This window comes from Gopherus flavomarginatus, chromosome 14, assembly GCF_025201925.1.
Source record: "Gopherus flavomarginatus isolate rGopFla2 chromosome 14, rGopFla2.mat.asm, whole genome shotgun sequence".
In the NCBI taxonomy this organism is placed as follows: domain Eukaryota; kingdom Metazoa; phylum Chordata; order Testudines; family Testudinidae; genus Gopherus; species Gopherus flavomarginatus.
In genome coordinates, this window is record NC_066630.1 from 4,452,217 (window position 1) to 4,964,008 (window position 511,792).

A 511,792-nucleotide genomic window follows, 5' to 3' on the forward strand; every position below is an offset into this window, starting at 1 on the left:
GGGGGCAATGGAGCATGGCGAGGGGGTCGGTCCCCAGAGCGAGGGGCCAGCGAGGGGCAATGGGGCATGGCAGGAGCAGCCCTGCTCCACTCAGCGCAGTACGAGGGCACTATTTACAAACCTGCATTGCCAGATGCGCGGTGGCCCACCCAGCCCTGTGCTGCCAGCCTGCCCCTTCCCCTTGGGTGGGGGCCATGCTGAACCACACAGCAGACATCCCCAGAGCCGGGCAGGGATTTCACCTCCCTGTGGTTCCCATGGAGGACAAGATCTTACACTTCTATAGCACCTTTGACCCATAGGGCTCATGTTGGCAGCGAATCCCTGCAAGGGAGGGATGGACCAGCCGCAGCAGCATGCATGGGAGACATTGCAGCGAGGGATGGACCAGCCGCAGCAGCATGCAGGGGAGACACTGCAGCGTAGTTGCCCAAAATCATACAGCAAGTCAGTGATGGAACTGGAGGTAGGACCCAGGAGTGCAGATTTGCATCTTAGCTGTTTAGCCACAAGATCATGTTGCCTTCCCTTCATAATGTCCACCACGGCCTCTCTTCGGGGACCCTCCCTTTGGACTCTCATTGCACCGTGTTGTTCAGATTCCTCCGCAAGTACCAAGAGTCACCTTCCTGCCAGCAGGAGCCAAGCCAAGAATGCGCCTGCAGCAGCCAGATTTGGTGCGGTAACTAGTCTGCAAACTCTGTGGGGATCTACCTACCCGCCTGACACATCATGCTGAGCATGAAATGTAACTAACTACAAAATAGCTGCCTGCTGCCTGCAGTCATCCCTTCCTGGAAAGGACGACTCCCAGGAAGGTGCTTGGAGGCAGCTCACATGAGTGCAACAGCCTGAGCAAACAGGGTGAAAGAACTGCAGCTTGCCAGAGCACAGCTCCCCTTCCCCAGACACCCACCTTCCAGAGCACCTTTCAGCAAAGGATCTCAAAGCACTTTACAAACCCGAGTTCGCCATTATCCTCCTCGACATATCGATAAAGAAACTGAGGCAAAGATCATACAGTAAGTCAGTGCCAAAGCTGGGAACAGAACCCAGAAATCCTGATTGCCAGCCCTGCATTCTAACCACTAGCCTATGCTCCCTTTCTCATCTATTTAGCAGAGAACACATTACACATCCACACTGACTTCCCTGGTACGCTGCATTCCATATACTGATGCCCCAGACTTAACCGTCAGAGAAAACAGCAAATGCTAATGAAAACTTCAGCTCCGCAGAGGACATATACATCCCAAATAGGAGATGTTTGTTTCATTGCTCCGCTGCCAAGGCTCGGGTGCTTTGTTCTATGGAACTGACTTAAGCCCTGAAATATGCTGCTGGAGGGGAAGATGCTGAAGAAGGACAGGAATGGGCAGATTTCTCACTGATCTCCTGGGCTGAAATTCACCCCCACGCCGAAGGCCAGCCCAGCTTCACCGAAGTCTCACGTAAGCAACGGGGCTTGAGCACGGCAAAGGCCTTGTACTGCTTTCAGTCTGGGACACAACAACATGGTGGCAATATATTGTCATTGGCTTGGTTGGTTTTCTTAGTGCGTTTGGGCAGAGATGGATCCAACTCCAAACTCGGGCTCTGAACCAAACCCAATATCCAAACACTCAAAACTGGTGTATGTGGAGGGGCTGGGGAGTGGGGGAACAACCCTCAAATTCAGACCTGGCTCCAAAATGACCTAGCTGGTCTCAGCTCTGTAAAGCATCTGCATCCACTCTGAACCCCAACTCCGGTACAGCTCAAGGGCAGCAAACATGGTCTCCCCAGGGCTGGCCTGCAGCCCATGGCCCACGCATGTTTGGAAGGGGCCGAGCTCTTTGTGGATCAGGGGGTGTGGCAGCGGAACGCTGCTGGATGACTGCGGGGAAGCTTGCTTGAGGATCGAATCGGGGAAGACAGGATTCCCTTCTGTTTCCATGGCAGCAGCAGACAGAACCTTCCATGAGGAGCACGTACATCCGGCTTTGCTGGGAATCGTAATTCCCTTCTTAAAATTAGGAAAATAAATACGAACAGATTTTCACATGCAATACACATCGAGCGGGACTTACCGTCCAGCCAGGCAAAGACAAGCCGATCACAATCCACTTTGAAATGAGAACAAACCCGTCGTTATTAATAAAATAACCATCATATAACAGTGAAGCCTCCCCTTGATTCCCAAAGCCATTTCTAAACTTAGAATAAAACACTGCACAGGGATCATGGCAAACGCCAACTGAAATGCAGCCACTGCTGGGGTGAAGTGTTTAACAGCACACAGCAGCAGTGTAGGTCTGGGTGCAGAAGAGAATAACATATCCTTGTTGTAGTTGCAGGGGGGATTTAGAGAGGCAGAAAGTAATCACTGCAGCTAGAACCTGGCCAGGACCCTGGGATTAATGCTCCGATTCCTACAAAACGTGACGTACCCACAAGTCGTCCCTCCTTCGTTTTACGCCTTCCTGCTAAGAGAGGTCCTCCCGTAGCAGTGTGTCCCCTAGGATCGCCCTGTGTGTCTGCTCTGGTGGGAACAGCCCTAGTCACTGACTCACCAATATAGTTTCCCCATGCGAATGCTGACCCAGCTGAATCCTCTGAAAAAGAGCACAGCCCCAGGTGAGGTGGCGGCATTCGTACCGGGTTCCCCTAGGATGTGCGCTCAGAGCCTGGGCTTCTCAGGTGGAAAATCTTGCTCTAACTGTGTCTATTTATAGCTTCTATTTTCACACCTCTCTGTTCACCCTCCAGGTATTCTGCTCAGCCCCACAGACCATTCGGCCTTCCTAGGGGAGATATTTCTCCATGGATTCCCCTCCCCCATCCTTGAGCAATTGCAAGTGAACTTATCAGGATACAAAGTGCTATATAAAACCCTGGTGCGGTGTTAGTGCACCTGCTCCACAGAGGACAGGGCCAACGTTAGCCCTGGTGCAAGCACAAACCCCTGAGCTGCAGCTAGTAACAACATGCACGGGGGAGCTGGGACTACACCGAGAACTTTTGCTCATCAGTGCCACAAACGCAAGCCCCTGCCACTCGTGCGAAGGGAAACCTCCCATGGCTAACATGAGTAGCTGGTCCCTCATGCCCTCTGGGGGCCCAGCCCATTGGCACAACATGGCGCACACAAAGCCAGCGCCTTACAAGCAGGTGTAACTCCTGGAAAAGTTCATGGGGTTGGCACTGATTTTTGGCCTTGGCCAGATGAGACTCAAAATCCATTATCCTTCGACTACTCCAAACAGGAGAACAAATGATCTAGGCTCTCCTAATACTGCCACGTCAGCCTCAGAAGGGAAGGCCTCTGGGGAAGAGACTGTCCTGCCAGGACTCCCTGCAGCCACTCCGGGGTCTGAGAAGTGATCAGTTCTCTCTTCCAATACCCCGGGGACAAACTAACACTGCAGCAGCATCATATGAGTAGATCTCTGCTCCCTCTCCAGCCCTTCCCTCGAATGGGGATGGGCTCACAGGCTGGCTCCCAGCTGGGGCGAGTTCTCTGATCAGTAGTTTTGCCCTTTACTCTGTGTCTAGTGGCTTTCCAGCTTTAAGAAACAAGTGATGTCCCTTCTAATTTTTAACCCACTCGTGAATTTTAATTAGAGATGGGCCCAAGAGACGATGCTCCCATCTGGGTTCAAAATTCCCCCAAGTCTGGGCTCGCTGCTAGTTTAAATGCGTTTGTTTAGTGATCATTAACTCACTTCCTAGACCCCTAGAAAGCCCTGGGGGAAGGCGGTTGGAAATGACTCTGGGAATTGGCAATGCCGCCTTTCATCTCCGCTCCAAATCCAGACCAGCTCAGTAGCAGCCTGAGTTCAGATCCAAGTCAAATGAGTTTAACCCTGTTCCCTCTAGACAAACTCCCATTCCTTTATCTGACGCTGTATTGGCAGCGTCTGCACAAGATCCCAGGATGGAACGGGCCACAGAGGCTGACTCCCTGCTTGCTCCTACAGATGATTTCCCCAAGTTCAGGCTGAGGGAGGCAGAGTGGTGGCATGGCAATGGGTGGAGGACGCTTGTATCTCTGCTGCCTGCTCCTGAATCCTCCAGCCCCTTTCCCCAGCACTCTTTGTGCCAAGGGAAAGTGTCACTTCCTGAGTGCCGGATTCACAGATTGTCCTCTTGTCTGTGCTCCACAAATTCCAAAGCTGGTAATTATCCCAGAGAGAACCTAACCTCTGCACCTGACTGCAGGCACAAGAGCAGCGCCGGCCACAATTCTTTACAGGAACCAGCCGCAGTTTTTTCAGGGGGGTCATGCCATGGAGATGGTAGGCTCCCAGCTGGAGCACGTTCTCTGTTTGATCAAGAAAGAGGGAAGAAGGGACAAGTTTTTTGCCCATTTCCCTGTGAAGAGCTGAGTGTGGAGCCAGGAACAGAGCATTTCACCCTGAGCCAAAGTCACAGTGGAATCCTCCAAGGGTACGTCTACACTGCAATCACAGGGTGTGGCTGCAGCCCGTGTAGACACAACCAATCAAGGCTAACTCAGTTAACAATAGCAGCGAAGCCAAGGCAGTGCTTACAGCAGCTGCTTGCGTACGTACCCAGGGGCCTGGGGCTCACGTGACCATAGTTAGCTCAGGTACGTTTACACGTGGAGATTGCACCCTAGACCTGCCCTTAGAGGGAACAGACGCTTCCCCTCTCCCTCCACAAAATGCCGTCCTCCCTCTCAGCAGTTCCGCTGCAGCGGGAGAGGGCCAGGCTGGCAATCGGGTGCCCAGGAGCGGTGGTGTGGCATGCGAGCGCAGAGGTGCTACCAGCCTCTGGGAGGCGAGACTGTCACTCAGCAGGGAGCAGCTCCTCTAATTCCTTCCTTCCATGACCACTGAGCAAGGACAGGGGGGCAGCAAGTCCTTTTTACCCCTCCCCTGAGCAGGTACGAGGAACTGCCCTACACCCCTGGCCCATTCCAGTGTCTATCCAGAGCATGGAGGGCCACATCCTTGGGCTGCAGCCAGCATTTAATAGCCCGTGGGTGATAAGTGTCATCTCCCAAAAGGACTAGACCGCTGGGGCCCGGCGGTGCCTTGCAGCCCTTGGTGATGCTTATGCCACATTGCTCGTGGCAGCGCTTCCCAAGAGCCCAGGTCATTGGTGCAGGATCAGGCCCATGGGAAGTCGATGGGAGCAGGATTGGGCCCTGGCTCTCTGGGAACGATCAGCTTGCGCGCTTGGCCTCTCGCCAAGGGGAAGCAGGCTGTTCCGCACCTTCCACGTGGCCCTGGCGCTCTCCTGTCCCGCAGCAGCAAGAGTTTCCCTTGCCATGACCCGAGCAGAGGTCGAGCGAAGTCCAGTTCCTCAGCCCATATCCCCGTCCTGTGGAAAGAAGCTGACTGTTCCCCACCCCGCCCGTCCTGGCTTTCCCGCCCATTGTTTCCCAGCGGTGAAGTCGGTCGGCTGCCTTGGCTCTCATGTTTGCCTTAAGGAATATTCCAGGCAGCCGTTCCTGGCCTGGCTGTCAGACGCTGCTAACATTGTCACCGTTCGTTAGCAAAGCAGAGCTGCCAGGCTGGGAACAGCTGGGTGGGAGCCGCAGAGAGGCGCAGCGGGTCTCCTCACTTCCATCTGTTTCCTGTACAAGGCATTTTTAGGCTATTTGGAGCGCCAGGGCCCTTGCAGTCGACACGCCAAGTGCGGCTCAGGAGAAGGGGGCTGCTTGGGCAGAGCACCTGCGCTCGCAATGGGGCTGTTTGCAAGGGGTCTGGCAGGCCGGCACACCAAGGAATGAGCCCTTTGCAAGGCAGAGAGCCTCTCTCCGGCTCAGCAGACTCTGTATCCTTTGGAAAGATAAAAGGCGACCACAAGAAAACTGTTTCAGGGAGGGAGCTGAGCCCGCAATGCAGAGCGCTACAAAATCTGGGCTGGCACTGCCACGGCGAAAAGCGATGCATGCTGTCAGGAAGACCCGTGCCCACCCTGCCAGCTCTGCCTAGTGCGAGCAGCCCCCGGGGAGCCCATGAGACTACTCACATGAGTAAGGACTACTCCAGCCTGTTCCTAAATAAAATAACTCGGATGCTGTTAATGATGGCAACAAATCCAGGAGAATTCGTTAATTTTAGAAAACAAAGGGGAAACAACAACTGCACAAAGAAATCCCTAAATAGATACAACGTAAAACCTTCAAAGGCCTTTTGAACAGGAAAAAACACTGGACAGTTTTAATTCCATCTTCCTCCCAGTTCCTGGACTGGCACTTTCTGTGCCTGGTTTCAGCTCACAGGGACGTTCCTTCGGCTTCATGCTATTTTCATGGCAGGAGCAAACAGAGAGAAACATGTCCACAAGTCCTACATTAGGCCCTGTAAGAACCATGACTGAGAAGCCCTTGTACGAATCTCTAAGCCTTTGAATAGACAGAAACCCTCATTTCAAGGAATTTTCACCAGCAGGATGTGCCACATCACCTAGGCTCATTATCCCCAAGCATTTTGACTTCTCCACCTCTTTGGAGAACAGTAGCAAATAGGGTGACCAGATGTCCCAATCTTATAGGGACAGTCCTGATTTGGGTTTTTTTTTCTTATACAGGCTCCTATTACCCCCCACCCCCATCCCGATTGTTCACACTTGCTGTCTGGTCACCCTAATAGCAAACCAACCAAGCCCTTCAAGTGCCCAGGGCCCCCTTTCATCTCACGCAAGGTGGCTTCTTCCATACCCATGGCTAAGCAGAGTTTTACAATATGAATAGGCCCAAGAGGTTTGAAACAAAAAAAGAAAGAAAAAGAAATCATCTGGGAGAAAGATCATAGAATCATAGGGCTGGAAGGGACTTTGAGAGGTCTTCTAGTCCAGTCCCATGCACTCATAGCAGGAGATGCTATTATCTGATGGCTTCTTGGTGTCCTGGGTGACTGATGGGGCTCAGTCCATCTCCCAGGGGAAGGTGGCGCCATCACAAAAGCCACCTGAATTGGTGCCTTGCCTCAGCAGAGAGGCAAAATGGGCCATTAAGTTGTGTCTTGACCCTAGATTTGATCCCTCTGGGTCAGACTGGAAGCACACCGATAGGCAGTGGGGGAAGACTGCAAGGACCCACCCTGCTCGGCAGATCGTACTATGTTGCTGTGCTCTGCCATCATTCATCCCAGGATCTCACAGCAGGGCTGCCGGGGGGGGGGGACACACAAGTGGGGCAATTTGCCCCAGGCCCCGGGCCCCACAGGGGCCCCCATGAGAGTGAGCAGGGTCTTTCACTCACTCCGGGGGCCCTGGAAAACTCTCGCGGGGCCTGGGCCCCCGGAGCTTCTTCTGCTCCCGGTCTTTGCCAGCGGGGGTCCTTACCACCAAAGCGGGACCTGCCGCCAAAGTGCAGGCGGGTCTTTGGTGGTAGTTCGGCAGCAGGGGGTCCTTCCGTTCCAGGACCCGCCACCGAAGTGCCCTGAGGACTCGCGGTGGGGGCCCCTCGCCACCGAATTACCACCAAAGACCCAGCTGCACTTTGGCGGTGGGTCTGCTTCGGCGGTAATTCGGCTGTGGGGGGCCCCTGCCACAGGTCTTCGGGGCACTTTGGCGGCGGGTCCCGGAGTGGAAGGACCCCCCCGCCACCGAATTACCGCCGAAGCAGGGGCCCCCCCGCCGCCGAAGACCCTAGGCCCCTGGAATCCTCTGGGCGTCCCCGTCTCACAGTTCCATTGCAGAAGGTGAAAGTGGTGCACAGAGAGCTTAAGGGCTGAGCACCAAGAGCTCCAGCTGAATTCAGTGAGAGCTGTGGGAGCTCAGCATCTCTGAACAGGTTGCGAAGGACATCCCAGGCAGATCCACCAACAGAACTCTGGTGTCCCATCTCCCACACCTGGAGGTTATTCTGCATGGCTCAGTCCAGCGCCTTTTGCTAGCACTGAAAATATCTGTGCCAACGTAGTTAAGCTAAATATTTTACAAATTTACATATTTTTTCAACATTTAAATACAGAGAAGTCTGAGGATTTTGAACACGGGGGGTGTGTGATTCTGATCTCACACTGGTATAAGCCAGGCATAATTTGACCAAAGTCAAGGGAGTTACAAGGGTATCTGTAGGAACAGAATCAGTCCTATGGTGTGTCGGGGTCCCAGGAGGCAAGGTCAGCCCCTCGGAGAGCTCTCATGAGATGCTTTATAACCAAGTAATGGGCTCTGTATAAGAATGTAGACAGACAGACAGACAGAGGAGTCCCTCAGGTGAACACTGACAAGAAGAAACAGGTGTGGTGACCATGAAAAAATATAGAATCACTTGGGTAAGCAAGTACCTCTCCCGTACCTTGGAGCAGGACTCAGAAGGCATGTCTCCTACACTGGGCCATAGCCTCCTCTTGTCTTGATGTACACAAGCCGTTCCCAACAAGTTGGGTGTATCTGAGATCCCCTCTCCATGCCAAACAGAGAAACACAATTAAAAGACACTGTTTTTAGGGCAGCAACCAAATGGGTGATACAGTATTTAACAGTGTGAAATCAGGCCTGTCTCCTGCCTGTGGCCTGTGATTTTGATGCGCAGGTGCAAAGGGCACATGGGTGGAGATATGGGAAGGTGACACAGGCATTTTTCCATCTATCCTCACACCGGATTTCGATGGCACATGAGGCCCTGCCGAGCCCGCTCTGTAAATAGGTCAGCAGCGTGCTCCCGACACAGCACAGAGCACGAAGCAGTTAGTGAGAGTTTGGTTAGATACATCGGGCAACAGACACTGAAACAGACATGCAGATGGCAGCCCCGAGAGAGACAGGGACCCTAATCCTCCCCATGGGCCCCATTACCATCTCTATCTGGTGAAAAACTCTCATCCGTGATGTGGCTAATCCTAATCACTCCCTATCACACAGGCCCATTTCAGATGGCGCAGCCCCCACCCCAGACAAACAGACGAGCCCCCCCACATATCTGCACAGCCAGCGCGTTACTCGTGGAGTCCCCTTTGCCTCTAATCCCTCCATGAGGGCTCCATTTAAACAAGGGTTTTCTGGCATTTATTCCCTTTGCAGATTGAGTGACCATTCCAGGGTCAGCACTGGATATAGAAGATTCTCATTCAAATATTACACAGCCTTGTTCATTTCTTTAGTAGCAGCAAGTTGTTCTAAATACTGTGTCCAGCCTGAGAGCAGAGTGCCTGGGGAATACGTCCCTTTCGCTGAGTTAATCTTAAGTATCTACTTATAATGAAGGGCTCAGCTTCCCAAAGCAACTGCCTATAGCTTATTTGCCGACTCCCATGGCCCCGATCCTGTGAGCCGATCCAGACAGCTGCTACCTTTGTCCTCCCCCACAGAGTCCCCATTGAAGCCAGTGGGACACAGCCCCCGCTGACTCAACTGCAGGATCAGGCACCATATTTGTGCCCCCAAAATGAAGATGCTGCCCCTGGAATCAGACAGACATTTCTGAAAACAGGGCTCTGAGCGGCCGCTGAGGGTGACAATCCCCCAAAGGCATAGAGGCTGCACCAGGCCCCGAAACACAGTAAAACCACTGCACCTCTGCTGCACAGGGCATGGATGAGTGAGCGATGATGTTGCATCCACTGCCCATGGACCCCTGTGCTGAGATCAAGACCCCTATGCCACCCAAGGGGCTAGCATAGTGGAGGGAGAGGTAGCTGTGTTATGCCGAGACCGTGAGCTAAGGGCTGGATTTTGTCCCCTGCCATCCCCATGTGTTTCCCTGGCCAAATCCCATATACTGTGGCTTGGCGCAGGGCTGGCACTCAAGGGCGAGCGCAGCCTCGAAGAGCTGCTTTACGTCAATGAGATATTTAAGCAACACTCCCCTCCCGGTAGCACTGTGTGACCAAAATACTGCCTGCATTTCTAAACGCAGCCAAAATATACAAACGGCCAGGCAGTGAGAATTCCCAGAGTCCAGCACCCTTATGTCCATTCCTAGCAGTCAGGCTGCAACATTCCATTAATAGTAACATGAGCGCTTAGGAACAGGGATATGAAGAGTAAACGCTCGACCCTTGTCATTTTAAGAGCAAGAAATATGCAACAATGTAAGATGAGAAAACGCCTCCTTGGGGTTCTGGTGGCTCATTCTTTGCTCCCCTGGTTTACAATAGGCTCAGAGGCGCCACTGGACTATAACCTTGTGCTATTCCTTTTTTGTTCATCATGGAAGCCCTGGTTGCAGCTCCCCTGTTAAAGCTGAGCTGAGATTTGTCCCAACCTCTTTGTTATGTACGAAGAATACGGTGTGTCATCTCCACAATTACAGCACTTTCGCAGAGTACACAATGGACTTCGTGAGAATTCACAAGCCGGTTAATTAGTTCATGAGTTTACATTAATTTTGAAATTGGTTCTTTAAGAAATTCAGAATTTCAAATTGCATCTTTTTGGTCCCAAGAGCTCTCAGTAATGGAATGCCACAGACGCTTCAAACTTTCCCTCCAATGAGTTAAACCTCACTGAAATGGCATGCACAGGCCACCTGTGAAGAAACCCACTTGCAGTAAAGTGACATTATTAACAATCATATGTGGTTACAATGACTATCTAGGTTATATGCAGGGCCAGGTCAACAGCTCGAGTCACTCAAAACTGGAGCAATTGTGTCATCAGAGATAACCCAGTGAATTGCTGGCTTCCCTCCACATTCATTGGATATAAGGAGTCAGTGAGTTACAGGAACTGAACTTGGACTGAGAGTCTCCTTCGGTGGGTTACCTGCCCCCAACAGTCATTGCTCCTTAAAGGTTCCATGGCCACAAACTAGCTCCAATGGCCCTTGAAAGGGTCCCTCTCTAGCACCATTTCACAGAGGAAGCACTGTCAAGGGAGCTGAATCAAGAGCCCAGGGAGAGCCCTCTAAGCACAGACAGTCTGAAATTCAGGGGTGGGCTCCTCTGCCCCAGATCCCCCTTAAACTTGTGGTCTTCACTCAGGGAAAAGCAGCTCATCTGTGAAGCACGCCTCGTCAGAGCTCGGAACACATCACGGTGGCTTTTTCATGCATGTGAGCTACAACATTTTCTGTCCTGTTCAATTTTGGTTTGATTTTTTCCCCACTAAGAGCAATTAAGTGCAAAACCCTACAGTTCATCAAACCCCGAAGTTGAGAAGCGGAGGACACCAAAGTCAGGAACTGGAGCAAGTGAAGGTTCTTTACACAGCATTCGTTTTGCCACATTATGCATAGCATTTTATTGAAGTTTCCTTTCCTGAATGCAAACTTAAATATATTACTTTTTAGGTTAATAAACACAGAATCACAAGACTGGGAGGGACCTTGAGAGATCATCTAGTCCAGACCCCACACTCATAGCAGGACTAAATATTATCTAGACCATCCCTAACAGGTGTTTGTCCAACCTGCTCTTTAAAATCCCCAATGATGGAGATTCCACCACCTCCCTAGGCAATTTTATTCCAGTGCTTAACCACCCTGACAGTTAGGAAGTTTTTCCTAATGTCCAACCTAAACCGCCCTTGCTGTGCACAGTACATAGACTGTGTACCCTGCATGACACATAGACAATACACAATGTAGTTTAGTTAATATTGCTTTAGAAACCTTCATTCTGAGTCTCCTGGCTTTTGGGGGCTGGGTGTACACCAGGGGTTGGCAACCTTTCAGAAGTGCTGTGCCAAGTCTCATTTATTCACTCTAACTTAAGGTTTCATGTGCCAGTAACGCATTTTAACATTTTCAAAAGGTCTCTTTCTGTAAGTCTATAATATATAACTAAACTATTGCTGTATGTAAAGTAAATAAGGTTTTTTAAATGTTTAAGAAGCTTAATTTAAAATTTAATTAAAACGCAGAGCCCCCCAGACCGGGGGCCAGGACCTGGGCAGTGTTAGTGACACTGAAAATCAGCTTGCGTGCTGCCTTCAGCACACGTGCCATAGGTTGCCTACCCCAGTGTAAAACTTTATCTCAACTTTTGCATTTATTTTTATTGCAGCCACTGTTGTGTGCACACTAACTATTTTGTATGTGAGGGTGTGCAGGGTCGGGGGCTGAATTCAAGCGTGTCTGCAGATCTCCAGGTACGTTTGAAGCTTGCAACAATGCCCATGTGCACAGCATCTGATTCCAGGCAGTATCGTTCTACTAACTCCCGAGGGGAAGGATGGGCCAGTGGTTCGAGTGTTGGCCTGGAACTTTGGAGGCATACGTTCAGTTCCCTGCTCCACCACAGGGTTCCTTGGGCAGATCGCTTTGCCTCTCTGTACCTGAGGTCTCCATCCGTCCAATGGGAATGGTAACACCCAGGGATGTTGCAAGGACAAATACCATGATGGTGACAGGGACCAGATAAGGACTTACACTACAGAAGCACTAAATTCACCCAGAAGAAAACAAATAAACACAATAAATTGGTCCAAAACCCTCTCTAAGTTAGTGTGCCAAAACCAAGACTCCGACTGTCCCTTTGATGGTTTCATCTGGTTTTTAGAGCAACAGAAAATGTATTTTTAAAACCAGGGACACATTCACCTGGGTGTTTTATAGCACGTACGTCTGTCTGGGAACCAGTCTGAGAAAGCCCGCAACCACAAGGTCCTCCATGGATAAGGCTGAAATTTTGCTCTTATTTTCCATCTACGGCTCATCCCCTTTGGGCATCAGTATTGCAGGAAACGCGATGCTTTCACAGAACAGCCGCTGCCTTAAGGATGGGATTTTCCAGCCTCCTCGACAAATCGCCTTGTGTGTGTTTAATTCAGAGCCCCATGTTTGTACATACAGATTTATGCAGGGGGCTGTTAGGGGATGTGGGCGTCTAAGGGGGAACTGCTGGATCTGTTTACTGTGCACACACACTCTGAAGATGTCTGGGGTTGGTGGGGGGCGCTTTTTTTTTTTTTTGCAGGCAGGCAGGGGAAGGATTAAATCAAAAAGGGGAAACGTGCGGCAGCAGGTGCGATTTCTGACAGTTTTGAATGGTTGCCAGCCAGCCTCTGAAATCCGGAGCACATCTGCGCTCATCAGTTGGACACCAGATGGGCCCCAGTTTAATATTTTTGGATTCAGTTAGATTTAGGGGCTGATGTGAACTGATTGCAGAGCGCAGGTGCGGAGGAGCAAAGCAGGTTTCGGGCAGCCTCAGCACAGGAGGTGGGGGAGCAGGCGGCTCGGATGGGAGACAGAGCCTTGTACACAGAAGGGCTGTATCAGGGAAACTGCTGGAGGCGGGGGGAATGGATTGTGGAAGGGAGAACATGTCAGGGGCTTAAGGATCTTTTACACACTGCCTGGATCTGGGACAGCTCTTAGCTGGTTTTTGATATAGAACTAATATTTCGTGAGTGGGAAGCCAGGCTTGCTGGGTTAGGAGCTGGAGGGCAATTTGCTAGCTAACACACACAGTAACCCTAAAGTTATGTGTGCAGAGATCGCATACTCTGACACCCAACTGCGCCAAGCAGAGTCTGGGCCAGAACTAGCTGGTGTGTAGGGAGCCCGACTTCCCCTGCAACAAATGCAATAACACCGTGTACACAGAATAAATCCAGGCCCAATAGCCAGGCTCTCCACAAGCACCTTGTGTAGAGGCAGGGATGATGTAAGCGATGCATGAAGAAAAACCTGGCCTACTTTCACACCACAAAGGTATGCGGTAGGAAGCAGAACACGCTTTAAGAGGCTATTCACCCAATCAGATCTATATTAGGCCTGGTTTAGAACGGAGGCTTACACTAGGTGGGGAGAGGTCACATCTACAGGTGTGACTGGGAGCCTATGCTCCCCTGTCTGCACTCCCCAAATGCTACTGCAATATTTGTGCAACACAGGCCTCGTGAGGTATCATTTGAAAACCAGCCCCACGCTGGACAGTAATATCAGCGTAGAATGCATGTGCTAACCATCAATGTGATGATGTGAATTCCCTCTCTATCACGTGTCAAATGGCAGCCTAGCCTCAATGAAGGTGATGAACAGGTCTGCCCTAGACAAAGCGGGGCAGTGGGGTTACCTCCATTTACAGACTAGCAGAAATAACACTCTCAAGCAACCCACCAAGCATTGTCTTGAGCCTGAATGGGAAAGAGAATGTCCATGGTTCCTGCTCCCCCAGAAAGAAACATGACACTGAATCCCCAGGGGCCTTCCGAACTTTGAGAATAAGGGAGTTCTTTGGGAACATATGAGCTGCTGTCTTTATCCTTCACCTAAGACAGCAAGTGAAACCAGCACCTTGGACTTCTGGGGCAGCTCCTGACAGAGTCAGCCAGCTGTGCTGGACAGAGAATATTTGGGGATGAACAAAGACTGGGCCTTGCTAGATTAAGTTTTAGACTTTTGGATGCAGGTGCTCACTTGTAACCTCTACCTTTATTTCTTTTACTTGGCATCACTTATCCTATGGCCTTTTGTTCAGAAACCCATTTTATTTTAATCGAAACCAACCCAATGCTGTGTTTGAATGGAAGCAATTGTTAACTCAAGTTAATGTGGGGAATTGGGTTTTTAAAGGGACAAACAAACCTTATTCTTCCTCTGAGTGGTCCAGGAGAGGGCTGGGCAGTTCAGGGCAGGTGGATTGGGGGAAATTCAGGCCTAGGGGTGTGTTGGGGTCACTGGCTGCTGAACTAGGGCTGCTTAATACAGAGAAATTCAGTACAGGCTTGTATACGAGCTGGGAGGATCCAGACCACAAGGAAATGAAGGCACCCAGGGTTGTAAGACAGATAGTGATAACCTCTTACTGGTCTGGACTCAGTAACCCATTGGTTGCAGGCTACAAGTCTGGCACAGCTTGCGAGCTGGCTCTCCAGCTCACACTTTCTGCTCTGGAGGCCGCTGGTACAATCCCCGCAATCAGCCAAGATGGCAGCCATCACATAAGCACAGTGCGGGATTTCTGAAACAACACCTGGGGAAACCTGTCCCCTTCTCTTCAGAGGGCCCTAGCCCCAGCAGAACCAGTGTCTCTCTACTGTGGAGGTAGGGCTGGGAGGCCAGAATTTGGATGTGGGTCCATGCAGGGGCTCCCCCCATGTCCCTGTGCAGTGGCTCTGATACTTCAAGGGTCCTCTGGCCTTAGACCCCTACAGACTAGGAGGTTGGGGCCATATAGGCATTGTGGACTGGAGGACAACTGCACTGCCACTTCATAGATCTAGGAGAGGCCCTGCTCCTGCTCCCTCCCCCTCCCCTGCACCAGGCTGCACTGGGGTGGGGGGGCAGAGTTTGCCCCAAGGAACATGCAGCCTGGAGCCAGCTAGAGTGAATGAGATTTGATTACAGAGCAGAGGGTTGAGCGCTCCCTGAGCCAGTTCTCCCCAGGCCCAATTAAAACGAGACACTTTCCTTCCCACACCCTGCTTCTTAGCAGGGCTTCTCTCAGGCTCTTCGAGGGCATCATCCTACCAACCTACGGCCGTATTCATTCGGGTGTACAGACTGGGGCCAGGCGTTCTTATGCTGTAAAGCAGCGTTTCTCAACCTTCCCAGACTACTGTACCCCTTTCAGGAATCCGTTTTGTCTTGTTTTACCTCACTTACAAAATCAGACCCAAAACTACAAGTGTCACAGCACCTTATTACCGAAAAATCACTGACTTTCTCATTTTTACTATATAATAAAATAAATCACCTGGAATGTAAATATTGTACTTATATTTCAGTGTATAGTTTATAAAGTATAAACAAGTCATTGTCTGTGTGAAAGTTTAGTTTGCACTGACTTCACTAGTGCCTTTTATGTAGCCTGTTGTAAAACTAGGCAAATATCTAAGTGAGTTGATGTATCTGCTGGAAGACCTCTGCCTACCCCCAGTGGGTACACAAACCCCTGGCTGAGAACCACTGCTGTAGACTATGCTGACTTTATCTCTCTGCTGAGCACAATATCTGTCTCCCTTGTGCCTACACTGTGATTTTAGAAAATGCAGAGGGGTGGGCGCTTCATGCTGAGAAAGGAAACACCCCTCGAATTAGAAAAAAAAAGTCTGAACGGGGCCTTTGGAGTTAATGTCTGTTTGCTGCAGCCAGGAGAAGGGGGTGGCATAGTCCTTAGGGCACAGATCTGGGAGTCAGGAACTCCTGGGTTCTAACCCTCCCTCCTTTGATGGCTTTGGGTAAGTCATTTTAACCCTTCCAGGCCTCAGTTTCCCCATCTGTAAAACAGACAATACTATTTACCTTCCTAAAAGGACCATTGTAGAGATTGATTAGACAATGCTGCAGTGTGCTTTGAACATGAAGTGCTAAATATTATTATTAAATTGCAATTATCTTAACAGGAGCCACATATCTATTTCCCCGGGTAGATTAGAAACATCTCAAACCAAGAAACAATTTGTCTCCATCTGCAGAGGGAAAAGCTGGGCTCAGTTTCATCCTTTCCCAATCATCTGACTGGTGTAAAAAACAGCTTGCTTAGGGGACCATATGGCTCCCTCCTCCAGTGCTTCTATGGATACTGAAGCTAGAATGGAGCTCCCAGATACTTTATCGTGGTTAAAATCTTGCTCCGATGAGCCAGCTCTTTGCCCAGAGCACCTCGCCTGGTCTGAAAACGTGCCCCGCACTGCTGTGGGCCCCTGCACAAGCCTGCGGGCAGCTGGCTTGGGGATGAAGCACTCAGACACTGCGGAGCATTGAATCGTAACTAGCAGCCAGATTAATCCAAAGGAGAGTAGGCAGAACTATAACAAACAGAGCCATTGCTAGCAGTTCTCGGAGCTCTGCCTACTCTCCATCTGAACGGATGCTTCGAGCGAGGACCTTGGATTTGAACTATTTATGGGAGACCATCCCCGGATAAATATGGATTTGCGTGGGCCTGGATGACTCACAGGAATGGTGAGAAATATGCTGCCCCTTTGCTTCCAGGCTGCCGGTTTGAATCCAGCCCAGCACCGTCCTCCCCTGATGGCCCCTGTGCAATGAGCGTGGTGGGTCTCAGGCCAGCTTTACAGTGTTGCCAGCCAGGTGTCCCCAGCACCAAACCAATGCCACGCGTCAAGGAAGCCAAGCCCCCATCCTGACTGATGGTCTCTCTGCCTTTCCCGGGGATTTTGCATGGGATGGTGTATAGGTTAGTCTGCCCTCAGAAGAGCACGTGTTTGCAGCATTTCCTTGTTCCCCTGGAGCTGATCACACAGGGGTGAGCACTGACTAACCAATGGCCGGCCTGAGCACCGTCTCCTAGCTGCCAGCACCATTGTGCTGGGGGATCGTTTACTTCACATTTGGTTCGGCTCTGATCGTTCCTGTGTGAGGTAGGAAAAGCCTTTTGGAGCAGCCGGTTCATCTCCCCAGGGGCCAAAGCCTAACCCTTTGTCCTGTCTGGTTCTAAGATCCCGAGAGCCTGGGCTTCCTCGCTTGCCTTGGATACCACTTGTCACGGAGTCACCGGGCGATGCTCTGCAACTGCTCCCCACAAAGCCAGTCAGGACTTTGGGGAGCCTCCTCTCCCTTGGAGCAGACTTGTTCAGGGCAAGAAGCTCACACGGTTTCACCTCCTGGGTCTCTCCTTGGAGCATTCAGCATCCTCTGCCCCTCCGTGCGCTTCCCACAGCGAGCCCGCCTCAGTGGGGTCCTGGGGAAGCCACAGGGTCCTGCACCCTCACTTTGCAGTCAGATGTGACTCTTAGCCAGCCAGTAAAACAGAGGTTTATTCGATGACAGGAACAGGGTCTAAAACAGAGCTTGTAGATACAGCGAACCGGACCCCTCGGCCGGGTCCATTCTGGGGGGCAGTGAACCAGACCCCCCACGTCTGCACTTCACTCCTCCACCCCAGCCAGCTCCAGACTAACAACCCCTCCCAGCCCCTCCTCTCTCCTCAGCTCCTTTCTGGGGCCAGGAGGTCACCTGATCCCTTTGTCTCCAACACTTTCAGCTGGCACCTTTGCGGGGGGGGGGGGGGGGGGGGCAGGCCATCAGTTGCTAGGAGACAGAGTGCCAGGCATTTAGGTGCACTGGCCCTTTGCTCTGCAGCAATCACATGCCCTTATCCCACCACCTAGATACTTAAGAACTGCGTAGGGGACACTGAGGCACCAACACAGTATTCAGAGGAAACATCAAGAACATTCCCAGTTCGTCACATCTCTCCCCCTTTCGAGACCGAACTGAGCCAGGTCACTTCAGCCAGTGACCTGGGGAAGTTCGAACCCACCAAGGTTCCCATGGATGCACCAGCATCTCTCCCATTCCTTGGTGTGAGTTACACCAGGGCAGTCCAGTCTCACGCCCTCCCTTAGGTCGGGTGTGCTCGATGGCACTTGCAGGCCGCATGTGGGAAGGTTTATGCAGCCCACACCCTTTGCCACCCCAGTACCCCTGGGGTTCAAGCTGGGATTGGGTCTTTTCCCAGCCCTCTGGTCTGTGATTCGGGCTCCCTTGGTTAAGAGCCCCCATCTTGGGCTTGGGCAGCCGCCTCCCACCTTGTGGCCCAGATAAAACACCTCTGCCGTCCCCACCTTACACTCTCCAGCTTTAACCATCAGTCCCACCTCCTTGAGGCAGCCCAGCCCCCTCTTCACCTGGGACACCTGTTCCTCCCAGGTCTGGCTAAAGATGCACATGTTATCAGTGTCTGCCAGGGCCAAGTTCTCCATCCCTCTCAGCTTGTCTAGAATCTCTCCAGGCCTAGGCATGGGGTCGGCATCGGACACTGTGATGGCTTTAAGCTTCTGATAGCCCCCATAAAACCAGATCATCCTGTCTCGCTTGGGGATCAGCCCCACGGGTGAGGCCCATGGGCTGTAAAACGGCTGGATCCCATCTAAAGCCAGCATGTCCCTGACCTCTCTCTCCAGGATCTGGGCTGCTTTCCCAGTGACTCTGAACGGGGAACACCTGATGGGGAGATTGGCTCCCACCTCAGGGAAGAGATCCCCCGTGGGTCTTCCCCCTTCTTCATCCAATCCTCCCTCTTCAGGTTCAGGGGTCCCCTCACTCTCCTCCCATCCAGCAGCTCGAACGGGAAGAACCTTGTGGATTCCTGGGGCACCACCAGCTGCCTTCCGATTCCCCTCAGTTCTACTTCCCCTTGGGGAGCCCATTCCCGGTACAGGAATCCCTTCTCCTGCAGGACTCTGTCCCTGCAGCCTTCCCCAAGGGGGTTTGCAGCGCTCTGGCCAGCAAGTTCCCTCAGCTTCTCCAAGGAGGGATCCCTCTGCAGCTCGGTCTGGGATTCAGCTGCTGGGGCAGGGAATGGGACCTGCTCCCTCTCCCTGGCTGGGCCTGGGGTGGCAGCCCTCCTGAGACCTGTCCCTGGTAGCTCCCTCCCTGCTGTGTAATCACTTCCCAGCAGCACGTCTGGACCAGGCAAACCTGTTTGGCAGCTGACCTGCCCTGCCTGGGTGTCCCCCCACTCAGCTGGGGTCTCAGCTCCCCCCGTGCTCAGTGCTGCCCTTGCTGTCCCAGTGGGGCCAGGCAGCGAGCTCTCTGCTCTGGTCACAGCATCAGAGCCAGCGTGAGCCCCGTCTCCGGTGTGCAGGGGGGCAGGGAGCATCTCTCCCTCCCACTCAGCCCCAGGGGGCTGGTTACAGGTAGGCAGGTATCCTGAGCCCAGCAGCCCCTCCCCCCTGCCAGCCAGGTCATTTGCATTTCCACTGACCATTTCCATCCTAGCCAATTGGTTCCCTGGATTTGAATTCAAACCCTCGGCCATTACAGGAGCGGGGCCTGGATCCTGTCCCATGGGGAGACAGTCACCCCTCAACAGGGCCTCCCAGCCGATATCCTGGAGAACCAGCCAGCCCGATCCCTCCTGGGAGCCAGCCCGATCCCTCCTGGGTCTGCACAGGGATCTGGGCCATAGGCAGGGCGAGGGGCTTCACCCCAGGGAACTTCACCCAGGTCCCACAGTCCCTCAGCATCTGGGGCTGCACCACCACAGTTCTCTCTGTCCCCGGGTCTCGCCCCTGCAGGCGTGTTTTCCCACTGACCCCTGGGCAGCCCCCTATGTCTCTCTGCTCCACCATCACCAGTCCACGCTGCTGCTGCTTCTCATGCAGCTTTTCCTCGGGCTCTTGCTTTCTCTCACGGTCCTCTCGCTCTCTTGGGCTCTGCTCCCATCCCATCCATCTCCAATCTCCTGATGGGGAACCCAATCGTGAAGACTCTCGTCTGATTGGGGACCAGACTCCCAGGGATGCCTGGCTGATGCTCCAGCTGCTCTCAGATCCTCTTGTAGCCCCATCTGGGCCAGGAATCTGCTCCTCAGAGCGGTGCTTCTCCTCCAACTGCACGATTAACTGTGCCTTGGTGAATGTCCCCATGCGTAACCCTCTCTTTGTGCACAAGATCACAATGTCCTTCTTAAGGAGATGGTGATAGGCCATCACTTCACCGATCCCAAGTGGCTCTGGACTCACAGGCCTTTGTGCTCTTGGCTCCCCCATGGTTTCCAGGAAGAACCCCTGGTGTGCCAGCCCTTCTCGTGATCACCACCTCTTTGCCAGGGTCAAGCTGCAGACTCCTCCGCCCCTGGGACTGCTCCTGCAATCCCCCGGGGAACCCTGCTACTACAAAAATCCTTCTCTCTCCCAGGGTTGAGCGGCAAGCTCCTCCGCCCCTGAGACTGCTCGCTGCAGTCCTCAGGGGGACCCTGTTACTCCAACAGTCCTTCTCGCTAGTCATACACTCCCAGAGGTTAACCGCCCCCTGAAACCATCCATATCTGAGCCTTCAGCACGCCTGGTCCTCATTATCCCTCCTTTGTTTTACTGCTCCCCAGTCACTTACTGCAAGCAGCGCCATTCACGGGGTGCAGTACATCCCACCACTGCCACCAGTTGTCACGGAGTCACCGGGCGATGCTCTGGAACTGCTCCCCACCAAGCCAGTCAGGACTTTGGGGAGCCTCCTCTCCCTTGGAGCAGACTTGTTCAGGGCAAGAAGCTCACACGTCTTCACCTCCTGGGTCTCTCCTTGGAGCATTCAGCATCCTCTGCCCCTCCGTGCGCTTCCCACAGCGAGCCCACCTCAGTGGGGTCCTGGGGAAGCCACCGGGTCCTGCACCCCCACTTTGCAGTCAGATGTGACTCTTAGCTAGCCAGTAAAACAGAGGTTTATTCGATGACAGGAACAGGGTCTAAAACAGAGCTTGTAGATACAGCGAACCGGACCCCTCGGCCGGGTCCATTCTGGGAGGCAGTGAACCAGACCCCCCACGTCTGCACTTCACTCCTCCACCCCAGCCAGCTCCAGACTAACAACCCCTCCCAGCCCCTCCTCTCTCCTCAGCTCCTTTCTGGGGCCATGAGGTCACCTGATCCCTTTGTCTCCAACACTTTCAGCTGGCACCTTTGCAGAGGGGGGGGGGGCCCAGGCCATCATTTGCTAGGAGACAGAGTGCCAGGCATTTAGGTGCACTGGCCCTTTGCTCTGTAGCAATCACATGCCCTTATCCCACCACCTAGATACTTAAGAACTGCCATGGGGACACTGAGGCACCAACACAGTATTCAGAGGAAACATCAAGAACATTCCCAGTTCGTCACACCACTCATGGTCAGCAAGTTTATCCTGGAGTTCAGCCGAAATGATTTCAGCCCCTTAGCTCCTGGTCATACCCCAGCAAGCTCCTTCTGTTGACAGGACAGGCCTGATTTTGATCCCGGTAACCATGGTAGGAATTAGGAGCAACTCAGTGCGAATGAGGCGTTTGCCCTAGTGAAATTGTGCTGGGAATGTGGCCCAACATGTAATGCCTGGAAAATGCTCCCCAGCCAGGCACGCTCCTCTAGGAGTCTTCATAAAGTTGGAGTCTTCGTAAAGCGCAAGCGCGTTGCTAGAGGGGCAAAGTTGAGCTCGGGAAGAGCTGGCCTGCAGCCACACATGTCCATGTGTCTGGGGATACTGCACTTCTGCTGAGGGATGCAGAACTCAGCAGGGCAGGAGCTGCCTCCTGCCCGTGCACTGTTAAGGCTCACGGGGGCAGAGCCCAATGGATTCACCCGCCATTGCCTCTGCCCAGAGGCTCAGCTGGTGCTCTGCACCCAGGGGGAATGGAGCCGGCCTGCCTCAAGGACAGCTGGGTTGTAGGACAGGCTCGGCTCCCCGCACAGGCGAGGGCTGGGGGGTCACACATTGAATCCCTTTTGCTTGCACGGGCTGTGTTTTCTAGGGAGGCCTCAGTCTTGCGATGCCGTGACATTTCACCTAGCCAAGAATGGCCTCGGTTTCTCACTAGCTAGGAGAGGAGCGGCTGGTGCTGGCAGTTCTCCTCAGAACCATAGATAGCTTGGCATGGTGCTGCTAAGTCAGGCAGGACGGAGAGCCTGCTGCCAAGCTGTGTGAAGCCACAGGAGTTTTCCCACTGACTTCTGTGGGAGCAGCCCCGGGCCTGAAACAGGCAGGGAGACGTTCATGTTTTGTGGCAGCCCGTGTGCTTTATTTGTGGGGTTTTGCCTCCACTTTCCTGAAGTGCTTCGAAAAGGCCTCAGCACAGGGTTCAGATCACACAAAAGGGAGCATTTTGTTTAACCAGCTCATCCTCCGGAACCGTGACAAATACACTGAGGTGAACGATCCGAGAAAGAGCTGCTTCTCCAGAGCTCTAGGGCCAATACCAACCTGGCGGCACTGTTCATGAACAGCAAGCGTTTTGGTGCATTTCTCAGCAATTGCAATAGCTCCATACTGGATGGGACCCTTGCACCCTCTGAGGCCAAAGTGAGGAAAGAGGTGACTCTGGAGCTCATGCAGAAGCAGGAAAGGTACTGGATTTTCCTACATTAATTTTGGATGCATAGGGTTAACCCCCTTGTTATGTAGCCTTTACACATTTGCAAGGGACACAATTGGATGTTGAGGTGAATGCCTGGAGACTTTCCATACAAAGGCTGCACATGAATAACATGGCAGAAGAAAGAAAAACGTTCTACCTGGGCACAGCAGTGAAGCTCGTGCTGCGGAGGGAAGGCTGGTCTGGATAGCCGTCGCACTGAAGGATTTATTACCATACTTTTGCACAAAAGACCCGGTTGGATGGAGAACGAGAAGGTCACATGCTGTTCTCGGTTTGGAGCAGTAGGATTAAGGACACGCCAGGCAGCAGAATTCTCAGAGAAGTTAGCCACCCTGCGGTACCCTCCACGCAATCTGGCTTACTTCCCTCCTCTTTCTTTAGTAGAAGATCTAAGGTCTCCCGAGAACACGGCACCTTTTCCGCCCCCATCCTCTGTATCTGTGCCCCTTGGCTGAACAGAGCGTAGGTGAAGCCAGGCTTTCGATAAGAAGAGAAAGTGCACTGAATGCAGAAACCTGAGCATGGCGAGGCTGGAGCATGCCGAATGGTGAGACAAGAGAGACGCTGCAGACCACTGGAGGAGGATTCCCTCTCCCACCCTATACGGCCATCGGCTCAGTTCTCTGGCTGTTTCATAAACCGGAATTTAGGGGGAAAACACACCTTCTGTCTATCAAAGCTGGATGATTTTGGAGGCAGAGCTCAGCCTTCAACGCATGCAGGATGCACCGACAGAGGGCTAGGGGCAAATCTAACCCTCCCTGGGTCAGGAGGGCTGGGGGACATCAGGGTAGGAACAATACCCGAGTTGGTGGGGCAGGGAGGGGTCTCCACTCTCACCCATGCTGCCACTAGTGAGAGCACAAGCCGGTGCCCAAGAGCAGGTCCCACTGGCCAGCTCTGACTTTCCCCGGGGGGCGGAGGGGGAAGCAGAGGATCCCCTCTGACCCTCTCCAGCGATGGAAGCCCAGGACAATTCTTGGAAGTGACATCACCTCCTTCCGAACGGGACTTGCAGCCCTGATTTCCTCCCCAGTTACTAGGGACTGGGAGCCTCAGGTCTGAATGCAAAGGGCAGGCACTGGGCACAGCCTTACCTGTTTGCTGTGCAGACTGGGGGGCCAGGCAGGCAGCTCGCTCACTGGGCTCCTAACTCACCATTTGCACTCGCATTCCTCCGCCAGCGCGTGCTGAGGGGCTGCACTTTTCCACACACACAGTTAGTTCCTGGGTTCTCAGTCTTCTGACAACAGGTCCCTTCAATCTGCCCTTGCTTCAGACATCTGCTAATTCCTTCCAGGGCTGTTGTCACTGCTGTCGGCTGGCGTCAGCGCCTTTGGCGAACATGGCATCCTCCTATGCCCAGAACATGCCACTGCTGCAACCAGCCCCTGCTGTTTGCCAGCTGTAAGGATCACGCCCAAGTCTGCTTGCTCCAGACCATGTGTGCTCAGGTTTCTAGATCTCTGGGGCAGGGACTCCTGTGCATTGACACCCACAGTGCGAAACAAACATTAAACAGGCCCGATCCTGCAGCCCCCACTCACGTAGGGTCTCATTTGTTTCAACGGACAGACACTGCCCCAAGCCTTTTGTGACATTCACAGCCTGGCCTGGCCCCATCGTAGGGTTTATTCTGAGCATGAGCTCCCATCACTGCTCATCCCACCCAGGGCATTTTAGTTCTTCTATCGGATTTAGATTAGAAGAACAGGCCCAAGAGGCTACCCCACATGCATTAGGGTTTTAGAATAAGGTAACAAGTGCACCCTCCAGACACCCCCTTTCCCTAGGGGAGGCCTGGCCTGTGGGAGTCTGACACTGAGCAGCCAGACGAAGGGGTAAGATGTACGTGGTTCACCCACTTCTCCAGGTCTTCAGCATGAGAGTTGCCCTAGCGCAGGTCCATGTCCGTGTAAGGGGGTGGAGTCCAAGGCCAGCTGGCTTACAGCTCGTATCGCAGTGCCTCTGACCAGCCAGATCCACACATCCCAGCCACAGGGCTCACGGAGTTACACTCTAGCCCTGCCTTGCCTGGCAGGGTCTGTGCTCGCCGCACTAGGAACATGGGGAACCCCGAACTCAGGGCATGACCCAGTCCAGAGGGAGTCACCCAGCAGCACTGGCTCCTGGGACAGGCTAGTGGAATAGATGGGGGAGCGTTCTCCCGGCTGGAGGTGGGTTCCTCTCTCTGTGCTCATTGCCTGCTCAGATACCACAGCCAGGGGCTCTCTAGCCATGCTGATGAACAGGTACAGGCCTCAGGTGCCTTCTGGGAGCTCCTAAGGAGCCTTTTCCCAGCCCCAAAGGAAGTAGAGATTTCTCCTTCAAATGCCTTCGTTCACAGAGCCGGGTGGGTCACCCACAAAGGGCTGGCAGGGCCAAGGAAACATGCCAAGGGCAGAGTGGGGCAGTCAACGCTCACACTTGCACGCACCCGCCCCATGCGATGGAGACTCAGTGGACACCACACAAGGCCTTAGCGTTGCCTCGGTACAACAGAAGCAGAGATACGGCAGCAGCTGCCTACGAGGTCGCTCCACCCTGCTGCCACAAGGGGCAAAGGGGGCGGATAACACGGCAGCAGGCGGTGACGGGCACGGGGCCAGGTGTACGAAGAAGGATGTTTCTTCATTAAAGGGGCATTATCTCCTGGCACTGCTCCCCGGCTTGGAGAGGCAGAAAGTCCATGCCAGAGTTTGATGGAAGTCACCGTTTGTTCTCGCTCTCTTTCTGAAAATTGATAATTAACCTTTTGTCCACGTGGCTGTTGTGTTTATTTGGTGCAGGCGGCTGCAGGGCGCTGATATGGAAATCGCAGCCAGCAGGCAGTGCCTCGTCCCCTGCACAATCTACAGCCGCTCACAGCCGTTGGACAGAGATAAGCAGGTGCTTATTCACAAGCCCTCCAGCTGGCTGGGAGGGCAGCACTACCTGATCACTCCAATCTCTGTGAAAAACTACTTGAGGTTAGCTAATGTGATGGAGAGAAGCGATAGGAGAGCGCGCAGACTCCCTCCTTCCCCCCACTTTCCCTCTATCTGCTGCTCTAGCCCCTTCCCTCTCTTCCACTCTCATTCCTCTTCTCTCTCTTTACACTTCACTTTTCTGTCTTTCCTCTTATCTCCCACTCCAGGGCCACGTGAGTGATTGACTTTTTTAAGACTCGTCTTTGTATTTCATTGGAACTCTGTGGATTCTTTCTTCCTTTCTCCATCTCCTTCACTTTCTTCTTTCTCTTGCCTGCCCCCCACTTCCTTTCGTCTCCCCGGCGCTGTGATTTTTGTAAAGAGCACTGTCGCTCATGCTCTCCTTTAAGCCTTGATACCCAGAAAGATGCAGCTCTTGTCTACACAGAAAGGACGGTGTGCGACAGAGGCCCTAGACAGGCGCTCAGGAGATCCGGTTCTAATCCCTGCTCGGGCTGACGCTCCCTGAGTCAAGTCACTCCCTCTTCCCTGGCTAGAACGTGGGGAGCAGAGGCTCAGCCCATCTGGTGAGGATGCATTTGTTAGGGTATGCGAGGTGCTCGTATGCCCCAGGGACCATAGAAAAGCCTGGAGACGCTTAGTGTAGTGGTTTTTAACCTGTGGTCCGCGGAACCCTGTGGGGCCACAGACCACCTCCAAAATTTCTAAAGGGGTCCGCACCTCCATCCAAATGTTTCGGGAAATGCAAAGAGGTTGAACCCTACTGGCTTAGTGAATAACAGGAGCTGTCGCCAAGTCTGCCTGTCTCCCAGTGACCTCTCCAGCTTTGCTGCTATAAACAACAGGCTCTTGGTTTCAAACACAGGAATGAACATCTCCCCTTTTGATGGAAAAAACCCACATATCCCTCTTGGCCCAATTCCCCAGCCGATAGGTTGTTTTTCCAGAGAAACAGGCGGGAGGCTCCTAGGTTATTAACTAGCAAACCAGACCGAGCCTTCATCCTTGTCCCTCTCGGTAGAGCCCACTGGCGGGGAAGGGGTGGCGTGAGGCAGGGATCCGGCAGTCTTCCTGCCCCTTTTCACCTGCTCTGGCCAAAGGGGGTGGGGAGCAGGGCCGGCACTTCCATTTAGGCAGCCTAGGCAATGACCTAGGGCGCCAGGATTATTGGTGGGCGGCGTTTTGCCAGAGGGGGTGGCAGGCGGTTCCGGTGGACCTACCGCAGTAGTGCCTGCGGAGGGTCCGCTGGTCCGCGGCTGTGGTGGAGCTGGCGCAGTCGTGCCTGCGGATGGTCTGCTGCTCGCGTGGCTCTGGTGGACCGCCCACAGGCATCACTGCGGCAGCTCCACCAGAGCCGCGGCACCAGCACGCGGGGCAGTGAAATTGCTGTGCACCTAGGACGCTAAAACCCCTAGCGCTGGTCCTGGTGGAGAGAGGGGAGCAGAGGTGTCTCTTCCTAAGACCGGTAGCTTCCAACAAGGCTACAGTCATTCCTTTGAAGTTCCTGCTGAGAAGCCAATGCCTCTGCCCCAAGGCGTGCAGTCCGGCCTCTGCAGCAGGCCCGGTGGAGTGGAAGAGAGTATGTGCCCTTCCAGAGAACACACCCCTCACTCTGCATCCTGTCAGCTTCATCACCTCCCCCCATTTCTGCCCCTTTGCAAACCACATGCCTTCCCCCTACCCCACTCTGGTCTGAAAGTCACTGCTGCCTCCCCCAGCCCCACTACTCCTTGCCTCACAGCGCATGCCACCAGGCATCTGCTCTGCCATTTGGTGTCATTATCTGGGAACAGGTGGGGACGGAGATAACTGGAGCCTCTAAGCTCCTGCTTTCCTACTGGTGGAGTGGCTGGGGAATGGACACAACGCTGCAGTGCAACGACTGCTCTTGCTTCCCCACTGTGGACACAGCCATGCAGGAGAGCTTCCCAGGGCCTGGTGCAAAGCCAGCGCCTGTTGCAGTGGACTTCAGTGCACTAGTTTCCCTTTGCTTTTGTGCTCGAAGGTCGCCTGGGGCTGGGCTGGTGCCTGTCAGAGATTATGGGTCTGCTTCTGCTCTCAGGGGGCTAGGAAAAATCTCTTGCTGCTTGGGACCGATTCTGCGCCTATGTTAATCATCAGACAAGTGATGCCACATGGACATGGCCCTGGGCTCTCCCCGTGCCCAGTTTCTCCTGCCTGACTGTAATTGTTCCTAGGTGCCTAGGAAAAGGAGCCAGCCCGAAATCTGACAGGCGCCAACCCCGGACAAACTTCCAGCACCAAAGGAAGCCAGTGTGCTGAGGTCCATTCTGAACTGGCAGCTTGCTCGAGCCAAGCAGAGCTGGGGTTGGTCAGCAGGTTGGGGGCAGACGCCAGAAGAAAACCTGTCTGCAGCAGGAAGTGATGCAGCAGAGGAGGTTCTTCCAGAACTGACTCAATGGCTCTGTACAACTGTGGGAGTCCTTCAGGGCCACTTTCTGATCAGCTGGGAAATGCCCTTCCCACCCATTCTTGGTGAAGGATCCCAGGCCCCTTTTGCAGGAGCAGAGTTATGAGCTCCAGCATGGTCCTTCCACTCCACCTCCCTACATTCCTCTCATCAGTGCTGTGGGGCACAGTCAGACAGGGGCGAGGGGAAGTCACTTTGGAAACAGGGCATTATAAGACTCTCAATTGTTTAGCACAAGGCGCTAAACAGGTTCAAGAGACGGTTCAGTTTTATTTCACTCAGTTTCTCATTTATTATTTAGCTTGTTTTTATTATTATTTCACTCATGGATTATTGATGCAATTTCATTTGATCTGGTTTATTTAACTCAAAGCAGGTTTTCTTTGTAAAGCGTAAAATGACTGCAAGTATCTCGGCGTATTTCTCCTTCCCCTTTCGACAGGCCGATCTTAGAAAACAGGCTAGTAAGGAAGATGCTAGAGCGACCAACGTCTGTTCTGCGTAAATCTGCCTGCCCCCAACCAGCCAACCCACACCAGGAGGGGAGAAAGATGCTGATAAAGGAAAGGCCACGCTGATGAGTGCTGACGAGTGCATGCCACAGCCAAGTACAGATAAGCCAACCGTCAAATGCAAAGACAAAGCCAATCCCGTCTGAGAAACAAAGCGAATCCCAGCCAGCTGTTTCATGGGGGGTTCTTGTTTCCTTTCACTCTCTTGGTTTGACTAGCCAGGGGATGTGAGAGTTGGCTCAGCTTCTCCTTTAACCTGTTGGGGTTTTCTGCTCAGCAACAAATGTGCATGTTACTCAGACAGAAACTAAGGTGGGGGAGGTGAGGGATAGGCACTCCCAGCCCAGGATGAGAGGCGAGAATGGCTGCTCCGGAGGGCCCTGAGAGCTGAATGTTAAGGGAAAGTGAAGTAACATCACTGATGCATATTAAAAAGCATCTGGGCCAGGGCAGGTGTACAGCAGCTTGGCCTGATTGAGAAAATCCAACCTACTACAGGTGATGGGAGAAATCAGGAGGATACAGGAGCTGCAGTTGCTGAGAATGATCCTGCTAGGGGCCAACAAGGAAACCCCCCTCCTCCAAATAGCCTGGCCTTTACTCACTCTTCTCAAGCAAGGCATTCCACATGGGCAGTTTCTTCTCCACACACCCCCCGCCCCTGACTCTCAAAATCTGATTGCAAATTAATCTGTTTGATTGCAAAACCTGATTGCAAAGGAGCCTGTCTGTCATTCTCCAGCCCCTGTTCTCGCTGGAGCATCTCCCCTGCTCCCCATTCATGAACCCAGGGCTGGAAGTCACCCTCCCCCACTCCCCCAAAGTGGAGCTGTCTGCACACACTCTGCCCTGTAAGCAGCAATGGTGCTGCCCAAGCTAAAAATAAAAGGGGAAAGAGGTGAGACAGCACAGCTGGCAACATTATGAGCCTCCTTTCGTCAGCATGAAGCATTAGACTTAAAACCTCCCCCCTTGAAACACAGTTGCCAAGGTCTCAACCTGATGTGAGGCCACAAGCCAGCAGGAATCCAGATGCCTGCACAGGCAGTCCCCAGACACGGGGCTCACCCAACAGGAGTTTGCTTAGCCTGCGAGGGGGTCAGGGCCGGGGTGGTGTCTCCCTATGTGTTCGTAGCGCGCCCAGCACAACAGAGCCCTAACTAAACAGTAACAAAGCCACCCAGCACCTTGCAGGGCGGGATCCACATCAGGCCCTCCGCGCTGGCTGCCCCAGGCAGACACTCCAGCTTTCTCAGCCTGAGGACATGGGGACCCATGGCCAGTGAGCAGATGGGACCGTGTCTATGCCTTGCCAATGCTTACTCAAGCAGCAGTGTTATCAGGTGAACATTCGGAGCTGGGCCCAGCTGGCACCTGTTTGCCCAGCAGCCATAGGTGAGATCAGAGCCCCGAGACAGCAGGTCTTCTCCCCTACGGGTGTGGCTGTGAAGGGGCATCATCTTTCCTGGAGGGGGGTTCGCTCTGCGGGCCACCCTCCCCGGTTCCTGGATTAGCTCTCGGGGGTGTCTTTGGATGGCTGGGGGGGAGGATCCCTCACAAAAAGGCACCTGGGTCCATTGCCTTAGCCCTCAATCAGTGCAGATTCCAGGACTCCGAAATTAGCCAAAGACAGCCCAAGCCTGACCCACCAAACAGCACCGTCAAGCTCATCCAGCGCTTCCCACCCAGCAGCCAAAGGACGCATTGCGGGGCTGGAGGGGGAAAGAGGGTCCATCTCCTGGATCCTCCAGAAGTGCAATGGTTTAGAGAGACTTGCTGGGCTCAGCACACTTCACACCTTGTACCTGGGGCACGAGTGGCCTGGCACGCTGCCGCCTGGCCAGGGGGATGGAAGGCAGTGCTGGGGAACACAGAGATCCCATGTCTGGGACTCTTGCCCCCAGAGAGGAGCAGGCCCCTGTACTCTTACCCAGCTGCTTTGTTTAGTGGTTTTTCAACCATCTGACCCTTTTCTCTGGCTCTTGGCTCCCCTCCCAGGGATTTCCCCTCCCAGCTGCTAGCCCCCCCTGCCTGCTAGCAGCTCTCACCCCCTTAGAGCTCACAACTAGAATGAAGTTTGTACTGGGCTCTCAGGGAGGCATCCTTGGGGGACCCATCCCCCAGCACAGACGCAGATGGCAGAATGCTTCTGCTGAGCTAGCTACCACCCGTAGGAAGGGTCTACACTGCGCTAGGACAGCAGCAGCGCTATGGCACTGGAGCTGCACCCCTGCAGTGTAAACAGGCCTTGCAGTGACCCCGGCGTCCCCCCCATGCTCACGTTTGGTAATACTCAGGTCCCACGGTGGGAACGTCACTTCCCCTTCTGACAGGGCGGGGGGGGGGAAGAGGGAGAAGAACTCCCTGGTCCCCTGGCAATACTGACTGAAGGCATTAATGCATTAACAGGGAGTAGGGCGTCTCCCCCCACATCATCCCTGGCTGCACCATTGGGAAGCGTGCCAGGACGCAGATGGGAGCTAGCCCATTGTAAAGCCCAGGTCTTTGCAAGGTTCCCTCCCACAAACTATCACAGGGAAGTCCCTGTGATTTCCGCAGAGGCCACACTCCGTGCACCCCCGCTCAGGCCCCAGGTCCCCGGCTCCAGCCACCCAAAGCTGCTTGGAGGAGGGAGGGCTCTGCTTTTCCGACCGCATTGCCGTTGTCTTTCCCAGCCTCTAGCTTCAGCCGCTTTGGAGATGCTGATGAAAGCAAAGGCAGGACTGGGACAGGACGCCCAGGGCAGCAGTTTGAAAGTGGAAGCACCACATGCACCATCTGCGGGAGCACACGCTCCACAGGTGGCAGGCAGAGACATACCATCTGCTGAGCCATCTTCAGGGAGCGAGCAGTCACGGTTATATTTTTAGGACAGATTTCCTCCCTCCCACCTGCAGACGCACATACAGCCTTTTGGTTCTCTCTCTAACAAGTCCTTTCCTTTCCCCAGGCCTGCACCCCGTGCGTCAGCAGCATCGGGGCACATGGAAGCCCAGGGTGGGGGGGGGAAGGCAGGAATCAAGAGATGTTAGAGACAGGAGAAGCCATGACCACTTAAAGTCAGTGGCTCCAGCTTGCAAAGACTTATGGGAGATTTTCCCCCAGTTCTCCAGCTGAGGTGTAGCAGAGACCTGGGGATGGGTGAGGGCTGCAGTCCGGAGGGTGCACGACTGAGGTGTGTTAGCAGAGGTGTGACAGCGGGCCCAGGGCATGGCACCAGGCCAGGGATGATCTTGGCAGTTTCTCAGGCCTTCCTGAAGTCCCCCCTAAGAGACAAGTTCAAGACGAGAACAGCTGCAGACACCCAGCCTGCTGTATGTAGAACTGACAGGCCCAGCTCCCGGCTGCACTCCCTGAACCCCCTCCCCGCCCCTGCGGGAAAATGAGAACTTGCCACCTCAGCCTGGCCACTGCTGCGGCTGCTACTGCACTGGCCCCGCTCAGAGTGGGGAAGTGAAGCCAGCGCGAAGGGGAAGTTGTTGGAAAGTCAGACCGGAATGGGTGATAGGGAAGACAGAGCTGGGCTTGGTCACAGATGGTTCCTGTTGGGGGAAGAACAAGGGTACAGCTGCCCAGTCCTCCTCCCCTGCTGCATTATCACCAGCAGGCAGCTGTCTGCCTTCCCCTCTCACCATGGGACACAACTCCCCCTCCACATCAACCCTGGCGGTCACATGAGCACCCAGCACCTCTTGCAAGGCACACTCCAGAGCAGGCTGGACAGCAGTAAGTCAGAGACACTCAGGGGTAGGGTGGCCCAGGGACAGAACCAGCAGCCGCTCGCCTGCATTGTCTGTTATGCAATGGCCTCTCCTCCTGTGTGGATTTAGAACGGCTCCTCTCCCCTGCAAAGTGGCTGAGAGCATGTGAGAGACTCACCTGCCACAGCCCTGCACTTGACGCAGCTAGCCTCCAGCCGAGAGCTCAGGTAGAGCTGGGGAAGGATCCTCTCCAGCAGTGCTGGCAGCAGAGGGCCTGGCACTGCATTTCTGGAGCCCACCACCACATAGTTCAGCTGGCACTGCAAGCAACCGACTGGCTGTAATGGCTGGAGGCTCTTCCGAGCTGGAAAACCGAGCTTCTGCCTCCGCTTGCCATGGCGCCTGGGGAAGGGGCTCCAGGGGAACCAGCCAAGGTAAGAACACAAGGTCTCTGGATGGGAGGTGGAACAAACCAATCCCAGACGGACCAGGTGGTAGCAATTACAGCTGCCAAGCTGTCCGCTTTGTTTACATGGGCACCGAGGGCTGAGATGTTGACTCATCCCATCTAGCAAACAGGATTTCAGTGCAGTGGAGCAGCCCATGACTAGCCAGACAGGTGTTCAGCACAGGGAAAGCCCTGGGCACAAACAAGCCCTCGCACTTCCTGGGTGGCAAACACTGAGACAGATTCGGTGCAAGGGCCCCGCAGCAGCTGGGAGATGCACTTGTTTTCCAAAGGTGGGCGCTTAATGGCAGCTTGACTGAGTGGCTAGGCAAAGCCAATGGCACCTCGGGCAAACCAACCAGATAGACCAGGGGGAGCAGAGCCCAGGGGAGCTGCCCAGCTGGCTCATACAGCAGCAGGATTGTCACCTGTCCCAGAGTATTAGGAGAAGGCAGCCAGGTTTGGAGCAGAGAGATGTTTGACTATTTCTGGTCTCTAATCTGTGAGCAACACAGGACAATGGAGGGATTTTGCTACAGAGCTGGAGGAAGGTGCATCCTGACTTGGCAGTGTCTGCTTTGCAATTAACATTTCCATCATGACTAATCAGGCTCGTTCATGTTTTATTTGCTCGGCGCTTTTCTTTAATTATCAGGTCACTTGCTCATGTGTCATTCTGAATTGTGTTTTATTTTCCACTCCAATTCCCTGGCAGCAATTCTGGGGCAAATTCTGAGCTCGCTCACCCCAGAGAGTCTCTCACTGGCTCCAGCAAAGTTACCCTGGCATAGCCAAGATCAAGATCTGGCCCCGCCGGCACCAGTCCCCGAGGTGTGGGGTATTGGTGCTCCTAACAAGCTGTCAATTACTGCTCCAGGTCAGGGAGACAGCTCAGAGGGGCTGCAGGAGCCAGAGTTAAAGCTGTTCCCTTGTGGATCCGTCTAGTCTCTGTAATGCTTTTTCCCCCAGATACCCTCATTCCTAGAGCTGCTACCGAGGGCAGCCCAGCATGGGGACAGCACAGCATGGTCATGCAGGGATCTGAGGTGTCCCTTGTAACCTGAGCGGCAAGCAAATGGGGTCAGTGGGGCAAAGGGAGCCACGTGCTTGGGCACTGGAGGGAGATGCTCCTACCACTCCCAGCCAGCAGGAGGGTCTCTGTCCTGCAGAGCTTTCGAGGGTGCTGGGGGGAGGCCAGAGAAAGGCCCTGTCATCCCCCCAAGCAAAGGGGAGAAGGATGCAGGGCTTCACGAGGTCCAGCCCACTAACCCAGTGCACAGGGAAGTACAGGAGCTGCTGGGCTCATCCCAGGTGACTCCAGGGGGTTAGAATCACAGAACTGTCGGGCTGGAAGGACTGCGAGAAGTCATCCAGTCCTGCACCGTGCACTGAGGCAGGGTCAAGTAAACCCAGACTGTCCCTGGCAGGGGTTTGTCCCACCTGTTCTTAAAATCCGCCAAGGACAGGGATTCCACAGCCTTCCTCGGTCACCTGCTCCAGTGCTTCTCGCCCCTGGGAGTTAGGAAGCTTTTCCTAATATCTCACTTCAATCTCCCATGCTGCAGATTGGGCCAATCACATCTTCTACCTTCAGTGGATATGGAGAACAATTGATCCCCATTCTCTTTAGAACAGCCCTTCACCAATTCGAAGACTTATCAGGTCCCCGCTCGGTCTTTTTTCAGAACTAAACATACCCAGTTTGTTTGTTTGTTTTAAAATCTTTCCTCCTTGCTCAGGGTTGCTAAGCCTTTTCTCATTTCTCTTCTGGACTTTCTCCAGTTTTTCCCACGTCTTTCCTTAAGAGTGGCAGCCAGAACTGGACACAGGACTCCAGCACCAAGTAGAGCGGAACCATTACCTCCCATGTCTTACATACAACACGCTGTTAATACAGCCCAGAATGATAGTAGCCTTTTTTGCAACAGCATCATGTTTTTGACTCAGTCAATGTGTGATCCACTCTCACCCCCAGATCCTTTTCAGCAGCATGCCCGCCTTGCCAGTTATTCCCCGGTTTGTGGTTGTGTATTTGAATTGGGGGCCTGCATCTCTGCCCCAGCCTCTGGCAGTATGATTTTAAAGGTGAATTCACACCAGGCTGCCTAGAAGCCAGGGAATCCCCGACCCACACCGTTAGACTCAGACTCTAGGACTGGAAGGGACCTCGAGAGGTCATCGAGTCCAGTCCCCTGCCCTCATGGCAGGACCAAATACTGTCTAGACCATCCCTAGTAGACATTTATCTAACCTACTCTTAAATATCTCCAGAGATGGAGATTCCACAACTTCCCTAGGCAATTTATTCCAGTGTTTAACTACCCTGACAGTTAGGAACTTTTTCCTAATGTCCAACCTAATTCTCCCTTGCTGCAGTTTAAGCCCATTGCTTCTTGTTCTATCATTGGAGGCTAAGGTGAACAAGTTTTCTCCCTCCTCCTGTTGACACCCTTTTAGATACCTGAAAACTGCTATCATGTCCCCTCTCAGTCTTCTCTTTTCCAAACTAAATAAACCCAATTCCTTCAGCCTTCCTTCATAGGTCATGTTCTCAAGACCTTTAATCATTCTTGTTGCTCTTCACTGGACCCTCTCCAATTTCTCCACATCTTTCTTGAAATGCGGTGCCCAGAACTGGACACAATACTCCAGTTGAGGCCTAACCAGCGCAGAGTAAAGCAGAAGAATGACTTTTCGTGTCTTGTTTACAACACACCTGTTAATGCATCCCAGAATCACGTTTGCTTTTTTTGCAACAGTATCACACTGTTGACTCATATTAAGCTTGTGGTAGAGAGCATTCCGGAGAGACAGCTCCCAGCCTCCACCCCAGCACTGCCCAAAGGCCTGCTTCCACTGTCAGGTGGTGCTCAGCACCGCTCAGGATTAGGCCCTGAGGCAAGTGGGGATACACTCCATGGTGCTTCCCACATCCATAGTACCACACAGCCCTGTAGAGAACCACACCAGGTATCACGGGCAGAGCGGTTCCATCCCGGTGAAACACCAGCATGTCAGAGAACCCAAACTGCGGTGACGCCCAGCAGCAAGACCTCAGTAGGTCACACGGTTCATACCTATGAGCTGCTGCTGCTGGAAATATCTTGACCCTTTCTCTGTGGATGCCATCCCAGAAACAGGACTGTGCGCCCTCTGGCCTGCCCTCCCACTAGCATGGGCAGGAGCTGGGCACGCCCATGGAGGGGAGCAAAAACATTTTATTGCGTAAAACCTTTTCCATCCTTTAATCATAGAATATCCAGGTTGGAAAGGACCTCAGGAGGTATCTAGTCTAATCCCCTGCTCAGAGCAAGGCCAACCCCCGGACAGATTTTTGCCCTAGATCCCTAAATGGCCCCCTCAGGGATTGAACTCACAACCCTGGGTTTAGCAAGCCAATGCTCAAACCTCTGAGCCATCCTGGCTAGAAAACATTTCCTAGCTCATCCTCACAGCCCTCTAGGAGGGAGGGAGGCACCATTAGCCCCAGGTTTCAGAGAGGCTCAGTGACTTAGCCAGGGCCACAGAGACCGTCTGTGTCAAAGGCAGGATGAGAATGCAGGAGACCCCTGGCTCCCAGTCCTGTGCTTTCACCACACCACTCCTAAGAGCAGAGCTTGCAGGAGTTATGCGGTTCATAGTAAGTATCTTTCCGAATCATTTCGGAGTGGGAGCGGTGTTTGTCTGTATCAGCAAACAGAACAAGGAGTACTTGTGCCACCTTAGCAACTAACAAATGTATTTGGGCATAAGCTTTTGTGGCTGCATCCGATGAAGGGGGTTTTAGCCCATGAAAGCTTATACCAAAATAAATTTGTTAGTGTCTAAGGTGCCATAAGTACTCCTGTTCTTTTTCAGAATCATGAGCATCTGTGGATTTTATTTACTGACCTAAAGACACTGGGTTTCTGCTTTCCTTTCAATATTCTTCTCTGAGACCCAAAAAGTTGATCAACCAAAAACTTAAAAACCCAACTGGGATCGCATACAAACTGGACTTACCCTTTCCCCAGCAGCACATGGATTTTCCCAGCCACAGTCATAGGAACCAGCAACCCATGTACAGCAGCACATTCAGGGCAGCCCTACAAAAGGTGGAACAAAAGGGGATGTTAACCAGACCTGTTGATGCTGTTTCGAGGATTTGGGCATCGGCTGCCTTAGAGGCAGGTTGGCTGGTTCCCCTTTAAAGTGTGGACTCTCCAGCTTTTGCCCTGACATGCCCAGCTGCTGCCCAGCTCTCAGAGCTGCACAGCAACAGGGTCTGTTTCTCAGGCAGAAAATAATCCAGCAGCTGAGCTGATTTACCAGGTAAATAGGAGCAGCCTGAGACCCTGGCTCCACCAGACTTCTCTTGTTAAGGTCCCCCAGCAGTGCAAGCCCACCACAGCACGGGCAAGGGCAAGAAACTGTAGCTTGACTGTCCAGGGACATGTCACCACTGGGTCATCTAGATGTGCTCTGAGCTGGGTTAAGCACCACAGGGCTCAGAGGGCTGGCGGCTGGTCTGCACTCCCCACCCCTCCCCTCATTCTTGCCAGAAGGGTAAGGAAGGGAAATTGCAGTGAAGAAATCATGCTGCAGACAAGGCATGAAGGTCCAGCAGCAGCTCCTGAAACCAGCTGCATATATAGAGGTTCACCTGGCTATCGGGGGAGCAATGCTGCCCGTGACAGCAGATTGTGCAGCGTGGGCATGTCTGACCTGAGTCAGCCTCAGCATCAGAGTTTCTTTAACAGAGAGCACAGGAGGGTGAGGGGAAGATGAGACCTCCCCACCCCCAGCAGGCTATACAGTGACTTCCAGTTAGGAGAGGCACACAGCCGGTCTTACGGACTTGCCAGAAAGCCTCCATCGTACCCAGGACCACTCCAGGGGGATATCAATGCTGAGAGCAAAACTTTGCCACTACACTCACCCATCATCCCCCCCCATAGGGTAAGGGGGGAGAAAGCTGCACCTTTGACCTCAGTCCTATCAGCAGAGCGGGGAGTGAATAGCATGGCAGCTGTGGGCACTTGGGATAGCTATACCAGGCACACAGAACACCCACAGGCGCCCTCCCAGCTGACACTCTTGCTAGTTTAAAGCCCTCAGCCAATAGCCCATAAACACTCCACCTCCCTGGGAACTACCTGTTTTATGGAATTCCCAGAGTTTCCTCCCAGAGCCTGACTGAGCCAGCAGGCCCCAATTCCATCTCCTTACTCCACCCAGTGCAGCTGTGGGAGACAGGGGCCAGGAGTTAACTCTTTGCCTGCTGGAATTAACAGGGGCCAGGAGTTAACTCTTTGCTTGCTGGGATTAACAGGTCCCACAGGTTAACCCTTTGCTTGCTGGGATTAACAGAGGGCAGGAGTTAACCCTTTACCTTCTGGGATTAACAGGGCCCCGGGGGTTAACCCTTTGCTTGCTGAGATTAATAAAGGTCAGGAGTTAACCTTTTGCCTGCTGAGATTAACAGGGCCCACAGGTTAACCCTTTGTTTGCTGGGATTAACAGGGCCCATGGGTTAACCCTTTGTTTGCTGGGATTGCCAGAGGCCAGGAGTTAACCTTTTGCCTACTGGGATGCAGTTAGGGCCACTGGTCCTGCTCAGAGAATCACTGGCTCTAGTTTCCCACCGTGAGTGCCATACCCATGATGGGTCATATCCTGCCACAGGACTCTGTTGTTTCTTTGCTCGTTGATTTCAGTGGGAGCTCTGCCTGTGGGCCAAAGGGAGACCATGGCCCGGTAGGGCAAGGCAGAGAACGAATGGATAATGCATCCTGATGGCAATGCTAGAGTACAGGGTGGGAGGGGAGTGTCTCATCCTGAGCCCTTTCTTGAGATGATCTCTTCCCGGACGGTAAACGCGGGGTGATGGTGGTGGGATCTCTCCAGAGAAAATGATTGTCATTTGCATCGTGGGGTTTTCCACCATGTGCGAGGCACTTTCTAATCACCTCCAGCCTTGGGACACTTACCATTGGCAAACAAAGAACAGAGGAAGTGACTGTAACCTCTGAGCAGCATCTGTTCAGGTTCTTAGACCCTGCCCATCACCCTGGTATCTGAGTGGTCCGGGTGACAGCTGGCACACATTTTGGTAGTGCCATTTGTATGGGTTTGTTGCATAAAAGCTGCCCTCCTGCCTGGTGTTTGTCCTCATCTAGCTAATCTGTCGGTCTGTCCGCATGGAGGGTTTCCTGTAGGACCCCAGCCTGGCGTAACTGAAGCTGGCTCAGGTTCTTGCCAGCTCCACAGCAGAGGTGGGGTTCAAGAAGGATCTGAATGTGGGGGGGAGAGTTCCTGTCTCCTTGTAAAGAGGAAGGCGCTGCTGGCCCCGTGGTTAGGTGCTGGCCTGGGGCTCAGGAGACCTGGTTTGGATTCCCTGCTCCGCCGTACGTTGTGTGTGTGACTTTGGGCCTTCAATCATTTAGAGAGGGCTGAGATATCAGGGTCTGGATCTGAGCGTTGCTCAGCTCTCTAATAACAACACATGCTCAGTCTCTCCCCATCGTTGCCCTACAGCGTGGAGCATTCTCTCCCTACCAGCCGTGTCACAAACGCAGGGTCTTCATGCACTAAGCTTTGGAGCTCGGTTAAGAACACACGTTGCTGGGTGGCTGCTCATTTGCACGCGTTATTGACCGGAAGGGCGATCCAAGGGGAGCTCTGGCAGCTGCCAGGGGTTGAGGGACACACCATTCAGCTGCTGGCAGGAGCAATGTTTATTTTATTGGCAGGGTATCTCTGCAAACTTCCTGATTTACTCCCCGTGAGGAAGACAGCGATAATGCTGGCTGGGCCATGGCCCACCCTTCACTCTGGCTTCATTTATCTCGGAGGAGCACTGGAGCAGGGAGGGGCCGGGGGAAGGGAAATGAAATCAAACAGAGAGGGCATGGTTTTCTGCTGTTGATAACAAGCCCTACTTAGCCTGGGAACTTGGAAACAGTGCAAGGTGATCACAGCCAGCCAGCAACATCCCCTGTTTCCCATGATGCATCTCTTCTCAATAATTAACAACGACAATAATACCTACTATCTAGCCTCGTAGGTACGCAGCCTGGGGCCTGCCAGAGAGACTAAGGACAAACTCCCTGCAATCAGGAACTTACAGGGCTGTGTCCAGACCAGGGGTTTTTTGGCCACAATTTCCCGCCTTAGTCAACACAGCTCCATTGGTGATAGCAATGACTGGACTCTAGCGTAGACAAGGCTTCTGTTACAATTCGAACCATTTTGTTCTCTAACACTGCAGATAACAGGTCTAAAATGCCAGTGGCCATCCAGCCACCTGTCTACACCAGTGCTTCCAGCATTGCTGCCACTAGGGGAGCTGCATCAGTCTTAGCAACAGTAGGGAACGTTGGCCAAAAATCCCTAGCATAAACACAGCATCACTTAGCCACTACGTGGAGGTAAGGGATGAACGGGGCAGGTGAGGGGAGGAAGAAGGCTTGCACAGAAGAAGGTGATGAGGTTGCTTGTTTCAGAAGGGTAAATTTCACATATTGTGCACTGAATGAGGCAGGGTCCTGTTGACAGTATAGGCTGGGATCGTGTCATTAAAGTCCGTTTCACAATGCATATGCACAAGAGGCCTGCCTTCAGGCTGCATGGCCAGCATCAATTCTGGCATTTCCTATCTGCACACTGCATGACTTTGCAACCTTAACATTTTTCAAATTGACGTTTTTGTGCACTTTCCTATATATGTTACAAACCAAGCTGAAACAACAGAAATCTCATCCTGTGGAACCAGACAGAACCCCCGTGCCCCCAGATCATCAGCACCTTTAGATCCACACCACTCGAGCTAGCAGAGTAACCGGCAGCAGAGGTAGGCTGCTATTTGCCAGGTGCACCAGCCACTAGAGGGAACAAGACCCCCACTGTGCCAGTGGGTTTCACACATATTGGCTGACAGCAGAGGAATGGTGAGCCACAGGCATGCTGGGTTTCATTCCAGGTTCTGGAGGGGAGTGGGGTCTAGTAGTTAAAGATCCTTCTGCCCTTGTCCCCTCCCCCTGACCTACTCTTGCCCCAGCAGACTTTCTATGTCCTATCCAGCCCCCAGGTCCTGTCCTCTATCTGCTTCTATTCCCCCTCCCCCTCCTCCGCTCTCTGTTGCTCACCCCCCCAGCTGCTACCTGCACCCTCCTCCCCCCAGCTCCTGCCCCCCTGTCTCTCCTCCATTCCTCATCTCAAAGACCTTATACCCTCACACCTGGGGCAGGCCACTAGGGAGCCTCCCTCCTGTGCCCATTCCCTAGGCTGTGAGCTGAGCTGGGTCTCAGGCCAATTTTTAGTGGACCAATGTCCCCATCAAAACCTACCTCTGCACCATTGGTGTCAGCTGGGCCCTCTGGCTGGCAGGCTCCACAGAGTGGCCAAGGATGGGAAGACAGCTTGTGATTAAGGCCCTGGGCTTGCTCCCAGGTGATGCTCCCAGGGTCTGCTCCTGGTTCTGCCACGGACTCCCAGTATGCCTGCAGCCAACGCGCTATAGCTCTCTGTCCGTCAGTTCTCCACCTGCAACCTGGGCCCGGTGCCAAAGGGGATCCCCACGGCAGGGGGCTGTTGGCGGCAGCACTTGGGCAGTGCTGAGTCCTGCGAGGTGCTAGGAGACCAGCTGTGCACTTGCCCTGACAGCGTTATCATTCCACAGCAGGTGTCAGCTGGGCCCTGTCCAGTCCCCTCCCCGGCATGCTTCCCACTGCAGCGTCTCACTGGTCCAGGGGTCTGTGTCCTGCACAGCCAGCCACGCAGAGCTCCCTGTCCATCCCCAGGTTCAGTCCAAGGGTGGACATGGAAAAGTAAGGGGGGGGGGGCAGAGGCAGGGGGCCGGGAATTCCCATGCCCCTGCGGAGATTTGGGGGGGAGGGGGAATGTCAGGCTGCAGGCTGCACAGAGGTCTTGGGGGGCTGGGGGCAAAATCTGAAACTGAGACTCCCCCTCCCTTCCAAAAAATGATTGGGGGTGGGTCCTTACCTCAGGGGGTGTGACACAGAGGAGGTCAGGCCCTGCCCCTGGGAAGTGGGAGACCGGGGGGGTGGGTTGCAGAGTGAGCCCCCACCCCGAGTGGCGCTGTGACCCTGAGCACTGCTATGCCGCTCGCTCAAATTCGGCTGCTCTCCCCGCCCCCACCACTCATCCAGCTCTAGTCACGGGACGCTGGGATGAGAGCAGCCAAAGTGGGGAGCCCACTAGCCCCACGGGACGGGAACCACTGCTTCTCAGTAAGTGCGGGATGGGTTTGCCCTCCAACACGCACCCTGGGGCAGAACCCGACTCCCCCCTAGCCACACCCTCTGTCCCCCCACTTTCAGTGGTGCTCTGCAGCCCTTGAATTATTCCCTGGACCCATTGCCGCTCCCCCAGCCCAGGCAGGCAGCGTATCCAGGGTCTGGAGCAGGCAACGGGCGCCATGCCCACTGAGGAAGTGCCACCCAGCGCCAAGGCCTTTGGGGTTTCCATGGGACAGGTTAGCTCTCGTTAGAGCTAGAGAGACTGGTAGGCCAGCGGGCGCAGTGGCAGTGGTAGGGCAGAATGGTGGCATGGAATGGGCACAGCTTGGCTGGCCCAATGTCACGCCACTCATCACGGACAGCAGTCCTGGGTCCCGGCTCTGTGCCCATTAGCAGTGTGGTGGTGTTCCCCAGCGGGAGGATCAGGGCCGTGCGCATGGCTGTGTGGGGAGTCAAAGGGCTGGCTTCGGCGTGAGGGTTGGTAGGTGGCGGTTCTGAGCAAAGGCATCCCTGGGTGCAGCAATCGACCTGCTACGTTGGCACCTTCCCATTCCCTCTTTGGGCCAGAGGACAGCTCTCAGAGGCAGCCAGCGGCAGCAGCCTGCAAGGCAGCATATCCAGTGAGAGTGACCAGGAGGGACCTATTGCAATGGTTTCGTTAGTTTCACTGTGGGCTTTGATTTAGTTTCATTTTTCACCCGGTCCTTCCCCTGGCGACATGGAACTCCTCTTTTGGAACTGGTGTAAGTGGGAAGGGAGCAAGTGAGCTCTCTGCCCATGAAACCGGCTCTCCCGCACTGGCGCGGCTGATAAAGCTGTCTGGAGCTCTGGGTGTGTGACAGAGCTGCAGCAGGCTATGCCGGATTGGCTTCTGTTAATTCACATTGATTTTTTTGCAGAGACTGGAGGTGTTGGAAGTGCAATGCAAGCTAATTAAATTCCCATCATTAAAGAGCCTTCTGCAGCCAGTTCCACCCTGTCAAATCAGGAGCTCTGGCAAGCAGCCTGCTATGGGGTTGTTATTTGGCCAAGCAGAAGGGGAGAGTGTTAATCCCTCCACAGCCTAATTGCACAGACAGTGCGCTCCTGGCAGGGAGAAACAGGGCAGGAACCCACGGTCACATGGTGCTCGCTGGCAGCCATCAGCAAAGGAAACTATTTGACTTTCTTGTGCCCAGATCAGTTAGACCAGGGCCCACCCTGAGGAGAAGCAGCCTGGCCTCACACAAAATCTTGTGACTATAGATCACACTATCACACACTTCATTGCACTATGGCCCAAGTAGACATTACCTCAAAGGGCCAATCCTCCAGTGCCCTGCACCAGGTGTAGTCATTACACTAGTGTGAAGTCCATGCCAATTGGGTGCACAGTGCTACTAAGGGCAAATGGTGGAGTTTCACATGCAGTTGGCACGAGGGTAGATGATGGCACTAAGTGGGGGGCAGCAGACATCCAGCCTTCCTGCTCTCTACCCTGTTTCCAGAGCCCATTTTTCCTTGCAATTTGCTCTTGCCACAGGCAAGAAAAGCTCAGGGCAGCTGGGAAAAGATGCCATTGCACCTGGTTGCCTTTTAAAATCCCTCCAGGGTCTCTATATGTTTTGTCACCCAAATGGTGGTGCCAGGGGCAGCCGCCCTGATCCCCTCAGAGCAGCAGCTTTGCCCTGGCATTGTTCTCTGCACTGCCTTCCCCACACAGCTACAAGGAACTAGTGTGCAGAGCACATTTGGCATTGCACTGTTTCCAACACCTCCAGGAAAACCTGCCTCCTGCTGCTACTTAGTGGCTAGTTCTCTGAAAACATCTGCAGTCCAACAAGCTAACATAATCATAGGAGATTAGGGCTGGAAGAGACCTCAGGAGGTATCTAGTCCCACCCCTGCTTAAAGCAGGACCAACCCCAACTAAATCATCCCAGCCAGGGCTTTGTCAAGCCTGACCTTAAAAACCGCTAAGGATGGAGATTCCACCACCTCCTTAAGTAACCCATTCCAGTGCTTCACCACCCTCCTAGTGAAATAGTGTTTCCTAATATCCAACCTAGACCTCCCCCACTGCAAATGTTAGGAAAGGGATAGATAATAAGACACAAAAGATCATAATGCCTCTATATAAATCCACGATATGCCCACACCCTGAATACGGCATGCAGTTCTGCTTGCCCCATCTCAGAAAAGATATTAGAAATGGAAAAGGTACAGAGAAGGCCAAAAAAAATGAATTAGTATGAGCTTCTGTATGAGCAAAAACTAAAAAGACTGAGGCTGTTCAGCTTGGAAAAGAGATGACTAAGGGGAGATATCACAGAGGTCTATAAAATCATGACTGGTGTGGAGAAAGTAAATCAGGAACTGTTATTTACTCCTTCTTATAATACAAGAATCAGGGGTCACCCAATTAAATTAATAGGCAGCAGATTTAAAATAAAAGGAAGTACTTCTTCACACAACGCACAGTCAACCTGTGCAACTCATTGCCTGGGGATGCTGTGAAAGCCAAAAGTATAACTGATTCAAAAAAGAATGAGATAAGTTCACGGAAGACAGGTCCATCAATGGCTATTAACCAAGATGGTCAGAGAGGCAACCCCATGCTCTGGGTGTCCCTAAACTTCTGACTGCCAGAAGCTGGGACTGGATGACAGTTGATAATTGATAATTATCACTTGATAATTGCCGTTCTGTTCATTCCCGCTGAAGCATCTGGCCCCAGCTGCTGTTGGAAGACTCGACACTGGGCTAGATGGACCATTGGTTTGACCCAGTCTGGCCATTCTTATGTTCATATGTTACATACATCTGTGATGTGGTCAGACCTCAAAATGTGATTTTGCTGAAGGGCATCGCATGGAAGGAGAAGATTCTGCCCTTGCATCAGAAGAGACGACCAAGAGGGGCTGATGAAGTCTGGGTAAAATGTGATGTGTGTGAGAGAGAGATCCGGACGGGTCTGGCTGGACAGCAGGGTATTGCTAATTCACTCGGGACCCTTACTACAAAGGAGCAGATGTAGGATCCTCAAGGTACAAAAGGAGCCCTTAAAGATGATAAAGTCATTGCGGAGAAACTAAATGGATTCTTTGCTTCAGTCTTCACAGCTGAGGATGTTAGGGAGATTCCCAAACCTGAGCCGGCTTTTGTAGGTGACAAATCTGAGGAATTGTTGCAGACTGAAGTGTCACTAGAGGAGGTTTTGGAATTAATTGATAAACTCAACATTAACAAGTCACCGGGACCGGATGGCATTCACCCAAGAGTTCTGAAAGAACTCAAATGTGAAATTGTGGAACTATTAACTATGGTTTGTAACCTGTCCTTTAAATCGGCTTCGGTACCCAATGACTGGAAGTTAGCTAATGTAACGCTAATATTTAAAAAAGGCTCTAGAGGTGATCCCTGCAATTACAGACTGGTAAGTCTAACATCGGTACTGGGCAAATTAGTTGAAACAATAGTAAAGAATTAAATTGTCAGACACATAGAAGAACATAAATTGATGGGCAAAAGTCAACATGGTTTCTGTAAAGGGAAATCATGTCTTACTAATCTATTACAGTTCCTTGAAGGGGTCAACAAACATGTGGACAAGGGGGATCCAGTGGACATAGTGTACTTAGATTTCCAGAAAGCCTTTGACAAGGTCCCTCACCAAAGGCTCTTACGTAAATTAAGCTGTCATGGGATAAGAGGGAAGATCCTTTCATGGATTGAAAACTGGTTAAAAGACAGGGAACAAAGGGTAGGAATAAATGGTGAATTTTCAGAATGGAGAGAGGTAACTAGTGGTGTTCCCCAAGGGTCAGTCCTGGGACCAATCCTATTCAACTTATTCATAAATGATCTGGAGAAAGGGATAAACAGTGAGGTGGCAAAGTTTGCAGATGATACTAAACTGCTCAAGATAGTTAAGACCAAAGCAAACTGTGAAGAACTTCAAAAAGATCTCACAAAACTAAGTGATTGGGCAACAAAATGGCAAATGAAATTTAATGTGGATAAATGTAAAGTAATGCACATTGGAAAAAATAACCCCAACCATACATACAATACGATGGGGGCTAGTTTAGCTACAACTAATCAGGAAAGAGATCTTGGAGTCATCGTGGACAGTTCTCTGAAGACGTCCACGCAGTGGCAGTCAAAAAAGCAAACAGGATGTTAATAATCGTTCAAAAAGGGATAGAGAATAAGATGGATAATATCTTATTGCCCTTATATAAATCCATGGTACACCCACATCTTGAATACTGAGTACCAATGTGGTCTACTCATCTCAAAAAAGATATACTGCCATTCGAAAAGGTTCAGAGAAGAGCAACTAAAATGATTAGGGGTTTGGAACGGGTCCCATATGAGGAGAGATTAAAGAGGCTAGGACTTTTCAGCTTAGAAAAGAGGAGACTAAGGGGGGATATGATAGAGGTATATAAAATCATGAGTGATGTGGAGAAAGTAGATAAGGAAAAGTTATTTACTTATTCCCATAATACAAGAACTAGGGGTCACCAAATGAAATTAATGGGCAGCAGGTTTAAAACAAATAAAAGGAAGTTCTTCTTCACACAGCGCAGTCAGCTTGTGGAACTCCTTGCCAGAGGAGGTTGTGAAGGGTGGGACTATAACAGCGTTTAAAAGAGAACTGGATAAATTCATGGAGGTTAAGTCCATAAATGGCTATTAGCCAGGCTGGGTAAGGAATGGTGTCCCTAGCCTCTGTTTGTCAGAAGGTGGAGATGGATGGCAGGAGAGAGATCATTTGATCATTACCTGTTAGATCACTCCCTCTGGGGCACCTGGAATTGGCCACTGTTTGTAGACAGGATACTGGGCTGGATGGACCTTTGATCTGACCCAGTACAGCTGTTCTTATGTTCTTATGTTCTCACATTCTTCCACTCTCACCTAACTTCTAGAGTGACCTGATAGCAAGTGTGAAAAATCGGGACAGGGGGTGGGGGGTAATAGGATCCTATATAAGAAAAAGACCCCAAAATAGGGACTGCCCCTATAAAATCGGAACACCTGGCACCCTACTAACTTCCTTGAGAATAGGTGTCAGGGAGTGGCAAGAGATGCAGGCCCAGCCCCCCCAGAGATGATACAAAGACCTTCTCTATGGGACATAGTGACAAGAGTGGAAAGGAGCTCCATTCCAGGGCCAGAAAGGACTGATGGATTTCAGTAGGGCTACACAGAGCGGACACTGGCCCTGGGAGAATGAGCACTGAAAGCTCTTAGGGAGTGGCTCTTGGAACAGAGATGGGGCAGCACGTGGAAGGAGAGAGCTGGATATGTTACCCCAGTATTGAGGAAAGAGAGGGAGAGACCCCTGAGAGAAGAGAGCGGTGTGTAGGCAAGTTACTGGGGGCTGTGTTTGCAGTTCCACTGATCGGCTCGGATGTGAGTAAAAATACAGTCAGAAGCATTGGTGAAATGTGCCAAAGGTTTGTTTGGCAATCCCACCTAACTCCAAACCTGGAGAATTTCAGCTCCTCCAGAGGATATTTCAGAAAGTTGTGACTCGGTGAAATCAGTTGGGTTGGAATGGAAACTCTTCTACAGCCATGGCGCTAGCAGCAACGACCATTCACAGCCAACTCTCACTATTTTATTGTCAGTTTCATGGTAATTGTTTGTTTTTCTAAAAGCTCCAGCTCCGGTAGTCATGGGATCACATGAGAATCTCAGCTTTAAAAAAGTTTCTACCTTCCTGGTGGCAGAGAAATGCTGGAAAACATGACTCCCTAAAGGCCCAGAAACCAGGAAACTAATAAAAAGAGCTTTATTTTTTTTCATCTCTGGATGTTTAAGATAATCTCATCATTCTGGGGGACATGAACCCTGATTTTGGACTTCTCGGGGTTGGTGACACTTTTCCCACAACTGCTAGGATCATTTTTCTTTTTATGCCACATAACAGGATCATATTGACTGGCTTGGGAAAACTTTTTATTTTTAAATTCTTATTAAAAGCGTTGTGAATGCCACAAAGCCCTCCAAACTCCCTTCCCACACCACGTGGGCCAATGTGCTGCCTCAAAAAAGCTAGTGCTAAGAAAGCCTGGTCTTTCGACAGTTACAAACACGAATCCTCGCTCACTCGGTGGCTTTGTGACTCAAGAGAAATGTATAAAGATCTGCCAGGCCTAACCCCAAACAAATAGGAAAAAGGGGGAAAGCAAACAAAAGCAGCCCCTTTTTTTCTTAAGAAAGAAACTGGCAAGAGGCACTTCCTGTTTAGCAGATGTCACCTAGACGGATGCAGCTGCAGCGAGTGATAACTCGCGGGCGCGGGTGAGCTGTCTTCTCCAGCCCGCTGGCTCCCAACAAGTCGCTTATCTGCTCCGTGCATTCCACCCTGAATTACAGAGCTGGGAAATGAGCGAGGGGGAGCTTCTGTTTCAAACGAAATTAAAAAGGAACAGCGCACGTGGTCTGCGACTCAGCTTCTGGGATTAGCTGCGAGCTGGATTTAGACGCCGAGATTAAGACAAACACATCCCTGCACACAAAGCATCAGATGGGAAATATGACATCTCCTGATCACACCGAGAAACTTCTCAGACCTGGTGGGGGCAGGGGGCAGGGCAGAAATACAGTTTGTTGGCTGCTCCTAAGAGGGGAGCTACTCTTTGCCCCATCATGGGGGAGACTGTGTCCCTTGCTACCTGGAAGGATGGGCCCAGCTCTGGAGAGTACTTTGAGACCCACAGGCAGCGAGTGCTAGCAAAGGGCACGGTGCTGTTGTTATAACTCCCCGGCTGGGGGTTACGAGTGAGCTTCACCTTAGCTGGAGGTTGCACTCTCACCTGCGCCCTCAGGAGGTGCTTCATTTCCTGGGCATCTGTTGCCATGACGCTGCCTCCTCCAGCCAGCTGTCAGAACAGGCTCAGTAGGTTGTTTGGATGGTGGCCACAGCATTGCCATTCCCGAGCCTGAAAAAATCCTGAGTCCAGCCCCCCAGATCACGGGACTTCACACCAGTTCCGCACTGTGGGTTCTTTTCACTTGCCTTCTGCTTTCTCGTGCTCTGTGATGCGCTCGCTTCAAGCTTTCCAGCTTTTTCCCTAACCACGAGGGCTATCAACGACTTGTTTTTGCAATGGAAGTCGAGATTCTCATGGAATTCCATGGATCCAGGAGCTGGGGCTTTCAGAAACACCTCGAGTACTATTGTGAAACCTGCCAACACTGATTAGACATGAGCCTGGATCCTGGCGTTCGGCTCCTCAGAGCCAGTGGTGACCGTCAATTATGCAATGGGGTAGGAGATGGAAACCTTGCAAGCTGTCTCTGCAGCCATGCAATGCTTGCTGTTGCTCAGACTGTCCCCAGTCTGGCAGGTCTCCTTATGGCACAGGGACAAAATCTCACCCTCTAAGGGCCTTGGGGGGAGGAAATATGGCATGGCCCCCACAAAGAAGCCAAAGCTACTGGTTGATGCTGGTGAAAGAAACCTGAACTTGACTGCAGCATCCTAGCAGGTGGAGAGGGTTCTTACAGGAGACAAGGAGGACAAACCCTCTGAGAGCCAAAACCTCAGCTTTTCCTGACTTGGGTGGGAATTGTGCCTGAGGAAGGACTGAGAGAGAGGGATGCTGGGTAAACTGAGGCACAGAGTGAGGAAATGACTTTCCCAAGGTTACACAGGGAGTCTGTAGCAGAGCTGGAAATTGAACCTACAGCCCCAGAGTCCCAGTCCAGTACCTTAACCACTAGACCATTCTTCCTCTCAATGTGACACTCTCTGATAGAAGAACCTGTCTTGTAAGATGCTAAGGGTACGTCTACACTACAGGATAAATTCGAATTAGCTTAAACCGATTTTATAAAACAGATATTATAAAGTCGATTGTGCGCATCCACACTAGGCACATTAATTTGGTGGTGTGCGTCCGTGGTCCGAGGCTAGCGTTGATTTCTGGAGCGGTGCACTGTGGGTAGCTACTGTAAAAGAATGAGGCCAATAATGTCGATTTGCGTCCACACTAACCCTAAATCGATATAGTAATATCGATTTTAGCGTTACTCCTCTCGTTTTGTAGGAGTACAGAAATCGATTTAAAGAGCCCTTTAAATCGATATAAAGAGCAGTGTAGTGTGGACGGGTGCAGTGTTAAATCGATTTAACGCTGTTAAAATCGGTTTGGCCATGTCTACATCTAAAATTTTGCAGCGCTGGTTGTTACAGCTGTATTAGCACAGCTGTATAGGGCCAGCGCTGCAGAGTGGCCACACTTACAGCAACCAGCGCTGCAAGTGGTGTTAGATGTGGCCACACTGCAGCGCTGTTGGGCGGCTTCAAGGGAGGTTCGGGGAACGCGAGAGCAAACCGCGGCGAAGCTGGTCTCCTTTCCCGGTTTGCTCTCTCGTTCCCCGAACCCCCGAACAAGCAGGTCTCCTTCCCTGCGGTTTGCTGGGTGGTTCGGGGAACGCGAGAGCAAACCCGGGAAAGGAGACCAGCTTCGCCGCGGTTTGCTCTCGCGTTCCCCGAACAAGCAGGTCTCCTTCCCTGCGGTTTGCAGGGTGGTTCCGGGAAACGCGAGAGCAAACCGCGGCGAAGCTGGTCTCCTTTCCCGGTTTGCTCTCGCGTTCCCGGAACCACCCAGCAAACCTCAGGGAAGGAGACCTGCTTGCTCGGGGTTCGGGGAACGCGAGAGCAAACCGCGGCGAAGCTGGTCTCCTTTCCCGGTTTGCTCTCGCGTTCCCGGAACCACCCAGCAAACCTCAGGGAAGGAGACCTGCTTGCTCGGGGTTCGGGGAACGCGAGAGCAAACCGGGGAAGGAGACCAGCTTGATTACCAGAGGCTTCCTCAGGTATGCTGGGATACCTGCTTATTCCACGGAGGTCAAGAAAAGCACTGGTAAGTGTCTATATTTGATTACCAGCGCTGGATCACCAGCGCTGGATCCTCTACACCCGAGACAAAACGGGAGTACGGCCAGCGCTGCAAACAGGGAGTTGCAGCGCTGGTGGTGCCCTGCAGATGTGTACACCTCCTAAGTTGCAGCGCTGTAACTCCCTCACCAGCGCTGCAACTTTCTGATGTAGACAAGCCCTTTAACAGCTTAGTGTGGACCAGGCCTCAGTCTGAAGGCTTGTGGAAACAGAGCAGGTATATAGCAGCGTCTGAGTTGAAGAAGTGGCTGGTGAAACACTGATAGAACCAGCCATTCATGAAACCGTATCCTCCTACCTTTGGCTGGGACAGACCCAGCCCATGCCGGCTATTCTGAGCAGAGGCCCTGAGCTGAATTGGCCTCTTGGTTCCCTGGCCGTGGTCTGCGGTGCTCAGCAAGCAGGGGCGTAACTCAACATCTTTGTGCAGGGGAAGGTGGGATAGGTGAATGCCACAGGCTTTTTGAAAAGCCTCATGCTTATGGAAGGAAATGTTGCCTGAATAACAATCAGCTCTTAAATGTGTACTCAGAAGTAGGTGAGCTTAGCAAACAGCACAGGGATGTCGGGGGAGCAGGGGAAACGGGCAGACAGGAAAGTAAAAGCAAATAAAAGAAGAAGAAGAATTACTTCAGTAGAATGTTTTTACAGAGATAACGGGTAGGATAAAAATGCTGTAAGGTCAGATTTGCAAAGCCAGCCTCAGTCTGTGCGTGTGCTGTTTTCTCTGGGTTCGCGCACACACACACACACACACACACACACACACACACACACACACACACACACACACACACACACACACACACACACACACACACACACACACACACACAGCTGGCATTATGTCACCTGCACAATCAATAGAATTTCCAAGAGCAAAATCTGTTTGCACTCTGGAGTGGTTTTGCACATGTAACAAAAATAGTGCAAGTGCACAAATAGTGTCTCTGGGGTGCAAATGTGGCCCCTAAAGTCTACGGAGCTTGTTTTTGTTTGGAGATGTGTCTAGGCACTTAATCATCCTCAAGAGAAACTCATGTCATGCTGCAGCTTCCCCCAACACCTTTCGGCCCCAAATGGGCTGCGTCTTGGCCCCATACATGGCACCAGGCCCGCCAGTCTCAACTGGGAGAAGTCTATTGACCTCCTGGGCATGCTGCAAAGCCCGTTGGCCTGAGCAGCCATTGGAGAAGGATCTGCCAGATAGATTTGCATCTAGTGGGATGCAGTAGGATGGGTTTAAGTGGTACAGGCTGCTGCGTGGCTGGCGATGGAGCGTGGTGTGCTGGGAAGAGGGAGGAAAGAGAAGAGCCGTTGCTTTGGCTGATTTTTACTTTGTATCTGCTGTATCCCCGTGTGTTGGAGTGTACGGTCAGGGTGCCCAAAGCTCACTGGCTGACAGGCTTTAAGGCCAGAAGGGACCATGGTGATCATCTACTCTGACCTCCTGCACCTCGCAGGCCACAGAACCTCCCCCGCCCACCCCTGCAATAGACCCCTAACCTCTGGATGGAGCCCTTGGGGGTGGAGTTTGTACATGACTCAGAAGGAAAGAAAGAACTAGGCATTTCCCACCCTCTGCGCAGTAGCCTCTCGGCCCTTGCAGGTAGTGACGTCAGAGTAAGGTGCTCACCTACCACAATGATGAGCCTAGGATAGGTGCTTAGATAGACAGATCTGTTCTTTAGTCGGGGGCCTCCTTAGCAGATAACCTCCACCCACGGCAGAGGATGGGCCTGTTAATGCAGAGTGGAAGGAGCTGGTAGGTTAGGTTTGGAGCACAGTGAGGAGAGGGTGGCCTTAAAGCAGGCTGGAGTTTGAATGTTGCAGCACCTGCGGTGTGGAAGAGTCCCTTGCTGAATTTACACCTGAGATGTGTATCCCTGACCTGGATGATACCCTTGTGTGATGAAGTGGGACTGTTCTTAATGTTTCCCCTGAATACTGTGGAGGGGCCTCAGTTATGGCCAACCCTCTGTCGCCCGGCCCTTCCCCCCTGCAAGGGGATGCTAAAGGTGTGGGAGAACAAAGAGGTCAGGTGACCTCCTGGCCCGGGAAAGGAACTGAGCAGAGGAGGAGGGGCTGGAGGGGGTTTCAGTTTGGGGCTGGCTGGGAACGAGGAGTGAGGGCAGACATGGGGGTCTGCCTTGCTGGGCCCCAGAATGGACCCGGATGAGGGGTCCCGTTCGCTGTACCTACAAGCTCTGTTTTAGACCATGTTCCTGTCATCAAATAAACCTCTGTTTTACTGGCTGGCTGAGAGTTACATCTGACTGCAAAGTGGGGATGCAGGACCCTCTGGCTTCCCCAGGACCCTGCTGGGGTGGGCTCGCTGTGGGAAGCGCACGGAGGGGCAGAGGATGCTGAATGCTCCAAGGTCAGACCCAGGAGGTGAAGCTGTGTGAGCTTCTTGCCCTAAAGACAATCTGCTCCAAGGGAGAGGAGGCTCCCCAAAGTCCTGACTGGTTTTGTGAGGAGCAGTTCCAGAGCATTGCCCAGGGACTCCGTGACACCTTGTGCACAGTGGCACTTTTGAAGATCATGTAAGGAGAGCATTGCAACCGTTGCAGAAGCTTGGAATGAAGCTTCTAAATGTGAGCTTGTTAAGAGAGGGGTCCGTTCCTTGGGAAAGGTGGTAGCTGCTGAAGGGGATAAGGTGAATCCAGCTGACACCTTGGCTGTTTATGTTCTTGCAGAGAAACCTCCAAACTCCATAGGGGGAGCCTGGCAAGCTGCCAGGCTTCTTCACCTGCTATCGCCATATAGTCAAGACTTCGCAAATAGTAAAGCCGTGATATGACTTGTTGGCTGTTCCATTAGAATCTGACACACAACACAGTCAAGAGTGGAGTCCGAAAAATCAGAAAGCCAAAGAGCAAGACAAGGGATCTGGAGAAATACCCTCCAAAAAGCCAGTTCCCTGGACTGGGCAACATCAAAGAGTTTTAGACCAGCTGATTTAACTGCCTGGTACAGCCAACAATAACAGCCTATTCCAATGTTGTCTTACCCTTTATCCTCCATGGAGATGCTTCCAGTAAGGAATTAGGTCTTATATTAACGTCAGGGGTAAACTGAGAGTATAAAACTGCACCTAATTCCTTGTGGGTCAAGACCACAAACTGCAGGAGAGAAGAATTATCACCTTCATTCAGAAAAGCTGGAGTTTCTAGCTCTGAAATGGGCTTTAACTGACAAATACTGTGACAACCCCTACTAGGCATAATCCTTCATGCTTTACAGCGACAATAACCCACTAATCTACGTTTTCACCACTGCCAAGCTGAATGCCACAGCACACTGGTGAGTTGCAGAATTAGCTCATTTTAACTTCAAAGTTAGATATCGTCCAGGGAAATCTAATGTGGAGGCAGATGCTTTATCCAGAATGCCCCTTGATATGGAAAAACATAGGATGGAATGCACGGAAAAGACAAGGACAGGAGTTGTTAATGCTGTTGTAGATGTACAAAGAGTTGACAAGGTATCTTGGTTAGCAGCTATTACTACCAACCCTTTGGCAGTAGAAGACTTCTCCAAGGGTATTAAATCCACCATCAAGTGTATTTGATGAGAAGACATTTTGGCAGCTCAGAAAGAAGATCCAGCTATTAGTAAAATTCTGTATTATAAGTCCTTGGGGAACAAACCAAACAACTAAGAGAACGTGGGAGAACGGGGTAAGATCAGCTGTCTCAGTGGGATGGTTGCATTTGGATGAAGATGGAATACTTCACTGGAAAACAATGTTGCTAAACCAACTGCTATTATCTGTAAAATACAAAAGAACTACGTGGAGAGATGGAACATTTAGGATCAGAACAAGGAATCAGTCACACAAGAGACTAGTTTTATTGACTACAGATGAAGAGGGACATTGAACATCATATCACTAGAGTTTGTACATGCGTTAAGCAAAAGAAATTCACCAGCCTGCCAGAGCTCTGCTAACTCAGCTAGCTACAGCAGAACCATCTGAGTTTGTATCGATAGGCTTCTTGCATCTAGAGAGAAGCAAAGGAGGCTATGGATGCATCTTAGTGGTAGTTGATCACTTCACTAGGCTTGTCCAAACCTACCGAGCACTGCCAACTCCGGCAAGACCGTGGTAGGCAAGATCTTCAGTGACTTGGTTTTAAAATTTGGTTTCCCCGAAAGGATCCATCAAGATCAAGGGTCAGACTTTGAAGATAATTTATTCAGAAGGGTACAGCACAACTGTAAAATTGAAACATCTCGCACAACCCCATCGTTTTAGCATATGTGCAATGTGCCTCAGGTGGCATGTGACCAGGATTCATCACCAAATTTAGTCCGCTAGTTGGATCATTAGCTTCCCCGGCCCGGGCTGGATACTGACAGGGAGTGCGATGAGAACACTGATCCATGCTCACCGCACAGCCCCATATCACAGGGCAATGGGTAGTTAGCAGGGCCAGCTCTAGGTTTTTTGCTGCCCCAAGCAAAAAATTTGCCACCCCAAGCTCCAACAGCACAACTGCCCAAGCAGAAAAAAAAAAATTATGGCCATAATGCTGCCCCTGGAATTGTGTGGCCCCAAGCACATGCTTGCTTTGCTGGTGCCTAGAGCCGGTCCTGGTAGTTAGACAGGCTGAACTAAACTCTGCTGGCTATGTTGAGAACCTTGTTAAAAGAACGAAAGAACTGGAAGGGAAAACTCCCTTAATAAGGTAATCTATGCCAATAATTGTACATGAAATGAAGCTACAGAGTTCTCACCATTCTATTTATTAGGTAGAAGATCACCATATTTGCCCGTTGACATTGCATTTAGTTTACCTATGAACTTTGAATCTGCACCTGGAGGCCATAAAGATTAAGCTGAGAAATGGAAAGAGCAGATGAAAGAAGCTTATGAACTGGCATGAAAATGTTCTCAAAAATCCGCTGTTCATGGTAAAAATCAGTATGATCAGGAAGTGCACGGTGGTCAGCACCCTCTTGCCAGGGCCAGAGTATGTGTCAGGAACTGTTCAGAGAGAGGGAAAGCAGGCAGATTAAGATCTTACTGGGAAGATAAAATTCAAGTAGTACTTGAAAGTCAAAGGGATAGTCCAACCTGTGAAGTAGAAGCAGAAGGTGGAAAAGGATGTGTTAGAGTTCTTCACCCCAAGCTTTTACTTCCCAGTTATTTCTTCCCTGGGGATAGAACTCCACCTTGGAAACTGCCACAGCAAAAAACACCAACAAGACAAACCAGCACAATAAGAGATCAGAATGAGGACAGGAATATGGACTCTGGTCATTCTGATCATAAGAGCGAAGATGAACCGCATTATGTGATGGTACCAGATACTGCCCCTGGCACAGAGACCCTGAGTTCAGAGGCAGAAACATTTCAGCCGTGTCTGGGAAATGAGGATGTTGTTGACCTGTAAACTTGGAAACTCTTGATCTGACAGCTGTGGCATTCATGCCAGCCACTGAAAGACGTGAACATTGACACAAAACTATGGAACCTGAAACCGAAGAGGACAGATCACCAGAACAATCCATTGACATGTGAGGTGTTCAATTAGAGAGAGAAGTTTATTTCACATTAAGCAGAAAATTTGTGCCACATATCCAACTGCATAGTGAGCCCTGAACACCGTAAACACCCCAAGTTATCCAGAGTTTAGGAGATAACAGCTCTTCTAAGGACTGACTAGGACGTGAAAATCTTTGGGTGTTGAACAAGTTCCAAACGGACTATTCAGTTGGGAAGTGGAACTAAAATGGCTGCAGAAATGTTCTACTTAATGTGAAATAAACTGAAGAGAGATGCAGAAGCTTCCACCCTCAGTACTAGAGTGTGTCAGAGGAGAGACCTACTTGAGAACAACGGGTTCAGCTTGTGGAACTTGTGGATGGCTGCTAACCAGTCAAACAGATGGACTGTGTGCTCCACTTTGTTCATAGAAACACCAGGATGACATTACATTTACAAAGGGGTCGCACTCGAGAGGGAATGTCGGGCTCAGATCTACCTGGGCCCCATCTGTTTAGGGATCAAAGGTCTTCTGGGGGTGTCAATTCAGTAGAAACAACCAAAAGGAATGCAGCTTGCCCAACCCTCTTTGCTACCCTGTCCTTTCAGAGTGCACACAGCTCTGCTGCTACAACCAGAGAGCTATCCCCTGGGCCCCTCAGCAGACAGGGCACAGGTGACTCTAACCTGAACTGCTCCTGATGGTGATGCGCGTGTATCCTCCCCACCCCTGCCTGCAAATTCCCCTGTTGGGATCCTCCCTGGGGAGGAGATGCAACCTTGCAGGAGGCTGAGCTGTAGGAGGATCCATTTAGCTGAGGGTAGTCAGCTAAGAACAACTCCTTTGCCCTCTCTGCCTCGCTCTGTTTGCCATCACGTCCACAGGTGAAGTTTGGGAGGTGGGGAGGGCGTTGCCTCCCCCCAAACTGAAAGCCTCAGGCAGGGATCCTGAGTGTGCCATGCAATGAGTACAGCAGAGGAGACAGATGTGCTGCTCTTGGCTTGGGCCCCTGAGGCAGGGAGTCAGGATTTTGTTTATAACCAGAGTGATTAACAGGTGATTAAGGTAAGAAAGGGCTGTTAGGATGTTTCCTAAAGTTAAATAAATGATAGAAAGTAACTGTAGATTTTTCTACAATTGTTTCAATGTTGGATTCCAGAGGTGGTAACAAAGTGACTAGTGTTTTTCTTTGGGAAGAGAACTGATTTTTTTAGACAAAGGAAATGCAGTAGATCTAATCTACCTGGACATCAGGAAGGCATTTGATTCAGTTCCACATGAGAAATTATTAGTTAAATTGGAGAAGATGGGGATTAATGTGAGAAGTGAAAGGTGGATAAGGAACTGGTTAAAGGGGAGACTACAACGGGTCATACTGAAAGGGGAACTGTCAGGCTGGAGGGAGGTTACTAGTGGAGTTCCTCAGGGATCCGTCTTGGGACCAATCTTATATAACATTTTTATTACTGACCTTGGCACAAAAAGTGGGAGTGTGCTAATAAAATGTGCAGATGACACAAAGCTGGGACGTATTGCCCAGACCGCGGAGGACCAGAATATCACACACGAAGATCTGGATGACCTTGTAAAGTGGAGTAATAGAAATGGGATGGTATTTAATAATGCAAAGTGCAAGGTCGTGCATTTAGGAACTAACAACAAGAATTTTTGCTTTAAGCTGAGAATTTATCAGTTGGAAGCGACAGAGGAGGAGAATGACCTGGGTATAGTTGTTGACCACGGGATGACTTTGAGCCGTCAATGTGATGTGGCCATGAAAAAGGCTGCAGTGCTGGGGTGCACCAGGTGAGGTATTTCCAGTAGAGACAGGGAAGTGTTACCATTGTACAAGGCACTGGTGAGACCTCATCTTGAATACTGTGTGCAGTTCTGGTCTCCTGTAAGAAAGATAAATTCAAACTGGACTGGAACAGGTGCAGAGAAGGGCTATTAGGATGATCAGAGGAATTAAAATCCTGCCTTATGAGAGGAGACGCGAAGAGTTTGGCTAGTTTAGCCTAACCAAAAGAAGGCTGAGGGGAGTTACGATTACTCTCTATAAATACATCAGAGGGATGGACACGAGGAAGGGAGAGGAGTTATTTAAGTTAAGCACCAGTGTGGACCCCAGAACAAATGGATATAAACTGCCCACCAACAAGTTTAGACTTGAAATGAGGTGAAGGTTTCTAACCATCAGGGAGTGAAGTTCTGGAGCAGCCTCTCAAGGGGGGCAGTGGGGGCAAAAAACCTAATTGGCTTCAAGACTGAGCGTGGTAAGTTTATAGAGGGGATGGTCTGATGGGGTTGCCTACAATGGCCTACAGTAGCCCATCGGCAACTGCCTGTAGCAAAAACCCCAACAGCTTGAGACAGGGCACTAGATGGGGAGGGCTCTGAGTTACTCCAGAGAATTCTTTCCCAGGTATCTGTCTGGTGGGCCTTGCCCACACGCTCAGAGACGACTGGTGGTGGAAAGAGTGAAGGAACAGCAGGTATGAAGTTAAACACCTCGTGGGACTACACCTGGTGGGATTCTAGTGGAAGGTGTGGATGACGTTAAACCTTATGACTATAATGTGGTGAGGAAGGGAGGTTTGTGAGGGTGAGGAGGGTGTGGAACCTCTGGTGAGAGACAGGGTCAGAGCAGGACAGACTCTGCCAGTGGAGGAAGACAGGAAAGTCAGGGTTTGTCCTATTTTGTATGCAATAAATAGGGCTATTTTCTCAGAAAAGTGCTTGTGCATTTGTGCATGGAAAACTGTGTGTGTACAGTTCCTGTGATTGTGCGTGTAACCCTAATAACTGTGCGAGCTAACAGCTGATGTAAAAATACATGACTTGGGTGGGCAAACACATAAGCACTTTTCAGCAAACTCAGCCCATAATTAGCAATCCAAAGGGCTGGGCAATTATTAACTGTGGGCAGTGATTAGCTGGCTCACCAAACGCTACACAGCGAGGCCGTGGCAAAGGCGATATTAGACCGATGATTCCCAGTCCTGTGCTTACCCAGGTAGACTTCTTGGCCTTGGCCCAGACATCACTGCCTTGAAGGCAAATTTCTCCCTGCTCGGGAAATTGGCTGTGACACTGTCTCTGGGGTTGGAATCTCCTGGCCACATTGTACACTGTGTATTAGTCACAGATGCCCGATGGTGTCCAGTCCTGCCTGCCTCTCTCTTTCTCCCCCCCATGCAATTGCGACTCTGAATTCTTCCCAGACTGCATTGCATCAACACTCTGCAGACAGCTACTCGCTGGCTGCTAATAATAACCATCGGCATTTCCTGCAAGACTGGGCAGGACACCACTTGGACTGGGTGAAACCAGACACCACAGCAGGGTCACAACCAACTATTACCACCCTCTCTCCTCCAGTGAACATCCATGCAAACATCCTCATACCCTCTCCTGCAAACAGACCCAGACATCTCTACCCATATGCACGCAATCAGCCAGCCAGGCACCCATAAACACAGGCCAGTGGAGACCTCACATCATCCTCAAACACAAAGACACATATTTGCAATAAGCGCATTTGAATCCTGCGATGCTACTTGTGCAACCTCGAACCCCACCCACAGGGGAGAGGAGTTTTGAAGGGGCCAGATCTGCCAGCAGCTTCAGGGGAGAAGGCCTTGGCATTGGTATGTCTGGTACTGGGGCACATGCGTTTGCACAGTGACCCTGCTTCATCCCAGAGAATCCATTCCAGGCACTGCTCCCCCACCAGCCACTTTCCTCTGCCAACCACAGGTGTCTAAAAGGAATAATTGTGCCAAGTGTCACACCTGTGTCACGCACACACACCAGGCAGCCTGCCTGAGTTGCACACGTGCACAACACTTCACGCCTGATTCATGCACACAGGCCATGTGTCGCAGCCAAGTCACCCACATATGTCAGGTGTTGGGCCCTGTTTGCACACATGCCTGCTACCTATCATCCCTGAGTTGAACATGCATGTGTCAGATGACATGTGTGAGTCACATGCATGTGCCAGCTGCAATGCCTGAGTCACATGTGCTGGGGACCATTTCCAGCGAGGTTTCAGGGTGCCACTTGAGTATATTCTCCCCATTCAGCTCTTGTATCTCTCTAGGCATTTATACCAGGCCCTTCACTGACAGCCCCTGCACCACCCCCGGGGCCGACAGGCTGTCACTGGTTCCCACAAGCCACTGCCCCATGCCCACTTCTTGGGGACGGGGGGCAGTGCAGGGAGTGGAATCCAACCAGGAAAGTCCTTGCTGGGCTGACAAGAGGCTAGCTCTGAGGTCAGAGTATACCCCCCAGCTCCACACCCTCTTTGTACAGCCACTGCCCCAGGAACTGCAGAGCCCCATCTGCGTGGAAGGAGACTCCATGGAGCTGGGGGCAAGGGGAAGGAAGGATGCTACTTCTCTCAGGCCCTCTGATAATCAGCCACAAGCACATAAAGGACCTGCTGCTGCCAGCTGAGGGAAAGCTCCCCTAGCACAAGTGACCATGGCCTGTGTTTATGGTACTATCAGCCCAGGGTTCTAGTCTGGCTCCCCCAGAGTACACAGGGGAAATTGTGAAATCGTAGTGTCCCCAGCTAGTGGATTTGTTAGGAGCTCAGGTATTCATCCTGGCCGATTCTCCAGCTTCTTCTCCCCTCTGTGGGCTAAAACAGAGGCATAAGTTGGCCTGGCTTTCCCTAGTGGTAACAGTCTTAACCCAGCACACAGAGGTTGACAGATGAGAAGTGCCCTATAGCTGCTTACAGCAAGGTGGTTGCATGCAGCTAGCTCCTGCAATAACCCTCAGGGTCACTCGTGCAGCCCCACTGAGAGGCACCCTCTACCCAGTCAAAATTAAGGGCAGTGCCCCCATTAAGGCCTGGCATGTTGTCAAGCCCATGGGGGCATAAAAAGAGAAACAGTAGCCTCTGAGCAGGGCTTAAGATGAAGTTAATGGTCCTGCCTGTGGCACTGGTGGGGAAGGGGCAAGGGAAGGAGAGACTGTCTCTTTAAACAAAGAGAGAACGGGAGTCGGAAATTGACATAACATGTGCACTTAATCCCCAATGCTCAGTAGTTGCACACTGAGCCATCAATCATGTGTCTGGGTGACTGACAGAAACTCATTAGAGCACTTTCTACCCTGTCTGCCCATTGTCACTTTCCCAGAACCCAGCCCCCCTTCGACTCTCTCGATGGTTTTGGGAAGTCAGAGGGAGAGAGATTGAGAAAGGGGCAGAGGACTGGCCAGGCAGCCCAGGGGAAAGGCACTTTTAGCTGCCTGGCCATGGATTTGCCAGCCTGCCAAGGTGCTTCCCCCGTCCTCTCTGGCCTGGCCCCCTGCAAGGCCTGCTGGTTGGTTTCAGATTTGGTCTGAGAGGGATTGCTAGGCCCTGTGCTGGAACTGATCCAGATGGCCTATCCAATGCGAACACTCACTTATCTGCTAACCCCTGGCTGCCAGCCTGCCCTAATCTCCTTTCCCACAGTAGTGAAACAAAGCTGCGGAGAATGCAGAAGTGTAAGATCTTCCCTCCCCCAACCCCTCCCTTCACCATTGCCAACTATTTCCAGAGCTGGCTGCAGGCTCCTGCCAACTTGGAAGCACGACCAGCTGGCTGCAGGAGAGGCCAGGTGACTGCTCAGGTGCTCATGCCAATTACGTGCTGGGGAAAGGTGGCAGACTGGGGAATGGGGCCTCTCGTTAGCCGTGGGATAAGTCCAGTGCCAGGTGCCATTCCCTACACCTCTCTCCTGATCCAGAGGGGCTGCTCCTGCAGCCAGTAGGGGAGAGACGGTCAGGCAGAGCCCACTAGCACTACCCGTGGTGCTGGTAGTTTAGTGATGGGGATGCCTGTCTCCTGGGAGCTAGACTGAGACTCGTCAAACTCAGTTTACAAATGTTTGCCATGGCCCTCAGTAGGAGCGGTATGCCTCTGCCTGAAGGCAGGAGGTGGCCCCTCTTCGGCCGACAGAACCGCGTGCATGTGTATCTGCAGGTGCGTCGTGCACGCAGAGATGCAGTGCTGGGAATTCCATGCTGCGCTGCTTGGCGAAATGTCTAGCTGGTCACACTTGCCCTAAGCTGTAGTGTCGCTGTCGGTGGTATGCTCCTGCACTATTGCCGAGGGAACGGATCATCTCCAACAGGAAGCAGAGAGATGGATAAACTTGCCTTTAAAAGTGAAATCACCCTTCCCTCTTATCCAGCTGAGAAGCTAAAAGGACACATCTTTGTTCCCCTTCTGAACGCAAGAGTAAGAAAATAAGGGGCTCTCTCAGCTGCACGGGCCTTGCACGAGTCACTTTACAGGAACGAAATCTAGATACACTAGCATGTCATTTTACTCTCTAAACAATATCCACAGGGCCTGGGGAGAGAGCCAGTTTTGGGCCAGGAAGGGGTTAATCCAGCGACGTTTGCTCACTCTAGGGGATGATTTAAACCAGACAGAAAGCTTCTGTCATCCATCACATTAACAGCCAGATCATTGTGTTTTAAAGTGTCTTTAATTGCAGCAATACAGAGACAGAGAGAAAGATAAAGAGCTGGGAAGATGCAAATGCAAACGAGGGAAGCGCCATATTCCTCCTGCTTTTCAAACGGAGCAGGGAAGGTGAGAAACCCCGAGACCAGACTGAGGGAGTCCAAGCCTCTCACTAACCCATCTGGCCAGTTGCACCATTGCAGCTGCTGACACTGGCCCAGCTGTGGTGCAGTAGGGCATGGGGAGTGTGGTGGCCAGCCTTGCCCAGAGCAGTATGATCCCAGCATGCCAAAGGTAGCCACTGTGTGCAGGGGACATCTACACTGCAAAAAAAAACCCACAACCCCCCCTGCGGCAGCGTCGACTGACTCCAGCTTGTGCTTCGGGGTTCAAATTAGCAGTGTAGACATTCCCAGGAGCCCCGGCTCGGAAATCCAAGTCGGAACATCTCCACGGCTACGTTGAGCTCCATAGCGTGAATTCTGCTGGCCCGAGTCAGTTGACCCAGGCTCTAAGGGGCTGTGCCATCCGCGGGGGTGTTTTGTGCAACGAAGCCACAGGCAGGGCTGTGATTCCAACATTCTCTAGTCGCATGCAGGCCGCTGCGGCCGTATCAGTCCCTGGATATTAGAGAGACAAGGTGCGGGAGGGAACATCTTTTATTGGGCTGACTTCCGCTGGTGAGAGAGCGAGAGAAGCTTTCGAGCTGCATAGGGCTGTTCTTCAGATCTGGGCAACGTACTCAGAGATTTCCCAGAGCCGAAGAACAGCTCTGGGTGAGCTCAAAAGCTTGTCTCTCTCCCCAACAGAGCCTGGTCCAATAAAAGCTATTACCTCAACCTCCCTCCCCCCATCCCTTTGCATTCTCTGGGGCAGAGGGGCCTGGTAGCAAAGGACTGCTCATGGTCCGTGTCCCTGGCAGTTCAGGTCTGTGCTGGTTTGAAGGTGGGAGGCATTAGCAGACCTGAGATCGTGTCCTGTTTCATAGGAAAGGACCTTTAGCCACCAGGTTCCACAGGAGCTCTGCTTGGGGCTTCGCCTTGGGCCTGTTCTTTTCTCCCTCCCATAAGATTTCCTCTCTCTCTCAGCTGTGCCCTTTCTCCACTGCCATCAGCCCCGGATCGCCCTGCAAGCGGATCCATGGCACTTAGCATTCTCTTTCCTTCCTTCTGGAGAACAGCCCTGCTGCCCCATCGCCCCCCTCCTGGGCGTGTTCTCTTGCCTTCCTTTTTGCTAAGGACACTGGTAGGAAAACAGAATCCTTACTGCTTAGCAGTTCACCTGCTCCCACCTCTTCTCGCTGCTTGTACAATCCCAATAGGCTGCTGCAGATGCTATTCTCACATCATAAACAGGACTCTGACATTGAATGGGAAAAATACCAGGAGCCAATTTTCTATTCATCCAGCCCCACACCCCTCTCTCTAGCTAGCTTTCTAGAATATCCATTACTATGGTCTCCAATGCAAATGTCTCCACTGACGATACACAGCTAAATAGAACAATGTTGTGTATGTTCACGTCCTATGGAGAAGAAGGTGATGGAGAAGCTTAGCCTGAATTGCCCCTGAAAAATGTTTTGCTGAGTGTCCCATGAAGCCATGAACGGGTCCTTAAGTGGTAGTTGTTGACCAGTTGGTTAATCTCATCCCTCTGGTCGATAACAGTTTGCCTTTCTACAGTATCGGGGAGTAGCTGTGTTAGTCTGTATCCACAGAAGCTTATGCTCAAATAAATGTATTAGTCTTTAAGGTGCCACAAATACTCCTGTTCTTTTTTCTAAAAACAACAAAAACACTGGACTCCTTGTTCTTTTCTACAGTAGGTTCCCTCTGAAGATGACAAGCTTAGCCTGGCAGTACCCCTGTGGCATAGGCAATCGCTCCCAATTCATAGATTGAGAAACTGAGGCACAGAGTGACTTGCCCATGGTCACACTTGAAATCTACGCTAGAGATGGAAATAGAACTCAGGTGTCCTAACTCTCAGGCCTGGTCTGAACCCCCCTTTATTATGACCTGGAAGCCGGTTCTAAGCCTCAGATAGGACTTCTGAAGAACCTCACCTTCAAAGCACAAGCTGAGCCGGTTCTCACTGGCCTGGCGACTCAGATGTTCCCACGGGGGTGCTCCTCTGCCCTGGGAACCTTGAAAATGGCCTTGCTGATGGAATCAGGTGTCCTGCAAAGAGAATATCTGTCAGTGGGTCACCTGTGCAGCATGCTATGAAGCAAACTGCCCTCTTAGTCATATGGGCAAACTTCTCCTCTGAAGGCAGCGGGCAGATCTAGACTCCGAATATCTGGTTCTTGCTGCATGAGCGGGGATTAAAGCTACCCAAGCAGGGCACTAAAGGTGACATCCTCCCTATGGAGCTGGGTGGAGAATTTTATCCTAATGGAGGGACTTGCAGGCTGGATTTGACCTTCATGGGGAAAATCTCCTTTAATATTTATTGCAAATACAGCAAACAAATAAGCACCAGGATGCTCAGAAACAGGAAGCTTTCCAAAATGCCCAGATTTTAAACTCCATCATCTTTACATAAAATATTACCTTTATCTCACAGCAGCCTTCCTCCTGATTTCCTCCTTATCCGTGGCTTAGCGCTAAGTGGCACTTCTCTCATCATCTCCTATCTGTCTTGAGCGATAGAACCCCTGGGAGAAACATACCAAGATATCTGTTGTGTGTGAGACCCATGCAAAAGGAACAGGGGGAAGCATGCGTCTCTGTGTGTTAGTGGAAGGGTTGTGCAATCAGCCAGGCGGTGCAGCCCCATGTAGAAGTATGCAGGTTGTGAATTATTAACACTCATACAAAGCCCGCAGAATAAAACAAGCTAACACAGATGTTTATTTTCACAGTAGTAAATTATGACTTCAATAGACTGAAATTACAGTCCCTGGGCACTGAATAGAAAGGAAACAGACCCTGCCACCCAAACTTACACCCAGGGGAAATACGTCGTGTTCCCGTCAACCAACATGGGTTAGATTTTATTGCTGATTAGTAAAAAAACCCAACAAACTACAGCTAGTCCCAGTTGCCACACAGATTGTTGCTGGAGCAAAGCCGCAGGAGAAGACAAAGCTAGGCTGGTGATACAGCCCATGAAGAGGGATGCACTAGCGCCGGCTGCTAGATTTGCAGGAGTGGCACCTCCCAAGGGCTTATCCTTGCACTTGATATAACTCATTGTAGCTGGCTGGCTTTGCCAATAACTAGCCGTCTATGCGGCATGATGCACATGTGTTTGGATATCGATCGATCACCCAAGCCATTTTCTGGTAGCAGATACGCTCTCGCGGTCTCTCTCACACCCACACAGGGCCACCAGTGAGGGGCCTGATCCAGCAGACTCTTATGTGAATAGTCCTTACTCATGCAAACAGCTTAGCTGGGACTCCTCATGGGGATAGAGGCTTACGTCACCTGGCCCCAATCGCACTGCAGGCTTGGTCACAGTTCCCATTCTGCAGCCTGACCGTAAAAGTATCTTCTGCCCAAAAGTTCCCTGCAAGTTCTCAGGCTTGGAGCCAAACCCCGCTGGCACAATGACTAAAAACCAGACACAGGTTGGTGTTGGACTTCAGAGCGGTTGCGAAACAAAGGAAAAGAAGAGGGGTATCACGGGAGGAGCCCGTATAAACCAGTAATCCGAGCCCGATTCTGTGTGCCTTTCAGACCACAACTTTCCACTGACCCCACTGGGAGTCTTGGGCCTGCAAACAATGCAGAACGGCCCCTTGTGCAGAGAGCTTTCGCTCCTAATACAGAACACGGCTCAGTTTCTGCCCTGGGTTAGAATTCAGTTGAGCTGCACAGTGCATAATTCTGGGCAGGCTTTGTCGCATCGCCCAGCTCTCATGCATACACGTGACTCTCGCGGCTGTCGACAGAGGCTGTGTATGTACATCTGTGGGCACATTTGGACATAATGGGCCTGAATAATAAGCTAGGTGGGGTTGCAGGATCAACCTGATAAGTCTCTCCCCTCTCTGGTTTCTGTGATCCTGTGAAGCCCCAATGACAAAATGAAAAAGCTGATTTGACAGCATCCATCACCTAAACACAAACTAAACAAACCAGCCAAATCCTTAACTCCTCCTGGCAGGATGTCCCTGAGGGAGATCCACAGGCACCTGGGTGGAATAGGCTTGTCTCGCACCATCTCAAGGTCGTGCCATGGGATGCTCTGCTGATCTCTAGGGCCACGATAAAGAATTGTTCAAACAGTCTATTTAATTAAATGTGCACACTGCCATCATTTAATTAGAAACTGATGAATCTGCTGTTTGTATGGCCCTGATTTGCGAAAGGACCCTGTTCTACTCAACACAAATGGAAACGTTTAATAAGGCAGCTGCTTCTGTTCACCTGTCCGGAGCAAAGTCCGGCTCGCGGGGAGGCTGTTAACTATTTGAGGGATTGAAATCCAGCTGGAAACAATTTGATCGATGGCCGTTTTGGCTAAAGCATATGGTCAACTTCTGCTGTCCAAGTAAATGTTTCTGCTATATACGTTATAAGCATAATTCCCCTGGCAGAGCGAGAGGATCCCCATGTTAGCAGAAATAAATGTAAGATGGTGGCTGAGCTGGATCTGAAATGATATCTCCACTGGCGAGTAAACATCGGATAACTGAAGAGTGACCCAGGCATGAATAAGTTATCTGTCTCCTCACTTGTGAAGATAAATGTCATATCAGACTTAAGCCATCACCTATAAATCCAGACATTCAGGTCATGCACAGAGTTCCCTACCAATGGCTCCCTTGGCTGAATGACATGGGCTTTGCTTAGCTCTTCAGACAAAAGCTTTGTTGCTGCCTTTTCAATGCCGACGCACCGGTAAAATGTCACGTCTCCGCAGCAGAGGAGATGGCGACCTTCACTCACGCCAGGTCTCTCTTTTGGAATGAGTGAAAAGGGATAATTCACCATTCAGACACAAGGGGCCCAATCTTGCGCACACTTACTCACGTGAGTAGACCCAGCAAAATCAGCGGGGCTAGTTCCACGAGAAAGAGTTTTCAGCACAAGGCCTTTGCTGACTCTGCAATGGAGGCCAAGTAGTTTCCATCTAACGCTGCCATTCGGAAGGAAAATATTGCTGTCTAGTACTAGACCCAAATGTTTAGGGACACGTGTTCCGGAGGACGGCGGAGTCTGAACTGTGCACGGGGAATCCGTGTTCACATAACCCCCCCGGCCCCGCGTATTTGCATGTGCCAGCTGTGTGTCTGTCTATGCAAAGGAGGTTCTGCAGGCACCAAGCTCTGTTTGTGTGTGCAAAGGCAGGTGTGCGTGGGTGCATTTTTCCTATGCTCATGTCAGCCTTTGCTTTTTGAAAAATTTGTTTCTTTGGGGCAAACCCTTCTCCTCCCCCCTCTGCAGCTGCAGGGGGTCTGCTGGCTGGGAAACAGGTGGGGCTGCACCACTCGTGGTGGAGGACAGGGCTTGGAGAGCTGAACCCAGCTTCCTGGGCTCCCTGTGAGCTGTCAGTGGGGATGCTTCATGCAGGGTAAGGGCGAGGCCCAGAGGGGTTGGGGACCTGGGAATCCACCAGTCTGTGAATTCTGCAGTCCTTCACCCTCACCTCAGAGGGCAGGAACTAGGGCCGCACAACTGGCTGCAGTAGCTGCTGGGCAGGGACTCTGCTGCTGCTCCATGGCTGGTGGAGCTAGAGGAAAGGACACCCCACCCCAAGATACTGAGCTTGGAAATGACATTGCCTTTCAAGCTCAGAATTAAAGGTGGTGGGACCAGCTCTGCAGGGTCCCCATGAGCTTAGTGCGCTGAAGGGTTGGCAGGATCGAGCCCTTTGTTTCCAAACACAAGTCACAGTCCCTCAAAGCCAGGCCTGAGCCTCTGCCCCCAAACTCTGCAGCCTGAGCCCAGCTCTGCGGTTTGAACCTGACAAGTATCTCTCTGGAGAGATCAGATGGGAGAGGGAATCTCTCTTTTTGGACCAATTTCTGGTGGGGAGAGAGAAGTTGGTCCAGTAGAAGACATTACCCCATCCACCTTGTCTCACTAATGTCCTGAGACCGACCTGGCTATGGACCAATTTCTGGTGGGGAGAGAGAAGTTGGTCCAGTAGAAGACATTACCCCATCCACCTTGTCTCACTAATGTCCTGAGACCGACCTGGCTACAGCAACCCTGCATACATGCATCTCGTTGTCATAGGAACTTCCACCATGGTGAGCTGAGCACAGCACCCACCAGTCCCCTTCTCTGGGGCCCTTGGTTGCGCTCAAGCTTTGGTACAGATAAACAGAACCAGTTTGCATCCCGTACCAAGTAACTCTGATGAGAACCTATCTAGTACCTGTCCAGGCCTCGGGCTGTCTGAATCATGGTGTCCAGGAGCTGTTCAGACTTGGCCATTGCAAGATGAATATCTGCAGGGACACAACGGTGGCAGAGTTGGTTGGCCTTTTGTTAGTTCCTGGGAAAGGGGAGAGAGTTAGCAACCTCATTGTAATAAGGAATAATTTGGCAGTGAGGACTCTTGTTCTGGATACCCTGAGGTAATCATTTGACCTAATCGTCTCACATGGTGAAATCACATTGATTACTTTTTGCCACACACCTCTCTGCCATCCAAAGACTAGAACTCCAGCTGACTGCGGTGGGAACAGGATTAACCCCCGAAGAGGCAACCCGGTCTCGAGCCAAGGGACACACCCTAAAATATCAGCAGAAGGGTGTCCAGATGTGGAGCTGGTGTCTCCATCAATAAATCTGCATGATTCAGCTTTTCTGATGTAACTAACTGACAATAAAACAGGGAAATAAAGTCCAGTCTGTTGTAGAGTGGAGGAAGTTTAGGTGATGGAGGTAAAATTGGGTCTAAAATCATAGATTCATAGGTTCTCGAGAGGTCACCTGGTCCAGTCCCCAGCATTCAAGGCAGGAGTAAGTGTTATCTAGACCATCCCTGACAGGTGTTTGTCCAACCTGCTCTTAAAAATCTCCAACATGGAGATTCCACAACCTCCCTAGGCAATTTATTGCAGTGCTTAACCACCCTAACAGGTAGGAAGTTTTTCCTAATGTCCAACTGTAGCAGTGCACTTCACCGCTCCTCTCAAAAACCAACCGGAGACCTCTCTGTGCAAACACCAGGGCCCTTTTATTTTCAGTGTTTGTTCTCACCACCTTTTAGATACAGTTCAATTCAGTCTAGGTAGCCCCTTGGGGGACAGCTAGCTGGGGACTCCAGACTCAGGGTCCTCCCTTTTCTGCTTCCTTCCTGTGAGCTTTATACAGCCCCTGGCCCATAAAACCCACAGGTGTTTCTTCCTTAGCCTGGCAACCAGCCATACCCTGCCGGCTCCAATTAATTCCCTCTGGAGCTGGGGCTAACAGGGGCCTGGCCAGGTCTCCTGACCAGCACCCTGTTACACCAACCTAAACGGCCCTTGCTGCAATTTAAGCCCATTGCTTTTTGTCCTGTCCTCAGAGTTTGAGAATAATTTGTCTCCCTTCTCCTTGTAACAACCTTTTATGTATTTGAAAACTGTTACCATATCCTCTCTCAGTCTTCTCTTCTCCAGACTAAACAAACCCAGTTTTTTCAATCTTCCCTCATAGGTCATGTTTTCTAGCCCTTTAATCATCCTTGTGGCTCTTCTCTGGACTTTCTTCATATTGTCCACATCTTTCTTGAAAAGTGGCGCCCAGAACTGGACACAATACTCCAGCTGAGGCCTGAGTAGAGTGAAGAATTACTTCTAATGTCTTGCTCACAACACTCCTGCTAACACAGCCCAGAATGATGTTTGCTTTTTTTGCAGCAGTGTTACCCTGTTGACTCATATTTAGCTTGTGATCCGCTATAACCCCCAGATCCCTTTCTGCGGTACTATCAGAAGGCAGTAAAATGTCATATGGGAGTAAAATTGGGTCTAAATGAGTGATATTGGAGAGGTGGCACTTTTGTTCTAAGGCTGAATTGGGTCAGAGTACCATGCCTGAATGAAAGTCCCGTTGTTTTCTTGGGGAAAAGTCTCTCTGGTCAACATCACTTCTTCATGGCTGCCTTGACAGGCCTCTCCAGCAGGGGCTGTGTGTCATGACATGGATCCTGCTAGAAAGGCTTCAGAAAGGGGGTCTTGGGGAATTATTATATTAACAAACAAAATACAAATAATCCATGTGTGTGTCAAACGCTCCACAACAATGCACACAGGCAGGCCACCTGACAAGCCCAACAGCTACACAGGAAGCCGGGCTTATTTCTAGTATTTCTTTTTCTACTGACCCTTGCACTAAAGGAACAACAACTTTGTAGTGGAATTGGTATGTGGGGAGGAAAAATTTCCACTGATTTTGTGTGTGGGGGGGTGTGTGCGTGCGCGCTAGTCAAGCTGCAAGGGGGGGCATTTAAAAAGTTGTCTGTGCTGATAGATTTTGCAACTGAGCCATCTGATTTCATTTTTTAAAAAGTCTCAAGCCATGCCCTCTTGTAATCATGGCAGCAGCAAGAACTTGGGAGCAGTCTCTTTAGGGAATAAAGTTGGAAGCACTCAAAAGACAGCAAGCCCAGAAGAAGGCAGAGAGGAACCCCAGACTGCCACAGACAAAGGGAAAATATAAAAGCGAGAGAAAGAAAAGAGAGAGGTGTGGAGCACGTTAACACAGAGTCCTGTGCACCGAGTGCAGGGGCAGTTGATCATTGCACTTTGTGCATCTGAAAGGTGGATCCGTTTTGCTTCTTCTAGAAGATATTAAATTCGATTTGCATTTTCCACATTGCAACCCCCCGCTCGGCCCTGCCCCAAAGAGCAGGAGAGAGAAAAACCCACCCCGAAGAAATGCAGCAACCCGGCTGCGCGCACTGTGACATCTGCCGCGGAGCCGGCGGGGATTGCAGCAGTAGTGGAGCGCCCCCTGCAGGGCGCGGCTGGGAGGTGCGGCCAGCCCACCCCATAGGCTGCCGGGCGCTGCATCAAACTGAGAAGCACCGGAGCGTGAGCTCAATCAGACGGGAGGCGAGGCTGGGAGCGGAGCGGAGCGGCCGGGGCTGCTGGCGGCTGGACACCATCAGGAGGGAGCCCTCGCTGAACTGCCCGCCCGCTGCTGGGCTCGCGGCGGGAGCGGGAGGGTGCCGCGCCCCGGACCCTGGAGTTAGCCAAGAGCCTGCAAAAGGCGGGCGTGCGGAGCGGGATGCACCGGCAAGTACGAGCCGCGCTGCCTCGCGGGACCCGGGAGCCGGCAGCCTGCGGGGCGCTGGCCACGCACTAAAGGACCCGGCCGGGGGCTTCCCCTGCGCACACGCCGGACCGGCAGCTTTGGAGGGGGTGGGATCGCCTCGCACCTCCAGGCGCCCCGGGGAAGGAACGGGGCGCGCGTGAAGAACCCCCCTGCACCCGGAACCCCTCGGAGCTCGCCCGGGGGCTGCAGCCGGGCAAGGCGGATCCGGGCTCGGCAGACTTGCTCCCCCAGCGGCGCTTTCGGGGCAGGGGTCGCTAAGGGAGGAGCTGCCCGAAGGGGAGGTGGCGAGGAGCCGGCACCGAGAGGCAGCTGCGGGCGCCTGGTGCGGCGGGAGGAGGAGCAGGAGGCGGCGGCTGGGCAGCCTGACAGCTCGGGGAAGTTGTCCGAGGGAGATCACACGGCGGAGCCCGCCCCAGATGGCGCTGGGCAGAGGCGAGCGGAGGAGGCGGCGGCGCTAGCGGAATCCCCCGGGCTGGAGAGAGTCGGAGCCGGCGAGCCAACGGGCTAAACAACAGGGGGGTCAGAGCGCCGCAAAGAGCAGCCCCGTGCGCCCCGGGGCTCCCTGGCCGAGAGGTCTCCTCGCTCCATGGCCCCCGGCCGGAGGGATGAGCTCCGGCGGGCGTGAAGGGAGCAGAGAGAAGATGAGGAACCAGGCGAGAGCGGGGGGTCTGCCCGGGCAGCCAGCGGGCAGGAGGTGAAAAGCGCCCGGGGGGACGGCGGCCGGTGCCGCCACCGCCACATACCAAAGAACCCGGGCCCCGCGCAGCGCAGCGCAGCGCCCGGCGCTTCCTTTCCCCTCTCCTGGCTGCCGAAGAGCCGCGGGGCCAGCGGCGGCAGGACTGCGCCGGGGCAGCGCGCACAAGGAGCGCGGAGACTGAGGACCGCGCTGCCCAGGGAGGAGAGCGCCCGGCGCGGCCGCAGCGAAGCTCAGCGCGCCCGGGACAGGGGAGCGCCCGGCCCCCGCAGGAAGCCTCGGGCAGGTGCCCGGGGCATGGGACCAAGGGCGCAGCCCCCTGTCGGCCCCCGCAGCCCGCTTGGATTAACTCCCTTTGGGTTTTGCTAGAAAGTCGAGCAGCGCATCCGCCGCCTCTGGATCCCGGCTGTCCCCGGGCGTGTGAAATTACCTCACGGCTCCTTCCCGACCTCCGGCCAGTAAGTCCCTCTCCTCCCCACGGGGGAACGTGCGCGCGCGCGTGGAAGTGCCCTGGGACTGGCGTGTTTGCCCTGCCCCGGCCGTGGGAGCGCTCCCCGGCGGCGCGCGGGGGACGCAGGCTCTTTAAACTTTCCTTCCAGGCAGACAGGGGCCAGTCCTTCTTGCCGGTCCTGCTGAGCGCCAAATGGGGGGCCTTACCCCCCCTTGCAGGCAAAGGCAGGGAGCGATCCTCATGGGGCTGCGTGGGCGGGGGTCCCCCCCGATGATTGGATTCATTAGACAATTAGGGGAAAACAGGAAGCCTCTTGCCTGTGCCCGTCCCCGCGCGGCGGGTGGGAAGATGCGGGGCTCAGATCCCGGCTGGCGGGTGCCTGTGGGGGCGGGCGATGGAGGGGATGCAGCAGGTGAGGGGGCCGGGAGCTGGCCTGGCTTGCGGACAGACAGAGGCACTCGGGGCTCGGGCTCCAGGGCCACACCGCTGACTTGATTCCCGCTCCAGCTGGCCCGGCCGGAGCCCCTGCGGGTTCTCCCCGCCCGGTGGCCCGTGCTCTCTGCCAGGCAGCGGGACACTCAGCGGGAGCTGCGGATTACCAGCGTGGAGGGAGGGAGACACGCCGGAAAGCTGGGGAGAGCAAGTGTTTCTTCCATAGGGCCAAGCCCCACGAGGAGCCAAGGCCAGTGAAAGAACTTTTTTTGGTGGGGGGGACCCCCCTGCCCATCTGCCAAGAGCCAGGTCTGTCCTGCCAAGTGATCTGCGCAGTGGCTGGTTGGTTGGTGGTAGGTTTTCAGTGTCAGGCGGCATGTGCAGCAGAGCTGGGGTGTTAGAGACCTTTGTCCACAGGACGAAGCTGGGAAGTCAATAAAGGGACAGAAAAGACAGTGGAGCAACTGACCTGCTCCCCTGTAGCCTGTTCTGCCAGCTGCCACCAGAGCCGGACCTGTCCCCACCAAACACTTGGCTCAGGGCAGTACCTGAGACAGCATCTAACATGGCCTTGCCGGGGCAGAACCTTTCTGATTCCCAGCAGCAGCCAATATTTGTTTTAGGCCAGTGCCCCAAAGCCCCAGGCAGGGTCCACCCGCTTGTGCTGCACAAACAGAGCAAAGCCACAGCCCTGCCCTGAAGATCTCGCTATCTAAATAGCCAGGGTTCCCCTGAGGACCACATGCGGGGACAGAGAGTTACACAGGAGGGCCACCAGACATGCAGTGCAGGGGAGAGAGGGAAGGAGAGAAGCATTTCCCTGTTAAGGGAGCTGTTCTATGCCTGGTTTCCAGAAGGGGGGGTGCTGGGCACTTCCTGAGAATCAGCCCCCTGGAAGGAGTCCATTACCACCCCCACCCCCCAAGGAGGTACTAACATCAGTGGTCACTCTGGAAAATGTCAGTCTGTGACTATCGAAGAATGGTGGCTTCTTTGGGGCCTGATGCTGCAGTCCTCACTCAGTCAACTCTCCAACTGATGTCTGGAGGAATTTTGCCTGAGGAAGAACTGCAGGGTTTGGCATTGCCCTTTTCTTCTGCCGTGGACCAGAAGCCAGTCCTGGGCTGAGAGTGCAGGGTCCGTGTTCTCTCCTTTGCAAAGTGGAGTGTCCTGTGTGGATGCTTTCCCGAAGCCCTGTGGCTGATGTCTGAACACTCCATACTCTGAGGCGGCCACCAGTTCCACAGGGAGGCAGCCTCATTTTGTGCCCACCTGCAGCAAATCTCTCCCATTTTCGCTTCACAAATTTTCCCTTTCTGCGTGGCTGGAAGAAGTCATTTTCCTCCCTGCACGAATGGCTGCAAGAGCAGTGAGCCAGTCCCTCCTCATAGGCATAAGAAAGGGTCAGCTCCACATCAGACGTTCAGAGTGGCTGACTGATTGATTTAGACTTAGTGTTGAGAGATTCATAATTCTTCTCAGGAGACTTTCTGAGTCATAAGGAAGAAACCCAGGGCTAATTGAGATACATGTATATGTGCTACAAAACAGTTTGATGTAGGTTTTAAAACAAGGGCTGCTTAGGAGCCATCCAGCCATCTGAATTTGCCTTAACATGCTTCTGATCAAAATAGTAATTAACCAGAGTAAGATTCTGTCCCCTGTTTTTCATTCAGTGCCCCTTTCTTGCAGAATTTCATTAAAGATCTGTCTTCTGGAATATCCAGTCCTCCTGCTCAGCAGTCTGTCCAGTGTGTCTTAACAGCGCATTTGGTTCTGATGTAGCAGTTGTGGCCTGAGGAAAAACAGCAATTCAAAATATCCCCCCCAATTTCCAGGAACCCAAATCATGTTTTAACTTGACAAGCCAAGGCCCATTTCAGTCATTCAGTCCCACTGGTTTATCGTGGAGGGCTAAGTGCATTGCGCCAAATCATTCAGCACTGCATGTTGTGTCCTTCCCAATCTGAGCTTGCAACCAAGTCTAGGTGTGTTTTTATTTCAACAACGGCTTGTGGTGCTGGATAGCCACTGACATGACTAGAGATGTGTTAAAGGGAACGGTCAGCTTGACAACCAGTGCCTGTAAAGCTCGGTTCCTTATGTCCTTACATCCTGAGAAGGGAAAGAATTTTATACAGCCAGATTGTCCTTTGCTCTTTTTGCTCTTTTTTACATTTCACTTTGCTCTCATCTTGGGCAATGAAAATCAGTGAGGTCAATTTCACTTCTGTTTAGAGTCAGTTTCACCTTTAGGTTCTTGTTAAGTATTTCCCTGTCAAACACTGCAGGGGAATCCTTGGGTAGAAGCATTTCCATCCTAGAACAACATGAACCACACAGAAGGCTCATTTGATTGGAAACAACTTTTTTTTGTTGTTTTTTCCTTCTTTCTTTAGCTGATGAAACCTTTCTACCGATCTTGGGCTTTCACAAAAAGCTTGTTTTTACAACATTTTAATTTGGGGTCAGATGTGAGTTGACGGTGTCCGTTACGTGGAGCGATGGTCTAGTCAGCCTTTAGTTTAGAAAGAATGTCTAGGCATGCTGCCTCTGTTGTACTCGCCCAATGCCTGTCCAAGAACAATTCTTCCTTTAAGGAAAAGGGAATAATAATCCTTTGTTCCTTTAGCTGAGGATTTCAAAGCACTTTGCAAACATCAGTTCTCAAACCCCTCCGTGAGGTAGAGGTCAATATTGCTATTTACCCTGGAGATGACTAAGAGACAAAGAAGTTCAATGACTTTTCCAAAACCACAGGCAGAAGCTAAGGATGACACCGAAAAGTCCTGCTTCCCAGTCCTTCGCTCTAACCACTAGACCACTCTGACTCCCCCAGCAACAAACTGAAGCAGTGATCTTGGAGAGGAAGTATGTGAGAGTCAGTGCTGACTTGGAGAGATGTTCACTGAAACTTGACATGTGGGTTTTTTATTAAATGTTATACACCATTTTTATGACTTATACTTTGTTTTCTATGCTGGGAAATGACTTATGTGGGGTCAGCTGGGGACGGGCTGAGTTTTAACCCTTGAGACGCAAAGAAGGAAAGTCCTTTGTTTGGAAATGTATTTCCCTCCACATAAAAATAGAAGTTAGAGTTTTGCTTTTGTTTTGATTTGTGGGACTTTGCAGTGAGCCAGAGAGTCACTGGGAAGGAAAACAAAGATTAATTTCGCTGTGCGGAGAAGGGCTTTTCTGTCCACTGCTTCCAGTCAGACTCAGCCCATGTCCCATCCAGCAGGGAAGGTTTTACTCTTTACCTGTGGTTAGTGGCATTTTTAGCTCTCTTTCCCTTCCTTCTAACTTGAGTCAGGCTGTTCTAAGGAGCCCAGGAAAGTGACCCTGCTATCGGTGAGGTTATGTACAGAACCCCCCTTTGTTGTCCTGTATTACAAAAGGGAGGCCTCACTCCAGACATTCACACTAATCTCTGGGGCTCTTGTGGTTTGATATTTTGAGGCAAGTAATTTAAAAATGCATGCTTGTGAGGTTGAATTTATAGAGCAATGTAACATGTAAGACATTCATTGCGCATCATTTTAAGATTCTTGCTCTTTTTTGCTTCTTGTGTTTGGATCTTTGTCCCGCTTTTGAACCCGGGCAGACTGAGCTCCATGGGTTTGCCAGTCATGGGAAAGAGACCTGGTGGGAAGGGGCTCTCGGCTCAGGGAAGCATCCCACCATGTTAAAGAAAGAGGCCCTGAGGTGGTGGTATAGGCAACCAGGAACAAGGTGGTAAAATGTTCCAGAGTGGTGCATTGCCTCAGCCAATAACAATCGGGTGTAAATCCCAAAGTGCACTCTCCAGCTACAAGTGAGGGCATGTCTGAGTCATTTCGGATCTGGCTGGCTGGTTGCTGACCGTGGAAAGGAGCAGTTTTTTGTTTCATTGTGAAGCCCTGTATCTGAGGAGCGGGTGATGAGCAACACAAATCTCCTTTTGGGCCAATGCAGCCCATGAGCTTACGGCGTATCAGAGGTTATGAAAAGCTAAACAAAGCCGACCTGATATCCCCTGAGAGCTAATGGCAACACATTCCTAAGGGGGAAACAGGGAGACGATTTTGGCTGTGATCATAGCAGCTCTCCCCAGCTAACTGTAGCTGGACTAGTCAGTTCTTGGATGGGAAATGTCATAGGAAAATCCAGGGTGCCGAAGGAAGTGAGGTCAGTGCGTTGGTAGATGGCACTCTTCTCTCTCAGACCATGTGGAGCCAGTGCCACTACAGAAAGGGTGTTAAGGGAGCCTCCAGAGGTCTTCTGGAGGAAGAGGCCATAAAATGTAGACCTTGAGCACAGGCCCTCATCAAAGATGCCATGGTGTTTCAACTGTAGTGTTATTGGTCCTAGTCACATTCCAGGGGTCCCATTTACCATTCCTGCACCGTTGTGCAATAATTTACACTGGTGCAAAAAGCATGTAAAATGCTGCCAAATCAGACTGCACTAGTGTAAATGAGTAGAGGAGGCCGGGGTGAATTGGCTCTGGTAATCATGTTCAGCCTTCCTAAGTTCCCCTTGCCGTTTCATGTGGCTATCGTATCTTCTCCACTTCCTGTCCTAAACCGTGGTAGAACTTTGCAGTGCCCTGTTAAACAGCTACTGCATTCCACCCCGTGGCGTGTGAAGAACATTCCGGTGTCAGCGCCGTGAGACCCTTTCGGATGAAAGGGGCTACATGAATGTAAGTTATTGCATTATTTGATGGAGGTCAATGGATTGTTAGTGAGCTGGACAGAGAATAAAGGGCTGCCGAATAGGACAGGAAACAGCAGTTCTGTAAGTGGACAGGCTGCGACTGTGAGAAATGCCGTAACGTTTGCAGTTGGGATTACATCCCAGTGTAACGGGCCGTCACCAGCGTTCCAGCCAGCACAAAAACACGGCTCTTGGGGGAAACCAGCAACATGCACATTAGGCTGTTGTCATATTTCATTGTTTATCAGACATGATAAATGAGAATTTTGTCTCCGTCTAATTGCTCTGATGAACTAAAAAGGCAGCAGTGTGTTTTCAGACGCATGCATTTGCAGTTTGCAGCAAGAAACTGCTGCGAAGGCAGGGCCTGATCCCGCCCCCGCTTCATGGCCGCCCAGCCGTGGCAAAATTCCCATGGGACTCTGCAGCAGGTCCTCAGAAAGAACCAAGCCCTTATTCCTCTGCGACAGCTTCTTTGTAAGCAAGCCAAACTCCAACACCACCACCAAGCCAAAGCAAACACGTTAGCATCCGCTGCATTCCCGCTGCCTCCCATTGCAGTTTGGGAGAGCTAAGAGGAGCCATTGGAACAATCCTTTCCCTTGGTTCGTCACTGCACTGCACTTCCATTTACACCAGTGCAATGTGGCGTAGAACGCAAGGTAGTGTTGGACACTCACGTTACGTGCTCTTTGCACTGGTGCAAATGACTGCACATTGTGCAGGGCAGTAGGGAGTCGTCCCTGATTCCTAGGGAATTCCTGACTCCAGGCGATAGGTCTGTCCTCCACAAGGGCTCTGGCACTGATTAGGAACATGGACCATGGACTGAGTGCTGTAAAGTCACCTAAGTGTAATGCAAGATCAGGCCCATGGCATGCACTCTGCATTTCACAGTACTGAGGGGCACTCATAACAGACAGCTGCACGAGTCGCCCAGAGAGGAGAAGCACTGTGGGGCCATGTGTGTTTCACCTGAAATATCGCTCATTACTTCTTAGCATCCCCCGAGGGCCGATCCTGCACCCATGTAAGTCAATAACCAGCGGAGCAGGATCAGTCCCAACGTGCAGTTCTGTTCTTACAAGTGACTGAAATAAGGACCCTGTGGCGGGGCTCTAGGGTGCTTGTCTGTTAGTGCCCCCAGATTAGAAGGGCTCAGTGTATCTGTAACAATAGCTCCTTTATCTGCCAGTGCTGGATGCTCTCTCTGGGATCGGTGGGTTCTTTCCACCATCATCAGTGGAATAACGATCAATCAGCCAAAATCTGTGACTCCTGGGCAGCCCCACTGAGGATCGTTTGTTGTGGATGGCCAGGCCTGTGCTGGGCAGTGGGGAATACCTGGGTGTAGGTGTAACCCACCGTGGAACGTCAGGTGGCTGTGCTGTTGATGGTGCATGAGAAGAAAGGCCCAGATCCACAAAAGGTATTTAGGCACCTCACTCCAACTGATTGCAATGCGAGAGACTGGGCCAGACCGACTCTGGCTCCCTCTCACAGCTGTGTTGGCTCTGCAGGGCTCATGAGAATTTAAACAACTTATTTTTGTCACTCAAGTTAGCTGCTCCTGTTTGAAATGTGCCCAGGGTCAGTTCTGCCGAGTAACTCTGGGCCCTGTTTACTGACTCGCACTTCCAGCTCAGAACAGGTATGGTACCACCCGCTGTATGGCCGGTTGCTTTCAATCACACGGAGGCAAAGCTCCCGGCCTTATGTTGGCCTTAGGTCTGCACGACAGCGAGATCAATAATGTCTCAGCTGAGCGATGTGGCAGAGAAGAGAGAAGTGTCTTTGAATGACCCCTCAGGCCTCAATTCTCTTGTAAACTAAGGGCCCTTTACGTTAATTTGGCGGTGAAAAGGGCCGTTACAGTGAATGTGAATGTCATTTATGCTCCCTTTACTCTGCCAGAGTGGGGCAAGGAGCCTCAGTGTAAATCAGAATCTGATCCTGAATGTTTAAAGACCAAGCCTACCCCTACGGATGGCAGGAGGAGTTTTGCAATTACAGAATCAGGCCTTTAATATGGCTAGTGAAAACTCCTGCTAGAGACTTTCCCACGCCTGACCCCTCCATCTCTACCCAGGGTGCTCTCGCCAGAAAGGGCCCATCTTGTTTTTAATAGGGATAGTCAGTCTGGTAGCAGCCCCACCTTTTTGTACCCACAACTTTCCTTTGGAAGATGCACAGCATCCGGAACGCATGCAAGGCACTTCCTGTTCAGTTTGCAAAACTCCTGTTGATTCCCCCTCCCCCATTATTTTATTAAATCTCAAACAGACAAAAACGTGTGAAAATTGAACACAAGATTTTAAAAAAGAGAACACCACAGAATCCAACAGCCTATGTGCCGTCAGCAGCCTGGATTCTGCTCCTCTTGAAGTCAATCGGAGCTTGGCTACTGCTATCAACAGGGGCAGAATCGGGCTCTGCCGTTTTATAGAATGTGACTAACATTCAGCAATTTGCATACTCCAGGGCCTGATCCTGTAAACGAGCTCTCGTGGCGCTCCCACTCATTAGGCCTCGAGAGAACTCTAGAGTTCTGGCATCTTCCTGGCTAACCAACTCTACTTCTCCGCCTTCCAGTCACTCCTCCCACCCTCTCCACCTCCTTCCTCCACTGCTCTCTCTGCACACAAGCTCGCCAGTTTCTTCCAAAAGAAAATGGACAAAACATCACATGATCTTCTCCCTCTGCTCACAGCCTTCCCCTCCTACGACACTCTCCTTCTCCCCTGCCACAGCCGCAGACGCTTCTCAGCTGCTTTCTTCCACTTGCCCCAGTGATCCCATCTCCTGAACTGCCCCCTCCTTCTCTCATCCCTGCCTTACTCTCCTTAGCTTCTCACTCTCCTCTGGTTCTTCCCCCTCACAACACCACCATGCTTCAGTCTTTCCCATCTTAAAACACCCGCTCTTGACCCCGCTGGCCTCTCCAGCCACCCCCTTCTCCAGCTCAGCTCTACGCTCATTGAACGCACTGTCCGTCGTCACTGGCTGGAGTCCCTCTCCTCTGATTTCACCCGAGACCCTCTCCAGTCCGGCTTCCGCCCCTTGCACTCCCCAGAAACTGCTCTTGCCAAGGTCTGCAATGAGTCCTAGCCCAGTACTAGTCCTCCAGCCGCATCCTTCTTCACCTGGCAGCTGCCTCCAACACAGCCAGTCCTGCTTTACTTCTGGAAATCCTGTCCTCCCTTGGCTTCCCTGACGCTGGCCTCTCCTGGTTCTCCTCCTGCCTCTCTAATCATTCCTTAAGTGTGTCCTTCAGAGGATCCACCCCCTCCCTTTTCCAGCTTTCTGTAGGGGTTCCACAGGGCTCTGTCCCTGGTGCCCTCCTCTTCTCCCTCTGCACCGTATCTCTGGGGTATCTCATCTGCAAACACAAACTCAACCTCCACCTCTGTGCTAATGGCTCACAGATCTGTTCTGCTCCAGACCTGTCTCCTTCCATCCAAACCAGGATCTCAGCCTGTCTCTCTGACATCTCCTCATGGATGTCTAGCATCAGCTCAAGTCCCACGTGGCTAAAACAGAACTCCTAATCTTCCCTCCCCCATCCCAACCTCCTTTGATCGCCGTGGACAACTCCGCCATCCTGCCCGTCATGCAGGCCCCTCATCTGGGCATCAGCTTCGATTCAGACCTCTCTCTAGGTCTTCCCACCCAGGTGATGTCTAAATCTTGCCAGTTCATTCTGCAGAATATCTCTGCATGCGGTCTTTCCCATCCACCCAGGCAGTTCAAACTGGCGTCCAGGGTCTCATCATCTCAGTTTCTGCAACAGCCTTTTCTCTGGCCCTGACAATGCAGCCTTGCCTTGCTCAGACCCATTCAGAATGCTGCTGCGAAGATTGTTCTCCTAGCCCCTGGCTTTGAGCACGTCCCTCCTCTCTTTGAATCCCTCCACTGGCTCCCCCTTCTCTACAGGAGCTACCTGTCTTTGCTCTTCCCAGCCTAGCCCCACCAAATGTCAACTCGCAGCACCAGCTGGCCCATTCAACCAGCCTCCAGCACCTGCTTTCTCCCAGGCTGCCCCTCATGCTTGGGAGAATCTCCCCATAAACATCTGCAAAGCTCCCTCCTCCTCTTCCTTCAAATCCTTCCCTGATATTCGAATGAGAATCTCTCTGTGTTTGTACAGCTACTGGCCCCAGTGGGTCCTGGCCCACCCTGAGATCTCCCAGTCGCTCCGATAATACAAATAATCAATCCTGAGATAACAACTGAGGACTCTTCTCAGAGCCCAGCAGATCAGAAACCAGCAAGTGCAGTGAAAGTCCGTGAGTCACCCCTGCCTCATGCCAGCGCTCCGATAGCCCCGTAAGCAGCAATTTAAACTCCATTAGCCGCCAGTCCCTGCTCCATGGAAGCTGCCCATTTCTGTGGCCTCCATTCCCTGTGGTTTTCGCATCCATCGCTGTACCAGGTGTCTTGCAGTCCCTCCAGCCAGGCTCCCTGCCCTGCTGAGGCTGGGAATCGTTCGAGATGATGCCAATGTCTCTCCCCACGACTGCCCAGGATACTTAGCCAACATGTTCCTATTGATTTCAGTGGGGCCTTTGAAATCAGGGTCAAGCTTGTCAGCAGCCTTAGACCAAGCTCTTTGCGGTGGGAACTGGCTCTGGCATTGTGTGTTTATAGTGCCTGGCACGACAGGGCCCCAATTCCAGACTGGGGTCTCTAGGGGCCAGATCAAAGGTCTTTAGGCACCTAAATACCTTTGGAAATGTGGCCATAATAGAAATAATAACAGAGCATTCTAGCGAGGCTGGAGGAGTGACTGTCTCAGGCAGATCGCAGGACCCTCCCTCTGCTGCGAGGCCTGTAGGAAATTGGCGGATTTATGACGGCTGCTTGGAGGAACAGATGGGGAGAGCTGACACTTTGTGTATTCATAATAACCAAGAGGAATTTGTGTTTGTGCATCTATGGCTGTAAAAATGGTGTGTCATTGTATATGATTGGCTCTCGCTCCTCCCCACCCTCCATATGCCACTTGTCTTCTTGGGTAGGGCAGGAGCCGGGCATCTGACCCTGCTGCTGCTGAAGGCAGTGACAAAACTCCAGTTGACTTGGGTGGCAGATCAGGCCCTAGGTCTTTGTATATGCTGTACAGTGGCCGGCACAGCAGGGCCCTGGACCTGACTGGTGCCCTGCGCTCTTGTAATACAGACATTAACAGCCCATTTCCTGGGGGTGCCCAGGCTCCTTCCGCCAACAGCATCAAAGAGGTTAACGCTGACGAGCTGGGGAAAGCTCCTCGTCTGGGGGCAGGAGAGGACAAAGGCTGGGTGGGGTTTTGTGTTGCTGCCTGGGGTCAGGACTCAGGCTACTTGCCAAGCACCAGCAGCACCTGATCACCAAGCAGGCATGTCAGCACACGCTCCAGGGGCCTGCAGTGCTCCTGGCGTGTACGGCCGGATCCCATTGCTCTGTTTACTCGCCGTGTTTAGTGAATATGTTTAAGATCCAGGAGCGCCAGACAGCTGGTAAAAAGCACGAGGGGTTGTGTGTGTCTTTTGTCATGTGACTCCATCATTAAGCACTAAGCTGCCCACCTGTTCCTCCAGGAAGTGACGCAGCATCTCAGGCTGGTTTCCAGGTAACAGCTGACGGGATGGGCTAGTGACTGGCACTGGTGGCGAGGACAATTGCTAAGGCCGAGCTTGGTGAACTCTGGTTGTGGGTGTCCAGCAGGAAGACCCATTGGGCCTGGTTGTCAGAGGTGCTGGGCACCCAGGGGCGTTGGGAACAAAATTCTCTTGTGAGAAGAGGGCTCCAGATGAATCCGCTCTGGGGCTTGCTGCACCTTCCACTCTGAACTGATATGGCAATTCCTGCAACCGTCCGTGAGAGAGAGAGTAACTGCTCAGCTCCTGCCTGAGGGGAACCGCCCACCCCCTTTCCTGCCAAACTGGCTCAAATCCCCTGCAAGATCCTGTAGACTCAGATGCTCCAATGTGCAATACCTGGGTTGAACCTGAGATGGTTTTATGGGCCAGGCTGAAATGCACCAAATACTCCCTTGTAGAATGTGCCCTGTGGGGAAACCCGCTCCTCACTGCGACTGCTCCCTGGCCCCATCTGCTTGCTTGGAAAGCTTCCCACAACTCTGATGCGGAGGGAGGAGGATGAGGAGAGTCTAGTCCAAATCAGCCAGCAGCCCGAGGGATTGCTTAGCAATCTATTGCAGACAGGCTTGGTTTGAACGGTGCAATTAACACCCCCCAGCCAAAAGCACTGAAGCGTGGTGAAAGGAGGGGCCTAGTGGTAGGAATTCACATCCGTGTGCAGTTAAAAAAACACCTTCCTGGTGCCAAATGCATCCCTGGTGCAGCCCCATCACCTTTGGTGCAATTACACCAGGGATGCATTTGGTCCACAATGAAGATGATGAGGTGGGCAGGCAAAGTCAAGTCCCCTTTGCCCTGCCCCCATAACCACCTCTGTGTCTGTGAGGCAAAGGCCCAGCGGTTTCTCTCTGCAGGCATCCTGCTAATGACGTTTGCAGGCAGAGACACCGCCCCCCTTCCACAGGCCTGCACTCCGGGTGTCGGAGGGAACCCCAGCCTGCCCTCGGTTCTGCTGTACTCCTCGACCGTATCATCTCTGTGCTGCTGGGGCACACTCAAACCCGATGATTCCAGGTGGGACACTGTTACCACCCATGGAGCTGCACCCATTCCCCCCCTTGCCCACTGGCTCTCGCACTGACAAAGCAGAGGTGGGAGGTGTATTCAGGGGGGAGCCGCAGACCTGTTCTCCATGATATAATGTAACGATAGAACATGCTGTGGTCCCAGCCGACCCTTACAATTGAGTGCTTAGTATCTGGGGTGATTGTCCTGCATCCATTTCCTGCTGGAACCATCCACCAGCTTTGACTGTCTAACATCTTCAGCCCAGCAACATGTAGGGTTGGGCCGTGAGGGTTGCTGGGCTGAAGATGCATCTGTGTGGATGACTCTCCGGGACAGTTATTCTCCCCTCTGGGCTTTCTCAGCAGCAGCCTGCGTGCTCCATGTCTCTGATCCTTCGGTTGTGAGCGATCCTGGGTAGTGAACATGGTTACCTAGCCACTCCCTCTGCCTCAGATCGCAGGGTGGGGCTGATGCATTGGGGAGAAGGGAGACAACCTCCTGCAGCAACCCCTCCCCACCCCCCATGGCCAATGCAGAGCTGCAGCTTAAAAGCCACAATTAGCCCCAACCGTATGGGCGTACTGTCCCCGCGGGGAGGGTGAGTCACATTGTAGAGAGGAGGAATTCCACTGCCCCTCACAGATACTCTTTGCTCTCCCTGGTAGAGATGTAAGGACCCTTGGCTACAGAGTCCCTGTGTTCATGCAGGGGCAGTGGGTCCTCCTGGAGCGGAGACCCAGCCAGGGTTTGCAATATTGGAGCGTAATTCAGAGTGCCCAGTGCAATCCAACAGCACAGCAGGGCTTGGCATCCCATTTCCCACCTAATCCCTGGGCCAGGAGGTTCCCAGATATGTTGCCTCTTAGTCCTCAACCCTCAGGAAGTCACCTGATGAGGTTAGCCTGCTCCATATACTGGGCTCCTTGGGACCAGAGCGAAGTCCCTTTTAATCAGGTTTGGGGAAGCCGGCTGGTGAGAAGGGAAGCAGGCGTGCTGCCCTCTGGTGGGCAGGGCCAGCCTTGGGTTAGTGGGGCACGTGTGGGGGGGTAAGCATACGTGCAGCAGGAGAATGGCTCTCCAAGATGAACCCACTCCCTGCAAGATCCTGGCCTGGAGGCGAGGCCTCCGCGTAGCGGCTGTGAAGTGAGCCGAAATCTCCGGAGCTGGCTACGAGCCATTGTTTTCACCAGCCACCTTAATCCATCATTATCTGGGCATATTTCGGATCCTTGCCAAGAGCAAGGTGGCGAGGGGAGCGGGGGGGGTGGGGGAGGGCGTGTGCATCATGCTTTCCCTATTCCCATGCCATCCTTTCTGCTGCCTGTGTGTAATTAACAGAGTAATTAAAAACAGGAGGAGTTAATTGGTATTCATTTATGTGGCAGATGTTTTTAATTGAGATACGAAACAATTTACCTGTTTACATAAACAATAGCGAATGAAGGCTTGTAAACCAGAGATTAAAAAAAAAAAAAAAAGAATTAAAATGATTTCCTTTTCTCACCAAACTGGCATCTCACTGGGAAGCAACAGCCAGGACACTAGCGGCCGCTTCTGAACTGATGGCAGAGAATTAGGGTGTGGTTATTATTTATCTGAGTTACAGTCACCTGACTGAGATCAGGGCCCCTGTACAAAGACATAGTAAGATTCCCCCAAAGAGCTCACCATCTAAATAGACAAGACACACAAAGGGTGAGAGGGGAAAGGTCACACAGCAGGTTATTGGCAGACTGGGAATAGACCCCAGATCTCCTGGCTCCCAGTCCAGTGCACTGGCCACTAGCTCACGCTGTCTCTCCAGTGGCTGTTGGGTTTTTAATGTACATTTATCCCCAGAGGAGTGCGTCATTCTGAAGTGGGTCCAGCTGTTATATTTGGATTGCGTCCTCCTCCTCGGAGGCATTTGGGTTTGTAGTCTGGCCCATCTCTAACACACGTAGTTCCTGAGGGTTATTTGTTGGACGACAGTGAGGAAACAAAGAGGACCGGGACCTCTGCAATTGGCAGACTAGAAGAAAGTGAGTCCATATAGTCCTTGCAAAACTGATTTAATCAGGGCTCCATAGTTAATGTTAAATAAAACTGGCAAAGTGAGATGCAAACTCCTGGGCCAAGTGGTTCTGGAGTTCTGCCGTCTCATGGTGAAATGACTTGCGTTCCCGAGCGCACCCAGTGGGTGGAGCCCCCCCCGCTGAGGCATGCTGGGAGGAGGCTGCTTCGCCTGTCTCACGATGGAAGAAAAGCTCTCTAGTTTCATCCCCATTGCCAGATTAGCCCGGTGTGTGTTCATGTGTCAGGCCGCAGGGGGCCCAAGGTCATGGGGTATAGTTGTGAAAGGAGGCTCCTAATTCTCCAAGGACAGGCCTGGCAGTGTGGGGATCTGCTAGGACCTGCCAGCTCAAGGCCAGCCCGCTGTAACGAGAACATTTTGTCAGAGCGATGGCCCACGCTGGGGAGCGCAGGAGATGGGGCTGCTCTTCCTGGCGGGGCAGCCGGGAAGGCTCTGCCTGCAGGAACCTTAGAGCAATAACTCTCGGCCAACAGATTGGGCCTGGTTTCAGGGGGAGGTGGATTGGGCCCCTTCAGTGCTTGCGCTCGCCCCTGCGGTGTCTGGGGTGGATGTGGTGCTCTGAGATCTCACCTGGCCCTGGGTAGGTTCTAGACCTGGCTCTGGGCCTTTGCAGGAGGGGCTTTCTGGAAAAGATCAACTTGAGGCCACTGGCCCCTGGTTTAAAAAAAGAACTTAAGAAAATGCCAAGTCACTATCCCACCTGCCTCCTTGTGCCTGTGACGGGGAGGCGACCCCAGAGCCCTGTCTGATGAAGAGGGGTATCCAGGAGGCAGTGCTGTTGCTGCTGGGAGGAATGGTGCCAGGACTGGGGAGGTCACAGAGAGAGCCAGTGTACCCCAGAAGCCTGGGGGGAGACTTTTCCCCCATCTGGACTCCTGCGCTGATATGGGCAGGGCGATGTTAGCATGGGATTCCCTGCTGGGCTGTGAATTTCATTGCTGGTAGTTTGCAGCCTCCGGGAAGCTCAGGATCTTTAGAAAAGCTGGACATGCAGAAGTCCATGGAGCCGGATCTATTGCATCCGAGGGTCAGGGCCGCCCGGGGGGGGGGAGGCGGCAAGTGGGGCAATTTGCCCCGGGCCCTGCAGGGGCCCCACGAGAGTTTTTCGGGGCCCCTGGAGTGGAGTCCATCACTCGCTGTGGGGACCCCGGAAAACTACCTGAAGGGGGGTTCCAAAGAGGATGGAGCTCAGCTGTTCTCAGCGGTGGCCGATGACAGAACAAGGAGCAATTGTCTCAAGTTGGGGTGGGGGAGGTCTAGGCTGGATATTAGGAAACACTATTTCACTAGGAGGATGGTGAAGCACTGGAATGGGTTATCTAGGGAGGTGGTGGAATCTCCATCCTTAGAGGTTTTTAAGGCCCGGATTGACAAAGCCCTGGCTGGGATGATTTAGTTGGGGTTGGTCCTGCTTTGAGCCAGGGATTGGACTAGATACCTCCTGAGGTCCCTTCCAACCCTGAGATTCTCTGATTCTATGATCTGTCTGTGTGTTTCTAATGCAAGGTCCACGCCCGTATAACATGGGACCATTTAACATGGTGCTTGCCAGAGGTCGTGTGCTGGGTGAGCCAGGGGCTCAGCTGGGCTTATGGCCTCACAGCTCTGTGTTTCTTACCACTAGGCAACACGGCCACCAGTTGCTCCTCTGCTGAAAATGGTCAAGAGATTAACCAGCAGAAGGGACTCAGCTGACTCCCCCACTGCACTGATCTCACAGGCCTTCTAGGGGGATTGCTGGCAGCAATGTAGTGCCCATCTGGAATGCACCAGTGAGGACTAGAAACCCCTGAGTTGAGCTCAGCAGGGACTCTAGAGAGCTGTAGGGAAGGGACAAAAGCCCTGCCAGTGAGGACTTCTGAAATCAGACTGGAAAACAGGCCAGTCCTGCCCTGCACCGAGGACCTAGCTGGGTTGTTCCATCTCTGAGGGCTCCACTGAGACAGCGGCACCTGTACAGAGGGAGATGTGAATTTAACCTGATCCAGGCATACCGGTGCAAACGCAGTGAGTTCGGCAGAAGGCTCCCTGCAATTCGGCTCTAGTCAGTCAGGACCCAGTGTGACTCAACCAAAAGAAGCCAAATGTCGCCTTTGGCACTGGTGTCACTGGATCGGTTTAAAAGCTGACTCAGGTGGTACCGGTGCCATTTTCTTGTGTGGCCAAGCCAGGAATCAAGGACCCGCCCGTCCCGCCCTTGGGCACAGAGTGACATCTTGTTCCATGTTCTCCTTGCGCCGGGGCACCAAGTGTCTGGCTGGTGAGATGCTGGTGAGACACCTCCACCGCGGGCATCTGGCACCTCCCAGCAGCAGGCCCTAAGATAGCCACAGAGAGCAGGAAGGGGCCTACCTGGAAGGCAGAGTCTCCGCATCGAGCTCAGCCAGACACAGGAAGCTCTAAGCTGCGAAGGGGCAGAACGCCCCAGGTAAGAGGGTCCCTCTGATCTCCCAGGTTACCCCAGTAGCCTCCTTCGGCAGCCTAATCAGGTGCTGCCAAGGCCCATGTCCTGGCTGGTGAGAAGTTGAGTCGGTAAACATGACAGCCCAAATTGCTCCCTTCCAGGAGGCTGTAATGGCACAAACAGGATTTGCCTGGGCGATGGTAGCAGCAAAGGGCACTTTCCATCACTGTCCTTGAGTCTGGGATCTGAGCGACACTGAACTTAGGAGGGAGCGGGGTAAAGAGGGGAAGTTTGGACACCTGAGCTGTTCCAGAACCCTTCTGTCATTGCTCCATGTCCGCCTCCCAGCACATCTGGTTCCCGGCTTTCCTGCAGCGTTTGCTATGTCTCCATTTCAAAAGCATGGGAGCATCGAAAGCCAGGTTTCATTTATATGATGCATGGGAGTTTAATTGATTTGATATGATTTAAAAAGGTGTCATTTGTCCTGACACAGGCTTGGAACAAACTGAAAGCAACTGCGCCTGCTCCCCTGCCCCCGCCCGCTGGGCTCCCCAAAATGTGCCGCTTCAGATGAGCTGCACAATGTTGTCGTGGCAAAAATAACCCCAAGGCATCTGCTCAGAGCATGGCTGTGGGATTCCTAGTCCAGCCCCTGTGGAAGCCTGTGGGAGGACCTGGGTATCGCTCTGGGAGGACATGAAGAGAAGGAGACGGCTCTGGAGAATGCAGCTGGGGAAGGCTCTGGGCCCAAAGCTGCGGGGACGCTTGGGTTCTGGGTTCTGCTGCTTGCTTCGTTAATGAGCCTTTGTGTCCTCAGCTTGTTAGCCGTTTGCTTTTCTTCTGACCCCAGACTGCATCAGTCTCGTTTATTTCTGCTCCGATCATGAGCTTGGCTGGTCGGGGCCTGCCCCCGCCCAGCACAGAGCAGAGAGGTGGCCGTGCAAACCCTGGGGGGACGGGGCCAGGTCACTCTCGCTCATGACAGCATGGGCAGAGGGCAGCATGTCGTTAAGTGCCTCATTAGTTGGCTGAGGCGGCTGTAATCGGGAAATCCCCCTAGCCACTCCTCACAGAGGCGGTGCTTCTTGGAGGGACACTCGGGAAGGAACTGTTCTGTGGGTCTAGATGGGAACCCACTGGGGGATGCTGTACCCGCCTTAGTATTCCCCAAGTCCTGCCGTCCTGAGCCAGGCAGAAATCACCCTGAGCTCACAAGCAGTCCCAGGAGGGGCTGCAGAGAGCGTTGTCTGAGGAAGGATGGCAGGAGCTGGCCCTTCATCATTGTCTATGCTAAATGTGGCCGCCGGTGCCGGAGGGGAATCCTGCTGCGGTCCTGCCCTGGGGCTATAGCCCGGCTCGTTCTCCTTTGCACGTCCAGCAGTTGCTGTAGGACAGGGTCTGCGACTCGTGATTCAGCTGTGCTGGCAGGAGTGGTGGCTCAGGCACCAATGCAAGCCAAGATCAGATGTCCCTGCCACTGTCAGGAAATCCTGCGATGGGGATGCTGCCCGAGGCTGTCTGTGCTAGAGCAAACTGCCAAGTTAGTCCCTGTTGCCCCGAGCTTGCGTCCCATGCACCAACATAACCCAGGGCAGTGTTGCTTTTCACCGTTGGCTGGCCTGAGAGGTCACAGGCTAACACCCCCGGGAACGCAGAGTGTCACCTGCTAACGCAGCCACTCGGCAGTGTGGATGCAGGCCAGCGCTACTCGAGTGCTGCTTCTCCACTAGCCCCTTTCCCAATTCCCTCCCCGTGCCCTGAAAGGACAGACAATGACCCCCCCTAGTGCACTGGGAAGGAATTCACAGAGCGGCTCAGCTCAGCAGCACCAAGAGCTAGGGGTAGGTCCCCAGAAGTCTTAGCACCACACACGAGTGAGTGCAGCACCCGTGTGACATGACAGCTCCCGTGTGATTTCACCACTCCTAGTGGGGCTAGGCTGACGAAAGTGTAGATAACTCCAGTGGACCCTGCAGTGAGGACAGGGCCTAGTATTCAGAGAACCATTATCTATCTATCTATCTATCTATCTATCTATCTATCTATCTATCGTAGTGCCTAGGAGAACTCGAAAGGAGAGGGGCACTGTTGGCCTAATCACTATACAGACACTCAGTAGGTCAGTTTCAGCCCCCAAGAGTTTGCAGCCTGTGTTACTGATCTGTCTAAGCCCAGGTGCCGCTCACCATGGTATCTAAGCATCACTTTCTCTCTCTCAATCACATCAGCATCCTCACCCGTCGTTTTAAAACCCCCGTGATAACGGTAAGCTTGTTTCTGCTGGCAGGGCTGAGAGAAGGGAGGTTTCCAAGTTTGTTTGCTTTGGGAGAGGCTCAGATGCCATGGTGCTGACAGACCTTAGACACCTAGCTAAGGGGCACGATCCTGATGTGAAAACCTGCATCCCTTGCTCGGTGATCGCATTTCTTCCTCCTAGTCAACACGGGGAAGAGAGCCAGGTTATTGCACAGCAGGGTCAGCAGCTCGTTTATGTGCGGTTCTGTTGTCAGGGAGGCAGGATCAGAGCTGATACGCCTGAGAAGAAGGGCTCTGCCCTGGTTGTTCCCCTGGAGTCATGTCCCAGAGGAGATAAGAAATGTACTAGTAAAACATTTGACTAAGAGTGGAGAGAAGGTTTGGCAAGTTGCCGGTGGAGACCAGATGGCTGAGAGCCCAGCTGCATGCAGATTCTGCCGGTCTCAGGTGTGTGGAGTTGAATCCTAAAGTGATCCCAGGAAACCCTGGCCCCGTGGGACTGGGAGGCGCAAGGGTTTCTCTGGAATGCAGTGATTTTCCATTTCAGCGGGTACTGAAGTGCTCTCGCTGTGCCCTGTGCCAGGATTGTTAGACTCTCCTGAGGGCTCTTGGGCTCTGAAATCCCCAGTTCAAGGAGATCGTCTGGTTTGTTTTCCCCTCATTGCCAGAGCTTCGTAGGGATCCAGGTTGGGTGTTAGCACCGCTCGGATCCCCTGCGTTAGGCCAGAAAGAGCCACTGCTGATGATGTGTTTCACTTTGCCTTGAACTCCTCTGCTGCCTGGGCTGTCACTGCACGAGGAGGACAGTGACAGAGTGACCCCCCCCACACGTTCTCCAGAGACACCTCTGAGTCACATGTTTTTTCCTTTTTACCCCCCTCTGGCACCAGAGGCCCTAGTGACCCCATTCCCCCACCATGGAGGGCAGGTTACATTGGCCTCCATCGCCCACTCAAGGAAGCTGCTCCCCAGGGGCCATTCTTTGGCAGGATGAGCCCCTCACGCCATCGCCCCCCGGGGGCAGGCTGGGCTCTGCTGGGGCAGGACAAGGGGGATGGACACTTTGTTAAAGAGAAGATTGTGCTAAAATACCCAAGACTGTGGCCACGGGTTAGCACGTGGTTCATACTGGCCTGTGTGAATGAAAGCAGCCCATGTTCTAAGTGCGTTCTGGCCTAGGGATCGAGCCAGGGTTAAAAGTGGGGTCTCTAACATGCTTACGATACTTTATTTCTGCCCATGGAGACAAGACAAATCCACCTTCCAGCCTGGTTTGCAGTTACAGTTGGAGCGTAGACTTGGAGGGGTGCTGCCCCACCAGCATCTATTTGAAAGATTTATTAGGGGATGGGAGGAAAATGTAGGAGCTGGGCCACACTCTGTCATTCAAATATAACGTGTAGTCTAGAACTTAGGACTGATGTCTGGGAGCCAGGAGGCCTGGGTTCCAGGCCCAGCGCTGGGGGAGTTTTGTCTCATGGCTACAGCAGGAGATGGAGAACCAGGACTCCTGGGTTCAATTCTTGTCACTCACTCAGTCTGAAACCTTGGGCAAGTCATTCCACTTTTCTGTGCGTCGGTTTTACCACCTATGAAATGGGGCTAATGATATTTCCCGCAGAGGGGCTGGTGAGACTCGGTTTGTAAAGCACGCTGTGCTCCCTAGGCAGGGAAGAGTATAAGTTAGGATTTGGGGTCCATTTTAGGCAGGGGCTGCAGTTTGGTTTGGTTTTCCTAGCACACTAACAGGCATCCCTCAGACCAGTGCCCCTCCGGGCTCAATTCAGAGGTGGTGTCTTACATTAGATCCCTTGACACTAGCTTAGAGCCTGTTGCACTAACTTACACCCTCCCTTGAGCTACTCACGTGCTCATGACTGGGCTCTAGGGGCGGCTGAGTGGGTCTAACCGAAGAAGGGAGAATGGCTCCATCCCTGCTTGAGCCTCCTCGTTCTTGCACTTTCTTTGGACTGCTTAGTGTACAAGTGACACTAATAGTAAAACCTGTGGCCTCAGGTCGCACTGCTGCCCCCTCCCCCCAGTCTGGCTCTTGGTGGGTAGAACGCAATGGTTACTCCAGCATGGCTCAGTTACTGGCTTCCCGTGGCCCACGTTGTCTGCAGAGCTCTGCCCGGCTTTGGATTTGTGGCATTCTTCCCCGTCTGGGCAGATCTGTGGCTGTTTTGGCCCTCGCGTCGGAAGGTGTAAATCAGGAGTCACTGGGGCCTAAGAGAGAGCAGAATCAGAGACGTGGTTTCCCATGGTTGAAGCTCTTGCTTCTTCCGTGAGGTGGGGCTGCTGGGGCCCTGCGCGGCACTAACAATTCAAGCCCATTTCTGGGAAAACGGGCTGATTCAGACCTGCCCAGCCTCAGGCATGGCCCAAGCCTCTGGCTCCCGGGAGGTTTCTCAGAGCAGCTGGCAAAGTGGCAGGTCCCTTGGTGCAGCCACAGCTGGGACCATGGCGTGGAGAGCAGGCTGCAGAGCCGCCAGCCCGTCATTCCCCAAGCCTCTGCCCACCTGGGTGTGGAGGCTGTGGGGAGGGAGGGACATTAATTTCCTGCTTTAAAAAAAATAAAATAAAACCAGTCGGTGTCAATTTCCCCCCAAAATGGGTGAGAAAGTGGCTTGAGGGGTGCAGCCAACGAGCAGATCTCAGGCTCCCAGCTCCCCATTGTGTGTGTGTGTGTGTGTGTGTGTGTGTGTGAACCGTCTCCCCCTCGATCCTTTCACATGTGTGACTGCTCTGCAGTTCATCCCCACTTTGCCGCTGGCGCTGAGTGCTTCCCTAACACAGTCCAGATGGAGCGGCTCCGTCCCTCGCGATCTTATCGGGGAGTTGTTCTTGGCCCCGGTGGCACCAGCAGCTGAGACGCAGGAATGCTTTCCTTCACTTAGGAGGCAGCCCGGCTTCGGGAGACGTCGCCTCCAGCATCTGGATTTCATTTGTAGCCATTTGGAGAGCATGAAAGATGCTGTTATTTTAATTCCCTTTTAACTCTTTCCTCACTCGGGAAGTGCTGCCGGGGCCAGAGGGGAGGCTCGCAGGAAGACTGGGCTTTCTGAATGTTGTCCCTTGTTCCAGTCTGAATAACGAAGAGCGCGTTCCGTGCTGGCTCCCTGCTCTTCTCCCACGCCTTCCCAGTTCCTGCCCCGGAGCCCATCAAAGGGAGACAGCCCTAAACCCAGAGCTGCTTTGCTTGTTCCCATTCCACTCCGGGCCTTTGGATCGCTGATAAGCAAAGAATCTGCCTGACCCTGCTCTCTGCCCGGAGGAGCAGAAACATGGCACGGTTGCTTCCAAGGACTCCTGGGGAACCCAGGGAGGTGGCCAGCCTGGGGCTCAGCCCATGGTGCTGGTTCTGAGGGATGACATATATCATCATCAGACTTAGCGCTTACATAGGGCTCTCTTATGCCCATTTCACAAATGGGGAAACTGAGGTTCAGAGAGGTGAAGTGACTTGCTATGCAGGAAGCCTGTGGCCAAGGTGGAGAGAGAGCCCAGCTCTCCTGATTCCCAGCATTCCTCTCCATTCTGTCCTTGCATGGGATGAGGACGAGGAGCAGCAGCTCTTTGGAAGTCACTGAGTTACCCTGCAGGGACTGGAACGTGGCACATGGAATGTGCTCCTGGCCGGCTGCTCTGCGTGCATGGGCTGAGCCGGGAATTTGGGAGTGCGTTTTATTATCCAATCCCCACACTGGGGCTGAGAGGAATAAGGATACCCCAGCAAAGAAATAGCAAATACAGGTGCCCACCCATCGCAGAGCCGTCATGCATCCAGTGCCTCCTGGCTCCATGGGGCGCTGGCCTGCAGGAGACTAGCCCCATTTCCAGAGGTGGCCTCTGGCCTTCCTGGCAGGTGGGTGCATCGGAGCACTAGCCTCTTCAGCTCTGTGGCAGGGGTAACGCCTTGTGTGGCCCACTCCTCTGGCTCAGGGGGTTGCTGTCACCAAGAGGGAGGCTGAACACAGGTCAGGACCCGGCGAGTGTAGGGTGCGGGAGCCCACATTCCTGCTAAGGGCCTGCTGAAGGCACACACAGCTCCTTCACTCCCACTCCCTGCCAGGCCTGACCCTCTCCCGCCCCCCCCATCTGTGCCAAAGCCCCTGCTGGCACGGAGGGGCTAGCTTTGCTACTGCTTCGAGGTGGCTGCTGACCGCCACTTACCACCCTGGCAGGGGGCAATGCCATGGAGAGCAGCTTCTCCTTTCCCCGCCCTCCTCAGAGCCCTACGCCTGGGTGCTCCCTCTGTGTCCAGGGGAAGGAAGGGTTCACGCTGCAGAGCTGGGAGGCATTAGCCTGGGGTCCAAGGCCAGCAGAGGCCAGCATGGCAGTCACCCCAGCTGGACATAGGAAGCCGCGATCCACCATTGCCAGGCACTTTGAGTGGTTACTTATGCTGCTAGTGCAAAAAGTATGCAAAATGCTGCCATTGTGATTTGGGAGCGAGTCACCCCCACTTTGCGCGGGTAAATAACTCACCAGGTGCAGGGCAGTGGAGAATCAGGCCCCACAAGCTCTGTCAGTAGTTAGAGAGGGACAGAGACCAAATAAGAACTAGCCTCTTTTCCTAACAGATTTTAACTTGGGCAGAGCATACTAAGAGATCGGGGGGGATGTGATCTGGGAGTCTGTGACACAAACTGAGGTCAGTAGCCCATACTGGCGCTTCCAGCCCTGCAGAGAGGGGTCTGGGCCCTGTGGGGCTAAGCGGCGCCAGGCCGAATGCCAGGGTGTGCGTGAAGAAAAAAGACAATCTGAGTTTTATTAGACAGTAGCTTCTGTGGTGCTGCCACAATTATTGTTGTAAAACTGGAGGCCTTTGAAGGAACTGGTATGTTGCTTCTAGCCCCAGCAGGATCCAGGCAGAGCCCCGTTCATGGAGGGTTAAATGCACTGGTGGAACAAATCGAGGGCTTTAGGTCACAATGGGGTGTGTGGGGAGATATCTGGGTTCGACATCTGATTCCCATCAGGAGGTGAAGTGGGGGAGGGTCCGGTTGGACCAACGAAGGAGAGAATACTAATCCTTTTATTTTTATATTATTACTTATTCATCTGGGTTGCACAGACCTAATGAAAACCAGATGTAGGAAAACAGACTCAGCCCCAAGCGGCTGGGACAAATTATCCAAAAGAAAAATAAATTCCAGCAGAGTTTGAGTCATGTCAGAGAATCATTGCCACATTTATAACCGCTGTTGGGAGGTGGGGTTGAGAGCATTCAGAAGGGCCTGGACTCCTCCACACAGTCCCCTCCCCCCCCGCACGTCTCCCCCTGTATTTTAGTTCATGAAATCTTCCGTGCTGCCAATGCAGAAACTCAGCCATACCTGGTAACCGGATGCTGGGCCAAAACCGGGGAAAACTTGCTGGAGAAAGGATCTGGATTGGATACTAAAACGGGTCAGAATGGGCATGCGTGGATGAGGTCCTTAAACCACCATAAAAGGGGCAATGATAAATTTTCAAAAACAAATGTCAATTGGGATTCTCAGGGGACTTGTGTGCCCATATCCCATTGCTTAGAGTGCCAGACTCCCATAGGCTCCATCCCAGCCTTTCTTCCTGATATTACAGCTAACACCTTTGGTTAGTAAAACCACAGGGCATCTAAAAAAACAATACAACCTTTGCTCACTTTTTGTATTTCTCAGTTTAGAGGCTAAAAATATCTAAATCTAGTCAGTTTCTCTTCCATTATACTTTCTGGTCAGTTTCATTTTCTAGGTCTCCTGCAACCTTTGGGTTGCAAACACATCAAGGAAATGTTTAGTGCTTTAAAAAAACAAACAAAACACCTTTGTTTCCACTCCAGTTTATTTAGTTTCATGAAAACTTTCCTCTTGGCAGTAAATTGTGGGAAAGCTTGTTTGTACCTAAGCCACAGATTGGTGGTTCCTCCGCTTTAAATGTCAGGGTTTGGGCACATGTATTAGAAATAAGGATACAGCAGAGGAATAAGAGAATGTAGGCAGGAATGCGTAGGACCCTCAGCCAAAGGCAGGGCTGGAAACAACTAGTGTAGCCACTCCCAGGAAGGAACATGGCAGGTATTTCAAGAGGCAGGTGCACTCAGCTGTCGGAGGATTGGCAGGTGTGTCACATTATCCCCTCACACTCTATTCTGGGTGTCCAGTACAGCACCATTTTTCTGGAGGTCTTCTAGAGGGACCTCTGGGAGAAGGGTGAAGTTTCCAGTGGACTTGGGACACACAGACGGGATGGGACGGCTGCCTGGCATCCTCTCCCAGCTCACGGGACTAACCAGGATGCTGATTAAGTGGAGTTTCATTAACTGAGGTTGTGTCATATCCCAGTGCCCAGCTGTCCTGCAGGAGCAGAGCAGGGGTGCAATATGGCTGAAATGCCATGGTGGTTATTATAATCCAGTCAGCCATATAGGAGAGTTTTCTCTGGACTCCCCCCGGGTTGAACTTGACTAGGTTTAGTTCAGACTGAATGGAAATGCCCAAGGCCATGCCTGCTACCTCAGGAGTGCTTCTGTCTGTGGCAAGCAGAACAGCCTCTAGCTCTGGTGGGTGCAGATGAGCTGGGGGTGAACCGAAGGCTCTGGAAGGGCTCACGCGCCCACCTGCAATCAGTGGGGAAGCTCAGAGGGCCTAGCTTAGAGCAAACTGGGCAACCAGACAGACGTGGGGGCAGCTCAGACAGAAGCAAAAGCAAAGACGTTTGTGGCCTGAGTGTGGGCTGCTGTAGTACCAGATATTCTGTGTTGGCAGAGACTGTTGTCATGGGTTCCGAAGGTGGCTTAATGTACCCAGACGCCATCCTTGCAACTCGCTGCACCACCTGGGGTGGTTCACAACAAGGTGACTTAGTGCCCACATACGGGCCAGGACTTTCACCGATATCCACTGCGGGTGGCCACATTGTAGGGTGCCCAGTCTAGGAGACGTAGCTACCACAACATCCAGCGTCACAGGCCACTTTTGAGTATGTTGGGTTGGTCCTAATGTATATAAACAGTTCCAGGTTCTATCAGCAACCTGTTTGCAAAAGGCAGCGGCTCCGCTGGAAAAGCCGACGCTCCGGCAGAGGGACACAGCCCCTGCAGCACTTTTATTTTCAAGTGCAAATCTGGAATTCTTTGGAGCTTGACCTCGAAGGCTTTGGAAATGAACAAACAATTTGTTCCCCTCACAGCTCAGTAGGTTCTGGAGGAATTCCTAGATTCCAAGGCCAGAAGGAACCACTGTGCCCATCTAGTCTTGAGAACATGTGTGTCAAGAAAGGGGGAAGAGGGCGTGATGGCCATCCGCCATGCATACAGTTATACAGGCACGTGCGCTGACTTTTGCCGACACTCATCCCCTGGCACGGTACACGTGCACACACTAACACACGCACATGTGGGCCATGCAGTTACCCGCCATACAATCCAATTGACTTCAGAGGGGTGGCACTGGGGCGATGCCGGGTGCTAGCTGGACTGAATTTGGCCGCTTGTGCTAACCAGTGTGTGTGGCTGTCCCTGCCTCTGCTTCTGGCTGGCACAAGGACTCTGTCACCCTGACAGGCTCCCACGCTGGGGAGAGGCTTGCCCAGCGATTCATGACAAATGATGAGTGCTTGAGTAGAAGCCAAGGAGAGTAGGGCGATCTGCTTAGGGCGGCAGGCAGTTAGGATGTGTGTATACGTGCTCACATGCAGATGGACTGACACTCACAGAGTATGTGCACATTTGCACAATCACGCTGATGCACACTTAGGAACAGATTCCGTTACCCTTTTCCCCACCGAGTATCATCTTACTCCAGTGTGAGCAAGAGACTCATCACCTGGCCCGTGTCTGTACCCATGTACAAGCATGCTAACATACCACCTGCATTCACAGCTCCACTCCCCCCAAACCCGCACAGATACCCCTGCCTGCCTGCATTACAAACACGACGTCTCCTTTAAACCTCCCAAGTCTCTGCAGATGACAGTTCCCTGGACATGCCGGGACTTCTGTTGGTTCCCATCTGCCGCGGGAGGCTCTCAGCTGCTGTTTGGCTCTGTGCTGTCACTCAGGCCGGTATTTATAAATAAAGCAGGAAACGCGTGGAGCTCAGTTTTCCATGCCAGGCCCAGTTCCCAGGGCCCGACGTGTGCAGGAATGCTGCCATTGGGCAGAAGGAGGTGCAGTCCTTCACGTGATCCCTCTCACCCCTCCACACTTCCAAAAGCAGCGTGGCCAGGGGTTGGGTTGCAACTACCCAATTTGGTTCCTACCAGAGCCCCCTGTCCCAGGGCCTGAAGCACAGAATCAGGGCCCTTCTGACCCAGAATCTTACTGACACTGGTTGATTTCCACTCTTAGGGAAGGTCAGTCTTTTTGGCTGCATCCCTCATTTAGGCTGCTCTCTGCCTTAACTTACGCTCCCCAGCCCACAGCACCAACTCTCTCCATAACGTGGCAGGGCTCAGCAAAGGGACTGTGTGAAAATGACCCCTGTTTACTCCCAGCCTTGCTCCCCCGTGCATCGGCTGATGCACCGCTGCTCTGTGTCCTGACCGACGCACGTTCCCAGTGCCGTCAGTCAGTGGGACAGAGCCCGAGCAGCTGCGGAGGAGCGGTGGGGATCCCAGAGCCTGGGAGGGAGAAGAGAGACAGAGCTGAGAGGTGGCTGCTCTCTGTCTCTGTCGCCAGAGGCTCTGCGCTGAGCCTTGGAAACGCTCACTCGGAGCCAGGTTTCGAACCCATTCCCCCCACTGGTGCGTGTGAGGAATCCTGTCCTAGTCGATGGGATGATTCCAGAGGGAGCCCTGGATGACCTGTGGAATGCCCATCACCACAGCATCAGGGCACAGGGCAAAGATTAGATGCAACCCAGCAATAGGTCACCTTGTCAACAGCAGGCAGCACAAACCCAGCCTCCTTATGTTTCCCAAGCCCACCAGAAATAGCTCATTGATCATCCACGGCCCAAGGGATAATCCACCCGACGCCATGTTGGGAGATCAGTAAGGCTGGCTGGATTGCTGCCGAAGCTCCTGTTGAGGGAGTAGTGTAAGCAGCTGAGTAGGACGCGGGAGCTCCCGAGGGCTAATTCTGCCTCGGACACCAATTCCCACCCCCTGCCCACAGCGTGCTTGGGCCCAGCCCTGCGCCTCAGTCCCCCTTGTGCTCCCCCTGGGACATGGAGATAATGATGCTCTGAATTTACCCAGAGCACAGGGGGCCAACAGCCCCCGGGATTAGCCCATCATTCACTGAACTCCAGCCGTTCAGAGCGAGGAAGCAAAGTGCCGTGGACATCTCGCCCTACCTGCATCACAAACACGCTCATCTGAGCAGGTACCAAACGGGCCAGTGCTAGGGTCGCTGGGGCTAGGAACCAGCCATTTGGAGCCACTGGAGATGAAAATCCAAGCTGTGAATCTGAATCCCTTTTCCATGGCCTGGGACTGAAGGTGGCCTGACCGACGTTCTTCGAGCTTCTCAGGCCAGATGCGCTGCTGGGGTCAATCAGCAGAATGCTGCACTGATCGACACCAGCTGAGGGCCTGGCCCTTTCTCCTTTGCCTTTGGAGGAAATCTGGCAATGTTCAAGCCAAACCAATTGGGGTGGGGCTAAGCAGCTGATTGCCACCCTAGCAATGAAGAGGGCACTGCCACTCCAGAACAACTCCCTTCCCGAAGCGGCTCTAGGCGAGGGCCATTACTGGAGTGTTACTCACCTGAAGTTTGCCTGCATCTGTTCCCCCATCATCTCTGCCTGTCACCTGCAAATCTGCCTGCTGCTCAGACATCCATTACCCTCCCCCTTGGGCCAGTGTCTCTGGAGCAGTGGGGCCTGGACGACCCCCCCTTCCCTTGGGACCAAAGGCTGCCCTTCAATCTCACCAGATTTGCCACAGAAGCTGGAGCCTTCCCTCGCGATCATGTGAGCCCATTGTGCCCCATGGCACCCTGGCTCCAGAAGTGAGCCGGGCAGTCGGCTCCTTTCACCTGCGGTGCAGTCAGCCGTGGCAGCCTCAGTAGCTCATTGATTCAAGCGAGCAGCCCACGGGGATCGTCACCCTGAGCTTCTGTTGGCTTTAACGGAGGTTCGGCTCGGCTCGGGGTGCACCAAGTGTGATTGAGCATCGCAGTCTGAGACGCAGGGCTCCTGGCACACCGGAAATGTGTTCTTTTGCATCCCCAAGCCCCTGCATACAACAATAACTTTGAATTTCTATGAGCTCTAGCAGGGGAGACAACAGGATTCCATGCAGGGAGAAAGAGAGAGGCCACTGAAACTCTGAATGAAAAATTCCATGCCTCTTCGGTGAGTGACCCCAAAACAAGCGCGAAAACCCTCACGCCCTTTCGTTTCCTGGCTCCGAATGCCCTGTCTGTGTAAACCTGCTGGTTTCCATCTCCGTGAGGGCATTAGAACAGCAGCTGGATGTCAGCTGATCAGCGAGGGGTAACTGATTTTGCAGCCATATCTCCATTAAAGGGGGTTGACTTTTAAAGGTGGAGGTGAAACACACTGGGAAGTTATCTCCCAGCTCCTGCACAGCACATCAGTTCTGGTATTTCCCCGGCACCATGTGCTCTGCCCTGGCTAAAGATGGGTCATAATTTCCCCCATAAGCCCTTTCCTTGCAGAGGCTTGTTTTTCACGGGCAGCCACAGCAATGCCCGGCCTGGGCTCCAGTCGGTTTCATTTGCAACCCTGCATACAACTGCTGCACTAGGTCATTGCTTGTTTCCATCGAACGCGTCCCTCTGGCGTGCAGTTTGCTGAGCTGGCCTTTAATCGATGGCACTGGGGGCTATTTCCTGAAGGTGGTGGGGGGAGAAGAGTCTTTCCATTGCTTTGCAATCACAGCCCAAGGGAAGAGTCCCTGGAGTTGATTGATTGTTTCTTCCTTGCTGGCTGTGTGTGCTAATATTTAACTGCCTCACGGCAGCCCCAGCATTGCCCTCCTCTCTTGGTGTTCAGATGCCCAGCTTTGGAATTGCAGCAGCCCATGGTGAGGCACCTGCCACACACAGGTGTTCGGGGACTGTCATGGCAGATATGCCGGGAGGCAGGGCTGCGATGTGATTTCCAGATAAGCCCCATGCCAGGAGTTAAGACCTGGTGAATAGTATTCAAACAACGTATTTTTTTATCGATTTTTAAAATGGCCTTTTGTCAAAAATGGAAATGTTTGTAAAAATTGTCTTTTACATTTATTTCCATCTTTTTTTCCAGCAAAACCCCAAACTACAGTTGGGGGCGGGGGGAGGAGTAGGGGGTAGGTTTGTTCTTTTCCACGCCTTTTTCCATGGCAAAAGACAGAGAAAGGGGGAAATAAACAAGAACAAACCCCAGAACCTTTTCAGAATCCCGACGTTTGATTTTCTGAACGTTGCTGAAGTAGCCGAAAACGCGTTCCTGTTCCACCTCCCCAGAATGCTAGCGAGTTTGAAGCTTTCCGTTGGGGGGTGACAGTTCTGCTGTTGTGCTGCCGGCCCGCTGAGGCTGCCTGTGCATGTTCCATGTCACAGCTCGTCCTGTGGGCCAGGCACAGAGCAGTGGGGTGATCCGGAGAGGAAATCCCAGCTGTGGGAGCAGCCCCAGGCCTGGGTGTCGATCCCATGGACTCAGTGCCTGCCCATGAACCAGGCATGTGGTAAATGGGGGCTAGAGGGCAGGACCTTCCATGAAATCTTGATGCTGAACCTGAATTCAGCTTTTCAAGCATATGCGTAAGTGACACAGGCAGCTCCACTGCCTCCCTGGAGATACTGGGACTTGGCCTCTTTTTTCAGCCACCCCGTGCCCACCCACGACCCGTTGTTCCCCCGCAGGACATTACAGGGCCGTGGTGCATTGGGACAAGGGAGAGGATCAGTGGCTTTAGCTGTGTCAATGAGGAAGTTCTGCAGGCAGGGATCATGTTTGTGTTTGGTCTTTGTACAGCATCTGGCACAATGGGGTCCTGGGCCATGACTGGGGCTCCTAGGCTGTACCATAATATACCTAATAATGCCCAGCACCTGGCGCCTTGGGGTCCTGGGCCATGACTGGGGCTCCTAGGCTGTACCATAATATACCTAATAATGCCCAGTGCCTGGCACCTTGGGGTCCTGGGCCATGACTGGGGCTCCTAGGCTGTACCATAATATACCTAATAATGCCCAGTGCCTGGCACCTTGGGGTCCTGGGCCATGACTGGGGCTCAGGCAGTACCGTAATACACCTAATAACATACAGCCCCTGGCACCATGGGGTCCTGGGCCATGACTGGGTTCCCTGGCACTACCGTAATACACCTAATAAATAATACTACACTTTTGAGGAAGGTTGGCCTCGTGATTAAGGCACCAGTCTGGGACTTGGGGACCTGGGTTCAATTCCTGGCTCTGCCCCAGACACCCTGGCAAATCATTTAATCTTGCTGTGCCTCAGTTTCCCCTCTGTGACATAGGGAGAGTGACCCTTCCCTGCCTCACCAGGTGCTATGAAGCTACATCTGTAAAGGCTGCTGAGAGTGCCACTGCAAAGCCTGCAAGCATGGCCAGTGTCCCACTTCCCTCTCCTTGGCCTCCGCTGGAGTTGCCTCCCAAAGCCCCTGTTTCTTGGCCTGTGGACGGCGAAGGGGAGGCCGGCCCAAGACCGAGGCTCCAGCTCTGGCTCCTTTCCAAAGCTCTCTCCATAACATGTAGCCCTGTGTCTGGGGGGAGCTTTCAGCAGACGCAGAAACTGATCCTGCCTGAGCATGGAGGGGGAGCTGCAGGGAGGAGGTTTGAAGCGGGGGTGGAGGGAGAGACGAGGGACCTATAACAGACAAGGCATCCACTGTCTGGGAAACTAATTACACCTCCTGCAATAGTGTACAGCTGTTTGCATTTTCAAAGTTACTTCAGCTAACTTGTGGGCTAGCGCGAGGGGAGCAGGCTTGGTGTGAATGGCCGGCTCTGCCTTTCATGCGCTCTTGGGGCTGGCTGGTCTCTCGCAATCCCACTGGTGGGGATTTAATAAAACTGATTAGGAATAATAGCGGTCATTAATAGCGGTCTTATCACTCGGGTGCTGGAAGAGAAAGGCGGAGCAGGCATGACCGTGAACTTTAAAGGGACTTTGGGGCTCTGGGAGGAGAGATCCTCAGCGATTTAACTGGAGAAGAATTTCCCTGAAAAAGCAATTGGTGTATGTGTGCGTCCATTGCTGGGCTCTTGTCAGAGTTCCCACGCGAAAATGCTCAACAGCATTTGTGTGCACGTGTTTTCCCATCTCTGCTGGGGCTGCTGTTACAACGCTGTTTGCATAACCGCGTGTGTAACGGTACCGCAACCCCAGTTAGACAGGCTGGGATTCCACAGCCCTTGGGCCTGCAGGCACCTCATTCACTTGGGCGATGACTGCAACTGCCAGCGTAGATCAGGTTGCTGTGAAAGGAACTGGTAGATGTGCCCGGGCACTCACCCAGCCTGCATATGGGCAGGTTTTGAGAAGCTGGCCTTTAAATAATGAGACATTGTTTCCTGGGACTTAAGGCAAAACTCGGTATCAGTTTCAAAGCCCTGTTTGATAGGTAGGAGGATTGAATCAGAGGTCACAGTCTGTGAGCTCCAGGCTGCTACGCCTGCCTCGGAAAGGGGGCAGAGCTTGCTTCTTCCCCTGGGCGGGGCTGGAGCTGCTGGATGGAGTGTGGCATGGGGCCCATGGCTTCCCAAGCCCTCCCCACTCCTGTTGGAGAGGCTCGTGCTGGTAGCTCGCTGAGTGCCAGGGCCATCCCTGTGATGCACAGGAGAGGGGAGAGGCCCTTTTCTGCTCTCCGCACAGCCACACCCAGTGACTTGCCCAGATGGCGTCTTTGTCTGAGCTGGGGCTAGAACTCAGGACCTATCAGCCCTGCAGGCCATATCATCTTGTGATGGTGAGACACATCTCTTGAGTGCCTGGCAAGTGGCTGATATTCTGGCTCAGTGGCACTGGCGTACCAAGTGAGTGGCCGGGCGGGCCAGTGCGGGGCTGTTTCTCATTGCCATGGCAGCAGCGGCCTGCTGTCTGTGCACACAAAGCATGCATTGCATGCCCCAGGCCGGCTGTGCCCGTGGGGCGAACCTATCCAGCTTCTGAATGTGTCCGCAGGGCACCATTCTGTAGAACAAGAGGGTGTCCTCTGTGCAGCGTGGTCTCCCCTGCACTGTACGTGCAAGGCTGTGCTGCACGGAGGCGGCCATTTTGCATGCAGATGTAGAACCACGTGCCTGACTAAAAATGGCATGGCCCGCCACAGCCCGGCAATCACAGCCTCCCTGCTGCTATAGGCCTGGCACCATCTCAGGCTGTGCCCGTGTAACCCACTCACCGCCTGGCTGTCGTGTTCTGGCCCATCTGGTGGCACCGAGACCACTCAGAGAGAGAGAAAATGACTTTGCTCTACAGCCTTAGCTAGCAGCCACTTGGCTTTTAGCTCCTGCAGTAGAGGCTCATGCACTAAACTCCAGAGGTCCCAGGTTCAATCCCGCCCACCGCCGACCTGGGTCTGTTGGTGTTACACCAGCCTGTGGCTGTGGGGGCTGGCATTTGGCAAGGGCTGGTTGATGCAGGCAGGGGCACAGCTTACCTCATCTTCTGCACAGAGGTCGGGAGGGACAGCGAGGCTAATTGGTGCTGTGGGAACAGCCTCCCGGGGGGCTGCTAAGTGCTTTCCTGCACCTCGGAGGAAGTGAGGAGCTTGGCACGAGCGCACCCTGATCATGTGCCCGCTCCCCACTACAGAGATCTGCCTGCTCTGTGCACCAAAGAGCTGCCATTTGCCATGCTGGACGCCCCCTTCCCACCTCTGCTTGAGTGAAATCCTTGGGAGTGTCAGTTTCCTGCAGAACCTGGGAAGCTCGTCTATAAAACCTTGTTCTCTTCCCGTTTAGGCCCAGCCCCGGCTTTGGTCACTGCGCAGGCCCCAATAACATCTTGCTCTGATTAAGACCAGGCTTTATTTAGCCTGGACAATGTATTCATGCAGGGTTCAATTAATCTTACAACAGTTGCAGTGGATTAAGAATGCACATTAGATTAGTTTATCAGTGGTGCCTGCATGCGAATAAGCCCCCGAGTTCTCCTGATCCTATAAAGGCAGTGACACCTCTAGGAGACGCTTGTCAGCCTCTAGCGAGGGGGGATGCTTTCCTTCTTTGGTTCTCACCAGGGCTCCAGCCGGGCCCCCAGACACAAGTTACTTTGACAGACCGCTGCAGCTGCCGCCACACTTGTGCCAGGCCATCAAACTCTAGTGCATCCTCTCTAACGGCGGAGAGAGAGAGAAATGGCCGTGGCAGCAGCTGATCTGAGTAGCAGGTTCTCTCACTTAAGCTTGTTTAGCGGCTGTCCTGTTTACTTGCTTCGTCTCTTCCCTGCCCCCCTTCCCCAGTCCCAGCCAGATCCCCATGCCACTCCAAAGCCTCCTCTGAACTGAGCCGTGGCTGAATCCCAGGGAAACCGCAGCCCTGTTGAGATGCTAAGAAAGAGCTCGAGGGATGCAGTGTGCAGGGCCAAGCAGTCCTGCTTTGGCCACGTAGGGTGATACATTGCTTTAGCCCACTGCCCTCCGCAGGGATTGTCGTGGGGCTCACTCCTTGGGGCTGCAGCTGGGGAATAGGGCCACCTGCTCGGATGCCCCCTTCTGTCTCACGCTCCAGGATTTGCAGTGCTCCCCTTTATGCGTTGGGATGATCCCTCCTCCTGGCTTAGGGGGCTCCCTTTTCACAGCTGGGTCAGTGTGTCTTTTCCAGGGTATCAGAGTCTCACTGGACGATCTGTCCCAGGCAATCTTCCCTTCTACTGCAGGTTGGGGAATGCGACACACTCTGCTCCGGGCTTCAGCTCAGGGACCCAGGGCCGGCACTTCCATTTAGGCGACCTAGGCGGTTGCGTAGGGCACCAGGATTTGGGAGGGCAGCAGACTGCTGCGGTGGATCTCCCGCAGGCGTGCCTGCGTTGGGCCCACTGGTCCCGCGGCTCCGGTGGACCTGCCGCAGGCGTGCCACAGGACCAGCGGACTGTCCGCAGGAACGCCTGCGGCAGGTCCACCGGAGCCACAAGACCAGCGGACTGTCCGCAGGAACGCCTGCGGCAGGTCCACCGGAGCCACAAGACCAGCGGACTGTCCGCAGGAACGCCTGCGGCAGGTCCACCGGAGCCACAGGACCAGCGGACTGTCCGCAGGAACGCCTGCGGCAGGTCCACCGGAGCCACAGGACCAGCGGACTGTCCGCAGGAACGCCTGTGGCAGGTCCACCAGAGCCGCGGGACCAGAGGACCGTCCGCAGGAAGGCTTGCGGGAGGTCCACCGGAGCCGCAGGACCAGCGGACTGTTTGCAGGAAGGCTTGCGGGAGGTCCACCGGAGCCGCGGGACCAGCGGACTGTCCGCAGGAACGCCTGCGGCAGGTCCACCGGAGCCGCGGGACCAGCGGACTGTCTGCAGGAACGCCTGCGGCAGGTCCACCGGAGCCACAGGACCAGCGGACTGTCCGCAGGAACGCCTCTGGCAGGTCCACCAGAGCCGCGGGACCGGATGACCGTCCGCAGGAAGGCTTGCGGGAGGTCCACCAGAGCCACAGGACCAGCGGACTGTCCGCAGGAACACCTGCGGCAGGTCCACCAGAGCCACAGGACCAGCGGACTGTCCGCAGGAACGCCTGAGGCAGGTCCACCAGAGCCACAGGACCAGCGGACTGTCCGCAGGAACGCCTGTGGCAGGTCCACCAGAGCCGCGGGACCGGAGGACCGTCAGCAGGAATGCCTGCGGCAGGTCCACCAGAGCCACAGGACCAGCGGACTGTCCGCAGGAACGCCTGCGGCAGGTCCACCAGAGCCACAGGACCAGCGGACTGTCCGCAGGAACGCCTCTGGCAGGTCCACCAGAGCCGCGGGACCGGATGACCGTCCGCAGGAAGGCTTGCGGGAGGTCCACCAGAGCCACAGGACCAGCGGACTGTCCGCAGGAACGCCTGCGGCAGGTCCACCAGAGCCACGGGACCAGCGGACTGTCCGCAGGAACGCCTGCGGCAGGTCCACCAGAGCCGCGGGACCGGAGGACCGTCAGCAGGAACGCCTGCGGCAGGTCCACCAGAGCCGCGGGACCGGAGGACCGTCAGCAGGAACGCCTGCGGCAGGTCCACCAGAGCCGCGGGACCGGAGGACCGTCAGCAGGAATGCCTGCGGCAGGTCCACCAGAGCCGCGGGACCGGAGGACCGTCAGCAGGAATGCCTCTGGCAGGTCCACCAGAGCCGCGGGACCGGAGGACTGTCCGCAGGAACGCTTGCGGCAGGTCCACCGGAGCCGCGGGACCAGCGGACTGTCCGCAGGAACGCCTGCGGCAGGTCCACCGGAGCCGCGGGACCGGAGGACTGTCCGCAGGAACGCCTGCGGCAGGTCCACCGGAGCCGCGGGACCAGCGGACCGTCCGCAGGAACGCCTGCGGCAGGTCCACCGGAGCCGCGGGACCAGCGGACTGTCCGCAGGAACGCCTGCGGCAGGTCCACCGGAGCCGCGGGACCAGCGGACCGTCCGCAGGAACGCCTGCGGCAGGTCCACCGGAGCCGCGGGACCGGAGGACCGTCCGCAGGAACGCCTGCGGCAGGTCCACCGGAGCCGCGGGACCGGAGGACCGTCCGCAGGAACGCCTGCGGCAGGTCCACCGGAGCCGCGGGACCGGAGGACCGTCCGCAGGAACGCCTGCGGCAGGTCCACCGGAGCCGCGGGACCGGAGGACCGTCCGCAGGAACGCCTGCGGCAGGTCCACCGGAGCCGCGGGACCAGAGGACCTGTCCGCAGGAACGCCTGCGGCAGGTCCACCGGAGCCGCGGGACCAGCGGACTGTCCGCAGGAACGCCTGCGGCAGGTCCACCGGAGCCGCGGGACCAGAGGACCGTCAGCAGGAATGCCTCTGGCAGGTCCACCAGAGCCGCGGGACCGGATGACTGTCCGCAGGAACGCTTGCGGCAGGTCCACCGGAGCCGCGGGACCAGGCGGACCTGTCCGCAGGAACGCCTGCGGCAGGTCCACCGGAGCCGCGGGACCAGCGGACTGTCCGCAGGAACGCCTGCGGCAGGTCCACCGGAGCCGCGGGACCAGCGGACTGTCCGCAGGAACGCCTGCGGCAGGTCCACCGGAGCCACGGGACCAGCGGACCTGTCCGCAGGAACGCCTGCGGCAGGTCCACCGGAGCTACAGGACCAGCGGACCAGTCCGCAGGAACGCCTGTGGCAGGTCCACCAGAGCCAGCAGGGACCAGGAGGACCTGTCCGCAGGAACGCCTGCGGCAGGTCCACCGGAGCCAGCAGGGACCAGCGGACTGTCCGCAGGAACGCCTGCGGCAGGTCCACCGGAGCCACAGGACAAGCGGACTGTCCGCAGGAACGCCTGCGGCAGGTCCACCAGAGCCGCGGGACCGGAGGACCGTCAGCAGGAAGGCTTGCGGGAGGTCCACCGGAGCCGCAGGACCAGCAGACTGTCTGCAGGAATGCCTGCGGCAGGTCCACCGGAGCCACAGGACCAGCGGACTGTCCGCAGGAACGCCTGCGGGAGGTCCACCGGAGCCGTGGGACCAGCGGACCATCCACAGGAACGCCTGCGGGAGGTCCACCGGAGCCATGGGACCGGCAAGCCGGCCCTGCGCCTAGGGCGCCAAAAACCCTGGCGCCGCTCCTGCAGGGACCCTACAATCAGCAGCCAGGGTCTGCTCCATCCTGGTTCTCACTGCTGTTTCCCTGGACTGCTTCCAACTCTGTCTTTATCAGGCTCCCTTCTCCACCATGCTGCCTGTACACCCCTCCTTGAGGGCCCAGGGCCCAGGGCTTCTGCTCTCCCCCTGGGCTTCTCCTTCTTTCCTCTGGAAGCCGCTTCCTGGCTTTATAGCAGCCCCCCTTGCTCCTATCCAGCTGGGCTCCACCCTCCCTCCCTTCTTCTCCCTCAGGTGTTGCCTGTTAGGTTAATCATTAACCAGACACGCCAAACCCACAACAAAACCAGAAATTGGGCTTGGTTTTGGCTTAACTGGCTTGTGAGTTAGTTTTTGGCGTGTAGCTTGTTGCTTCTGTTTTTTGATCAGCTCCTGGCAAGCAGGGGCAAGGTGGGGAGAGAGTCGGGGTGCACAGCGGGCCCAGTCCCAGTCTGCGGGCCAAGAAGATCTAGTCAAATAGAGTGTTGGGGTTCTTAGGAACTGGCTTGTTCTGGCCTTGCTTTGAAATGGGATTAGCTTAATGTTTGGCTTATTGTGAAAGTCGGGGGGCTTATTTACCGGGTGAACATTGCAACTGTGTCATTAACCTTTTCTGGGTTGCTGTGGGGGGGTGTGGGTGAACACCCCATCATAAGGATATTCCCTGGTAACAGCTGACAGGGATCCCGGGGACAAGGAATTCTGTAATCACTCCCCAACTACAGGTTATCTCTGACCTTCGGACACAACTAGTTTTAGGCAGCTGGGTGGGGAATTTGTCAAATGCACCTGATCCCTGACCCCCACTACCCTTCTCAGCATTAGATACTTAGAACAGGGACAGTTCACTTTGGGCTGGTCAACTTTCAACTTGTTTTTTAATTGTCTGTCACAACATGAGTATAGCATCAAATACAACAAAACAAACCGCAAAACGCAAAGTGATTTTAAAACTAGCCACGGCGGTGCTCTGTTTTGTTAAAAACCACTGCTGTGCTGCTCAGCATTAGAGACGTCAAATGAGCCAGTGCTTTGGGCTGCTTGTTTTTTGTTTCTGTGATGAAATTTCATTAAAATTGACAAAGTTTCAATTTCCAGGCCATGGCATTTTCTGGAGATGGAAACCCCTGGTGCTGGAAAACTTTCCACCAGCTCTGTCTTTGTGGCTTTGTTGGACAAGCGAGAGGTGGGAGGGGCAGGGAATTTTATTCCCAATGACCCAGAGAAGAGTTTAATCACAGGGAAGTTGTCGGGCTTCAGGCAGTGTGGCCAGTTCTCGCAGTGTTATTGTGATGATCGCGAGTTATGTTGTTTTCTTAAAGCCCCAGCTAGTCTCATCCTGGGATGATGTCACAATCTCGGCTCTTATTAAAAAAAGGTAAATTTCCCCTCTCCTGGTTTTGGAGAAAAGCCGGAAAACATGTCCTGAGTGACCCCTAAAGGCTCAAAAACCACGAGGCAAAGAAATGGAACCTCATATTTATGAAGTCTTTTAAATCCCCTGATGTTTTGGGGCCTGACTGGGGTTTTTTGAGTGCTTGGAGTCAATGATACATGAACGGATGCTCTCAAGGCACCCGTGGAACTGCCCTGGTTGCTGCGTGTATGTGAGCTGCTGCCTGCAGCAGCATGGCAACTAAAGCCCAATTTACTATCTGTGAATAATCACAGCCTGACAGTGTGATTCCTGGAACTCCAAACATAATTCCTGGGAAATGGCGAGGCATTCCAGCCAGCGACCCGGGGAGAATTCCTTCCCAACTGGCAGGTAACCAGCAGGGAGATTGCTGTGATGGTGTGTGCCATGGCGGAGATGGGTTCTCAGGGACGAGTGCCAAGATGACAGCATGCTGTGTGCATGCGTGACGCGTATCTCGATCTGTCAGGTGCATGTGTACAGGCCATATTGTGTGTGCTAACAGAGGTGAGTGTGTGTCTGTGAAGATGTGTGTGGACTGTGCATTCGTAGGTATGCGGGAAGACATGCGCATGGTACAGGATTTCCGGGGTGCGTAGATGGCTATGTGATCCAGTGTTGTGTGGCTGGATGAACATGTTTATCCTACAGTGCTGTGCGTATGGGCGGGAGGTGCTCTGTACAATATGTTGGTGTGCAGAGGCCTGGCTGGGCGAGAAAGTTCGGCCTTGTGATTTAAGCCACAGTTGCAGGGACTCAGGAGCTCTGGGTTCAGTACCCAGGTCTACCCCAGAGCCCCGGGGTGCCTGGGGCACGTCCCCTCAGGTTGAACGCTCCGCTGGAGTTAGGCACAAGCCTCAGTTTGGGGATCACTGCAATGCACAAAACTCCTGCTGAAACCCTGGAGGCACCAAAACTCGTTGGGTGTCAGTGGCTCTGCCTCAGGGCATGCGCGCTGGGGCCATCCGGACGCCCATCTCCCCACAGAGCAGGGGAAGAGCAGCATTCGGTGGCCTAACCCGCCTGATCTGCTAAGTGTGCTCAGAGGCTGCCTCGCGGCTCGGCCCCCATCGGCAAGCTCGCACAAGGCAGCCGGGGGAGGAGGCCTTGGAATGTTTAGCCCAGTGCTTCTTAGGGTTCTCAGCTGGGAGGTGGGAGAGTTGCTGGTTCAAATCCCCCCTCCACCTAACAGGGAGAAAGGATTTGAATGGGCCATGAGCGCCCTGACCCCAGGGTATAGGACAGTCTGATGTCGGGCCCCAGTCCCTCCCCTTGAAGCTGTTATGCTGCAGCTAAATACCGAATGAGCCCCTGGATCGGGGCTGGCTCCTGCGTCCCCACATCCTGGTAAGTGTGCCAACCACCAGGCAGCGGAGTCATGCTCGTGCTGGTGTGCTCTGCTCGCTTGCCCACTCTCTTGTCCAAACCACTCTTTGCAGGCCAGGGCGCACAAGCCCAAGCATGCCTGTGTCGCCTGGCGGTTAGAGCATTCGCCCAGGACGGGGCAGACCAGGAGCCAGTCTCCCTGCTCCATGGAGTCTTTCATTATTTATCCCCAGCGAACAGCTTCAAACAGGAGTGATGGAGGGAGCTCCGCAGCAGAACTTCCCAATGGTTAGAGCACATGCCTGAGCTGCGGCAAATCCCTTCTCCTCCTTTGGGGGAGGGGGCACCTGAGCCGGGGCGGGGGAAGGGAGTCTCCCACCTCCCAGATCAGTATCCTTGTCACTGAGCTAAAAGTTATGAGTGAGATCTGGCCTCGGCACTAGACACCTCCCTGCAGCCTGGACCTCGGTGCCTGCCTCTGAGCGCGGTGGGGCTGTGCACCAACCCCGGCTGGCATCTTCCCTTGGCTAGCGTAGGCGGCTTCCCGCCTAGTGTGCTGGCTTTTGTGAATCCCATCCCCAGGGTCCCGTCTTTCCGCGGTCTTCTGAGCTCTCTGCCCTTCGTCTCTCTGCGGGGAAAATGACACGTCCCTCTGCCACACCCGGTTGCTGTGAGGCTGAGCTCATGGATGGCCAGGGGCTCAGGTACAAGAAAGCTGAGCCTCCAAGACTCAGGGTATAGCTAGGACATGGCCCTCCATGACTCTGTGTAGGACCAGGTGATAATGCGTCTGCCCAGGAGCCCGAGGGTTCACTGCTCATTGGTGAAATTGCACTTTCCGTCTGGGGCAGGGAGGGCACTGGTCAGGTCTGACCCTTGTTGACTTCTCCTCCCGCCCTGCATCCACTGGGTCCCCGCTGCAGTAAACAGGAAGGGGACCTGAGAGCCGTCCACCTTGCCCCTTCAGTGATCTGAGTCTCGCCCTGCTCAGGAAGGAGGGCTGGGGTGACCTAGGCAGAGTTAGGAGCAAACATGCTCCCATTCCAGCCCCAAAACGTCAGCTTTTGGGGTTGTGGGAACTTGTAAAGCTCCTCTTCCTGCCATAGTCCTGAGCCAAGGAATATTGGCCATTTCACAGCCCAGAACGTTTGTGAAGTTCTCAGTGTATTGGGACAAATGCATTGTTGCTGGAAGAAATGTTCCCAGTTTGGTGTTTTGGAAATGTGGAGATTCCCCTGGACAAACGGGTCGGTTCTCACCATGGGAGAAGGGTCCTCGGGCGGAGGGGACCCTGAAATGGGCACATGAGTGGGGGCCTGTTTCAGTTCAAGGTGATGCCTTTCCAGTGGCATAGCCGTGTGCATTACGGGGCATGGAGCCATGTGCTCCTCTTGCTGATGTGAATCGGGAATAACTGCCCATGTGAGAGGAGAAACACGTGTGTTTTGATTGGGTGCAATGCAAAGAGGTCTGCATGGCTGCCACCTCCCATGAGGGCCTGACCCACAGGCCATTGCAGACCAGGGCAAGATGCACACTGGCTCCAGTAGGCGTTAGGTCCGCGTCTGGGAGAGGGAAGGATCAGCAGCCTGGGTTTAGCCAGTGCTGCCTCTCTGGCCATGTGGCCCAGCGACCCCGATCCACTGCACTCACCAGTGTCTCGCTCTGTGCGTCTCTGCCCCTTGCAGGTAGTGCAGAGAAGAAGAAGGCAGCCACAATGCCTGACTCGCCGGCTGACGTGAAGACTCAGTCCAGATCGACACCCCCCAACATGCCTCCTCCACCGCCAGCCGTCACACAGGGAGCCACGCGGCACCCCTCCTTCACGCCAAACACCAGTGAGTAGCCAGGGCAGCCAGGGCTGGGGAGAGGCGAGGGGCTGGGACGCAGTGAGCAGACTTGGGGCCGGATCCTGTCACCTGGAAAGGGTACTCCCCGAGAGGGCTCTGTGCATATGGGCCCTGTTACAGCTGCTCCTGGGCAGGACGCAATGGGGAGGGGAAGGGAAGGGTAGGGAGCATCTTCTCCCCATCCCTGCCCCAACATTCTCCTGCAGAAGCCAGCCATGCGTCCCTGGCTTGTGCCCGCGTGGCACCATGCAGGGCTCAGCTGGGGCTGCCGTGCGCATTGCCCCCCTTAAAGGGGCAGGCTGGGCAGGTGGGGCCTGGCCAGCCCCGCAGCCAATGCTCTTCATGAGCACACACCCGTAGGCAGGCCTAACACCTCTCCTCCATCACCGCCCTTGCTGGGACACACCCCTCTGCGTTAGCCTCGTGCTGTGGAGAGAGAGTAACTGCTCTCGTCCTCGGCCGGACCTTTGTTCCTTATTTATTTACATCTCTAAAAAGGACACAAAGCACCTGCCCTTCTCAGCACCATCCTGCTCAAAGTGCTCCCAGCTGTTAGGGAAGTATGGTTATCCTCTTGTCACAGAGGGGGAAACTGAGGCACAAAGAGGGGGTAGGTGATTTGTCCATGGTCACCCACTGAGTCAATGTCCTGACTGCCAGCGCCCACCCCTCGCCTCCCACTCTAACGACAAGACAACACTCTCTCCAATACAGAAACAGCTGGAACCGGTTGGGAAATTATGAATATTTTCCGTGAAAAACTGAGGAAGAAACAAAACATTTGGGGAAGGGTTTTTGTTGTAATTTTTCGGGGGGGGGGGGGGGGAATCAGTTTTTCAACCAAAAAGCAAAAAAGCAACAAGCGCTCCGGTGTTCTCACTTCTGCTGCTGATAAAGCTGAAAATTTCCTGAGACACAAAAACTTCCCACCAAATATTTTGTTAGAAAAAAAGGCCAAATTATTGTTAGCAGCAAAAAAATTATGAATGCAAAATGTCAAGCAGCTGTAGGAAGAATCGGAGGTGGGAAATGAGAGAGAGAGGGCAGCAAACCTCAAGCTGGAAAGCCACGAACAGAGGGGAACTCCCCTCTGGTGCCAAGTCACTGCGGCACTGGGCTGGACTTAGCAGTGCCAGAATCCGGTCTGGAATGAGCTGTTAACCCGGTGCTCCCCATCAAATCATTGTGGTGGGATCTGGGGTTACCAGTTGCAGGCTCCGGGCACTGGTGTGTTCTCTGCTTTCTCTGGGGGGATAAGGGGACCCAGGCCAGTTTAATTTCTCTCCTATCACCAGGCACGGCGCGGCTGGTGCCTTGATAGGTTGTCTTGGATCTCATCCACCTCCTTTCTCCTAAGACTTGCAGCCTCTTTCATCTCTTTTCAAACAAACAAAGCTGTCACACAGCTCGGCGCTGGGGGTGCCAGGAGCGCATGCCGCGGGGGCACTCCCTCGCATGCCAGCGGCCCCTGTTACATGGTTAAGCTGCACTCTCGGAAGGTTGGGGACAGTCTCCTCCCAGGAGGGGGATGGAAAGCTAGAGGTCAGGCCGGCGTGGCAGGCGAGTGACCTGGAGAAAACCTGCCCCCTAGAGCACATAGCCACAGACTGGCAAGATCGGGGCAGCCTGTGTGGAGCCGGTCCCATGGGGAAGGATGGAACAGGAGCAGTTGTCCTGCCAGTGATGGGGGCCGTCAAGATCTGTTCCAGGTGGACATCGCAGTCCAGTTTGGGATCGACCTGTGACCATCACGGAGAATGTTACGTGGTACAAACAACGGGCCCAACTCTGAATGGTGCTGTGCCCTTGCAGCTCCTATTGGCTTTAGTGGGAACTGCTGGCTCCTCTTGGAGGTGCAAACCCTGTCTGAGTGTTCGTGGCGAACTCCTCCTTCCACCACTGTCCTGAGAAGAAAGAAGAACCTGAACAGGATTCCTGCTTGCAAGAAGTTCTGGAAACAGCCTGGGGAGCTGGGCCTGGGATGGATTTAACCCTGTGCTCCCCAATGGCCTGTCGTCTATCTACCGATCCCCATACACATCTCCTACTAGCTAGCTACTTCTTCCACGACCCTTATCAGTGTAGTATCTGAGCACTGGATCTGTCTGTATCTCCAGGCAGGCGGTGATGATATGTGCTGGAACCTTCATGAGCCACAGTGTAACATATTGGTGTGTGATGTTTGAGTGGCACTGCACCATAGTGTGTCATGGGAGACGGTGCATAGAGCACTGGACTGCGAGTCAGGAGACCTGGGGGTTGTTCTCGGTTTTGCTACTGGTCTACTGGGCAACCTTGGGCAAGTCACTTTTGCCCTCTGTGACTCAGTTTCCCCGTAATGATACTGACCCTCTTGGTAAAGCCCTTTGAAATCTGCTGGTGCAAAGGGCTATAGAAGAGCTAGGGAGTATTATAGCTAGGGCCCTACCAAATTCAATGTCCATTTTGGTCAATTTCACAGTCATTTTTTAAATCATAAATTTCACGATTTCGGCTATCTAAATCTGAAATTTCACGGTGTTGTAATTGTAGGCTCCTGACCCAAAAAGGAGATGGGGGGGTTGCAAAGTTATTTCGGGGGGGCTGCAGTACTTCCACCCTTACTTCTGCACTGCTTCTGGTGGGGTGCCCCCTTCAGAGCTGGGCGCCCAGTCAACAGCCACCTCTCTCCGGCTGCCAAGCTCTGAAGGCATTGAAGTATGTGTGGTAATACCGCAACCCTCCTAAAATAACCTTGTGACCCCTTGTAACTCCCTTTTGGGTCAGGGCCCCCAGCTTGAGAAACGCTGGTCTCCCCTGTGAAATCTGTGCAGTGCAGAGTAAAAGCACATAAAAGACCAATTTTCTTAGGGGGGGTGGGGACCAGATTTCATGGTCCAGGATGCGTTTTTCATGGCCGTGAATTTGGTAGGGCCCCAATTATTGCAGAGCCGTAGTTGGAATGCTCCAGGTCTCTCCTGTGCCATAGACGGATGGTGTTAACGTAGAAAGCGCATAAGCTGGTTGCACACAGACCCACGTTCTGGCACATCCCTGACAGAGCGCAGGTGTCAGAGTGCACAGACAGCGACTGAAGTGCTAGGGAATTGCTCCAGGAATGCTCCAGAGCTAACCCACAAAGCTGGGAGGGCTCTGGTGCTCAACAAGGGCTTTGTGCAGTGTCTCTGCAACACACCTGAGTCCACCCCAGCCCCGCTATCCGCCTTCCCCGCTTCCATTCACAGGTGCCACAGGATCAGTCATCTCGCGTGACTAGTCCTGGCAGCCCTGCCCTGCCCCTTTTCAGCAGAGTTTCTCCGCTGAGTTCAGAGCACTTGCTGCAGCCACCCTCCTCTGTGTAGTAAGCGGGGAAGGCTGGGGATTGGTGTGCACTGGCTGCAGGCTGTGTCTGGCAGTGTCCTGGGACACACTGCAGGAGCCAGTCACATAAGCATGGAACAGCCTGCTCCGGGCTGCTCCAGAGACACAGACGGAGGAAACGCAGCAGGAGGTGCCTGCAGACACAGAGGAGCCCTTTGCAAACAGATCGGTTTGGCTTTACTGGACTGGAGGCCACTTTCTCTAATCCCCTCAGACAGCGGGAACAAGAGGGGACGTTAGGGGCTGGGGCTGGGCCTTGATCACTTTGGAAATGTAAAACTACTGGGCCAGATTCATTCACCCTCACTAGCCGAGGGAGGAGCACGTGGCATCTCCTTGCTGTGCTCGCAAGGCTGTGGCAGGAGCATCCCCCGGGATTCTGCTAGGGGAGGGAGCTTTCAGTCCGTGGGGAAATCCTCCAGCAGCCACTCCGGTGGGATTCCCCTGGCCAGCACCACCTACTTTGGGGGCTTGCACCGTGCAGCAGTGGAGCCCCCAGTGGAGGGAGAGGAAATTGCAGGCACCTTGCCATACTTTATTTGCCCCTTTGTGCAAAGGGGGGGTGAGGTGACATCCTTTACTGGATCCAGGGCCAGCTCCAGCTTTTCTGCCACACCAAGCTGCAAATAGAGAAAAAAAAAAAAAGCCGTGATCAGTGGGACTTCAGCAGCTGCTGTACCGCGCTGCTGCATCCTTCAGCGGCATTTAGGCGGCCGATCCTTCCCTCCGAGAGGGACTGAGGGACCCGCCGCCGAATTGCCACCGAAGACCCGGACATGCCACCTGTCACGGAGTCACCGGGCGATGCTCTGGAACTGCTCCCCACCAAGCCAGGCAGGACTTTGGGGAGCCTCCTCTCCCTCGGAGCAGACTTGTTCAGGGCAAGAAGCTCACACGTCTTCACCTCCTGGGTCTCTCCTTGGAGCATTCAGCATCCTCTGCCCCTCCGTGCGCTTCCCACAGCGAGCCCGCCTCAGTGGGGTCCTGGGGAAGCCACCGGGTCCTGCACCCTCACTTTGCAGTCAGACATGACTCTTAGCCAGCCAGTAAAACAGAGGTTTATTCGATGACAGGAACAGGGTCTAAAACAGAGCTTGTAGGTACAGAGAACTGGACCCCTCGGCCGGGTCCATTCTGGGGGTCAGTGAGCCAGACCCCCACATCTGCCCCCAGCCAGCTCCAGACTAACAACCCCTCCCAGCCCCTCCTCTCTGCTCAGCCCCTTTCCCGAGCCAGGAGGTCACCTGATCCCTTTGTCTCCAACACCTTCAGCTGGCACCTTTGCAGAGGAGGGGCCCAGGCCATTAGTTGCTAGGAGACAGAGTGTCAGGCATTTAGGTGCATTGGCCCTTTGCTCTGCCAGATACTTAAGAACTGCTATGGGGACACTGAGGCACCAACACAGTATTCAGAGCAAACATTAAGAACATTCCCAGTTCGTCACATCTCTCCCCCCTTCGAGACCGAACTGAGCGAGGTCACTTTAACCAGTGACCTGGGGAAGTTCGAACCCACCGACGTTCCCATGGATGCCCCAGCATCTCTCCCATTCCTCGGTGTGAGTTACACCAGGACAGTCCAGTCTCACGCCCTCCCTTAGGTCGGGTGTGCTTGATGGCACTTGCAGGCCACATGTGGGAAGGTTTATGTGGCTTGAACCCTTTTGCTATCCCCAATACCCATGGGGTTCAAACTGGGACGGGGTCTTCTCCCAGCACTCTGGGCTGCAATTCGGGCTCCCTTGGTTAAGAGCCCTCAGCTTGGCCTTGGCCAGCTCTGGGCTTGAGCAGCCGCTTCCCACCTTGTGGCCCAGACACAACGCCTCTGCCGTCCCCACCTTACACTTTCCAGCTTTTACCGTCAGTCCCACTTCCTTGAGGCAGCCCAGCCCCCTCTTCACCTGGGACACCTGTTCCTCCCAGGTCTGGATAAAGATGCACGTTATCAGTGTCTGCCAGGGCCAAGTTCTCCATCGCCCTCTGCTTGTCTAGAATCTCCCCAGGCCTAGGCATGGGGTGGGCATCGGACACTGTGATGGCTTTAAGCTTTTGATAGCCCCCATAAAACCACATCATCCTGTCTCCCTTGGGGATCAGCCCCACGGGTGAGGCCCATGGGCTGTAAAACGGCTGGATCCCATTTAAAGCCAGCATGTCCCTGACCTCTCTCTCCAGGATTTGGGCTGCTTTCCCAGTGACTCTGAATGAGGAACACCTGATGGGGAGATTGGCTCCCACCTCAGGGAAGAGATCCCCCCGGGGGTCTTCCCCCTTCTCCATCCAATCCTTCCTCTTCAGGTCCAGGGGTCCCCTCACTCTCCTCCCATCCAGCAGCTCGAAAGGGAAGAACCCTGTGGATTCCTGGGGCACCACCAGCTGTCTCCCGATTTCCCCCAGTTCTACTTCCCCTTGGGGAGCCCATTTCCGGTACAGGAATCCCTCCTCCTGCAGGACTCTGTCCCTGCAGCCTTCCCCAAGGGGGTTTGCAGCGCTGTGGCCGGCAAGTTCCCTCAGCTTCTCCAAGGAGGGATCCCTCTGCAGCTCGGTCTGGGATTCAGCTTCTGGGGCAGGGAGTGGGACCTGCTCCCTCTCGCTGGCTGGGCCTGGGGTCACAGCCCCCCTGAGCCCTGTCCCTGGTAGCTCCGTCCCTGCTGTGTAATTACTTCCCAGCAGCACGTCTGGACCAGGCAAACCTGTTTGGCAGCTGACCTGCCCTGCCCGGGTGTCCCCCCACTCAGCTGGGGTCTCAGCTCCCCCCATGCTCAGCGCTGCCCTTGCTGTCCCAGTGGGGGCAGGCAGCGAGCTCTCTGCTCTGGTCACAGCATCAGAGCCAGCGTGAGCCCCCTCTCCAGTGTGCAGGGGCGCAGGGAGCATCTCTCCCTCCCACTCAGCCCCAGGGGGCTGGTTACAGGTAGGCAGGTATCCTGAGCCCAGCAGCCCCTCCCCCCTGCCAGCCAGGTCATTTGCATTTTCACTGACCATTTCCATCCTAGCCAATTGGTTCCCTGGATTTGAATTCAAACCCTCGGCCGTTACAGGAGCAGGGCCTGGATCCTGTCCCAGGGGGAGACAGTCACCCCCGAACAGGGCCTCCCAGCCGATATCCTGGAGAACCCCAACGACAAGCCAGCCCGACCCCTCCTGGATCTGCACAGGGATCTGGGCCATAGGCAGGGCGAGGGGCTTCACCCCAGGGAACTTCACCCAGGTCCCACAGTCCCTCAGCATCTGGGGCTGCACCACCACAGTTCTCTCTGTCCCAGGGTCTCGCCCCTGCAGGCTTGTTTTCCCACTGACCCCTGGGCAGCCCTCTATGTCTCTCTGCTCCACCATCACCAGTCCACGCTGGTGCTGCTTCTCATGCAGCTTTTCCTCGGGCTCTTGCTCTCTCTCATGGTCCTCTCGCTCTCTCGGGCTCTGCTCCCATCCCATCCGTCTCCAATCTCCTGATGGGGAACCCAATCGTGAAGACTCTTGTCTGATTGGGGACCAGACTCCCGGGGATGTGTGGCTGATGCTCCAGCTGCTCTCAGATCCTCTTGAAGCCCCATCTGGGCCAGGAATCTGCTCCTCAGAGCGGTCCTTCTCCTCCAACTGCACGATTAACTGTGCCTTGGTGAATTTCCCCATGCGTAACCCTCTCTTTGTGCACAGGATCACAATGTCCTTCTCAAGGAGATGGTGATAGACCATCACTTCACCGATCCCAACTGGCTCTGGACTCACAGGCCTGCGTGGTCTTGGCTCCCCCATGGTTTCCAGGAAGAACCCCTGGTGTGCCAGCCCTTTTTGTGATCACCACCTCTTTGCCAGGGTCGAGCTGCAGACTCCTCCACCCCTGGGACTGCTCCTGCAATCCCCCGGGGAACCCTGCTACTGCAAAAATCCTTCTCTCTCCCAGGGTTGAGCGGCAAGCTCCTCCGCCCCTGAGACTGCTCGCTGCAGTCCTCAGGGGGACCCCGTTACTCCAACAGTCCTTCTCGCTGGTCACACACTCCCAGAGGTTAACTGCCCCCTGAAACCATCCCTCTCTGAGCCTTCAGCATGCCTGGTCCTCATTATCCCTCCTTTGTTTTACTGCTCCCCAGTCACTTACTGCAAGCAGCGCCATTCACGGGGTGCAGTACATCCCACCGCTGCCACCAGTTGTCACGGAGTCACCGGGCGATGCTCTGGAACTGCTCCCCACAAAGCCAGTCAGGACTTTGGGGAGCCTCCTCTCCCTTGGAGCAGACTTGTTCAGGGCAAGAAGCTCACACATCTTCACCTCCTGGGTCTCTCCTTGGAGCATTCAGCATCCTCTGCCCCTCCGTGCGCTTCCCACAGCGAGCCCGCCCCAGCGGGGTCCTGGGGGAGCCACCGGGTTCTGCACCCCCACTTTGCAGTCAGACGTGACTCAGCCAGCCAGTAACACAGAGGTTTATTCGATGACAGGAACAGGGTCTAAAACAGAGCTTGTAGGTACAGAGAACTGGACCCCTCGGCCGGGTCCATTCTGGGGGTCAGTGAGCCAGACCCCCACATCTGCCCCCAGCCAGCTCCAGACTAACAACCCCTCCCAGCCCCTCCTCTCTGCTCAGCTCCTTTCCCGGGCCAGGAGGTCACCTGATCCCTTTGTCTCCAACACCTTCAGCTGGCACCTTTGCAGAGGAGGGGCCCAGGCCATCAGTTGCTAGGAGACAGAGTGCCAGGCATTTAGGTGCATTGGCCTTTTGCTCTGCCAGATACTTAAGAACTGCCATGGGGACACTGAGGCACCAACACAGTATTCAGAGCAAACATTAAGAACATTCCTAGTTCGTCACACCGCCCCTCTCCAATGAGCCGCCCCAAGCTCCTGCTTCCTGCTCTGGTGCTTGGAGCCAGCCCTGGCTGGACCAACTGGTGCTGGGGAAAGACACGAGCTTTGGAGCTGCCCAGAGCTGTTCTTCCAGTCCAGAGCAGCTCCCTCACTGCCAACAACTGTTCTACAAACCACAGCCCATGGCCCACGAGTAACTGTACTAATGTGAGTGTGTGTGTAGCCTCGGCACTGGCACAGCTAGTACTCTGTGAAATCGCTGGCCTGGATCTGCCCCCCCGCCCAGCAGGCAGCCTTGCCTCATGACCAAACAGAACAGTGTCTTGCTGATAAATTCTAAGAGCAAAAAAACCCCAAAACAAACCCACCAACGCCTTTGACGACTGCTTAGCCTTCGAACGGCAAAGCTGCTCCTTCTGCTCCGCTGACGGGAATCCAGGCAAGGCCCAATCTCTTTACGGTGTGTTTGGAAGAGGGTTGGTTGGTTTGGTTTTTAACCCTGAGCTGCATTCCCAGGCAGTACAAGTGTTGGGTTTGGAACCAGATGTTCTCTAATTAGAAATCGGATTCTGATCATCTGTGATCTGGTGGGTTTTGCTTTTAATCTGAGCTCTGAAACAGATGTGGTGTCTCTTAATTCGTACTTGGGCTTGTGCGTGTGCGTCTGTGTGGAGTGGGTGTCCTCCTCCTCCAACACACTGGGTGTTTCCTAGCCACGCTGCGACTGAGGATGATGCTCTCTATGGATTGACCGTGCATGAAGGTTATAAAAAGGCAAACGAATTTTAAGTTGTCCTTTTTGCACTTAGTCCTAGGGAATATTAGCAAACCGCCTGACTCAGGTCTGCATTGAGACTTACCCTGTAAATCGGGGACTTTATTAAGCAGAAAACATAATGGTTACCACTCTCCAGGGCTCTGGACAGCATGGGGGAGGAAGACGTGGGACAGGGCAGAAGCTGAGGAGGTTAGTGAGAGTGTCGGACTCAGAGAGGCAGCCGGGGGGTGTGCCAGAGGCTAGAGGGCCACGTTGGATTCATAGGTCAGGATTTATCCCCCAAATTGCCTGCTTTGGGACAGTGGCAATTCTGCCCCATCCAAGGAACTTTATCTAATGGCTAGTGCAGGATTCTGTTCCCAGTCGCTGTGTGACTTGGGCCAGTTGCTTCCCCTCTCCGTGCCTCAGTTTCCCCAAGGCAGGGTTGTGATAACTGCCTCGCATGGGAGTGGCAAGGCTTCCTTTATGGATCCCTGCAAAGTGCTGGAGATCCCCGGACAATCAATGCCATTTAGGAAGCATGGCCAGGCCTTTTCAAGGCAGGGACCCACAGTCCATTCCAAGGAGAAGTCCATTAAGTCTCTCACCTCTGGATTTTCACCATGCGGCTCCAGTTCAAGCAGCTGGGGGCTGAAGCAGCCCAGCCCCCACCCAGTGCTGTGGAAAGCTGCCCCCTCTGGTCTCTCATGCTAGCGTGTGTTTTATTTTGCTTGCAGATCAAGAAGCTGGGCCTCCAACGTTTCTGCCTCGCGGCCGTTTTCATGGTTGCTTGAAATGGTCGATGGTCTGTCTTTGTAAGTAAAATGAAACATACACTCTAATGAGAGACCCAGAGCCCACCTCAGCTCTCCCTCCCCCCGAGAGCAACCCCATGTCCTTAATGCTGCAGTGAGTGCGAGGGACATCCTGCCCCGTGCTTGGTGCCTGGGTGGCAGAACCAGGACAGTTCTGCTACGTGGCAAGCAGGAGCTGGATGGGATATGCCACCCCATGGGAGGGTGGGGGCACTTGGGGTGAAGTGGGGCACTGCTTTTACCTGGATATTGCCTCCTCCCCAAAGCACAGAGGCACAGGGCGATCAAGGGAGCGCCCAAGTCCAGAGCCGGCTCTGTGGGCTGTGCACTCAGCCCCGGGGCATGGGGAGCCAGTTACAGCCACAGGCAAAAAGCCCTTTCATTGAGTGGTGCACAGCAATCCGCATACGTATGCTGCAACCCCTGTGGGGAAGGATGGGGAACTGGCAAACACACTCTTCTGTGGGACCAGTGCTGGGATCTGCACTCTGGCAGCTTATCCTGGTGTCACAGATATCTGCGTCCATTGCGGTCAGTTAGCCCCAGCCGAGCAGGAGCAGTGAATTCACCACCAGGGCTTGTGGGTGTAAGCACATGAGGGCGTGCGGGGTGGGTGCTTTCAAGGAGGCTGCCGCCATTGATTTTTCACCTTCTCAGTTCGAACGGGGACTTTTTCCTAACCCACTTGCTCCCCCGTTAGCAGAGCTGGCTACAAGGGTGCAGGCTGCGTCCACAAACCTTCCGTCGGGGCCATGTGCAGAGTTTAACTTAGTAACACACCTGTCACTGGAATAAAAGCAGTTGTGGCCAGGGGGTTATTTTCGGCATCTCTTTAGCAAGCGGCTGATATTGCGTCGTAGTAGAGCGAGAGGGAGACTGAGAAAACACCAGAGTCAGGGCTGCTGGTTTCCAAGAAGCATAACCACAGCGGGGCAGGTTAGTAGTGAACGCAGGAAGGGGAGGTTGAAAGCCACGGGGCTATTCAGCAGCTGTATCTTCTCAGGGTGAATTGTGGGGCCCTTTGGGGTTTGTCTTCCCAGCAGAGCTATGTTCAGGGGGACTTGGAGCCCCAATTTCCTGGATGTGATTTGCACGTGGGGTGGGGCGGGGGACATGCACTGGGTTATGGAGCCTGTGAACAGGAATCCCTCTGCTTTTCCGAGTGACTCTCTGTTTCCTGCTGCGGTTCCTGCTTCTGCTCCAGGGAGATGTGGGGACCAGGCAGAGGCGGGGGGACTGGCAAAAAGCCTGTAACTGACCGGGCTATCCAGGGAGCAGATTCCCCCCAGCGTGTAATTACCCAGAAATTGTGTTGATTCAGTTGTTTCAAGCTGCGCTGGACAGTGGGCAGAAGTGCCCAGGGCTTGGCACAATCTTGCCCTGGCTGATGCAGGGTGGGGTAGGTGGGACCTAGCAGCACAATCCCCTCTCTACTTTCTCTGGACAGGAGAGGGCGATTGCTCTGCAGTGACTGGCATGAAGACATCTTTCCTAGGGGGTTGATCTCTGCAGCACACTAGGAAATGCACAGCCTGTAAGTGCTGAGAATCCACTGCTGCGGGTTCAAACGATGCAGGCACAGCTTTAATGCAGCCGATTGTTCTGCAGAGTTAGAAAGCAGATGTCAGGGCCTGGCCCTTCCTTTCATTCAGTGATTGCAGATAGCCGCATATACGGCTGAGGTTAGTCAGGGCTGGATTTTCCAAAGAGCTCTGCGCTCATCCTGCCCCCGGGGCTGCTGAACACCTTGGAAGATGGCTCCTAGGGCTTGACCCTGCATGAGCAGCCCTTGGAAGTGCTTGGCACATGCAGGAGCGAGCCCCTAGACAGCACCATCCGCAAACATCCCAGCCAGTCGAGCAGCCTCAGGCCCTCGCTCCACTTGTCAGGTGGCATTTGCCGAGGCTGATGCAAAGTGCTCCCCATCCCAGTGGTGACAGCCCAGGCTGGAGCCCTTGCTGGCTGTCCTACTGATTCTCCATGGGGCTGGGGAGGCAAGTTGTACCTAACGGTCCATGCTCTGCTCCAGCAGAGGCCACGTGCTGATACACAGAGCCCCCTGTGCAGCGAGGGGCAGGATTTCCAGACGGGCTCTCGCATTCTAACTGGGCCGGTGTTAAATGACTGGCTGAGCCAGGTCTCTCACGGAGCAGGGCGGGTTATTGATTTATCGGGCCTGATGAGCACACGGCCGCTGCGTGGCACGTTCATTTACCCAGGGGACAGTGGCTGATCACCCTGCTGCTTGGCTGTCGATTGGCGTTCACGTTCCCTTCTGTTTGCAGCACGTCTTTGTGAGGCAACCAGACTCACCATGTAGCCACCAAACGCTGACATGTCTTCCCTGCCCCCTGGTGCTGACACCTCCACGCCCCATGCTGCCTGCCCTCCCCGTGCTGACACCACTTCCCACCTCCCTTCCCTGCATGCGAACATGATGCTAATGTACAGGACCTGCGCATGGCATCCTCTCTGCAGGGAGCTGCGACTCAGCTGATGCTAACCATTCGCATGCTGTGGGGCCAATGAGAACTCAGCCTCCTGCTCCAAAAAGCCCACTTTGCTAAAGGAAAATCCCCATTAGTTTCTGGCTGTATAGAGCCTATGGCACATAGTAGAGCCGTTCTGATTCTCTCCAGTGGGGGGCAGCGCTACTTGCTAGAAGCCCATTACAGTGTTCTGCCAGAGGCCAGCTGCTGGTCTTGGAAGCCAGTGCCTTCTCCAGCGACCGTCTCTCTGTCTCTCTCATTGCAGTAATGAATGGAAGCAGCCACTCCCCTACCGCTATCAATGGAGCTCCCTCCACCCCCAACGGGTTCAGCAACGGGCCTGCCACCTCCTCCACTGCCTCCCTGTCCACCCATCAGCTCCCTCCCGCCTGTGGCGCCCGGCAGCTCAGCAAACTCAAGCGCTTCCTGACCACCCTGCAGCAGTTTGGGAACGACATCTCCCCAGAGATTGGGGAGCGGGTGCGCACGCTGGTGCTGGGGCTTGTGGTACGTTCCGTGGGGCGTGTTTGTCTGGCGTGCCTCAGTGGAGAGACGGACGTAGCTGTGGGGCCAGCTCCGCAGGGATTTTTACTTGCGTTCCTGAATTTGCTCTGGGGAAAAAAATTGCCATTTTTCCAGTGTGTGGGGGAGGGGGAATAATTCTCCCGCTCTCTCCCCCCAGCAAAACTGGGAATTTCTCCTGCATTTGTCACCAGGTACAAATTGCCCATTGTGGCCTCAAGCCCTGCACTGAAATGCAGAGGTGAAGAGGGAATTGTCCAGATGAAGTGCTCTGCCCCGCCCCAGCCCCACCACGTGTGACTAGTAGCCCAGGGCCTGTGGCAGTAGCCATGTGATTTCTAGACCCCCGTGGAAATGAGGGGCCCTGCCCCAGGCTGGTGGGAGGGAGAAGCAGGATCAGTGCAGCGAATGGCTGGCCGTGTGAACAGGGGCTGGGGAAGATGGCTGCTGTTCTCTGCTGGTGCCTCATCTCTGAGCCTGACCCTCTCTCTGCCTCGCAGAACTCCACGCTGACCATCGAAGAGTTCCACTCCAAGCTCCAGGAGGCAACTAACTTCCCACTGCGCCCCTTCGTTATCCCCTTCCTGAAGGTAGGTCCCGCGTGCTGCCCACTCCTGCCTAGCCCAGGGCCGTGGCCCCCCCAACCCCTGATGACACCCCAGGGCCAGGGGGGAGCTCTGCTGCATCAGGCACCCTTTGACTTGGGAGATGGTTGCTGTGGGTGGCTCGCTTAGCAGACGCCTGGGCTATGGGAAGAATTTATCTGCCCTGTCAAGGAACATGCAAATATCTGAGTCAGATGGGGACAGATCCCATGGAGCTGGGGAGCTCTGGGGTGGAGCCCAGGAGAGTTTGGAGGGAGGGAGGGTCGTGCTGGGTTGGTTGTCTGCATGTTGTAATTTTCGTTTCAAAGCCAGGAAGCCAGGAACCCCTTCCCGTGTTCCTTGGGCTCACGCCCTCCACGCACATGCACAGGAGCATGCTCTCAAGGACTCGGTCCCTTCTCACCATTGGGGTGGCACATTCCCTGCTCTGCTGCCCCCAGCTTTGGACCAGGGAACTCAGCAGGCCTTTGTCCCTGCACTAGCCGAGGTGCTCGTGTTTGGCTTCCCAGTGCTGCAGAGGGGGGCGTCTTGACTTCCATGGGACGTTTCAAACCAAGGGGAAGCCCCGTCTCTGCCTAGTAAGCTTTGTGGGGCGCTGTAAGCCCGGGACCCGAGCACCACAGAGTGCTCTCCAGCCACGGGCTTCCAGGCCCCTTTTCTTTGGGTTCTTTTCCCAACTAACACAAATTCAGCACATCAGTCGTGTCCCTTCCCTGGTTCGGGGTCTCCTGCAGGGGCCTATCTACTCCCAGTCTGCCCCGAGAGTCAGGGTGAGCCCCTGCTCCCTTGTCTTTTCCCAGGCCACATGCTGAGTGTCACATGCAAACTGGGTTCTTTCCCCTGCAGAGCTACCACTCTGCCCAGAAACTGAGCTCCTGCTATCCCCGGACCCACGGCCTCATCCCAGCCTTAGCGTGAGGCAGCTGATCAGTCCCAGGTGGAGAGCTAAGCCCCCCCGAGGCAGCCACGTTGGGACAGAAACCCATCTCTGCCCCCTGTTTATTTAAAACAGAAAGTGAACACTGGGGCGGGGCGGGGTACACACTGTTACTAGTTCCCAGGGTTAAGCAGCCTGGGATGCAAAGCGATGACAGACGCACTGATGCCATTCTCAAGTGCATTTCAAAGGGCCTCAGACCCAGCTCTCCATTCCGGTTCAGGCTGGTGGTGCCCAGGTGAATGGAAACAGCGGGGAACATGCTCGCTCATTGCAGGCACCCGCAGCTTCGCAGGCAGCACCCAGCTGCTGGCATGGAGGTTAGTGCCAGGGGTCCACCCCTCTGGAATATGTCGCCACTGAGGTTTGACTCCCTCCTTTTCATTTGCAAATGCCTGTGATGCTGGGTTAGCACGGCTCACGCTGGGGGCACCTGGCTTCCACTCTGAGGCTGGGCTTGCTGGTGAATGTGGGCAGCCTCTGGGAGCAGTTCCTGGCTGGGCTCTGGGTCTGAACGTGACCCTCTCATTGTCAGTCAATGCACCAGCTCGGTGTTGGGAGGGGGTGCTGGCAAGGCCAGTGCAAGGAAGTTTTGCGCCCTAGGCAAAACTTCCACCTTGTGCCCCCCCCAGCCCTGTGGCAGCTCCCCGCCCCCTCTCCACCCTGAGGTGCCCCTACCCCCCGTGGCAGCTCCCCCCCTGCCCAGAGGCTCCCCTCCCATCCCCCGGGAGCCGTGCAGCACCTCCCCACCCCAGCTCACCTCTGCTTCGCATCCTCACTGAGCACGCAGCCCTGCTCTAATTCTCCTCCCAGGCTAGCGGCGCCAAACAGCTGATTGGGAGGCAGGAGAAGTGGAGCAGTGACCACGCGCTCGGGGAGGAACCGCTGTAAAAAAAAATTGGGGGCACCACTTTTTGGCACCCCCAAAACTTGGCGCCCTAGGCAACCGCCTAGTTCGCCTTAAGGGTAGCACTGGCCCTGGGTGCTGGACCCAGGGTGTTGTACGCTCAGGTTGGCGGAGGGGTGGCATCAGAACTCTGGACCCATGTGAAAACTTTGCCCAGCGAGAACCTGTGGTGCCAGTTTCGTGGGCTCAGCAGCTGGCTCAGCCCTGTCTGGGCGGGTGCCTGGCATTGCCAGTTCTCGAGGTGAACGCAAAAGAGGATCAACCAACCCTCCAGGGACCCCGCACTGCCTGCTCAGTGATGCCTCTGCTGGTGCCTCCCGCTAGCTCTGCGTGGATGGAGCTCAGGCTCTGGCCATGCCGTGGAAGTGAGGATGTTTTCCAGACCTGTAGCTCCCACATCCTACGGGAGCTAGCGGGGAACTGTCCTTGCTGCACGGCTGCTCTTCCATGACACCAGGGAGAGACAGAGCAGGATCAGCCAGGGGCCCGAAGGGGACAAGGGCAGGGGCCTGGCTCCATGTACCCTCCCCCTCTCAGATTGCCAAGCCCTGGCTCCCACTTTGGTGTAACTCTTGGCCCTGACATTAACGCTAGGGAACCCTTAAAGCCCTCTTGCTTTGCACCATAGTGCATTAGTGCCCTGCCCGTTGGGGCCGTGTCAAGGCCCCCTTCACTTAGCCGACCTCACCCCACAGACAGTCATACTGCAGCTCCTGGGAGCCGGCGGCATCCCCAGGTGAGGAAGGAGGCCCTGGACGGACGGGGAGCACCCTGAGCTTTAAATCAGCTGTTGCCGACCCCTCTCTCTTTCCCGGGCTCTCGCTCTCCATTCTCAGCAGTTCCAGCTCCGCAGCTGAGTCTGTTGATTTGGGAAAGTGGGAGCGGGGGAGGGCCGGTAACCTGTGCTGCCCCCTCCCTAGCCCCCAGGACGTCCCGCAGCTCTTCAGTACAGGTGCACTCCCGCTCTCGCCCACGTGCAGAGCTGTGTGCAGCACAAAGCGGGGCTGGGCCCAGCTGCTCACCATGTGCAACTCATTAAAAATCTCCCTTTTCTATTTGCCTTTTAATTCCACCCTGAGCCTGCTCTGTCGCCCTGCTCTGTCGGGATTCTCAGCGCCCTGGCATGTCTGTCAACCCAGATCGGTACAGCCAATGCACCGGGGCTGGCTTCAGCTGCCCTTGTTTATCAGAGAAATCGGGGGGGGGGGAGGTCCCCCTCCTTGCATCGTTATTATCTCCCCCGTCCCGGCCCCAAGGTTCTATCCCGATGGCTCTGAACTAGCCCTAGGAATCTGGCCAGAGCAGCCTCCAGCGCTCTTGGAGCCTGTGTATTCCACTCCCATGAAACAGCAAAGGGTTTAAACGTTTCCGAGTGCTCTGGGGCGATTCAGCGCTGGCCCCACATGCAGCCGCATCGGGCAGGGTGGGTTCGCCCGCCTCCGTCCTGTCCGAGGGGAAAGTGAGTATAAAATCAGAGCTTCTGCCTGAGGCGCTCAAAGCTCTTTAGAGACGTAGGCTGAGATTGTCAAAGCAGTCCAGGGGGTTTAGGCACCTAGGTTCCGTTGACATAAATGAAAGCTATGTGGCCAGTCACCTGGACTGGTTTGAAAATCTCAAGCATGAAGGACGGGATCCTGTTGCCCTTTGTTCCATGGCTGCAGGAGTGGGCTCTGTTAATCCGAGCCCCACAGTGCCCCCAGGAGATAGGTGCTATTCTCCCTGCTATGGGGAGGGGGAAACCGAGGCACAGGGAGGCAAAAAAGGGCCTGACATGCAGAAGTACTGGACTCTCGCAAGTTGGACTGGTGCCAATGGGAACTGTGGGTGCACAGCACCTCTGAAAATCAGGCTTTGAGTTATGGGCTCCGACGCTGCCTCCTCTGGCCCTGGGCAGGTCACTTAAATGCTCTGTGCCTCAGTTTCCCCACTGGTGAAAGGGTGGTAATAATAAGCTGTCCTTCCTCGGGTTGCTGTGCAGTTGAGTTTTGTGGGCTATGGAAAGTGCTGTAGATGGCGAGGGATTTATTACCGCGGGGCAAGGAGTTGGCTCTGTGAGTCTGTGTTGTGTTTTCCCCTGATCCTCCCTGTGTCCCTTTGCATTCCGTGCCTGGGCCCGGCACAGCAGCCCCTCAGACGGCTGCGGCCAGTGCGGCCCAGGGAAGGAGAGGGGATCAGGGACATTGCTGCTGATCTGCCTCTTGGGGTGGAGCTCCAAGTGGACCTAGTCTCTCCACTGCCTGCAGTGCGCTTGGTCGGGCAGTCGTACCCACTTGCCTAAGCCCTGAGCAACTTGGGCACAGGGGGTAGCACAGCCCTGCCAACTGGGGGATCCATGTTTTGGGCACTGGGCAGGACCTGCAGTTTCTGATGCTTCTTCCTCTGCGTCCAAAGCTAGAAGAGATCAAGCGCCTCAGCATGGAGGGTAACGGGCTGCTTCTTGCCCTGCTCCGGGAGATGCTGTCCTCTCCTCCAAGCTACATGCCCATCAGAGAGGGCTAGTGCTCCCTGCCGGGAAGGCTCAGCTCCAGATCCTTGGACAGAGACCGATGTGACAGTGCCCTGGAGAAACTTGGCTTCCGTGGCACCTCTGTGCCTGGTGCTCCTGGACATCAGGTCCTGGGGCGCTCTGAAAATCCGGCTCCTTTCTGCAGTTCCCAAGTGAGACTCAGCGGTTCTCTGGCCAGAGGAGCCGTTTGACAACACTCCCTGTGCTGTCTGATCCCCTGGCACCCTGCTCCCAGCTGTTTCCACCTAGGACGCCAGCTGCTTCTCATTACGCTAACTGCAACCAGCCAGCCCCAGTGTGTTTCCCAGACTCCGATTTTTAAAAAATTATTTATTTAACTGGGGAGAGGGGGAACTAGTGGGGTGGGAGGGAGGGGCATGCTGCCCTCAAATCTACAGCAGCACATTTTCTCAGCTCACACGCTAACATGTTCAACAGATGGTGATTTGGCTGAGGATCAGCTGCCTAAATAGAAAACCGGGGCTGGCAGCAAAAGTGCTTGGATAAAAATGTGTTTCTGCTGCTTAATCACTTGTGCTTTGGATGCTCTTCTCGGGGTGGAAGCTCCCTGAGAAACTCAATGGGTGGGGTAGTTTATTTACAAACCCTTCCTCCCCTGCAAACACACACACTGGAGAGGCGAGCGACTCCTGGTGTCCGAGCTGCGGCCCCCCACAGGGACAGGTGGGGCTCCCCGGTCTGCCCTGTGCAGGGCTCGAGCCTGGGTGGCGGTGTGGCTGGGAGCACCTCCAAAGCCGCTAATGGAAAGTAAACGTGGCACTATGAGTGGCCGTGGTACTGGAGGAGCGGACGCAGCTTGTATAAGCCACATGTGCTGATACGCAGGAGAAGCCCTGGGCTTTTGTAATCTGTGTTTGTCTTACCCCCGGGGGCTGTCTGGTGCCCATCACTGTGGCATCTGTGGGCCAGATCCAACACCCATTGAAATCCAACAGGGGCCTTTCCTTCCCCTCGGCTGGGGTTGGGTCTGGCCCCAAGTGATTTAGAATCCTTCTCCAGGTCGGGGGATGGGGGAAGCCCATTCCCTAGCCAGGCTGTATGTGGGCCTGATTCTGTCACCCCTCATTCAAATTAGCAGCACATTACTCCGTAACAGTGCAATCAGTGGAGCTACTTCATGAGTAAGGTGCTCCTCAGGGTGAGTAAGGCTAGCAGACCTGGCCCCAAAATGATTAACAGAGTTGTTCAAACCGCAGCATCCCATCATGGGATGGGAGCAAATGGCAGTGATGCCTGCCGGTTACGGAAACTCTTGGGACTTCCAAAGCCCGATCAGCTTCCAGCCCTTGACTCTGATGGCTAAGGAGGGGATGAAAGCACAGAGGGAGGCCTTAGTCCGGGTGCCTTGGTTGAACCCATACAGCTGGGATTCCGACCATATGCTAGCAAATGTCTTTTGCTGTTACCAGGGGAGGTTTTCCCAAACATAGCAATTCCCATTTTAGATCAGTCCATTATCCAGCTACTCCAGCGTTCAATACCTGGCAGTGGCCATGTGCTTCCAAGGAAAGTGCCACAAACCCTGCAGCTAGTAGTTATGGGGTAACGCCCACGTCTCCTGGCTAGAAGTGTAGAAGAATCCTCATGTCGTGTTCTAACACAGCCAAGGCTCAGGCCATGCCGGCCGGTACTGGGGGTTCGAGGGAGGGAACCTCATTATGCTGGTTCGGGGGAAGGGTGTTCTACACCCCCTTGATCCTCAGCAATGCCTGGGGATTGGGAAGCGCGGCTGCGCGAGGGCCAGAGACCTGGGCACTTACCCACATGGGCGGTTTGGCCAAGGGCGGTGAATTCTTGGCCGTGTGTTCAGACAAGGCAGATGGTATCCTTGCGTTGGGGGCTGCTCTGGCAGAGCCAGCAGCGGTTGAGGAAGCTCCAGCATTTCACACTTCCTCCTTTCCTATCAGGCCATCATCCTCTGCCGTTTATCTTGGCCCTGCCAGGTGTGCGAGGGACGCAGAGTAAGGAGCCCCCAGCAGGCTAAGTCTCATGCTCCACCCCTGCAGGGCAATGGAGCCCAGCCTGGGACAGCTTGTCTGTGCAAAAGCGGGGAGAGCGGGGGGGGCTGGGGCTTTGCCCTTTGGGCTGGCTGGGGCTTTACTCTGTCTCTGCTCCATTTGCAGGCCAACCTGCCCTTGCTGCAGCGCGAGCTGCTCCACTGCGCCCGCATGGCCAAGCAGACCCCAGCCCAGTACCTGGCCCAGCACGAACAGCTGCTGCTTGATGCCAACGCCTCGTCCCCCATCGACTCCTCTGAGCTGCTCCTGGAGGTCACCGAGACTGGCAAGAGGAGGACACCAGACAGGTAGGACCCTGCCCCAGCTCCCGGGGCTAGTGTCATGTGGTGAGCACGGGGCCCGCAGCAAGCGGGAGCGACCCAGCAAGGAGGAGAGGAAAAAGCCATTCCCAGAGCCCCACTGTGTTACGCAGGGCAGCCTCCTGAGTGCTCTGCCCGCGTGTCCCCTGCCCACGCTCAGGCGCCCAGGGAGACAGGCGGTGAGACCCTGCTCCAGACAGCATGGCAGGCACATTGGGCCACTCCCAGCCAGACTCCAGGCACTGTGGGATGTGGATCTGCGCCCACTCCTGATCGCTGTGAGTGGGGAATGTCACATGGCCTGGAGCATTTCCCCTGTCGTGTGCAGCCCTCGGGGCACTTGGGATCGGGGGGTACGTCAGGACTAAGCCCCCTGTACCAGAGGGGAGGTTCACTCCAGTAGAGGGCAGCTGAGGTTCCCACCATCCACCTCCTTGGGGCTTCCCGGAAAGGTGGGCAGTTTGCACCTCCACCCAGGCACCGGGAGAGCTCTCTGGGCAGAAATCAGCCTCTCCAGCCGTCCTGGCCACACACCTGTTTGTGACCAGTGCCACCCACTTGGCAGGCTTAGCTGGCTCCTACAGTGTGTCTGCGCTGCATTGTGAACCTGGCTTTATGGAGCCTGGCCTGGGGGGTCTCTGGGTTTCTAAGCCAGGGCTTGAGCGTCCACATTGTATGGTAAACTGGGTCTTACAGGTGCTGGCCCCAGGTCTCGCAGCCGTGCTAGCACATCTACAGTGCACTGTGCAGCCCTCCTGTCTTGGGCTGTGTCCACACTGCACTGCGATGGGGCTTGGCCCCAAGTCACAATGAGACTCGGGCTAGGACCCTCCCCCCAGCACGGTCTGAGGACCCGGGTCCTGTGTGCTTGTGACCCGAGTCAGACTGATTGGTGTGTGGACAGAAGAAGGACTGGGGCTCAAACGTGAGTCAGAGCCTGGGTTAGTGTGCTGTGTAGACATACAGCCCCCTACCTCCCTGGCCATGTGCCCTGTCCCCCAGCAGACTGCACCTGCAGGGGGCCAGTGCATGAGCAGGCAGGAGCCAGAGACGAATCTGGCCCACAGCTGTCTAGTTCAGTCTGTGAGTTCAGCACTTCCCCCACTTGGAAGAATCACTCGCTGCACCCAGGACACAATGATGCGGGCTCCAGGTCGGACTGAGTATGTTGGCAGCTAGTTGCATTTCTAGCATTTCTTATCCTCAGGTTCTGTAGGTCAGGACCATCCCCCCTCATTTGACGAGGGGGAAACTGAGGCACAGAAGGGCAATGACTTGCCCAAGGCCCCCAAGGGAGTCATTGTCAGAGTTGGGCGCAGTGGCCAGAGCACTGGGCTGGGGCTCAAAGCACTTTACAAAGGAGATGAGGGTCAGGAAGCCCTTTCCTAGTGTTGTAACCAGGTCGCCCTTTTTCTCCTCCACGGAGCAGGACCAAAGAGAACGGCTTGGACCGAGACCCTCTGCACCCCGAACACCTCAGCAAACGGCCGTGCACCATGAGCCCCGCTCAGCGGTACAGCCCCAGCAACGGGCTGAGCCACCAGCCCAACGGGCTGCCTCACCCCACCCCACCACCGCCACCACACTACCGCCTGGAGGACATGGCCATGGCACACCACTACCGGGACACCTACCGGCACCCCGACCCCAGGGAGCTCCGGGAGCGCCACCGGCAAGTGGGTGAGTGGGAGGTGGCGTGGGCTGGAGGGCCCCACTGCTGTGGGGAGCATTCGGGGGATTGATGTCCCGGAAAGCATCCCTTCCCCTTCACTGCTGCGGGGGCCACACTGTTCTGTGCAGGGGGTGCTCTGCAGGCTGGGGGAAAGGGCACCATAGACTGCATGCCCAAGGGGAGGTGCCTGGGAATTCACCGGGGGGCAGGCTGCCTCCCTGGAGCGTGTGCAGTCTGGTGGGGACTGGCCACCACAAAGCACTGGGCCAAGGCAGGGAGCCTCTGTGGCTCTGGGTGGCTTGAGAGCGTAACGAGGGGATGAGCAAGGTGAGCCGGGGGAGGCTGGCAGTTGGGGGCAGGGTGTAGACAGAGGGCCCAACCCAGTGCAGGCAGCGGAGTTACACCAGGTGATGGATTCAGCCCCAGCTCTGCAGAGAGAAGCGAGATGTCCCTACTGCGCTGCACAGCCCTTCTGACTCGAGTCTCTGGCTTGCTCTGCAGCCACACTGCACAGTGCCCGGGCTTCGACCCCAGCCACTGGGGTACTCGGGCTCTGACCCACCCCCTAGCAGGCTCCTAGGACCCAAGTCCTGGGTGCTTGTGACCCGAGCAGACTGAGTGTGTGTGGACGGAAGTGGAGCTTGGTCAGAGTCCGGGTTAGTGCGCAGTGTAGACACAGCCTGAGTTACACAAATCACTCAGCATTTCCATCCCTGACTCCCTGGGAAAATCCATCTGACATTCTGGGGCTGCCAGGGGTCCTAGACAGGCTGAGTTCTTGGTGGTCCTGCACAGGTCCCCCTCCCTGCCGCTGAGAAGATAGTAATTGGAAACGTGACTGGGGGAGGGGGGTGGGCACCTGTTACTGCAGGGTCTCCTGCAGGGGAGGGCCGGGTAAAGAGTGATTGGCAAGAGGGTGCTGCCCCGCCTAACCCATGGCTGCTAGGAGGGTGACCCTGTTCCTGGCACATGGGCAGCTCTCCCAAAGCCCAATTCCCCGGTTAGCAAAGGGCAGGCGAAGCGTCTCTCTGCAAGTTAGCCCCAAGGACTGTTCACGTCTCCGGGCTGCTCAGGCAGTGCCCTGTGTTCCAGAGCTGGCCCGAGTGGGGGCTGTATGGAGGGTATAGAGACTGCTCTGATTTTCGAACGTCTCTCTCTCTCTCTCTCTCTTTTTCCCTGACGGCCTCTCCTGACGTGGGGCGTGACTTCACTGCTGTCCCGTGTCGAGCTCCCGAAGCCCTGTCTCTGAGTGGGTGCAGCCCAAGGCAGAGCAGTGTGTTCCAGCCCCGGGCCCCGCGTGGCACCTCCCAGCACGCTGTGTGGGCCAGGCACGCCCCATGCCTGCCAGCATTGCTCTCAGGCCACGGGAAGGAAGCGCACTGGGCCGGGGACCATCTCTTTGCTCTGTACAGTGTCCAGCACAAGGGGCCCTGACCCCGGAGCTCGGCCCCGACATGCTGTCCTAACAGATAACAAATAGCCGTGACTGAGGTGCCCAGAGCTCTGGCCCAGGGCGACTGGCTCTCGCTGACCTGTGTGTTCTCTTCCAGCCATGCATGGCTCCCGCCAGGAGGAAGTGATCGACCACAGACTAACAGACAGGGAGTGGGCTGAGGAGTGGAAACACCTCAACAACGTACGTAGCTACCGCGCTTGCCGCTGTCTGTTACCTGGGCAGCCCTGCCAAGCACTGGGGCAGCCCTGGCACTTGTGCTCACTGTGGGGTGGGGCGGGTTGGGGAGGGCATGGATTAGCTGCTCTAGAGAACAGGAGGTCTGGCCCCTCCACGGAGGGGCTCCTAGGTTAACTCGTCCAGACTTCTCTGGTTCCTGTCCCGTGCTGCTCACCATATTCTCTGACGTTCGATGTGGGGCCTGCTCCTGTAGCCCTGGCTCTGGGGAAATCCCCCCTGAAATGGATGGCGTTTCCTGAGCCAGGATTCCTGCAGAAACTGAACCCCGTCCCCCAGCTGGTGGACCCCGCCCCTCCTTGGAGCCCTGGGGTCCCTGTCTGTTGGAATTTGAGTCAGGACCCCGTTTTGTGTTCCCTGGCTTATGGTTCCCCATTCTGAGCCCTGTCCGGCTGCCCTGGCCTACGGGAAACTCCTGGGAACCAGTCAATGCAAAGGTGGCACCTTCTCAGGGCTTGGCAAGCCACAGGAAGTGTGCTGAGTGTAACTCCATTGATGCATGCCTTGTGTAGACACACTTCCCCTCAGTGCAAATCGGGACAGACACAAGCCTGCGGTAGACACACTCCCCCGCTGCAAATCGGGACAGACACAAGCCTGCGGTAGACACACTCCCCTGCTGCAGATCAGGCCAGACGCAAACCTGCAGTAGACACACTCCCCCGCTGCAAATCGGGACAGACACAAGCCTGCGGTAGACACACTCCCCCGCTGCAAATTGGGACAGACACAAGCCTGCGGTAGACACACTCCCCCGCTGCAAATCGGGACAGACACAAGCCTGCGGTAGACACACTCCCCCGCTGCAAATCGGGACAGACACAAGCCTGCGGTAGACACACTCCGCCGCTGCAAATCGGGACAGACACAAGCCTGAGGTAGGCACACTCCCCCCGTGCAAATCGGGACACACAAACCTGCAGTAGACACGCTCCCCCTGTGCAAATTGGGACAGACACAAACCCGCTGTAGACATGCTCCCCTGGTGCAAACTGGGGTTTGCACAGATGCATCACATACTGGGGTGAGAAGCACCAGTGCAAGCCCATCTTACCCTGAGACAAGGGTTTGCACTGGTGCAGCTACCCCCCAGCATGTACCCCATGCCCAGGCCTTACCTGTGCTCTCCCTCCTGCTCTCTGGCAGCTGCTGAACTGCATCATGGACATGGTGGAGAAGACGCGGCGCTCCCTCACCGTGCTGCGCCGCTGCCAGGAGGCTGACCGCGAGGAGCTCAACCACTGGATCCGCCGCTACAGCGATGCTGAAGACATGAAGAAAGGCACCAACCCCCCACCCCGCCCCCACAACAGCTCCTCCAACTCTGAGGCCCCCACATTAGGTACTGACAGGCCCAGCAGAGCAGCTTTCCCCACACAAGGCGGGTGTAGCAGAGTGACTCAGGGCTGGGAAGGCGCCTTCCTAGACTGCCTCCTGGGTGCCCAGCCCGGGTCTGTTTGAGGAGCTTGCAAAGAGCTGGATGCTTTAGCAGAGCAACCCCACAAACACACCTGGGCACCCCCTGCCAAGCCTCTCCCCTGCAGCAGCTGAGGGCTTGGGCCGAACAGCGCTCGGGAGCAAGGTGACCTCAGCGTAAAGTGCCTGGGGTGTGGCTGCTGGGTCCCATCCCGCATTCAGTCTCTGGGCTGTCTCTTTCCTTTCCTGGGTGCAGGACTTTACCATCAGTCCCTCCCTGCATTGCCTGCAGCCGCGCTGCTCCCATCTCGCTGCCGGGTTCCTCTGCCTTTCGGCTCTCTCCTCCTCGTGAGAGGCCCCCTTTCTCCCCTTTGGGGTCACCTGTGAATTTGATCAGAACCCAGCAGCAGCCCTGGGCACTCTTCCGATACGTACTGTCAGCATCCACCCCAGATGGGGACTTCGCTGCCCTGAGCAAGTGGAAACAGCCCCCAGTGCCTGAGACAGAGACCAGCCCCCGGGCAGCGGCTCTGTGTTCTGGAGGGGACAGTGACCGAGATGGAAGGTGCTTCAATGGCATGAACTCATCCGCCGAGGTGACGGAAGGGAACGAAATGTCCCAGAGTGATATGGAGACCTGAAATCTCAGCCCTGCTGCCAGGCCTTGTTCCCCAGCCCCTAGTGACTGAGGGGAAAGGATTCTCCACTCCCACCCCAGCTATCCCCTCAGCAGGACCTCATGCCTGCTGTCTTGTGGCCCTGGTGCTGCGCCCCGTCACCAGCGAGTGCCAATGGCAGAGAGCTTCACTCCAGCTCTTGGTGGTTCCCGTCCCCTGAGACGCTCCATTCCTGTTCCCTCTGCAAAGCATCACTGCAGGAGGCTAGAGTCCCTCCCACAGCTCCCCGCGGTCCCTGGGCTGCCAGGTGCATTGTATTGCAAATAAAAACCAAAAGAAGATGGGTGGCTTCCAACAAGAGCCTGGCAGGGGATGCCCTAGCCTTGACAGCATTGGAGGGAGAGCCCAGGATCTCAAGTGGGTCCCCAGCGAAGATCAGCATCTACTCAAGACAGATGTATTCCCTGAGCCACGTGGGGGCCGCTGGGTGGTTCTCGCCAGGGTGAGGGGGGTGGGCAAAGCCCTCCCTGCCTGTACCTGCACTGTGCCTGGGTCTAGCTGGGACTTTCGAGGGCTCACTTTGACACACACTGATGTTTACCTCTGCTCTGCCCACTAAAACCCTCGTGGCAAAACCAAATACACAGCAAATCGAGTACTCCCGTCTGTGAAACAGCCAGTGGCACCCTGGGCCTGATTCTCCCCTGCCCTGCGCTCGTGTCGTCATTTACACGATGCCAACTCAGGCACCATTTTGAGTGGGTTGCACTTGACACGCCCTTTGCCCAAGTGTCCCAGCGCCAGGTGCCAGGCAGAGGAGAACCCGGCCCAGGGTGTTAGCAGCTCTTACAACAGCTCTGCGTGTATCTTGCAGGCAAGAGCAGGCAGGGATCGTTTCCACTGTGGCGCTGTCGGTCTCAGCACTGACCGCACTGTAGCACAGCTCTCCTGGGCTGTTGGGTAAGTTGGACACGCTTCATTTCTTCCAACCTGTTCTTCTCCCCCTTTGTTTTCAGACGCTCACCGGGAGTTTGTGCCCAGGCCCCTCTCTGGTTACATGCCCGAGGAAATCTGGAGGAAAGCTGGTGAGTGTGCCACCGTGGGATCCCCTGTCTGCAGCCCAGCGCGGCACAGGCCGGCATGAGGCGGTGCATGAGTCTGGGGCCCGAACCGTGCCCGGCCGAGCCTGAGGAGTCTGCTGTCGCTGGGCCAGATCCCTGGGTCTATTGCCTGAGCCTCGGTGGAATTCCCCTGCTGTGTTTTGGGGGTTGAGATCGGGGGAAGGAGCCCTGGGGACTGGCAAGCGTTACACGGAAACATCATCCCTACGCCTCCTTCCTTGTCCCCTAAACCAGCGACTGGGGTGCTAAGTGACCCTGGGACCTGAGCCAAAGCCCATTGAAGTCAATGGGAGTCTTTCCACTGGCTCCAGAGGGCCTTGCCTTGGATGAGTCCCATAGGGACTTTCACACCAGACCGAATTCGGAAGCTTACAGACGGGATTGCACCCGCTGTAGGCCAGTTTTCTAGCTCCGTCTCTCTGAGGCACCTTGACATGTAGAGCACTCCATGGGGCTGGAGGGCAGGGACGACCATTTCTGATGGTGCTGGACCCCAGAGGCTGCTCCTCCCCCTCGTTCCCTGCAGTTTAGTTTGTGCCTTTGGATGGCCAGTCGCCGGGAGAGCAGGAGGGGATCTGAACTCCATGGAGGAATTGTCTGCCAAGACCTACCGTGGACACATGGGATTTCCTGCCGTCCCTCTGCTGGAGCCAGGCAACCAAGCTGCTCTCCTTGGGCAGCCCAGGCTTTCAGAAAAGCTCATGCTTGGTTGTTGGGTGCAATGGGCCGTGGCTCAGTGGGCCAGCGGTTCCATCACCCCTGGCTCAGCCTGGTGCCAGCGCTGGGTGAGTCTGTAAAAAACAGGCAGTAGGGAACATGGTCAAGGCATTCTGCCCTTGTTCTCACAGTGTTTTAAGACGTCCCTGCCCTCCCAGAAGCTTCATTTTGAAACCCTCACTGCACATGCTTTTCCTCTTTAGCGTGCGCTGTGGTTGCCAGATGGTTATGTGGACAAGACCCTCTGCAGTTAGAAGGGGTGCACGAGAGTAGAAACCAACCCCTAGCTGCTAGGGGTCAGGAGGAAACCACCCCCTATGGGCTGTCCACTCTGGGGGGTTCTTGCACCACCCAGCCTCTGGGGCTACCCACTGCTAAAGACAGGACACTGGGCTGGCTGGGCCATAGGTCTGAGCCAGTCTGGCAGTTCCCCTGTTCTTCCACCTAAGAGCTAGGCACACGTTTGCACGAGCATTTATGCATTCACACAGTGTGTGTACATGGGTATGTTCCGGTGTCTGTGCACGTGTGTGCATGTCCATGTGTGTATGCACACGTGCAAAGGGCTGATCTGTGCTGCCAGCTGTGTTACGGAAAGTCAGGCCTCCCAACCTTGACAGTAAAACCCCAGGTAGCAGCTGCCCAGACTTGCCATCTGGTCTCCTGCTGCGTGGCTCGCCCCTGCGGGCCGTCAGCTCGGTGGCTGCGCTACATGATCTGTGCTCTTCCTTTCAGAAGAAGCTGTGAACGAGGTGAAGCGCCAGGCCATGTCCGAGCTCCAGAAGGCAGTGTCAGATGCGGAGCGCAAAGCCCATGAGCTGATCACTACCGAGCGAGCCAAGATGGAGAGGGCCCTGGCGGAGGCCAAGCGCCAGGCTTCCGAGGACGCGCTGTCGGTGATCAATCAGCAGGAGGACTCGAGTGAGGTAGAGGCGAGCTCGCCCCGCTGCGCAATGCTCGCTAGGGTAGTAGAGTTTAACCCTTGGCGTGCTGACACCGCGTGCGCCCCCAGCATGCGAGGCGGGGCTGGACGCTTGCTGTGAGGGGGCTGCCCCGTTACAACCCCTGAGTTCAAGCATTTACAGCTCAGGAGCCTGGTTTTTAAACCAGATCAGCAGGCAATTCACCCTGCGCAGTGGGGGCATCCCAGCTGCCATGCCACGCTTGGCCCATCCTTCCCCCAGGGACTGAGGGCTTGGAAAGATCCAATACAGTAAAATCGAACGAGCATGACCAGCCCGGGGACTGCCTGAAAGTGGCCAGGGCAATTTACTCGTTGGGGGCCTGAACCTAAGAGCTAAGACAAAGGTCTCTTGTGTTCAGTGGGTGCTCGGGATCCTTTGGATGGTTCCATCCCCCAAGGGGTGTCTAGCGGGGCTGGGTCTCTCTTCCAGGCTGCACTGCCCCGACGCTGATGTCTCTGCTTTCGCCCTCTCGTACAGAGCTGCTGGAACTGCGGGCGCAAGGCCAGCGAGACCTGCAGCGGATGCAACACGGCCCGCTACTGCGGCTCCTTCTGCCAGCACAAGGATTGGGAGAAGCACCACCACGTCTGTGGGCAGACTCTGCAGGGCCTCCAGGCCTCCGCCGGCGCAACCCCTTCCTCCGGGGTGGGCTTAGGAGTGGGCTCAGCTCAACCGGATGTGGTGGCTGTCAGCACCTCCATCACCAGCGTGGCCACCATGGCCGCCAGCCCCAGCGAAACTGGCTCGGCTGCTGCTTCGCGCTCCGGCACGCCAGCCACCCCAGCTCCTCTGGAAACGGCATCACGCTAACCGACCGACCGGCCAGCCAACAGAGGGGAAAGAAACAGAGAAACCTACAGAACGTCACTGCTGCTACTGCTTCTCTCCAAAAGAAAAACTAACTGCATTCAATGCAACTTCCTCAGCTACCTGACTCTTCTGTGACCTCCAAATGACCTCTCGATCTCTCATATGTAATCCTCACGGATCCTCAAACTGGGCTTTAAGTGGAGTTAAGGCAAATACCAATCTTCTCTGTTCTCACTTCGGTTTTCTATGATTTGGGGAGTTATCATCATCGTCTGTTTGTTTGTTTTCTTCTTTTCGGATGAGGAATTTGTCCGCAAACTCTACGCACCTTGACTCGGGGAAAGGAAACCCACCGGTCTCTGTCCCACTGGAGATGTGCGTGTGTGTGTGAAATCTCCCTCTCGGTGCGGCCGGGGGATGGCATGATGAAGGATTTCGATTTTAGAAGGCAAGAAACTTCTTCTCTTTTTCTTTTCTTTTTTTTTTTGTAAAAAAAAAAATAAAATAAAATAAAAAATAAAAACGTCAAACTCTTTGGCTTTAAGTAAAAAAAAAATCCAAAAAACAAACAAAAGAAAGTAAAACCAAGTAAAGGAAGCTTACCTGTAAACTACCTTGCTAGCTAGCCAAGAACATACCAGACTCACCTCTGCTCCAAAGGAAATCCAAAAACAAACAAACAAACAAAAAAATCCAAACTTTTTTTCCACTGCCAAAGTTTTTTTGGTTCTCTTGTTGGTTATTTTTACTTTTTCGGTTGATGGTTTTGGTTTGTTTTTTGTGAAACACGGAGCAGCACTTATCCCTTTCAACCAAACCATGACGAGTGGCCAAAGGCAAGCCGGCGCTCTTGGACTCCTTGCATTCTTTGGTGGGGTGGGGTGGGTTCTTGCGCTGGACTCTCAGCATCCACACGTACCTTGAAGGAGGAAGGACGCGCATTTGTGGATTTAAAGAATTTTATTAAAATAAAGCAAAAACAAACAAAAAAGATACACAACTTTTGTGCGTGTGTGTGTGTGTGTATGTGTGTGTGTGTGTGTGACGGGGAGCCAGCATTGTGTGCTCCCTCCCTCTGTGGATTATAAACGTGTTTCATTTGCTTAGGAGAGCGTGCTAATGAACAAGAACCTCCAGATCCCGGTCCTGTTCCAGAGAGAGCATCGTTTCAAACACAACTGTGACAATCTGTCGTTGATTCTCCACTGCTCGTCAGAGTGTGAGCAGAAAGCAATTGCACCAGTACCTTCTGCTTCTTGTACTCCTCCACTACCTCTCTCTGCTCTCCAGAACCCCACCTCTAGCTCCAGTATCTCGTGACTGCCGTCCTTACTCCTTCAACCTTTCACAGGAAAGAAAAAAGACACCTTTTGTTTTTCCCCTTCTGAAGACTCTTCCGATTGCCTGTAGATAGACCCCCTTGTTCTCCAGATGTTTTCTCCAGTCCTGTGATGAACATTGTCATTGGGTTATTTTATTTCGCTTTCTCTTTTTCTTTTCCCACCCGCGTCCCCTCTTATGATTTTGCAACAGTTTCTAGGAGGAAAGAAAGGAAACAAACAAACACTTGTTCTTAGAGAAGGAAAAAAAAGACAATGTAGATTATTTTGCATTTCTTGCATCGTGTATAACGCATAGAGGACGGGAGTGCAATATGGAAAGTGACATGGCTGCAGAAAGGGAGAAAGCTGGAGACTGCCCAGCCACGGTCAGGGCAAATATTGTACGTTAATGTGAATGTATATAGTATTTGAAGAGGTCCAAAAAAATAATAATAATAATGATAATAATAAAAGAAGAGACATTTGCCAAATAAAAAGAACTGAAGGTAAAACCACTGACATATGTAAAATTTAGGAAATAGGTTTTAAAAAAAAGCAAAATCCACATGTTCAGTAGGAGCATTAGTTTTCCGGAGTTGCAAAATCCATCACGTGTGTTTTTAAAAAAGTAGAGATTTCAGATCAAAAGTTCCCAGACACTAGTCATTGCAAAGGAAGGTTTGGCTGAGGGCGATTGACTCAGAACCCTAAGGTGGCTGTGTTTGGATGTTTTCCTCTCCCCCACAACCCACCCCCGAACCTCTCCCTTGTTTCTACCATTTTCAGAAGCACTGTGTGGTTCTTTAGAACATCGATTCAGGTTTTGGAACAACAAGGAGTCCTTTGTTTAGCACAATGGATCCATGCAGGGCTAGGCGGCATTGTTCGGTCTCACTGCGGTTGGGTCTGCTTTGCCCTTTCTTTTCTAGTTGTGAGCCCTGGATCTGTTAGCTGCATCGCATCCAATGTGAGTCCTTCCCGTTCAGTTGCACACCACTCAAGCTCCCTCCTGGTTGCTGTGAAGTTGTAAAGACCATGTTGCGTCTCTCCTCAGAAGTGTGGCGTGTTCCCTGGAGAGGTTTGAGGTTGTGGCTGTTTCTCAGTGGATGTGGCTCTGGCGCCGTTTGGTCATGTCGTCCTGGCTCTGGGACGAGTTGTCCTGGAGAAGGGCGTGGAGGGCTGTTTGACATGTACTTTCACTGCCTCTGAGAAATGGCTGTAGACGGTGCCGTGTGGTTCTCTCCAGCTGGTGCCAACTTGCCCTGGGATTCTAGGATTTCAAAGCAAGACAGACTCAGGCAGGAAGTGGGGATTGAGGGAAGTTGTTAGCGCGATGCTGCAGTCTTTGCGCCCTGCTGTCCCCTTCCCCACCTCAGCTCTCTGCCACAATGGGGTATCAAATCTTAAGAACCAGGCGTAGATGCCATCCTACTGAAGGCAACCAGAGTTTTGCTGTTGGCTTCGAGCAGGATGAAGTCACAGTTCTTACATCCAAAGTTTGCAGGCTTTGAACACCTGGCAGTTCTGAACTCAGCGAACCCGGCAGCATTTGAAGCCGGCCAGGAGCCAACAAGTGCCAGAAGCATCCTCATTCTGTAGCCCTCCTCTCCCCTGCCATGCCTACATGGTAATGTGTCCTCACATGACAATCTGGACACCTTACGCTGTTGGAAGCTTACATCCCTGGGGAAATGGGGAAGACTTTCCTTAACTTCCTCCAACCCCATGGCAGCCTGGTCTTTCTAAAACAGGCCTGGATTCCTGGCTACTAAGAATCTCCACAGGAGCCCCTCACCCCCGAGAGACAGTTCCTCTAAAGTCCCAACTGCTGCTTTCCAGAGGAAGGTCACATCCTCGGTGAGGGATGCGGGGAGGGGCACAGTAAGAGACAAAGCAGCCTGTAAATACCTGTGGGTGCAGAACTTCCTCCCCTGGAACTGATCTGCTGTTTGACGCAGGCAGGTCCCAGCAGCAGTGCCACTGAACCGATCTCTCTGCATTACTGAAGGTCTCCCTAGGACCTGTAATGAGTCTTGAAGCCCAAGGTGAAGCTGTGCAGAGACTGGTTCCTCTGCGGAAGCTGTGTGCTGCAAAGCAGCCAGAGCTGCCCTAACTAGCTGGGCTGGAGCTACTGCTGGGGTCTGTTTACCAACCATTTGACAGCAGCTTGCTGTGAATCCAGCCAAAGACCTTTTAATGGGCCAAACCTGAGAATTTGGAGCTTCTGTTTGTTTCCTTCCGCAGCCTCATTCCTCCAGCGTTAGGCTCTGACCCTGGGTTTCTGACATGCAGCACTCACCCTAAGAACGATTGTTGCGTTTATTTATCAAGTGATATATGTATATTGTCTATTTTTCATGAAAAGAGGTAATATATAAGAGTTTTCAGATGTAATTAACTGCAGGGTTCGTCCTGCCATTCTTAGTGTTTGTTATTTTTCTAAACCTCCTCTTGTGCTTGAATTTCGGCCGCTCTCTGTCCCATCCGTCTCACATCTGCTCAGCATCCGGACCCTGCCGCTCTACCTCCAGCTTGCTTAAAAACCATAGATGACAATTGTATAGAAAGGAAATAACCCCGTTTAAAAAGAACTCCACAAGCTTGTCTTCAAACCAAAGGCTCTGGGAGAGGAGAGGTGATCGTGCAGGGAGCCTCTTGCAGAAGGCAAAACCGGAAAGCTTTAAAATAGAGTATTTCAGTGGCCAAAAAACCAACGGGAGCATGCAGCTTCCCAGACAATAACGCCCGTGGGCAAGAAAAGCAGGCAGCCGCAATAGAGAAAACCACACACTGGCTCCTAGGAGTAGGGCTAGAGGATGCATGCGGCTCCAGGCTCTTTCGTTGTGAGATTGTCTTGCTAAACCTCCTCAGTCAAAGCCTTCTTATGTGTGGGCTTTGCAGGGTCTCCTCACCCTCCTGTGTCCTGCTAATCCCTGATTCTCTCCTCTGCCCCCCGTTGCCTGGAAATGTTATTCCCAGTGGAACATACAACAGCTGGGAGAGTTAACGGCATCCTCAACCACTGCCGTGTCAGCAGGTTTTAAATCACTGCAGCAAAGCAGCATGGTTAGATTGCGTAGTGTGCGTGGTGTGTACACCTTGCAGTGGGCCAGATTCTACACTCAGTGACTTACCTGCAGGCGCTTTGCCTCCCTGGGGTTTGCAGGGATGTCACTAAGAGCAGAATTTGGCCTGGCTCCACGGCATATCCACCTGCCTCATGGTTACGGTGTAGGCCCAGATTGTGTAGGAAAAGGAACTTATCCTAGGCCAGAAATCCAGGAATGCTGACTCTCCTGGGCACAGGAGCTGTCCCCGTGCGTATTACTGGGGGGGGGGGGGTAAAGGGGGCAATTGGGATATTTCTGTCTCCTGGGTGGTGGCTTTTTGGGCATCTTTTTGTGAAGTCACTGGAGATGATCAGAAAAGGAAGGGCCAATGTTTCGCCCCTCCTGGAGCCCGTGCCAGAAGATATTTAAGCTGAGTGACCCTCCCCACATGGCAGCTCTGCCTGGGCAGCAGCAGGAGTGTGGGAGGGAGGGCGCCTGCTGCCTTCCTTCCAGCAGCCCCTGGGCAGTGAGGAGAAAAACAGGGGATGAGCCCAACCCCAAGCAGAGGCAGCGGATGGTTTTGTGGCTGAAGTGGTGAGGTCAGAACAACACCAGGTAGCTCAGCACAGAGGCATCTGGGATCCGGGACAGCCCAAAGGGCACCATCTCGGGTGGCACCTTGTGTCCTCCAATCCCACTGACATCACTGGGCACGTGGCTCTCTGCAGGATTGGCTAGTCGTTTGCAATAAATATGTGCCTCGGCCCAGCATGGTGCCGCGTTCATTCAGGTCACCTTCCTGTTCCCGTGGGGTGGAGGGAAACGGGCGCGTTTTGCAGGTCATTCCTGAGGATGCCAGGTTCTTTCTCAGTGCTGGAGCCCCAGCCCTATGCTGCACATAGGATCAGACAGTTTAAAGCATGCGCCCAAGGGGCGGAGCCGTTTATTGACACAGGGACAGCAAGATGGGGGTTTCGTTTGGCTTTAAGCGTGACTCACCATGGACCCATTTCCATAGGGGGCTCTTTAACTTGGGCCCATCCTCCAAGTTTCCAAATTGAAATCCAAGCAGAAACCAAAGCAACTCCCGTCTGCCCTGCTCCAGCCGGGCAGAGCCGCACCCCAGGGACCTCATGCCAGTGCGGCTCTAGCATGCGAGTGCTGGACACATCCATTGGATTGCCTGGCCAGAGTTTATTGGTGATCCTAGACCTTAGAGTTGGAAGAACTCCCTTAGGATCTGTTCAGATCATTCCGGGGTCCGGGCAAGACTGTTCCACATGGTACATTTACTAGGGCTTTGCTTAGTCCTGTGACGGGGTTTTGTTCCCTGGTCTGCCACGTCTCACTGCCAGGTTTTCTGGAGAGTCTATATTCTCCCTTTCTTAATAGCATCCCATTGCTGCTAGTTCCACTCTCTTCTTGCAGCCAGCGTGATCACACTCCTGGTGCTTTACCTCCTATCAAATACATGTGGAGTAGCACTCGAATCGTATCCCTCCTTCCTTCCTCATTGCTCAGCTCTTCTCAGCTCCCCTCCAGCCCCCACCAATCCGTCTTGCTCTTCTCTGAAGTTCTGGCAGCAAGGTCCTGCCCAGGCACAATCTTCCTAGTGGGAGTCAGGCTGCGCTAGCAGCCGCATCTCCGGGACAGGGGAGCGTGGGACGGGCACGGCTGAGTGAACAGCGAAGCACCCAGGGTGCATCTCCCCGGTGAGTCAGGTGTTGGGAGCACTTCTCAGGGTGCACCTGTGATGTGCGCCAATGGTTCTTGAATGCCAATTGGTTGTGTCTTATGGCTTAGATACCCCCAGACCACTCTTACGCTACTTGGAGGCAGTTAGAGCACAGGGGAGTCAGTCTTCCTGAGACTGCTGGCAACATCCTTCCGGTCACACGCTTACCAGCAAACACAGGCAGAAATTACTTGGGTGCGATCTATTCTGTAGGAGCAAAACAGAGCCAGTGCTGCTGGTGCAACTGGTTCGCTCCTGGCCATTGCCCCATGTGAACTCACCATGCACTCCCTGTACACGTACACACACACACATTGTGCTCTGGTCTCTTCCTCTTACGATCCTCTTTATGGGCATCCCCATCCAATTTTGTGGCCTTTGTGCTGGGGGTGGGGCAGTTGCCTGAGGTAGGTGGGGATTTCGGCCGGGCTCAGTTTAATTCATGTGTGTGCTAGTTACAGCAATGAATGGGAGGAGAAGGAGTTTCCTGGGCTGCGATCCCCGCCCCCAGGTAGGAGGGACCCTGCTTCCCATCTCTGTGCCCTGGTGGTTTTATGTAAGGCAGATCTGGGGGAGCCGGAGGGTGTTTGTGTTTCTTGTAACAAGCCCATCTCTTGGCTTGTCAGCTGCTTTGGAGAACAGCAGCAGGAAACCCCTGCTTAGGGTGTCAAAAAAACAGACGTAAACACAGCCCAGGGAAAATAAACAGAGTAAACCTAGGTTCTCAGACTTTCTGCTAAGCCTCATCAGAGCGGCAGATTCTGGGATCCCGTCCAGATCTGGCGGCTGAGCCTCTGAAAGGTGGCTCTGCAGCAGCAATCCAGGAGAATTTGCTCTGATTCCTCACCAAAAACAAACAAACAAACCACCAGGTGCTCCCAGAATTTCCCCCTTCCTCACACATTTCCTTGTCCCTAGCTCAAGGGTGACCCAGACAGCCAACCGCCTGCAATTCAGGAGAGCCCAGGCTGTTCAGCCCACCTGAGTGGAACTTCGCTAAACCCCAGGGATGGGTGTGACCCACCCCAGTTCTGCTCCCGCTCCCCCATCTCTGAAGCGACTCTGCCGAAAGTCTCGAAAGCCACTGACATGCCCTGTCAGAACCCAATAACCTGCTCCTGCTAGGCCCATGGGAGCGCCACTGTCAGGGGGCTGGGAGGCGAGTGAGTCGTCAAACTGTGCAATATTTGAATGAAAGGGGATGGAGGAGGCCTGGCTTGTATAGACTGGTGGGCATGTGTAGAAAACGAGTTTAAGGAGGGGAGAAAACAGAAATCACACCCCCACCCCACCCCGCTCCCTGCTGTTTGTGGGTTTCCGTGGCCATTCCGGAGAAATGACGACATGATAGGAGGTTTTTTGGCATGCTGCCCCTCCCCCGCGGTTCCCTGCTTTCTCTAACTGTACTGTATGTTTGACCTGTGAAAGATGTAAACATTATGATTCAGGTTATGTCTGTTCTTAACTCTGTATCTGTGTAATAAAGACAATTTAATATCACCCAGGGGTACCCGCTGCTGTGATTTGTGTTCTGTTCAGCCCCGGCCCTCCTCCCCCGGTGATGTGCCTAACCAGGAGGCCAGGAGGGGGGAGCTGGCAAATGGCTTTGGTTCTATCCATGTACCCAGCATGAAGGCCACAGTTTTCAAGTGACCAGTGATTCTGGGGCCCAATGTGAGATCCTTTTCAGAGGCCTGGTTTTCAAGCAGCGATGACCTCCCACCCACCCACAAGCCCCCTTGAGATGTTTCAAGATGGGTCCCCAAAATCACTCGTTGCTTTTGAAAACCTTGATTAAGAACAACAAGGCCACTTCCCCTGTTCACAGCAGTGAGGGTTGTACCCTCATCAGTGGGCCTGGGGTCAGAGGGCCAACATTCCCTGGAGGGGAATAAGGACTCTCTGGAAAACCTGGCAGTGAGCTGTGGCAGAGGGGACGCCAGCAGCACAGGGGACATGGGGAAGCAATTCAGCCACACGGGCAGAGCAGTGCACAGGGTTTAATAAAGTTCCACCCTTTTAACTTAACCTGCCCTCAGCTTTGCCCTTTGCAAATGAAACTAGGCTGCGGCAAGGCCTGCAGCACCAGAGCTGGGCTGAGGACGAGCTGTTGTGGGTGTCCGGGGTTGGGTCAGGCAGGGCTCTGGTTGCAGGGCTGTGCATTGGCGTTTGGCTCCCGACCCTCCATCTCTGACCTCACCCAGGTTTTCCAGTGTTTGAAACAGTGGCCATCTCACAAGACTTTGGCCACGCCCAAGCCAGAAATAGAGGAGGCCCCTTCCCGGCCCAGTAACCAAACAGCAGGGGCAGCTCCTGGCCTTGATGTGTGAAGCCCCCACTGAAATCCCAAGGGGTCTGGATTTGCGACATCCCTAGCTAACAGCAGGCATATTTCAATGCGGCCCCTGGCCCCCCAACCGTGCAGTCCCATGCTTTGCACGTACGGGACAAGCTCCCATGGAAGCCCCGTTCTCAAACTGTGCCCCCTGGGGCACTTGCTGGTGGGTCCCCAGAGAGCCCGACAGTCAGATGTTGCTGGCACCGCCTCCATAGCTCCTTCTTGCCAGCTGCTGCAGCAGATAAAAACATCTGGAAACAAGGGGCCACTGCTTCAGGAGGGGGAGGAAAGGAAACAAGAGCCACCAGCTGGAGGGCTGAGCAACAGCAAACGGGAGGAGCAGGGCAGGGCTGGGGAAGGGGAAAGGGAGCAGGAAGTGGGCCCATTTCAAGGGAGAAGGATTCACCCCTGGACAGGCCAGGCCAGGTTGTTTCCCCTGAGGAAGGGCTGCTTTAATTTACAGCTGATTGTGAGGGTGTTAGGGATGTAGTGAACCAGCACACAGACACACACACACACACCCAGTCCCAAGGCATCCAGGCCAATGCCCTCACACTGCTCACTGCGGAGCTGGGCTCTCTGGCTGGACCAGGGCGGACACACACCTTGCACTGCCCTGCACCCTGCCAGGGGGCTTGCCACTGCTAGGACCCACAGTCCTCATTACTTTGGCTTCAGGTGAATCAAGCCCTGTGTATAGCAGGCTGGTTCCTCCACCATGGAGGTGCAGCCACCTCGGGGGTGAAGCGCAGCAGCCTCACTCAATGCATCTCAGTCCTGACCTGCACCCCCCATTGCTCTCCTACCTTCCTCTCCCTAGTGTTGACAGTTTTGGGGAGCTTCGCAATGCCATGGAAACTAAATGTCTGTGTATGAAAACCACTGGGGGTTCACTTCATTTCAGGGCCTGCAATGTTCTGTGCACAGCCCAGAGCCGTGCACTGGTGTCAAACACGGGGGCGGATGCTCTGGTGGCCAGCTGGGAAATACTGGGCTGAAAGGCTTCTTATCAGAGCAGAACTGGCTGCGGGGGCTGACAGAGCAGAGTCCAAAGCCCTGCTCCAGCTGTGCACTACAGCACCTGCTTAACTTTCATCAGGTGATTAATCCCGTTTAGCCCAGTGGGACTACTCAGATGCTTGAAGTTGACACCTGCTTTCCTGGATTGGGGCCCCAAACAATGGACGTCCCAGCACATACACATAGCTCTGCCCACGCATGGTAACTCCAGCTAGCAGGGATCCTCCCTGCAGTCTAAGAGGCCATGCACAGCCCGGGGCAAGCCAGTCTGGTTCCTGGGGAGAGGTAACATGCTAGGATTTATTTAGTTACCTCCACCACCTAAGCCTCCATTCCAAAAAAATCCTGGGACTCACTGCACCCTTAAAGTGGGGAAAAGCAGTGATGTCACCTGCTAGCAGCTCAGAGGGGAATGGGAGCAGTAAGATGAGCCCCTCAACAATGTAGAGCTGGACACTAGTGTGATCAGCTAGCTAGTGACTAGGGGTCTAGAACCCCCAAACTGCTATTTTAAAGCACAGAGCTGCTACCCAAGGAGCTGTGCTGCCAAACCCTCTCCCTAGCAGAGGGAACCTGTAAACACTTGAGCTGGTCTGCCCCCCCAGCAGGGAGCTCTGGTGCTCACACCAGCTGGGCTGTGACCTCTCTGCCCCTGGGTGGGTCACCGCTGCCTGCGATTGGCTGCTGATGTATCAAATGGAGAGCTGGCGGGGGCTGCCCCAGGTGCAGCTTCCTCCTGGCCTCCAGGTGCCCTAGAGTGGGTTGATTTGTTTGCCTGTGAGAAGGGCAGTGCTCAAAATGTTTGGCTTCCCAGCAAGGTAAAGGGTGGAGCGGGGTCCCCCTGCTGTGGGAATGGGGGGTCCCCCAGAGCTGCCTGTTGCTTTCAGTTCCTCCAGTGCTGGTGGCATTGGACTGGTTTGCCCTGGGCACAGGTGGAATCATCCGCTTGCCTAGTTGTAACATCAGGGCTGTGCTCTGGCAATGCAAAGGGCTAGGGCTGCGCCAGCCACATGTCAGTGACGGAGCCAAACTTGTGGCTTTAGGGGGCACTGGGCTGGGTGAGGGACAGTTTGCCCCAAATGGTGAATCTAAAGCCTTCCAAAAAGCCAAGGCTGCCCTGCCTTTGCTTGGGGGCACAGGGATGGCTGCTACTGGCCTTGCCTGGAAAATACCTGGCTCCTATCCTGTGCAGAGCCATAGTACATACAAGTTGCTGCAGCCTATCTAGTCCCATGCACTCAGAACTCAGGAGCTGGGTGTCATGAGACGCTCATGAGATTTTAAAAAATAATCCGTGTTGAGGTCTCTTTATTTGCCTTCTGGCTCTCCACAGCTCCCACTGTCCAGCTTTTCTCAGCAGCCAGAGGGGCTGGATACTTACTTTAAAAAGATGTAAGCTGCAGTTTCCCTGTAACCCTCCCTCCCGACTCCAGGAGCTGCGGCTTTAGGCAAAACCCCAACAGTGGCAAGACTCCCAATGAAGTTACAATATTATTAGTCGTACATAAGAGCCTGGGTCATAGACCAGGACCCCAGTGTGCCAGGGGCTATACAAAGGGCTGACACTCTCAGTGTAAGAGAAGAGACGTAACGGGGGTGCACAAGGAAACAGCGACCGTGCTAATCAGCATGAGGGGCTGTGCTCTCGACACGCCATGGTCAAGTTTTGTGTCAGGCTTGTGGCAGAGTACATATTTGAAGGAGGATAACGAGGGGGCTTTGTGAATATGTCTGGTGGGGGAGTGTGGGTGAAAACATGGAAAGTGCTTCAGCATCTCAGCGGAACCCAGCATCTCTAACTGCTCAAATGTCACTTGAAACCTCTCTTTATTTCTGCCATGGTTCCCATAAAGCCCCCTCTTTCTGGACCCCTCTGGGGCCTGGTGGCAGGACCCACCACCATCCCTGGCAACGGTGGATTCCTCCTGGGACATGGCCGAGATGGCGGCTCAGCAGAAGGCCGCGGATGAAGACTCAGACCTGAGCCCGCTGGAGGGAGACAGTGCAGAGGAGCTGGGTGTGCTGGACCCGGTGAGTGCGCGTCTAGGGAGCTGAGCTGCAACCACTGATGTTTGTCTTTCTGGGGACCTGCCCTCGGGAAGAGACGAGATTTCCCCCCGTTTTACAGTGGTGATGCAGGGTGGGGTTCTGCTACATCTTTCCCTCACGGCTCAGGAGCTGAGAGATTCATTGGTTGGCTGAATGTGATTTGGTGGCACTAATTTCATCCCCTTGATGCTTTGCAAAAGCATGTGCTGGGGCATGGGACACTGAACAAGGGAGGACTTGGGACACCTGGGTTCTGGTCCTGGCTTTGTCACTGGCCTGCCTTGGGACCTTGGGTAGGTCACTCTTCACTGCTGCTGCAAAAAAGGGTGTGTTTAATTCAGGTTAGCTAATCATCGGGAAGATACGGCAACTCTGCTTGAACTCGGGCAAGCCATTCCAGTTGAAGTCTGTGGGGCAGTTGGGGGTCGAACTTGCGCAGCTAACCCCAGTTGACAAGAGGCTCTGCAAAGACCTGCCTTGAGATAGGCCCTGCACTGTAGAGCTGACACTAAGCAGACAAGACAGGTGCTGTGTGGAAGGAAACGGGACTTGGTCCTGGGGTCTCATCTTGCAGAGCTGCCCCTCTCTGCACTGGGTTCTCACGTTCTCGGCCTCTTGGGTTTGGTGCTCAGGAGCTGGAAGCCATCAAGGCTAAAGTCCGTGAGATGGAGGAGGAGGACGAGCGGCTCAAGGAGCTGCAGGCTGAGGCCAAGAACCACCTCATCCTGAGATCACAGGCAGGTATGGAGCTGCAGCTCCCCAGGGAGGGGTTGGCTCCCGAGGGGTGGTGTTAAGCTGAGGGCTGGCTGTTTCATTGGGGGTGGGGTTAACGCCTGTCTCTGAAGCTCAGGACACTCCAAGAGGCAGGCTAGATGGGTTACAGGTCTGATCCTGTCTGGCAGGTCCTTGTAAAATATCTCCCACCCCCTGCACCCTCCACCCTCTGCAGGGGCCTTAGTGCCTCTCTACTGATGACCTGCTCTAAGGACACAATGTGGCATGTTTGGGGTAACACTTCCTCTTCCCAAAGGGGGACAGACCCCAAATGAGGAAGCGAATAAACACAGAGGGCTGCAGGACTGGTTCCCTCAACCGAGGCTTGGGCCTAGCAGGGCATCAACATGCTCAGCTCTCCCCTCTGGAGATTATGGTTCAGATACGTCGGTCACACGTGAAATGAGTTTGGTGGCCTCAGCCTAGTTTGTCTGTAACGCCCATTGCATGGTTTGCCATGACTAGAGAGGCCCTGGAGTGGAATGGGGGGGACTTAGGCGCGTTGGCAGGTTTGGAGATTAGTGGTGCTCAGGACAGAAGTGGCAGGAGGTGGTGGGTGGAGGAAGCATGTCCTGAGAATAAACAGACACCTCCTCTTTCACCTTTGAGGAGACCTCTTGCTCCGAAGGGCTGAGGGGCTAGTAATTCAGTCTCTACGGCTGTCAGGGTAGCCCTCCCATCAGCACCAACCTCACTTGGCCAGAAACCCCACTGCCCCCCTGTCGCTCTCTTTCTGTGCATCATCTTCAAGGGAATCCTTGTCTCTGCAGGTATTCCCTTTCCTAGGACAGCAGAGGAGAAAATCGAGGCGGATCAGAGATCCATTTACGTGGGCAATGTAAGTGGGACAGGTCGAAAACCACGAGACCTCCCTCTTCAGTGAAGTTCCCAGGGCACAAAGCTCAGCAGAGCTGCTGCTCCTTGTGCTAATGGGCTAGGGGTGGGATGTGTCCCAAGACAGTCTGTCCCAGCCCTCCTGCTAGGAGCACAGCTGGATGAACAACATGTTACTGGATGTGCTTAGCATCCTCTTCTATGGGGGAAAAGGGTGACAGCCACTGTCTTGAACTTATTTCAAACTTATCTGCCATTATTTCTACCATTAGCCTTGTTTCTGGGGCTCCCTTGTGGATATTCAAAAACACAAGTGGCTTTGCTTGGGCCTAGCTAGACCACACGGTGTTGTTTCTGTTCCCTGACTAGATGGTCAAGGCTTAGATTCAGGCTTCCAGCTGGAATGTCTGATTCTTTCTAGCCAAGAGTTACACCGGTGCAGTGAGCAGCCAGCACGAGGCTCAAGCACTGCGGCTGTGCTGTGGGTCTATGCGAGGCCTTGTGAGCCAGTGTCACCCGAGCCAGCGAGCGTCTTGCTGAGAATCCTTGTGGAGGACAAGGCCAAAAGCTGATGAACGCAGCCCGAGCTGATTGACTTCTTGATTGGCGCAGATTTTCCCAGGAAGGGCTCGGTGGCATTAGCCTAGCTCTGCATAACATACTGTCTAAAAGCACTGAGTCCAGAGGCAGATGCCTGAGGGGCAAATCTCATGTTCTGATGTGCTCAAACAGGAGCTCCTCGACATGGGGTTAAAATCTACCCACTGCAGTGAGTGGGCATTGAACCAGCTTCCAATATGTGCCCTGCACATGGGGCAAATTCACTGGCTGGTGCCACTGCTGAGCTTCCCTGTATAATAGCTGGGCATGGGGCACCTCATAAATCAACGTTATTTATTATCACTGTTTAGTGCTTGGATGCCGCCCTGAATAATTTGAGCTGGTGGAAGGCTGAGCCACTGCAAATGATATTCTGGGGCTGGCTGGCAGGGCATGCGCACGGGCACGTGCCCTTGGTGGCATCTGAATGGAATGGGGCTGTCTTTGCAGGTGGACTATGGTGGAACAGCAGAAGAGCTGGAGTCCCATTTCAATAGCTGTGGGCAGATCAACCGAGTGACCATCCTCTGTGATAAATTCTCCGGACATCCCAAAGGGTCAGTGCTGTGCTCAAGGGATCCTTGGATTGTGGCAGTTTGGGGTGGGGAGGGGAATATGTTCTGAGAACACGACGCATGATCCTCATATCTTTGCTGTAGAAATTACTTTCCCTGAGCCCCGTTTACTAGGGAGGCCGCCATTCCTATTTCATCTCCCATCTTCAGCTGGGATCACCAGATCTCTGCCAAAACCTTGGCTCTCTCTGACTTCCAGCATCTGCAGGGAAACCAGCTGTAGGACCAGCATTGCTTTGGGTTGGCGTTTAAGGTTTCTTTCATTGTCCTCTTCCTCTATTGCTGCCCACCTTGGGTGCAGAAAGCTCTTCTGCAGACCTGGCATGTCTGGCTGTGGAGGCTAAGTCCGAAGCCCAGTGCTTTATTCCTTCCTCTTACTGATGTTTGAAACTTGGTCTGGAAACTTGTCAATATCACTTCTGCCTCTGCTGATGTGCTCCTTCCGTCTGGCACAAGCTGGGATGGAAGGCGCTGGGGAGAATGTGTCTGAACTTTCAATACTTCGCTGATTTAATGATTAGTGTCAGCACAGCGCTGGCAATTGGGCTCTTAACATGTGCTTCCTCTGTTGGCTTGGCAGCAGCATTGCACAAAATGCCGTGTGTCCTAAATATATAACCTGGGGAGGTTGGGTATTTTTAAGTGACTGTTTGAAATATATATATATATTGCGCAAAACAAGGCACGTGTCCATTCTGTCCCATACACCTGTTCAGATTTGCGTAAGCAAGGCCACAAAGGGTGTGAGTGTGCATATTCTGTACAAGAGTGCTGGTCTGTGTGTTTGCATGAGTATGCTCCAGTAAGGAACAAAGTAACTCAATGGGATATTGCAAAAGATCCATCATTTCCAGGCCAGGTAATGGCTTAATATGCTCAGTATGTCTCAATCTATAGCCCACTGTCCTCAGGAGGAGAGAGGAGCTCTTCTGACAGCCTCTCCAGCTAGTTCTTCATAAATACTCCAGCCCTGTCCTTGTCAGCAGAATAAATGTTAGCCACCTGCATGTAAACACCTCCCTCTACATTAAAACAGAGGTGTATATTTTTATTTCTATAACTAACTTGGCTGCTGCTTCTCTCCTCTCGCATAGCAGAGTCATGGGCTGGCTGTCTCCCTGCATTATAGAGAGTCAGGATTTATTCTGAATGTGCTGACAACTCGGTGCTTGGTGCTATGTGACACCCATAAAGTTGGTCTCTGTCCCAGATAGCCTGCAAGTGAAGGTGCTAGTCCTGCACTGGGAGAGTGTGGGTGGAATTCACTGCCTGTGCAGATCCCCATTGACTTCAGTGGGCCTCTGTGCAGGCCCAGCAGTCCAGTCAAGTGCCATCACAATTGCAGTATCAGAGCCTAAATCTGCCAGGGATTCAGAGCTATCGCATGATTTCCCTGGTCATTGAAGCTGGAGAATTTTCCTTGATTGAAAATCCCCTGGAAAGCTTAGCTCCGAGTGCTTTTCCTATCTCTAACCATGCTATAACAGTCTGCTACTGGGCCAGGGCCAGTCCCAGTCGCAATCTGGACTCAATAGCATCTGTCTAGCGAGAGCTGTACTTGAATGCAAGGTGCGAGCTCAGTTTCAGATTGGGGCATGGGGCTGTATGCTGCCTAGGCAGGCTGTCTAGGGCATGGCTTACCAGCTGGTGAGAGAGATCGCAGCCCAGGGAAAGAGCATTGGCAACCGTTGTGCTCTAAAAATTGTTAAATGGTTGATTGCACGACTGAATAATATGAACTGATGGCAGTAGGTATTGCTCCAGTGTCAGCCATGGTGTGGTCTGCTACCCTCCATTTTCTCAGCTCTGTCTGGAGAGGCGCCTACTCAGTTATCTGAAGCAAAAGCCTTTAGAGTGGCAGGACAGATTCCCCATGCTGAGCAGCAGACCACAATGTTACCTGGCCACCTGCGGGGGTTACCGTGTTGGGACCTCCTCGAGCAGATGTTGCAGTGCAAAAGGGACCCTGTCTTTCTTTCCCTTTCCAGGTATGCATACATTGAGTTTGAGGACAAGAGCTCTGTGAAGGCAGCGGTAGAGCTGGACAAGAGCATGTTCAGAGGTCGGGTCATCAAGGTAAGGACACCGGGCCCGACAGGGGTGCAAGGCAGGAGTGATTAGTGCCATGAACCTAGGGAGGGATTTGCCTTCCTGACGAACGCACTTTGCTTCCTGTGGGTCTGCACCCAGACGACAGACGGAGCTAGAGATACGTCATTGGGCTGCAGCTGTTTGTACTTGATTCAGGTGACTCTGGGCACTGAAAAGAAGGCATCCTAGTGCTGAGTCTATGCCTCCAGGTCTCCCAGGGTGCAGGCCTCAGTCAGGGTCTGAGCTGCTCCTGCCTGGCTCCAGCTTCTTTGCTGTGGGTTTCATGGGTTTTGCCTCTTGCTTTCCTCCTCAGAGACGCTGCCTTCTGCCTGGCAACAGGCCTTTCCTTCTGGGGACGAGTGGCCAGCACCACTCAGGGAGGGCCCTTCGGTGCCATTGCCTATAGCCTGGGAAATGTAGCACTTGTGGCCACCTTCAGAGCCTGCTCCCTGCTCCCTCCCGGGCTGGGAAGCTGCTGCTGTTGGTTCACCAAGACCTGGGGATACACTGTCTCTGATTTGAGTGGGAGATGCAGCTTGCGAGGGAAGTGTGGGGGCAGGGGTCCTGGCCACTCCTTGATCTTTGACTTGTTTCAGGTGCTGCCCAAAAGGACCAACATGCCAGGTATCAGCACAACTGACCGTGGGGGCTCAAGGGGCCGTTTTCCAAGCAGGGGGGGCTTGTCGCAAAGGGCAAACGTCTATGGAGCACTGAGAGCAAGATCCCGAGGGAGAGTGTACAGGTGAGCGGTGATGTTCCCTGCTGATGGGAGGTCAGCGGTAGAATGTGTTCTCCTGCATGGCAGGGTTTGGTGCAGGGTGTCTCCAGGCCTGTCGCTGTGCTAGCAAAATCAGCTTTGAAAATGGCATGAGAGAGGCATTTTCCCTGGTCACTAGGTGTCCCAAGCATAGGCTGTCCCTATCAGATCAGCTGCTGGGTGGCCAGCACTCCAGAAGCTCTGGGAGGCTGGGAGTATAACAAAGCACGTACCTAGCCCTTTCTATGGGTAGACACCAGCAGAGCCCCTCCACCTACCAGGGAATGTGGGAATATTTATCCCTGTTTTCCAAAAGGAGCAAACCAAGGTGTACACCTGCCTCAAAGCTGCACATTCCCTGTGTCTGCACTAGACTCTTCTGTGAGCTTTCCTCCATGGCTACCTGCAGTACTACGAACAGTGTGAGTGCTACTATAGACTGGCTGTTGGCGCTTCAGTCTCTGGGCGGCCTGCCTGGCCTTGCTCAGAACAGATCTAGGTGACATAGGAATGAAAACGAGGCCCAGGTAACTGCCAGCTATGCAAGTGCTCCCCTCGGTGGGAAAACTTGGGAGAGAAATGTCTAGCAGAACCAAGGCTGTTGAATCAACCCGCAGCACCATGCTTACTCCCGTAGCCCAGGCTGCCTCTCTATTGTAATGAACTCTTTGTTTAATGGCTAGCAACTGCCTGTGTTTGTTCTGCAGTAATCCTTTCCTTGGTTCGTGGTGGGTTTCCACTCGGACTCCGAAGTCACTCCAAGTGTCAGTCCATGTAAGCTGCCCCATTTCGAAGAGGAGACGGGTGTGCAAGAACACAGACAGGACTTGCTAGGGGCAAAGGGAGCAGGGGGTTAATCAACATGAGCCTTGATACTTCTGGCTCCCCCCAGTAAAACCAGAGTAGTGTTCCCAATGGGGTCAGAGATGCGGGGGGCGATTCCCGCAGAAATAGTCTCCTAAGGGCTTGAGGATGTTACTTGAGAGAGAAGCCTGCACTAGAAGCCTATTCCTCTCCTGGTCCCACGGGCAGTCACATGCTATTATCATCACCCGGGTGTCCGCATGGCAAGCGGAAGGCTGGGAGCCACGCACAGATGTGAACATGGGCAGTCTGGCAGGGCCTGTGGGCGGCAACTCTCCTGCAACTGAAAGGGACAGAAATGAGCAGTGACTCTTGTGGGATATGGATGCCCAGGGCACGCAGTACCTGTGAATGTCCTTCCACCTCAGTGACCCAAGAATGGCTGGCTTGGAGGCACACTGGGACCAATTCTCCAGTCCATGCCTGGGCTTCCTGCTTCAGCATGAAAGTGCCCCCGTTGCTAGATACTGCTTGCTCTGCTGTATAGGCTCACTGTGGATAGCCGGATTTATTCCCGTGGTGTAGGGAATTCCTCTTGACCCTTCCATGCTGGCAGCGTAGTCTATCTGAGCGCAGCCCTAGGAATTGGCTACTCTGGGGTTCTACTCCCAGATCTGCCACTGACTTGGCGAGTCACTTCCCCATCTTGCCTCAGTCTCCTGGCGGGGTTGTGCTTACGAAATGCTTGCACAGCACTCTGAAGACACAGGGTGCTAGGTAACAGTTCTGCGGGCAGGCCTGTGCCCTGCAGTTTGGAATTTATTTGTATGTTCCGCTCACTCCAGCATCGGTCCAGCCCAGGAGTGGATGGGGGCTCCCTTCAGGGCCACTCACCGCCAGAGGCGGCTCCAGGCACCAGCACGCCAAGCGCGTGCCTGGGGTGGCAAGCCACGGGGGGCGCTCTGCCGGTCGCTGCGAGGGCAGCAGGCAGGTTACCCTTGGTAGCATGCCTGTGGAGGGTCCGCTGGACCCGTGGCTTTGGTGGACCTCCTGCAGGCATGCCGCCGAATCTGCAGGAATGGGGACCTCCTGCAGGCAAGCCGCTGAAGGCAGCCTGCCTGCCGTGCTTGGGGTGGCAAAATACCTAGAGTTGCCCCTACTCTCTGCTGCCTGAAAAATGGATGCTGAGCCTATCAAGGCCCCTATGCCCTGCTGATGAGAGACCAGCAGTGGAACGAGTCAGTCTCATGTGGTGCCATCGCCAGGTGGAATGGGCTATTACGCTGTGAGCTGCAGCCGCTTGGAAGCAAGGAGATAAAAGCTGTCTCTGGGCTGCACTGAGGACCAGGAATGCTGCTCGGTGGTCTGTGTGAGGCCTGGGGCAGCCAGGCCATCTCAAATGGCAGGTGTCTCCCACACTGAAGAGCAGACACAGTTTTGATTCGGTAACTGACTAAATCACTGACCTGAGACCATTGCCTGAGCCGGCCTGTGCTTTCTGATGCTGCTTTTGTTCTTGTCTAGGGGTCGTGGCAGGCTATCGCTGTGGTACTCTCCCTACTAGGCCGAAGGATGGGATGACGCTGGAGACTCCAACAGGGCTGGATTTAAAATCAGGGGATGGGAGAGGGGTTTAAAGAGAACCTACCCAAGCAAAGAAGTCTGGACGATTTTAATATTTTTGCCTGGATAGAACAGTGCAGTTGCAAGTTGTGCAGTTAAGCGGGTGAGTTGTTCTGAGGGAGAATGGAGCCAGGCTACCCCTAGCACAGCTGGATGCTCACCATACTCAGTGCCAGAGCCACACTGGCACTTTCCAGGAGCCACAGGCTTGCCCCAAGTTTGGTTACAATGTCAAATCCTTCTTGTTGAATCCAGTATTCTCCCAGCTAGAAAGAACAGCTGATCTCCAGGCATACATGGCGCACTCTCGACAGCGAATAGGAGCAGAGTTCACCAGATGATTGGCTTTATCCTCATCCTGTAGAAACTGGAGGACAGGACTTCATGTTAGGACTCCATATAAGCCAGATTTGGCCCTCTGGCAACTATCTAGCAGGGATGTGGGTGGGTGGGTGCTTCTGGAGGACTGTGCAGAGCATTCAGACAGGGCTATGTTGGAGCGATGGGAATAGCAGGGAGCATGGGAAAACAATCCCTCTAGAAGTGAGCTGTAGGATGTTATGTTTCCAAAACTGTCAGCTGTACTTCAGCTGGGTCACAGCTGTCAGGAGTATCTCTCTGCTCCACCTACTGCTGCCACCGTGTGAGAAGGTCTAAACCCCTCCTGCTGCCAGACTGGAGAAACAGTTGCCTCCACTTTGCTCTCTGCGACTCACTTCTTCAGCTTGTCCTGTGGATCATGGATGCTGACATCTCTTTAGCACAGGCAGGTCCTCAAGTCCCTCCAAGGACAGTGGAATCTCTTCTACCCTCTGTAAGGGCGGGGTAAGATTCTGGGACACTGCTTAAATTCAGATCTGGCCTTATTTTTTTTAACTTAACTGTAAAAACCTCATTAGGGTCTTAGATATATTTTTGCACAGGAAATCCAAACCTTTTCCATTGAATTAAATTAACTCATTAGGACTTTGTCCCCCTAAGTGTGTGGTCCTGATTCTGCTCCTGGGTAGAGGAATAAGCATAACTCTGTGGTTTGGCCTTCTCAGTGTGCTCCTACTCTTCCATATCTAAGAGCAGGATTCAGCCCTGTAAATCTCCTGGAAGAAAAGGCATCCCTACCCTGGGTTCAATTTAAACATTAGGGTGTTTTCTTTAATGTCTGGGGTTACACAAGACCTGACTACCTGCAAACTCTTTCTCTCTCTCAATCTTGTTCTGTGACTGTGATGTAAGTCCAGGCACTCACTGGTTCACTTCTGATGGGCAGAGTTTGAATTCAGTCTCTACTGACAAGGGGGAGTTTTGTGGGTCTAAGCTTAGGCTCTATTTCTTCCTCTCCCAGTGACCACAGATTGGAGGTCAGTGCTGGAAGGCCTCGGCTGAAGTAGTAGGGGCTGTTGCCAATCAGAGTGGGAAGTGCATAGAGGGTGTTTTGTGTGGGAATTCCTACACAGCACCTGTCTGCATTGTGCAGTCCAAGCCACTGCAATTCATCTCACTTTCATGAGTGCTAAACTTGCTCCTATTTTTAAAGGAAAATGTTTTTGGTTAAAAAGAAAAGCCTGGTTAAGAAACCTAGTGAACAATGTTACTATGTAAAGTTATACATTTAACTACATTTTATTAGAATTCCAGCACTAACCTGTCAGGACTTTTAGTCAGGTTTCCCTTTTCCCCAAGTGATGCAATTACTAACCCTTAAGGCAGCTTTCTGAACGGTTGAAGGGATGCTGTCAGGATAAGAAACCTATTTTAGAAACAGATTTCCCTCCCTGTTAACACCTTGGATCACTGAATTTCAGAAATCTAACTCTTCACACATGTTTACTATTTGCACTTTATCTAGCATGGAGCATAGAGAGACTGTTGCTTCACTTTCTGGTTCTTCTGAACCAGCCCAAAGTTTGGGTTGCAAATTTTGAAGGGACAATCCAAACCTTTCCAATTGATTTTAAAAAAACAAAACAAAAACGTAATTTCTGTTGGAAGATCTTGTATGCCCCAGAACTTTTACAAAACCTGTTTTTTTGGGTCTAAAGTACCTGGCAGTGACCTTTTAATGACCGTTGTTGAAAAGGAAACACTGAGTGCTGGTCTTGGCAAGTGGAAAGATTTAACTCACCTTTTTATGTGTAAAAATTTATCAAAATAGTAAGGTACAGGTATGACTTGTTTGGGTGGGAGGGAGCTGGAGAATGGGAGAGTGAAGTGTTTGACACTTAAGTTATTACTGCTGAAATGTATTGATTGAGCTGAGCAGATTCCTCTGATCAAGTTCTGTTTGTGAGAAAGTACTGTTTAATTGTCAGATATCTTTTTAAAAAATAAATGATCCTGCTGTCTAAAAAAGTTTCTTCCACAATGAAAATGCAGAAAAAGCAGCAGACCTGTCTTTGCACTGAGCTAGTTGCCTTTAGAAGACTCTTAGATTACAGAAAAAATCACACCTACTGCAAGATATTTACCAGAGAACACCATAATATGTCCATATCCACTGATGGGGCGAATTTGGCCCATAGTCAGGAGCCAAGTGAATTTCCACTGGTTGGAGTAAGCGAGGTCTTCCAGGTTAGCATGTGTTAGGAGAAGATGAAAGGGCTTGGTCTTCGTTTGCTGCAGCTCTGTCCTGGAAAGCTAATTGTTACTTGTAGTTAAACCATTGTTGGACCTTTCTCAAACAAGGGACCTGAAGGTTTTCCTGGCTTTCCAAGCAGAGCTATTCTCTCTGATTGGCAGAGACATAGTCATGATGCCTCAAATTCAGTAAGACCACAAGAATGGCATGCAAGCCAGCACTTGAAACCCTCCTGAATGTCATTTATCATTCTCTGCTATTTCGCAGTGATTTAACTAGAATGTTTGTTTTTGAACAGTTTGCCCCTTCTCAGACTTGCAGGCCCACATGCACCCTGGTGTTCAGTAGACTTACCCTGGGGACAAACATGACACATAACGTCATACATCTGTGCTTCCTGTCTCCCTTCTCTCTCTTATCAGTGAGGATTGGCTCCTCTGAAGTCAGAGAAGGAAAACTTCTATTAGCTCACATCTTCCCCATCCCCTAAGGATCAATGCAGGATTGTTCCTGCAGCATGTGTAAAGATTTTATGGCAGACACAGAGCTGGATGCCTCAGGAAGTGCTTGGAGTATGAAACAGATGGAAAAACCCAGGAATTTCTCCACTTTCCAAGGAACGAGAATTATGAGAAGATTAGGAAAACTAGCCAGGTGTTGATGCTGAGTTTTTAGGAGAAGTTTAGACTATACACATCCAGTGCAGCTCTGGTGTTCGTTCTGTGTTTCCTTGAGTCACTGTCTCCTGGACTCTCGAGATTTGAATTTCCCTTGTTGTGATCACAGAGGCACTCTGTGTTGCCCGACAGCTTGGAGAGCAGTGAGCAAATGGCTAGGAGCGGTCAGAGCCTCTTTCCTTCCAAGAAGCCAGGAGAAGAAATGGTGGACTAGAAAGGAAGAGGCTCCTGCCTTCTCCCATCATCCCAGCATTCAGAAAGGGCAAGAGAGGGGAGGATCCAGCAGCACTAGTGAGGAGGCGGTTAGAAAGGAGGATTCATAGAAGAGCCACAAGAATGATTAAAGGATTAGAAAACCTGCCGTACAGTGACAGATTCGAGGAGTTCAATCTATTTAGCTTAACAAAGAGATGGTTAAGGGGTGGCTTGATTAGTCTATAGGCACCTGCATGGGGAAGGAATATTTAACGATGGGCTCTTCAATCTAGCAGAGAAAGGTCTAACGCCATTCCATGGCTGGAAGTTGAAGCTAGACAACTTCAGACTGAAAATAAGGTGTAAATTTTCAACAGTGAGTAGTTAATCATTGGAATAACGTACCAAGGGTTGTGATGGATTCTCCATAACTGACTGTTTTGAAATCAAGATGAGATGTTTGTCTAGAAGATTGGCTCTAGGCATTATTTGTGGGAAGTCCTATGGCCTGGGGTGTACAGGAGGTCAGACGGATGATCCCAATGATCCCTTCTTGCCTTGGAATCTTTGACTCTGGAATCCTTTATAACCAGGGCAATCTATCCACGTTGTGTTCTATTGTAATGGTGGTTACACTGACATGGTATGAGCACTTGTGCTAGATGCCCTGAATTTACTACTACCATCCAGCCTCCCATCTAGTGTACCTGTACTGGTAAGTCTGTTCTAGTAATAGCTCTCAAAACCTTGCATCCTGTGGGTAGGATACACCTTGTTGAGATAGGTACGGTCCTTTGTTTTGGTGCATATACCTGCTTCTAATCTGATTTCCATTTAATAATTCACTTTAGTTTGTTCAAATGCCTACTGCCTTTGGCAGGTTTGTATGTTTATTTCAACCTTTCACCTATTCTGAGGGAAGAAAACAGGAGACTAATGGATGTTAGACAGGTACTAGCGAGGTTAGTGTGCAATCCTCAATGTAGTCCAGAAAATGAACAGAGAATTCCCTAACACACCCTGTTTCTCTTCTGGCCAAAACAGGATCATCATGTTATGGTCCCCTCTGCCAGCCACTCCGGTATCTGTATGTTCATGCAGTGCAGTGAGATTCTGACATGTGATCCATACAATAGGCTTAGACTGAAACAATGACAAGCTGGAATGGGAAATACAATGCACACTATTATCTCTGCCCTCAGGGTGGCTATTTTTCTGCTACCTCAGGACTGTAACCCCACCTTCTTGGGCTTTGATCTTAAAGTGGAATTAGTTATGTCTGGATTAATTTGATTAAAGCAGCATGCATGTCTCCGGGGGTGTTGAAATGCAGATGGGTGAGCAAAGAACACAGACTAGGTATCTGCATGGGCTGTTCTAATGCCCCAGTATAGTATGAAGGAATGCCAAGCTGCTGGCGATAATAGTGAAGATGAGACAAAACAAGAAAAGGTAGAGGGTCAGTCACCCCCTTTGTAACATCAATCACTAAACACTTCAGTTTAATGTGGCTAAGTGGTTTGAGCATTGACCTGCTAAACCCAGCATTGTGAGTTCAATTTTTTGAGGGGGCCACTTAGGGATCTGGGGCAAAAATCAGTACTTGGTCCTGCTAGAGAAGGCAAGGACCTGGACTTGATGACCTTTCAGGGTCCCTTCCAGTTCTATGAGCTAGGTGCATCTCTCTCTCTCTCTCTATATATATATATTTTAAAACATCTTCCATAGCTGCTATAGAGCCACAGACTGGGTGTTTGCAACTACTGGTCAAATTTCAGGCAGGTTTGCAAGCACTAAAGAAAATATCAATGTATGGTTTGAGTAGACTCTTGCACATTACCCATACTTAATGTCATGTGGATCACCTAGCACTCTCCCCCATGAAGGAGGGGATTAGGTGAAGGCACTGGATGGAGTTGCTGGAAATTGGGGTCAACTTACTGGCTCTGCCCCAGCCATCTTGTGTGACCTTGGCAATCTGTGCCTTGGGTAAAATGAAGCCAGGTGTGTTGGGAAGGGTGCAGCTACTTATGGTACTTGGGACATGAGTATCCAATGATGGGACCTGTTGTATTAAGCACTTGAAGCTGTTGTCACCTCTTTTCAAGTAATACAGTTTTTTTGCTTTGATAGTTATGGGCTCTCACTGATCTGGAAGCTCCTACCACAATGAGGAAATATGGCTAGGGAGCCAGACTTGGTTTAGTTTAAAACATTGTCAGAAAAGAACAGCATGCTCTGGCTGCAGCTTAGAAAACCCAGTGTTGTGTCAATGAGCAGAAAAGGCTGGTCCAGATTCTGCCTGAACTGCATCTGTTAAAGCCAGTGTGTCCTCTTATGACTAGATTTAACAACTGCATACAGCAAGAGGCGGCGGTCCTGATCAGAGCAGTAAACCAGTTCATTGCAACTCTCCCAAGAGTGGGATCAACCTAAATTTGCCATTCACAGTCTGTATTAGATGTCTGTTTTGCTGAACAGTTGAGCTGGCTGCTGTTCTCTGATCATACCACACCAGGCACAGCTATTTCAAGCATAAGTTAGGGGCAAGATTTTTACAGAAGCATCTCAAGGTTGCATACGTAACATACAGTTACATCCACATACACTCAACTCTGAATGCAATTTGAGCAGACAACTGTGTGTGCAATTTAACATGCAGCCCTGGGCTTTACTAAGCTCGGACGTGGACAGTGATCAATCGCTCACTACCTTTGTCTTTATTTAGGAGCAAGAGACCCTTCCACACTTGTGTATACTAGTTAAAACCAAAGCCTACAGTCTACTAAGCAAGTTGTGCCACTGGCCACAAGAACACAAGCAGACATAGATCCAAACAGCAATGGGTTTATTTTACACAGAACGAGTTTAAAGACTATATATACGCACAGCTTCACAGATACTTCTGTACAACAGAGAATGTTCTCAAATACAAAGAGAATGGCTGGAGTTCAGCACACCTGCATCATCATGGAGGTCACCATATTATCAAAGGCCCTAGAGAAGGAAGAGTATGAAATATTAAAGGAAGAGAAGACGGCCCAGCACACTGAGATCTCTCTTATACAAAGAAGCTTTAGTTAGTAGGTAAGACATAACTTCTATTAAGCATTTTTAATGGTAACTTCCCACAGGCTTGACTATAAATATTTCATTCCTTACCACATCACAAACAATTACTTTCCTTCTAATAAAGCTGAAGTAAGCGTGGTTCTCACCCTGTCAGTAGACTACAGTCATTTTAGTGGCAGGAATATAGAATCTGCTTTTGCATATGCAATGATGGTGGGAGGGAAACAACACTCATTGGTCCCAGAAAAAGATTTTGAATATGAAAAGATGGGCACTGTCCTGCCAACTGTTTTGAGAATTATGCATTCTGGAAACAGTCTCCTCATCCATACTCCTCTACAGAGGCTGAATTTTGGAAAGCAACAGCCTGCCTATTTAGAGGTGTCCAGCGGACAAGACTGACAAAGTGTTATCCACCACATTTCAATAAGAAGAATATTTAAGTGAGAGCCATTGGTAACTTTTTTTTTAAGTAACCTCAGGTTCCTGAGTCAGCATGTCTAATATCAGTTCATAGAGCTACTGAGTGTGAAGTCTGTGGGAGACCGTTAAATGTAGCCTCTAATGAGGATGGTGCAATGGTAAATTTTCTATTATGCAGAAGTAGTCCAAAGAGAGTACAGCTGCCTGTTTTTGGAAAGGAGTTTGCAGCTCCCAGCTTTAAACTGATCACTCACAGAAGTTACATTCTTAAGAGCTAAATCCTAATAGCTCTGCATGGTCCAGAAAGGCAACAAAATCAAAAGGATTAGTGGAAGCAGCTCACTCACCTGGAATGAATGCAGTCCCCAGGATTATAAAAGGGATTGCACATTACATCTGTGTATGAATTATGCAGCTTTCGGAACATCTGAAAAAATCATGGTTTGTTTTTAATTAAAACCTAGAAAATTACTGTTAGGGGGGAAGGGTTGTTTGTTTCTTAGCTCTCCGCATTTTATGAATAAGTGGAAGGAACAAAAATACTGATCTGGCAAGTTACATTCTGATTTCCTGCACTTACGCTGCGGATCTCATTGTCTCGAAGTGCTGTGTTTGAAGAATCTACCACCATAACAAACTTCACCTTGGAATTTGTCACGTAGCCATATCTGTGCAGTTGATTAAGGAACACATTTTTGACACACAAGTGCCTGGAAAAGCAACTAAAATAAGACTTGAGTACAGTAAAAAAAAAACGTACAAGTGGATGTCACCCTCAAACTGGTCACAATATAATCCATGTCTAGATGAGCTAAGCAAGGGATGGGTCCTAGAAATTGGACTTATTTTCTACCTTAGCGTTACCGTTTCTGAAATGATGATAACTGAGCCTCCCAAGCACAGGGAGGGCTGTTTGTATAAAGATTCATAACTAGAAAGTTATGACAGGTTGTATTTTTAGACAGCAGCTACATTGCCTGCCTCCCAAGATATGTATTACTATTCAGTAATTGCACAAATGGCCTTCAAGCATCAGTCATTTTGATGAGAATTTCTTTGGATCTCAAGAACCCTCCTTCATCAAAGAATTCTGATTATTCTTTGCAGCCATGCCCATTTGGGTAGCTAATATCACAGACTCAGTGATCACTCAACAGCAATGTTACAATATGGAATCTTCAAAGTTAGCAGCAGGATTATGAAGACATGGCTATCCGCTGTCAGTTACGTTAGTCAGAAAGCGAGGACATGTGATTAAAAGGGAAGCAGAAGGCCAGCCACAGAAATATTAAAAGATCCACTAGTCTCATAACTATCAGGTACAGCTGCAGTCCTGAAATACCAACTTTGTATCTGTGAAAGCTTCTGCAGTCTTACCACTGTCAACAGCATTACCATAGGGAGTCCAGTTCTGCAGCCTCAGTCACAGACAAGTTGTCATGATTTTAGCTAAGTGAAGAACTAGATACTATATTTACAAATTGTGAAATCTGATCAAACCATAGCTAGCTTTGGATGCACCAAACTTCCTTGTTGCAGACAGGAAGGGTAGGTCACTACTGCTGAAGTCGATCTAATGTGTGCCATTCAGGTGTGTGAAAAAAAGACCCCCTCCCTGAGTGATGAAAGTTAGATTGACCTAAGCACTGTCTACACTGGCACTATGCTCTCCCGCTGACATAGCTTCCGCCTCTCGCGGAGGTGGAGTAATTGTGCGGACGGGAGAGAGCTCTCCCGCTGGCATACAGCGTCTTCAGCAGACATGCTACAACAGCTGCATCCATGTAGTGCTTCTAGCGTAGACCTGCCCTAAGAGACTGGGCCAAGAATAAACAGAACTGATACTATTCATACACAAACACAGCTAAACAGCCCTTAGGACTAGGGCTTCTATATGACACTGCAGCAGCAAATCCTGTTTTGAAATACCTGCTCTGTGTGAATAGACCAATGCATGTTGCCACAGTGCCTTCAATGTGGCTTCAAAAAGCCACAGTGGTTGCCTGTGCAGAGCAGCTTGCAGGACCGGGGCCAAGCTAAGAATATATAAACCCATAATTGCATTGCTCAGCTGTATGGATGCTGAATGTCAGATGCCAATACCCACTTAATGATTACAGATACTGTGGTATAAAAATTAATATTTGAAATGAAGGGCTTCTAAAAAAATAAATTTAAAAATACAGGACCAAGATATTCAGCTGCTGTATATCAGCATAGTTCCACTGACTTCAGTGGAATTACTGATTCACACCAGCCAAGGCTCTGACCCTTTTTAATTTTCACCTTTTGCAACAGTCATTGGCTATTTACATTCCTTGTATCAACCTAATTTTACAACAGCCAGCAAAAGGGATGGTTGTCCATTTAAAGATTTCATTTCTAGGTTTTTTCTTGCAGCAGTGTTTGTGTTTCAAACAGTTTAAGAAGCAACTGTTTTCATTGTTGTTTTCTTCCTTTAATGGAGGAAACATTTCTACTGGTCTTAAGTTTCCAAAACACTGGTTTTCACAAAATGTTAACTGACAGTGTCCCTTTAAGCACTCTCTCTCTCTCAGGTTGTTTTGGTCAAATTAAAGTACCAAAATCTGTAAGATATATGCATACTAATCCTCAGCACACTCACTCATTAACTACTGTGCAGTTTGCTTTTTATTTCACAACACAGGATTTACAGCTGCAATGTCAAATGAAAACAATGGTAAATTCTAGAACTAGAAGACAGATAAATGTAAAACCTAACCCTGCATTCCTTGCTTAGAGAAATCAGTGGAGTTCTGACTGAAGGAGGACAGATTGTAGGAACAGGCTCTATAGAGCACACCTGTCAGGCATTAAAGATACACTTTGTAGTCTTCAGTTGGGTACAGAAGTCCCAGATAGAGCTCTCTCTGATCCACAAGGGCCTTCCCCATGGCAGAGATCTTTTCATCCACAACATCCAGGGAAGTGTGCACAGTATAATGGAACTTCAGTTCATTTTCTGTTGGGATGCTTCGGATGTACAGGGGGTAGTTCTAGAAAGGATGACGACAAGTTGTGCTAACTGAGGCTACCTATTCTGTGCCCGAATAGATTAGCAATTGTAAGTGTAGTGCTCTGAGGATGCAAACTGCTATTATTTAAAAACTAGCTATTTTTAACCACAAATTATATTTTAAAATATCACAGAATGCCACTGGTCTACACTTGTATAACACAACATGTATTTACATTGCAGATCTAGCTTTATCCTCTACTATTAACAGTCTTTAGAAGAGGACTATTGCCAGGTTTACATTTTCTCATAACACAAAGGTAACAAGTGACCATCCATCCACCCCCCTAGGTGAGACTGTCCCCAGCTCATTTGGTCATCTCATCGGAACCATCCTTCCTGGAAGAAAGTCCATAAAGGGCTCCCACAGAGCAACAAAAACCTCGGGCTCCACCAACCCCTATGCCAGCCTCTAAACAAGCTCCTCACCTCCCCTCAACCCTGTATCACTGCTTCCCTACGACTCCTACCCAAACCCCCACCCCTGCTCCTGCCTCCTCCCCCATCTCCCAACACAGCCCCTCATCCCTACTGCTCCTGCCACTTCTTCCAGTCCCCCATCCCTACTGCTCCTGCCCACCAGCCCAGCCCGCCCCCATGGCCCACCCCTACTGCTCCTGCCCCCAGGACCCGAACCCTATTACTTCCGAGTCCTGCCGCCTCCCCAACCAGCCCTCCACTCCTACTGCTCCTACTCTCCCTGCCTAGCCCCATGACCCACCTCCTATTGCTCCTGTCCCCTCCCCCAGTCCAGCCCCCCAACCCCACTGCTCCTGCCCAGCCCCCTGACCCACTTCCTATTGCTCCTGCCCCAGGACCTGCACCCTATTGCTCCTGTCCCCTCTCCCAGCCCAGCCCCCTAGCCCCACTGCTCCTGCCCAGCCCCCTGACCCACCTCCTATTGCTCCTGCCCCAGGACCCGCACCCTATTGCTCCTGTCCCCCCCTAGTCCAGCCCCCCAGCCCCACTGCTCCTGCCCAGCCCCCTGACCCACTTCCTATTGCTCCTGTCCCAGGACCCGCACCCTATTGCTCCTGTCCCCTCCCCCAGTCTAGCCCCCCAGCCCCACTGCTCCTGCCCAGCCCCCTGACCCACCTCCTATTGCTCCTGTCCCAGGACCTGCACCCTATTGCTCCTGTCCCCTCTCCCAGCCCAGCCCCGCAGCCCTACTGCTCCTGCCCAGCCCCCTGACCCACCTCCTATTGCTCCTGTCCCCTCTCCCAGCCCAGCCCCCCAGCCCTACTGCTCCTGCCCAGCCCCCTGACCCACTTCCTATTGCTCCTGTCCCCTCTCCCAGCCCAGCCCCCCAGCCCTACTGCTCCTGCCCAGCCCCCTGACCCACTTCCTATTGCTCCTGCCCCCTCTCCCAGCCCAGCCCCCCCAGCCCTACTGCTCCTGCCCAGCCCCTGACCACCTCCTATTGCTCCTGTCCCCTCTCCCAGCCCAGCCCCCCAACCCCACTGCTCCTGCCCAGCCCCCTGATCCACCTCCTATTGCTCCTGTCCTCCCTCTCAGCCCAGCCCCCCCACCCCTACTGCTCCTGCCCAGCCCCCTGACCCACCTCCTATTGCTCCTGTCCCCTTTCCCAGCCCAGCCCCCCAGCCCTACTGCTCCTGCCCAGCCCCCCTGACCCACCTCCTATTGCTCCTGCCCCAGGACCCGCACCCTATTGCTCCTGTCCCCCCCCCAGTCCAGCCCCCCAGCCCCACTGCTCCTGCCCAGCCCCCTGACCCACCTCCTATTGCTCCTGTCCCAGGACCTGCACCCTATTGCTCCTGTCCCCTCTCCCAGCCCAGCCCCGCAGCCCTACTGCTCCTGCTCAGCCCCCTGATCCACTTCCTATTGCTCCTGCCCCCCTCCCAGCCCAACCCCGCAGCCCTACTGCTCCTGCCCAGCCCCCTGACCCACCTCCTATTGCTCCTGTCCCCTCTCCCAGCCCAGCCCCGCAGCCCTACTGCTCCTGCCCAGCCCCCTGACCCACCTCCTATTGCTCCTGTCCCCTCTCCCAGCCCAGCCCCCCAGCCCTACTGCTCCTGCCCAGCCCCCTGACCCACTTCCTATTGCTCCTGTCCCCTCTCCCAGCCCAGCCCCCCAGCCCTACTGCTCCTGCCCAGCCCCCTGACCCACTTCCTATTGCTCCTGCCCCCTCTCCCAGCCCAGCCCCCCAGCCCTACTGCTCCTGCCCAGCCCCCTGACCACCTCCTATTGCTCCTGTCCCCTCTCCCAGCCCAGCCCCCCAACCCCACTGCTCCTGCCCAGCCCCCTGATCCACCTCCTATTGCTCCTGTCCTCCCTCTCAGCCCAGCCCCCCACCCCTACTGCTCCTGCCCAGCCCCCTGACCCACCTCCTATTGCTCCTGTCCCCTTTCCCAGCCCAGCCCCCCAGCCCTACTGCTCCTGCCCAGCCCCCTGACCCACCTCCTATTGCTCCTGCCCCAGGACCCGCACCCTATTGCTCCTGTCCCCCCCCCAGTCCAGCCCCCCAGCCCCACTGCTCCTGCCCAGCCCCCTGACCCACCTCCTATTGCTCCTGTCCCAGGACCTGCACCCTATTGCTCCTGTCCCCTCTCCCAGCCCAGCCCCGCAGCCCTACTGCTCCTGCTCAGCCCCCTGATCCACTTCCTATTGCTCCTGCCCCCCTCCCAGCCCAACCCCGCAGCCCTACTGCTCCTGCCCAGCCCCCTGACCCACCTCCTATTGCTACTGTCCCCTCTCCCTGCCCAGCCCCCTGACCCACTTCCTATTGCTCCTGTTCCCTCTCCCAGCCCAGCCCCCCAGCCCTACTGCTCCTGCCCAGCCCCCTGACCCACTTCCTATTGCTCCTGTCCCCTCTCCCAGCCCAGCCCCCCCACCCCTACTGCTCCTGCCCAGCCCCCTGACCCACCTCCTATTGCTCCTGTCCCCTTTCCCAGCCCAGCCCCCCAGCCCTACTGCTCCTGCCCAGCCCCCTGACCCACTTCCTATTGCTCCTGCCCCCTCTCCCAGCCCAGCCCCCCAGCCCTACTGCTCCTGCCCAGCCCCCTGACCCACCTCCTATTGCTCCTGCCCCCTCTCCCAGCCCAGCCCCCCAACCCTACTGCTCCTGCCCAGCCCCCTGACCCACTTCCTATTGCTCCTGCCCCCTCTCCCAGCCCAGCCCCACAGCCCTACTGCTCCTGCCCAGCCCCCTGACCACCTCCTATTGCTCCTGTCCTCCCTCTCAGCCCAGCCCCCCCAGCCCTACTGCTCCTGCCCAGCCCCCTGACCCACTTCCTATTGCTCCTGCCCCCTCTCCCAGCCCAGCCCCCCCAGCCCTACTGCTCCTGCCCAGCCCCCTGACCCACCTCCTATTGCTCCTGTCCCCTTTCCCAGCCCAGCCCCCCAACCCCACTGCTCCTGCTCAGCCCCCTGACCCACCTCCTATTGCTCCTGTCCCCTCTCCCAGCCCAGCCCCCCACCCCTACTGCTCCTGCCCAGCCCCCTGACCCACTTCCTATTGCTCCTGTCCCCTCTCCCAGCCCAGCCCCCCCACCCCTACTGCTCCTGCCCAGCCCCCTGACCCACCTCCTATTTCTCCTGTCCCCTTTCCCAGCCCAGCCCCCCAGCCCTACTGCTCCTGCCCAGCCCCCTAACCCACCTCCTATTGCTCCTGCCCCCTCTCCCAGCCCAGCCCCCCAGCCCTACTGCTCCTGCAAAGCCCCCTGACCCACTTCCTATTGCTCCTGCCCCCTCTCCCAGCCCAGCCCCCCCAGCCCTACTGCTCCTGCCCAGCCCCCTGACCCACCTCCTATTGCTCCTGTCCCCTTTCCCAGCCCAGCCCCCCAACCCCACTGCTCCTGCTCAGCCCCCTGACCCACCTCCTATTGCTCCTGTCCCCTCTCCCAGCCCAGCCCCCCACCCCTACTGCTCCTGCCCAGCCCCCTGACCCACTTCCTATTGCTCCTGTCCCCTCTCCCAGCCCAGCCCCCCCACCCCTACTGCTCCTGCCCAGCCCCCTGACCCACCTCCTATTGCTCCTGTCCCCTTTCCCAGCCCAGCCCCCCAACCCTACTGCTCCTGCCCAGCCCCCTGACCCACTTCCTATTGCTCCTGTCCCCTTTCCCAGCCCAGCCCCCCAGCCCTACTGCTCCTGCCCAGCCCCCTGACCCACTTCCTATTGCTCCTGTCCCCTCTCCCAGCCCAGCCCCCCACCCCTACTGCTCCTGCCCAGCCCCCTGACCACCTCCTATTGCTCCTGTCCCCTTTCCCAGCCCAGCCCCCCAGCCCTACTGCTCCTGCCCAGCCCCCTGAACCCACTTCCTATTGCTCCTGTCCCCTTTCCCAGCCCAGCCCCCCAACCCTACTGCTCCTGCCCAGCCCCCTGACCCACTTCCTATTGCTCCTGTTCCCTCTCCCAGCCCAGCCCCCCAGCCCTACTGCTCCTGCCCAGCCCCCTGACCCACCTCCTATTGCTCCTGTCCTCCCTCTCAGCCCAGCCCCCCCAGCCCTACTGCTCCTGCCCAGCCCCCCTGACCCAACTCCTATTGCTCCTGCCCCCTCTCCCAGCCCAGCCCCCCAGCCCTACTGCTCCTGCCCAGCCCCCTGACCCACCTCCTATTGCTCCTGTCCCCTTTCCCAGCCCAGCCCCCCAGCCCTACTGCTCCTGCCCAGCCCCCTGACCCACCTCCTATTGCTCCTGTCCTCCCTCTCAGCCCAGCCCCCCCAGCCCTACTGCTCCTGCCCAGCCCCCTGACCCAACTCCTATTGCTCCTGCCCCCTCTCCCAGCCCAGCCCCCCAGCCCTACTGCTCCTGCCCAGCCCCCTGACCCACCTCCTATTGCTCCTGCCCCCTCTCCAGCCCAGCCCCCCAGCCCTACTGCTCCTGCCCAGCCCCCTGACCCACCTCCTATTGCTCCTGCCCCCTCTCCCAGCCCAGCCCCCCCACCCCTACTGCTCCTGCCCAGCCCCCTGACCCACTTCCTATTGCTCCTGTCCCCTTTCCCAGCCCAGCCCCCCACCCCTACTGCTCCTGCCCAGCCCCCTGACCCACTTCCTATTGCTCCTGTCCCCTCTCCCAGCCCAGCCCCCCCATCCCTACTGCTCCTGCCCAGCCCCCTGACCCACCTCCTATTGCTCCTGTCCCCTCTCCCAGCCCAGCCCCCCCCACCCCTACTGCTCCTGCCCAGCCCCCTGACCCACTTCCTATTGCTCCTGTTCCCTCTCCCAGCCCAGCCCCCCAGCCCTACTGCTCCTGCCCAGCCCCCTGACCCACCTCCTATTGCTCCTGTCCTCCCTCTCAGCCCAGCCCCCCCAGCCCTACTGCTCCTGCCCAGCCCCCTGACCCAACTCCTATTGCTCCTGCCCCCTCTCCCAGCCCAGCCCCCCAGCCCTACTGCTCCTGCCCAGCCCCCTGACCCACCTCCTATTGCTCCTGTCCCCTTTTCCCAGCCCAGCCCCCCAGCCCTACTGCTCCTGCCCAGCCCCCTTGACCCACCCTCCTATTGCTCCTGTCCTCCCTCTCAGCCCAGCCCCCCCAGCCCTACTGCTCCTGCCCAGCCCCCTGACCCACCTCCTATTGCTCCTGCCCCTCTCCCAGCCCAGCCCCCCCCCCCCACCCGCTCCTGCCCAGCCCCCTGACCCACCTCCTATTGCTCCTGCCCCCTCTCCCAGCCCAGCCCCCCAGCCCTACTGCTCCTGCCCAGCCCCCTGACCCACCTCCTATTGCTCCTGCCCCCTCTCCCAGCCCAGCCCCCCCACCCCTACTGCTCCTGCCCAGCTCCCTGACCCACTTCCTATTGCTCCTGTCCCCTTTCCCAGCCCAGCCCCCCACCCCTACTGCTCCTGCCCAGCCCCCTGACCCAATTCCTATTGCTCCTGTCCCCTCTCCCAGCCCAGCCCAGCCCCCCCACCCCTACTGCTCCTGCCCAGCCCCCTGACCCACCTCCTATTGCTCCTGTCCTCCCTCTCAGCCCAGCCCCCCACCCTACTGCTCCTGCTCAGCCCCCTGACCCACCTCCTATTGCTCCTGTCCCCTTTCCCAGCCCAGCCCCCCACCCCTACTGCTCCTGCCCAGCCCCCTGACCCAACTCCTATTGCTCCTGCCCCCTCTCCCAGCCCAGCCCCCCAGCCCTACTGCTCCTGCCCAGCCCCCTGATCCACCTCCTATTGCTCCTGTCCCCTTTCCCAGCCCAGCCCCCCAGCCCTACTGCTCCTGCCCAGCCCCCCTGACCCACCTCCTATTGCTCCTGTCCTCCCTCTCAGCCCAGCCCCCCCAGCCCTACTGCTCCTGCCCAGCCCCCTGACCCAACTCCTATTGCTCCTGCCCCCTCTCCCAGCCCAGCCCCCCAGCCCTACTGCTCCTGCCCAGCCCCCTGACCCACCTCCTATTGCTCCTGCCCCCTCTCCCAGCCCAGCCCCCCAGCCCTACTGCTCCTGCCCAGCCCCCCTGACCCACCTCCTATTGCTCCTGCCCCCTCTCCCAGCCCAGCCCCCCCACCCCTACTGCTCCTGCCCAGCTCCCTGACCCACTTCCTATTGCTCCTGTCCCCTTTCCCAGCCCAGCCCCCCACCCCTACTGCTCCTGCCCAGCCCCCTGACCCAATTCCTATTGCTCCTGTCCCCTCTCCCAGCCCAGCCCAGCCCCCCCCACCCCTACTGCTCCTGCCCAGCCCCCTGACCCACCTCCTATTGCTCCTGTCCTCCCTCTCAGCCCAGCCCCCCACCCCTACTGCTCCTGCTCAGCCCCCTGACCCACCTCCTATTGCTCCTGTCCCCTTTCCCAGCCCAGCCCCCCACCCCTACTGCTCCTGCCCAGCCCCCTGACCCAACTCCTATTGCTCCTGCCCCCTCTCCCAGCCCAGCCCCCCAGCCCTACTGCTCCTGCCCAGCCCCCTGACCCACCTCCTATTGCTCCTGCCCCCTCTCCCAGCCCAGCCCCCCCACCCCTACTGCTCCTGCCCAGCTCCCTGACCCACTTCCTATTGCTCCTGCCCCCTTTCCCAGCCCAGCCCCCCACCCCTACTGCTCCTGCCCAGCCCCCTGACCCAATTCCTATTGCTCCTGTCCCCTCCCCCAGCCCAGCCCCCCAGCCCCACTGCTCCTGCCCAGCCCCTGACCCACCTCCTATTGCTCCTGTCCCCTCTCCCAGCCCAGCCCCCCAGCCCTACTGCTCCTGCCCAGCCCCCTGACCCACTTCCTATTGCTCCTGTCCCCTTTCCCAGCCCAGCCCCCCAGCCCTACTGCTCCTGCCCAGCCCCCTGACCCACCTCCTATTGCTCCTGTCCCCTCTCCCAGCCCAGCCCCACAGCCCTACTGCTCCTGCCCAGCCCCCTGACCCACTTCCTATTGCTCCTGTCCCCTTTCCCAGCCCAGCCCCCCAGCCCTACTGCTCCTGCCCAGCCCCCTGACCACCTCCTATTGCTCCTGCCCCCTCTCCCAGCCCAGCCCCCCCACCCCTACTGCTCCTGCCCAGCCCCCTGACCCACCTCCTATTGCTCCTGTCCCCCCCCCCCCAGCCCAGCCCAGCCCTACTGCTCCTGCCCAGCCCCCTGACCCACCTCCTATTGCTCCTGCCCCCTCTCCCAGCCCAGCCCCCCCACCCCTACTGCTCCTGCCCAGCTCCCTGACCCACTTCCTATTGCTCCTGTCCCCTTTCCCAGCCCAGCCCCCCACCCCTACTGCTCCTGCCCAGCCCCCTGACCCAATTCCTATTGCTCCTGTCCCCTCTCCCAGCCCAGCCCAGCCCCCCCACCCCTACTGCTCCTGCCCAGCCCCCTGACCCACCTCCTATTGCTCCTGTCCTCCCTCTCAGCCCAGCCCCCCACCCCTACTGCTCCTGCTCAGCCCCCTGACCCACCTCCTATTGCTCCTGTCCCCTTTCCCAGCCCAGCCCCCCACCCCTACTGCTCCTGCCCAGCCCCCTGACCCAACTCCTATTGCTCCTGCCCCCTCTCCCAGCCCAGCCCCCCAGCCCTACTGCTCCTGCCCAGCCCCCTGACCCACCTCCTATTGCTCCTGCCCCCTCTCCCAGCCCAGCCCCCCCACCCCTACTGCTCCTGCCCAGCTCCCTGACCCACTTCCTATTGCTCCTGCCCCCTTTCCCAGCCCAGCCCCCCACCCCTACTGCTCCTGCCCAGCCCCCTGACCCAATTCCTATTGCTCCTGTCCCCTCCCCCAGCCCAGCCCCCCAGCCCCACTGCTCCTGCCCAGCCCCCTGACCCACCTCCTATTGCTCCTGTCCCCTCTCCCAGCCCAGCCCCCCAGCCCTACTGCTCCTGCCCAGCCCCCTGACCCACTTCCTATTGCTCCTGTCCCCTTTCCCAGCCCAGCCCCCCAGCCCTACTGCTCCTGCCCAGCCCCCTGACCCACCTCCTATTGCTCCTGTCCCCTCTCCCAGCCCAGCCCCACAGCCCTACTGCTCCTGCCCAGCCCCCTGACCCACTTCCTATTGCTCCTGTCCCCTTTCCCAGCCCAGCCCCCCAGCCCTACTGCTCCTGCCCAGCCCCCTGACCACCTCCTATTGCTCCTGCCCCCTCTCCCAGCCCAGCCCCCCCACCCCTACTGCTCCTGCCCAGCCCCCTGACCCACCTCCTATTGCTCCTGTCCCCCCCCCCAGCCCAGCCCAGCCCTACTGCTCCTGCCCAGCCCCCTGACCCACCTCCTATTGCTCCTGCCCCCTCCCCCAGCCCAGCGCGCCCCGCCCCCACCTCCTTGGCGATCACGGCGACGCACACCGCCATCCTGGATGCCGACGCCCCTCCCGTATCACGTGATCAAGCGGCCGCTTCCTCCTCTTCCCCCCGGCGCGCGGGACTCAGGTCATGTGACTCTCCGGTGCGAGGGGCTCACGTGACCCGGGCCCGGCGGGCAAGGAGGAGGGGGGAGAGGGCCGGTGGTGCCGGTTGCCATGGAGAGGCGCCTGCTGCTGCCCCTGTGCGTGTGCTGGGCCCTGAGCGCGGGGGGCGCCGAGCGCAGCGGGCCCCCCAACCTCCTCCTCCTGCTCATGGACGATGTGAGTGAGCGGGGGGGCCCTCTGTCGTGGGGGGGGCTGAGGGGTTGTCGCTGGGGGTGTTTCACTGGGGGTGTAGGTGGGGGGCTGGCGACGGGGTGTGGTGGGGCTGGGGAGGGGGTTCACTGGGGGCGTAGGTGGGGGGACTGGTCACAGGGTGTGGTGGGGGCTGGGGAGGGTTTTCGCTGGGGGTGTAGGTGGGGGGCTGATCACGGGGAGTGTTGGGGACTGGGGAAGAGTTTCACTGGGGGTGTAGGTGGAGGGCTGGTCACGGGGGTGGGGTGGCTGGGGAGGGTTTTCGCTGGGGGTGTAGATGGGGGGCTGGTCACGGGGGTAGTGGGGCTGGGGAGGGGTTTCACTGGGGGTGTAGGTGGGGGGCTGGTCACGGGAGGTGGTGGAGGCTGGGGAGGGAGTTCACTGGGGGTGTAGGTGGGGGGCTGGTTGCGGGGGGTGGTGGGGGCTGGGGAGGGGTTTTGTTGGGGGTGTAGGTGGGGGGCTGGTTGCGGGGGGTGGTGGGGGCTGAGGAGGGGTTTTGCTGGGGGTGTAGGTGGAGGGCTGGTCACAGGGGGTGGTAGAGGCTGGGGAGGGGGTTGTCACCTGGCTGCTAGAATGAGACAATGGTGTAGGGAGGAGGGGTTCGGCTGATCGTGGCTCCCACTGGCTGCAGTTCGCTGTCCCAGGCCAGTGGGGGTGGTGGGAAGCCACGGCTAGCACATCTTTGGCCGCACCGCTTCCCACCGCCCTCATTGGTCTGGGTTGGCAAACCGCAGCCAATGGGAGCTGCGATCGACTGAACCTGCCGACATGGCAGGTAAGCAAACTGGCCCAGCCCACCCGGGTGCTGAGCCTGACGGGCCGTGTGCCAGAGGTTGCCGACCCTGCCTTAGGGGAAGATCTACCAATGGAGATTCTCTATGTCAGGGGTTCTCAGACTGGGGATCTGGACCCCTCAGGGGGTCGCAAGGTTATTAGTTGGGGGAGGTCGCAAGCTGTCAACCTGCACCCCAAACACCACTTTGCCTCCAGCATTTGTAATGGTGTTAAATATATTTAAAAGTGTTTTTGACTTGAGTTTACTATTTGAATAACATTTTATCTGATACCAGCCATTGTTTCTGTATCAGATTAAATATCTTCACTTGTATTTTGAAAATTGGAATGCTCTGATGTTCCCTTTCAAGCCCTTTCCAGATTTTATGTTGTCATAAACAGATAGTTACGGGTTAATGTCTCTTTTACCTGTAAAGGGTTAACATGCTCAGTGAACCTGGCTGACACCTGACCAAAGAACCAATCGGGAGACAAGATATTTTCAAATCTGGGTGGAGGGAAGTCTTTATTCTGTGCTGTGTTCTTTGTTCTCTGTTCTCTCGGGGGTCTGAGAGGGACCAGACATGTATACAGGCTCTCTAATCTTTCTGAAAAAGTCTCTTCTATTCAATACTGTGAGTACTAGATAGAAGGCGGATTAGGCATTTGTTTGTTTTCTTTATTGCAAATGTGTATTTTGCTGGAAGGATTTTACCTCTGTTTGCTGTAACTTGTATTTTATGATAGGGGGAGGGAGTCCCTCTAGTCTATATAGCTGAAGACCCTGTAAACATTTTTCCATCTTGAATTTTACAGAGATAATGTTTACTTTTTTCTTTCTTTAATTAAAAGCTTTTCTTTTAAGAACCTGATTGATTTTTTTATTCCTGTGTAAGACCCAAGGGGACTGGGTCTGAACTCACCAGGGAATTGGTGGGGGAAATTGAGAGAAGGGGGAGGGAAAGGTTAATTTCTCTCTGTGTTAGGATCCAAAGAGTTGGGATTGGTGTCTCTCTCTCAGGGAGAGTTTGGGAGGGGGAGACAAGGGTGGGGAAGGTGAATTTCCTCTCTGCTTTAAGATTCAAGGAGTTTGAATCACAGTGATCTCCCAGTGTACCCCAGGGAGGGGAAAATCTGGGAGGAAGAAAGGAGAGGGGAATGGTTTATTTCCCTTTGTTTTAAGACCCAAGGGGTTTGGGTCTTGAGTTCCCCAGGGAAGGTTTTGGGGGACAGGGAGTGTACCCAAACACTATATTTTGGGTTGGTGGCAGCATGATAAGATCTAAGCCAGGAATTAAGCTTAGAAGGGAACAGGCAGGTCCCCACTTTCTAGATGCTAAAGTTCAAAGTGGGAAAGAAGATCCCGACATATGTAAAAGTTATAAAGAGGTGAAGAAGAGTGTCTGGGCCCTGAATACTGTGTTTGCATTAGTGCATTACTGCCCCAGTCTCTACACTGGGTATGTCTACACTGCAATTAGACACCCACTGTTGGCCTGTTTTGCCAGCTGTCTCAGACTTGCAGGGTTTGGGTTATGGCACTGTTTAATTGTGATGTAGAGGTTCAGGTGCCCACACTCTGGGACCCTCTCATCTCTCATGCTCCTAGAGCCCAGGCTTCAGCCTGAGCCTAAACATCAACACTGCAGTTAAACATAGTCAAAGCTCACAAGTCTTGAGTCAGCTTGCATGGGCTAGCCACAGGTTTCTAACTGCAGTGTAAACATACTCACTAAGGCTACTACTATCTTGCAAAAAAACTTATGCATGAATTTAACTTCACACCCATTAGTAGTCTTATTGAAGACAAACGGGACTACTCAGATGCGTAAAGTTAAGCATGTGTGTAAGTCATTGTGGGATCAGGAGCTAAGCACCTATGCATTTTTTCTAGTAGTCTAGTCATTGACACCCCTAGTTATTGTGATTCAGCTACAGCCTTTGGAAAATTATTCCATCGACTGACTGATCTCGCTGTTGGAAAATGTTTCTGAATTTCTCACTTGATTTTTGAAGGGTATTACTTCTTCTTGTTCCACCCTTAACCTCCTGGAATAAGTGGCTTCCCCTTTTGAAGAGTCATTGTCACCAAAGCCTTGTCTGTGCTACAAGAATATCTGTTGGTGTTAGCAATGGGTGTGGTTGAACCAGGGCAGAACAGAGTGCAGCTGTAAGTGTGACAAGGACAAACCATGTTCAGCACAGTTTCAGAAACTGGCTAAAATTCATAGTCATAGAATACCAGGGTTGGAAGGGACCTCAGGAGGTCATCTGGTCCAACCCCCTGCTCAGAGCAGGACCAATCCCCAGACAGATTTTTTTAGAACACCATTTATTTAAATATTTGTGGATATTTTCTACATTTTCAAATATATTGATTTCAATTACAACATGGAATACAAAGTGTACAGTGCTCACTCTATATATTTATTTTTGATTACAAGAATTTGCACTCCAAAAAACCAAAAGAAATAGTATTTTTCAGTGCACCTAATACACAGACTGTTGTGCAATCTCTTTATCATGAAATTTGAACTTACACATGTAGAATTATGTAAAAAAAATCTGCATTCAAAAATAAAACAATGTAAAATTTTAAAGCCTGCAAGGCCACTCAGTCCTGCATCTTGTTCAGTCAATCACTCAGACAAACAAGTTTGTTTACATTTGCAGGAGATAATGCTGCCCACCTCTCCTTTACAATGTCACCTGAAAGTGAGAACAGGCATTTTCGAGGCACTGTTGTAGCCAGTGTCGCGAGATGCTTACGTGCCAGATGCACTAAAGATTCATATATCCCTTCATGCTTCAATCACCATACCAGGGGACGTGTCCATGCTGATGGCGGGTTCTGCTCGATAACAGTCCAAAGCAGTGCAGACTGATGCATGTTCAGTTTCATTCTCTGAGTCAGATGCCACCAGCAGAAGATTCATTTTCTTTTTTTGGAGGTTCGGATTCTGTAGCTTCTGCATTGGAGTGTTGCTCTTTTAAGACTTCTGAAAGCATGCTCCACACCTTGTCCCTCTCGGATTTTGGAAGGCATTTTAAATTCTTAAACCTTGCGTTGAGTGCTGTAGCTATCTTTAGAAATTTCACATTGTATCTTCTTTGCATTTTGTCAAATTTGCAGTGAAAGTGTTCTTAAAATGAACATGTGCTAGGTCATCATCTGAGACTGCTATAACATGAAATATATGTTAGAATGCAAGTAAAACAAAGCAACGGACATACAATTCTCCCCCAAGGAGTTCAGTCACAACTTTAATTAACGCATTATTTTTTTAATGAGTGTCGTCAGCATGGAAGCACGTCCTTTGGAATGGTGGTCGAAGCATGAAGGGGCATACGAATGTTTGGCATATCTGGCACGTAAATACCTTGCAGTGCCGGCTACAAAAGTGCCATGCAAATGCCTGCTCTCACTTTCTCGTGATGTAAATAAGAAGAGGGCTGAACAAGAAGAAGAACTGAGTGGACTTGGGGGCTCTGAAATTTTACATTTTTATTTTTGAGTGCAGTTATGTAACAACAAATCTACATTTGTAAATTGCACTTTCATGACAAAGAGATTGCACTACAGTACTTGTATGGATGAATTGAAAAATACTATTTTTGTTTATCATTTTAAAGTGCAGATATTGGTAATAAAAAATAATATACACTTTGATTTCAATTACAACACAATACAATATATATGAAAATGTAGAAAAACATCCAAAATACAAGTATCAGAGGGGTAGTCGTGTTAGTCTGGATTTGTAAAAGCAGCAAAGAATCCTGTGCCACCTTATAGCACTGGTCTACAATTTTTGAGAAGTCGTCTGCTTCAGAGATAAAATGTGCTATTTATTATGTATTTTGCTGTGCTGAATTCAAATATGACAATTAAAACAACTGATTGGCTACTGTTTCTAAGATATTTAAGTTTCTACATTTTATGTCTATGTATATTGTGTAGATAGTAGAGTTTTAATCAAAAATTGTAAACCTAGGTCTTTTCATGTGTTTATGGTTGCTTTACATGATAATATTTCACCTGTCCTGTTTATGTAACACTTTAAAAATCAGCAAAAGGGTTATATAAATAAAATTTATTGTGAAACAAAAGGCAAAAAACTATTATGTACATAGTTTAGTCCTATTCAGTGTCTACTTGGCACTTCTTGGCTTGTGTCTTGTATTCATTAAATGGAGCATCTCTTGTCACTGTCCAGCAATAGTCTGCAAGCATTGATGGGCTCCATTTGCCCTGATAGCCTGCCAGGAGATTCCACTGCTGTAGTCTGGAGCCCAACAGCTCTGCCTTACTCTTGGGTAGTTCCAAATCCCTGACAAGGTCATTCAGTTCACCTTGTGTTATGAGGTGTGGTTCAGAGGAGGAGGATGGGAGAAAATGTGGGTCCTGTGACATTGATGATTCAGGACCACAAGTTTCATCCTCTTCCTCTTCCTCGTCTGACTCAAGTGAGAATGATTCTGGTGCATCAGGAACCGGCAGTCCTTCTCCGTGGGGTACTGGGCGTATAGCTGATGGAATGTTTCGATAATGCACAGTCCACTTTTTCTTCTTTGACACACCTTTCCCAACTGGAGGCACCATGCAGAAGTAACAATTGCTGGTATGATCTGTTGGCTGTCTCCAAATCATTGGCACTGCAAAAGGCATAGATTTCCTTTTCCTGTTCAACCACTGGCGAAGATTTGTTGCACAAGTGTTGCAGCATATGTGTGGGGCCCACCTCTTGTCCTGATCTCCAATTTTGCAGCCAAAATAAAGGTGATAGGCTTTCTTAACCATAGTGGTTATACTGCACTTTTATGATGCAAAAGTCACTTCACCACAAACATAGCAGAAGTTATCTGCACTTTTCACACAAGTACGAGGCATCTCTGCTCACTTTGGCTAAACAGAAATGTGTCCCTTTGCAAAATCAAACACTGACAAATAAGAGAGCAGGACACTGTATGAGATCTAGAGCTGATATAGGGCAATTTGTTCAGCAAAGTGATGTAAGCTTCGTTATGATTGCATCATCCATGACTTCTAGGAATAACATGATGGAATTCATATCATGTATAATGCAATACCAGCTTCAGATTGCATCATTCATTGTTTTGCCTACTTGTACTGTCCAAACCCAGTCATAGATTTATTCATAGATCCAGTCAAAGATATATTTTAGTCATTTCTGGTTTAAATTGAGATCCCTTCCCTTTATAACTCACTTATCCTCCGCCATTCCCAAGTCAAGGGTCGTATATACTGACCCAACAGCATATCTTGAAAACTAGAGCCAATCAACAATTATAAGCATCATTTTCGTTCTCAGTGACCCAGAATTAGTAAAGTTGGACTACATTTATTTCAGAAGCATTTTGGCTGTAGAGCAGTGTAGTCTGTAAGTCACCTCTGTTAGTCTATAAGGTGCCACAGAATTCTTTGCTGCTTATCCAAAATACAGTATTTAATAAATTTCAAAACTGCGATTAATCGCAATTAATTTTTTTAGTCACAATTTTTTGAGTTAATCGGGTGAATTAACTGTGATTAATAGACAGCCCTAGTTAAAATCCAAACACTGCACCACTAAGAGCTTCAAAATGAAACAAACAATAAGAAGGAAGCTGACTTCATTAATTTTCAGTGCCCATACTGAAAAAAATGCAAAGAAAATCAAATTAAATAGCAAAAATAATCACAGATGAATTAATCTTAAAATTATTTGCCTTTAACCATCTATGATGGTGTTAGTAATGTAGTTAAATAAATGTATTTGTTTACAACATAGGATTTTTAAGTGTGCAGTATCCCCTCAAGTAGCTTCTCTTCGAAGATCTGCATGTCTTTCTTTCGATTCTTTCTTGGCAGGAATGTGTTGCATGTAGTTTTGAGCTTCTCAGAAAGCTAATTGAGGGTGTCTATGGCACAGAGGTGGTATGCCAACTCACAGCTATTACCTACCTGGCCGCATTGTGATGACTTGATGTAGCTGCCCACCTATGTTTCCCATTTCGTATTCAGGCTTATTTTCTCCCAAGTGAACTTTAATTTTTTTCTATATTTAAAGCCCTTTGGGGCAGGGATAATCTCTCCATATATCTTTGTAGAGCACCCAGCATAATGGGGCACAGGCCCTGATTGGAGCTTCTGGGGGCCACAGTAATAAAAATAATACCTTCCCTTGGGCTTTTGCCTGTTTCTCTGATCTTACTGAAGTATCTGTGCCTCCTCCGTTGTGTCAGTGAATTTGATTACTGGACTATTCTTTTCTCCTTCCTTATCATTGGTAAAGATATTGAACAATATGGAGCTCAACACTGACCCCTTTGGAACTCTTCTGATTTCCACTTCTTGGTTTCACGTTGTACCATTTCATTTCTCTCTGCGCACGATCCATCAGCCAGCTTTGTATCCATTCTGCAGTATTCTTTCCCAAACTGCATCGTTCTGATGTCTCTATTAGACTCCCAAGTGGGACTGCACTGAAAGCCTTCCTAAGGTCTATATGTATTATGTCCTCTGCATTTCTTTTGCCCACCTGATATGTGACTGTAGTAAAGAAAGCTTTTGAATATTTAACGCAGAGTGTAATCTTTAGGCAGGCACAGTGCCTAATTGCTCATTAAGTTGCTCCCTTTTTGCTTCAGTATTATTTTTCAATATTGAAATTAGCCAGATGGTTTGGGAATTTTCTAGAGCTCCCTTTTTTGCACAAAATAGGCTCCTGAGCAGGAGCTGTGTGGTCACATTAGCCACACATCTTTGTCCTAAGCCACACTATGGTCAGGCCATCATGTGGCACACTGGCAGAGAGAAGTGATATGATAATGGTGCACTTCTCTCCTGAGCTTCGCTTTTATACTATACCCCTCAATGCCCTCAGTTATTATGCAACCCTACTTTTTTACTTAGATCTTCACTGTGCATTTCTGGTTGCATATATCCAGTATTTGGAAATGTAGGATAATGTAATGGATAACTTTATAATTAAGACACTGGACTGAGACTGAAGAGATCTGGGTTCTGTTCCCAGTTTTCTAACAGATTTCTTTTGTCACCTTGGGCAAGTCACTTAATCTCTCTCTGTCCGTTAGCTTTGCTCTGTAATTGGTGACAGTAATACTTCCTTACTTCACAGAAGGGTTTTGAGGATAAATTCATATTGTGTATGTGAAGTGTTCAGATATTATAGTGATGAGCGCTATAGAAAAGCTTATAAAAATAAAAAATGCTACTCTGGTCCGGAAGGTAGTACAGTAGTTTATAGAAAGCTAAAATTACTTCAGTGTATTTTTGGTGTGGTCTTTCTGCAGATGGGTTGGGGTGATTTGGGAGTGTTTGGAGAGCCCTCTAAAGAAACCCCTAACTTGGACCAGATGGCTTCAGAAGGGATGCTCTTCCCAAATTTCTACACTGCTAACCCTCTGTGCTCTCCATGTAAGTAAATTTCAGCTTTAAACTACCATGTAAAATTGCCACCTTCTGGGAAGATCAGGATGTTTGCCAGCATCTTACATAAACTAGCAACCAAACCAGTGATTACCCTTAAGGCTGTGTTAGGATTTGGAGCTTTCATCTTGCATTTTGCTTCCTTTTTATTTTTTTTCTTGAGGAAAAACTACAATCTTCTGTTCATACAAAACAGTATTTTAATCATCAAAACACTTCATTTAAAAGATTTTTTTTTTAATTCTGTTTTCGCCTTCAGGCCTCTGCAGCTGAATTATTTCATCTCTTCCCTCTTTGGGGCAATCAGACAAAACAATATCTAAATCTTTGTTGGAGAAATCCAACAGGAAGGAAGCGCACAATGGGCTTGATTCTGTTCTATAGGCAGAACTTCCATTGACTGGGACTTCCATGCGTGGAGCAACTATACGTTCTGGCCCATTGTTGTCATTGTTAGCCACTAAGAGATTTAGAAAGCGGGGAAAGGGACAAAGCCATTTGAGTCCAATGTAGATTTTACATCTTTGTCACTGTGTCTGGTTCTTCAAGTCTGATTGCCAGCTGACAGCTAAAATGTAAAGGAGAAAAGGGGACTTTCTTAGGCCTCCATTTGGGAAAACATGTAACCATATGTTTAAGTCCATCCCCATTCAGGAAAGCACTAAAACACCTGCTTAAGTCCCATTGACTTCAGTGGGATTTAAGCAGATACTTAAAGCTAAACATCTGCTTAACTACTTTCGTGAATCAGAGCCTTGATCTCTGTCATGCTTGAGCTGGATACCTTGCCTTTGTTACTTGTAGAAGTAGATAAAATGGTTTTGCCAAGGCAAGATAATGAATGTAAATTTAGCAAATAACTTTGCTAATCTGAGCTAGATTAAGATATGTCTCCCATATACTCACCCCAGAAATGCTGTTTAAAGTTACTTGGCCAAGTATGTGTATCACTTTAGGATCCTTTGGGTTGATTATTACTCTTATCAGCTAAGCAGTAATCTATAGCAGAAATTCCCTATGATCTCCAGTCATCACGCTGGCATCAGCCGAAACATGACCTCTGAAGCAGAGAATTTGTATAAAGAAAATAAGACACCCTATTCATGCTTTCTTTGTTTTGATTGTTTTATCTGCAGCACGAGCAGCGCTGTTGACGGGACGTCTCCCCATCAGGAATGGGTTCTACACCACGAATGCGCATGCCAGAAATGGTGCGAACATCAGTGCTGCTTCTCCTGGAAATGCCTTTTCTTCCTTTAGTCTTTGCCTTTTGGCTTGGCAGTAGGCGTGACTGAATACTGGCATTTGGCCCTGTGCTCTCCCTTCATGGGTTTTCCAGGAGGTACATTTTCAGAGTGACAACATGCGATTGGCATGTAGCTCCCCAGCAGTTAATAAGAAGTCTGTTGCTTCTTACACATGATACTGGAAAGGAAGGACATCGCTAAAGATGTTAATCTGTTTGCTTCTTCTGGCTGAGATGTTGGTTCCTTGGGTGGGCTAATTAACATGAGTGAAAGAAGAAAAGTGACATGGGTTGTAGTGTTAACGCCTTACTTAAGAACAAGCTGTTTAAAATCAAGTCTGTCATGGGATTTACTACTCACTGCTGGGGCACCTCCTTGTAGTTCATCTGGGGATTAGCTCTTGACCAGTCTCATGCCCCCTCCTTCAGTTGCTCACCCCATGGTCTCTCTCTCTGGGCTCAGGGAGCTCCCTCTCTGTGTCTCAGGCAGTCTTTTGATCCTCTGGCCAGTGAGTGCCACTTTTCCAGTGGCCAGTAGGGGAATCCAGACATGCCCACTACTCGGGGTCCCAGCCCAGAACTCCATGCCCAGCAACAACAGTCTGCTGCAGCTCCAACCTTGTTGCCAGTTCCATGGTCTCTTTCCTGTCTTTCTTCCCTATCTTCTGGCCCCTTTGTTATAACCTTAGTCCCAGATTTGGACCTTAGCGTCCAAAATATGGGGGTTAGCATGAAAACCTCCAAGCTTAGTTACCAGCTTGGACCTGGTACCTGCTGCCACCACCCAAAAAATTAGAGTGTTTTGGGGCACTCTGGTCCCCCTGAAAAACCTTCCCTGGGGACCCCAAGACCCAAATCCCTTGAGTCTCACAACAAAGGGAAATAATCCTTTTTCCCTTCCCTCCTCTCTGTTCCCAGTCCTGGAAACAAAAGTACTTTCCTATTCCCCCAGAGGGAATGCAAAATCAGGCTAGCAATCCAACACACAGATCTCCCCTTGATTTCTTCCTCCCACCAATTCCCTGGTGAGTACAGACTCAATTTCCCTGAAGTAAAGAAAAACTCCAACAGGTCTTAAAAGAAAGCTTTATATAAAAAGAAAGAAAAATACAAATGGTCTCTCTGTATTAAGATGATACAATACAGGGTCGATTGCTTAAAAGAATATTGAATAAACAGCCTTATTCAAAAAGAATACAAATCAAAGCACTCCAGCACTTATAATCATGCAAATACCAAAGAAAAGAAACCATAGAACTTACTATCTGATCTCTTTGTCCTTACACTTAGAAACAGAAGACTAGAAAGTAGAAAGTACTTCTCCAAAGCTCAGAGAAAGCAGGCAGACTTACAAAAGACTTAGACACTCAATTCCCTCCACCCAAAGTTGAAAAAATCCGGTTTCCTGATTGGTCCTCTGGTCAGGTGCTTCAGGTGAAAGAGACATTAACCCTTAGCTATCTGTTTATGACACCCCTTCTGCTCCCTGTGGGTATTTCACCCCTCCCTTGGGTTCTTGCCAGAGTTTGTATTCTAAGGCAGGATCCCAGGGCTTACTCCCCGCTAGACCACCTCCTCATCTCTGACTAACTGCCCTCCTCTCTAGGGAGTGACAGCAGAGCTCCTCCCTGCAGCCCTTCTCCCATCAACTTCCTCTCTTTATAAGCCTATCCCAACTCCCCCCCCCCCAGCAGGGCTTCATCAGCTGTTAGGCCTTAGTAGTCCCTGCCTCTCCTCCTGATGCAGCCTGTCCTGTAAGGATAATTGGCCATTTTTAATGGTTTAATCTTGTGTGGGGTGAATACCCCATCATACAGTCTTACAGAAGTAAACCTTTCCCGGCCAGTTAAACAAGGAGTTACATAACACAATGCTCCCTGCCAGGAACGTGCTCCTCCAGCACTCATGAAGGAATGTACCTGCTCAGAATGTCTTTGGGTTGGTCTAATTCTAAAATTACAGCTGCTTTATGAGACCAGACAATCTGGGCACACACTTACAGCTACCTATTGGTTCACACTATCCATCGGTGGAAGAACTCACTGACGGTTGTGCCCTGTGTTCTCAACTAGAAAATATTGGAGACACACAATTTTGGATCAGCCAGTGCACTTTGAGCAAGTCCATTTGTCCTTTTATTTAACTAATCCTTTGAGTTATAAAAATGCACTAATTGTAGATAACTTCAAGCAGTTTGGCAAAAGTATAAACCAAATGGCCCCAGCTTGCTCTCCTTACAGCCACCTGCATCCACACTGTCCCTCCAGCCAACAAAGGCTGCGTGTGTGAAGGGCTCCATTTCCTGGGGCAGCGAGTTTGCTGAGTCAGCTTGTTCTGAGACCTAGTGGGCTGGAGAATTTGAATCCTTTACTGCAGTATTGTTGGACCATTGAGCTAGCCTAATTTTTGGTCCTGTCAAATAAGCTTCTAAGGATGAGTGTCCATAAGATTTCATGACCTGCTTGCTAGCCTTAGTGATGAGTTAAAAAACATGTTCTTGTTTTATACAGCTTATACACCACAGGAAATAGTAGGGGGAATCCCAGGTTCTGAGCTGCTGCTTCCAGAATTGCTGAAGAAGGCAGGATATGTCAGTAAGATCATTGGCAAATGGTAAGCTTGTCTTGAAATATCTTGTTTGTATGTGTGGTTTAGTAGTGTGGAGAGACTGGGAGAACCAGAGTTTGAGAAAACTCTTTTGAAGCTCAAACATCTGTCTTTTCAAATCTGGGCAGGATCTTCCCACCTGCTGTGATTCATTTCTCAGTAGAGTACTATTGTTTTATAGCTAGATATAGCAAAAAAAGGCCCCAAACCCTTAACCCTTTGTGCTTTCATTCGGCACCACATTGTACTTACTTTCATCAGAAATTGCAGAAATGTTTTGTTGGAGCATTTCCCTTACCCTCTACAGTTTTTTGTCTTTGGCCCCTGTTGTATATCATTGATTCTCTGCAGATAAGTCTGACTTGTAAACTCTGGAGGCATCTTTTTTTTTTTTTTTAGGCAGCAGAATGTTAGGATAGAAATGAAGATACAGTCACATGAAGGAAACATGCTGATATTAGACAGAGCTACAGAGAAGAGTGATGACCTAATCTAGCAGAGCAAAGGCTAAATAAATAGACAGTGAAAGAGTATTGACCAAAGATCTGAGTGAACTACATCCCAAGAATTTTAAGAGGATGAAGGGTTTGATCCTGTTCTCATTGAAGTCACTGACAAAACTCCATTGACTTTTATGGATGCAGGCCCAGATTTTAGCAAAGGAAACATCAGAACTTGTGAACCTAATCTTCAATAAATCATGGCAGTCAGGAGAGGTACCTGGCAACTAAATGCAACTGTGGTTCCTGTGCAGGGTAGGAGGGAAAAGCTGGAGAGCTGCCAAACAAATACAATAGTCTTCTTTGATGGGATTACTATTGTAGTAGTTGAAGAGAAGCCAGCGGGCACAGAACATCTGAAATGCAATAAAGAACTTGTGTGATGTGATTGAGTCCCATTGGGTTTCTAGGTCTCCATGCTGGTAATTCACAATTCATAGTAGTACTATGTAACAAATAAATGCATAAATAATAAACTTCAAAACTGCATAGATACCAACTGGATATAACATGTAATCAACAGAGTTATTGTTAATAATACAACCTTCAAGTGGGGACCAGTATTAAGGTAGTCAGTTATGGAATCCGTATTATTTAACAATATAAAGAAAGGTATAGATTCAACTGTGATCAAATTTTTCAGCAACCCAGAAATTGGAAGGAAAGTAAACTAACCTAAAACGGTGAGTTATTTATTAGCCCAAATCCAAACAACAAAATGGTCAGGAAAAATCGGATCAGTGGGCTGAATGCAATGAGATGCATTCAGTGCTAATAAATGTAAATTCATACAGCTAGGGAAAGGAAATAAGCAGCACAAATACCTATTGGTTCCAGACAGTTATCTGGAAAGCAGCGAGTCTGGAAAACCTTCTAGTGATAATAAAAAGCAAAGTAAAAATGGACTCAGTGCAGTGTCATTGTGAACCTAAGAATTGCTGTACATCCACTGCTTCAGAGAAGGGTACTGGAAACTGCAGATGTGAGATAATCTGACCCAATTAAAGTTTCATCGTAACCCCTGTAGGTTAGAGACGCTAGCCTTAAACATGAGGTTTTATATCTCCTTTAACCCTCTCTTTTAAGTATTTGCTATTTCAACTCTGAATATTATTTGCCGTATTGTTATAGCCATGTTGGTCCAGGATATTAGAGAGAAGGTGGGTGAGTGGTGGGACCTTCTACCACCTGCGGAGGGTGGGCCAGCCTGTACGCCACCCTAGACTCATGGCCCACCGGGGATATTGGTTGGTAGCTCCTTCATGTGGTTCATCCCCATCCCCATCGCCTGCCCCTTTTGCAGTGTGAGGTAGATCCTGATACATGCCTATCTAGAATGTGCCAGGTTGCAGCACCTAATCTGACTCCTCCAGAACCTCCTATTGAGGTTCTGGCTGCACTTTTCCTCACATCTTTTCATACATGAGCACCCTGTCTGTGGCCCCACGAGATCGTGAGACCTTCTTGTCAACCTCCTCCTGGCACTGGCCAAAATAGCCATCTTCAACACCAGGAGGAGGATGTTGGATGGGGAGGTGCTTTGCATCTGTGGGGTCTCTTTCTGTTCCTCCCTGGACTCACTCATCCATGCAGCGTTCCTCTGGGCGGTGTCCACTGGCTCCCTGGACAGCTTTGAGGAGCAGTGGGTGCTATCCGGGGTTCTCTGCTTGGTGTCCCCTTCTGGATCCCTAGTTTTGAACCTGTGACCTCCACTCCCTGCCTTGTTATTTCTTAGTTGTCCCCTATAGTCAGTTGAGTCCTAAGTCCCGTGACTCCTCCCCAAAGGTTGCGCCCCTCCGCCTCCTGGAATTTCAAGAAGGCTTCTTATTGGACCACTTCTGTTGGTGAGAAACACAAGCTTTTGAGCTTATGCAGAACTCTTCAACTCTGGGAAAGGTGCTCGGAGTGTCTCAGTTAAATACAAGGTGAAAAAGATAAGGAGTTAACACATGTTGCAAGAGGCCATTCAAGGTGAAGTTAACAACTGAAGGAGAAAAGAGGGTTTGTGATTTCCAGATTGTTGTAAGTGACACATAAATCCAGTATCTTTATTAAGCCCATGATTTTTGCTATCTAGCAGAGTTATGAATTTAAAAGCTTCCAGGCTCATATTTTGAAGATGTTTATGCAGAGGACTGAGATGTCAGATATGGAGTTATTGCTCTGTAAAAAGTGTTTGCCCACAGGTGATAGAATGTTTTTGTCTTTTATCATTTTTCTGTGTGAGTTCATTTGACAGCATAGTGACTGTCTGGTTTCACCCACATAGATGCTATTGGGACATTTAGTACACTGGATGAGGAAACCATATGTTGTGATCCACATGTGTAGGAACCATGGATCTTGAAAGGTGTGTTGTGGGGGTGTTGATCATCGCAACAGGTGGAGATGTGTCTGCAGGTTTTGCTTCTGTTGTTCTGGAAGGGTCTGGTGGTGCTTTGAGGTGGTGTGTCCTGGTTTGTAGGGAGCTTGCCTTTGATGATGAGCTTGGCAGGGTTGGGGGTTTGTTTGAAGGCCAGAAGAGGGAGTTCAGGAAAGATTTCTTTCAACATGTGGTCCACCTCGAGTATGGGTTATAGTTGTTTGATGACACCCTGTATGGATTCCAGTGCGAGGTGGTAAGTGACAACTATGAGTGTGCAGTTGGGCGGAGGGAGGGTTGCTGTATTGAAGCAGGTTCTTTTGGAGTATTTGGGTGGCCCATTCCATGGTATGATCTACTTCTCTGGTGAAGTGTCCTTGTGTAGTGAAGGTGGTTTTAAGTGTGCTGCGGTATGTATCCTGGACTTTCTCAGTGGGGCATATTCTGTGGTATCTGAGTGCCTGACTATAGATAACAGATGTCTTGGTGTGTTTGGGTTGGTTACTGGATTGGTGAAGGTAGGTGTGGTGATCTGGGGATTTCTTGTATGTAGTTGTCTGTAGGGCCCCATTGTTGAAGTTGATCATGGTGTCCAGGAAGTTGGTGCTGGTGTGGGAATGATCTAGAGAAAGTTTGATGGATGGGTGTTGGTTGTTGAAGTTGTAGTGGTAATTTTTGAGGTAGTTTAAGTTGTCTGTCCAGAGGATAAAAATACCGTCAGTGTATCTCAGATATATCACTGGTTTTGTGGTGCATTTGTCCAGAAATTCTTCCTCAAAGTGACTTGTGAAGAGGCTGGGAAAACAAAGAAAACCTGCACCATGCCTTCAAAAGACAAACCTGGGAGCTTAAATTCATAACTCTGATAGACACCAAAAATCGTGGGCTTAATAAAGACAGTGGATTTATGGCTCACTATAACAATCTGGAACACACACACCCTCCATCCGCTTCACCTCAAATAGTCTCTTGCAACGTGTTAACTCCTTATCTGTTCTACCCTGTAGTTACACTCTGAGCACTTTTCCCAGAGCTGAAGAAGATCTCTGCATAAGCTTGAAAGCTTGTCTCTCTCACCAACAAAAGTTGGTCCAATAAAATATATTATCTCACCCACCTTGTCTCTCTGAATTTTATGTTATCCTTGTAAATCTTGAGTCTCTCTTTGAATCTTGCCAAGTTCTTGGCCTCAGTAACATCTTGGGGCAGTGAGTTCCACAGTCATATTATGCTCAGTGTTGATAAATGCAAAGTAATGCACATTGGAAACATCCTAACTATACATATGCAATGATGGGGTCTGATTTAGCTGTTACCACTCAAGAAAGAGGTTTTGGAGTCATGGATAGTTCTCTGAAAACATCCACTCAATGTGCAGCAGCTAACAGAATGTTGGGAATCATTAAGAAACGGATTGACAGAAGACAGAAAATATCATATTGCCTCTATATAAATCCATGGTACGCCCACATCTTGAATACTGTGTGCAGATGTGGTCACTCCATCTCAAAAAAAGATATATTTGAATTGGAAAAGGTACAGAAAAGAGCAACAAAAATAATTTAGGGACAGCTGGAACAGCTTCCATGTGAGGAGAGATTAATAAGACTTGGACTTTTCAGCTTGGAAAAGAGACAGCCAAGGGGGAATATGATCGAGGTCAGTAAAATCATGACTGGCTTAGAGAAAGTAAATAAGGAAGTGTTATTTACTTCTCATAACACAAGAAATAGGGGTCACTCAATAAAATTAATAGGCATTTGTTTAAAACAAACAAAAGGAACTGTTTCTTCACGCAATGCAAAGTTAACCTGTGGAACTCCTTGCCAGAGGATGCTGTTAAGGCCAAGAGTATAACAGGGTTCAAAAAAGAGCTAGATAAATTCATGGAGGATAAGTCCATCAATGGCTATTAGCTAAGATGGGCAGGGAAGCTGGGAATGGGCGATGGGGCATGGATCACTTGATGATTACCTGTTCTGTTCTTTCCCCCTGGGGCACCTGGCATTGACAGCTGTTGGAAGGTCAATGGGCTAAATGGACCTTTGGTCTGACCCAGTATGGCAGTTCTTACTATGTGTTGGGTGGTAAAAGTATTCCCCTTGCTCAGTTTTGAAATTGCTGACTTCGAGTTTCATTGTCTTCCTTCATTCTTGTGTTATGAGAAAGGGAGATCAGGAGCATCTAATCCACCTTCTCTACCCCATTAATTATTTATTTATTTTGTATGCTTTTCTCATATTCCTTCCTACGTGCTTCCTTTGTAAACTGTCCCACTTTTTAAAATCTCTCTGGAGATCAGATTTTCCATGCCCCTAGTCACTGTGAAGATAGCTAGGGGTATTTTTGTTGTGGTGTGTGTGCACGTGCGGGTGCACGCGCATATATGTGGGGATACCACATGTAAAACTGGGGAGGTTTGTGGTTCTAATGTACACAGCCAGTGTGTGACCGGTTCAGGAATCGTGAGACTAAATTAGTCTCTGGTGTAATTCCATTCAGCTGAGACAGTGCGAGAATGACCATCTATAAATACTTTCACAAATGAAGGAAGTGAGTTATTCACAGCCCCAGAAGATGTGGAAGGAAAGGAGCAGTAGCCTGAAGCTAAAGAAGGGAAGTTTAAATTTTGTATCCGGGACAAAGTTGTTAACAGAAGCTGGTGTGTGTGTTTGTGTGTTGCTTTCATATGTACATTCTAAGGGCCTCATTGTCATTTACACTAAAGCCCATTTACATCACTTTGGTGGCATAAAGGGCCTTAAAGTGAATGTAAATGTAATTGTAAATTACACACACTTTGTGGCCCCTTTACACAATTTACTGGTGTAGAAGAGCCTTGGTATAAATGAGACCTAAGCCCCAAATTCATTATTATATGTATTTTTGCTGTGTTTTCTGGGCACCTCCACCCAAGGCACCATCATCACAAATAATCAACATGTTTAGAGAGAAGAGAAGTTGGACATTGACTTACTGGAGCAACTGGAACAGTGGCAGGGATTTCTATAATCTCCTTTGAATGCATGTTTTTGTCTAGTCATTATTTATTTGGCCTACTAGAGGACTGTAACTAATCACTGACGTTTTCCTTTAATATCATTGAAATGTTTCTTTCTACACAGTTCTGGTAAGATTACTATTTACTCCTTTGCAATGGACTCCTGAACTCTTTGTGGCTTTTGTTCCTAGGCATCTGGGTCACAGACCCCAATTCCACCCCTTGAAGCATGGATTTGATGAATGGTTTGGATCCCCTAATTGCCATTTCGGACCTTACGATAACAAAGCCACCCCAAACATCCCTGTTTATAGGGACAGGGAAATGATTGGCAGGTAATTCAGCTGTTTGCTCCATGGCTCATTTAAAAAATGTATTTTGGAACTTATCAATGGCTCGTTTTCTTTGCTTTCTCTGTGGTCTTACTCAGCTGTCCTGTGGTCGACTGAAAGACAAGCGTTCAATCAGCAAGCTGTCTTCAGTTAGGAGAGGCAGGCAGATCCTCCTGGATCAGACACAGCAGTAACCCCATAGCTAGGTTGGATGGGCAGCAATCTCCAGAAACCTCACGCCATGCCAGGAGTTATTGGACACGAGCAAAGGAAATGTCAGTCATCAGGGATGAACTGGTTCAGATATCATCTGAGATGTACCACATGGTGTTTTCAGCACATGTAGTGAATTGGCAATCCTAGAATTATTAAAGTGGGAAAGGGATCCACTGAAGGGGATGTAGTTCCTCTCCCTTCCTACCCCCATTCTGTTTGCTCAGGACTTTTGTCCCTAGACCAAAGATGGCTGATTGTGAGCAGTGTAACACCCAGGTGACTGTTTGCAATCATGCTAAGCCAGAGGTTTGCATTCATGCTACAGCCAGCGTGCCACACCCAGCCTGCAGGACCGTCCTGCCTGGCCCTTAAGCTCCTGGCTGGGGAGGCTAGCCTCCAGCCCCTCGCTTGCTGTCCCCCCTCTCCCGCAGCCTCATCTCGCTGTGCCACCAGCACTCTGGGTGGTGGGACTGCAAGCTCCTGCCTGGCAGTATGGCTGCGAGAGTATTAAATTGCTCCCTGTAGGAATGTGCTGCTTATGGCTGCCAGTCCTGGTGCTCCGTAAGTACTACATTCCTACGGGGAGCAATTTAATACACTACACCTGGCCCGCCATACAGTTTTGGAACCCCAGTGTGGCCCTCAGGCAAAAAAGTTTGCCCACCCCTGTGCTAAGCCAAAGTGAGGAGGATTTCGTATAGGAGAGCGTGCAAGAGGATTTTGGCATCTCTGGGAGGACAATGTTAGGTTTAGAGCCGTTGTCACTTAGGGTACGTCCACACTACCCACTAGATCGGCAGGTAGTGATCGAACTATCGGGGATCGATTTATCGCGTCTCGTCTAGACGTGATAAATTGATCCCCGATAGATCGACCGCTCTGCCGTCGTCTCCGTAAGTCCACTAGGGCAAGAGGCGGAAGTGGAGTCGACAGGAGTGCTGTGGCCGTCGATCCTGCGCCGTGAGGATGGGAGGTAAGTCGATCTAAGATACATCGACTTCAGCTACGCTATTCTCATAGCTGAAGTTGCGTATCTTTGATTGATTCCCCCACTCCCCAGTGTAGACTAGGCCTTGGAGTAGGAGGATTTTTGCAGCTGAGAGGGCAAGTCAAGATGGAACGCTTATCATTGGAGTCGGAAAGTGTTTATGAAGGAGGATCTTGGCAGCCAGAAGGATTCAGAGCGTTTGTGTCTGGGCAACGCCTGCTAGATCTTCCAGCTTCCTTTCTCACTCCCAGACTTACCTGCTTATTGAGAGAGATGCATAATCCAGTGGTTAAAGCACAGGGCTAAGAAACAAATTCCTGAGTTCTAAGCCTGGCTCTCATATTGTATCTCAGTTTTCCCATCTGTAAAATGGACACATTAGTACTGCCCTACTTCTATGGGGTTGTTAATGTTTTTAAAGCACCTTGAAGATTATAAGCACTAGATCTGTGCTAAATTTTAGTCTGAACTCCTCAGCTGTTCCCTGCTGGGATCCTGGATGAACTTAAAGTCCCACTGTTTTAGTGCTGGGCTTTTATCTGGCATCTTGTTTTTTTATTGATGCAGTGCTCTGGTGCTCAAGTTTGAAAGGCTTCAAAGGCCAGAACACTTAAGAAAGGGACACGGGAGTGCCCAATATTCCCTTATGTGCCAGAGTGTTCACATATTCAAACCAGGTATTGCACCAGGCATTTGTCACAAGTGATGCAGCTACGGCAGGGGTGAACTTTGGCTGCCAGGGGTTGTGGCAGGCTCGAGAGCCAAGAACAAACTGCATGTTGCTGAAATGTGCTCATGGACCACAAATAGGCCATTGCTGCTCTAAACCATCTCCCAGAGGTGCTCATCCAGCTGTGCCTCCTTTGAAAACTGATTCCATTCCCATAGTGAAGGCTTTTTTATTTCTCCCCTCCCTGTTTGTGGTAACGCTTTATGTTTTCATGACAACAGCCCACCATTTCTTCTGACGTTGCAATTTCACTGTTCTCGCCTAACATAAAAAACCGTAATGAACTTTTCAGTTTCTGAAGAGAAATGGCTGGTTGCATAAGTGGTGGGTCTCTGCTCTTTTGTTGAGTAACAACATTGACCTGTCCATATAAGTAATAGGGAGGAACAGCTCTTTGGTTTTGTGTTCCACGGGTATTGATTTTTTTTCGTGGCTCTGCTTTATTTTAAGATATTACGAAGATTTCAAAATTGATCTGAAGACAGGGGAAGCGAACTTAACTCAGATCTACTTACAGGTATTTTACATTTTCTTTATACATTAGACCCATATAGCTTTATAACCCACAGCTCTTTTTGGTTACTTTTTAGTTGAGGGTTTTAGGTGGCGGAGGATGGTCCTGTTAACATTAATTTCTGTTGTCATTTACAGGAAGCTCTCGAGTTTATTAGCCGGCAGCAAGCCAGTCATCAGCCGTTCTTTCTCTATTGGGCTATTGATGCCACTCATGCTCCTGTTTATGCCTCCAAACAGTTCTTGGGCACTAGCCAGAGAGGGTTGTAAGTCACCTTTATTTGATTTATGCTGCATACTGTGATAGTAGAAAACCACAGCAATATTTATTGGACTGAAGTAACATAGATCACTTGTTAAAAGTGTGTGTGCGCATGCGTGTATAAATACACCTACTAGCTAGCATGGAATTTCCTTTCAGTATTTTTTTTTCAAAAAGACTGTCTAGTTTGAGCTTTAATATATTTGTTGTAAGCCAAAATAAGGGTCGTGTGACACAAATGTGGATGAAATCTAAGCTCCCTGCCCCACCGTGTGAGTAATGAAACACTAGTCTGTGGAATGGGTGCTTTTGTTAGTCTGTTGACATAGTTTGATTAGAGCCTTGCTTAAAAGCCTGTAAATCAGAACAGCAAATTGGCTCCACATCATGGAAAATGCAATTTACAGTGGGGGAAGGATAGCTCTATAGATGTAATGGACCTTGCTTTTAAGATCACAGTTTCAAACTAGCATCTATAAACAAAATTACTTTATTAGCCTCAGTTCATGGCAGAAGAGGCCTCTGCTTATACTTGGCTTCATTTATCTCAGTTGCTGGTCTCTGTCCAAGAATGCTCATATCTTAGCAAATTGGAGAGTCTGAGTATCCAAGAGAGGCTGCTTTCTGCAGATAAGAGACATAAGTTCCGAAGTGACACTGGTAAACTTCTATTCTGGTACCTGATGTGTAGGTGACTTATTTCCCTCTTCAGCACAATTAATTCAGTATTCTTGTAGGCTTCAATGGAGTGCTTTGTGTTCTGTAAGGCTACCTGGTTTAAACTCTTTCTCCTCCTTGGCTGGCTTGCATATTTGTAATCTCTACTGTCTCAGGTATGGTGATGCAGTGCGAGAAATTGATGACAGCATTGGGAAAATCCTAAAGTCCCTTCAAAACCTGGGCATCAGTGAGAACACTTTTGTGTTTTTCACATCTGATAATGGAGCTGCTCTTATTTCAGCACCTAAACAAGGTAGGTGACTAATGAACAGAGCTGGGCCTCAGCTATGAAGTTCGGGTCCAGATCCAAACAGTCTCAGAGTTTGAAGAGAAAGACATCTGAGGTTTTGGTTTGGTCCCTTTGTATAGATAAGAGAAGCCTCAAAGTTCAGGAGTGTTCAGAACTAGAGTTCTGCCTCCAGTCCATGCTCGTGTTAGTTGCTCACCTGGGCATACTCATAGTTAGACAAGCACGTGTGCATTCTGTACTGTGCCCTCGTGCTGATGGGTATATTGTTTTATTTTACTCCTTAAAAGCAGTACATTAGCTTCCTACCGACTGTATGTTTGCTCCCACCGTCTCTCTTCATCTATTGTTGGTACTGTGTGTGCAGAAGTGACATATACAGGCAACTGCTAAGTCTCCTGTACTAGTTAATTAGGAAGATGAATTAGAGGGCCATTATAGAATGCATATCTGAGTTTTCTGGATCATTATAAGAGATCCAGGAGTTCCAGTGTGTTTAGCTCTATGAGACGATGTCAAGGCTAATAAACGTTCCCTGCCATGGACAGCTTTGCTGCACTTCTCAGTTTTCCTCTTGTTTTCAAACTTCTATCCTTGAGCAAATTGATTTTATTCCTCCCTGCCCCCTTTTCCCCCCATTTGGAGGTCAGGTAGTCTTGTGATTATCAGGCCACAAGATGGGATACTCCTGAGTTCTAACCTTAGCTGAGCCACTGAATCTGTGTGGCCTTGGGCAAATCACATGACTTTCCTGGCTGTTCCTCAGTCAGTGCTGCTGTAAGGCTGCATAAAAAGTGGGGACCTTCCATGCAAACCAGCTGCCGTCTCTGAGCCGAGCTTTCCTGGGGAAATAAAATGTAATCTCACTTTTGTCATCATCATGTCTATATCCAATGAAACTCATATCTTAAAAGGACACTAGAAAATCACATTTCAATCTGAAAACGTTCATTGAATCATAGAAATGTAGGACTGGAAAGACTCAGGTCATTTAGCCCACCCACCTGTGCAGAAGCAGCACCAAGTTTACCTAGACCAGTGGTCACCAACTGATCGATGGCGGTCGATTGGTCGGTCCTGGAGACTCTCCCAGTCAATCACGATCTCCGCTGATGCAGCGGGGCTGCTGCTAAGGCAGGCTTCCTGTCTGCTCTGACCCCACACCACTCTCAGAAGTGACCAGCACACCCCCGCAGCCCTGGGGGAAGAGAGGTGGCAGGGGTCTCCGCACGCTGCTCCTGTCTGGAAGCGCCTCCCCCACAGCTCCCCTTGGCTGGGAGCGAGGAACTGTAGCCAATGGAAGCTGAGGGGGTGGTGCCTGCAGAGAGGGGCAGCACACGGAGCCAGGTGCCCCCCCCCATGGGCTACAGGGGTGCATTTTCCCCTTCTGGAAGTGGCACAGGGCTGGGGCAGGTAAGGAGCCTGCTTTAGCCCCGCTGCACTGCTGATCAGGAGCTGCCCGAGGTAAGTGCCACCCAGGTGGAGCGCGCACTCTGAACCCCCTCCTGGAGCCAGCACTCCATACCCCCTCCTGCACCCCATACCCCCTCCTGCACCCCAACCTCCTGCCCCAGCCCTGACTCCATGCCCAGAGCCAGCACCCTGTATCCCCTCCTGCATCTCAACACTCTGCCCTAGCCTGGAGCCTCCTCCTGCACCCAATCTCCGTCCCAGAGCTTGCATCCCCTCACATCCTCCTGCACCCCAACCCCGTGCCCCAGGCTCTGCCCGGAGCCCCCTCCCACACTGCAAACCCCTCTGCCCTAGCCCAGAGCCCACATCCTCTCCCAACCCCCTGCCCTAGCCCAGTGAAAGAGAGTGAGGGTCGGGGAGAGCAAGTGACAGAGGTTGGGGGGGGGGGATGGAGTGAGCAAGGCGGGGTTTCGAGGAAGGGACAGGGCCTTGGGGAAGGAGTGGGGTAGATCCTGGATTGCCTTTAAATTCAAAAAGTGATATTTGGCATAAAAAGGTTGAAGACCACTGTTCTAGACCATTCCTGACAGGTGTTTGTCTAACCTGTTCTTAAAAACCTCCAGTGATGCAGTTTCCACAGCCTGACTTGGTCATCTGTTCCAGTGCTTAACTATTCTTACAGTTAGAAAGTTTTTCCTAATATCTAACCTAAATCTCCCTTGCTGAAAATGACACTAACTCTTTTCCTGCCTTCAGTGGACATGGATAACAGTTGATCATTGTCCTCTTTGTAAAAGCCCATAACGTATCTGAAGGTCTCCTCTCAGTCTCAGGTCTCCTCTCAGTCTTTTCCCAAGACTAAACATACCCAGTTTTTTTAACCTTTCCTCATAGGTCAGGTTTTTTAAATCTTTTATCATTTTTGTTGCTCTCCTTTGGATTCTCTCCAGTTTGTCCAGGTCTTTCTAAAAGTCTGGCACCCAGAACTGGACACAGTACTCCAGCTGAGGCCTCACCAGTGCTGAGTAGAGCAAGACAGTTACTGCCCATATCTTAGATCCAACACTCCCGTTAATACACGCCAGAATGATATTGGCCTTTTTTGCACCTCTGTCCCATTGTTGACTCATTCAATGTGTGATCAATTTTTACCTCCTTCACTCACGAGAAACATTTAAGATTCCTATAAATGAAAGAAGTTAACAAAAAATTTTGTTTTGTTTGTTTCCTTTGTGCATTTGATAGCACTCCGTATCTAGTCTACTAATCAGTCAGTTTCTTCCCTGCTGAAAAGACCTTCACAAGCATCCACAGGAAAAACATCATAGTGTTCCATCAATTTTCTTTCCTATAGGAGGTAGCAATGGTCGCTTTCTGTGTGGTAAACAAACCACTTTTGAAGGTGGGATGAGGGAGCCAGCTATTGCTTGGTGGCCAGGCCACATACCTGCAGGACATGTAAGTATCTGGCCTTAACAATTTTAGGCCCAATCCAATGCCAATTGAAGTCAATGGAAGGAGTCCCATTGGCTTCAATGGTCTTTGGTTCAGGGCTTTTTGCACATTCTCAATGGAATCACTGTGTCAAAACCTGGGATCTGATTAAGTAAAGTATTGGTTGCTGTATATACAATAAGATCAGTTAATTACATTATTGCAGTCTTATACCGTGAATGCACACGACTGGATTTTTTATGGACTAAGGGGTTTGACTTTAGCCAGCGCATACCTTTTTGTTTTCCTGGTCTGTTTAACCCCTTCACTTTTCTTGGATCATACCTCTGTATCCCTAGCATTTTTAGTGGATTATCGATCCAAGCAAATGTATGTGCTGCTGCAGTGGAGAAACATGCTTTCTGGACATATTCTGTGTGTCCTGCAGCATCGAGTGATTTTAAGCCTGACACTCCTGTTTTTTGTGGCTAGATAGCAGTTTCACTCAGGGAGGTAGGTCTATGTACCAGAATGTTGCTATTTCCTGCCTGCACAGAGATTAAAATGATGCTTCTTCTAAAATAATCCTCAGATGGCAATACCAGCATGTGCAGGCAATTGTCCCAATACTCATTAAAGAAAGATCTAACCGGTTCTCCAGGAGGCATTCCCTCCCCTTTGTAGATGTCTTTTATTCAGAAAGAAGTGATACTTCATCAACTCGACACTGTGCCCAAGATCGCAAAATATTTATAAAACATTTATTTTTCTAATTTACATTCCTTTTCAATGTTGTAAATCCATTAAATCGGATAAAGATAATTTATAGAGCATATTTAGAGGGTCTCTGTCAGATTTGGCCTAAAATTTGGAGCACAAGGGCAGTTTGAGTTTCTCATTTTTAAAGGTTTTATAAAACCCAATAGGAATGTTTTTGTGATTCTTTAAAATTTGAAATGAAAACAGTTTATTGTTTGAATTTAAACATTCCCATGAAGTCCGTGCAAGCCAAGCATAAGTAACCTTGGACTAGTGCATGAGAACACAACATTGAAACTGACTATTTTGTTTTGTATGTACAAACTTGAGTAAAGTGCCAAAAGTAAACAACCATCATTAATGGGAACAGGTACATTAGATATGAAAAAAATAACTCGAAGGTATAAATTAGGAACAAAGGCAAGGAATTTTTTATAGCAATAACTTAACAGTAATCTTGTACATGCAGTGTAGCTAGCTATTTTATGTGCTGGGAAGAAATGTTTGCTACATTGGAGCTCAGTGTGGTAGTTTGTGGTGAATTGCTTGCTCTCTTAGAAAAAGCTGAAAGTTTAACCTAAATTTGTATGATCAACCATTTATGTATGGTTAACACATTGGCATACTCAAATGAGGTGCCATACTACCATGGGTACACACACAAAGGCAAACTACCTCTATTTAGAAAAGCTCTTATGTATATGATTAACTTTCAGTGCATGCTTAAGTCTTCTTATTAGACAGATTCTCACCTGGTGTAAATTGGCATAGCTCCATTGACGGATCTGCCTTCATTGACTTCAGTAGCACTTAAGTATATGCTTCACTTTAGGCATATACTTAATTCCTAGGTTGATTTAGCCCCATTTCAGGAAACTGGCCATCAAATGGTTACACATACAGAGGTCTGATCCTGAGAGGAGTTTTCTCCCATAATTCCCATTGCGCTCAGACTGCTTTTCAAACCTATGGTCCATAATGTGCTGCTTCATTCTGCTGGGTGGATTTGCTAGTATGGGTGATATCTGTAAATAAATACACAATAACAGATATTGATAGGTCTTCTATGCTTGTATTCTTGCAATCAAGGCTCCTGCAGTCTGATGCCCACAACAGCACTGTCCTCAGGTGAGAAGTACAGCATTGCTTCAGGTTTTTGGGTAGTGCAACTCTGCCATTGCCTTCTAGTGTTACAGTCGCATGTATAGTTTTTATAGTGCATAGTTATTTCTCAACAATTGCTTTTTCTAGACATAATCGGTGGAGAGCTCCCTTCTACAGTTTTTTTTGCCTATTTTACATATAGTACACCTCTACCCTGATCTAACGCTGTTCTCGGGAGCCAAAAAATCTTACCGCGTTATAGGTGAAACTGTGTTATATCCAACTTGCTTTGATCCGCCGGAGTGCTGGGCCCCACCCCCCCGGAGCACTGCTTTACCGAGTTGTATCCGGATTAGTGTTATATCAAGTTGCGTTATATTGGGGTAGAGGTGTAGGTTGAAGCTTTTACCTTCCCAACATGACCAGGAGGGAGGACTCAGAGGTTAATTCATGGCTTTACTAAAGGTAGATCATGCCAAACCAACCTGATCTCCTTCTTTGAGAAGGTGACAGACTATTTAGACAAAGGAAATGCGGTAGATCTAATTTACCTCGATTTCAGTAAGGCATTTGACACGGTTCCACATGCGGAATTATTAGTCAAATTGGAAAAGATGGGGATCAATATGAAAATTGAAAGGTGGATTAGGAGCTGGTTAAAGGGGAGACTACAACGGGTCGTACTGAAGGGTGAACTGTCAGACTGGAAGGAGGTTACTAGTGGAGTTCCTCAAGGATCGGTTCTGGGACCAATCTTATTTAACCTTTTTATTACTGACCTTGGCACAAAAAGCAGGAATGTGCTAATAAAGTTCGCGGATGACACGAAGCTGGGGGGTATTGCTAACATGGAGAAGGACCGGGATATCATACAGGAAGATCTGGATGACCTCGTAAACTGGAGTAATAGTAATAGGATGAAACTTAATAGTGAAAAGTGCAAGGTCATGCACTTAGGGATTAATAATAAGAACTTTAAATATAGATTAGGGACGCATCAGTTGGAAGCAACAGAGGAGGAGAAGGACCTTGGGGTATTGGTAGATCACAGGATGACTATGAGCCGCCAATGTGATATGGCCGTTAAAAAAGCTAATGCGGTTTTAGGATGCATCAGGCGAGGTATTTCCAGCAAAGATAAGGAGGTGTTAGTACCGTTATACAAGGCGCTGGTGAGACCCCACCTGGAATACTGTGTGCAGTTCTGATCTCCCATGTTTAAGAAGGATGAATTCAAACGAACAGGTTCAGAGACGGGCTACTAGGATGATCCGAGGAATGGAAAACCTGCCTTATGAAAGGAGACTCAAAGAGCTTGGCTTGTTTAGCCTAGCCAAAAGAAGGCTGAGGGGGGATATGCTTGCTCTTTATAAATGTATCAGAGGGATTAATATTAGAGAGGGAGAGGAATTATTTAAGCTCAGTACCAGTGTAGATACAAGAACAAATGGGTATAAACTGGACACTAGGAAGTTTAGACTTGAAATTAGACGAAGGTTTCTAACCATTAGAGGAGTGAAGTTCTGGAACAGCATTCCAAGGGGAGTAGTGGGGGCAAAAGACATATCTGGCTTTAAGATTAAGCTTGATAAGTTTATGGAAGGGATGGTATGATGGGATAGCCTAATTTTGGCAATTGATCTTTGATTATTGCCAGATAAGTATGCCCAGTGGTCTGTGATGGGATGTTGGATGGGATGGGATCTGAGTTACTGCAGAGAGAGTGCTGGCTGGTGAGTCTTGTCCACATGCTCAGGGTTTAGCTGATCGCCATATTTGGGGTCGGGAAGGAATTTTCCTCCAGGGCAGATTGGCAGAGGCCCTGGAGGTTTTTCGCTTTCCCCTGCAGCGTGGGGCATGGGTCACTTGCTGGTGGATTCTCTGCAGCCTGAGGTCTTTGAAGACTTCAGTAACTCAGGCATAGGTTAGGGGTTTGTTATAGAAGTGGATGGGTAGGGTTCTGTGGCCTGCTTTGTGCAGAGGGTCGGACTAGATGATCACATTGTTCCCTTCTGACCCTAGAATCTATGAATCTCTGAATTCAGGGTTAGTGCCAATGTAGTTGTTGAATTCTCTGCTAAATCAGTCGGGAGCTCTGCCTGCTAGTAATAGTGCTTTCACTATGGACAAAAGTCACCAGGAATTGGAGTGAGCCCACAAACTGTTTCATAGAGATGACCAGACATCTATCAGATGGTGACAGCTTTTGGTTACTGTTGACAGAGGCCACGTTCAAAGCAGTAACCTGCTGTTGAAAGTTTCCCTGTCCTGTTGCCTGCACCATTCAGTTGCTCAGCCCCACCAAACTACTGGAGTTAAAGCATTCTCTGGAAGGGTCATACCTCCTTGTCGGTGGTCAGAAATTCGATAAATGCAGAGTAATGCACATTGGAAAACATAATCCTGACTATACATACAAAATGATGGGATATAAAGTAGCTGTTACCAGTCAAGAAAAGATCTTGGGGTCATTGTAGATAGTTCTCTGAAAACATGCGCTCAATGTGCAGCAGTCAAGGAAGCTAACAATGTTAGGAACCATTAAGAAAGGGATAGATAATAAGACAGAAAACATCATAATGCCACTGTATAAATCTACGGTATGCCTACACCTTCATTACTGCACGCAGTTGTGGTCACCCTATCTCAAAAATACTACATTAGAACTGGAAAAAGTACAGAGAAGGGCAACAAAAATGATGAGGGGTCTGGAACAGCTTCGATGTGAAGAGAGATTAAAAAGACTTGGGCTTTTCATTTTGGAAAGGAGACGACTAAGAGGGGATATGACAGAGGTCTATACAATCATGACTGCTGTGGAGACAGTGAATAGGGAAGTATTATTTACTCCTTTACATAACACCCAATGAAATTAATAGGCAGCAGGTCTAAGAGAAACATAGGGAAGTATTTCTTTACACAACGCACAGTCAACCTGTGGAACTCTTTGCCAGGGAATATTGTGAAGGCCAGAACTATAACAACCAATCTTTTTTGAACTCTAAGTTCATGGAGGATAGATCCATCAATATCTATTAGCTAACATGGTCAGGGATGCAAACACATGTTCTGAGTGTTTCTAGTCTCTGATTGACAGAAGCTGGGAGTGGGCAATAGCGGATGGATCATTCAGTGATTGCCTGTTCTGGTCATTGTCCCTGAAGCACCTGGCATTGGCCATTGTCAGAAGACCAGATACTGGGCTAGACGAACCATTGGTCTGCCCCAGTCTGGCCATTATGTTCTTATTGCTGACACTCTTACTGACGTATAGCTTTTTAGTGGGTGTATTTCTTTATTTCAAATAAAAGGAATGTTGAGTAGAAATTATAAAGGAAATCAAGTGGCTGGTTCTAATAGGAACATCAGTAGCGCTATAGGTAACCGGTTTGGGACTGAGTGGGGGTCATGCCACAGGAGGCTGCTGCCGGTATTGGCATCAAAATTCAGTTCCTTTTGGCCCCGCCGTTTTGGCATGTTTATTCACACACAAACAACATTTCTGTAGCTTCCTGCCCCACTCCATTTTCCAGGTGAATTCATAACAAGTCAACATTTAAACATTCCCTGCATCATGTCTGCCTTCTGGAAAGATCCAGCTGAAAGAAATTCATATTCTGCTGGTATCTGAATCCTCCTTCTCTCTTTCTGCGTGTCTTCTCCCTTTCCCTCCCCAGTTCCTGCTCCCTGAAGGAGAAAAGAACATATCAACCCAAAGACAGCATTGCAACCTTTTCTTCACTATCTCCCATGGGGCGCAAATTGAAATTGAATTAGACAGGGATATCAGGTCTGCTCGCTGTGATAACTGTAAAAGGATTTTATTTAAAAACACCCTGACATTTGTTCACCCAGTTTCAAATATTTAGCTTTTCTCCTTTCGTTTCCTGGCGGGGGCGACTTTATTAATTGTCGCCTTTGATTCAGAGTTAAAGCTTGAAAGCGCTGATAACAGCAGCGGTGACTATTTCTTCCCGCAACGTGGCCCACAGCAAAAGGATTTCATTTTCTTAAAGACGTTCTCTGTTCACTGAGAGTTTGTTTAAAAAAAAAAGGGGGGGGGAGCCCTTCTTACGTGCATAATGCCAGCTGTTCCTCACTGATACAAGGAATATCTGATCTCGCTCTTCTTTTATGTTATTTATTTTCTCTGGGCTGTTACTCTCTGGATTTTTATTTTTATTTTCTTAAGAAAAAATGGAAGAGGCAGCTAGAATGAGAGTGCTGTTGACAGGAGAAAATGGTAATTTAAAAAAAATGATCTGAAAATACTTCAAAGTTTTTATAAATATTAACCTTTTTTATTTTTTTTTCTCTTCACGGTGCTGCAGAGCACAGATAAATCCAAGTGGCTGTGGCACTGGCGTTTAATTTCCTTAAGAAGTTTTCTCTGCTTCATGGAAGAATGTTGTCTGAGACCAGAAACATAATTGGATGATTAAAGGGAGTCATTTACGTCTGGTTATGTTTAGTAAAGGCCGGTACAAGAAGTCAATGGTGGCCCCATAGGACTGTCACAGTGTATAAATTAGATAGTACATCTGAATTTGGCTATTGCTTCTTGCTGTCTGTTAGCCAAAAGATTTAGGTGACAGGACTGAGTGGTGACATGAAAAGTGATTTTTTTATTTTTTTGGATTTGCCTTATAAACTGTGAAAGGCCTAATTACAGAAAGAGTTACATGCTAGCTATCTTGTTCATTCCTGCTGCAGCAGGAGTACATGGAGAGCAGGCACGTTAATAACTATATCATGTGCCAAATATCCCTTTTATTAATCTCTCAAATCCTTCACGTGGCATTTCTGCAACCTCACAATGCCTGCGACGTGCAGGCGAGCATACAAGACACTCAGCACCTCGTGGTGTGTGTAGTCCACCTTTGTCAGGAATGGATGTGATAGCTTCTTTGAAGGAGGATAACATTGTTATTATTTAATGTCTGTGCACTCTTAACATGTGCACAGCCCTTTACAAAACACACACACACACAAGGCAAAATCCTTGCTCTAAGGAGCCTACAATCTAAGGGTCTGTCTACACTGCAGCTGGGAGTGAGCCTCCCAGCCCTAGTAGGCAGACTCATGCTAGCTCGGTGAAGGGGATGGGTCTTAGAGACGGACTCCAACCCAAGCAGGAATGTCTGCACTGCTATTTTTAGCCCTGTGGCATGAGCCTAAGTCAGTTGCTTTGAGACGCTCTGCTGTGGATCTTTTATTTTATGATTTTTTTTTGCAGTGTAGGTGTACCCAAAGGGAGCAGTGTGGAGACAGTAGAGTGTAAGGAGCAAGAGCAGCAACATCTAGCACCCATCAAAATGGGGTCAGTGGGGCCTGACCCCTCCCTAGATCTCTGTATCTGATGGCTACGCAACAGCATTTTTGTTAGTGTTTGAATCAGCAATAAAAATGCATGTCTGTCGTTCCTGCAAAGGAACGGACTGTGTGTGTAACCATTATGTATTTGTAGTGAGCTGCAGTCTCATTCGGGTCTGACTTAGTTGTCGGGGTGGAAGGCAATGGGAGGTTTGCCTGGGTAAGGACTGCAGGATTTGGTGCAGTGTATGTAACTTTGTTTTGTTTGGAGCTCCCAGTACCAGTGCACATTATAAAACTAAAACAGTACATCCAGTTTCACTGTAAAATGGGACTGTTCCAGTTCCTTCTCAGAGGTTGTGTCGCCAAGAAAGTTGCAAGCAGCTTCCCTCCATCCTCTCCTCCAAACAAGGAGATGAACCTTTAGAGGAGTTTGTGTACATTCCTGCCTCTTGTGTTGCTCATGTGTAGGATCGTTTAATATTTCAGGTCCTGTGATTTAACCTCTTCCCATCCCTTACTGCCCACAAAAACAGGCTGATCCTAGCCTCTTCCAAAGTACCTCAGTGCAGCAAAAGCTCTGAATCAAACTATGGGCCTGATCCCATGCAATCTTTCACATGCCAGTAATCCCACTAATTTCAGTCAGATTATTCTATTGACTATAGGCTATTTTCATAAATAAAGGTTTCCAGGATCAGGCCCTCTCTATGCTTGCTGCTGTGCATTCTGTTTCTCCTGCATGGGGACAGGGAAAGTTTTGCCCATATCCTACCTCAGTATTAAATGCTCCTGTCAGTGTTTTGTGATGAATTCAAATGGTTAAGAATTGAAATGACTGTAATCCAGCAGAGTGACACTGCAATATTAAACGTTTAATCCGTACCACTAGTGCAAGCACAGCATGCAGCCTGTTGTTTTTGGAAAGAGGAAAATACTGTAATTTTCAGAAATATCTTTCAATTCCCCACTTAAATCCTTAGATGTTCACTTTTTCAACCTATTGGCCATCTAGCCAATAGAGCAAGAGGTTTAATAATTCAGAAAAAGGTTTGTTCCCCTTAATAGGGCTGCAGAATCTAAAACAGCTGAGCTGATATGTTGCAGAGTTCCTCTTTTATCATAATTTGCTCCAGTATTTAAATACTCTTTTAGAGTCAGCTTAGTAAATGGAGATCCATTTCTTATTAGCAGGAAGATTCATAGATAAGGCAGCTTTGATGGTCATGATGTTATGACAGATATATTGGTATCCTCGGTATATTGGTATAACATTGCGAATCTGTCTTGGATGGAAAAGAAAGAAAATGGTTTTTCTCCACGGTATAAGTATGTTGACTTGGGTCACATGGCTCTTTGTTTCCGAGTTTGTGGTATGCCTGGGATGGTTCTGTTGTGTCACATCTGGTACTGATGCATCTGAGCGCAGAGCACTCGTACTCTCGCACTTAACTGAAGAGATCTGCCTCAACTTTGTGTAATGTCGGTTAATTCCCCATCCCAAGGCCGACGGTAGTCTCCTGACATAGTAGCATAGCACAGAAAGATCTGTAGCCCCTTTGGGGTTGAGAGAGCATAGCCCCTTTACATCTTTTTCCTGGGGGGAGGGGGAGAGTGAGGGAAACCAGGGGTGGCTCTGGAGCTGGGACGGGGAGAGAGGCAGCAGCCCGCAGACCCTGCAAAGGAAGCAGCAGAGAACCCGCACTGAGCACTCCCAAGGCCCCACTGGCCCAAGCTGTGGAGACCCCCCAAGAACATGAGGAGGAAGGTTCATTGCAGGCAGAGAGCCCTGTACCGCAAACCGCCATTTAAACACAGCTGCCCTGGAATTCGTGCCTCCAGGACCCATCATCTCACCTCCATGTTCAGTGGTGTCACCTCAGCCAGTACCTGCCTGCCAGCCAGCCAGCCAAGACGTTCCTCTAGGGAGGGGAAGCCGGGTGCAGGTTCTCTGCTGCTTCCTCTCTCTCCCTCCAGCTCCAGAGCCACCCCCTGGAGTTTCCTTCCTTTTTTCTCACTTTCCCTCCCCCTAGGAAAAAGATTTAAAGGGGCCATGCTCTCTAAACCCCAAAGGGGTTACAGATGGAAGGGGTTGGTGTGTGTGTTTGAGAAAATCAGTCCGAAGTTAATTGGTATAAACAAATACCATGTGGGATGCTTGTTTTTAAAACAGGAATAATTAAGACAGAAGGAATTCTAAATATGGCTACTAGTTAAATTAAAAACCTCTTTAAAAACCACTAAAGCCAAAAAATGGTAGTTTTTTCCTCCCTGATAAAAATACTCGAAAATATTCCAGATTCACCGTTCTAGAATTGTTGAAAACTGTTTGTAGATAAGGTCATTGGGCCCTGAAGATCACTCCCCATCCACCCACTTCTGTACTTGCTGGGAGCTCACCCCTGGCAATGCAGGGCTCCAGAGGGTACCAGTGGATGCAATAAATCAAGGGGAACTTTATATGGAATACTGATTTTTCAGTCTCAGAATGAGTAATAATTTGCCTGTGCACACCAGGGGGCTCTAAGCACCACAAAGTATGAATGAATGAATGGAAAGTGGGTGAAGTAGAGAGGTTTTTAAAAAAAAAGTGTTCCATAAAAAACAACATGAAAGGAGGAAGGGCCTGATTCAGCCCTCTGGAAGTTAATGGGGACTTTGCATGTGACTCTGATGTGAGCAGGATCAAGCCCCAAGTGAGAAATTTTGAGAGATGCAATAAAGGAATGGGACTGAGAAAGCAGCTCTTTTGTAGCAGAGAGGCAGGCAGCCTTGTCTGCTTGAATTTATATGGAAAGTCTGTGCAAATGCTCTTCGTTGTCTTGTCAATTTCAGGTGAGTCATCAACTGGGTAACGTGATGGATCTCTTCACCACCAGCCTCTCCCTAGCGGGATTGCAGCCTCCCAGTGACAGACAGATTGACGGTATTGACCTTTCTCCTGCCATCCTGCAGGGCAAGCTAATTGACAGGTTAGTTATGAGCACGGAGCTCACAGCTCCTCCCTCGGGATTATTGGACGGGGGCAAAACTCATTTGCTTATTTAAAAAATCTTTTAAAATTATTTCTTTAGAAACTGGCCTGGTGCACTCTGTGTTCCTGATGGCTGAATTGGGGTGAGCAACAGAGATTTACTTTCTGTGCTAATTATGTGCTGGAGCTAACGAGGTGGAATTTCTTGAAACTCAGCATATTGCCATGGGCATATTCATCTGTCCAGGGGTTAGCACAGATCCCTGGAACAGCATAAGGTCACAGTGAGGATAAATTCCGTGATCTTTAACCTGGTTAGGGAAAAGAGGTTTAATTGTTTGTTACTGTATAGCAACCAAGAGTGTCTGGGTACTTCACAGAACACAGCCACTGCCTGAAGGAACATACAGTCAAAGGCCTTGACCCTGGAAAGGGACTTCAGTGAAACCCCACTTGCTCCTTTGGGTCCGCTTGTGTGGATCCTTTTTCATGGTTGGGCCCAAATTTTAGACTTGACTTGAAAACTGGGATAATGAGCAGCAGGGAGTGGGGATGGGCTGGGTGTTAAAACAAGACAAGATTAGACAGTGAACATTCTTGACTTCCTTTTCTGGGCAATGTAGAACTGGTGAGTATTTCCAGGAATGGTTTAATTGAGCAGAAGGAAGCAGCCTGACAAATCAAAGTAGAAGGGGATGTTCCATAAGTAGGGGAGAGCATGAAAAAAGGCACAGGGATGCTTGCAGGATTCCTCTGTGTTGACCTTGAACCGTAGGTCAGTAAAGCTATTTTTGTGCCCATTAGGGCAGAAAGCACCTGCATAGCACTGCAGGTCATTCATCTTGTGTCTAATTTAGGGCGTTACTGGGTCTGTGAGTGCTGTGAAATGTTTGCAATTAGCATTCCTTTGTTTCTTTAAGGTTGAAGAGGGTCTTTATTGACATAACAGTTTTTTCATTGAAGAGGCAAACATTTCATTACTCTGCCCCTTGCACTACAATAATTGTCACTTCCATGCACGAGGTGAACCAGGTCAGGTCTTCCAAAGCCAAAAACTGTGTTAATATTTTTTTCCAGTGGGTTAGGTTTTAACATCCTTTTTGGCTAAGAAGCAGGAACAGTAAAGATGATTTGGGGATGGAGAAGATTATTTAAAACAAAAGATCTTATACAAACACCCTCAACTAAAGAAGGCTCCTACTGGAAAAAGCTGACCAAGCTGGAGTCCTTGCATGAGGAACTCTGCCAACAGAGTCTGCCCTCTATAGATGCTTCAATTCTGCAGAAATTGGGTGGTCTGGTTTTACCTTCCGTTCCAAGAGCAACAGAGTGCTTTGTCGGTGAAACCAAAGAGAAAAGGGGAGACAGTGCTGAGCTCGCCACAACATTTTTTGAAAGGGGGACACAGGCCATTAACTGGTCTGAATAGAATATATTTTCCAAATATATCCCCAGTGTGCTCCCTAAGTTGAGAACCATGGGTGTTTGAGAAAAAGCAGCACCCAGAATTACATTAGGCCAAGTTAAAGGGAAGGGTTTTTGAGAAATTGATGGGGGTGGAATCTAAAGCATGTTGGAGTGCTGGCATTTGTGATTTGGGTGCATTCTGAGATGGCACTGGAAAGCAGAATGCGTCTTTAATGCCGTTTTCCCCCTTCTCTGGCTAATCAGCCTGTGTGACAGTAACAGCTGGCAGTCTGATGCTCCCTAGCTGTCCCCAGCCATAAACAGGAGACCAGGCATCACATGTTCTGTGAATCCCCATCACACACCCCACTCTTCTGAGACATTTGGTGTTTAAATCGTCACGCACTAGAGGAAATTACAGGGGCTGATAGTTCAAGGATTAACAGTCACTGGCAGCCCAGTTGTATAATGTTTCATTCTTGCGCAATGTGAGCTCTCAACTTGATGAACACTTTAAAAAATGTTAATTGAAAACCTTGCAGTGGAGACTGTGAGAAGGCAGCCTGTTCCTGACTGATAGCTGAATCGGAAGTCAGACTCCATTAAAGTGTTTGTCTCCCTTATCAGTGTGCCTGCCCAAGTGCGTGTTTGGGCACATTGCATTTCTCATGCAGCTGCACTTCCCCTCCCCTTCTGCTTCCCTGTCAGGCCGATATTCTATTACCGTGGCAACGAGATGATGGCAGTGAGACTTGGGCTTTACAAGGCTCACTACTGGACCTGGAGCAACTCCTGGGAGCAGTTCAGTCAGGTAACCGAAAACAAAACCAAACCTCCTCGTTTAGTTCATTTTCCCCATTCCCAGTTGCATCAAAGGACGTTTTCCTCGTGGGGGGAAAAAGCCCATTAAAGGGGAATTTGAAATCATTGGCATGTCCTTGCGCTCCATTTTAAACCAGCCTTTTATTGGAGACGTTGATGTGTCATTACGGCTGGATCTGTTGTAGAAAGTGAAAGGAGGAAGGAGACTAATATTTCAGCACCTTCATATTGAAGTCAGTGTCATTCCAGGGCAATAAGAGGAAATTGTTCTCTTGAGTTGTTTTGTATGTTGGGGTTGTTTGTTTTTTTGTTTTTAAACATTCTAATATACTCCAACATTAAGCATCTTTTCTTGATCAATTCTTACAAGCTTATAAGTCACACCATTTGGAGTGTTACATTAAGTTGTTGGTGTGGCTCCAGTGTCTGACATGAGGAATTCAATGCCCCTCACTATTAAAACGAATATAAGGCTGCTTTGCTAAGCAGTGCATGGAGAGGGAAGGAAGCCCAGCCGTTAGCAGCTGCACTGTGCAAAGAACTGCAGTCGCTGAAGACAGAGCACTTGTGTTTCATCTCTTACAAAAGCATGCTCAGACCTAAATCATTCTAATCACGTTTTTGAGCTCTCTTGGTTGATCATCCCTTTGTTCTAAGTTATACACGCTTGGTGTTTTTCTGGTTTTGTATCTTGTTCCAAACTTGGGTAATAAACTCTGGGGCATTTCACAAATGGCAGCTCACAATTGTGCCATGCTGATTATGCCCTTAAAAGTGAAGTAAATATGCTATGGCACAGCTCTTAGCAATTTCAGCAGCAGGCTGATGGTACAGGGGGTTGTTTGTAAGATTATTACTATTTGTTAGGTATGGGAGGTCCTCAGGGCTTCACAGGTGCAGAACAATGTGCTCTGGCATTTGTGGATGTGAAAACAAGCATGTAGTTTGTATACTCAGGGCAAAGGGGATGGGGGTAGAGGCAGCATCAAGGGAGTCTTACATTCATGGCTGTAAAGTTTGTATCTAGAAAGACTGTAAGGCTCAAAGAGTCAAAGTTGCAATTTTACATGGCCCCAAAGAGACTTACCAACTGGGGGGGAAACTTGCATCGCATACTTTACGCCATTGTTAACCCTTTGTGGGGGGATGAGCTAGGCCGTAGGAACAAAGAACGTGGCCCCCTCCAAACATATGTCCGGGGCCCCTTACAATGCAGAAACCATAAAAAAACTAAACAACTAAATTAATAACATTTATCCGCCGACCGCCATTATGAACGCAAATACACATTCTTTGAATGGGTCCAACTAAAATTCGAAACTGACCGACAGACAACTGATGTAGCCAATAGCATTATGATGTATCATAATGACTTCACGGTTTTGTCAGTAAAACTGACATGGATTGTGCAATAGCGTCAATAAATGTCACTTACCTAGTTATATCTTACAATTTTTTTTGCCACTTTTAGGGGCCCCCTTCCTTGCGGGGCCCCCTCCGGTCGGAGAGTACGGAGGGCGCTCGCTACGCCTCTGGAATGATGCAATCTATTGTCAACACTTGTATGCAGATAAAGCTCGGATCTTTCAAGTGACATGGAAAGAGTGGAAGATTTTCACTGTGAGTGGGGACATTGGAGAAGGGTGTGCACTTCCCATGTGTACAGAAGACAATGTCAGATATGAGTAACTGCTCTCCATTGTAATATAAGCACATACACACACTTACACACCTAGTTCAGAAAAAATAAATACTTGCACTGATCTAACCTGTTTGTACATGTCTGAATATGTGTGTAGCTGTGATAATGGAGACTGGTTACTCATTTCAAAGACTCTCCCACTGTGAGCAGTGTCAGTTGTGTAATTAAGGAATATTTCTTTCTTTCTAAGTCTTTGTTTAACTACAGGCTGATTAAAGTCAGTAATTATGCATCAGAGAAATTATTAAAAATTAACTTGCTTTCCTGCAGCTTGTATCATATGTGGTTGATGTGGGTAAAATTGGAGCACATTAGTGGACAGAATAGCCATTAACAACATGCAGAGGAAGCTGGGGCTGAAATTTGTTCCGATTCCTCTCATGTCTTCTAGACGTTAATTATAACCCTCACGAGCTTAAAATCAATCAATCAATCAGTCAGAATGCAGAATATTTTTACAGTTCTGATTTTTATTTTCTTTTTTGCAAGCTTGTCATACGTGACCGCTACACAGTTCCTCCTTGCAATTACTGCTTTGTTATCAGTAATATTTATACTGTAATTGAAGTTATCTTGGCAGAGTAGGAGGAGCCAGTTTTGCTTGCTGGCTTCATTGCAAGTGGACTTTATTGTACACTTCTGTGACATCGGAAATCCTGATTGTCAACAGAACAGATGAGTTTGCCTTGCCAAGCCACTGGGGCTTTTGGCTAATAAGGCAAGTTTTTACCTTGTCTAATGGTGGGGTCTCCTGACTGGCCCATTATCTGAGTCAGATGTGGAGATGTATTAAATTCCCTTTGAACTTGGAAGCCTTTCACTCATAAAAATGATGGGGCCAAAGTCAGATCTGGTGAAAACTGGTACAGTTCCATCATCTTTATTGAAGCTGCAACCATTTAAACAGGCCTGAGGTTGGCCAGATACGTCAAAACAACTCTCTGTTTATTTTCAAGAGGTTTACTTTAGGGATAATTTAGTATCTTGTTATTTTTGTAGAGTTGCTTCATTGTTTCATGTTTCAGCCAAACCTCCATTTGCTCTTAAAAGACCCTTGTTAATTGGCAGAGTGGAAAATTACTAAATATAGATAGTCTTGTCAGAAGTCAATTTCTTTAATTTCAATTATGAATATCACTTTTTATGTTTACATTTTTACTGTTGCATGATATTAAGTGGTGGATAGGGTTGGGGCAAGGCTGTAGATGGCTCCCTGGGCCACTGAGAGGCCCAAAACACAGGTGCGAAGGAGGTTGTGGTCCTGACCTGGAGCCAGGGACCACTTGATCAGGACTATACAGAGGAGGATGAGCCCCTGGCTGCTGGGGAGGCCACCCCACTGCTGAACAGTTCCTGCCTGGGGACAGTTCCCACACACCTGGCTGTGTGAGTGAGTGGGGCCATGACAGTGGAGCTGCAGAGAACTCCCCACGTGGTCACAGGTCGGTGACACCCGATCCCTGCATGTGCAAGGTGTGGAGAAAGCTGCAAGCCTGGGAGGGCAGAGCGGAAACCCTTGGCCAGGATGGCACTGAGGAAGGAAAGCCCCCAGCCACAGCAGAGGCCACCCTGCTACTGAGTGGTGTTATCCCGGGGCAGGAGCCTTTCAGCAGCAGAGTGACCTCCCCCACAGCTGGGGACTCATCCCTCACAGGCCTGACTGGGAGTCTCTGCTCTGCCCTGCAGTGGTGCTGGAACAATTCGTACAGTGAGGATGCTGAGAGCCATTGAACCAAACTGTAAACCCTGCGTATGATGGAAACCACTTTAATCCAGGAGGTGCGGCAGCCCCCTCAGTGCCTCTAGTTCCAGCACCTATGCTCTCCTGCTAGGACTGGAGCCTCCCCCACACCTTGCTCCTGCAGCGATCCAGTGTCACCGTGCAGGAAGCCCTCTGCAGCTCTGCTGTCATGGCCCTGCTCGCTCATTCCCATGACTGCGCTGCCAAAAGGCCAGTGACATTGGATCCCTGTAGGTGCAGCGTGCAGGGGAAGGGCAGGCTGCACTCATGCCATTATGATGAATGCTTTTTTGTGTTGGTAAATGTCGATTTCAGTGTCAGCTGAAATTGACATTTACCAACACAACAGCTATCAGTTTAAAATGAATCCTGCCAAACCGAAATACAGACAACTTGCGCTATTTTTAATCCATGCTTGGTGTGCTTTTGTTTTAAGATTTTTAAACCTGTAAATGCCACTGAGCGAACCAGAATCCAGTTGATGTTAGGATTGGAAAACATCACATTGTTATCCTTCTGGCCCCATGTGTGTCTTCTCAACACTTCCATGCTTTTCACCGTCAAGCTTGGTTATGAAGAATTTGTGCAAGTTTAGGAATTTTAGTCTCTAACCTGGAAAGCTACTTGCTTGATTGCAGCATTATGCAGCTAAGAAATAAAATATGTGTAAAATCAAGCACAGAGGAGACGCTTACGACAGCTAACCCCAGGAGATAACTTGGTTATGCATGCTTCTCCCCATATGGCACTTGAAATATTTACACTGCAAAGATCCCATGCCAACAGTCCACTGATTTATAGTCTCTTGGCCTTATTTAAACTCTCATGACATTAACATGCTTTAACTGGTACCCATCATCTTGTCTTCTAGTTTGGGATTCAATTTCATGTCATCAGTCACAAAGATGAAATGTGTTGGGTTTTTGGTTTTTTATCCTCCAAAGCCAGTATTTTCTAATCCGATTCCTCCCATAAATCATTGTAATCTATTTCCTAGCACTATAGGACTATTTGGTGTTATCTTCCCTGCTATTTCTACTTGATTATTTAGATAACTTATATTCATGAATGGCTACTCCCTTGAATAGCATAAGAGAAAGAAATATAAATCCACTTAGCAGAAATAAGTGAGACTAAGGACTTAATGGCACACACCACTCCTGCTTGTAAATTACATGGGATGCTCACATGAGGAATATATACCTAGCTGCCATTTTTGTACAATAAAAAGCCTTTGTGATTTACAAGTGGTTCATGTTTATGCAGTTTGAATTGTCTAACATCAAGGAGCTGATGAATAGACCAGAGATAAGTGAATTTACTGAGAGAATGTATTTGTATTTGTAAATAATTTGAGATTTAATATGTATTCTATTCCATAGTTAGATATGGTTTTGGACTGAAAAGAGACACAGAGAAGTTTAAGAATTCAGTAGTCTCAGACTTAGAATAATAGAAAATCAGGGTTGGAAGGGACCTCAGGAGGTCATCTAGTCCAATCCCCTGCTTAAAGCAGGACCAATTCCCAACTAAATCATCCCAGCCAGGGCTTTGTCAAGCCTGACCTTAAAAACCTCTAAGGAAGGAGATTCCACCACCTCCCTAGGTAACCCATTCCAGTGCTTCACCACTCTGAGTGAAAAAGTTTTTCCTAATATCCAACCTAAACCTCCCCCACAGCAACTTGAGACCGTTACTCCTTGTTCTGTCATCTGCTACCACTGAGAACAGTCTAGATCCATCTTCTTTGGAACCCCCTTTCAGGTAGGTGAAAACAGCTCTCAAATCCCTCCTCATCCTTCTCTTCTGCAGACTAAACAATCCCAGTTCTCTCCTCGTAAGTCCAGCCCCCTAATAATTTTTGTTGCCTTCCGCTAGACTCTTTCCAATTTTTCCTCATCCTTCTTATAGTGTGCATCCCAAAACTGGACACAGAACTCCAGATGAGGCCTCACCAATGTCGAATAGAGGGAAATGATCACATCCCTCAATCTGTTGGCAAAGCCCATACTTATACAGCCCAAAATGCCATTAACCTTCTTGGCAACAAGGGCACATTGTTGACTCATATCCAGCTTCTCATCCACTGTAACCCCTAGGTCGTTTTTTGCAGAACTGCTTGCTAGCCATTCAGTCCCTAGTCTCTAACAGTGAATGGGATTCTTCCGTCCTCAGTGCAGGACTCTGCACTTGTCCTTGTTGAACCTCATCAGGTTTCTTTTGGCCCAGTCCTCTAATTCTAACTTCATTGGAGAGTCAGCAAATAAATAATTTCACAGGAAAAATACTTCATTATTGACCCCTGGAGTTTAAAAGAAGCTGTGAGAGCACAGGAAGTGTAGTCTGCAGTGGTGTGACAGAAACCTGTAACTGGATTCACCTGGAAGGTATAGGGCCAGATTTTCAGCTGTGGTAAATCGAAATAGTTCCGTTGAAATGAGTACAGCTATGCTGCTTTAGACTTGCTGAGGATTTGGCCCATTCTGTCCTTTGCTTTGGTGTTTGTCTGTCAGAGCGTAGGCTCTTCCACAGCCCTATCGGGTTGACAGCCTTGCTCTTCCTGCCAAATCCAGCAGTAATGAACACAGCAGTGTACATGACACGTCCAGTGCATATTGCTCAGAGGATCTACGTCACCAGTCAGGTAGGGTAGTTGGCTGGAAATTGAAGCTAGACAAATTTAGACTAGAAGTAAGGCACAAATTTTTACCGGTGACGTTAATTAACCATTGGAACAACTTACCGAGGGCTGAAGTGGACTCTCCACCATCCAGATTTGGATGTTTTTCTAAAATACATGCTGTAGTTCAAACAAGAATGAATTTAGGGGAGTCTCATGGCCTGTGTTATGCAGGAAAGCTGACCAGATGATCACAGTGGTCCTTTCTGGCTTTGGAGTCTAGGATTCGCTCCCTACTGGCATTCAGTGGTTGTGCTGAAAGCCAATTCAATTGTAAGCTAGAGCAGCCCCCCATGCACCCCACCACTTTGCCTTACAGCCGCCTTTTAGTGGCTTTTCCTGCTGCATTCCCGTGCCAACCCTGTGGCATTTAAGTAGCATGTATTTGGCCCAACGACAGAATGCCAAACAGATACACTACCACTTGTGTGTATATCTTGTATCATATACCACTGTTGTCACCACTGCATTTAGCCCAGAAGAGGTCCCTGAGAAGAGGCAGATCCTGGAGAACAGGCAAATTTACTCTACCCACTCTGAAATACATATGCCTCATGCTCTGCATTGCTCTCCTGCTGCCCTGCCCAGCTGATCAGGAGCAATTCTGAAGGGCTTAGAGGGAGGGAGCTGCATTTAGCCCTCCTTTGTTGGGAGGACAGGTCAGCTTTATGCAGGGCCGGGGGGGAGGGGAATAAAGGGGAAAATTGTGGATTCTTGAAGGAATCTACTTGCCTCTTTTTTTGAGGTAATTAAATTCCTTCCAAAATCCCGATTTTAGTGCTTAATTAGAGGTGGCAAGAACTTGAGGCACCAGGAGGGTAAAGCTCTTGCCTCTGCTTACTCCTGAGATCACTAACAGAGCATAGCTCTTCGGTAGCACTGGTGAGTTGACCTTAACTGGATCTTTGCAAAAATATTTTTTAAAAAGCCCATTGGTTTAGTGGATTGTGGCTGATAAACTTCAGCCTCTCTGCTCTCAGCTTAGTATCTTGTTAGTAGTTTTCATAAAGGGTGTGTGTGTGTGTATGAACACACCCTGTTGTTTCACTGTAAAATGCCAAAGGGGTTATTTGTGCTGCGGTCTGTTCTGATTGCCCTTCTCATCAACATGAAGGAATCGATAAAGCCTTTTCTGTGAGGGGGGATGTGAAATCAAGTAGAACCTCACAAATAATGACATTTGATTGTGGTCCTCTGAGCATATGAGCTAGCTATCGATCGCTTCTGCTTGAGAGCCGATGGAGACTTTTCGATTTGCCCCTTTTCTCCGCTCCCTTCCAGACAGTTAACACATTAGAAGCGATTTTTGTTCAGCAGGGCTGAAGCGGCTACCAAGAGAAACCAGCACCAGCATTTTCAGGTGTTCGATCACTCTGAGTTCCAATACTGGAGGCTTTTGCTGAGAACTGCCACGAGTGAGAATCGCTGCTTTCCAGTGCTGTGGCAAGGACAAGAAGAAAGAGAGCAGATTGCTGCAGTGTTGGGGATACCTGCCTCAAACAAGCTGTGTTTTTCCTAATATTAATATTTGTTTTGTTGTTCTGTGTTTTGAGCATTGGAATGAGGAAATGTTGACAAGGAGACAGTCCAGTGTTTGCTGTGCCACTATCATAATCCGCAGTCACTTGTAAATTCAGAGTGCTCTGGGATAGTGCCAGGGAGATGAATCGCCAGAGGGCTTACATTAACACAAGTGCTGATTCCATCGCTTGGCTAGGAGCCCAAAATGGTGAACTGTTGTATTTGTCTCATGTCATTATTGACATAACATCTGTGGGCCATTTACTCTGGAAATTGAGTCACAAGCCATATAATCAACAGTCAGTAGTTCTTGCTGAGGGGCTTACAGTGGGGCTGGAGGGGCAGACACTCCTGCCCCCTTAAAAATCCACTTGTTCTGTCTGGAGGAAAAGTTTATTTTTATATGAGGAACTCAATGAAATTCAGTGAAATTTCTCTTCACTGTGCGATGGTACAAAACATCATCCCTGTCCAGGAGATTTGGTCCGCTAGCAGACACGCTTCTGGTTGCTATTTGCAAGTAATCGGGCGCTCTTTTAGTTGGCTGTTTCTAACAAGGCACAGAACTGTGACTAGCTGTAGACATGTCCCTCGTGTTTTTGTAAGTGTTCAGAAAAAGATCAGAGAATTTGTCTAAATATAAGCAATTACCTTTTTTCTATGTGAGGTCACTGTTTATTGTAAATGAACATCTTACTTCAGCTAAGGTGCGGATTAAACTATATTAGACTTGTGCAGGGAATCAATAGCCAGTTAAAAGCACATTGTTAGTCACAGGCTCTCATAATAAAAATGTTTAAGGAAACAATATAATAAGTCTAATGGTGGTTTTGGTTTTGTTGCGGGGAATGCAGGAATTGGATCAGCCCATTTCCCTTAAAAGGATTCTTCATTCTTCTCGTGTATGAATTTCATTTTTAAGTGAAGCTGGCCGTCTGGAACGCCAGCAAAAACACTGGTCCAGATACGCATCAAAGCTCCACTGATTTCAGTGGAAGGATGTTGATTTACACCAGCTGAGGATCAGGCCCACTGTATCTAACATTAAAGCCTACAAAGCTCTTAGTTTCTACGGCCTGTGCGGTTAGCTTGTCCCTTTTAAAAAGGAATGTCTAATTTGCCGAAGATTGGGAAATCATTCTGAAACAGTGGCATGATTTCAAATTCCCTCACAGTCTTCACCAGTACAAATATCTAGAAAGAACAGTCTTGTTCTTCACCAGTCATGTCTGCTTCATCAGCACTCACTCCAGCTTGTGCGGAGAAGGCAGAAGAACCTTCTTTGAGGCAGGAATGAAAAGTAGTAATTCCTTTCATCCTGATAAAGGAAGATCTAGGGAGTCTCCATCTCACATCCCCCTCTCCCCTCCCAAGCAGCATACACAAGTTTAATCTACATGTTTCCTAAGACACCAGAGGCACAAATGTGTGGATTGTCTGTTCCTGAAAATTCTTCCCAAATCTCAAGCAGAATTGATTAAAAATTCTTTGCTCTGGAAAAGGGAAGCAGTGCGGACAGAGCATCCTAGACTTTCAGTTTATTCATAGAGGATATTGTGCAGTTTCCTTCTCAAGAACTGGAAACAGCATTGAATTTACAAAATGTAGGGACAGGCAGAATTACCGTTATGATATTTAAATAGTAAAGTGATTTTCCTGCAGAATATAAGATGTTTTATTGCCTCTTAAACTGCGCAGTGATACTGCTGGTGTCTCAGATAATGTCAGTTTTCAGCAATAGGGCTCCATCAAGAGGAGGCTCAGAATGTCCATTTTAATGGGAAATTACGGTTTGATGCATTGTATGCAACCAACATTTTTTTCCCCATCAGCACATTAATTGCTCTGGCAAAATCTTTGATGCCATCAGACCTCCTCACTTGTCTTGTACAATGGCAGTGGATGTGTCCTCAGTCATCCTGCTGTGTATTGTGCTCTGGCGCATAGTATAGTGTATATATAATATTCAGATTATCAACAGGTTATTTATAATGTTTTTTACAGCCTCAGTCCTGCAGTCAGATTGATGTGAGTGAACCCTTGAAGTAGGTGGGCCACACAAGCATTCAGGGTCTGCCTGTGCCATTTCTATTGCAATACTGGGTTTGCAAATGGGGCTCTGGTTAACTTGACTCATGAACCAGGTGGAAGTGTGCACGCTACATATGCCTGCGTTCTTTATTTTGGCCGCCAGTAAAGTAGAGGCTTGAATTTTTAAATTGGTTTTGAAAGCTCTTCATGGCACAGGACCTGGCAGCATTTGAGACCAGGAACCTTGTCCGGATGGAGAGCAGCACTTGTTCATCATCTGCCTTTAGGGATCCCAGCACAGCCGCGTAACGTCCTGTCTGGCACTCAGATGTATGCCGATGGACCTTTGTGCCCAAACCACTCTGACTGCAGGATCAGGGCTTTCCTCAATAACCACCCTGATGTTCTGGGTCAGTCTGACCTGGAACCTGCTTCCCCCGCTATCCAGCTCAGTCCATCCCTCCCTGTCTTTAGAAGTCAGCTAACAACTGTTTTTCCCCAAAAAGGTGGTGGTGGTTTTTTTGGAGTGATCGCAGCTGGTTCCCTATTTATTTATTACCATCCCTTTGGTTTGTACTGGATCCTCCCATTTGCTGTTACCTCTTCCTGTCTCTTTCATTACCTAGATATTTATTATGCTAGGCTCATTCCCATTGGATCTGGACTTCTAAGAGGATCATTTTTAACTGTTGATGTTGTATTGTGATGTAGTGGTTGTTCTGCTGGACAGTGCCGTCAGTGGAGATGGAGGGGGAATATTATTTTACTTAGTAGCTGATATGCAAGTAGGAAAGTTTTGAGGCCATCTCTGGGCCACAGCTGGACTTTGATGTCACACAGAACATCATAAAAATGATTCGTATTTCACTTTTTATTTGAGGAGATAAAGTTGAAAGGCTGTAGAATGCAAATGGTAGTTTCAGCCACATTTTTGGAGTGTTATTTATCAATGTCACAGAATGTTATGTTTGAGAGGTTTTCTTTTTCCCTCTAGTAAATTAGATTTGAAGAGGGGATTGCCTTTTGAAGCTAGAGAGAGAGGTAGCTTTTTGTTGGTTCTGAGACACCTTTGTTGAAGACTTTTTTCTCAGGAATCTGGGGATATAATCTGGAACGTGTTCTGGAGCACCTCATTATGTGAATTACATTTCACCATTTGCTTCTCGTATAAGCAGAGCAATGTAGAAGCAAATGCCCAAGAGAATAAATTCTTCCCTCAAACTAAAACATTTGCAGTAGAGGAGCAGTGTATCAATTAGCAGGCTCTTAATTAAATAACTTGTTTGATTTGCATCCAAATTATAATTTGTATGTTATATCTGGGCTTTGATACCTTTCCACTTACTGTTCCATGTATGTTTTTCAAGTTAAATTCTATTTTCCTCTGTCAAAACCTCATTCAGTCTCCGAGGTCTATGGTACGAGAAGGTTAAAAGGTCAATCATTTTTGTATCCATTTAAAGTCCATTATTAGTTGCCCGCTACAACCTATCAAGCAACTCTCTTATTTTTTCCAGCCACTGATTCAGGAATCTATAGCTCTGTGCAGATAAATGGGATTTCATGGGCTTCTAACCTTCTTGCTTTATTGAAAAGCAGAATATTAACTGCTCCGCTGACCAGCTGTCCATTAAAAACATACAGGATATTTTTAGAAAATTGTTTGCCAATCAAATCCTAACATCTGTGGAGAGCTTTTCAATGTGTTGTTTGTTTTATAAGCAAATAGTACAACTGCTTTTCCCCTCTCCATTTAAATATTACCATTTACCTTCTCTCTGGGTCTCTGTCCATGTCTCAGGGCGTTATGAAGTACTGTAAATAGCGCAGCATGTTAGCTGGAATTGTAAACCTGTGAGGTTTAACAAGTCCATTAGGTGCTAGTTCTTGGTAGTCAGTGGGGCCTCCTGCTTTATTTTCTCTTCAGTGAAATTAGCACTTAAAATTTTTTGCTATTCCCAGAGCTAAAAGTGTTCTGTTAGCCAGTAGGACCGTAGGCCAAGCTCTAAGTTATTAGGGAGTTGACATCAGGCTAATAATTGGCTGGAGTTCAGGAGACACACAACCTGGCAAAGCATACAAATGCACAAATGGAGAGAGCTAACTGCTCTGGATTTCTGAACAGACAGCTCTGGGTGTCCCTGGGCTGCTTATTGAGGACTTAACCCATTGATGTGAGCAACTGGAATGCCCAGATACTTATGGTCATCATACCAGCTGCCACTGCTGGGGAAATCCTGATTTTTGCTTCCACAGACTTTAATGAGCACTGGAGTGTTTTTCAGACCTGATGCAGATCTTCCAGCCCACCTAGCATTACCAGCTTAATAACCTAATACCAGGACTTTGAGAAGATGTAAATCAGAAAGACAAACATCTTTTATTATTATTATTTATTAAAATTTACAGCTTTCTTCAGTGAAATATGGCTTTGGGTCAGATTCAGAGAGACACTGAGCTTTAACATCTCCCCTAGAAGCTAGCAGGAGTTGTGGGTGCTCATTGTCTCTTGGGATTAAGCCTTTTACTTTTATTAGATTTTTTCGCCTTTGTAACATTGTCACCAGCCAGTCAGAACCCATCTGTGCAGCTCTGTACTGCAGTAATCAAAGGGAGGAGATGCTTTTCATGTGCAGAGTTGTTATGATTAAATGATCTCCCCTTTTGTCTTTCATTTGCCATTTCATTTTAATGAATATTTTATAGAGATGACTTTTGCGTTTTAGTAGTACAGAAATGTGAGTCCTGCTTCAGTTCTCACTCCAGCTTTACACCATATCAGCGCCAGTAGAGTTACTGTTTTTCACCCCAGCATAAGTAACAGCAGAATCCAGTTTGCCAACTCAAAATCAACTCTGGGTTAGAACTTCTTATTTTAGGGAAAAAAAATCACAGTTAATGATGGGCGAGTGGAGAAAGTGGTCTCAGCCAAAGTCTTGAGAGCTGAGGACTTCATATTTACGTCTGTTATTAAATAATAAACTCAAACCCATTCTCTCATCTCACATTCCCAATGACCCACTTCGTTCTCTCCAATGCAGGGTATTGATTTCTGTCCTGGGCAGAACATTTCTGGAGTAACAACCCATACTCAGGAGGAACACACCAAACTGCCTCTGCTCTTCCACTTGGGAAGGGATCCTGGGGAAAAGTATCCGATAAGGTGAGCAAGAAAGACACAAATGGAACTGTTCATTAGTGTAAATGTTCTGGTCCAGAAGGAGCTCGGAAGTGAGGTGGCAGGAAGATCTTCAGCAAGCACAGTGTGACTTTAACACAAGGCTTAGTTCATCTGGCATTTACTCTCCTGTTACAGATGCATTTGGTCCCATTATTTCACTGACCTGACTCTTTTGATTGCTGGAGAAGGTGGGCGAGGTGATATTTTTTTATTGTACCAACTTCTGTTGGTGAGAGAAACAAGTGTTCAAGCTTACACAAAGCTCCTCTTCTGGCTATTCAGGTTCTGTTTCGTAGGGGTAAAATAAGCTGTATTAAATGGTTATCGTCTCATTTGAGCATTATATTGTTTTCATGCCTTGCTGTCCATCTGACTAATTCATTATTAATGGTATAGATTTTGTTAATTGGTGATTATTTTGTCTTAAGAGGGATGTAAACAGGCAAATGCACCGAATGAAACTGATACGGCAATTGTGCCAATCTAGCAATGAAAGCAAAATCTGTGATGATCATATAGCTATGTGTGGAAAGAAGACAGACATTTCTTAGGGAACAAGTGGTGGTGGTGTACAAAGATGACATCAGCATAGATATCACCTGGGGTATATGGCAATACCTATATATTTATCAATAGACTTGCTAGCTGTTTCTGAAAATCAGGTGTTACACCTCAGAAAGCTTAGACAGGTGACCACAGGTCTAAACTAATAAATAAAGAACGGAACAAAACATAGTTTTCAAATTGTTTGGCCAGACACTGGGTTGGCACCTGTCTAAGTCAAGCTGGGACTGTCTAGTGGCTCTTGTCCCATGTCCACTACCCCTTAACTTTTGTGTCCCATGGACAGGACTGACTCTGGGGTAGCTGCAGAATAGTAAATCAGTGAACGTGCACACCCAAGCTAGTCTGCTGTCTGCGCGTGTTCTCCAGGGCCAAGCCTCCCCTTTCCCATTGCAGCACATTCTGAGAGGTTTTACCACTAGTGCCTTCCCTCTGCATTCTGTGACGGTGGGAGCTTCCTCGGAGAGTAATTGAGTTGGTGGACTCTTTCCCCACACCGCCCACTCTTTGGACTATGCTGGCCTCTTAATATTCCATAACTGTGTCACTGCAACTTGCACCTCTAGCAGATTTCCTGCCCCAAATGATTTCTGCAAGGGTTTAAGCAGGCATCAGCTAACCCAGCCAGATAGTGAATCTGGCCCTGTAAGTTTAATTACAACCACCCTGTGAAAAGTCTGTCTGGGCTCCACCCTTCTCCGTTGATTAAGAAGAATGTTATGTGGGTTTTAGCACAGTCAGATGGCGGACTGGGATATGCTATCTTTTCCATTCCCGTTGGCTCTGATTTATAGAATGTATAAGTAAATAAGGAGGAAAGTGGGGCCGCCAAGAGCACCTGCACAGAAATGGTTTTGTGCAGTGGCTTTTACAGAGAGATGTTTTCTGAACTGACAGGACTGCAATTACTCAACCATTTTAAATAATTGAGTGGATGCACTCACTCCATTATTTTCAACAGCACTGAGCCTGTGCTGTCCACTAAGTGTTCTCACTAGAGAGAGAAGGGGAGAAAAAATATGTTCATTCTTCTCTCTCATAACAGATGAGCACCCTAGAGGTATATTACACAGTGTATAAAACTCTCCAGAATCCCATTGCATTTGCTCTCTTTCTATTGCATTTCAGCACTAATGAACAAACCAAATCATATCACATCTTATTCTTTGCGGCTGCATTTTTGAATTCAGCTCAGTAAAATTACATTACTGGATTGGGATTCCAGATGAGATTATATCCAGTTGGTTTAATGGCTGTGTTTTTTGTGGGAGGTGGAAATCACCCCATTCCAAAAATTAGATAATCAGAAATCTTATCTTGGCTATGTTGGTCTGTGTTTTGAAGAGGCTTATCTGGGAGGTGTCTGTTTGCAGGGCACCTGCTGCCTGATAGTTTAAGCATTCCTTTCAACAGCCATGTTTTGAGGATTGAACTGAATTGCAGTGATACATCTGTAGTCATTTCTCATATGGTTCCATTGCTTTCTGGACACACACAAGCTGTTTCCTTGATTGAATTTTATGGTAAGATTATGACATGATTATGGAAAGCAATGATGTTATTTGATATGCAAATCATAATGGAAAGGATATTTTTAGTAAATGAATATTCCTTTCTGCAACATGTAATGTTACTCGTCTCTGGTCACATTGGAAACATCATGGAAAGTAGGTCTCCTATCCTATGTAGTACTTAAATTACCCTCATTTATGGGGATGTTACTGGTATGGCTGGTGTGTATTTTTATTTAGTTTAATTATTCCCTTTGGCAGTTTGCCCATTGGGAGTCCCTACACTGATGCTTCTCAGAGGGAAACCCAGCATTCTGTTGCCAAAAGGATAATTTAACTCTGTACTGGTCCCAGTAAGAACCTTGATTACCTGCATCTCCTTAGCTCTTGTGTGGCAAGGACTGAGCCAGTTTTGTGTCTTTGTCATCTGAAATGTTAATGATCATGTATAAGAAAGCTGAGGGACAGACACTAATTTATGTCTTATGTTGTTTTTTTGTAGCTCTGGGGGTTTATTTTTTAAAACATAAGATCATACATTAACACTGACAATGTGGGGGAGAAGCATTTATCTAAGTCCAAGCAATATTCATTCTCCTCTCAGAACACAATTCCTTGTCCTTCAGATTAATTTAAAACCACTGGAACTGTAGAAGGCCTTAGTTACAGAATATATCAGAGACTGTACTAGGTGATTTAATAAGTATTTTCCTTTATTAAATTCTTTGATTCTCTGAGTATTGCACATCCCACAAGTACCATACAGGGAACGGTTCTTTCCAAGAATATGATGCATCCAAGTAACATTTTAGAGAGATTATTTTAATCTGTTGCTAGCGCCTTCAGAACCAATTGTGGGGAAAAATACTGCAGCTTTATTCACACATGCCTATATTAGGATGCTTTACAATACTCACTAAGAACACAAACAACCAGTGAATAAAACTAAACTTAGCACAGCATAAAATACAATAAACTCAGTACAAACTGCAATAAAGAAGGTGTTTGGAGTCAGACTCTGAAGGTGCAGAAGGAATTGTCAGGATAAATCTCTAGAGGTGCAACATCTTAACAAACCAGCACAGAAAGCTACAGCCATTGCTTATCATTAATAGCAGTCAGTAATGCCATCTGATCTGAGTGATTGATCCTCATCCAAACTAGGAGTCCCCTAAACTCTGGGCCTGGAGAAGCACTGACCTCTGATTTCAGACAATATAGTTGACTAGAATGGAGGAAACAAATGGAATCCACAAAATTGGCTGATATTTACTAATGGTTTCAGAATCCAACAGGAATGTGTTTAAAACAGGGTTTACAAGAGCATGATGAAAAATCCTAGAAACCATCAAAGAATTAACAATGCTAGTTATAGGGCCAGAAAAGAGAGGAAGAAGCTCCTGACGGAACTGATAGGAGAAAGATTAGCTGCTCTTCTGTCAGATCCTGACTTCACAGGTCAGGGAAGAAACGTCAGAACGAGCAAAACCAGTGTATAATTTCACCCAGGGGATAATCAGAGGGAAAGTTATTCTGGATCCTCGCCATCTAACCAGAAGGAAACAGCAGTGGCTACATTGAGGAAGAGCGCTGGAAAATTACCTGCAGCCCAAGGAGGAGTGCTAAGGAAAGCAATTAAACTATGAAAAAGTTGCTGAGAAGTATAGTTAGATGCCTTGGTCAAAACAACAGAAACCTGCTGCCTGGTATCAACCAAGCAGGTGTTAGACAATGAAAGGTTACTAGGAAGCACTCATGTCAGGCACATGCCTGGAGTTCTTCCAGCAACACCTCTTGCAACAAACAAGTCATCCCACTTCCTGGGGGGGGGGGGTCTGAAGAGAAATATGACTGTGGAGGACAGCTTGTCTAAGTACATCTATGGGCTTTTGCCCGTTGTAATCCAGACATTGGTACCTCTGTGTTGCAGTGAGCCATTAAATCAACCTCTCCTTAAGTAAGTGCACCAGCAAATATTTTGATGAGTAACCCTCTTAGCAGAGAGTGACGCTTCACAAAAAGGCATATTAAAAGAAACAAATTCATGAATGAAGTTCAAGTGAAAAATTATCTGAAAAGGGCAGACAGCTAATAAAAAGGCCCAGACAATGTCTAGACACGTAAGTGGCTACAAGAAACCGCTGCCTCAAATCCGGACTCTCAAATCAGCATTGAAACAAATACTGAAATATCAGGTGAATAATCACCATCATTTTTGTTTAAGTGGCCCATCATTAAGCAGTGGACAGTAAAAGGCTAAAAAGTCAGCAAACCATTCACAAATTATATTGGTGAACTAGGTTGTACAACACCTCGCACAACAGGATCCTGGTCCATGACTAGGGGCACCTCCTAGGTAGTATGTTAATATTGCTACTACTGCTAATAATAATAGGTGGGAAATAAACTACTTCTGCCTTTTTAAAAACAGCAATGGGAAACTGCCATATGGCACCTAGACGAGGTTACAGGGCAGGCATTAACTTATATTAAGACTCTACAACTAGAAACACCAATAGTGCAACTCCTCCAGCCCAACCAGCCATTGTAGAAGAGTGTGGAGAATAGTGCCACCCTAATCTGTAACGCTGCAGGGGTGATAAGATTCTCAGAGACAAATAGATCTCTGTCACTGCCAGGAGGTCAATACTCCTGATGATGGACCATATCAGATTTAATAACCACAGACTGTGCATTCTGTAGTAAAACCATCCTTGCTCAGATGACTGAGGAAGGGAAATACAGTCAACAGGAGGTGTGGAAGGGAAGTAAGCCAAACATAAGGCAGAGGAAGAAAAGTCCCACTGGCAGATGACACAGGAGAACCCCCAGCAGTGATCTGCTACCTCCAGTGATAAGGCCTGGGAGCAAAAACAAAACTTAGCACCCCCAAGTAATTAATAATAAGACACAAACATAACTGTAAAAGCAGCATCACCACCTATCCTCCCACTTAAACAATGCACTTAGCTAAACAGCAGCAATAAGGGCTCAGATGGAAAAAAGACAATACGGGAACGCTCAGCTCCAAGGCAACATCTGGTTTTCAGTGAGGGTCTAGCTCTACCCTGTTTCACAGCATTTTTGACTGAGGTGCAAGAGGCTGTGACTTGTCTGAGATCATGCAGTGATCCTGGGGACTCTGCAACCCAGGAACCTCTTGTTTTCCAGGCCTTAGCTAAAACTGCTAAACCACACTTCCCTTCTTTCTAGGATCGTGGAGTTCCCTGTTTAACATGTGCTTGTTGAGCTCTTCTGAAGACAGAAAATTGATGTAGGAGGTGTGGGGGAGGGGACTGCCTGTCTCATCATCTGAAAGATTTTGGGCTCATCTGGTGTTTCCATGCTTGGTAACACCTAATCAGTACAACAGTTACTTCCCTTTCCCACATGGAAAGGAAGGTGATGGTATGTCTGGGCTGCCTCTGCTTTCCACTGGGAGAAAGGGCTAATTCCAGAGTAACCCTGAATCAGCCGGGACTGTAGCTCAGTTATACAGGCCTACACTTGCCACCATCCAGCCCTCCCTTTGGTTTCCTTTTATCCAGTGTCATTGCAACAGCATTTCTTACGGCGCTCTGTTTAGGATTTAGGAGTAGTAGCCTGTCTAAATGGATACGGCCCGCTGTCACCCACATTGTAAATAGGTAAGGTGTCCATCTCCAGAGCTGCTACTGATACTTTGTACAAAGATTTCTCTCCCTCCCTCCCCTACTCCCCACCACTGCCATGGCAAAGATTTGAATAGCAATAGTGCTTTAAAATCTGCATTTGATCAGTGGGTGCAGCTTTCATAGATTTTAAGGTCAGAAGGGACCATTATGATCTTCTAGTCTGACCTCCTGCACAATGCAAGCCACAGAATCTCACCCACCCACTCCTGTAACAAACCCCTGACCTATGTCTGAGTTATTGAAGTCCTCAACTTGTGGTTTAAAGACTTCAAGGTGCAGAGAATCCAGAAGCAAGTGACACATGCCCCACGCTGCAAAGGAAGGCGAAAATCCTCCAGGGCCTCTGCCAATCTGCCCTGGAGGAAAATTCCTTCTTGACCCCAAATATGGTGATCAGCTAAACCCGGAGCATGTGGTCAAGACTCACCAGCCAGTACTCAGGAAAGAATTCTCTGTAGCAACTCAGATCCCACCCATCTAACAACCCATGACAGGCCATTGGGCATAGTTACCGCTAATAGTCAAAATAGCCAGCACACGCTTCAGGGACACTGTAAATTCTAAAGTCAACATTTAAACAAAAGTGGTGTAAACGGGTCCAGTACTGATAGCTGAGCCCCAAGGAGAAACAATTGTTGGAATTAATGATAATATGGGAGACCATCAATAACTCATTTAACCACACATTGCTTTATTAAGTCCAAAGGCCAAATGGTAGTTTATACAGTTGCTGTAAATATGTCCAACAGTGTAAAGAATAAGCAATTACAACACCCAATACAGTAACGAAGTATTTCATAAGCATGTGATCAGTATGCTTACAAACAGGCCAGATCTAGGGAAAACTTGTCTATTCCTGGCATGCTCCAGCATGACAAAGAACCCTCACATTCATAACTTTTTTTACCCCTTTCAACAAACAAACAATGTCCTAGGTAATTAATACTTTCACTAACCACCAGTTTGAGACAGTTTGCCCTTATTTCCAGTCTTAATCCAGATAAGATATACAACCTCCCTTCTCCCCAAGGTCTCTCCTCTTTCTCCCTTCCCACCTTTCCCGCTGACCAATAACTTTTTTGATGCACCTGGGTTCCTATCGGTCTTCCTTTTTAAGCTAACACTGGTATCCCCACGTTGGCTCCTTCCAAGACAGATCTTTTTGTCTTCTTTAAAACCATCGGCAGTCCCCCTATTGGTCAGAGACCCTCTTTTTGGAAACTTCCCCATATCTCATTAGTTATTTTTTTTGAACCAGATACCCTCTCTACTTCATTTCTTTTGCCTTATAACTTGTTTCTTTCAAGGGTTACTTGCTAGCCAGGGCCTTTCTTTACAACACACACATTTCCAAATGTAAGATAACTCTGATTCCCTAATTGTGTATTTACTCTAAAATGATGGTCAAAAAAACAAACAAACCCAACACCAGAAAAAGAGCCGTTAAAAATAGGCTGAGATTAATTGGACCAGATGGACAATCCTTTTGCTGATTGCTGGAGACAGCCAGCCAGCAAGAGGAACCTGATTGACATACTCAGGAAGGGTGCTCCCTAGATGAGCCTCTGAATTCAGAAGGCCTTGCTCCCAGAGAGAGCCAGCTAGAACCTCAGACAAAAATCAAGGACAACATGGTTGATTGTGAGTGCCTTGGAGAGAAAAGGTGTGAGGCAGTCATTCGGACCTAGCTCTTTGTAGGCTTTCTATGTTGTCAGCAGGAGAACTGTAGAAGGAGTGTGATAATTTTGCACAGCAAGAGCCAAAGGGATTTAAGAGCAATTGTATTAAAATGCCCCAAAAGCTACCAGAATAAAAGATGATTAAAATATGGGTCTCGGGTTGTTTTTTTATTTTAACCCTCTTCCCATTTCCGTTTACGTCATGCCTCCTTCCCGTCAGTGCAACTTGCTGCATCTGAGAAGCAGAGCCCAATCCGGTTGTCTCCTTCTCATCTAATTCAGATTTTACATTGAGAATAAACTTGACAATGGAAAATAGCAACAAAGGAAGACTGAATAATAGCAGAAGTTTAAGTCTTAAATACTATAGTGGTGGATGCTATAGGAACCCCAGAAAGTACCTGAAGTAGATAAAATTAGCTCATCAGGGTCTGAGTGTGATTATTTAATTATTAGAAACCAGAAGGGATTTTTGTTAAACCATTCCTATAGAGAAAGAAGTAAAATACAGAAGCCACTTTATTAACCAGATTTTATGTTGTTCCACTACCTTCACATATGTCTGATTTAAAATACACTGTAAATCTGAGTACTGGTATTAAATAGCTTGGTGTCAGACTTCTAGGAAGCTTGTTGTACTATCAGGAGGAGTCCAGTGGCACCTTAAAGACTAACAAATTTATTTGGGCATAAGCTTTCGTGGGTAAAAAACCCACTTCTCTCTGACAAGCAGTGGGTTTTTTATCCATGAAAGCGTATGCCCAAATAAATCTGTTAGTCTTTAAGGTGCCACCGGACTCCTTGTTGTTTTTGTGGATACAGACTAACACGGCTAGTCCACTTATACTTGTTATATTATGGCCATTTGGTAACATTTCTCTCAATATTAAGATAATCCTGTGGCTCCCAAGATAGAGGTATTGGAGTCTGCTTGTATATAAATCACCTGGAAAAGGTATAATGTAAAAACCAAGACCTAGCTGAAAAACTAAGCTAGCTAGAAATGTTCTGCCTGTTTTGGGTATACTGTTTATTACGGGTTTATGTGTGATGAGAAAGATAAAGAAATTGGCTCATAACTTCTCATATAATTCAAAATTAGTAGCAAACCTGAAGGTGAAGGACTGTGAGGATTCTAAGATTAAAATCATACTCTGTTAATCAAAGTAGTACAGTACATTAAAGACCTCTCCATTCCCTCTCCCAAATGTTAATTTCACTGTAGGGCATGGGGGAGGGGGTTAACAGTGGAGCAGTTTACATGTGGATTTGTTTGGGGAGGGAGGAGATGAGAACAGATTGCCAAAGCACAATTACTCTAAATGAACTAAGCACAGGCCACACCTGTGTCTGGGACCTAGTGCTTGCAATGCAGCCCTGATTGGCTCCCAAGAGACTTCCTGGAGGTAAAGTGTCAATTAGTGTAATGACCCTGGACTTCGTCCACTCTGTTCTTTCATTCTGAGCATGGAGTAACTTCATGTACACAGGGGGATCTCTTTTAGCAAACTCCTCTCAACAACACCTGCTCGACCCTTGCTCACGTTCTCTCTTCTTTCACTGCTATTCCCAGCTCTTCCCTTCAGCAGGATTGTTGAGCTAGAATACAAATGCAGTGTGCCCTGGAGGCAGAGTGGTCTGAACCTTCACTCAGGGTGGCTCTGGGAACGAGAGAGCAAACCGCGGCGAAGCGGGTCTCCTTTCCCGGTTTGCTCTCTCGTTCCCAGAGCCCAGAGCAAGCAGGTCTCCTTCCCTGCGGTTTGCTGGGTGGCTCCGGGAACGAGAGAGCAAACCGCGGCGAAGCGGGTCTCCTTTCCCGGTTTGCTCTCTCGTTCCCGGAGCCCAGAGCAAGCAGATCTCCTTCCCTGCGGTTTGCTGGGTGGCTCCGGGAACGCGAGAGCAAACCGCGGCGAAGCGGGTCTCCTTTCCCGGTTTGCTCTCTCGTTCCCAGAGCCCAGAGCAAGCAGGTCTCCTTCCCTGCGGTTTGCTGGGTGGCTCCGGGAACGAGAGAGCAAACCGCGGCGAAGCGGGTCTCCTTTCCCGGTTTGCTCTCTCGTTCCCAGAGCCCAGAGCAAGCAGGTCTCCTTCCCTGCGGTTTGCTGGGTGGCTCCGGGAACGCGAGAGCAAACCGCGGCGAAGCGGGTCTCCTTTCGACGGTAACATTCAAACAGCTGGATAGATAATATCATTTTTATAGAAAATGCTGCAGGCTCTGCACTTGGAGTCTGATCCTGCGTTCCAACTGAAGACAATGGGACGACTCGTAAGAGATAGAGAAGTTCCTAGCTATGTTAACAGTTCACAGGTAGATTTCAGGTTGGTTACCAGGAAATATCTGCCCCCTAAACCTTGGGTACTAATCAAACTCGCACTCCTAATACAAATTCCTTCTCCAAACATGCTTCTGCTATGAGGTTGTGGGCAGTGGCAACCCACTACATACAGTCCCTAAATACTGCTCTGTAAAAGCTCGGCACATGAGCGTGGGGATCATCAAGCATATTGTAGATAGGAACAGGTCAGCCGGCAGGTCTGAATAAATTGTGAACTCCATGGGGCAGAGGCTCTGTCTTCCTCCGTTTTTGACAGGGCCAGCCACACTGGCACTCAGATAATAACCCCAAAGGAGCGAAAGATGACTTCGTGGCATGACTCCAATTTAAAGTGAACAGTAGTCACATGGGCAGGGCACTCCCCTAGTACCATCCCCACACACTTGGGACAGGACTAGATGAGAAACATGGGTTGTGTTTTAAAAACATGTTATAGCCAACGTATTTTAGGGCCAGACTGAGAGAACCTTACATTGACTATTATGCTGGCCTACACCATGAGGAGACTTGTGGAGTAGAGTACTTCAGGTGAATAAGGCTGTCACAATTCAGCATGTTTTAAAACACTTGCGGAGTCTCAGTGTAACTTTTAAGAACTTGTCTATTTGGTACTTAACTTGTTTTCACTAACACCTTTTAGGTCCTATGTTTTCAAACACAGACTAGATATGGCCTTGAGGTGTGAAACTATTGTCTGAGCCAGGCTGCTTCAAACAGACCATGCTTCTGGAAATTGTTCAGTCTGTGCCACATACTGAAAGGATCTAACTGTTGAGGTACTACAGTGATGGATGGTTCGAATACCCCAAGATAGATAGACAGAGGGATAGGGGTGTTCCCATTCCACTTTCCTTGGCTAATCTGAACAGGTTCACAGGAACTGATGTTGGGCCAAGGTTTCCTCTGGTTACTGAACTAGCGAGGGACACACAAACAATGGCCTGGATGTGCAGATCCGAGCAAGGAGATGCTGTAAATGACACTAGCCCTTTCCATTCTATTCGGCACCATGCAGACTTGTAACAGATGGCTGGTGAGAAGCAGAGCTGTGGGCAAACCCAGTGGCTGTAATTATGACAAAAAGGAAGGTTTCACTATCGACAGCCTTGACGTGTATGAAGCAAAAAGCAGCAAAATCACAGCAACACATTGTTACCTGTCAGCCAGTCCACAGCTCGGGTTTCCAGCTAATTTTGAACCCTGTGCACCAAATGCACTTTTGGTGGGTGAAGCATTTAACCCTTAGGTATTCTGCAAAGAAGATGTGAAGCTTAAATTCCACTTATAAACAGTTTATAAAAGATTAGTAAATGCTGAATAGGGGTTAAATGTGTTACAGACATAAGTGGTATGTGTGTTTAGATCATTATAACCACATCAGTAAAAAGTGTGGTGGTTCTGACCAACCTATTGATCTGTTGGACTCGAACAATTAATTAGCCGTTTATTAAAGCATCTTTAATCATTTATTAACCCTTCTATAAATGGCACCTAAATACAAAGTGTGATTAAATAAGATTTTCAAAACGCTTTGAGATCGATAGATGAAAGGTGCGATAGAAGGACAAAGCACTATTGCTATTAGAATGTATTTTCATGTGAAGTACACAAGCTGTCTTGGTTTCTGATATGCCAGTCACGGTAGCATTTAGGCTTGAGAAGCGTTCACTCGTTTCAACTTTGCAGCATAGTGACATTCCCCCTTTAAAGAACTATCCAATTTTAATGGCTCCAGTGCCCAATTTATTGTATAAGTCATTGTACATCTCCTCTCTTACTGCATTCACAGCCTTTGTGAGCTTCCCTTTGTGATGTCTCCTGACAGCGCGCGGGCGTTTCTTTGTGATCTTTTCCCTGTATGTCAACATAGATTAGCTTTTAACGCCGAACAGCCTCAGCTGAATAACGTTTTTTAACAAACGGTCATCCTGGGAGTCCCGTGTGCTGAATGTGACCAGAGTACCTCCAGATACAATGTGGCCATGCGGGTGCAATGCTGTCTCAACTCACTGGCCATGCGGTTGCTGCTTTGAATGCTCCTATCAAGAGTGGTAGCCAGAGATGGTCTTTGGGACCTTCAAAATGTTTGGTCGACCCCCAGTTTTCAGAATAGCCTCAGGTGTAACACGGAACTGGAGAACCTGCTGCAATTGGAGAAAAAAGGAGATAGAGTGTGATGGAATGGGAACTTTACAAGAATAATCTCTCCTGGTGGTCCAACAAATCATACCACTGGATCTGGTGATAGTCTCTACATTTATTCTCTAATCCAGAGTACAGCTAACTAGGTGTGAGAGAGACAGATTAGCTTGCTTGAGCTTGTCAGTTCCCTTTAGTTCTCTATCAGCATAGCTCAGACCCATCCCCACAATCAGTTTCTCTCTGGAAGGCTGCCGAGGAGATGTGATATTTATAGGGTTTACTGGAAACAGTTGGCACATCGCTGGGCTTCAAGATATGATTGTTTTTTAGAGAAGGAAATTAGCTGGAGTGTGGGGCTGGTGGCCAGGTTGGGCTGTTAGCAAAGAGAGCCTAGGGTCAGGACCACGTTGCATTGTTTCCCTTTTATCTCCAGCAGCAATTTGCCGTTCTCTGTTTCTTAAGTGACTCTTAATATGGGCAAAATGAGATCATTGGGTATTAATCCTCCATTTTAGAAGTACTTGAAGTATTACCACAGTGAAATAGAGTGTAAGCCACTTAAACAATACCTACTGAAGTAATAATGCTGATAAAAGGGAGATAGGTGCACAGTTCTTTGCATGAGGGTTTTAGGCTGCCAACTCCCCATTAAGGTCAATGGGAGAAGCTTGGCCAGTGTCCTGTGTATGAATGTGACAGGTTGGTGCCAGCCAGCAACAAGAATGTTGCTGAAGAAAAACATTCTTGTAGTTTAAACATGGGGTGGGGAGCTGGGAACTCCGGGTTCTGTCTCTGTCTCATGAGTTCTCTCTTTCTCGGGTTCCCCATTTCCGGAGTGGGGTTCGTGATATTTGCCCACCTTGCCAGGGGATTGTGAGGCTGAATTAGTCAACGTTGGCAAATAAAACACTAAATCCTTGGTTCAGGGATGCAAGAAAGATGCAAAGTACTGTTGTTTCCCTTGTTATAGGGAAAACGGGTGGGATGTTCCAAGCACCGAGGGCCCCAAATCCAATTGAAAGGCAATGGAAGTTTGACACACAGCACCCTCCAGTCCTTCTGGAAATCCTACCCAACTTACTCATTTACTTATTTAGATGTGTTACCAGGTGCTTGCAGAGTGCTCTAGACACTGTCCCAGAGCATCCGTACCAGACATCAATTTCCCAATGGCCCTAAGTCCCATGCGCTGTACAGACTCCTGTCCCCTAAATACACCATACATCGAACCAGACACCAGGGTAGTGTCTGTCTAGTAACTCCTGTTGCTTTTCATATTGTTCTAGTTTTTCCAGCTATGAGTACCAGGAAGTTATGGAACAAATATCCCCCGAAGTCCAACTGCACAAGGAGACCATGGTGCCAGGGGAGCCACAGCTGAACGTGTGTGACAAGGCCGTCATGGTAAGGGATTAAAACATAAATCAATTTGAGCATCCTTGACTTATAATGAATTTCGTAAAGCGTAAAAGTCTCACTTAACACTGAGGAGGGCTGGAGAAGAAACGTCATTTGGTCCTTTCAAAGGGCTATCTGGCTTCTGCATTGAAGATGCAGCCATTGGTTATCTGTGGAATGCCGTAGTACAAAGTGGGTGGCCTTAGGCCTGGAAAGTCTACCAGCACACTGTGATAAACTCTGTGACTTCCTTCCTTACAGATAGTACAGTATCCACAGCTCTAGTGCCTTCTCCTCCTTCCTAATCCCCTCCACAAATCTCAGAAGTCCAGCTGCATTGTGAGCAATGGGATTGGCACCTGGGCTCTCGTCGTTCTCAATAGCTTTGGGTATCTTTGGTCTTGGTCCACCTTCCCAAGCTCAGCCCACAACTGTTTTTCCAAAGTCTTCGTGGTCTTAAACACAGCAGCTGGAGAGTAGTGCTGCTTTTCTGTTCAGATTGTATTTGAAACTGCACGTTTTATAGTTGTGCTTTGGCATTTCAGTCAAAAAGTCCCTGATTTCTCCTGAGCTCCTTCTGAACGTGATGATTTGGGACATTGAGAAGGGCCCGTAGCAGTGTGCAAGATTTGAAGCATGTAAACCCCAAAGATGGAGAATTATTTAGTGTAGTCCAAGATGTGTGTCTGGGATACGGGGATGAAACTGAAAAAAGGAAAATGTTGTAGGTTGAATAATAGGAAAAATCTTCCTGACAGTGAAATAATCTTCCAGGGCAAATTCCATTTACCATCCCTAATTTCTAGGATTTTCATGTCTTGGATGTGTACAGGGGAAGCAGTTGAATCAGTTCTTCTGTGCTGCCTTTGTTTCACATTTGCTTTAATCACTGTCATCTCTCAGCAATGGTATTACATTGCCTGCTTTGATAAATGGATTGAAAGGGTCTCCAATTTCTGCACGTACCTAGTAGTGGGTCCCCATATCTGTTCTTAGTGCCAAGCCCAATTACTTGGGTTGTGCACTGAAGATCCCTGGGGGGACTGGGAAGAGGAATCTTTCCTATTTAGCCATGGAATAAAGCAGATCAACCACTTTGTAGCTGTTACTCCAGTCTTGGGACAGGAATAGGCGCTGCAACTTTAGCACCTCTGCACCACCAATGTGGCAAATCCTCCACTCTTGTGCCTCAGTGTTCCCTGTCATTAGTGTGCGGGGAACCCCTGTTGAGCTGATCTCTCAAATGTGCTGTTTTGAAGAAACTGCCCCTATGCCTGGACCCACTCCAGTTTTGTTGGATGTGGGACTTGGCACATGGAAGGGGTCTCAGGACGTGGTGTTTCAACAATGGATCTGTGAAAGCTGAATAGACTTAAATCTTGAGTCTAAAGCAGATGTAATCCAGTTTTCCAAAGGGATGAAAATTCCCTTTCTTTGTTTGGATCTATATTGCTTCAGCAGAATGTTTAGCCTGTGAAATTTCCAGTGGGTTTTCCTTGTTCTTATGTATTTTGAAAGTGAGAAACATATTTAGAAAGCAGAATTAATTGTTCTTAAATTGTCTGGAGCCCTTCATTTCAGGAGACACGCTCATATGAAATCCCTCTGCCTTCCCATTCACCGCCCGCAGAGATTGTTGGTGCGTCACTGCCATCTGTTGTTAGTTACGTGGAATGTAAACCTGCTCCAGCATTTTTATAGCATTAATCTTTTCCCTGGAGGAATCTGATACTAAACAAATGCAAATGACTAGATTATATATATATGAAAAGACAGTAGGTCAGAGCAGACTTGACCTTTAATAACTGACCAGAAGACTTTCCCATGGAAGTATGGGTACTGAGAGAGAAGAAAGAAAGACCATCATTTACCAGGCTACTGTTTCACAGGAGGGAGAATGAGAGCAGACGATTTCTGGAGACAGAACAGGGATTGTAACTTTCCAGTCATTTTATTGCGATCCTACATTTCATTTTTTTTTTTTTTAATCATTTAAATACTCACCCCCACCCCAACCTGCCCATTTCCTAATAGCCCTTTGGAAGCTGGGTTTCCTCACTGATCAGGTTTATCCTCTGCCACCTGCCCACTGGGATAAAATCATTCAAGAAGCAAGAAAAGAAGGGAGGCAGATAGCCTTGGTTCACATGCTTTGGCGTGGTTGTTATCTAAGCACCTCCTAATCCATCAATTTATAAGCTAATCCCCCAAAACGCTCATTAACGCAAATATGCTTCTCTCTCTCTCACCCTCAGTCTTCAGAAGCTGCTGCCTTGTACTTGGTTCCTTAAGAAATTTTACAAAATACCTTACTGCTAATAATTACAGCCTCTTTCTGGATCGGGGGTAGGGGTTTCACCAAACATGTAGATTTGCTCCCTCATCACGGTATTGGAGAAAAGGGTCACCACAACTCCCTGCAAACTGCAGATCTCAGCGGGGAGGCTAATGCAGGTGTCTGTTGCTGAAGGAATGTGGAAGGCAGTGTCATAATCATCTGCTGGAAAAGGATTTGTGGGTTTACCTGAAGACTGTAGGGATGAACTTCCAAGGGCGTAGCTAGACGGACCCTGCTAGCTTCAGCCACAAGTGAAGGTTCCTTTTTCAATAGAATATAAGAGTGGTCTTGTGTACTAAAAATATAAATGGGTCTGTTGTGGCTCAGGGCTCATTGTCCAGCTCCTCTTCCAGACCTTGACAGTTTAATTCCACAAGGCTGATTTTATGTTTCTCTCCCTCTCTCTCCTTTTTTTTTTTTAAACAGAATTGGGCTCCTCCAGGCTGTGAGAAGCTAGGAAAGTGTTTGGAACCTCCCAAGTCCAATCCAAAGAAATGCTTTTGGCCACACTAATATTCCAGCATGCAGGGTCTGCTCGAAAGCCGTAAGCAGCTGAGATCATGGTTCACAATGCACATGGACACTTGTGTTTACATCATGGAAGGGAGTGATGTAAGATATCATCACGTACTCTTCAGAAGGGGCCAATGGTTACAGCATTACTTCTCAGGGTTTTAGCAATTAGTTTTCATTTAATTCAGTGTCTCTCTTAATGGGTCAAATGAGATGTTGCTGCAATACATGGTAAATTTTCAGTAATTAATATAATTTTTAAATGATATGACTAGAGAAGATTTTCAGCCAATCACAACTCTCACATTACCTCAGGAATGACATGGCTGTCCAGTCAACTTGCTTCTTTCCCACTCAGGCTGTTCTCTTGGATAGCTCTTCATTAAAGTGGCCGAAAGTGGCCTCAAGGGAAGGTCCCAGAAGAAGGTTGCCCAGAACTTTCATACCCTCCAGATAGAATATGCCAGATTTGCTTTGCTTTACTTTCTAGTCACATAGGAATGAAGTATATAGCTAGCTGCAGTCATTTTCAGTGACTGTTTTAAAATTGTATTTCTAGTGTAAGCTTTTTGAGGCATGGCCTTTTTTTTTCTTTTTATCTTTTTTAGTGTGTGTACACAGCACCTATCACAATGGTCCCTGCACCCACAGGCTCTGTGTCTCCCTGATGCAAACATTCCCTTCAATAGCCTAATATTAACCAGCAGGTTCCAAGCAGAGAATGCCCTGTATTTGTCAAGCATGAATCTGCAAACAGAGCTGTTGTGAGCATGAGCTAGGTAATGTTTGTAATGCACTTTGAAGATGAAAAGTGTGATGTAAGTGCTAAATTTCCCTACAGTATTACACGGAGTGCCTTTGGGACCCAGGAATGGCCCTCAGTGGCTTAGTCCATGATCCATTCACTTCAGAAAATCTGGGTTCAGATAGGGATTTGGTCATGCTTCCAGCCTGCCAAAGGAAGTCACTTTTCAGTCACATGGGCACAGCCAGTTGGAGGCTCGAAAGGCCCATTTGCATCAGGATCTTTAGTCTTGGCAGTGTTCCCAGTTTATGCTCTATGGGGAATTCTTCTCACAGTGCAAACTGTCCAAGTGCCGCACTCAGCATTCTGGGGCCAGCATTCCTGTAAGTGTCGTTCTCAGGAATTGTGGATCCCCAGCAGAATTGCACATAGGAGGCTCTTCCCCTGGCTCTGTGTCTGGTACTCATGCACCTCGCTAGTGCTAGTGGCTTTCTGGTGCACAAAGAAAAGCTAACAAGACGTTTGGGGATTGCTGAGAACATACTAGCAGTAGTCCTGTACAGCCTGTCTGGGCCACTTCTGTCTCTCCAGAGCACTTGATGCTATTCCCATTTGTCTTGATGCAGAGGTGAGTTGCTTCAGGAAGGGAACAACTGTTCCACTCCTCCCCCCACCAAAGCCCACAACTCCAGATAAATGGAGACAACCAGCTTCGGTGCTAACCATTATACCACCCGTTGAGACCCTGGCTCTACAACTTCTGCCCACACAAGCTCTTCCCCTGCTTCCACGCCTAAGTAACCCAATCCTTCTGTTCGCCAAAGTACTTCCCTCCTCTAAACCCCTTCACAGAGGCTGGACAGGCCCACGAATGTAGGGATTGTCAAGAAGTGACACCGGAGTTGGCCATAGCACCTTTTGTGTCAGGAATTATAACCAATACCAGAGCCTCACCCTCCAGCAGAGCCCTCTTAGTATCTCACAGATCTGCTCATCTGCCGGGGTGTTTTTTCTGCTGGTCTTCATCTTATTTACCTTGTGGGTTATAGTGTCCCTTGTTATCCATCAAAGATCTCAAGGCATCTCTGTTTGAGTCCTAACATTTTATGTATGTCATCCCAGTACGGCTGGGGCAAAGGGCCCATTTTGAGTGATATGCTGGATGACAGGAGGTGATGGATTGGATCCTGACTGTAGCGAAAGGAATCAGTACAAAATCAGCACCCCCATTTCAGATCTCTCTCCTCTCTAAGCTTGACTGCCGCTGGGGTTTGTCACCCAGAAATGCTCAGAGCTCTACTAGCCAAATTTGTTTAATACTTTGCACTATTGACAGGCATGGAGATCAGCAAATGTTGGATTCCTTTATTATGATTCTCTGAAAATCCTGTCAACCTAAAATGTAATAGTTCTGAATGCAATGCTATGAGATCCATGGACGAAAGGCGCCATATAAACAGAGGTCAATGCTTGTTCTTTGAGCTCAGCCCACTAAGTAATCACTCATTCTAAGCATTTATACCATGCTTGTCACAGTAGGATCTGGGTGCCTCTTATCCTATGTATTCCTTACCTTCCTGCTCCTTTTTCTCTCTTTCCCAGCTTATAGTCTCGAAGATGCTGCTTTTCCCCTCTCTCTATATCTTGCTGATACAGGCCCATCAGTTTCTTAATGCCCTCAGTATTTGATCAGTTACGTGGAGCCCTGATTTTCATCACTCTGACAACTCAGTTGCTTGAGATCACACTCCCACATTCCTGATTTCTGTGATCAAACACAAAGGAACAGACAGACACCGCAAGCCAACATCCCTAGTACATCTGAGTGTTCCTTTACTAACTTCAGACTTTGCCAGCTCCAGGTGGGTTGCATCAGCTGAAGCATTCCAGAGGAGCACATAATATTGACATTTGCCCTCCTTGCTTTCTGGTTCTCTAAGCATCATAGCCTTGTATTATCATCTGGAAAAAAAAGTTAGAGAATGTGCAACAATAAATGAAACTGATGCCCAAGCTTGTAAAGCAAAATGGCTGTGCACCCAGCCAGGACCCCTTAATGGGGGCACAGTAGGAGATATGTAGCAGCCTTGAGATCCTAGGATGACTTGTTCTGATTACACAGATATCAAGAGTACTGAATTGATTAGGGTTTTACGAACAGCCATAAGTTTTCATTATAATATTTCTAAGACATTGAATTTATAACAACGTGTCTGTGATGTGATTTGGAAACAATTATGCTGAAGTGATAAATGCTGAGAAGTGCAGCATTTAGAGCCAGTTTTTTCAAAAGTGTGCGTGCAAAGTGTCTGTATGTGCACATTTATTTGCAGTAGTTCTGCATAAAAATAGCCGTTTCGATGTCTAATTGACTTAATTAATCACTTGCATGTGCAGTTATGACAAGTGAATATACATAGCACTCTTATTTTAAATCAATCCCTTTTCCAGAGATATCCAGATTTTGCGCATGTCTGCATGCAGAATTCTGGATGCTGTAAGTGAATCGACAGTGATATTTGTTTAATTCTCTGCTCTGCACTTGTTTCTTTATAAGAGACAGAAATTTAATATGAAGGAGCTACTGCTTTAAATTAAAATAATAATTGTAGCAAATGGAAATTAGCTCCATAGCTGGATTGTTAAGAAGTATTTTTAATCAATGCCTCTTTCAAAGGTGGACAGTTTTTAATGTTGTTCTGGGCCCAGGGGAATTGAAGAATAAACTGAAAAGGTATTTGATCAGCGTGTGCAGTGTGTATTTTCTGAGGCTGACAAAACTAAGAGCACAGCAATCAAGATGCCAGCACTAGTGTTAGAAACCTGCCTCTCTTCTCCTGAGCAGAGTGAGAGCCAGTTGGGATGAATGGCAGGATTCTGACCAGGTGCTATTACAGCTCTGAGAGATGCAGCACAGTCTAGGATGGGACTGGAAATCAGGAGAGTTCTAATCCCAGCTCAGCCAGTGACCTGCTGCATGACCCTGGGAAAGTCACCTCCCCTTTCTGTGCCTTTGTTCTCCTCCACCCTTTATCTTGCCTGTTTTGATTGCAAGCTCTTTGGGGCAGTGCCTATCTTACTGTGTCGGGGGCGGGGGGAGAGGGTTCCATTATAATGGGGCCCTTTACACACTACTGTCATACAAATAAATACCTCACATTGGGACAAATTCACCGACGAGCTCCAACTTTTCCACCACTCTGGTCACACAGAGCAGCTGTAAACTTGGCTTACCTGGCCGGGTAAGCTGTGTTTGTGGTTGGCTTGCGTCACTGTAGCAGCACAAAGCAGCCAGAACATATTGGTAAATCCTGCCCTTAGTATTTATATAGGACCCTCGATGCATGTTTGATCCAGGCTCCAGCTGCTCAGAACACTCAGTGAGTCAGTGCGCTCACAGTGACCTCTGTGGTTTGGGAACTGCCTGCACTGAGGCAGGAGTTGGTTTTCTTGTGGCTGTTGGCAGCCTTTCAAAGAAGGCAGGTGAGTCTGGCTGACTGGCTGGGCTGTTATTAGCAGTGATGGTTTCTTGGTGTTTTGCTCTTTTAAGATGTGTAGTTTGGAGCAGCACATAACACAGACAGAGAGAGGACTTATGTCTTGAGTTCATTCATTGGTATGTGATGTTCCCTTCTTTATATTTAAGTATGCCTCCCAAGTGGCATAAGCTTAAAAGCTGCCCAGGCTGAGAATCCAGGGAATTCCTTCCTTGACTTTAATTTCCAATTAGCTGAGCCAGGAGACTCCAGAGATGGCCCCTTCCTCACCCCCGAGGCTATGTTATCAGCCCCTCAATGCAAAGAAGCTTCTGAAATTGCTGTAACTAATAATCATGGGAAAAGTCCTACGATATTCACAGTCTATGGCTCCAAAATTGGAGGCTTGATTTGAAAACCTGCAGCAACAAATGGATTATCTCGGTGGCAAATTAGTCTCTGTGGACCAACAATTTGGTATCTGCACACTGGAATTGGAAACCAGCAGATCAGTTCCAAACACTTACACCCAAGGTTAATGCCCTGCAAACTGTTGAATATGGTGATGAAAGATAACATGCCTCTGCATTTTAAATGTGAATCCTTGGAAAGCAGTATTAAAAGTGAAAAGGCAAAGGTTCTGAACTGACCTGCCAGAACGGAAGGCAATGACAGCTGTGCATTTGCTAATAAAATGTTGACCCAGGCCTTGGGACGGAGTCCTCAGATGGTTATTGAGGTTGACAGAGGCTAGTGGGTTTTTAAAAATGGACCTAGAACTAATACTAATGTGGAGGAGACTGTTGGACTTCAGGGGATGTTCATTTTAGCATCGGATCCTGCAAGGTTCTGAGCATTTTCAGATGCTATTAACATCAATGGGAGCTAGCAGTTCTCAGCACCCTGCACATTGAAGCCTTTTACTGAGGTATGGGATACCCCCTTGGTCACTATCTTTAGTAACGACTTCCCAAAGCCATGTCCCTCTTTGTAAAGTGAAGCTGATAAGGTGGGTAACTTTTGGAAGGTTGAGAATATATTATTTTTTACTAGGGATGGCAACATCTACTCAGTCATAACATTAATGATTCTGAACAAAGAAGCACTAATGAAGAAAGATCTCATGAGGACGGGGAGCTGTTGTTTTCATCTCCTTTTCAAGGATATTCTGATTCAAATTAGGGAGAAGAAGGTTGAGTGGGATAAGGCGAAATGTTCTGCAGCGTCGATAGTGGTTACTTCATCAGACAGGGAAGAGGAATCCCACATCAGTGATCTTGCTGCTGTACTGTGCACTGGAAACTTTACAAACTACCGCACAGAATAATTTCCCTTTTTTACCAGTTTTTATAACAGTCACTCCTAGAACTTGAACACCCTAAGAACTGTGTTGGATTTCAATTGGTGTCAGGACGCTGGTCTTCTTAATGAGTGGCTTGATTTCTCTTTCTTGAGACTTATTTGGAAACGTATGGTTTTGCTTGAATGTTTCTGGTAGTATCAGTGTTTGACACAAATTTCTTGTGCATTATTAGAAGAGGTAATACAGAGTGCGCTAAAGTTATGCTTTGTTTCCTCTTGACTAAACTATGGTCTATTTTAAAAGCATGTGAAGAATAATGAAAAAATATTTGCCTTTCATTTGGTTTGCTTCCTCTTCTCTTGGTTATTTTTGACCTGTGGGCATTATTTGCTGGATTCATGGCATAACCTCTTCTGTGGTTTATATTTATTCCTTGTTCAAGATCTAGTTAAAATCCTATAAATGAATTATAAAAATAATTCCATAAGAAGGTGGATTTCCAGGCCGGAATCTGTCACCTTTTAGGAGAGAAGAAACATGAAATCAATCACACTCCCTGAAAGAGAGCCAAGTCAGCAGCTGGCTTTTAGCTTTCAGTGCATTTTATTTCCCTGGAATCAGTTAATACCCTTCTGGGTGATATCTAGGTTGGATGGCAACAAGATTCCTCCATTGAAAGGGATACAGGCTATAAGCACCGGGAGATGTGATTTGAGACATTTGTGCCAAATCCACCAGTTCTGGATTACTCTCAAAAACCCCATTTTGGATTACTAGGCCAGCTAGGGAGAGTAAGGAAGCCAGTGGGGGGCTTTCGATTGGACCCTATGTCGTGAAGAGTCTAAGCAGTCATGGATATGGCTGACTGTAAAATGACAGCATTAGACTATGGTGCATTTGACTTTATTACAGAAGCCTGCCTAATTATCCAGTACCAAAGCTGAAGGCTGCATCATAGAGCTGGTTGGAGGAAAAAAACATTGACCGACCCAGATTCCAGCAGAATATCCAGTTCAATCAAAATCTAAACCCTGTGCGAAATACGGTGGATTTCACTGGAATTTCTTTTCAGAAGAAAACCAGGAAAAAGTTTTGACAATGTTGAATCAGTTTCCAATGTATTTGGAAGGAAACAGATCAGTTTTTTGTTCTGAAACAGCGTTTCCAAAACTTTTATTTTGTGTTTGTAATTCTAAATTTCAAAAAATTGAAATGAAATGTTTTGATTATCCCAAAATGAAGGGTTTTTTTGTGTGGAATGAAGCCACATTTCCAAATCCTGAAATCCTTAGTGAAATGAAACTTCTGCCCTCTGTGCAGCTCTACTACTTTACCAATGAATATTTAGTCAGATTAAAGTTAGATATCAGTGGCTTGTAGACAGGGGTGTATATAATAATACTTTTTACCTCTCATGTCAGGATCTCAAAGTGCTTTTACAGGCTTAACTAATTAAACTTCCCAGAACCTCTGTGAGGGAGGTGTAGCCTGGTTAATTTGATACGTTTGGGTTGGTACTACAAATGGGCATCTTAAACCACAGTGACTTGTGCTAAGGATTCAGCCTCCTGAATGCCTACAGTATGGGGATCAGTAGAGTGAGAATCACCATTAGGCATTCTATTAGGTTTAGAGACTCTAGGAGGACGAACTGTGAGTGTATGACGTATGGTCACAGGTTATCACACATTCTCTTATTAACAATTTAATTAAGCAGATGAACAATGCCCCAACTACTGAAACAGAGAGAGAGAGAGAAACAATGAGATGTCCAGCATCAAGGATTTCATATTCTCATCCCTTAGGGCAACATCGAGATGGGTAAAAAGATTATCAAGTGGCCTTCTTATTGGGTGTCCCTGACATGCTTCCTTCCACACTCAGCCTGGGCTAGACCTTTTATCCTGTTACCCCTGCTGTGCTTATGCATCAGAGTAAGAGTATTGCCCCTGTTCCTTATTTGTACTTCCACACTTTACTAACTTAGCATGCCCCGTTTCTCATAGCTTATCCACTTCATGTAGAATTGCTTAGAATGGCTGGAAGGGACCTCAAGAGGTCATCTAAACCAGTCCCCTGCACTCATGGCAGGACTCAGTATTATCTAGACCAGGGCTCGGCAACCTTTCAGAAGTGCTGTGCCGAGTCTTCATTTATTCACTCTGATTTAAGGTTTTGCGTGCCAGTAATACATGTTAACGTTTTTAGAAGGTCTCTTTCTATAAGTCCATAATACATAACTAAACTATTGTTGTATGTAAAGTAAATAAAGTTTTTAAAATGTTTAAGAAGCTTCATTTAAAATTAAATTAGAATGCAGAGCCCCCCGGACCAGTGGCCGGGACTTGGGCAGTGTGAGTGACACTGAAAATCAGCTCACGTGCCGCCTTCGGCATGCGTGCCATAGGTTGTCTACCCCTGAAGTTTTTCCTAATGTCCAACTGAAACGCCCTTGCTGCAATTAAGCCCATTGCTTCTTCTCCTATCCTCAGAGGTTAAGGAGAACAATTTTTCTCCCTTCTCCTTGTAACAACCTTTTATGTACTTGAAAACTGTTATGTCCCCTCTAGGTCTTCTCTTCCCTTATTCTCATTAACATACACATGAGTTACTATGGCAACTTTAAGTTATTACAGAATTCTTTGAAAAGTTACTACCGGTCATCTTGTAACATTAACTAGTGAGGCCTATTTCCCAGGACATCAGAAACTAATACATCAATTACTGTATCTCTCAATCTTACTGGCCCGGGTTTGTCCCTCAGCCAACTTGTCATGCCAACCTCTTTCAGGCCTGAGACCTTCGATGGCCAAGCTAAATCTCTTACTGGCCTAAAGCCTGTAGGCCTCAGGTTGACGCTTTACCTTACTTATCCTTATCCTACAACTTAAAGTTATTAACCGCACATTGATTGTATTATGTATTTGTATATTCATCTATCCTTGCAGTTAATTTCGATATAATCACATAACTATATAATTATATCAAACAATTAACTACAGAGGTTAGTAGTGGTTGCAGGCTGCTGTAATACAGTCACGTGAAACATAGTCTTTCCAGGGTTAGCCATATAACATCCCAAGCGTTCCTTGACTTAAGGAGGAGACGCAATCCGCCTGTCTCCCTAGCTTGTCTAGTCAGACTAGGTGCTCCACACCTCACTAGTGATAGTCCAGAACTAAAGCATTTTGGCATGAATTCCTCGCCAATGGAGAGGTCTCTGCCTGGCTCAAGCTGGCAGGAGAAAATTAGTGCTAGGCAAATTCTTTTCAGATGAGACTAAAAGTTATTAACTGGTTGCAAGGAGTAGGCAGGGGGAGCATTCAATACCAAAACCCAATATATTGGCCAGTAGAGCAGTGTTCATCTTGTCTCCTTTGAAATGGAGGAATAGAGGGGTTAAGAGCTTGTAAGGGTTGGGGCAATTCGATTTTTAAGGTATCTGACATGGTGTGATCTGGGGCATGGCAGAGGGTAGAAACATTGTTTTTCAGAAGTATCTTTATCAGCTCTCTGGCAGGGCCAGGGCTGCCAAGAGAGGGGGGCAAGTGGGGCAATTTGCCCCATGCCCTGGGTCCTGCAAGGGCCCCCACGAGGATAGAGTATTCTATAGTAATGCAATTTTTTTTAAGGAAGAACCCCCCGAAATTGCTTTGCCCCAAGCCCTCTGAATCCTCTGGGCATCCCTGGGCAGGGCTGATCTAGCATTATCCAGGGAGGGACCTGAGCCTCTATCAGAGGCATGAAAATCCCCTCCCTTCAGATTGCGGATAGAATCCTAACAAAGGGCTCCTGGGAGGCCCCTGCAGCACATGGGTGTGAGACATTTGCTTCTCTAGGAGAAAATGGCAGAGCGTCGTGGCAAAGTGGTGTGGTGTCTTGTGTTATCAATGCTAGCAGAGCTTTTGCAGATAGCATGGGAAGGTTTCAAAGAAGAAAGGAGAGGCAACCCAAATGGGAGAGGATGGTGAAAAGTAAAATATGTGTTCAGGGGGCATAGATCCATCAGTGATGAACAGAGGAGGAGGGAGATGATTTAAGTTTGCATTGATGGCACATTGCAATGTGGAGCTCCCACTTTCTAGCCAGTTTGCTATCCCTGGTGGGCAGGAAAATTACCTGAATAATTTCTTTCTGCTGAGAAAGCAGCCAAGATGCTGGAATAGCTGACTACCAGGGCCGGCGCTACCATTTAGGCGACCTAGGCAATGGCCTAGGGCACCAGAATTTTGGGGGGGCACTAATTTGCCAGGGGGGTGGCACGCAGGTCCGGTGGACCTACCGCAGTCATGCCGGCGGACAGTCCGCTGCTGGAAAGGCTCCGGTGGGGCTGCCACAGTCATTTCGGCGGACGGTCCGCTGGTCTAAAGGCTCCGGCGGACCTACCACAGTCATGCCTGCGGCAGGTGCACCGGAGCCTTTAGACCAGCAGACCGCCCGCTGGCATCACTGCGGCAGCTCCACTGGAGCCTTTCCAGCAGCGGACCGTCCGCTGGCATGACTGCGGTAGGTCCACCGGACCCGTGGGGGGTGGCGAAATGGCCGTCCGCCTAGGTCGTCAGAAACCCTGGTGCCACTCCTGCTGACTACACTGTACTTCAGTTGGTAAAGTAGCAAAACAAACTCTGATCCATCTAGAGGAATTAACAAGAGAGCTGAAAAGCCTTCATTCCAATGGAAAGTTTTATGTGCTTGATCTGTGTTTGTTTCTTCAGTTGTTGAAGGGCTGGTTGACTTGGGCCAGCTGTTGCAGAGAGGATTTGCTGGTGGCAGATAAGCTAATTTGACTTGGGAAAGTCCTATTCCTAATGGGAACTACTATCAAAATAACCCACACTGACCTTCTGCTGTTGTCTCTCTCTCTCCATAAAGCGCTTTCTAAGAAACATAAATCTCTCAGAAAGGACAACCTTTGCATTGACCTTCAGCTTCCCCCAGGCTTACACGTAATGCCTGGCGGTAATTAAAACAGGTGTCTTTTTGTCACTTTGCCAAAGCGGGTCCATATCCCTCCATGTATGGAATAGATAGGAAATACAGCTGTGTAGCCTGCAGTATGTGGTGTACATCTCCCCCAGGGGGTTGCACCAAGAATGTCTGATTAGAGCAGTCAGATGTCCATATTGAGGGAGAAGTCATGTAGGACCAGAATAGGGTGAAGACAGCAAGTGCGAAAAATCAGGACAGAGGATGGGGGGGTAATAGGCACCTATATGAGAAAAAGCCCTGAATATTGGGACTGTCCCTATAAAATCGGGACATCTGGTCACCCTAGACCAGGATGAAGACAAACTAAAGCCAGGTGCAGACTATGCGCTGTGTGTCTTAATTCATCGTGCCCTAGTCACAAATCACCATGGCGTTCTTTTCCTGGAGGCTTCACTTCCTGTGTAGGCACACCCTGATTTCCACTTTCCTGCAAAACGGGACTGCTGCCTATGGGATATGAAAGGGCTGTGAAAAACAAACATCATTTTCTTTAGATATACATACCAGAAGGCAATTTGGCCACAGCAAACTGCAGAGTCTAGACAGCAAGTCGTATGACTCTTAGGTTAATTGACAACCACTGGTATTGCTACATCCCTGAATGAAATCAGTGCGACCTCATGTTTCTGCAGCAGGTCTGCTCCAGCCTGCTTTCATTTGATTGGTCATAAGTAGCCAGTTTGGGCAGGGCTGACTCGCTCCTAACCTACTGGCTAGCCCACAAACGGCATGGAGACCTTCCAGTAAAACCCCTTGTGTGATTTATTTAGCGTTCCTCTTCACCGCCTCTGCAGACTAAGCAGCCTCATCCCAACAATAACGTGGAATCGAGCCCTCCGCTCATGACGGAGGAGAGGTCTCTCAAGGCACACTCCTGGCTGCTTCTCAGTCCCTTTACAGCTCCTTTCTGTGCCTCTTGTGCCATCTGGGCTAATGAGATAATTAGCCTTCTCCAGCCCATTTCTGTCTATCCATTGGGCACAGGTCCCATAGTCAGCTGCACTGTGGACTAATTGGCATTGCAGTGATCAGAGCCCTGGCCCAATTGCAGTTACTCTGTGTCACATCCCCACCTGGCCAGGACCCTCTTGCTGCCTCGCTGGCCGGCTGCTGCCTGGGAGCCCTGCTGTTGTTGCTGACATCATGGAGGAGGAAGACAGAGCTGCTGCTGCTGCTGGACTGAGTGGCTATACCATCTTTGTTACCTCCTGGGCCTGTGGTGCTTGTTGCTTTCATTGTGGAGGAAAGGGGAGTGGTGCAGAGCAGGGTTCTCTGTTCAGTGTCTCCCTCTGGCTCCCTGCTTTGGACCCTGTGACCATTGCATCCTGGCAGAGTCCGTGCTATACAGCCCCCAACTTGGTGCATAGGTGGTGGAGTCCCCTTGGTGTGCCAGAGGTTGGTCCTGGCAGGTACCACCCAGATTGGAGACCTCCTAGACTATGAGCGGGGGGGGGGATCCCCCGGGGCTTTCCACCCTTCATGTTCCCTGGCACATACTGCAGGAAGAGAGGGCAGCCTTACCACCCACCCCTCGGACTTTACTTGAGCGGGTCTTATGGGAGAGTGTTTCCCACCCATCCTTCACTCCTGGCCCTCTGGATCTTGTCATCGGGTCTCTGCCCCTGAGTCCTCTCTCCCCCAGCCGGTCACCCTGCATAACCTGAGCTCGCTGCATGACCTGCAGCCAGTTTGTTTCTGAACCACACCTAGGACACAGCTGTACATGCTCATGCTCCATCCTTTCACTTCCTCACCCTCATGACCCACTCCGACACCAAGGGGCAGGACCTCCTAACATCTGTGCTGGCCGGGTGAGCAGCCCTAGTAGGCCAGTCTGTATTCTACCCTGGGCCTGCAGCCTGCCGGGCATATCAGCTGGTGGCTCCTTCCCAGAGCTGTGAGCACGGGCGTGTACTTGGTGTGGCTCACCCTCCTCCCCAACACCTGCCCCTTATGCGGCATGAGGGAGACCCTGGCGCACATCTACCTCGAGTGTACCAGGATGCAGCCCCTTTTCTGGCTCCTCCAGAATCTTCTCCCGATGTTCTGGCCGCACCTCTCCCTACACCTCCTACTCTACGCACATCCCATCCGTGGCCCCGCAGAGTCGCGAGAACTCCTCCTCATCCCCGTCCTGGTGCTGGCCAAGGTGGCCGTCCACCATACCAGGAGGAGGTTGCTGGATGGGGAGGTGCTCTGTGACTGCAGCCTATTTCCGTTCCTCTCTTAGGTCACGCCTCCAGGCAGAGTTCTGGGCCACGTCTACTGGCTCCTGAATGCCTCCGAGGAGCAGTGGGCCCTGTCCAGGGATCTGTTCGGTGTCCCCCTCTGGCTCCCTGCTTTTGACCCTGTGACCCTCACTTCTGTCCCTGTTTAATCATTTGTTGTTCCCTGCCTTTACGTGAACCCTGAGTTTAGGGGCTCCTCCCTTTAGGCTGAGTCAGTGAGGGGCCTTCTGATGTTGCAGGCAGCTTGGGCCCACCTGCTCCCAGGAATTCAATAGGTGCTGTTGCTCAGCACTCTGTCGTAAAGCTGCGTACTCCTCGTGTTTTCTGTTACATGTACAACATACGCCACAGTTATTGTGTGTTTTTAAAGTGTGGGACTTGCCTAAGGCTACAAAGATGGTGGCAACTTAGGATCAGCAACAAGAGAATCCTGCCTACTGGGACCTGTCATTGCTCTAGGCTGCCCAGGGACCATCTTTGGGCTATTCAATAGGATTGTTGTCAGTGCAATGGGAAATCTATAAATCTAAGTCTCTCGGCTAGTATATTCTTTCTATTAGTTAGTTGAGGTCTGAACGTGCTGCAGAAGAAACAGGAGTTAAGAGTCTGATGTCAGGATGCTCTGCCCTGGGGTGGGCTGATGCTGAGCCATGTCATGCTGTCTGGAGTGGCTCATGGACAGTGAGTGCCAACCTCAGGGCAGACTGTCAAGAGGCAGGGCAAAAATTCCAGACTGGTGGTGACAAATGTGAACTCCTGGATCCCTGTGACAGTCTTACCATGGAGTCACACATAGTCCCCTTAGACTCTCCAGTCTCTCTCTCCAGCCAGGCAAGCTAGACTTAGTGATAAATGGTCACTTACACCAAAAATTGCTCCCGGGCCCAAGAGACCAGTCATTTACCCCAGATCAATTTGTGTCTTAGATCTCTCACCAAAGACAACACCTGTAGCCAACCCTGTAATAAACTAACTTATTTATTAACTAGGATAAAGAAATAAGAATTACTTACAGGTTAAAGCATGCAAACATATACACAAATGAGTTGCAATCTAAATCCTAAGAGTGACAGAGTTGTAGTGATCTTTCAATTCAAAGTGTCTTTCAGAGCAGACCCAGAGGTAACCCATGGAAATCTCTGGCTTCAGTTTAGTGTCTCTGGCCCCGTGAGAGTTCAAACAACAAAGAGATGGAACATTTTCCTGTGTGTCTGTCTGTTTTCCTTCATTCAGCTTCCAAGTCCATAGGATGAGCTTCCTTGCATGTAGCATTTCCAAGGTGTGATACGGCCATTCACCAATCCTTTGTATTGCAATGTTCCTTGATGGCCCATCTGATTTTGATAGTCTTTGGGGGGGACACACTTGTCCTATCTGAGTTCACAAGTTTAGAGAAAACATTTTCAAAGTTATAAAGCAAAATGTATATATTTCCTCATAGCCTGGTAAAATACAGATATTACAAATAAGATTAATGCATGCCGCAACTTACAAACATTCTTTAGTGTCTAAACACTAAATATGCTCTTGTAAGACTAATATCTATTTTGAGCAACACTAATGTATTGTTCCAATGAAGTGGGTTTTAGCACACGAAAGCTTAGCCACAAGTACTCCTTGGTTTTTTAGCTGATACAGACTAACACGGCTACCACTCTGAAACCTGTCACTAATGTACGAGTGACCTGATCTGGGCACCTGCTGTGAGTTTGTCAGTTCTTAGCTAATGCCTGCAGACTTTACAAGAGCTGGCATCTGGCCTGCCAGCATCACAAGTCATTAGTCCAGAACTGAGCATCCTCACACTTTCTACTTGATTTTTTTCCAGTTTACACAAATGAAACAACAGATTTTAACTGATACAAAATGCATACTCCAGGACGTACTAGTTTGTGCTTAATGTTCAGGTCATGCTGTGACCTATTTTATCAAATATTGGAGAGGGTGAGAGAGGTAGCAGGGTAGAGCCTGTGGCAGATCAGGGAATGGGTTTGCTTGGTATTGAATAACTATGGCTGACTTTTGGTAGAGGGCGAAAGTGACAGGTCATCCTGAGCTTTTGAACTGTTAACTTTTTTCTTTTCTGTTTTTTAAAGCCAGAAACGAGTTCAGACTCCTCTCGGAGATGCTGCGGAGTTAGTACTGTGTTGCTTCTGCTGAAGTGGCTTCCTGCGTGGTGCAGCGGGTCCTGCTGTAGCAGGACTTGCTCTTTTGGCACAGAGCATAAAGGTGAACAGTGTCATGACAGGGGCGGACAGCAAGGTGGCATCACAGGTGTAACCTCATAGCAGCAGGCAGGTGATGTGGCCAGAATCAATGTCATGAGGTCACTGTGTGTGTGACATCACGGGAGTGATCATCCAGTGCTGGTGTCATCATGGGGTGGCTGGAAGGGAGTGACGTCCTAGTGCTGTCACAGTGACCTCACAGCAGGAGTGACAGCATGACAACGTGCAGGTGTCAGCCTACTGCTGTGGGTGGCAGTGTCTTCATGGTCATGGTGGAAGGGAAGGTAACACCCTGGGGACGTTGTCACGGGCACCCATAGATGTGAGCTCATGATGCTACTGGGAGGGCAGGTGCTGATAGTGCAGGGCCACACCCCCAGCAACAGCCCCCAGCTTCCTCTCTACCCCTTCCAGCAGCAACTTCCACACTTCCTCCCCTTCCAGCAGCAACGGTCTCCCCCCCCCGCCCTCCTTCCAGCAGCAACGGACTCCCCCTCACATTTACTCCCCTTCCAGCTGCAACGGTCCCCCCCTCCCACACTGCCTCCCCTCTTCCAGCTGCAATGGTCTCTCCCCACACACTCCCCCCCTTCCAGCTGCAATGGTCTCCCCGCCTCACGCTTCCCCCCTTCTAGCTGCAATGGTCTCCCCTGCATTCCCCCCCTCCGCCTCCAGCAATGGTTTCCTCCGCACTCTCCCGTCTCCTCCCCCCGGGCAGCGCGCGAGGCGTTGGGCCGGCCGAGGGGCGCCTGCGCAGTGCGGGAGGTGCAGGCGGCAGCATGAGCGGGGAGCCGGGCGCGCGGCGGCGCCTGCTGGAGGAGCGGGTCCGGGCCTTCCCGGACTTCCCCGCCCCCGGGGTGCTCTTCCGGTGCGGGGCGGGGCGGGGGGGTGAAGGGGAGGGAGCGAAGGGGGCTAGCGAGGGGGTGGGGCAGGGAGCGAAGGGGGCTGAGGAGTGATGAGGAAGGGGGTGGGGGGCTAGGGAGGATGAGGCTGGGGGATGAGGAAGGGGGTGAGGGACTAGGGAAGATAAGGGGAAGGGAGCTGGGGGTGATGAGGGAGGAGGTGGGGGGCTAGGGATGATGAGGGAGGGGCGGGTCAGGGAGTAAAGGGGGGCTGGGGGTGATGAGGAAGGGGGTGGGGGGCTGGGGGTGATGAGGGAGGGAGTGGGAGGCTGGGGGATGATGAGGAAGGGGGTGAGGGACTAGGGAAGATAAGGGGAAGGGAGCTGGGGGTGATGAGCGAGGAGGTGGGGGGCAGGGAGTGGGGGATGAGGGAGGGGCAGGTCAGGGAGTGAAGGGGGCTGAGGAGCGATGAGGAAGGGGGTGGGGGGCTAGGGATGATGAGGGAGGGGCGGGTCAGGGAGCGAAGGGGGGCTGGGGGTGATGAGGGAGGGACATGAGGGCAGGACAGGTTGTGGGGCAGAGAAGCCCTGTGCAATTACACTGGTGCAGCATGCACACTAGGGACCAGCATGAAGCTTGGCGATGGCACAGCTGCCGAGTCCAACTGCCCTGGCACTGGGGATAGACTCGCTTGGCCTGCCTGGCTTTGTCCTTGGTCTGCGCTGGCCTTTGCCCTGAACGCTCTGCAGCAGGCAGCCCCTGTCCACCTCTGCCTGGTGCACTGAAGCTGAGCTCGGGCCCGGCCCATGACCCACAGGCTCCTGCAGTTACTTGGTCAGTGAGCAGCCAAGTTACACATGGGAGTAAAGTCACTTGGTGTGAAACTGAACTGGTGTGTAGCTTTGTAGAGTCAGGGGCCAAACTCTCTCCCAGCATGTTCTTATCTGAGCACCTTATCAGTTGTGCCTGAGACTGGTCAGGTAAATGTATGGGCTATATCTCTGCAAATAAAAAACACTTTGCAGATGCCCAAACACAGGCATTTCTTAATGAGGGCTGTTTCTGCTTTTTTTTTTTTTTTAATATCTGTGTCAGTGCTAGAACTCTTATTAAAAAAGTATGGATTTCATGATAATTTATTTTTCCATCACACACACTTTCAAAACATCTGAATTGTTTTGGCTCAGACATTCTCAGAAAAAGTCACCATCTGGAAATTCTCAGCCTGGAGTGTGAACACTTGGGAAAGTTCTGAGCATCTGAAAAAAGAGTTAGAATACAAGTGCTTAGGGAATCGTAGCAGCAGTTGCTAGCTAGATTTCTTCACTCAGTGCTGAGTCCAATCACTGTTTCAAGAGATCTTGTAAATAGCCCCTTTTGCAGCTATTATGAACTCCTGGAAATGGAGTGAGGACTCAAATCCACTTGTTTAAGAAGCTTGGTTTCTACATGGAGAGGGTGAACTGTGGGCTCTGATCTGTGTAATGTAGCTTTCAGGTTCCAGGGAAAACTCATTTTGTTCTTCTGTTTTTAGTGATATCAGCCCTTTGCTAAAGGATCCTATAGCCTTCAGGACTGTGATTGATATTTTGGAAGCTCATTTGAAGACACACTATCCACAGATCGACTTCATTGCGGGTGGGTAGCATGATAAATGTTTAGTGAAACTTCTGTAAAATACAATACAGAACATTACTGTCCATTCATACAGAGATGGCATGGTCAGAAACAATCCCTTTGAGGAGCCAGAAAAGATGGTATAACATCATGGTATTGCAACATTATGACTGTTTATCATAACATTTTATTCTGTACCAAACTACATAACACTATAGTGTGATGGCGGTTTTATTTCTGTTAGTTTTCTGACGTGCTGTTTTGAGTGTTGAACATACTCAAATATTTGGCAATAATTTCCTTTATTTAAAAAGATTTAATAGCAATAAGCAGTGAATTAGCCAACATAAGTGAATTACTACTCTGTCTTTCTTAGTCTATAACTTGCCTTTAAGCCAGGTCTAGTGTTATATAAATAGCAAAGACACAAGCTGTGTTTCCATTTTCTGCTTGTCTCAGAATGACTGGTTACAGACCAACTATAGCTGTGCCTTGTGGAGATAACTGTACTGTTCCAACGAACATGTTGTTTAAGGACATGGAGAATAATAAGTACTGAATGAAAGGGGGATGATTTGACAATAACCCAATGTCAATGAGTCTAGTGGACTCTATTCAGTTCTTAATGGCTGTGATCATATAAACCCATCCTGATGTGATACTGGGTTTCTGGCCCTACAGTTGAATTGATACTGAGACTTAATTTCTTATCAGTACAGACAAGAACCAGTTCACAAACGAATAGAGGGAGCTCCTAACATACTCTGGTGGTATATGTGGAACTCCAGGTTCCGGGCTGCATTTCATAGTAAGTCTGTGTGAATACAAACATACAATGCAAAGTAGGTGGGATTGCAAGTCAGTACAAATAGCTGCTAGACTCCCTGAATACAGGAAGATAACAGAAAAATTGAACGTTTGCAGAGAGAGTGAAAGCTGAAGTTTTCCCTTTGTTAACCGTGTTTTTGCTGCTCTGCTTTCCATAGGTCTGGATTCTCGTGGTTTCCTCTTTGGCCCAGTTCTGGCACAGAGACTAGGAATTGGCTGTGTGTTAATACGAAAAAAGGGGAAGCTTCCGGGTCCCACAGAATCTGTCTCATACGCTCTTGAATATGGCCAGGTAATAGCCAGAAGAGAACCCTTGGTGGACACTGCTGTAATTGCTAATATCTTGTTTGTTGAGCTCACTGAGCTACTTTGGGGATGAGCATGGTGGTGAGGTGAAGCCCATCTAATAATGTTTGGTGCTAGAGATTTTCACAGCCATTGTAGCCCTTCTGGGGCTGGTGATGAGAACACAGCACTGAGAGTCGGGCATTCTAAATTCCATTCTGGTTGTGCCCAGTGACTAGTTCCTACCTCATAGGGGTAGTGTGAGGCTTAACAGAGTTAATTTTGCAAACTATTCTGAGATCTTTGGAGAAAAGGCTTGGATCTGAGTGTATGTATTATTAATAGTACTGAGCATAAAAACTAATGGCTGCTGATTTTCAGAGGAACCTAGCTGAAGGACTGACAGCAAGTCCTGTGCTTCTGGAGAAAGGCCAGTGGAAAAGAAAGAAAGAAGTGGGGTTGCATGAAGATCCCCATTACTTTTTCCCACTCTTGCTTGTTTCAGTAAATGCTCTTTTTTATGGTTTTAAAGCAGGAAACACTTATTGCACAGCAGCTGGGTCCATGCCTGGCCCTTATTGGAAGAGATGTAGCATAGACTTGATAACTCTGCCTTAGCTAGCTAACTAATGCTGCTGAATACTATGGAGGCAAGCCTTCCCTTGCATAGTACAAAGTACTGCGGTAGTCATAAGCATTGCATGGGTCAGTCCTTAGGTAGAATGGGTTCATCTCTCTTGGAGGACAGAAAAAAAATGCTTCAATGGCTGGCTGCATATACATATATAGACACTAAAGGGCTGAAACCAGGGACTTTCTGCACCAAAACTACAAGAGTTTTGATCATGCATGCTTAGGCCAGTGTATTACATACAGGAGTTCCAGTCCCATCCTGGCTACTGTTTTGGGAGAGCTTATCTAACAAAAGGAATAGAATACACTGTGTTAGTGTGCACGATTGGGACTCTAAAGATCTCCTTTAGCTTGAGGCCTGTGTATTTAGGTGCTGAAAGTCAGGATTTCATTATTGCTGATGAATGTGATATCTGCATTTTGCGACACACTAACATTTTGAAAAGCAGTGCGCTATAAAGTGAGACTAGAAGAAAGTTGCCTTTTCAATCCTGCAGGCTGAACTTGAAATCCAGAGCGATGCCTTGGAACCAGGAGAGAAAGTGGTCCTCGTTGATGACCTGCTTGCGACTGGAGGTAAGAGCAGTCGCTTAGTTAAGTCTGCTTCATGTGTAGTTGTGCTTTAATTGGTATTGCTCATTCTATCCTCAGGGTGTTCTCTGCTAAAGCTGCTTTGAAGAGGACAGAACCTCTTTGTAAAAGTGTCCTTGTGACTTTATGGGGAGAGGGATGCAGCAGTTTATATTGTGTCTGAATAACTGTACTATAGTACCTGAAATCCCTGCCCTAAGGCCTGGTTTAAAAAAACATAAAAGCCACGTTGGAATCCATTGTCTCATTCTTGGCTTTGCAATGTGCTGTCTGACACTTTCTGAAAATCAGAAGTTACCTGTTTGCATGCTTCTAACCATGTGATTAGCGATGGCTTAAAGTTGGAACTAAGACTGTGTGCCTTGTCTGCTTGTAATATTTGGAGTGATTGTAACTCTCTCTGCTTAACGTCCCTGTTGTGCAGGTACCATGTGTGCAGCCTGTGAGCTGATGAAGAAGCTGAAGGCTGAAGTCCTAGAGTGTGTGGTGGTCATAGAGTTAAAATCTCTGAAAGGGGCAGAAAAACTGAAACCCTTCCCTGTCTACTCTCTGCTGCAATATGACTAATGAGCTTCAGATCAAAGAAGGTTGCTATGGTCTGATTGCAGCTGCCTTCTTGCTGAAGATCTGCTGCTGTTTCTTATCTTGATCAATTGTTTGAAGGCAACAAGCACAATTAACTATTTTGGGGTGAGAGGAATGGGAGGTCTGAATAATACATTCCTATGTGTTTTATTCCATTATTTCCTTGAGAGATGATAATACTAACCTTTACTTCAGTGTAGGGATTGAACAGGTGCTATATCATAACTACTACTGTTTATTTTCCAAGCCAAAGATTAAAACTTCCTTTTAGAGAGATCAGTGTGTAAAGGGTGCTGCTAAGCGCAGTAGCGAACTAGATGGAGAACTGAAGTGATGCCTTTTGTGGGACCCATGTACTGGCTTTTGATTTCAGCCAAAAATAGCCAGTACCATGCTGAGACTTTGTAATAGGCTCCTTAGAAATACCAGAGATGGAAATGAATTATTATAAAACAGGACAACGTTGTATGTGGCTTCAGAAGATTGGCTGCAATGTTCTCTCCTTTCCTTTGGGACACCGTGTGCGTTTGTGTTCCTTCCTGGCAGCGGAATGGGCTATTCATGTGGGAAAGGCAGGGACTGCAGATGGCAATGCAGAGTTAGTACAGATGAATCATTAGACCCACCCCTCCTCTGTTCCCTAAAGAAAGGATGAAGCGTCTCCCCATTACAGCAAGGGCAGTTAGGCCTCTCTTGTTCCAGCTCAATTCTCCTAAAATTGCTGTGCCGTTTATGCCCCCTTATTCTGGGGGAACTGACAGAGCTGAAAGTAGTTTTGAGAGGGGGAAAAAGTTGTCCGTTGATCCAAAATACCATTTAGAAGCCTTTGTATCATTCCAGTCTTGTGTTAGGTTTTGCTGTGTACTGCTACAGCTGTGGGTTTGGTGAGAAATGAGGAAGGGCTTTGAGATTTACTTGTGGTCGGGTGGAAGGAATCCATTTCTCTAGATCAGTGAAAACTAACATGGTATTGGACGTCTGTATGATGGCCTTTTTACTGCATCCACATGCTTGGGTTACAGCTGTTCTGTCAACTTTGTGAACTGTACACATTGGAATTCTTCAGTTTGCAATGCTAATGGCGCTGTGGTGACTTGTTCAGTATGAGAAATGGGTGAAAGTCCCCAGCATGTCATGCTCATCCATGCAAAACATGCAACTTTTTACATGCTCCCTTATATATACAGTAAAGTTCCCTGAACTCTGCCTTTATCTTCAAGTTCCAGTAAATTGAAAGGTTACTCAGAGCTTGGGTTGATACTGTTATCTCCCCTCCCTCCAACCCCTTCCAGTCAACTTCCTTGTTCCAAAATACCCTCCAGTATTGGCACTGCCTAAAAATGGAAGGGAAAGTGGAACTATGCTCACTTTGTGTGCTTCAGCATAAGCGCTAATATTAACAGCATTCTAGTTACTGTGTGGACAAAGTTTGATAGGCAGACTTTTAGAAAAAAGACTCCTACTTACAGTGTGTGATCTAGCTGTAACATCCAACTCTGTCACAGATGCTTACAAATCAGAGCCAGGGTACCCAAATCTCCTTATGGATGAGAAGGGATGCTTTGAATTGTAACTAATATTTGTAATGGCTGTCTTCAATTGAATCTGTAGCTGATTACTAAATAAATAGACCTTTTAATTCTCAAAACTATTTTGGTAGCAGGATGAAGTTGGTGTGTGTTTCTATGCCCATTTCTCTTCAAGAAACCAATATCCAGTGAAACAAGACATCTTGTGACTTCAGTGAAATTCAAAAGGGCTGGAAATTAGGCCAGCCCCACTGCTTTACATGCTGAGTTGAACCTTTAAGACAGGGGTAGGCAACCTATGGCACGGGTGCCGAAGGCGACACAAACTGATTTTCAGTGGCACTCATACTGCCCAGGTCCTGGCCACTAGTCTAGGGGGCTCTGTATTTTAATTTAATTTTAAATGAAGCTTCTTAGACATTTAAAAAACCTTATTTACTTTACATACAACACTAGTTTAGTTATATATTATAGAGTTATAGAAAGAGACTTTCTAAAAATGTTAAAATGTATTATTGGCATACGAAACCTTAACTTAGAGTGAATAAATGAAGATTTGGCACACCACTTCTGAAAGGTTGCTGACCCCTGCTTTAAGATATCTTCCTCATATCTGGTCTTACTGAATTTTTCCCCAAGCCTTGCCCTGTGAGCTCTCTCTGGAGATGCTAGAGAAGCCAACTTTGGGACTTGCTAATCTCACCCTCCTAGAACTGTAACACTTACTATTGAATCCTGCAAGGTAAAGAAAGGCAGTTACTTATTCAATGTCTTGAGCATACAGGGCAAGAAAACTTGCTTCCCCACAGGTTTGTGAAAGTGCACCTTACACATGAATTGCTCAGGGGCCACATTATATCACATAGGCATGCAGTTAAAGAGTAGGAACTGTAGAGAGGGTTTGGGCATTTGCTTCATTGTAGGCTCCCCTCGTTTGGATAGAACCACCTGTAGGGTGATGCTGCCGAAGCCATGCAACTTGTCTACAGCCTGAGTTGGATTTAGCTCTGAAGGGTGGGTTGTGAGTGGTATAGGCCTCCCCCTAGTTACAGATCTAGTGTCCTTTACAATCCCCCAGGCCTGCTTGCTTACCAGATGCAGGGCTGGTGCAACCCATTAGGCAACCTAGGTGGTCACCTAGGGTGCTAACATTTGGGGGGGGGTGACCGCAGCTGCTGGATATTTGGCTGCCCCAGTTGTCAGCAGTATTTTGGGGGCAAGACCTTCCACTACATCTGTTGGGGTGGTATTTTGGGGGAAGGACCTTCTGCCACCTAGGGTGCCAAAATTGGCAGGGCTCCTGACCAGATGTGTAGCCAAGCACTTGTTAACCTTAAACATCAGATGTTCCGTTTCTTAGGTCTATAGGAGTACTGGGGTTAATTCTCTCCAAGCTTCAGAACCAGGTAGTGTTAAAAGAGACACCAGTCCCCAAATAGGACATTACAATTCTTTGGGAAGCCTCCAGAGGATATTTAAATTTAACTTTGAGACCGAGCCTGTGTAACAATCTGTACCTCTCCTGCACACTTGGCACTGAAGGCAGGAGAGTGGCTATGGAGAAATTAAGTTCCACCCAAAAGACTCATGGAAAGTAGCTGCAGCACTGTTGCAATTATGTTTTTTGACTGCCAAAGCATGGCTCTGGACCCATGTGGTGCCAGAAACAGATAGGAGCAAGGCTTGGACTGTACCCTCTCTCTGGCTTCAGGGCAAGTTTTTTTTATACTGAGATAGCTAACTTGAGTTACCTGTCTTGATTGTAAAATAGCCCTGTAGTTTTTACCTTAATGTAGCTAGTTGTGGTCAGCCTGGTCTCTTCCCCTTTGACCTGCTACATCAAGGTAAAACCTAGCACCTTCTTATCATTAGGATTTTACAGTAAGAGGTAACTCCTCTTAGGTATCTCACTATAAAGAAAACTTTTTGCAGTGTAACTATGCCAGTCTCATAAGGGTAGGTGAAAGCTAGCTTTTTGTTTCAGGTTCTTAGCATAGAGCACTGGACATCAGTCTTACCTTGGGGGAGGGTTTGAGTATCTCCATTTTGATAGAAACAACATTGCTAAAACCCCAGTGGTCAAAAAGCATGATTTTTATTTGTCTTGAGCCTTTAGAGGTCAAGTTTTCAGCTTTTTTTCCCCCTGCACCCAGGCACTATAAACTTGTGAAGCTGAGATTTTCATCTGATCCAGTGACTTGAAAAGTCAGGATGTTAAAGTGTTTTTCCTTAAAATCCAAGAGGTGGCAGTGGTGTACAAGGGATTTGCTCAAGACCTCACAAAGGTGTATGTGTGCTAGATGTGATCAGATTTATCTACCACGTTTCCTACTCTTAGTGAAAAGCAACACTAAGTTGTCTTTGTTCTGTTACACAACAGCTGCTTGTGTGTCATTACCTAGTGCTAGCTCCTGCATGTGAGACCAGTCTGTCTCCTGCAGCACCTTCTGAATCTGCTCCCTCAATTCGATGGGCCAGCCTGGCTGTAGTTTACCCAGTGTAAAGAACAGCTGCTCACCCTTTGTACTTCTGGTATAAATGAGCAATAACTCAGTCATGTCCTAGTGCTTGAGACAAGGAAGACTTGTTCCTTACCTGCACCTTTGAGGTAACTCCTCCAAGCAGTATTTGTATATCCTGAGGTCTTTTGAGCTGACAAAGCCCTTGCTAGCACTCACCTGGGGGGCACCTCAGTGATGTGTAAGTGCAGGGGCTTAGGGTCCCCCCTCAGACTTACAGCATGGACCATCCAGAACAGAGTTCTGTCAACAGGAGCTTAATGTTCTAGCAGTTTGCAACACATTTTAAAAGCGGTACATGAACCAGCAGTTAGGGGGTACAGAGCATTCTTCATTTGTGCTAATTAGATTATGCCGCAGTTGCCTAAAGCTGTCAGCAGTTCCCTTCCCTTGAAGGCCTAATCTTTGATTAGGTACCAACCAGCCAACCCCCCTCCCCCCACCCACCCCACCCAAACTGTACTCTCAGCCAAGCCTGTATGTACAAAAGCTGCAGTCATTTCTTTGCAAACCCCTGCTCATTTTTTCCAAGAAGTCTCTTTGCATGAATTGGCTGACAACCCAAGCCTTCCCCCTGCTGGTAATTCACAAAGTTCAGCTGCAGAGAAACCTCAGCAACTACAGCTGGAGTTAGGGAGCCTCAAGCAGCCCACTGTTTAAGGCAAGAGCTTTCTTTAAAGCAGGGAGGACTGCTACTGCCAATCATTTAGAAGTTTAATAGCAACACATTTCAACAATAATATGTACATGAGTTGAACACATCAGAGAGCTGGAGTAGTCAGATGCATATTCTCTCTCTCTAAAAAACAGAACATTTAAAAAAGAGCCCCTGGGATTTCTTTTCCAAAGGAAACTTCATTTTTCTCACTTACTAGAAATGGCATACGATTCTATCCACCCCCACAGCACCTTCAGCTAATGGAAGAAATGGAGGCAAGTTGTCATATTGGAAACTTGTTCAAGGGAATTAAACGTTACATCATTGTTCAGAGAGGGGGGTCTGGCTTATGTAACTAAGGCCATGCCAGCCAGAGATGCTCAAACACCCCTGCTCCCACTGTGGCCTGAGCAGTTTATTTGTTGTACTAAGTTGCCCATAGTAACTAAGCAGTGAGGGCTTTAAAAAAGGGAGCAATTTAGGTGGGAAAGCCAAATGCAACCTCCTACTGGCGGAAGGCATGCAGTAGTGAACATAATATATTAGCCCTCATGTTTGAGGGCCAGGGGAGTTGCCCAGAACTGTGCCAAACAAACAATTTAGGATCAAAGAGGCTTGTCTACCTTCTTGGTTTCCTGTGCATATGTAGAAACCACTGAGGTCACAAGCAGCCCAAAAGGGAGTTCTCTGCAAGAACTTAAGAGGGCCCCACCTGTGCTACATTCAGAGGCACATCTAATTAAGATCAAGGTCTAACCCCCAGCCATCCTCCCCCGCAGGAATCAGAGCTTCTCCTCCTCCTTAATCATCTTTGTCAGTCTCTCCACAATGATATTGAGGTCCATGCTCTTGTCCAGCTTGATGTAGGTGTCTTTCCTGATTGGATGGAGGATGACCCAGTCAGGCAGCAACTCCGAGAAGAGGTGTAGGTGTTTCTCCATTTCACCTGGAGAGAACCGGAAGTGATCAGCAAGTCTGTTTCAATCAGCTATCAGCCAGTGTATTACACATTCGGCAGCAGTTCTGGCTTCTGCTCCCTACCCAAATCACAGAACCATGAAGGTGAAATTCCTCCCAGCCATTGCTTCCAGGCTTTGAGCTTAGCCATCAGTTACACAGCTGTGCTTGGCACTGCTGGTTCACAGTGGAGCCCTATAAAAATATTCCCCCTCCTCTCTCCATCAGATTACAGCAGTTTTTTTTTTGTTTTTTTTAAAAGGAGTTTAGACTACCCCTGAGTTTCTCATGTCTCGGGGAGAGGCTACAGAACTCACGTTACCAAGCAGATGAAGTAGTGTCAGTTTCTACATTGACAGGCAAACTAGTCTCTAGGGTGGGTGCGGCAGCTATGCATTTTGAGGGAGCACAGAGCTGCCTGATAAAGACTAGACCCTTAACTTCCACCAAGATAGGTCTTAGGGAGACCGCTGAAGGAAAACAAGTGTTTACTATTGCTCCAGTGATGGGATAAGCACCATTCCAGGAGGCCAGCAAGACTAGCAAGCTGAGCAGGAGTTAGAAGTGAGGCTAGAAAGTAAAGACTCTGTCCATTGGGATCCTCCAACTACAGCTAACTCCATAACAGCTTTTCAGCTACCAAAAATGTAGTTTAATATGGTAGCCATAGCAACCTCTAGAGGTAAGTGGGGCCAATGGTACCCATTCCATGCTTCCTCGCATTCAGCTATACCTCTACTCTTGGGGTGGCAGGAGATGCTGGATTTTGTGACTCAGAACTCACTGTAGGCTCTTTAGATATATAAGAATCTCATGTGCCAGAGGCAAAAACCCCTCTCCAATCCCCCTCTATTACCAGATGTCATTGTGGTACGGTAGCTCTCAAGCATCCGCGTACATGCCACCTCCACAGTCAGCGCCTGCTTCTTCTCAGCCACGAACACATTACGTAGGAAGCGTGCCATCTCTGGCAGGCGTGAGATCATGACGAGCCGCTCCTCCTGTTGTGGGTTTCGGGTCATCAGAGCCTGCAGTTTCTGAGCCTCCTTTGCTCTGATCTAAGGAAACAGAGGTTAGTGGGGGGTTGGGTCAGACACCCTCCAGACCCCCCTTGTCGGGCCACTACCTCTGCAGTCACAACCAGGTTACTCACCCTCTCTAGCAGGGCCTGGGACACCCCTTTCAGGGCACTGGAGGTGTTGGCCGTGGGTGTTGCTTTGGGGTCCTCATGATTTCCTGGGCTGGTTTCAGCTGTTCTTAGAGCCAGGTTGGCAAGAGCCTTTTCCATCTGTTCACACGAAGGAGAGTCAGAGGTCACATGGGGGAGCTGAAAGGTGTACCCAGGGAGCCTACGCTTGAAGCTAGGGGTATGGTTCCCAACTGCAGAGTCTTTGATCAATAGCAGGGAAGAGTGTAACATGGAGTCTCCTCCCCAGGGAGGAGTGGGTGCTTGAGTATTACTGTGACTGGGTCACAGGAGTACCAATGATCACATAGATGTGAGGGCATAACATGTTCATCATGACCAGCCAGTATTGGTGCCGTGTACTCCAGCCTAAGCAGCTCTGTCCCTTACCTTTGGGGTCATCATGCTCCGGGCCTTGGTCAACACCTCCTGCGCCGTGGTCAGCTTGTCCACCTGAGGGGGCTGGGGCAACTCAGCGGGTATTATGTCTGGCACCTCATCTACATTGAAGCGAGGGTGCCATCTGGTCAGCTTGTCATCTGGTATGACCATTGGGGGGCTGAGGGAAGCCATGAATGTCTGGAATGAAAAAGAGGTGTGTGTGTGTCAGACGCTGCAAGTCAGATACCCAGTAAGAGGTTGGTCTTGTTACCCTTGAGCTACCCATTAACCTCACTGCAGTGTTGTGCTTTTAGCACAGTTTAGTGTCATGTGTCTATGAGAAACCAGAGCCAGGAGATTCCAGGACAAGTCTGTCTCCTTAGGAGAATCCTGATCCTTGTCTCAGTGTTTCAGATTCTCTCTCCTCCCTGGCTATGATTCCACAGACTGAACGGTTTGGTGGTCCAATCATGTACTTTTATTTTGGATCCCAGGCCCCTCAGTTAAGTGGATTCTCATCTCTGCCTCTAGATATCAAAAGTGTCTTGGGGAATCCCAGATCCCTTAGGGTCACTTGCTGGCTTTCACCTACAACAGAGCAGGTCTCATCATTGCATGATGGGGAACTTCTGAATTGGAGATATTTTTAAGGAGACGATTGCTTAGCTTCACGAAGTACAGGAGAACGCAGCATCCCCGAACAATAATAAGGTTACAGATGGCTGCATGCACAGATGGCAGATTCACTCAGTCTGCATGGCCCATGGTCTATACCAGTCTCCCCACGATACCAAAAAACTCAAGCCATTCACCTTGTGATGCTGTTTGACAATGTTCACCAAGTTCCTGCTGAACACCCTCCTGCGTTCCAGCAAGCGCGATGCGGACAGGTGCGGATGGCCATCTACTTTCTCCTCTAAAGACAAAAGACGTTCCTTCATTATCTCCAGGTCCTGCAGCTGGGAAAGCTACAGGGGGAGGACTGGCAGGAAGAGCTGGCTGCAGCACCCCAGATCTGACACATGCCATCACACTGCTGCAGCTGTAAGTACGGGAGCATGAAGCAATAGCCTCCAGGGCACGAGAGCCCCTCTCTGCTAGTCATGCCGAATGTCATCATCTGCTTCAGAGCCGGCCCTCCACCCCCGCCTGCTATGCCACTGCATCCCAGCGAAATAAACACAACACCTGGATGAATGCAGAGCACCAGCGTAGCCAGAACCGGGAGTGCCATTGACAGGTTTATGTTCTGAGCCAAGTTTCAAAGGAACCCCTGGAAAAGACAGGTAGAGATCCACTACCAGGCCAGTAGTTTTATATGCCTGACCCACTGCTGGAACAGGTCAGAGCTGCTCCCCACTCTTCCCACATTCAGGGAAGTAGCCAGATTGTCTCAGTTCCGTCAGACACAGTGACCTTGTCTGGGGAAGGTTTCCAGAGATCCAGACATCCCTTCCCAACAAGTCCCACTAGGGATCATATCAGAGAGAGAGCTTAGAGCCCAGCCTGCCAGCAAGGTCTCCTCCACAAGGGCTCTGAGCAGACAGTATCCTGCAGCACATACCTTCCCCCAGCACTGGCTCTATGGTGAGCTGGTAGCTGGATTTCTTCAAGAAACTGCTGAAGGTTGGGACGTTCTTCTCCTGGCGGAATTTGTATGAAGTGGGGTACACAGCTTTGATCTGACCCACATTCCTCTGTTCAAACTGCCTGTGGCATTGCAGGAAGAGTCAGAAATTAGTCAGCAGCACTGACACAAACGAGCATCAGCAACAAGTGCTTAAACTCAGCAGCCCTGATGGAAACCAGAGCAATGGGAGGGCCCCAGGAATCAGAGTCCCTGCCTGCAATACATATGGGAGTCAGCCGCAAGGGACAGAGAAGCTGCGAGTTAAAGAGCAAATCCTGTCCTGGGAAGTGGTCTGAGTACTGGTCCCGGGGCCAAGGGCTCTCCAAGTCTAATCCCAGTCCTGACACTGGCTTCCTGTGGCCTTGGGCAAGTCACTTAATGTCTGTGCCGCAGGTCTGCTCTCGAACACGGAGAGTCAGGGGTTTCCCCTGTGATGGGAAAATCGATTTGTAAGAGGTGCTGCAGATAGAGCAGTAAGGAGTGGGAGTCACTCCACTTCCTCTAGCCAAGTCTCCCTTGTGCCAGCATCACAGACTCCTCCCCCTCTCCCACCCACATGGATACATCCAGCAATGCCCACAATCCTCAGCTATGCTGAGTCTTTCCTCATGTAGAGGGAAAGGTTACAACCAGCATGTATCACAGGTAGCCAGAACAGGTGCAAACCCCCTGCCCCACAACCCTGCCATATATGTATGCTTCCATAGGTCCCTCTTTGAAGGCTTGGGAAGTCTGCATAAGAAAGCACAAGCTCTTCCCGTGCACTTGAATCCTGACCTTCTTAGATGCTGCTCATTGTGCACCTGCTTTGTACTAGGCACAAGAATGGAAAAGTTCACAGCTGTTATGCTGCTGGCACAATTACAGTGAATGCAGAATTCTGAGTCCTACAGCTCTATGGCAATTGCTCATATAAAGAGCTACCCACTGACAGGAGGAGGAGGAGGAGGAACTTACTTGTGCATTATATCTTGGACACCCTGTTTGACCTTGGCAAAGGTTACAGTCTCCGAGCGATTGAAGAGCATCCCCACAATGGTGTCCATGCTGCGGAACATCTCTGCCAGTACCTTGTATTTATAGGGCAGTGAGAGACCTGGGGGAATATCCTGAGCAAGGGTGTGGAATCGCTGATAGGCAGGTGCCCTCTCACTGACAGAAGGGAAAAGTGACCAGGAATTAGACTCACAACAAGGAGCTTCAACATGAGATTAACAGCAGGTGTCTGTGAGTAAGTGTGTGAACAGACTGGAAATTGGTTTGCTACTCAGAAAGGAGGCCAGTAGGAAAGCTGGCCAGTTTCAGGTGTGGCAGAAATCTTGGAGTCGGCGCTGACATGGCAATTTGATAGTCATACAATCCCCAACCTCTGCAATCTTTTCCCTCTATGTTCCCCAAGGAACAATCCTGTGCTGGCAGGATGGGGATGAATTAGATGAGCTGAAAAGGTCCAGCTCAAATTCTGAGGCTGTGCTACATATTTCCAGAAGCAGAGTCTCTTTCCTTAGCCATCAGAATAGCGATAAGATACAGACGAGTTTCATCCCAAGTTCACTACAGCATCTGTGTAGTGCTTTCCTCAAGTGACCCTGCTGAAGGCTACCCCCACCGATTGGCGCGCTCTGCTTCAACAAAGAAACCCACCCGCTTCTGCTGTCCAGAGCATAGGCGGCAGCAGGTCACCTCTCAGGGATCTCTCTCGCAATGCCATGTTAGTGCCCAGGAGCAGACGTTCTCAGAAGTAGCCACTCATTTTCAGCCATTTAGTGCTGCTGCACATACTTGGGTGAACTGGGCAAGCAGGAGATGTTTGGTCTTGAAGTATAAAGATCCCATCTATGCTGAACCCCAGCTACTGGATATTAAACCTCAGAAACATGGATGTTTGAGAGACCACTGGAGAGCCGCAGCATTTTGCTACCCAAGTGCCTTGGGCTACATTCTACCTCTGCCTTGTGGGTGGTAATTAGCCCTTCAGGAAACCCAGAGCAGCATTAGTTTTACCAGTGCTGACTACAGCAATTAACCGGAACCCCAGGTCTACTATCCCAGACTTTGTTTCAGCGCCAGGTTAAAACACACACTACAGGTGAAGTTCTGATCCCAGCTATCCCCCACAGGTGGCTTCTCACCTGGCTTCTGCGGCTGGCTCACAGGTCTCTTTGCATGGTTGCAGCCCAGCTCCCTCCCCCTCCTCTGCCTTCCTGTTGCGGATTTTGGATTGTAGCTCCTGCACTTGTTTCAGGCGGCTTTTCAAGTCACTGCAGGTCTCAGAGGGGCAAGCTGGCAGTTTGGCTTTCCAAGTCAGCTCCTGGAGTCTCTGCAGGCGGTGTTTCAGCTCCTTGGATGAAACCTGGAATGGGGAGTGGGAAGGTAACAGACACTTAGGACTTTTAGGATGGAAGACTGTTTACAAGTAACGCTCAGTTGTTCTTCTGGAAGGTCAGCATAGCTCCCAGTGTCACTTATACTCCTATAGAATCATTTATTTAGCATGCAGGGGGCCGATCTAGGTCCAGCACACTTGCTGAACATACCAGGCACGTGCTGGTATCTCAAGGACAACAGAAGTGGGTTAGTGATAAGAGATTTCATAACGGATTCTGTGGGAATTCTGCCCCAACCCAGCTTGTGTTCCATTCCCCCTTGGCGTTCACATGCAGTTAGATGCTGCTGCAGGGCTAAGGCCTGGTCTACATTACGCTGTTAAACCGATTTTAACAGTGTTAAACCGATTTAACGCTGCACCCGTCCACACTACACTGCTCTTTATATCGATTTAAAGGGCTCTTTAAATCGATTTCTGTACTCCTACAAAATGAGAGGAGTAACGCTAAAATCGATATTACTATATCGGATTAGGGTTAGTGTGGACGCAAATCGACGTTATTGGCCTCATTATTTTACAGTAGCTACCCACAGTGCACTGCTCCAGAAATCGACGCTAGCCTCAGACCATGGACGCACACCACCGAATTAAAGTGCCTAGTGTGGACGCGCACAATTGACTTTATAATATCTGTTTTATAAAATTGGTTTAAGCCAATTTGAATGTATCCTGTAGTGTAGACGTAGCCTAAGAGCGAGGGGGTTTGTATGCACCATCAAGCCACTTCTGAGGGTGAGCGAGCAGAAGAGCCCAGAGTTACTAGCAGAGCTCACTCAGTGGAGCCCGTTCCCAGTCTCAGGGAGAGAACACATGCTCTTTCCATACCTGCTTAAGGCTTATGTTTCCCTCTAGTGTAGCCAGGCCAGACTGCAGCCCACTCTCTGGACCTGGTGAGACGGTCACATTCACCAGGTTCTTCACGTTCTTGTTAAGGGAGGACGGGGTTGGGGGTCTGAGGGCAGCACTGAAGCAGGGGCTGGAAACCTGCAACGGGAATTGGTTCGGTTAGAACATTGTTACTCACCACGGAGTGTCCCAGCTTTAGTGGGAGACAAACCTTCCTATAGCTACGAGTCAGCAAGTTACTAGAGCTACAGTCAAAATCAGATTTTCTAATACACAGTGAATCCAGGTCCAAGCAGCGTGGTGCAACTAACAGACAGCATTAGTTCTTCGGCTTCCACCCCCCCCAAGCACGCAGGTTGTTATCAGCCCTGCACCAGCTATTACAGACTGGGATTAGGGATTCCATCCCTGGCCCCGTCTACATTAGGTGCATTTTCAAAATGTTTTCTACACTGGTTCTGCTCCACCAAGTTTTGCAACATCCGAAACCCTAGCAGAGATGGGCCACCAGCTGCTGCAGGCTGTTAATACTGAGTCACTGCCCTTTATCAAAGCAGATCTCTCCAGATTGCACAGAATACCGGCAGCCTGTCTACACTAGAACTCCCAGCGTTCTTAACACCAGTATGAGCAACAAGGGAAGATTCCTCCCCTCGTGGTAAACAGGACCCCAAACTCATTGCTCGGGTTTGTTGCCCGCAGGCATGGGCCCTGTTTGCTTCAATGGGGTGTGAAGTAGGAAGCACAACAACGTTAAAAGACGCTGTTAACTATTCCCCTGCTGATATTTTTGTCACTGGATCTTCAGCGCAGGCCACGGGGGCATCTCGGGCCCCATTCACAGGCAGCTCAGCAGCAGGCAAGCAAGCAATACGCGGTATGGAAGGTCCCAAGGGCCCCCCCGTTCGCAGGCCTCATTATGAAGGGAACCCAGACCTCCGGAGCCAAATCTGCCCCCGTCCAGGGGTCTCACGCGGGTCTGGGCTGGCCAAGGGCCTTCAGGGAGGTACCTACCGTGACTGCCGCCTCCTGCTCTGTAGCCTGCGGGTCTCCATCTGCGGGCAGTACCAGCTTCTTCCGGGCCGCTCTCCTGCTGTTCCCCTGGGGCTGCAGCCCGGCTGGGGGGCCGGCGTTCCGCTCCGCGTCCAGCTCCTGCCTACCCCGCTTTCTGCCGGTCAGGGTCCGTGCCGGGGGCTGTGGGGAGCCAGCCTCGGGGCGCCGCGGGGTGCGGGGCGAGGCCAGCAGCTGCTGCTGGTGGGGGCTCAGGGGAGGCAGCGCGGGTGCAGCGCTCACCGCCGCCCCGTGCTTATTTTCCAATCCCACCAGCTTGGCTCCCGGGCTGGCTTCTCGGCGGCTCGCCCGGGGCTCATGGCCGCTCCCTCCCGGGATCGCTAGCGGGGCTGCGGTAGGCCGGCTTTGGGAGCGGGCGGCCCGGCGCTCCTCCCCGGCCACTGCTCCCGCGGGCCGGGCCTTCCTCCGCTTCGCGCCCAGCGCTCCGTCCCGGGCGGGCTTTTTACTGCGGGAGAAGAAATCGGTCACCCGGAGCTGAGCCATGCCAGCGGGCCCGATCCGGGGCGCCCCGCACGTGCTCCGCGAGCCCGGCTCTCCCGCGTTCCCAATGTATCCAACTTCCGCGGGAGCCCCGCCCCCTGGCTGCGGCAGCTGCGCACACGGCCCCGCGCGCAGAATTGGCGCCAGTTTTCTGGGGCAGGCCCCGCCCGCAGCCCCTGGCCGCCTGCTGCCGGGTCCCTGCGGCGGGAGAGCCCTGGGGGTGGCGCGGGCACAGGCGTGTGCGGTGTCCCGCGGGCGGTGTCCCGCGGGCATTGCAGTCGCTTGGAGAGGAAGGATGGTGCAGGGCTCAGGGCCAGGCTGGGGCCAGGGGAGCGCTGGAGTCAGGGCTTTGCTCTGGCACAGATTTCACCAGGACCTTGGGCATGTCACTTAGTATATAAAATCCTGAGTGGTGTGGAGAAAGTGGCTACGGAAAAGTTATTTACTTATTCCCATAATACCAGAACTAGGGGTCACCACGTGAAATTAATAGGCAGCAGGTTTAAAACAAATAAAAGGAAGTTCTTCATGCAGAGCAAAGCCAACCTGTGGAACTCCTTGCCTGAGGCGGTTGTGAAGGCTGGGACTATAACAGCGTTTAAAAGAGAACTGGATAAATTCATGGAGGTTAAGGCCATAAATGGCTATTAGCCAGGCTGGGTAAGGAATAGTGTCCCTGGCCTCTGTTTATCAGAGGGTGGAGATGGATGGCAGGAGAGAGACCAGTTGATCATTGCCTGTTAGCTTCACTCCCTGTGGGGCACCTGGCATTGTTCACTGTCGGTAGACAGATACTGGGCTGGATGGGCCTTTGGTCTGACCCGGTATGGCCGTTCTTATGTTCTCTCCTTGCCTTGGTTCCCCAGCTGTGCAATGGGGATAATTAAATGGGGGAGGGCATTAAACACTGTGAAGTGATCAGACATTCCAGCCAAGAGCCCCCCCCACCCAGGCTCTGCCCCTCCCCCTGCTCCACACATCCTGTGGACAGGCAGGCCTCTGTGGATCCTAGAGAAGCTGGTGCTATACTTCGGTGTTTGAGATCTCTTCCAAGTGCACAGGGCATGATACACTGGGGGAACAGATCAGAGACCTCGTGTCCAGTCACTTTTCTACTTAAAAAGTTCAGTGTCGTCTGCTGTCAGGTCGGTGCCAGGGACATTCACGCCCTTTCAAAGACTAATCTCTTCCCTGGCCTCAGGAGCCTGTGTGTGTTTGTACCTCCCACAGTGGGACATGGCCGCGGTTCCTGGGCCTACTAGAATACAAGTAATAATAATAGTAATAGAGATAAATGAACAAATTGTGTAACTAAGCATGGAAAGGGGCCTATTATGAGTTCATAAGCAGGTTAGGGATGGTCCTGTGAGACCTTCAGGCAATGGGGAAGAATGCACAAACAGGCTGCAGAAGCACACCACTTTGGCTCCTTCCCCCTCCACCAGAATTTATCCCTCCAGCCCAGTGCTTCCCTCCAAGCTTATCAGTTTCCAGCATGTCTGTTAGCAAACAGATGTGGGTTTCCAGTCAACACACAGATACACTTTAGACTTGGCTTTTTAATGGCTTGTCAGCATTACTAGTTCTTTTTGCTTCATAGTCCAACCCTGAATTCAAGTTGTTGACCTAAAACTCGATTCCCCCTCAATGATTTGACATGTCATTACAGCCCTGACCTATTCACATTTTGCTGTTTTGCCCAAACACCCCGTAGCAATTTAACAATATCTATTAATAAATCTCACAATATCCTCGTGAAATATTATTTTTTTATTTTTTACAGAGTGGGACACTGAGGCATGGAGGCATCAAAGGTCAGCATTTTCTAACGTTGGTGTCTAAAGTTAGGCATCTAAATTAATATTTATGCACCTAAATAAGCAACCTGGTTTTCAAAACCACTCAGCCCTCACAGCTCCATTAACTTCAATTAACAAGAAGACTACGTATGTGTCACAGAGTCATGGAATCCATGACTGCCAGAGACCTCTGCTTCAGCTGCAAGAGCTGCGAGACTCGAACTGGCAGCCAGTGGGGCCCTGGCAGGTTTCCAACAACAGGCAACAGCAGAAGCAGGAGGCCCCCTGCAAGGTTCCAGCGAGGGGGGATGATAGCCTCACGTGTGGGGGGGCGCACCTTGGGTGAACGGCTGGGGATGTCCCATTTTATCTTTGAAAAATATGGTCACCCTGCAGCAGTCACACAGCTCAGAAACCATGGAGCCGCAGCGACAAAAGTCACAGACAGGTCATGGGCTTCTGTGAATTTTTGTTTATTGCCTGTGACCTGTCCGTGACTTTTACTAAAAAATAGTCTTGACAAAATCTTAGCCTTAATTAACAATCCTCCAATGGGTCCTCAAGTAAATAACAGAAGTCAAGTCCTGTGATTTCTAATGCAAAACAGCAACAAAATCCAAGAACAAACCCCTCTATTAACAACAAAACTCTTTTGTTTTGATTTATAATCATGCAGAACACAAAAAAGATACCAGCACATTTTCCTTTGTGAATCTTCTTTAAGGTTAATTAATCCATTCAAATTCCTTAGCTAGATCAATGTCCGTCAAATCTCTGGTGAAGGGCTGACTAGCTGTTGGACCCAACTATGAGTCGAAAGATGCAAGGGCTGAGGTGGCTAAAGACCTTATCATGGTTTCAGAATCAAGTGTACCTATTAATGCCCCTCGGAGACCTCTTGATGTGACGAACTGGGAATGTTCGTGATGTTTTCTCTGAATACTGTGTTGGTGCCTCAGTGTCCCCTATGCAGTTCTAAAGTATCTAGGTGGTGGAATAAAGGTGTGTGATTGCTGCAGAGGAAGGGGCCAGTGAACATAAATGCCTGGCACTCTGTCTCCTAGCAACTGATGGCCTGGGCCCTTCCTCTGCAAAGGTGCCAGCTGAAGGTGTTGGAGACAAAGGGATCAGGTGACCTCCTGGCCCGGGAAAGGAACTGAGCAGAGGAGGAGAGACTGGAGGGGTTTGCAGTCTGGAGCTGGCTGGGGATGAGGAGTGAAGTGCCGACGCGAGGGTCTGGCTCACTGCCCCCCAGAATGGACCTGGCCGAGGGATCTGGTTCGCTGTATCTACAAGCTCTGTTTTAGACCGTGTCTAAACCTCTGTTTTACTGGCTAGCTGAGAGTCACATCTGACTGCAAAGTGGGGGTGCAGGACCCTCTGGCTTCCCCAGGACCCCGCTGAGGTCGGCTCACTGTGGGAAGCGCACGAAGGGGCAGAGGATGCTGAATGCTCCAAGGAGAGACCCAGGAGGTGAAGCCATGTGAGCTTCTTGCCCTGAACAAGTCTGCTCCAAGGGAGAGGAGACTCCCCAAAGTCCTGACTGGCTTTGTGGGGAGCAGTTCCAGAGCATCGCCCAGGGACTCTGTGACACATGGCAGTTACCTTATGGTTCAGTCCAGAATTCTGCAAGGACAACTGGCAACCAGCGCAAGGGGCTGAGAGCCCTTTGTGTGGGTAACTCCTTCTACACTTCAGAGACTCTAGAAGGTGGACACATCTGGGTCACAGCTGTTTCCACATCCACGTGGCTTCCAGGTTTGTGTCAAGGTGAAGCCAAATCTGGGACACAGCTGCTTCCGTGTCCAGCTGAGCCTGAGCCTTAAGAAAGAAGTCCCTGATGCAGTGCGCAGTTCAGCGTTCTGCAAACGTGTACAAGTCATGGCAATACTTTGGAGAACACCCTTCCTCCCAAGGGATCCCAAAGCACTTCACAAACATGGAAATATAAACACCTCTGGGATACAACATGGCAACCAGCCAGCTCACTGCACAACCGCAGGGGAAGGGAAAGTTTGAGGTTAACGACACTGAGGCAAAGTTTATGGGTTCTTAGTCCAGGACTAGGAGCCAGCAGCTCCTGGGGCTCCTGGTCCTAATCCTGGTTCTGACATCACCTCTCACTGCAGCCATGGGCAGTCACTGCTCATCTGACAAATGGGAATAAAGTTACTAACCCACCACCCAGGGGATTAGTCTGATTACACTATTGCCCTGGTTGAGCTAGGTGGTGTACAGTCCCTGTCCTGAAAAGCTTGCGTTCTAATGCAGGAGTAGGCAACCTATGGCACGTGTGCCGAAGGCAGCACGCAAGCTGATTTTCAGTGGCACTCACACTGCCCAGGGGGCTCTGCATTTTAATTTGATTTTAAATGAAGCTTCTTAGACATTTTGAAAACCTTGTTTACTTTACATACAACAATAGTTTAGTTATATAATAGTTTTGTAGAAAGAGACCTTCTAAAAACATTCAAATGTATGACTGACATGAAACCTGAAATCAGAGTGAATAAATGAAGACTCGGCGCAGCACTTCTGAAAGATTGCCGACCCCTGTTTTAATGGTTATTGTCAACTGAAATACTGTAGCCCCAGCTAATAATGGCTATGCCGGATACTTGTGTGCAGGATATGCTCCTTACAGGAACACAACCCAGGAAAGGCTGAGGGCTGGTCTACACTATGGGCAGGGATCTATCTAAGTTACGCGACTTCAGCTTTGTGAATACAATAGCTGACGTTAACGTACTTAGATCTGCTTACCACTGTGTCTTCACTGCAGTGTGTCGACGGGAGACGCTCTCCCATCGATTCCCCTTGTGCTTCCCGGTGAGATGAAGTACTGGAGTCGACACTAGAACAATCCGCGATCGACCCCCCGCTGGATTGATCTGGCCAGCAGTGTAGACAAGCCCTGAGTTAAGGCTGTATGGATCTGATTTCACTTTCAATGACTTCAGTGGCCTTTGGCTCAGGCCCCAAATGAACTTGGCACGTGGGTATATTCTCCAGGGGTCAGGACTTCTGAGTTTTATTCCTGATCCTTCCACTTACTCCTTGTATGATTGTTTCCCTCACAGTAAAATGGAGATGGTGCTTGCCCGAGTTCTCCAGGAGGATGGGAAGTTGAAGTGAGTGAAAAACACATAGATCTTTGGATGGAAGGTGCTAAAAACAAGGGGAGTTACCACCTTTTCCTGGAACACCTGCATTGGCTCAGTACACAGTGTGTCAGGCTGCACTCATTTGCTGCTGTAGTCCTGACGTGCCTGGTTTTTGTGGGTTTGTTTCAGGCTCTGGACATTCAGTTAATGCAGAGCTCTGTGGCTGAATGTTGAAGAATGCTTTGCCTTCAGTGAATACGCCTGGAGACCAACGTTACCAGAATCAATAGAAAACCTGCATTGTCCAGGGTGTAAGGGAAATGAGCTTTGATGTGTGACTAGAAATGGAGTCTTTGTTCCGCTCTAATGACATCTGACAGCACTTAGGCCAACTGAAGCCATCTCCAGATCCTCTAGGACGGGGTAGGCAACCGATGGCACGTGTGCCGAAGGCGGCACTTGAGCTGAGTTTCTGTGGCACTCTCACTACCCGGGTCCTGGCCACTGGTCCGGGGGGCTCTGCATTTTAATTTAATTTTAAATGAAGCTTCTTAGACATTTTAAAAACCTTATTTACTTTACATACAACAATACTTTAATTGTATATTATAGACTTATAGAAAGAGACCTTCTAAAACATTAATGTGTATTACTGCCACACGAAACCTTAAATCAGAGTGAATAAATGAAGACTCGGCACAGCACTTCTGAAAGGTTGCCGACCCCTGCTCTAGGAAGATTCCGACTGGGGCTGGGTTTGTTTGATTAGATCCGTGCACAGCACAGGTATTTCAAGCCCTTGTGGCTAGTAAATTGGGCTCCCCTGCCTTACCTTAGGGCGCAATCCTGCTGCTATTGCTTTCACTGGCAAAACTCCTGTTGGCTCACACGGGTGTAGGATTGGGCCCTAGTCGAGCAGCATCTGCTCCTCCCACCCCATCATAAGTTCTGCTTGTTCTGATTTGCAGTGGAGTTGGGATGTTCCAAACCACATTGTTTCAAGAGCAGCCCAAGCCTCACTGCAGGTTAGAGTTTTACCACAATTGAATGGGAGGAGCTGGCAGAGATGGCCGAGGTCAAGGCAAGGTTGCCCCCAGCATTGAGCAAGTGGCAGCTTTGAATTTTTATCGGGAGGTTTTTGTGTCTTCTTTTCTCTCTTCTCTACTCCCGTCCATGCCCTCAGCTGAAACATCAGACACTGCCACTCAGAAGAGGTTTGCTTAGCTGATTGCTTGGTGTGGAGCTGGAAGTTTAATGAGATAGAGAAGCCATGCAAACAGCCAGTTACAACCCAGGTACCTTTAAAAATAAAATTGTAAAAAGTGTAATCAACGTGAGGGAACGGTGGGAAACAAGCTATCTGGGATGACAGTCGGATGCTGTTTTATTGAACATGTACAAATGTACAGTGAGCCAAGGAACGTAAAGAATTTCATAGGCCTGTTATTTCCGGGAACACCATTTACATTACCATCATGTGAAATTAACAAAACAGATCCATTCTGGCCCGTCTGGAAGGGGGACAGGAAAGCATGTTCTACTTGAAACTGGAGCATTTAATTGCATGTATACATCCATGTGGACCTGTCTCAGCACACAAATGTTAAGCATCGTATCCTGGCCGCAGTCTGCACGCTCGAGTCCCAGGGAGCTTAGTGGGAGCTCTGTGTGTCAGCTGAGCACAGTATAATAATAATACTTAACATTTACACATAGCTTTTGTTGTCAAAGCTGTTTACAGACCTGGCTAACTACATGGCCCTAAATGAAGCACTCAACCTCAATTAGATTGAATATTTTGTTTATGATAGGCAAACAGGAACCACATGATCCTTTTGACCACAAATGTCCTTACCCTCTGCCTGCCTGCTGTAAAATGAGAAGTTGGCCCCTGAGCACTTCAATTCAGCTGTCCTGCAATGGGATGCATGCAGGTGGACCCGGGCAGAGATGCATCAAAGTCAGGGCAGCTGGGCCGCCTGGGACAGTTAACTGCTGCTAGAAGGGCAGGGCTGTGTCCTCAGGGAGGGGTAGGGAAGTCATTTCAGGGGGAAGGTCTCCAGACGCTAGTATTATACCTAGGCATCCTATACACCAGCGTGAAATCTTGGCCGATTGGGGAGTTTTGCTATTGATTCCAATAAGGCCACAATTTCACAGCAGGCTTTGTGTACCGGCTGGGTTACTGATATCTGCCCCCAGGGTCGGCTCTGGCTTTTTTGCTGCCCCAAGCAAAAAAAAAAAAAAAAAAAAAAAAAATCAGGGCGGCCAGAACGGCAAAGCAAAAAACAAACAAACAGCGGCGTGGTTAGAGCCAGGGTGCAGGGGGACGCCCTGCGCTGCAGACGTGCCCCGGCTAGTGGGGCAGAGGGGGAGGGAGTAGGGGGGGAGAGAGAAAAGGGGCGGCCAGGTCTTCAGTGGGGCGCTCACCATGCAGCCCCGACCACCGCGCCGCCTGCCGGGAGGGCTCCGCACCGCTCCGGTTGGCGGGGAGGGAAGGACATGGGCTGCCGGGCTTGCTGCAGACCTGGAACCGGCTGGGGCAGATGGAGCATGCAGCCCGCTCCCAGCAGGGCGCTCCCCTCCTCTGTGCCGCCACCCCCTACAGGGCAGCCAGATCAGCACAAAAAACAACAAAAAAGCGGCCGTGCCGCCCTAGGATTGGGCGGAAGCCGCCCCGTAGAATCTGTCGCCCCAAGCACGAGCTTGCTCGGCTGGTGCCTGGAGCCGGCCCTGGCTGCCCCAAACAGTTGAGGATGGCCTGGGAGCTCACTAAATACATGGTCTCCATGCTGAGACTGACAACCGGGGTCTGGTGTGCCTCAGTCCCCCCGCCCCCATACACTTCTGCATTCTTGCCCAGTGGTGGAAGGGGAATTGTTTCCTCTCAGGGAAGGCTCAGACACAGGTGTGGGTGTCTCCTAGCTGTCTGGGCTTTAGTTCCCATATGAATGGAGGATCTGAGAAGACAATAGCAAATCCAACCATCAGGACATTGACACCTGGCAACCAATGACCCAGAGGGATATGGGTTTCTCTGCCTCTCCTGGGGGAAGCTGAACCCCATCTAGCTCCAGATCAAAGGACTGGAGAGGTGTGAGAGTTGGCTGCTGGAAGGAATCGAAGGAGGAGGTGAGAGAGAGGGATACCTTGAACCAAGGGGTTCACTGCAGCTTGGCTGGGCTCTGGGCTAACCAGAATGGACTATGCTTTAACCTTCATTTGTGTACGCTACCCTAAGGACTTCCTATGCTGTCTATCATTTCGTGAATAAATCTTACTGTTTTGACAACGCTGTTTGTCACTGCAAATGTGAATGGAGCTCACAATGTGAAGCAGGTGTTCTGAAGGCTCAGAGGTCCAGTCTAAGGAGGCAGTGAAGATGTATGTCTTACCCTGGAGGAAGAACGAGACACCCAGAGGGTCTGGCGCCCTGAAGGGTTTCCTCCTAGAAGGTGTTCCAAAGCTGGAGCTGGAGCACTGATCCTGTGGATCCAGGACAGTTGGTCCCAGGATATTAGAGAGACAAAATAGATGAGGTACTCTATTTTATTAAACCAACTTCTGTTGGTGAGAGACTCAAGCTTACCCAGAGCTCTTCTTCAGCTCTGCCAAAGGTACTCAGAGCATCACAGCTAAATACAAGGTGGAACAGATTGGGTAGCATAAGTTAATACATTTTTAAAGGGACCATTCAAAGTGAAATGGCTCATTAATACCCCGGCAGTCATAGGGGAAATTTAAAAAAAAAAAAGGGCGGTTTTTTTTTTTAGCAGGTTACAGATTGTTGTAATGAGCCATAAATCCAGTGTCTTTATTAAGCCCATGATTTTTGCTATCTAGCAGAGTTTTTACTCCCAGGCTCCTCTTTTGAAGGTGTGTGTGCAGGTATCCTTTGAGGATGAGAACTGAGAGGTCAGATATGGAGTGATCAGTCTGTAGAAAGGGTTTGCCCACAAGTGATAGGGTGTTTTTGTCTTTTATCATCTTCCGGTGTGAGTTCAATCGAGTGCATAGTGACTGTCTGGTTTCACCCACATAGTTGCTATTGGGACATTTAGTGCACAGGAGGAGGAACACCGCATGTTGTGATCAGCATGTCTAGGACCCATAGATCTTAAAAGGTGTGTTGTGTGGGGGGGTGGGGTTGATCACTGTAGCAGAGGAGATATGTCTGCAGGTTTTGCATCTATTGTAAGTTGGATACAATACTGGAATTGGTCCCCAAGGCTTATCCCTGCTTCTCGCCAGGTCCTGAAAACCCTGTCCACAGATAAGCTTTCAACTAGCAATAATCACACATTGGTTTGCACTTCATCTACAGTACTGCTCTGGTGGGTTGGCAGTGCGCTGAGTTGGTGAGCCCTGGTCTGTGTGGATCTTGCTTTTGATGATGAGCTTAGTGTGATTATGGGTTGTTTGAAGGCCAGAAGAGGGGGCATGGGAAATATTTCTTTCATGATGTGGCCTCCATTGAGTTATGGGTTATAATTGTTTAATAATGCCCCCTTATGGGTTCCACTGTGGTGTGGTAGGTGACAACTAGGAGATGCAGTCAAAGGTGGTTGTCTCTGCCCATTGAAGCAGGTGCTTTTGGAGTATTTGGGTGGCCTATTTCATGCTGCAATCTACATCTTTGGTGAAGTGTCCCTGTCTGGTGAAGGCGGTTGTCAGCATGTTAAGTTGTGTATCTTGGACTTTCTCCTGGGAGCATATTCTGTGGTATCTGAGGGGTTGGCTGGAGACTGGAGTGGTTACTGGATCTGCAAAGGTTGGTGTGGTGATCGGTTGTCTCTAGGGCTCCAATTCTGAAGCTGATGGTGGTGCCCAGGAAGTTGGTGGTGGTGTGTGAGGGTGAGTTTGATGGACGGGTGCTGATTGTGAAAGTTGTGGTGGAAAGGGTGGAAGGCAGGTGAGCTCTGGCTAAGGTTCCTGGCATATGGTTCTGATTGGCGGGAGGGGGGGAGAGGATTCGCTGTTAATTTGCACAAGGCACCTCTCAGATCGGTTTCTCCTTTTCTAAACGGCAGCAGGGACCAAGGCTATGATCCGATCCCCCTTCACGGATAAAAGGGGTCTCCCAACGCTCCCCCTCCACTAACTAAGCCACCCAGCCCGCAGTCTCCTCCTTGCGCAGGGCAGCCCGAAGTGCAGCAGTGGCACAGCTCCGTCCCCTTTCCGACAGGGCAGGGTGGGTGCTGGGTGCTCCCGGCGCTAGGTGGTGCTGGCTCCCCGGCTGAGCGCGGCGGCTGCCCGGGGACGGGCAGGGAGCGGGACCCGCTGGCGCAGGCCGGGGGGCCACAGCAAAGCGCAAGTTGGACGCACGGCGCCTTGTGGCCGCAGCTTGCAGAAGCCGAGGGGGGGGCACAGCTGTAGCTTCCCCAGGAGCCCTCCCCGCCAGCACAGGGGAGCCGCTGCCCGCGCAGCGCCTCCCCCTGGGCAGGCCGGGTGTGCACCCAGGGAGCCGAGAGCCCGCCGCTCCCCGGCGGCCCTGCCCAGCCCATGGGGGCTGAAGGGAAGCGGCCCGGGGCTGGGCAGGGAGGAGACCGCGCCTATAAAGACCCGTGGGAGAGCCGGGCCCAGCCCGCCGAGCTCTGCCCCTGGATAAATCCACCTTCCTCCTTCCCCCGCATCAGACTTTCCACTGGAGCCGCGGGCCGGGCTGCTCGGCGTACACACGAGCCTGCGCGGGGCAGCGCGGCTGGGGCGGGAGGGGGCTCCGCGATGCCGCGTGGTTCCGCCCCCCGGGCTCCGAGCGGGCCCCGCTGATCGGCCCGCAGCCGCGCCCGGGCCGAGACTTTCCCCGCGGGAGCTGCCCGGCACCAAGGGATGGTTGCGCGCGGAGCCAGCCGGGGCTCCCCCAGCGCCATGCGCCGCGGGCGGCCCCTGGGCTCGGCCTGACCGCGGGCGCCGGCGGGGAGTCTGGGCGCCTCCCGGAGCCTGAAGCCGCGCGGCGGGATGGAGCTGCGGGCGCTGTGTGGGGCGCTGTACTGGCTGGTGCTGCCGCTCTCGCTCCTGGCCGGTGAGTAAGGAACTGCCCCCCCCCGCCCCGTTTGTCAGAGCCGGGGAGGGGGCGCCCGCTGGGGTCCGGGCGAGGCCGAGTGGGTCGGGAGTTCCCTCTGGGGGCTCGGAGCCTCGGGACAGTCCGAGCCCCCTGCGGCCGGGACCGGGCTGCTCGCCGCGCGGGGGCTGGGAGGTTGGGGTGCAGCCGTCCAGTCCCCTCCGTGCATGTGGCGCTGGGAGCCGTCGCCTGGAGAAACTTTGTGTCGGCTCCGGGCTGTTCTGCCCGTCCCTTCGCAGAGCGGAGACTTGCACATTCCGCGCTGCGGGTGGGCGGTCCCGCGTGGGGAGCTCGCCGTGACTCACCTGCACGCGTGGGCGAGCGGCCTGGGGGAGAGTCCCGTGGGATCTCGACCTGTCCAGTCACTCCGCACGCAGCACGTGTGCTGCATGGCTGGGCCGCTCGGAGCAGCGCGGGCAGGTCCACGGAGGAACTGGCGAGCAGGAGAGAAACGGGGCCAGGCCGACCCAAGGGGGGAAGGGCGGGGGGGTCACTCGATAGAAAAACCACAGCTCGGTCTCCCCTTTTCTTTTCCCCACCCACCAGTCCCTGAATTGCTTCATGTTGACTCTAGGTTCATCCCCAGCGGCAAAGTCCCTGCCCATAGGGGGCACCACCCACCCATGTGGGGCACCACCCCTCCGGCTTTCCTCTTCATTTCAACAATCTTTCTTCCCCACCTGATGGGGCCTTAAGAAAAGACCCCCCTGTCCCATCCCCACCCTTCTAGTTGGAGGGGACTGGGTAGGAACCCAACCATGTTCCTGTCTTAGCCTGAAGGGCCCTTGTTTCGTGACCTCCCATGGGTGAGAGGTTAGCACAGATTAGTGCTTCTCAACCAGGGTACATGTTCCCAATGGGGGTAGGCAGAGGTCTTCCAGCAGATACATCCGCTCACCAGGATATTTGCCTAGGTTTACAGCAGGGGACATAAAAAGCACTAGGGACATCAGTACAAACTAAAATGTCACACAGACCATGGTTTGTTTATACTGCTCTGTATACTATACACTGCAACTGTGAGTGCAATATTCATATTCTAATTGATTTCTTTTATAATTATATGGTAAAAGTAAGCAGGTTTTTAGTAACACTGTTCTGTGGCCTTTTTGTATTTTTATGTGTGAATTTATAAGCAAGTAGTTCTTAAGTGAGGTGAAACTTGGGGTGCACAAGACAAATCTGATTCCTCAAAGGGGTACAGTAATTTAGAAAAGTTGAGAGCCACTGGCATAGAGGATGGAACATGGCAGTGCTGGCTAGTCTGTGTGGATTTATATTCCTACGCATGGTCTCTCTAAAGCTGCCTACAGGGCACCTAGGTACTATGGCAACCAGTGGCATGCAAATACTCACAGTAATTTCCCCCTACTGTTACTCACACCTTCTCGTCAATGGGTTGAAATGGGCCACCCTGATTACCACTGCAAAAGTGGTTTTTCCTCCTGTTGATAATAGCCCACTTTTAACTGAATTGTCTTGACCCCCCCACTTGGTAAGGCAACTCCCATCTTTTCATGTACTATTATATATATCGTCCTACTGTATTTTGTGCTTCATGCACCTGATGAAGTGGGTTCTAGCCCACGAAAGCTTATGCCCAAATAAATGTGTTAGTCTCTAAGGTGCCACTAGTACTCCTGGTTCTTTTTCTTTTTGCTGATACACGGCTATCCCTCTGAAATCTGTTACAGTAGTGCAGGGCTCGGCTGCCTTTCAGAAGTGCTGTGCCGAGTCTTCATTTGTTCACTCTGATTTAAGGTTTCGTGGCAGTAATACATTGTAACGTTTTTAGAAAGTCTCTTTCTATAAGTCTATAATATGTAACTGAACTATTGCTGTATGTAAAGTAAATAAGGTTTTTAAAATTTTTAAGAAGCTTCATTTAAAATTAAATTAAAATGCAGAGCCCCCCGAACTGGTGGCCAGGACCCGGGCAGTGTGAGTGCCACTGAAAATTAGCTTGCGTGCTGCCTTTGGCACGTGTGCCATAGGTTGCCTACCCCTGCAACAGTATGTCATCTTTTGAAGAGTGACTGGCTTGTCTATTACCACTGATGTGCATGGCACATTGGAGACCTATAAGAAACCACGGTCCCTACCCTAAACAGCATGTTTGAAGAGCAAACTTGCATCAAAGTCCTGAATGTATAGAGTGGGATAAAATCAGGTGTCATACTTTCCAAGATCCTTTATGTTCATGCCCTGGGTGAACCTGACTTTCTGCTGTTAGGCACCTGTGGAACTCATTGCCAGGGGATGTTGTGAAGGCCAGAAATGTAACTGGGTTCAAAAAAGAATCAGATGAGTTCATGGAGGACAGGTCCAGCAACGGCCATTAACCAAGATGATGAGGGACACAACCTCATGCTCTGGGTGTCCCAAAGACTCTGACTGCCAGATGGTGGGACTGGATGATGGGATGGATCACTGAATAATTGACCTGTTCTCTTCACTCCCTCTGAAGCATCTGGTTCTGGCCAGTGTTGGAAGACCGGATACTGGGCTAGATGAACCATTGGTCCGACCCAGTATGGCCATTCTTACGTTCTTAGGTTCTGTTGTTCCAAGACACAGGCTTAGGGGGTAGAAAAACAAGCAACTTTGCGTAGTGCTGCTGGGGGAGTAGCTCTTACAAATTTTCCCCAGGCAGCAGGGAAATGTATTGAATCAGTGCAGGCCAGCTGCTGACAAACATTCTCTTTACTTGACTTGCCTGCAGCTAGGTGAGTGGGACCACGCCTGTTAACAGGACCTTGTCAAGAGGTTTAGGTTTGCAAAGGAGTCTGCTGTGTCCAGTGGATGGGGTACAGGACTGGGGGCGTGTCTACATCACAAAGTTGCAGCGCTGGTGAGGGGGTTACAGCGCTGCAACTTAGGAGGTGTACACATCTGCAGGGCACCACCAGCGCTGCAACTCCCTGTTTGCAGCGCTGGCCGTACTCCCGTTTTGTCTCGGGTGTAGAGGATCCAGCGCTGGTGATCCAGCGCTGGTAATCAAGTATAGACACTTACCAGCGCTTTTCTTGACCTCCGTGGAATAAGCAGGTATCCCAGCATACCTGAGGAAGCCTCTGGTAATCAAGCTGGTCTCCTTCCCCGGCTTGCTCTCGCGTTCCCCGAACCCCCGAGCAAGCAGGTCTCCTTCCCTGAGGTTTGCTGGGTGGTTCCGGGAATGCGAGAGCAAACCGCGGGGAAGCTGGTCTCCTTCCCCAGTTTGCTCTCGCGTTCCCCGAACAAGCAGGTCTCCTTCCCTACGGTTTGCAGGGTGGTTCGGGGAACGCGAGAGCAAACCGCGGGGAAGCTGGTCTCCTTCCCCGGTTTGCTCTCGTGTTCCCCGAACAAGCAGGTCTCCTTCCCTACGGTTTGCAGGGTGGTTCGGGGAACGCGAGAGCAAACCGCGGGGAAGCTGGTCTCCTTTCCCGGTTTGCTCTCTCGTTCCCCGAACCCCCGAGCAAGCAGGTCTCCTTCCCTGCGGTTTGCTGGGTGGTTCGGGGAACGCGAGAGCAAACCGGGAAAGGAGACCAGCTTCGCCGCGGTTTGCTCTCGCGTTCCCCGAACAAGCAGGTCTCCTTCCCTGCGGTTTGCAGGGTGGTTCGGGGAACGCGAGAGCAAACCGCGGCGAAGCTGGTCTCCTTTCCCGGTTTGCTCTCGCGTTCCCCGAACCCCCCTTGAAGCCACCCAACAGCGCTGCAGTGTGGCCACATCTAACACCACTTGCAGCGCTGGTTGCTGTAAGTGTGGCCACTCTGCAGCGCTGGCCCTATACAGCTGTACTAATACAGCTGTACTAATACAGCTGTAACAACCAGCGCTGCAAAATTGTAGATGTAGACATACCCTGGGAGTCAGACCTGGCTGCCGAGTCTGTCAGGGAACCACTGTGAGAACTCAGCCTCAGGGCCTCCGATTCCTTATCTATTGAGTAGGGACCGGGATGCTTGTCGGTGAAGTGTTCTGAGAGCTGCTGGTGTAAAACTAGGTGCTTTATTCCAGGTTTTTTAGCTCCCAATCCAGTGACCTTTCCGATAGCACTGTCTGAGGTGTGGAAGTGTCTCAGAACAAACAAGCAGCATGTGTGGTAGAATGTCAGCATCGCAAAGCACAGTGGTGCAGGACCCAGGGCCATGCTGCCCTCAGAGGAGGGTGACCCAGCTGGGGAAGGAACTTCTGGAGATTAGAATCAAGCAACTGAGCACTCATGGAAATGCTGCAAATCCTTCCTCTTTGATAAAGCTTTTCTACCACAAGCAGAATGATCTATTCCACATCAGCCACTCCTCGGCAGAACCTCCTGCCCCTTCTCCCGGCAGAACTCCAGAGATAACGAAGTCCCTAATGGTCTTCATGTGTTGTCAATCTGGCCTAAGTGGAAGGCACCCAGCTACTGTACTGGTGAGTGGCAGTACAAAACCCTAAGACAGAGGTGGTTTTAATCATATCAGGTGGTAGTAAGAGGTGTTGGGGGTTTTGTTTTTTTTGAAGTGAGTGTCATTTTGGCAAGAGTTATTATTCAGAATGATAAAACATAGTGAGTGCTACCAAGGCATGAGTATGTGAAGTAGGAAAAAGTTGTGATGCTGGAGTCTGTTGCATCACTTGGCTACCAAAGTTTCTTTTCTTAGAAATCTAACTTCAGACAGAGGCTGGGGAGGAAGAGGAAGAATTCTCTGCATGCATCAGGCCAGCCAGTATTTCAGAAATATTTAAAAAGCAAACGTCTGCTCATCCCTGAGCTCTTTCTGTTACTCCAGAGTTTACTTTTGCAATCTAATTTCCAGAAACTTGTGAGAGAGGGACTGACTGGTGTACGGTGATGCAGGCAGCTGTTAGAAAATCTCTGCTGAGTTTCCAGGATCTGTGCTAATAGCCTGAAGAGTGCAGTTTTGACTAATTGTGACTTTTCCCCCTAATCCATTCACTCAGCCCAGAGAAAGTATCAATCTGTTAATAGAACATTCTGGGCAATTTATATGCTTGCGGAAAACCCACCTTGGCTGTAGCAACTGGTTTTCAGAGGTCAAACCAATAATACAAAGCTGCTCGCAGACTGTTTTAAGCAATGTTGTTCTTTGGAGGCAGAATGCACCACCAGCCTGAGCAGCCGTTTGGCTAGTAGTCTGGAAAATACCAGTGTCCTGAGACTTAAAAAGCAGAATCAACTCTTTCAATCTGTGCTGCTCTGTGAAGTAAATTAGTTGGCAGTGGACTGTCAGTTTACCTTTAAATAGACACTAATGAAAAGCCCTGTTGGGTCATCCAGCCCATTGCTCTGCAAATGAAGGATTGCCCTCAACAACTTCCTTGTGTTTGTCTGGCCAAATTTTGAAAAAGTCCCAGGCTATGGGGCTTTTGCCATTTCCCCAGGGTGATGAACCACAGCCAAAGACATCTTTAGATTCTAGTTAGAAACTGGGAGGCTGGGGGGCAGGGGGGAAGGGTAGGTAGCATGTGGCTTTCCAACCCAAATTCTGTGGCAAACTGCTGCTTGGAGGAAAAAGGAGAGCAGTTGAGGGGAAAACCTGCAGCTGTGAAAAGCTGTAGTGTGACTCTTCTCCAGGAGGTCAAAATTGCTTGACTACTTTTGCCAGCAGCAGTGGCAACTCCTCCAGTTAATAAACTGAAAGTGATTGCCATGAGCTGTCAGGCTGCATTGGGATCACAGCAGGTCAGGATGTGATTTACAGGGATTCAGGTGGCAAAGTGGGCTTTCTTGGCGGTTAGAGAAAATCTGACTATCTCTTTAGTTGACCTTTTTTTTTTTTTTTGGTGGCAGAGGCGTTTTTAAAAGTTGCTGACTTCCTATTTGTTCTAGTATGTGTGTGTGTCTCTAGCAGTGACTCACTAGTGTGCAGGATGTGAGAAGATAATTATAACTCTGCCTGCAAACACCACTACCAGAGTGTGTCCATGTGCCTGTTACAAACCCACTTTTTTGGGTGTTAACCACAGCCGCAAGAAGTTGATGTAGAGCGTTTCAGGCTGGAAGCAAGGATTTGTTTCCCAGATTCGCTTCATGTTGGTTTGGGCATCTTGGGCAGACGCATGGTTATAAAATATACAGGAGCAGATCCTCACCTGGTGTAAATTGGTGTAGCACTGTTGCCTTCGGTGAGGCCTACTGTCCTGCCGTTTTCACTAGTTGAGGTTTTGGCTGGTTGTGTGTGTTCACAATGGATATAATCTCTTTCTAAAAGAGACTTCCTCTGCTTGCCCCTGGAGTTGAACAACAGCTGAGATTATTTAGACTGAAAGAACTTGTTTGCTGTTCAGTCAGGTTTGACCCCGACAGGAGCCTTGTCAGTTTCACCTTCTGCCCTGGCCTAGTGCTGGCAGCATTTGCTTTCACAGCACTGCAGGCAAATATTTAAAGCCCCAAAACTGTGTTCTTTGAAATCCTATTAAAATTACTTAACTTCCCCCTGCATATGAGGTTCTGTAGTGGTTTCTTTACACTGGGAAGTAGCCACTGTCCTTTTTAGTTCTAGGAGATCAAATATAAGACTCTTGAGTGTGCTCAAAACTGTTTTTTTCAGAATGGAAAGTTCAGGTGACCAGCTCCCAATATGATGTGGGGAAGAATATTGTGAAACGCCTGCCAAGTTATTTCCTTCTGAAAAAGGCTGTTAGGCACGTGTGTGGTACTGAACACCACTGTGCCTGAGTGCTTCACAAACACCACCGATAAACCCCACAATAGCTTTGTGAGCTTGGGCAGAACTGTGCATTCTCTGGATGGGGAAACTGAGGCACAGAGAGGAGACCTCACTTATCCAAATTCACACAGTGAGTCAGTGGAAGAACCGTTGATAAAACCAGATCTCCTTACTCGCTTCCAAAATCTAGAATGTAACCAAGGTCCTGCAGCTTCTTTCTGTACAACATCTCTAAAACGTAACTGCTTGTCCCTGCTCTAATCCTCTCCTGTCTTGACCCTTGAATCATCACCTCTCAAGTCTTTGATACTCCTCTCTCCAGTCCATCCCAAACTCCCTGGCTGAATCCTCTCCTCTCCCTGTCGTGTCACTTTCCTGCCTCCCTCTTGGGGTGCAGGTGAACTGTACGCTCTGTCTTGTCTCTTCCCAGGACACTGCCCCGATCGTGTGTCTACCCTGGTCCCATCCTCATCTCTGCCATTGCTGCCAGCCTCCATCCCCCTTCGGTCTCTTTTCACTATTGTCTCTGCTGCCAACAGCCTTCCCAAATCTTGTCCTCTTCCTCGCCCCCCTCACTTCAGCTACTCCTGCAGCCCCTCTCTGGAAGCACCACCTGCGGAAAGGGGCGGGCATCTCACTGGCAGCCCAGAGTGCTTGGCTTGGCTCCAGGCACTGGTCCAGCTCCATAACCTCAGTACTGATCCTCCAGAGCGCCATGTCCATGTCGCCTGCGCTAACCTTGCCTCACCCACTAGCCTCGGCTCCTTCCTCTTCCTGCCCCTTTGCCTGTAGATTGTTCCTCTTCTAAGCAGCTTAGGGCAGGGAGCTTGTACGTGGGAAACACCTGGCACATTTACAGTGCTACATAGGGGGCTGCTTCCTCAGAGCTATTTCCTCACTGGTCCCGCCCAGCTGTCTCCATTGTGCCAGACGTTCTGCTCTTGGTCATAGGCAGTAATTGTGACTGGAAGCCCCTGTGCGCACACACAGATCCCTGGGCAAGGCTTGACATGGCTGGGGCCTGTGGCTGGGGCAGGCGGGTGCACTCGGACCCGATCTCGGCCTGCAATCTCATGCCCACAACAGGGAAGACAGATGTGTGGTGATCAGCGTGACGTGTATTAAAGCTCTGTGTAGACGAGGCCATAGCTTCAGCGTGTGTTTGCTGGTGGAGGTTCCTTGTCTGTACTAGAGTTTTGTTTAACATAATGACTTTAAAATGATGGAAGTCAAAGTGCACAGCTTGGAGTACCAGGACTCGAGCAGACTCCTGACCGTGAGGAACTGGCACAGAAACTGCTCCTCGACTGCCCTCTGTCCACACCGGGACAGTGCTCAGGGTGGGATAAGGACCCCGCTCCAATGTGACCTGCTCTCGAAAGGCCTCATTTCCCTGGGTTTCTGCCTCTCTCAAGTGTTCTGTGTAATACAGGAGTCCCCTGGACCCCACCTGTTAATGATGTAAATTTAGGAGGTATTTTTAGGGGTTTCTCTCCTGGACGAGCCCAGGTGTTGGGTGCTGGCTGCTGTTTACCAGCCTCTCTATTTTAGCTTTTTTTTTTTTTTTCTTCCTGAAATAAACACTCCATGAAGCAGGCTCCAGGCAGCGGCTCCACTCGTCCCGAGCTGCTGCTTGTCCGGGAGAGTGGGCTGCACAGCCAGGCACCTTCTGTGGCTGGGTTCTTATTTTAACTAGACGAGAAGTGAAACGGCCTCAGTGTCTGCTTTCTATGGGCAGGGCCTCAAATCAAAAGCTAACCGGTGCTTGTAACAAAGTGCCAGTCTGCGCGGTGTGTGCGGGTGTGTGTGTGTGTGTGTATGTGTGTGGTGCCAGTGTGTGAGGGGGTGTGTGTGGGTGTGGTGCCAGTCTGTGCGGTGTGTGTGGTGCATTTGTGTGTCTGTGTGTGCGTGTAATGCCAGTCTGCGCAGGGTGCGGTTGTGTGTCTGTGTGTGTGTAGTGCCAGTCTGCGCGGTGAGGTGTGTGTGTGTGCGTGTGGTGCCAGTCTGTGGGGGTGTGGGTGTGTGTGCGTGTGGTGCCAGTCTGCGGGGGTGTGGGTGTGTGTGCGTGTGGTGCCAGTCTGCAGGGGGTGTGTCTGTGTGTGCGTGTGGTGCCAGTCTGCAGGGGGTGTGGGTGTGTGTCTGTGTGTGCGTGTGGTGCCAGTCTGCGTGAGGTGCGGTTGTGTGTCTGTGTGTGTGGTGCCAGTCTGCGGGAGGGGTGTGTGTGTGTGTGCGTGTGGTGCCAGTCTGCGGGAGGGGTGTGTGTGTGTGTGGTGCCAGTCTGCGTGGGGTGCGGGTGTGTGTGTGTGTGGTGCCAGTCTGCGTGGGGTGCGGGTGTGTGTGTGTGTGGTGCCAGTCTGCACGGGGTGCGGGTGTGTGTGTGTGTGGTGCCAGTCTGCACGGGGTGCGGGTGTGTGTGTGTGTGGTGCCAGTCTGCGTGTGTGTGTGTGTGGTGCCAGTCTGCGTGGGGTGCGGTGGTGTGTGTGTGGTGCCAGTCTGCCTGAGGTGTGTGTGTGTGTGGTGCCAGTCTGTGCAGGGTGAGGTTGTGTGTCTGTGTGTCTAGTGTCAGTCTGCGTGGTGGGGTGTGTGTGTGGTGCCAGTCTGCGCGGTGTGCGGTGGCATGCGTGTGTGTGTGTAGTGCCAGTCTGCGCCGTGTGTGTGTGTGTGTATGCGTGTGTGCCAGTCTGCGGGGGGTGTGTGTGTGGTGCCAGTCTGCAGATGGTGTAGGGGTGTGTGTGTGCATGTGGTGCCAGTCTGCGGGGAGTGTCTGTGTGTGTGTGTAGCATATATGCATGTACAAATATGTCCTCTGTGCAGGGTCCTAAACCAGCACAAGTTTCTTCCCTGTGGGCTTTGCTTAAAGGCCTGTGTGTGAGCGCACCTGTAGGACCTCGGCCTCGCACCCTGCACCACCTTCTCACAAGCCCTATCTCTGTGCAACATCCCGCCCCCCGGACAGTTTTGTCATCTTGCAAGGCTGGCTTCAGTCCCGCCTGTCTAGTTTTTGGTTTCACTTTGCTCCCCTCCCATCTCTTCCCAGCTCCTCCTGTCCTGTCCGTCCCCCCACCGTCCCTCCCTCCAGGCGCATTGTTTGGCAGCCGCCGTACAAACCTGCCCATGATCAGCCTTGTGAAAAAGTTGCTGTGTAAACAAATTCCCGGCAGTGGAATGTAAGTGCAGCCGGCTGCCATGCTGTGTGGGCCAGGCTCATCTTCCTTTGGCCCACAGCACTGGCTGATCCAGAGCATTGGGGGGGGGGGGGGGGGACTGGGAAAGCAGGAGCCGCCCAGCCCCGCTGCGGTGCCTGTGCTCTGGGTGATTGAGTCGCTCTAGGACTCCTTGGCACTCTGCTCCCGTCGGACACAGCGAGATAAAACACTGCACGCGTCCCAGGGCTGCTGTTGTAATCGCTTGTGGGCCAGTTGGTATTGTCAGTGAACCGGCTCTGCACGTGTTCGGCCCCCTGCATGGCTCTCTGCCTAAGCCCTCTGCAATGCCATCCGGGTATTAGAAATCCACCTTAGACCCTGGGCCTCCATATGCAGTCACCTGGCTGTAGCCTGGCTCTGTTGGGAGGGAGAGGTGGGGACTGGTCCGCTGATTAATTTACATTGGTTTTTCCCAAACGCTCCATGCTGCTGACTGTGTCCCGGACGGGGGAAGTGTGACCTGGGGAGGGCAGCTGCACTGTGTTCAGCTTGCGAGTTTACACGGTGGCGTGTCCTGGGCTAGGAGGGTGGGGGTGGGGGTGGGTTTGTTTAAACAGCGGGTGTTTAACTTCACTGCAGTGGCGTAAACAGCTGAGACCTGGACAGCGAATGGAAAATATGATGGCAGCTCAGGGAATGTGGCTGTTGGGGGAGAAAGAACTGGGCAGTCGGCCGAAAGCAGGAATCGGGTAGCTTGGTATCTAGCATGGGCCTTACCTCTCAAGGGCAGGGTGCCTGGGGACTGCAGCCCCACTATTCTTGGCCAGTGTAAGATTCCCCCATTGGGATCTGCCGTTTGAGGGAGACTTGCGGATAAGTAACTGAGTTACTGTTGCTCACCAGGCTGCGTTAGTGCCACCCTTTGGGAACTGGGCTCGGGGAGCTGAAGCAGAGAGAGTGACTTGCCCCCAGGCCACAGGGGGTTGGTGTCAGCACTGGGATTAGAACAGAGTTCTTGGTTCCCGCTCCTGTCTTCAGCCCATGCCTCACTCTTGATTCTTTGTGTCTTTGGGCTCCGTGAGGGGAGAGTGTTTTGGGTGATGCAAGGCTTCTCTCAGCTCAGGAGGGGGCTAGCTTATGGGCTGAGAAGCTTATGCAAAGGGCAACAGGACTCCCATAAATCTCTGCGAATGTTGAGCCGGGCAATGTGAGTGAACCTGGTCCGGCCAGGCCAGGGCAGAAATGCCGAGGTGCAAGAGGTGAGAGATCCAGCGCCTGGAACGCTTTCCTGTCCAGTCCTTCCAGGGTCTCAGCCACTGAAACCCCAGGGTACAGGTAATGCTCTGAGGTGGTATGGGGCTGTGCAGCCCAGCGGGGCCCCAACACCTCCCCAGCAGAGCTCTGCTCCACTGGGGTCAACAGGGCTGTTTAGGGATCATAGGGCCTGTTACAAAGAGTTGAGGGTTCACACCCAGGCCAACAGCTGCTTCAGCCCTTCACTGTGAAGCTGCATTCTCAGGGTTCGTCTGCCGCTCAGCCCTGCTCAGCCTGGTAGCTGGGTGGGCACAGCAGGGACTGAGATGGCAGCTGCCCTGTACCACACACAGGTCCCACTGCATTCCCGGCCTGCTTATGAAGATTGACATTTGCAGGCAGATTCCAGCCCCCCAGGTCGGAGCAGCACCATCTCCCCTCTGATGGGGGATCATTCACCCTTAGCACAGGCTGTTGGCATCCCCGTGTCTGGCCCTACAAGCCCAGACTTCCTAGCCAAGCGTGCTCCTTGGGCTAGCCCTGAAAAGCACCCAGCAGGCTCAGGTAGTGCAGAATTTAACAGCCCATCTCTTAAGAGAGGAAACCTCTGAGCCCCCAGTGCTGTACCGTGCCTGGGACCCAGCTTGCTCCTAAGTCACTTCTCCCTGCATCCCATCGCAGGGCCAGAGGGGTCCCTTCTGCTGGTTGGTTTGGGGGCAGGGGCTTGTCCAGACCCCTTGCTGCCTGGGAACCCCTAGCTCCTGGACTGGCTAAGCCTTGGGAGCCTGGCTGATGGGAGACGGCTTTGCATCCCTTTCCCAGCATGCCGGGGGCTCTGTTCTGGACCTGTGGAGGTGGGAGACTGCCTGTGGGCTGCACTGGTACATAAACCACCCCTCCCCAAACTCCTCACGGGGGTCAGCCGCACAGTATGCAGAGGGGCCTTCCAATGGGCAGGGCTGTGGGGCAGGGAGGGACATGGTGGGGAAGCAGCTCAGATGGAGGGGGAGAGGGAGACCACCAGGGCACAGCAGAGCAGCCAGGGGATGAGAAATCGGGGTGGCTGGTCTAAGCGAGCCCCTGGAGCTGTCAGTTGGCTCTGGAGCGGGCTGGCAAGCCAGGGGTGGTGCTGGAGGCTGGGGATGGAGCCGTGCAGGCTCTGGCTGTGGCAATGCCTGCCATCTTTGGGGCTAAAGCAGAGTCTCTTCTCACACTGTTTTACTTGATTCTGCTGGGGCTGCAGCATAAAGGTGTCTTGGACACACACTGGCCAGGCCATCGGGACACAGATTTCTCTGTCCCCTTCAGCAGCTTTGGGCTGGCACAATGTCCACACAGCCTGGCTCCGCATCCCAATGAGTTGAGGGCTGGGGCATGCTCCAGCGCCCTCCCCAACCCTGCTGAATGCATGGGGCTGTGTGGCCTAGTGATGGGAGCACAGGACTTAGGAATTGCTGATAGTGGGGTTGTGACCCTTAATGTCTGCAGACAGCTTTGGGATCCTTGGGTGACGGGCTGTGGAAGTGCAAGTGATTCCTAGGGGCTGCTGCACCTGCCAGTCCTGAGCGCCAGACGGTGCGTTGCACACAGTTCTCTCCTGTACGCTGCCATGCAACTGGCGCTCCCTCCCCATTGCTGCAGGGGCAGGTTCCCACCCTAACCAGAAGGGCTGGTGGTGCAGGATGGAGCCAGGGCCACGTATCCATCTGGAATAGCCAAGCTCCCCCTTCCCTGCTGTCTGAGAGCACCAGTGGCCTGCTCTCCTTCTGGGTGTGTGTCTGTGCCCGGAACCTGCCTGTCACGCTGGCTCCTGGTGCCTAGATATCCCCTTTGTGCCACTGCTGAGCCGAGGGTGGGCACAGGCTTCCTGTGGGGACGAGAGCAGCGGAGTCCGGGCCAGGGGCTTGTCCGGCCTCCTCCGCTGGGAAGTGAAACCTGGGCTGAGCCGTCTGCCCCTCCCAGCCCAGTGGCCCTGCTGGGTTTGTGGTGTATGGTCCTGCCTGGTGGAAGCGGCAGCCAGTAATAGAGCCCTGCAGCTCTGCGTGGCAGGGCCAGGTGGGGTCTTTCTGCCACCTCCCCATTAAGATCTATTTATAGCGGAGCAAAGAAGCTGGCTCCCTTGTGGGGCATACCTTGTGCCCCTACCGGAGAGCTGGGCTGCTCCTCTAGTGCCTGGATCCCTCTGCAACCCCTGCCCTTCACTCAAAGGTGGCATCCAGATCCGTGGCGCTGCCACAATAGTGCCCTGTGGTGGGAGCTGCCCCTTCCGAAAAGCAATCTGGCTGTTATGATTTCCATGGCGCTGCCTAGCCTCTCCCCAGACAGCCTGCTTGGGATGCCTGGATCCAAATGGCCACCCCCTCGGAGTTTGGTGACCCCGGCTGCAGCTCCTCTGCCAGCAGAGGCCCCAGGGATCATTAGCAGATGTCTGCATCTCATAGCGCAGTTAGGAGTTGAATTCATTTTGCATAGAAACAGGATGTAGTGGGTGAAATGGCATTTCTGATCGCCTCTTCCAGTAACAGGAAATCTTGACTGATTTGCTAGGAATCTGGCTGGCCGGGACCGTGTTCGATACGGCAGCACAGAGCGGTCTGTCTGGCCTCTGAATTAGTGGGCAAGTGGGTTTTTCATCTGAGCACCAAGTGCAAGGCAGCATGGGTGTGCGCACCCCGAGGCGGCTGGAGGGCGTGGTGGGGCAGGCAGCTCAGGTGAGACAGAAATGCAGTCGGGATTGATTTCCCTGTGATTTACTGGGGGAGGGGGGAGCAGTGGGCTCACAGAGTCTTCTCTGGTGCCAGAGCCAAAGGGTTCCTAAGCCTGGTACCACTAGCACGGGGAAGGGAAGGCCTGGAGCTGGAATACTAAGGAGACCTGGAACGCCCAAAGGAATAGCACTTTGAGAAGGGCAAACTCCTTTTCCCCGAGGATCTCCAAGCACTTTACATCCTCTTATCGTCATGGTAGCTGGGGGTGGAGGGTAATAGATGCTTTAGAAATGTCTTAAGATGTTCTCGTAACCTCCCGATAAAGGTCGCGTCCCCCTCTGTGAAATGGGGTAATGGAGGCACGGAAGGGTTAAGTGACTTGCCCAAGGTCTCACAATGCGGCAGTGGCAGAACCGGAAATAGAGCCCCGGAGTCCTGTCTCCCAGTCCCCAGCTCTAATTAACGTGCCACCCCCCTTCCCCACCAGGGCTGGTGTCTGCTAGAGACAGCACGCTGCCTTCCAGCTGTTTGAGTCACAGCTGCCCATTCTCATGGGCCCTGAGATTGCCGTGATGTGATCTCATCGTTCAGTTCACTGTGTAAGGTGTGGAGACACACATCTGTCCTGTCTTCCATGGTGTGAAAATGACCCCCCAAGTGCAAGAAGAGCAACGCCTCTGCAGCCTGTGGTCACACGCGTCTCAGCCTCAGCCTTGGGCCGCAGGTCTGGCTCTATGAATCTCTGTGGCTTGTTTGGGATGAATGCGAGGCCTGGGGGTGAAGTAACATTGTGGGGATGTTTGCCTGCACCTTCTAGCTGTTGGGAACTGCCCCTCTGCCATCCCAGCTGGGGAGCTGGGGGGCGGCTTCATGTCACTGCCATGCTGTGGGAGAACCCGGGCAGCTGCCCACTGTCTGCATCCATCTCACCCAGCTTGGCTGCCCTCCTGCCAGGGGCTGCGGCTCAGCTGTGGGAATCGGGGATGCTCTAAATGGGGCGCGAGGAACGGGGGAGCCAGGGAATGACTCTAATGGGGATTGTAGGAGCAGTTCACTGGATAATCTCGCTCATCTATGGCTGTGAGGGGGACATTGGAGGGTTAAATGCTCAAAGCATCCCATTAACAGGTCGTCCCTTGGCTATATCCGTTGTTCCTGTCCTCTTAACAGGGGCTGTGGCGCCCTCCGTCGCTACCCCCCATTGTGGGCATGTACAAATAGTGCTGCATGCCATGGATTAAATAGCGCAGTGTTAATTACTGCAGAACGCCAGCGGGTCCCCGGGAGTGCAGCAGCAATTAATGAGGCCGCTTACTTAGCATAAAGTGCTCCTGAAACCTCTTCAGTTGCTATTTCCAGTGAAACAGCCACTGCGGAGATTCACAGCTGCCAAAGGCGGCGTTCGGTTCAGACCGATCCCACGAGGGGGGCGCTCTGGGTTCAATAGGCTGTGCTCCGTGTGTGCGATACCACAGTGACTGTGTGCGAGCGTAGCACTGAGCAGCCTTCTCGGCACAGAGAACCGGCTGCTTTTCCAGGGGCTCTGAGGCTCGCTGGCTACTTGAATGGACTTGGGCCAAGAGGCCTGGAAGCTGCTTAATGTTGCATTAAGAAACCACCTGCCTCAAACCAGCAGGTGGCTTGTCCCTGTTCTGCCAAATCCCTTCCTGTCTGTTAGTGACCCAGCCAGAGAGCCTGGGTCCCAGAGCGGCACAGCTTGGTGGAGGTGCTAGCCACTGAGTAGGAAGTAGCTCCTAGCCACTGTAGCTAATGCACGACCAGCTACCCTGGGCCGTGACCTGGGGCTTTCACGCAACATTCTGTCCCCAGTGTTTGCTTCAGAACCTCCCTTTCTTCCAGCACTAGCTGCTGCAGCCAGTAGTTTGTGAGCCGGAGCTGGGTTTCATCCTGGGGCTTACCTGGAGGAATGTGAACTTGGGGTAGCTTCCCTTTACGTGCCCTGGTCCGAGGGCTGGGTGGGCGTGGGACCTGCGCCGTTACTCAGAATGCAGCGCTGTTTCTAATGTGGAGGCTAAATGAATCAAGTGTGGCTGTGGATTTACTCAAAGGCTGATGAGCCAAACCAGTTGGGTCCCCTGCGGCCATCGTTTAGCAAACACCTCATACCCTGGCAAGAGTAAATTCCTGTATGTCGCTATGGAGATGGCAACAGTGAAAGGAGAGATGGGGCACATGCTGTTCCTTGACTATCTTCAGCTTCCTGCTGGAATTCCTGCTCTAGGGAATGCGCCTGCCATCCGTTCCAAGAACCTGTCCTCCTTGGGTCAGTAGTTCAGGATTTCTGCCCTTGAGGTGGGTTTCTCTACCAACTTCCTGGCTACACCCATGAGATCCCACTGGGTGGGAAGGGGTTCAGTGGAGAGATTAGTCCTTCCAAATAAAACTAGTGGAACTGAGCACCTGCTCCACAGAAATGTGATTGATTCCCCCAGAAAGGCCAGGGGACGCTGGTGGCACAGCTCCCCAAAGCACCGATGTGGTGATCTGGGGCCCCTGAGTCCATAGATCGCACCGCTTTGCCATCAGGGTACAGTAGTGATTTTACTGGTGATATTTGCTTTCCAGGGTCATGGGGCTTTGTTGTCCTGGGTATTGAAGGTGACCAAGTTAGGAAGCTCTTCCACAGAACTGAAAATGTCTCTTAAACTCCCGTTCTTGACTTGCAGACTTTTCTGGAACCGGAGAAAAGCAAAAATTGTCATTGTCATCCTTTTTTTAAAAAATTGTCTAACTCCTTCTTTCTCTGCTTGTGCAATATCCTCTCCTGTCATTGGCCAATATGTCTTGCTTTGAAATTTTCTGCACCAGCTGTTACTCTGGGTCGCTAAGCCGGCTGGTTGGCCACTTTGGCTTCCCAATCATTGATTTTTCTGTCGCAGTCGGGGAGGACATATTTGGGTTTCTTCCTCTCTTCGCCTCATCACCTTCTGCCCGTTTTAAAGTTTGCCCTGGATTTTTCCTTTTGGAACCTGTCGTCTTCCCTGCAGAGGACGTGTCCAGTCAAGCAAAGCTAAGCTTTCCTAGGCATGTCTTCAGCACTATTTGTGCAACATTGCTGGAGAACCTCTCTGTATTCATGACTTTATCCGGCTACCTGAAACGAATGCTAGCTCAGAGCCCTTTTCCCACTCCCTGGATGTGCCTGGGATAATTCATCCGTATGCCAGTGCTGTGGGGTGAAGTGGAAACACTAGACTGTGGGAAGGGAGGACTTCGTTCCCATGCATGCCCTGTGCTGTTCCAGACTTGATGCTGCAATCTGCCATGTGGCAGAACATGTCTGCACTCCCACTGTGCTGGAGCGTAAGCCCTCTGTAGTGCAGGTGGAGAAAATCACTCCAACTTCCCTCCTGAAGGTGACCTAGAGAGTCTAGTACCCCCTTGGGTGAGCGTGAACAGTGATAACCCTGGAAGGACTCAGTCACTAGTTGTCGTCGGGGAGCACTCCGGAGAAAGGGGACCCATCCCTTTGAGAATACCTGACTCCCTTCCCTTGCCCCCCTTGGTGTTTCAGTAGATGATATTGATAGTTCGTTGATCTTCATATTTATTATTTGTAGTATCGTGTTGCCTGTGAGCCCTAGCCGTGGGCCAGGCCCCAGTGTGTTAGGCGCTGTACAGAGACTGGACAAAACAACTGCCCCGCCCCAATATACAGATGAGACAACAGCTGGAGCCAGGTGGACCCATAGGGGAGCACAAGGAAATGGTGCTGGTCAGCATGACAGGCTGTGCTCTCAGCACCCCAGCATCCGAGCCATGGCCATGTTTTTCTGGCAGCTTTGAAGGAGGAAGAGGAGGAGGGAGCTTTGGAGACGCGGATGGGGAGCTCCTCCCAAGCGTGAGGGGCAGTGAGGACCTTGTGGGACCAGCCCCTCTGCCGGGTTGCCCCAAAGCAGGCACACAGCAGGCTGGTAAATACAGGGCAGCCAGGTGCGCAGGCTTCCAAGGCTGTTTATGTCAGGGCTTGGGGCTCTTCTGGTTTTGTCGCTCTCCCCACAAAGTGCCAGGGAGCGCTCAGTGGGCCGGATGCTGCTCCCCTTCTCACCCTGAGCATCGCTCTCCTCCCCGCGTGTCGCTGTGACCAGGGGCACAACTCGGAGAGCAAAGCAGTGCTCAGTCGGTGCTCAAGGGGGGGGGGGGGGGAATCTGTCCCCTGAAAAACCAGGGAAAACCCTCTTCTCTCTCCTTGTCACTGAAGGGGTGGCTAACCTGCTGCCTGCTTACTAATCGCCGCTCGCCAGGCAGCCTGGGCAGCTCTTCCTCAGGCATGAGTCATGCCAGCCATAGGCTTCCTCTGAGTCTCTGGAGAGCTGCTGTTAGTCATGCTGGGGTCATGCACAGCACGCTGAGAGATGAACGGCCTCTTCCTTTGTGCAAAGCTGTTAACTGACTTCTTCCCTCTGGCAAGCTCTGCGGAGATCACTGATCATGTTCCAGGCTGTAAACCTGACACCGGCAAGTCTGGGCCCTTCACCTGGCTCACCGTGCCAGCAGAAGCCTGTTTCCTGGGCCTACCCTCTTGTGCACAGAAGGGCATTAGGAGAAAGCTCGTCCGTTCTCTCGAAATCTAGGCCGTTTTTCTCTCTGAGCAGCATGAATCATTTGTTTCCTGAAGTGCCCAAGATGAGAGTGTGAGCCTCTCTATTCTCTGTACCAGCTGGGGGTGATGACCTACCAGCCATGGCTTACTCCTCTGGCAGAAGGAAGTGGACAATCGGGGCAGCTCCAGGCCCCAGCACACCAAGCGCGTGATTGGGGTGGCAGGCCGCGGGTGGCACTCTGCCAGTCGCCGGGGGGGGGCAGGCAGCTCAGTTGGACCTCCCGTAGGCGTACCTGCGGAGGGTCCGCTGGTCCACTGGAGCCGTCTGCCACGCTTCTGGCCACTGGCAGAGCGCCCCCCTGCGGCCTGCTGCCGTGCTTGGGGTGGCAAAATGTCTAGAGCCGCCCCTGTGGACAATTCATAGGATACTCTGGTGTGACGAACTGGGAATGTTCTTAATGTTTTCTCTGAATACTGTGTTGGTGCCTCAGTGTCCCCATGGCAGTTCTTAAGTATCTGGCAGAGCAAAGGGCCAGTGCACCTAAATGCCTGACCCTCTGTCTCCTAGCAACTGATGGCCTGGGCCCCTTCTCTGCAAAGGTGCCAGCTGAAGGTGTTGGAGACAAAGGGATCAGGTGGCCTCCTGGCCCGGGAAAGGGCTGAGCAGAGAGGAGGGGCTGGAGGGGTTGTTAGTCTGGGGCTGGCTGGGGTCGAGGAGTGAAGTGCAGACGTGGGGGGTCTGGTTCACTGCCCCCCAGAATGGACCTGGCCGAGGGGTCCAATTCTCTGTACCTACAAGCTCTGTTTTAGACCCTGTTCCTGTCGTCGAATAAACCTCTGTTTTGCTGGCTGAGAGTCACGTCTGACTGCAAAGTGGGGGTGCAGGACCCTGTGGCTTCCCCAGGACCCCGCTGGGGTGGACTCGCTGTAGGAAGCGCACGGAGGGGCAGAGGATGCTGAATGCTCCAAGGAGAGACCCAGGAGGTGAAGCCATGTGAGCTTCTTGCCCTGAACAAGTTTGCTCCAAGGGAGAGGAGGCTTCCCAAAGTCCTGCCTGGCTTTGTGGGGAGCAGTTCCGGAGCATCGCCCGGAGACTCCGTGACACCTGGCTAGCCCCTGCACTACATAGGATGAGCAGTGGGATCCTAAACAGACCTGCCCAGCCCTCCAAGGCACCCTTTCCTGCTGCTTCCCAGGCTCGGGCGCAGACTTGCAGACTCCCAGCTGCTGCTGGTTGCCCAACTGATGTGCATCCACTCAGAAGTTAAAGTAAGACTCGAGTTCTCTAGTGGGCCGGTGCCCACGGTGAGCATGGCACCAAGCCATGGATGTGTCTGGTTCCAGTTCCCTTCCCCGAGAAGGCCAAGCTATAGACAGACCCAGTTCATCCCACAGAAAGTCTCTAGTCTCCCACCATAGATGGACTATATGTGGTGGGTACATGGGCCTATGCACTGCCCCTCTGGGACCCAGTACCACTCGGAGATCCACAGTCTGGTATCTTTAGGGAGCCAATTACTGTTCTGAGAGCCAGAGGATAGTACAGTGGCCCTTTCTTCTACAGGCTGGGCCATAGAATGGCAAAGCTAGAGAGCAACTGGCTTTGACTCTTGCTTGCAGCCTGGTCAGCCAGTGTGCAGTCCCTGCATAATGAGGGGCTGTGACAGTGTACCCCATAAGGCTTTATGGGGTGGGGTTGCTCATAAATGTATGTCTGATATAACTGGAATAGGGTTTTGCTACAGTTACTTTTCAGTCCATACCTGTAAAAAGCAGCAAAAGCATAACAGGCCCATGCTGCTGTGTAGAAGGGGAAACTGAGGCACACCGCCTCATGGCATTGGTGGCTAAATGCCAAGACATCTCCATTTTAACAGATATTGCTGTCTGCATTCTGTTAGTAATACTACACCCCAACCTGTTTTCAGGCATCCAAGGACCAGGAATCCCAAAACAGGCTAGAACCCCTAGGAATGACATCACATGGTTTCAAGGCACTGAAAAGGAGTGTGACCAAAGACAAACAGAAATTTTACAGGTACTGCCTCCGCCATGGACAGTGTCCAAGTCTCTGGCAGTAAGTTCAGGGGAAGGGTGTGACAGTGTACCCCATAAGGCTTTATGGGGTGGGGGTGCTCATAAATGTATGTATGATATAACTGGAATAGGGTTTTGCTACATGGAAAGGTTATGATCTACTGGTTATGTTTATCCTAGTTGTACGCAGGCACCATTTGTGTGTTCAAAGTTATGAACATTGGCTGTATAATTGCTTGATTTCTAAGTAGCCTTAGTTAAAACATTTGGTCACTTCTTGGGAAAGGAATGTGCAAATTAAGTGCTCAATCCAGAGGCTAAAGAAGGAGCCTCTCCACCACCCCAGGATACTTAAAGGAAACTGAAACAAAGAACAGTAACTACAGGGGATGTGAGTGATTGCTGGACCCAGGCTAAAAGGAGATTAGCCTGTAAAAGGGAGCATTCTGGAACTGGTGAGAATCTTATCTGTATTCAGTTTGATTAGAAGTAGATTTGCGCATTTTATTTTATTTTGTGTGGTAACTTACTTTGTTCTGTCTGTTTCTATTTGGAACCATTTAAATTCTACTTTCTGTATTCAATAAAAATCACTTTTTACTTATTAACTCAGAGCATGTGTTAATACCTGGGGGGAGCAAACAACTGTGCATATATCTCTATCAGTGTTACAGAGGGCGAACAATTCATGAGTTTACCCTGCATAAGCTTTGTACAGGGTAAAACGAATTATTTGGGTTTAGACCCCATTGGGAGTTGGACATCTGGGTGCTAAAGACAAGCACACTTCTGTGAGCTGTTTTCAGGTAAACCTGCAGCTTTGGGGCAGGTAATTCAGATTCTGGGTCTTTGCTGAAGTAGACAAGAGTGTCTGGCTCGGCAAGACAGGGTGCTGAAGTCCTAAGCTGGCAGGGAAAACAGGGATAGAAGTATTCTTGGCACATCGGTTGGCAGCTTCCAAGGGGGTTTCTGTGATCCAACTCATCACAGGGGCGCTGGGCTCAATCGGGGTCTGTGCTGTCCCTGGCTCGATGGGGGGCCCTGGGCTCGATGGCGCTCTGTGCTGTGCCCGGCTCGATGGGGGGCTCTGGGCTTGATGGAGCTCTGTGCTGTGCCCGGCTCCGTGGGGAGCCCTGTGCTCGATTGGGGTCTGTGCTGTGCCCAGCTCGATGGGGGGCCCTAGGCTCGATTGGGGTCTGTGCTGTGCCCAGCTCGATGGAGGGGCCCTGGTCTCGGTTGGGGCCTCTAACTCTCCCCTAATACAGCTAGTAAATCCTGTCGTGCAATTGCACTGGGTGCGAAGCGGCTGAGCGAAGGAGACGATGAGGTTTCATTTCCTTTGCCACCAGCCTGTAGCCCTGGGCAAGTTCCTTGCACTGAGCTCTTCTGATTTTGCTTCCCAGCCTCATGGGCAGGGCTGCTGCTAACCCTAATGTGCAGCACAGCTTCATCTGGGAAGATTTCAAGACTGGGTTAAAGGTCAGCATTTAAACAACCCAGCAGAGTCCGAGCTGAGCCGTGATTTATTCTCTCCTCACAGAAAAGTATTTGAAAGAAACAAACTCCTGGGGCTGGCAGCTCCAGCTCTGAGTAACGCATTAACCCTCTGCTAACTCCTGCACTGTGACCGATTCTTCCAGCCTTGCCCCAAGCGCTTTGTCCCCAGTTCTTAGAGCTGCTCCAGGGAAGGTCCCCCCATTTCCCCCATCTCTAGGGGCCCGGCTCACCAAGCTGCTGCCCTTGTTGGGAGTCTGTAACCCTGGCCCCAGACTTGCGCCAGCAGGCACTGCCTTTACTGGCCCAGGGCCATTATAGCCCTGTTGAAACACTGAGCATCTCTGAGGTGTGAGGGGAGGATCCACCACAGCCTGGGTCAGAGCCACTTGCGCTGTGAATCCCTCGATAGTTTTTGCCATGCAGCCAACCCGACCCCAGCTGGGACAGTCTCCTCTGTAAGCTAAGCAGGGTCAGGCCAATTCAGCCTCTGGCGGGAAGACCTCTGGGGTCTGATTTGACAGGAGGTGCTGTTCCCTCAGCAGCCATCCAATGCCCCAGCCATGCAGCTGCGGCATAAACCCCTTTGGGAGTGTAAAAAGTCCCTCGGTGGCTGCCCTGCTTCTTCTGGTGCTACAAGCTGGGAGAGTCCCTGGGTGACCCCAATGGTGACAGATGCTCTGAGATGATCAAGGCTGCTGTTGGTTCCCCAGGCTCTGTGCTGGGGGCAGAGCCGAGCTGCTCTGTGCCAGAAGCCTTCCGGCCGGCTGTCCTCCACTGATGGATGGTGTTTGTGCAAGGGAAATGGCTCTGCAGCCGTTTTCTGAAAGGTGCTGGCTCCGGGGTGGTCGTCTGCCTACGTCAGCGCATTGGGAAGGATTTCACGGACACGTCAGTTCACTGTTTCCCAAGTAGCCCTGTGCCGGAGGGGATGGGGGGAAGCAGCGTACTCCGGAGAGGCATAAAATTAACCAACCCATCTCTTTGGGAAAGTCCGTAAACCCAGCGCTTTGGCCAAATCTGGAAGATGAACATGGCTCAGTGGGAGCAGCTGTCTGCCCAGAAAGCAACCGGCTCAGAGCCCTGGTGAGGGAGGAGGAGGTGGGATTCAAGTTCAGCAAACTTCTTAGCCCCTGCAAAAAAATTGCTGCTTCTCTCCTCTCCCCTGCACCTTCCTGGCTCTGGCAAGTCCCGCTGGCTAGGCATGGCTGTCTCCTCACCCACGCTCTGGAGCTGTGTGTGTAGGGGTGAGACTGAGGGATCTAGGCAGGTTAGTTGAGACCAGCGAGGTGGGCGAGGGACCCCTGGCAAGAAAGAGGGCCCTCTCAGCACACTCCAGTGGCTTCAACTGGGGGGCTTGGACAACACCTCTTTACTGCCCTCCCCCCCACCCCCCAAGGGCAAGGCCCTGCCAGCCACAGGCCAATGAGGTGAATCTGTCAGGTTCCTTCCCCACAGAGTTCCTCTGGTCTGTACAAAAACACAGGGGAGGGTTGGATCAGAGACTTTTTATTAACTCAACATTTTTAATAGACTCTCTAGACTGTCTTATACATCCTGGTCTGAGGCCTCGGGAGAGGGCTCGGAATGAGAAATCTGAAACGACTATTGCTGTTGAGTTTGGAGAGGAGACGAATAGGAAATGCCAGTACAGAGGTGGTCGCAGTCATGACTGGCACAGAGCGAGCAGATTGGAAGCTTCTCTTTACCCTTTCTTAAGCGCTGGGAGACAGTCTGTGCAAGCAGCAGGTCTAAAGCTGATAAAGTGAAATGCCCCTTTTACGCCAGGCCTGATTAACCAGTGACCCGAGGACTTGTTGAGGCCAGAGCGAAGCAGGTAGACCAGGTAGACTTGAAAGAGGATTAGCCTTTATAAGGATAATCAGAGCCTGTGCGATTACATTGGATAGGATAGAAATTTTTTTTTTAAAAGAGAGGGGGAATAAACCCTCATGCTTCAGGACATAAGCTAGCCACTAAATGATGGGGGTCAGGAAGAAAGTTCTGTAGGGGTGGACATTCCATAACTGCAGCCCAAAGGCTCTTGCACCTCCTGTGAAACACCTGGTATTATTTACTGGTAGAGACAGGGAATGGGACTAGATGAACCTCTGGTCTGATCCAGCCTGGCAAGCCCCATGTCCCTAATGGAGAGTGTTCTCACTGTCCTCTTGGCTATTGCCCCATCTTGGCGCTCACTCTGAGTCCTAAATCAATGCTGTGGCAATTGTAATCTTTGTGGTACCTGGAATGGCTCCAAGAGTGAGCTGTGAGAGGGGAGGGTCCAGGAATCCTAGACAGTGTCCTTTGGTACCAGTTAACACAGCAGCATGTTTGCACATGAAATGAGCTTTGTGCCAAATTCCTCTGGCCTGTCGGCCATCAGCTCTGAGGAGGGTCTGACTCCGCAGGGCCAGAGCACACGGCAGAAGCAGCCGGATGTGGAGGAGCAGAGAATCACCCCTTCTACAGGCACCTTCCCGTGGAGCACCACTCTCCTTGTGCCTGTGCAGTGAGCTTGGCCCGGGTATTCCTTGGCCACCACTGAGCTAGAAGGGGCAGGGCTGGAATGTGGAGTGATTGCTTTGAAATGTCACCTGGACAATGTACTTATTTATTGAGGGCTTGGTTTGCGTTAAGATGCAGGATTGAAGGAGGAGCTGCACAGGGTCTCGTGTGTGATTATATGTACGTGGAAAACTCTGGTGGTGGTGGTTTTGTAACCTTTAAAAGTGTAGCAATCCTGCATTTCGTCTTGTCTCTTCCTTGTTCGTGCTGGAGGACGAGAGGACGAGGCGTCTGCTTTTCCAGAGATGGTAACTAGAAGGGGTCGACAAAGAGAGATTTTTCTCCCAAGTGTTTCACAGATGTTCACAACAATCAACTTTTTAAGATCACACATGTCAGATCTAAGTCTTTCGTGATGTCCGATCCCACTATGCACCCCCCCACGGCTGCTCAAGGGCTCTTTAAAGGCAAGGCCTGAGATTTGTAACTTTAAAAATACACGGGCTATACCCCAGCCGGGGAAAAACTTTTCAGGTTTTCTTTATACATATAAATCTTGAAGGCTGGCAGCCCCTCATGCTCTTCAGCAGAAACCTTCCGTGCATTTGCACCTTCTGGCTAGATTGGCTCTAGTGAATGAGTCAGAAATACCAAGAGGGAAAATAACTAATGACCATTGGCACCTCTGAGCTTGCTGAGAAGAGTGAACTGGAAAAAGTCAGGCCCTGCCCTTTGTAGCCATGCCAGGAGCCAGAAAGGCTGAAGGATATTTGCGAGCCTAACAAAGAGGTGAAAAGGGTGAAATCAATGGAAATAGGAGCCTAAGTAAAGTACTTCTGTAGATCTGGCTAAACTGGCACCATACCAGAGGGAGCTTCCGGTGCTGCCCGGCTGGCGTAATTTAAAATCAGCTCAATGAGAACATTCCCCATTTACCTAATAATCCACAGCACTGAGGACGTGGCCATAAATAACACCCCATCTTCCCCGTCTCTGACTCCAGTGCCAATTTGCTCCGGTTACAAGTTCAGGGGTGATGCCCGACCCCTCTCGGACACTGCTCGCCACCTGCCTTGCCACCTTGCAAGGGGCCAGGGATCTGACCGCAACCTGGGCTTTTCCTGCCTACCTCCAGCAGTGTTGTGGGGATGGACCCTTGTGATTGGTAACCAGCCCATTCTGGAGGCTTTAGTTCAATCATTCGTAGAAGATGAAGATGTGAGTTCAATCATAGAATGTCAGGGTTGGAAGGGACCTCAGGAGGTATCTAGTCCAGCCTCCTGCTCAGAGCAGGACCACTCCCCAGACAGATTTTTGTCCCAGATCCCTAGTTGGAGTGAGGATCTTCCTCATTCTGGGTCAAGATCTTCCCATCTTGGCCAATCCAACGTCTCGGGCTGGGCCGGCCCCTTAAGTACTCGCAAGTGGCAGGTTTGCCTTGCTTCAGACACTGATCTTTGGCCTGCTTGTAGGCCAGCTGGCTAGGAGGGGCAGGGGAAGGCAGTGGGTTCTGTGATTCTTCTGGCTCTTGCTTAAAGCCTGTTCTCATTTTTCCAACACTCTCTTAATCACACATAACTCTAAACTCCGGTAGGTTAACGTGGCTGTTACCAGTCTAACCAGCTCAGTGGCTTCCTCTTCATCCCCACAGCTGGCTTGTGAATGGTGGGAGGGCGGCTGCTCGGTGAGGAAAAGGCATAAATCAAAGGACTGGAACAGCCGACTGGGGAGCGGTTGGGTAATGGGGACTCTCCCTTGCGAGCAGCAATCCAGATCGGTGCATTCCACTGGCTTGAGACTCCACCGCCACCTGTGCTAGCAGCAATGCACAGCACAGCATCTCCGCCCTTTGCCAAACCAGCTGCAATGGGGCAAACAGCTCCTTCCTCCGCCTGCAGAACCCAGGCTGTGTCCTTCTCCAGCTCGCTGGCGCTGCTCTCCTCCAACCACTGCTCCATATGTTTTGTGTTGGCCACTGTCCATCTTAAACTGCAGCCGTGGTCAAAGTTAGTATGTAAAAATAGCCCCTTCTCGCTGCTGTGTGCGCGCTCGCAGCTCGGCTGGGACAGGCAGGTTTTCACTCCTGTTGGCCCTGGAGAAACGGCTCTGCTGGGGGTTGGGAGAGCTGAGTTCTGACCTCTGGAGAATGCGAGAGTCAGAAGTGAGTGAGGCTCTGAGAGCCAGGCCAGACCCTGCTTCTGGGGACTCCTGTGCAGCCCTGCTGGAGATCACCAGGAATTCAGAGCCTGCAGCTGCCCGGGCGTCACTCTGTATCGCTGCTGTGGAGAGGAGCAGAAAGAGCTGAGCTTGACTCTCAGATCCCAGCACTTATCGAGCAAACCTCCATCCTCCTCCTTGTAAACTGGAGCAGGCTGGATCTGGAGCCAGCGAGTGGCAGCAAACAGGAAATCGTGTGGTGCCTTATTTTTCTTTAGTGCCTTTTCTGAGGAACAGGAGGCTTTCAGGCTCCATGACTTGCTCAGCCGGTTCTCAAATATGTTTTTGACAATGTCTGCAGAATCCTTCTGTCCCCGCCCAGCCCCGGTGATTGTACATGACTGTGTTAAATTGCAGGCATGTGAAAACTCTGGGACCAAATCCCTGTGCTGCTGCTTCTAATGCTCAAGCTGGGGCAGCACCACTGTGTCTGTGCTGAGTGGCAAGGCACCGTCTGGGACGTAGAAGCTGAGTGTGGATTTCTCTCCCCTGCTCCCCCAATAGGTTTTCTGATCCTCTTGGGTTTACTGGAGGTGGGGCCGGGAGGTTGAGCAGATTTCCTGAATGCCTCTATGCTCTGCACCAAAGCTTTCCTCTTCCTGGCATGAGCATGTGATGGGGGAGCTGAGACTGAGATAAGCCTGTGGCTTCGTTCCATTAGCCCCAAAACACTGGGTGCATGAGGCCTGCAGGATGTCACCAGTGCAATCTGTGCCAGCGGGCTCTGCTGTTGCTGCTACTTCCTCTCTGCCTGGTCTCGTCGGCAGGGGCAGGGCTCTCCCCATTCCTGTCGGTTTGAACACGGCGCCGCTCCAGGGAATGCTGGGCGACAGGCTTGGGCTTCTGCCCCACCAAGGTCTCGTACCTCTGGCCTGCGCAGAGTATCCACAGTTGACTAAAGTGACGGAATTCCTTTGGGTTCGAAATTGCTTTCTAATGCATCCAAATAACCCCGTCTCCTCTGAATGCCACCCCCCGTAAAGTGCCCTTGCTCTCGGGTGCGCAGCTACAGCTTAACCCTAAAGGGCAGGGCCTTTCCTGTCCCGTGCACACTGCCCATGCAGGCCAGAGACGCTTTGCTCGTCCCCCTCTGCTCAGGAGCTAGAGCAGGACTGGGTTCCCCTCACTCATCAGTGAGAGGTCTGGGAATAGAACCCAGGTGTCCTGGCTCCCAGCCCCTTCCTCCCCTGTGCCCAAGGACTGGTATGCTGCATGCCTCAGGTTAAACGTGGCCAGAGGCTGCCTGCATGGGCGACTTGCCCTTGGCAGTTCAGCTCTGAGTGAGGCCAGGCCCCCTCTGGGGTCCCAGCCACTCTAGACTCTCCGGTGCCACATGCTTGGGCAGAACCAGGGCTGCCCATGTGTAGGGACCTAAGGGGAGCTGGGAAGGCTCTTGTCTCTTGCACTCCCCTGGAGTGTCTGCAGGAGGCAAGCTAGAGTGTGGCCCTTAGGACTTCTCTGCACTTGGACACATACTGCAGTAGCTACTCCAGAGCGGTTAGCTTGCTAAAAGCCCCCGTGTGGCCACAGCGCCTTTGGGCAGGGACTGTGTTTTCCCGCTAACGCACAGCGACGCGGGTTTAACCTTGCTGCGGTGGGGTGGTGTGGCGTGGGAATTGCAGTAGCTCTGCTCACGCTGCAGCAAACCGGCTTGGTGGTGGCAGGGGTGTCCCAGTGGAGACAGTTTGCCCCCGTTGTGCGCTCTAGGGATGGGGGACGTGACGGAACGTGCCTGGCAGAAGAGGCAAGGTGCAGTCGATGGCATGAGCCTGAAGGGCTGTGTCTGTCCAGGCATGTGTGTGAAATGCTGTGGAATGGGGTAAATAGTCCGGGAGCAATCCGGGGCCCTGGAATGTGCCGCTTGCTCGCGGAGAGTTCATGGCACCTTGCGGCTGACTGGCAGAGAGCAGGAGAGAGCCCTGGGCGTGGATCTTCCCCGCTGCCGCCTGAGCAGCATTCCCAGCCAAGCAGAGGACAGTGCAAACCTCGGGATCAAACGCCCAGTCCTGCTGCTCCGCAGCGCCTGTTCTCTTGCGGCTGGATCCCTGTGGGGCCTGCAGGGCGCTACTGGGCCTCCACGTCTGAGCATTGCTGGGGCCGTGTACGGCCTGGCCATCTATCAGCCTTTGCGGTGGTGGGGTCAGAGGGTGCGCACCTGGCTGGCTCTGCTCGCCGTGATGGATTTACCATGTCTGAATGGTCCTGGAGGGGTCGCTGAGCCTGGGTCGCTGGTGTAAACGCAAAGCGAGGCTGCAGCACCCCGTCCTGCCCTGTGCAGTGGGTTGCCAGCTCCGTTCAATAGTTGTCAAGCTCTGTCATAGGCTCCCGCCGTCCCTGCAGCAGCGGGAGCTCGCGAGCGCCTCCTTGGGATGGATCGAAGTGGAACTCGTGCTAACGGGATGGATGCGGCTGCCCAGTTCCATTTCCCCACCCTGGCGCCAGGGTTTAACCTGCTCTTGCTCCGAGTCATCTCCGTTGCCTGCTGTCCCTGCAGCTCTGCACCCCCTGCTTGCTCTGCAGCTTGGTTCTCTCTCTTGGATGGCAGCTGCTTCCTTGCCAGTTCTAGGGCTGGTTGCGGAGGGGAGGGCTGAGTCTGCCCTGAAGAAGCGGGCCGAAGGGTGAAGCAGCCGCCGATGGGGCTCACTGGACTTAGTTCAGGTAGTTGCCGAAAGCCGTGGGACTCCGCCGAGCGCCCAGGCTTGGGCTGGAACAGGCGAGGCGCTCCAGAGCCTGCAGCTTGGCTGGTGCTTTCGCCCAGCCCTTGAGGACAGAACCAGCCTTTGGCTCTGTGCCAGAACCCCCCAACAAGCCCCTGTGCATCCAGATCCCCCTGCACCCAGATCCCTCACTGAGCCGCCTGCACCCAGATTGCCCCACACGGAGCTGCTCCTGCATTGCTGAGCCTGCCTTCCCACATCTGGTGCACCTGTCATGGACAGGCAGGACCTTGGGGTGATTCTGGGGCAGGTCCGGTCCTTGCACTGTGCCAGGGTTGGGTGCAGCCTCACTGCTGAATCCGTGTTCTGGGGGGGAGCTGCACAATGATCTCCCACCTCTGTGCAGCCAGTGCTCACCAATGCCATGCTGGAGTCTCCATATTTATTTGACAAATAAAATTTGCAGAATTTTAAAATGTGCACAGAATTTTTAATGTTTTGGCACAGAATTTCCTCAGGTGCAGTCACAGCTGGATCTGGGGTGTGGTAGATCTTGGTGCTGAAGGGGTTAACTGCTTGGCGATTTAATTTAGCAGCTCTAATGCTCCTGGGCTCAAGGGGCCAAGGTTCCTGCCAGGGAAGCTGGGAGCGGCCCTGAGCCTCCTGGGGAAGAGGGGGTGAAAACAGGGCTGCCCTCCTGACTCAGCTGCAGCAGCTCCAGCGGGGTCTCTCGCTCTCAGGAAAGGGCTCTCTCTGCCTCATTGTTGCTGGCACCGGAAGAGGCATATTTGCTCCATGAGATCATGCAGTCTGTAAATTTTGTAGTTAGCAACCATCGGCACTTGTGAAGCCGGCGAGCGCAAGTCACTCAAGCAGAGGTCACTGGCTGGCCTGCTCCCCTCCCGGGGCAGCACTGGGGGATGTGCCACAGCCAGTGTCGGGGATGCCCATGATCGGTGCTTGCCCCATCACCCACACCTATCGCCTCCAGGCCACAGCGGGCAGCACCTGCCTGTCCTGGCCGAACTGGGAAGCAGCCAGGGTGCACGCAGAGGAGGCCAGACCTGTGCTCTAGGGTGGGCCCTGTGGCTCGTGGGCACTGCGCTCTGGGGCCAGACCCCTTTGGGGGTCATGTGACTTGCAAGCTTTTGGCTCCAGCTTTCCAGCCTCGGCTGCCCTGGGACACTCGCAATCAAACCCTCTCTAGCGCTGGTTTCCTGAGCGGGCAGTGGGGAAGCAAAACTCGGGGCGGTGGCTGCGCGGAGAGAGAGCAGCACCATTGCTAAAGGGCAGGTCCCCGCGCCATGTGCTAGGAAGGGAGGCTGGGAAGAGGGCAGCACGCTGAGGGAGCATCTCAGTCTTGAGCCCTGTGTGCCCCAGCCTGTCTCTCCCCTGGGCTTAGTCTGACCCTTGCCGGAACGGGCCGTGTTCAGCCCGGCTGGTGTGGGTGGGGTTCCCTCGCGGGAGCTTGGACTGGGGCAGTGCAGGATCTGCCTTTCTGGGTGGGGGTGTGTACTGGGAGACCTGGGATTTTCCAGGGGCGTTAAGCAGTCGCTGTCTGGAAGGTACCATTGCATCGTGCCTTTGGGGGCAGGGCTAAGGCCCTGCAATGACGCTGCTGCCCTACATGTTCTGTTGGACCTCTGTTTTCTCCGGGGCCTCTTGGAGTGTCACCCCCTCAAAGTGTGTGTGAGAGAACCAGAATCCAGCAGACACCCTCCTTCTTCCCCCCTCTGCTGTGCTAAAATAAGGAGAAGGCAGAACTGCCTCTGCTCCCCATCCTCAGTGACTGGCATCTTAGGGTTGCTGCAGGCTGCTCCTTTCTTGTAAGCTGTGATGTCTCTGGGGGTGGGGGTTGCCCTGAATGCTGTGCATGGAGCTGCTGGGGAGGAGGAGGCGAGAGGGAAGGGCGGAGGGTGATCCTTGCCTGCATGGTGCAGCCCATGGTTCCTTTGCACAGGAGAAATTGCTGGGCTTTACTTGTCCCCCAGGTGGATGATGGCTCCTGCTGGTGCTTTCCCTTCCCTGGAGAGCTTGGGCTGTTTTGCCTTCCCACATGCTCTATTTCAAACTGGGCTCTGGTCCCCCGGGCTGCCCTTGTCTCCTGCCAGTAGGGGTTGCTGAAGGGGGTCTGGTGGGGCAGGCTCCTCAGCAGCGATGGAGGATTGAGTGGGCCATGGAGCCTAGGGGCAAGAGGTGGTGGTTGTCCCCGTCCCCCCACCGTTCTGTGTTGCAGGATGAGGGGGCGCTTGTTCTCTTGCTCCCCAGGCTGTGCCAGTGCCAAGCTAATATTGATGCCCTCTTGCCGCCATTAAGATCCCTGAGAAAGCAACTGAGCTGGCTTTGATCTCTGAAACGCTCTGCAGGGCTTTTGCCATATGTCCTTCTCCATCAGTACCTCGGTCAGATGCATTTAGCAGGACCAGGCTGGCAGTATCACAGGTACCTCCTTACTTCTGAAATAGGGAGCAGCCAGTGGGCCACCCCAGCTCTCTGCATTCTGATTCTCTGTGGCGGTGGGCGCACCCCCACCTTGTGCCCCACACCAAGCACTCTGGGTGCAGCATCAACCTGCAAATTGGTGGCGCTCGAGGGAGATTGATTTGCTGGGCTGGCAGTTCCATGGGCTCTGGACTGTGTGTTAACTCTGGGGTGTGTGTGCTGGGCAGCACGGAGAGGCCCTTGGCTGATGCAGTAATTTTATATCCTTGGCATCCCAGTCCTGGGCTTTCTACCTGGGTGCATTTGAGCTCCTGGTGGGAGTGTGACTAGACAGCGGCTGGGGTCAGGCTTCTTCCCGCAGTGTCCGGCTACACAGCTTTTCTGCGCCTGCGCGGTTTCCTATCCGCAGGGAGCGAGATCCCACAGAAACTTGCTGGTAAACACAGGAAGGGCCGTGCCCCCTTCCTGTCCGAGTCGGAGTGCGCCACACACACTGCCCGGCACCAGCCAGCACCGTCGTATGGAGCATATTTACGCTGCCCTACTTCTCAGCTCGGGATGGCCTGCCCTACTTGGGGCCTGTTCCCTTGTTTCCAAATTGCCATTGACAACTGGGGCCTTCTCCGTCCCTCCCCTGGAGAAAAGAGGCCCTGGCGCTCTGTGTCAGCATGACACACCTTGCTTATTGGCCCCTCCGGGTTTCATTAGCTCAGGAGATCGGCTTGAAGATCATGAGATTTTAAAACCAAAATCAACATTTGGACCTTTATATTTGCCTTCTGGCCTCTAGGGGCCACATGGCCAGTTCTTCCCTGCGGACTAGAAAGTGAATTAAAAAGCAGAGATTCTCCTGTAATCGCATGACTCGGGTACTGGGGCTTTAAGAAAAACAACATATTGTCAGCTCCCGATATCGGGTCTGGCAACACTGTGCAAATAACCCTTTACTTTTATTGTTGGGGGAGGGGCTCAGCCTGCTGCATGTTATGGGCAACCATCCCAGCCCGGCCTGTTGTTCCAGTAGGAAAATGGGGATGGAGGTTAGAAACTTGGGGGACAAACGAATGCTGACAGCAGCGGCGCTAACCGGGGCACCTGCGGGTTTGCGGCTAGTCTCATTCTGTGCTGGCAAGTGGTTCCCGGCGGCCTATTGCTCATGTGGGTGTCCGCATTTGATTGCGGCTTGTGTGTGGTGTTGCCCAGCAACCCAGTTTGTGATCAGATCCCATCTAGCCTGGTGAGTTACACCTGAAGTAGACAGACTTCCTCTGTGTATCCCTGTGAGCTGCCGTTTTTGTAACCCGCAGTATGGACTGCAGCATCTCCAGCACTTTTGCTGTTGCAGACGTGGGGTTTCCAGCGCTAGGCTGGCTGGAAGCACAGTGTCCGTTGTTTGATCTAAATCCCTCCAAGCTCCAGACTGGTCAGATGGTTTCACTCCTTAAAACAAGCTGTAATTTGCCTAAAAATAAACTCCAGCAAAGAGGAAAGCTGATCTTGTGTTTAAAGCACAGGATGGGGAGTCAGGCGATCTATCTCCTAGCCTGGACGCCGCTGCTGACTTGCATACAGCTTTGGGAAAGTGGCTTAGCCTCTCTGTGCCCTCATGTACAGGCGGGAGGATGGGCCTGAGCCTCCTACGCGTGCATGGCGAGGGTGAATGTTTGGGATGCCCTGATGGAAGGGGGAAGAGCAGGACAAGGCTAGAGTGACCCAGCTTGGACCCAGATCTGAATGTTCCCCTAGTTCGATGGGCTTGGAGACCATGTTCTGGTGTGAACGAATCTCTGCAGGAGCTTCCCTGGAGCAGCCACTGAGAGCAGATTGGTGTCGCTGTGGCCTCAAAGGTGTCCCACCTCCTGTGTCCCTGTGCGTCTCAGAGCGGGTTGAGTGGCTGTAAAGCAGGGGTTCTCAAACGGGGGGGTCGGGAGCCCTCGGCGTCATGAGGTTATTACATGGGGGGTCACAAGCTGTCAGCCTCCACCCCAAACCCCTCTTGCCTCCAGCATTTATAATGGTGTTAAATACATAAGAATGTGTTTTTAATTTATAAGGAGGGGTGGGGGTCGCACTCAGAGGCTGGCTGTGTGAAAGGGGTCACCGGTACAAAAGTTTGAGAGCCACTGCCCATAAAGCATCCCACACTCTGGGGAGCTCAGAGGGAAGCCATTGTTTAAACTGCTTGTGTTCTGAATGTGCCAAAACAAACACTGATAATTGGGATACACAAGGTCCCTCACCTAGACACCCATCCTGCTCCTTGATCATGGACGCTGCGGCCACTCTGCAAACTGTGCCAGCTCCGTGCCAATGTCTGGGGCAAAGAGCGCCCGCCGCCTGGAGGCCTGATGGCAAAGGGCAGGTTCCTTTGGGTGTTCCTCCGCTGTGGAGTCCAGAGGGCCCATGTGCAATGGCATGTCTCCCAGTGTCTTGCCTTTGGGGTGCTCCATCAAGGTGCCTATACAGTGCTCAGCACTGGTCTACGCCCTCCACCCCAGGAGCGGGTGCAGCGGATGCGTGAGACATGGGAGGTGATGGCTCTGTTGTACTCGGCACTGGGGAGCCCTCCGTCGGAGCGCCACGTTCAGCTCTGAGAAAGATGGGAATGAACTGGACAGAGTTCAGAGGAGAGCAAGAAAAGCCATCGGAAAACCTGGCCTATGAGCACAGGCTGGAAGAATTCGGCATGTTTAGTCTAGAGAAAAGGAGGCTGAGCAGGGATCTGAGAAGCCTTCAGATATATTAAGGGCTGTTATAAATAGGACAGTGATCAACTGTTCTCCGCACCCACTGCAGGTAGCACAAGGAGTGATGGGCGTAAGCTGCAGCCAGGGGAATTTAGGTTCGATATTAGGAAAAAGTTTTGAACCGTGAGGGTAGTGGCCTACTGGAATAGGCTTCCCAGGCACGTTGTGGAATCCCCAACAGGTGGGACAAACGCTTGTCTGGCGTAGGGTTTCCAGTTTTAGTTGGATGTATTCCTGGAGGTTTCATCACATGACATAATCTTTAATTAAGATTAATCTTTAATTCCAGGAGAGTTGGCAACCCTAGTCGGGGATGGTCTTCTAGGCCAAGCCTCCCCAAAGCTCGGCTAATGCTCCCCGCTGTGGCCCCAGGGCCAGGCTGTGATGGGGCTTGGGTCTCCTCCAGTGAGTGGGTCGGGGGTGGCTCGGTCGAGCCAGCTGGGGCTCCTCCAGTTGTGGTGGTGGCCTTGGGGCTTCTCTGACCCTGATGCGTGAGAATGGGAGGGGGGGCACAGTGGGGGCAGGGCCTCAGGCGGAAGAGGCTAAGCAGGGGGCTAGGCTCCCAGCATGGGGGAGTTGGGCTGGGTGACCTCTTCCACCCCTGTGTCTCTATGATTCTCTAATGTGGAAGCACCCCCAGCCGTAGGCCGGGGCAGCGCCGCTCTCGGCGCTGTATAAACAGCACAGAAAGACTGTCCCTGCTCTGGAGTGCTTATAGTTGACATAATTCAACCCTGGGCACAGGATGAGCTCAGTGCCCTGGCCCTGGTGGGAGTCTGGAAGAGACGGCGTAGGGTGGGGCAGATCCCCCCAGAGGTCTGGGCCAGCCGTGCTGCCTGTGACTTGTCTGGGTGTCAAAGCAGAAGGAAAGGTGTGTGCCTGGCTGCCGGGTGAAGCATGCCTGTCAAATCCGGCTTTGCAGGGAATGCTGGTTCTGGCGCATTCCCCGGGTGGGCTGCAGTGCGAGCTCGTTGGAGAGGGGAGATGATGGGACCCTTAGTGACACAGCGGGCTTCTTGTGGCGTTTCTGTAGCAAACGTTGCCCTGATCTGAAGGGGGTGGGTGGGTTTGTGTGTGAGATGCATTGTGGAAATGGGAGGGGGAGGTTTTCGAATAAACAGTCGCATAAAAAGGTCTTGGCTGGCACCAAAATACACTGTCCTCCGCCCCTTCCTCTCCAGCATTGGATGACATTGATTTTTTTATTGTTTTTTTTTGTTTGTTTGGCTGGACACACAGAGCAATTACTAGCCTGCGCATTTTCTGGTAAAAAGGGGAAATCCTGGCAGCCTGAGCCTGGCATGGGGGAAGGGTGTCTGGCCTGGAACAATTTCTCAGGGGACAATCTCCCCGGTACGAAGCTCTGGCTCGCACGCTTGTGCTCTCGCTTTCTTGAGAGGATTTTTTTTTAAATCCAGAGGGCAGTGGCTGCCAGCCATGGTGAGGGAGTGCTGGGTGGTTGTGAATGGAGATTTATCCTGCCCCTGTATGGTGTGCGCCTCCTCCGAGAACATACTGGCTGATTCCATACTGGGGTCGCTGGGAAGGTCTGGGATCTACTGGTCAAATGGGATGCTCTTCATCAGACTATTGTCCCTGCTCCCTGTGCAGCCTGGACCCTGTTGGCCACCTGAGAATCCCTCCGCCATGACCTATCCTGGCATTGCCCAGAGTGTGGGGAGGCCCAGCACAGTCTGTGTGTAAGTGAGCGGGGGTGGGGAGGGGGAGTTGCTGTCTCTGCAAAGGTTTGTGAGAGCCAAAGCCCCAGCAATGGGAGGAGGGCAGCAGGTCCCAGAGGCTGAGCCTTCCTGGGGTGGAAAGCCATATGGGACGGCAAGTGGAAAAACCTGCACAGGGATCTGTTTCCCTTTGGGAGTCCTCCTACCCAGCTCTTTGCACAGGTTAAGCTTCTGGTGTGAAGTGACAGGGAGGCAGGAGGGGCTACATTTTTGGGGAGATACGAAACCCTGGGAACTGGATCACAAAAACGCTGACTCTTGGCCGGTGACATGGAAGCTGGACTGGGGCTCAGGCCCTGATGCTGCCCTGGGCAGGTGGGATGTCCCCCAGCTCCCGAGCGAGGGCCAGCGTTCAGCAGCACTGGTGCTATCAGTGATGTCCTGTTTCAGGACAGGGGCTCCAATGCCACTGAAATTCTCCCCCAGCTACAGAGCAATGGGCAAAGGAAGTGGCTCTTCTCTTTGCAGATTTCCCCGCCGTGCCCCAGCTCCTGCTCAGATAACGACTCATTCTGACCTCTCTCCCACTCCAACAGTCTCATGCTCTTGTCGCTGAGTTTGTAGAGCAGCAGGCTTGGGGGGTCCCCTGGGTCTGGGATCCAAAGAATGCCATGTAAGGTCTCTAATGAGAGCCTGCATCACGCTGGTCCCCGTAATCCCTGCGAGGTGTACGTAGGGATAAGCTGTGAGGAGTTATGTGGATATTCCAAATAGGTCTGTGAGCGGAGGCAGGTCACCAGGTGATCCCCATCCTCCTGGCAGACAGGGAGACCGGACACTTCTCTGTCTCTGGCTGCTCACGTGCAAATGGACGCCCAGTCACAGGCTGAGCAACATGCTAACCAATAGATTGTGGGGACTGCAGGAAAACCTAAACCTGGCAGGGCTGATCCTGCGTAGGAGGCAGGGCTGTGAACTTTTGGCACTTTGTCTGGGGTGCAGATGAGCCCCCAATTATCCTTCGTGAAGGGGGGCATGTGTTGCCATGGAAGAAGGGTCTCGGCCACGCTGGTGGAAAAACACTGTGAGAAGGGCTTTGTGGGGAGCAGAACCTTAGTGGACAAGAGGGCGCTTCCTTAGCTGGGTCTGGGCTCTAGTAGGTGTGGTCCGATTGTATTTGATCTGTAACGCTTTGTTCCCAGCAGTTCTGCTTGTTCCCATATGGCTCTCAGTGCATTTGTCCCGGCTGTCTCTAGAAACAAGCCTCAACGCTGCATGCTAAGCGGAGCTGTGTGCTAAGGCGAACTAGCAGGCCTTTGGGACCGGCAGGCCTGGGGATTCTAGGAGCCTCCAGCAGCTCGGGGCTGGACACCGCAGGGGGATGCTCAGAGTCGGCGGGTGACTATCGCTAGCCTGTATGGGGGACAGCGGGGGCTGAGAGGCGAGGGCTTGTGTTGCCCGTGGCTGGGCAGGTTAGGGAGCTGAGCCCTGGCTGGCTGGCAGGCACAGAGAAGGGTCCCTCATGCTAAGGCGGTAGCGTGTGGCTCATGATCCTGGGGAGCAGGGAGCATGGAAATCATGGCAAGGCTGGGAACAGGGGATGTGTGAGGTGGGGTCCCACAGAGATTCGTGTTGTGGAGCAAACTAAACGGTGTGAGGAACCAGACTTGGAAACCCAGTAGGGGCAGGGACTCAAAAGGACAAAGCCACCCTCCAGCCCCGCGCTGGAAGAGGTGTCCTGACTGGGGCGGCGCTGGAGCTCTCCGAAGGGGTGGCTGTGTGAGGCCACTGCTGCTTCCCTCTTCTCCTGCACCTTGAAATGCAGTGTCAGGTGCGCTGGGGGTTGGGCATGGTCTAGCGGCCAGACCACTGAGCTGGGACCCAGGAGCTCTTGGGGTCTACTCCCAGCCCTGATGCTACTTTTCCTCTTGGGAAGAGTTGGCCTTTGTTAAAATGTGTAAAACGCCGTGTAACTGCTGAATATCATATTAGCCATGTGGCTGCCTGGGAGCTTCATTCCTCCCCATGCTGCACGTCAGGGTGATGGTGCTGCTGGAACTCTGCCTCTGCAGCTCCAGACACACCGGCCTTAGTGCTTCAGCTAAGGGGAGAAGTTCTGTAACCAGTACAGGGGGTATGACACACAGCTGAACAGTTCTGAATCTGTCCAGTAGAGGGCAGTGGTGCACATTCCCTACCCAGGTCTTTGCTGGATGTTTTTTTGACAGGCTGCTTCTAGTCTACTTCAAAAACTTCCCATATTATGAATCTGCAGACCCGAAGTTTAGCAAACCCCATGCTGTGAAACCCCATGCTGGTGGGTGTTGGGAACGCCTCTGCTTTCCAGGGAGCGTTTGGCAGTGAATTCCCCCTTTCAGGGGCAGTGCTGGTGCCTTTGTATGGAGTGGGCGAGCAGCCAGAGATGGGTTGAGGTCAGAGCCTGTCTGCCCCCTCTTCCTTGGGCGGGGGTGGTAGTGGCTGGCAGCTTGTCAGTGTCTTGAGCTGTGGGGGGCCGGGGAGGGTCCCCCAGGAGGAGGTGATCTGGGTTCATGCTGGCCTGACAGCACAGGCCTTGTGCTGCAACGAGGCCTCGGTTCCTGGGCCGAGTAATGAAGAGCTCTGCTCGGGGGGGGCGGGCAGGATGATTCCCCACAGTGAATGGGCAGCAGCGGGGGCCATGGGGCATCAGATCTCTAACCCACCTCCCTTTGCCTCTCCCCAGCTTGTGTCTTCCGGTTCAATGCCCTCTCGCTCGTGTACCTGCTCTACCTGCTGCTGCTGCCGTGGTTGCTGGGTCCCACTGAACACACCATCAAAGGTAAGGGCCGGGGGCTGCCGCGGCTCTGCCGCAGGCTCCGGGCCTGGCAGGTTTCCCTTTGCCGTGCCATCCCTGAAGGCTTGCCCTCTCCCCACCCCCACGCCTGCTCGCCTCTCTCTGTCCTGGCTGATGGTGACTGAGGCTGGGGGACAGAGATGCCAGCTGCAGTCACGGGGAGACTGCTGTGCTTCCAAGGGGCATTGCTCCGGGAGCTCGCGCACTCTGGGGCAGGGCTCCTGGCCGAGTGAGTTCCTATTCCAGATACAGGCTGTGAAATCCTTCCTGCCTAGAGCAGCCAGAGCGCAGGCACCACCCTGAGGAACGGTCCCGTCACTCAGCTGCTGTGGTATTCTCCACCCCTGGAAAGCCAGGCTGGAGTTGGGGGAGGTAGCATTGGTCAGCAGTTAGAGCATGAGACTGAATATTAGCAGTTCTGGTTCTGCAGCTAGGGGCACACCTCGTCCCAGCGCTGTGCCTCAGCCTTCCCAGCTGTAGAATGGGCAAAAAGGAAACTCCCCCTCTCTCTAATACTCTGAGAGGCACTCATGAAAAACATCCTCAGTGCCGTGTATTATAGCAAGTCAGCCCACCTGGGACTGCTCACTTGTCACCGGGCTGCACTCCAGACCCACTGAGAACTTCCTGGCAACAGCAGGCAGAGGACACAGGAACTCCTGCATCCAAAGCTCAGGACTTTGCCTCTTGAGCTGAAGGAGAATCTCCCTTAGCTGCTAGCAGTATTGAGACTATGGCACACAGCTGAGCAGTTCTTATTCCGTGCAGTAGAGGACAGTAGCACACACATACGCTATTCATTATGACCTTATTCATCTGTATTCATTCTGCCTCTCTACCTGGGAGTGGGCTGAAGGCCATAAGGCAACTCAGACATGGCTGGGAGATAATCTCTCTGTCTCCTGGACACAGCCCATGTTGCTAGCTTGCCTTTTGGGGCCTGACTGGATCAAACCTCAGGTCCATCTGGTCCAAAGTCCTCTCTCTGACAGCTGCATGCCCCAGAGGCTGCAGAGGGAGGTAGAGGAACTCGGCCATAGGCAGGTGTGGGATAATCTGCCCCCACATTATGTCTGTCTGGTCTCTAATAGTTAGCAATTGGCTTAAGCCCTGAAGCAGGAGGCTCAATATCCCTGCCAGAATTTTCATCCTTTGTATAATGGATATTCTAGTTCTCCATAGGAATGTCTATACCTTTTTGAATCATGCTAAACTCTTGGCCTCAGTGACTTCTTGTGGCAGTGAGTTCCACAGTCTAGCTTTGCATGGGGTGGAGAAGTGTTTATCTCTGTTGGTTTTGAATTTTCCATCTTTTAATGTCTTCGGGTCCCCTGCTCTCCCCATCCCATAACACAAGGACAAGAAGGTGCCGCTCCTCCTCCCATTCATTACTTTATGTGCTGCTCTCAGGGTGGATGCTTGCACTTGGCATGCAGGGGGACTGGGTCCTCACTGGCCCAGGGGCTGGTTCTAAAGGAGACCTGGGGCACAGACGCGTGTAAATCAGCGATGACAGGGAAAGGAAATGGAGAAAGCGTGGCTAAGTCCGTGGAGCTCCGAGATAATTCTGTGCTCTAGTTCGGTGCCCAGGCTCTGCCGTGTGAAGTCCCCACCCCCTTTCTGGAGGAGTGGTTGCTTTGATTGCTGATCCTCGCCATGCTTGAGGGTAGCTGCCACTGCGGCTCAATAGGCTGCAGTCTCACCTCTGAGTCACAAGGTTGTGGGGTCCAGTCCCACACTAGGCCTTGAGCCTGCTGCCATGCAGAGCGGGAAGGCTGTTGTGATGCCAGAGGGGAGACCCATTTAAGGACAACTTGTGTTCCACTGGAAGTCAAAGATCCCAAGTTCCGTTGGAGACGATTGTGCTGGCTGTTCTGCCCCTTCCTCAGTGCCCCGAAGTGGGTCTGCATGTGAGTGCCGGGCTATTGGCTGTGCACCAGCATCATCCACCCCCGCAAAAGACTGGGACCCCAAGGTTTGGATGCAAAATCCTTCCTGTTTCCCCTCTCGCTGTAGTGCCTGCCATGAGCCTTCATGGGCCGACTCCTGTGTGGAGGCCAGGTTGTGGCTTTAAAGCACGGCCCAAGCTGGAGAAGGCAGCAGACGGCATGTGATGACTCAGCCAGGATCCCTCCTTTAAGGTGCCGCGAGCGCTCGCAGCCTGGGGGCTGTGCTCCCCATGCTGGCCCCGTGTGTCGCTGCTGGCTAGCTTGAACAGCTCCTGATTGGAGTTTCAGGGGAGATAGCTACACAGCAGCTGTGGCTAGATCAGCTTTCGGGGGCGATGGCGGGCAGCCAGCTGGCTCGGGGTTTGCAGAGCCAGAGGATCGTGAGAACCCGCTGCTGTTTTAGCACTGCGTAGATGGGGTATCTGAGTCGCCAGGCAATAATCCCTCTCCATATGGCTGCTGAGAGCGCACCTGGCATGTGGCGTCCAGCTCCAGCACCCGCCATGCCAGAGAAATGTCAATAAACTGGAGCCAGCTCAGAGAAGAGCCACAAGAATGCTGAAAGATGGAGGCTCGACTGGGGAGTCCAGCGTAAAAAGTCCATCCGTACGTGTCCTTTGGAGGGTCCGGCAAGGATCCCAGGGGAGAAGAATTGGAATCTAGCTGGGAGCAATGGGATGATATGGCATCAAAGGAACAGAGAGCCTGGCTCTCCCGGACAGGACTATGGAGTAGTGCCCAAGAGAAGAGTCGCTTATAAATAGAGGGTTAAATCACTGCAGGCTGCCTGCCAGGAAGCCTTAGCCCCAGGGAAGCCGAGGTGACCCACCACGGTTCTTTGTACCATCTCTAATCTCCGGGACCCCTGGCCGCTGCCCTGGAGAACGGGGGGCGTCAATGTGTCCGTGAGGAGTCCTGGCTCTTCGAGCTGGCAAATTGATGGAGAGGGGCGACTCTCTCATGCAGCACTCAGGGCTTAACCTGCCCCAGCACTGACACATCTGCACCCGGCGCCTTGTTCTCCGCCTGCCAGGAGCAGGATTAGAGAAGAGGCCTGAACCCTGTCTGCACTCCTGCCCGCAGTGGCCTGCACCACCAGGGAATTATGGATCCTTCTTTCTCTAGTGTCAGCCCTGGCCTGCCCTCACTGTCCTGCTCCCCTCCCGGGGTCCTGCTTGGAGCCACGACCCCAGCCAAACAGCTCTCCAGGTCTGCCTGTGTGAACAGCCCCCTTGTCCTGTGCCTGGTGAGATGTGCCACGGTGCAGCATTGGCACCAGGATCTGCCAAAGACCAGTTAGCCTATTGGCCGGTGGATGTGGGAGCTTTGTCTGCTCTGCCGGGAGGGGTGCTGAGGAAGACTGGACTCAGATATTTGACATGCAGAGGGGAGGAGGGGCAGTCGAGACCCAGACTCCATGAGCCCTGGGGAATGGAGCGAAAGGAGTGTGGTGCCTCCTAGGGAGGGGGCTGGTGCGCCATGGCCACGTGGGGGTGGGAGCCCAGCTGCTGGCTGAGCAGGGTGGGTAGCTCATAGGCTGAGACTCCTGGGTTCTCGGTCCGTGGGGGTTATTTTTAGGGCAAGGGGGGCGTGAACTGTTCTAAAGTGGGCACCTTCTCTCCTTCCTCTGTGGTTTCCCCCAGGCTGGGCAGCTTGGGGACTCTAGTCTCCTAGTGGTTCCCGGGCGGTAGTGCCGCTGTTAATTATAGCCCGGCCTTGCTATGAATAGGCCTCTTGCTATGAAATGGCCGGTTCCAAACACCAGGCTTATTAACCAGAAACCTCAGAGCCGGGCTGCGTCCATCCAGCAGGGAGGGGGATGCTGTGAGCCAGCCCCCCGCCTCGCCGTGCTCGCTGCTGGAGCAGAGGGGCGTGCGGGGGGAGGGGGGCTGCCCAGCACATCTGCAGGAGCCACATGGATCAGCTGTTCAGCATCTCCTGGGGGCTGGCCATGGCTGGGCTGGTGGGAACTGCTGGGGGTCTCCGGTGCAGGGAGCCCACCACAGGTGGGCAGGCAGTGCCTCCCACAGGGGGGAGAGGTTGGCACATGGCTTTGGGGCGATGCAGCGGGCAGGCTTTGTGGCGAGCGGGGCGCCCCTCCTCTGAGTGCTTGTGCAGTTGGCACCGGGGCCACCCTGCTACCGGAGCCCTTCTGGATCAGGCCCCAGGCCCGCCCACCCCCTGCAACAATTAAAAGATCCGTAATCCGAACTGACCTCCCTCGTGTGTCACCACTAAAAGCTTCTGCCCTTGAATATTTCATGGGCTTTTGTGCCATCTGAACCCGGCTCTCTCCAGCGAGCCGCAGAACAGACTTACAGTAAAGGATCATCGTCACGGAGTGAGACTTTGGATGGGCCAGTTCTCCCTCCCCTCCCAGGATCTCTTTCCAGCTGGGAGAGGAAAATGTGATCCCCCCCTCCCCCTCCCCCTCCCCCTTCCCCTCCATTTGGCACCCTTGGATTGATGAGGTGTGGGTGAGTGCAGGGGGCTTAGCAGCATCTGGTGGAAGATTTGACTAGGATTATTATCGGGGGAGGGTGGGGGTGAAGTTATTGGCTCACCTTGTAGCTTGCGATTGGAAAATTCCAGGCTGGCTTGAGCCAGGGCTGCAGCCTGTGGTGAACAGGGATGGGGAGAGGAGCCGTCCCTGGCAGGCCGGGGAAGCCCAGCTGGGTTTCATTTCTGCAGGCCCTAGGCAGGGATCCTTGGACAGCTCCCCTTTCTCAGGGCCGGCTGGGCCCAGGGGTTTCCTTTAAGCAAGAGAGGAGGTCCCTGAGATTGCCAACCAGGGGGTCAGTTGGAGTGGTTTCACCCCAGGGATTCGCGCCTCCCCCCCAGAGGGACCCACCAGCTTGTTTCCCATGGGACCCCAGGCACTGGGTGGTGACTGCCGCACCCGGCAGGATTGGCACTGGCTCTGCAGAGGTGTAAGACTCCATATCCCACTGCCCGTCCCCTTCGCCAGCGGCTGTCCCGGATAGGACGTCTGCAGTTGGGGGGCATTGTCGTCTCCTTTGTGTCCTGGCTCTAACCCACACCTCACGGCTGACCCTGTGCCTCAGTTTCCCCATCTGTACCAGGGGGATGACAGCCCTTCCCAGCATGCCCGAGAAGTTGAACTCATGAATGTCCATTGAGATCCTTGTGTCAAAGCAGCAAGGCAGAGGGAGGGAGGGAGGGGATTTGTACCTAAACCTTCCTGCTCTTGATGGAATCAATGGGGCTGCCCCAGATGGGACAGCGTGAGCGGGGCAATGTTCCTCATTCACTTCCAAACATCCCTTTGTGCTGAGAGCAGAGAGGAAAAGCCCAGTACTGGGGACTCAGCCCAGCACCTAATCTCCAGCCTCTCCCCCTGCCCCTCACACAGCCCCCAGCGTACAGCCTGGGCATGTACTGCTGGATTTTTGCTTTATTTTAGTGATTGGGTGTCTCATTTATTGGTGTGGTACCACAATGGTGTGTGAGACTCTCTGAAAGGCTGTTCCCTAGCACGAGCGTCTGACTGAGTTCCCCCAGGGGAGCTGAGGTTCCTGTGGGAGGTGGGAGGGGTTCCCCCTCAAGCCATCCTCTCTGCAGGCTGGGTCCTGCTATGTGCAGCCCCCCCTGCCCCGGTCCAGGAGGGCACAAAACCACGCTGACATTAAGCACGTGTCTAAGCTTTGCTGCACTGGGCTGGAGCGCTCAGCCCCGTGCAGGATCGAGCCCTCACGGCTGGTGCTCTGTATGAAGTGGTGTGGCTGTGAGCCACTGGCTAAGGATCTGACTTGAGAATTACACAATCTCGCTCTGGCTGTTGAATGCCCAGAGCTCACGGGGCCTCGGGGTTTGGCTTGGGCCCGGGCCCGTCTCTAAGCTGGAGCAGAACCAAAGGCAGGTCCAGTTTCATCTCAAACGTAAGCTGATCACTTTGCACAGCCTCCATTGCCCTGGCTGGCTGGGGCTGCCATGCCCTGCACGGGGGGGGTGTGGGGTACCACCATCCCAGCCTGCCCGAGGGCTGGTGCTCTCGAGCGGTGTGTGGGGCAGGAGCTGTTTCTCTGAGCTGTTCGCTTTGTGAGAATGTGTCTGACTCCTCCAGCATTGCAGCTGGACAGGGCTGGCTGTGTGTGCAAACCGGACCGATCCTTCCCTAGGCGGAGCTTTGCTGGTGGACAAAGGCTGTGAAAGAGCATACACAGTAATAAAGTCCTTCCTGGGCCGATGAAGTGGGTGTGGGAACTGTGAACTGCCTGTGTGTGTGTGGAGAGAGAGAGACTCGGCCTGTCACATGGTGTCCCATCAGTTAATGTAGGAGCCAGGGGAGGAAGCGGGGATCTGCATGACACCCCCTGAGATCTGGGGTTCATTCCCCTCTTGGTTTCCCACAGCAGGGGATCCCATTCCCCTCTTGTGTGGATTCAGCCACTTGCAGTGCTGGGGGTTAGTGTTGAGACCCTTACAGCTCCAGGATTCCTCAGTTAGGTCTCAGGCCTCTGGTCGGCCCTTGTCTATGGGCAGGGTGTGTCCCTCTCCCTGCTGACCAGGGGTTAGGCTGCCTGGCTCCTGCCATGCCCTGTGCTACCCCCAGCAAGCCCGTCTGCTTAGCAGCCAGCCTCTGCACTCTGCTTTCTCTAGTGCCAGCAGTTACCCCCCAGCTCTTTCTAAGCTTATAACCATAAAGGTTCCCGTGCGCAGGCTAGAGGTCACCCGTGAGCCTTCCGGACCCTAGCAGGCCCAGATCCTTCCAGCCCTTTCCCCTGGGTTGGGGCCTCCATGGACAGAAGGCCTGGTCTGTTCGCCGGCCCAGAAGGAAGGGCCTGAATCAATCCAAGCTTGTCTTTTTACACCAAAAGCCCTTTCTTTGTGTCCGAGTCTCTGGAAAACCCAGCCTGACCCAGCCTATGAAACCTCGCTGGCAGGGCCGGTGCAAGGAGTTTCACGCCCTAGGCGAAACTTCCACCTTGGGCCCCTGTCCTGAGGCACCCCCACCCCCCCGCAGCAGCTCCCTCCCTCCGCCCTGAGGCGCCCCCCTTGTGGCAGCTCCCCACCCCCCAATCAGCTTAGTCGCCGCAAGCCTGGGAGGTGGGAGAAGTGAGGCAGCCACGGCGTGCTCGGGGAGGAGGCGGGGCAGGGGTGAGCTGGGGCAGGGAGTTCTCCTACATGCCGCCCCCCTCCCCACTTACTTGCTGCAGGCGGCCCTCCCCGCGCTCCCCTGCCCCAACTCCCTCCGCCTAAATGCCGGCGGTGACTGGGGCGGCCGAAGATCCGGCCGCCACGGTCGCTGCCGAAGAAAATGGCGCCCCCCAAATCCTAGCACCCTAGGCAACCGCCTAGGTCGCCTAAATGGTTGCACCGGCCCTGCTCGCTGGGAGGTTCCTCTCCAGAGCTGGCTAGTGCCAGGGACTCACTTTAATCACCCCTCGTTGTTCTGAGTCCCTGGAGGAGCTGTGGTCCCCCTCCCTGGGGCAGAGCACAGCCCTGCAGGAGCCATTCAGAGATTTGATTCAGTGGCCCCAAAGATACTGCCTGGGGGTGCAATATCAGTGTGCACCAGGCAGACTGCGCTGGGGTTAACAGGCACGTCAGGGCATGATCTCAGCCCACCAAAGGCCTTCAGGTGCCAGCATCTAACCCACACTCTTGGGGGAGGCCTGGGCGCTGGTGCTGCTCTTGACATGGTCTGGGCTACCCTGCGCCAAGGCAGAGGGGCTGGCTGGCTCTGTGACAGCCCCACACACGTCTTCCCACGGCCCGGCAGACTGCGCCAGTTGCATTCCCCATCCTGCTAGTGAGGAGAAGGGTTAGTTGAATCCGTGCTCCCGTGGGAATCCCTCCCAGAAGGGACATTTTTTTCCCCATCTTCTCCTTCAGTGGGTCTGTGTTTAAATGGGTGCCCGGGGGCCTGATTCTGGGTTAAGAGTGTGACTTTGCTAGAGTTGCCTTGGAGGAATCCGTTGTCGATAATTCGAGGCAGCTAGCACCTTTGCAGGGCTGGTGTGGATGCTCTTCCACCTGTTTGTTTCCTTGGAATTTACCCTAGGCTGGTCCCTACGGGAAGTCATAAGCCCTCCCCGTAGCATGCAGGGTACCACATTCCTGGGTCAACCAACCTTGGGAGGTTTGGAGGCTCAGCCAGAAATGTTCAGAGGCTGCTTTTCCCAATCCCTTGGGTGTGAGGACAGACACAAGGACCCAGCTTGCAGAGGACAGGGTGGTCTGTGTGCTCTGACTGTGGCCCCTGGTGGTCAGTTTGAGGAGTGCCAGGTGGGTGGGGGTTGAGAGACCCCAGACTAGGCGCTCTTGGTACAGAAGCTTGGTGTGCTTTGCTCTCAATCTGTGATGCTGGGAAGGGAACGTGTGCTAGGGAGCAGTGCACCAGCCACACCTGTGGCTGGTGCAGATGCTGGCATCCGAGCACGCTGCTGGAAGGTGGGAATAACTTAGCCACCTCCGGCGCAGTGCAAACACGGTTAGAGTGTGGCGTGCGCTGAGACCCTCCAGCGCTGAGCCGGGGGCAGGCCTGCATTTGCACAGCAGTGGGTCAGGTGCCCTGTATGCAGGTGGTGGAGTGTTTGTGGGAGATGCAGTCATTCTCTGGCACTGGAAACATCACCCACATTGTGGGGTGTAGTGGTTGGAGCAGGGGGGACTGGCGTTCTCATCCCAACTCTGCCACTGTCTTGGTGCAGAGCCTTGGGCAAGTCAGCCAGCTTCTCTCTCGCCCTCTTTGTAAAACAAAGATGCTGGCCGCAGCGTAAAAAGCATTGGCAGGGAGGGGAGCAAGGAGGATGATTTAATAAAGAGGGGGGTTATTTTTGTCTTCTAGGGCACACAGGCCGTCTCCTCCAAGCTCTCCTGGGAACCAGCATCCTCTTCCTCACTGCCCATTTGGTCTTCCAGATATGCCTGTACACTGTGCCGGATCTGAGTCAGCTACTGGGACAGAACTGTGAGTACTCAGCCCCCCATGTGGCTCTGCTGGGGCTTCTTCAGCACAGAGCAGTAAGCTCCTCCCCTGTCCCCAGTCAGTCGTATTCAGTCTCAGCCCCATTACTGGGCCCATTTCTCCCATCACTGCTAGACTGATCTGGGAACCAATCTGTTCCATCTGGGGTTTGGCTGGGACGCGCTCAGCACGTTTTCCAGACCTGAAGAAGAGCTCGAATGCATGTCTGTTTCACCAACAGAGGTTGGGCCAAAACAAGATATTACCTCACCCACCTTGTGCGCATCACTGTAGTTACTTGTGAAATATCCCAGGCAGGTATTGATATCTGAGCTTTCGTGGTCCCAGCTGCACTGCACGGGCATCTGCTCAGCATGGACTGACCAAGGGTGCATTTGGTGGGCAGGGTGACTCTTCCCCAGTCTGGGTCAGGATTCGGCAGAGGATTCCCTCTGATTGTCAAGACCCATCTCCCACCTCCACCTCCCCATTCTGGGGGCACATGTAAATATTTGTTGCATCTCAGTGGTAGCTCGTGGATTGATTCCATTTTGCCCCATTTTTATCCCAAGCCCCCTGCTCTTCTCTACCTGCCTTGCAAAATGCCCCCGGGCTCCATCCTGCTGCCCAGCGCGAACTTTCCTGAAGTGCTGGCACTTTGCTTTCAGAGGTTACTTGCATGCACTTGGTGAACAGCATTCCCGGCTGGGCGCAGGCTGGCCGAGGGGAGCAGGCCAGGCGTGTGCCTCTGCCCTCCAGCCCCTGCAGGTCTGTCCGCACTGGATTCTCTCTTGGCCTGTGGACACAAAGTCTGTTTGGTCTCTGGGGGCAGGAGGGTCTGGCAAGTGCCTTTCCTCTTCTCCTCTGAGCGGAATTGGAGGCAGTAGGAAATTGTTTCCCTTATGGAAAGCCAGGCTTGGCTTCCGCTGCTTTCTCCGCCACTTGCTCTCCCGCTCCCCCTGCAACAGCCTGGCCGGCATACAGTACACACCAGTGAACCACTCCACGGCAAGCCAGTGGAAGAAATGTCCCCCTGCTCCCAAACTTCCTCCTTTCCCAGCGTGGTGCTCCCTGCAGCCAGTGCCCCCCTCTGGGCCCTCCTTCCACAGACCCTACAGATCTTCCTCCCCAAAGCAGCAGGGGGTAAAAGGAGCAATGGGAGAGGGGAGTGTGCAGCCACATCTGTCCCCAGTAACCACCTTCTCCTGGGCTTCGTCTCTGTGTGTCTCCTTTGCAATCCACCCGGAATATAGGTGTCCGCTGAGTGTCACCGGACAGTGCCTGGCCAATCTGATTGCTTGGCTCCCTGAACTGCAAGGTGAAGGAGACGTACCTGCCCCATGGCCTGTTCTGTTCCAGCCCCGAGTTGGGGTGAGGGGCTTGGGTCAGCTGAGCTGGGACTGTCTGGTACCCCATTTTGGTCTGGCCCAGCCAGCAGATGGCTCCTGTGCTCCGGGCTCATCCTGTTGTATTCGTTTAGATGGATAGTATGGGCCAAAGGTTAACATAACCCACGGTGTCCTCTATCAAACCATGTCAAACAAGGGGAGGGGTCGGTGTACAGAGACCTCAGCCTGCTCCGCCCTGGGACGGATGCCCCGTCAAACAGCCATCTGACCTTTCGTGAAAGATACAGCAAGCGGGAGACACTGGTCAAGCCTTGGGAATGTGACGTCAGAACTAAGGCTTTCACGTCCGCCTCGTCCCTGGCTCTTGAGCTGGCCGGTGTTTTTAGAAGGCGAAAGCCCCCGGTGTGCCAGCCCCTTGGGGGCACTCTTAGAGGTCCTGCTGGGTCAGGGAGAAGTTCGCTGTGACGCACTGGAGATGTCACTGTTGCTGCTGCCATGGAAGTCTGGTCCGTTAGATGGCCGGACTGTCAGAGGGACGCTGGGACAGATGGCACGTAGGCGCCGGGCTGTGGGAAGGAGATGCTGTGGAGGCGTGGGGATCTCCCCTCGGCCCCTGCCATGGAGCAGCTCCCCACACCTGCTGCCCCGTTACACGAGCTCGCTAAGCCGCTGTAGAGCGGTTGGTGTCTGAGCTCTCGGCAGCTGGCTCCAGTTCTTGGCACCTGGCCCTTCTCATGCTTCCAGGCCTGATCGGGGAGAAGGGCTTTGCTGGCGGCGTCCCCCCGGGCAGTACCACATCCTCATGTGCTGTGTACGTTGCTGGAACCAGCAGCAGGCTGGGGCCAGGATTGTGGGGGGCTCTTTGCTATTCAAGGGGATCCATCTGTGCCCCCCCAGTGTCGTCAGACATATCATGGCCCCATAGTCAGGGGTCCCAGCTGGTCGGGCTCTGCTCCCAGCCAGGGCGCTCTGGAAGGAAGGATGCACTCAGCAGTGCACTGCTCGGCAATAGGGATACAGGCTCCCTTTATGACGGGGGCACGTTGTGAATGCGTGAGGCAGAATTCAAAGGTCCCTGTTAATCCTTCATGGGTCAAGTGTGGCTGGGACCCCATGTGCCCTATGGGGGATCCACTCCAGCTGCAGGGCTAAGAATGAGAGGGCAACCCTAGAGTCAGGGCCGGTGCAAGGATGTGTTGCGCCCTAGGCAAAACTTCCACCTTGCACCCTCCCCCTCTGCCCTGAGGCCCCCCCACGGCAGTTCACCCCCCCCCGAGGCATCCCCCTTGCAGCAGCTCCCCACCCTCCATCCTGAGGCACCCCCACTCTCGCCCCAGCTCACTCCTGCTCCGCGCAAGAGCACGAGCACCTCAAGCACGCCGTCGCTGCTTCACTTCTCCCACCTCCCAGGCTTGCGGCGTCTAAGCTGATTGAAGAAGATCCGGCCGCCGCGGTCGCTGGCGAAGAAAATGGCACCCCCCAAATGCCAGCACCGATCGCCTAAATGGTTGTACCAGTCCTGCCTAGAGTCCTGGCCCACTTGGGGTTACGGCAGCCCCCCCAGAGCAGGGCTGGGAACCCCGATGTCCAGCTCCAATTCCATCCTTGCTAATTGCACTTTGCTTCCTAAATTCCTCTGCGATTTCAGCTAGATTGAAGATTCTTCTTATCCTCTCCTGAACAGATACTGTGAAGCTGTTAGACGGCTGCTCCGTTCCACCTTAGAGGTGGTTGCATTTCAGCGGTGGGCAAAGTGATCCCATGGCCAGTCTGTATGGAGCTCTCAGCTCTTTGGAAGTTGCTGTATAAATGTGAGATCTCAAGGGCTGAGCCTGGTGTTTCTGTGGGCAAAGCGGAGTGTATAGCATTGGCTCTGACTGTAATTGGGTGTGCAAACACCAGGGGGCAGAAATAGCCATCCGACTGGTCCCTCCCACGTGCCCTTGCAGTAACTTTGCACAGATTCGTGCATGCTGTTTTGCACACTTGGGTCTGGTGATCCAGGCCTGCACTAATCACATGGTTATGTGAGGTGAAACATTCTAGTTCTGAGCCATTTGGCTAGCGAGGGTCAAGTAGGGGGCACTGTCATAAACAGAGAGCTAAGGGTTAATGTCTCTTTCACCTGGAAAGGAGTAACCTGAAACACTTGACCAGAGGACCAATCAGGAAACAAGACTTTTTCAAATCTGGGTGGAGGGAAGTTTTGGGGTGTGAGTTCTTTGTCTTGTGTCTATGCCCTCTCGGCTCTGAGAGTGATTTTTCTATCTCCTGCCTTCTAATCTTCTGTTTCCAAGTTGTAAGTACAAAGATAGTAAGACAATAGGTTTATATTGTTTTCTTTTGTATTTACATGTGTGTAGTTGCTGGAGTGTTTTGAATTGTATTCTTTTTGGATAAGGCTGTTTATTCATTTTTTGTAGGCTGCCAGTTTGATGTTTTCTTCCTTTTCTTTCAGCTCCACCTCTTTTTCTCTTTTTTCCAGTTGTCACCTGTGGTCTGCTTCTTTGATTTGTTCTTCGGCCTCCATTTTTGCCTTAGAAGTCAAGGTTCCTGTTTTCTTGTGTTGGGGTGCCCTCCGGTGTTTAGTGTCTGAACTGCTGGCTCTGTTGTCTCCTGGGGTCTGCCTAGTAACAGTGCCTTTTTTCCTTTCTTCCTCTAGCTAATCTTTTAAATGTAAAGTAAACCAGAAAAACCACTTTATTTGCATGTGTATTGTGCTGGGTACTTGACTGTCAATCGGAGTGCTATTGTCTCACAAAAGACCCTTAATAGTTCCTTAATGGTTCCTTGCTTAATATGCAAGCTACTGCCAGGAGAGAACAGAAAAAAAAATTTCTCTCTGGTTCCTTTTAAAACCAAACCCTCTCTGCTTAAAAGCCCCTAGCAGAGAAAAGGAAAATATAATATTCCTACTGGCTTCTGGATTCTATCTATCCCACGGCTGCCATCATGTCATAACATTTTTCCCAGATCTGGACCTTAGTGTCCAAAATATGGGTGTTAGCATGAAAACCTCCAAGCTTAGTTACCAGCTTGGACCTGGTAAAGCTGCCACCAGCCAGGAATTACACAGTGCCTAGCTCACTGTGGTCTCCCCAAAACCTTCCCTGGGGGACCCCCAGACTCAGATGCCTTGAGTCCTACAACAAAGGGAAATAACCCCCTCCCCTTGTTCCCTTGTTACTTCCTCCCAGGCTCCCCTCCCTGGACGACCCTAGGAGATTCCCTGCTTCCAGTCCTGGAAACACAAGTACCGAGAGAGCTAATCTCTCTCCCTGCCCCCCCCCCCCCCGCCCTCACCCAGAGGGTATGCAAAGTCAGTTTTAGTAAATCTAACACAAAGAGATTTTCCCCCTGACTTCTTCCTCCCACCAATTCCCTGGTGAGCTGCAGACTCAATTCCCCGGAGTCCCCACTAAAGAAAAACTCCAACAGGTCTTAAAAAGAAAGCTTTATAGAAAGAAAGAAAAGGACATAAAAATGGTCTCTCTGTATTAAGGTGACAAATACAGGGTCAATTGCTTAAAGGAAAAAAATGAATCAACAGCCTTATCCAAAAAGAATACAATTCAAAACACTCCAGCAACTACACACATGTAAATACAAAAGAAAACAATATAAACCTATTTTCTTACTATCTTTGTACTTACAACTTGGAAACAGAAGATTAGAAGGCAGGAGATAGAAAAATCACTCTCATAGCCAAGAGGGCATAGACACAAGACAAAGAACTCACACCCCAAAACTTCCCTCCACCCAGATTTGAAAAGTCTTGTTTTCTGATTGGTCCTCTGGTCAGGTGTTTCAGGTTACTCCTTTCCAGGTGAAAGAGACATTAACCCTTAGCTATCTGTTTATGACAGCCACCTGCTGTGTATCAGGCTCTGCTGGCCCTGTGCCTTGTCTCATCTGCTCCCCTGCTCAGACACTGTCCATCTGCTGCTGCCGGACTCAGCAATGTGTTGGCATCTGTGTCCGTTCCCAGTGGGTTTGCCAGGCTAACTCCCTCTTTGTTTGCTTCCCCACAGGCAGCACGTGGGAAACGCTCGCCCGTCACATTGGGGTCACCAGGTAAGGGGCAGATCTCTGCGTCGTGGCGCTTGGGCGGTGATGGATTTCTCGGACGCGGCCCCAGGCACGCTCCTCTGGGGCAGGCCCCACATAGGGAGCCGAGCCACTGCTGTGATTGGGCGTTGGCTGGGTGGTCACTTGGGCCATCGAGTGTCATACTGCAGCCCACGAACTGATGGCTGGGGGGAGGGTCGGAAGGCAGGCCCGCATGATTGGGCCTTACGCCTTCCTCGGAAGCACCTGTGTGCTCCAGCGTGCCGCTGCACTGACTCTTGGCATTTGCTGCAGCGCTGGCAGAGGGCGCAGGCAGAGCTGGCGTAGGCTCCGGTTAGAGCTGTCTCCGCGTCCCAGCTTACAGCCCAGCCTGGCGGAGGGACTCGCTCGCCCAAGGCGGAGCCAGAGGGAGCTGTGGAGTGGCCAGCAGGAGCACGGGGCAGGGCATGTTGCTCCCTGATGTTCTGTTCCCACATCTGTGGCTGAACCATGTGGGTCCCCCCAACCACTCCCACTGGCCTCTGCCCGTGGATCTCTCACAGCCCGAGGGGCTGACCTGTCAGTAGGTGAGTGTTTAACTCTCCCTCCCGCCATTCGTTCCCTTGCAGGCTGGACCTAAACGACATCCCCAACTCTGTGCGCCTGGTGGCTCCCGACCTGGGGATCCTGCTGGTCTCTGCCATCTGCCTGGGCCTGGGCCGCCGCCTTGTGCCCAAGGACAGCCCAGCAGCACGTGTCCGGAGACTGCAGTCGCTCGAGCCCCTCGAACAGGTGAGATGCTGCAGCTGGCATCGGGTTCTCCACGAGCTGAGATGGCTGGTCTCCAAAAAGACGGGCACCAGGCCCGGGCAGGGACAGCCAGTGCCCAGCAGCAGGAGGAAGCTGGTGAACCACCCCAGCCATGGGTTAGAGCCATCAGGCTTTTCCGTCCCGGGTTTCTGCCAGCCCCTCCCATGGGCAGGGTACTTCCCCAGGGCCTTGTCCAGACTGGCTTTCAGATTTCAGGTGATGGGGTTTCTTCCAAACCAGAGACACACAGACAACCCCATCACCTGAAACAACACACACAGATGTGGAGAAATTGGAGAGGGTCCAGAGAAGAGCAACAAGAATGATTAAAGGTCTTGAGAACATGACCTATGAAGGAAGGCTGAAAGAATTGGGTTTATTTAGTTTGGAAAAGAGAAGACTGAGAGGGGACATGATAGCAGTTTTCAGGTATCTAAAAGGGTGTCATCAGGAGGAGGGAGAAAACTTGTTCACCTTAGCCTCCAATGATAGAACAAGAAGCAATGGGCTTAAACTGCAGCAAGGGAGTGTGACGAACTGGGAAAGTTCTTAATGTTTTCTCTGAATACTGTGTTGGTGCCTCAGTGTCCCCATGGCAGTTCTTAAGTATCTGGCAGAGCAAAGGGCCAGTGCACCTAAATGCCTGGCACTCTGTCTCCTAGCAACTGATGGCCTGGGCCCCTCCTCTGCAAAGGTGCCAGCTGAAGGTGTTGGAGACAAAGGGATCAGGTGACCTCTTGGCCCGGGAAAGGGGCTGAGCAGAGAGGAGGGGCTGGGAGGGGTTGTTAGTCTGGAGCTGGCTGGGGTCAAGGGTGGAGGGCAGACCTGGGGGTCTGGCTCACTGCCCCCAGAATGGACCCAGCCGAGGGGTCCGGCTCGCTGTATCTACAAGCTCTGTTTTAGACCCTGTTCCTGTCATAGAATAAACCTCTGTGTTACTGGCTGGCTGAGAGTCACGTCTGACTGCAAAGTGGGGGTGCAGAACCCGGTGGCTTCCCCAGGACCCCGCTGGGGTGGACTCACTGTGGGAAGCGCACGGAGGGGCAGAGGATGCTGAATGCTCCAAGGAGAGACCCAGGAGGTGAAGCCGTGTGAGCTTCTTGCCCTGAACAAGTCTGCTCCAAGGGAGAGGAGGCTCCCCAAAGTCCTGCCTGGCTTGGCGGGGAGCAGTTCCAGAGCATCGCCCGGTGACTCCGTGACAGGGAGATTTAGGTTGGACATTAGGAAAAATTTCCTAACTGTCAGGGTAGTTATACACTGGAATAGATTGCCTAGGGAAGTTGTGGAATCTCCATCTCTGGAGATATTTAAGAGTAGGTTAGATAAATGTCTATCAGGGATGGTCTAGACAGTATTTGGTCCTGCCATGAGGGCAGAGGACTGGACTCGATGACCTCTCGAGGTCCCTTCCAGTCCTAGAGTCTATGAAAACCCCCCTGGCTTCGGGGAGCCATCCTGTGCAGGGCATGGACTCGGGAATGACACCTCCCACCCCTATTTAGAGTCTGGACTTCAACAGAACCATTCAACGGCCACTGGGATCTCCTGAGCTCCAGCCATGGCCTTGACTTGTGTCTGCTGTGTCGATCTGTGAGGAGGGGATGGGCTCCCAGCACGGCCCGGCCAGATCTGCCCCAGGATAATGCGCATTGGGTCCCCAGCTGGTGTGTGTTTCCTTTCCTTGCCAGCCACAGCCCTGCACTCTCCAGAGCCCCAGCCACGCTAACAGGCTGGAGTCACTTGGATACGGGATTGTCCTTCCTGTGCCGAGCAGTTCTACCCTGTTAAACAGAGGCACCGGCCACCTCCAGCGGTGGCTGCCTGGCACTAGGGCTTGGCTACATTTGAAACGCTGAAACGGCACAGCTGCAGCTGCGGGGGCCTCCCTCCCCGAGAGGCGGTAGCCAGGTGGACGGAAGATTTCTTCCATCGACCTAGCACGGTCTACGCCAGGGGTTAGGTCGGCTTGACGACGCTGCTGTGGGGGGTGGATTTTTCACAGCCCCCAGCGATGGGGCAACCTCCCTATTTAATGTCGGGGAAAGTGATCCTTGTGCATACGTGAGGCTTGCTTCTGCCGTGGCTGCGTACATGAGCTCAGTGGGCCTGGCATGTGCACTGTAGAGCCCGGAGAGCCCTTGGGATGGAAGATGTTGGAGAGCTGGAAAATTATCTATTTATTGTACCGTCCTGGCCCTTTAAAATCCCTCTCGTACAGGGTGAATCCCATTGACTGACACTGAGCCCCTGGGAAAGAGCCCCCGAGGAGGAGTTCAAAGGGCTAGGTCTGTCTCCAGCCTCTCTGCAGCCAGCCCACCGCTTAGCACAGGAGCTGGCCGAGCTGAGCTGCCTCCTGGGCATTATTCAGTTTTGCAGATTGCTGCCTCTGGAGCCAGTTGGGAGCCTGGGAAGCTTGGCCTGGCCAAGGAATCCCCAGAGACCACTTGTGGAACAGATGTGCTAATGGGATTAGCCAGGACCAGCGAACCTGTGCCCCTGGGGACGCAGTCTGGCAGCGCTGCCTCCTGGGGGAATCATTCACTCCCTCGCAGCTAATTATGGTGCAAATCCTTCAGCCTCTGGGCCTATCTCTGCCCCAGCCCCTAGACCTGGCAGCGAGAGATTAGCCTGTTCCCGCCTGCGCCAGATACCTGCTGCGCAGCCGGCCTTGCAAACCCTCTCCGAATGAAGGGCTCTTCAGCTCTGGGGCCTGGGGGGACCCATCCCTGGGACGGGGCAAGGTGCAGTCTCCTAATGGGGGACACGTCATGTACTCAGCCCAGGCTGCCCTGGATCTCCGCTGCGGACTGACCCATTGACCCCTTCCCCTCGGTGTCCCCCCAGTGGCTTGGGCAGGGTCACTAACAGCTGGTGCTGTTGGATGCCATGGTCTGGCTGTGTGCTAATAAAAGGCCTAGCAAAGAACACGGCCAGCCTGCTGGGTCGCCAGGAGGCAGGCAGCCCAGTCCAGTGAATGGGGTCTGGGGCTGTGGGGCCAGAGAGCTGGATTCTATTTCTAGCTCCACTGCTGCCTCTGTCATCTGACCTAGGGCAAGTTGTGGGCCGTTCCTGTGGGCCGTTCAGTTTCCCTCTCTAGAAGAGGAGGCTCAGTCACCCCTTGTTCCCAGTGGATTTGGGAGGGAATCGCCCCACCCCTCCCGCCCCGGGACACATTTCTGGGAATGGGAAATGAGCTGGGGTTAAAGCAGAGAACTAGAAACTGAGGAGCTCTTCCATTCCCAGCTCTGGCATTGCTGTACTGCTGCCTTGAGCCAGGCCCTACCTGCCCTGTGCCTCAGTTTCCTCATTGGTTTGTAAAGTGTCTCAGGCAGACGGATGGCTCTAAAAGGGCAGAGGGTTCTGATTCCCTTGGCCTGACTGAGTGGGGTCAGCTGGGCCCTTCCCCCACAGCTGACACCCTGCGACTGCAGGGGGAGGAAGCCCCTAGACATGAGTGGGGCTCGGTTCCTCCCATCACCTGCACTCCCAGCTCAGTGCCGCTGTCTTTTGTCCTGCCTGCAAATCACCCAAGGGCCCATCTCTGCATTGGAACGGGCAGGCTCCTCTTGGTCGATTCACTGGCAGACTTTTGTGGCAAACCACATCAAGAGCCCAAGGGAGGGGCTGGCCCCACCTGACTTGCCCTTCTCGGGCACCACAAAGACTCTCCTGAAGGAGGAGACCAGCACCCCAGGCTGATCCTGGCAGAACCGTCCACAAGCTGCTCCACGCCTGACTCATCCAAGCCCCCTCAGCATGGCCCTGGGTAGGAGGGGCCACAAGGCAGGTGGGGGAGAACTCCACAGAGAGTGTGGGGCACAAGGCCAGGCCCCCCACCCATCCTGGTACTCCCTGGCCTGTGTCCCGGGAGCCTGGCTCATGGATCGATAACAGCCGGCTGCTTCTGCCACGGACACAGGATGCCCTGGTGTGATGGCAGAGAATCTGGCCCCTTGTGGGGGCGAATGGAAGGATGAGGCCAGTCGGTCCCGTCCCAGACAGGTGCTTCCCTGCAGTCACCCTGGCTGGAGCCTTTGTTGGCCTGTCAGGCAGCTCCCATGTAACAGCAGGACCCACGGCCACCAGCTGCAGGAGTGAGTCCGTGTCAAGCCTGGGAGGCCGCTGGGGAGAGATCATGCGACGTGAGGGGTCGTAGCCTCCTGCAGTGCTGATGTGATCCAACCCATCCTGCTCTTAGAGAGGAAGACCAGCCCTCCCCGCCTGGTCCTGCCGCCAGCCCTCGATCCCTGAGTTAGCACCCAGCCAGGAGCTGCACGGCCAGGCGGTCGCCAGCTCCAGACTCCCATCGTCTCGGAAACCTTGCCGATGGAGCCAGCCCACCACGCCTGGCGCAGTGCTGTGTTCACACGGCCCAAACTGCCCACGTCCACCCCCAGGCAGATCCAAGCACCTGCACGACTGCAGTGCTGATAAACCGCCAGCCTTGAGTGAAACGCCATCTCCGCAGTGAGGAGAGCCAGCCGAGTGGCTTCCTCCAATGCTCACCCCACACTTCCTCTGCTGCACAGAGGAGCTTTCAAGGAGTCGATCCAGATAACCGGAGTCTCAGCGCTGCCAGTGCAGACTGGGTTCGGTTCTGCTCCAAAACCACACGGACGCCTTGGCCTCCTGCTTCTGCGCGTCCTCCCAAGATCCAGACCCTGCAGAGTTCTGTCCAGTCTGTCAGCTGATACACAGCCCGAGATGTGGCTGCTGCAGCTATGAACACAGATATGTAGCCCTCTGGTAGCACAGTTTGCGGAAGATCTCCAAGCACTTCACAGATCTTTGCACAGCCCCCGTGAGAGAGAGACCCCTTCTCCCACTGGTGAAATGCAGCCACTTCCGAGCTGGAATGGAGACGTCGTGCAGCAGCTTAGGACAGGACGTGCAGGGAGTGCTGTGTCCAGCTGAGCACGTGTGGGGCTTTCCGAGCAGCAGAGTGGAATTACCACAACACGAGTCTGACCAGCATGCGGGGCTAGAGCCCTCGATTTCTGCTTCAGGAGGGCAGGGCTCTCTGACGGCCATAACACCTTGGTGTCTTCACTCCACTGCAAGTTCCCAGCTCCCACCCCAGGGGCTTTGGAAGGATGTGGACGCATGAAGCTTTTTATCCCGTCCGGGGATCTAAGCATGGAGCCGGGGTTAGGATTTAGGCACGGGGCAGGCAGGACGTCCATGGCAGGGGCTCCAGGGCTTCTCTACCCCTCACTGATTTGGGAACGGTTTGGATGTTGGACTCTTTGAAGGCCAAACCCCAAACATCTGACCCACCAGACTCCCCATTGGAACCGCCCCATCCTCGAACTCAGGGCTGTTTGTTGGGAAAATCACCAAGAAAATGTCACACGAGTGAGATCACCAGGCCGGTCCTTGCTGGCAGTGGGACACCTCTGGTGCCCCGAGATGGGGGAAGAATGCCCTGCTCCAGTGCAGCTTGGAGTCCAGCATGGTTGTGTGCTTGCACCTTTGCAGCCAGAAGAGAACTAGTCCTGCCCAGGACCCCACACGCTGGGCCAGGGGTAGGGAGCTGCATCACCAGCTGGTGGATTTGCAGAGCTGCCCAGAAGGTTTGGAAGCCGAGTGTGGGGGGCTGGTGCTACCTGGCGCGGGGGGAGACACAGGCAGCGTTCCTGCCATGCCCACCTGGAGGGAGCTCCTGCTTGTCTGCCCCCGCCCCCTGTGCCTGGCACCTTGCAAACCCCAAGGTGAGTCACCCAGCGGAGGAGCGACCTGTTTGCTCCTCAGTTACCATGGGGACCCTAGCAAACAGCCCGAGTAACAGAGCTGATATTATGTGGGGCTCGCCAGAGGCCAGGCTGCAGCTGGGGCCAGATGGGCTGGTGGCCGAGTGTCGCTGCTTGCTGCTCCTGGAAGGCTGCTTGGAGTCTCCTGCGGCCTCCCCGTCCGGTCACTGCTGCAGCCCCTGGGCGTGGTCACTGGATTGGTGTCCCTGGAGAGCTTCCCTCGGGGCTGGGCACTGCCTGGTCTGCCCCAGCTGTCCTCCTGGGAAGTGCTCAGCTGGTCCCTGGGAGGCTGCCAAAGGGGATCATGCAGGTGCCCACATCAGGGGAAACCAAAGCAGTTTGCTCTGTCCCCCACCTGCCTTTCCCCCGGTTCTCAGGGGCTTGCTTGGGGCACAGAGGCATCAGGGAACGGGGTGTGGGAGGGTCGGGATGTAGACTGAGGACCAGACTTTTGTCCAGTTGAGCCGCAGCTGACCTGCCTGGGCAGTTGCCATACCTGCGACCCCAGGGCTAACTGGCTGCGTTTGCACACCCAGTCACCTGATCAGCGAGCACGCGTGTAAATGAGGTGCGCAAGCCTGGGCCTGTGGGGCCAGGACCGTGACTTCCCCGTTGTTAGATGCCTACCGGTGTGGTGCTCTGCTCTCTTCAATGTTGGTATCACTCGGCTGCGTGCGTGTGTTCCCTCTGTGTGCTGTCCCAGCTCTGCGCAGGTATCTGACACAGCAGATCTCGAGAGAACCCCCAATGACCACAGAGTCCAGCAAGGTACGAAGGCACGTCGGCCAGGTTTATTGTCAAACAAAGCACAATGATAGTTCCCCCTGGATTTTTACTCTAGTGCAGGGCATACTACGAGTATGTGCCCCCGGTCAATGGACTCAGCTCAGTCAGCGGCAGGACTTTCCACTGCCCCCTCGGCTGGACAAAGACACCGCCCCAGGGGTGCATTCTTATACACAAGTACAAACAAGTTACACATCACTCCTGACATATTGAAGTGCAACCCCTCTACGCAGCAAGGTACAACCCCTCTACGCAGTAAGGTGCACCTCTCACCTTGTACATGTTGTTGGAACAAAACAACTCTATCCATCATATTACCCTTTTGGCCCTGTCATTGGGATGGCTCAGCCCGTTCCTTGTTATCTGTGTGGAATGTGCAAGTATGTGAATGTTCTGATCTCTAGTGTTCAGTACCTTTTAGGTACGGATCTTCCTGCAGCATCAGCCCTTTCCTTGCCAGCTTCTGTGAGCAGGGCCTGCCTCTGGCTCACAGCTTCACTTTGCTTTTATGTTAGCAAAGTCTTGACCATTACTTTAGTTCAGGCCTCAGGCCTCATACCAGGCCTCTGATACCAAAGTTTACATCTCAGGGCCTCCTCTTACTACACCCCCGTGAAACGGGCCTGGCCCCTCTGTGCTGTGAGCCGGGGAGCTCTCTTGGCCTAACGGCCTCAGCTGCGGGTTCGTGGTTGGGTGAGGGAGCTGAGGCAGCCCAAGCTCTGGGGCTCACAGCTGGGGGTGTCTGGGGGTAGGGAGCTGGTACATGCAGCCTTCTCCCTGCTGTGCTGTCCTGCAGCGCTCTCCACTCCCAGCCAGGGATACACTGCTCAGCACAGAAAGCCCCTCCTGTCCCATCCCTTCAGACCCTCGCTGAATTGTGACCAGTGGAACGAATCCTCCCCACTGAACAAACCAGCCAGGCAGATCCCTCCCCGACCAGCGCAGCCAGAGGTGCCTGGGAGGGCAGGACGCTGGCACGCCAGCTGATGAGGCCAGGAGGTCACCGCTGTGTTTGAGGAGCTGGGGTTCTAGAAGCCTGAAGGGGGAGCCCAGGAATTGCAGCTGCGGAACTGAGCATTGCTCCATATAGCTCCAGGAAGGCCCAGTGCTGGGTGCTTCAGAGGAAGGTAGGAAAAGCCCACAATGCACCTGGCTAAGACTACACCCTGGGAGGGGATGCTTTACTGCCTCAGCTGGGGATCAGCTTGTGGCCTGAAGCCTGAGGATCAGTTGCCTGAGTAACTATATCATAGCAACTAGTACTTCTGATGCTGCAGTCCACAGACATCTGGAACTCTTGTTGTTCACTTCACCAATACCCTGCGGCAGTGAGTTCCACGGGTGAATTGTATGTGCCATAGAGAATTCTCTTCTCTTCTGCGTAACGCTGGTGCAAGGAGCTGGACTGGCAGCTCCAGAGCCTGCAGGCTGGAACTGCCAGTGCAGGTAGTGGCACTGCATTTCCCCTGCCCTGATCTGTGCCCCTGCCCTGGAAGAGCTACCCCCAGTGGAGAGAACAGTCTCCGGGGCCCTGCTTCTCCACTGAGCCCAACAGCAAAGTGGCACCCAGTGTGGTGTTTGTTTTGTGACGGGGACACAGGACTGAGGCAATCAGGGCAGCAACTGGCCATGGGATGGGAAAGACCTCTGGTGATTACCAGTCAGCGACCATCTCCCAATCCCCCTCTTCTCCAGCTGACTTGCCCTGGTTCCTCAGAGATAGGGGCCTCGGGTTGGGAGAGCTCATTCTGCCAAGATGGACAGTGTTTTGCTCATTAGCGGTGCCTGCAGTTCCAGGAGCTGTCTGGGCAGTCCCAGGAATCGTCTGAATCGGTGCCTGTGCTGCATTTGGGATTGGCGCACCCCTGGCCCTGTGAACATTCCTCAGATTCACATTCCTTAGCGAGCTCGGCTAAGTGGCCCCAGTCGCGGTCCTGGGAAGCAGGGCCTCCTGCCTGTTCTGGATCCCCAGATCCCCCCATGTTCTGTCCCTCCAGGACCTCAGCTGGTACCTGGGCTCACCTGGCTGGGGGGCAGGCAAGGGCAGTGAGGGCCACGCTAGCAGGAGGCTGAGCAGGAAGGAAATTTCCCTCTGCGGTTTGGAGATGCTTGTCTGGCTGCACTGGGGGTTCAGCTTGTTTGGGGACCTTCGTGGTAGTGGGAGCTGCTGGGTGCCATGTTCAGTGATGTTCCCCTGCTGCCACAACAAGCTGTTGGGGGCTGGAATGTGTGTGTGGGGGGGGACAGAAAGCGGAGGCGGAACTGGAGGCAGAGCCGTGGGGAACGTGGGCTTTGGCCAGCCTCAGGCCCACCGCGCCTGGGCTAGCATTGGGGGCACGGGCCCTGGCCTTCTGGGAACGTTGACTCTTCAGCTCCTCCCAGCCCAATGCCCTGCCCTGCCCTGCCCTGCCCACCTCAGAGCTCTGTGGCACCAGCATCAGGCACAGCACCACCCCCATCGTGATAGGAGTGTGTGTCGGGGTGTTCTCACACACCTGCTGGCCAGAGTGGGGCTGATTGCTGCACCCAGGGGTGGTTCGGGGGAGCTGGCTCATCCCACAGAGCTCTGCCAATGTACCTTGGGCCTAGTCCAGCCCTTTCATAGCTGCAGGCTGCCAGTCCTACCCAACTGGCTTTGGGACGGGTCTAGACGGGCTAGGCAGAGACCCAGCAAACTCGTTCCAGCTCAGAGCTCCCCTGTCCCTGCTTGGTGCCTGGGCTGAATAGACTCATTGGCCGAGAGCTGAGCTTGCATCCCATGATGGGGACCCAGTCACCAGCACCCTGTGTGGCGCGGCCTATGGTGGGGACGAGTGGATTATTGTGTCTAGTGCTGGCAGGGTGGGAGCAGGGCCTAGTGGTTAAAGCAGAGAATCCGGGTTTGGGTTCTGGCTGGGTCCTGACTCGCTGTGCGGTGCCATGTCTCTGAGATTGGGGCAGTGCCCCTGGTACCCTCCTTCCAGGTGTGGCATGAGGCTTCATGCTGGAAGGATTGTAAAGCAGCGTGAGATTCCTCAGCTGCTACGACCCGGCTGCTTTCCCCAGTACTCAGACAGCTCTGGCATGGGCCTGTCCAAGCTGCTCGGGGATAGGCCGTTCTGCTTGCTTCTGGCTAAGCTTCCAGTGGAGAAACCAGGGGACTTCTCCCCACCCTCTGTGCCCCCGGCCCACAGGAGACAGAGCCCAGTCTGACTCAGGGCCGGCCAGGCCTTTTGTTTCCCATCGGCACTGGCCTGTGAGAACATCTCCCAGTGAGGTGGCTGGCACAGCTGCGCCGGCCGCTGGGTTGCATCAGCCGCTGCTGCCAGGAAACGCCATCTCTTGGGTGCTCTGCAGAGAGCTCGGGTCAGACCAATGCGAACCAGGGGCTGCAGAGACTGAAAGCTGCTGAGCCTGGGGAGTTAAGTCTCAGCTGCCCCAGCCCCCTATGGGGAGGCAGGTGGGAAGTGTCCACGTCCCACGGGAAGCTGGGGCTTCTGGTCTCTTTGTTCACTACACTAGCTGTTTGTCCCAGCTTGGCCTCGTGGACGGGGCTGCCTGGGCCAGCCAAGGGACGCCTGGCAGAGCTGGCCCTGCAGAGCTGATGGAGGCTGGCAGCTGTGGGAGGAAGATGGCGGGGGCGGGAGGGTACTCCGGCCAGAGCTCTTGGCAAGCCGACCTGGGCTGAGGCCAGGCACAGGGCACTTAGCTGGGCGCTGGAGACTGCAGGAGACATGGGGACCATTCCCTGCCCACTTTCTGGCAGCAGCACTTTAGAGGGCCCAGGCTCAGACAGCAAAGGAGGGGACTCACCCAGGGTGACCCCAGAGCATGGCTCCTTTGTGCCTTTGATTGGGCTGTGTGTGGCTGCAGCCCACAGTACCCCCGCCTGCTCTCTGGGCAGGGTGCCCCAAGGGCCCTCGCTTTCTACCACTGCTGTGAATTTTAGCTCCATGTGTCCCGGGGCCTGTTTTGTGACTGGCGCTTGTGAGCGATCAAACCTGGGCCTGGCAGCCTGGTGGGCGAGACGCCCTGGTGCTGATGGATGGTGTCAGAGCAGAGCCAGGCTCTGCCTTGGCATAGCTCTGCTGGCAGAAATGGAAATACCTGGCGAGGGCCTCACCTCCATAATTCAGTGGGGTTCCACCTCCAGATCCCACTCCTGCAAAGGCCTGGCTGCCTTGGGTGCACAGCAGGGACCCTATCGACACATCCCGCTGTGCAGGAGGGAGCTGCCCCATTCTCCGCGGCTGCCCATGCCCTCCATTAGGATTGCAGTGCTCCCCGGCCATGGGCCCGGGCCCCCTCTCACTGCAGATCCCCCAGAGCGGGGGCCAGCGGTGAGTGCAGAGGTGCGGAGCTGGGAGGGCTGCAGGGGAGGGTTCCAACCAGCCCTCGTGCTGTTTAGTTGCGGTGTGTTTGTGTGCGTGAAGAAATCTGAACTGGATCTGAACCCGGCACCCAGGCCTGGATGGTGCCAGGCAGCAGCTGGAGCCCAGTCAGCTGCAAATACCGTTGCTGGGAGAACGGATCCGCGTGGAAGGCGGCCTGGACAATTGCTCGGTGCTGGGAACCCAGGCTGCAGCGCCAAGAAAAACAGGCTCTTTGTAATGTGTTTTCCAAGCAGCTAATGAGACAAACAAGGCCAGGTGCAGGGCTGCGGTGCAGAGTGCGGAGGCAGCTGGCTCCCACCCCAGCGGGGCTGGTGCCATTGTTTCAGAGCCGCCCAGAGCAGGGATGGCTGGAGGATATGAGCATGTGAGTTAGCAGCAACCAAATCGCTAGTGCAGTGCACTGGTCTCCAGCTACCCCCATGGGACGGGGCAGATCCCCAGCCGGCCTCACCCTCCCACCCCTGTGTAACGTGACTCAACCCAGAAATACTCCCAGGTTGGGACTCTGTGACCTGGAGGCTCAGGTTATGGCCGGGGGGACACTCTGCTGAACATGGGATGATGAGGCACCTTCCCCCCGCACCTTCCCCCCACACCTCAGCCCCACTCCATTCTGGGTCGGCCTAGCCCGAACAGTCTGGGTCTGAATCTGTTGGCAGCGGGCTGAACCAGACCCACCAGAACCTTGGAAAAGCCTGGATCTGGACATTGCGGCCCGGGCTTCTCGTCTGGTAGGCAGTGTTGCTCAGTGGGCAGGGCACAGGGCTGGGAGCCGGGACTCCTGGGTCCTCATCTCAGCTCTGCCACTGTTTCACTACCGCCATGGGGGAGTTGCTTCCCGGTGCTGGGCCTCAGTTTCCCCTGCGGTGGGGTGAGGGTGCTGTGTGAAGCTGCTGCGATGGATGACTGGAAAGTGTCCTGTGAGAGCAGCAGAGCCTGGAGAAGGGTGGCATCCCAGATCCCCTTCCCAAAGGCCTGGAGAAGACCCTGCCCCTAAACCTCTAGCATTCTCTTGGGCGCTTACTGTCAGAGGCAGGAGACCAGGCTGGCTGGGCTGTGCCCTGCTCCAGCATGGCAGCTCTGTACCTAGGGCTGCCCCCTGGTGCCCTCGCCAGGCAGACCATCATGCATGGCATTTGTATGTAGCCACAGCTGGGCTGCCATTGTTTGAAATCTCTGCAGCGAAGGGAGGAAGAGGTAGGTGGGCATGCGGCTCCTGGCACACTTGGTACGTGGCCCAGTGCGGCTGCTCTGGCGGCAGATCCGTATTTATTATTCCCTCGCCCGCCTTGCTGTGGAAATGGCAAGTGTTTTGAGAACAGGAGGGGCAGCGGGTTCCACTGCGACTCCCTGTAACGCCTCCAGCCATCCTCCCCTGGGAGCCCTGGTGGGGAGCCTGCCGCCTCTGACAGCAGGAGACAGCGCTCTTCCCCAGCAGCCACAGCAAACTCCTGCTGTGCCACGTCCAGTCCCCTCCACCTTCCAGGGACCCACAAAACACTAGCTGGCTGAGTCTGAAAAAGTCCCTGCAAAGCAGGTCTGGTTTCCTGATGGGAGACAGGGGTGACTCACCCGGGTCAGCCCCTGACTCCTGTGCTCTAGCTGCTGGACCCTGGTTGCTCTTTGCTTCAAATGACCGTGGGGTGGGGTGCAGAGCCCTCTCGTGTGGGGCTGGGAAAAGGACCCAGCCATGGGCATATAAACCAGACCCCTAGAACCTCCCCCACACATTGGGAAGCGCCATGGGCTGCTCTAGAACTGGAGCCTCTGTCTCCATTTACTCTATCAGCACGTCGGCTGAAACCGCAGCCTGACCAGGCTGCCTGCACCTCCCGACCCGTCCGGTAACCGGACCCAGCAACGTTGCGGGGGAGCCATGTCTGTCCTGTGCTCTGTACAGCGAGCGTCACTGATCCCTGAGTGCGGGCCCTGCTCCCACCCTCCCTCGCTCTGACACCTCGCACCCCGTGCCCTGCACGGAGACTGAGCGACGAGTCTCCTTTCCCTGGCAGGCTCCGTGGCCGCATCGTCCTGTGCAGTTCATGGATCTGTCTGCTCTGCCGCTGCGGTGAGTGGCCAGAACTCAGCTTATCCTGTGCCTCTGACTAGCCAGCACCTTTGAACTGTAGGGAGAATGAGCCCTTTGTGTCCTATGGTCGCAAGCCAGGCAGGTCGGGGGCACTACAGGCATCTGGAAGATGGGGAAACTGAGGCACAGTGAGGGGAAGTGACTTACCTATGGTCACACAGTGCGTCTGTGACAGAGCCAGGAATAGAACTCCAGAGTCCTGCCCCCCCCACCCCCCGTGCACTAACCACTAGTCAGTGGTGCCTTTACCACGTTTGTGCCATGCCCTCTGAAGAGAGGAACTGTCCCCTCTCAGCCCCCGCCTCTGTCTGCCTCCTGCGGGGCTTCGTCACACCAGCCTCAGGAGTTCTGGTTTGTGGGGCTGAAGAGTGTGTGGTGTGTGTGTGTGTCTGCGTCACCCCCCAGCATGCAGGGCTGGATCCCTGGATTTCCTACCACATGTGCAGTAATGGGCACTGCACCGACCAAGGGAATCCGTATCTGCGGCCGCTCTTGCTGCAGGGCCTGAGGGATGCGGTGACACAGCCTGGCTCTCGTTCCCTACAGGAGGAGGAGGACCTGGAGAGGCTGGCTGGGCAAGGTGGCGAAGAGGAGGTGGGCTTTGCCAAGCGAAAGGGGCTGCTGGCTGCTACGCTGCGGGTGAGGGCGCACTGGCTCCTGCTGGCGGTCGGGAAGTGTCTGGTCATCCTGCTGCTGGCTTTGGCAGGTAGGTTTCAGGGGGAAGGTCCTCTCCAGTTTCTCCTGGCCCAGAGTCGCTGAGTCACTGTAGGATCTGTGGCCTGGGCATGGGATGAGTCTGGGGCTCTCAGTTGGCAGCAGGTGGGCTGGGGGCTGGGGGAGCACAGCCTGCACTGCCCCTGGTCTGTGCTGAGGCCACTGTCCCCAGTGCTGAAGTGTGTGGCCCCCCTGGGGTCTCAGAGCAGGGCCCTGGCGGGGAGCCCCAGCCCTGACCTGGCTAGCACAGCTCTCAGCAGCCCCAGTAACGGCCTCGGTGTCGGCTCATTCCCCAGGGATCGCTCTGCCATCCGCCTTCTCCAGCATCTATTACCTGCTCTTCGTGGGCATCTGCACATGGTGGGCCTGCCACTTCCCCGTCAGCCACGTGGGCTTCAACACGCTGTGCGTCATGGTGGGCGTCTTCGCCGCCGGCCACCTGCTCTGCATCTACAGCTACCAGGCGCCGTTCATCCAGGGGCTGTTCCCCCCCGCCAGCATCTGGGCACGGTAAGGCACCGGGCCTGGCCTCCCTCCTGAGTTCTGACATCCCGTCCCGTCGCCCTCCCACCCACCTGCGGCCGGGCCGGGCCAGCCTGCCCCTGTCCCATCACTCGCCTGTGGCAGGCTGTCCTTCCAACTCGGGTGACAATGGGCATCGCGGCCTCGTCCTGCAGTACAGGTGGGTGCAGCCGCCTGCCCCGTTCCCGGCTGAGGGAGAAGCCATCTCCCGCTGGTGATATTCCTACCTCCGCTCTGCCTAGCTACCCGCCTCTGGCACCAGAAGGTTTCCCTGAATAGGACCCCCCGAGGGACCGGGGAAGGGAGCGGGGGACCTGTGGGTCCCCAAGGAGGAGCTCTCCCGTAGCCAGGGGGAGCTGATGGAACCAGCTGCCGGTGAAGGGACCCCGGATGCGCCCCCCATCGGTGTGCTGATCAGATCCAGCAAGTGCTCGGGCCTGGTCCAAGCTCTGTGTGTGGTGTGGGCACGGCACGGCCCTGCTCTGTGCCTCAGTGGGGCTATGACGCTCAGTCGATTAGCGCAGCAGGCTGTGCGGTCACCAGGCACCGGCTGGGTTCAGCTGTAACGATGGCTGGGCAGCTCAGCGGGAACCTCTGCTCAGGGCGCAGCGGCCGTGTGGAAAGCTGAGGACGCTGGGGTGGGAGGGCTGGGCTGAGAACCGATCCTGAGCCCCTCGGTTGGGTGGATTGCTGGGCTGCTGGCCCGGCAGGGGCGTTCTGTCCAGCTCTAGGACAGAGCTGAAGCAGAGGGATGATCTGCGAGGGGGGCTGGAGCCCTGGAGACTGGGGGTGGGATGGGAAAGGCTCAGGCAGTGCCGTTTGGAGAGCGGCTGGGAGAGGCGGCAGGCTGGGAAGGAAGCGGGGCAGCATGAGGGGCTCTGGGGCATGTTCAGAACTGGGGCACCCCACGCTCTGGCTGGTGCAAGCCTGTGAATGAGCATCAGCGTGTACCTGAGCCCACCCAGCTGCCTGCACCTCGGTACCCAGCCTGGCCTGCCAGCTCCCAGCTGGCCCTGCCTCCACGCCCAGGGGTGTAACGCCACCTCCTTCCTCCCTCCAGTGTATTCGGCCTGAAGGCCTTCCTCCTGCCACTGAACTGCAGTAACCCCAACGCCCTCCTCCTCGACACCAGCCACCCCTGGCCGGTCTACGTGAACCCCGGCGTCCTGCTGCTCTTGTATTTCACCGTGGCCTCTCTGCTGAAGCTGAGGACGTTGGACTCCTCTGAACGGGTGAGGGGCGCCGGGGCCCTGTACAACAATGCTGTGCCCATTCTGTCCCCTTGTGCCATGCCCTGCGCCAGGGAAGGTGCTGCCGAGAGCTGCTATGGCAGCTGGGAAGCTGGTGCTCCAGAGGGCACCGGTGCCAACCTGGGGATGTGGGCAAAGAGCAATCCAGCTAGTGGCTGAAAGTGGAACTCTTCACGCCCTGCTGTGTAGCATGGTGGGGCCAGAGCCCCAGAGCACTGGCTGCCCCACTGTGGATTGTCCTCCTCAGCGAGGGGTCCCTGCCAGACCCGGGCTGTGCCCTGCAGCGAGTTCCCCAGGGTGCTGGGGAGCCCTGGAGAGGGAAATGGGGCACGTGGCCAGTGGGATTTGGGGATGTTATGTGCAGAGGCCTCCAGCGCAGGGACGGGACAGTTCTGCTCCAGGCAGCTCAGTTCCAGAGGCTCCTCTCTCGGAGCAAGGAGGGCACAGTCCTTCTCTGCCTGGCTCCGGGGAGACCCCACTGTGCGCGTGGGAGCAGGGAGGTGAGGTCAGTTCTCCCCCTCCCTCCCTCCCTCCATTCCATCAGGACAAGGCAGAGGCGTCAGCGGTGGCGGAACCTCAGGATGAGCTGGTGGAGCTGGAGAGCTGGCCCAGGGAGGGAGACCGCCTGGCCGAAGACACTGAGGTTAGGAGGGGAGCCCTGTCCCCTGTGGCTTTGGGAATGGGGCCCCTGTACTGCACTCGCCCTTTGGAGACTGCCCAGGGCTCGGAAGGGTGACAGGGAACCCCTCCCCAGCTTTCCCTCAGGAAGAGGGGGGTGCTGGGCCGTTAGCACCAGCCAGTCAGGGGCTCGGGGGTTCGTGGGGCCGGAGGGGTGGCATGGAGGGGGGATGCTCTTGTGCCTCATGCTGGAGAGCCCATGGCAGGGGCAAGAGGGAAAGTGGGGGAGGGCTGCAGGGGGCAGCACGAAGAGTCAAGGGCTTGGGGACCCTACGTGGGGGCTTGGGGTGCAGGAGGGGTGTGTCTTAGTGTGAGAGAGAGAGAGAACACCCTGGGCAGATAATGGCGGGGGAGGCAGGAGGAGGGGTTGTGGGGGGAGGGGAGCACACAGACTGCCCCTTGCACACTCTGTGACTGATGCCGCCTAGCATTGGCAGCCTGTATGCCCAGGCCTGACGCTCTCCAGACAGGGGTTGCCCTGCCCAGGGGCTCACCCCGCTCCTGTCTCCCTCCCGCAGCGGATGCTGTCCCCGGACGCTGGGGCCTCAGCTGCCGACACTGAAAACTGCACCGTGCACGTGATGGGGCCAGGTAAGAGGCTATAACCAGCCCAGGAGTGACGCGCTGGGGGGTGGCTCAGCTGAGTGACTGCAGCTGCTGCCCCTCCCTGGGGACTCCCCTGCTGTGCCAACTGCTGGTGCATAGGACTCTCCTGGGCTTAGGGGCTCCATCGTGGCCCCAGCCTGGCCCCAGCTCCCTCTGCCCTTAGCTGGTCCCCACCCCAAGCCTGCAGCCCCTGCCCCAGGAACCCCCTTTCCTTGCACCCAGGACGGTGCAGCCTCCTGAGGGGAGTTTCCAGGGCTTGGCTGGCACAGGCCCTGGGCCCTGCTCTGCCTCTGGCAGCGAGGTGGGCGTGGGCGGCCCCCCAGCCCTGCTCGTGTTAAAGGGACCCCAGCAGCCAGGGGCTGGCGGAGTAGGACTAGAGCTGAGCTCGGAAGCTTGGTTGGTGTGAAGCAAGAGTGACTCCTAGTGGTCATAGCTCAGCATTGCAGGGACGTGCACCCTCCAGGAGTCGCATACCCATGGTGTTGGGGTGCAGAATGGGAGTGTCTGTTCCTGTGCCGCTGCCCAGGTGTGATCCCCACAGCCCCCGACCTGGCCCCAGGCACCATGCCCATCCCTGTCTGATCCCCACAGCCCTTGACCTGGCCTCGGGCACCGCGCCCATCCCTGACTGATCCCCATGGCCCCCCACCCCCTGCCCTGGTTCTGGGCACCATGTCCGTCCCTTCTGATTGCCATGGCCCCTGACCTAGCCCAACACACCATGCCCATCCCTGTCTGATACCCACGGCCCCCGACCTGGCCTCGGGCACCGCGCCCAGCCCTGTCTGATCCCCATGACCCCCTGCCCGGGCACCGCGCCCAGCCCTGTCTGATCCCCACGGCCCCCGACCTGGCCCCAGGCACCGTGCCCATCCCTGTCTGATCCCCACGGCCCCTGACCTGGCCTCGGGCACTGTGCCCATCCGTGTCTGATCCTCGCGGCCCCTCAGCCCCCTGCCCTGGCTCTGGGCACCATGCCCAGCCCTGTCTGATCCCCATGGCCTCCGACCTCACCCCAGGCACCGTGCCCGTTGCTGTCTGATCCCCACGGCCCCCGACCTGGCCCCAGGCACTGCGTCCATCGCTGTCTGATCCCTCTGCCCTGGCTCCGGGCACCGCGCCCATTTCTGTCTGATCCCCACGGCCCCCTGCCCTTGCTTCGGGCACCATGCCTGTCCCTTCTGATCTCCATGGCCCTCGACCTGGCCCCTGGCACCGTGCCCGTTGCTATCTAATTCCCCACAGCCCCTGCCTGGCCCCAGGCACTGCACCCGTCGCTGTCTGATCCCCATGGCCCCCGACCTGTCGGTGCCACTCTCCATCTACATCAGTCCCAAGCTGCTTGGCCAGTTTTCAGCCTCACTCTGTTTCCTTGAGGGGGTGGGGATGAAGGGGCTGGAGGGGTGAGCTGGAGCCTTCGTGCCTGGTGGGTTGGGCTCCTCTCTGGGAGGTGATGGGTACGAGTTGTGGGGTGCCTTGATATTGTTGGGGGGGGGTCTCTGGGCAGCTTTGGGGCTGCTCTAACCACCCCTGTGATTCTCTGTGCAGCGAGTAAGAAGGCAGAGCGGCACAGGCAAAGACTGCCCCTGCACGCGCTGGGGCACGTGATCATGAACCAGAGCTACGTGTGTGCCCTCATCGCCATGATGGTGAGCCTGGGGCAGGGCTCTGAGCGGCTGGGCAGGAGATGCACCAGCTCTGAACTGGAGCTCTGAACCACAGTGGGGGCTGGGCTGGCGTGGGCAGGGGGTGCGCCGGCTCCGTACTGGGGCTCCCCACCCCAGTGCGGGCTGCGCTGGCGTGGGCAGGGGGTGCGCCGGCTCCGTACTGGGGCTCCCCACCCCAGTGCGGGCTGCGCTGGCGTGGGCAGGGGGTGCGCCGGCTCCGTACTGGGGCTCCCCGCTCTAGTGCAGGTTGGGCTGGCGTGGGCAGGGGGTGCGCCGGCTCCGTACTGGGGCTCCCCGCTCTGGTGCGGGTTGGGCTGGCGTGGGCAGGGGGTGCACCGGCTCCGTACTGGGGCTCCCCACCCCAGTGCGGGCTGCGCTGGCGTGGGCAGGGGGTGCGCCGGCTCTGTACTGGGGCTCCCCACCCCAGTGCGGGCTGGGCTGGCGTGGGCAGGGGGTGCGCCGGCTCCGTACTGGGGCTCCCCGCTCTGGTGCGGGTTGGGCTGGCGTGGGCAGGGGGTGCACCGGCTCCGTACTGGGGCTCCCCACCCCAGTGCGGGCTGGGCTGGCGTGGGCAGGGGGTGCGCCGGCTCCGTACTGGGGCTCCCCGCTCTGGTGCGGGTTGGGCTGGCGTGGGCAGGGGGTGCGCCGGCTCCGGACTGGAACTCTGAACCCCAGTGCGGGCTGGGCTGGGCTGGCATGGAACATGGGGAGGGGTGCACCAGCTGGGTGCAGGGCCTGAGGGCAGAGCCTTCTCTCCCCGCCAGGTGTGGAGCATAACCTACCACAGCTGGCTGACCTTCGTGCTGCTGCTCTGGGCCTGCCTCATCTGGATCGTCCGCAGCCGGCACCACTTTGCCATGCTCTGCTCCCCCTTCCTCCTGCTCTACGGCCTGGCGCTCTGCAGCCTGCAGTACGTCTGGGGCATGGACCTGGAGCCCGAGCTGCCCACCCGCGTCGGCTTCATGAGCCTGGAGCAGCTGGGGCTGGTCAGGACCAAATACCCCTGCTTGGACCTGGGGGCCAAGGTAACCCCCCGCTCCCCTCCCCGCTGCCCGTCTGCCTAGTTCCTCTGCCCTGGCTGATCTCGCCCTGCTCCCCACAGCTGCTCTACACCCTGACCTTCTGGCTGCTGCTGCGGCAGTTTGTGCACGAGAAGCTGCTGAAGTGCCGGCGCCCACCCGCCCCTCTGCTGGAGGTGACTGTCTCCGACGCAGGTGAGATCCCCTCTCCTGTGGCCTGCGGGGTGACCCCGAAACACCCCCCGATCCTGCCCGGGCCCTCGGCCTCCCCCACCTCCACGGGGAGCCCCTGGCAGCCTTCGGAGGGGGAGCTGCAGGGAGTGCGCACTGGCCAGGGGAGACGCCGTGCCCAGGACTGGAGCGGCCGCAGTCTGTGCCTGGCCAGGGCCGCCGTGGCGCTGGACCTGCGTGCTGGGACGATGAGGGGCTGGTCTGTGTCTGGCCGGATATAACTGTGGAGGGACCCAGGCAGCCATGTGCCCCCTGCCCGCAGTAACAGGGCCCATGGGTGGTGCTCGCAGCAGCCTGGGCACGCTTGCTGCTTTGCAATGGGGGGTGGGGGATTGGGGAGCTGGCCCCCACTGCCTGGGCACGGAGCAGGGCCTCTCGGGCACCAGTGACCTCTGATCCCAGGGACCGTGGCTGGTGCCACCCGTGGGTGACATCTGCGTGTCTGGGGCTGGAGCCTGCCGCCTGCCAGGGAAATGTGCATGCTGGGTCGCTCGGAGCCGCTTCCCTGGCGCAGGCCTGGCACATCCCCGGCTCTCACCCGCTGTGCCCTGCAGAGCCCGGCCGGCCGCGGAGCGTGCTGAAGTTCCTGGGAGAGCTGCTGATGGATCTCTATGCCAAGTACTGGATCTATGTGTGTGCTGGGATGTTCATTGTGGTCAGCTTCGCTGGGCGCCTGGTGGTCTATAAGATCGTTTACATGCTCCTCTTTCTCCTCTGCCTCATCGTCTTCCAGGTGAGGCCTGCGCCTGGCGGGAGAGGCTGGCTGGTAGGGGGCATGTTCCCTGCACGGGGCGCTGGCCTTGGCAGCCGCTTGCTGTCTGATTCCAGAGTGGCCTGGGCACCTGCCCCACGATCAGCCACTGTCTGCAGCTGTGATGGGAACCCACCTGTGTCGTGTGGGCAGTTGCACCGGGCCGCTGGGCGGGTGCTTCCTGGCCAGCCCTCTGTGCCAAGGCTTAAAGAAACCCCAAGGTCCCATGGGGTGACTGGGCTGCTCTGCGGGTGGCAGCCAGCAGTCAGGGCAGGGCAAGGGACATCGAATTAGGACAGCCGTTGGCGGTCCAGGCCGGGCTCCGAAGGGCGTGACAGGACTGCGCCGGGCGGGGTGCGGGTGTGGGTGCTGGCTGGTCGTGGGCTCAGGAGAGGGGGCACTGCGCCCGCCCCAAGGACAGAGAAGCTGGGCAGCCCTGCTGGGAGCTGGGGGTGCGGCCGGGCTCCGAGGGGCATGACAGGGCTGTGCTGGGCGGGGTGCAGGTGCTGACTGGCCGTGGGCTCAGGAGAGGGGGCACTGCGCCCGCCCCGAGGACAGAAAAGCTGGGCAGCCCTGCTGGGAGCTGGGGGTGCGGCCGGGCTCCAAGGGGCATGACAGGGCTGCGCTGGGCGGGGTGCTGGTGCTGACTGGCCGTGGGCTCAGGAGAGGGGGCACTGCGCCCACCCCGAAGACAGAGAAGCTGGGCAGCCCTGCTGGGAGCTGGGGGTGCGGCTGGGCTCCAAGGGGCATGACAGGGTTGTGCCGGGGGGGTGCAGGTGCTGGCTGGTCGTGGGCTCAGGAGAGGGGGCACTGCGCCCGCCCCGAGGACAGAGAAGCTGGGCAGCCCTGCTGGGAGCTGGGGGTGCGGCCGGGCTCCGAGGGGCATGACAGGGCTGCGCCGGGTGGGGTGCTGGTGCTGGTGCTCTCTGGTCGTGGGCTCAGGAGAGGGGGCACTGCGCCCGCCCCGAGGACAGAGAAGCTGGGCAGCCCTGCTGGGAGCTGGGGGTGCGGCCGGGCTCCGAGGGGCATGACAGGGCTGTGCCGGGTGGGGTGCGGGTGTGGGTGCTGACTGGCCGTGGGCTCAGGAGAGGGGCACTGCGCCCACCCCGAGGACAGAGAAGCTGGGCAGCCCTGCTGGGAGCTGGGGGTGCGGCTGGGCTCTGAGGGGCATGACAGGGCTGTGCCGGGTGGGGTGCTGGTGCTGGTGCTCTCTGGTCGTGGGCTCAGGAGAGGGGGCACTGCGCCCGCCCCGAGGACAGAGAAGCTGGGTAGCCCTGCTGGGAGCTGGGGGTGCGGCTGGGCTCTGAGGGGCATGACAGGGCTGTGCCGGGTGGGGTGCGGGTGCTGACTGGCCGTGGGCTCAGGAGAGGGGGCACTGCGCCCGCCCCGAGGACAGAGAAGCTGGGCAGCCCTGCTGGGAGCTGGGGGTGCGGCTGGGCTCTGAGGGGCATGACAGGGCTGTGCCGGGTGGGGTGCGGGTGCTGACTGGCCGTGGGCTCAGGAGAGGGGGCACTGCGCCCACCCCGAGGACAGAGAAGCTGGGCAGCCCTGCTGGGAGCTGGGGGTGCGGCTGGGCTCTGAGGGGCATGACAGGGCTGTGCCGGGTGGGGTGCGGGTGCTGGTGCTGACTGGCCGTGGGCTCAGGAGAGGGGGCACTGCGCCCGCCCCGAGGACAGAAAAGCTGGGCAGCCCTGCTGGGAGCTGGGGGTGCGGCTGGGCTCTGGGCTACAGGGGAGGGCTGGCTCAAGGCGGGGCCCCGGTGGTCATGGCTGGCGTCCCCACAGGTCTACTACAGCCTGTGGAGGAAGCTGCTGAAGGGCTTCTGGTGGCTGGTGGTTGCCTACACCATGCTGGTGCTCATCGCCGTCTACACCTTCCAGTTTGAGGACTTCCCCATGTACTGGCGCAACCTGACCGGCCTCAGCGACCAGCAGTGAGTGCTGCCCCGTCCAGCCCCGGCCCTGCCCGCACGGCGCTCCAGGCCAAGCCTTGCTCACTGGCTGCTTCAGCTCCTAGGTGCCCCAAGTGGGGTCGCCTCATCCCCTCGGCAGGGCAGGGTCTGTCCTGGGAGAGGGGCCGGAGCGCACAGACCCTGGGCTAGTGACACTCCCCCGAGAGGAATGGCAGGATTGTTCCCTTCCCCCGGTCTATGGAGAGGGAAACTGAGGCACGGAGAGGGGCAAGGACTTCCTCAAAGGCTGTCTGTGGCAGATCCTCTCCCAGCCCTACCCCTCTCCTAGCACAGACTCCAGGTTACGCTGCGGCCCCTCAGGCGATTCCCAGGGAGGACGTTCCCGGGTCCCAGCGCTTGGCCTACTGTCTGGATCGCGTGCCGGGAGTGGGCGGGACCAGGCATCTCCATGTCAGTAACAGGCCTGCGTTGCCCCCCGTTCCCCTCCCCCAGGGCCTAGCTGCTCTCCCACCAGGAGGGCTGGGACCTGGGCAGTGCCCTGGTGGAGCTCTCCAGCTCTGCTCACTGCAGCTGGGGAGCAGCGTTTGGGGTTGGATGCAGAAGCTGAGGGGGCTCCATTGCCCTGATCCTCAGCTGCTCTCGTCCCATCCAGGCTGGGCGACCTGGGCCTGGAGCAGTTCAGCGTCTCCGAGCTCTTCTCCAGCATCCTCATCCCGGGGTTCTTCCTGCTAGCCTGCATCCTGCAGCTGCACTACTTCCACCGCCCCTTCATGCGCATCACCGACCTGGAGCACGTGGCCCCGCCGGAGGCCCGGAGCCCGCCCGCCCCCAGGTATGCTCCCCTACTGCCTGGCGCTGGGTGTGCCCTGAGCTGCGCTGGGGGCACCTGGCCCAGCGTCCCATTAGCCTCCTGTCTGGCCTGCCTGGTGCCCCAGTACAACGTGATGAGCCAGAGCTCGCAGCCTGGCCCTTGGGTTTGGCTTGGCGGAGGGGCATGCAGGGTCTGTGGGGCCAGGGAGCCGGGAAAGGGGCTGGGGCAGGGGCAGGGGCAGGCTCTAGGAGATGTCTAGGGGGAGAGGGCGCAGTTCTGGGCATCCTGTCTGCTCCAGCCTGGTGCTCCTCTGGCACCCCTGGGCTGCAGGCAGGGCCCCTCCTGCCAACAGGTCTGGATGTGAGCTTGGGGTGGGCTGGCACAGGACCCCCTGCCTCTGGCGTTCACACCCCTTGGTCTGACACGAGGGCAGTGAGGTCCTGGTATCTCCCTGTGCACGGGCAACGCAGCCTCTTCCCTGATGAACCTCCCCTGCCCCTGGACAGCCCCATGCCACCTCCCCTGCCCATTTGCCCCACATCTTGAGGAATGGAGTGTGCGGTGCCTGGTTCCCAGCTGGGCCAGGAGCAGCATTGGGCTCCTGCACGTTTGGGTAGCGCCTGCTGCCGGCTGCGCTGGGCCTCCCTCCCCAGCCCCCCTTGCTGCCCTGAACTGGGGGGGGCCACCTGTGGGCGCTGGCGCCGAGCCCTGTTCTAAGCTGCTCTTGCTGGGGCCTCAGGATGCAGCCCTGGGCACACTGCTGTGCAGAGAGCTGGGGCGGCCCGGCGGGCTGGCGGAAGGCTCCAGCTGGCCAATGCAGCGCGTGGTATCAGCAGAGGGCACTGCCGGGGGGGTGTCTGTCAGATGCCAGGGGCTGCAGGAGCAGGACAGGTAGCTCAGCAGGGCCGCTCTCCCCTCTGAGCGCTGACCCCAAGGCCCCACCTTTGGGATCTGACTTCTGCTTCTCCAAGGGGACCTGGCCCCTCTGCTCCCTGCGTCCCAGCCCCAGGGATCCCCCTCTCAGCGTCTCCCCTGAGACCCTGTCCCTTCCCCCCCCCCCGGCTGCAGGTGCGAGGAGGCGCGGGGGAGCCACCTGCTGCCCCATGCAGAGGAGGAGGCTGAACCCGGGGACTCCGACTCGGCTTCGGAAGGTAAACGCCTCTCAGGGCCCCGGACAGAGTCCAGCGAGGTGCGGCTGGGGGGAACTGGGGGTATGCTGGGACTTGGGGGGAGGGGCCATTTCTCTGGGGGGAGAGATGTTGGGAAGGGAGAGGGAGCCGAGGGGAGGGAGCCTGCAGGGTGGGGGGGGCACTGGTGGGGGAGGGGGCAGGGCCTGTTGCGGGGGCTGGTGGGGAAGGAGGTTGGGAGATCACGAGGGGTGGGTGGGGTTACTGGGGGAGGGGCAGGTCACCCAAGGCATGGGGTGGGTGCTTGTGGGGGAGGGGGTCACAGGTGGGGGGGGCTGGTGGAGGAGGGGACAGGAAGCGCAGAGCAGGTGGGGGAGGAGAGGCGCAGGGCAGGTGGGGGAGGGCAGCACACAACAGGTGGGAGAAGGGGAGGGCACAGCATGACGAGCTGCTCTGCTTTGCAGCGGTGCCCAGTAAGTGGGGCCTGGTGCTGGAGCGCCTGGTGGTGCTGGGCTGGACCTTCTCCGACATCCTCACCCGCGGGCAGGTCTTTGTGCGGCGCCTGCTGGAGCTGCACGTCCTCAAGCTGGTGGCGCTCTACACCGTGTGGGTGGCGCTGCAGGAGGTACCGGAGGATGGGCGGGCGTGCTCGGGAGCCCAGAAAGGAAAATGCCCTCGAGGCCTCCCCCCCATTGCCCCTGGGGCTCTGGAGCTGCTGCTGGGGAATCGGCCTCTGCCAGCCATGGGGAGGGCCCTGTATGGGGGGATGGATCCTGGGGGCAGGGGGGAGCACTGCGTCAGGGGAGGGGAGGGGCCGCTAGCTAGCCCAGGGGTTCCTTCGGTTGCCACATGACTCCGTGGGGGGCCCTGGCCATCCGTGGTGAGGCTGGAAGGTCCCCCTGAGGTGGGGGGCCCCCTGACGAGCACCCCCAGCTCTGCCCTTGCTCCTGTGTGCTCTCTGCAGGTGTCGGTCATGAACTTCCTGCTGGTGGCGCTGTGGGCCTTCGCCCTGCCCTACTGCCGCTTCCGCCACATGGCCTCCTGCCTCTGCACCATCTGGGTCTGCATCATCATTGTCTGCAAGATGCTCTACCAGCTGAAGGCCGTCGACCCACGCGAGTACTCCAGCAACTGCACCCAGGTGCGCGGGGCAGGGATGGGACAGGATCCAGGAGGGGATCGGGGCTTCCCCACGGGCCTGTAGGCTTCCGCAGCAGGCAGCCCTGGGAGGGCGGCAGGGCTCCCTCCATCCTGCCCCAGGGAACTGCCACCGGCATGCCCATCCCTGCAGGGCAGCCCAATGTGCTGCCGCCTCATGACAGCATGGGCCAGTGAGAGGGATTGGCAGTTGGTGGCTCTGACACCCTTCCTCCAATGGAGAATCATGGGGACCCCCTGCCGGGGGGCTGACGTCTTTTGTGTGTTTGCTCCACAGCCTCAACTGAACGACACCAACCTGCTGGGTTCGGAGATGAAGAACTCCACACTCTACCAGGGCCCCGTGGACCCTGCCAACTGGTTCGGTATCCGCAAGGGCTTCCCCAACCTGGGCTACATCCAGGTGAGTGATTCGGAGGCACTGCCTCTGCTCTCTGCTGGACTCGCTGCCCGCTCTACTGCTGACATGCTCCTGCTGGGGATGCCCACGTAGCGGGCATGGGGCAGAGACCCCCAGCTCCTCCCATGGGGCCCAAGGCAGGATTTGAGCCCTTGGAGGCAGCAGCCCACTGGCCCACCCGGATTCACCCGCTGTCCACGCTGGCCCAGTGAAAATGGGAACCGACTGCCCCTCTGCTGGGGTCAGCGTTGGCAGCAGAGCTGGAATCCATGTGGGCCGTGGGCAGTCCAGCACCTCGTCCATGGCTGGCGGGGTGACGCCTCCTGCCTCTCTGCCACCCCAAGCTGGGGTCTGGGACATGGCTGCTTAGCCTCCTGGCCGCAGTGCCCCGAGACCTCGCTCCCGGCTGGGACTCACCTTCGCCCCTGGCTGGAACTCACCTTCGCCCCGGGCCGTTCCCCTGCAGAACCACCTGCTGGTGCTGATGCTGCTTGTCTTCGAGGCCATTGTGTACCGGCGCCAGGAGTATTACCGCAAGCAGTACCAGCTGGTACTGCCCGTCACCCGGACGCTCTTCGAGGAGGCGTCGCGTGAGCACCTGGACCGGAGCCTTGTGAGCTGCACCAAATACTTCATCAACTACTTCTACTACAAGTTTGGCCTGGAGGTGAGAGGGCAGGGCTGAGAGCGGCAGGTCTATGGGAGCGGGCGCTCCCCAGCCCTGTGAGCAGGACCCCGGCATGGCACAACCACCCCTGCCCAGACCCTGCCTTCGGAAATGCTTGGGCACCGGCTGTGGGGAATTAACTCCCCGGGGTGGTGATTCCCTGGCGCTGCTGCCTGGGGTGCAGTTCAGGAGGAGGGACCCTGCGGCGCAGCGGGACCCTTGTTCTTCTCGCCCTGGCTCGGTGTGGAGAGGGCGGCGCCAGCCAGGCCCCTTGGCATGGGGTTGCCAGCAGCTCAGCCCCTTGTCTCCCCCCGCCCAGGTCTGCTTCCTCATGACGGTGAACGTGATCGGCCAGCGCATGAACTTCATGGTGATCCTGCACGGCTGCTGGCTGGTCGTCATCCTGACCCGTCGCCGCCGTGCCGCCATCGCCAGGCTCTGGCCCAAGTACTGCCTCTTCCTGGCCCTCTTCCTGCTCTACCAGTACCTGCTGTGCGTGGGCATCCCCCCCGCCCTCTGCATAGGTAAGGCCCAGGGGCCAGGACCAGGAGAGCGGGGGATGCTTGGAAGCCCTGCTCCTAAATCTCTGCATGGGCAGGGACCCCCTTCCTTCCCCCCCCCAGCTCTGCATGGGCAGGGACCCCCTTCCTTCCCCCCTCAGCTCTGCATGGGCAGGGATCCCCTTCCTTCCCATCCCCCCAGATCTCTGCACAGGTAAGGACCCCCTTCCTTCCCCCCCCCAGCTCTGCATGGGCAGGGACCCCCTTCCTTCCCCCCCAGCTCTGCATGGGCAGGGACCCCCTTCCTTCCCCCCCAGCTCTGCATGGGCAGGGACCCCCTTCCTTCCCATCCCCCCAGATCTCTGCACGGGCAGGGACCCCCTTCCTTTCCCCCCCCCAGCTCTGCATGGGCAGGGACCCCCTTCCATCCCCCCCAGCTCTGCATGGGCAGGGACCTCCTTCCTTCCCATCCCCCCAGATCTCTGCACAGGTAAGGACCCCCTTCCTTCCCCCCCCCCCCAGCTCTGCATGGGCAGGGACCCCCTTCCTTCCCCCCCCCCAGCTCTGCATGGGCAGGGACCCCCTTCCTTCCCATCCCCCAAGATCTCTGCACAGGTAAGAACCCCCTCCCCCCCACCTCTGCACAGGCAGGGACCCCTTCCTTCCCCCCTCAGCTCTACATGGGCAGGGACCCCCTTCCTTCCCATCCCCCCAGATCTCTGCACAGGTAAGAACCCCCTTCCTTCCCCCATCCCCAATCTCTGCACAGGCAGGGACCTTCCCCTCCCCTCATCCCAGATCTCTGCATGGGTAAGACCCCCCTTTCTTCCCACCCCAGCCCCCAACCTCAGCACAGGCAAGGACCCCTTTCTCCCCTCCCTCCCCCTCGATCTCTGCATGGACAAGGTCTTGTGAGTAGCTGGGGGGAGCATTGAGGCTCGTGTGTTATCAAACCCCCATCTCTGTAGCAGGCCCGGGAGCAGACACGTGGGCGTGGTGGGGGCACATGTGCCCCCCTCCCCTGGTGACCTCTCCTCTCCTTGGCAGACTATCCCTGGAGGTGGAGCCGCTCCATCCCCATGAACTCGGCTCTCATCAAATGGATGTACCTGCCTGACTTCTACATGGCACCCAACTCCACCAACCTCATCAGTGAGTGCCCATCCTCGCCCCGGGCATGCCCCCGGCCCACACAGCACCACTGCTCCCCACGGGACTGGTGCTTCTCGTCTGTCTGTCCACCCACCCTCCCAGCGGCAGCCAGCCACAAAGCAGTGCACTGGCTCCTGGGCAGCGCGTGTTCCCCCCACGGGAAATGCCTCGTTCCAGGCCTTGGGAGCAGAGTCTTGGTTGCCAGCATCCTTCCCCCGGGGAATCCTACAGGCCTGACTTTCCCCCTGCATAGCCCCGCTGCTAGCCACAGGAGCTTGGCTGCCAGCCTCGCCCACTGGCCCCATGACCCAGCCAGCTGGGTATTCACCATGTGCTTCGCACTTCTGGGCGTGTCATGGGGAGCAGCTTCCATGGAGGTGAGAACCAGCTGTGCCATCCAGGCAGGGGAAGGGGCCTGGCTGGGGTCTGCCCCCTTGGAGGAGAGGCCTGGCTGGGGTCCATCCAGCTCATTCTCCAAGGTGCCCATGGTGGTGGCATGGTGGGGTCCCTTTGACTCTCTTCTCCCTGCAGGTGACTTCCTGCTGCTGCTCTGCGCCTCCCAGCAGTGGCAGGTCTTTACGGCTGAGCGGACGGAGGAGTGGCTGAGGGCGGCCGGGGAGAACACGGACCAGCTGGAACTGGCCAGGGGCAGACCCAACCCGGTGCCCAACTTCATCAACTGCAGGTAGGGGGCTCCCGGGGCAGCGCAGGGAGCGGGACCTGGCCTGGCCTGGTCAGCTCCCGGCTCACGTGGGGCTGTGCCAAAGCACCCAGAGGGTGCAGGGCCCGCTCTCTTGAAAGCAGTGGGCAGAGGGGATGGGGACCCACAGGCTGGGGTTCCTGGCTCAGGGGAGCAGGACATTACTCTGACGGTGGAGGGCCACAGGAAGGGGATGAGGCATGGAGATGATCTGGTGGCCTGTGGGGCCTCTCGCTCTGCTCCTTGGGGAAGGGGTGTTCTGGCACCCAGGACCGAGCTGCCCGTTGTGCTGCAGGGATAGGTGGGAGGGCCGCCCCTGCCCTGTGGCTCCAGGGCTGTCAGTGCTGCTATGAGCCAGCTGTCCCGGCTGCAGGTCGTACCTGGACATGCTGAAGGTGGTGGTGTTCCGTTACTTCTTCTGGTTCGTCCTGGTCGTGGTCTTCATCACCGGTGCCACCCGCATCAGCATCTTCGGCCTGGGCTACCTGCTGGCCTGCTTCTACCTGCTGCTCTTCGGCACGGCCATGCTGCGCAAGCCGGCCAAGGCCCGGCTGATGCTCTGGGACTGCCTCATCCTCTACAACGTCACCGTCATCATCTCCAAGAACATGCTGTCGGTGAGCACTGCCCCTGCCAACGCCCCCTGGGAATGGGCACCAGGCATGGCTGGGAGAGCCCTGGCAGGACCTGGGGGGCAGGGGCACTGCTGGGTTTGCCAGAGCTCAAGGGAGCACCCTCTTAGCACCCCCATGCACCCTCTTTGGGGCCAGCCCCAGTTCCACTCTGCGCCTTGCCCTGGCACCTTTCCTCCTTGGTGATCTGCCCATTGCCTGCTCCCCTGGCCCCATGGAGACATCCCCCAGGGCTGGGTGGGCGAGGGGGGCTCTGCCTTCCTTGTCCATGCAGAATTCAGAGCCCCGGGTGGCCCTGGAGCCAGATGGGTTGAGCATGGTTCACGTGCCCCTGTGGGAGCCCCCTCCTCTGTAGGGGCCTTCTGCCTGTCCTTTCGGAAGCGCTGGCGGGGCACGGCTGGGCATGTGTTTCCTTTCCACCCAGGGGAGTGTGCAGCAGAGTGGCAGGGGCCCGAGTGGGCAGCTTGGGGGGAGGGAAATGGTCCCAGGGGCCCTCAGTGAGGGGGGACTGACCCCCTCCCCCACTCTGTCCCGGCAGCTCCTCTCCTGCGTCTTCGTGCAGCAGATGCAGAGCAACTTCTGCTGGGTGATCCAGCTCTTCAGCCTGGTCTGTACTGTCAAGGGCTACTATGACCGTGAGTATCCGTCTGCTGAGCAGAGCGTCCGAGGGCAGGCTGTGATGGCTGTGCCCGGAGTGCCCATAGACATCTCAGGCTTGGACACTATATCTCTGGGGGGAGCAGAAGCCTCATACTAGCGCCCCTGCTCTCTCACACTCCCCGCTGTATGCCAGGGGCTTGGCCCATGGGCCTATCCCAGTACCAGTGAGGGGCTGGCCCATTAAGGCCTGGGGTCCCCCAGTGTCAAGAGGCTGGGAGGGGCCAAGGCTCAGGGTGTTGTGAGGTTGGAAGTGGGCGGCCCAGCACTCTGGGAGGGGAGCCTGAGGTCTCCCAGTGTCCAGAAGGTGGGGGCTGAGTCCTGGAGATCTTCATGCCTGCAGTGTGGGGGTTGAGGCCCAGGGTCTCCAAGGACGTGTCTACACTGCATTGTAGACTCGGGGTTTTCAAGCCTGCCCTGGAGTGTCCACACTGCGCTGTAAACCTGGGCTTACGGGTGCTGAGCCTGGGTCTCTCACCCGTGCCAGCATATCCATACTGTGCTGTGCAGTCTTCTGAGCCGCGTCCGTGGCTTGAGCTGTGCCCACACTGCGCAGCGATGGGGCGTGGCCCCAAATCACAACAGGACTCAGGCTGTGACCCTCCCCCCAGCAGGGCATGAGGGCCTGGTTTCTGAGTGCTTGTGACCCGTCAGACAGATCTGCGTGTGGACAGAAGGGGGTGTGGGCTCAACCCTGAGTCAGGACCTGGGTTAGTGTGCTGTGTAGACATAGCCCTAGTGCGGGGGACGGAGTCCAACGCAGCCTCGTGCTGCTGTTTGCCGTGTGGTTGCTGGGCTCCACCTCATGCCCTGAACGCTCCTGTCTCTCTGCTTTGCCAGCCAAGGAGATGGGCAAGGACCAGGACTGCTCGCTGCCCGTGGAGGAGGCTGGCATCATCTGGGACAGCATCTGCTTCTTCTTCCTCCTCCTCCAGCGCAGAGTCTTCCTCAGTTACTATTTCCTTCACGTCATGACGGAGCTCCAGGCCTCAGCCTTGCAGGCCTCCAGGTGGGGGCGGCATGGCCAGGGGATGCGTGCTGGTGGGGCAGGCTGGGAGCCCTCTCACAGCGGCGGGGGGGAATCTCCCTGTGAGGCGTGATCCCCAGTGCTTCTGCCTCCGGTCCAGCCTGTGCTCTGAGAACCAGACTGGGCATGGAGGTGGCATTGTTGTGCCTCTCCTGCTTGTGCCCCCGGCAGAGGCTGAAGGCTGCATTTCCCCCAGCTCCCATGGACTGCTGGGGACTGGAGGCCCTAGTTCCTGTGGGTCCCCTCCCAGAGGCCAGCAGGGGCTGGAGAGCCCGGCTCCCTGGGGCCCCAGGGGAAGTTGGAGGTGCCAGTGTTCTGCTCCTGGATCCATTGTGCCTCGAACACTAGGGGCGGTGCCCTGGGGGCGGAGGTTGTCTTGCTGTGCTCTGGGGCAGGTGCCTGCAGCACCCGGGTGGGGGCGGCGTGCAGGGCAGGGGCGTGCCCTGGCTCACTGCCCTGTGCTGTCTCCGCAGAGGATTCGCGCTGTACAAGGCCAGAACCCTGAAGAGCATGAGTTCCCACCGGCACGCCGAGGAGAAGTCGCTGGCCCAGCTCAAGCGGCAGTGAGTCAGCGGAGAGGGTGGGCCCCGGGCTAGGGATTCTCACTGCCAACTGCCCCCTCTGCAAACGAGGGCCTGGAGAGCGGCGGCTGCCCGCCTGGTTCCGTGGGGGGAGATGGAACCCCCGAGCTGGGGGTAGGGGAGGAAATGGGCAAGGAGAAGGTCTCCTGTACCCATGCCTGGGGTCCGTGCATGCTACCTGTGATCAGACAGACGGCCGGAGCCCAGGGCCAGACAGCAACAACGCCCAGAGCTGCTCTATGTTTGTGGCTGCAGGATGGAAAGGATCCGGGCGAAGCAGGAGAAGTACCACCTAGGGCAGCACCGCAGCGACTCCGCCGAGGCCCCGGACGAGGACCAGCCAGGTGAGAGTGGCAGGGCCAGCCAGGGGCACGCAGCCTGGTATCATAGGAGCAGCAGCCTCCCTAGCCCAGTGCTAGCTCCTGCTGACACCCCTCAGGCAGTCGTGTGCACCCAGTGCCCTTTGCCGGGCTGGTATCCCCATGGGAGCCTGGCTGCGTAGGACGGGCTGTAGGGCAAGAGAGAACTGGCAGTGGCTTTTGGGGACCTGGGGTGCACAGGGTGGGGCTGCATGGCCCACGCCCGGAGTCCTGGAGTCAGGTGGCCCATAACCTCCCACGCTGAGCAGAGACATCTGTCTGTCCCTCCCTCCCACATGTCTGTCATTTCCCTGCCCCAGGAAGCCCCACATCCATCCCGGTTCTCCCCCAGACCCTCCCTTAGCAGCGCAGCAAGGTTGTTTGCCCTCAGATGGTGCCACCCCCGGGGTTCATGCCCCCACAGCAGCACTAGTTCCTTTGCTGGCCTGGGCGCTGCTGGGGCCACGACTCTGTGCTGTGAAGAGTGTGAGCAAGCTCAGGGTCCTCCCTCCCTGTCCCACTCACCCCCAAGCAGCCTCAGAGGCTGGGTCAGGCACACCAGGCATGTTCATTTCCACTCAGCACATTGGACATGGCCTGTCACCTTGCCTGCTGTGTCCTGCCCCATGCCGAGCTCTGTGCTACGGTCTTGGCTGCTGTGGGGCAGAGTGGCTGGGTGTGAGCTGGTGCGGCCAACAAGCATCTTGCCCCAGCCAACGTGGTCCTCACCCTCCGATGTGCCCGTTCTGCAGAGCCAAGTGGTGAGAAGGACCCTTCCCGGCAGAGGAAGAATTGGTGGCGGCCCTGGTTAGACCATGCCGCAGGTACTGCCCCTCCCCAGCATGGAGCACTAACACGGGCGACTGCCCTCGGCTCTAACCCTTCTGCTGGAGGGTCACTAACACCTGTGGGGGGGCTGCAGCAGAGGCAAGGCTGATCTGCCAGCAATCTCGTCCCCTCTGCAGCCCTGGGGTGGCGGCTCCAATGGTGCCTTCCTCACGGCTGGCACCGGTGCTGGTGGTCTGTCCTGCCCTGCATGGCCCCGAGCCCAGCTCCTCTCCCCTCTGCTTCCCACCCACACTCTAGGGTGCTAACCTGGTGTTTCTGTGCTTGTCGGTACTAATCAGTGAGGGGCTTGGGGACAAATCCTAGGTGCCCAGTGGATCCCCTTTGTAGGGAAGTCCCGGGACAATCTGCCCCCCGAGCAGAGGGTCCTTGGAACCAGGCTTCAGGCTTAAACCTAGGCGGGGCTTGGTTACGTGCACTAACCATGCAGCTACTATGTGTGCAGAATGTCTGCCCTGGGGCCCTGCCTGCAGGGGCGGGTGCCATTCAGATGCTCGTGCGCACCGGTTCCTCCTGGGGAAGTCACTGGTACAAACTGGCACATGGCCCCTGAAAATCCCCGAGTGCCTGGCCATAGAGGTGCCAGTGTGCTCTGTGAGTGCTGCACCCCAGGGCGCTAGCCGCGGGCTCCAGGGCTGGTCGGTGACTGACTGATTGGGATGCAGCTGTTTTAATGCTCATCTAGCAGAGCGCTCGGTGGCTCTTCAGGGACTCCATTCTTGGTGTGTGTGTGTGAGATCGGATTCTTTGGCCATCAGTGTGTATAGGGCTGTCCTCCCCCAACCCTCCACCCAAGGGCATAAAGGGTGTGGAGTCAACCCAACTGCCCCTCAGTTCCTTCTGGCCCCCCCCACCCCCCGTGGCCGCAGGACAGACCAGCGTAGCGTCCACCGGCCCTCTGTGCGCCGTGCCAGCGCTGTGTAGGCAGTTGCTTGATTGCCTCTTGGCAAAGTAGCTGTGTGTATATTTGTCTCCGCTAAGGTTCAGGTAGGCTAGGCAGCCCCCACCCTCGGTATGTGGCACTAGCCACGTGACACAAGTGAAATCTTGGGGGATCAAGGCTGCTGCCCTGTGGCTCACTCCCAAGCCTATTCGCAATGGCCCCTCGCAGTGCCTGGCCTACGTACGAGAGGGATGCGGCCGGAGGGACGAGCTGCCCATTGCTCTTTGTCCAAGTGCACATGGTGCAAGGGACGCCTGCCTGGAGCTGTGAGATTGGATCCAACCTCCCCTGGCTCCAAGAGGGGCTCAGGCAGGGCGCCGTCTCTTGGTCAGTGCCCCAGAGTCCACGCCCAGCTCGCAGGCCGCATCTACTCAAAGCCCTGTTTGCCTGTCGCACCCCAGCATCGCCGTCCTGTGACCGGGGCTGGAAGCAGTGTTGCTCCAGGGTGGAGCCAAGGCGCGGGCACCGTCTCTGGGGCCAGCAGGTCGAGCTGCAAGACGACAGACCTGTGGCTCATCTCAGACTCCACGTGCAAAGGGCCAGAGGCTGGAAACCCCACGTCTGGTGCCTCAGGACCAAACTCCAAGAGCACAGCGGTCTGTGTCACTTTGATACCAGCCCCCAGCCCCGCGGGTATCAGTACTTGGACCACTGTGCCATCCTGCACTGTGCCGATTGCCTGGAAACCGCCTGTGGGACCTGACACCATGGCACCAGCTCTCTTGGTATCTAAGCCAAAGAGGGTGCTGAGCGATTTATCTGTGGGCCAAATAGCCATCAGCTGTCCCTCTGAGGTTGCCTTTCCAAACGGTCAGTGTCGGAGACATGGGTACGCCCAGGTAAGGGAGGTGTCCCTTGTACTGTCCTCTTCTCCACCGGGGCCTGATAGAAGGGTCCCTCCCTCGGAGGAAGTAAAGTCCTCTTCCTCCTCATGTGCTGGGCAGAGCAGGGCTCAGCTCCCACCCTACCCCTCCCCTCCCTCCCTCGGTAGCGCAGTGGAAGAGGAGTCCATGAGAGGCAGCAGAAAGAGACCTCACAGGGAGCTTGGTGAGTCACGCCAGCAGAACAGAATAATTCCAGGACACCGCCATGCTGCACTTGGCCTTTGCTGATAGAGACCAGGGGCCACGGGCACCCCCCAGCGGTTCTCCACAGGTGAAGACATGGTAGGAACTAGCCGTGTTTGACCCACCGCGCCATGGTAGCACTTGTTCCGCTGGACCTGAGGCAGCCTTGGGGGCCTGCCTGAAGAACGTCCTCGTTTCTCAAAGGCAGGGCAGCCCCGCAGAGCTCAGGCTACCCCCCCTCCAAGACGCTGCTCGTTGGAAGAGGCGTCTGGATCGGAGGCCCATTTTGGCAGGGTCATCCTGCTGGTGAATTTCTACCCACCTCCACGCTTGGGAGCCATCAGGAGTGGGAGCCAGCTGGGCAGCTGCCCAGAGAGGACGGTTCCTGACCCTGCAGCAAGAGTGGTTCCTTGAGCTGGGGTGTCCATGTGGCTTCCACGCCCTGCCCGCTTTCCCCACTGCTCCTCTGAGGTCCCGGGGAAGAAACTGGGGCACTGGGCTCCCTTTGTGCCATTGGGTGGAGGTGCGAGGACATCTAGGGTGCAGGCAGGGCCCCACAGACAGGCTCGGGTCTCACACGCGCAGCAAGGGTGGGGTCCGTGGGGAGCCCGCCAGGAGGAGCACCGTGACGAGGGTAATCGGCTGCTCTCTGGGTTGAACTGATGATGCCCTGAGATACGCCGCACTCAGGGCAGCCTCCAGGTTGGCTCTGCCCCCGAGCCATAGGCCTGACTTCACCTTATCCTGGGCTGTGCTGGTCAAAGCCCTACTGAGCCGTCAGTGCTGGGGGGGCTAGTCTGAGCGCCATTCCCGCCCCCCACCAGGAGTCAGGGGGGTGGGGGCAGGGACCTTCCCTCCCCGGCTGCGTCCTCTGCAGGTCCCTCCATGACACCAGCTGTTGTGTGTTGTCTCCCCCCTGGCTTCCCACAGTGCTGCACTCGGGTGAGTATTTCCTCTTCGAGTCGGACAGTGAGGAGGAGGAGGAGGCCAGCTTGGAGGAGCAGAAGCCAGCTAAGCAGAGTGCATTCCAGGTAAGGGCAGCCCTCTGCCGGCCCCGCTGGAGCCGGGCAGCCACCTGCTAGCCGTGGTCATGGCTGGACAAACAGGGTGTCCGGCCGTCTGTCCGCTCTGTCCAGCCGTCCAGCTGCATTCTGTCCACCTGTCCCTGTCCTTATCCATCTGTCTCTCCTCTGTCCAGCCCCATCCCCTGCCCCTCTGTGCCTGTCGGTCTCCATCCCGTATCCTCTTTCACCCTCCTTGGCCAGGCTGCAGACGGCCCCTGGGCTCCCTTGGTGGTGGGTCAGCGTGGTAGTGCCGTCCCCGGGGATAGACAGGACCAGACTCCAATGCCAGGCAGGTTTGCAGACACCCTAGATAGTTTGTGGAGCCTGGTGATATTTTGGCACAAACCTCTGGGAAGCTCGTGTCTGGGCAGGAACCGCCTGCCCTCTGCTCACAAGTTGGGGCAGCGGGGCAGGTTGGTCCTGGGCAGGCCGTGCCTGCGGTGGGGCCAGCAGCTGCCAGACACTGAGCTCTGCCCCTTGTCTCTCGCTCCAGCTGGCGTATCAGGCCTGGGTGACCAATACCAAGTCTGCACTCAAGGAGCGGCAGCGGCAGGACCAGGAGGACGCTGAGTCACCAGCAGGTGGGACTGCCTTGCTCTCCTATGCCCCGTGCCCGGCTCGCCTTGGCTGAGATAGATGGGGGCAGGGAGCCCTCTGGGCTCGCAGCATGTCCCTTCCCAAGCTGGAAGGCACCCTGGCTGGGCATGTCCTGTCCCTTGGAGGGGGTGTCACACCTGGGGAGACCAGCAGCATCCCAGCCCCACGCGGGGAAGGGGTGTCCTTCCCCCTGGCCCAATGGCTCCATTCCCCTCTCCAGGACGTATGTGGTAATCCTTGCTGGACAGGGACTCTGCTCCCCCACATTGCCCACAGGCTCCAGAGGAGCCTTGTCATGGGCCAGCCCCATGGAGGCTGAGCGTGACCGTCTGGGGGCGGCAGGCTGGGCGGGCAGCTGGTTTGAGGGGTGTAACCTGCCCTGCCTTGCAGGGAATGGCGGAGACGGAGACGTCTGTGAGGCTCAGACGCTTGAAGAGCCTGAGGACCAAGAGGAGGAGGACACAGGTGGATGGGAAGCTCTGGGAGATGGGGAGAGCTGGGGGTTCACATCCCCTATGGCACGGGCACCCCATAGCCCTGACTGCCTCCCCTCCATGCCAGGCCCCACTCCCTCCCCCCGCACACCCAGAGTGGGATTGGCCAGAGTGTGCTCCCCATGGGGACGACCTGCTCTGCTCCCCCCAGGGCCCGGGGAGGGGACGTGCCCACAGCCAACAGGGCAATGCAGCCATGCCCCAAGGGGGTTGACAGGAGGCGGGGGCTGCAGACTGGACCCTGCTCTGTGCCTGGCAGGAGGGAGGGGGCACCACTCACCCTAAGCCCAGCGTGGTAAGGCCAGGGCCGTGTGGGCCTCCAGCCCCACTCTGGGCTGGGAGCGGGGGACTCAGCCAGACTCCTGGGGTTCACCTCGCCTGCGGTGCTGCCAGGCCCTTGTGAGAGCAGCCAGGCGCTGAGTGAGCCGTGGGGGAGACCAGCCCGGGCCCTCCCTGACCTCTGGGTGGAGGGGGCCCTCCTGAAGCTGGGTGCCGCGGTTCCAGAAAGCAGCTGTCCCCTCCCTGCAGAGAGAAGCAACATGGTGCAGCGGGCGCTGAACATGGTGCGTTTCCTGTGGGTGCTGTGCCAGGCCACGGTGGACGGGCTCACCCAGTGGCTCCACGCCTTCACCAGGGAGCACAGGGACATGTCCACCGTCCTGTGGGTGGAGAGATACGTCCTCACCCAGAAGCTGTGCCAGGTAGGTGTGGGCAGGGCGAGGAGCGCTGCAGGCACCAGGCCGAGGGGCGCTGGGTGACGCTGCTGTTCCCTTGGCAGGGAGACGAGGTGCACAGCGGGGTCCTGGATGACCTGTACCAGCCGGCGCCGGGCGACGAAACGGGCCTGCAGGCAGCCGCCACCGTGGACTCTCACAACAGCATGGCTTCAAGGCAGGTGCATAGATGGTCTAGGGGGCCTGGGCAGGGGCAGCTCAGCCTGGAGCCGGGTTACTCTGCCTCCTTCTCTGCAGCCTGGTGCCCTCTCCGGTCACCTCTCTGGCCCCCCACCCCGGGGATCCCTCCCCCATGGCAGCCAGGTCTGCTGCTCCTCCCCTCCTGCCCCCTGTGCTGCTGCTGCTTGACCACCGGGGGCAGCACTATGGCTTTCCCCCTGCCACACCAACCCCGCCATTCCCACCTCTGAAGCCCAGCCTCGCCCAGGCCAGGGGGCTGCAATGCTTCCCCCAATGCAAGCCCTGGCTGCTCAGGGAGAGCCTGACCCTGTGCTCGTTGCCCTCCCAGTGGGTGCGACGGAGGAGACCTTCTCAGCAGTGGGGCTGAGGGCACCGATGACACCACCTCCCCCCTGACAACTGGCTACCACAGTGAGGAGCAGATAATGGCCCTGGGCTCCCAGGAGGATGTGGAGCGGATCCAGGGGTCTCAGGAGCTCCTGGTGTATCCCAGGAACCGGATCCGAACGGCCAGCGAGCTGCTCTCCAACAGGTAGTGGAAGGCTCAGAGTGAGAGCCGGGTCCATTCAAAGCATTGTGGGAAAGCCATGCAAATTAGCATGGCTCTGGCTAGGAAGGACCTAGCCTCCGAAGCCTGCAGCAGCCACCTGCTCACGAAGCCTGCAGCAGCCACCTGCTCACCGGGCTGTGCTCTTTCATTTCACCGGGGTGCATGGCAGCCTCTAGTCTGCGTCACTGCTCCATGGCTGCTCCGCCATCCCCCATGGCCGGAAGCTCCGGGCAGTACCCCTGGGGCTCAGTGCTCTGCACACGTAGGTGAGAGACCCGGTTCGGTCTGTGCATTGATCTCCCAGGAACTCAGCCAGGCCCTGGGAGAAGGAGAGCTCTTTGCTCTGGGCTCCTGGAGTCCTGTGCAGCTTGCCTGAGCCAGAAGACGGGCAGTGAAAGGGCGGCAGGCGCTGGGATGTGGGGGGATCCCTGGGGAAGGCATTGCTAGGATCCTGGCGGGCAGAGCAGGCCTGTACACGAAGACCCAGCTCCTGTGTAAATGGCACTCGCTCCAGGTGGGCAGCACCCCAAACACAGGCCTCTGCCCTTGGAGAGGGTTTCCCTTAGCTGGTAGCAGAGCAGGCCCCTTATCCGATCGCTGGGCGCACTGGGCGTATCCCCTGATCCCACAGGCAGGAGGATCAGCCCACATCTGGCTCTGTGCTTCCCAGGCAAAAGTACTTCCAGGAGCTGGAGGAGTCGGAGCAGTTCTACCAGTCCCAGAACCGCTTCCTCAAGCTGCTGCTGGCCCTGTACCGCTTCGTGGCTGCCCATTCCGAGCTGCTCTGCTACTTCATCATCATCCTCAACAACATGGTGTCCGCGTCCATCATCTCCCTCTTCCTGCCCATCCTGGTCTTCCTGTGGGCCATGCTCTCCATCCCGCGGCCCAGCAAGCGCTTCTGGATGACGGCTATCATCTTCACCGAGGTGGGTGCCCGCTCCAGGCTGGCTCCTGGGTGCTGGAAATGCAGGCACTGCCATGCCAGCCTTCACTCTGCCCCCCGCTGAGCTGGGGCAGGGCTTGTTGAGCCCTGGGTCCTGCCTGGCTGCACGGTGGGGTGAGGCGTGTGGCTGCAGCTGAGCTCTGGGGCTGCGCGTGGGCTCCCCGCTGATCCCCTCTCCCCTCCGCAGGTGATGGTGGTGGTGAAATACCTCTTCCAGTTTGGGTTCTTCCCCTGGAACAGCTACTCCTCACTGGTGCGGAACGATGCCAAGCCCTTCTTCCCGCCGCGCATCCTGGGCCTGGAGAAGACCGACCGCTACCTCAAGTTTGATCTCGTCCAGCTCATGGCTCTGTTTTTCCACCGCTCCCTCCTGCTGGTAAGAGCTGGGGTACGTTGGGGCCGATGTGTACAGCTTGTGGCTGAACTGCCATGGGGCCACCTGCCTGAACTCTTGGGAGCGAGGCCTTCAGACTCACTGCCCCAGGCGGGGGGATGGCCCTAGCCCTGGGTCCACCAAGCTCCAGGAAGCTTGGTAGCAGAGGTGGGGTGCTGGAATTTGGGGTGGCAGCCTTTTCCAAAGCTAGAGGTACACCCCTGGGGGTGTAGGACCAGGTGAGGGCACAGATAGCCTCTGAATGGCTCCTTGGCACAGAAATCAGTCGCTCGTGGTTCTGGCTGTCTTCGAGCAGTGAGGCCAATGTAACCAGTCCAGCATGTCTGCCTGAGGTCAGGGCGCTGGAGACACTCGCTCGGAGTGGGGTGTCACCCCCCAGGTTTCAGGAGGTGCCAGCGGTGGTGCCATAAGTGGGGTTAGTGATTTGGGAAGGAAGCGGGAGGGTGATGGGGGGCACAGTGCTAGCTGGGGGAAGGTGTCTGGTGCCCGGTGCCCAGCCTCTGACAACACACACAGGTTGTGGTGGGGCTTGTTTCACTGGAGGGGGCTCAGCTTCCGAATCCTGAGAAGCGCCTGGTGAGGGATAGCACAGCCGGACATGCCATGCCAAGCTTTAGGCTGGGCACCGCAGTGCCCTGATCCCGACCCCCAGGCCCCCATCCCCAGCCGGCTGGCACTGACCCTGGGTGCCCCCTCCCCTGCAGTGTTACGGCCTGTGGGATCACAAGGAGGATGCCTTCGCCAAGTGGAAGCGCGAGGCCGAGCGGGCGGAGGAGGAGAAGCGCGAGGCTGAGGCAGCAGAGCCGGCAGCGGAGCCGCCACCCGTGCTGGACAGGGGGGATGCTGCAGAGCCCCCAGCAGTGAATGGGGCAGAGGCAGAGGTGGTGGCAGCAGGGCTGGAGCTGGAGCCCCAGCTCCAGGAGAAGGGGGCCGGGGAGGGGGAGAAGGGGAGCCACCTGCGCTTCCGGAAGAAGAAGGAGAAGAGGAGGTGGACCAAGAAGTGGAAAGCGGCAGCAACAGTGGCAGGTACATGGGCGGGGGGCTCTGGGGGTGTGAGCACAGTCCCCACTGGGGGGCGCTAAGGACCCTGGCAGGGTCGCTGGGCCATTCTGCTGGGATCCCCCTTAGAAACCCTGGCACTGTGGGGACCCGCTGCCAGAGAGGGCTGGGGGGTGCCCGTCCGTGCAGAGCACAGTGCTCTCTCGCCCCACCCATCCGAGAGGCAGAACCCCACGTGCTCGCTGCCCCCAGCCCACCAGGGCCAGGTATGCTGAGGGCTAACCCTTGATTTCTGAACGGCAGGGGAGGCAGAGGAGGAGGAGGCAGAGGAGGAGGAGGAAGAGAAGAAGCACAGCCCAGCCCGGGAGAAGCTGAAGTCTGCTGGGCTCAGAGTCAAGCTCTTCCTCCTGGCTGTGTAAGTGACCCCAACCCTCAACTGGAGGGACAGCCTCCGAGCCTGCCACCGCTGCACACCCTGACCCTGTCCCTGCCACCCCCTTCCCAGAGATTTGTCAGGTGCGGGAGGGGAGGAGATGCCCACTTCTATGAACCAAACATTTGATTTGCTGGATGGCTGCTGGCGGGCCCCTGGCTGCCTGTCGGGACCCGGGGGGCAGGGCCCTGCCCCTCAGCTGCCTGGGGGTACCCAGGGGTGCCCTGGCTGAGCAGCCCAACCAGTCTGAGTTCCTCGCGTACTTTCAGGGCACAGAACATGTACCAGCCACTGCGGGGCTTCTTCTGCGCCATCCTGCACACCAAGTATCAGGCTGCTACTGACGTCTATGCCCTCATGTTCCTGGCAGACGTGGTTGACTTCATCATCATCATCTTCGGCTTCTGGGCCTTTGGGGTAAGCCGGGCCCCAGGGCTGGGCTGCTGAGCTGGCCACTCCCCTGGGGGCCTGCACCACCCACTGCTCCAGGCCAGACCCCTGCCTCGCTAACCTGCTCCAGCCTTCCTGCGGGGCTGGCTCCTGGGCTACCCAGTCGGGCACACAGCTAGGCGTTGTGCCCTGTAATGGCCCATCTCTCTTCTTCCCCCAGAAACACTCAGCCGCTGCTGACATCACCTCCTCGCTGTCGGACGACCAGGTGCCGGAGGCCTTTCTGGTCATGCTGCTCATCCAGTTCTCCACCATGGTCATCGACCGAGCCCTCTATCTCCGCAAGACCGTGCTGGGCAAGCTCATCTTCCAGGTCATCCTGGTCTTCGGCATCCACCTCTGGATGTTCTTCATCCTGCCAGCAGTCACCGAAAGGTAGTGCGGCCTCGGGGAAGTGGGGCAGCCGTCGGGCACCTCATTCGCTCCAGCCCAGGCCCAGCGGTCCAGAAGATGAGGGCACTGCACAGCGCTCTGCTCCCAGATAATCCCAGCCCAGACCCTCATAGTTCCAGAGAGGAGGGTGGCCCTGTGGTCAAAGTCCAGGTTCTAGGGAGACTGGACGCCTGGTTTCTATTCCCATCTTGCCATTGGTTTCTCTGGGCAGGTAATTCCCTGGGGGGGAGCAGCTAGATCGATGAGCGTCTGCAGAGAGGACGTCCGCACTCAGTGCGAATTGTTCATTACACAGCCCCTTAATGCACAGGCTGTGCGGGGTCTGGCCTGGCCAGGCGGGAGCTGAGAACTGTAGTGATGCACAAATTGCCCTGACATCTGCCAGCCTCCCCGTCTCGCTGACGTCTCTTCCCCCGGCTCTGCCCCTGCAGGATGTTCAGCCTGAACACAGTAGCCCAACTGTGGTACTTCGTGAAGTGCATCTATTTCGCTCTGTCGGCCTATCAGATCCGCTGCGGCTACCCGACTCGCATCCTGGGCAACTTCCTGACCAAAAAATACAACCACCTCAATCTCTTCCTCTTCCAAGGGTAACGGGGACCTGCCCCTTGATCTCAGCTGGGATGGGCTCCACCCCGGCACCCGTACCCCTGAGCCTCACTCCCCAGGAGTGTGTGCAGGGACTGTACAGCACTGATGCCAGGAACAGGAGTGAAGAAGGATCCTGTTCCCAGGACCCTGGGGGAGGTAGAATGGGATGGACCATCCTGGCATTTGGCCAGGACCCCAGGGCTGCCCCTGAGCAGGAGATCCTGGGGAGGGGCACCCAGGGTGGACAGAGGGCAGATTGTTCCCCCAAGGGTGCAGCCGGTGACTGCTCACTCTCCCGTTGCCCATGACAGGTTTCGCCTGGTGCCCTTCCTAGTGGAGCTGCGGGCCGTGATGGACTGGGTCTGGACCGACACCACCCTGTCCCTCTCCAACTGGATGTGCGTGGAGGACATTTACGCCAACATCTTCATCATCAAGTGCAGCCGGGAGACTGAGAAGGTAGGGCTCCCTGTCCCTGCTGCCCTCCCACCGCCCTGCGCCATGCCGTGCTGGAAACGGAGACCTGGCATGCTCCCACCCCCAGCCTTTTGGGAAAGGAGGAACCTAGGCAGGAAGGATGGGCTCCCTCTAAACCCAAGTGGAGCCAGACTGCTGGCGTGTATAGCTACAAATGTCAGAGAGGATTTTCTAAACTAAGCCGACAGGTGTGGAGGAGCACACGGTTCAGGCAGACGCATCCCGTAGGAGTGAAATCATTGAAGGGGAACTCTGTACCCTGGGAAATAAGCTAGTAACGTCCAGGGAGGAGCTAGTGAGGTACAGTCAAATATCCAAGAGTCTCATTTAAATATAACACAGGAAGGCAAGCAGCTGAATAATGACACAATGTACAAGTGCTTCTCTACAAATACTGGCAGCCTACATACTAAGAAAGGTGATCTAGGACGGCTGGCATGGAATGAGGCTATTGATCGAATAGGAATGCCAGACGCTTGGTGGAATGGTGATAATCAATGAGGCGCAGTAATAGCAGAATGACAGAGTCGATCGCCTTAGTAGGGGAGTGGCGCTGTGTGGGAAAGCAGAGTCAATACAGTAAAAATCTTAAATGAATCAAACTGCCCCTTAGGATCTCTGAGGCTAGGAATTCCGTGCCTGCGTGATCAGAGCATAGCAGTAGGAAGGTACTGCCGACCCCCTGCCCAGGATGGTGATGGGGATTGTGACGTGCTCGGGGAGATTTGAGAGGCTACGAAAACAGAAAACCCAGTGATCCTGGGGGATTTCAACTACCCCTGGATTGACTGGGACCATGTCACCACATGATATGGACCAAGTCATGCACACTGGAAAAATAATCCCAATGGTACATAAATTAGCTGTTACCGCTCAATAAAGATCTTGGAGTCACTGTGGCTAATTCTCTGAAAACGTCTGCACAATGTGCAGCCGCAGTCAAAAAAGCTATGTTAGAACTGGAAAAGGTACAGAGAACGGCAACGAAAATGATGAGGGGTCTGGAACAGCTTCCATGTGAGGAGAGATTAAAAAGACAGGGGCTGTTGAGCTTGGAAAAGAGATGACTAAGAGATGGTATGATTGAGGTCTATAAAAACATGATTGTTGTGGAGAACGTGAATAAGGAAGTGTTATTTACCCCTTCACATAACACAAGTACCAGGGGACACCAATGAAATTAATAGGCAGCAGGTTTAAAACAAACAAAAGGAAGGATTTCTTCACCCAATTCCCAGTCAACCTGTGGAGCTCCTTGCCAAGAGATGTTGTGAAGGCCAAGACTATAACAGGGCCAAAAAAAAGAACTAGATAAGCTTATGGAAGATAGGTCCATCAATGGCTATTGGCCAAGACAGTCAGAGATCCCACGCTCTGGGTATCCTTGGGCCTCTATTTGCCAGAAGCTGGGAATGGACGATAGGGGATCACATTCTCTCTGGGGCACCTGGCACTGGCCACTGTCGGTAGACACACTACTGGGCTAGATGGACCTTTGGTCTGATCCAGTCTGGCCGTTCTTATGCCCAGGCCTGGGGACTTGAAGCTGAAAGGGTATTAGGGACAGGGTAGGGTGGAGAACATGAGAGGGAAGGGCAGGGTGGGTGAGCTGGTAGGGCGGGGGGCTGGGTGGTGTAGCAAGCTCTTTCTGAGTTCCAGGACAAGTGAAACGAGTTTGAGGATCTCAGCTCAGTCCCTGGCATTTCTTCAGCCCCAGAATGTGGCTTGTTCTGATTCAGCTGACAGCCCTGCTTGGCAGAGTCCAGGACTGGCAGAGCAGGAGGCTGTGGGTTGGGGCTTGGGCATCAGCTGAGCTGCGTTGCAAGGAGCCCAGGGTCAAATAACGGGGGCCAGGGCTGGGATTGAGGGGTATCCGCGGGGGGGTGTGGGGAGACCATGCGCTCCACAGTCACTGAGGTTTTAACTGAGCGTGATCCTCATGCCCCGGAGGGTGGGAAAGGCCTTGAGCCATTAGCGCAGCCATCTCACGGGGCAGGGCGCCAGAGGGGTCTGTCCCTTCCCAGGCCCGGGCAGTGCCTGCTGGGAGCCCCACTGGCCCCGAGCTGAGCCCACCCTCTCCCCACAGAAATATCCCCAGCCCAAGGGCCAGAAGAAGAAGAAGATTGTCAAGTATGGCATGGGCGGCCTTATCATCCTCTTCCTCATCTGCATCATCTGGTTCCCGCTGCTCTTCATGTCGCTGGTGCGCTCCGTGGTGGGTGTGGTCAACCACCCTATCGACGTCACCGTCACCCTCCAGCTGGGGGGCTACGAGGTAATGGCCAGGCCAGGCCCCGGGCATCCCACGGGGGGGAGCTCTGATCACCATCAGGGCAGTGCCGGGGCCCTGCCCAGATCTGGCTGCTGGGTGGCGAGAGGGAGGGGGGCTGGGAACCGTTCTGGGTTTGAGCTCAGACTGCCCCTTGGCGGGATAGGGAGTCGGGGCCGCTGGCTGGGGAGGCCTGGCCTGTGCACCCCTCACTGCAGCGAGGGCAGGTATCAGGGTAAGGGCCCGGACTCTTGGGTTCCATGGCTGTGCCTGCCCCCCGTAACCCTGGGCACGCAGGGTCCACAGGATGCTTTGAGACCCTCGGCCAGATGGGGCTGCAGCTCCAGTTGCCCCGGGGGTTCCCAGTGGGTGCAGCGCGGCAGGGGGAGGCTGGTGCTGCTGCCTGGCTGCCCTGGGGGTGCCAGTGCTGGGGCTGTCCCCGCCCGCTCCCCTGCCTGACCCCGGCTCCCCTTCCCCGCTGCCTCGCAGCCGCTCTTCACTATGAGCGCCCAGCAGCAGTCCATCCAGCCCTTCACGCCCCAGGACTACGAGGCGCTCACCAACCAGTTTGAAAGGCAGCCGGTAAGGGGCCCACCCCCCAGCCGTGGGGGTGTGGCCGGGCGGAGCCGTGGTGGGGGTGAGGGGCAGATCCTGGCTCCCAGGGGGTGGACTAAGGGGGTGAGCGTGGGGGCCTGGGGAGGGGCTGGCCATGCTCACACTCACCCATCCTCTCCCACAGAGGGGCCATGCTGGGAGGTACCCATGGGCATGGGCTGGACCGAGCGTCCCCATCTGCTCCCAATGGGGAGCGGGGCTGCTGCCAGTGCTGGCTGCCCATGCTCTGCTCCTGCTGCCAGGCCAGAGCCTGCCCCCTTTACACCCGGCGGGAGTCGCACCCACGCCTGCCTGTCCCTAATGTGCACAAAGGCAGCGACTGCTCCAGCCCAGAGGCCTGATCGCCTGGGGCGGGGGCCGTGCCCCACACTCCCACCCTGATGGTCACTCCCCGCTCCTGGTGTCAGGGATTGCGGGGGTGGGCCATGGCTGGGGCAGGACTGTCGGGCAGGGGCTGTGTCTGGGGCAGGGCTTTTGGGCGGGGTCCCTGCCCTGCCACTCCCCCCTGCCCTGACGGGCTCTCCCTGCCCCCGCTGTCAGTGAGGGGTGGGGCTGTCAGGCAGGGGCCCTGCCCCACACTCCCACGCCGCCGGTCTCTCCACACCCTCAGGGGCTGGGGCTGTTGGGTGGGGGCCGTGGGTGGGACAGGGCTGTTAGGCAGGAGCTGGGGCCAGGGCTAGGGCTGGGGCTGTCAGGCGGGGTCCTCTCCCCACCCCCAATGTCAGTGAGGGGCCGGGGCTGGGACAGGGCTGTCGGGTGGGGGCTGTGTCTGGGGTGGGGCTGCCCTGCCCCCCCCCCGCCCTGACATCTCTCGCACTGGCAGGTGGCCATGCAGTTCATCACGCTGTATGGCTATGAGGACATCGTGACGGCGCGCATCGAGGGCAGCTCGGGCTCGCTCTGGAGCATCAGCCCCCCCAGCCGCGAGCAGATGCGGCGGGAGCTGCTGAACGGCTCATCGGACATCACGCTGCGGCTCACCTGGACCTTCCAGAGGTACCGGCCAGGACCAGGTGGGGGGCCCTGCCGCCCTCAGGGCCTGCGCCCTGCTCCAAGCTCACCCTGCCTTCCCTCTCTCTCCTGGCAGGGACCTGGGCAAGGGTGGCACGGTGGAGCACACCTTCGACAAGCACACCACTGACCTGCAGCCGGGCACCTCCGTCCGCACTGAGCTCGCCAACCTGCTGCAGGGAACCAGGGACACCCCCGTGTGAGTGCGGGCCCTGTGCCGCCCCACCCCAGGGACAGACCGGGGAGAGCAGAGGAGGGGCTGGAAACCTCTGATTATACCCTTCCCGCCCTGCGATGAAGCATCAGCTGCCCAGTGGCAGGGGTGCCAGGGCATCACACGGCTGCCCAGCAGCGGTGTCGGTGCAGTGGAGTGCCAGGGCCGTTGGGGCCCCACGTCATGGGGGTCGGGGGAGGAATAGCTTCTCCCTGCAGGGCTCTGGGGAGAGCACAACAGGAGTGGGGGGTTGGCTCTGGGCCCGATAATGGGGGGCAGGTCTGAGTCAGCTACAGGACTCTGAGTGGAGTGACTAGGGTGGGGTGGAGTCACAGGTGACTCAGGTGAATACCATGAAGGGCAGGTTCTGGCTGGGTCCAGCAAGGCCTGGGGGCCCATCCCTGAGCACTGGGCCAAGACCCATCCCCACAGCGCAGCCAGGAGGGAATGGCCTGTCAGGGAGCGGGAAATGGCGCCATGCGAGCTGTCTGACAGCCCCCCCCACCCATCACCCTATGCCCAGCTCCCCCAGAGCCTGGCCACCCCAAGAGGTGCAGGAATGCTCGTCCCAGCTCCCCTCACCCCCCTTTGTGTTGCAGGCAAGTCCCCCATCTCTTCCCCACGTACATCCGTGCGCCCAACGGCCCAGAGGCCAACCCTGTCAAGCAGCTGCTGCCAGGTGAGCGGACTGGAGTCTGAGCCATGGGGGCTGGGGCTGCTTGGTGTGGGGAGGGACTTGCCCTAGGGTGCCAGAGAGCAGGGGCTCAGCCCCTGGTTTCTAGGGTGACGGGTGTCCTCAGGTTCTGTGCTGCTGGCAGTGTTGGGGCCTCGGTTCCTTGGAGGGGGGCAGCCAAGGGGAAAATGGCCCCCTTTGCCTCTCCAGCTGCTGGGCTGCCAGGCCCCGGGGGTGCTGCTGCAGGGTCGGGCCTGGCAGAGGAACTGTGGGATGGGGTTGCTGGGGGCATGGCCCAGCAGCAGCCACTTTGGGAGGTGGCCGGGCTAAGTGCCCGGGAAGCCAGCCAGGTGGGTGCTGGGGGAGGTGTCCTGGGCGAGCCCCCAGCCCTGACCCCCCTGTCCCACAGAGGAGGAGGAGAGCTACCTGGGCGTGAAGGTGCAGCTGAAGCGGGAGCGCGTGGGCACCGGGGGCGGCAATGACAGCTTCCTGGAGTGGTGGGTGGTGCAGCTGAGCGAGTGCCAGCAGCAGGCCTGCAACATCCTGCCCATGGTGATCTTCAACGACAAGGTCAGCCCACCCAGCCTGGGCTTCCTGGCCGGCTACGGGTGAGTGCCAGGGCCCCTTCCACAACCAGCCCCCACCGGGCACCAGCCCTGGGCCACCCAGGGCTCTGCAGTGTGAGGAGGGGAGGGATAGTAGCCTTGGGGGCTGCATGGGGGTGGATATCAGCCAGGGCTGCCCAGCTGCTCTATAGTCTGAGGGGGTGGAAGGATGGCAGCCCAGGGCTCTGTTGTACGGGGGGGGGGGAGATGAGCAGGGTGCCCCCCTCTGCAGTATTAGGGCAACCCCTGGGCTTGCTGGTACAAGGCAGGGAGCGTACCCCCTCTGCAGTATGAGGGGGACATACTAGCCCTGGGAAGCCCCTGGGCTCAGTGGGGCATTACTCCCTTTGGCCTGGAGGCCTTTCTGGGGGGACTCCCTGGCCTATCCCCTACCATGGTCCAAACGGCCATGCTGGCAGAAGAGCTCAGGGCCTCCTGCTCCCGGTGCCCCCCATCCCTCACCCCAAGGAACACAGGAGTGCGCTCGGGATGGCCTCCTGGAGCTTGCCGGCTTCCCAACAGGAGTCCAGCTGGCCCCATCGCTTGGAACCAGGCCCGAAGCAGCAGGGCCCAGCAGCTGCAGGGAAGGGCTCTGCCCCCAGCGCGGTGCTGGGGGGCAGGGAACGGCTGACCCTGCTGCCCTTGCCCCATTGCAGGATCATGGGCCTCTATGTGTCCATTGTGCTGGTGATCGGCAAGTTCGTGCGGGGCTTTTTCAGCGAGATCTCTCACTCCATCATGTTTGAGGAGCTGCCATGTGTAGATCGCATCCTCAAGCTGTGCCAGGACATCTTCCTGGTGCGCGAGACGGGCGAGCTGGAGCTGGAGGAGGAGCTCTACGCCAAGCTCATCTTCCTCTACCGCTCGCCCGAGACCATGATCAAGTGGACGCGGGAGAAGGAGTAGCAGAGAGCCACCCGGGACGATTGCTGCTGCTGCAGACCCCCTCCAATCCCTGGAACGTCACAACTGAGGCCTTAAGCCAGCCCAGCCCGAGAGCCCCAGGCTGAGCACTTCAGGCGATCCGCCAGCCCCTTCCCCTGGCCGCCAGGGGGTCCCCCCCTGCCTGGGGGTCTGAGCTGTGCCTAGCGCCACCCGTGTGGGGGAGGGGGCATCTGGGGCAGGCTGGACTTGTGCTTTTTAAAAGGAAGTTTAACTGCTTTACAACTAGTGAGTCCTTTAAAGGCAGCTGGTGAAGACGCCCCTCCCCAGGAGTCATGCTCTCCCCGCCTCAGCGGGGTGGGGACACACTCCTGCCCCTGCCCCACCTCAGTGCCTTCCAGCCCTGCTGCTGCCAGGCTGTTAGCACCCCTGAGAGAAGGGGGGGTGCACTCTGGAGCCCATTCAGCAGCTGTGCCTGCCTGTGAAGGAGATGGGCTCCCCTTCCTGCAGCAGGAGAATCCAAGCCAGCCGGCCACAGTTGCACCCAACCCTGCTGCAGGCCAAGCCTGGCCCAGTTGGCCCCTTGGCCTGCTCCTGAATGCGGCTGCACTAACACTCCAAAGCAATACCTTCCCCACCCCCAGCACAGTGCTGGACAGCACCCATGGGTGCAAGCAGAGGGTCCCACTGGCCTGCCACCCGCCCGGCGGTGCTGGGCTTGCTGCTCCTCTTGCCCTGCCTGCAGAGGGCGTGGGACATGCTACTGCAGCCACTGCTGCCTGTGCTAGCAGACAGCCCAGCGCAGGGAGCTCTGCTTGCCCCAGGACTGGTTCGTCCCCCAGCCCCCAGGCACTCCGGGAGGGGAGGGCTAGGCTCGCTCCAGCTGGACTGTAGGTTTTTTTAAAATTCAAATGGTTTATTTATACAGATCTCTAATAAAAGCCAAGCCATGGCCTGTTAGTGTGACTGACTGAATCCATCTTCTTGCGCAGGCGGGTGTGAAGCTGCCTCCTCCCGGCTGGGCGTTCCACGGGGGGCTGGCGCAGTCTGAGGGCCTGACTCAGCCTGGCCTCACCTGCTTGAGACTGGGGAGTCAGCCCAGGGCCCCAGTCCAGCTGTGCGTCAGGGGGATGCAAAATAACGTATTCCTCTTAGAACCAGTCATGAAAAGGATGGGGATTGCGGGGTGTCTCCTCCTCCCCGCCAGTGCAGCTAGCAGGCGCCTCCCAGGGGCAGGCAGTGAACAAGAGCTGGGCCCAGCACCCTGGAAACAGAGGCAGGCCCGATGCCCTGCAACAGGGCCCTGGTGATCTCAGGCCCAGCCTGGACGGGGCTGGGCCCAAGCCCCATTTGCCCTCTGGCTGCTCCGGGGGCCCTGACAGCCAGGGAAGCATAGAGCTCGTTGGGAGTGTGGTCCAGAGGAGGGATCCCTGCCCACCTGTCAGCTCTCACCCGGAGTCACAGCTTCATCTTCCAGCAAGAACTCCTGAATTTCCAGCTTCATCGCGGCCCTGGAAGACAACCACCATCTCAGCCCCCTGCCACGCCGGGCTGTGAGCTCCCAGCGCGGGCCTGGTCCGACCAGCTCAGGTCACGCTCCGGATGTTATAGCAAAGGAGGAGATTCTGCCTCTGATTTGCTTATAACTTGGCCTGGGGGCAGCAGCTTCTCCCAGTGCTCCAGCTCTGATGCAGGAGCACGGTGACTGATGGCACCGGCCGGCCCACCCACCCTCCTCGTACCTGCGTTTCCTGCGCTCTGCCTCCGAGCGGACGTAGAGCGGGAGGCTCTCCAGGCAGGTCTGTAACAGAACAGAGCAGCGGTGACGGGCTGCCCCCAGCGTCCCGTTCCTGTGCTGCTGGGGTCCGTGCAGACGCAGCAGGCACGGTGCATGGAGCGTCAGGGAGTGTCCCACCCCCCATCCCCACCCCGGCACTGTGCCGTAGCCCTGGATGGGGGCCGGGGGCTGATGGGCAAAGCTGGGATCCAAAGGAGACTCCTCAGGGATCACAGTCCCGCCAACAAAGGAGACCCACCCCACTAGACAGCCAGGTCTGCCGGGTGCCTAAAGCAGGGCTGGGACTGCCCCCCACAGCCTGGCTTGGGCTGCAGCAGAGCCCCTGAGGGGCAGAGGGGCTCACCGTGTCCTTGATGGTCAGTCTGCAGCCGTAGCAGAGCAGGGGCAGGAAGTTGACCCGGGCGTCGGCCCTGAGGGAAGAAGGCAGAAGTGAGGAGAGGGCCAGGGGCCGGTTCTCTCCAGGGATACTCTGCTCGCAGGGGCCCTGTGACGAGCTAGCTGGGGGCAGTTCGAGGATGATGGTGCTGCGGCTGCTAGGGGAGTGTAGGCCCAGATGGGAAGTGCATGCGGGGCCACAAGGCCAGTACCACTCCAAGCAGAGCACCTACCCCGCGATGGATCCTGGGCTGGGGTTTGCTGTGTCGAAGGTGCCTTACCCTGGAGCTGTCGTGTTCGTGCAGCATCCTCTCTGCTCCTCTGCCCCCGGGCAGCACCCTCTCCCGGCTGGCGACGCAGCTGGCAGCTTCTGCTGGGAGAGCTGCTCCGAGACCAGGATGGCTTGCAAAGCGGAGCCGTCCTCTGCACCAAAGAGATGGTAGTCAGAGCCCCTCGGGCTTCTGCTCCCCGTCCAGCAGGCCGGGCATCTGCTTCCCCCTGGCAGAGCAGACAGGGCCGGCCAGTGACCCAAGCCAGGATGGCAAACCCCACAGCCCTGGCGTTCAGAAACCCTCTGCCAGGCAAGGCACAGCCAGAGGCAGGTTCCCCTGCACAGGGGGCCCTGGGAATATCCAGGCCTCTAGTTCAGCTGGGCAGATGGGAAAAGGGACTAGTTAAGCCCTTAGCCAGGCTGCATCGCTAGGCCCCCCAGCCCCGCACCCATGGCTAGGTTCCCCTGCTTTGCTCCTGGGGGTGGTGAGAGGCCAGAGCCGGATGGGCTCTGATCCGGGAGGGCAGTTGTTGGTGCCCTGACCTAGATCAGCCAGAGGGGATCCTGCAGATGGGGGAGGCTGCCCCCTTCAGGGAAAGGGGCCGAGTGAACGGAGCCTGCGCTGGCCGGGGGCAGGCAAGCATTGTTCGCACGTACCCACATTGGTGTCCAGGGCACACAAACACAGGAGGCAGCGTTCGGGCTCAGCAGCAGGGCCGGCGTCTCCAGGGGTCGCGCTCAGCTTCTCGCCCGTCCTACAGCCCAGAGGGGGACGCCCAGAGGTTAGTGCCAGGTGACGGGGCAGCCTGTGCTACTGTGAGTGATGCCCTCACAGCTCGTGCAGGTAGACGGGGCCTCCCTCTTCACCACCAAGGCCTGGGCACCACAGGGGCAATTCTTCAATAGCAACAGTAAGTCTCAAACTGTGCAACTGCCCCACAGCCTGTGCCCCACCCCCATGTCCCCCACTACTCCAGGCCTGGGCTCCCCCCACCCTGCTCTGCCAGGGCCCCTCAAGCCTGACTCCAGTCCCAGGCTCCCCACACACAGTTCAATCAGTGCCCTGTAGCCCCGCCCATGCCATTTCAGCCCTGGGCTCCCCACGCAGCAGGAGGTGCTGTGGGTCAGGATTCAGGGGCGCTGCAGAGTTCTGACCCTCCCCTAAGCTGAAGCTTCCAGTCATTCCCACCAAGGTCTGGTCCTACGAGGCGGGCAAATGGCCTCCACGGAGAAGCCATCCCCACGGTTCCCAGCTGAGCAGCGCCAAGGTCTGCAGAGCTGCCGGGGAGGTGTAGGGGCCTGCCCTTACCGGTATACGGTGCTGATGGTCGAGGGGAACTCTGCCTGCAGACCATAGACGAAGCGCTCGATCACCCGGTGGATGCTGGCCTTCTCCAGGGCCTGGAGGGAGGAGAAATCCTCCCGGAGTCTCATAGCCTAGCTGGCTCCAACCCCCACGCCCGCCCCAGGACTCCCCTGTGACGACAGCAGAGCAGCTGGGGCATCCCCACAGGTGTTCAGAAGCCCTGGAGTGATGGAATCGGCACCATGCCCGGCTCTGCAGTGCCCAGGGGAGGGGGCATTAGCCTAATCTGCCAAAGCCTTCCCCCAGTCACATCGGCTGGGCCCCAGCCCTCACTGCTTCGGCTGGAGCCCTGGCCTCGCTGCAGGCAGGCACTTGGGAAAGTGCCCCTTGGTGCAGAGGCACCGGAGTCCCTGCCCTGCAGGGCTCCCCAAGAGGGCACACTGACCGCTGGGAAGGCTGCCAGGCCCATGGGTTGGGCTGGGACGAGAGAGAGGGGTGCCCAAAAGGAGGTGCCACTGACCTGCCAGAAGAGCCCAGTGCCCGGCAGGCGCTCTCCTGGCAGCTGGCCCAGACCCGCAGGCCCCCTACCTTGGTGTCCAAGGCAGGAGTGAAGACCGTGGGAACGCCAAACAGGTGGTTGTAGAAGGCGATTTCCTTGGCAGAGTACTCCCTCATGGGCCGCACCACCACCACATCGCCATGGCGATCGTCCGAGAAGCCCTGCGCGGAGAGAGACTCGCTGAGGGACTCAGTTTCCCTAACCCCACCCCTTCTTTAGATTGTCAGGGTGGGAGAATTAGATTTTATTGAGTTAGTTTTTATTGTAGCTTTATCTTTTCTTCCTTGGCCTCCCGTCAGAAACTAACTCAGCGCTTGGTCTGCTCTGGCACGGAGAGGGGAGCCAAGAACTCTTGGGTTCTCTGGCCTTGGCCGAGTCACTTCCCGTCAGTTCCAGCCCCTGCCCCGCGGGGAGGAGTGAGTGAAGACGTACGATCCCAAGTATCACTCTCTGTTAAGCCAGTCCCCGAGTGCTTGGGAGCCGCAATCTAAGGGTTAACGCCACCTGGCCAGAGCCGGGGCCGCAAGGCGTTCGCTCCAGCTTGTGAAGGGAAGCAGAAGACGTGGTGCGGCTCACCTGACCGAAAGCCCCGGCTTGAGCAGTCAGCGCAGTGACATCTGTCCCAGCTCCAGCGTTTGCTGCTGCAGCTGAGAAATGTCATTTTCATGGGCAGGAAAACCTCCCCTTCCTGGAGAGCACGGAGCAGAAACTGATCGGATCAGAATCCCCGTGCTGCCGCATACAGCAGCTCGCATGCTGCTCTGCTCTGATGCCCGTGTACTTGCAGGGAGCCTGTTAGAGGCATTAAGGTGGCTGGAGAAGATCAGGGACATAGCAACCCTTTGTTCCAGGCCCACGGGAGGATTATACATTCACCCGGCACTAAGCTGTGGGCCCTAGGCATGCTCAGTTACCAAGACAAGGGAGCAGTTGCGGCAGTGCCAGCTTCTCCCCAAGGTCCCGATAAACCACAACGCACTAGTGCTGCCATGGCCCAGGCAGAGCAGAGAGGCCACAGTGCAGCGCGTCTCCAGCACAGCACAGCAGCCTGGCAGCACTCGGACCAAGGCCTCCGGCTGGGGAAAGGGGCGAACAGTGGAGTCTGGGTAAACAGTGACTCCAACCCAACTCAGATGCCTGCTTCCAGGCGCCCTCCCGCCTGTGGCCAGCACTTACTGTGTCCATAGCGAGAGAGGCTCCCCGCCCCAGTGAGAGGTTGGTCAGCAGTTTGACAGCCAGGCGGGTGCAGCTCTCTCCCATCATGACCTTGGAGTACCCTTGGGCCCTAGCCGTGTGCAGGATCAGGTGGTTCCTGAAGGAGGAGAACCCAGAAGCGAGGGAGGGCTGCAGCCCGGACCCAGACAGATACGCTGGGCCCATCAGCCCTGGCCAGCTCCTCACGGACACCAGGTCCCACAGCAAGCCTCCCACCCATTGCTGTGCCCAGGGCGAGGCAGAGGGGCCATGTGGGGCAGCAGAGCCCACTCCTCCATGGGGGCTTCAGAGGAGGGAGACGAGATCTCAAGGGAGTTAGGGGGAGATGACGACCAGGGCTGGGCTTTCCTAAGGCCCAGAAGGGAGATCCAAAGGTCTTGCAATACCCAGTGTGCGCAGGCAAGTGGCCTAGGCAACAGAGATCCCTGGAGCTCGCTGGGGGGCCTGGCGCGAGAGCGATGGACAGATGCTGCCATAGATGCGAGCTGCAGCATCATGGCTGGGAAGCAGTGCATGCTGGGATGGATCGGAGGACAGGAAAGGCAGAGGAAAAAGCTCCTCAGCCCCTCCCCTCCTGGGCAACCCCCACGTGGCAGGGTCAGAGAGGGCAAAGCTTGCAGCCCTTGGCACAAGGGCCCAGCCCCCCAGAGCACTCTGGACGGCGCTCACCTCAGGGTCTGCAGAAGCTCTTCTTTAGCCGTCAAGGTCTTCACGGACCCAAAGAGCCGGATCAGCTGCTCAGTCCGGACTGCAGCCCGCAGCCTGGCTTCTGGGTCGGCCAGCCCCTCCATTCCGGGCACATCTCGCAGGCTGACCTCAGCAAGCTTCTCCTGGATCTGCCTCTCTGGGAGAGAGGGGCTTCCACCCTCCTCCTGCCTCTGCTGGCGGATGAAGCCCTCCACTGCTTCCTTGTAGCTGTTCTTGGGGCCTGTGGGATTGTGGGGCGCACGCTGCAGGATGGAGCTGGGCAAGTCAAATACCTGCACGGAGCAAGCAGAGGATGGATCCTGTTAGCCACAATGAGCGCCTGCATGGCAGTGAGATCGGTGCCTCGGGAGCTGGCAAAACCCAGACACCAGAGGAGCCCCAGGGAGCTTGTGCCAGAGACGGGATTAGAAGTCAGGAGTCCCAGTTCCAGCTTCCCGCTCACACCAGGCTGCCTCTCTAATACATAAGAGCGGCCTTACTGGGTCAGACCAAAGGTCCATCTAGCCCAGTATCCTGTCTTCCGACAGTGGCCAGTGCCAGGTGCCCCCGAGAGAATGAACAGAACAGGTGATCAAGTGATCCATTCCCAGCTTCTAGCAAACAGAGGCTAGGGACACCATTCCTGCCCATCCTGGCTAATAGCCATTGATGGACCTATCCTCCATGAACTTATCTAGTTCTTTTTTGAACCCTGTTAGTGTCTTGGACTTCACAACATCCTCAAGTAAGGAGTTCACAGGTTGACTGTGTGTTGTGTGAAAAGACTCTTTTTTGTTTTAAACCTGCTGCCTATTAATTTCATTTGGTGACTCCTAGTTCTTGCGTTAACACCACTTCCTTATTTACTTTCTCTACACCAGTTATGATTTTCTAGACCTCAATCATATCTTCCGCTTACACGTCGCTTTTCCAAGCTGAAAAGTCCCAGTCTTATTAATCTCTCCTCATACGGAAGCCGTTCCATACCCCTGCTCATTTTTGTTGCCCTTTTCTGAACCTTTTTCAATCCCAATACATTCTTTTTGAGATGTGGCGACTACATCTGCACACAGTATTCAAGATGTGTGCGTACCATGGATTTATATAGAGGCAATATGATATTTTCTATGCTATGAGCTATCCCTTTCTTAATTATCCCCAGCATTCTGTTCGCATTTTTGACTGCTGCTGCACATTGAGTGGATGTTTTCAGAAAACTATCTCCAAGATCTCTCTGAGTGGTAACAGCTAATCTAGACCCCATCATTTTATATGTATAGTTGGGGTTATGTTTTCCAGTGTGTGTTACTTTGCATTTATCAACACTAAATTTCATCTGCCATTTTGTTGGCCTGTCACACAGTTTTGAGAGATCCTTTTGCAGCTCTTCGCAGTCTGCCTGGGACTTAACTAATTTTGTATTATCTGCAAATGTTGCCACCTCAGTATCTCATTCAGGCCCTATCACGGCTAAGGGCACCCCAGCCTCATCAGCTCCTACTGGACAAATCTGTGCCCTTCATTCCTAGGGCACCGGGTGGCCATCCTGAGCAGGGGCCTCGGACATCTCATCCCTTCCCCCAGCACCTGGAATTGCAGTGAAGGCGGCGGGGGGAGGGAGGGCTGGGGCATGTGATCTCTTGCCCAGTGTCTACCTCAGCACTCTGCAGGGCCGTGACCCCACCCTACCTCTTCTAAGTGGGCCAGGTGATATGGAAACCTTGAGGCTTGCAGGATGGTCTCCATCTGGAGCAGCGTCTCCCCTCTCTCAGCCAGGCTTTGTCCGCACACAGCTCCCTCTGAGTAGCAAACGAGATGCCAGATGAAGAGAGTTAGCTGCCTTGCAGGAGACACTTCTCCATCTGTGAGGAGGTGGCCTAGGATGCTCCAGCCAACCCAGAAGGCATGCAGCCACATCTACCGTCCTCACTAACTACCAAGGCAGGGCGATGGGGCTCTCCAACGCTTGGGCAGTGGGGATACGGGCCTGCAGGCCTTGAAGGCTGCATCCAATGGACCAAACTGCAGCCACCCTTCTCTTTAAGACAGGAGTGCAGACTGGGGAGCAGTTCCCAGCAAACCTCCATCTTCCTACAGGCAGCCAGACCAGACCATCTCCAGGTGGGACTTGGATTCTCCATGGGCAGCCTAGAGCCACGCTGCAGAACTTGAAATGCATCCACCCCTTCCTCATCTCCATATGCAGTATTCGCCAATACACATTAGGTGTAGTACACAACATATGAGTAGGTGTTCGTGCATGGGTTTACATACCTAAGTGTTGAGAAGCTATGTTAACTGAATGAATTATGCTCTTCCCACAATTCTATTCATCCATGCCAAGTATCCCATAACGCTCTGCAAAGCTGACATCAGCTTTGGCATTAGAAAATAAGAAACTTGTCAAAGGCAAAATACATGAATGTTCTGCCCCAGCCCCGTGGGGAGGTACCTTCACATCCCTGGAGTGCTAGTATCCCAAAAAAGATAAGGAACTAACAGGCCAACAAGTGAAGGAATGGTACAAACGGAGGGCTTGGACTTCAGTGACCTATAAAGAGCTTTGTAACTTGTAAAATCATCCTCTAAATGCCGCTAGCTGAAATGCAGCTCTTTGAAGCACCCCATCCATGCATGGTGAACCCACCGTGACAGGGTGCGTTCGTCTCCTCATGTTGTGCTGGTTTCTCTTTGGACGATGCATTTGGCTAAGATCAGCTGGCTGGTCTCTTGAACGTTTTTAAGGCTGAAGCGTGAGTGTAGTCAAACAGGCTACACCTCTGAGTCAGCAGCAGAACCCAGAAGAAATACACTGATCCTCCAGCCAGGCCCCACTCCCTTTCAACCCCACTCCCAGGGACGCTGGGAGGAGTAGGCGGATTCCCACCCTCAAACAAGCAGAGCTGCTCCACCCATCCTATTTATAGTCTCACAGCCTGCTGGTGCTGCCAGGTGGAGAGCGTCCATCTGGTCGGGAAACAAAGCGCTGGGCCCAGCAGGGCATGTTCAGCCCATGCAGCCGCTGGAGTCTGGGAAGAGACCTGCTAACTCGTGCTCGGGTAGGGTCCAGACTGGGATTGCTCTGCAGTCTCTGGAGATGGAAGCACAAATGGTGCACTAACCGCCTGGTCCATCACCGCCCCATAGTAGGGGCTGGTGTAGCAGCCCAGCGTCTTGTCTCTTCAGATTTAAAGAGAGCAGCTAGCAGCTGCAGGTATCCTTACCCTATCTGCGATGGGGGTACACATACCGCACCCTCAGCTGGGCAGGGGAAGGGTTAATAGTCTGTCAGGGCAACGACAGAGGAAACTTCCCCTCTTCCTGCCCACTCATGAAGGCAAGGAAATTAGAGGGGGCAGTAAGAGGCTCTGAGTCCCCCATGCCTCCCACAGGAAGGAATCTCCCCCTGCTTCCTGCCCAGGGGGACCAGAGAACCAGGACGGGAGAGAAGCTGCTGGAATGAGTTGCTGCCTGAGGAGGGGATACTGCGAGTGGTGGATCAGGCTGAGCACCCTATTCCTGAGCCCATGCCGGGAGCTCTGGCTGGAGGGGCGGGGGACCCTTCAAGTGGCCGGACCCTTCCTGGGAAGGGGACACCATCCACCTGCATGCCCTGTGTGTCTGAAGTATGCCTCCCCTGGGTGCCAGTCACTGAACCAGACTAGCTTAACCCCCCATTTCCAATGTGTTTACTCTGGCACCGGCCATCTCACTGCTTGCTAGGGGAGCCTGCCTCCCCAGGCCTGAAGGGCCGCTACCAGTAACAGGAGGGCGGAGAAACTAGACAGGATTTAACAGTGAGCGGGGCACGATCTGAAACCAGGCTGTCTTAATGTTGGACAGCATCAGCAGATTCCAGAGGGTTCTGGCTGTAGGCTGACCCAAGACCGCATGCACAGAATGGGTTGGGAGCAGGGCAGATTGCTGGGTTACCGTCAACGTAGATGATGCCTGGTATAAAGCGCAGTTTCTTGGCTGTTTCCCGACTCAGCCCCTGAGAAGAGAGATGGGAATGAGCCACTCGCCCCATGCGCTGGGAAATGTAATTCGGGATTGTGTGTCTTGGCAGCATCCCATGGATCTAGCAGAGAGGGCAGGTCTGACTACTCTAATCCTGGCTGTTAGAGAGGCATTCCCACGGCCCCGGCAGAGATGGCAAATGTTTCTAGTTAACAATACACCGAGATCTCTTGGGCTGAAGGCCCCAGCCTCGACCAAGTGATTGTAATCGACACCTGATTACACTCAGACGTTGACCTGGACGCTGACATCTGGACGCAGTCACAGAAACCGTGGGCATAGCTTAGATGCTCCCCTCACTCGGACTTCCCCGGGGGCTGTGAGCTTCCCATCTTTTGGGAATAGGGAGCTGCAGGTGCACTGGACAGGAGCTGTGAGAACGTCTAAGGAGCCACATTCACTGATTGCACTTCTACAGGTTAGACATGAGGGCATACAGAAGCAGACAGCCATCTTGGGAGATCCAGTCCCTCACCCTACAAAGCAAAGCTTTCCTCTCTGCTTGTTCATCAGCCTCCTCTTAACCATCTCTAACACCCCTGCTATGGTCCAGGTGGCTGTTCCTTCCTCCAGCTAACTGCTCTCACTGTTCCTAACAGCTAACAAGTTTCCCCACAGCGCTGCAGAGCAGATACCTCTTGGACTTGTCGAAGCATTGAGCTAGAGGCAGGTCCACCTGATAATGCAAGAAGAACCTGTAAGGGAGACAGGAGAAAGAATTAACCATCCATCTCAGCTTCCCCCTCTCCTTCCCACATCCATCCCGCCCTTACACAAGAAGCGACTCTACCTTCTCTCCTGGGTAAATGGCACGATTCTTCCCAAGCATTGCACGGAACTTGTGAACAAAATACTCCCTAAAACAGGCCCTTGGAAACAAACACGCATGTAAGTCATTAGAAACGACACTCCCAACCTTACGCGAGATCCCAGCCTTGGCAGGCAGCACCTCAGGCACCCACATCTCGCTGCTAATAAACCTTTGATTCCAGCACAGGCCAACCCGGAGGCACAGGGAACTGCCTGCTACCCTGCCTGACAGCAAAGTCAGTCAATGAGTCTGCCTTAAGATCTCATCAATTAGCTTCTGTCTGACAGCAAGACAATTCCAGTGTGGGCACCCAGAAGTCTGTGAAGATCCATTTTAAAGCTAGACTGAGAAACCAGGCTTGCTGGACTGGATCCCTCTCTAGCCCTCTGAGCCAAAATAAAACAACAACAAAAAAGCCCAACAAGGAAAAGTTCCAGTGTACAAAGACAGGTATCAATTTCAAAGGGTTTGCTGCCTTTTCAAGTGGTCAAGTTAAGCCAGACACAAGGAGAGGTCAGTTCAGAGCTGTCAGGGTAAAAATGAGCACAAGGCATTAGAAGGCCACATTTGCAAAGACCGTAGGCATGCAGGTATGTGCATGCCCACTGCTAACTGCAACTGGAGTTCCGATCACTTGGGTGCGTGCAGTTGCTTGGGTTGTACTCCCAGTCACAGTAGTACCCCTACAAACTGCCTATGCAACTGCAAACCCAAGCATTCAAAAATCTGGCCTGCAGAGCTCAAAAAAATCAACTTCCGAGATTCATATAAAAACAATGTGGGGCACATTAAATCTGTCTGTTTTCCAAATTTAAAAAAAAAAAGGGGGTGAACCACCTCCCCCTTTTCCTACGCTCATACCCCATTTCTCCATAACTAGGGCCCTGCATCAGAGTCTCTCTTGCATGCAATGGTAGTGATTGGGTCTTTGGAGAAACAAAAAGATGCACATCCAAAGCAAGGGCCTTACAGGGCAACTCCCCACATTCCTGAATGCATTCAGGCTGCTGCACACAACTGTTGTGCTCTTTATTATCCAGATGGTTTGAATCTCCCTTGCAACCCTCCCCATAAACAGCCCTATTTCAAACAGATCGCTAAAGAGCAGTAAATGAGGATCTAAAGATGGGAACGTTCTGGCCTTCTGAACAGGGTTTCCTCTTGCAAATCACTAGGGCTGTTTCCTCTTACTTGCAAAAGGCATCTCCAACACGAATGACCAACACAGGCGAGGCCTCCTTGCACTTCATGCACTTCTGCGCACAGCTGGGAAAAGAGACAATCAAAGTGAACCGATTACCACTGTAGGGACCCACCGTCACGCAAAGAGCAACGCAAACCACCATCAGCTTGTTTGAACACTTTGAAGATACCAGGTGCTTTGTAAGTACGGAGCTGAAGGATTGGCGTAGTACAGTTGCATTTTTTTAATAAATGGATTTGGGGTTGATGTGGGAACTAGAGAGACTGAAATGTTGAGGTTATGTACACACCGGAGGTGGTATCGCAACCAGTGACCTAGCAGTAAAAGGCTACGTTATACTATTAGCCCTGGAGCTGACTAGCTACCACCTCCAACTATACAAATCTCAGTCCAAATGTCCATTATGTCAGGTCCCATTTTCAAAGCACAAATCTGAAGGCAAGTGTTCAAGCTGGTATTTGCACATACACAGCTGCAGCTGTGCTATGTCAATTGTGGCCATGTGATAATCTGGCCAGATGAGGACCAGGGGCACCCTTCAATTTCTCTCTCCTCTGAAGGGCCAAAGCACTAAGGGGTGAGTAAAACAGTCACAGTACAAGGTAATGGTCACCTTTGCAGCTATATACCTATGTATTGTAGCACCCAAAGGCCGCAGTGAGGAGCAGTGTCCCATTGTGCTAGGCAGTGTAAGCCCCCCAAGCCCACCGATCAACACCCCAGGCCTGGTCTGTACCCGGGATGTAGGCTGGCATCGCTATGTCCCGCAGGGGGGTGAGAAATCCACATGACTGAGCAGCGTGGCTACGCCGGCCTAGCCCCCAGTGTAGACGCAGAACCCCGCTCCGCCGCTCAAGGGAGCCGGGCAGGCCGCGGGCACCAAGCCAGAGCTGGCCTGGCCCAGGCTCCAGCTGCCTCCCGCCCCCGCTGTCTCTGCGGCCAGGCGAGGGGGCGGCTGCAGGGGCCTTGGCCGGCCCTGGCTAATGCTGGACAGCGGCTGGGCCGGCCCCACAGCCCAGCGAGGCCGATGCCCGGGGGTGACCCCGCGGGGGGCCGGGCTCTCACCTGACCCGGGGCCGCCTGCGGGGCGGGTCGCAGCCCCCGTACTCCTCCTGCGCCTGGCACATGGCGGCAGCGCTCCCCTCCCCCGCTTCCGGCGCGCCCCTTCTGCGTCACCGCCCCGCGCCGAGCGCGCCGTGATGACGTGCGCATGCGCGGGGCCCCGCGCTCCCGCCCCTCCCTCATGGCGGCCGCGATGTTCCGGAGCCTGTTGGTCTCCGCGGCCCAGCAGCGGCCTCAGGCCCCGGGCCCGGGCGGGACCCCGCGGGAGCAGCCGCCTGGCGGCCCCGCCCCGGACGCGCTGGAGGCGCAGTTCAGCTGCCCCATCTGCCTGGAGGTGTATCACCGGGCGGTGCGCGTGGCGGGCTGCGGCCACACGTGAGCGCGGGGCGGGCCGGGGGGAGCGGGCAACCCCCCTAGAGCCCAAAACCCCCCCGGGGCCCAGAACCTCCCCCCCGGGGCCGGGCCGGGGGGAGCGGGCAACCCCCCCGGGGCCCGGAACCCCCCCGGGGCCGGGAACAACCCCCGGGGCCGGGCCGGGGGGAGCGGGCAACCCCCCCCGGGGCCCGGAACCCCCCCCCAGGGCGGGGGGAGAACAACCCCCCCGGGGCCCAGAACCCCCCCCGGGGCCGGGCCGGGGGGAGCGGGCAACCCCCCCGGAGCCCGGAACCACCCCCGGGTCCCCACCCCTTCTCGGGGCACCCCTGGGACCCCCGTCACCTCCCCTCCCCCACCCCTTCTCGGGGCCCCATGGGACCCCCTCCCCTCCCCCACCCCTTCTCGGGGCACCTCTGGGATCCCCCCGTCACCTCCCCTCCCCCACCCCTTCTCGGGGCACCATGGGACCCCCCCGTCACCTCCCTCCCCCACCCCTTCTCGGGGCACCATGGGATCCCCCCCGTCACCTCCCTCCCCCACCCCTTCTCGGGGCACCATGGGACCCCCTCACCTCTCCTCCCCCACCCCTTCTCGGGGCACCCAGGGGACCCCCTCACCTCTCCTCCCCCACCCCTTCTCGGGGCACCCAGGGGACCCCTTCCCCTCCCCTCCCCCACCCCTTCTCGGGGCACCCAGGGGACCCCTTCCCCTCCCCTCCCCCACCCCTTCTCGGGGCACCCGGGGACCCCCCCGTCACCTCCCCTCCCCCACCCCTTCTCGGGGCACCCAGGGACCCCCCCGTCACCTCCCCTCCCCCACCCCTTCTCGGGGCACCCAGGGACCCCCCCGTCACCTCCCCTCCCCCACCCCTTCTCGGGGCACCCAGGGACCCCCCCGTCACCTCCCCTCCCCCACCCCTTCTCGGGGCACCCAGGGACCCCCCGTCACCTCCCCTCCCCCACCCCTTCTCGGGGCACCCAGGGACCCCCCCGTCACCTCCCCTCCCCCACCCCTTCTCGGGGCACCCAGGGGACCCCTTCCCCTCCCCTCCCCCACCCCTTCTCGGGGCACCCAGGGACCCCCCCGTCACCTCCCCTCCCCCACCCCTTCTCGGGGCACCCAGGGACCCCCCCGTCACCTCCCCTCCCCCACCCCTTCTCGGGGCACCCAGGGACCCCCCCGTCACCTCCCCTCCCCCACCCCTTCTCGGGGCACCCAGGGACCCCCCGTCACCTCTCCTCCCCCACCCCTTCTCGGGGCACCCAGGGGACCCCCCGTCACCTCTCCTCCCCCACCCCTTCTCGGGGCACCCAGGGGACCCCTTCCCCTCCCCTCCCCCACCCCTTCTCGGGGCACCCAGGGGACCCCTTCCCCTCCCCTCCCCCACCCCTTCTCGGGGCACCCAGGGACCCCCCCGTCACCTCCCCTCCCCCACCCCTTATCGGGGCACCCAGGGACCCCCCTGTCACCTCCCCTCCCCCACCCCTTATCGGGGCACCCAGGGACCCCCCTGTCACCTCCCCTCCCCCACCCCTTCTCGGGGCACCCAGGGACCCCCCTGTCACCTCCCCCACCCCTTCTCGGGGCACCCAGGGGACCCCTTCCCCTCCCCTCCCCCACCCCTTCTCGGGGCACCCAGGGACCCCCCGTCACCTCCCCTCCCCCACCCCTTCTCGGGGCACCCAGGGACCCCCCCGTCACCTCCCCTCCCCCACCCCTTCTCGGGGCACCCAGGGACCCCCCCGTCACCTCCCCTCCCCCACCCCTTCTCGGGGCACCCAGGGACCCCCCCGTCACCTCCCCTCCCCCACCCCTTCTCGGGGCACCCAGGGACCCCCCCGTCACCTCCCCTCCCCCACCCCTTCTCGGGGCACCCAGGGACTCCCCCTCTCACCTCCCCTCCCCCACCCCTTCTCGGGGCACCATGGGACTCCCCCTCTCACCTCCCCTCCCCCACCCCTTTTCGGGGCACCATGGGATTCCCCCTCTCACCTCCCCTCCCCCACCCCTTTTCGGGGCACCATGGGATTCCCCCTCTCACCTCCCCTCCCCCACCCCTTTTCGGGGCACCATGGGATTCCCCCTCTCACCTCCCCTCCCCCACCCCTTTTCGGGGCACCATGGGATTCCCCCTCTCACCTCCCCTCCCCCACCCCTTTTCGGGGCACCCATGGGATTCCCCCTCTCACCTCCCCTCCCCCACCCCTTTTCGGGGCACCCATGGGATTCCCCCTCTCACCTCCCCTCCCCCACCCCTTCTCGGGGCACCCATGGGACCCCCCTCTCACCTCCCATCCCCCACCCCTTCTCGGGGCACCCATGGGACCCCCCGTCGCCTCCCATTCCCTACCCCTCTCGGGGCACCCATGGGACCCCCCTGTCATCTCCCTCCCCCACCCCTTCTTGGGGGCACCCAGGGGACCCCCTCATCACCTTTCTCCCACTCCCAGCCCCCAACCCGGGGCCTCGAGCCTCTTCGCCAACCTACTCCTGCCCGCACTGTGGAGCCAGCCTGGCTTTCAGCCCTGCCTAGGGGGAGTTCGTGGATTCTTTCCCTGGGATTGAATGACCTGTCCATGCCTGACTCGCCCAAGGGGCTCATGAGCGATGGGGCGCTTGTCTTGAATGGAACGATTGAATTTTCAGCTTTGTTTGGAGTCTGTTTGGGCATTGCGTGATTGGAAGCTTCTTATGTTGTTGTATCAGATCATCTAACAGCTGCGGCACCTAGTTCCCTAAAACTACTCTATGCATGTGTCTTAGGTCTAGATTCCGCAGTGTGAGGCAATTGTAAATGTCAGAACATGCACTGCTTGTTTTGATCTATTTTAACTCTGGAGCAAACACTACTCTTACTAACAGTGGTGGTGTGCTTGTGTGGTATCGACAACGTGCAAAGGGCTTGGCGGAAGCATTCTGCCCTGAAAAGCTTACAGTCTGATTGGGCAAGAGATGAAAGAGACGGGATGGGAAGTGGCAGAAGGCAGCTTGAGGGGCAGTGTCCCTCGCCTCTGTTTGCCAGAAGCTGGGAATAGGTGACAGGGGATGGGTCACTTGATGCTTCCCTGTTCTGTTCATTCCCTCTGAAGGCATTGTCAGAAAGCAGGATACTGGGCTAGATGGACCTTTGGTTTGACCCAGTCTGACTCTTATGTTCAGTGCTAGCAAATGTCATATTCCATCGGTTTTGTTTTGATCTAGGGCGCAGGGGGAGCAGCAAGGTTTATAAGACGCCTGGAAGGAAGCATTTCATAGATCGTCCCTTGATTTTTCCTTCTCATTACAACCGGAAGTAGTTTCCAGGATATCTTGGAGATCTCCAGTTTCAATACTGGCAATGCTGAATGAAACAGCAAAACTTACTGCCTCCTTCACCATCTTGGACTTTACCTCAGTCTCCCCTCATCACCTCCTCAATGTAAATAGCTAAGCTAGGGAGTGGGGGGTAGTCCATGAGCTGCCTCCCAGGTGCGCCAGTGGTGGGCTCTTCAGCAGTGTGTGTGAGGGCAGAATGAGCACTGCATAGTAAAATGGCAGCTGGAGTGAAAGGAACGTCTACTAATGATGACACTAGCAGAAACTATGGAGCCTTGTAGTGCCCTGTGCTTGTATTGTTATCTGTGAATCTACTCAGAGGCTTCTGGGGAAACCCCATGAAGGACAGGCCCCTTCTTGGCAAAACAAGTTGAGAGAGAGCCTCGGGGCCTGTCTACACTACCAAGTTTTGTTGACAAAACTTATGTTGACACCCAAAAGTCGACAAAACAAAAATCGCCAAAGGATGTTCACACACGCTCCCTCTGGCAGATGATGTCCACATTGGAGATGCCGTTATCGACAGGGTGAGCAATGCACCGTGGGTATGTATCCCACAGTGCAGTGTTGTGGGAAGGAAGAGCTGATTACTGCGCATCTTGGGATTCTCTCACAGCCCCCTCAGCTACCACAGCAGCATCGTGAGTAGCTCGGTGAGCTCTCTGTGCTGAGGAATGGCAAAGCAGCACAGCAGACTGTCCCCGGCCCCATCCCCCGGCAGCAGCAGTCTGTGTCCCTAGTGCAGGGCAGAACAGGAGCATTTCCCGCAGCTTTGAAAGGGGAGGGGCACATGCCTGGAGGAGATCAAAACACTGAGCTGAGCAGTCAGGGCAGGCATTGTGGGATAGTGGCGGAAGCTAGTTCTGTGGACAGAACAGTCAGCAGTGTCTGCGCTGGCTCTTTGTTGACAATAAAGGGAGGGGAAAGGACAAAAGTCTCGGGTGGATGTTTTTCGCGACTAAAGTCCCATTGTAGTGTGTACGCTCTTTCTGTTTTGTCGCCAAAAGGCAGTTTGGGGGCCAAAACTTGCCCATGTAGACAAGCCCTCGCTTGATGATCAAGGACATTACATTCATCGGGAAAGGGAGGAGATAGGGTACAAACCCCTGGTTACGGGGTCATGCAGTTTAGCAGACAGACATCTAGGTGGTTCTGTTCATGTAAAATACACTCCTGCTGGTAGACAACTGTAGCTTGGTGATTTGAGTTCACCAGCAGTGGAAAAACTTGCAGCTGATGAGCTTTGCCCTGCGGTTCCAGGGAGTGCGCTGTCTGGGGCAGCATTTTCAGACTGAGCATCGCCTGAGGGTGGATGAGAGGCTAACTGTTTGGGGGACTGCAAATGACAGGGCCTGGCCTGCTGTCTTCTCTCTTGTGGTGTGAGTTTTCTGTATAGTGGTGGTGTGTGAAAAACTGTTAAATCAAACAGGGAACACAGGCACCTTTGACTATTTCCAAATGCTTACTTCTGAGCCATGTTCCCCTGGGGAAGTAAATAGTTAAAAGACACCTCAGCAGGCTGATGGGGCCCAAAATTCTTCTTGAACTTTCTTCAGAGCCTGAAAAATGTCCAGCTTCTCTAAATCACAGACTGCAGTTTAAAATTGCTCCTTCTCTGTTGGACCAATGACAAACCTGGCAGGTTCCGGGTTGGTCTGCAGGCCTCAGTCTCCGGCCGTTGCTCACTTTTGCTGTTGATGAGCCAGACAGGATCAGCAATTCCAAGACTCGGTTCAGAATGGGGCTTTCTCAGCAGAGCAGAGTGGAGGGACTCTGCAGTGCATGCTCCTACATCAAACCAAGCTGGCTGGTCCAGTTTTAGGCCTCTCTCTGTCCCAGTGGCATTCCTTTTATTGCTTGAGCTTCAGTGTCAGCACTGTGCCAGCGGATCAGGAGACAATGCTGGCCCCAACGAGCTTGCTGTTCTGGTACCTAGCCTTGCAATGGTGACTCCCGCAGGAGGCCTCCTTTTGTTCTGGTCCTCTTTGGGTCACTGGGGCGGCTTTGGCCTGCCTGCAGTACTGTCTCAGTAATGACTGAGCATGATGTGGAGGGCAGCCATGTCTATCACTGTGCCTATCCCTCCTGTAGACACAGTGGTGTATGCACCAGCTACAGGTAGAAATCTTGCAGGGGACAATGTTGGATGGCTTTGCTGTGAAGAGGAGGGAGCTGGCATTGGGGTCAGAATGGAAGGAAGAGATGGGTGAGGGCTGGGTCCCTGTGAGGGAGTAGGCAGGGATGAGGCTGTGGGCGAGCAGAGCTTTGAAGGTCCTATGCTTACGCTTTGTGGGGAATGGTAGAGTCCGCACAGGTGGCTGGCGACATGATGCAGGTTGCTAGCAGCATCTGGAGGGAGAAGCAGGGAGACCTGAGAGCAGATTGCAGGAGTTAAGGAGAGGTAACCAATGTGCACGTGAGGCTTTAGATCTTGTCTTCACTAGGAAAACGTTGTGGGAGCTAGAACCTGAACCCAAGAGACAGTAGTCAGTAGTGATGGCAAAGGCAGCATTGGGAGGGATTTGGAGAAGCTGTGGGTTTATTTGACCAAAGTGCCTTTGAGTCGGTGACCAAACTACTTAACTTGCTACGTCACCCTGCCTGTCTAATGGGCTGGACTCTTGGCGAGCTGCCTGTGCTAACAGACCCTACGAGGATCCCGAGGTCCTTTCCTCTGTGCGATATGCTGCACTGGAAGCTGCTGAGGAGAGGAGTGTGGGTGGAAGGCAGGTTCGCTGGTGGCTCCCTGCTTTTGTTCAGGAGCAGAGTAGTGACCATGTGAATTCTGCCTCCCAGCAGGAGCTGCTTGTACATATGTATCTATCACCCTCTCCTCATGCCACTGATCCAGAGAGACTGGCAGGAAGTGCAGCTTTTGGGGACACCTGCTGCCTTTAATGTGTGAGAGAGTCCATCTTTGCACCAAGCAGGGGGGTCACTGAGGACTGTCACGCCAGTGGCAGGAAACTAACCAAGTGGCATGAGGTGAGTGTTGGAACTGACATGTACCACAGTGCTCTGCATTGTCATGTTCTTGTGTTACCATCATGCTTGCAGGCCCCAACTGAGGCAAGGCCTTAGTGTGCTGTGTAAACACACAGTGAGTCAGTCCCTGCCCTGAAGAGCTTAGCTAAGTAGACAAGACAGGCAAAGGGTAGGAGAATGCAAAATGGGGCCAATGGTATTTCCTAATAGGGAACTGCAACAAGGAGATGAAGCAACTTGCTTGGAGTTGCACAGGGAGCATATGACGGAGCCACGTTTTGTTTTGACATTTTCAAAAATAAAAATTCTGGTTGTCTGGTTCAAAATGACATTTCGTTTTGAAATTTCAGCTCATTAAAGTAGGACAGGGTAGAGAAGAAAGGTCAAGTCGAAACAAGACGTTCTGATTGATCTGAAACGGAAAAAAATCCATGTTTTAGTACTGAAGTTTGAGATTTTGACTTTTCGTCCCAGCCTGAGATGGGGGCCGGTCAGATTTCCATTTTTCAAATATTCATGGGACCAATAAAAACATTTCCCACCTAGGTCTAAACTGAAACATCCAACCCCACTCCAAGAGTTAGTCGTGGGCGACAAGGCGGTGTTGGGTAAACTCCACTCTGTGTTATTGGGGAGCAGACAATGAACTGATTGCATGTGGACCTTAAATAATTATGGATTAATTGCAGATTCTGTTTGTCTATTTCAGAGCTGTTGAACATGTTTGGGATGAGCAAGGGAGGGAGGGGGTTCTTAATATAGCTGTCTGGAAACTTTCCAGGCTCAAACTATCAGGGCTTTGGAGCGGAGGCCAGAGCTGGAGAGCGGAGCAGCTCCGGAGCAGTGGAGCTGCAGGTTTTTGCCTGGAGCTGGAGGGAGCCGGAGCACAGCTCCAAAGCCCTGCAAACTATAGCTTCCAGTTTATTTTCAACAGGGATCCCAGTTCATCTGTACAGATGTCTATAGTTTTCCTTTTGCTCAAGATAAAACAGTACTGACAACTAGCTGCTCCGCTCCAGACAAATCCGTTCACAGTGGTAAGGCTGATGTGCTACCAAGAGGGATTTTCCATTTGCCGTTTTTGTCTCACCCATAGCCAAGAGGCTTGTTTCCAGTAGAAAATATTATTTCCTAGAATTTCCTCTCCGGTACTTGATTTGAGGTCCCTGCCTCTGCAGGCATAAGGACTTTGGGGGTGAGGGATAGCTCAGTGGTTTGAGCATTGGACTGCTAAACCTAGAGGTTGAGATTTCAATCCTTCAGGGGCCATTTAGGGATCTGGGGCAAAAATCTGTCTGGAGATTGGTCCTGCTTTGAGCAGGGGTTGGACTAAATGACCTCTTGAGGTCCCTTCCAACCCTGTATTCTGTGATTTGTGATCCCCAGCCTAATCTCAATGTGTCCTGGCCTATTACTTACTTCCCGTGAAGTCCTAAATGGCTTGTTTTTGAAAATCATTGCGTGACCATCTGCAGCGAAAGCACATTAACTGGTGTTGCCGCCTCGCTGTGGGTCTCCGGATCACTGCTCTAATGCTTCCTGCCCTTTGTGGTTCAGAGCAGAGCACTCTTTGCCAGCTCGTATTTTGTGCATGGGTACACATGGAGATCAATTAGATCCTATTCGTGTGATGCTGTGTAGTGCAGCATGGAGTCTGCCAAGGGCAACAGGCTCCTGTCTGCTTTCTGGCACATACTCCTCGAACGCTCCTTCTCACTACACGTCTACAGACAGGCCTGACGTTAAAGGTGGTGCACCTGTCATTCACTCTAACTGAAGAAGTGTCGTTGGGGTATTCCCAACATCCCTTTGGCATGGCCCAGGCTGGCTGCAGTAGGTTCTAATAGTGCTGCTCAGCCCCAGAGAGTGGTCACTTCTCTCCAGCAATTGAAGTCTGGATAGTTCTGAATTGGTGTGTGGAGATTTAACCCTCCAGCTACTATGGAAAGACAGTCACGTTGGTAGGTCCTCACTTTAACTTGCAAGTTTAACCCTGGGGCACAGGTGAATTCCTGGATGGATGGTGCTATGAGCAGAAGCAGACCTAACTCTGGCCTTTGTTAGCATCCAGGTACTCTGTGTTGGTTTAAAGGAGTAGTGTGGCAAGTATGTCACTTGCATGGCTTCTGCTGTCTGGTTAGGTGAACACCTCTATTTGTGTTCCTCTGTGGCCCCCATCACCGCAGTATGTCAGCTCAGCTGTGCAGAAACAGCCTGGAACAAACCAACCTGACTCACTTGTTTTCCTTAATGAAGGACCAGACGGTAGAAGGGTGTCCCCTTCCCCAAAGGCCAAGTCCATTGACGATCTCGCTCCTAATTCCCGCAGGCTTGGGAACCAAGGATCCAGAGGGGCTGACTTTGCCCCAGACAGCATCGCTAGCTCTCGGCACGTGATCTGAAACCTTCTTAATTCTAGCATAAGATACCCTTCTGTGAGAGGCCACGGGGGAGAGGAGTGGGGTGTGGTGATGCAAAGCCAGATCTTTTTGCACAGCCTGAACCTCTTAACCACATCGGGTCAGCCCCTGCAGATGCTACTTTGGCTGCAGCCTGACATGTGCTCACTGGCTCCTGGGGAGCAAGCCTGCCTTCCTGTGGGGGAAACAACCTGAGCGTGTTTGGTCTGTTGCGGTCATGCATGCAATGGGCATGTTCAGCTCTGTGCAAGTCCCTCACTTAGAAGCCCTGCCCCCTGGCCATCTGTTCTGGACACATCCAGATCCTTCTCTTTGGACCCTTGGCCATTGCAACCTGGCTGGGTGCTCTGGTAGCTCTGTCTCTGGAGGTACTCGTAGAAGTCTCTGCATGTATAAAGCATCCGTTTTCAGATGGTAGGGAGAAGCTGCCAGAGAAGGCAAATTGGCCAGTAGGTTCAGTAGTCCTGTGTGACTAGTTTGGGAAATTCAAGGAAGTGTCTAGATTATGCAGGAGGGAGGTGGCAAACTACAGCAGGAGAGTAGTGGCCAGAAGGAACAAGTAGGTGGACTTCTCAAGTCTTGGCTCCAGGTGGCCTATGAGCCCCCCACATGGCCCCATAAAGCAGAGTGGGGTGGCTGAATGAGGCCTGTAACTCAGATGCACAGTGTGTTGCTTTTTAAACAGGAGTCAGGAGTTGCTGATTGCTGCGTATTAGTAGCGCATTGATGTGTAATGAGGTAGTTCAGCCTGCTGGATCTACTCGGAGGAACCGTTTCCATGCCCCAAGGTCTCATAGATGTTACTAGATCTTTGGTGGCTACCAAAAATCTCCTACCAGCTTCCTAAAGTCTGAGGAGAACCCAGTTTCATTGATCTGTGTGGGATCAATTCCTGCACCCCCAAGGAGGCAGTAAGCAGGGCTTCCTATGAGTAGGTGTGTCAGAGGGCATGTGCAGGGGGACCAAAATGCCATGGGGCCCTTTCCTCTCCTCCCCTGGGCTGTGATAAATAGTGGTTCTCCTCTGAGCAACTTAATGGTTTTGTTTCTCCTCCAGATTTTGCGGGGAATGTTTGCAACCATGTCTCCAAGTGCCATCTCCTCTTTGCCCGCTCTGCCGCATGCCCTTTGACCCCAAAAAGGTGGAGAAGGCCTCCAATGTGGAGAAGCAGTTGTCCTCCTACAAGGCTCCCTGCAGAGGGTGCAGTAAGAAGGTAATCCCTCTGAGCGGGTCCAGTTGTGACTGCCCCATACCTGATATTGTGGGGGCAGGACAGGTGTGGGTGACACCTCATGTGGCCCATTGTACTAGTCAAGGTTTTGTCCATGCCCAGATGAGTGTTGGTTTATGTCTGAGCACAGTATCTGTTTCAGGGGTTACTTCCAAAGATTGTGGATGGGAGGCAAGTGGGATGCTCCACTACCAGGCATGTGGCTTGGAACCTCGGGGCAGCAAAACAACGGGTGCCCCACCGCTATAAGAAAACCTGACTTTTGCTCCAGTCGGGGAGGCGATCAAATAGCAGGGAGGGCGGCCTTGTACTCAAAGTCAGAGTGGAAGTCAAGAGAGCTGTGTTCTGTTCCTAGCTCTGTTACAGAGTCACGGTGTCTCCTTGAGTCAATCACTTACCCTCTCTCTGCCTCAGTTTCCCATCTGGACAATGAGGATAATGCTTCCTACATCAGAGGTGCTGAGGCTTAAATCGGAAATATTTATGAAGTATTAGCAATGCTCTCTTGCAGGCCAAAGTCAATATTTTATTAAGGGGTGCATCTTTTAAAAAGGAAACCTAGGCCCTTATTTTCTCCCTCTGTTGCTTAACCTTTCCTAGGAGATAAATATCTTCAGGTTTCTACTAAAATTCATCCTTTCCCCGTAACAATCATCTTCCCCCACTCCTGTGTTTGGAATCAGCACAGCTCCATGCCTAGTTCTTGTTAAGGAGTTCACTGCTCACTGAACAGTGATGCAGACATACCACGGGAGCATTAATTCCTCAGCACCGGGGCATATTATAGTGGCAAGGTTGCGCTGCTGTAGTTAAGGTTGTGTTAAGACTTCTGTTTAAAGGTGTAACTTCCTAAGTCCTCTAAAATGAGCATGCTTAGATGGATTCCTTTGAAGTTTGCTGTACCTCAGGAGAGTGCAGGGTGTGGCTAATGACCCCAATGTTTCCTTTTTGTCCTTTAATGGTGTTCGATCAGTGGTTCTCAAACTTTTGTACTGGTGACCCCTTTCACATAGCAAACCTCTGAGTGCAACCCCCTGATAAATTCAAAATGCTTTTTAATATATTTAACACCATTATAAATGCTGGAGGCAAAGCATGGCTTGGGATGGAGGCGGACAGCTTGTGACCCCCCATGTAATAACCTTGTGACCCCCGAGTGGTCCCGATCCCCAGTTTGAGAACCCCTGTGTTAGATGGAATCCTGTGGGTGAGAGCGAATAGGTTGTAGAAGTAGGTGAAGAGCTTGTGCATTTCAGTAACTCTGGATTGGCTGAGTAATGGGGTCAGTGTGTGTGTATTGGGCCACTGCTGAAAGATGGCAGAGTTAACATTGCATGGGCTCCTTAACTGTGGATTTCCTGCGTTTCTAAATTTGAGTTTTGCTCAATTCAGTGTTCTGCAAGGGGACATACCACCAAGCAAGCTTAACTCTGTGTTACCATAGTTTTTTGCCGCTGAATTTAACATAGATGTTTAGACTCCAGCGAACACTCCTCACGAAGCAAATCAAATTCTGGAACCCAAAATACTTGCTACAATGCTTGGTAAAGCTCCAGCTGGTGGTTATACCCAGGGGATCTCCTGGTTGGCTGGCTGAGTTTCACACACAGTGCTGTTCAACTTGAGACCTTAGGTACATGGCCCTTGTGAAATCCTGCACTGTTGCTGCTTATGAACCCGCAGGGCCCCTGCAGGAAGGGCTGTGAGATATCTGAGCTATACCAGCTTTGCTGCCTACCGTGAGGTGGTGCTGTGCTCAGATGAAACATCTTTGTCCTAACGCCCTTTGGCAGTAGACTGGTGCCATTATTAAAATAGCGGAGCCTTCCAGAGAGACTTGGGACAACATAAGAACAGTGGGAAAAACCCCAAGTGGTGCAGCTGGTGTTTCATCTCTCTTGTTTATTAGCAGCCTTACAGAGTGGGATGCTCTTCCCTTTAGAGCTGGTGAAAGAAGCTGGATTGACAACCTGAGAGAACAGCAGAGAGTAGGTCTAACTAAGGCATTGTCCTGCCATCATGCCTCACCCCTGCCGTGAAGGGGCCATCATGCCTCTGAGACTGGCAGTAAAGTTGTTCGTTTGTGGTGGCTTTGTGATGTGAACATCTGTCACCTTGAAGACTGAGACCCTTTCCCTTTGCTGCTCCAACGCCTCACATGCTGTCAAGTGAATAACTCCATAACTCCTTGTGTACCTTTGAGCCTGGCATTTGTGTTCCTTGTTGAGAACTTGACTGTAAAGTTTGGGTTGCCTTGAAGAGCAGGAGCTCTGCCATGACTTGCTTTGGTCTTATGGAAAGGAAATGGGCTTTCTTAACCGTCTCTGGGATCAGCTAGACTAACCCACCCCATTCCTCCGAAATCCTGCATCTCCTCACTGGAGCTGGTTGGCTGATTGTTTTAGTTGACTATAACGAGACACACTTTGGCCCAGCAATTCCACATTGGTGCAGATTGATGTGCAATAATCCTAGTTGTCTCCTGTATTCTGGCGCCTGTCAAAGCGTTTGGGGAGGCTACTTTCTTGAGCATACTGGTTTGCTTGAGAGCGTGGCATCTCCCTTGTTTTCTTCTTTCTGGAGAAATGCATCCCTTGCTCCTTGGGGTTCTCAAAGATTGTCCTGGCTGTCCAATAATCAGTTTCTTTTTTCTCCCTTTGTTTGTCTTTCTAGGTGACCCTAGCGAAGATGAGATCCCACGTTTCATCCTGCGCTAAGGTTCAAGAGCAGATGGCCAACTGCCCGAAGTTTGCTCCGGTGGTCCCAACTTCCCAGCCCATTCCCAGGTATTAAAATTCCAAATTCAACCACTTCACAGGGGAATCCTCCCAGTTCATTTTCTGTAACAAATTACTGTTTAAACAGTGCCACAAGATGAACCAGAATTTGTTAGATCAAATCTGGCCTTGAATTTTAGAGGGATTTCGAAGTAGGCTTTTCCAAAACCTGACCCGACACAAATGTCTACATGATTTAAAAAAAAAAAATCCAGTGGAAAAGCTTTTTCTTAAACAAATAAGACTCCCCTGGACCATTTGCAGCTCTAACATTGTGCGGCATTGCTCTAGTGCCTGAGAAACTGGGGGAGTAGACTAGAAACTGCCTGAAAACAAAAGGGAAACTGACTAATTTGTTGTTTTGCCAGCTGGGAGAGATGCAGAAAGTAAACTGTGTGGCTGGTAAAGTAGGTAAGCTAGACTTCAAAAACTCTTTGAACTTGATTCTGCTCTCACTGACTGTGATGCAGATATGGAGTAATTCCACTGCAGGTGCATCAGCATGTGATCCAATCTTTGCCTTCAGTCTAAGGTGGTATTTGGTGCTCGTGTGAGGGAGTGACTCATGGTGTATCAGATCCTTTGGAGTCCGCTGAGGTCGGCTTGTCTCTGTGAAGCCTGTTCAGTTTTAACCTGTCCTCTTCCCTGTCGGTCTCTGTTGTGTTGAATTCTTGACTGCTGTTTCTTTTTAGCAATATTCCAAACCGTTCCACTTTTGTCTGTCCTTATTGTGGAGCCCGGAACCTGGACCAGCAGGAGCTGGTCAAGCACTGCATGGAGAACCACCGCAATGACCCCAACAAAGTGGTGAGCTTTCCTCAGGCAGACGGGCGAGAATTTCCATGTCTGGCTCTTTGCTCGTAAACTTCTTACTGGGCAGAGAACGGGAGCAGGGTAACCTCCAGTGAATTGGAAGTCTGCTTATTTCAATCAATCCCCTGTTCAGAGTCAACGGGCACACACATCTGCTTCTGGACATAAAGTACTATCCGCATTTCTAGCTCATTTAATCTTTGTTAAATCTCTTTGACAGGCAGACACGGAGCTGGATCTATTAGCTTTGCTCGAGGTGCATTGCAGAGCAAGAACTGGGTTAAGCCTAGATTTCAGTGCTGTCTCCCTAACTCTAATGGTTTTGCTTTGCCACTCACTTTCCACTATAATAGGCTGTGACTTTTAAGGGCCTCTTGTGCTTCTGAGATCGGAGCTGCTTCTGTGTCTCTAAATGCAGCGTGCCTTTAAGCTCCCAGAGGGATCACAGCTTTTTGGCAGGGAACCCTCTGCACTTGATTGATTGTATTTCCTGTGTCTGATTCTGGTCCTAAGCCTATTGCGCTCAACACTCATCGGTGCTAAAAGGGACCATCTCTAGATTGCAAACACCTCTTTAACCCACTAGAGCATCCCCAAGGGTTCTCAACACTCTGTCACTTTCATGCACCATTCCCACAGTTACACATTTCCCACAGGGGCACATGTGAGTTTGCATAATGTCTAGGCAGTCTCGAAAATCTGCCCAACGAGTCTGGAGGCTTCCAGCGCTGATTGACGTGCCTAGCTCTCCAGCTTGTGTAGATGTACAGCCTCCCTTGGAGAGGGTGTTTGCAGAAATTGCCTCTGACTGATAGAAATTCAAAAGGAAATCTAGTCCTGCTAGTGTCTAGGCTGTGGGCGGCAGGCAGGGTTCCAAGAACTGCACCACATTGCTGGTCTCATGACTTCCCTTTCCTCTCCTGTATGTTCTAGGTGTGCCCTGTCTGTTCAGCGATGCCCTGGGGGGACCCCAGCTACAAGAGCGCCAACTTCCTGCAGCATCTCCTACACAGGCACAAGTTCTCCTATGACACCTTTGTGGTGGGTACTGCCTGAAATCAAAGTTCAAGTCGCTTAGGGCCCTGGCTGTTCCCGCTGACCACGTTCCAGCCCTTAAGCAGCTGGCGTTGGCTTCACATGTGGCTGGCCCATATGAAAACGCCACTTTTGTGTGCAATTATTGCACAGTTTTCATGCTGAGCTGTCAGTTACTGGCATCTTTTAGTGGGGGAACGGAAGGGGAAACGTTTTCTTCTGTATTGCAGGTATCTGTGCAACCAGCTAAGTGGCCTTGAAATAACTTCTGCCTTTTAGATAGAATCACATCTATACTGAGACAAAACAGCATGTTGGAATGGTGACGCAAGACTCTCCAATAGGCTGTGGCAAGAAACTATGCTGAACTGTAGAAAGTTCCCCTAGCAGAATACATGAGTACAGGAGGGTTGGGGGAGGGGTCCTGTCTGAAGGCTGAGCTTTGTTCTTGTGGCCTGCACTTACGGGAGTCTGCTGTATGTTGCTTTATTATTATATTATTGCAATAGCGCCTTGAGGCCCAAGGGAGGGATCTGGGGCCACGGAGCTGGAACCTGGAGATGCACGCAATGGAACAGATTCCTGGCAGTGGGAGCTTCGTCTGAGTGACGAACTTCGCCAGGTTGGGATCAATGAGGCCAGGCAATGGAGTTGGGAAAGGAAGAGTATTTAAGTTTATCAGCTCATGTGTCCCTTTTAAACACACTGGAAAATAAGCAAGAAAAGTGTCACTGAAAACCTGCTGGGACTACGAAGTTCCAGCCAAATGTGCTGTCAAGTTCATACCAGCCTCTACATGCAGGCTGACTCTCACCTGAGCTTGATGCATTTTTAACGAACAAGGTTTTTGAGAGAGGTAAAGCCACTAATTCAGGAGTTGGGTTGCATTTAGCAGGCTCCACACTGCCCTTTGGCACACAGCACAAGCTCCCTCCGCAGTCTGCACTGGGGACTTGAGAGAAGTGAGCTGGTGGTAATTCTGTACGAGTAGTCACTGTTCCAGCCAGCCTCAGGACGATCTCCATCCGTGAGAAGCTGGCCAGGCTGTACTGGCATCTCACCAGAAGCAAAGGTCCAAGATGTGGCCATAAGCAAATACCCGTGTTGTACAAACAGCTGTGGGGCATGTGCCCAAAAGGAGTGTTGTATAACATTGGACTGGCTGAGCCCAGCCCCTCGCTCTGAGACGTGCTCTCGCACAGCGGCGTTGGAAGCTGAGCTCCAGAGACCATTCAGAAATATGGAACGTGCACAGTGTGCCACGTCCTTCTCTGGTGCGGTGTGCAGATGAGAACTCTGGCAGGTCTTCCTCGTGGTTAATCTTTATGTGGGTGTGGGGTGGTACTCGCCCCTCAAAGGCTGCAGCCAGGGCAGTTGTGCTCCAGGGACCTTGTAGATAAACTCCTGTTTGTATCTGCCATTATCATTTGGTAGATTAGATTCCAGAGTGACTGTTAACCTCAGAGGACAGATACTAAGCTTTGAAATATTTGCACGTCTCATTTTTCAAAGGATCCTCATGGTCATGTAGCTTGTGCCCAAATTTGGGTATTGGACAAAAAAAATTGTGGTGTTGATAGAAACCTTTTTTGACTTTGTAAATGAAACCTTTTCAATTGCCTGCGTCTTCCTGCTGTGTGTAGGCAAACCAGAGTGTGAAAATGAGGCTAGAACTGACCAGTTTAACTTGACTGTCCTTTTAACATGCAAGAAATAAGCTTAGAAAGGTAAATGAATGTCCTGTTCTTTGCAGCCTGGCCTGTCTGAGGTGGCGGTAATTGCACAGGTGAGGTTTCTTGTAATCATGTGGCTGTTTTGACAGTGCCCCTGATCTGAAAGGAAGGTCAATGTGAAGATTCTTTCCGCTTGGCATTCTGGCACTTTCTTGAGAATGTCACAGCACCCGGGCAGACAGCTCATTAATGCAGGGGAGATGCACTGACTCCTCGTCAGCCTCTCTGACCTGTTCGCTCTTCTTGTTCCCAGGACTATAATATCGATGAAGAAGCAGCGTTGCAGGCTGCGTTGGCGCTCTCCCTCTCGGAGAACTGAAGGCGACTGCTGAGCAGCGGTGTGGATCCTTTGCACAGGTCGCCTTTCCGCTAGGAGAGGTGTGACACTTGTTAATCCCTCTGCATTCCCTAGAGATTAGGCAGCCCATCTCTGGTTAAATTGCACCTTGTTTAATAAGGTGGAATCTTTCGTTGCACAATGAAATGGTGAGCGAGCGTGATCTGGTGAGAGTGACACCGGCTGGATGGGAAGAGGCAAAGGTGACCTTACCAAATGTTTGTTTTTTCCAATTGGGCATTTCATATCCATATACGGAGTATATAGCTCTCTATATTTATTATTAGATGCTTTTTGGCACCGTTGCTCCTCTTATTTGTTGCAGTTAATGGGTACATAAAACAGTGATGCATTTTATGTAAAATGCCCTAGATTTCAATTCTTATCCATGGGGTTTTTTTAAAGCGTTGAGCGTTTTTTAACCTCGTAAGAGTATTTATTGAGATGTTGGCCCTCCATCCTCCTGAGGGCATGAGCGGTCTATTGCTCAGCTCTATTGCTGCTGCTCACGGAAGGCCAGAGGCAACGAAGCGCATTGGTCTAAATCTGGGAGCGAATCTGCTGCTCTCAGATACCGCTATAACAGGTCTGTTAAAAAGAGCTAGGTAGAAATGGGAAGGAATACTGTCCTGCCACTGGCATTCTTTCACTTCCTCATTTTGTACTGGCTTTTGTGATACTAGAGTTCTTGCATTTTTTCTACATTAATCGGTGTGAGACCTTTTCACGTTTTATAAAGCCAAAAAAAGCAGTTACTCTTCATATTGCAATATTTGTGTTTGACTAGGAACAATAGTATTTTTATGGAACCTTATTAAGAAAAAAGTTATATTTTTTAAACACATGCTGTGGATTCAAGAACTGGGGTGGGGTGGGGAACTGCTGGAACCTGGAATTGAGAGGGGGCTCTTTTCCATTTGCACCTGAGCAACAGAAAGGTTGCATTGTTTCGTATTTATTTTTTGGGGTCAATTTTTATTTTTTATTTTATTTTATTTGCCATGCTGGATCAGACGTGTGACCCAAGCATGGGAGGGCGGTACTCAGAGTTACTCACCAGGCATTAACAGGGGTGTTGGTCAATGGATCAAGTCCACTTCTGAAAGAAAATAAAAACTGTGAATAAACTACAAGCTGTATGTGTCTCCAAGATGCAACACCCTACGAGTTGTTCAGCAGAGGGGGTGTTCTCTGGGGCAACAGCCCCATTAGAATTAGCATACCAAGGAGCGGGCCAGTTAGCGTCTTGACTCCAGGCTGTTCATTCACTTCTGTCGGCATGGACGAGCTGTTTGGCTGGGACTGTGAGGGGGCTGAGCTGGTCCTAGCTTGGCAGAGCTCAGTTCAGCAGTGGTCTGGTGTTTAGAAGTACATGCAGTACAGTGTGACAAGCAGACTGCCTTCCACTGTTAGTACTAACTTTAGGACTCTTAAGTCCATGAGTGCTAATGTGTGTGACTATGGCGTCTACAGTGTGCAAATCCAGCCTCGGGCTGTGGCATGGAAACTGTAGTTAGGGACTCAGATTCTAGTCACCTGTGGAGAAGGAAACCGATGCTCCTCAGCAGCCATCCAGAGATTGGTCGGGTCTCCGTGATCCCGGGGCAAAGATTTGGGAGCTCACTGGGAGTGACGCCAGTAGGATAATTTATAATAAACGTCGTGCCCCAGATTTTTTTTTCTGTTACAACTAATTTTACAGCATTAAATCGTATAAGGACATGACTGCAAAACTCTCCGTTGGTGTGAAGTTAAACCCAGCATCTAGTGCTGGCCCTGTCTGAGACAGGACACAACTCAACAGGCCCTTTGTCTGAGGGCGTGGCAGGCCCTGAAATCAGATAGAGATCTGTTTGTAACCAACCAGGTGGCTGAAACTTTGGCCTAGCTGCATGCATTCTTCCGGGGGGCCAGGAGGCTGTCTGGGCATGCTCAGTTCCAGGCTCTTGCTGTAGTGTAGAATCAGACCAGCTTAATCTTTCTGCACTGTGAAGATCACTTCCTCATTTGCTCCTTGGCCGCTGCGGGCACCTCTCTGGGGATAGGGCAGATCTGACCAAAGGGTTGGGCTGAGCCTTCTTTTAAGGGAGTTGAAATTCATTTTGGAATAGTATGGCAACAAAGAATGCTGGGAAACAGACTGACTGGAGCAGGGTGCTCTTCCCATGGCAGGGAGACATGTCTCTTCAGTTAATTTGTCCTGCCAGTGCAGTTAGGAAGGAAGTGCTGGGAGTTTTGACAGTACATTTCCCTGTCTAGTTTCTGCCCAAGTCTGTCACTTAAACATCGTTGGTGACATTGCATTGACTGTCGTTCAATGGGTCTGTGTAGCACCTGTTTAAACCACCTCCTTGTACTGACTTGAGCCCTGATGTTCCCCACCTTAGATGCCAAGCCTCAGACAGATGCTGCACACAGCCCCTTTCTTCCCAGCCAGTGAGAAATGGCTGCTTGTCAGTGGGCCAGTTCTGTCCGTAACTGACCTCTGGGATCCCCATTGCTGGATCCGCCTTTCTGCAGGGACTGGCCATCCTACTCCACAGCACAAAACAAAGAAATCAGAGTTCCTGGCTGTTATTCACCAGCCCCTCTGTTGATGAGCTCTGGGGAAGAGCCCTGTGGGAGGCAGGGAAAAATCCATCTAGGACCATTTCATTTCCTGTCTGCTAAGAGAGATCCTGTAACCTCCCTAGCTATAAACAAAATGGGTAAATCACGTACGGTCCTGCTTAGCAAGCTGGAACCCAGCACCCGCCTTTTCTAGGGAGCTGGGAGCTTTTCTCTTCCAGTGCCCTGGGAGGGGCAGTCCTGGTTAGGAACACAGCCCAGCAATAGATACCTTGTCCACTCACAACACAGTCCTGGTTGGGAACACAACGCAGCAATAGATACCTTGCACTCGCAACACAGTCCTCGTTGGGAACACAACCCAGCAATAGATACCTTGTCCACTCACAACCTGTTGTGAAATGTGAAGGGGCAGAATTCACCAGGTGCTGCGATTCGCTCATCCCGGGGTGTTTGAGTGATGCTGCACTTTCACATTCAGGGTGTTTCAAGCCAGAAGAGGCCACTAGAACCTCTAGTCTGACCTATGTAACGCAGGCCATTAAACTTGTCCAAGCATGAGGTGTTGGGTGGCTGGTGGCCATGTATTGGCCTCCTGGAAGGGGACCTTTCCTCCATCTATCTCGCTGTTCTTTAGCCGTTTTGCTTTCTGGCTCCGTGCCTGGTTCCTGTCCCTTCCCGTCACAGTTAAAATCGGTCTCATCACTGGATCGCTTTTTTGTTCTCTCTTTGCTCTTTTATCCTGTGACCTTTGTTATTTGCCACCCAACCTATCTTGTGTCCTTCCACCTGCAGCAGTGCAGGAAGATACCCTATAACCCGCCCGAGGGAAGGAGCATTGCAGCTTGCTGACCTGCCTGCTCTTGGTCTCCCAATATGGACACATTCTGCTACTAAAGTCCCTGGCTTATGGTGGTCTAATCTCTAGCACACTGGCTGAAGGCCGTTTGGTGCTGTGGTACCTTGCGGAGGGATCTCCATCTCCAAACCCTTATTTATCACCCTTCGACCTTTGCGCTAGCCAGCACGGTGAAACCTTTCTCCAGAAGAGCCGAGTGGCTCTGCTTGCCGCTGGTTTTGCCCACTGACTCCTTTTTCCTTTGTCACAAAGCAGCTGCCACCTCCCAGCATGCTAGAACTCCACCTACTTTGCACTTCACTTTGATAGTCAGGGACCAATTGGCAGGCACCTAGCACTGGTGCATTCCCTCTTAGGGATAGGGTGCTCTGTTTGGTGAAAGTACCACTTCGCACTGATGCCTGTAGACTCTCAGGGGGTACATGGCAGCTAGCTAATCTCATGGAGTTTGGGAGCTGGTTTGTGCAGGCCTTCCTTTCAGCATTGCTCTGGCTGCGAGATACTCACCATCTGGCATCGCACCATTGCTGCGAGCAGGTCCACGGCTATGATATTTTAAACATCTCAGTAGCTGCTTCGTTCCAAGCTTGAAGCTTAGTTTGTAAGTTGGTTACCCATCAACGTAGCTGAATGCAATTGCCTACTGCAAACCCAGGAACTGATGGAAACTGCCCCCACTCACTGCCTTTGAATGTAAGATGAGATCGGACAGGGAAATTCCACAGTACGGTGCTGTTAACCTTGCATGTTTTGCTTCGCTTAGTCGGGATGGGTTGGGGAAGGAGGTTTTGTCTGTCTAGCCTTAAAACCCAGCCATCTGCCAGCAGGCTGTTTTGTCCTGGGTTTGAATCTGTACTGCTGTGGGTGGAACGTAAAGAAGGCAGCGGAAATATAATCCAGAGGGCTTTCCTTCTCAAACGAGAGCCTCCTGCCTTTCACAGATGTCATATCTCATCTGTTCCCATTTCTCTTCCAGCAGCATTAAGCTGCAGAGCTTACATACCTTTAAAGTAGGTAAGCTTTAATAAACCTACGTAACTTTTCTACTCTTTTAATGTACTATATCGAATAGGGTACAGTTTTCCACTGGCTTTCAAGGCTTGGGGAGTAGGGAGGGTGTCTGAGTCTTTTCTTAATGTAAATTGTGTCTAACAGAAAATGAGTTTTGGCAGGAGGAATATTTTACTTATGGCTTGAGGGTGGATGTGCTTGATCTCTGTTCAAAGTGGTGGCGCAGCACTGTGAAACGCAAACCTTGTGCTGGGAACAGGAACAGCAATGAGTTAACCAGTGTGGTGAGGAAGAATCAGTACCCAGAAACCTTGTTAACTTTCTCTAGCCCTATCTCACCCCAACCTGCCCACTGACAAATTGCCTTAACTTCTGTTTCTAGCATGGAGTTTGTTCCTGTCTTTTTGTATTTGCTGTCTTGTTATAATGAGCAGAATCCTCTAGGGGGAGCAACAATTACACACTTGCTAGGGGAAGCCTGTCTAGTGTACATCTTAAGTGCTGCATTTTGTCATTCCACTTGAGATGCCGTTGGAAAAAGCTGAAGCCATGCGCATCTTACAATGAAATGTGTAAATGTCTCTGGAATGTGTGCTGTCATGCAAGAAATAGTCATGTGCTAACGTTGAAGTCTTGTTTGCCATAGGTTCAATTGCACTTTTAAGGCAGCAGGGATTAGTGGTTAGAGCAGGGATCTGAAAGCCAAGACACTCAAGTCTGTCTCTACTACTCTACTCACTAGCTGGGTGACCTGGGGCAAGTCGCTTAATCTTTGTGCCTCAGTTTCCCTACCTAAGCAATACTCACCTTAGGGATTATTTGGGAGGAGGATGCCCACCTCTGTAAGTGCTAGGGGATTCTCGTATGAAAGGTGCTATAGAAATGGGAAATGTCACCTTTCAAAATCAGCTAAGTGTCAGCAAGCACAGTTCAATTTTCAGCTGTATATTCATTCAGATCTCTTTTCCTAAGCAATGTGGTGATGTTTGTAAATCATTCACTCTGTGCTCAGAATAGCTGTTCGGTTCCAGCTGGCTAATCTGGACTTACTATATGAGGGAACTGTGCTGGAGCAAGGCCGTCTTTTCAACGCGTGCCGGTGTGTTGCTGGTGTGAAGTATACTATGTCGATATTTTCAGTGCAAATACCCAGAGATGCTATCAAGTACATGAATGTCAATGGCACATGGCTCTCAGACATGCAGCGCACCGCAGCCTGCAGTAGAAAAGGGTTTTTTCATATGGGCTAGCTTCATGGATGACATTGGGTTTATGAGGCACCTTTCCTACCACAGGTGTCCTAAAGCTCTTCCCACTGGAGTGAGTGAAACCCTGGCAGGTGCTGCAGCTGTTCTGCCCTCAGCAGTTCCCCAGATGTTGAGGGAGAAGCTGGCCAGGATTTTGGGGTTGTGGAAAAACTGTTCAAAGCAGATGGGCAGCAGCCGTCAGATATGGGCAGAAAGGCCCTTGATGGAATGTCTGAGCCAAAGGCTGCTAACTGGGCACATCAAGTCACCGTGCGTTGTTCGGCTGAAAGAGCAGCTGCCGCTTGGGAGAATCTCCAGGGTGGGTGACTGAGGAACTCCCCTGGGCAAGCACAGTGTGTCTCAGCTAGTACTCAGCACAACGCTCAGGAGCCCAGCCCTTAGAAGGCCTGTGTTTAAGTTCACTCATTCCCATTCTGGGTCCATCTTAGCCTTTAAACACTGATCCCTACCGAGTCTGTTCGTTGTGAATGTCTTCGCTTCTCACCCTGCTCACTCAAAATCCAGGCAGGGGAGGGAGTGGGTTGACTTTCTTCAACCACTCTGCGATCTAGGAGGTGGCTGCCTTCTAGTCCAGAAGCAATCCTCTCACAGGATTGCTTCGTGTCCCACTGGGGCCTGAGAGAACTTTCAGCAGTGCCATTGACTTTGGATGGGACTCAGGCTCTCTTGAGAATTTTGCTCCACATTCCTAGTTTGAAGAGCGCAATTTTGGGGCTTAACCAAGGTGCTTCCCTGCACCCTGTTATCCGAGGTTTAGGCTCACACTCTAGTAATACAGGGTTTTTCCACCTTAGTCTAAATAGTAACAGAAAATATTACAAAGCATGTTTGCTCCTGAGTGGCTAGCTGTCCCTCCCCCACCGCCTCACCCTGAGGAACCTGTAGTCATCCCTACAACACATGAGCAAAGGGCAAACACTTAGCAGAGACCAGCTGCTCAAAGGAGTTTCTTGAGTTAGGAGTTAGCCATGTGGGGCCGCCTGGGAGACATGAATAAAACCATATCCTCAGTGAGCCAGGGACCTTTCTTCCTAGCTGGTCCCTGCTCTTTTCCCCAGGGACAGGTACCTGGATTTCCTGAAGATGATGGTACCTCCTTGCAATATATGCTCTCTCCAGGAAGAAAGGAGTTGATATACAACCTGGGAAGGGTCTGGGTTCCCTGTTTGTGCCAGTGCAGTATCCAGATCACTACCTCTGGCCTGTACTGTTGGGTCCCATGTATAAAGAGCTCATGCTGCTTTGTGGGCCCGGAAGAGGGATGGGGGGTAGCATCCTGAGCAGGTTGCTGGCAAGGACCCCTTTCTGTTACATAAATAATGAATAGCAGCATTTATTGGCCCAAACTTTGCCCTGGAGATGGGTTATGGGAAGGTGCAACAGATGCTAGAGAGGCAGCGTGGCTGTGTGGATAGACTTCTGGGGCTGGGAGTTGAGGCCTGAGTTCCATCCCTGGCTCTGCCACAGCCATCCTGTATGATCTTCAACAAGCCACTTCTCCGTGCTTCAGTTTCCCCAGCTCTATAGTGAGGGCAATGATACCTGCTTTTGTAAAGCACTTCAAGGCCTATGGATGAAAAGCCCCATATATGTGCTAAGTGGATATTTACTATGCTCCCATTGCATCAATTATGTGTAATAACATAAACTAAAGGGGTTTACACTAAGAATTCCACCTGTCGCAGCGAATCACAAGTCCTGATTCTGCTGGGGGTGTGTGACTGTTGGGCCCACAGTTCTGGGTGTCGGCAGAGGAGTCCCCCCTGTTGCGTGTTCTCTGTCGGGTTTGGCATTGGTGACGGTCATGCTATTCAATGTGGTGTTGTGACTATTTTGCATATGAATAGAACTTTTAACAAGACATAACTGTTTTTTGAAGAAAAATCAATGATGTATTTGTAGCAAACCATTTTTTCTCAATAAATGCAGTTTCATCCATTGGTGTCAGGCTGAAATCTCTTGGGACAAATTGGGTAACGGACAGTGTCAGCTCAAGGGAACAGAAACACCCACACACACACTCAGTAGACCTTCAGTGGGTCTGCGTCCCCTCCCACACTCTTCATCCTCTCACTTACGTGTTTGAATCTCTTATTAACACAGTTATGTGCATGTCAAAGGGAGATGAGCACCATCCAGTCTAAATCTCAATGTATGTGTAAGTGCTTCGCTCTGATACCTTACTGCTAACTACAGTTCGGTCCTCTTTGGGATATTAGTGGCTCTTCCTTTCTGCCCAGTGATGGGACTCCAGAATAGCAATTAGCAGCTAGGAGGAGGGGAGTAGAGAGCTGAATGAATTTTAGTACCATATGAACTTGTCTTTTTTATGGCCATTCCAGACGCTTTGAGCCTGCCCGTTGCATTGGATAAACGTGGCTGGTCCCCTCCAAGACACAACTACAGGTGTCTAACCTGTCTCTGCTCTGAAGCACCACGAGCTTGGAGCAGAAGCAGGTATACCAAGGCAAAGCCCACCGAGATAGGGCAACAAGTGCTGAATGGAATCAGCGTCTTTGTTTGGAAAGGGAGATGCTGGGTTGGTCTTTGTGACCTCGTCCACTGACTAAATCATTAACTAGTGCTGAGCACTGTGGTGCCTGTCAAGTATCTGGCAGACAAGGTTTCATCATCCTCATTCTTGTATTTCCAGTGCCCTCTGCTAGATAGGCCTCTGTATCAAGTCTCCAACAATGCACTGACTGCTGCTTATCTGGCTGACGCAGAGCAGTTAAAACCTTATCTCTGGCTCACCTCTGTCAACAGTGGATTTAAGTGTGGATTTAAAACAAAAACCCAAAGAATGGTGATCGTAACTACTGTCTTTCTTCAGAGCCTGCCTTTTGCTCCTTAAGTGGCCTAATTTGGCTGCACTGTTCATAACTGTTTTGCATCATTGGGTGAATTCCCCCATGCCTCATGCTTGCACAAGAATGGCTGAGCTGTAGGAAAAGTCCGGTGACAGAATTCTGTACAGGGAATGCAGTTACAGCGAGCTCGGACAGCTTCCCTGCAAACACAGAGCAGTTGGCCGTCAGGGCAAAAAGTGCCCCCTACTCCTAGTAACCCAGAATCTTGCACAAAGCGATGCACTTTCTGAGCCGACTGCTCCCAGCAATCCATTGCTGAAAGCAAAGGGGCTGCTTTTTGACAGATTTGTGGAGCTCTGTAACCCTCTGCCAAAGCTCTAGGAAGTCTATTACTCTGTAATTAGCTTCTCCCTGCTGTTGTGAATGGACAGTGTAAGCAAGGGTGTGGCCGGGCCTTGGAAGATTGGGACAGGGTGGGAGGCTTCTGGCTTTGGGAATCCTGGGTATCTCCAAGGCCCTAGAAATTGAGATGGGGATTTTTTCCCCTTCCCATAGCCGTGCCTGGGTTGAACAGTTCATAGTGCTCTAGCTGTGTGCTGACTTCTCCACAATCCTGCCTGCTTGGGGGGCCCAGGTTGGAGCGTGGGTTGGGTAACTGCTCTCCTGCTGCATTAACTGGGCTAGCAGGTAAGGACTCTGGCTGCTGCAGTGCCACGGGCCGGCACTGAATTTGAATGTCAGACTGAATAGCAGCCTTTGATCATTTCTACAGGACCAGAGGTGGGCTGCTGCCTACAGGCTATGAAAAGACTGTACCCCATAGGCAGGGTTGCATGTCTGTATTCCCTGCTGTACTTGGCACAGCTCACTGGCTAGTCTGGAGCTCCCTCCATGGATGCTTTGGAAGCTGCTCTAGTACCAATGGCTGCCCACGGTTCCAAGACCCCTCCTCTAGCCACCTGTGTGACTGACATACCCCCAAGGGCTATTGAGAATATAGTTCTCTTGGTCCCTTCCTTGCATTATGGGACAAGTTCCAAATACTGGGCAATGCCAGGAGATTTCTGTGACCCGCTCTGGCTACAGTCCAATCTCACCTCCCCATCCTGTATGCATGGTCGTGTCTGCCTTTGACTGCAAAGGGTTACATGATTTCATGGCTCATTTATGCCTTTTAGATGCTAGAGGGAGAATATTTTTAAAGTGTGTTTATATTGAAATACAAGTATAATAAATCCTACAAAATACCCCAACCATTCTGCACACCCAGACCCTCGCCTTTGCCGGTGGTGGTCACTATAATTGCTGGAGATCCTGCCACAGAGGGACAAGTCAACAACAACGAAGCTGGGGCTAGTGGTTAATCTGAACCCAGAACCCATCCCCCTCTCCTTGCAGCTGCGCTAAGAAATAGTCACACTCCGTGAATCCGGTTCAGAAGCTACAGAGCACCTCGCAATACCCAGCTACCAGAGCAAAGTGCTTTGTTGCCTGAACTGCATATAGCAGTTACCCAGTGGCTTCTCGACTGGATCTCAGGCCATGTCCAAAGGATGGTGCTCAGCAGGCTCGTGTGGAATAATTCTCGCGCTCAGGTCCAAAATCTGCTGAGGAACTGAGGACAGGAGCGGCTCTTGCGCTGACCCACCAAAGGTCATCTGGTATGAAGCCATGAAGGTGGTGCCAAGCTAGAAAGGTGAGTTTACCGAAGCCTTGTATAGTTATCCAAGGTGAGCTCGCCGGGCAGCTCCCTCAGAGGAGGCCACAGTGCAGGATTTGATATTGGCCATTGATTCATTTTTGTATTGCTGTAACACCTAAGAGCCTAGTCACAGACCTGGACCCCAGGGTCCTAGGCGCTGTACGTGCACTAGCGCACCCTTCCAGATGCAGGCCATGTGCATATCAGTGCCCCCAATGCTGTCTTACGCTGTCAACAGCTAAAATGCTGCTCTGAAACAGGGGGATTGCTATGGAGACAGTTGGAGAGGCTCGCTGGGTGAGAGATGGGGTTGGAAGTTGGGAACTTGAGTTGTATTTCCTACTCTGCCACTGACTTCCTGTGTAACCTCAGTCAAGTCACTTAACCTCTCAGGCCTCAGTCTCTCAGGCCACGTCTACACGGCAGGGGCACAGCTGCAGCACCATAGCATAGACGCTTCCTATATCCGCGGCATTGGGTTTTCCATCAATATAGTTAATCCACCTCTCCAAGAGACTGGAGCTAGGTCGATGGAGGAATTTGTCCATCAGCCCAGCCTCAGCTACGCTGGGGGTTAAGTTGACTTACTGTAGGCATGAAATTTCTCACAACCCAGAGCAACATGGCCAGATCCATCTAAGTTTTATGTGTAAATCAGATCTTAAGAAGATGAAATGAGGAGGGTAATACCTCCTCGCCATCTTATAAAGTGCTTGAAGGTTTTTGGTGGTGAGCACTGCTGGAGACCGGAGTTCTCTAGCACTACTGCCTGGATGGTGAGAGGCCATGTTTCTAGAGTCACTTACAAAGCTGCTAGATTTTTACTGCCTTAGCTGCTAGGCCTTGTGGCTGGGAAGCAGCAGCCCCCTTCCAAGGTTACTGCTGAGCTCCTGTTCTCCGGAGCGCAAACCAGGTGGGGCTTGAAAAGCACCTATAAATCTTCTTAATTGTAAGCACCCGAGGGGGGAGAGGGATGTTTATCTGTGCTTGATCCCCTTCCAATTTCTCAGGATTTTAAAAATCCCAATTCTTGGAAAAATCCTTTTTTAGAACATGATACTCTGAACCTTGTCCTGAGCAGGGCAGGTGCTGAGAGACTTCCACGGTGTTCTCAGAGTGCGGGACCCTGCTTCCCTGGCTGGCTCAGGTGAGTGGGAGCAGCACCTGTGCCCCAATCGGGGGAGAACGACGCAAGCAGGATGAAATCTGCCTGCAGAGGTGGGAATGGAGAGTCCTACCCGCCGTGTACTCCCTGCGCTGAGGAAGCGTTAATCTCAGGCCATTTAAATGCCTGATGATGATAAGCAGCATTAAACAGGGGTGTCAAGGTGCTTCCTACTGTCATTGCTCTTGGGCTGCCCCCTCCTTTGTCTAGGATGGATCCTGGGCTAATTCAGTCTGCCATGTGGGGCCTCCCTCACCCACTGTCTGGGCTGCAAGGAGCCTGGGGTTTCCCCTTCCCAGTCTGGTGAGTGGAGGATAAGCATGATCAGCCCCTTTGCGGCTGCTGCCTCAGTGTCTCACCTGCTGAAGCGGGGAGGGGCTGCGGAGCCTCCAGGGCCTCCCAGTGGGTAGAGAATCAGCAGATGCCTTTGCAATGGCCTGGCCCAATCTATGCTTCCAGAAATGGAGCATGGTGGGAAGAACTGTTTCAGCAGGCACGGCTTTGCCTCTGGGTGGATGGGACATCATTTGATTTTAAATACTTCCAGGGGCCTGCTGTGATCAGCTATGGGACAAAGCCATGCCAGCTGAGCCCTCTTTAACAACAGCATAGCCTCTCTCCCTAGTATTGACAGGGCCGCTTTCACAGATCTGGGGTCTGGAGCCTGCTGGGGGGTGTCTATCTGAGCCAGGTGGGGATGAGTGCAAGCAGTAAACACTGTTTCCTGACACAGCTTCAAGGAGCCCCCAGCTGCTTTTTGGCCAGGGTGCTGCTGTGCACCACTTTAGAGGCAATATCTGTGTTTAACTTTTATACCGTCCTTTGGCTTCTCAGCAGGAGGGTTACACCAGTTCAGGACCCCTTGCACGTGGGTAGATGGCGTGTGCGAGGGGTTGAGTGTGAAGCAGTCTAACTTGCACTAACTCTTGAGTTTATTTAAATGCAGTGAGCTAGTCTAGAGGGCTAAATAGGACTGACTAAACCACTTCTAGCAATGGGATGGGGTCTTTGGGGGCTATCTTGGCTTTACCAATTTCAAAACTCCAGGAGGGGTTCTTTCCTGAGCATTACAGGACCTAGTTTGGCTATCCTGTGGAGAGCGAGGTTCTTGGGGTTTAAAGTACAGGACCAGAACTTGAAATCCGGGGGCTCTGTTCTGCTACGGACTTGCTGAGAGACGTTTAACAGCACTGCCTCAGTTTCCCCTAGCTATAAAATGGAGACGATTTCCTAACCTACAGGTGGTTTGTGAGCTTTTATTCACTAGTGTTTGCAAAAGGCTTGGAGAGTCTTGATAGAAAATGCTGTTGAAGGACAATTGGCTTATTAGCCTAAACACTGCTCTGGTATTGGAGTGCCCGGTCTGGAACTATCAAGGAGCGTCCGCTAGCTATCTGACACCGAGCCATTGGCTGCTGGTGCATTTGAATCCTCCTGCTTCAGTAACACAGTCTGGTGCCTCTGAACAGCACTATTTGATCCCCGTGGCTAGGCGCCTTGCAGTACGCAGTGCTGCCAGCAGTCCTGAGGAGTGAAAGGCCCAGTGGCATAGGGGAGCGTAGGGGCTGAGAGGAGCTAGGCATGCTCGGCACCCAGTACTTTGGTGACCAGAGCTATTAACTGCTCGGTTACTGCCTGGGCTTAACCACCCTTTTCTCCAGCTCTGCTCTCACCTTTCCAGCCCTTTGCCAGCGCTCTGATGCCTGAAATCCCCCCTCCTTTTCTTCACCTTGCTGCTGCCCAGTCCTCAGGCCCTTACTGGTCTCTGCTAGGCACCCCTTGTGATTCCCCACTGTCTTCCAGTGCTCCCCCTTCTCCGGCTTTGACAGTGCTGCTGCTTACCCCTTCCTCTCCATCCCCACACACTGTACACCTGCCTCTGTGGACGATGCACCTTCGGAGTGCCAGGGCAGTTCCCGTCCCTTCAGTCTTGGCCAATATTTGCTGTGTGTGTCACTGTCATAAACACTTGTTTCCTGCTAATCCGATGGGTTTGGGGGGGTCTTTGCTCTGTTGGTTCAGAACCAGCCCTGGGCTCGCTGAAGGTTTTCTAGCCTAGATTCATGACACAAAGGCTTTCACACACAGAGTCAGTGGCTAACGTTTCTGAAATCCTGCCCTGGGAGAAGGGCAGGCTGACCCAGGAGGGCTCATCCAACTCCAAATTCCAGGCTCCAATTTCACTCCAGACCTGCAAGTGCTTGGCAGAGACAGTTGTCAAAGCCTTGCTGGGCAGGAGAGGCCTGCAGGTGGGGTGTCTAACTGTGTGTGGTTAAACATGGGCACTGCCACCGCTGAGACAATGAGCAGCCTCTGCCTTCAGCTCGACAGGGGCACTTCTGTAGTGGTGGGGAAGCAGTTCCTTTGGGTGCTCATCCCGTGTCTTGTAGCTGCAATGATGGGTAGAGAAAATCTGGGCCACTGTAAAGGTAATGAACCATTTTCTCAAGGGCTAAGAGAGACTATTGCTTGAGCCTGAGAAGGAGCCAGAATTTACCCATGTACATTGCCAAAGAGCCACAGTAATAGGTCAGTTGCCCCCCATCAGGTCCCCCACTTCCAGTGCCAACAGGCAGCCCCTTCGATCAGTGCCTCCCCCTCACTCCCCCATCTCCCGATCAGCTGTTCCGTGGCGTGCAGGAGGCTCTGGAGGGGCAGGGGGAAGAGCGAGGGCATGGCAGGCTCAGGGGAGGGGTGGAGTGGGGGCAGAGCCAGGGGCTGAGCAGTGAGCACACTGGAAAGTTGATGCCTGTAGCTCCAGCCCTGGAATCGGTTCCTATACAAGGAGCCGCAGACTGGCCGCCCCGATCTAGTCTGACCTGCATGACCCAGGCCAGATGTGAATGCTGTCGCAGAATGCATTAGCGAAAGGTGCCAGACACTATGGGGAGGAGGGTGGTGTAAGACCCTCTCTAAAATAGAAATTATGCCTGAATAAAAGCAATTAGCTCTGTCCCAGCCCTGGCTTCTCTTGCCGCCTGCTGTCCTATAACCTCGGAGAATGTGATGCTGATCTGCAACTGCAGCCATCACGGGTGCATCAAATTCAGCTTTCGGATTTCACGAGAGGCTCGTGTGTAAGAGGAGACAGGCCGGGAAGGTGCAAAGACCCTGTTAGAACATAGATTATCTCCAGCTATTAGCAAGTGTGGCAGTAAGAATTCTGAGACCCCAGGGCCAGGTGAGCGGGCGCACTGTCTCGGCTCTGATAACATTGAAGAATAACTCTTACCTAGCACCCTGCCACTTCAGACTATTCTCCAAACATCCCCTTTGCCTCAGATCTCCCAGTGAGGAATGGTGGTTATCCGTGTTAGACAGATGAGGAAACTGAGACACAGGCTAAGTGACTGGCTCAAGGTCGCAGAGTGAGTGAGGGGCAGAGCTGAGATTAGACTCCAGTTCTTGGGTCCCAAGATGATCAGACCACACCCTTCTTTGCATGGGTGTGCATATCAGTACTTGTAACTCTCCCTCTCTAGGTCCTTCCATTAATGGGTGTGTCCTACACCACCCTCAGGAAGTGGAGAAGTCTGATCTCGATTTTACAATGGGGGGGAAACTGAGGCACAGACCGTCTGCAATGGCATTATTTCTAATCCTTCCACCCCTGTGTGGTGCAGTGTGTAGGGTGGGTGCAAACTTTGCTTTGCTGGCAGTGCCCAGGGAGGAGTGCAGAAGGAGAAGGGGTGCGCGGGAACTGCTGGATTACTTTGGCAGGGTGGCCTATGTGTTTGAGCCAGGGCTGGGGGGGGGGGGGGGGCTGTGTGATGGGGGGAGGTGAGGGTGCTGGGGTGAGGGGGGGTGGTTTGTGGCCCAGGTGTGAGCAAGTAGGAGGGACTGTGTGTAGGGTGGGCTGTGTTGGGGAACCAGGAGGGTGTTGGGTATGCATGTCAGTAGAAGGTTGGGGGAGGGGCTGTTTAGGGGGAGCAGGGTGGTGTACAGGGGTGCTGGGGGAGCCAGGGTAGTGTAGGGGGGTATTCTGGGTGCCTGGGGGAGAGTTCAGTGCTGTGTAGGAGGGAGCAGGGTAGTGTAGAGAGGGGTTGGGGGGAGCAGGGGTAGTGTAGGGTGTGTCCTGAGGGGGCCAGGGGACTGCTGGAGGGAAGTAGGGTGTGTGAATGGGGACACGCTGGGTGGCGTGTGATACTGGGGGAGCAGAGGGGGGTTAGAGGGGGCATGGGGGATGGTTAGGGATGTGTAGGAGGATACTAGGGGAGAGCAAGAGTGGTTTAGGGGGAGTGCTGGGGGGAGCAGTGTGTGTGTGTGTTCTGGGTGCCCTGAGGGGAGCAGGGTGGTGTAGAGGGGTGCTGGAGAAGCTGGGGTAGTGTAGGGGGCACTCTGGGTGCCCTGGCAGGTTGGGGCTGTGTATGAGGGTGCTGGGGGGAAGTAGGGTGTGTGAATCAGGACATGCTGGGTAGGGGGATACTGGGGGAGCAGAGGTGGGGAGTACGGACAAGCAGGAGAGTGGGGGGAGGTTAGGGCTGGGTGTGGGGAGCTATGGAGGAGTAGGGAGTGTTAGGGCTGGGTAGGGGAAGATGGAGGGAGTAGAGGTGGGGGGGTATGGAGGTGTGGCGGTGGTTAGGGTTGGGTAGCAGGGAGTGGGGGGAGCAGAGGTGGTGTGGGGGTACGGAGGAGTGAGGGGAGGGGGAGCAGAGGGGGGTATGGAGGGGAGGGGTGGTTAGGGCTGGGGAGGGGGGCACGGAGGGACGAGCGGAGGGGGCGGTTAGGGCTGGAGTGGGGGATACTGAGGGGCGGTTCAGGGGGTGCTCGGGCGGGGCATGTGGGAGCGAGCGAGCAGCCCCGCACGTCGCCCCGCACCTGTAGCGGGGGCGGCCCCGGGGGGGGGGCCGGCCCCGCCCCTCGCCCTGCGGTTGGCCCGGCGGGCGGCCCATGCTAATGAGCCGGGCGCTTATGGCACCTGCCGGCGGGTCCCGGCCAGAGCCGCCCGCCCGCCCGGCCATGCCGCGCTCCTTCCTGGTGAAGAAACCCTCCAGCACCCGCGTCCCCAACTACGGGCAGCTGGAGACGCGGCAAGGTGAGGGGCCGGGGCCGGGCAGCCAGGGAGCCCCGGCTCGGGACCCCTCGGGGGCCGGGTCCTGCTGGGGTCACCGGGCTGTGACTGCCCCGGGGCCGGCAGGTGCCTCGCCTCGCCGCCCGCCCCCCGCGCCCTGCCGGGCCGGGGCTCCCGTCCCACCGCTTCCCGGGCGCGGGGCTGACGGCCGGGCTCTGCCCTGGGCCGGGGCGAGGAACCAGCTTCCCCCGAGGCAGGTGCCCGCTCCCCTGCACCCCGCACAGGGCAGCCCGGGGGCTGCGGGGCGTAGCTTGGCCCGGCCCCGCCGTGACTGGGGGGGCGGCTGCAAAGTAACCGCGCTGCCTTCTGCGGGCGGGGCTCGGACCCCCCAGAGAAGCGGAGCGGGCAGCACTTCTCTTGCAAACCGGGCTGGGGGGCGGGCGGTGTCCGGGTTCCTGGGAGCCGGGGGGCAGGCGGTGCCGCCTGGATTGTCACTGCCGCTGGGGCGCTGGTGTGACACCTCTAACGGGGGGGCTTCGGGCAGGGGGACCCTAATCCAGCTCTGTCCATAGACCCACTGCTGTCATCTCCCCCAAGTCCAGCAGCGGGGGGCCGGGAGTATTCCCAGGGCTCTGTTATGTCATCTGCACCGGAGAGGGGTCAGAAATCTCCCCAGGACCGAGGCACAAGGGCTGGCACTGGGCGTGTTGTGATTAACTTCCCTCTTGGACCTCCTGGAAGGTCCAGCGCCCTCCACTGAGCACTGTGGGGTTCACCCTAAAGAGATGTCCTGGGCCGTCCTCCCAGCACGGCCCCTAGGCTGGGGCAGAATGCCACCAGATGGGAGCCTTCGCCACTGCTCCAGCCAGTTCCGCTCGCGGGTCCAGGACCTAGAACCTGGGGAGTGTGGCAGCCGGAAAGGTGGCCTGTTTCCATCAGGTAGAACAAGGCTCTGTCTGGCTGCACGAAGGCTTCCCATCCCTAGAAAAGGGAAATGGTGGGGGTTAGATTGGTGGGAGTGGGAGCTAGCAGGGAGTGCTGGGGCCGGGCCAGAGTCCTGGGCCCCAGACTATAAATAGCACTGCCCCAATAGCGTCCTGGGCCCCAGACTGTAAATAGCACTGCCCCAATAGCAGCCCCTGCCCCAAACCGTTCCCCACCTTTTCTCCACACGGTGTGTAAGGTCTGAGCAAAACAAACCCGCAGGGGGTGAGGGAGTTGACGTGACCATGGTGCAGGGACTGGTGTGTGCACAGTGAGTAGGCGGAAAGGACTTTGGTTAATGGACACAAGCGAACTGGCCTTCAGCTCTCGTCTGCCTTGCTATTCTCACTGGTGCACAGCTCCTGGCTACGCGTGTACGCAGGGCACGGGGGTGGGAGTTAATAGGCATCATCACGGTTTCATGTTCACCTGCCTCTTGCTTCTCCCCAGAAATCAATGGCGCATGCCACTCCTGTGGAGGGCTGGTCATCCCCATCCTCATCCCGAATCACAGCGCCCCTTTCACGCCCTGGGACAGCAGCTCCATCCTTGCCCGCTTCTCCTTGCCTCTCCCACTGGGTGGTGATGCCAAAAGGACTCCCAGCACAAGCCCCCACAACCTGGAAATCAGCCTGGTGGACACGTTAACGGGCCGAGCCCTGGGCACCCCTCTCAAAGACAACCAGAACAATCTCAACCGGCCACCTGTCCTCAGCCTGCCCCCAAGGAGGCCATCCGACCCGGGGAGCCCAGCAGAGGGGGACAGGGGAGCCCAGGACAAACTGCAAGGGGCACGGGGCAGGGCAGCTGAGCCCTTGGAGAGATTTGAGTGCTTTGACTGCCACAAGTCCTACCACACCTTCTCCGGGCTGGCCAAACACCGCCAGCAGCGCTGCGTGCTGCAGGCCAGGAAGTATTTCAACTGCAAGTACTGTGACAAGGAGTACGGGAGCCTGGGAGCACTCAAGATGCACATCCGCACCCACACGCTGCCCTGCGTCTGCAAGATCTGCGGCAAAGCCTTCTCCAGGCCTTGGCTGCTCCAGGGACATATCCGAACGCACACAGGTGGGCTGCAGCGCCGAGCGGGGCGAGTCCTCGGGGTAACAGCGCAGGGGCTGCCCAGGCAGGGAAGTGCCTTTAATGTGCTTACAGGGCTCCGCTTGGCCAGTCATTTTGCACAGCTGCCGGCGCAAGCTGGTCGAGGTGGCTTGCAGGTGCATAGCGGGCGGGAGTGGAGGCAAACTGGGAGAAAATGTCTAATCTGCTATTGGATCAGCCTTTCAATCTGGCACTCACAGAACAGCCTGCCAGGCCCAGTTTGGTTCAAAATGCTTGTATTATGTACGGAGATTTTTTGCAGACCCCAAGAATAAAGGGGCATTGTGTTTGTATCCCAGGAGCACTAAAGGCTCCATTTAGATCAGGGTGAGTCTTTGGCGTTAGGTGCTGCACAGATCCCCAGGATACCGCGATCCCTGCCTTGAGGAGTTTACAGGCCAAGGGCTCGTTTTAGGACACCTGAGCTCCTCTCACTGCTCGCTCCAGGACCACAGTTGATGAGTTGTTGTAATCTGAGCGGCTGCATCCCCACTGGAGCTTCAACTCCCCCTTGGTGGTGGCCCAGCTTGGTGGAGTTTAAAATGTGGACGAGAGTCAGGGGAAGGGCAACCTTTGAGTTTGAGCTCCAGCCAACAGTGCAAGGAAGATCAGCCTGCAGGCATCCCGCACAGACTTTACCTCAGGGGTCCCTAACGTGGTGCCCACAGGTGCCATGGCACCCAAGTGTGCCCACGTACTGGCCAGCGGATGAGCATCTGCCGAAATGCCACCGACACGCATCCAGAAGCGTTGCCACCAAAGTGCTGCCAGTTATCTGGATGATGCTGCTTGTCAGTGGTATTTCGGCAGCAACGCCTATTGACGTTGCCGCTTGGCGGCATTTCGGTGGATGCTCGTCTGCCACCACAGTCCTCCGTGGCTCGTCCTCTGGCGCCCGCCAGACGAGAAAGGTTGGGGACCACTGCTTTACCTTTATGCCCACAAATAGTCCCACTAGCTTCAGTGGCTCTACTGCATACAGGAAATTAAACAAGTGCATAAATCATGCCAGGAGCTTGGATAGGGTGACCAGATGTCCCGATTTTATAGGGACAGCCCCGGAATTTGGGAATCTTTCTTATATAGGCTCCTATTAGCCCCCACCCCCGTCCCGATTTTTCGCACTTGCTGTCTGGTCAGCCTAGTCTCCGAAGAAGGATCTATGGGCCCTGTGTTGCTCTTTGTTTGCCCTTTGCATTTCTGTTTGTTTGGACAATGCACACTCAATGAACTTAGTTTTGCCCCTGTGAGTTTCAGTTTCAGACTCCTGGTGCTGTAATGCCTGGCTTACAGATGCTGCAGATGAATGTTTAAAAACAACTGTTTTCATGGGAATGAATTTTTTTGAAGTATGGAAATCTTGCTCTGCTGGGCTTAGGTTTCATAAAAGCTGATTTTAGCAAAACTAATATTTTTATCACCATTTAACTTGATTGTTTCCCTTTAGTAGAAATGTTTGCAGTATTTCCTACCTAGTCGCTTAGAAATCAGATAACTCAGGTCAAACTGACTAGCAACGAAGTAACCAAAAATCAGACTGACAAGTCTTGTTCCATTATGCCAGATGAGAACAACATCCAGAGCAAATGCAACTAGTGAGAAGTAAATGATCTAAAGAGAATTCTTCCAGTTTTAATAACCTTAGGTATTACAGATTAGGAGAAGGGAGGGGAAATTCCACTATCCTTTTAAAAAGATGTGCTCTAATCCATCCAGATTAGCCCTAATTCCATTTACTCATGGTGTGTTTATTGTAAGATTGTTGTGGGGCCTTCACAGTCTTGGTTTGTGCCCTCTTGGCTCACTTCCTATGGCCTTGGGCATGTTGCCTCTTTGTGCCTCAGTTTCCCCATTGTGAAACATGAGTAATACTCAACCTATCTCCAGATGGGTTGTGAGGATTAGTTAGTGCTGATAAAGTGCTTTGAAGATTTAAGTGCTGTCAGCAAAGAGAGTGGCAGAAGAGCATTGGTCTAGTACATTTCTTCTGCCTAAACAATCTCTTGCCAGGCTTGCTGTTGTGGGAAAGTTCCTCTTGTAATAGGATGTGCTCACGTCATGTAGGCCGAGAAATCCAGTTACAAAACTGGTTGTTCCGAAGTGGGAGACTTGCGATTTTTCCCCTCCCTGAACGCCTAAAATAGAGGTGGTAAACAGGAAACAAAATACAAGTGCCTGATACACATATCCCATGCACGAACCTAGCCCAGAGCTGTGCACTGCAACAATGCTCCTGCAGAGGATGTGCGACAACCTGATGTTTGTCTCCCGCATTTCTTAGTTGCAAACATCCAAGAGAGGCTGGGGGGAGGGCTGGAGGCTGACTCACCAGTGTCCCTTTAAGCAGACAGCAGATTGGACATGGGTTGGCAATATGATCCGATTGCAAAGAAAAAGCTAACGTGACTTTTGGGCTCCAGAGAAGGGCCAGTCCTGGTTCATTTGCACAGGGCTCTGGGCACAGCACCTGGAATATTGCCCCTGGTTCTGGGCACCAGGATCACAGGAAGATATGGACAAATTGCAGGGAGTTCTGAGAAGAGTGACCGATCTGCGGCTTGGCAGGATTGATTTACAAGGAAAGACTGAAAAAGCTGCAGGCATCTAGCTTGGCTAAGCAGCACCTAAGGGTGGGAGCAGAGGGAGTGAAGGGCTACACAGTGAGGTATACAGAGGGATAACAGAGGGTGATAGTGGGGTGGATTAGGCTGAAGCAGGGCAAACCTGGCAGTGAGCTGCCTTGGCTGTGCGATAGTCTCCCCAGGAGAGTGTTGTAAGCCCCATGACTGGCAGATGGTGCTGGGAGGGGAATGATCTGGTCCTGGTCCTGGGGAGAGAATCTGATGGGGCTTTTCCATGTCCAACATCTGTGATTTGACAGGGGATCCTTCGATTGTGAATTTCAAGCCAAACTCTCTGGCATGGGCTGGCTTCTGCAGCAGAGGCTGGGGGTGGCTGGGAAGAGTCACCAGGCTTGGTTTGGAGGGAATGCAAAATCCTGACTCCTGAGGGTGCTATGTCCCACCCCTGCTGCTACTATATGCTCAGGTGAAGGGCTTCCAGCTGTGGAGTCCATGTTCCCTCTGCTCCCCCCACGGTGGAGCACTTCTGAAATTTACTTGTGCAGTCAGCTCCTGGAAATGAGATTCCAGGTCTCTTGGGCTGTCTGTTCACCTGGCTCAGTCTCATCTCTTTCTTCCAGCTGTACAGACCCCTTCTGCACGGTAGGGAAGCGGAGCATTCCCCTGGTTACAACGTGCAGCGGATGCTCACAATGTTCCCTCTGTCTTGCTCCCTGGAAACCCCTTAACCCCCCTGAGCGCCTAACAACCCGTGGCGATTGCCTGCCATTCGGCCTGGCCACTGCACCCCACTGATTCCAAGGAGGAGTCAGGATAGGAGAGTTATGTGGAACTTACTGCTATTTCTGTGACCCCAGGCTGCTTGGATCTATAAGGAGAACCATACAAACCAGTCTAGATGCGGGACTGGTCCCACTTCCTTACCCGGCCAAGCCAAGATTGTGCCCCAGTGCCTTGTCCAGTGGGAGCTGCTTGCATGGGGGTGGTTCTCTCTGACCATGTTGCCTTTGCTCCCCCCAGGTGAAAAGCCCTACAGTTGCTCACACTGCAGCCGCGCCTTTGCTGACCGCTCCAACCTCCGCGCCCACCTGCAGACGCACTCGGACATCAAGAAGTACCAGTGCCGGAGCTGCTCCAAAACCTTCTCCCGGATGTCTCTGCTCTCCCGGCACGAGGAGGCTGGCTGCTGCCCTGCATCCTGACGCCCACTGCCCATGGCTGCACCAAGCAGTTGGAATGAGGAAACCCGCTGTAGGCCTGGGCGTCTCCGTGGGAGCTTCCGGCATCCCGCTATGCTGTGGAGGGTGCGGGTGGACATGTGCTAGCATGAGAGAAGGCTCCGGTCCCTGGTGATGGTGGAGCTCTATACCCATCTTCCAGCTTTGTGTCTTCAGCTGAATGGCACCAGCTCTGCAGCGGGCGGTGCTTCAGGCCTGGCAAACTCATTGCAGGAATGACTTGGTTCTCTCTCCATGCAGGCAATGCCCTTCAGTGTGCGGGTGAGGAAGGGGAGTGGAGACTGCGTTCCTGGCTAGCTTTGAGCTCCTTGCATTGAGCTCTGGCTCTCTAGGGGTGAACCGGATCACCCCCAAAGCTCCATGCATCCACTCTGCTCACCTGCCTGGAAGGATGTTTGTCTGCACCCGTTCAGTTGGGCTGCCCGAATGGTGCTTCAAACAGCACCATGCCGGAGGAACAGCCTCTCGTCATTTCTGCCCCTCTCCCATCCTTTACATCCAAGAGTCTCCACCTCCCTCATTAGGGGCTGGGCCGTCAAATGCAGTGCGTTGTCCTGTCACCCGCAGCTGGTGGGAGCTGTCCCTTCCCCACCTGCACGCTGCCACTGCTCTGGGGCTGCCGTGTGGGATCGGTTGTCGCACGTGGGTTCAGTTTGATTGCCTGGTGTCTAATAAAAAGTAAAACTGGGAGCCTGCTAAGTGAACTTGTCTTATTGCCCAATGAGAGCACAGGGCCAGCGACATCTCACTGCCAGGGTGCAGGCTGCTTCCTACTCCATCTCGGTGACACGTCCTCCTAGTGCTCCTCCCCAGCCTCAGCACTTACCCGTTCGAGTTTATTTGTAATGCAGTAGCACCCAGAGCCCTGGCAAAGGCCAGGATCCCAGCGTGCTAGGTGCTGTACAAACACAGAACAAAAAGTGGTCCCTGCCCCCAATGAGCTTACAGTCTTCAGCCTAAGACAAGGGGCAATGGAGGACAGAGACAGAGAATAGAAGAACCAGTGAAACACCATTGGTTGGCAGAGGTCTCCAGGCCTGTGCGTAATCATAGCGGAGGGACTGCTTCAGTGCTATTTGGCTTTCAGACGCTCCCGTACCTCCCTCCCAGGCATCTGCTTCTCCTCACTCATGGCGCAGTTCACCTGCCTTCACCACCGACGCGTCCTCCAGCCCCAAAATGTACCCTGGGTCTTGCATTGTTAGCTGTTGCTGGAATGACAGTGCCCGGGTCTGAAATCTCTGCTGTTTGTCTAGGTTTTTTTTCTTTTAAGGACCTTGTTTATGTAGGCCCTACTGCCAGTGTGGCATGCAACCCCTGCTGTTGCTTCGCTGGCAGTCATGCTGCATTCACAGCTGTGCTCGGAGATAGTGCTAGATCTGTGGGCCCCATATCTCCTCGTTGCCTACCTCAGTGCACTCTGGTCCCAGGCACAGCCAACCTGGCACCCCACCTCTACCATGATGAGGGAGGGGCTCACTCTCTTGTACCTCTTTTTGTGCCTAGAGGGCCAGATTTCCAAGGCTCAGTGCCTACAACCAGCCCCGTCTTTCCAAGCTGCTCCGCTCTTGTCCCGATTCTTTTATGGCCGGATCTGTCTGGGAGCTTCTGCACCCAGAGCTGTCTTGAAAAATGTGCCCTGAACCTGCAGTAGTCTCTGATCTTTTCTTGGAAAGAAATCCAGGAGCGCTGGAGAAGCCCCTCAAAGAGGCTGGGGCTGAGGCTCTTCCTTTTGGATCAATTTTCCTCGCTCTCCCTCAGACTTGAGCACATAAGCCCTTCCCTGGGGGAGGAGCGAGGGAATGATCAGGTGTAAATTCTTCAGCTGAACTCTCAGCATTCCAGAGGGGCTGTCAGGGGCCAGCTATCCTGAGTATAAGTTGATATAAAAGTTTACCGACCAGGTGAGGGGGAATGGGTCCTAGGCAGGGAGGGATTTGCTGCAACTCTGCACCAGGGATGGGACTTGGAGTCTGAATGCATTATATTGTTTTGCCCTATTCAGTGTTATGTCTTCATCTCTTAATTTTTTAAACAGGAAGCAGAGGGCCTGGACCTGAGGCCGTGTCCCCGCAGGCAGTATAAATAGACGCAGGGGTATTGGTTTTTGCTGATCACTGAATGTAACTTGGGCGGGCTGGGCTCTCAAATATCAGATTCCTGGCCCTGTTCGCTTTCCTCCCAAGCTGCATGCACCCCTCTGCCCTGCCCCAAACAAGGGGCTGCCACAGTTGCTGCTCACTCTCAGGGGCTGGATGAAGGCAGAGGCCCTATATTGCCACTCAGGGTCCCAGCTCCTGGAGTCAGGATTGCACCACAGTCTCAGTTTCATTTTTGTAAGAAGTGTCTCACCCGTGTGGCTGCAAAGAAAAGCTTGAAACTGGGGGTAATGAAAGCAGCGATGTCTGCCTGTGTCTGCAGAGAGCCTGAAACAATAGCTCTGAGAGCCGCTGACTGCCCTGTGCATCTCAGTGGGTGTTCACACCAAGTCCTGCTGCTCCAGCTCTACCCCAGCAGAGGACTCTCCATGGGGCAGTGGGTCATGGCAGCAGGCTCCCCCCACCCTCTAGCAGATACATCTTGACTTCTGGGGTATGTACTGGGCCTTCCCTGCTGTTCCTCTTGCCTCTCTGAGGATGGGCAGGGGACCCCCTGCTGCTGCTTCTGTGGGGCAAGGGGGCCACGTGCTACTGCCCCACTCTGTCTGGGAGCGAAGGGAGCGGTGACTCCTGCCACGGCTACTCCAGTGGGGGTTGCGCTGTGGGGCAGGGGCAGCGACGGGGACCTACGCTCTGTGCATGGGGCCCTTGGCCCCATTTGTGGCCCCATGCATTTAGTGTCCTTCAGCAGCTCCTCGCATCCTGCTCCGTCAGGGCAGCATGACACAGGGCTGCAGCCCTGTGGGATTTCAGGGGGGCTGTGCGGAAGCTGCATGTGGGAATGCCCCCTCCCTTGCTGGATCTTAGGAGAAGGCGTTTGGTCTGGCTCTGGAAGTTACCTATCTACCCCTTGAGCAGGTGAGGGCAAGCTTCCCCGCTTCTCCCCAGGAGCTAGGGAGAGTGAATCTCTGTATTCCTGTTCCTAGCCTGTCTGCCTGCTCCTCCTCTTCCCTGGTGTAGCTGTAAGCTCTGCAGGGCAGGGAGGTGGCTGGTGCTGGACACAGCTGAGCATGCTGTCAGTGCTGATCGCAGGTGGTTTTGGAGCCAGGTGCAGCTGGTTAAACTTCCAGGCCCCTGGTGATCCTAGTCAAAAATTCCCCCAAGCCAACGGCTCGTGGGGCTGATGTGGTTATGGTGCATTTCATAGTCAAAGGGCCCATAAGCAAGTCATGTCCACCCACCTCTGCCTGCTCCTAACCAGAGGGATCAGGTCTCCATTTTGCAGCTGGGTGAACTGGAGGTGGCCTTGCAGTGTGAGGTGGACACACCTTCAAGCTGCTGCGGGTGGATGATCTGAGCCAGGCAAGCCACCGCCCAAGCGCTGGGAAGAGCAGGGGCCTGGGTTATGTTGTTTCAGCACAGACAGCAACGGGCTGGGCACTACATACAATGTGCAGCAGAAGTCCCTGCCCCAGTGCCAGAGAGGTGTCTTCCCCCCAGTCCTGCACACATCAGAGATCTCAGAACCCATCCCTAGCTGCGTTTGTGGCTAGATGAGACTGTGGTGCAGGGGGGAAGCTGCGTCTGTATTTTCACAAGCCTGGACTGCTCCCTGCCCCGTTCGCTCTGCTGGTGGCAGAGAACAGGTTTGAGACCTGCCCAGTACCAGCTGTGGAGAACATTTAAAAGCTGAGTGGGCAGCTTGTCTCCAGGGGCCTGTTCCGTCATGCAGCCAGGGCCTGCGTGCTAGGTGCTGTACAGACTCTTCAAAGGGCAAACCCTGCCCTAAGGAGCCTCTAAGCGCCATGAGAAAGGGAACTCAGGGCTGCAGGGAGGGGACACAGGCAGCAGTGAAACAGGCTCAGCTCGGGGCCATGTCATCATGGGATGCTTCTTGGTTCAGAACCCTACACCCCCCATCGTGGCTATGTATAGCTCCTTCTGAAAGAGCCTGTGTGTTTCCTTAGTGGAGACGGCAGCGTGTTTGGGTGAGCAGCGGGGGGCTGCTGACGTCACCTTCCTGGCCCAGCAGAAAGGCAAAGCAGAGCTAATATTTATATTTTGGGCACCAGAGCGCTTGAGTGAGGGTTATAAATAGGGCCCCGAGGCCTAAAGGAAGCTATATTGTGAATTATCTTCTATTTCCAGAGCCCAATGTCTAAATATGTCCATTGCACCTGTCACCAAGCGGGGCAGTGGGGGAAAGAATCTTACAGGCTCTAAAATAAGCCCGAATGTTTTCCCTTCTCCTAACGGTGCATGGAAAATACGTATAAATATATCACCGGGCTGGGGGGAGCAGAGCAGTCGGGGGCCCTGGCAGCCAGCCAGCCCTGGGCGCAACGAGGGAGAGCGGCATCGGAATGAATGAATGAGATTTTCCACTCTGCAGTGGTTAGGCTGAAGCTGTAAACAGCATGAGGGGCCCTCTCGCCCCCACCATCTCTGGACCTCCTGCACCCCTAGCCCGTCCTCCCCTCAGGGCCTCTGGAGCCCCACTCCCCCTGCTCTGTTCCCCTCTATTGCCTCTTTCCTCTGGGCTATCTGCCCTCCACCCCGACCTGCTGGACCCCTTACTTCTCTCGGAGCTTGGGAGGGCAGGACCTAGCTGGGCCATGCGGGTCAGCGCCTCTGCACTTCACTCCGAGAGAACAAAATCCACCATCCTGGGGGTTCCCTCTTCTTTTGCAGAGGCTGAGTGGGAAACGCTGGGCCTGTGCCAGCCGGCCGAGCAGAGCCTGGGACCAACCCAGGGGAGCAGCAGAGCCCACAGACCAAAAAAGTTACCAGAGCCCATTGCTGCAGGAGCCATAGTACCCGTGCTCAGCACTTTTATACCTTCTTCCTCGTCAGTGAGCCCATTCTGGGGAAACTGAGGCACAGCCAGGCCTCGAAAGGGCACAGCAGCTGGGTTGGGACTAGAAGCCAAGAATCTCCTCTGCTGCTCCTTCCCCGTCCAGCCCATTTCTAACCCCCAGGATCCCCGTTAGAAAAGCGATGCCTTGCACTGACGTGTTAGCAGCGTCACGGCTGGGCCACATGGAGCCAGGGGATGGGGTGGTCTCTGTGATGGGGTGCTAGCACAGCAGGGATTCTCCTTTCCAACACTCCCAAACCAGGCTGATCTCCCTTTCAATACGGGCCACAGGCTGATTGCTAGGGGGAGGCCGTTGGGCTCGCTGCTTGTGCGTGCGAGAGGAGACAGAAGCAGCTTGCGGCCTGCAGACAGAAAGCCAGCAGCTCCGAGACGTTTCCTGAGTGAGATCACCAGGAACATACGGTGTTGTGGGGCCAAGTTCTGCTTTCGATGGTGCTCCACGTGTCCAGGCCGGGCCTCCTCCCTGCCCCCCAGCGGCAGAGCGGTGACTGTCTCATGATATGGGAGGGAAGGGGAAAGAACGAGGGCTGGGTGGCCCAGAGAAATGAGGAGTGGCTTGTCCCATGCCTCCCCATGAGCTGGTGCGCCCACAGTCATGCATGCTTCCTCACAGGGCATTGCATGATTTGTCCGGGCTGGATCTGGCACGTGTACGTTAATCGGGAGCAGAGCCCATTGTTCTGGAGGCTGGGTGTACTGGTCATTGATAGCATGGAGCCATTTCTCTGCATTTTAGAGTCGGACAACCTGCCTGGCCCATTTCACCCCCCGACACACCAGTTGCCCGTCCCGCTCAGTGTTTTAACTGGTCGTGGATGTTCAGCACATTTACAATTTTCTGCAGCTTCTCAAAGCAGAGGCAAAGGAATACAAGGAGGGAGTCAATTTACGCATTGTGGCAGGAACAGGCAAACCAGTGGGGCTGCCCAGAAGGAATCAAAGTCACAGACCGGCAAGGTGGCAGCTGCACTCACCAGCTTAAACAAGATTTGATCATTAACCAGCTACACTTTTAAGACCAAACTACAAACCTTCCAGTCCAGGGTTTATCTCCTCCTCACCCTATGGAGGTGAAAGTTGGAAATCCACCAAAGCTCCAGACAAATCTTGGAATGCCTTCAGTGGCAAACGTCTTAGGAAAACAGTAGTTATCAAATGGAATGACTGTATAGCAAATGCCAAGATTCATCAGAGTTCAACAACTCCTTATCACTAAAGAATCAAGCCAGAGCAGTTGTGCCAGGGGGCAGCTGGAGGAATGTGCAAAAGGGGCCGCCCGAAAGTATTCAGCTGCCAAAGAGTGCTCAGAGGGAGAACTCATGGGACTTAGCACAGAGAACGTGCGAAGAGCAGCCTGGGACAGCCAGGAAAGTCAAGTTCGTGTCTCCCATGACGTCCGATAGTGTGGGAAGGTTCTGATTCAAACAGCCCCAAGGATGTTTGGCGTTTGAGAATAGCGGACAGTCCTTGTGCGCCGTGAGGAGCAGCCCATGTTGATCTCTGGGGCTTGGGCACAGGAGGTCCCTTAGCAGAGGAGTGACTTTCTTACCAGAAGAATGAAGCATAATGCACCTTGCTACGCAACCCCCTGACACTTTCAAGGTCCCTCCTCACAGTACAGTTGCTCACTACATCACATCCAGACAGAAGGCCTCGTTTGCAAATCAGGCTTCCGCTCATCATCCACAGAGCTGTCTTGCAACAGGGGGTGAAAACAGGTTTCTCCCAACCTGGCAGACTGTCCCCAGCGAGGGTGTGGCCCAAACTGCAGCAACCAAATGGGAGTGTGTTGTGTCTAGGGGGAAGTCTGGCCCAGGCATCTTGCACCAGAGTGCAGAATTACAACTGCTGCCTGTATGATGCACTAATTGCTTGTGCAGATCCTCTCTCCTGGTAAGTGGCTGGGGAACCACACCCATCTGTCTGTCTCACTCTTCTCAGAGTTCGGTAGATCTGCCCTTAGGAGCTGGTATTTAATTTACACATGAGCAACAATCCTGTTACTTATCAGAGGTGTAGCCGTGTTAGTCTGGATCTGTAAAAGCAGCAAAGAGTCTTGTGGCACCTTATAGACTAACAGACGTTTTGGAGCATGAGCTTTCGTGGGTGAATACCCACTTCATATTCACCCACGAAAGCTCATGCTCCAAAAGGTCTGTTAGTCTATAAGGTGCCACAGGATTCTTTGCTGCTCAATCCTGTTACTGTCCCATTAAGTGGGTGGCCAGTTTTGTGGGTGCTCCAGTGATGGAGACACTGCCCCGTTGGGTGTTGAACTGACATCGGTTCAGTGTTTGGGATCTTGAGGGTTGGGTTCAGGGCTCTGTTCCCCCCCTGCCCATTGGAAATAGGAGGTGAAAATAGCACCTCCCTCCTGGCTCTGCACTGGTGGATTGGCGCACGTCCCTTGAAATTGCCGCTTCCAGGTGTTTGTGATGTAAGGTGCTGGTGTTATTTGACGAGAGTCTCAGCTTGGTGGAAATGCCGGGTGCAGAGCCCTGGGGAGCAGGAACAGGCACAGCAGTGGGGAAGCAGGGTGTTCGGTCCCAGTGCAGCCGAGACCCCAGCGCCCCTTTCATGCCATTCCCTGGCCGTACCCCCTGCCCCTTTACACACGCATGGTGTGTGTGGGGGAGAGTGGCTAAAGCTGGGACGGAGCCCGCGGCTCTCCTTGGCACTGGCACGCTGGGCTGTGAAATGGGGACTCTGAGAGCAGGGATGGAAGAGGCAGATCAGCAAACGCCTGCCGAGCTCGTTCAGATGGTCGGCTGGATCCTCCTCCATCTCTTGCTGGCTTTAAGCCTGGCTGCCTTCTGGGACAAGGTGCTGTAGCCAAGCCCAGGCTGCCGGATTCAGGACCGGGGTAACTGGGGGGAGCTCTGGGGTTACACAGGAGGGCAGCAGGGGGGCGCTCAGGGTCCCTTCGGCCCTTAAACCCAATCCATGAGAGGAAGGGTCTGGGAAGGCCGAAGTCACGTCCTCGCCGCGCCGGCTCTGTGTCCCGCGCTCTGGGGCCAGGGGGAAGGCGGGGCAGCACAGCAGCAGGCTGAAATGATCCGCTCGGGGTGTGGGACAGGGAGGGACTGGCACAGGGCTGTGACGGTTGGAGATGCAGCACGTTTTGCTCCTGTGCTCCCCAAAGCAGCAGCCCCTCGATCGAGATCCCCTGCAGCGGAGCCTGGCGGGGGAGGGAGGAGCGCCCCTGGTGAGTGTGATGACCTGTCTGAAAATAGCCGCGCCGTTCCTAGCTATAGCCAGCTGCCCTGGGCGGAGCCGGCCCTCCACGCACTCTCTATAACCCGCAGGACGGCCCCGTGGAACCACACAAGTTTCCAGGGCTCTGTTAGCACATTAGTCGAAGTGGATCAGATGCCAGGAGAGCACCTAGGAGCTGGTGAGGCAATCGCTGGCTGGTGCTGGGTGGTTTGAGCTGGATCAGAGCGGCAGGCTCTGCACCCCCACACTCTGCAGGGTAGCAGGTCCCCCCCCGGCTGGGAACACCAGCTCCTCTCCTGGGTGCTCAGGGTCAGTGCCAGGCTTAACCCTGAGCATTGTCCAGCCTGTGCTGCCAGCTTTACTGGTTGTTCCTTGAGCCAGTGCAGCAAGTGGGTGAGGGGATCCGGGTTCTCTCCTGCCCTGCTAGCCCCATTGCCAGCTCCTGCTGCTGTCTGGTGTGACCAGCCCCACCCAGGAGAGAGCCGGCTGGACTCCCAGAGCCCAGGGCAGGTAGAAGCACAGCCTCTTGGTTTGCAAGTTGCATGTGTCCGATCTGGGATCATTCCCGGGGGAACTGGGCCAGAGCTCCCCAATGCCAGAGCCCATGTGGTGGCAGGGAGGGCTGGGTCAGGGCCTGGCCCAGTCTGTCGGCAGTCCTTCATCAGGATCAGTCTGGGTGGTTATACCAGGCACCCAGGTCTGAGTCAGGTCTGCTTCCCATTGCCCCCCTGCACCTCCTCCAAAAGCAACAAAGGTGTGTGGGACAAGCCACAACTGCTGCTGATTTCAGTGTGTGGGTGGGGGCAGGTCTACACTGCTGATGCTGGGGCTGAATTGGAGCCTAATGGAGAAACTGACCTCGCTAGCCAGGTGCCACAGGTGGCTTTTAGTCTGTGAGTCAGGGCTGAGCCTAGAACTCCCCATTTCAAAGCCATGGGGTGTCAGGCTGGGCCAGCCCTAGTGCCCGCAGGGAAAGGCAACCCTTCACCCTCGCCTCTCCCCAAGACATCGAAACCTCTCTCCCCTGCTGCACTGATCAGCAGCAGCTGCCAAGCAGGTTGCAGCTGGAGCGTGACTGAGGGTGCTGCAAAGCTGCTGGGTTAGCTGGGAGAGCAGAGGGCAAGGGCTGGGGGTCCTGAACTCAAGCCTCCACCCTGTCTGTAGGGGGAGGAGCAGCCTTTCGGAGCAGCAGGGAGCCAGCTCCCTAGCTGGGGTAAGTGGTCTGGCTCCACTGAAAGCAGCAAAGCTCTGATGATTTACATCCGCCCATCGCTCTGGAAGGGGGCAGGCTGAGATGGGACAGCGACAGCCTCTTGAATCCTAGTTCTGTAGCCTTGGACTCCCCGACTGGGGTGGAGGCTTAGTTCAGCACCAGAAATTGAACCACGTTTCTGGAACTCACGGTGATGGGCTTTGTGTCTTCGGGAGGGAGCTGAGTCGGAGCCCAGCTGGAGCTCAGTGCACAGCGAATATCAGAGCTCCGGTGCCCCAAGCCAGTGAGAGATTGGTGGGCCCACCTTTAACTGCAAATCTGGCGTCGTGGTGACCAAAGGTAGTGGGTGGGGTCCAGACGAGGACAAGAAATGAACGACCAAGGTGGCAGATTCAGAACCCACCGCAGGGGATGCTTCTTCACACGACATGGAATTAGGCTGTGGAACTCACCGTCCCAGGGAGCTGAGGCCAAGAATTTAGCCTGGCCATGTGTACGGCCCTTGGGAATAGACTAGCCAGAGTTGTTATGATGAGTGATGATAACGCTGTCGGGGAGATTACACCTCCTGCTTCAGGGCTTGAGCTGATTTCTGACTATCAGAGACCAGATTATCCCACATCTGTTGCTGCGCCACCTGCCTTTGGTGCTGGCTGCTGTTGGGGATGGGACCCTGGATTCGATGGCCCTTGGCTCTGATCCGGTCTGGCGGTTGCTACGTTCCATACATTCTGCTAGGAAGGACAGCAGAGAACCTGTGCGTGAGTCACCCTAGAGGCACTCAAGGGGCAGACCCGCAGGTTTCCTTGGCACTCCCGGTTCTGCCTAAACCGTAGGACAACAGGGCATCAGTCTGGAGGGAGGTGGAGCTAACTGCAGGGCTCTGCTGGGACCTGCTTTGCTTCTTCAGTGGTGGTTTCACCACCTGCCCCAGGGTTTCCCATTCTGCCTGAGTGGGGTCAGCTCAGCGCTAAGTGCTCCGGCTAGTAACCCACCAGGCAGGTGTGTGCTAAGCAAGGCTGCTATTTTTAGGCAGACCCAGTGAATCAAGGCTGGGATATATTTATCCTGGAGGTTGGGTGCATGTGTATGTATCTCTCCTAGGGCTGGGATTTGCTGAATACTTTCCACTGTCAGTGACTGGCAGATAAAAATACCACCCCCCCCCGCTGCGTGGGGGAGGGTGCTGGCTTGGTGAATGAGGCTTTGCATGCACTTGTTGCCTGCATTTCTCTGCTAGGTTCATGTAAATACGGGGGCAAGAAGTTGTAGCTGCTTGTTTTGGAAATTCGTTAAGGATGCAGAACGAGCCGGGCTCCTCCGAAGGTGGCGGGGGCAATCTCCCATCCCCCCATGACTCGGGAGCTTTCTTTGTTAAAGGGGGGCAAGGACTGAATTTCAGCTGTTGCCCGGGGGATGGGGCATCTGCTCTTTCTGGGGGGTGAGGGGAAAATTTGGAGCAAGCCCTGTTCGTCTTCCGTCGAGCTCTGATCAGACGGCAGCTGGAAGCCCGTGTTCCTCAGTGCTAAGAAGATGTTGCAAAAGTCAAGGGAATTCAGAAAGCAATGAAGAGATGAAGGCAGAATCAAATGATCCTGTCTGGCCTGGCCAGATGGTGCCTGCGAGGGACGCGATAACCCTGGGAGCTACAGGGGCAGAGCAGGGTAGCTTGGTCTAAGGGACGGACTGGTGGGATTCTCCTGAGCTGTCAGTTCCCCAAGAAGTCAGTCTGTCTCCAGTGGCAGCTGAACCCCCTCCTAGGGAGGTTAGCCCCTGGCCCCGCCCCTTCCATCTGTGCCCTGCCCCCTGGGCCCCCGAGCTTCCCTCCCTGCAGCTGGAGGAGCCCCGAGGCCACCCCCATGGCCAGAGGAGCCCCAGCTGCACCAGCTGGCCCGAGTACAGGCCACCAACTGGAGCAGAGCCCCTGCCATCTTCAGGGGAGAGGGGGAGCGAGGGCGGGGTGCAGTGTGGGCAGGGCCACAGGCCTGGTTAGGGAGGCTGAGCCTCCTCAGGCCTACGAGACCCACCGCCTGCACTCGCGTCCCTTTATCCGGCACACAGCAAGGCTACGCCGAGTTGATCAGACTCTGTACGGTGAGTACAGGGTACCCCACACAGCCAGAGTTACACAGCAAACCTCTTCCTTCGTATACATTTACACATCACATTGCAGCTGCTGTACACTGCATCACACGTGTCGGGATTGGCGCAGTCCCTGGTAGGCACCAATGCCTGGACAGCATGCTCCGATCACGCCTTACTCTGTGCCTCATCTCACGTGCCAAGCTTCTGTGCTCCTCTAGTAATGGGTCCCTGGGTGTCCTCCCTTGTTTCAGCTTGTACAGACGCTCTGCTTCCAGTGACCTCCCTAATTCTGTCTCCCAAGAAATGAGGCCGTGCCTGTGACCCATTACTCATGTCAGCCCAGGCCTACACGTACCCGGCTGTGATGGAACACCGGAAAAAAGGAAAACATGATAGTAATACTCATCGTCGCTCAGGACTCTCCCCACCGGCCTGGACGGAGCCTTGGAGATCAGACAGTAGGGAACAAGGGCTAGAGTGGCTGGAACCCATGATTTGGGGATAATTATTAGCATCCCCAGCAGACAGAGGGGAGGCAGGGGCTCAGGTCTGCACTTTGCTGTGGACCCTGAACATCGGCTCTTCGTACCGAGACTACCAAGGCAATGGATTGTCTCACCAGGAATTACCCCAGTGTCAGGGAAAGTCCCTGGTGTTGCGCAGCTGGAGAAAGCATTCTAAGTTGTCCCACTGCGGCAGCTGCCAGTGCAGGGATGGGGCCAAGGTGGAGGAAAGGAAGGGTGGGGCTGTGCTGCTTCTAGTCTGGGCTACAGCTTGGCCCCTCTGCACCTGTGGAAAGCCATCACAAATTAGAGCAGCTTCTGGCCCTGGGCTGCTCTAATTTGCCCCAGGGGCCAGGCCAACTCCTGCAGCAGGCTGGAATTCAGGAGGGGCACAGCTGGTAAACCCACCTCACCCGCATAGCTGAGCTGATGGGGTCAAGATTCTGGGGTGGGAAGGAGGAAACCGCTCCCTGTCCCAAGAAGGAGAATGGGATGAGACCTTTGGGGCTGGACGACTGAGAGAAGAGGGAACGTTATCAAGGAAGCCCTGCGCTTAGCAGGTGTCTGGGGCTAATGTGACAAAGCTGCCGGGAGGAGTGTAAGACTGTGCATGTGCGTGACTGTGAGTGTGTGTGTGCGTGCAGTGGGCATGAGGTTAAGGACAAGTCTCGGGACCCCCAGCGCTCACCCCCATCCTCCGCACTCCATCGGCGTGGCCTTCTCTTCGGCGATGGCGTGATGGGGTGAGAACTATGCCCGGAATCCAGAGAGCTTGGGCAGGTATTTAAAGTGCATAAATAAATACAGCAGCTGGTTCGTCAAGGAGCAGCGGCACCGCAGAGAGCTTAGCAGCCCGTGCCCTGCACTGGTCCTTCTAGCACCTGCAGCGGGGCGCAGCGAGTATGTGGGCAGACCCAGCAAAGAACACTCCCCGCAGCAAGGGCACGCTAACCAGTGGGCATTGCTGCCCGCAATGCTCTTAATGTCTTTGCTGCTTTATCCCCACCTGGGCGGCTCTCGTCTCTTAGCATCCACTCCCATCCCCGGCATATCAGCGCACCTCCTTCGGTATGCCTGGGCCTTCCAGCAGCATGTCCAGCGTCTGGTGTGCAGCCAGCAGCACGGCCAGTGTCCTGTGCCTGGCGTGAACCCAGCAGCACAGCCAGTGTCTGCACCCAGTGTGCATCCAGCAGCACAGCCAGTGTCTGTGCCCGGCGTGCACCCAGCAGCACGGCCCTTGTCTTGTGCCCGGCGTGCACCCAGCAGCACGGCCCTTGTCCTGCGCCCGGCATGCACCCAGCAGCACGGCCCTTGTCTTGTGCCCGGCGTGCACCCAGCAGCATGGCCCTTGTCCTGCACCCCGCACGCATCCAGCAGCACAGCCCTTGTCTTGCACTCAGTATGCACCCAGCAGCACGGCCTGTGTCCTGCGTCCAGCATGCAGCCAACAGCACGGCCCGTGTCCTGCGCCTGGCGTGCACCCAGCAGTACGGCCCTTGTCTTGTGCCCGGCGTGTTCCCAGCAGCACGGCCCTTGTCTTGTGCCAGGCATGCACCCAGCAGCAAGGCCCTTGTCCTGCACCCGGCACGCACCCAGCAGCACAGCCCTTGTCCTGCACCCAGTATGCACCCAGCAGCACGGCCCGTGTCCTGCGCCCGCCATGCACCCAGCAGCACGGCCTGTGTCCTGTGCCCAGCGTGCACCCAGCAGCATGGCGCGTGTCCTGCGCCCAGCGTGCACCCAGCAGCACGGCCCTTGTCTTGTGTCCAGCGTGCTCCCAGGATTGCGGCCCATGTCCTGTGCCCGGCGCGCACTCAGGGAGGGTGGGCTGCGCAAGGAAGGGCAGTTGATCTTCTGGAGGGGCAGGGCAGGGCACAAAGGAGGGGCAAGCTGAGCGGGTGGTGCCCTGCTCCTTGCAAATCCTGTGACCTCCTGTACTGTTGTTCTGGCCTCTCTGACACTTCCTCTTAGCTCCTCCCTGGGAGCGCCATTAGGATCGGAGAGCCAGCCCTGTCGCTGCTCTGAGTTCAAGCCCTGGCCCGAGGCCAGGATCTGGGCCAGCCCAGCCCGAGGCAGGGAAATCCTCCAGCAAACCAGCCAGGAGAATCCTGCTTCGCACCTCTCTTCCTCCCGCGACATCAGTGCTTCCCGGGGAAGGGAGGGGCCATGCCCACCTGGCTGGCGGGTTGGAACCAGAGGGGTGATGCTGTGGAGATTAGAGGGTGACTGGGAAGGTGCTGGGGGAGGGAAGGGAGGATTCTTGGCCCACTCCCAGCTGTCTCCCTTCCACCTTGCCCCTCGCTCAGTCGCCAGGTGCCAAGAGAAAAAAAAACATCCCTGGCTCACAGGGAAAGCTGCAGAGCTGAGCCCGCTTCCCTGGGAAAGCCGGGCCCACGCCGCCACCTGCTGGGCAATCCCCGCCATGCTGCCCCCAGTACCAGGCTGCCTTGGCCCCAGGGGTGACCGTGTTTGTGACACAAGGCAGCATTTGCTATTCAAAGCGCCATCAGGAACAGCCCTCCTGAGCGCAGCCACCTCCCCAGAGGCGCTGCAGTGGCGGGCAGCGGGGGCCCTGGAAGGCAGTGGGGTGGCTGCAACGGTGCAAGTGGTGCAGGTGTACCAGGGCCCACAGGGTTACAGGGGCCCCACCGGATGGAGCGATGCTCCAGCCTGTCTCCTGGCCCATGGGATCACAATGCCACTCGCTCTCATTTGGCCCCATCGCACCCCTGTCGTGACGGAAGGGGCATGACCCTGGCACCAGGTCGCCATGCCAACCATCTCTCAGATTTGGCTTGTGTTGTGCGAGCATGGGGCGGGTGAGGGGACAAGTGGAGCTGCTGGGCACCCAGGATTGGGAGGAGGTGAATGGTGCGCTGAGAGGGGGGGAGAGGCTGGTGAATGCCTAGGAAGGTCCCGGGCCTGTGGGCGAGTTGCTAGTGGGCTGTGGAGTGGAGCATACTGGGGAGCTGCAGGGCAAGGGGTTGGGGATGGTGGGGTAGGTGGGGGGCCCGTGATATCGAGAGTAAATAACATTTTAGATTTCAGAATCAGGAAGGAGACCCATAGCCTAGTCTTGCCCCAGGGCCCTCGGGGGCCCTGTTACACCATTACTGTAAGGAAGGGAACTGGCAGCTGAGTTCAGAGCCTTCCTGTGGTTAACAGGAGCCAGGCGCTCTGGGTTGTATTCTCAGTTCATTGCGTGAGCAGGGTCACAGCTCTGTGCCTCAGTTTCCCATCTGTAAAATGAGGATAATGCTAGTGACCTGCCTCCCAGGGGCATCTGCCGCCCACTGAGCTCCTTAATGTCCGTAAAGCCCTGGCAGGTACTAGACAGGTGCAAAGCATGCGTCTAAGAAACAGGGTGTCCTGGCTTCCTTTGTCCAGCCTCCTGCCAAACGAGTCCTGCTGAAGAAATACAACGAGGCTGGCAGAGTACCAACCTCCACCAGGATCTTCCTTTTCTTTGGCTGTCCCTCTATGCAAGGAGCATGTCTGCCAAGGGGGTTCAGTGGTGAGTTTGTAGGTGGCCGAGGAGCCCAATTCACGTGCTGCAGATTTTCTCATAGCCACAAGAGCTATGTGGTACAATGGATAGTGTATTGGACTTCTTGCTTGATGACTAATGAAGCCATTCAAAGGCTGTGGGTTCAAGTCCCACCAGAGCTGTTTTACACCCCGCACAGTGAATGTGCTGAAACCACAGGATATTCCACGCATCAGCACCAAGACTGGTTGGACAATCCTGGCATTAATCCAACAGAAGAGAAATGCATCCAGTAACTGACAGAACAATTCCTCTAACCAAGGAAAACTTGAGGCCTGTCACTTGCTTAAAGCCAGAGTCCAAAGGAAGCTATGTGACATCAAAACCAATCAGGATCTTTCTCTATCTTCAGAAACAGTTCTTGGGAGGGACTGGTCATTGTTAACTCCTTCTAGGCCACTGGTCGGAGGTGAGTGGAGCTGTTACCATCTGAGGGCTGGTTGCTGGCCCACGTGTCATGGATGGGCACACCAAGTCCAGTTCCCAGCAGACTCCAGACAGAGAAATTACAGCGGCACTAACTGTCTGGCTGCTGATCAGTCTCTGCAGACAGGCCCGTGACCAGATTTTCCTGATTTCCCTGAGGAGATGGTCAGATTGGAATAGTAGACAGATCACTCCATCGTGCTTGGCAGGAACACTCCCTGCTCGCCAGTCTCAACCTCCCTTTGCTCAGTTTTACGCCTTGTTCATTTCCAACATGCCCACAGATTGTTTTGCAGTTGACTTTGATGGCACAGGAGCGAGCTGTAAATCTCAGCTCAGCCCGTTTGAGGGTCCCAGCCGGACCCCCAGGCTCCAGGGCTGGAATCCTGCAAAGAAGCTCCAAGCTGCCTGCTCGGAGGATACTGGCTAGTGGAATCAAGAGCCAGCTTCTGAAATTTAGGCCAGCAGTCGGCAACCTTTGGCATGCGGCCTGCCAGGGTAAGCACTCTGGCAGGCTGGGCCAGTTTGTTTACCTGCCGCATCCGCAGGTTCAGCCAGTCGCGGCTCCCACTGGCCATGGTTAGCTGCTTCAGGCCAATGGGGGCTGCGGGAAGCTGTGCGGGCCAAGGGATGTGCTGGCCACCGCTTCCCGCAGCCCCCATTGGCCTGGAGCGGCGAACCTGCAGACACAGCAGGTAAACAAACCAGCCTGCCAGGGTGCTTACTCTGGCAGGCCACGTGCCAAAGGTTGCCGATCCCTAATTTAGGTAATCACTGCAAGTGGCTCACAGGTCCGGCTCCTAGGCAGAGGTACTACAGGAGGCTTTGCTCGCTGACCTTGCCTGCAGGTTCCTGGCCAATGGGAGTGCAGAGCTGGTGCTCAGGCCGGGGGCAGTGCACGGAGCCCCATGGGCTCCCTCTCCCCTGCCTAGGAGTTGGATTTCTGGCCACTTCCGGGGTGCAGCACAAAGCCAGGACAGGTAGGGACTAGCCTTCCTTAGCTCCGCAGCACTGCTGACCCGACTTTTAACTGCCCGATCGGCGGCACTTTTTCGACCGGGTGTTCTGGTTGAAAACCAGACACCTGGTCACCCTAATGAATCGAGGCCTGGATCCCTGCCCAGTTCACAGGCCTCTATATCAGACAGACCATTCCACAAGGCACCAATCCGCCCTTTGCTGGCAGTTGCAGCAAAGCAGCCAAGTGAATGGGAGACAAAGACCTTTGGGGGAACTGCACCCTGCTGCCGCCCATGCTGCAAGAACAGAGGCCCAGATGCTCAAAGGTATTAAGGTGCTAACTCCCATTGGAGTCAAAGGATCTGGGTCAAAGTGCTGCAGCTGCAAAGGGCCATCCACACAGTGTCTTAATGTCTCCAGAGTCAGCAAGCAGCAATGCATTTCTCTGCAATGAAGGGTGAAAGCGCCTGGGCCAGAGAAGGGGAGGAAACCAGCTGGCTTTAATGCCCTAGGATGATACGTGGGCCTGCCAAGTTCACTCATTTCCCTTCTCACCACAGCTGCCTGTAGAACAAATGCATCCAGGTGTCCGAGGCCCAGAACCAGCACCAGAGCCAGGCAGCCATGTTCACAGGATCTGCCTGGCCACCAAGGCTGACCCATTCTTGGCAGGAGAAAGAAGAGGAACTAAAGGGCCAGGCTGAATGTTACTTCAGGGAACTCTGCTTACACGTCCCCTAGTGTCTAAACTTGTGTGACCCAAATTACACACAGGCTGCTTCCTCCGATCTCTTTGAAATGTCCATGTCATGCTGACATTGCTGGAAGTTACCCAGCCCTCAAGGGGTGTGTAGTACTGTGCTGGAAAACATGGGGCACTAGGGCTGAATCTCGTCTCTCATTGGTGTCAATCAGGAATGACAACCTGGTTGGCTACACAGGAACGGGGCACTGCCAACCTCAAATGTGAAAAAGCCGCCACCCCCCCATCACAAGCTTGGCTTAAAAATCACAAGAGTTATAAAAATAACAAATGCCTGGTTCTTTTTATTTGCCTGCTGGTGTCTGAGCCCTTGAGGGGGAGGGAGGAAGGATATTTGTAAGCTTTCCTCTGCAATCACAAAGGCTAGAAACTTACTACAGGCGAGTTTCGTCTTACACTGGGGTTCCGTTCCACGGTTAGCACGTAAAGCGAAAACCGCATATAGTCAAAATTACATTGAGTTGAACGGCGGGCGGAATCGTCCGCACTACAGGTACAATATTAACATTGTTATTTTTCTCTTTTTTTTTGGTTTTTGCCGACCATGTAAAGCTGAAATCGCGCACGTTAAATGCACTTAAGATACGACAGACCTGTAGTTTAAAATGAAAGCTGTGATTTCACCTGTGATCCTCTGACTCCAGAAGCTGGGGCTTTCTGAAATCTTAGGAGGTATGTAGATTTTTACAGTGCTTAGACAAGTCAGCTGTTAAATAGTAAGAGCATCTCAGTCTTGGCTACAGTGGCACTACTGCCTCACCACGAAAACCCCCCAATATCCCCCCAGCCTCCCAAATGTTGCAAATATCCCCAATCCCTCCCAAAGTCCCATGAGCCACTATATAACACTGCGAGATCCGGCACCCTGGGTAATCTGGTGTCAGCGGCCCGAGGATCAACCCCTCCGCCTGCCCCCAGGCTGCTCAGCTGCAGGATCAGTCCCTAATTCAGCCTCCCTTGGATTTGCCTATAGTGTCATGGCCGACGCTGGAACCCAAGGGCCTGAATGACGATAACACTAGTATACACTGCGCATGTGCACGCTGTTCCACTCATTAATATGGCGCCTGGTGCACCGCAGCAACATTCCCCTCTTCATGTGACAGCTAAAATCCTCCGGGTGGTAACGTGCACCCGGGGCCGCCAGGGTTCCCCCTGCTGGCTGCGGAGGGAGAGGTCGGCGCCCCTCTTCCGATCCCTCCCATTGGTTGGCAGAGCCAGCCTTGGGCGGGGAGCCGGTGCTGATTGGAAGCGGCGGGAGCAGCTGGTGTTCCGCTAGCCAATCCGCTCCCGTCAGCTGATGGGTGTGTCGCGCGGGGCAGACACGTGTGGGAGGGCAGCTGCCCGCAGGGGCTTGCGGCGCCGGGCAGGAGCCAGCGGAGTGTGCGGGGGAGTCGGAGCCGGAGCCGGAGCCGGAGCTGGAGCTCGGTGCAGCGCCGCGGCTCCCTCGCTGGGCCTCTGCAGCCCCCGGCATGGCTGGGGAGAAGCCCCTCACCGTGGTGACCTGCACAGCCCCTGTCAACATCGCGGTCATCAAATACTGTGAGTATCCCCCTGCCCCTCTGGCCTGCCGGGCTTGGTGCCCCCCGGTCCCCCCCGGGCAGCGCCCCAGAGGGTGGTGGGCACCGCGTATCCCCCAGTCGCCCCCAGTAAGGCCCTGGAGTCGGCAGCGGCTGCAGTTTTCAGTGACCAAACGTCCGTGTCTCTCTGAGACTGTGTAAGCTCCTCGGGGCAGGGGCTGCGCCTTCCAGCGGGCTGGCGCTTTCCGCCCCGGTCCCTCCGGAGAGGCCACTCGGCAAGGGCAGGGGAGGGTTGAGGGGTGCTGGGCCAGGAGAAGAGCCCTGTCAAAGCCTGTCTCACTGAGTCTGGAAGTCTTGGAGGAGCTGAAAGTTACCAGATGTTGTTGCCCAAGCAAAGTCCCTTTCAGACTCCGTCTAACAGGCCTGGGACGCTGGCTGGACCAAGCACAGGATGGGGGCGTAACTAGGGAAAAGGCCTCTACGTGGGCTCTTGGCATCCTGTTCAGCCCCCTGTTCTCTGCCGGATGGGCCGTCAGGCCCGTCTTTAATGGGGCTGACTTCGGCTTGTTCTCTGGTCCTGAGTTTGCAGATGTTGCCCTTGTTTATTTGTCTTGGTCTCTGCCGCGGAAGCACCTCCAGTTGTCCTGGCCGTAGGCACTGTAGGGGTTAATAACTTAGAACAGAGGCCGTGGTTAAGTAATCAGCACCGGGTAAGGCAGGCAAAATGAATTCTGCAGCCGTGATCTCGTGGAACCTGTTCCTTGTAGCCAGTTCACTGTGGATTATTTGGAAGTGACTTGTGTGTGTCTCTCTCATTGCATTTTTGGGCTCCTCCGATGAGCTTCCCCATGCCTGAGGGACCGTAACTGCTGAGGTGGGAGCCTGAGTGATTAACTGTTTGCTGAGAGCCCTATTCTAACGACTGGGGGCTCTCGGGGCTGATTTTACCCTCTAAACTCTTCCAGGGGGGAAGCGAGACGAAGAGCTGATTTTACCCATCAATTCCTCTCTGAGCGTCACCTTGAACCAGGACCAGGTTGGTATGAACTTGTCCTACAAGCCCAGGAAAGATGTTTCTTGGGAGTGAATTGGAGCTGAGGCTGCTAGAGAAGAGAGATCATTAACAGTGGGACTGGAGCAGAGTGGGTGGGGGGTTCATTTGGGAGTGAAAAAACAGCAGTCGCTCTGCTTCTGGGAACAATCAGGCAAATGTTGAAGGAAAGAGGTGGTAACTTTCTTCCCAAAGGGCTTGGACATGATGGACCACCATGGGAGAAACATCTGCCCCAAAGTGTGGTTTGCTGTAAACCCCATTGTAAGCGTGTCATAGAAATCTTTCCCCTCTACTTTCTAGGTTGTTGTCTAGTGCGTTCCCCAAGGACCAGTCCAAGTCCTGTCTGTCGCTCCTGTCCCTTCTCTTGGGAGAATATTCCACAGCCTCCTGAGTCACAGCACCTGGACTCATTTCCTGATATTTACTCAACATTTTCCCTTTTCTTATTTTTAATCTCATTTAGCCCAGTCCCTCCCTTGGTGTAATCATTAACTCCCGAGAATTCAATGGTGTTCCCTTTGGCCTTCGTTTTTAAATCCTTGCGATCTGGCCCTCTGCAGTGTTTAAACTGGCATCTGTGCTTAGAGATATGTATCCATCCACATATTAGCTCAGTACTTCCCCGCAGGGCAAGGGGGATACAGCCTGGTGGAAAGGCAGGGACTTGGGATTGGAAGGGCTCTCAGGTTGGCCTGTGGCCTGTGCTGAAGTGCTGCCTAATCTTGAGTAGGGTGACCAGATGTCCTGATTTTATAGGGACAGTCCCGATTTTTGGGTCTTTTTCTTATATAGGCTCCTATTACCTCCCTCACCCCCTGTCTCAATTTCTCACATTTGCTGTCTGGTCCTCCTAGTCTCTGGTGACTTGTTACACCTCAGTCCCAAATAGACACTTAGTTTAAACTGCACTTCTAGGGCCTTTGGAAGGTCATGGCCAGTGTCGCTCTCATAAAGGTGAGAGGTGCCAGCCCATCTCGTGGCTGTCAGGGATGCCTCTTCCCATGTTCCCACCGGAAGGAGTAGTGCCTGGTAACAGGAACCACCTGGGTTCTCTCCCCACATATGCCACTGGCTTGCTGTGTATGGCCTTGGGCCAGTCGCTTCCCACCTCCGTGCCCCAGTTTCCCCATATGTAAAGTGGGGGTGATAGAATTTACCGACCGCTGGGGGTTACGCGGCTGAGAGATCCCAGGTAAGTGGTGGTATAAACAGAAACCTTTTATTATTATCCTAGCAAAATGTGTAAGCCGCTGTCCCGTGGGCTAAGGGGTTGGGAGCACCTAGCTTTTGCTCTATGTACACGTGTGGTGAGAGTGGAGCTGCTCTGTAAAACAAAGCAAACATTGCAGAGAATCCTTTCACACATTCATCAGGGCGGGGTGGCAGCCTGTGTGGGGAGGGGGCGTCCAGTGGGCAGGGTGCTGGACTGGGAGTTGAAAGACCATGGTTCTAGTCCCATCTCTGCCACTGACCTCTGCTGACATTGGGCAAGTCTCTTCCACCTGTATCAGCTCTTCAGGGGACTGTGTCACTCTGCCTGTGTACAGCGCCTAGCACAATGGGGGCCTTTGGGTGCTGCCGTGACAGAGAGCAATCGTGATGCATTAGAATAATTTTGAGCTTTTGTTCTTCCTCGTCATAAATAGAATTTGATCCACAGCCCCCTCTGGGGTGGGGGATGGGGGCTTCGTGTGACCCCATGGGTGGTGCATAGTGGCCACTGGCATGGGGTGGGGCTCAGCACCAATCCCCAGAGCTGATTCTAACCTTGTGCTTGCATGGTGCTGGAGCGCCCCCTGCGGGCCCTGGCTGCAGCTCAGCGTGCTCTGATCTCTCCCTCCCAGCTTAAAGCCACCACCACAGCCGCCATCAGCAGAGACTTCAAAGAGGACCGGCTGTGGCTGAACGGGGAGGAAGCCGACGTCGGGCACCCACGGCTGCAGTCCTGCCTGCGGGAGAGTGAGTATCCTGGTGGTGGGCAGGGTGGGCACAGCCAGCTGGGCTGGTGTGAGCAGCTGGCATTGCCAGGGGGCAGGCCCCAGTTTGAGCCCCCAGCTCTCCCTGCCTCCCTTGCAAGGGCAGTGCCGTGTGCCTCAGGGGGACCTCTCCTGGTTGATCAGGGAACTGCACAGTCTCTCCCAGACCTAGTCATTGTGCTCACACCAGGCCGGTGGCCAGAATACAGGACTGAGGGGTGTGTAGGGGCAGTATAAAGGAGGGGGCTCGTTGGGCTCCCAAGGCAGGCAAGTCCCCTCACCTGCGGGGAGGGCAGGCGGCTGAGGTCTGTCTCAGTCCCTTGGGTTTCCCATATACTTCCAAGTTGCTGGGAGCATGATCCCCACTAGGCGTGCTCAGTACCTCCCTACAAGGCCATATGCAAACTGCAGTGGGACTCCTGGGGTCCATTCCCAGCCATGCCACTGGTTCCCCACGTGACCGTGCACAGGATGCTGCCCTGCTCTGTGCCTCAGTTAACCCCTCTGTAAAACCTCCTGTATTTAAAGCTTGGGAAGTGCTTTGAGACCCTTGCTGATTGGGGGGTGGAGGCTGCTTCTCTGGGACGTACCCCACGCCCTGAAAGTCCCTTGTGCTACCCCAGCACAGGCCCTCTCCTCTCCTCCCCTGCCCAGAATCCATCCAGGAGAGCAAGGAGGGGCATGCAGATAACGCTGGCTGGCACCATGGCCCTGCTGCTTCCACCTCACTCAGTCTTCTCTCCAGCACCCCAGGGGTTAATTCCCAACACAGGCAGCTGGTCCCGCCAGCTGTGGGGAGGGAGTGTCAGGTGCTACCTATGGACCTGCCACCTCCAGCCCAGCCCCGTGGAACCCACTGGGGCAGGTCAGAGGTCTCCTGAACATCTAAGCTCCACTCTGCTGTGTCCTGCAGTGCGCCGCCTGGCCAGGAAGCGGAGGGGCGGCAGTGCTGGGGCCGCGGCCCCCCTCAGTCTAGCCTACAAAGTGCACGTTGCCTCGGTGAACAACTTTCCCACGGCGGCCGGCCTGGCGTCCTCAGCAGCGGGGTACGCCTGCCTGGGTGAGTGTGTGGGTGTGAGCCCTGCTCCTGGGTCCTGCCCCCCCTGCCCTCGGGAGAGGGGAGCGGGTGGTGTGTATGTGCTGGGCTGTCCCTGCGCCTGGCTCTTGAGAGGGGGTGCCGGGCTGTCCCTTCGCCCACACGCACCCTGCCCCCAGCTCTGGAGGGAGTGGAAGATGGGCTGTCCATGCCCCCACCCATGCCCCTGTACCGGTCTGCTGTGGCCCCCCTTCCTCACCCATTGCTGGGCCGTGCTACAGAGGGGTTGGGGAGAGAAGCCTTGGGGGGGGCCGTCTGGGGACGAGTGACCCTGGGATAGGCCCAGGGGGCTGGATGCTGGAGGAGCCCTGGGGCCAGGCCCTGTGGGTGGGGAGCGAGTCCCCTAGCCGCGCTGACCTCGCCCCGTCTCATGTCCCAGTGCACACCCTGGCCCGGCTGTACGGCGTGGAGGGTGAGCTCTCCGAGGTCGCCCGCCAGGGCTCAGGCAGTGCCTGCAGGAGCATGCTGGGGGGCTTCGTGCAGTGGCTGATGGGGGAGCGGCCCGACGGCAAGGACAGCATTGCCCAGCAGGTGGCGCCAGAGACGCACTGGCCGGAGCTCAGAGTGCTCATCCTGGTGGTGAGTGAGAACCGGGTGCCAGCCCAGGGGGTCTGGTACCCCTAGGTCACGGCATCCATCCAGCCTGAGCATGGGGGTGGGGCAGGAAAAGCATTATGGGATGGCGAGAGCTAGTGGCTGCTTCTGCGCTAGTGTTCCCAGCTCTGGAAGGGAAGTGTGGGCTAGTGGTTAGAGCAGGGACCTTGGCATCAAGACTCCTGGGTTCTGTTCCAGCATCTCCTGCTTATTAGACCTTGGGCGAGTCACTCTCACTCCCTGTGGCTCATTTTTCCCCTGCAGTCCCAGATCTTCCTCCCGACGGGGCTGGAGGTATGTTCCAGACGGGATTCTGGCTAATACGGCTCTTGCAGGCAATCGCTCTCTGAGCCTGAGAACCTGGGCTCCGGGGTTTGCTGCGCCTTCACTTGGGAGGGAGAGCAGTGTCCGTTCCTGGTGTGCTGGGGAGCGTGGAGTCAGGGTTTAGGGGTGGGATACCCTCAAGGATGTCACAATTTGGGTGGGGCACTGACTGCACCCAGGTGGTGAGATCTGCTCCCCAAGCATCTGGGGGCTGTTGCACCTTCCTCTGGGTGGGGAGAGCCCTTGAGGATGCTGATGCCAAGTGCTTTCTCCCCCCCGCAGGTAAGCGCTGAGAAGAAGCCGGTGGGCAGCACGGCTGGGATGCAGACAAGCGTGGACACCAGCCCCCTGCTGAAGGTTTGAGGCGGGAGCCCTGTTCTCAGCCCTGTGCCATGTGGGTGGCGAGCGGGTGGGGGCAGGTGTTTCTCTTGCTCATGTTTGATCTAGCTGCCCCAGCAATGCTGCTGGGGTGGATGGGGGCACTGGAGTTTGGAATAACCCCCAAATCACTCAAATCCCAGAGCAAAGGAGGCCTGCGGCTAACTCCCCCCTCCCTCACCTCCCCTGTGCTTCAGCACCTGCACCTGGAGCCATGCTGGGGGGCGTTTGACTCCTGACCCTGGAATTGTGGGATTTGGTGGCATCTAAACTCTCCTGCTTCAGGGCCTGAGGTGACCTCTAGCTAATGGTGGCCGGGAAGGGGTGGGTGGGTTATTCCGTCCGTGCTGTCTGCAGGGCTGCCGGGCCAGATGCCCTGCTCCCTTGCAAAATCTGCCAGACCTTCGAGTGTGTGTGGTGGTGTTTTTCCAGCTCCTTCCAACACAATGAATCCATGTCGGTGCTGCTCGGGCCCTGGTCACCAGAGTGACAGAGCGCCGTTGAATGCACTCGAAGAAACTGCTCATTGCCGGCGGGCTGTGATGCAGTGTGGCTGGAGACACTGAGACCCACTAGCTTTGAGTCTCCTCCTCCGGGGCTGCTGGATCCGAGGGTGTTGCCTTCACATTGGGGAGGTTTTATTAGTGGGTGACCAGGCTGTACCCAAGTGGCCATGGGCTAAGTTTTCTGACAGCTGCCGGAACGTGGCTAACTGTTAACAACTCAACCAGCAGCAGCATTGTGATGTGACCAGGGATGTGTCTCGGGAGACCCTTTGTAGCTGAAGCACTAATTCTATTCCAAGGGTGGGAGGGAGATTTGGGAGCCCCCACCCACCCTCCGCATCCCCTTCAAAGCAGGACAAAGCAGCTGTGCTCTGGCCCCTGGTGGGGAGGGACTCTTAGCAGTGGTTTACAGTCATGCTGGAAGGGCATAATGAGTGGGGTCCTGCAGGGATCGGTTCTGGGTCCCATTCTGTTCAATATCTTCATCAGTGATTTAGATAATGGCATAGAGAGAACACATAAAGTTTGCAGATAATACCAAGCTGGGAGGGGTTGCAAGTGCGTTGGAGGACAGGATTAAAATTCAAAATGATCAGGACAAACTGGAGAAATGGTCTGAAGTAAACAGGATGAAATTCAATAAGGACAAATGCAAAGTCCTCCGTTTAGGAAGGAACAGTCAGTTGCACACATACAAAACAGGAAATGACTGCCTAGGAAGGAGAGCTGCTGAAAGGGATCTGGGGGTCATAGTGGATCACAAGCTAAATGCGAGTCAACAGCGTGATGCAGTTGCAAAAAAAGCAAACATCATTCTGGGCTGTATTAGCGGGAGTGTTGTAAGTAAGACACGAAGAGTAATTCTTCCGCGCTACTCCACACTGATTGTGCCTTAACTGGAGTGTTGTGTCCAGTTCTGGGCACCACATTTCAGGAAAGATGTGGACAGACTGGAGAAAGTCCAGAGAAGAGCAACAAAAATGATTAAAGTCTGGAAAACATGACCAGGGAGGGAAGACTGAAAAAACTGGGTTTGTTTAGTCTGGAGAAGAGAAGACTGAGAGGGGACATAACAGTTTTCAAGTACATAAAAGGTTGTTACAAGGAGGAAGGAGGAAAAATTGGTCTTAACCTCTGAGCATAGGACAAGAAGCAAAGGGCTTAAATTGCAGCAAGGGCGTTTTAGGTTGGACATTAGGAAAAACTTCCAAACTGTCAGGGTGGTTAAGCACTGGAATAAATTGCCTAGGGAGGTTTTGGAATCTCCATCATTGGAGATTTTTAAGAGCAGGTTGGACAAACATCTGTCAGGGATGGTCTAGATAATACTTAGTCCTGCTATGAGTGCGGGATCTGGAATAGATGACCTCTCGAGGTCCCTTCCAGTTCTGTGATTCTAGGACTCCTCCAGTCTCCTGTCTCTGACCCTCTTCTGGCTCTTTCCCTGCCTTTGCAGGGGCATGTTGGTGGGTGGGGCCTTGCTGGGAGCAGCCCCTCCCAATGGTTGTGCGGGAGGGCTTCCCCCCCACTGTGATGAGGTGCCCTCACTGGATGATGGTGCCAAGTAGATGGCACAGGTGCCCAACGTAGTAATGACTTCGTGGGTCTCCTCATCCCAGTGTAATGGGGTGCCGCCCACCCCCCAATGTAACTGTCCCTGTCACCCCATTGCAGCACCGCGCAGAGGTGGTGGTGCCGGAGCGCATGGCCCAGATGATCCAGTTCATCCAGCAGCGAGACTTTGAGGGCTTTGGCCAGCTGACCATGAAGGACAGCAACCAGTTCCATGCCACCTGCCTGGACACCTTCCCTCCTATCTTCTACCTCAATGATGTCTCCCGGCGCATCATCGCCCTGGCCCACCGATTCAACGCACACCATGGCAAGACCAAGGTGGGCTCAGTGCGGGATACGCGGACAGAGCTGACATCAGGGGTGCATGGCCTGGCACTTCGGGCAGGGCCTCCTGGTTCAGAGAGGGGCTTGTCCTTGTACCACGGTGACAGGGTCATGGGAGCGAGTGTCAGAGCCCTGGGATTGGAGAGTGGTGCCTGTCCGCTCAGAACATGTGCCATTTACCGGTAGAGCCATTGGCCACCCCTTTGAGATCTGCTGTGCTAGGTGCTACAATAGGATTGTGGGAGTTGGGAGACTTTTACCACGTTGTCCCCTGGCACCCAAGAGTCCCTCACAACCATGTACAATTGTCCACCATGCGCTGTGGCTTGGAGCAGCACGGGGAACTCGGGGGTATGTGCCAAGAAGATGCCACATCCAGCGCAGTCAGTGTGCCGGGGCGGGACAGCGAACAGGTGTAGGGCTGCACTGACTTGTGACCGCTATGCAGGATGTAACTTCCTAGTGGAGTGATGCCCGTAGAGGGCTCCCGGTGTGTGACAAAAGGCTCCTTGCTGCCCCAGAGGACCTGCCCCTAGGAAACCAACTAAAATCCGCCTCCCTGTGTGAGTGATTTATCCTGCCTGCCTTCTGCTACCCACCCTGCAGCACCTACCCGCCTTCCCCAGTGACTAACCTTCAGCAAATCTCCATCACACGTCCCTGTTTGTGGGAAATGCGTGGGATCTCGCGGCCCCGATCCCTGAGACGTGATAGGGTCGAGCAGTTGGTGGATGAGCGGACGAGGTGCAGGTGGCTCACATGCTTTAGGGGGCCTGTTCCTCTCTGTGGGGCTTAGGGAGGGATCCCCATCCCAGATGCAGCTGCCAGGGGGTTGGGGAGGTGGTTCCTTCTGTGGCACCAGGCCTTGCCCATGAATTCTGGATTAAATGGACCCCTGGGCAGGATCTGTTTGCCCACCCAGCTGTGCTAGCACCAGCCCCTTTGTGTGGCAGGGGGAGGGAATGTGCATCTCACTGGTGGCAGATGAAACAAGAAGCAGCTGCTGCTTTTCGAGCAGGTGTTTCTCTCTGGCCAGTCCCATTCACCTGCCCCCTGAACTCCCTGCTCAGGTGCCAGTGTGCTGCAGGGCACCGACTGTGGAGACAAGCCCTGGGCCAGGAAAGGCTGCAGTTGTGAGGCCTGGCGAGTGTTTAGGACCCAGGGCACCGAGCGCCGGAGCCTACTGGGGACCGGCAGCCCTGCGCTAACCACGTCCGCTCTGTCATAGGTGGCCTACACCTTCGACGCCGGCCCCAACGCTGTGGTCTTCACACTGGCAGACACAGTGGATGAGTTTGTGGAAGTGGTGAAGTGCAGCTTCCCTCCGGGGTCTAATGGAGACCAGTAAGTCGCACGCGGTGTGCTGGGGGCTGCGGGTCGGGACGAGGTGCACCAGCAGAGGGGTGTGGGACAGTGCTGCTCAGCATTGAGGGGTATCGGTAGGGCTGTGGAAGGCTGGGGTTCCCAGGCTTGGGCTAGCAGGGGAGGGGGCTGCAGGCTGGGATTGGTTTGGGGCTGTCAGGAAGCACTGGCGGGGTCTGCTGCAATGGACTAAGGCGGGAGCACTCAGAGTTTGGTCTCAGCCTGGTAACAGAGCCAGTCTGCAGCAGATGAGGGGGCAGCCCGAGGCGTCCTGGTGCGGGGGGAGGCGGGGAATGACTGGGAGGGCAGCGACTCCCAGCCCCATTTGACCTCCCATCTCCCCTCTCTTTGGATGTGCACCGCCTACCCTCCCCAATACCCCCTTTGTGCCCCCGCAGGTTCCTGAAGGGGCTGCCAGCCAGGCCCACCTCGCTCTCGGAGGAGCTGCTCTCTGCTGTGGTGCTGGAGCCTGTTCCTGGGGCGATCCAGTACATCCTCCTCACCAAGGTACGGTGCGGGGCTGGGCCTGAGGCAGGTTGCCCCAGGGGGTGCTGCCGCAGACCCGAGCCCATCCACGCTGGAGAGCTCAAACGTGGCTGGACCCCAGGCTTGACTGCCTGCAGTGGCAGAAAGAAACTGTGTTTGCTCGGCCTGGAGTGAGGAACGAGGGGGGCAGGTCTGTTTGACTCTCCTCTGGGTCTCTGGCCACGCTCTGAACCCGACTCTGAATTGGGGTGGGAAGGGGGTTTAGGTCCTCCTCCCCCATCCCCACTGCAAAGGCTGGCCCCTTGTAAGGACGAGCCCTGTGCCATTGGGGAGCACCCCAAGATTGGGGAGCTGGTTCCTTGGGCAGGTCTGAGCACTGTGCAGATAGACTCTCTCATCCAGGCCTTGTCTACACTGCCACTTTCTCGCTCAGGGGTGTGAACACCCCCCGAGTGCTGCAGGTTTCAGTGCTGTAAAGTGCCATTGTAGCCTGTGCGCCAGCGCTGGGAGCTGCACCCCTTGGGGGGCTGGGTTTTTACAGTTCTCTCCCCCAGCGCTGGGAGCTGCACCCCTTGGGGGGCTGGGTTTTTTACCGTTCTCTCCCCCAGCGCTGGGAGCTGCACCCCTTGGGGGCTGGGTTTTTACCGTTCTGTCCCCAGCGCTGGGAGCTACACCCCTTGGGGGGCTGGGTTTTTACCGTTCTCTCCCCCAGCACTGGGAGCTGCACCCCTTGGGGGGCTGGGTTTTTTACCGTTCTCTCCCCCAGCGCTGGGAGCTGCACCCCTTGGGGGGCTGGGTTTTTTACTGTTCTCTCCTCCAGCGCTGGGAGCTGCACCCCTTGGGGGCTGGGTTTTTACCGTTCTCTCCCCCAGCGCTGGGAGCTGCACCCCTTGGGGGGCTGGGTTTTTTACCGTTCTCTCCTCCAGCGCTGGGAGCTGCAGCCCTTGGGGGGCTGGGTTTTTACCGTTCTCTCCCCCAGTGCTGGTGCTGCACCCCTTGGGGGGCTGGGTTTTTTTACCGTTCTCTCCCCCAGCGCTGGGAGCTGCACCCCTTGGGGGGCTGGGTTTTTACCGTTCTCTCCCCCAGCGCTGGGAGCTGCACCCCTTGGGGGGCTGGGTTTTTACCGTTCTCTCCCCCAGCGCTGGGAGCTGCACCCCTTGGGGGGCTGGGTTTTTACCGTTCTCTCCCCAGCACTGGGAGCTGCACCCCTTGGGGGGCTGGGTTTTTTACCGTTCTCTCCCCCAGCACTGGGAGCTGCAGCCCTTGGGGGGCTGGGTTTTTACCGTTCTCTCCCCCAGCGCTGGTGCTGCACCCCTTGGGGGGCTGGGTTTTTTACCGTTCTCTCCCCCAGCGCTGGGAGCTGCAGCCCTTGGGGGGCTGGGTTTTTACCGTTCTCTCCCCCAGCGCTGGTGCTGCACCCCTTGGGGGGCTGGGTTTTTACCGTTCTCTCCCCCAGCGCTGGGAGCTGCAGCCCTTGGGGGGCTGGGTTTTTACCGTTCTCTCCCCCAGCGCTGGTGCTGCCACCCCTTGGGGGGCTGGGTTTTTACCGTTCTCTCCCCCAGCGCTGGTGCTGCAGCAGCACCGTCACGTTTCTAGTGAAGACAAACCCCGAGTTCTTTCCCGGCAGCTGGCCCCGCCCCACGCTAGCACCTGCTTCCTCTTTCTCTGAGCACTAGCGAAACACCCAGCTGCCCCCTAGCTCATCAGCCGTGTGGAATCCGGGCCTGCAGGAGTCATGTGGCTGGTGTGAGAGGAAAGCAGCGCGTGATGCATGGTGTCCCCTGGCATCATGGGGTTAAATCCAATGTACCCACCAGAGTGCAGAGGGGAGACCTGGAGGCAAGCATCCAGTTAAGGGCAGGATGCAGGTGGCATTGGAGGGGGAGCAGGCTGCTGGTGCTGACTTCATCATCCCAGATTGGACCGTGAGGTTTGCAGATCTGCAGTGGCAGGAGACAGACCACTGGCCTGCCCACCTCTGGCAGTGCAGTGCTCAAAGGGGGCTTTCTTCTACCTTCCCCCCTAGACAGGGCACCCTGTTTGTTTGGTGCTGTCTGAACCCTCTGCTGTGTACGTAAAGCCCATTGTCTAGGTCCCTTGCTCGTAGCACCCATGGGGTCCCAGCAGCCCTCTCCAGCTCTCCTCTGTAATGTGCGGCTTTGTTCCTCTTGTAGCCAGGGCCAGGACCTCAGTCTCTGGACGATCCCAGCCTACATCTGCTGGGAGCAGATGGGCTTCCCCGCCCCAGCACCTGAGCGTCCCCCTGCGGAGCAGCCGTCCGGCACCCTTCAGCCTCAGGGAGACACGCTGAGCAAAGACACTTCCAGCCCATGGGGAACATGGGTTGTGACGATGCTGTTTCAGTCGCTGGCTCTCAGGAGAGCGAAGAGGTGTTTGGGGCTTGGTCTTGGGGAACCTATCCCAGCAAGGCTTGGGGATTGCCGGTGAGGTACAGTCTGGGAGAAGGTTTTTCAGGTCCTGCTGTGCCCGCTGCTCCTTTGGGGGGGATTTAATGCTGGGGAAGAGCGCTGGTGACCAAAGCCCCGTCACAGAACACACGCCGCCTGGCCAGTGGCAGTGTCCCCATGCTGCCCAGCCAGGGCTGCTCCCTGCATCTGCTGGGGCCCCTCAGGAAAGGAAGGTCCTATCTCATGGCCAATTCTGCCAGCAAAGGAGGGCAGTTGTGACGAGGCTGCTCGGCTGCTAGGAAAAGGACTGAGATGCCACGGCAAACCGCTTCCAGATGGGCACAGCGTCTGGTGCCAGCTGCCGCGGGCTTTTTCTGGTGGGGCCTGATCCGGACCAACCTAGAGATGAAGGGCTCACTCATCGCCTTAGCCAGCTGGTGCCGCTCTCCAGCACAGGTCACACCGTCCCACACTGCACTAACTGAGAAGCTGGGTTTTAAAAATCGAGCAATAGGAGCAACTTTGAAATGTCTCTGCTTCCTTGTTGGTTGTTAGGTGTAAATGCGAATGAATATCACTTTCTGAACCCAAGTGTCTGCTCAGTTTTTACATTCCTGCCCTGCTTCCCTTTGACCTGTTACGGACCAGCGGGAGGCACCCAGAGGGATGGGGGAGAGGGTGTTGTCCAGGAAGAGGCTGAAAATGAAGCAGGTAGATTAAATTCCTGCATTACGTTAGCAGCACTAACTGGTCCAGTCCCACCACACATGTAGGATTATTTCTTTCCATGGTGAATCCACAGCTACTTTAGCAAACGTTTAGAATAAAAGCCCTGGTGTCTGGGGCAAATTCTGGTTACATTCTGCCTACCTCCCATTCCCTTATGCAGTTCCAGTTGTAGGAGTTATTCTTTGCTTCCCCTCCTAATAACAACCCCGCCACATGCTCTGAGCACACAGGTCCCCAGCATGGTGCCCACGGGTACCATGATGCCTGCTGGGGCATCTAAGTGCACCTGCGTACTGGCCAGCGGATGAGCATCCGCCGACAAGCTGCGTCATCCAGAGGCAGTTTTCGGTGGCGAGACCTATTGACGTTGCCGCTTGTCGGTGGCATTTTGGCGGATGCTTATCCGCCACCACGGTCCTCCATGGCTCATCCAGATGAAAAAGGTTGGGGACCACTGTGTGGAATGCTGGTGCTGTGTGCTGCTCAACAGCTGCAGTGTTCCACCCCAGAGGTGGCTGCATTTCAGAGGTGGGTGAGTGATCACTAGTGTATACAGCCACTGCAGCACTTGAAATGGAAGACATGTTGTTGCCAACTGTTCTAGCAGCTGTAGTGTTCAGAATCTTTTCCTAATGTCCCATAGCTGCTCCTGTTATCAGCCTGCTTACTCATGAGGAACTTGGCTACAGGCAGCCTGTAGCCGAGTTCTTTTTAAAGCCTTTCCTTATCGCTCATTCCAACACCTTGGTGGCTCTTCTCCCCTGTGCTTGTGACCTATCTGGTCCTGATGAAATCCCCAGTTTGGCGGAAGTTCTGGGGTGAGGGTTGCTATAGAAATAGTGTTGCCCATTCAGAAATTCAGGGGGGCTAGAGCTGTCAGTGGGATAATGGGGGAGGCGGGGATGCATCACCTCCTGGGTCAGAGTAAAAGTTGAAAGGGCAGGCCCAGAAATGTGTGTAGACTGTAGAGCTCTGCCTGATGCCTTTGTAGGGGTATCTCGAAGGTCGGGGCGGTGGCCATCTTGCTGGCCCGGGAGGAAAGTGGCTGATCCAAGAAGGGAGGAGACAGGCAGCATTTGCTGTAAATCCGGGGTTGGGGGATAAGATGAAGGGAGCATTGGGGTGAGATGGCCTTAGCTGGCTCTGGGGTCAAGGAGGAACTGCCTTTATCAACCCACAAGCATGAGGATATTGATCCATTTCCTCACCAACTGATGGCAGCTGTGACCCCTTCAGCTGTGGCTTGCAAACCCTAGGCTGGGTGCTGTAGCCAGAGGCTTGAGTGAAAACATTTCAGGCCAGGCTGGGCCCAAGGCTCCTGGCCCGTGCCTCACCTGCAGAGCAGGACTCTGCTGTCTTCAGAGACGGTCTGGACGCCTAGCAGCCTTCCTCTTCTTCCCCACCTGTCTGGCGAAGGGGAACAGGGCAGCAGGTATCTCTGCGTGCCATGATTCCACAGCCTCTGTTAACGCCCCTTGGGCTTCTGGCCTTCATGCAGATTGTACCTCAGCTGCCAAGGCCTGACGCAAGTGATTCTCCCCCCACTGCTTTGGGTGAGCAGTGTTGGGCCTGCAGAGAGCCTGAGTTCAGTCCCTGCTCTGCCACGGCCATGCTCTGAGCATGAACGCGTCCCTTTGCCTCTCCGTGCCTCAGTTTCCCCAGCTTTAACCTAGTTCAAGTGCTGCGAGATCTGATGAAAGACTCCATATGAGCACGGTTGTATTTCTGCAGCCCTTCGGATCACAGTCCCTACACTGCACCCAGTTTCTGATGAATGCAAAGAGCACAAGCTCCAGTAACAGGGAATGTGCCCACCAAACAACCTTCCCTGTTGCGCCCTACCTGAGGAAGGTCGGCCTAAAGGTTAGGTGAGGCCCTGCAAGTCCAGAGTGGTGGATCCCGTTCCCAGCCCTAGTGCTGCCTCTATGAGTGATGCTGTCATACAGTCACAGCGTTTAATGCCAGAAGGGACCACTGACCCCCACCCTAAACGCAACCACCAAACTGAGACCAGCATACTGCAGGGGGTGGGGGAGAAGGCGGGAGTGAGTGAAGTGACTAGTGCCCGAGGCCTCCCAGGGGCAGGAAGATGTGTGATACCCCTAGATAATTCTGGCAAGTGACCCACACCCACATGCTGCAGAGGAAGGTGAAAACCACCGCCAGTCTGACCGGGGCCCTCCCCGCGGTCCCCTCTCCAGCCCCAGCCCACCCCGCGGTCCCCTCTCCAGCCCCGGCCTGCCCTGCGGTCCCCTCTCCAGCCATGGTCCCCTCTCCAGCCCCAGCCCACCCCGCGGTCCCCTCTCCAGCCCAGCCCTCCCCGTGTCCTGTCTCCAGCCCCGGCCTGCCCTGCGGTCCCCTCTCCAGCCATGGTCCCCTCTCCAGCCCTGGCCCACCCCACGGTCCCCTCTCCAGCCCCGGCCCGCCCTGCGGTCCCCTCTCCAGCCATGGTCCCCTCTCCAGCCCCAGCCCACCCCGCGGTCCCCTCTCCAGCCCCGGCCTGCCCTGCGGTCCCCTCTCCAGCCATGGTCCCCTCTCCAGCCCCGGCCCACCCCACGGTCCCCTCTCCAGCCCCGGCCCGCCCTGCGGTCCCCTCTCCAGCCATGGTCCCCTCTCCAGCCCCAGCCCACCCCGCGGTCCCCTCTCCAGCCCCGGCCTGCCCTGCGGTCCCCTCTCCAGCCATGGTCCCCTCTCCAGCCCTGGCCCACCCCACGATCCCCTCTCCAGCCCCGGCCCGCCCTGCGGTCCCCTCTCCAGCCATGGTCCCCTCTCCAGCCCCAGCCCACCCAGCGGTCCCCTCTCCAGCCCCGGCCTGCCCTGCGGTCCCCTCTCCAGCCCTGGCCCACCCCAGGGTCCTGTCTCCAGCCCTGGCAATCTCTGATGCTTCAGAGGAAGGGGATTAAAAAACCCCCAAAAAGCAAACCCGGGGGGTGGGGAGGAGGAAATCCCTTCCAGACCCCTGCAGGTGGGCTGGCTGGAAGCCTGCAGTCGCTTCACTTCTGTGCCTCAGTTTCCCCAGTGTGGCCGGGGGCTGTCTGAGCCCTGCCCGGGCTGGGGGTTTGCAGAGCCCCGGGCCCACTCCCCGCTTTGAAGGCGGGTTTTAAAGCCTCCGAGGCAGCGACTCGCCGGGCTCCCCCTCGCCGGGACCGAGAACCGGGGCCGGGGGCGGGCTGGCCGGGGGGCGTGGCCGGCAGCGGGGCGGGCAGAAGCCGAGCCGTGCGGGGCGCACTGTGTCCCGGCCGGCAGCAGCGCAGCCATGGGGCGCATCGAGTGGGCCATGTGGGCCAACGAGCAGGCGCTGGCGTCCGGGCTCAGTGAGTGGGGCGGGGGCGGGGGCGGGGGCGGTTGGGGGGTGAGGAGAAGGGAGCTGGGTGGGGGTTGGAGGAGGGGAGCTGGGGGGCAATCGGGGATTAGGGGAGGGGAACTGAGCTGGGGGTAGAAGGGGGAGGGTGAGATGGAGATTAGGGGGGATCTGGGGGTGAGAACTGGGCTAAGGGGAGCTGGGGGTGGGGTGGAGAAGGAGGTAGGAAGGGGAGATGGGGAGGGGTATGGGAGGGCGGGCAGTGGGCAGGGAGCTGGGGAGTGGATATGAGAGGGTAGGCAGGGAGCTGGGGAGGGGGTATGGGAGGGCGGGCAGGGAGCTGGGGAGGGGGTATGGGAGGGTAGGCAGGGAGCTGGGAAGGGGTATGGGAGGGCGGGCAGTGGGCAGGGAGCTGGGGAGGGGGTATGGGAGGGCAGGCAGGGAGCTGGGGAGGGGGTATGGGAGGGTAGGCAGGGAGCTGGGGAGGGGGTATGGGAGGGCGGGCAGTGGGCAGGGAGCTGGGGAGGGGGTATGGGAGGGCAGGCAGGGAGCTGGGGAGGGGGTATGGGAGGGTAGGCAGGGAGCTGGGAAGGGGTATGGGAGGGCGGGCAGTGGGCAGGGAGCTGGGGAGGAGGTATGGGAGGGTGGGCAGTGGGCAGGGAGCTGGGGAGGGGGTATGGGAGGGTGGGCAGGGAGCTGGGGAGGGGGTATGGGAGGGCGGGCAGAGAGCTGGGGAGGGGGTATGGGAGGCTGACAGTGGGCAGGGAGCTGGGGAGGGGGTATGGGAGGGCGGGCAGGGAGCTGGGGAGGGGGTATGGGAGGCTGTCAGTGGGCAGGGAGCTGAGGAGGAGGTATGGGAGGGCTGGCAGTGGGCAGGGAGCTGAGGAGGGGATATGGGAGGGCTGGCAGTGGGCAGGGAGCTGTGGGGTAGGGTTTAAGACAGGGGTTCTCAAAATGGGGGTTGGGACCCCTCTGGGGGGTCACAAGGTTATTACATGGGGGTCGTGAGCTGTCAGCCTCCACCCCAAACCCTGCTTTGTCTCCAGCATTTATAATGGGGTTACATATATTAAAAAGTGTTTTTAATTTATCAGAGGGTCACATTCAGAGGTTTGCTGTGTGAAAAGGGGTCACCAGTATAAAAGTCTGAGAATCACCGGTTTAAGAGAAGGTCTGAAGTGGCTGCCTTTCCCCAGGGTCATTCCTGGGGGAGGGAGCCTCTGCCCTGCAGGGTCTGTGATGAGCAAAGCCCGCTCCTCGTCCGGGCATTTCCCAAGCTGCTGTGTTCCTCACCGGAGACCATCTCCTCCCCAGCCTGGGTGAGCACCCATCCCCCTGCAGCTCTGGGCGTCCCCAGTGGCTGGGGCTGAGGGTGAGGAAGTGAAAAGAATAGAAAGGGGAAGGAAGCGGCTGGGCTGTATTTCTTCTGTTCTCCTCTTGCTTAATGAGTCTTTTCCATTGGCCTGATTAGCATCTGGTAATACAATGTTCATGAAAACTCCCACTGCAGGGTAGGTACAGGGCTTGCGCCACCAACTTCACTTCTCTATAGAAATGTGAGTAAACTGGGGACTTGCTCACATGAGAGAGCTGCCATTCACTGAATGCAGTTACCCCAGGATAAAGGTGCTTGAAACCAGTATAGCTTTCCCGCGCAGGAAGGGAAACAAACACCCCTACTGCTACGGCACCTTTATCCTGGGATAGCAGCATTCACACTGTGAAGGACACCCTGTGCCGACACGGGGATATGGTAACACTTGGCAGTGGAGCCAGGCCGTGGGGCTGAGTCCCTTGGGAAGAGCGTTTGTACAGGGATTTTTTCTTCCAAAGTGTTCTTGAGCTGGGAGTTGGGATCCTTCCAGTGCAGTGGTTCTCAACCTGTTTCTCATTGCGGGCCGCATCCAGTATTACCTGTCTGGCCCTGAGGATGTCACATGGAGCCCCGTCAGCACACAGCTGCGGCCCACAGGCCCCAGGTTGAGAACCACTGCTCCAATGTATAAATTCACTAGATCTGCCCTGCTGGCACCTCAGCTTCTTATCCCCCAGCCGTGACGTGGATGTGAACTTTGCTTAGCTGCCGTCCAGAGAGACATTACGGCATCATTGTAACACTTCAATTGTTGTGGAACTCGCTGGAAGTGGAGAGAGAGTGGGTGGGAGGGCTGGTGGGAAGAGAGGGGTGAGATGGGAGCCTTTTGCTTCTTGGTTACTGGATGTTCTTACCATCAGGCGATTGTAGCCACCAAGTTACATTTACGGTCTAGTTCCCGTGGACAGCTGGTCATCACAAAATCCACCATCAACCTGACACCCATGCGGGCAGTGAGGCTTAAAACCAGTAGCTGGAAAGATTGGCCTTGGGGGTGAAATTCTGGGCCCATTGAAGTCACTGGCAAAACTCCTGCCAATGTTGCTGGCACTGGGATTTCACCTTCAGGGTATGTCGGTGCTGCAGCAGGGAGGGTAGATAGACCTGAGCTAGCTTGCTAAAAATAGCAGTGTGTCTGGGAGGACACCCACGGACTGTCTCGCCTGGGCACGTACTGGGGCATCTAACCCATGCTGCTGCTGTTCTTAGGGAGCTGGTTTGATCTAAGAGAGCTCAGTTCTGCCTATGCACACTGCAGTCAGCCTCCCGATCGGGGTGTGGTACCCTCTGTCTCCTGCCACCTCCATGGTGGTGCCTCCAGCATGTGCCGATGGGGACGTGAGTGCAGAACAAAGGAGCTGTGGATAAATGAAGAAGCTGGGAGCTGCCAGGCCAGCACCAGCCTGGAACTCAAAGCCGCAAATGGCCAGTTTATACATGTGCAACGCTGCATGCAAAATCCACGTCTTGGGGGCCAGGCGCGTAGGAGTTCCAGTCTGGATCAGACGGAGGGTCCATCTGGTCTGAGAGCCTGTCTCTGGCAGCGGCCAGTGCCAGATGCTTCAGCGCAAGGTGCCTTGTAGTTGGCAGTGAGGGACTCGCCTGTCTGCAGGGAAGGCTGCTTCTCAATCCATCACGTTTACAGCCTGAAGCAGGCGTGGTTATAGCACCTGGCTTTTAATCCTTATACCTGCTAGCTGCGTAACTGCGTGGTGGTGTGCCTAATTAGTGATTGGCACCTGATTAGCGGTGCATGCATGTCATTATCTGAGTTAAGTATCAGAGGGGTAGCCATGTTAGTCTGGATCTGTAAAAGCAGCAAAGAATCCTGTGGCACCTTGTAGACTAACACGTTTTGGAGCATGAGCTTTCGTGGGTGAATACCCACTTCGTCAGATGCATGTAGTGGAAATTTCCAGGGGCAGGTGTATATATATATATATGCAAGCAAGCTAGAGATAATGAGGTTAGTTCAATCAGGGAGGCGAAGGCCCTGTTCTAGCAGTTGAGGTATGAAAACCAAGGGAGGAGAAACTGGTTTTGTAGTTGGCAAACCAGTTTCTCCTCCCTTGGTTTTCACACCTCAACTGCTAGAACAGGGCCTCAGTGTCCCTGATTAAACTAACCTCATTATCTCTAGCTTGCTTGCATATATATATATACCTGCCCCTGCAAATTTCCACTACATGCATCTGACGAAGTGGGTATTCACCCACGAAAACTCATGCTCCAAAACTTCTGTTAGTCTATAAGGTGCCACAGGATTCTTTGCTGGATTATCTGAGTTGTGGGCTCTGCTGTGGTAACTGCAAATTAGGCACGCCTAACAAGTTAAAAGAAAGGCCCCAAAACATGCGGGGGGGGGGGCATTGCATTTAAGGGTCACAAGTCGGGCCATGCCTTGGGGAGGATGAGAGAGGGTTGAAGATGGGGGTGGGGGAAGATTAAGTTACTTACTGAGCCTTGGGCCTTTTGGACATATTTTTTTCTGCTTAGACACAAAAAATCCTGAGGCTTCTGTTAGTCTAAAAGGAACCAAATCCAGTGAACGGATCCTGGCAACCGGGCTGTTTGGTTTGTTCAGCTAGAAATCACGCCCTACCGCGAGTGCTGCGCGGCAGGGTTAGTTTCCTCCGCTGGAGGCTAGGGGAATGTCAGGGCTGGGTTTGTTTGGGTTTTTAAGCAAGGAAAGAATGTGGTGGGCTGTGCGGGAAACAAGGAAGTTTCTTAAGGTTGGGCCTGCCTCTGAGAGTAGCACGTCCTCCCTTAGACCTAAACCTTCCCTCTGGCTGGCTCTGGGCTTTCACGCCAAATACGCTGGTCTGGGTCAAGTCCAGTGAGTAAAGAGCCAGGCAACTTCTGTCCCTCTGCTCCCATCTCTGACCTGGCTGATGGGAGAGTGCAAAGTGGGCATCACTGGTGCACTAGCTGGGGCTTTAAAAAGCCACCTCTGGACTGGCTTGACCAGAGTGAGAGCTGCATTCCTGCCCAGGTTGCCATGGACACGTGACCTTCACAAGGGACCACTCCTGCAAAACTGGCTCTGCTTTAGGGCAATGTGAAAATGCCCTGCTAAGCTGCTGCTATCCGGCACATTCAGGGCCCAGCTCCTGTGTTCTCGCTGGGAGGGCCAGCCTGGCAGTGGGGTTTTCTGCTGTGCTCTTGCTGTGTGAGTTGGAGAGGTTCTGGCTGTGCTGGTGGCTTCTCATAACACCCTGGGAAAGTCCCCCTGCTGATTCCCAGCCAGGGTGTCTGGGTAACCCGCCAAGTCTCTTCCTCCTCTTCCTGGTGAAGAATCCAGCTGGGTTCAATGCTTGGCTCGTGACAGGACTCACTTCCGGGCAGGTGCCCAAGCAGTGATGGTTCCTCTAATTCTGGATTCTAATACTGGGTTAGTGTAGTCCCTTCAGTAACTGAGGTGGATGCCCTCTCAAGGGGCCCTCTCCACTGATGCCTACGGCTAAGTGCTCCCTGTAACTCTCACCCAAGTTCATCCCTCCTCACCCTCCTGCCGCCTCACCCCAACCCTAGCTCCAGCCGAGGCCATTCGGTGTCACTTTCCCTTGCAGTGACGTGCCCGCCCCAGCGTGCCAGACGCAGCTACACATGGTGCCCTCTATCCTGGTGGCGTTCTTACATTTAAATCTGTCCTTCAGCTTCGGTTGAAGGTGGTTTGCAGGTGATTTCTCCTGTCCATGGTGGCTGGCCCAAGTGGAATTGAAACCAGCGTAGCCGGGGCTGTGCTGAAATGCCCTGGCCAGGCCAGAGGCTGGAGTGTAACTGACCAAACAGTGACGCTTGTGGCGTCTGACTCCCTGGTGCAAAGATCAGCTCTAATGAGTGTCCAACTGACCTGGGTTGAGCCCCAGAGTGTGTTTGGATTGTTATTTCTCCTGCTAAATTTGTCACAAGTTGAAGTGACCTCTTTCAGCATGATCGGATGGCAAAAACTCTGTCAGGTTGGGTCCTGTTTTTGGCTCTTACTTCCCGGGGAGAGGCTTTGATTTAAAATCTTACCCAGGCTCAGTCTGTGGTGTGATACTGGCTGGGGGAGGGAGCAGCAGCAGGGGCAGTTTGAGGCTTTGCGGTGCGTGGGGGGCTTTTTCGCTAATGCATGAGAACCGTGTCTCTGTAAACAGACAGAAACGACCTGGCATGGCATGTGGGGCGCTCAATGAATGGCTAGACCTGGGATTAGCTATCGCTATGGAGCAGAGTAACATGGGGACAGAGCCTGTTCTGGGCACAGAGGAGATCAGCTGGTGGGTACCACTAGGACAGAGTATGGGGACGTTCACTCTGATTTATTAACTTCCTCCTCTCTCTCTCCCTTGTCTCTTAGTTCTAGTGACGGGAGGGGTGGTGGCGGTAGCCGCTCAGTTCAAAGGGTGGCCGTTTGCTGCCTATGCCATGTATCCTTTTCCAGAACCGCCATCTGGCCCCAGGCTCCCCAGACATCTTACTGACGAAGATCTCCTGAGGCTGCGTCGTCCTGGGTTTGCTCACCGCAGCAGTGGTTTAAAAGGGTGCCAGCTGTCGGGAGGTTGACAGTCGCTGGAAAAGCTTTCGCAATGTCACAAAGTCAAAATGAAGAGATTGGGGTGGGGCATTTCAACTCCTCTCCCCCTCCGGTACTAGAAACCCAAAAGCAGCCGCTTTGGGGCCAGTGTATTGGAACCCGGAAATGGAACTTATTATAAACAAACAGTGAAACTGACTAGCCGAGTTCCATGGTTTAGCCCTTGAAGTGCCCACCTTCTGTGGCTGGGTTTGTAATGAGGCTGGGGAATTGTCCACTGGTTAATAACCTTTGTGATTCTGTGTGCTAAAGCAGGGGTCTCCAATCCTCACGCTTCAGGGGCAAACTCATCTCCTCTCTCCCTTCCCTTCCCCCTGCTGGGATCAGTCAGCTGTTGTTACCCTCTGCCTGTCATTGCTTAGCTGGCCAACATTATGGGCTTTTTCTTGTCTCCCTCTGGAACATCAGGCATTGTCCACAGCCACAGGTGGGATCCTGGATTTGATGGGCTGGTCTGGACTGGCCAGCCCTAGGCTGCTGCAGCTGGCAGCGGAAGTTCCCCAGGGCGGATGCTGCAGTCGAGGTCCCATCCAGGCAGCGAATGCGGGAGGGAGACGGAAAAAGGCTGCTCTTGACCCCGTGGGCTATCGTGGGTCTGTGCTGCACGTTATGGGCTGCTCCAGTTAGGCTGCATAGACCAAGGGGGTGGGGGCGCTAAGAAGCTATTTTCCTTGACTTGCCCTCTTAGAGCGGCTGGGGTCTTCGTCTGCTTGCTGGAGTATCCCCGGGGGAAGCGGAAAAAGGGCTCCACCATGGAGAGATGGTAAGTACTCCCCCGCCTTCACCTCCAGCTGTGTGTGTGGGTGGGGTGATCTTGCAAAGGGGATTTTCTGGCTTTCAGTCCAGGCCCAAACTGACACCTCATGTTGCAGCCCCTCCTGGCAATGGAATGGCATGGAGAGCAGAGGCAATATGCTCAAAGCTGAGGAAAGGAAATGATGTCTTAAGCCATGGAGAAGTAACCAGTGGAACTCGCTGCAACATGATATTAAGGCCAAGAGAAGAGCTTAGCAGGGTCCTAAAAATGGGATTTTGACATGGGCAGTCTTGAAAAGAGCAGTTGTAGTTAGATTAGATTGGATCAAACCCGATAAATCCTCATGCTTCAGGGCATTAGCCAGCAATTCACTGACAAGGGTTAGGAAGGAACTCTCCCCTGTGGACGTGGTGATCCTTAATGCCCACGATGGAGTTTCTCATCCCTTCCTCTGAAGCAGTTGGTGCTGGTGGAAGGCACATTATTGGGCTAGCTGGACCTTAGGTCAGATTCAGTCTGGCAATTGCTATGTTCTTCAGGCCTAGAAGGGCCAAAATGTGCCTCCTCCTGCTCCAACAGGAGAATGTCCGAGCAGTATGGGGGTTATGACACATGGCTGAACAGCTTTATTCTGCCAGCAGGACGGCTTGCTAGATAAGGTCTCACCCTGCCAGCATTGGGGAGTTTCCATGGCAGTGAAGCATGGCTTGGCTGGGATTAAAAGCCCAAAATGCAGCCATGGCCCTGAATTCATAGCTGGAGGGACTCTGAGGGGGTTTGGAGAGGAAGTCGTAAGGGAGCTGGAGTGGCTGAACTGGGCTTGTGTCTCTGGGTATCGCAGCCCTGCAGCCTCATGTCCAGGGTGCTGACCCCCTCCATAGCAGCAGGGCTTTCTCTGCCCTTTCTGGCTCCCTGTCACATTGCAGTTCAGGGGCTGCAGGTCATTGCCTGTTCGCTGATCATTGGTGATCAGGTGGGAGGAGACTCTTGCGCTCCCACAAGATTTTCCACTGCCTGGGTGAGCATGTTAGATCCTGATCAGGATAGAGGGGGCAGAGAGAGGGGCACGACACAGGGCAGGCTAGGGCATGTGATTGGGAGCAGAGGGAAGGCTGCCCTTCTGTGTCATGTGCCCCATCCTCTGTGGGAATCCCATGCCTTTCTGACCCCCCTTCCCTGTGTGCACTCTCTTTCTCTCCACCCCATGCAGTGGCCAGAAGTACTTGACAGCCGTGGTGAAGGTTTTTGGGCCGATCACTAGGAATTACTACGTCCGGGCCATCCTGCATGCTGCGTAAGTCGTGTGTGTGTTTCTCGCAGCCCGGGCTGTCCGCTCCACTGCCAGCTCCTACCCGGGGTTACATTTAACCATGTCTCAGTACACACATGCCTGATCCCGAGTGAGACCCAGCCCGGCTTGGATCGAGTGGTGGCACTAAGAGGTTGTGCATAGCCAGAGGGGATGGCTTCTGTCCGTAAGCACCAGATTTGAAATCCCTCATCCCCTCTCGCCATGGGGTCAGATCCCCATAGGGTCAGTGTAACTGTCACCCTTCCAACATCGATCTGAGCCCACGACAGCTTTGGGTGAATGAGAACGCCTGTGTACACTGTCCCAAGACTCTTTGTTTTTAAGCAGTGGTTCTCCCATGATCTGGCCCAAAGTTTTCCCTTTCCCCTGCTGTTAGACAACACAGAGTGTCACCGTGGGCTGCTGCCATCCACCCCAGAGGTGGCTGCATTTCAGTGGGGCTGTGTGCGTTGCATGGAGTTTGGGATGTGCTCAGGGGTGAAAGTAACTTACAGGACTTACTGGTACTGCTGGAGTCCTGAGGGGGGCATGGCCTCATCCGGAAGAGGCGTGGCCTCTCAAGATTTAAAGGCCCTGGAGAACCAGCTGTGGCTGGGAGACCCAGAGCCTTGAAATCAACCAGGGGCTCCCAGCTGCAGAGGTGGCTGGAAGCCCCCTGGGGCTCAGGGTCAAATTATAGGGCCCGGGGCTCTGGCCGCCAGGGGGAACCCTGAACTTTGCGGGGCTGGGGCAGGGGTTTAAAGGGCCCAGAGCTCCTGCTTCTGAGGGAAGCCTGGAGCCCTTTAAATCCCTGCCCCAGCCCAGTCGCCGGAGCCGTGGCCAGGATTCAAAGGGCTGTGGGCTGCCCTCAGCGGCGGGAGCTCCGAGCCCTTTAAATGTCAGCTGCGGCCAAGAAGTCAGTGTTGTGGAAATCTTAAATCTTAGCCTCACCGTGGAAGTTGATGCAGTCCAGCACGGTGTACTGGCTCTTGCCGGTATGCTGGACCGGACCGGCTTACTTTCACCTCTGACTGTATGTATGTGTATGTGTATGAATGTGTCACAAACAATGCAGCTGCAGCCTGCCACCGACAAGCAGCGACCCCAGCAACCGGCCCCTGTGAGCTGCTGACTGTAGACAGCCAGCAAGTGCCGCTGGGCTGGGTCTGCCAAGGAGTAAGTAACCAAGGCAAAAACCACAGCCAGCCAGCCAGGGAGGGAGCTGGGGAGCGAGGGGAAGTCAGGGGTGAATGAAGGACAACTGGAATAGCCTTCATGAAATATACAAGATATTTAGAGAAAGTTTTGTCAATTTCAGACTCTGCACTCTGCAGGCAGGACAAAACAAAAAGAGATCTGAGATTGCACCCGATGTCCTAAGGACATTTCAGGTGTTTAAATCAATATATAAAGAGGGTGGATTGGAATGAAAACTACTATTTCTTTCAAAAGAGGCACAATAATTTCCCTGAATATTCAGTTTTCCCCTCCAATCCCTTTGTGGTTTTGTCTGTGGGGGCTATTTGCTTTCCCTGTGAATCTTTAGATGCATCAGAAAAATTACTTTGCCCAAAATAAACCCTAATCATCATGACGCATCTTTCCACCATGTTCTCCATGGTTTTTTTTGTTGTGTTTTTTAAACAGTAACATTTCAAAGAGGATCTGCAAGCAGTTTGGACATCACAACCATGATCCTCTGCTGGGAGGGAATGGGATAGATTTGAACCTGGAAATGGTTCCTGATTTTGATTGTGTTTAGGAGATCCCCTCATCCCGGAGGCAGAAAAGAACTGCCCCTGCCATGGTCACACACACCCAACAACAACTGGGAGTGAAATTAACAAGGATGCCAGAAACGGCTCCTAACTCTGGGTGCTGAACTGCACAGGGAACAGCTGAGTTTAAACTGTTCTTTTGCAGGCAGCAGCAGCAGGCATCTCAGCCAGTGTCCTTACTGCAAGCTAGATCCTAGAGGAAAACCTCTGCTGGGGGGCGGGAAATGGGGAGGAATGCAGAGCCTTGTCTGCAGCCTGGCTGGAGGAGGGGGAGGGAGGAGACGAGAAACCAATGTGACAGTGAGTTTTCCCCTTCCACCTGCTTTTATTAGCTCTGGATTTAAGCTGAGCAGCCAAATGCTTGTATTTGGTGTGTATATTAGTATTGGAGAGATCCCCTCATTCCCAGGGGCAGACAAGGACTGCCCCTGCCACGGTCAAACACACCCTCCCCTCGACCCCCTCCCCCAAGCTACTGTGAGTGAAATGAACAAGGATGCCAGAAACCTAGCCCTGGGGGCTGAACCATCAGGGAACAGCTGAGTTTAAACTATTCTTATGCAGGGAGCAGGCTTCTCTCTCCCTCCCTCAGTCAGTCTCCTTTTCTCACCGGTCCTCCTCCATACCGGCCCGTACCCGCTTACTTTCACCTCTGGATGTGCTCTGCCAGCCTTCAGAATGGGAAGCGTGAGACGATTTCATTGATTTGGGGATGCAAAGCCACCCATTGCTCTTGGCAGGGCTGGTTTTGTGTCCATTCCTGCCTCCTGGATGTCAAATGGCGGGCATCTCCCCAGCTTCAGTTCACAGGGAGTTTATGTGAACGGACTGCTCCGCCCGCTCAGGAATTCTCCTGGGTAGTGTGCGGGGCTTGGGTTTGGTTCTGAGGCTGTGGAGGAGAGTCTGCTACAATCCCCCAAAGGTTACAGCAGGGAGAATCCAGGAATGGGCAGTGAACTGTTCCTGCTAAACCCACGCTGGAGATTTGGGGTTGGCACCCTACCCAGCCTGTCCCTGTGCCCCTTGTGCCAGGTGCCATCTCCCCCATAGCAGACGGGCTCTTTCTGTCTCGCCAGTCACAGAGAGAACCAGGGATTTGACTCACCAGCTGAGGAAACGTCAGATTTCTGGGTAAACGAAAGCCTGGATTCTGCAGAACGCATCAGAATCCACAGAGAGAACCACCTCCCTGGTGCGCTACCCACAAACCTTTGCTCTTAATTTATTTGGAGGCTTGTCTTAAAAGGTTTTGGTTGGAGTTAAATCTTGCTCTCTCTCAGTCTTGCAGTGCCAGCGGGTTTCCTGTTATCCACCATTCTGGGCACGGCATGTTTGGGTATAGCAAGTGCCATCTATTTATTGGTAAGTACCCAGTGCTGTCACCTCACCTACCTTCTTAGCCCTCTGGGGGCTTATTGCTACAGAGCAGGCACTTGGGGGCTTGGTTTTCTCAGAAAGGCACCAGGCGGCAACTGTCTTTCTACTCCCCCTGCATGTTTCACGCCTCTTCTCATCTTTTTTCTGCTTTAACCAGGGATATAGTTGACAGGAATTTATTTGCCCCCCCCCCTCCCCCTGGTGGTGTGATCTATTGGTTAGAGCATGAGAGAGACAGGACTCTTGGGTTCCATTTCTGGGACTAGTGATTAGAGCAGGGGACTGGGACGCCTGGGTTCGTGTCCTAGCTGCCACTGCTTCTCACCGGATCGGTGCGTGCCTCAGTTTCCCCATCAATAAAGTGGATGGTGTTGAGCTACAGGCCCCCAGGAGGGGTTAATTAGTTAATATTCATACAGAGCTGGCAAGGTGTCAGGTGGAAGGTAGGAGATGCAATAGTCTCCTTTGCTTTCCCTAGGTCTGATGGAGAAGTTTCTCTGCCAGGCGCTGAGTGCCCCCTGCTGGCTAACTCAAATGCTGAGCGTTCAGGGTCCCTAAAAACCTCCCGGGTGCATGGAGTTAGGTTGGCCGGCAGAGGCGCCCGTTGTGTGAATGGGAGATGGTGGGAGGTGATAGCTGTGTGATGGGTTCCTAACATCATTGCTTCTGCCCTGGGCCTGAGGAAGGCTCTCTGGAGAGGGGCTGGGGAAGGGGTGACTCGGCTCTCACGGCCCTGTGGGGGCTGCTTTGCAGGCTGCGATCCGTGGCGAGGAGTGGAACCCCATCGAGCAGAAGCCCCAGGAGCGGCCGCAGGTGGGAGGAGGCACCATCAAGCAGCCCCCAGCTATGCCCCCGCCACGGCCGCCCGCAGACACGCGCAAGAAGCCGCCAGCAGAGGTGGCCGGCCAGGAAAATCCCATCCCGGTCACTATTGAGGCAGAGTAACACGTCAGTCCCGTGCTCTGCCTGCAGTCGGGCGCCCCCACTGCTAGCTCCGTAGCCTGATGCCCCCTTCACAGATGCTCCCTCCCAGGGTCCAGCCTGCTCCCCATCCCCCCGGACAGCCAGTTCCCCCCTAGTTCTAGAGCCTAGTCCTCTTCCTGTCACCCCTTCACACTACAGCCCACTCAGGACCCCCTGGCGTCACAGAGCCCAGCAGCCTTGGTGCTCCTTTGCACAGTGGAGGGCTGTAGGGCCCACTCTGCCCACTGGGGTATGTGGGGGTCAGGGGGGGCTGTCTCCTGCTGGGCCCCTCCCCTGTACGGGGGTGTGGTCATGCTGAATGACATCACTTCGTTGGATTGTCTCCTTTTGATACCGTAATAAAACGAGTGAAGCAATCTCTGATCTCGCTGCACGGGATGGGGCTGTGGCTGGCCGGGGCACGGGTTGTGCAGCCAGGCAGGACCACCCAGGCCTTGCATTTTCCATCTCGCCTTGTTGTTCTGTTGGTGCTGAGCTGCCCGGACCCTGCCCCATCCCCTTCGGGTACCAGTGCATCCCATCCGCGCCGCGTCTGCATTTCCTCAGGCGCTAGCCACTGTCGGCATGGCCAGCCTCAAAGCACGGGTTACAAGGAGAGCCCCTTTCAGCAAGCCAGGGCAGCTCCAGGGGCAAGATCTTCACGGAGAAGCCAGGGTGCTGCATGAAGTGGTCACTCGCTCCCCTGGCTCTGGCTTTGCCAGCAGGGTATGGGGGGCAGAGGCGGGTGCTGGCTGCTGGGGGAAGCCCAGCGTCCAAGGGGATCTCTGCGAGAGGAAGGGCTCCTGTAGGCAGGGGTTGCTGGGAGGAGGTTGAGTGTGGTTCCTGCATGGAGTGTCTCTCTCACCCAGCTCCAGGCCCACTCTCCTCCTCTGCTGGCTGCCTGATGGGGCTGGGGGTGGGTGGGGAGGCAGAGAGTGGGGTGGGGGCTGGTGCTGGGATGGTGGTCAAAGAGCCAGGTCAGAGGAGGAAGGGGTCCTTCCTCAGCCCTCTGCAAGGAGAGCACCAGAGGCAGCGGGGCTTCCCCTGGGGCCTGAGCAGGGTTAGGCGCCTGGGGCTGGGGAACCCCCCCGCTCACTGGGGCTATGCTGCGGGTAAGGTCCCAGTCTGGTTGAATTGGTGCCGCAGTTGGTGGGTCTGGGCTGCAGGGGGCGCTGTGGCTTGCTGCTATTCAGCCAGGGCAGCACCAGCTGTCAGGGCAGCGGGAGCCGAGATGGGGCAGGGGGGTGATGTGGGGAATGGCGGGGGGGGACAGGTGCTAGGATTTCCCCCATCCCAGGTGGGCAGCGCAGGCCTGTGGAGCCCAGGCCTGGTTTTTGCCTGGGGCGAGGCCCGGTTTGGCCAGCAGTGAGGATGCTGGGGTGAGGGGCCAGCTGATGTCCCATGGGTCCAGGATGGATGGTGCATGGGCAGTAGGCACCATGGAGGGGAGGGCAGCTGGCCCATGGTCCCTGAGGGCCAGTGAGCTCCCATGTGGGGCTAGTGTCCGCATGGGCATGGCTGTGCTAGCCCCTGGTTGCTACGTTCAGATGGGGCACTGACCGGCTGGCACAGCGCAACCGTCTTGGGCACTTCGGGCCAGAGGGGGGGGCCAGTGGATCCCTCCCCCTGACCTTGGGTCAGCACTGGTGTCTGGCAGGTGAACGGCACTGTGGCCTGGAAGGAAATGAGCCAGGTTTCCCTTCTCATCCCCCAAGGCAGCTAGTGTCTCCTCTCCTTGCAGCAGACTAAAATCAGTGCCCAAGCCATGACTCACCCCAGGTTCCCCTCGGGGGCCTAGCCCGTCCTCCCCTTGCCCAGGCAGGGCTGGCCTGCACCAGCTCTGTAGCCCGTTCCCTGACCTCAACCCACTCACACCGCTGCTATTTTTGCCAGCACTCCGTGCTGCAGTGGCACCATTGTAAATGTCAGGGTTGCACCAGGCTGGTTGCATCACGGCCTGGATCATGGCAGGAAGGACCCGCGCAGCAGTTGTGCCAGAGCTGGTGTGCCAGGAGTTTGGGCTGTGCCCCACGCAGCGCGGTGCCGGCACTGTGGGCTGGCCACACACCCGGCCACCGTCCTGTGGCCCTGTCAGCTCTGCCTGGGGGTACCTGCCCCTGCCTCAGAGCCGCACACGTAGACACTGGGCTTAGGTACCATGTCAGCAGTTGGGCAGGTGGGGAGGGGCGGGCACCTGAGCCAGCCGGGGGGGGGTGATACTGGGGTGCGCACTAAGCCCTGCCGCTCTCTGGGAGTTTGGGGTCTGGGCTGCACCGCCTCTCGCAGTGCCTAGGACACTGTCCTCCTTTGCCGCTTAGCATTTAACCCTGGGGGTGGGGTGTACAGTGGGAGACCACCCCCCCCCACCGGAAGGGCTTGCGCCCCATCATCTCCAGTTGGTGTCTTAACTGCTGGGCTCTGGGGCGTGCTGCCCTGCCGCTCCACAGGCGGCCCTCTGGCAGCTATTGTACTGGGGCTTGAGGGTCGGGGCTCGCTGCTGCCCCCCCCCGCCCTCCCGACTGCATGTACCCCCTCCCCCCAATTGGCTGCAGCCTCCTGGGTAGACACACACACACACAGAGTCGTGTGGGAGCCCTGCCTTAGCCACCCTGTAACAGCATCAAAGGCCTGCTTGCAGGAGCCCCACAGCAGGTTAGTCTATACCCGGGGGTTCGGGGGGGGGCAGAGGCTACTTCATATCCCTCCTCCCCTGCAAACAGAGGGCGGCAAAAGCCCCAGGGCCCTCCCAGCTGCCTGCCCTAACCCTGGGCTGAGTCATGTGGGAGGCTGCCGCCCCCCCCCCCCCTCCCCGGGCGCTGCAGCCCATGCTTGTAGGTGAGCTATGAGCCCCCCCCGCCCCCCCCACCCCCCCATGGGCAACCCAGGAGTGGCGGCGGGGTGGGGAGGACATCCTCTGGCTTCGTGCCGTGCTCTGGGGCGTGCGAGTCGGGCCCGCTGGGAACGAGGCTGCACAGCGACAGACCCAGAGGCGCCATGTGACTTTAGGGGTCTATGATGTGTAGTGGCTGCTGAGCAGGGACCTGATTCTGGGATTTAGCCACTGAGGTGACAGGTGCCTAATGCCCTTTGGACTGTAGCCCTAACAAGACAAACCTGAGTATTCATGCCAGTGACAGTGAGGCTTGCACGAGCCCCCCCCCTCCCCCCACACACACAGAGAGAGAGAGAGAGAGAGAGAGAGAGCCGGGTACTAAGCCATCTGAGGCAAAGTACTGTATGGTATGTCCTAGCACCGTCTCCCCGCCGTCACTAAGGCCAGCACTATACCAGGGTTGGGGCCATCGCCAGCAGACACTTCACAGCAACACGGTCCAGTGTGTAAACCATGCCAGACGAAAGGGCCCCATGACCCATTCAGGGTACCGCTGTGACCATGCCTGCCACAGTCTGGCCCTGTTCGGAGTCAGCGGCACAAACAGAAATAAACCCTAGAGACTTTAGCAATGGCAAAACACACACGTCTCATGGCCCTTTTCTATAGCATGTGGCTGGCCGTTTGCGGCTCTGCTCCCAGCACGCCCGCCTCCTGCGCGGGAAAGCCTGGGTACACATGCTGGTGCAGTCTCATGGCGTGCTGGTTACGGGGCCTGCTTTTGTCAAACGTGTGCTTCTCAAAGAGGCGCAGAGCCAGGTAATAAGGGTGCGGGAGCTGTGGCGTTGGTCAAACATGGCTGGATGCTCTGGGCTGGCAGGTCAGCCACGCCAGCTGGTGCTCTGGACTCTGACATGGCCCGGTATGGAGCGCAGGCTCTGGGCTTGGCTAAGGCATGTCGCCATACAGCCACCGCAGTAATTAACGTAGTGGTGCACAGCCACACACGCTCCATCTATTGGCAGTGTACGCACCCCCCCGCCCCCCAAGAACACTGATATGGGACAGCAGTGAGGAGAGGGGGCTGGTCCATTCACCACTGCCCCTCCCACCACTTCCCCGGCCCCAAAGCTGTCAGCTGGGCACCAGCTCACACCTGGACCTGCTCACCACAGCAGCCTGAGCTTCTCAGCTGGGTGTGGGCTCACAGCTGTGGTCCCCACACCCCCCGGCACTGCTCCCCCACCCCCACACCAGGCCTGGTACTGCCAGCCCAGGCTTCCATTTCACAGCAGGAAGTGTATTATTGCTGTCCCTTAGTGGGAGGCAGTAGCAGGGGCTGGGGCGTGCGCACAGTTGTGACCCCCAGCACCCCGCTGACAGCTTGGGCTGGCGCCAGGGCTTGGGGGTGGGGGATTGAGCCCTCTTGGGCCTGACCACCAACCACCGATGTAAGTCACGCAGGGTCTACATAGATGTTGCGGCGTCCTGCCTACGCCAATGTGAAAGTGACGCAATAGCATCGTGATGTCAGTGTAATGGGCCACTTACTTCGGTGGCCGCAGCATCGCAGTGGACGTGGCCATAACTAGGGTGCCATAAGGAGCCTTTCGGTGCCCGAACGCTGTAACGTAGCCCCCCCCCACCCCCGCTGCATCATGCTTGTGCCATATGAGGCCGCTGGCGAAAAGTCGCTGGCGCAAGGTGTGACAATTTGGTTCTGGCGGGCCCCAACCGAGACTGCCAATTCAGGACCAATTGCTCAAACAGGGCAGTTACAGCCCTAAGGGTTTTTCCACCTCTAAGGCAAACCAAACCAGTCAGACAAAAATGACTTTGGTTTCACCCCACTGGCTAACCACAAGTCACACAGGCAATTTCCTTAGACACTCCAGTCTCCCAGTATCACCACCAGTGCCACCCGTCCTGGGGATGAATGGTTATGAAAACCAACACCCCAGTAAAAGAAAAAGGTTCTCTCGATCCCAAAGGACCAAGCCCCAGATCCAGGTCAATATACACATCAGATCTGACCCACAAATCACACTGTTGCCAATCCTTTAGAATCTAAAATCTAAACGTTTATTCATAAAAGGAAAAAGATAGAGATGAGAGCTAGAATTGGTTAAATGGAATCAATTACATACAGTGATGGCAAAGTTCTTAGTTCAGGCTTGTAGCAGTGATGGAGTAAACTGCAGGTTCAAATCAGGTCTCTGGAGAACATCCCCCGCTGGGATGGGTCATCAGTCCTTTGTGTAGAGCTTCAGTTTGTAGCAAAGTCCCTCCAGAGGTAAGAAGCAGGATTGAAGACAAGATGGCGATGAGGCATCAGCCCTATATAGGCACTTCCAGGTGTAAGAACACGTCTTTGTTCTTACTGTGGAAAATTACAGCAAAATGGAGTCGGGAGTCACATGGGCCAGTTCCTGCACACCCTGCTGAGTCATAAGGCATATCTGCCTCCTCTCAATGGGTCAATTGTGTAGCTGATGGTCCTTAATGGGCCATCAAGCAGGCTAAGCAGAGCTAACACCCACTTGTCTGGGATCTTTCCCAGTAACACAGCATAAGTTTGAAATACAGACAGTATACAGCCAATACTTATAACTTCAACTACAAAATGATACAGACAGCATAATCATAACCAGTAACCCGTAACCTGGTCTTGGACACCTTATATGACCCCCTTTATATAAGATTTGGTGCCACTACAGGACTTTGGTTGCAACCCATGTTCTATATGGTCCCAGTTTATATCAATAACGTCACACCAGGTAGGCCAGGAGGCCGATAGTGGGCTTGGACAGGAGCACATGAGGGAGGGGAAGCCGGAGCAGGTGCACATGTGTATCAGGTGGGGTCAGCGCTGGGCTGTGGGCTCAATGCACCGATGAAGGACAGCCTGACCCAGAGCCCTGCTGCCCTTTCCTGAGGGCCTAGCCCAGGCGTCGGGCTCACTGTTTTGAGCCCCCACAAACACAGACAGGGTCCGGCTCGCCCTGGGTGGATTGGCCCAACCCCCTCATTAGGTCATTCCCTAATTAGGCCAGAGTTCCAGCACGCCAAGCTGTGCCTGTCATTCCTCGCCTTGTTCATCAGGCACAGCCCTCGGGTGGCCTCCGGAGCCCCTTCCTTTAGGGCTGAGCCGGCTCTCTCCTTTTCATACCCTGCCTGTCCCCACTCACCGGCACGGGCTGGTGCAGCCAGAAGCACGTGCCAGCGGCTGAGCTCACACCCTGGGTAGAGGTGCTAGACCCGCCTCCCCCTCAAATGACAACAGCGGTTCCCCAAGTCACCCCAAACCTCACTGATGCCCTCTTGGGCAGCACAGCTGAGTGCCGAACTTTTCCCAGCCTCGCTGCGGGGTGGTGGGCTGCACTGAACCCCCCAGAACTCAGTGTGGTGGCCACACCCCCTCTCGCACTTCCCATGCTCTGATGGGGGCAGAGCAGGGTTGCAGGGGTCAGCCCCACAGGGCGCTCCTATGCCAGGGGTGTTTTCCCAGCAGCAATCGCACAGGGAGGCAGCACCTTACCCAAGGGCTGGTCTGCGCTTGGGAGCTGATTAGCATCGCCGTGGGAGATGGACAAAATGTCACCACTGCCTGGCAGTGTAACAGACAAGGCTGAGCCCTGGACACTTTCCACAGAGAAATCAAATTTTATTGGCTGGTGTTTCTGCTACTTCCCCAGCCTCCCACACCACAGAAATTACATCAGCGGCTTTCAACAAATCAGCACCGTTCCAATCCAGGCAATATTAAATAGCGCAGCACAACAGTGACACAATACATAATAATGGCTTGGCATAAATAATAACAACAACAACAATTAGGTCTTTTCACACACTCACCAGAATTGACAATAAATGGAGCTTAAATAAATAGATTTTCCCCTCTGTAGTTTGGAGGGCTGGGGAGGGAGAGCGCCCCCTAGCCACTTTCAAAAGCAACAACAGCAGCTGGTGCAAAAGAACTGGCCCCGTCTTGGCTCCTGCTGGACGCCGGGCTGGCCCGACGCTGTGGGGACTGAGCACACGTCTGGTCACTTGCTTCGCTCTTTACAAGCCACAGGGGTTGCTTTTCAAGGGCATGTTGCTGCTCATGAGGTACTATAGGCACTGCCCAGTGCCAGCATGGCCAGAACCCGTCACTGATGTCACACTTGGCAGGCCTGATTTCCAGTGCAAGACTCAGGCTGTGGCTAGTGTGAGACAGACCAGGGGGTTGGATCTGGCACAGTGTTTTGCCAAAGACAATGATTCTCGGTGGAGGAGGCCTAGCAGTGAGCCCCTCCCCACCGGGGAACAGTATCACCGGCATCTCATTGCCATAGCATTACCTCCTCGTGGTTACAAGGGAGCGAGCACGTCCACCTCTGGGGACAGCATCTCCCATCAAATAGAAATAAATAAATAACCAATAAATACACAGAACAAATCAGCATCACGGCTGGCTGGCCCCGACCCCTTTCGGCCCAGCTGAGGGCCATCTGGGCAGGACGCAGCCTTGTACTAGCCCTTGGTTCCCTGCATTGCAGCGTCAAGGGCGGCTGCAGGGGACTGCAGGTCTACCAAGGGGCTGGGAATGCGCAGAGCACAGGCAGGCTGGGCTCCAGAGCAGGCCTGATTTTTCCATGTCACAGCTTGCTGGCCAGCCAGCGTGCTTGGGTTTGATAGGAAAGTACAGGCGAGTCCCTGGCCCACAGAGCATCTTAAGGCTGCAAAGTGAAGTAGCAAGAACAATGCTAGTCAATACGCACTGCTTCTTGCAGGGCAGAGTTAAGGCTATGGAGGCACTCCCCCCCTGGCCATTGCTTCGCTGTGCAGCCTTTCTTGCCAGGCTTTTCTGGCTGGAATGTCATATGTTTTGGGGGATTTTTGTAAAGAAAAATGAGCCCTGGCCTGCTCTCTGCTAGAGAGCACCCCAAGGCAGCGCCTGGCACAATGTGTGCAATCAGCAAGGAAGACGTGCTTGCCTAGCTCCATATGACCTCTCTTCCTCCCATCACATGCACCTTCTAGCTACCGTGGGGAAGAAGGCAGGACCAGCTAGGCATGAGGTCTGTAATAAACATAAGAGCATTAGAATGAGCCCTCCAGCAGGCTAGTGGCCTGTGGCTACTGCCAGTTGCTTCAGAGGAAGGAATACATTCCCTCTCGCCTCTCAAGAGATGCACCTAATTGTGCAAAACTCTAGCCAGGAGGAAATTCCTTCCTGACCTCTCTAGCTGACAGTCAGGTGATGCCCTGAAGCATGAGGATTCACAGCTCTTTTCACTGCATTTCCAGCTTGCAAAGCACCTGGAGCTCAACCTTGGCAGTTAACGGTTTGGATTTCAGGATCACCAGGTGGCAGGCTGAAATCCAAATCCCAGGACAGCTAGCTGGTTGGGCGGGTCTCGCTAGGGACAAGGAAACGGTTCCATAGGGCCTACAATTGAAATAAATAGTAAGTGCTTTAAAACAAACATACTGGTTGGTGTGACATGGTCACAGTAGGGGTCTGAGGTTAAGATGCTGGAAACCAGCTGGCTCCACGGGAGCTCGGCTGCTCCAGCATCTGTCACGTGCTCAGCCGCTGGACCTGGGGAGGACACAGGTGCAGCCGACTGGCACCTTGATGTAGTCCACCTCGAAGGCAAAGATCCCAGGGTTGGCATTGTGCGGGCACGGCTTACGGCGAAGCACCATCATGGTCTGGTGCATGGGCACAGAGTTGAGTGAGGACGTCTCCCGGCCCGTCTTGACGTCAATGCAGCCGGTGCACAGGCACTCGGCGAAGGCCAGCTTCTGCGGGTAGCGGTTCTCGTCCTCGTCGATGCTGCGGGAGAGGAGAAGGGTCACGCCATGCTCTGGGCGAGGCAGAGTTAAATGCAGCCCCCATCCCCACTGGCGGCAGCCTCCTTGGCTGCCTTGCCATGCTCTGAGCACAGGTGACGCCTTAACAGGGAGCTAGAAGCGTGAACTACCCCTTCCTGTGTGACTTGGGAGGAGGGGGCACAGAAGCTTGCTACTCTCCATCCCCCATTGATGTCAGTGAGAGCTCCGGGTGCCCAGCTCCAGAGCAATGTTTCCAAGCATCTCCATTCACCCAGCTCTGCCCCAGATGTCCTGCATGCCCTTGGGCAAGTCACTTAGCATCTCAGGGCCCAGCCTGTACAATGCGGACAATCTCTCACAGGGGCGCATGAGGATAACTACATGAGATGCGCTGGGGACAGGGCCATGGAAGTACCTTCAGTAGATAGTTCCACATCGCTGCACCATCTTGGGATTTGTTCAGGGCTATTTAAGGCCTGTTTCTACTGGATGGACTCAAGGAAAGAGTTTCGATGAACATTTGGGGACTCAGTTGCCCCATCTGTGAAATGGGAACACTAATACCTCCCTCCCAGGGCAGGAAGGGAGACAGTAGTTAATGGTGCATCAGTGCTAAGTACCAGGAGGGGAGTCCAACCCTGCCCTGGCTGCAGGGGATGGCAGAGGTGTAAACAATCAACAGGTCTGTTCTGTGATTCTCTTGCAGAGATTTAACAGCTGGCGAGATTTGCTCCAGGGCCACAGTGGAGGGGTGAGTAGCTGAGACTCGAGCCCAGGAGAGCTGAGCTCACTAGCCCGCACGACCCCTATTCAAGCTTGCTAGACCCAGAATGCTGCCAGGTATCACTGTCTAAGGTTCCTGCCCACGCAAACCCTGCCCAGCCAGGGCGGCCCATGCCTACCGGTATCTCCAGGGAGAGAGGGAGCGCTCGTTGGGCTCGCTGTTGACGGTAGCCTGGAGCTGCAGAGCCGGGCACCCATCTACTTGGCGCTTGCGTCTCTGGCCTCCTTCCTGCTGCATCTTTTCCAGGTGTGGAACCAGCTGCACGGGGGCGTATCGGTCCCACTTCATGGTCCTGCTCACAAAGTGGGTGGGCAGCTCTCCAGCCTGCAGCTGCTCCTGGCTGAAGCAGTGGTGGTGGTGGTGGCGCTGGTGATCCTTTGCCCGCCTCTGGGCTTGGCCGGCTGGCAGGGAGAACAGGAGCAGGGCGCACAGCACCCCCTGATGGCCAGAGACGGGGGAAGATCAGTGCGTGTAGCCGAGCGGCCTTTCCAGGAGGGACATCCCGCAACAGCCCGGGGGAACACCTCCAGAAAACGCACTCCCCTCTGCAATCATTGCCGGCTTCTCCATGAGCCGGACTCCTGGGGCAATACGGTCCCATCCCCCCGGCCCGGAGAACGGTCACCGCTGCCATTACTTTTTATCTACACAAACATCTAGACAATGGACTGCGCATATTCCCCCAGGTCTATACAAACATAAAGTGTGTAGGTGTATACACCCCGTCCCCACACAAACACGCAGCTTACATATGTACCCACACACCTCTACACATAGTGTGTGTGTGTATATATATGTACACACACAGAGCATATATATGTACCCAGATTGCTCTGCACAAACATAGTGTACATACGTACACTCCCTCGCCATGCCCACACACGGCTCTACACAAACATAATGTGGATATATGTACACACACCCCACCATGCACACACAGAGCTTCTATATGTACACACACCTCTCGCCACAGTGTGTCTAGCTATGTACACACACAGTTCTACACAAACCTACAGTGTGAGCATAGCCTGCTACGTACCCACCCACCCACGCTCATTCCGCTTAACCCCTGCCCCTCTTTGCCACTCAGCTTTCCTGGCCACTGCCTCGCGCACAGGAGAGCCACAGTGGCATGGGTGCCGAGTCTGCCCAGGCACTGCGAATCCCTTGGGTAAGAGCTGGCAGAGGCAGCCGCCTTACCACGCTGGCTGAATCCATGGAGCAGTGGGAAGACCGAGTGGCTTGGAGCAGGTGATGCAGGCTGGGGAGCGTCTTCTCTCCCTTCTCTCTGCTGTGGCTCTCCCTAGGCCGGCTGCTCCTGCCCTCAGGGGTGGTAGGTGCAGTGATAGTGGCCAGGTCTCTTGCTGCCTGAGTTTATATAGTGACCCGTGGAGGTGATGTACACACACTTGGAAACTCCAAACTCTCAGCCTCGCTTCCTCCTCCCATTTTACCTCAGCTACTTCCTCTTGGGCTGGAGCAGGATAGCAGCTAATTGAGTGTAAGAGTCTTTTCCTTTATTCTGCAATCTGTTAATCATTGGCTCAGCACCTTAGGGGCGAGGTGGCCCAGGACAGGCTGCTGGGGTAACGGGGGAAGTCCTTTTTACAGGCTGTCACCTCAGTGCTATTCCCCACATGTGGCTCTTTCACTTCCCTTTGGCGCTTGACCCAGGGACCATGCATTTGATTTGGGAGGCAGAGGAAGATACACCCCTGCTGAGCTCGCGGGGTGTGTGTGTGTGTGTCCCAGGGTTCATTTCCCCCCTTGGCTTTGGAGGCCACCACTTGGGTCTAGCTGTCTGACTCTCCGCTAGGGCTGGTGGGCACGCAGAGCAGAGGGGTCTGGGTTTGGGTTTGTGTGGGTGGGTGCCTGGTTGGGTGGCACATTTGCCTCAAGGATGAGATGATGCAGGATCTGCTCTTCTTACAACTTTCCAGGAAGAGACCTGCTCGAGGGGAACCCACTTGGCATTACAAAGGCAGCAATAACCCGTCTGCATCAGGCCTGCCTGTTCATGCCCATCTGTGACCCGTCCCTGGGGCAACACTCTCAGCCGCTCGGTAGGTGTCAGAGTTGGCAAAGGGAGCCAGTCAGCTAATGCCGCAGTACAGGCCTCATCCGGGACGCTCAAAGCGCTGCACAGATGGGGAAACTGAGGCACGGAGCAGTAACTTGTCCAAGGTCACGTGGAAAGTTAGTGGCAGAGGCTCGGCAGCCGCCAAGACCCAAGGTGGGACAAAGACCCAACATGCAGGAAGGGTCAAAATCCTTACAGGACTGGCGGATCCAGGCTGCTGCTAACCTGAACCTCGCATTGCTGCAGTCGGGCATGCATGGTGAGGATGCCAGGCTGCCCCCATGACAGAGGCTGTTGAAAGCGCGTGGGGAGGTCAACTTGCCCCTCTGCGGGTGGCTGGCCACGCGAGAGACGAGGCGGGAGTAGAGCGCTGCCGCACACCTCAAAGGAGCCCTTAACCCATGGCTGGACCAGGCCTCATCTCTTCAGAGAAGCCCCATCCCCAAAGATAATGCATTGAGGCCTGACCATGTGGCCGAGGTGGTGATGAACACATGTGGCCTGGCTGATCTAGGGGGCTCTTGTGCAGCACCGGGCGATGCTGGAGAGATGGGGTGCGTCCCCGCCCCCCCAGCACAGCTGTGGAAGGGTTAACATGCAGCCCAGCCACTACTGGGTGAAACGTTAACCCGCAAAGCAGGCGCTGAACTTTCGGCTGGAGGATCACGGATTCCCTGCAAACTGGCCTTACCAGGCATTGTTGACAGCTGGCTCCTTGCTACCGTGCGCTGGAGTCACTCTCTCACTGCGGCTGTCACATGCTCCCGCCCGCTTGGCCCTGGTTTGAGGGAAAACCCACCACGCTGCATTGCAGCTCGCTGGGCCATGCTGGACTGAGGGAAAACCCCGGCATGACAACTGCAGCTCACTGGGACCGGCCCCGAAGTCACCGACGGCTGGGAGGCGAGCTGGCCTGCAGCCTCGCTGAGTGGCTGAGCCCAGCCTCCTGCTCGGTGACGAGGCGGTACTCGGCAGGAGCCCCAAGGCCATGTGCTACCCGGAGACTGGGGCTGGGCAGGTACCAGCCCAGCACCCATGGGTTCAGACAGGGAGGGAGCAGTCCCTTGCTCTGGTGCCCACCAGGGCCACGCGCTGCCAGGGGAGATGCAGATCTCTCTGGCAGTGGCAGGTTTGTTCAGCGCAGGCCTGGGGCTCTCTGTGCACCCCTGCGTGTTTGACTGCTGGTCTGTCCCGCTCTGGGCAGGCAAGGGGCCAGGGCTGCATATTGAACTGCAGCATTCAGCATCAGGAGCAGTGAGGCATGACCCCTAGGTCCTCCCTTGGCACCTCCTAATGCCCCTCACGGGCTCCCCTCCGGGAAGCACCAACCCCCAGTTCCATGGCTGGAGGGGGGCCGGAGGGAGGCGGCAGCGCTAGCTAGGTGAAGGCGCGGGCAGTCACCCTTCTGTCCTTGTCCTCCCTCAACCCCATTTCTCAAACCCTAAATTCTCTGGGGCCAAGTCTGCAGCTTGGTTTGTACTGCCCCCTCCCCAGCAGATGTGTCCCTATGACTCTTCTCCTATCCCCGAGCTGGGCTGAGAGAGCCAGACTATCTCCAGCCCCTAAGCAGAGATGAGAGCCAGCCCCTGGCATTGCAGAAGATGCCCCCACCCCCTTCTGCTGGGGAAACAGCCTAGGAGCCATTGCAAAGCGCTGCCCAGCACCTTCATGGCCACTGCTCCTTGCAGAGACTCTCTGGGAGCCTCTGACTGCTGTTCCCCCCGACTGCGTTGCAGGTTTCCCCTTCCCACCGCCCCCTTCCATTCCCCTAGGGCCAGGGGCAGCTGCTTGATACCGAATGGAGTCTGTGCTTCCCACAGAGTTGCCAGCCCTGGCTGCCAGCAGGGAAGGGGCCTGCGCCTGGTTTCTGCCCACTCAATGCTGCACATGCAGGTAAATTGTTTACAGGAACCCAGAAAGTAACTGCAGGGGCCTCAGCCTGGGAGAGAGGCAGCAGCTGGCCACAGGAGGGTACAGGGCATAAGCCCCAGCGCCTCCAGCTGGCAGCAGCGTCAGGCTCAGTGGGCAGAGAGCTGGCCCTTTGCCCCGTCCCAGGGGCACCGAGCCCGTCAGAGTGACCCGGAGGCCACGCACCCCTCATGTCGGAGCCGGCGATGACGTCCTGTAGCAAGAGCTGCCTTCCTTGGTGGCTGCTGAGCTTGGGAACTGAAGCAAGGCGAGAAATCCCAAGTTGGGTAAGACAGGAAAGGGCTGACAGGTGACACCTTTCGCCCACGCACATGTGAAAGGCCGGCCTGGGGGGAGCCTTGGGGGAGTGGGTTTGAGAGAGGTTGCAGGGGCGGGCGCTGAAGGGCCAGGGACCCACATACTGGGCATCTAGCAGGGCCTGCATCAGAGCAAACATTAAAACACAAGTCACTGCCTTGCCCCCCCACCTCGGGGCCAGTGGCAGACACACCTCCCCCGTCACGAGGCCCCAGCCCTCTGACAGGGCTCAGTGCAGGCATGAAATAAACGCAGCATGGAAAGAATGTGAAACTCGCCTTTGAGGCAGCCGCTAGCCCAGGGACTTCCTGGCTGACAAGCCCTGGTGCAGGAGGCTGGAGCCAGCCAATCCAGGCATTACATGTCAAATGCGGCCTGAAGGGGCACAGGGGAAGATAAGGGAGTTTTGTGGGCAGGAGAGGGGGGGCTCGGAGATTGGGATCTCACCTAATGTAGGAGCAGAGGGTTTCAAAGTCTTTCTGCTGCCGAGGAGCAAGGGCAAGGGGTGGAGAACCAGGCTGAGGCCACCCCATCGGCAGCTCTCTAACGGGGGCAGCACCACGTGGGCTGGTTTCTGAGCCATAGCTGGCCCTGGTTGTATTCACTCGCTGGGCGCAATGGAGACAAGGCTGAACCCTGGCTTTAAACTACTGCTGAGGCTACACCAAGGAGCAAGCGTCGTGGGAGAGACCCAGAAAGCGTTTGGCTCCACTAGGAGT

The 511,792-nt window shown here is 53.6% G+C and overlaps 13 protein-coding genes across 30 annotated transcripts; 9 read left to right on the plus strand and 4 right to left on the minus strand.

Annotated features, from left to right (window-relative positions):
- The first annotated feature begins 32,189 nt into the window (after window positions 1–32,189).
- CBFA2T3 (CBFA2/RUNX1 partner transcriptional co-repressor 3) lies at window positions 32,190–144,515 on the plus strand. 12 transcript variants are annotated; one of them, XM_050922642.1, is made up of 13 exons: window positions 32,190–32,672; window positions 113,325–113,379; window positions 114,780–114,929; window positions 124,596–124,673; window positions 127,428–127,669; window positions 128,185–128,274; window positions 134,784–134,965; window positions 136,407–136,657; window positions 138,200–138,285; window positions 139,486–139,681; window positions 141,389–141,457; window positions 142,949–143,131; window positions 143,653–144,515. In XM_050922642.1, the coding sequence occupies exons 1-13, from the start codon at window positions 32,634–32,636 to the stop codon at window positions 144,075–144,077; spliced, it is 2,046 nt and encodes a 681-aa protein (XP_050778599.1). In that variant the 5' UTR covers window positions 32,190–32,633; the 3' UTR covers window positions 144,078–144,515. The 12 variants fall into 12 exon arrangements, with proteins under 12 accessions (XP_050778599.1, XP_050778597.1, XP_050778604.1 ...); XM_050922640.1 differs by having other exon boundaries at window positions 32,192–32,672; window positions 142,946–143,131; XM_050922647.1 differs by having other exon boundaries at window positions 32,192–32,672; window positions 142,949–143,136; window positions 143,653–144,068.
- Window positions 144,516–154,248: 9,733 nt separating this feature from the next.
- On the plus strand, window positions 154,249–163,567 carry PABPN1L (PABPN1 like, cytoplasmic). Its single transcript, XM_050922625.1, has 8 exons — window positions 154,249–154,268; window positions 155,304–155,481; window positions 156,132–156,240; window positions 157,044–157,111; window positions 158,158–158,264; window positions 160,271–160,358; window positions 160,970–161,115; window positions 163,459–163,567. Exons 1-8 carry the CDS (start codon window positions 154,249–154,251, stop codon window positions 163,496–163,498), a joined length of 756 nt encoding a protein of 251 aa, XP_050778582.1. The 3' UTR covers window positions 163,499–163,567.
- Window positions 163,568–169,835: 6,268 nt separating this feature from the next.
- On the minus strand, window positions 169,836–182,289 carry TRAPPC2L (trafficking protein particle complex subunit 2L). The gene is made up of 5 exons (XM_050922630.1): window positions 182,200–182,289; window positions 173,344–173,516; window positions 171,080–171,167; window positions 170,847–170,926; window positions 169,836–170,001 (listed from the first exon to the last, which is right to left on the minus strand). The coding sequence occupies exons 1-5, from the start codon at window positions 182,230–182,232 to the stop codon at window positions 169,956–169,958; spliced, it is 420 nt and encodes a 139-aa protein (XP_050778587.1). The 5' UTR covers window positions 182,233–182,289; the 3' UTR covers window positions 169,836–169,955.
- A 27-nt stretch (window positions 182,290–182,316) lies between these two features.
- On the plus strand, window positions 182,317–263,616 carry GALNS (galactosamine (N-acetyl)-6-sulfatase). Of its 3 annotated transcripts, none has more exons than XM_050922611.1 (15): window positions 182,317–182,504; window positions 190,629–190,752; window positions 191,901–191,975; window positions 194,521–194,623; window positions 200,672–200,815; window positions 203,197–203,263; window positions 203,398–203,525; window positions 204,355–204,494; window positions 207,256–207,359; window positions 217,347–217,483; window positions 219,601–219,703; window positions 232,431–232,552; window positions 245,760–245,877; window positions 248,636–248,753; window positions 263,560–263,616. In XM_050922611.1, the coding sequence occupies exons 1-14, from the start codon at window positions 182,400–182,402 to the stop codon at window positions 248,720–248,722; spliced, it is 1,557 nt and encodes a 518-aa protein (XP_050778568.1). In that variant the 5' UTR covers window positions 182,317–182,399; the 3' UTR covers window positions 248,723–248,753; window positions 263,560–263,616. The 3 variants fall into 3 exon arrangements, with proteins under 3 accessions (XP_050778568.1, XP_050778569.1, XP_050778567.1); XM_050922612.1 differs by having other exon boundaries at window positions 263,564–263,580; XM_050922610.1 differs by lacking the exon at window positions 263,560–263,616 and having other exon boundaries at window positions 248,636–252,209.
- Window positions 263,617–264,353: 737 nt separating this feature from the next.
- Window positions 264,354–270,723, plus strand: APRT (adenine phosphoribosyltransferase). Its single transcript, XM_050922626.1, has 5 exons — window positions 264,354–264,559; window positions 266,068–266,171; window positions 267,137–267,270; window positions 268,394–268,472; window positions 268,912–270,723. Exons 1-5 carry the CDS (start codon window positions 264,369–264,371, stop codon window positions 269,052–269,054), a joined length of 651 nt encoding a protein of 216 aa, XP_050778583.1. The 5' UTR covers window positions 264,354–264,368; the 3' UTR covers window positions 269,055–270,723.
- A 3,093-nt stretch (window positions 270,724–273,816) lies between these two features.
- Window positions 273,817–282,777, minus strand: CDT1 (chromatin licensing and DNA replication factor 1). The gene is made up of 10 exons (XM_050922602.1): window positions 282,182–282,777; window positions 281,147–281,305; window positions 280,065–280,285; window positions 278,890–279,084; window positions 277,867–278,012; window positions 277,115–277,218; window positions 276,312–276,500; window positions 275,889–276,023; window positions 275,592–275,793; window positions 273,817–274,724 (listed from the first exon to the last, which is right to left on the minus strand). The coding sequence occupies exons 1-10, from the start codon at window positions 282,719–282,721 to the stop codon at window positions 274,561–274,563; spliced, it is 2,055 nt and encodes a 684-aa protein (XP_050778559.1). The 5' UTR covers window positions 282,722–282,777; the 3' UTR covers window positions 273,817–274,560.
- Window positions 282,778–293,438: 10,661 nt separating this feature from the next.
- On the plus strand, window positions 293,439–398,214 carry PIEZO1 (piezo type mechanosensitive ion channel component 1). The gene is made up of 51 exons (XM_050922633.1): window positions 293,439–293,643; window positions 332,514–332,609; window positions 341,385–341,507; window positions 346,885–346,927; window positions 347,530–347,692; window positions 361,255–361,414; window positions 361,719–361,932; window positions 363,005–363,176; window positions 363,739–363,837; window positions 364,391–364,463; window positions 366,027–366,127; window positions 366,910–367,170; window positions 367,248–367,359; window positions 367,950–368,128; window positions 369,931–370,079; window positions 370,711–370,890; window positions 371,938–372,020; window positions 372,461–372,621; window positions 372,961–373,137; window positions 373,432–373,557; window positions 374,021–374,221; window positions 374,541–374,745; window positions 375,769–375,873; window positions 376,405–376,558; window positions 376,947–377,190; window positions 377,744–377,840; window positions 378,703–378,871; window positions 379,363–379,452; window positions 379,726–379,814; window positions 380,582–380,653; window positions 383,616–383,716; window positions 384,243–384,330; window positions 384,737–384,811; window positions 385,369–385,541; window positions 385,619–385,731; window positions 386,083–386,286; window positions 386,975–387,233; window positions 387,438–387,626; window positions 388,349–388,670; window positions 388,947–389,058; window positions 389,346–389,493; window positions 389,687–389,901; window positions 390,351–390,509; window positions 390,822–390,969; window positions 393,074–393,262; window positions 393,746–393,838; window positions 394,695–394,867; window positions 394,959–395,081; window positions 395,696–395,775; window positions 396,179–396,377; window positions 397,031–398,214. The coding sequence occupies exons 1-51, from the start codon at window positions 293,580–293,582 to the stop codon at window positions 397,278–397,280; spliced, it is 7,575 nt and encodes a 2,524-aa protein (XP_050778590.1). The 5' UTR covers window positions 293,439–293,579; the 3' UTR covers window positions 397,281–398,214.
- CTU2 (cytosolic thiouridylase subunit 2) lies at window positions 398,152–410,661 on the minus strand. Of its 3 annotated transcripts, none has more exons than XM_050922606.1 (16): window positions 410,568–410,661; window positions 409,490–409,564; window positions 408,278–408,356; window positions 408,123–408,182; window positions 407,401–407,461; window positions 405,157–405,266; window positions 403,450–403,760; window positions 402,742–402,877; window positions 401,595–401,726; window positions 401,010–401,101; window positions 400,358–400,455; window positions 399,711–399,852; window positions 399,398–399,464; window positions 398,999–399,057; window positions 398,709–398,767; window positions 398,152–398,371 (listed from the first exon to the last, which is right to left on the minus strand). In XM_050922606.1, exons 1-16 carry the CDS (start codon window positions 410,627–410,629, stop codon window positions 398,328–398,330), a joined length of 1,587 nt encoding a protein of 528 aa, XP_050778563.1. In that variant the 5' UTR covers window positions 410,630–410,661; the 3' UTR covers window positions 398,152–398,327. The 3 variants fall into 3 exon arrangements, with proteins under 3 accessions (XP_050778563.1, XP_050778564.1, XP_050778565.1); XM_050922607.1 differs by having other exon boundaries at window positions 398,695–398,767; XM_050922608.1 differs by lacking the exon at window positions 410,568–410,661 and having other exon boundaries at window positions 409,432–409,526.
- An 84-nt stretch (window positions 410,662–410,745) lies between these two features.
- Window positions 410,746–428,347, plus strand: RNF166 (ring finger protein 166). Of its 3 annotated transcripts, none has more exons than XM_050922621.1 (6): window positions 410,746–410,939; window positions 420,716–420,872; window positions 423,564–423,676; window positions 424,360–424,474; window positions 425,414–425,521; window positions 427,502–428,347. In XM_050922621.1, exons 1-6 carry the CDS (start codon window positions 410,746–410,748, stop codon window positions 427,565–427,567), a joined length of 753 nt encoding a protein of 250 aa, XP_050778578.1. In that variant the 3' UTR covers window positions 427,568–428,347. The 3 variants fall into 3 exon arrangements, with proteins under 3 accessions (XP_050778578.1, XP_050778579.1, XP_050778580.1); XM_050922622.1 differs by lacking the exon at window positions 410,746–410,939 and adding an exon at window positions 413,314–414,357; XM_050922623.1 differs by lacking the exon at window positions 410,746–410,939 and adding an exon at window positions 414,370–417,239.
- Window positions 428,348–443,923: 15,576 nt separating this feature from the next.
- Window positions 443,924–450,567, plus strand: SNAI3 (snail family transcriptional repressor 3). Its single transcript, XM_050922620.1, has 3 exons — window positions 443,924–444,003; window positions 445,414–446,031; window positions 449,667–450,567. Exons 1-3 carry the CDS (start codon window positions 443,928–443,930, stop codon window positions 449,846–449,848), a joined length of 876 nt encoding a protein of 291 aa, XP_050778577.1. The 5' UTR covers window positions 443,924–443,927; the 3' UTR covers window positions 449,849–450,567.
- An 18,207-nt stretch (window positions 450,568–468,774) lies between these two features.
- Window positions 468,775–481,768, plus strand: MVD (mevalonate diphosphate decarboxylase). The gene is made up of 10 exons (XM_050922615.1): window positions 468,775–469,116; window positions 470,060–470,130; window positions 471,993–472,107; window positions 473,038–473,184; window positions 473,600–473,799; window positions 474,421–474,495; window positions 476,697–476,915; window positions 478,150–478,265; window positions 478,682–478,790; window positions 480,944–481,768. The coding sequence occupies exons 1-10, from the start codon at window positions 469,047–469,049 to the stop codon at window positions 481,022–481,024; spliced, it is 1,203 nt and encodes a 400-aa protein (XP_050778572.1). The 5' UTR covers window positions 468,775–469,046; the 3' UTR covers window positions 481,025–481,768.
- Window positions 481,769–485,121: 3,353 nt separating this feature from the next.
- LOC127034114 (cytochrome b-245 light chain) lies at window positions 485,122–497,704 on the plus strand. The gene is made up of 6 exons (XM_050922628.1): window positions 485,122–485,220; window positions 490,925–490,994; window positions 491,850–491,924; window positions 493,129–493,212; window positions 496,268–496,349; window positions 497,118–497,704. Exons 1-6 carry the CDS (start codon window positions 485,163–485,165, stop codon window positions 497,307–497,309), a joined length of 561 nt encoding a protein of 186 aa, XP_050778585.1. The 5' UTR covers window positions 485,122–485,162; the 3' UTR covers window positions 497,310–497,704.
- An 8,030-nt stretch (window positions 497,705–505,734) lies between these two features.
- Window positions 505,735–507,985, minus strand: IL17C (interleukin 17C). Its single transcript, XM_050922629.1, has 3 exons — window positions 507,968–507,985; window positions 506,886–507,205; window positions 505,735–505,984 (listed from the first exon to the last, which is right to left on the minus strand). The coding sequence occupies exons 1-3, from the start codon at window positions 507,983–507,985 to the stop codon at window positions 505,735–505,737; spliced, it is 588 nt and encodes a 195-aa protein (XP_050778586.1).
- Window positions 507,986–511,792: the final 3,807 nt, after the last annotated feature.

Excerpts from the sequence above, each read along its gene's own strand:
- CBFA2T3 (XM_050922640.1), top strand. The coding sequence starts at position 32,634 with ATGGCGCCTGGGGAAGGGGCTCCAGGGGAACCAGCCAAG. Across the intron at positions 127,670-128,184 it reads CGCTGGTGCTGGGGCTTGTG|AACTCCACGCTGACCATCGA; the intron begins GTACGTTCCGTG and ends TCTGCCTCGCAG. Across the intron at positions 139,682-141,388 it reads CTCTGAGGCCCCCACATTAG|ACGCTCACCGGGAGTTTGTG; the intron begins GTACTGACAGGC and ends CTTTGTTTTCAG.
- PABPN1L (XM_050922625.1), top strand. The coding sequence starts at position 154,249 with ATGTTTGGCTTCCCAGCAAG. Across the intron at positions 154,269-155,303 it reads ATGTTTGGCTTCCCAGCAAG|CCCCCTCTTTCTGGACCCCT; the intron begins GTAAAGGGTGGA and ends GTTCCCATAAAG. Across the intron at positions 155,482-156,131 it reads AGCTGGGTGTGCTGGACCCG|GAGCTGGAAGCCATCAAGGC; the intron begins GTGAGTGCGCGT and ends TTTGGTGCTCAG.
- TRAPPC2L (XM_050922630.1), bottom strand. The coding sequence starts at position 182,232 with ATGGCGGTGTGCGTCGCCGTGATCGCCAAGGAG. Across the intron at positions 170,927-171,079 it reads GAGACAATGAGATCCGCAGC|ATGTTCCGAAAGCTGCATAA; the intron begins GTAAGTGCAGGA and ends TGATTTTTTCAG. Across the intron at positions 170,002-170,846 it reads GGGGACTGCATTCATTCCAG|GGCCTTTGATAATATGGTGA; the intron begins GTGAGTGAGCTG and ends TTCCTTCTCTAG.
- GALNS (XM_050922611.1), top strand. The coding sequence starts at position 182,400 with ATGGAGAGGCGCCTGCTGCTGCCCCTGTGCGTGTGCTGGGCCCTGAGC. Across the intron at positions 194,624-200,671 it reads AGTAAGATCATTGGCAAATG|GCATCTGGGTCACAGACCCC; the intron begins GTAAGCTTGTCT and ends TTTTGTTCCTAG. Across the intron at positions 200,816-203,196 it reads GACAGGGAAATGATTGGCAG|ATATTACGAAGATTTCAAAA; the intron begins GTAATTCAGCTG and ends CTTTATTTTAAG.
- APRT (XM_050922626.1), top strand. The coding sequence starts at position 264,369 with ATGGTTTCCTCCGCACTCTCCCGTCTCCTCCCCCCGGGCAGCGCGCGA. Across the intron at positions 267,271-268,393 it reads ACGCTCTTGAATATGGCCAG|GCTGAACTTGAAATCCAGAG; the intron begins GTAATAGCCAGA and ends TCAATCCTGCAG. Across the intron at positions 268,473-268,911 it reads TGACCTGCTTGCGACTGGAG|GTACCATGTGTGCAGCCTGT; the intron begins GTAAGAGCAGTC and ends CCTGTTGTGCAG.
- CDT1 (XM_050922602.1), bottom strand. The coding sequence starts at position 282,721 with ATGGCTCAGCTCCGGGTGACCGATTTCTTCTCCCGCAGTAAAAAGCCC. Across the intron at positions 276,501-277,114 it reads TTGTCAAACAGCATCACAAG|ACATTCATGGCTTCCCTCAG; the intron begins GTGAATGGCTTG and ends TTTTCATTCCAG. Across the intron at positions 274,725-275,591 it reads CCGTACCACAATGACATCTG|GTGAAATGGAGAAACACCTA; the intron begins GTAATAGAGGGG and ends GGTTCTCTCCAG.
- PIEZO1 (XM_050922633.1), top strand. The coding sequence starts at position 293,580 with ATGGAGCTGCGGGCGCTGTGTGGGGCGCTGTACTGGCTGGTGCTGCCG. Across the intron at positions 367,360-367,949 it reads GGTGACTGTCTCCGACGCAG|AGCCCGGCCGGCCGCGGAGC; the intron begins GTGAGATCCCCT and ends TGTGCCCTGCAG. Across the intron at positions 377,841-378,702 it reads TGTCAAGGGCTACTATGACC|CCAAGGAGATGGGCAAGGAC; the intron begins GTGAGTATCCGT and ends CTGCTTTGCCAG.
- CTU2 (XM_050922606.1), bottom strand. The coding sequence starts at position 410,629 with ATGTGCCAGGCGCAGGAGGAGTACGGGGGCTGCGACCCGCCCCGCAGG. Across the intron at positions 405,267-407,400 it reads AGGCATCATCTACGTTGACG|AGGGAGCTGTGTGCGGACAA; the intron begins GTAACCCAGCAA and ends TTTGCTACTCAG. Across the intron at positions 401,102-401,594 it reads CTCCTGCCTTGGACACCAAG|GCCCTGGAGAAGGCCAGCAT; the intron begins GTAGGGGGCCTG and ends TCCTCCCTCCAG.
- RNF166 (XM_050922621.1), top strand. The coding sequence starts at position 410,746 with ATGGCGGCCGCGATGTTCCGGAGCCTGTTGGTCTCCGCGGCCCAGCAG. Across the intron at positions 410,940-420,715 it reads GTGGCGGGCTGCGGCCACAC|ATTTTGCGGGGAATGTTTGC; the intron begins GTGAGCGCGGGG and ends TTTCTCCTCCAG. Across the intron at positions 420,873-423,563 it reads GCAGAGGGTGCAGTAAGAAG|GTGACCCTAGCGAAGATGAG; the intron begins GTAATCCCTCTG and ends TTGTCTTTCTAG.
- SNAI3 (XM_050922620.1), top strand. The coding sequence starts at position 443,928 with ATGCCGCGCTCCTTCCTGGTGAAGAAACCCTCCAGCACCCGCGTCCCC. Across the intron at positions 444,004-445,413 it reads GCAGCTGGAGACGCGGCAAG|AAATCAATGGCGCATGCCAC; the intron begins GTGAGGGGCCGG and ends GCTTCTCCCCAG. Across the intron at positions 446,032-449,666 it reads ACATATCCGAACGCACACAG|GTGAAAAGCCCTACAGTTGC; the intron begins GTGGGCTGCAGC and ends TGCTCCCCCCAG.
- MVD (XM_050922615.1), top strand. The coding sequence starts at position 469,047 with ATGGCTGGGGAGAAGCCCCTCACCGTGGTGACCTGCACAGCCCCTGTC. Across the intron at positions 472,108-473,037 it reads GCAGTCCTGCCTGCGGGAGA|TGCGCCGCCTGGCCAGGAAG; the intron begins GTGAGTATCCTG and ends TGTGTCCTGCAG. Across the intron at positions 476,916-478,149 it reads CACACCATGGCAAGACCAAG|GTGGCCTACACCTTCGACGC; the intron begins GTGGGCTCAGTG and ends GCTCTGTCATAG.
- LOC127034114 (XM_050922628.1), top strand. The coding sequence starts at position 485,163 with ATGGGGCGCATCGAGTGGGCCATGTGGGCCAACGAGCAGGCGCTGGCG. Across the intron at positions 485,221-490,924 it reads GGCGCTGGCGTCCGGGCTCA|TTCTAGTGACGGGAGGGGTG; the intron begins GTGAGTGGGGCG and ends CTTGTCTCTTAG. Across the intron at positions 490,995-491,849 it reads CCGTTTGCTGCCTATGCCAT|AGCGGCTGGGGTCTTCGTCT; the intron begins GTATCCTTTTCC and ends TTGCCCTCTTAG.
- IL17C (XM_050922629.1), bottom strand. Across the intron at positions 505,985-506,885 it reads CTCTCTCCCTGGAGATACCG|CATCGACGAGGACGAGAACC; the intron begins GTAGGCATGGGC and ends CCTCTCCCGCAG.